Source organism: Camelus dromedarius, chromosome 5, assembly GCF_036321535.1.
Source record: "Camelus dromedarius isolate mCamDro1 chromosome 5, mCamDro1.pat, whole genome shotgun sequence".
In the NCBI taxonomy this organism is placed as follows: Eukaryota; Metazoa; Chordata; class Mammalia; order Artiodactyla; family Camelidae; genus Camelus; species Camelus dromedarius.
Window position 1 is genome coordinate 49,515,750 of NC_087440.1, and position 576,716 is coordinate 50,092,465.

The window sequence follows — 576,716 nt, forward strand, 5'->3', positions numbered from 1 at the left end:
TAATATAATTCTGAGATTCAGGGATGTTGTTGCATGATTCAGCAGACCATTTGTTTTCTAAATAATATTCCCCTCTGAGCATATCAGAATTTTTTTATCCATTCTTATTGATTGATACTTGTTTTTATGCCAATTAATAATAATGCTACTAGAATATTTTATATGTAATTATTTTACTTATATTTGTTTTACTTTGGGTCAAGGATAAACCAAACAAATGAAATTGCTGGGTCAATATGTTAGGCTTAGTAAAGAAGTACCACTTTCCAACATGATTTTACTGTTTTACATTGCTCCAGCAATGTGTGGGTGCTCTAGCTGCTGCACATCCCTGCCAGTACTGGTGTTGACATTTAATTTTAACTATCCTAGTAGGAGTGAAGTGGTATGTCATTGTATCTTTGATGTCATTTCACTGACGACTAAATATGTAGAGCGCATTTTCAGATACTTATTTCCCATTTAAGTATATTTCTTGTGAAATATCTTTTCCATTTTTTTGTCTAAAATTGTTTGATTTTTAAAAATGATTTGCTGGAGCCTTTTGCATATGTTGGATAAAAGTATTTTGTCATATATATGTATTGTAAATATCTGTATGTCACTTATTTTTTAAAATTTCCTTTATAGTGACTTTTGATGAGCAGAAATTTATGATCTTGCACTTATGCAGGTGGTCCAGCAACATTTGTTGAAGAGAGTTTCTTTCTCCAGTTTCTCTAATCGCTTTGGAGTCTGTCAAAAATCTATTTACTTTATATGTGTAGGTCCATTTAGGGACTTAATGTTCTGTCCAATTGATATATTTATCTATTCTTACACCAATGTCACACTGTCTCAAGTATTATAGATTTAATTAAATTCTGAATTAAAGATAGTATAAGTCCTCCAACATTTTTATTTTGTAAGATTGTTTTGGCTATTCTAGGTCCTTTTCACAGACAAATAAATTTTAGAATCAGCTTGTCTATATAAATGCCTATTAATATTTTAATCAAGATTGCGTTGGAACTATGAAAGTATTTGCAAAGAATTTACATATTAATGATTGAGCCTTTCAATCCATGAACATAGTATAACCTTCTATTCATTTAAATGCTTTTTAATTTTTCATAGCAAAATTGTTTGTATTTTTAGTTTGGGGACTCACATTTTTGTTAAATTCATTCCAGTGCATCTTCTTGATATTACTGTTAAAGTGCTGCTTTTCCTTAAACATCATGTTTCAGTTTTCTGCTAGTATAAAAACACACACAGTGATCATGTACACTGAGATCTTCTTGAATTCATGCCTTAGTGATGGAGATTGTCTTTGTAGATTCTTTGGAATTTTATAGTTAATCATTACCTGTGAAAATGTCAATTCAACTACTTATTTTCCATTCTGCATGCCTTTAATTTCCTTTATGTGCTTTATTGATTGCTTATATTGTCTACCATCTCTAGTATAATGCAGAATAGAAGTAGTATGAATAGACATCCATGCCTTGTTTGTGGGTAAAGTTTTAAATTATGTTTTCAGTATTTGTAATTGATAGAGTTATTTAGATTTTCTGATTCTGCTTAAACTACCATAGTTAATTTGTGCCTTTTAAGAAATTTGTCCAAATCATCAAAATTCTAAATTTATTGGCATAAAGTTGTTCATAATATTAACAAATTATTACTTGATGTCTAAAGAAACTGTAGTTAACTCTGAATCTTGATATTAGTAAAAAAAAAAAAAAATGTTTTCTCTGTTTTTCCTTATTAGTATTGTTAATGACTTATCAATTTTATTAGGCTTTTCAAAGAGATAGCTTTTGTTTTTATTGCTTTTCTCTATTATTTGTTCTATTACCTTGATTTTTCACTCTCATCTTTATTCTTTTTTATTTCCACTTACTAATGTTGCTCATTTTAAAATAGCTGCTTAAAGTATATAATGGACTGAATGCTTGTGTCCCTTCAAAATTTGTATGTTGAAATCCTAACCCCCAGTGTGATGGTATTAGCAGGTAGTAGGATGGTATTGGGAGAGCCTTTTGAAAGTAATTATGTCATGAAGGTGAAGAGACATGAGAACGCACTTCTTTCTCTCTGCTCTGTCTCCACCATGTGAGGACAGGAGGAGAAGATGGCCATTTGCAACCCAGGAAGCATGTCCTCACCAGGAATATTATCTATTAATGCCTCAATTTTGGACTGATCAGCCTCCAGGACTGTGAGAAATAAATGTTGGTAATTTGGTGCAGCAGTCCAAACTGACTAAAACAAAGTGGAAGTTTGGATACTCAATTTTTAGTATTTTTGCTCTTCTAATTTGAGCACTTGAAGCTATAATTTAACTAGCAGAAATTCACAAATAGCCTGATATAGAACAACAGAGAAACTATGAATGGTTGAAGGACTCAGTTTCAATTTCCAACAGAGCATAGGTTGTAGGATAATTTAACTGTATGTGGGAGTGAGGTGGAAGGCGTAATGAGGGCTGATGCAGTGATTCCTAATAGGGTCAGTTGTGCAAAGTACAGAAAGTACAATGCCTCAAGTAGTGTGAACCTACAGTAAAACAAACGAAAAAAAGCAAGCAAGCAAGCAAGTCAACGAAATATGGGTACCTTCATCATAGTCATGAGACTGCCGGCTGAAAGAAACCTCTAACTGTAGTTAATTCCTGTTTCCCACAGATAGCTATATTTCTTAGCTGGCAAGAAAATGATAGAAAATGAAGTCTTTCTCCTTTCCCACTTACTAGGACCTAGAAGTTTTTAACCTAAACCAAAACGACTTGGACAGAAACTATTTTACTCCCTCCAGACATTACACACATGCACAGGGAAAGAAAAATATATGAAGCTTATTGAACTTGTGAAAAGACTTTTTAGTCTTTCTTTTTGGAAGCCTCTCTAAGGAATCAGACACAAGTTCTCTAAGTGAGCTTTAGCCCAATAAAATATTTCATTCACATTTAAAGTATTTTAAATGAGCTTATAGATATACATATTACAGAACTAAATAAGAATCTATTTCGAATTTTTGAAGGAAAAAAATACATTTTCCACTGATCCAGTGGAGGAGTGAGATATACTCCCAATAAAAATTCTTTTTTAGATATGTTGAAAAACATTTTAATGCAAAATCTAGGCCTGTGGGGGGAAAAGTGCAATTGAATGTCACAATAACAGCTGACATGATTAAGGAGAAAATTTAGATACCGCATCATAGTCAGAAAGCCTTTGAATCATTCTGTATCACTTGGAAGGGTTTTAAGGTGGCTAGTGTTCCCACAGATTTTTGAGATACATTTAAAAAAAATTATGGTGGTTTGCTTTTTATCCCCAAGATGGCATGGGCCAGGGAATATTTTATTAACATTCATTATATATTTCAGTAAGTTTTAATCTTTTTACCATTTCATTTTATCCATGTTTAGGAAATTAAAACCTTTTCAATATACATAAATGTTAATCTTCAAATGTGATAAACAGCAGTAATTTCGCATCTGCTATAACATTCCTCTAGGGAGAGCTAACTTAATTGTGGCTCCAGAACATGAAAACTGGAGTAAAGAGCAGGCTATCATGTCCTGTTTTACAGAAGGAGCAATCCATGTTTGTGCTGGCAGTAGTGCACCACCCTGAACAAAACTGGTGCTGCCTGATTTGCTTTTTTTTTTTTTTAAGAAAAGTTTAATGCATTATATATTTAGAAGTCTATACAATAGAAAGTAACAGAATGATTACATTTTTAGGGAAGGCTGTGTGGTGACGTAGTAGTTAAGCTGGTTGGAAGAGGAATGATTTAATGAAATTGCAAGTTGTCCCAAAGAGTTCACTACACAAGCATCATGCTGAGAAAACTGCAGGTTCCCAGCTTAGCTTGTGACTGTTCCTATGAATCAAGGCTTACTCCCCACACTGTGTCGCTAATAAAGTCATCATTATTACTGGGTACTACCATTCCAAAGAAAACATGTCTTTCCTTAAAAAAGGAACAAAACTATGTAGAAAAACTTAGTAGATAGTAAATTGAATTTTTATTTTATTCACTCTCTATACTTTAAAATCATTGGCTTATCAGCTATTAAAATGATAATTTATAAATGTGCAATGTTTTCTCCAAAGGTGTGTATTTTGTCATCTTATCATTCCTCTTTTGAACTCTTCACAGTTTAGTGTATTATCAGCTCTAATTTGGCTCTTTGAACTCTTGACCCGAGGAGTAAAGAAGAAAGAAATTAACCCTTCGTGAGGCTGATAGTTGGGCTATTCTTCATACCTTATTTCAAATTCTTCAATCCTCAAAACTACCGCAAACTTAATGATATAAAGCCACAACCATTATACTATGCTCACAAATTTTCTGGATCAAGAATTAAAACTGGGAGGTGGGGGCAACAGATGAGGACTTGTCTCTGTTCTATAATGTTTGAGTCTTGGATGGATGGCTTCCCATTTGAATAGCAGAAGTGATTTGAACTGTTGGGGTTTAAATCATTTAGGGACTTTTCTCAAATGTCTGGTGCCTGGGCTGAGGTGAGTTGAAGTGTAGGCTGGTTGGGGGTGTCAACTAGAGGTCTCATGTATGTCTTCTTCATGAGATTCAGGCTTCTCACAAGCATGGAACAGGCATTCCAAGGAACCTAGGCAGAAGCTGTAGGTAAGCCTCTTCATGACCTAGTCTCAAGAGTCATGTAGCATCACTTCTGCGGCATGCGAGCAAGTCACTAGGGCCAGCCCATCTTCATGGGAGAAGGATTGCACTCTACGTACTTCCTGAAGGTGGAATGGCAAAGTCACATTGCAAAAGAGCACATATGATGTGAGATTTGGTTGTGACTGAATTTGGAATGTAAAATTGGCTAAATAAAATATCATAATCTTAATTTTTAAAAATTAATTAAATGAGCTACTGAGTAATGAACTTGAGACTATCACCAGTGCTTTTTGCATCCAAAATCCCATGTTCTTTTACTTTATTAAATGCTTAATTTGTATTATACACACAGACCAATTTTCATATAAATTTTCAGCATTATAACTCTTGTCACTCTCTTTGTGAGATGGATAGTATTTCTTTATTGGCATTAGTTGTGTTGTATATAATTAGGTTCAAAAATGGAAAAACATTTTGCCTTATTTTATAAATTAGGATAAAACTAGAGTGCTAGAACTTCAATTTTGTAAAGTATTTTATTTTGAAAAATTGTTAGCCACTGGGATCCTTAACAGTAGCTTGGTCCAAGGACTATTGGATCTGGCACTGAAAATGAAAGATGCAGTATCGCAGGAAAGATTTCTACTAAGTTCCTGTATCACACCTTCTAGCCTCTGTTCCCCAGTTTCACCAAAAAGAATAATCTGTATAATGTAAATCTATCTTATCATTTATATAATGTAGTCGCTTTCACTTTAGGTTGTGAATCACAACACTAGAGGGCTGTAGACAAGCTCTTTAATTCTTTGTCTCTCCCTATCTCCCCCACCCCCACTATCATTAAATAGCAGATTTTTCACTTGTCTATTCCAGTTCCCTAGTAACCCATTGCTCTGAGGGTGACAAGGAATATGATTAGTCTGTTGATTGTGTTATTTCTTATCCTATTGTTGTGCTGAGTAGGCAGTGAAGTAAGTGCCTTGATCTGATGAAATGCACCCAAGAGTTCTAAACTGGCACAAAATTTTTGGTTTTCATCCTTTATAGTATATGCAGCATTGACTTCAGTTACTTGATCTATAAAGCCAAACCCTGAATGTTCATAAATCCATTTAAATCCACTTGGAACTGTCAGTAAAAGGCCAGCATTATCTACTTGCCAGTTATGTGCTTGACATTCACCTCTGGGAATTTGTTCCAGGTTGAAGTGCAGATTCTATCTTTCCTGTTGGAAAACAGGGTTTCAGAAGAGTCAGCAATATATGTCACTTTTACCTTTTACCTGATTGTGTCTTTAAAGTGGTTTTTTTTTTCTCTCTCTCTAGACAGCATATAGATGGGTCTTGCTTTTTCATCTGATCTGGTCATATCTGCCTTTTAAATATGATGGTTTAATATTTTTTTCCTTTAAAGTAATTATCAATATAATTATATTTAAATCTATAATCTTCCTCTTTGTTTTCTATTTGCCCTATTTATTCTTTGTTTGCTTTTCTCTCTTCCTCTGCCCCCCCCTTTTTTTCCCTCTGGATCAGTTGAATTCATTTCATGATTCCATTTACCTCCTTTGGTGGCACATTAGCTGTAACTCTTGTTCTGTTATTTTAGTGGTTGTTTTAAGGTTTCCCCTTTGTATCTTAAACTTATTGCAGTCTACCTTCAAATGATACTATTCCAGTTCATATATATTATAAATCCTTACAACAATGTGATTCCATTTCTTTCTCTGCCTTTTTGCTTTTGTCATACATTTTAATTCCACATCTGGCTAAGTCCTACAGTACATTGTTACTATTTTTATTAAATAATCAAACATCTTTTAAAGATTTTTTTAAATAGTAGGGGAAAAACCTACATATTTATTCATATTTTTACCATTGCAGTGTTCTTTTGTCATTTGTGTTGATATATACGTCTCTCTGGTATAACTTTCTGCATGAAGGACTTCCTCTAATATTTCTTGTAGTGCAGACCTGCTAGAGATTAATTCTTTCAGCTTTTGAATATCTAAAAAGGTGTATTCCACCTTTCTTTTTGAAAGATATTTTCACTGGTATGGAATTCTAGGTTTATGGGGATTGTTTGTTTCAGTACTTCAAAAATGCTGTTTCATTGTCTTACCACTTGCAGTGTTTCTCACCAGAAATCTGCTGTCATCCTTATCTTTGTTTGTTTTTTTTTTTTTTATGTGTACTTTGTGTTTTTTCTCTCTTCTTGTTTTAAGATTTTCTCAAAATTACCTGTTTTGAGTAACTTGAGTATGATGTGCCTTGGTGTATAGTTTTCTTCCTATTTGTTGTGCTTGGGGATTTTTATCTCTAAATTTATAAATTTCTCCATATCAAAAGAATGTTCATCTATTTTTCTCTCTGACACTTGCCCCTTGCCCGAAGCTTCTCCCTCAGGGATTCCAATGACACAGTTTTTACATCATTTAAATTTGTCTCATGACTCACAAATGCTGTATTTTCTCTCAGTATTTTTTCTATCAGTGTTTCATTTTGGACTACTATGTCTTCAAGTTCATTCTTCTTTGTTTTCACAATGTCTAATCAACTGTGAATCCCATTTAGTAATTTGTTTTATAGCAGACATTGAAATTTTCATCTTCACACAATTATAAAAACATTTTCCATGTTTGTACTAAACTTCTGAAAATATAAAATAGAGTTATTATAACTGCTTTAATATCTGTCATTGATTTTTTAGATATGTGTCAATTTTGAGTCAGTTCATTTCAATTAACTCATTTGTTTTGGGGTTATAGTGTATGAATATAAGTATAGAATATATACAACCATAAAATTAACTTAGTGTACTGAAAGACATCATACTGACCATGTTGAAAAGAAAATGAGGTTACCCTGGTTACTTTTAGCAGATAGAAACATTCAGGGGGTGCTTTCTCCTATCACAAGGCTCAGCAATCTATATTGAATTCAACTACTTATTTGTCTTCCTCTTTATATTTTTAACTTTCTTATATAATAATCTACTGTGTGTGCATATATATATACATATATATATATATATATATGCATGTGTTTATATCCCAGTACCTAGCATAATGTCTAGTAAGTAGCAGTTGAATAATTGAATGTATATGTAAATGAAGGAATGAGATGGTGAGCACTTGGTACACCTACTCAGTGCAGGAAAGTTCAGGGAAAAATAATGTCCTCCCTTGGATGCTTGTTGAGATTAAGTTGAATAATCAGATTATAGGGTATTCTTTTTTATTAGCCTCTATAAAAATAACTGATTAAAAATATTGTATCATTTAATAAAAGAACTCTACTATAGGAATTCATGTGAACTCTGGTATTTTAGGGGACTGTTTTATCTTTATAATTCATAAGAAATTATATTTTATGTGACTTGAACCTCATCTTGAATAAATGAACCTTGAAAATACATTACATTCAACACATTTTGAAAATCAATCATACATGAAATTGGTACTCAGACAATATCCATAAAAATATAATCATATACAGGCCATGGTCATCAAAATCTTATTATTCTATACACTTTGAGACTAGAAAGAAGTATTTATGTCATCATTCAGCATTCTTATGTTAATAAAAATATATTTACCTCATGAATAATCTCTAAGAAAATATTTTTAAAATTTTTGAGGAGTAACTCAATATCTGCTGGATTTTATGAGTCTTCTATTTTTGTACCTAAGACTTCATATAAAGTGTGATTTTTCCTCAGTGTCATTTACCATTTGGATCAAGATAATTTAATTTAGAATTTTAAACTGAAAAGTTTATAAAAAATTTATTTTAAATTATATTAGGCTCTTAAATATATTAACTATAATGAGATACATATATATTTATAATGATATATATGCTATGATATATGATTATAAAAAATGAAAAAATAAGGAATAATTTTGTATTATTCATTTGATTGTCATCCATCCCCAGATAGAACGAGAGATTGGTAAATGATCCATTTTTGTCATTGTATTAGACCATGTGAATTGCCAATTCAGCTGACCCAGAATGGGAAAACAAGCTAAAATCAAGTACTTGGAACCAAATTATTTAAATTGGTTGTCAGTTAAGATGGTTTATTCTCAATATTTTTCTTCCTTTACCTGCTGTGTAAGTAATAAGGCTCATGTCCAATATTGAGATGCTTGTGTTATAGGGCCAGAGCACAGACAGAGGTTCACATAATATATTTATAAATATTTGAAAGTTACAAATTAAAGTAACAACATACAATATAAAATGTTTAATCCTTTTACTTTGATAAGTATCTTCATAAAAACCTAGAAGTTCAAATTTGAATTTACACTTCTTGGACTCCTCAGAGTTCGATGCCAAAAAGTGATGTTAAGGAAAGAACTGCTTTTGAATTTCCTCATCTTCTACCATGTCCCCACCACTTTTCTACCTTCCCAGGGCTTTACACTACCCCTCTGACCCCACAACACTTGCCTCTTAGCTACCCTCAAATTTAGAGGTGTGCAGACTTTCGCAGTAGTCAGAGTGCCCTGGCAACAGTCCTTTGGGACTGGAAATTTGAGGTTTCTGGATATCCACAGAGTGGATTTAAAACAGGACCAGGACCTTAGGTAGGAATATCATCTCCTTGGCACTCTCTTTACACTGTAGAGAGGGACAAGATGAGAGTCATGAGTGAAGGAGGGCCAGATCTGGGTTGTCTAAAGCACTGACCTCAGGGCAGCCAGCCACCTCTCTCCTCTGGGTCCTGATAAACCTAAAGATCTTAGACTTGACAATATTGTCAAGTCACCCTCAATCAAGTGATTGATTATATTTGTTCTAAGTCCAAATTACAACCATAATTAAGAGGAAAAATTTTTTCTCATTTCTTTCTGAATAAACAACATTGTTAGCTAAATATGTGCATTTATAGAGACAACACACCAAATTTTAAAGCTTTGTCAAATATAATAAGCAAGTGTCCAGGAAAGAAACATACAAAATATCATGAGTTGTAATAGAACATTTTTAGTTTGCCAAGTTTGCTGTATTTAACTTTCAAGTGAAAATTGAAACATACTTTTCAATAACTTAAATTTGCAAAGCTACATGATCCAGAACCACTGACATATTTTGATATGGGCTTTGAATATACGACTATTAACTATGTAATTTTACTTTTATATGAGAAAGAACTATATTTTTATATAATCCTATTATATAAATACATTTTCTGATTTAATTTTACTTTGATGAAGAATTAATTTCTTTTCCATATTTCTAGTTTCAAAAGATACTGAAGAAGTTCTCTCAAAAATGTCCTTTTCCTGCATGCTGAAGTCTTTATTTGGATTAGCTCAAGTATTAGCTTAAGATTTTCTAGCACAGCTACTTGAAACATGAAGAAAACAAATTTTGTTCACAAAGCATCTTAGAGTAACAGTTTATGCCAATGATATATGAAATCTATTATCATGTCAAGCACATTAAATTCAATTGGAAAATAAATGCGACACAAAAATGATCCATATGTCATATGTAAACCACAATCTGAAATTAATTACAAATAGGCTTTATGAAAAAAGATTTTCAAGACTCCTTAGAAAAGTACATTTGGTACATCACAGCTAATAGAGTAGAATCTTCCACAGAAGCAGCTCTATATCTATAGGATACCTCCAGATTTTCAGAATAAACGTGTGTGTGCACATATCTAACAGTAACACTTGGCGTAGGCCATTCATCTGTCACTGACTGTGCTCTGTTAATCCACAGATCTCCATGCCCATTTTCACAAGGAACTAAATTGATTTTTTCACTATATTAGAGTTTTCTGGAGTTGCCTTTGGGCTTGAGAGTGCAAGAATCCTGGAAGTCTGGAGAGGCAGATGGTGGGAGACCCCAAAACCTCATTTCCTTGAGTCTGTTTTACAGGGATGTTCAGTTTTTATCTGTTATAGAGCTTGAGGTATACCTATGATTTCATTTGAGTAATGTGTTCTATGTCTTAAAAATAGTTGGCAGTGCCTGGGCTAATATCAGTAACTCAGATTTCAGGAATTGCTGTATAATTGTGAAGCAGTATTTTCATAAGATTATATGCATTGTTATGCAAAACAGTTAATTATTTAACCAGTGTTTTCCTTCTCTTTGGTAATTTAAAGGAGAAACAGCTGTCTGAAAACAAACAAAAAACAGACATTCATACAAATCATATCTCTAAAAAAGGGAAAGAAAGACCTACTTTTATAATTAACAAAACATCTTTGAGAAAAGAGATGTTTAGGGGGACACTGGGAAAAATTGTGTGAATTAAACAAAATTGTTTGACTTATAAACCTAGTGAATGTTGATTAAAGGCTGTAGGAAATGTCTAGAGGAAACTGACAATGCATTAATCATTAAACATTTACCCTCCTCTAAACTAAATGAGAGATCTCTCCTATGTTTCAAGTGCTCTGTCTCTATGAAATGAGCTGCACAATTTTTGTACACAGTTAGCAAATTTGCAAATATTTTGTATCAATTAAGCAATCATATTGAACTAGTTGGGGATAGTTCATAATTGGAACTCAAAAAAAGAGTCAGCTTTACATTCAAAAATAGGTACAAATAAATAAGAGTAAAGACTTCGTAAAATGATTTAAATAGCTTGATGCAATTTACTGTCACATTCTGACTTATTTTATTATGTATCTATTAGAGCAGAAAATACTAAAATACATTAGATTAATAATTATGATTATAATCTCTTCTTATATTAATGATAAATAATTCTATAAATAACATAAACAATGGTAGAATTTTGCTTTAGGAGAATCCACTATCATAAGGCACTTAAAGTTGTTTTATATTTTTCATATAATCTTGCTTGGAAAATTAACTTTTACCTGCCCTATGAGGATTGTCAGCAAGATTGACAATATTTTGAAGGATAGTAAACAAAGAATAATGAAAAATAGCAGACTGTCAAGTTGAAGGGACCTGATATAGGGAGCAATCTTAACATTAGCTTTATTAATGATCTGGAAAGTGACATAAATGGAAATTAATTAAGCCTTCAGGTAATAAGTGATTCACTTTTAACGATACAAAAACAAGAGAAACATAAATCTTTGAGGGGTAAAAAAAGAATAAGGAAAGAAAAAGAAAATGAAGAAGAAACATCACAAAGGAATGACTATCCATTGTTCATATTGAGAACATTGGAATATACTTCCACATTGTTTAAAATAAAATATAGACAGGCAGTGGTGTAAAGTAAGGAGAGATGAAAATAAACTATAGATGAGATATGTCATATTCCATTTGGTTCCGCATATTTGTTATCACCTATTTATAGTGTATATACTCAGATAGTATTTTATTGGATGTGTAGGAAGTAATATTATTTCTAGAAAAACAGCTCCTTAGTAATGTGATATTCTTTTTAAACAATAAGAAATACCATTCCAAATAGAGAATAATTATTATCAAATAAAGAAATATTCATATAAATTTAAACTATTTCCTAACTATTTTCCCCCAAATCGTAAGATATGTACTGAAAGGTATAGAAATGTGTAACTCTATACTATTTCCTTCTATGATTATTACCTTTAAAATTTCGTATCTGGATTAATAAGCAATCAGATAATTTTTTCAGTGGAAGAAAACATAAATTGTGTCAGAAAACCCACACATGGGAACAAGCCTGTCACTACTATATAGCTACTGAATAATTTACATTTTTAATTAAGTATTAAGTTTTTACCTATTTATTGTGAGAATATATTGTAAATGTTACAGTGCAATTTATTTAAATTAAAATATTCATTTTACTCTTGATAGATAAGTTTAATCATATAATGTACTTATTAAATAGGTCAAAACTGAGAATGGATTGTCCTTTATAATGTGGAAGATTATTATCCAATAATTTAAAAATACATTTTGATACAGATGTTTTTTGAAATTCTCAGGGCAACAAATGGCCAATGATGTGCCCAAGGATAAGGAAAAAACTTTAGTATGCTTCTTACTAACCAATACCTCAACTCTCCTCTAGAAAACATATCACACAAAAATGTGTATTACTCAGATTGTTTCGATTAATGTGTCATCTCAAATCACTGTTAAAATATGAACAATTTAATAAATGATATTTTGGCAATTGACTTTCATATATATATAAAGTTATAATTTAATTTGCACAATGGAATTAGATTTCAAATCAAAACAAACTTTAAAAAGAACGTTGAAGACGTTTAGGTTATAGAAAGGGAAAAATCTTTATGAAATTCTGCTAAAAATCAATAAGAAAAATAGTGCACTAGACACATGATCAGGGAACACTCTTCTCTCTCTGTTCCCCTGGTTCTGCTTCATCTTTAGCTCTCTTTCTGAAGACCATCTCTGCTTCGCTTGTGGAGACCTGACTACTACATCTTCCAAGATAGAGCCCTTAAAATTCTAAGTACTCCATTAAATACTTCTCAAGTTCAAAAATCCCAGTGAAGTTTTCTGATTAATTCAGCTTGAGAGCAGGGAATCCCTCAAATAACTTATTACTTCTCTTCTTAAAAGGTCCCAGTGAGTAGACATTAATTTCAGCAGAGATATTCTAAGAGAATAGCTGTCTGGGGTTCAGAGTATTAAAGGAAATATATGAGTACTACATTGCTGGCCTAGAAACTCCCTGTGTACATTAGCTCACATTCTCCTGTTGGAAAACAAGGGCTGACTAAATCCTCTTTATCAGAAGTTTGAAGTGAGGTTTGGAGAGAGTATAGTCCAATGGTAAAATGAAAGGACAATGAGCTGTACTGTTTGGGGTATTAGTCCCGATTTCGGTTCTTATTTGCTGGTGAACCTGACAAAACTATTTACTTTGTTTTCCACGTCTGTAAAATATGTATTATAAAAATAATACTTTCAAGCATTACTAAGGCTTCTTTTCATTGAACAAATAGGGTTGGGTGTCTAAATTTCCCTGGCTCTATTTCTGTCATATGGGTACACTAGTTGCAATAAGATATATGTCAAATACCTACGTGAAACTAATTTTTCATTTGGGAAAAACAAATAAGAACAAAACAAGTAAAATCCATAGATTCTCAGATAATGGTAAGGGTTGTGGTATAAATAAGACAGGGAAGAAAGACAGAGAGTGCTGGGTGTGACTGCTGTTAAAAATGGTGTGGTCAGGAGGCCTGACCAATAAGAAGATACTGAGAATAGATTTAAAGGAGATGAAGGAGGTGAAGCAGGTAGCTGTCATGTACCTGGGGGAAGAGCATTCTAGGCTTAGGAAACAGTGTTGCAAAGGCTCTGAGTCAGGCATAGTGTTCCAGTTTTGAGAAAAAAGCAGGGAGGACATTGTGGTTAGAACAGTTAGCAAAAGACAGATACATTTTAAGATAGAGCCAGATAGGTAACAAGACAATAGGCATATTTGGGGGAACCTTGTATGATTCTGAAAAAATTTACTTCTCTTTCAAATGCAGTGGAAACTTACTGGAAGGCTTTAGCAGTGACAGGATCTGATTTAGGTTTGGGAAAAGATGTCTCTAGCTGTTGTTTTGAGAATAGATTATGTGTGGAGTGAAAGGAGAAGCAGGGACACCATTTAGGATGCTACTGGGATCATCCAAGGAAAAGATGGACCAGAATAGTCATAGTGGAGGTGGTGTGATTTGATTCTGGCAATAATGTAAAGATACAACTTGTTGAAAATTCGGATATATATGTGAAAGAAAAATTACCGGAGTAAAATTTGGCTCCAAGCTATCTCAGCTGAATAATTGGAAAGATGGAGTTGTCATTTACCAATATTGACAACTATGGAGGAAGCAGCTGTTTTGGAGGGAAGACCATGATTTCTGTTGTGTACATACTAAGTTGGAGATGTGTAATAAACTTAAAACAGGAGATTTTGAGACAGAAGTTTGATGTATGGGAGGAGGAGATGTTCTATATATAAATAAATGTGACCAATACTTGCATATTGATTTTTTTTCTACATTTACTCACTTATCATTATTATGCTTTTCATTCCTTCCTTCATTTCCTTGTTTCTTTCAGAATCATTTTCTTCCTGCTTGTAGAACTCACTTTAGTGGGTTTTTTTGTTTGTTTTTCAGTGCAAGTTTTCTGGTAAAAAAAAATTCTTTCACCTTTTGCGTGTCTGAAAACATATTTATTTCACCAATAGTTTTGATTATTTTATTTTGTTGATCATGGATTTTTTCAATTGGCAGTTATATTCTTTCTGCATTATAAAGTGTCATTCCATTATCTTTTGGCTATCATCATTTCTATTGAGAAACTTGCTATCTAATTGCTGCTCCTTTGAAGGTAATATATCCATTTTTTTCTTGTTGCCTTAACATTTTTCTTTTAGCTTTTGGTTTTCATCAGTTTTACTATGAAGCATCTTAGAGTGGTTTTCTTTTTATTTATCTTCTTGGGACTTTCAGAGATTCTTGAATCTGTGGCTGGTTGTCTTTCATGATTTGGGGAACATTTCAGACATTTTCTCTTCATATATTTCTTTTGATCCACTCTCATTCACTTCTCTGTCTATGTGTGCATGTGTGTGTTATAATATATATATAACTTTTACTATGTCCTAGAAGCCCTTTATGACTTTTTCTATATTTTTCATTATTTTTTTCTCTCTTTTGCTGTTTCAGTATTTTCTATTGATCTGGCTTCTAGTTTAATAATGCACTACTTTGCTGTATTTAATTCACTATTGTTCTACCTGATGAGTTCCTAATTCTGAATATATGAATTTTAGTTTGAACATATTCACTTGACTTTTTATAAATTGCAGTTCTTTGGTGAAATTGGATGCCTAATGAAACTAGTTTTTATGTCTCAAGGCAGAATTTTGGTGCCAAGAATGAGAAATAAGAACAAGTATAAGGATCTTTCCAGGTGACTGGGGCATACAAAACTCTTAAGTTCCCCCCTCACTGCTGCCTGTGGTGGTGTAGACGTCCTGGGAGAGTTGGTGTTATTCTGAGTAAAAGAAATTCTAGACTTCTCTATAGAATTTTGAAGAGAAACAAATGACATAATAAAATTAAAGCACTTAGCACTGTACTTAACCCATGATTAAATACTTGATGAATGTTACTAGTACTAATATTACTGGACCTTGCTGATACAAGCTCCATGCTTTCACTTCCATGTTTTCTGTGTCATGATAGCCTCTGAATTTTGTGTCCTGGGTGCATGATTAGAAATACTTAGCTACAACTTCTACTTTCAGCCAAGATAGAATGACAGGGACGGGATTTATCTACCTGCTTGTATTAATCTGTTTGTGCTGCTGTAACAAAATACCACAGATTGAGTGGTTTAAACACCATAAATTTATTTCCACCAACTATTGGAGGACAGAAGTTCAATATCAGGAGGCCAGCAAATTTGGTTTCTGGTGAAGTATCACTTTCTGGCTTGCTAATGGCCCCCTTCTTGCTGTGTCCTCATGTGGTGTCTACTCTGTGCACCTGTAGGGGGCTGGGCAGAGGAGGATATGGAGAGAGAGAGAAAGAGAGAGGAAACAGAAAGCACTTTGGTACTTCTTCTTATAAGGACACTAATCCTATTAGATCAGGGCCCCACACTCAAGACCTCATTTAATCTTTGATATTTCCTTAGAGATTTCCCATTTCCAAATACAGCCACATTTAGGCTTAGGTTTCAACTTATGAATTTGGAAGGACATTCAGTCTCTAACACTATCTAAAACAATTTAACAACAACAACAACAACAAAAATGAGACAATGATTCTTGAGGCATTGAAAATGGGCAAAAAAAGAACCATAGTCTCTCAGAGATGGAAAATAAATGAGAAGAACCCTGCAATTGCTCTAGTTTACTTCTTGAAGACAGATATCAGATGTTGGCATAGAGAAAGTAGACAAGAAGAGGGCCTGCTAGTCTCAAGTATAAGAGATAGAACTGGGGGTCTGGGAAAGCCAAGATAGCTAGAGTTTCTTTCAGAGTACCAGAAATAAGAGAAAGGCACAGAGAGAGAACTTCAGAGATGTGAATACCCCATGAGTACCCAAATCTGGGAAAGAATTGCCAGAAAAGATTAGAGGAGTAATCCCCAGAGCTCACACATGGCCAGAAATAGTACCTTTGCTGTAAGTCAAAGTGGGAAACTTCATAATTCTTAGGGTATACTGTCGTCAGTAGTGAGAAGCAAGATCAAACCTCAAATAAATGCTGCTATATTCCCACCCAAAAATGTTTAAAAGCAAGCCTCCAAAAGATTATACTGTTTCCAAATAACAACTATATCACAGAATAAATCTCAAAAATATTGATAGAAATACAAAAATATTCAGCACTTAACAAAGCAAAATTTATGTCTAGCATCCAATGAAAAGTTCCAGGCACACAAAAAACAAGCCAAAACTTACAACCCTCACATGGAGAAAAATCTGTCAACTGACAGTGGTAACAATGATAGCATTAGTAGAAATAGTCTTTAAAAGAGTATGACTATATTTTATATATTCAAAAAAGTTGGGGAATGAACATGTTAAGTAGAGAAATGGACAATTTAAACGCTATCCAAATTGAACTTTTAAGGAGGAAAACTGCAATGGATGAGATGAAACATACCCTAGATATGAGTAATGGCCTGTTAGACATGGTAGAATAAATGGCTAGTGAAGTTGAAAACAGTGGTAGAACCTACCTAAAATGAAACACACAGAGAAAAAAGGACTTAAAAAATAAAATGACCAGTGCATCTGTGAGCTGTGAGGCAAACTGAAAATAAGTGTTTCAAGATGAGGCTCTGTAAGATGGTGCTTCAAGGAGGGGAGCTGGTTCAAAATTTATTGAGTAACAATCACAGAAGGTCAGCCTCTATTGGGCTTGCCAAGTTGCTGTTGGTGTGGATGAGTTAGAGGCAACAATCACAAGTTCACATGCATGCTGCTTTTCTGTTGGTTTCTGTGGTTACTCTATGTATGTTGTTTCTACTTCTGTGTTAAGAACTTTCAATTTCTCATACCCTCTTCATTTTGGGTTCTGCGAATCCTCATTTTCATTATGCTCATTTTTTCATAATATTTTAAAGCCATTAGAACAGTGCTTGACACATGCTTAAAAATTTGATGAATGACACTTTATTTCTTTAGTACAATCCCCTTGAAAAAAAAATCAATTTGTTAGGTAATTTGCATTGCATTATAACAATTTATAACACATGATTTGAATTGTTTTACTCATTCAAGAGTAAACATGTGTTTGGAAGATTTCTCTTTGAGTTAAATCAGTAGTCATAGCCAATGAAACTCAAATTTCACAAAGGTATTTGAATGGCGCATGCAGTGGGACACTTTGAATGAGACTGTAGTCTTTTATTTTTGATACAAAGGGTAGGAAAAATAAAAAAGTTGTATTTCCTTTTGTCTCTAGAGGTAGAGAGTTCAGTTTATACTTGGAGCAGGATGCTTCCTCAATTTAGGCAAATCACCCTAATGAGCTTTGAATTTAGGGAGACAGTTAACCAGGAGTTAATATGTATACCAAAGGTAATACATATTGTAGGTGTAGATGTACTAGACTTATATGTCTGAGGGAGTTTGCTTTAGTTGTTTGTGAGGTGAAATGAAGTGAAAAAATGGGAGAAACACATTTTTGTCTGTGCTTGAATGGAGAGTTTATTTCCTTAGTGAGGATATGAGTGGTTTGGGCTGTTGATTTTTATTCATAGGTGGTTTTTGTTGTTGTTCATTTTTACTTTTGATAGTTACTTGCAGGATATGAACAATTGAGAGAAGAGGCAGAAAAACTGACTTTCACGAGAATTTTCTTGAAATTTTGGACCCAAATACTGTAGTTTGAGGTACATGTGAACAATTTTAGCTCAGAGTTGGAAAGATAGCCATTTTTTTTGCCCTCATTCAGAACCAAGCCCTATTCTTGTATCACAGAGAGTTGGACATTTTTGAAGTATCAGGAAAAACATCCCTGGCAAGGACATTACTTGTTTCTTAAGAAACTCCACTGGCAGATGGAAGTGGGCCATCCCTTTAGGATGATCTAAGAGGCAATGGCAAGGGGCAGAGGGACCTGGGGCAACAGCAAAGGAGGACCTTGATTTGCAATTACAGGGGACTCACTACATTATGCGAACAAGTGACACCCTCCTTTTTCAGACTCCCAGTAAATAACAAGAGAGCATTCTGTTTTGCTTAGTTTGAGATGAAGCATTATAAGGGGGAAACACAAGCTTTTATAAAATGGAAACATGACTTTGTATTTATTCATCTGTTAATGAGGCCTGAACATTTGGACTACTCGTGATTTGCATTTCATAGTAGAGAAGAACGAGGCTCAACCAGATTCTCATTCTTGATGTGTGGGATCAATAGATAACCTTTTGTAAATAATGGATTACCCTTAACAGTATAAACACAATTACAGCTCAGTTATTTGCTAATTGCCTTCTGCTAAAGGCATTTATGTTTTGGTATGAACCTGGTTAATATCAACAGAAGCAAAACCATTGGTTAGAGAGCAAAATAATATTGGAAATCTATCTGGCAGTGAGTGTCATCCTTGAAACATGACCCATTGATAGGCTACACCCGTGAATGTCCAAAAAGATGGCAGAACTGACTGCAGTTGGGATTTTAGCCCTAAAATGACATTGCTCTCACATACATAAATACAAAGCACTTTTTGAAACCTGCAGCGTTATAGATCCTGAGGAAAGCAAAATGGGTGCAAACAAACGATAACTTTGAAAAAGGGAAAACGCTATCCTAACTGTAGATTAATTAACCAGGTAATGTGAGTGTACATGAGTTTTAAGTCTGAGGGTTTTTTTTTTAATTTAGAGATATTCCAATAAGCAAAATCTTGAGAATAGATGGGCATTTAACTAAAGTCCCATAGTAATAAGAAAATAAGAGTTTTCCAGCAGTTCAACATTTTTCCTTGATGTGAATGTTGCACGGGGCATTTCAAGCATTTTCAAGGTGTTGCATTCTGTCAGGGCACAGGATACAGGTGGTGATGCCAGTTTCCTTTCATACCCTGGTTTAGGTGACGTCGCAGTTCACCACAGTGCCTCAAACAGAAGTACTCACATTTTGCATTTGACTTGTCATTTAACTTGCTCCTCAATCTAACAAGCTTTTTTAAAAAGAGAGTGGAAAACATAGGAGGGCAAATACTTTTCCTTCACAGGATCTGACCTCAGTATTTGGAGTTAGTCCATGCTGCTCTCCCACGTGGTTCATTTCAAGGAATCAGTTCGTACTTAGCACTGCCTTTCAGATAAATACACAAGGGCTAGACGCATACTTAAGAATCTGGATTTTTCTTGATGCCTTTTTTTATACCATAAGATAAAATACGATAGTAAAAGAGAGCTGTAATAAGCCTTGCTAATCTAAAAATATGTAAGAGTTAAATGGCTTGTTTCAGCCAGAATTTCCTGGAGAGCACTTACAAAATTATTTAATATATTGCTATTTAAATTGGAAAAATGCCACAATATTAATCGTGGCCCACAGTATCTATTAGGCATAAAGAGGTGGTATAGATATATTTTTAGTAAAAATAAGTAATACTTGATAAAAATATATCTTAAGATGTATTGAATGTGTGTCTTATCCTAGAAACAAATATGTCACCTGAATGTATTTAAAACACAAACTAAAATATTTAGAAGGTAATATTCCTAAATATGTAAATTCAGTACATCAACATTACCTATAAGTGTATAGAAAATAATTTCATACCTAAACTTAATAAACTCTTGCCTCTTCTGATAGAAATGATCTTGAAACAATAACATTGAAAATACATTCAACTTTGGAACTATTTTTTAAAATATTATGTCCGTGCTAGGAACCACTTTGAACTGTGAACAACAAATTTTCAGACTGTTAAGGTAAATGAAGGAGGAGGTAATTATAAAAAAAAATTTATTGATGAAAAACAATTCCTGAATTTCAAGCTAACTTCACTTTTGAGTTCTTTTTCAATTGTCTAAATAGTGATTCTAAAGAATGCTAGATAATTGGGGTATGTTTTACTTGCTTGGATGTAAGTGCATTTTCAATGCTGCTTCCTTCTTTTTTTTTCCAAAATGAGTGTTATTTGCTTATCCTTTTCTTTTGGTTTCTGAGATCCTCAGAGCACTTTATTATTTTATCAATCTCTTCGTCTGTCTGTAGAATCCCCAGGGATCCCATTCCCATGCGGCAAGCAGACATTTTAAGAACTTGATCTGAATTTAAATCTGATTTACCAGACTGTGAAAGACAGAATTGCAAAAATACAATATTTTTTTTTGTTACACATATTTTGTTCAAAGAAATTAATATATATAAAATAATCATTATCAGCTAAAAGAAAAAATTATGAATTTCCTATATGTATTTTTAAGATTTTTGGTATAGCTTCTGAATAATTAACAAAAATGCTTTGGGTATAAATTACAATAAAAATTTAAAAATTATTTTACTCTATGAATTGATGATTAAGCCTCTAAATGTGATTCATCTATAAGTGATACTATCACTTCTGACATTTTTCTCAGTAATTGTGTATATGTATTACACTTCTAAAATCAGAAAACAAAATGTGTGTATTATTTTCAAATGTAGGCAACTGGGCATGAACTACTGACTGAAAAATTAAGGAATGCTATAGGAAATATAACCTATAGCAGTTCTATAAAAGGAATCCATAAACATGCCTACAATCGACAAACACTAGATCAATATCACATATATAATCAATTTTCATTAATGTTGTTGTCTACTTTTTATTTATATGGCACAAATAACCTAGTGCTTTGAGGCAGATGTGATGAAAGCAAAAAATTCCTGAAAGGATTTTTTTTAAAGTTAGTTTAAAACAAATTGTTTCATATTGTGGAAAAAATAAGTTTGTTGGTATAAGGAATGCTATATGATTATGATAATGTCTGTGAAAGAAATTGAGAAAATGAGGATACCAGAAGTAATATTTTGAAAATTAAGCATATCACTTGGATGTTAAATTTCAAGCAAGATATCGAGCCATCTGACAAAACAATGAAGATATGCAAAAATCATGCATGATCTTCTCTTACCGGAACTGGAAGCAAAGTATGACTAGATTAAAACATCAATATACAAGTGTTTTTTTGTTTGTTTGTTTTCTGTCTATCATCTCAGTTTCTAAAAGAAGTTTGCATCACAGTTATAGCTAGAATGTTCATTTGTGAAATGAAGACAAAATAGGTAGAACACGTCATGACATAGAATATGGACACATTCCTTGCCTTTGTGAGGATAACAGTCGAGGGCTGGTGAGACAGGAAGGAAGGGGGCAGGGCACAGCCATTCAAGGAATGACACAGCTGTTAACACCAAGATGGTGGAAGATTCAATCCCCAACAGGCCTTGAGGCCCAGGATGGCGGGAGATTTGACTTCCAGTAGACCTTGAGCTTCATTATATGCTCACTGTAATATTTTAACATGGTAAACGGCACTCCCATAGGTGTCATGACAGTTCCAAGGCTAACCATAAAGTGTCAAAAAGTGGACAGTGGCCCAAATCCTGGGAATCGCCACCCCTTCCCCAAAGTAGTTGGAGTAATTCTTAGCATATGAAGTTATCAAGCCCATAAAAACTAGCAACACTGCACCCCATAGCCACTCTCCCTTCCAAGTGAGACAGACTGCACTCTATCTATGGAGTGTGTAACTACTTTTACTTTAAACACTCACTCCCATGCCTCGTGGCCTCTCACTCCCTTGCCTTCAGAGATGGCCCACATTCTGTCTATGGAGTGTGTATCTCCTTTTACTTTAAACTGAGCACCTCACCTCCACACTTCATGGTCTTTCTCTTGCCTTATGAGATATACTCCACTCTGTCTATGGAATATGTATCTCTCTGAATAAATCTACCTTTACTCAACTGGCTTGCTCTTGAATTCTTTCCTGTGTGAAACCAAGGACCCACACTTGGCGGGGCACATCTCAGGGATTCAGCTGAGATCCAGGGCACGGCTACCTTCTACTTCCACATTTTTCTCCTGTATCACTGAGATATAAAGAAGTAGAATGAACAAGACAGCTTAATAAGCACTCAAATAAGGATAATAGAGAGGGTTATCAGAATGCCAAGAGGAACCTTGACCCAGAAGAAACGTAGGAAGGTACCAGTGAAAGTTTCCAGAGAGAAGCACTGAAACTGAGCCGTAAGTTAAATCAGAGTTAAATTGCAGGCATAGTAAAAGGCATAGGAGAAGATCCAGATGTGAGAGAGCATGAAGAGTTTCAGAAGTTAAAAAAACAAAACAAGACAAACAATGAGTTGAACTATAGGATTGTGTGTGGGAAGGTGGAGGCTTCTAGGATATGGGTCTGAAAAGGAAAACAATTCAAAATGGGTCTTGTATGTTTTGACATCTATGATATCTTTAGATGTTTTTATCCTCCTACCTTTTATCTGTTTTGTTTGCTCTGGAATTTATGTGATGAACTTCTTGATGTAATCACATATGTTTCTTCTTATTTATGTTAACATTTTCAAATACCTATTCTATCTTTTGGGGGATTTTCAAGGTTTTATATCTTCTATCCTGTTAGGAGTATTCTCATATTTTTTTAATTTCCAAGAGTTCTTTTAAAATCTCTATTTTTATTTTTCATTAAATATGCTGTAAATTTTTAGACACTTTGTCTTATTTTTTATCAAAGTAACATGTAACATAGTTTTATAACTTAATAGAAACAAAAGACAGAACAGATTCTCCTTGTGACCATTCCCTATTTCCCCATATGTCTGGAACATTGACTCACTAATATTTTGTTATTTTTCTGTTTCTCTATATGAATAACATGCATACACTATTATCTTTTGATTCATACATTTTAGAAAAAAAAATATTGACTTCCTGTTACGGTACATGAAGATTTAGACCTTTGGTAGCGCTAGTCTTTTTGCTTTTATTTTCCCAATATGCTACTATGATTCTGTTAAGTTTCTATTAAGTCAGTTTTGAATGCTTATGTTATTATGCCCATTCAAATGTTATTCATGGCTAAACATTTCAGTATGCTGTGATTATAATTCTTTATTACATTCTTGTTGGTTTAGCTAATATTTGCTTTATTTTTAAATTTATTCAATTTTCTTTGTGCCCTTTTTTCCCATAACTTCTAGTAGTTTCTTAGTATAATTTTTCTACACGGTCTATTCCAATCATGTAATTGATGGATGTATTAGTTTCCTACATCTACCATAACAAATGTCATAAACTGGCGTAAAATAGGAGAAATTTATTGTCTTAGGGTTCTTGAGTCTGGAAGTTAGAAATCAAGGTGTCAGCAGGGCCATGCTCCCTCCGAAACATGCAGGGGAGAATGTTCCTTGCCTCTACCTAGCTTTTGGTGGTTGATCGGCAGTTTTTGGTTTCTTGGCTCGTTGCTGTAGCCCTTCAGTCTCTACCTCCTCCGTCACATGTGTTCACTGCCCTGCCCCCACCCCTTACTCTCTGCTGTGTGTCTGTGTCTCTACTCTTCTTCTTATAATAACACCTGTCATATTGGATTAAGTGCCTTCCTGGGGGAAGGGTATAGCTCAGTGATAGAGTGCATGTCTAGTTCAATCCCCAGTACCTCCATTAATAAACAAACAAATAAATCTAATTACTTCCCTCCCACCAAAATAAAATAAAAAAAACAAAAACAAAATAAGAGCCCATCCTACTTTGGTATGACCTCATCCTAACTAATTATGTCTGCAACAACTCTCTCTCCAATTAGGGTCACATTCTGAGGTTTTCGGGGTTAGAACTTTAATGTTATTTTTTTGGAGAGGTGTCACCATTCAACTCGTAACAGTGAATCTTTTTTTTTTTTATCCCTTCCTTGGAAACATTCCCTTTGAGAATCTCAATTTCCTTCTGTCTGAATTTCTTTCAGGTCTATTGTAGTTATCATCCTAGGAAATGTCTCCACTATCACCCTGGAGAATTCTCCTTTGTCCTTCTCCTGAGTGGGATCACAGAGCTCTCGTGACCGCTTCCAGTGGCTTCGTCAGGTCTGTCTCATGGTTTGCATTTCCTCTACTTAAGAAGCAGTAGCAGCAGCACAGATAGCTCAGTAACAACTGGCTCAGGTAAAAAGAAAATTAACAGTAATGTCAACAGGAAAAATTCTTCCCAGGAGTCAACAATGGGACAAATAGAACGCATGGGAGAAAAGTTAAGAACCTGAGAGATTTTTCCAGAAATGCCAACATCTAGTAAATAAAACTTTCAGAAAGACAGAATAGGAAATGAAGATGGGTAAAAACTCAGAGAAACAACTGAGGGAAAGTGTCTAAAACTGAACAAGACACATCCTCAAACTAGAAGAACTCTCCTAAGTTATAAGTAATATTAAAAAATTAATATATTCTCTGGTGAAATATCAGAACACCAGGTAGTAACGAGAATACCTAAAGTGTTCCAAACATTTGTATATTATGCGTTACTTATTTGAAGAATGAGAATTCTTCAAAGAATAAGAACAGAGTAAGGATTATCCTATAAGGTGTATAGGAAAGAGCATAGGAGAAGATCCAGATCCCCTATATACATCATAGTAGAGGAATTTAATATATCTCCCTCAGAAATTGAGAGCTCAAAATGACAAAAAGTAGCATATGGAAGAAATGAGTACTCATTAATAAAACTGATCTGACAATAGATATGTAATTTTGTGCCCCAAAGTAGAGAATGCATATCCTTTCCAAAGGCAGATGAAATATTTATTAAAAAGGACATATTAGATCACAAAGTTAGCATCAGTAAATATCAAACAAGCTTGAGTAATAAAGAATATATAATTTAAGAATTTAAGTTCTAATATTTTAGGTCTACTTTTCTATTAGAGTAACAAAAATTAAACTGCTAGTTTAAATTTTATGAATATTCTAGTTGTCTTTATTTGTTTTCAAAAGGAATATTTCGATCACATTTCCAGAAGTATCAACTAACGTACTTTTATCGTAAAATTTTTAAAATGTGGGTCTATCCTTTTCATGTTTGTTATACACTGTCAATATTGCTTCATTGTTCCTTTAATCGGTATGTGATATGGCTAGCACAATTTACAATTTTTAAGTTTTTTATTTCTTATTTTGTGGATTACTTTTCTTAAAATGTTTTTATATTATTTACATGGACATTATTTAATATTACTATCACACTGGAGAGGGAGAATATAGCTCAAGTGGTAGAGCACATACTGAGCATACATAAGGTCCTAGGTTCAATCCCCAGCACATCCTCTTAAATAAATAAATTAAATAAATAAATAAATAAATAAAACAAATAAGTAAACCTAATCACCCTTCCGAATTATTACTATCACATTTACTTGGCATAAGAGCAAGTATTTAATATGTCTTTATTTTCTTAATGTATTTTTGCTGTCATATTTACTATTTTTCATCTTTACAGTGTATACCTTCTAAACTTATAATTTAGTCCTTCCTTCTTAATGACTATTCAACTCAGTTGCGCTCAATCTTTTTCTGTGACTTAATCCATAAAAATATTATAAAATAGTCTAAAGTATAAGGTATCTAATTGATCTTTTCAAAAATGTTAAATAGTCAATAGAAATCTTACTAATAAAAATTCTGCCAATTTAAAATGGGTCACTCATTCTACAATTCTCTTATGTTAATATCTATTTCTTGTTCATGTATTTAGTCAATTAATCTCTCTTATTTTTGTTAAATTACCACATTAAAATTTTATTAAGTTTTATGAGATTTTTGGAGTTTTGCAAGAGAAGAATGTGGTTTGACAGATTCTAGAATTAAATTTGTTGAGTTTTTAATAGTCATCTTTATTGTAATTTTTTTTATTTTAATTTTATCCTAAATGTGCACATGAGGTGTTCTGGGCAAGAGACTCATTGGTTATTATAATCATATAAATAATAATGTATCAGTTCTGTTTGCTCCAGTTCTTACCTTTAGGGTGACAATGAAAGCCAGATGGAACAATTCCCTACACAAGTGAAAGTCACTCCATAGGCAAAGAATGGAGAAAAATGGATTTTCTCTACTTAATTACCAGAGAGATAGGTAGCTATGTCCTCCTCCCCTTTCTTCCTTGGAGATAGGGTGGAAAACATCCTGGATTTTCACTTTAACCTTTTGGAATGTACATCTGTCCTTCCAAGGTCCAGATGAGCTCTAGTGTCTCTGACTTTTATGACCTAGAGATGTCTCCTGGGTCCTGAACCTCATTCCCTTGTGGAATGTAAATAACTAAAGAGGTAGTGCTCCTGTGTTCCTGCACCTTGAGAGCTTAAGTTAAGAGTCTAGCCTAGGACGGAACCGTGCAGCCTTTTTGGGGAGATAATAGAAATTTTCCTATCCTTTTGAATCAATATAATTAACCAAACAAATGGCTACAGATCTAATTCTCATAGTATGTGAAAAATAAAATCTTTCTAGGTGAAGTATAGGCAACGATTCTCTGTATCATATACATTTCAGTGTCTCAGTAGGCTAGGACTTTTTATAGGAGCACTGAGAAACCAAGGAAAGATTTATTTCTCCACATTTTTAAAGTTCAGCTTTACCACTTGTGTAGACATTGGATAATTTCTCTCTATGCCTTAATTACTTCTTACAAAAAAAGAGAATGATTATAACAATACCTATCTGATAAGGACACTAAATATAAATTGATAAATATAGTTTGTCATCTAAGCTGTGACAGACTTGACAGTGTATGTGGGTACTATTATTCTTATGCTAGAGCAACACACAAAAGCCAGGAGTGTGCCTGGCATGCTACACATATGATCCTACTAATTTCAATAAGATATCTTGTCACAGTTTCTGTTATACAGTAAGTAATCAACTCAATGATCTTTAACTTTTGGCTTACTTGCTTGCTTTTTTCATTGTTATTATTTTGTTACATTGGTTGCTTATTTTAGGTCATTTTATCTGTTCAAGTAAAATATTTTTAAGTTTTATTGGACTTTAGCAACTATTTTAAATCCTGATTTAAAAACATCTATGGTAAGCGTAGAAATATCTAACCCCCTTGAGTATACAGCAACACGTCCTTGTTATTGTTTTTTTTTAATTTTAGGTGTACTTTTTATTGAGGGAATGTTAATTTGTAACATAAAAGCTTTATGTGTACAACATTATATATCTACTTCTTTATACCCTACATGTGTTTACCACCAAAAATGTAGTTTCCTTCCATTACTATATGGTTGATCCTCTTTACCCATTTTGCTCTCCCTCCAACCCTGGTAACCACTACTCTGTTCTCTGTATCTACATGTTTGTTTTTGTTTCATTTGTTCATGTATTTCTTTTATTTTCTTATTTGTTTTTTATATTTCATAGTAGAGTGAAATCATACAGTATCTATCTTCCTCTGACTTATTTCACTTAGCACAATACCCTCAAGGTCATTCTGTGTTGTCTCAAATGGGAAGATTTCATCCTTGGTTATGGCTGAGTAGTGTTCTATTGTATATATACACCACATCATCTATTGATGGACGCTTAAATTGTTTCCGTATCTTGATATTGTAAATAATGCTGTGTGATTAACATAGGGGTACATGTACCTTTTCAAATTAGTGTTTTCATAGTCTTTGGATAAATACCCAAAAATGGGTTGGCTGGATCATGTGGCAGTTCTATTCCTAATTTTTTGAGGAATCTCCATACTGTTTTCCATAGTAGCTGCACCAATTTTACATTCTCACCAACTGTGTATGAATGTCCCCTTTTCTCTACATCCTCACCAACACGTGTTATTTCTTACTTTTTGGATAATATCCATTTCTAACAGGTATGAGGTGTTATCTCACTGTGGTTTTGATTTGCATTTCCCCAGTAATTAATGATGTTGAACATCTTTTCATGTGCCTGTTGAAAAAAACGTCTATTCAGCTCCTCTGCCCATTTTTACTGGGTTGTTTGTTGATGTTGTTATTGAATTGCATGTCCTTTTTATATATTTTGAATATTATTACCCTCTTAGTAGATATATCATTTGCAAATATCTTTTCCCATTCAGTAGGTTGTCTTTTAGTTTTGTTGATGGTTTCTTTATTGTGCAGAAGCTTTTTAGTTTGATGTAGTACCATAACACATCCTGTTGTTATATTAATTCATGGATGTTTATATCACAGAGCACTGAAAAAGATTATTACACAGACATGCCCAGATCTTTCAAACATAATTTGAAAAAACATGCTTCCAAATTTGAATTATGAGTTGCAGAGTTAATACCAACCTATGCATGGTGCTCCTATCTGTTTCATAAACACTAATCAGAACATCTCTCAGTTGCGTGTGATCTGTAGGTGACCACAACTCACTGCTAATACACGCTGAATCAAACCTAACTCTGCCTCTTATTCTTTATCACTCTCATGGCTGGGAAGTGGCAGATGTTTCCTCTTCCCTTTGAGTATAGATATAGCATTTGTTCTCTTTCAACTACTTATGAGGTTCCAATTTGATCAACAGGAAATAAAACTGTAAATTTCTCATTAGGCAAATAAAAAGAACATTTTAAAAACAGATTCCTAACCACATTACTTAAATAGCTCCCTCCATGGGAATCCTCATCCATACATTATTCTCTTCATTTTTCATATTCTTTGTTTCTTCACATTTGGCATATTTTAAGTATTTTATTTGTTTATTGTTTTTAGCCTATGTATACTGCTTTACTGATCATGTTTTTATTTGTTCCCTAAATATCTGTTCCATCAATCTGTCAATTATTTCACAGCAATCATACCCTCTTTATTATTGCAGATATTTATGACACTTTTTTAGTACTGAAGGTTTTATGAGTGTTAGTGATTTAGGAAAGTAGACTGATGAGAATACCACATAACTCTTTCCCTTTAGGCTGTACAGACACTAAAGTGTATCTATCTTGTTTGTTCAGTTATTTGGTAATATGTTTGCCTGTGTCCAGAACAGTGCTTATATACATTAGATGCTCAGTAAATATTTGCTGAGTGAATGAATTAATCTTCTTATAAACAGAAGTCTTAGACACCCTTGAAGTCTCAGTTTAAAATAGATTTAATCAAAGATAGGAATGGAAATAGTTCACTTGAAGATAGTGCAGCTCAATGTTTTACAAATTTTGTCATATAAGAATTTCAATTATAATCTCTTTATCTTAAATCTAGCCCTAAAAATAATATTTGAAAGTAACATTTGTATAATAGCCTACCCAGAACCCTTATTACAAGAGGTAGAAATGTCTTTTAAAAAATCTTTCAAACAAAAACTTTCATGATCCTTTATACTCACCCATCTAATGTCACCTACCCTTCCCTTTAGAGAGAAAGAAATTTTAGAGAGTTATGCACAAATGCCTTCTTAAGAACCTCTATCTCCATGACCATTTCAACCCAGTTTATTGTTTGATAAAGCTTCCTTCTTCTTTCGTTGAGGAATACACAGTTGAAAAACCTTCCATGGGTGCTTTTGATCCTTTCTTACTCAATATTTAAGGAACATTTGACATATTATTAATTCCTTTGTGCTTGATATACTTTCCTCTCTGTTTCTGGAACACCTACATTCTAATTTTCTTCCATCTCACTGACTGTGTCCTCTCAATTTCTTCTCTTCTCCAGTCCCATGTGTCCTTTGAATGGAGTATGTCAAGTCTTATTTGTGGGCCCTCTTCTCTAACTCTTTTTTTCCAGGTAGCATCATCCATTCCCATGTGTTTAAGTGGTAATGACATGCTAATTATTTCAACTTAATATCTTCAGCTTTGATGTCTCCTTCAAACTGCAGGTGTTATGTACAATTGCCTGCTTGAATTCTCAGATCTTTCATAAACATTTTAAACATAATATCCTTAGACTGAAACTCTTGAGTCCCCTTTTTCTCACCTCCAAGCTTAGACTTTCCCCAAGATTTCATAGCTCAGTTAATGGAACTATCTCCTATCTAGTTATTAAAGCCAGAAACAGTGGAGTTTCCTCACATGCATTTAAAAATTCTTAGAATTATTTTCAGTCTCCATTAGTACCACTCAACTTCAAGGAACAATCATTTCTCACCAGGAGTATTTGGCTTTCTTCCATCCACTCTTCTCCTCACTACCTCCCTACGACCATCATTCTTCATTCATTTGTCAGAGAATATGGATAAGATTATCATACTTTTGCTTAAACTCATTCAGTTCTTTTTTGCTCAGAATAAAGTCTAAACTCCTTGCCATGCCCTGTACTGCCTTCCATAATCTGAAGTTACTATACTTCTCTGACTGCATCTGCTACCGTTCTCCCTTTTGCTTTAATTTTTTTTTTGTTCTGGAAATGTATTAAGCTCTTTAATATGTTACACCATCTGTCTCAATGACAGGTTTATTCTCATTCTCCAAGTTTTCTGTTTAATATTCATGTCCATGGAGAAGCCTCAAACAACCACATATTCCTATCATTTTCAGTTATGGCCAAATATTTACTTCTTTCCACTAGTTCATCACCATCTATATCTATGTTATATATATATTTTAATATCTATGAAAATACAAAAATATCTCAAATACTTTTTCTATTTCTAAAGTTTATTTCTACTGTTTACCAATGTTCATTACATATAGTTCAAATGTTAAATATATAAAATTCAGTTCAGTTTAAGGGCCAAAACACTTGGCCCTTAAAAATATATGATGCATTATCTTCAGCCCTTAACAATAACATTCTTTTTCTGTAGAATTGGTCAATTTTGCCTTTCTAATAATGTAAATTATATAACTGGTTTTGGCTTCCATTTTGCATTAGCTAACAGAATTCAGAATGGAAACTATGTTCATAAATCTAGATTATGTATTCATGGAATTATTTTATCTTGCTACGTTAAAACATTTCTATGTAATTAAATAAGATCTAGTGGGATGGTAACATATCATTTTAATCTATATTTCCTTGCTGATATATAGTTTCTATTTCAGTGTAATATAATATAGTACATATATCTTCACTTTTGCAAATGAAAAGGAGATTTTTTTCATATGGTTTTTCTGTGACTTTTTTTTCACTTAGTCTCTATCTAGCATTAGGAATATTTTATAAAATGAAAGTCATATGTAGATGAGCTCTTATCTGCCTCTAAAAGCACTTAACTAATTTTAATTGCTTATTTCCTTTTTATGTATTTTCAACCTAGATTGTAAAATTTGAAGGAAGAGGTTATATTGGTTTTGACAAGCACTGTGTCCTCAATTTATATTACCTGATACTTACAAGATGATCAATATTTATTAAATGAAAGAACAAATGGTAAGGTTTTCACCTTAAAGCAATTATTGGGACAAATATAAAACCAGTAAAGTCTCCTGTTACACATATATTTTTAATACCACTGTTTTTGAAGCTGCTGTTAAGGTTTGAAATTTTTACTTTTTTTTTTTTAATTGAGGTATAGTCAGTTTACAATGTTGTGTCAATTTCTGGTGTACAGCACAGTGCTTCAGTCATACATGAATATACATATATTCGTTTTCATACTCTTTTTCACCGTGAACTACTATAAGATATCGAATATAGTTCCCTGGGCTATGTATAAACTTGTTTATCTATTTTATATATACCAGTCAGTATCTGCAAATCTCAAACTCCCAATTTATCCTTTCCCACCCCTTTCCCCCCGAGTCTGTTTCTGTTTTATAAATAAGTTCATTTGTAAAGGTTTGAAATTTTGGACAATCTCTACTTTCACAAAATCTCATATTGCTGCTTAGCTGAAGCAATGACAAACGGAACAGTAGTCTTTATTCAACAGACTCATTTGCTTCACTAAGGTTTAGAATAAAATGTTTTATTTGATTTATCTAAAGTCATTGCTTTATTTTATGAATTCTAGACATACATTGGAGACATGGAAGTAATCTATTCCATAGTATGAAATCTAACTTTTCTCTGAGTGAAATTTTTTTGAATTATAGGCTGCATGACAAGATATAATACATACTTAGAAGGCTCATTGTGCTTATGACACATAATGACAAAACAAATGGTTGTTCATATTTTTCCACTCTGGTTCAAAGGAAGCCCTATAATGAATTAGTAACTGGGGAGTGTTGATGATCATATTATCACCTGTGGGAAGTAAGTAAAGAGAGTCATTAATTTAGTAAAAAGAGTCTCAAACAGCTAGTAAAGTCTGAAACCATGTATTCATATGGCAATGCCATGATCATATAAAAAAAATCTCCAAAGGTAATGGGAAAGGAAAAGAATGATAGAAGCCAAGATGAGCATCAGACTTCATAATATATATAGGCTAGTTTATAAGATTTCCACTTTCTGCTCAGTACTTCTGTATTTTCCGTTGTGTATTGGTTGGGTATGTATAATAACTTTGACCTTAGATTTATTTCCTGAAAAAAAAATAGTTTAAAAAGAAACAAAATCTATGGATAAAACTGACTAATATTTTAACTGGGCAATAATGTGGTAAATTGTAGGAAAAAACTCAAAGGACACGTGTAATTGTCTCTATCTGAAAATAAGAGAGAAATTAAGGTGTAAAATCCCTTATTTTTATGTAAGAGATAAAAAGTTAAAACAGCTTACCTTTAAAATGTGTACTGTTATTTTTCATGTGTTAATTTGCTCCAAATACACTTTCCTGGTGATACTTTCATATTATATTGTTTTGATAAATGTGTACTATTTGCCCCATTATTGTGAATGCTTTTAGATGCTCAGTGAAGAAAATTGTGAATGTATTAAAACATGTATATAACCAAAAAGAAAACATCCATAAAGTCTATCACCAAAGAGCTACTTACTAGTTTGACACATTTATTTAATATAAAAAATTACAAATTCTAGCTTTAGTTCTGAAATGTAAAGAGTTTGGAAGTCATCATTCCTTTCCTTACATCAAGAAAAACCTGGACAACTGAAAAACAGTATTTTTTTGGACCCATAAGAGAACTTAGTTTGCAGGTAAGACTGCCATCCTAGAATCTGGAAAGACAGACACATCTGAAAAATCACAGTCAGTATCTGCTTACTTGAAACAAATGCCACTCATGCCATAAAATTTTATTAGAGCTTAAAGTAATTTTAATGACTTTGTGGAGACTGAAAGTAGACTATAAGGGGAGTGAGAAACCCCCATGGACTACAGTTTTGGGGTGGCCCCTACACCTTCATAGGTTTTCTCTCAAAGAACCTCACCAGATTGTCATGGTGAAGATTCACGAAAGATTTCAGAGAGGGAAAGAGATATTATTGTTAAATATCCTGGAGACATCTCCTTAACAGAAGACTACTGTCCAGCAGAAAAGACTTTGATAGAGGCTCATCTCAGCTGGAGCAAGGGAATTCCTCTCACTTCAGCCTTCCCTAGAAGTTTTGTCTTACTGAGCAGGTGTCAGGGGGAACAAAGTCAAGAGATATCAAGGCTTCAAAGAAATAGACAGGGAATGCTGCATTCATGAAAGGGAGTAGAGAGCAAAGGGAGCAAGCTATACCACTGGAGAAACCCTTTTCAATGTCAACAAAAAGCTCTAATGAAAAGACTGCACAATATGCAAGAAAAATTGCTAATATGAACAGAGATAGAAACTCTTAACAAATAATCAAAATGAAATGTCAGAAATCAGAAGCATTGCAAGAGAAATGAAGAATATCTTTAATGGGCTTATCAGTAGACTTGACATAGATCTGAAAAGAATTTGTGAGCTTAAAGACAGGTCAGTAGAAAATTTTCAAACGAATTTAAAGAGAAAAAACAATGAAAAAAGAGAACACCAAAGAATTGTAAGATAATTTCAAAATATGTAACAGGCACATAATTAGAATACCGGGAAGACAATAGAGAATGAAGCAGAAGAAATATTCAAAGTAATAATGGCATAAAACTTTCCAAAAGTAATGAAATACATAAAACCACAGATCCAGGAAGCTCATAGTAGACCAAGTGGATTTAATACCTAAAAATCCAAACCTAGGCATATCATATTCCAACAGAAAATTCTTAGAAGAAGCAAGAAATGTGAGCGGTAGGGAACATTAACAATGAAGGAAAAAGAAGATACAGAGCAGATTTCTCATGAGAAATAATGCAAGAAAAAAAGTAATACATTTTAAATGTTTCTTTTAAAGATAACACTTATCTAGAATTCTGTATTTAGTAAAATTATTTTTAAATGTTAAAGAGAAATATATTTTTTTCAGGTAAACAAGAACTGATGGAAGGCACCCAACAGACTTTCCCTGAAAGGGAGTTTAAAGTAAGTTATTTAGGCAGAAGGAAAATGATATAGATCAGAATTTTGGATTTATATGGAGAGAAAATACATTAGACAAAGAATAAGTTAAGCTAAAATAAAATGTTTCCTTTTCCTTTTTTTGATCTAAAAGATAACTGTTTAATATAATGATGGTAAGATTTATTGAGTAATTATAGCATATGTAAGTGAAATAAATATAACCAATGTTACAATTGATTGGTGGGAAAAATTGCAAAAACTCTGTTATTAGGCACCTGTACAATGCTTGAAGTGGTATAATGTTAATTGAAGGTGGAGTTAGATTAAAATGTAATTGTAAACTCTAGGGAAACAACCAATTGTTCACCAAAAGAAGTATAATTTCTGTTATCAAAGAGGAGATAAAATAGAATCATATAAAATGCTCTATTAAAACTAGAGAGGGCAGAAAAAGAAAGATAAAGAAAGAAAAAATGAATGAAACAAATAGGAAAGCTACAACTATGGTAGATACTAATCAAAATATATATCAACAATCACTTTAAGTGTGAATGGTATAAATATACTCATTGAAAGACAGAGCTTGTCAGAGTAAAAAAAAGACAAGACCCAACAATTAAACATAAAAACAAAAACAAATTAAAAGTAGAGAGCTGCAGAAAGGTGTACCATGCTAGCACTAATCAAAAGAAGACTGGAGTATCTGTATTAATTTCAGACAAAGTAGATTTAAGAACAAGGAATATTATCAAAGATAACGAGGGGCATTACATAAAGGGGTCAATTCTCAAAAAAGGAATAGCAACCCTTAAGGTACATAAGTATAATAACCTTACCTCAAAATAAATGAAGCAAACTTGATGGAACTAAAAGGAGAAACAGACAATTCCATTACTATAGCTGGAGATGCCAGTGCTCTTCTGGAGTCTCCAGTAATTGCCAGCTCAAGCAGGAATAAAATTAGTAAATATATAAATGGTATTAACAGCACTGTCCATTAATGTGATCTAAGTGACACTTATAGAATACTCTGTCAAATAAGAGAATAATACAATAACATTAAGCTTACTTGGATAATTCACCATGACAGGCCACTTTCTGGGCCTATATAACACCTATTCAACACCCTATAGCACCATGACATATTTAAAATAATAAAAATCATACAGAATATGTTCTTAAACCACAATGAAATTAGACTAGAAATCAGTAACAGTAAGATAACTGGAAAATCCTCAAGTATTTGGAAATTAATAATATATTTATAAACAACCCATGGGTCAAAGAAGACATTTCAAGGGAAATTTTTTAATTATTTGAAAATACAACTTGTTAAAATTTGTATTAACATTTGTGAGATGCAGAGAAAGCAGTGTTTAGAGAGAAGCTTATAGTGTTAAATGAATATATTATAAAGAGAAGCCTATAAAATAAATAACCTTACCATTCTTCCTAGGAAACTAAAGAGAAATTTAAACTTAAATCAAGCAGAAGTAGAAAATAACAATTTGAACAAAAATCAGTTAAATTTACAGCAGAGAAATGAGAATACCAACAAAGCCAATAACTGATGTTTTAAAAGATAAATAAAACTGACAAACCTATAGCTAGACTAACCAATATAAAACACAAAGGGTGACATAAATTTCCAGTATCCTAAATGAAAGAAGGGTCATCACTACTTATCCCACAGATACTAAAAGGATGATAAAGGAAGAGTAGGAACACATCTATGCCCACAAATTGATAATGTAGATTTAATAGACCAACTTAAAAGACAGATACTAAAATTGACATAGGAGGAGTAGATAACATGATTGCCTTGTCTATTAAAAAATTGAATCAATAGTTAGTAACCTTCCAAAGAGGAATGTTCTAAGGTCCAGATGCTTTAACTTATGTATCCTAATAAACATTTAAAGAAGAAATATATTAGTTCTCTACAATCTCTAACAACTTATTTTATGGGATTAGTTTGTAATGTCAAAACCAGATAAAGGCATTATCAGAAAGGAAAACTATAGACTATATCTCTCAAGACCATAGATAGAACATTTCTCAGCAAAATATTGCCAAACTGAACCTGCCAATGTGTAAAAAGAATTATACACTGTGACTAAGTGGGTAATTCCACATATGTGAGGCTGGATGTGCAACATTTGAACATCAATCAATGTGATTTACCTTATGCAGAGGCTAAAGAAGAAAATCATATTATTTTATCAAGTGACAACGAAAAATCATTTGATAGTATCTAACACTAGTTCATGATAAAAAAGAAAAACCCTTTCAGTAAACTAGGAAAAGGAGAAACTTTCTCATCTTGATAAAGAACATGTAAAAAAGATTACAGTTGATATCATGTTTAATTGTGAGAGGCTGGATGCTTTCCCCCAAAGATCAAGAACAAGACCAGCATTTCCTCTCTAACCATTCCCATTAAACACCTTATGAAAAATCATAGCTAGTGTGCAAAGATAAGAAAAATAAATAAAAGCTGTGAAGATTGAAAAGGAATAAATAAAACTTTTTAATTCATTGTCTATCTAGAAATATCCGAAGATATACCAAAACCTCCTGGAACTAATAAATATTGCAAGCCTGAAGGATACAAAGATGATATACAACAGTCAATTGCTTTCCTATATACCAGCATTGATAATTATAATTTGAAATGAAATGTTAAAAATACCACATAATAACACCAAAAAATGAAACACTAAGGTGTAAACCTAACAAAGTATGTACAGGACTTGAACACAGAAAACTACAAAATGCTGATGGAAGAAATCAAAGACAATTCAAATAAATAATTCCAGTGAATTGGAAAACTCAATATAGTTGACATAAATTGTTCCCAATTTCATCTACAATATCAATACAGTTCTAATCAAAATCCCAGCAAGCTATGTTGTAAGTAATAGCACACTGACTTTAAACTTTATATGGAAGTCAAAAGATACAGTACTGAAAAAACAAAGTTGGAGGAGACATACTACCTGATCTCAAGACTTAAATGTAGTATTCAAGACGGTATGATATTGGCAAAAGAATTAATGCATTAGAGATCAGTGCACTAGAATAGAGAGCTCTGAAATAGACCTACACAAGTATATGCAGCTGATTTCCAAAAAAGTGTAAAATCATCTCAAGGATATTGAAACTTCCTTGAATATTGGAGAGAGAAAAATCTTTTCAACAAATGGTATTGAAGCAAGTGGACATCCACTTGCAAAATTTGAATCTAGACGCAGAGCTTACATCTTTCATAAAAATTAACTCAAAATAGATTATAAACCTAAGTATAAAATCAAAACTAGGAAACTTCTAGACTTTGGGTTTGATTGATGAGGTTTTAGATACATTACCAAAAATAATGATTCATGAAAGAAAAAGCTGATGAATTGCACTTTATTAAAATGATAAATTCTTATGCCCTGAAAGACACTGAGAAGGGATAAATTGGGAGTTCAAGATTTGCAGATACTAACTACTATATATAAAATAGGTAAACAACAAGTTTATGCTGTATTGCACAGGAAACTATATTCAATATCTTATAGTAACCTATAACAAAAAAGAATATGAAAAAGAATATAGGTATGTATATGTATGATTGAAATGTTATGCTGTACAGCAGAAATTGATGTGACATTGTAAACTGACTACACTTTAATGTTTAAAAAAAGGTTAAAATAAAAAATTCCTTTCTTATTATTGAATGTTAAGAGTTCTTTATATGTTTGGAGACAGGTCCTTTTTCAGATATGTATTTTGCAAGTAGTTTCTCCAAGCCTTTATTTTGTCTTTCAGTTCTCTTCACATTGTCACCATGAAATTAAGGATTTCTCTCTCTCTCTCTCTCTCTCTCTGTTTTTGTTTTCACTGCTCTATTCTCAAATTTAGGAAAGTGTCCGGCATATAGTAGTACTCAACAAACTTACTATATATGTGAATGAGTAATTAGTTAAACTAATATAGAGGCTTAGATCCACTATTGATATATCAGGCTTAGTTGGTCTGAGCCCATTTCCGGTAACTGCTATAGGTTTTCCAAGCATTAGGCATGAGTTTTAAACAGGCAATTGGAGAGGCAGGTAACTTGATTGCTGAAGATGAACAGATTCATGCCATTTAAATATGACAGCACTTGTCCAAAGGAGATTGCCGAGAATTAGGACAAATTTGGAGGCAAAGACAGAAGGGAAGTGGCGTTAGATGGTGTTGTGTAGTAGGTCACAAAGGATAAATGTTTAAACTCAGTGTATAACTGACAAATTGCTTATTTTGCATTGTAGACATAGAATAGCATGTTATTTTCTAGCATTACTGGAAAGATTTACCCAGATCTCAGTGTGTGGTTTAGAACCTGCCATTTTCTGAAAGTGATGTGGGAGTTCAGGAACAGGCTGACACAGATAAAGTTACATGCCAGGATCCAGGGAAAATGAGGGGGTGGCTGAATTGATAAATACCAGATTTAGTCTACTTAAACCTCTGTCCCAGTATTGTGGACAGAATCCTGGGCAGGGGGTCGTTAAATCTTTTGTATTCACATTTGATATACAATAGCTTATTACAAAAATATGAGTCTGAAAGAGTAAGGTTGCTAAGGTTAATCCAGAAGGGTTTAATATGGGGAATTTATAATGCCTATTAGAGTAGTTTGCAGCACTATTTCAACTTTATAAATAAGCATTCTACCATGAATGGAATGTAATCTATACATGGCACTGACAACTCAGTATGGAGCTGTGTATCACTAGACCATTTAGGTAGTGGTTTAAAAGGTTTATTATCGGTATGTAATTATTTTAGAGATCACCTAAATAGCTGAGTGGTGTGTGTATGTGTGTGTGTGTGTATGTATGTGTGTATGTATGTGTGTGTGTGTGTGTGTGTGTGTGTATATATATATATATATATATATATATATATATATATATATATATGTATATATATATAAAATATTCCTCTGTAATGGAAGCAAAAAAAAAAGAAAAGAAAAGGTCAGATGGGAATGCATGTGGGTCAGCATACCATAAATAAGTAGCAAATATATTAACTATAATCACATCTTACAAAATGCAGTTAATGTTTAGGTTTACATTTTGAAAGAAAATCCCCTTGTACTCTCTATATAGAGAAGACAGAATAGTGTAAATTCAGGTGAATTATGTAAGGAGAACAATTAGGTTATTGCAATTGTCCAAGTGAGAAATGTGGGATGCTTATATGAAGATGGAGTTGATAAGTATGAATACAGTTAGATAGCTTTGATAATATTAAAAAGTAGAACCGATTATACTTTGTACTGGTTACCTTAGGCAAGGAGTAGAGAGATGGTGGTGCTATGGATGGCAGGCTTCTGATTTCAGCAATTGAATCAATAGTGGTGACTTTCACCAAGAAAGGGAACTAAAGAGGACAGGATTGTGTGTGTGTGTGTGTGTGTGTGTGTGTGTGTAAGATTATAAATTCAGTTTTGAATCTGAGTTTGAGATATTTGTGAAACATTTCATTAGAACTACTGAATATGCAGCTGGATATAAAGATTTGAAATGCTCAAGTGCTGTCTAGACTGAAGATACAAATTTGAAAGTCATCCTGTTTATAGGTACAAATTGGAGGCAGGGCAGGGGAGTCAATGTGATCTCATAAAAAATGATCAGAAAATGACCTAAGAGTGGGGTCAACAATGTTATTTTTGTGATGCACCATATATATAATAAATATTTTAGGCTTTGCACGCCCTATGGTCTCTGTCACAACTACACACTTTGCCGTTGTTGTGCAAAACTGGCCATAGACAGTACATAAATGAATGAACATGTCTGTGATTAGATGACACTTTGTTTACAAAATCAGGAAACAAGCTGGACTTGAATCCTGGGCCATAATTTGTGGACCCATGAAGTAGGATCCTTAATCTAAATATAAGGTAAGTGAAAATGAATTGGTATAGTAGAAAAAGGATTGGGAATAGGTAGAAAAAAAGTCAGTTAAGGTTTGTATGTCTCAATTCTAAAATAAAGAAAAATTTATGAATTAAAAAAAAATCCCATCGGAATTAGCCACCTGGTAGTCATTGATTCACCTTATTAAAATTTATTTTAAAAGTATAATGGGGAATGAAAATTGGAATGAGTTGAAGAAAGAGTAGAAAAGGGAGAAATGGACACCATAAATACATATAAATCTTTTATGAAAATTAGATGTGAAAAGGGGGACAGAGATCAAATATACTCAGAAAAGGAAGAGGTTTCTGAAAGTGGATGTAAAATGGATATAAAATGAACAATCAGACACCTCATTTATGTCAAGATTCTATATAGTCCCATATTCTGTATAGTCCCTAGTTCAAGCTCCTTACCTCATTCTGTGCTCACTAGTTCAAGCTAGAGGCTTTGGCAACTGGTGATGTAGCATCTGCAGATTATGACATCAAGGTTCAACAAAACTCTCTTTTCCAAACCCTACTTATCATTAGGAAGTTAAGGTCATTTTATGAATACGCTTCTTTAGAACATGTGTGTGTGGAGAACTGTTTCTTTCAGTGACTGTATATTCTACCAATGACAGTGCTGTGTAACAAAACAGCTGAAGTAAAGGAATTTCATGAAGTCTAAAAGTTCTATGTTAATTTGTCAGTTAACCATTTGTAAGCTGATACCCTTTAAGATTCAGAAATCATCCATTTATTAAACTGTTTTTTGTAATCTTCGAGAATCTTGAGTTCTCCTTGTAATTTCTGGAAAACTGCCTATAGTTAACACGCCTATGTTGTCCACTATCACCACCCTACTCTCCACCAGTCTGTGGAAATAAGCAGCTGCTTCACTTTTTTCCATAAAAGATTCTTTACATAAAGGGACATTTATGAATGTAATAGTTTTATGGAAATAATGACCTCCCAGTCCCTTTGTTCAGCCTTCGTATGCTTCCTTTTTCTCTCCATAGATCCCTGACTCTCTGGGAGTAACAAGCCTACTTTTCCAATGGTCTCAAGACAAAAGTGCTTTTTCAGAACTCTTCTAACAAATGTGGGTTTGCTCTCCCTCGTAGAGAGGGTGTTCAAGGTACTACGAGTATAACAATTTACATGTTTCATTACATTTGAGTACATTCTGCTCTAGAAAATATTGGCACAGAATTTTTGATAAGGGCCTTTCTTGCAGCCATATGTTGACTTATTTAATAGGCAGCCCAAATATCTACTTGAAATGATCTCTTTAAATTAAAAATATACATAAAATAAAGGCTTAAATGCAAAACTGCAAAAGATTTTGATGCAAATTAAATTTTTAGAATCACTGTTCTACTTCCCTCTAATGTAAAACTCAGGATCTGTAAATGTTTATATGCCATTGTAAGCCAGGAGAGGGCAGCAGAAAGCTGGAATTTATGGGAAAGACATGAAGACTTGAGGGATCTAGGAAACCACATAGAATTTGGGAGAAAACTACATTCAGGGAAGTAGATGAGAGTTTGTAATTCCAACTAAGAAGCAAATCTGTTGGTCTATCTGATTAGGTGCTTAAAAAGACTTTGTAGAGGTTGGAAGAGTTGATTCAAAAATGAATGTCAAAATGCAAGTCTACTGGAAAACATTCCCCAAAACCAGATTTTTAAGCCACGAGTAAGCCCAAAATAAAGAAGAGAGACACCAAATAAAGACAATAATAGTTGTAATACTTTGTAACACCTCTTGGGAAAATCTGTTTATGAAGGTGTCAGCACTAATATATTTCCCCAGTAACAGCAATTCAGTTGAAGTTGTTGGTATTTAAGATGTCTTTTAGTAGAAGGAAAAGAAGTTTTCCACCTGACTCAGCCTAAGCCGTCGGTGATTAAATGTTTCAGATGTTTGTTCTTGCCAAAGGACAATGACTAGCCAAGTTTGCTTCAGCATCTTTTTTGTTATGACTTATACTGTCACATTTTTATTCTCATATGTAATGTTAGATGTATTCTGTAGATACTTTAGATACATATTAATTGTATTCTTTTATTTCATATACTTAATTTCTTTAAACTGGTGGTAAGTAGTTTAACTTAGCATATTGCCAAATATAGAAACACAAAAATAGCTGTATGCAGAAAGTTGAACAATTTGTAAATAAATACCTTTTTATTATAAATACAACAAAGGAAAATACAATTACATGGTGATAACATATGGTCAAAAGGTATCATCTACTTTTAGAAATGACTTAAGAAGAAAAGATTGTTGTCTTGATGAAAAGGTAGACTTTTAAAAAAAATAAAGTAGCTGACACTAAACACTTAATTGGAAAGTTTTAAAATCATTATAAATATGCTGCTGCAAGGTACTTAGGAAAGAAAACACAAAGTATATTTTCAGAAAGCATTAATAGCCAATTGATTCTTAGGTTGAAGGAAAAGCATTTGATGAAATACTATGTATGATTTCAGAAAAATAATTTATAAGAAAAATTAAACAGTTGACAGTATATAATGCAAATAGAAGGTAGCCTAGAGATATAAAAGACTATGTCATGAAATTGAAACAGTTGAGATACTTCTACTAAAAGGCCAGAAAAAAAAAAAAAAGAGATGTCTCAAAAGAAAAAAAAGAAAAAACTATTTTAAAATAAAAAATAAACTTCTATTTAATTGAGGAAAATGAAGAATTTAGAGGAATATAGGAAAGTATAAATAAATCATATCAAGTGAATAGTCAGAGTATCTGCCAAAAACATTCCACAATCCCAAGAACTCACTCAGGGTAGTGACAGAAGGATTGATGGGCTAGCATTCAGTATCTTTTCAATGCATTTTCATTACACAGAAGCTTAGGAAATCAAACAAAAAAAGCAAAGAGAGTTAAATAGGATTAGCCATATTCTATTCTTCAAAAAGTTGTTAAACATTCTTAAATGTAATAGCAATACAACTTCAAAAAGTGATATGTGATTTTATGGGTCTTGTCCTTACCACTGATCATTTTACTGTCTTCATAGTTGTGCCTTTTCTAGAATGTCATATATTTGGAATCATATAGTGTGCATAGTTTCAAATTGTCTTCTTTCATCTAGTAATACACATTTAAGATTCCTCCATGTCTTTTTATAGCTTGATAGATCATTTCTTTTTAGTGTTGAATAATGTTCCATTGTTTTCATGTACCATGGTTTATTTATCCATTCACCTATTGAAGTGTATCTTGGTTGCTTCCAAGTTTTGGCAATTATAGATAAAGCTGCTATAAACATTCATGTGCACATGTTTCCAACTCCTTTAGGTAAATACCATGGAGCATGATTGCTGGATCACATGGTAAGAGTATGTTTAGTTCTATAAGAAAGCACTAAACTGTTTTTCAAAGTGGCAAAACTAGTTTGCATTCCCACCAAGAATAAAAGAGATTTCCTGTTGCTCCCCATTCTCACCAACATTTGTTGTCAGTGTTGTGGATTCTCACAATTCTAACAGGTGTACAGTGGTGTCCCATTGTTTTAATTTACATTTCCCTGGTGACATATGATGTGGAACATCTTTTTCATATGCTTACTTGCCACCTGTATATCTTCTTTAGCGAGATGTCTATTAAGGTCTTTGGCCCATTTTTAAATCTGGCTTAAATTCTCATTGCTGAGTTTTAAGAGTTATTTGTGTATTTTGGAAAAAGTCCTTTATTAGATATGCCTTTTGCAAATATTTCCTCCTAGTCTGTGGCTTGTCTTCTTATTCACTTGACAGAATCTTTTGCAGGGCAGAAAGTTTAAATTTCGGTGAAATTCAGCTTATCAGTATTTTCATGGATTGTGCCTTTGGTGTTGTATCTAAAAAGTCATCACCAAGCCCAAGTTCATCTAGATTGTCTCCTATGTTATATTTAGAAGTTTTATAATTTTTCATTTTACATTTAGATCTGTGATTCATTTTGGGTTAATTTTTGTGAAGGGTATAAGGTCCATGCTTAGGTTCATTTTTTGCATATGTACATCCAATTTGTCTAGCACCATTTGTTGAAGAGACTGTCTTTGCTCCTTGTATTACCTTTAGTCCTTTATCAAAGATTAGCTGACTGTATTTATTTGGGTCTATTTCTGGACTGTGTTTTGTTCCATTGATTTACTTATTTATTCTTTTACTAACACCACAGTCTTGATTACTGTAGCTTTACAGTAAGTCTTGAAGTTGGATAGTGTGAGTCCTCCAACTTTGTTCTCTTCCAGTATTCTATTGGCTTTTCAGGATCTTTTGCCTCCCCATATAAACTTTGGAATCAGTTTGTCTATATCCAGAAAATAACAAGCTGGGATTTTGATTGAGATTGCATTTAATGTATAAATAGTGTTGGAAAGAACCAATATCTTGACAAGATTGAGTTTTCCTTGACAAGATTGAGTTTTCCTATCCATGAACATTGAATATCTCTCCATTTATCTATTTATTCTTTGATTTAATTCATCAGAGTTTTATAGTTTTCCTCATTTGGGTCTTCTACATATTTTGTGAGATTTATACCTAAATATATCAGTTTGGAGGGTTAAAGTAAATAATATTATGTTTTTAATTCAAATTCCACCTGTTGAAATGCTGGTATATAAGGAAGCAATTGGCTTTTGTATATTAATCTTGTATCTTGCAATCTTGCTATAATTTCTTATTTATTCCAGAAGATTTTTATTGATTTTTTAGATTTTCTGTATAGACAATAATGTCATCTGCATAAAAAAGATGGTTTTATTTCTTCTTTTCCAATTAGTATATTTTAGATTTCCTTTTCTTGTCTTATTGTAATAGCTAGGACTTCCACAAAGATGTTGAAAAGGAGCAGTGAGAGGGGACATCTATATCTTGCTCCTCTTCTTAGTGGGGAAACTTTGAGTTTCTTACCATTAAGTATGACATTAGCTGTAGGTTCATGTAGGTATTCTTTATCAAATTGAAGAAGTTTCTCTCTATTCCTAGTTAACTGAGAGGTTGTTTTTTTTTGTTTGTTTGTTTGTTTTTAATGAATGGGTATTGAATATTATCAAATGCTTTTCTGCATCTGTTAATATTATCATGTGATGGATTATATTAATTGATTTATGAATTGAAGCATACCTGATGAAAATCCCACTTAGTCATGGTGTAGAATTCTTTTTATATGTTGTTAAATTCTATTTGCTATTATTTTGTTGAAGATTTTTTAATTTATATTAAAGAGATATATTGGTCTATATTTTTCTTCCTTGTAATCTTTGTGTGGTTTTGGTATTAAAATGATGTTGGTCTTGTAGAATGAGTTAGAAAATATTTCCTGTGCTTCTACCCTCTGAAAGAGATTGAAGAACACTGATACAATTTCTTGTTAAATGTTTGGTATAATTCACCAGTGAACCCTGGTGCTTTCTGTTTTGGAAGGTTATTAATTATTGATTAAATTTCTTTGATAGGCCTCTTCAAATTTTGTCTATTTCTGATTGTGTGGGCTTTGCCAAATCTTACCTTTCAAGATAATTGGTCTTTTTATTCTGGGTAATCAAATTTAGGTGCATAGAGTTGTACATAGTGTTCCTTTATTATCCTTTTAATGTGTATAGGATCTGTAGAAATGTCCCTTTCATTAGTAATATTAGTAGTTTGTATCCTCTCTTTTTTTCTTAGTTAGCCTAGCTAGGGTGTTAACAATTTTATTGATCGTTTCAAAGTAACATGTTTTGGATTCCTTACTTTTCTCTTGCTTTCCAGTTTTCAATTTTGTTGATTTCTTCTTTAATTTTATTATTTCTTTTCTTCTGCTTACTTTAGGTTTAATTTGCTTGTCTTTTTCTAGTTTCCTAAGTTGGAAGTTTACATGATTGATTTTAGATCCTTCTTCTTTTCTAATATATGCATTTAATGTCATAAACTTTCCTCTTAGCATGACTTTTGCTCTTTCCTACATATTTTGAAAAGTTGTCTTTATTTTTATTTAATTCAGAATATTTTAAAATTTCTCTTGAGATTTGTTCTTTGACCCATGTGTTATTTAGAAGTCTGTTGTTTAATTTCTACTTATTTTAGTATTTTCCAGTTATTCTTTTGTTACTTACTTCTAGTTTAATGTTACTGTCATCTGAGAGCAGACATTAATATGACTTCTGTTCTTTTAAATTTGTTGAAATGTGTTGTATGGCCCAAAATGTGGTCTATCTTGTTCCATATGAGTTTGAGAACATTGTGTGTTCTGCTGTTGTTGGATGAAATAGTCATAGATGTCAGTTATACCCAGTTGATTGATGATTTTGTTAAGTTCAGCTCTGTCATCATCTACCTGCTGAATTTGTCCATTTCTGAGATAAGAGTGTTGAAGCCTTCAACTATAATAGCAGATTCATCAATTTCTCCTTGCAGTTCTATCAGTTTTTACTTCACATAATTTGTTGCCCCATTGTTAGATGCATACATGTGAAGAATTATTATGTTTTCTTAGAGAATACTTCATCATCATTATGAGATATCTCTCATTATCTCTGATAAATTTCCTTGCTTTGAATTCTGCTCTATCTGATATTAATATAGTTATTCCTGCTTTCTTTTGATTAGTGTTAACATGATATATTTTCTCCATCTATTTAATTTTAATCTATATGTATATTTAAAGTGGATTTCTTGTACAAAATATCTAGTTAGGATCTTGTTTTTGATCCACTCTGATGATCTGTCTTTTAATTTGTGCATTTAGACTGTTGACATTCAGAGTGATTATTGATATAACTGGTTTAATATTTACCATATTTGTTACAATTTTCTGTTTATTACCTGTGTTCTTTGTATTTTTGTTTTCCACTCTTTTTCTCTCCTTTTCTCTGCCTTTTTGGTTTAATTGAGCGTTTTATGTGATCTTATTTTCTCTCCTTTCTTAGGATATCAGTTATATTTTTTTTAAGTGTTTGCCCTTCAGTTTTCAATATACCCTTACAACTAATCCAAGTGTACTTTCAAATAACACTATACCACTTCACAGGTAGTGTGATTTCCTTATAATAACAAAATTATCCTAATATTATTTATAAATTATAATATATAACATGTATACATACACACGTAAGCATACATAATATAATACATTGTTGCTATTCTAATTTTAAACAACCTGTTAACTGTTAGGTCAAATAAAAATAAGAAAAATGGAAGTTTTTATTTTACCTTCTCTTATTCCTTCTTTGATGCTTTTCCTTTCTTTGTGTAGATTTGAGTTTCTGACCTATATTATTTTCCTTTTCTCTAAAGACCGTAAGATTTCTTGATGGCAGATGTACTGGCCATAAATTCCTTCAACTTTTGTTCATCTGAGAAAGTCTTTATTTCTCCTTTAATTTTAAAAGATAATTTCCCAGCATACAGAATTTGAGGCTGGTGGGTTTTTTCCTCTCAGTAAATAGTAATTCGTTAATATTTATAAATATTAACCTAAATATTTCACTCTATTCCCTTTTGCCTGCATGGTTTCTAAGGATAAGTTTGATGTAATTCTTATCTTTGCTCCTCTGTGAGTAAGGTATTTTTCTTCCCCTGGCTTCTTTCAGGAGTCTTTCTTTATCTTTATTCTTTGTAATTTGAAAATGATAGGCGGAGGTATAGCTTTTTGTTTTGTTTTGTATGTGTGTTTCTTTTATTTTAGTGGAGGAGGGGGCATTTATCCTGCTTGGTATTTTCTGAGCTTTCTAGATCTGTCTGATAGTAATTTGGGGAAAGTCTCAGTCATTATTCTGTTTCCTTCTCACTTGCTTCTCCTTCTGGTATTCTCATTACATATATGTTACACCTTTTGTAGCTTTCCCACAGTCCTTGGATATTCTGTTCTATTTTTTCAGTCTTTTTCTCTTTGCTTTTAAATTTTGGAGGTTTCTACTGATATATGTTTAAGCTCAGATTTTTCCTCAGCTACGTCCAGTCTACTAATTCGCCCATCAAAAGCATTCTTAATTTCTATTACTTTTTATTTTATCTGTAGCATTTGTTTTTGATTCTTTCTTAGGATTTCTATCTCTCTACTTATATTGCCCATCTGTTCTAGCATACTGTCTACTTTATCCATTAGAAGCCTTAGCATGTTAGATATAATTGTGTTGAATGCCTTGTCTGATAATTCCAGCATATCTGCCATGTCTGGTTCTGATGCTTGCTCTTTTCTTCAAATTGTTTTTTTTTTTTTTTTTTGGCTTTTCAGTATGCTTTGTAATTTTTTCTTGATAACTAAACATGATGTCCAAGTAAAGCAGACTGCTGTAAATAGGTCTTTAGTAATGTGGTGGTGAAATGTGTGGGGAGGGGAAGTATTCTATAGTCCTATGATAGATCTTGGTCTATTAGAGAGTCTGTGCCTTTGGGCTGTGAACTCCACAAGTGTTTCTCAGTTTTGTTTTTCTCTCCCCTAAGTGGAATAGGATGGTTAGAGTAGTCTGGAGTTAGATATTTCCCATCTCACATGGAAGGCTAGTGTGGGCTCAGTTGGGTATCTCCCTTCCCTAGGTCAATTAGGTTCTAACAATATACCCCAGAAGCTTAAGCTCTGGTTAACTAGTTTTCCCTGAAGGTGAACTTTATGTCAAAATCATTTCTTTTCCTCTCCTCCTTCTAGAAGAAGATTTCTCCCTAATATTTACTGTGAAAACTAGTTTAATTCCCATAGATAAAACTCAAAAAAGCATGACATCCTCTCTACAAGTGGATCCCCCAGAGTTTTTAACTCTTAGACTTGTCCACACCTAGCCTCTGGCAATTCGTTAATTACTGTTCAAGTTTTCCTACCCTAGCACTAGTTCCTACAGGGGTTTTTCTGCTTTCATAAACTGTTCTCTGTATCTGCCTATCCATCTCTAATTTTGCAGGCAGTGGTTTGCCCTGTGACCTCATTTCTCTTAGGAATCTAAGATTTGTTGGTCTTTTAATTTGTTGAGGTATTTATGTATTGCTAGCGTGGAGTGGCAAATTTCAAGTTTCCTACATGTAGAACTGGAAACCAGAAGTCCCAGTATATTCTGCAGCAGCTTCTTATCCTACATTAGTGCTTCAGGCTGATGTAGATCACTATATTTCCATAATATTCAAGTTTCAGCCTTTCAATTTTTATTCCTCCAGTCTCTCCCATATATGTACAAACTCCAATTCCTATAATAAAGCCCTTTGACTGTAGTAACATTGGTTGGCCCTATTTTACTATTCAGGATCATTAACAGTGCCTTGCCACACCATAATGGAGCATTAGTTACAAGAAAAAATCACTAGTACCAATCTTGCCTTTATTTAAAAGTTTAATATTTTTTATCATGGATTTAAAAAAGTCAATTTGGTTTCTTTAAATATTATTATAAAATATTCTATATCTCAATTAATGAGCATTTTTGGTGACCTCAAATTTTGCTCCTGAGGAGAGCCTCACTTGTCTCATCTTGGTACTTGCCCCGGCCTCTGGCATATGTGTGATGTGGAGCTGTATCAGAGTTCACTACTTCTTACTTACCTTGTACAGTCAGTATAATGATATCAATGAAGTGGATCAGAATAATGTGCAAAATCTATTCCTTCAGAGTAAATTATGACAAGGCTAGACATGAATTTATATAGCTCTGAGGAAAGATAATAAATACATATTGATGAATGTTGTTATCTTTGTCGGATGAAAGCAAACTTATTCTGGTTGTCTTTACTAATAGATTGTGTGTGTGTGTGTGTGTTTGCTCGATTAACAGCTGTATACCAGGTATCAGGGCTATGTTGATTTGGTCCAGTAAAGAAATTGTATCTGATAAAGGAACTGCAAATGGAGTCAAAACATGATTAAGTTTATGGTAATCTGCTGTCATTCTGCAACATCCATTTATCTTCTTCACAAATAGGCAAGTTAAGTGGGGCTGTGGCAGGAATCACCCTCCCTTTCTGCTTTATGTTTTTGATGGTGACACACAACTTTGCCAATTTCCTAGGGGGTTAGTTTTGGTATGGGTTTACTATTTTTATAAGGAAAGCAGTTACAGTGATTTTCCTGTGGCAAATTCTGCCATAATAGATCTTGTTTCATAAGTCAGGGAACCAGTAAGGGAATTGTTCTAGTTATTAAATATGTATATTGCAACTGTGTATTCTAGAACTGAGGAAATAACCACAAATGTATTTAGAAACTCACGGAGCCTACCATTGCTGCTGGTAGATGTAGCCAGTGTCCAGGTTCTTGTCTCATCCCAGAAAGAATTCAAAGAAAAAACACAGAGGTTAAAAAAGTAAAGTGAGGATTTATTAAGGGATGGATAGTACATTCTCAAGAGGAGAGCAGGCAGGCTCAGGTGAGTGTCTGTCCTGAGTCTTTCTGGCAAGTTGGTTACATAGAGTGTAAAACTGAATGGGTGGAATATTCGTTAGAGAGGGAAGGTTTTGGGGTTGTATTCCCTGATTTTCAACTTCTAGATTGTGCATTTTTTTCAGTTGACACTTTTCATTAGGCCAAATTCTTACTTCTCTCCTTGTCACTTTTCAAGGCATTATAGGCCCCAGAGTGAGCTAGAATCTTTATTCTGCCTCTGCTTCCCAGCAGTGAGTTTGGCCCCGGCAAAATCCAGATTCTCCAATTCTTGCCTACTGGCCAGAATTAGAAAATACCTCAACTGCCGAGTGTCAGTTCATCTCTTCATAGTTCTCCCCTGTGGAGAATCTCATTTCCTCTATTCCAGGTTGGTTTATTAGCTCTCCAGTGCCTATAAAGACATGCCTTTATATAGTTCCCCATTTTAGTTGCTCTCAAAAGGAGCATTGGTGTGCCACAAATGACTCCATCATACCTGTAAGCAAAAGTTATGCTTATTATTTAAAACAAATGAAATAGTTGTTATTGATGGATTAAATTTTAACTGGTGTGGTTTTAAGATTAGCAGCTCCTATGCCCCAATCTTCTTCCCCTGTTGCTGGATAAGAAGTAATCTTATAGATGAAAATAAGGCCATCCCGCTTTATTTTGTAGTTGGATGCTTAAAGATTTTGTTTCCATTTTTGTAATTCACAAGGTTTTTTTCTATAAGGTTTTTTTTTGTTTTTTTTTTTTCCTCCCCTAGAAATCACTAATGTCCTCTCAATATGCAGATTCAGGTCTCTTGCTTTGGGTATTTTAGAAGCTTTTACTTTTGCTTCTCTATTATTTTTTATTTCTGGTCTCTTATATTTAGGCAACATTATTAAATTTTGAATTTTTCTTATGTATCCCCTATATCTATCTTCTCCTTTTAAAGACAAAATTCATTTCTCTATTCCTTCACTTTGAATTTTGAAGAGAGTTTCTCAACTTTTCTTCTATGTCAAGTAATATACTTTACTGAAAGGTGAATTCCACAGTTGGGGTTTAATTTTCTTAAATTATTTTTTAATTTGAAAAACTTATTTGTCATATATATTCATATTTAAATCTCAGCTCACCTTTTGCTATGACTTTGATTATCTTTTGTGAATCCCATGTCTCCATGTTAAGAATTTCAAAGAGCTTTTGAAAAGTTATTCTTTTAGTTAACTGTTTTATCTCAGTTAAGATCTTCCTTTGAGGCATTAGGAAACTATTCCCTTTTCCATGCCTTTTAGTGAGTTTTTAACAACAAAATCTTAGATTCTTCTTTGACTTAATTATTCTGTAATGAAAAGAGATTTATTTAGACCAGGAATTTGCCAGTAGGTGATTTGCCTTGCCTATTGTCCATTTTTAAGGTAGATATAAAATGTTTGTTACAACTAAAATTAGAGTGTCGACTGATATTTCAGAGCCCTATCCAACGCCCCGCCCCGTACCTACCAGGCACTCATCTAGTATAGCTTTACTGAAATGAGTTGAAGTGGGCTATTCCTTAACCTTATTCCTGATTCTGTGACACTAACCTGGAAGAACATTGCAAAAATGAGTCATTAGCATAAATGCTACCAAGCCTCTTCCTATTTTTGTCCTATACTGAATCCTTAATTTATGTGAACTAAAAATTCCAGATAACTATTTGCTAGCAGGAGCAATTCCCTTTATCTCTAGTTACCCTGCATCAGGCATTCCCTGCCCTATCCCCACATTTTGTGTTCAGTTGTTTACCAGGAATCTATAAATATCTATTGGAAGTGGTAATATTGATGGACCACCTCAAAAGCCATTCTCATGCATAATGCAAAATTCTTAGGTTTACTGTCTAAACTTCTGGTTGTTATATAACTGTTTCTCTGAACAAACGTTAAAGCCACAGAGAAAGGAATAAGATGTCTTGCATTTCTTTTATCAAGAAGATTATATTTTAGAATGACTAGTATGTCAGCAATCAGATTGTAATTTTTCACTGTATTCTAGTGTTCTTGCTGTATTATGGTTTCCTTCAGCTATAAGGTGACTATCAGCATATGAATTTTTTATTTTTTCTATGTCTTTAAAACTATTTTAATTGGATCTTGGAACATCACAAGAAATGCTATGCTAGACATTTTAAATGAGAACATATTTCTACAATTTTAATAGAACTATAAAATTGTGTATAAATTTTTATTCTTAATATTTTACTCTTAGAAAGGCTATTTTAGAATTTTACATAGAAGAACCATTTGAGAAATTCAATGTCTTATTCTTTCCAGTTCGAGGCTCATCACAAGGAAAACAAAAATGTCCCCTTCCCAGGCAAGACATTACTTTGCTTGTTAATTACATGTCTTCCTGCTAGAGAATAAACTTGAGTAAACACCTTCTGGCTCAGCATTGAATTTTCTACATCTGAAGCAGTGCTTGACACCTATCAACCCACAAAAAGAAATTTGTTGAATAAATTATCTTTCCTTTCCTCTTTCAGGTCCATAAATCTGAGACCATTGGATGGAGAGTTGCCATTTAAGAATGAAGCCATGAATTTTATTAGTATACATGGGCATTAAGGAGACTTCTTTTACATATCTAAATTCTTTGAGGAAATTAAATTGATTTTTTTTCCTTAGGGAGAAATGGTAATAGGCCAAGTTGCTTTGAGATTTGGAAGAAGGGAGGGTGCCGTGTTTACTCACAGGTTCCTTGAATTCTAGTAAGGCTTAGGGTAGAGGTGGTAGACGGGGATATGGGTGAGACAAGGATTGTAGGTTCTGTCCTTAGTTAGTACAGATTCCTTTGGGAAACTTTACTCAGGTCCTGAGAATCAAGTTTTATAAAGAGGAAAAAGGGCTATCAATGGAAGATGCCCATCTCTTGAGATCATGTGGGCACAGGAAAGGAGTAAGAGCAGCTTCACACACCAAGATTGGTGATTAGGTTAGATTAGATTAGGTTAGATTAGAAAGATCAGAATTTCTCCCTAGTTCTTGGTTGATATAAGTTTTTTAATTCTTATATTGTCAAACAAAAGAAAAAAGTAACTTCAACTCCTTCAGCATTTCTTCAACTGTTTAACAATTAGAGCTTTGTGCTTTTTAAGTATACATTTTTATGAAATTGAGCATCTCTGTGCATTAAACTTTGGGGAGGTAGTTACGTTTACTTTCTTAGGCTAGTTTTTCAGAATTGGTATTACTTGGTAAAGAACAAATGGTTTTAAGATTTAATTTAGAGTGCCAAGTGGTTTTCTCCAAAATTGTTCACTTTTATTCCTTTTAAAAAAAATCTTTTGAAACTTACTTTCCTTTTTACCTTTTGAGTTTTATTGAGATATAACTGACATACAGCATTGTATAAGTTTAAGGTGTACAGCATTATGATTTGACTTAAATATAGTATGAAACAATTACTACAATAAGTTCAGTGAATATCCATCATCTCATATAGATACACAATTAAAGAAAGAAAAAGAATTTTTCCTTGTGATGAGAACTCAGGATTTACTCTCTTAACAACCTTTATATATAACATATAGCAGTGTTAATTATACTTCCCATGTTGTACATTACCTCCTGAATACTTATTTATCTTACAACTAGAATTTTGTGCTTCTTGACTGCCTTCATCCAATTCTCCCTCCCTCCACCCCTATCTCTGATCTATTTTTTTGTGAGTTTGTTTGTTTTGAAAGCATAATTGACCAACAATACTATGTTAGTTCCTGTTATAAAACAGTGATTCTGTATTTCTATACATTTTTAAAAAATGATCACCATGATAAGTCTAGATACAAAGACATTATGGTTATTGATTCTATTCCCCACACTGTATAGTCTATACCCATGACTCATTTCTTTTGCAACTGGAATTTTGTTCCTCTTACTCTCCCTCACCTATTTCTTTCCTCTCCCTGCCACCCTCCTCTCTGGCAACCACCTATTTGTTCTCTGTATGTTTAACTCTGTTTCTCTTTTGTTATGTTTGTTCATTTTTGTTGTTATTTAGATTCCACATATAAGTGAAATCATATAGCATTTTGTCTAATTTCACTTAGCATGATACCCTCTTGGTCCATCAATGTTGTTGCAAATGGCAAATTTTCATTCTTTTTATGGCTGAGTAATATTCCATTGTGTGTGTGTGTATATAGACACACACACAAATACACATGTCACATCTTTATCCATTTATTTATTGATGGGCACTTAGGTGATTTCCATATTTTGTCTATTGTAATTAATGATTCAGTGAACATAAGTGTGCATAATATTTGATAAATATTCAGGAGTGGAATTGCTGCATCCATAGTAGTTCTATTTTTAATTTTTTGAGGAATCTCTGTACTGTTTACCATAGTGGCTGCACCAATTTACATTCCCACCAATAGTGTATGAAGGTTTCCTTTTTTCCACTTCTTTACCAAAACTTTGTTATTTGTTGTCTCTTTGATACTAGCCATTCTGACAGTTATGAGCTGATAGCTCATAGTTTTGATTAGCATTTCTCTGATGATTAGTAATGTTGAACATGTTTTTGTGTGCCTGCCTGTTGGCCATCTATATGTCTTATTTGCAAACATATCTTTTCAGGTCCTCTGCCCATTTTTACCTGAGTTGTTTATTTGATGTAAAATTGTATGAATTCTTTGTATATTTTGGATATTAATCTCTTATTGAATATATCATTTGCAAATATCTTCCGCCATTCAGTAGGTGGCCTTTTCATTTTGTTGATAGTTTCCTCTGCTGTGCAAAAAAAAGCTTTTTAGTTTGACATAGTCCCATTCATTTATTTTTTGTTTTTGTATCCCTTGCCTGAGGAGACATATCCAAAAACAAAACAAAACAAACAAAAAAAATACTAAGATCAATGTCAAAGAGCATACTGCCTATGCTTTTTTCTAGAAGTTTTAGGGTTCCACATATTACCTTTAAATCTTTATTCCATTTTGAATTTATTTTTGTGTGCATAGTGTGAGACAGTAGTCTAGTTTGATTCTTTAACATGTAGCTGTACAGTTTTCTCAACACTGTTTATTGAAGTGTCTTTTCCCCATAATATTTTCAATTTTCACTATCATAAACTGTATATAACACCTATTGAAGCATAATTTGTCTGTCTTCCACAATTACCATTTAGAAATGACAAAGTTTGATATTTTACTTTATATTGTTTGCTTTAAAGTAAAGTTGACAAATTTCCTATATAAATCAGTTTTTAAACTAAGTTCATCTTTGTGTAATATTTCTTTAAGTGCTTTACTCACATATATTAGGGAATAGCATTTCTTAATGATTTATGGGAGAATTTGACTAATGAAATATTTTGATCATTTGCCTTTGATAGTTGTTATAGATATTATCCTGCTTTTTTGTTATTGGCAAACCTTTGAATATATATTTATTGCTCCTATTTTGTTTGTTTATTAAGAGTATTAGGCACCCTTAATTTTTTCCTGGTGTCACTAGGAATGTTAGATTTTTACTATTAAATTTGATCTTCATTTTCATAGGAGACAAAAATACATTAATATATTAAGCAAATATCCTGCAATTTTGAAGTTTATAAAGAGCTTTTTTTTTTTTTTAAAGCTGTTGATTGTTGTATTCCGGTAAAGAATAGCCATTTTATTTTTTTATTAAAGGAAAAAAACCATGTGTAAATGTTAAATAGATGACATGAGAGATGATTAAAAGAATCATGAGAAAGGCAGCAATTCTAGATTTTATAGCTTATTTAGCAGTGTTTTTCTGATTTGCCATGTAACAACAAAGTCCTAAAGGTTTCTAAAATTAATTACTTTAAATACATGATTTATCTGACTCTCTATATCTTCATTAAATGTTTTAAAGAGCGTTTTTTGTTTATTTGTTTTGTTTTGACTCTATGGACATAATGCTGAATCAATATAGTAGTTGATTCTGTGACAAGTGAACATAAAGTTATGTTTCCCTCTTGCTTTCTCAAATGAGTGCTTGCAGCGTAAACACATTCTGTGACATGGTCCACGTGTGATAACAGATCATTACTCACTGACATCTCCACGTAACGTAAATGTAAAAAATCCACCTTGAAACAAAAGCCAAGCTGTGACATACCTGATGGGAACTGGATTTTTAAATATACGCTGCTGTTTCTTTTCAGATTTGGCTTAATAGTTTTATGTCATAAAAATTTGCAGAAAAATACTCAGACATTTAATTTTTGACAGAACAGTCAGAGACAGAGAGGGTTAACAACCTTAAATGCTTTGGTTATCAAATTATAACACACATTTCTTATTAAATGATCTTTATAGAACACTGATATTACATAAAATTTTCTCCTACGATTTCTTCTTAGTTACCTTATTTACTAGTGTTACAGATTATTGAATAGTCTTGTATCTATCATTTTAAATGATTTTCAATCCATGTATCCTCTCACTACCAAAACTTAAAATGTGTTGCATCATAACAATCTCTATTATGTTAGAAATTTGGTTAATTTGGAAATTGTGTTTACTTTTGATCTTTTACATGATGCCATATACTTGAATTAGTCATTTTATCACATGAACTGTCACCTAAAACCATTTCATTTGCATATTTTAAATTATAGAGTCTAAGTCTGAGATTGGAACCTTGAATGTGAGTCTTACTGAGAGGTAGATGCTACTGACGATGTTTATCCGTGCCCTCACTGACTGATTCAATAGAATTGAACTCATGCCTCATAAAGCTGATTGTATTTTGGCCTTATTAGCATCAATCTTTTTTGCAATAGGAAATAATTACTGTTCCTCTTTTCTTCCTTAACATGATTTCATGCATAAACCATATAAAAACAAATCATTTTATTCTAAATGTAGCCATAGTTATAAGAACCAGTTGAAAGAAATAATGTAATTTTAATAACTTCTTATCTAACGCAATCAATTCATGAAAGGTAATCTTCTTATAAACTCAGAGTCATTGGGGATATGAAAAGCAGATGATTAAAATGATCTGAAAGTATCTCTTAGCCATCTGGGAGTGTGCAGATTGGTAAAGCTGCCATTGACATAGTGATGAAAGAAACTTCTTAAAGATATTTTGATTTGAAGTAGAGGGTAGGGGATAGTCCTGGATGGATTAGGGAAAGAAGAAAATGAGCAAGGATGGGGAATGTGCATTCAGACTAATGACAGGGACTAAGATCTAGGTGAAGATCTAAGATTAAGAGCACAATTTTAGATTTTGGCTGCTTCTAATTTTAAGAATAGCATAGAAAATTGAGGGGGCTATTCTTGGTAGAGAGATTCTATCATTTTTAAACATGACTTTGAGCTTATACCATAGTTTAACTCAATTTATCCCCCAGAAACAGTAGCCACTTTTAAAATAAATCAAGATAGTGATTCTGGTCCTGATATTTCATTGACCCCTAATGGTCATCAGTACTGGGAGGGAAAAAAAAAAAAGCCAAATGTAACTCGAGTTCATAAATAAGACATTTTTTGCACAACATATTGTCAGAACCAAGATTGTAAAGTGGTGAGTTAGGATTTATGACCCAGGGATGTTAAAAAATCACTTAGGGTGAGAACCCAATCACAAAAATGATTAAAAGTGATGAGATGGAGATTTGGAATCTAAAACAACTGGATTCAAATCATGTTTTCCAGCATTATTATCTGTTTGACCAAATTTAAACTACTACTCTCTGAAACTCAGGTTTCTCACAGAAAACGAGCATGAGAATACACACCTTACAGGCTTCTGAGGGTTAAATGAGATGAGGCACTCTGAGAACCCAGCACAGTGACTGGCACACAGCAGACACTGTAGATTCTAGTTATTATTATTGTCATGGTTATCAATAGAATAATTATGATGATGTCTTGTTATAGATGACAGCTTTCAAATCTGGAAGCAGAAAAGGATCATGGTTTCGGGCTCAAGCAGGAACAATACACAGAAACCCAATCTAGCAATCAGCCTAGGTCAGGAAAGGCAGCTGTAGCTAAATGGAAATGACAGTGGAGAATGAAATTTGAGACTCAGTGAATCTTGGCAAAACTGTGGCCCTGAAAAAGACTGGGTATTCTCAGGTATTCTCAGCCTGATACAGCTATGCTGAGGATAGAGTGAGGGAGGGAAAGTAAAATCTAGACCATGGCTTTTTTTAATTAAGTGCAATTCAGAAGTATGAACACAATGAGCAAACAAAAAGAGTAGTTATGATGACATTAAAGTAGAATCGGGAATATTCTGATGCAGTACCCAAATATGATCTAGGACTTCTTAAGTGCCCCTTGACTAGGGACGTGACAGACTAAAACACTGATGCCTGCCATAGGTAATCACTAACTTTTGACAAGTTTTGAAATTACAGAAATATTACTCTAGGGAGCTGTGCAGATCACTATAGTGTGGGTCAGAAGTTTAGAGGAGTTTTATAATAGATTTACTTCTCTCTTCTGGAAATTTCTGGTGTTGACTTTAACCTACTCCAAAAAGTGATTGTGACTTTTGAAATGGCTTGCCTACTGCCTTGCTGATTTCTGTGAAAAAAAGTTTTTGCTAGCACAGGCAAGGTCCATGCAGACTGGTTTATCTTTCAGTCTTCCTAAGAATTTTTAAAGAATTATTGAGACAATAATTCCTACTACATGATAAAAATTTGGATTTAGTTTCAAATTCCTTAAAATTACTAATTATACCTGAGACAAGGGATAAACTGCTGTTTTATATAAATGTAAATGTTGGGGCTTCAGATTTGGTTTCATAGAATAAATGAGGATTGGGAGATTACTAATGCTACATCTATAAATAAACACAGAAGTGAGATTGCAGAAGGAAGTGAGAAAATAGAGGTCAGAGACAATGATTGTAAGAACATTTTGGATATATTAAGTTTTGTCAATTTCTCTTATTTATTGTATTGCTATTCCTGTCCCCCACCCCCCACCCTTGGTAATAATAACTGGCAAGATTATTAAAATACAAAGGACTCATATGTTTGTCTTCAGTTATACCAAAGTAAAGATGAGGTAGAAAGAGTGTCCCATTTTGCATCTGGGCTTTACAAACATCTAAAAGAAATGAAGTAGGCATTGGTAGCTGTATAGTGAGAAATCAGCCCAATTAACCCATGCACACAATAGGAAAAAGGAAGATAGGAAGAAAGGATTTGATTTCAAGAAAATCCCTAAGGATTCCATTCTTTAATCTTTCCTTCATCCAAATAAGAACAGGTAAATGTGATATAGTAGATAATAATGTGACTGCTTGGCAAGATGGTATCCTGGATGACATGAAATCCTCCACGATATCTAACATTATAAAATAGAAGTATAATGGATCATGGTTTCAGAGTTAAGCTAGAGACAATACACAGAAGCCCAATTTATTAGTCAGCCCATGTAAGAAAATGTGGCTGTAGCTACAAATTAAACAGACAAACAAAAAAAGAGATGAATCTTTACACACACAAAAAAGGAGGGTATTTGATGTGTGTGCTTTATGCAGAAACAAATACAATGCTGGCTAATGATGGTGTGGGGAGAAAATCAGGATGTAAATTCTTAGAGCACGGAACTAGTGTTTAAATGCAACAATTAAATATCAGATATGGCTTTGCACCTAATCAAAGTGGGGCAAGAATTAGAAGTTTTCATAAATCAAGAATCTTCAAAGACTTTGAACATATGAAAATAAGTTGAAAACTTTTGCTTACTTGTTCAGGTATATTATAAAGTACGCTGTCTTCTTCCCCAAACTTTATGTGGAAAGAAAAATAAAAATTGCTTGCAAAAAGTAAAAAAAAAAAAAAAGCGTCTGTCATCTTGAGGTGCAGATTCCGTACTTACATGGTTCGTGTGGTATAGGAATATTACACTGAGAAATTAAATAGCAGCTTGTCCCAGACTTTGTAATATGCTAGAACCCTGGAAAAATCTACTGCAAAACTCTTCAGGAGAGAGAGTTTCACAGTTAAAAGCACATGAGTTTTCTCAAAAAATAATCATATAGCCCATGCTGTAGATAAGCTAAAAAAAGTGGAATTATGATGTACAGAAAGAAATGAATCTCTAAAAAGGAAAGTCACCTGTCACAACGAACAGAATAATTAGGAATATATAGCAGAGCCATCCAAAAGACTTAGAGAGCCCATTAAAAAACATTTTTTTGGAATCGAAGTTCAATGTTCACACATTCAAAGTAACTCTGTACGTTAAAACCATTTTCCCTGAGAAAGAAGGGTTAAACTTATGATGACATCTAATGTTTTTATAAGAATTTATAAATTACTGACACTTTAAACATGGATAGTCTATGGGATGAGTTTATTGATGTGAAGAACATGATTCAACAGCTGGTCCACAAAACAGCCTATAAATACAAAGTGCGTGGACAGTGTTGAAGAGCTGTAAATTAATTTCTACAAATCCAAAAACTTGCTGTTGCTACTAAGTAAAATCCTAAATGCCCCAAGCTCAGACACTTTTTATTGAGAGGATATTTAGTGTTAATGTCATCACATTGGACTGACACCAAGAATCAGTGTAATGTGAGCTTGATAAAGGCAGAGCTGCAAGAAAATGTTACACTTGGCTGCTGCAGTTTTACCACTACCTAAAAACAAAGAAGGAAGTCATAATGGTTGCAGGCAACCAGAGAAATAATACTGGATTAAGAAACAGGAAAAATTAAAATATCTCATTGTGTCATGGGACTGAAAGAAATCTGTTATTGCTGTTTTTTTATAATACTAATACCTGTTTATAAATAGCAAGAGTTTATCAACAATTTATAATAGCAATATATCTGTTTTTAAAAAGAACAGTATACTAAGAATAAACAGTGAACTTTAGAAAAATGACAATGAGAATTTCTAGAAAATATAGACATTGAAATGAATGTGCAGAATACTAGACATTGTTTAAAAGAAAATTTGTTATTCAAAATATCAAGAACAGAGAGATGAAGAGAGAAAATATACTCATGAAAGATTAAAATATGGAAGACAATTGGAAGGCAGAACATGTCTCAATGGAAGGGCTTGACTGAGTGTTCTCCAACCTTAGATACGGAAGAAATTAGAAACAGAGGAGAAGGGAGAGGAGAGAGGGAACAAAACCATGAACAGCATTTCATTTTAAAGTTAAAACAAGATAGGGGAAATGAATATTTTTCAACTAATATTTATAAATTACCATAAGTATTTCCAGAATAAGACAAAGAAACTTTGTAAATCTATAATACTGAAATAAATTTGAAAGAAATTGGATGATTAGTACAAAAAATAAAAAAGAAGAAAGAAAAAGAAAAGAACCCCTTAAAATGCTTACAGATAAAGATCACCAAAATCCTCAGAAAACAAAAGATCTCACATAGATATTCTTTCAGAGACTAGAAAAAAACAATGAAAGCCAAGGGTGGACCATCCAAATTATGATATACAGAAAATTATAGTCCTAAAGTATCAAATCTGAACCCTTTCAGGCCAGATATGGTTTAGAATTTACCATTTGCTCTGCTTTTGGAGTTGTAATGAGTATATATTTTCATATTATGCAATATTCTCAATAGTGTCTAGTCTAGCACTCAATAAGCAGCTTGTTTAAATGAATAAACATTAATATTTCTCAACAAAATGTGTTAACTATTAACACTAAGTTGATAGTCTATTATATGTTGCTGTTTATTCAGATTATATTTTGCTAAATTGATAAATGAAAGAGTGTGATAAATGTAAGCCTTAAATACCAGAACTCTTATTTTTAAGAAGTATGTTTAGTAAAACTTCTAACATAGGTAGATCTAAACCACATTATACTGTACATATATGTGGAGTATACACTTGTTACCATTGTTTGAAGGAACTGGAAATGAAGCACTATTACTGCCATTTTCATCAGACTGGGGTTGGACATCTCATGATAATGATGGAACCAGATCCTTAGGGATAAAATAGCACTACAAGAGTTATTTTAAAAGGCTTTAAAAGACTATTCCATTGTTATCTGGCCCATTACCCCTGGTTTTCTGTCAAAGTAATCCCTCTTTAGTTGTGTAAATGGCCATGAATTTCCTGCTCACTGATAAATGCAGGTCGTTTGAGGGGAGCACTTAACAGAACACACATTTTCACCATATCACCAACAATCACTTTATCCCCCACACAATACCATCACTATCATCTTCACTAAGACCTTATGCTATGTGCCCTAACAATAGAATAACTTCCCCATCATACAAAGAAAACACAATAGATATATCATTATCAATGTTTATTGTTTTTCTATGTCAATTTCTAATTTATTTATATTTTTGTCTGACAAACATTTAAAGTAAGTAACATGGTTTAATATTCACTTTTCTTTAATGAGTTTCCATTTTCAGTTTCAATTTCAAATATCATTACTGGATAAATTTTGCACTAAGCATTTAATATTAGTTTATTGCCATTAGCATTTAGTTATTATAAATTTATAAAAATAGTATCTTCATACAGAATTATTTCAGGATATAATGATTTCTCATCTATAATAAGTACAGGAACTATACTGGGCAAAAAATATTTATAATATTATTTCATGGGGATGTTTGGCATTACTATTGTCTTTTACTTATTCACATGTTATAAACTCCATGGGACATTATTATTTTATTTAATCAATTATATTTAAAAAGATTTAATTAATAATAAAAATATCCTATATAAATTTACTCATAGTTATCCTTTTTTTTGTACTTTTATTTCATTGTAGAGATCTCTATTTCAATCTGCTCTCATTTCATTCTGCCTGGAAGACTTATTTTAACATTTTTTGTATTGCTGGTTTGCAGGTGATGAACTCTTTCAACTTTTGTATGTCAGAAAAAGTCTATTTTACCTCAAATTTTTGAAAGATATTTTCTCAGTATGTAGGATCCTAAGTTGAATTTCTTTGTAATCCTTTAAAGATGAGGCACTGCTATCTTCTCAGTTACACTGTTTCCAACACGCAGTCTGCTGTCATCCATATCTTTATTCCCTTGTAAATACATCTCTTGCTGCTTTACAGATTTTCTTGTTGTCTCTGGCTTGGAGCAATTTGACTATATCTTTCTTCATGTCACTCATGATTGATTTTTGAGCTTCTCGGGTTCATAGTTTTCATGAAATTTGGAAACATTTCAACCTTTATTTGTTCAAATATTTTTGCTCCTCCATCATATATTAGGGTGATTAAAATAGCTCTAAAACTTAATACTACTCATTTCACTTTTAAAATTTTCTCAGCATTTAATTTTTTGCTAGTTTGTATTACTGTTTTTAAAGTTACTAATTTTTTATCCAACAGTATCTAATTGTAATTAACCCCATCCAGTATATTTTATTTTTTTATTTCAGAGACTATAATTTTCAACTCTAAAAGTTTGATATGGGTCTTTTGTATATCTCTTTACCTAAGTTTTTGAACATATTGAAATTTAGTTCAATACTTTTTAAACATCCTTATTTGCTAAATTTGACATTTGAATCAATTCTCACCAATGTCAAGCAATTAATTTTCTTTTCCTTTTGAAGATATTTTCCTGTTCTTTGCATTCCTGGTTATCTTTGATTTGATCCAGACTGTGAATTTTATATTGTATGCTGGATATTTTTGCATTTTAATAAAAAGTCTTGAGCTTTATTCTGGGATCAATTTGGTATTTGGAAATAGTATGGCCCTCTTGTTTAGTTTTTTTGTAAACAGTATTGTTAGCAGAGAGAGAAACTCCTAAATTAGGAGGCCTATCAAAGTGTGGGTCCTTGCCTCGGCTGTGAAAGATTTCATAGCCGAGGCAGAGGGACAAAGTGAAATGCCTGCTTTATTTCTCAAAAGAGGAAATGGAAGGAAAGTGCTTGAGCAAGGAGAAGGGAAGAAAAGCGCTCAACCAGGGAAATGAAGCGCTTGCGTGGGGATCTGTCAGCCACGATTGCTGTGGGAGAAACAGCTCCAGCTTATGCGAGGCTTCTACGATCATGTCCTTCCAGGTGTTCTGGAGCCAATTGCCTTGTCTTCCATCCTTGTATGGGCTTTTCTGGTTGCTGTCACAGCAATTGTCAACTGATGCAATTGTCAGGGTGGGTGTGACATTCAGCATGCTGATACGTTACAATGAGCATATAATGAGGCTTAAGGTCCACTGGAAGTCAAATCCTCAATCAGCTTGGGCTGAGTTGGTTCTAACCAGTTCTTCATTCTTTTCTCAGTTGCCTCCTGAGACTTAGATAAGAGTAATTTGTTTCTATTCGAGGGAGGGTGTTGAGGTATAAAGCTGGGGGTAGCAGCCTTGGTAACAAAAAGGAAAGTTGCTTTTAATAAGAATACCAGCAATCTGGTGGACTCAGTGTCCCCCAGGGGAAAACAAACAAACAAACAAACAAAACATCCAAGGCCTGGGAGACTTCAGATTTCTTATAAACAAGAAGCAGGCTAGGTGGGGGGAGGGGCCTTAGTTCCTGCAGAAGAAAAGATGTTGTTATGTATGTTCCTTGAGAGAAAACCAGGACCCTGCCCCAAGGCCGCACTATAGTTCCTTCACTGCTCCTCTCTTGTTTCTGCATCCCCTCCCTTCCCTGATTAGCAACTGTCTGAATCTGCCCTTTGGAACTCAGGGAAGGTCAGGAAGGCTGAATGAAGCCTATTTCCTTCAGGAGGACTTCATAGGGTCCTGCTCCGTATCAGTATGATGTTATTAAAATGTGTTAGACAGTACAGTACCAAAGGAGCGTTTAGTTTAAGTCCTCTACCCAACACTAGTTTTAGATTTTCTACTCTGGCTGGGAGAAATAGATACTATTCTTGTCTGTGTTTGATCCCTGAGTACTGTTCCCTCTAATCCTTTTGGGTGAGTCTCTCCCTGACCTTGAGTAATTTCTTCATATTCACATACTGGTCAATACTCTGCTGAATAATTAAAGGACACTCTCTGTAAGTATTAGACTCTCTGTGAAGTTCTCTCCTCTCCAGTATTCTGTCTTATAAATTCTGGCCATCTTGGTCTATGAGGACTCTAATTTCCAATTCCTCAACTCAAGGAGTGAGCTGAGCTCCACCCTGATTCCCCTACCCCTGGCCAGGACCTGTACAGTTTTCATGTCAGGAAGTTGGGGCATTCCTAGGGCTAACCCCATTTGTTTCTTACCTCTCAGTGATTGCTGTTCTTTGTTGCCTAATGTCCAGTGCCTTAAAAACCATTGTTCCATATATTTTGTTTTGTTTCTTTTTTTTTCAAGTGTGTGCCTGAAATTTCCACCTCCTCAATAAAAGAATGTATTTTTATTAAATAAAATATAATTGAGTTTAAGAGGACCCTATGTTAAGAACAAAACATTGAGATTATAAATTGATTGTAAGCAATTAGATGCTCAGAATTAATCAAACAACTGTAGCAAATTTCTTTTCATATATATTACAATATGTGCATACATACACATATATGTATATATAATTAGACAATGAATATGCAATATGAGAAGATTTGTAAGTTAGTAATATGACTATAGAAAGCATTCAGCCTGGTTAACTTGTTAGAACCAATACATGGATTACAGAAGCAAAGTCAGAATTAATAATACTAATTCATGTTATTTATTGTTCACTGTTACTGGTCAAAATGAATAAGCAGGATATTTATTTTATAAGTTCAAATACAAACAATTAAAATCATTTACTTAAATCAGTGGGAAATCATTCTATTTACTGAAATTTAGATATTAATAGTCCCTTGATTTAATCCAAATAATTAGAATAAGAATGCAATTTATCTCATAACCAAATTTAAAATTTTTAGGAAAAAAGTTCAAAATATAAATTCCAACAAACTTCTGGTATCATGAGGTGTATTTACTTTAACAAAGCATGTTCCACACACATTTTGAAAGATAATACAATTACATATAATTCTTTTTCCATTTTTTTCTTTGCTTTAGTATTCTTCTCCCAATATATTGTTTTTTCACACTGTTACAACATTTTCCATCCTTGGAGTAAAGCCAACAATAAATAACCTGTCAGGATCAATTCTCCTGTATAATATATGGGCTATTAACATAGAGAGCACAGCTGGCTTGCATGCATCTGTAGTTTTCTTTTATGGAAACGGTGGAAAATTATGGGGAAACAGGAGAGAAGTACATGATTTTAATATTAATTACTGGCAATCAGGTGAGATTGAGAAAGTAGGGAAAATATTTTAAAATATCAGGTCTCTGTTTTTAAGAATGTTCTAAAATAAGATTTCTTGTACTTTTTTTTTTTTTTAATATACAAAAGAGGACTAAAACGTAACATCCTGTTGAGCAATTTTTCAAAATTCAAGGTGTATGTTCTCCTTTAATCAGCTTCTAAAACCTGAAGCTGACATTTTCTCTCCCTGATACATGTTTTCCTTTCTTAATCAGACATACTTGGTGAGGAGATAACTTTCATTTTTCTCTTCTTCCTTCTTTCCCTCTCCTCCCACCAAATAGCTCCTCAAATAACGTAAAGCATTTTATCTTATGGTTATGTTAACTTGGAATGCAGTTTCAGTTAGCTTAAGTGATCACTAGATCTTAATTATTTTAAAACTTGAATATGAAAAACATTTAAAAGATATATCTCAACTGTGCGAATAGTTGAGATGTATATAATCAGTTACAGCTTTGCCTCCTTCAACTCACATCTTCCTGTGAGTGCTGTTTTCTTTCTTTACAAGAATGTATGGGACTGTTACAATTTTTTTGTCATTAAGCTGGAAAAACCTTCATATGTCTGTGTCTTGCAGGCAATTAGTCTTTCAAATAATGGTTATATATGGAGTGATGGTTGTGAAAATTATGACGTATATATTTTGAATTTTTTTTTTCCTACAACACTTGACCTCTACAGTTATCAATTGTTGTTGCAATTATCTAGATCATTTAAAAATTCTACTTTTTAAAACAAACAATTCTAACACTTGCTCTTATGATCACATTGGGGATGTTATGTGAACATCAGGGTTTTTTACACACGTACGGGAGGAAACTTGACACTTGCTCTTAGGCAATACATACATACAGTCAGTTGGAAAATTCCTAGATTTTACTTGAATGTGCATTCACAGAGGGAGGTGACAGGAGTTAGGAAGAAACACACCGAAACAATTATACTAAATTACTACAAAAGTATGTGTGTGTATGTGTGTGTGTGTGTGTCTATTTGTGTATTCTCATGTATAATCTCATTTCCCAGCCTGGTTGACTTCTGCCTTGGGCCAACCTATGTATTCAAGTAACTCAAGAAACTAGACCCTTCTGATAATAAGATAAGCCCATCTAAAGCAGTGACTGTTCGTCTCAGACACAAGAGATCTGCTAACATTCCTCAGTTCCTGTCTCTCAGGCTCTTGGCAGCTCTGAAAAATCTGCTGACTAATTGCTGTAAAATTTCCCTGAAAAAGGAAAATCAAGTTTAACATGTACAATTCAAACTTATTTTCTTGGTATTCTTTCCCCATGAATTTCTTCAGGATTCTAAAAAGAAAAATATTCTACATTTCCTTGGTGACAGTGTTTGAAAAAAATCTAAAACTAATTCTGGTACACATGGTCCAAATCTTAGATTGCAGTGTTTTTTAATACCCACTACAGGTTTGAATATTAATGACTTCTCTCACTGAGGAACCGCACATTTCCGTCTGCCCTGAACGCCAAGAACTCCAACTGCAACTCTCAGTGCCTGACAAACATGACAAAGAGGTTCCTCTGAGCTGCTCATATGTTCATATTCAATATGTGATTTTTTTTTTTAACATTAGCCATCAAAACGGCTGTTTTTCTAAAAGGAGTGTCAGGATAAGCTACTGAAATGAATAAAACTGTCTCTTGTGCAATGTGGTTACATGGCTATTATGTAAAATCGTTGTGTTACGTACAGGGGATGAACGAGTGAAAGCCAGAAGTACATTTTAAAGTCATATTTAAACAGACGAGACTTTACAGATGATTGCAACATTTGTTATTTTTTAGAGGGTCTATTTTCTCAGGTTGATGACTGCCATTTGAAGTAAGGTGGTGAGAGCTGAAGTTGGGCTACTTACTGCCGCACTTTATCTAGGGTTAGATAAACAAATCAAGTGGGGACGGATCTGTTCTTAAATGTCCTTCGTGAACAGTGCTGATGGCATCAGTCTTTAATTTATTGAAATAATAGCCTCCTTAATATCACTTGCAGTTAGCATTTTACATCTCCCATCACATTTGGACACTTCAATTTGCATAGATTTGAGTGGCTGTTTAATTTTGAGAAATTAAGCTATCGCTTTTAACTTTCAGCTCACATAAATCACTTTTATGGCTAAATGTTGAAAAGGACAAATGTAATAAATGCTTGGAGAAAAGGCAGAAGTATCTTACTTCTGTTCTTTTACATTGCTATTTGGTAAGGGGACAAGCATTTTAAGAAAAAAGAAATCACTGTTTCAGTTATTTCTAAAATACGTACATATATAATACATAATTTTAAAGCTCATATTTAAAAAGAAAAGTGTCTTTATATTTCAGGTTGGTAGCTGAAATTAGGTGAATTAATAACATTCTAAAGGGATGATAAAAAGAATAAAAATAATGTTAGCAACCATTTATTGAACATTTACTAGATGCCAAGGTCTATGCTAGGCTTGATATGAATTATTCTTAATAATGAGAGGAATCATGCAAGATAGATGGATTTAGCTCCATTTAAATTGTAGAAGTTTAAACTTAAAATTTAAGTAATTTATCTAAGGTTCACAGCAAAGCTGAATTCAAACTCAGGTCAGCCTTCTTCAAAGTCCTTGTTTTGTCATAGCATAATCTCAGATGACCTTAACACTTAAAGAGAATAGTCATACCGATCTCTTCCTTCCTCCCATATTCTTTGCATCCACATCAACTTAAATGATTGCCAAGACTGAGGTAAATCAGACTTTTTCTAACATGAGTACATTGGGTTTTAATGAGAAGCATGGGCAATGCTCTCAGGGCAACATTTCAATATGTTGTATATCTAGAAGGTATTCCAAATTCCTGAGGTTATACTGATTTGTGGCTTTAATGTTTGCTGAGATCTCTTTCTAGGAGAATTAAAGGTGCAAGTTACAGGGGTGAGGAGTAGAAGGTAATGGTAGTGATGACACTTCGAGAAGGATCTACTTGGACTTTTATAATTTGATCTTGTATGGGAACCTAAGTATTGGTCGCTACTGTAATTCGTCCAAAAACCAAGACAGGAAAAGTAGGTCCTTTATTTAACTTATCAGATTATTTGTTAGATTTAGGAAGCAAATTATGACTCTAAGGGCTCTAAGATGCTAAGATAAATAACGAGAAGAAATTACGAGTGTGCCTCAAATTGCTTCTTGTTTTTCAGAGCAAAAGTGGGTGGCTGTCTTCTCTCTCAGTAAGTTTTGAGCTCAGTCTTATTTTAAAATGAAGGTGTACATGAGCAATTTTTTTTATCTTTATTCTCAAAATTTCCTACTGTGTTTTTCCTTTTATCTCTTGATGAATAAAACATGACAAATAAAACATGAAAAGGTGAGTGGATGTTGGGTATAGTAAGAAAAACTGGCAAATACCGATGCTCCTTCTTTAAATTCTTCTCTAGTTATTTACTTTATTTTTATTTAATTGCTGGTGAACTTTGAGAGATATAAAATGTGGTGAATATGTCTTTTGTATACCGAGTTTAACACAGTAGAATATACTCTGATTAAGCCTGTACAAATTATGATCTCATTTTTTTAGTCAGCAGAGTGATGATTAGAAAATATAAACCAGAGTTGAAACGCTCACCGACGAACCTGACACGCTCTTGCCAAACAGATTGCAAATGGAGCCCAGGCAATATAAACAGCGATTCCTTGTTGTAGTGCTATGAGCGAGGCGTTAAAAAACCAGTCTAGGGTTATATTGGTCACAAACCTGACTCCCTTGATTCAGACACATTTGTTGGCTTTGTTTTCAGCTGAGAGGGCCGTTGCAGACAGCCCTCCCATCATTCCCCCGTCGCCAATTTCACAACCCAGGCGGTTGAAAAGATCAGTGTGGATCCCTGAGAGGTCCCCAGTTGTGGTTCTCAATACAACTTTAAAGCTAAAAGCTTATGGAACCCCAGGAGGGAGTTCAGGGAGCCCAGGGCTGCAGCACTGCACAAATGGAAAAAAAAAAAATCCCTTTCGAAAAGTAATCTTGTGGCTTCCACGAATTCTCAGATCCTCGCTCCTGTGGGGTGTTGGCAAGCCCCGCAGTTAGCTGGTTACTTTCATTATTTATTGAAAAGAACTGTGGGGAGCAATGTGTTGCTCCCCGAGGTGTTATTCAGTAGATAATGAATTAATGAACAAAGGAGCAAAGAGATTTGTGCTTCAGGAGGAAAGAAAAAAATATTTATGTGGAGCAGAAGTGAGGAGAGGCAAAAAAAATAGAGAAAAATTTCCTGAATATAAAGAGAGGTGCACTTGTTCCAATACCTTGCTTCCTTCTCTCATATAACTGAAATAATGAGAAGAAAGCAAAACCAAATGTAAAATCCTAATGTCTGAGAGGCCATATGTGGAAGGGTAAATTGTCAGCTTTTGGGTCTCAACAATACTCTAGTAAATATATGTCAAAAGAAAAAACCAGGAGCTACCCATGGTTTTAGTTAAAAAAAAAAAAAGTGAAAATAAACAGCTCAGGAACATCTAGTCATAATTTGAAAGCCCATATGATGGCTCTAAGATAATCAGTGACCGTTCCAGAGACTTGATGACATTCAAAACAAAATCCAGATTTTCATTTCAGTCCAGCTCTGGGCTCCACATGAGGTTTTGCTGTTCTTCCCATGTGAAGATGTCTCCCCTGATCCACTGGACCTCTTTTCTTCCAGGAGCGATGAGATGTTAAGGTTGCTGGATACTCTCACAAACTTTTTTTGTGGCTTTCTTGGACATAAACAGATCTAGAGAACTGTTACTAAATAATCATTATTTTTATATTTCTGTTTTGGATTAATAGATAAAACTTCTTCAAATGGGGTCCAAAACCAGTCAGTCTCCAGTGAAAAGTGTCATTTTGTATTTCTAATGTCACTGTCACTGCTAAAATTATATGAAAAGTCTCAATTTAAAAACTGATTATTCAAAAATTTTTACAAAATGGAATTCCATTCCAGATATTTGTTACGAAGCTGGTTATAAGATTGGTACTCTCTCATGCTACATTTTTCTACTCCAGAACAGGAAAAACTTTTTCTCCTCACCAACTATAATTTGAAATGGCTTTAGATATAAAGGCAGAGGTGGATTCAATGGTTTGCCTTATGCATTTGCATAAACCTGTACAGGGAACCTCTGAGGGTTTATAAATATACATATAATGTGTACACATAGACACACATGTGAAGGGAATATGAAACTTGTTGAAGTCAGCTAAGACTAATTGTGGAATAAGCCTCAAGATAACTGTCAAATGTGTAGGAAATACGCATAAAAGAAAAGTGATTAAAAATGTTGAAAATATGCAGTTGAAATGAGGAGGTATGCTGAGAATGGACTGTGAATCCAGAAGGCAAATCAAGACTATCTTGAAGGAAGTAGGGCACCAAGACAGGGTCTGCAATGTCAAGGACACTGTTTTTGTTATACTGAAATTTCTAAGTGCTGTAAATTAAAGAAAATTGACTTACATGAGAATTCTTAACAACAAACTTAAGCTCATGTAAATAGCTAATCACCAATGTCATCCTATCTTCATTTAGTACGATTAATATGTATTATCAATGTTTTCTTTATAGCCAAGCGCCCTACCCCCACCTTTCTTTACCATACTGTCCTGAAGAGGCCATGTTGCAGAGGAGGAGAGGCTAGACTTTACTGGCTGTGCTATGTATTCACCTTGTGACCTTGGGTCACAGTCTATGAGTCTACTGCTAAATCTGAAAAAAAATGGGTAAAAAGTTCCAGCGTCATTAGGATTTTGTTAGCCAGAAGCTACATAAATTATGCAAAATGCTTATAACACCAGACACAAAGTGAGCACACAATAAATGTTAGCTAACATCATTTATTTTATATTTAAAAAATGCCTTCTTACTATCTTATAAGGTCACATGAGTTTAAGCTTACAGTATTTTTTCCCTAGCACTTGTTTAACGTTTATAAACTATTATATTCTTCCTTATTCTTCACTCATTAAGAATCACTTTTTAAATATTTTTAGTCTTAATTATTTTAGTTTCAATTCTTCCTAATATTTTAGTTTATTTTCTTTATTTTTAATTTTATTTCTTCTGTAACATTATTTCATTTTTTCATTTCTTTTAAAAAGTCCTCATGAACTATTTGACTATTTAGGATGAAAGCATAGATGTTCCTCTTTTTTGTACTGTTGTATTTTTTTTAACTCTTTACTTTTAGTTTTCAATCTTTGTTTGTTTTTTGCTTGTATTTCATTTGACTTTATTTTTCCCTATAAGTACTTTTGGATTTAATGTTTCTTCTTAAAATTTACAGAAATCTTGTCAGCAGAGAATTAGGGACAGTAGATTTAGGGGTGGTTAATTTTAAAAGACTATCTCTCCCACTCCATCTAATTCCTATAGCACTACGTCTAGGGCTGGGCAATAAATCTATTGTGCAAGCAAACAAAACAAAGTACTGTTTCCCCGGATTATATAGAAATTTGCTAGCTACTTCAAAGTCTTTCCTGAAGATTCACGATACACTCAGCAGAGACTGTCCACTTGAACCTCTACCGCATTGTCTTGAGAGCATGTTCCTTCCAATACCTTTACGAGTAGCTCTATCCTTTGAAATCCATCTGGTACATAAAGGTCTTAGTTTTGGAGCAAGCTCTACTCAATGTCTTCCCTCATTATAAAGCATATTTAGAATCCAGAAAAAAAAAAAAGTGGAACAGCTATGCTTTCCCAGATGATTCCCAGAATCACCGGGCTCGTGAGAATTCCACAACTAACGAGAAAGGGGTGTCCACTTCACCCCTTGACCACAGGCCCGTAACTATGACAGAGTTCTCAGAATGTGGCTAAAAGCAGATTCCAGGCTTCTTCTCTTGTCTCGCAAGGAGCTAGGGGAACACCTAGTCCTTCTACATCATAATCACTTCAGTGATATTTTCCTCCCAGACTTTAATTGGGAAACTTCCCACAGTTGAGCTCTGGCTGAGAGCCTGGCTCTTCTAATATTTTCCGTGCAACTCTTCTTACCGGTTTTTACTGTGATCTCTGGTAACCTAAGAGAAAGGACTGTTAAGTTGTCTTGCCTATGCATGGCTTTAATTCAGTTACCTTTTATGCTGAATGCAAAATTCTACCTTAGTAGTTATGAAGTGTCTTTCATGATATAACATAACTTTCAGGTTGTATAATTTACTCTATTTAAAAAAATTTCTCCCAAATGGTTTTCTTTTTGTCTCTAAGTATACAGATAAGAAAAATAATTTAAATGCACAGCCCAGCACGACACATAGAGATTGTAAACAGTTGGTGTATATCATTTCAGATTATTTTTCATGTCGTGTAAAACATAACTTTAAAGACATTAGTTTTTTAAAGGTCTCATATACAGTATAGGTTTCATATATTAAATAAATAACTGAGGTTCTTGTACTAGAATCTTGTATTTTTGGCCTTTGTCCTGTGTTTTCTGCTGGTCACATTGCTGTGGTTGCTTTCAATATAAGTGCTCAAACTCTACCTATTGGATGTTTAAATTCTCTCAAAGAAATGTCTAATATTTCTTTTATTTTTTTAAAAAATGTACCCCCTTATGCATATCTCCCATGCATATAATCAATACTTCAGTTTATAACTCCTGTTGAGCAAATTCTTAGAGTGAGGAAAATCAGGGATGACTCTACACATTATGATTTACTTCAGGCTTATATGATGTACAAGTCTTGTGCTTGTAGTTATTCGTGCACCTTTGAAAGGAAACTGGCTATATTCTACTCTTTTTGACATCTTTAAAACACTGCTCTGGTATAAAGATCACAAATGTCAAACTTGGTCTCTATTTTTTTCTAAAAGAAATTGAACTCCCCTTCCAACATTCAAAAATTGAAAGACATAACAGAAATATGGATTTCTGGTTTCTCCCACAAAACTTGGAGTTCTTGCAATATTTGCCCATGGGCTGTGACATCCACACTAATAAGGACACAACCTCTTCAGTTCATTACAGTCTTTGCCACTCCCTATTGTAGACTCAGTCCAGCCTGCTTTGATCTTTTATGATTGATAACCACTTGGCCTCTATATGCATTTAAAGGGGTAGTCTCAGACTTAATAGTTTTTTTCTGTGTTTCACCACCAGCATCCTTTCTGTGAGGCAGTCATGACTCCCTGAGGCTCACCAAATTTTGTTACACCTGGTTAAACAGGCTGCTTAACTGTAACATGCTCATTAGATCAGTGTTGCAAATGCATTTATAACAGATCTGATTTTCTTGGTAAAGATGCAGGAGTGTCTTTTATTTTCTAATTAGAAGCAACTAGTGGAGTATGATTGTGGTTATTATAATGGTATGTAGACCTGAAACATACTAGTTTATTGGTTGTATTAAATTATACACATACTGTAGTTTAGAGTAGTCCCATAGTCATGAATGCCTAGCTTTGGTTCGTGTTCCGAAATGTTCCATCAAATGCAAAAAGCAAGGACAAACCTCCGCAGTCTCTGTGCACACCTTGGAGCACACCTTGGCTTGACCTTGGAGCTGGTTTTGTGATACACAGCGGGGGCTAATGAGAAATGGCAGCTTTCCACTTGCATGAGGATCATCCCGGCCATCAGGGCCCAACAGCACCCAAAATGAAGCCAGGCAGTGAAAAGGGTTGAATTGATTCCAGACCAAGTCTGTGAGAATTAATAATTCAGGAAAGGCTAGAATGAGAAAAAAGTAATATATAGGAAAGAACAATTTTAATGAAATGTTGTAAGAAGTAGAATGCTAGGTAAAATAGTAAGTGGTGGACATAGTGGTGACTCTGGGGGAAGGAAAAATGTGGGTTTAAATCCTTAAGCTTTTGATATTGAGCTGTTAAATGGGTGGCTATTAGCCTAGGGAAATGAGCTAACCTCTCCGACCTGTAGTCTCCTCATCTTTCTAGTGACAACTGTATATGCATGGAGAAAAATGTCTGAGATGCATGCACATGTGTATGTACGTGTGTGTGTGTTTAGTATACCTAGACACGTACAGTAGTCATACAATAAATAGTGTCAGGTGTTGTGGCTGCAACTGAAGCTGCTATTTTCACTACATTCCCCTTTACTAATCCTGTCACCGTAAACTGGTCTTCTACCTATCAGTTTCTGCCATGTGAAGTGAAGGTTGGGAAGGGGACTGAAGTATCCCATGTTCTTTATTGGAGACAACCCTCCACACTCTAGAATTTATGATCCATTATGATGTGTTATGTTTAATTATACCCACTAGAAGAAATTGCTCTCAAAAAATAAATAAATAAACAAACAAGGATGCTTTCTTCTAATTCCTGCTGAGATCTTAGGAATTAAGCCCCAGTCTTCACATTAGACTTATACTCCTTCACTCACCATCTGACCATGTGTACTAATTTTTTTCAAAATGCCAATATGAACAAAAATATTCACAATTGCTTGTAACTCCAATAAGACATTTGTTGAAAAAGGAATGCTACTTATGACAAAAAACAAAACAAAATTTGTGTGTTTACAAATTTAAGTGTCTCCAACACTTCACTCCATAGGTTCCCAATGTCTTGGCCCTTGAATTCATGAAATACATGGAATTTAAAAGCTGATGTTTGTGGATTGCAAGATTTAATATTGTTAAAATGTCCATACTCCCCAAGCAATCTGCAGGTTCAATGCAAATACCAATGACATTTTTCACAGAACCAGAACAAATAATTCCAAAATTTGTATGGAAACACAAAAGACCCAAAGTAGCCAAAACAAACTTGATAAAGAACAAAACTGAGGAATCATAGCCCCTGATTTTAAACTATACTACAAAGCTACAGAACTCAAATGGTACTGGCACAAAAACAGACATATGGCACAAGAGAACGCAACAGAGAGCCCAGAAATAAACCCATTAAATGGTGAATGAATGTGTGACAAAGGAGGCAAGAATATACAATGGGGAAGAGACAGTGTTTTCAATAAATAGTCTTGGGAAACCTATACAGCCACATGCAAAAGAATCAAATTGGACTACTTTCTTACACATGTACAAAAACAATCTCAAAGTGGATAAAGACTTCAATGTAAGACCTGAAACCATAAAACTCCTAGAAGAAAACATAGGCAGTGCGTTCTTTAACATCGGTCTCAGCAATAACTTTTTGGATATGTCTCCTTAGGCAAGGGAAACAAAAGCAAAAAGAAATGGGACTGTGTCAAATTAAAAAGCTTTTATAGAGCAAAGGAAGCTATCAGCAAAGCAAAAAGACAGCCTATTGAATGGCAGAAGATATTTGCAAATGATATATCTGATAAGGGATTAATATACAAAATATACAAAGGATTCATTCACATCAAAAAAAAACCCCAACCCAATTAAAAAATGTGCAGAGGACCTGAATAGACATTTTTCCGAAGAATATATATTGATGGCCAACACACACACACACGAAAAGATACTCAACATCACTAGTCTTCAGGGAAATGCAAATCAAAACGATGAGGTATCAGTTCTCACCTGTCAGGATGGTTATTGTAGAAAACAGACAACAAATAACAAGTACGGGTGAGGATGTAAAGAAAGGGGTCCCCTGGGTGGAGGGTATAGCTTAAGTGGTAGGGTGCATGCTTAGCATGCATGAGGTCATGAGTTCAATCTCCAGTACTTCCTCTAAAAAGAAAATAAATAAACTTAATTACCTTCCTCGCCCCCCACCACACACAAAAAAAGAAAGAGGACCCCTCATGAACTGTTAGTGGTATTGTAAACTGGTGCACCTACTATGGAAAACAGTATGGAGGGGCCTCAAAAAATTAAAAATAGAACTACCATATGATTCAAAGTTTCACTTCTGGGTATTTACTCAAACACACACATATATATACACATACACATGCACACACAAACAATGGAATATTGCTCAGCCACAAGAAAAGAATGAAATCTTGCCATTTGCGACAACATGGATAGATCTAGAGGGTATTATGTTAAGTGAAATAAGTCTGAGAAAGACAAATAGCATGTGATCTCATTTATAAGTGGAATCTAAAAAACAAAACAAATAAAAGTGAAACAAAAAAAATGAAAACAGACTCAGAGCTACAGAGAACAAATGGCTGGTTGCCAGAAGGGAGGAGATGAGGGGGTGGCTGAAGTAGGTGAAAGGGATTAAGAGGTACCAACTCCCAGTTATACATAAACAAGTCACTTCATGCAATGTATGGTGTAAGAAATGTGGTCAATAATACTGTAATAATTTGAATGAGGACAGGTGGTTACTAGACTTATTGGTGGTAATATTTTCATAAGGCATGCAAACATCAAATCATTACAGAGTGCACTGGAAACTGTCATAATATTGTACATCAATGATATTTCAACAGCAACAAAAAAGAACGGAAAGAGGAAAGTTAGTGTTTTCTTTCATGATCTTTGCTCTATCACTAATTAACAGGAAGACTGGTCATGTCACAGGCTGATGAAATAGCAAGTTCTGTATGCCTAAAGAGAAGTGGGGCAGAGGCCGAGGGGAAGTGGAGGAGCAGCAGAAAGTTCAGAGATGGGACACTGGGCACCAGGTAATGCTGCTGTGCCTTATGAGCAAAGTTTAGAAACTTACAATGTATCCAAAAAGTCATAAGAAGCAATGGCAATATTTTAAATTTGGTGGTATCAGTATCATAATTTAAAAGTTCACTGTCCAGACTGTTGAAGATAGTTTAGATTGTACTTGAAGATGAACTAGCACATCACAGCAGAAAGCCAAGCAAGAGACTGTAAGTAGTAGTTGAAACTAAGTGGGAAAATGATGATGGTTTGAGGAATATTGAGACATTTAAACTACTGGGCTCAGTGTTTAAATGTAGGAAGACAAGGCATGGGGGAGATGGAATCGGATTCTCAGGTTTGTTTGTTTTTTGTTTTTTGTTTTTTTCTGTGGGCTTCATGGTTTTGTAATTCATTGAAATGGAAAATACAAGAGGAGGAATAGCAATGACTCAGAAACAGAACATTTTCCTTAATTATTAAACAAATTAGTCATTCCAGTCTGATGTCTTTACAGACATTTTTTTTTTCCCCTGAAATAATGTTCTGATATTTGTTACATTGGTCCAATGGAACCAACCAATTTAGATCTGAAAGGGACGTGTGATGTTGTATTCATGCTTTGCAGAAATCTCCATGAATGAAAGAGAGAGCCTCTTAGGAGAACTGAGTGCTTTAAACTAAATACACTAATTTCACAGCTGCTGACTTGAATAATATAACCAGGCTCTGTATGATAGCCTCTTGTTCAACATTTCAAGGAGATCCTATAACTAAAATAAATTTTCTAGAGGCAAGCCGTCAATCTTTCAGTTTCACTTGGCTCCAGTCTATGGAGGGAATCTGATAACCAGAAACACAGGATTGAAAATGATGCATGAAATAAAATGTTCAAACTATATCGAAAAGTTAAAAGGGTAATGAGATTGGATGTGCATCCTGATTACCAATTTGTCTCCCTTCCTAAAGAACCACATTCTGACAGAGGCCTTTTGATGTTTCTTCCAGTGTACTTACACTGTCCACCTCAATACACACTCACACCCACCCAGTACAAAAGCAAATGCAGTTGTTCTAACTCTGCTCTTGGAAAAGAAAAATTATTCTATCTTACCCAGTTTTTCTCTTGCTGCCTTCTGATCCACATGTTCCAGGCTATACCTGGAGATAAGGGGCCTCTAAATGGATACAAGGGAAATGTGAGATTAATAGAGAGAATGCAGCATGATGGAAAGGGTGTTCAGATCTGGCTTCAGGTTTAGACTCCAAATCTTTGTGGCCGTGTGATGATGATCATGCATCAGCCTCAGTTTCCTCGTGTGCAAAATGGAACTCATCTTAAGAGTTAGTGGGCTGGTGAAATTAAATACGTGTTTTAAATTTGATGATGTTGAAATAAAAATGATCTACTTGGAACATTCATACATTGTGATAAATCTAACACAAATGTTCAATGTCTTGAATCTTTGTTGTTTACCAAAATGCTAATTCTGTTAAATATTTTTACTTAATTCATACCTTTTTATTTAAGCATAAATTGTATTAGTTTAGAATCTTACTTTAAATGCCATACTTGGATAATAATAAAGTTTGAAACTTAAAGGGAAATTGTTAAAGGAATTATCAATAGGGTTATTTAGGGCCCAAATCTCTCTAGATCTGAAATGTCTAACAATTGAAATTATTATTAACTTTAAGAATAAGTATCTAAGTTTAGTATGTAAGTGAGCTTGATGTGTACTCTGTTTAAAAGTAGTAGAATATTACTTAAAAATTGGAGAGTTATATTAATTATATTCAAGTTTCTTTTACTAACCTCTATGCTATACCTTCTACAGAAAACTGTCTTAAATTTGTGTATATTTATCAGTGTGTGCTCATGTCTGTATGGGGGGAAAGAGATTCTATTTTCTCTGAATATATGTGTGCATCTTCCATTTCCACTTGAAAAATCCCAAAGTTTGAAAACATACTAGTAATATTTTATAAGTTTGAAGGTTTCATAATGCTATGATAAATTAGTTTTGAAAATAATTATTTTGATGTCATCAAAATAATTTGATGATGACATCAAAATAATAATATTGGGTGTTGCTGCCCAAGAAATAGATATTAAGGAAAGAAAAATAACAGGAAGAAATAATTAGTTGAAAAGTAATAAAATCACGAGAAAATCTGGAAACTGTATGTAAATAAATCCCCAGGACCAGATGGAATTTCCCCAAAGTTTTGAAAGAACTCAAGGGTGAAATTGTGAAATTGTTAGACAAAGTGCATTTCCTGTTGGAACAAAAACTGCAGTGTCAGGGTACAAAAACCCTGCCAGTGTGACGGACATCTACAAGACACTCTGCAAACACAGTGTTGAGAGTCCATTCTTTGGTGCCCACGTGGGTGGGATACATAGAAAAGAGTGGATGATAGATCATTTTATATTTTGAAAAAGCAACTTGAATTTTATAAGCAAAAAACAAAAAAGCAAACCTCTTACTAAGCATTTTTAAAATTAATTTATCAAGAATTTCAAAAAGTCATTTTGGCATTGCTCTTCTGCCAAGAGTAATGCCAGAATGACTGCTCTTCTTTTTATCGTGTGTACTCTTTAGAGACAGGAATTTAAAAAGAGTTCATACATCTGGATGTCAAAGTGTCAATAGTGATGTTTCACTGTAAACCATATTTCTTGCCTGATCTATATTTTTAAACATTCATAGGAAAATCAAGTACAAGTAGTAAACTCCCAGGTGTAAAACAATTTTAAAAGTATTGGAGGTTAGATGACACAAAAAGTCACACACACGCACAAAAAAGTCACAAAAGTTGTTGTCAAAGGATTTACCCATACACACACACACACACACACACACACACACACATGCACATACAAAGCAGAATAGCAGAACTAAAAGCTCACACTGAAATGAGAAATTTTCAGTCAAGCAAAACTGCAGCAGGTGGCAAACTCAATACTATTATTATCCAAATTGCTGTTGAAGACTAAAAATATAGCCTCAGAAACATTGAAACTAGTTCATGAATTAGCCAGTTTTTGCACGGGGTTGGGGATGCTTAAAAATTCTTAAACTTTGTGAATTTTCTGGGCTAGATAGATTATTGATTAGAAAGAGAATGCCATAAGCTGACTTATTCATACTATGGTCAGATGATACATCTACCTGTCTAATAGCTAATTTTGGAACCTCATTGCAAATACGTGGAAAGGGAAGTCAGTCTTACAGGTCTGAGATAATATCAAGTATTTAAACAATAGTCTGTTCAAATAATTGTTAGTATGTTTGTCACTGAAGATAGAAAATAAGAAACAGCTCCACGTCTCAAGAATCACACGGTTACACAGTAAGTGGGGCAAATGCTCATGTATGTATAACATCTCTCCCTTTATTCATAGCTTCAGCCATGACCAGGGCCTACAGATACAAAAATGTGAAAATCCAAAATTGCCTTTACCTACTGTTACCTGAAAGGGAAGAGAGCTCTGGGGCACTTGCAATCCAGCTCCATACTAGGGAAAGTTCTGGGCCTGATTCTGTCTCAAATGTGTCCAATTATTAATTCTAGACTTTGACTTCTCTTTAGTCTGAAGGGAAAATGCCAGCAAAGCGGGGAGAAATAAATTTTGTTGATACAAATTGTAAGAGAATGTCGTGGAAGACCGGTCTTCTCTTGTGAACAGAATTTGCCTTGTGGTCTCCAGGAAACAACCATCGTTCGTGGGAAGGGGAGGCTGATAAACTGGAGATGGGTACCTGCAGTGAACTCTAGCCAGACTGAAAAAAAATGGCTTTGCCAAGAGATAGGATGGAAAATGATAAGGGAAGACAAGTGGAGAGTGAAGCTTAGTTATTTCTCAGAGTTTTCCTGAGAGAAGCTTAATTTCAGCAGTTTGTTTTGTTTTCAAAATATTTGCCTGATTTTATTCTCCTATGATCCTTACAATCATTTTGATAGTTAGCACTGCTTCTGGTTTTGCATATATGGAACTGATTATTTGTCACAGTGGGAGTGGGTACATTTAGATTTATTCCCAGCTGTGGAGGAAAAAAATATGCTGCTTTATGACAGTACAAAGAGCGGTCAAAGAGATCCAGATATTAGAGAGAATCATTTCCAAACACATAGCGCTTGCTATTTCTTAAATAGCAGGGTGACATTTATTTTAATGCTATTTAAACGCATCAAGATTCAGCCATACTGCCCTGCACGCATGTATTCATGAGAAAATCTGCATTTCGTGCATAATCTGTGGAATTGTGAGCTAAACATGTTTCATTTTTACATAGTTATTAAATATCAAAAATATGTTTTCATTAATCAGCTGGCATTTAATTAATGTAAAATATCCATGTGATTAAATCTCAATTAGATGCCCACTCAAAACAGTGACATTTCATGTGTTATTAGACAACCTTACTGCCCACCCAGATGGCATGCAATAAAAACATTAGCCAAATATTTTACCATGACTGGATGAATGAACTAAAGCACATCCGTCTTAATAAAATACATTATAGACCAAGCCTCTGCAATACAGCCAACAATGAACTCATTACCATAACAGATTGGTGTTCACTCTAACATATGCTGCCAATCGAACATGTTTTGCATTTGTGTGTATAGACAGGCAGATGCAGATGTGTACTACTCTATCTTGGATCTCAAGCACATTGTACTTAGTATTAAGTAATAAGCACAAAGCTGGTGAGTTAGGGAGTTATGAATCTGAGCATATCTAATGACCACTTGGGTTATCCAGTGGAAGTATGCTATTAGAATTATTGAACAACTATTTATCACAATATGGATATTCCTCAATAGAGAGACATCTATTTACTTTTTCATTACTGGTTAGACAGTCGGATCACGATGTATCTGAAGCAGAACACAACTGTTTTTACCAATAGTTGTAATGATAAACATTCTTTATTAGAAGGCACCAGGTATTCTAAGAGTTTTATCTAGATTATGGAATTAAATTAACAAGCTGAAGAAATATTAATATTACAGACATATTTTACTGAGAGAAAAAAAAAATGAAAATGAAAAGCTGAATTAATCTCCCCCAAAGGGCTACTAAAGTTAGTTGATCTTGCTAGTGGGGTTCAGGTCCATGCAGTTGACTTCAAAATTCATACACAATCTGCTGTGTTTTCTCTTTGAATACATTCACTCAGAGCCGTAACATCAGTGTTGTTCACTGAACAGAGAACTGCTTTGTTTATCAGACTGTAAGATCATCAAGTAAAGGCACGATTCTTATTGATTTCTGTAATCCAGATACCTAATATACTGCTTAAAATAAGAGTAGACATTCAGTATGCTTGAATGATTAAACAAATGATGATCTATTGATTGCTGAGTAGCTGATAAATAAGATGTCCTTGGATACATTGACTTTTTAATTTTTTTTTTATTAAGACTTTATTTTTTTAGAGCAGTTTAAGGTTCACAGTAAAATTTGGGAGAAAGTACAGAGAGATTTCCCATATACCCTTTTCCGTCATAGCCTCCATTTTCAGCATCCCCTACCAGAGTAGTACCTTTGTTACAATTGATATACATACACTGACACATCATAATCATCTGAAGTATGTAGTTTACATTATGGTTCATTCTTGGTGTTGTAAAAATTGACCTTTAAAGACATATTTGTTGATCATTTCTTCATACAAGTGACTAGTTGGATTGAGACTTAGCCGACTTCTCAAAACTACACATATAAAATGTATACACCTACATATACCTTTATACGTAAATGGATATATACATATAGATGAAAATGTATTTGCTGAGAGGGATTTTACACATTGCTGCAATGATCAAAGGCTGAATTGTACTATCTTTTTTTTTTTTTGGTAATAGATTTACTTACATCTTTTCCATGAAAGAAAAAAAAAACTGTTTCAGAACACAATTTTACAGCCTGCGTGCACTCTGGTGAATGAGTGAAGGTAGTAATTGCTGACTTATCTCACCTTTTCTGTGACTGGAATCTCTTTCAGCCATTAGCTGGCATGACAGTGTTTGCTTCTCATTTTTCATTTAATGATACAGCTCTATTTACCTTTTTTTGGATACCAAGGGTGAATTGGTTGACATTCATGTAATCATTGTCTTGACAATAAAAAAAATTACTTAGTACAGTGGGAGATCATACACTAAATAACACCCCAGGCATTATTTTAAAATACTCAAATTTATCACAAATTTTTGGATTTTCCTGTATTATTTTCACATTTTTAATTAGTGGAGATATCAGGCACAGCGTGTCCATATTTTTCAGAGCAATGGCTTGTGTAATCACGTTATTCACTACAGCATTTCTCTAAAATATGATTTGGAAAAGTTAAACAATTTTGTAAAATTCTTTATTCACATTCCATTGAATGTTAAGTCTAACACTTACTTCACAAGTGGAAACATTTCTTTGGTAATTAGTAGTCATTCTGATTTCATTTTCCTCCAGTTCTGTCTTCTAATTCATATTCTGCATCACTCTAGATTGACTTGGTTTATAAAATATCTCATTCAGTAAATCCATCTTTCAAAACCCTCATTATTCTCTTTGCTTCTCAGGGTTAAACCCTAAGTTACTTCGAAAGACAAGAAATGAACACCAAAGGTTGACTCTCTTTCCCATTACTCTTCCCCATTAGTTATTTTTGTTCACTCTGGCAGTAATGTTCTTCCCTATTTAGGATTCGTCTCTGAGACAAAAAGATCAGCTGAATGGGCTTCAGGGTCACTTGCAATTTGGAGCTCTACAGGGGATAAAGTTGGGTATGGTGTAGCATTCCAAAAGAAAATCAAGAGTGTATTTCTGAAACAAGGACACAAGGCTTTATTCAAGAGAATAGCTATGTTCAGAATCAGAAGACAGTTGTATAGAGGTCTGGAGGGAAGGCAAACAACAGAATAAGCAGTGAGGTCAGTGCATTGGAAATCTAAGAACGTAGAAACAAGGGCAAAGTATGAATCCAATTGAGCAGTTTGAGTCATTCATCCGACAGGCATATATCACAGGGTAGTTTTTTACATGGTGCCCACACACAGAATTTCAGTGTGGATGGATCAGTATAGCTATTTACACATTGAGTTGGGGTGAGCTTGAGTTCACTAAAACTGTTGTTTTATGAGACCTTGTTTTTTATGAGCCTTCCATAGAAGGCTGCAGCACATTTAAAAGTCCTTTAAGAATGAAATGTGAGCTCTCCTTGTTGCTGGAATTGAACTGATATCTGTGGTTACACGAGGCAAGAACCATCCATATGGAGCACTCTAGTTCTTCTTTTTTTATTTTAATCTTGATTGTCAAGACAGGATTGTCAAAACAGGGAATCATAAAATCTGGGTTCAGAAGAGAACAGTGAACAGGCTAAATATACTTGAGGGCAACTCTGAGGTCTGAAATTGGGATTGATACTCTAGGATACTTGGAATGGATTAAAGTGACATGATCCTGTGATCTCACAAAAGGTACTGGTGGTAGATTTGGCCCCCTAGAAGGGTCTATCAGAATTTTATAAGCCTAGAGTTATTGACTGTCAGATAGCTTTATCATCCTATTTAACATTTTAGGAAAAAGATTGCTGAGATTATAATTTCCATAGAGGTGAGTTGAGGTTTATGGGAGGACCTTCACAGGCAAACTTGATCATGGGGAGAGGGTGACATAATTATCCTTTTGGGAGGGGACATATCATATAAGGACCTTGTTCAAAATCTCAATCGTATCTTCTGTCTGGATTTTAGTTTGGAAGAAGCCAATATTGAAAACAATAATTTCTGGAGGAACTTGAGGACTATTAATTGAGAAACATTTCCAAGAATACTACAAAACTTTCACTGATATTTTAAATAGTATATCCTTATGTTTTTAAGTGTCTTTGTTGATGTTTAGAAATTTAGTAAAAGAGATCTATTACTCTTATATTCAATAATTTGTAAACTTACTATAATTTCTAATAAAATCCATAATTCCTTTTGGGTTTTCTATTTAGAAAATAACTTAATCTGTGCCTAGTGACAATTTTGTTTCTTTCTTTCCAAACTTTATGCCTTTAATTTAATTTTCCTAAGTTATTACTTGTCTAGGTCCACCAATACATGTTTGATAAAAACTATGTCAGATATTGGCTTTTCCTGATTTTAAGGAAATTCTTCTGATATTGTTTATTAAGGGTAGTAATTGTTGTAGGTTTTGGTAGCTACTCTGTCAGATTAAGAATGTCACCTTCTATTACTGTTTTCTAAGTTTTCATTTGTCTGCTTATTTTTAAAAATGAATGGTGAAATTTATCACATCTTTTCTAAATCTATGAAAATGATTTTTTCCCTTAAGCTTGTTATATAATCACTTGCAATTTTTTTTTAATGGCTTCATTTTTTTTTAAAGTAATTCTAGATTGGATGGACTAATATTTGTTAAAAAGTTTTCCCTCTATCTTCACTAGGGAGATTATTTTATAATTTTGTTTGCTTTTGCAACCAAGATTATTTTTAGCTCAGAAAGAGTTGAGTTACAATTCTTATTTTTCTTTGTTATCTGAAAGAGTTTGCATAGACCAGAATTATCTCTTATTTGCTGTTTTGCTGGAATTTTCCTTCAAACCAAACTCAGTTGATATTTTTAACTGTTTTCTCCAATTCATTAATGACTCTGCAGTTATTTACAATTTCTAATTCTTTGTAAGATTTTAAATGTTATATTTTTCTAGAAATTTATTCTTTTCATATGTTTTTAAATGTATTAGAACAAAGAGTTTCATGATATTGTCTATTATATATTCTTCATCTTTGATAACCTTTTCTTTTTCAACTTGGTTTATTTGTGTCTCTTCAATCATTCATCAGTAAGACAAGATATTGGACTTCACTACTGATTTTTAAGAAAAAAACTATGTATATTTCGATCACCTCTATTGTAACATTTTTTATCCTTTAATTTCTGTTTCATTCTTTAATTTTTCCACTCAAAGTCATGCTCAGTCTTACTTTAAGCATGTACTAGTTCAACTTTCCCCTTATTTCTTTATTTATATAGTCAACTAATTGATTATCAGACTTTTTCTTTTCTAATGAAAGAATGCAAGGACATAATTCCTCCTCCAAATATCACTTATTCAGAATTTTTACTTTTGATATATAATATTTCAATTTTTATTCAGCTCCAAATATTTAATGCATGTGATATTTAAATATTATTGTTTAAATTTCCAAAACTATGGTTATCTTTTCTGCCCATTAATTGTTGATATTAAATTTGATGTCATAGGCAGAGAATAGCATGTATGACACATATTTTTAAAATTTGTTGAGATTTTCTTTATGACTTCTTTTTACATTAAGTTTAGAAGCCCTTTGGATCCATGGGGCCAGATTTTTAAAAATGACTTGTAAATCTGTATTAATTATGGCAAAAAATATTTTTGTCATCTTCTTAGTATGTGTGTGTGTGTACTGGGTCTTAAATCAGTTTCCATTTAAAGGAATTGCATTAAATCTTTCAGGTCCCTGTATTTCAAGATCAGAATCCATGACTTCTTATATCACAAATATTTTCAAATGTTTCTTGTGCTAATGGACAAGGTTGTTTTATCTAGTATCTGGATACATGGTTTTATATATAGCCATTGAATTAAATTGTTTAATTACATGGTTCAATTTTTTTATGTTTACTTGTTTATAATTAAAGGAACAATAATTGAAAAAATAGTGTCAGAAAAACCTCAAAATGATGACAGATTTGTTGATTAGTCATTACATTTCTATGAATCTTATAATACATATTTAGACCATTTATTTCATGAACATAATTTTATAGTTATGTTGGCCTAATGAATTGTGCTTTTTAATCATTTACATGTATGATATAATTAATAATACATTCAAGAAAAAAGCATATAATTCAATTTTATACATTTTGCATACATATTCAAAGACTGATTAACAAATACAGTGGATATAAATTGGAGGAGTCAAAATTAACAATTAAAATATTTAAATAAAGAATAACAAAATGGTAATAGTAATTCACACAAACTGATGAACTGAGGGGTAGATTTAGGGGTAAAATTGCCTCTCTGAACTATGCATCTAAGGGTTAAGAGGAAAAGAGAGAAAAATAAGATTATTCTCAGAGAGAATGTTTAAAGCCTGTGGCCTTTTAGCAAAGTTTTATTAGGAAATTCTTGAATATTCTGAACAATTGTTTAAAAATTTGGAAAGGGGTCAGAGTGCCCCCAGAAATCACACATGATAATATAGGAAAATCTTTCCTTTGGAAATTAGACAGGAAAAGCAATTGGCCAAAAATAAATAGAAAGTAGGAAATTCCTTTGTTTAAAATTTTGGAAAGGAAAGGAAACACCACATTACCCCCTCCAACAAAGACAAAGGTAATGTAGAAAATTCCTTTATAGTTAGCTTATTTTCCAGGCTTTTAAATAATTGCCTCTGTGTTACTTAATCAATTTATTGACAGATACTTTTATCAACATAAAACAATGAAACTACATAACATTATGAATACATTTAAAAGGAAAATAAGTGATCATTGCTACTATCAGAAATCCTTAATTATTTTTGGTATAGTTAAGAACAGATTCCTCATTATAAAAACAATACATGTTAATTTTATTAAAAATTAAAAGTTACAGATAATTTGAAAACAGTAAAAAAAAAAAACCCTTTTAATTCTCAGTGCAGAGATAATCACAGTTGATATGTATAATTACAGATCATCCTTGTAGATATATGCAGAGAGTAGTCATGAAGGTCTTTTATGTCAATGAATGTTAATGACCAAAATGATTTTTAATAGGTGAAAAGTATCCACAGTGTGATGATTTTTTTACTTTGGGCATTTACTTTGTTTTTAATTCATCGCATAATTACAGTTACCTTCCTGCATTATTTTCTTGGGATTTATTTTCAGAAATGGTATTATTGGAGTGAAGGAAATGAACACTTCTAAGGACTTTTAAAACAATTTGCTAAAATTGGACTAAATCACACTCCCAAAATCAGTTTAAGAGAACTCTGTATCTCTGTACTCCTGTCAATATTTTTTTCTTAAAATTGCAACTGTGGGAATTATATGTAAATATATATGGATAGATAGATACCCTTTTATTATTATTGCACAATGACCTATTTGAATAGAAATTTCCTTAATGAATAAAATAGCTTTTTATGGCAAAGTAATAAATTATTAGTCATGGGTGACAGAAATACATTGCCATTCCTCTGAAATATATTTTTCCCTCTAAAAAATGTATTATATGTATTTGATTAATGAGTATGTTTCTTCTTCTGTCATGAATCTATGAAAATTTTTTGTTGGTAAATGATAATTTTCATTTTAACTTTATGAATTTAAGGATTATTGGTTTCCTTATGTGAATAAGTTAGAACCTACTGAATGATTAAAATAAACGTATTTTTAGAAAATAATTGAAAATGTTTCCTATTTTTCAGCATTTGAATTAAGCCAGATTAAATAACAACATTTAATTTAATTTGAGAAAATAGTTTGTGTATGAATATTATAAAATGGAGTAAACTTTGGAAAGGTGTCAAAATTTTAAAATAGTTTTTCTTAGGGTTTAATAGAATTCAAACTTACACAAATAACTAAAGATATCAAATTTAATTTAACAGATTGTTGTTAATCATATTGTTTGTGATACTGTGTTAATTTGAGACTCATAAACAACATCCATTTAATATGGAAATTAGTGATATTATATTTCATATTCTTGACAAACCCTTTAATTTTCTGAGGCTAGAGATTAAGGGGCTTGACTTTCAGTCTGGTGTTTATCATTTAATCTTGGCACAAAAGTTTTATCTTCATGACATTACTAAGTAATTTTATCACTTTTCAAATTCCCTACCCTGATACTTTCGATATTTCCCTAGTGGGCAGTCATTACTTCTGAACACCCTAGTTAAGTGAGGTCCACTCCCATATGTGTCATTACATTTCAGCACAGCACTTGTTTTCTTTTCCAACATTAATACGAATTATCGCTACTACATCCAACATATTGTGAGAACCTATCATATTCACTCTTATAATGCTAGAGTTTAGTTGAAGCATGAACAATGCTCTTTTGTGTTTAGAGTTGGAATCTATTAGAATCATGCTTACCTATGTTTAAAATTGTTTAAAACTTCTGCAAAAAGAAGAAAACAGGCCAAGCTTTCTTTCAAAATCATTACTGGAAATTATTCCTCTTGTTTTGATAATTTTTTTTTGAAATTTTTGATTGAAGTGTAGTTGATTTACAATGTTATTTTCAGGTGTATAGCAAAGTGATTCAAATATATATATACACATATATATTTTCATTTCAGATTCTTTTCCAATATATGTTATTATAAGAAACTGAATATAGTTCCCTGTGCTATACAGTGGGTCCTTGTTGTTTATCTATTTTATATATAGTAATGTGTGTCTGTTAATTCCCAACCCCTAATTTATCCCTCCCCTCACTTCCCTCTTTGGTAACCATGGTTTGTTTTCTATGTCCATGAGTCTATTTCTGTTTTGTAAATAGAATTTGTTTTGATAATTTAAATGAACCAAAGAAGCTAGCACTTTTTAGGGAAAACCAAATATATACATTTCTGAAAGTTCATTTTCATTTCACCTAAAATTGTCAGCCATATAGATGATTGCCCAGAGAAGAATCAGCAAATGATTTTTGACTGAGCATTTTCAAAATAATTATTTTGAAATGTGGAGGTTGAATAAAGGATGGGGAGGCAACTTTTTTTTTTAATATCTACCAACATTGGCAGTGCTGAAGGAGCTGGATAAGATGTAGGAGACTTTGAAAAGAACTACAATATGCTACCCACAAGAGGAGGTATTAATGTGACACTAAACTGTATCTTTAGATCTCTCTGACTGCTTTCAGGCTTTTATCTTTATAGCTCTTTTGTCCTGGCAATATTTTCTTCATAATGCTTATTTGGAGTTTCTCTGTGAAGATTTTGTGCTCTGGAATTAATACCCATAATGTACCTTGAAAAGATTTTAGCTATTACCTTGTACATTCATTAATATTGTGAATAGCTATAGCAGTCCTATTTTTTTCAACGATGTAATTTGATGAACATTTTCCTTAGTAAATCATAGTTGTGCATGTTATTTTTCCTTCGTAATTAAACAAAACTACAAATGCACTGTAATATTTCACTTAGGGTTATAATTTTATGTAATTTATTTCAATATCAATATATACACACTATTTTAAATTTTTAAAATATTATATGAAAGTTTATAACAGATGTGAGGTAATTCTGCTAAAGCAGTTTTTTTTTTTCCTTCCTCTGCCCTTTCCTTCTACTTTTCTTCCTCCCACATCAAGTTACTCATGTTAATAATTTGGTATTCATTTTTATGTATTTTTATACTTGTCAATATAATCCTATTAGGGCTTTTATAAATATAGTGGATTTGTGGGTCAAGGTATGACAAAAATGAGTTAATTGTGTGAATTGTTCTGCATCTTGTTTTTCTCACTCCAAACATATCAAATCTTGTGACTCAGTTATTTTTCACATATTCTCCTACTGTCTCCCCAAAATCGTTCTGTTAATGTTGAAAAAGTGAACCCCACTTTTTCCCCCAAGTGAGTAGTCAATTATGCCAACACTACTTGTTGAATCAGGTGTGGCTGATGACTCAAAATGAAGGGAATCTGCAGGCAGCCTTCTCTTTCTATTCTTCCACAAAGGTACCAGGAGGAAGTCATACTGCTCCCTAGTCTTCTAAGACTTTCTGCAGGAGCAGCAAGGACCTAGCCCCTTCTCTTAGCCCTCCCTGGGGTTCTTGGTGGCCTCTGAGGTCCAACCCATTCATGCATGTTGGACAGTGCCAACTTTACCCACAAAGGACGGCCAAACTTTCTGGAATCCCCAGCTTTCTAATCTTTACCTCAGATTTCATTAGTAATGAAACATTCTCTGATCAGTTATCTGCTGACCTATAATGGGAGGAAAGTGCTATGGCATCTTTTCCTACTGGGATTCTCATATAGCCCTTTTATTGTCAGCCAATAGTCAATAGGTGGGCCCAGTAACTTCTCTGCTCTGAAGAGGAATACAGATGAGGAAGGGAGGAGAGTGAGAAAAATACAAGTTCACCGTTGTCTCAGAGATTTTCACCCATGATTCCACCAATTCAGAAGAAAAAATATGAGGTGGGAAAATCTATGTGTTAGAGATCAAGTAATATTTTAAAAATAATAGCATTTTATTCAAAGTCTGGACATGTGCCTTTTTCCTCTTTGGGGACTGTTAAATAAGGTGATGTTATTTCAAAGCATGCATGCAAATACATATACACACAGATTTAGGTATTTATGACTATACACACACACACACACACACACACACATGCACACACACACACTACTTCACATCTTATTTTGGTTGTATCAGGTACCATGTCCCTTGTAGCCAACAGTCCCAGTGATGGAATGTGACATAAAACCTGTGTTTATATTTGAAATTACTGCATCATAAACACAGTTAAATGTTTTCTAGGAAAAAAACCTTTCTTTATTGGTACTTTCAGATGTTTTCTACCACAAGTTATCAGCAACATTTATCCTGGGCATCTGCATCAAAATTCATGTGCAACTAGCCTGCCTAGTCAAGCATTATATTCTTTACTTTGTATTCAAGACGGTTGAATGATTCTACTTTGTTTGAGTGGCACTCCGCCACATGTATATTACAGCACAAGGGGAACTTGGGAGAATCACTGAAGCTAACCATACATTACATGCATGGTGCACGCCAGATGTCTCTTCTTACCTTGTTATGGTTTCATAAGCTACACTGACATTGTCATTAAGTTCAAAAATTTGATTCTGCTTACTTTGCCATCCTTCAAATACACGCCTGGAAGGCTGTTGCTTAGAATTTGCATACAGAGAGAGTTCTATCACCAACCATTGTAAATAATTATGTTATTCCATTTATTCATAATAAGTAATAAAAGAGTCAATTCAGAAGTAAGAAATCACACCAAGCAAGAGCATGAAGCCATTGTAAAAGTTCCATCACTGAATTTTCTCTTCTGCAGCATTCTCATATAAAACCACCATTTCTCGGCCTCTCTTTTACTCGCTTTTGGAGTCATTTGTCTTTTATGGTGTGTACTAACATCTATGACTGAGTCTGTAAAATGCCACAAATTGGATAAGACTAAGACTGAAGCATTCGCCTCATTAAAGTTTGTGTAGCTTAGTTATACAGCTCAGTTTAGCTTTGTGGTATAAAGCTGGAAACGCTGATCTTCCCTTAATTATGCCATCGATGGCTGTCTGACATGTGGACCTAATGTCTGAGTTTGCCCAAGTAATGCTTGAAGGTCTGCAGCATGAGGAAATGCTCACGTGCTTGGACCATTGCTTTTCCATTATAAATGCTACAAGTCTTTCAATGACATTTCACAGTAATCCAAAATTCACTTAAGATTCAACCTGTATTGTTTTTATAAACAGCCATTGTATAGAAGGGTTGGGTGCTGGGATAATTAAACAGTTCAATGTATTTTTCTCATTTGCTTATGTATTTCTGAGTAAGTTCAGCTTTGACTTAAGTTACTTAATAGTTTTCTATTTTTATTACTGATGCTTTGATTGCTTTTTGTTGAGTAAATCATTAATTAAAGCTTACAAGTATTATTTTAACTATATTTTGCTCTAATTGAGTTATTGCTCATATCTCTTATTTAATTATACTCTCCTATTCACTGCTTTAAAGATAAGCATCCTAGAGAGTTGTTTCTATTGTTAGCCATCAACATTTTTCTTCCTATGAACATACACTTCTTTGGCATTGTGGGATATTTCAATAATTTTTCTTGATGAACAGACTTATGATTGATCTCCATAAAGAGTGGGCAAGTTTGTTCCTATTACATATGTTTTGGTAAATTGCCATCCTAATTTCTATAGAGAATAATTTTCTATGATATGATGTTGGTCTCAATCTCTTCTATTTCTTTTCTGTATTATCGTGCTTTAGTTTACATTTCTTGCTCCTTCCTCCCTTTTAGAAATCACAAATATTTAAAACTGTTTAAAGCAGGGTTGACTAATGCATTTACCACTTATTTCATTTTAATCTTTCAGTATCTTTTGAAGATGCTGAAATAGAAAGACCTCTTATTTTCTATCAACTTTGCTATTGTAGTCTTTCAACTTTGCTCACCATTATCAAATAATAGTATTATATAAAAAGAATTATAAAACTTAAAGGATGATCAGAATTCCAGGTTCTCTATAGATGGCTAAATTGATATTGTATTCATATACAGTATAATTTATTTTAAAAATTTCTACCATCCAATACTTAATACTTTCCCATATATTAATAATAAGACTGTAACAATGCATATTATATAACCTGTAAGAGGATATAATGAGGTAACTTTATATTAGTCTTTAACTTTCCTTTTAAATGTGGGCAAGTAGTTCTTTCCCACCCCAACTCCAATGACTTGGTAATCACTCTTCATAAATAAAAAGTTGCGCTTCATTTTGAATCAGCACACAAACATTCCATTCAATAATTTAAATGTCTACTCTCATGTATTAATCAAAAGTTCCCTCTTGATTTAAAATGGAGGCCTCTCTCACCCTTCAGCGTGGAATTGTTGTAAGCCAGAAAACTGTAGTTGAGAAAAGGACATGGTTGATTTTTAAGGTTTTCCTTCTGCAGTCTTTAGACTTCTGACTATTTAAAGATGGACGCATGTGGGGGTAGGAGTGAGGGAGCAGGATCTTCTCCCTGATGGGTGTGTCAAGGTGATTGGCATTAATACACTTTAAACTTAGCAGATGCTTCACGATGACATTTTAGGTGCTAGCTGTTGTCTTTTGATCACCAAACTCTCTTTTATCAGCCCCTCCAAACCCACTTTCATTTTTGGATGAAAGTGGGAGGTCAGCTAAAGATTGACAACCTTTTTTTCTACAACATTCTTTTCATATATATAGTGAGGAATCTAATGTAGCTCTTGGAAACCTGGCATCTATTATCATAATGTCTCAGCAGGAACTGGAGCAGAAAACATCCCCCTTCTGACATAAATATTTGACTGCACCTCTAACTTGTTAGTGTTGTTGTTGTATTTGTTTTATTTTTCCCCTTGAGCATAGACTCAAAAAATGTGTCACTGCACTGGAAGACAATGCGCATTTTTAAAACTCATAAGACGTATTGGAAGGCAATTTCTCAGAAAAGTTGGTCCAATTTTTATAATCCACCACCCACCCTCAAAAGTGCATCTCTCTCTCTCAACTCTAGCCTCCAAAATTTCATTGTTACTGTTTTGATGATTCAGTGAGTTAATCGTAGATTGTCTTAATGTTTTAATTCACATGGATTTAATCATTAGCAAGGTTGATCCTCTTTGCATGTTTACCAGATGTCTGTCTTCTCCTATGTTTTATTTAACCACGCCATTTGTCCATTTGCTGAGATAGCAATTTTGTTCAATGCCTTAAATACATACATACAAAATAATGTATAGTATAGTATAAATAATAGGCATAATGTATTATATAATTAGTAACAAACCATCACTCAGTGTAAGAACTAAAGCATGGCCAACACATTTGGAGCCCATCTGGTGTGACCCTTATGTTGTAAAGAGACAATTTTTATTAACAGTATTTTTACAAGCATTTCTAAATTGTTACTTTTGTTATGAATTTTTATAAATACTTATTTAATTATTAAGTTGAAAAGTAGATAAACATTGAGCATGTGGTTTGTAAATGAGTTTGAAATATAATTTATATTAAGAATAATTTATAGCTTTGTTTGCACTTTCCAGAGGCATGTTTGCACTTATTCGAATCTTCTACATCTCTCTGTAAAGTTTAACTTTTTTCATTTAGATCCTTGATATGACTTAAGTTTGCTTCTGTCAAGTGCATTGTTTATTGTTATAATAAATAACAAATTTATTTTACTTTCAAACTGTTTTTTACTGGTATATGTGAAAGCAATTGATTTTTCTAAGTATATTTAGTAATTGACTAAACTTCAGTTTCATTTCTAAATGATTCTCTTCAGTATTACTAAAAGACAATTATATCATATTATGTGAAGATGATTCTGTCTCATATTTTTCAATAGACAGTCATTGTATTGTTGTGTCTTGTCATAGTATAATGGGTAGGGTTTCTTATGATAATATAATTTTATGCCCCTAGCTTGAATGAAGAATTTCTTATTCCCTGTTCATATTATTAATATTTATTGAGGTGTATTATTTCCTAAAAGCATCTTTCTCCTCCTATTATTGGGTATTTTATTATTTTATTTATTTTTATCAGAAATGGATTTTCCTTTTTAGTAAATATATTTTTACATGTTTCTACCAATCATCTGTCTGTCCTTCATTTAAAATGATGTTGCTATGCAAACACTGTAACTTGTTTTCTGAAGAGATTGATTTCCTAAAGAATTACAACATACTGTTAACCAGTCTTATCCTATTTCCAGATTCTGGCTCACACAAAGTTGGACCCAAGATAGAGGGTCACTCATCCATTTTCTGGATGATACAGACCTTCAATATCTAATCTAACAAACACTGATGCAGGGGAGAAGGGCTTGTTTAGTTTATTTTCTTCTGTTGAATAGCACATGTAGCCTACAAGTTCATTTTTTTCCTTCCACCTTTGGCTTTGCATTTAGCAAAAATACACTCAGGTTATGGAAAAGGACCCCTGTGTTTCTGCATTTTTTCCATTGAGACTTGAGTACTCTCACAGAATAATTTTAATTATTTTTTCCTTTGGGAATTAATTTTCCCACTATCTACTTATAGTTTTATAAGGGGTAGAGTGGGGAAAATGGGGATATTTTATTTTTAAATTTTTCATAAACTCACAGTATTTCTCAGTAAGTTATTTTATAACAAGGTGAGTGATTGTGGTCATTATACCATACCCAGGAGGGAGGAAAAATAATCACAAAATATGATGTCAGAAATGAACCAATGATGTTGATTCATTAAGAGGTCTCTGACCTCGAGGAAAAGAAAACCCAAATCAAATTGCTTAACCAACAATATAATGTACTGTTTCATATAACATGTACGGAGGACTTCCTGGTTTATTGGTCTAGTGGCTCAACAGTATCGAAGGCCTAATTCTGTCAATCACTCTGTCTGCTGTCCATATTGTAAATTTCTTCAGCTTATTTCTTTGTCGGTTTGCAGAAAGGCTGTCACTTGCCACGAGGTAACAAGTTGCCTCGTTCACCTCTGGCAGTGGGGAAAGTAAGAACACCCCTTCTCCACTCCTTTCCTTTAGTCTCATAGACCAGCCTGGTTCACGTGTCCTACTGAGCCAATTACCAGCACTGAGGGGAAATCCTGGTACCGATTCCATGTGCTGGTCCAGCCCAGGATTCCGGGACTAGCAGTGAATCTGAGATTACTAATGATGGCTTTCACTAATCAGGATTTACGTCAAAGCCCATTGCTACCATAAAAAAGGGAGGAACACAGACTATGGTGGGATGTTGCATTTCTTCCCTAAACTTCATCATTTGCTATCTTATATTGAACGTATTTTATGCACGTGCCTGTCTTCTGTTCCAGTGAAAACAAAGCTTATCTTTAAAGGCAAGAACTGTTTCGTACCGGTTAGTATCTTTCAGGACTTTTCAGGGCTTTATAAAAGCTCTTTCATGCACATTTGCTAAACGAAGGAAGTAGTTTCCTACTTCCCATTTGCATTTATTTGTTGGTATTTGGGAAATAGGCAAAAGCTTACCCCTGTTTTTTTGTCATAATCTTAGTTTCATTAAGTTTTCATTTTAAATCAGTTCTTCACAGACCACATTTTTCTGTGTGATTTTCCTAAATATAGTTCTCTGGATAAGCACCTCACTTATATTCATTCCTGGGGTAATGATAGACCATATATATTATCTTTCATTCTGTAAAACGTGCCTTGCTGTGCTCTGTCATTTTCAAATGCCTTGCTACCACTGGAAACATAATGGTTCTATATTTCTAAATTATTTGGTGTTTATGGGATGGCAGAAGAGACTCTGTACTGCTTATATAAAAACCTTATGACAGAGTTTGCTTTTTTCTTTGGAATTGGCACCATTTCTTCACGTTGAAGAAAAAGACATTTTTTTTTTTTAATGTTCATGTGATGTTAAACTGATTTGTAATGACATAGGTCTTCCCTAAAATTGTATTTGTGAAGAAATACCCATTTGGGTTTTGTATCTACTTTAGAAAGTTCTGATCTGCTTGTCTAAGGCTAGGTTATAGGCTTCAGCTGGGAATGGGTGATACTTATTGTCATGGTGGTACCTGTGCATACTATGAGATAGAGCATAGCTGAGTTAATGAAGCTTGCAGATTGATACAGAATTAGCAAATTTAGCTAATTTAAATTTTGTTATAATAAAAGAAGTTAAATATCACCTCATACATTCTTTTCAATTTAATTCTTAGTATTAATCTAATTTGTAACAGAAATACGTGAACCATAAATTTTTTCTTCTCAGAGATGTCGATTTTTAATTTGCTCAACACTTATTAAACCTCAGCAGAACATCTCCTGTGTACCAGCACCACGTCAAACACTGGGGGTACAGAGATGAATAAAACAAGCTCCATATTAAAGGAGCTCAAAGCCTACTAATGAAGATGAAAATAATGAGACAATCTAATAAGCTAGAGTCATTACAAAACTCTAATTTTGCAGAAAACCTTGCTGAAACAGAGAGAAGGCATTTGTAGGAGTCAGAAAACTTCCTTGATGGTAATAAAACCTAAGCTGAAACTGAAGTATGTCCATTTTTCTCAATAATTGTTACTCACTTCTTAAACCAAAATGAATTTAAAGCCCCATGTAGATTCAGCAGGAGAAGCAATGCAAAGTATGCTGGTGAAATCTTGTCACAATTGGCCCAGAGGGCAGAGAATGGCTTAATAGATTTATATTTTGTCCAGGAAGCCAGGAGCAAAATTATTTTCTCATTTTCAAAAATTTGTCTGACATTTAGATAGGAAATCAGACAAACTAATAATATATGTGAAGGGCTGGAGTCAGCCAGAAAGGGACAAGAAAGGGCGTGAAAGTTAACAAATTTAAGGTGAAGAAAACAAATTATTGTAAAAAAGATTTAGAGTAGAAAAACATTTCTTTTGAAGATGAAGAATTTCTAAAATGAAGAGAGAGCTAAACAAGATGAGGCTAATAAATATAAAATAAACAATTCTTTAAAAAATTCCATTGGTTCAAGAAATCAAAATCTAAATGAATTTGTCCCTAAAGGTTATACATTACAAACAGTGCATGCCAACTTTGTTTTTCTAGTCTCATGAACTTTATGCCATGCTTGATCCAGAATCGTCTGTTTTGTTATTTCTCTCTTTTGAAATCAGTCTTCCTATGCTTTAGTACTGCTCATCTAATTATTTGGCGTTCGTCTCCTCAAAGTCTGCTTAAACTTTTCAGGTAGCAGGTTTTGTTGAATATTAAAAAATATTTCCTGTGGTGAGATCACACCTTTCAATATGAAGTTCTAAGTTTAAGTTGTGGCTTTTTATTGCTTTATCTTTGATGATTGTTGTCTTTTGCAGTTTGCAGAGTACTTTGACTTGTGTTTTCTAATTTAGTTTTAAAATATATTTGAAAGTTTTTCGAACAATTCAAATAAATGCCATGACTCATTCACTACATTACACTGTCTCTTCTTGTATGGACTATACAAGCAGTCTTTGACGTCTGGAAATTTAATTATGCTATTATTTACAACCATGTTATGACTAACCACATTTGTCATGTAGCTACCATATGTTTATTAACTTTCTTCAGTCATTCTGTTTCATGTAATTAATATAATTCCACAGTGTAAACTCTTCTAAGGCTGAGTCTGGAAGAATCCAAAAAAATGAGATGGATGGAATTGAGCTAAATTAAATGATGATAGAAAAAAAGAGAAAATAAAAGGAAAAACAATGAAAGTTATATTTTTTACTTAAGTAGAATGTTGGTTTTGTTTCTTGTGTTTAATTTTATAGCTCTTGTGATAAATTCAAAAGAACACTTCTGAAATGTTTCAAGATTTAGCAATATTGTTGAATAGGATTTCTACTTCTCTGAGTAAATCTATAAAGGACAATTCTGAACTGGATAGATACATTTTGATATTATTATTAAAAAAGAAACTCCAATTCAGTATTTAAAATTCTTACTTATCACAAAGAAAAAAAAAGTGTTACGGAAATGATTGGGTTATTTTATTAAAAATATCAACATATAAATATTCTTAATATATTTTAAATATACTTCTGATTGAGATTGAAAATTCTGCTTTAGTTGATTTTGAGTAATTTAGACAGCATTTGAAACAAATATTAAGTGTTTTCACAGTAAAATTATTTTAATCGAAGATCAAATGTACAGACTGTTAAGGGAAGTACGGATTAGTTTATACATTTTAATAGCATATAAACTCTTATCTTCTATGATTATAAGATAGTGCCTCAAGAAGGAAAAATATATTCTTTTCTGCACAAGTCATTAAAATAACCAATAAATTAAACTTTATTGCCTGTGCAATCCCCAGAGAAATTCATGAAATGAAAAAAAGAAACCACGAAACTATTTCTAAAGTAGCCGTCGGTTAACCCAAACTGTTTTTTCAAATGTCCTTGGAGAGAGCAGTTAAATATTGCATGAAGAAAATCTATGATTTTGACAAAGAGATTTCTTCACTTCTAACTTTTCTGTGAAAATAATGTAGGAATTATGTAAATAATAACAATTTTTTAAAATGTAGATGCATTAATATATTAAATCAAATTTTAGATGCAGTAATATATTAAATCAAATTGCATGCAGTTGATTTTCTGATTTATCATTGTTGGTGCATTTATAAGATTATCTTATTTTTTATCATAGAGCTAAACCATATGTGGATCAGTGACTGGTTTTGTCAATTTTATTGTCATTTTTATTAAAAAAGATAACACTTAGAGGCCCATTCCCTAGATAGGAAAATTAAATTTGCCTTTATTTGTCAAGTCCTAGTAATTGTCAGGGGATAAAATCCTATTTAATGGGATGACTGTATTTCAATTTGAGTTTCTTCTTTGTCATGATTTTTTGCGATGGTAAACGACCCTCTTGCTTTTTGTTGGAAGGTATCCTCAAGATTGCCTTTATAGTATTTTAAAGACAATATATTGACCACGGCATGTCTTTTTAAACTTTAGAATGATAAGAATATTAAGTCAATAAAAGCCATTTGTAAAGTGGATTTTGTTCAGATGCTTAAATTTTGAAATAATGGAGTAAGTGTGCAAAGACCTTGAGGTAGGAGCATACCTAGATAGTTTGAGGACCATGTGCTAGTGATTGGGTTGGAGGGATGGAGGAAAACTGGGGAATATGGGATGTGGGGAGAAAGAAGGAGAGTAGAAGGAGATAAATTTAGAGAAAAACTAACTGACTGGGGGTGGTGAACACAGATGATGTTAAGAGTTAGTTTATTTGTAAAATGGGACAAACTATTGCGCCTACAGCATGGAGGTTTATAAAGATTAAAGTAATCCTCTTTACTTCAAAGAGCTTAGCATAATTCCTGGAAAATAACTAGATATGACTATTATTATTCTTTAAGTGCTTACCCTGTGTGTGTGTGTGTTTACCAACATGGGAACGTTACAGCTTTGTTTTGACCTGTATATTTATAAACTTACTTAAATGGAAAAGCTTAAATTCTGGGTGCATATAGCTGAATATAAAACTCTTCAGTTTGATTAAATCAAAACTCACCTAATGCCGTCGGGATATATTTAGAGAATAACGGGTGGAGGCTTCTGAAATAACAGACACGTTTACAAAGCCAGTAGGGTCACTGCCTATAACAGGATGTTGAGCGATGAACAATGATAAGGTAAATTTTAATTTTTTAATGAAAAGAAGTTATTGATAACAGTGGTTTTACAACACTTAGGTGATAGTAGTCTCAAAATAATTAGATTTGAAATCAAAAGACTGAGATGAAAAAGGTTATTAGTAAGATAAAAATGCAAATGATAGAAAGTGCAATGTTTTTGTATTAAAGAAACTTATAAAGGTTAATTGGGAGCAATAACTGAAGAAAAACTATTAATGAGAATTTGGAAATATTCAGAACATTGCTGAGAAAACAAAATTTGAGTCAAATGCCTAAATGTACTAAAACTCACACAGACATCTCTCCTCTAAGAATAAGCTTTGCAGGTATTTCACAAGCATTCATAATAGGCCTGTTTTCTGGAGAAAGTTAAGACATTTAAAAATAAATACTTGAAAATTTAAATAGAAAATAGCAGTTTGAATGGGTCAGAGTTTGGTGAGAATGAACTGTAGATATCTATCCTCAGTAAGATTAGATTGTATTCCCAATGTATTTATCCAAGGCTATACAGAGAATTTAAATTCCTTGCTTTTCCTTTTATAGCAATGTTTACAGACATCAGGCGCTCTTAATCTTGAGCAAATGGTACCAAAAAGGCCATGTGAGAGAAGAAAGCATTGTCAGGCCTTAGCCCTTCCTGAGCAATGTATCTGATGTTAGTTTTCCAGCTCTCCTGAAAGCCCATCTTCTGCAAAGATAAAAGGAGACTAAGAGTAAGCAAAGACTAAAATACACCTTTTAAATGTAAAAGCCAGTGACATGTTTTTCCTGGGGTTTTAAATTCAACCTGGCTTGAAAAACCAAAAGTTGTATTAGTGAAATGATATACTCTGATTAAAAAAAGAGTCTTTATTTTATTAATTCACCTATCTAAAATGTGGCCTTATTCTCTGAGGTATTCTGTGATTCGGTAGTTCAGTCACAAGTAAAATATCCTTATTTTTTTTACCCTGTGATTTTATAAGCTTTGTGGCTTTAAATAGAAATTATCAAAAATGAATCAGCTTTTATAATCCTCTAGTAGCCTTGTTTTTCCTCAGTGGTCAATAAGTGATGGGAATTGCTTCCTATAACATAACAACTCTTTACTTTGTTGTTCTGCACGTGCTTATCAACCTAAGAAATATGATTATGAAGATCGAGGGACTAAGTTGATAGTTAGATACTATTTTTCCAAAACAAAGTACATCCAGATTTAGGTTAAAAAAACTGTTTTGAATGAATTGTAACTCGCTTAATAAACACTCTGAGTTAATAGGTAAATTTCAGTTTTTCTTGTATCCTGATATGGTTTTCATCCCTTTGAATAACTTACTGATTAAAGAGGAATTAGACTCAATTTGACTTGGAATAAAAAGTCTCCAGGCCTATCTTTGACAGTTGCTAGTCGTATGACTTTGGAAAGTCATGTTCTAAATCGTTTTTTGTTTTTTTTTTTAATTTTAACGCATTGATACCCCAACATAAATTCCTGGCTCAGTTTTGAAATTATAAAAGATTGTCTTCATTTTATTTTCCTTTTAAACATTTTTAATTGTGACATTTTTTTCATAAAGTTTAAAATATGAATACCCTAACACCCCACCAGGATACAAACACAAGAGTGTTGATATCAGTGGTATTCCTAATTGCCCCAAACTTGAAACCATTCATATGCCAACCAACATTAGACCAGATAAAGGTATTGACACACAGTTCTTCAATGGGATTCTACACAACAATAAGAATAATCAAGCTGGAAATACATAGAATAGCATATATATTTCTAATTGCATTTTAATGCTGGTTTCGTCATGTACAAAATGAATCATAAAATTGCCCAAATACAATCATTAATGAGACTTTTTAAAAATCATAGAGCATTGATTAGATAAATGCCAAGTGATGTATCTGTCAATTAGATAAATACATGTTTAGAAAGGCTACATACACGCAAGATGAATCCACTAAATGTCCTAATCTAAAAATTTTAAACTATTAGAAATACTTTTTAAATTTTTTTCACTGAAATGTAGTTGATTTACATGTTGTGTTATTCTTATATGTAGCATAGATTCAGTTATACATGTACATATATATATTCCTTTTCATATTCTTTTTCATTATATGGTTTTAACAAGGTATTGAATATAGCTCCCTGTAGGAGCTACAGTAGGACCTTGTTTATCTATTTTATGTATAGTAGTTAGAATCTGCAAATAAATCCTGAACTCCCGCTTTATCTCTCTACCCTCTTTCCCCCCACCTAGTAACCTTACGTTTGTTTTCAATGTCAGTGAGTCTGTTTCTGTTTTGTAAATAAGTTTATTTGTGTCTTTTTTTTGTTTTATATTCCACATATAATTGATGCCATATGGTATTTTTCCTTCTCTTTCTGGTTTATTTCACTTAGTACAGCAATCTCCAGGTCCATCCATGTTGCTGCAAATGGCATTATTTTATTATTTTTTATGACTGAGTAGTATTCCATATAGTGTGTATACACACACACACACACACACACACACACACACACACACACACACATATTTATATATATATATATATACACTACATCTTCTTTATCCAGTCATCTGTCAATGGACATTTAGGTTGCTTCCACATCTTGGCTATTGTAAATAGTGCTGCTATGAACACTGGGGGCATACGTCTTTTCAAATTAGAGTTTCCTCTGAATATATGCCCAGAAGTGTGATTGATGGATCATATGGCAAGAAACACTTTAAAATCCTATTGTTATACGCATGGAGATAGAGACTTACTCTTGTTCGCATTCAGCACAAACATGCTTTTCCTCTTTCTTGCCTTTTTCCCAGTGTTGCCTATACCTGATATGCTCTAACGTCCTTTCTGATTCAGTTCAAATGCTGTCTTTTTCATGGAGTTCTTTATTTGCTGGAAGCTTACCATGTACCCCAAATTACATTAAGTTAGAATAAGGCTTTCTTTCCATTAGTATGTTAGATAAACCTACACCCATAGGAATTAACATAATGTTATATTTTGAAGTTTCTGCATCAGATCATACCACATTTCCAGTAGCAGAACCACAGTTCCATTAAGATACTGAATTTGAATTGATTATCAGACTAACAGGAGAGAGAACTCTTAAAGTATAAAATGCATATTTGTTGCAAATTTTCAGCACATGAAAGGTAGGATTTTAAAAATCCTGATTTTATTTAGTTCAAAAAATTTCCAAATGAGTATAAAGATGACTCTCCACAGAGACTTATTCTGCAGCAAGCAGTTTCCCTCCTACAAAAATAATTTATGGAGAGGTACACAGTGGTTTCTCAGAATTTACAAGTATCCTGAGGCTTAATTAGTAGATCTTTCCTAGGTAGCGTGATGAATAACATGTGGAGTCTCAAATAACAGGCTGGAAATTGAAGCAATTCATGTGATAACCAAGTAATCAGCAGTTTAGGTTTTAAATCACTAACAACGTCTAACTGCATTTATGTGTGCATCACCTGCCCTGGTACATCTGCTTGGATGAGTCTTGGTTGACAATGTATGATTTTTTCCCACTAACCTAGACATTTCTCTGGCCATAGACAAGCTTTTCTTCTATCTTCATGATGGAGCAATGAGTTAGCACAATCCTAACCCCTTCATCCTAGTCTCTCTTCAAGGTACTCTCCTTCTTCTTTTAATCCTATTCCTCTAATAATCATTCAGAGTAGAAGTGGAAAGTCTTTCAAGAGCTTTAGAAAACACAAAAGTATAATCTTTCCAGGCAGTGAGAAGGATGCAGTCATTACAAACTCAAGGACAGGTTTTCCATCCCTGGAAATATGTGGAAATAACTATATAACTTCCCAGTGATTCAATCTTTCAATACCTACCTTCCATTGCCTGTTTTCCACACAGCTCTTTTTCAGAGTAACTGTCAGCAACATCAAGAGTAAATGAAAATTCTGAGTGCTTTTCCTGCTAGTTAAATTTTGGTGGGGTGACCAGCTATATGATACATTATGAAAATCTTTCAGTGTTTTTAAGTGATTCTTTGTAATGTCATTTAAACGCTATTTACCTTTGCATGACTATACTACAGTTCAAACAAATGTCTTATCCTTACATAGTAAGGTTGGTTCTATACCATTAAGATTATTTAAAATAATAAAATAGATAATAAACATATTAAGGATATCTTTGAACATTATATATTTTATTTTTAAATTTAAAGTTATAAAATTTAAGATAATGGGTTAAATTCAGAAAAATAGCTAGCTGTGAAATAACAAATATCTATGTACCCAAACATAATAAACAATAACAGTTTGGCCAGCTTTCCTTTCAATTATTTCTTTGATTATTTTTATATGACAGAAATATAACGTTTCAGATAAAGTTGAAGACCTAATTTTTATTTGCCTTCCTCCCCAAGGCATTCATTTCCCATTTTATTTTTGTAGAGGAAACCACTACCATGTATTTGCTATATATTTTTTCATAAATTTTACATCATATAAATGAGTCCATGATAATACATATTGTTGTTCATGTTTAATTTCCTTAAATCCCATTGTACTGTGAATTGTGTGAAATTTCCTTCTTTCATATTTTTCATTTAACAGAATATTTTCAACAATTATCCAAGTGGATACATATAAATCTAACTTCTATATTTCATTATTTGATTAAATCATAATTTATTAATCTATTTTTCTAAAGAAGACCTTTGAATTGTTCTCATTTTGCTCTATTAGAAACAATTCTGCATTGACCTAAACTGCATTTGTGTCCTGATGGATGACACATCTTAGAGGACCCAGAGTTCCTGTAAGATTTATACCTAATATCAACATTACTCAGTCCTTGGCTATGTATACTTCAAGTCTGTTAGATGATGTCAAGTTATTCTTCAAAGTGGAGATCCCAGTTTACTTCCCACAAGTTGATTAAGAAAGCTCTTGTTTCCCATATTCTAGCAGATGTTTTGTGTTAAGAGAATTTTGACTTTTGTCTACAAATGTGGTTTCATTGATGGTTATTTATCCTCACGGTAACCTATTTCTTTTTAATTATATCTGCTCTTATTTAACGTTTTCTAAAATTAGCTCATTTTAACTTTCCAATTTTTTTTATTGAGGTTGAGTCAGTTTACACTACTGTGTCAATTTCTGGTGCACAGCTTAATGTTTCAGTCATACATGTACATACGTATATTCCTTTTCATAATCTTTTTCATTATAGGTTACTACAAGATATTGAATACAGTTTTTTGTGCTATACAGTAGAAACGTTGTTTATTTTCTATATAGTAGTTAGTATCTGCAAATCTCCAACTTCCAATTTATCCCTTCCTACCCTCTTTCCATCCCAGTAATCATAAGTTTGTTTTTTATGTCTGTGAGTCTGTTTCTGTTTTGTAGGTAAGTTCATTTGTGTCATTTTTTTTAGGTTCCACATATGAATATCATATGGTATTTTTCTTTCTCTGTCTTACTTCACTTAGTATGACAATCTCCAGGTCCATACATGTTTCTGCAAATGGCATTATTTTATTCTTCCAAAGTCGTTGATAAAATTTTTCTACTCTTTCAATAGATGTGTATGAAGTGCCCGTCACATACTGGGCCATGTACAGAAGGGGCAGGCACAGTCATAGCTCTGTTTGCAAATATTCCCTCAGGCTTTTTTTGGATGACTCTTTCTTTGGCCTTAGGTACTTTCTTCATATGCACATGCTGATCACAGTATTAAGCCAAATAGTTTGTTATCAGAAAATTAATAAAAAAGGGTTAATTTCACAAACATTATGTTGAGTGAGATAAATCAGACAGAAAAAAATACATAAGACTCAAATCTATTAATTTTGGAACCAGACCTAAGTAATATTTGCTGTTAAAAATCATAATACTGTTTACATATGAACAGTTAGTGACTGGAAAGGGGCACAACCAGGACTAAGTTGGGAGATACATTCTATTTATTACCAGTGTGAGAGTTGCACAGGTATATTTATTTTGTGAAAATTCATTAAGCTATACACTTATGATTTATAAACTATTCCTTATTTGTGGTATATATTACAAATAAGTTAACTAATCAATAGAAAATTGGGACATGAAGTTGAGGAAACCTAAGCTAAGTAGAAAAAAAAATGGATGAAACAGAAGAAAATGATATAAAGAATCAATCTAAGAGGCAAAAAATGAGATTAAGCAAAGTTCTAGAAAGAGAGCAGAAAAACTTGAGATAAAATTGTCAAAGAGATTACAGAAAGAGAAATTTCTGAATCTGAAGGAAATAAGTCTTCAAATGAAGACTCAGAGCCTTCTACAATGAATGTGCATTTTGTGAAATTAAAACAAGAAAAAAATTAAATGAAACACCAAAAGTAAATGAAAATACTAACAAACAAATCAAAACTTTACATACAAGTGAACCAGAAGAAGAATAGTGTCAGCTAGCCCATCAATAGCACTGGGCATGAGAGGACAGTGGATTGATGCTTTTAACTTTCAGTAAGGAAATGTAAGAAACTGATTTTCTATTATTTTCTGCCTAGAATCCTGTCCCAAATGAAACAAATGTAAAGAAAGTATAAAGGCATTTTCAGGTGTGCAATATTCTCTGAGTTTACCTTGCATGCATGTTTATTAAGGAATTCAGTGGAGAATTTATGTCCAACAAAACAAGACATTAAGCCAAGAAAGAAGGTACGAAAAGAAACTTTGGATCCAACCTAGAAGAAAATAAAGGGAAGTTCTAAAACCATGCATAAAGAGCAGTCCTTTGAAAGAAATAGCAGGATGAGAATTTTGAAAAACCCTCAACTAATGATGAGGACATCTGATAGATGGTGAAAATGGACATTCACTAGAACTTGATACTTTGTACATTGTCTGATGGGTAATATGAGAGTTCAGAATTAGGTTCACATTCAAATACAATATGATTATATTTTAACTTGGCACTGAATTAAAAAAATCTTATTCATGTGGTCAAAGTTATCTGAATAATATCATTAGTTTTAGGTTTCTAGAATCTCAGAAGACTATGTTTACTAGAAGATATGAAAGTAAAGAATTTAGGAGATGGAAGGACGTGGGGAGAAGTGAAGGGAATGAGGACAATGCTCATGTTCTCATCTAACAACGTAGAGTCAAAAGACAGTGTCTGTGGTTTACAGAACACGAAATGTTTGAACTTATTTGGAGAGGCGGAGGTAATGCGAAGAGGGAATACAGATGCCAATACATGAAGGATGATAAAAACAGAGATACAGTTTAATTTAAGGAGCTGTGCTTTTGTCATAAACACATCTGCATCACAACTTACGTGTACAAAAAATATATATCTTTACTTATGAAACTATTCTATTTTTACTCCTAAGCCTCCCACCTAGTTTCTGATTACTGTTCTATCATTGGCAGGATTCTATGGCTGCTTAAAGGTAATATCTACCTTTTCTCTCTCAGCTTGTTCAGAGTCTGATACCCCTTCCTGACTGATACAGCTTCACTTGGGTCCCTCGGGCTGAAACTTGCGAGATGCAGCTGCATCGTGTATCTAACGACTAATCTAGCACCCCACACCCAGGCTGTGAATGTGACTGTCTCATCTGGGAGTCCTCCTGGCAGATCCATTACTTACCTATTTAGCATCCATGCCACAAATAAAATGCAGGGACGTGGAAAGCCTAATTTCAGACTCCATTTGCCAGAACAAGATGGTGCAAAATTAAAGGGGCATGGTGGGAGGGCGGCCCTGCAATTGTTGCCAGATCTCTAAAGGGAACTGGACTGGTATTGGGATTGGTAAAGGGAACTATTGCTACTGTAACAAATTCCCACGCCCTTAGTGGTGTAAAACAACACAAGATTATTATCTTGCAATTCTAAAGGTCAAATGTCTGAAACAGGTTTCACTTTTACTAAAATCAAGCTGTCAGTTGGTTTGTTTGCATCTGTTTTGTTACCTTTTCTGCATGCTTGAGGCCACCTGCATTCTTTAACTCTGGGCTCCTTCTTTCATCTTCAAAACCAACAGAGTAACATTTCCATATCTCTTGCTTTCTTCTTTTTGCCTCTTCTTGGATTCTTGTAATTACACTGGGCCCACAAAGGTAATCCAGGAAAATCTCCTCATGTCAAAATCTTTAATTTAGTTGGCAAAGCCCCTTTTGTCATGTAAGGTTAAGTATAAACAGGTTCCAGGGATAAGGACATGGACCTCTTTGGGAGGCCATTCTCCTTACTCCAGGAGCCAAGGATAAAAGTCCATTCTGCACTAATTGTCTCCACTACATTTCCAGGAAGACGATTGTATAGATCTCAAGAAGATAGTTTTTTTTGAATAATCCTATCTGGCAGATACGGAACTGATTATTACCTTATTCTTTCTCTTTGCTTTTTTTTTTTCCTGCAACAAACCCTCATATTCTCTAAGCCAGATAGTTGTCTCTCAACAGGGAGAACTCAGATACTCAAGAAGCAAACAAAGAACTGTACAAAAAGAAGTATCAAAATATTAATGTGTTAAAAAGCACATTCTCATCTATCATTTAGTGAGTAAAGAGAACTGTGAAAATATAAAGAAATATTATTGACATAAAGTTATTCATTAGAAGTGTCAAAAATAATGATTGAAAGATGGGTCTCTGGGTTCAGAGGGATGGGGAAGAGACGGTATTATTTGATTCTTTAGCTATGAATATGATTTAGATACGAAGCAAAGTTTGAAAGAAATTTTAATAAAATACTGGGTAAATTTCTGCCTAAGAAATTGATCTGGAAAAAAGTGGGGGTTAAAATAAACTCTTTGAGTTACAAATATTTCAATAGTCTGAAGGGATTGTTTGTACAAAGCACAAACGGATGGTGCACCCTCTGGGTAAATGCAGCCCCAGAGGGATGCACCTTAAGAAAATAGATGTCCTTATGCTAATTAGTCAAATGTGCCACTTCCTCTGGGCAGATGCAGTTATATGCCTGAGCTCATAGCTTGGCAAGCAGAGCGTAGGCTGGATTTCATCCCCCATGGCCCATCAGCCGGAGACCCTCCTGAAGTCTGCAGCCAGAAAAACCAAATGAGGCACTCATGCATGGACAATTCAATTATCCAATATTCCCAGTTACGTTACTGCAAATTGGCTGAAAAATACAATACATGCAACTTCAGAATTCAAAGAACTGTTGGTGCTTATATGTGCTGTTGTTGAATTTTGATATAAAAGGACATAATTTCATTGGCGTTTCTGCCATTTTCAAAAGTTTCATTATTGGATAGCCAGTAACAACATTGTATTTTTTTCTCACTTTATAAAAGTCAGTTTTGTGCCAAGGACAAGGCGGTCAAATTAATATATCTTCATGCAGTTGAAAAGGCGGTTCCTTGCTTGTGAAGAATTTGAAAATAGATCAACTATAAGCCACTCTGGCTTTTTATTATGACCATGTAATTGCTGCAATTAATGGCTTGTATATAATATCAAATCAGCCTTTGAAATTCTTAAAACTTAATTTTATTATCAATTTATTATTGCTTTATATTTAATTTTTTATACTTTTCACTTATTACACATTAAGAAACATTGTATCCAATGTAAAAGTCAATATGGAAAACTCATGAGTATATTCAAACCCTGGCATGTGCAGATTCAGCCACCTGTATTCATTTCCAGAGCACATCCATAATCATTTGGAATTATTTCAGCTTAATTCTGATCCAGTCATATCTCCAACTCCTGTAGTACTACAATTCACTGAATTTAATCAGTAGTTTTGGAATTAAAAAAAAAGTGATAGCATAGTGATTTTTGAAGACAAAGAAACCGAGCTTACTTCAGTTCTATCACTCAGTACAATCACTCAGATTTTACTTGTATTTAAAATTTAAAAGCACAAATTTAAAAGAGGACAAATTATAAGATGCAAGATTTTTGTTTGATATACGCAAATTTTGTTTGATATACACAAATATTGAAACTTCTACTGAATTAGAAGGTAATCTTCAAAAAATAAAATATCTTCTCTTTAAATTATTTTTTCTTGAAAGTGAAGAATGAATCAAGAGAAAAAGGGAAGTAATTTGGATACAGCAGTATTAATGTCTGTCATACAGACTCTTTGTTCATCTGCTTTAGCAAGAATCTCACAATTGTAATGTAGAGACAAACGAAGACACTTATGGAATGAACTGAAGTGCTTATCTAGCTCTGCACAGCCTGATTAGTATCCAGGATGCGTGTTTAGTGGTGTTGTCAGCCCTGCTGGTTACAGTGTCAGTGGGAAGCAGAGTAGCAGGCAGGGTGCTATTACCACTGCCCTTTCAAGACCTTGGTATTGAACACAGGTGCCCTTGATCTGTGTTTCTGACCCTTGGGATCTACATCCTCAGCCTATATGTCAACAGCGGCTGTCTCACATATACTATTGCTTTCATATGAACAGAAACCATAGATTTCAAGTCAATGAACCAGAGTAGGAAGGAAGAAAGAAATTGAAAGTCAGACACTATGGTGTGGGTTAGTTCCTTGAATGCAGGTAAGATTTCTTCCAAGTAACTATTTAGTAGAAGTTTGGAAGGGATGAGAGTATCCAGGTGAAGGCGAAGGGGAGGATGGAGAAGATCAAACATTTAAGTCCTTATTTTCTCTTTAGTGCATTTAAAGTGATAGGAAACACGTACTCAGAAACTTTTGCTTTTGGCTGTTTTAATCCTGGGGTAATTTCCTCTCCTACATAATAACTACTGTATTCTTTAAGGCAATTAAGAGAATTAATTAATACTTAGTACTGTCTACTTTGTGAGATTCATTATCACAAAGACTTTGATTTATTCATACCAGATTTTTCCTACGGATTAATGGTTAATTTTATAATTCACAAATCTGAAAGAGAATTTTAAGTGTAGTTTAAATGTTACAGAAATGTAATTGTCCTAAGCTACTTTTAGTGAAAATGAGCTCGTTAAGATTCTAGTATTCAACTCATTTTTTTTTCTAAAATATAAATGAACAAGGTTAGTATCCTATGGTACTACAAGTTACACAAGCAAGTAAAAATAGTGCTAAAACCTTGGTTTTCTAGGACAGTTGGGGCTAGAAGCATTGCAGGTCTTTCTTCAAGAAGCACATAGTCATGAATTGTTCAGAAGGTTAACTAAGTTACAATAGAAGCAATATTTAATCTTTGTTTTCAAGAAGGGTATGCACATTGAAGTTTCAGCATAACAAACCAAGTTTATTATAAAATTCATCATAAAAATGGACTTCCTTATTTTTTAAACACACATTCTAAAAACATATACTGGTTATTAATATAAGATTATAGTTATTGTAGTACAGTGTTATTCTAGACTAGATTTTGCTGAGAACTCAATTTATATAATATTCCTGCCTTCATAGTTTGGGTCCCGCGAGCCTTAATTTAATATTTTGATTAAAATGATATTGAGTGTAGACAAGAAATATACACAAAACTGGCATCTAGAACTCTAGGATGCAATATTAAGTTTAATCCTGATCTTGTGTACAAGTTTTGTTAGCTTTATCCTTTCCTTTTTTCCAACGTGTACTTCTTGCTAGTGATCTGTTTTGAACCCTTTGTCTTTCTAGGTTTGGGGCTTGTATTCATCAGTATAGTCTTAATTTATGCTGTGGTAAGAAACAAATCCAAAATATCAGTGGCTGAACACTACAAAAATTTGCTCAACCACACACTATGAGTTCCACATGGTCAGATGGTGGTTAGATTCACAGAGCATTTAGATCCCGAGGGAATTAGCAGCACCACCATATTGTATATGGTCATTATGGGGTAAGTAGCTTCCTCCACTCTATAGGCACAGAAAGATAAACCTGGAGAATCACACACAAGTTTTTCAGTGCCTTGGCCAGGAAGTATCAAACCTCTTCTACTATGTGTCAATGGCCAGAACCAACCACATGACGTCCATCTAGTTTCCAGGGAGGCTAGGGAGGTAAGCGAGGAAATGGGAGGTTTGGTGAACACCACTGTCACAGTGCTTCCTTATTCTTGCCAGCAGCTACATTTTTATACCATGATATGAGTGCAGTGTCTTGGAAACTGCTCTCTCATCACCCTCCATCCATATTTGGATTTCCAAACATTGTCTGCATCTGTACTCTTTATCTCAAATTTTGGAGTGCTCTTTTGATAACCATGAATGGATGTGGGAATTCCTTATTGCCTGTTGTAAAAAAAAAAAAAAAAAAAAAAATGGCTGTACTCATTGAGTGTCCCCAGGCTCTCTGATAGGAGAAAAAACATCTCAGAACAGGCATTAAAATTACTTTTGTAAATATGACTCTGACTAAAATTCAGTTAACTCTGTTTGGACTGCCTCTAGTCTCTCTGCTCCAGAGGCTCAGAAGATTTTGAAATGCCCTAGTAATAGAAACTGGAGAAGCCAAGGGATAGCAAAAGACTCAGTTAATTTCTCCTTCCTCTACTCTTCTCACCCAATTATCTGGTTCACAGATTTTCCTGCCCAGAGCATTTTTCTCTATTTATACAAATTTTTTAAGTGCATTAAGGAAAATAACAATGAAATAGGGCAATATATAGGTAGAGAATTTGGTTGTGTGGTTGGTTTTCCTTTAAAATTTGCTCCTGGGCTTTGCTTCATGTAGTGAAACTCGGGGAAAATATAAGAGCAGAAGAGACTATGCTTATAAAGCTTACATCATGGAGAATCCAAGAGTATGAATATGCTCCAAAGATAAGCTAATAGGAAAAGAATAGAGAAAAAGAAGTTTGAATTCTGGCACCTCAACTGATCAATCAAATACTGACCCCTTGTGTCTTGAAGAGGAGACAGAGCTAGGGAGAATGACAAGGAGTACTATCCTAGTGGAGAGCCCTCTGCATAAAAACATATGATGAAAGCAGAAATAAAATTTCCCAGTGTCTCCATTCTTAATCCTTTAGGGCTTAGCCATTAAGCTTATGATAAACTGGAAATATGGTTAATGCTTCATAAGAACTTCCCACCTTCAAGAGGCCAGTCTCCTGCAACAACCATAGCCTGTTATATATTTTATGCAAGAAAAAAAAGTGAAGAATAGCTTAGAATTTTACCTCAGGAGATGTTGAATGACCCAAATAGTAAAATTTTAATTAAATTCAAGAATACTATGCCAATGGCCAACCATGGTGTCCTTTTGTTTTCTATCTCAGAGCATGACCAGAAAATTCCTTTTTGGCCAAGATGGAGTAACAGGGGCAGGATTTATTCTGCCTGCAACAAAATCAAGAACAATAATACAGAACATAAATACAGAGAAAAATGAAACAGTCATTTCCAAAACACTGGACATCAAGCAATGAAGAGAAAGGAGACGAGACACAAATAAGGTAAGACCTCCTCCCGCCCAACTTACTGCTTTGAAAGAGCTTCCAAGCCACAGTGCAAGGAGTGGACGCTGGAGTAGAGCCCACCACTTTCCCTAAGTTGACAAGACAGAGCTGAATTTCTGAAGAGACCAAGAAAAATGGTGTTCACAGAACAGAGTAATAGAGAGGAAAGGGCATCCTAGAGACAATCCAGGAGACTCACAGAGGGTCCACCTAAAGTATTCAGCAAATTACTGGTTAGTATATGCATGTGAAGAAAGTACCTGAGGTCAGGGAAATAACCATGTAATAATAAAAAAAAAAATAGAAGAGAATAGTACCTGGTGTTCAAACAAGGCTGATAAACTGGAAAAATTGATTAATTCGTGGAACATCGGACAGAATATCCAGCAAAGTCTTGAATCAGAAGTAGGAACAATAAACCCTAGAGTGGGCACTGCTCTGGACCCACCTAACACATCATTAAAAGAGGTCCAAAAGAACTAACCATTTCTAAGTAACTTCACCACACCTTAGAACAAAGTTCAAGAGAAATTTTAGGAGTTAAAAATTATCCAGCATGGAACAAAGCAAAATTCACAATGTCAGTAATCCACCAAAGATTATCAGGCAGGCAGAAAGGCAGGAAAAGAGGCTCAACAGGAGGAGAAAAGTCAATCAAGACACAGAACTGACACAGACGTCTGAATTATCAAAAAGTCATTGAAATAGTTATCAACATTATAGTAAAAAGTAGAGATGTAGAAGATATTTTTAAATGATCAAAACCAAACTTCTAAATGTGGAAACTATGTCTGAGATGAAAAAATTCTGGATAGGATAGATGCCATATCAGATATTACAGATAAAGATATCAGGGACTGTGAGGTATAACAGTAGAAACTATTCAAAATAAGATACCGAGAGAAAAAAATTAAACAAATGAAAAGAGCATCAGTAACTTGTAGGTCAGTTTCAAGCAAACTGCTATACATGCAACTGTAGACTTTCAGTGGGAAGGGGTTGGACAGACAAAAAACTGAAATAATGGTTGATACATTTCCAAACATAATGGAGGCTTTGTCTGACAAAACTATAGACTATGAGATGAGTTATAATCAAAATTATTTTTGAAGAGTCCTAGGAAGCACCTTGGAGACCAAAATGATACAGTAGTGACATGACCTGGTGAATGGTAGTTAAGATGGGGTAGAGACAAGACCATTGGTGGTGAGTGAGGAGGTCCAGTAATTGAGACGTTGAGCTATTGAAGGATGGTTTTAATCACAGTACTATGACATAATTTATGATGACAAAAACAAGCCAATGTAAAAAAATGCTTAATTATTAATTGAATAACATCAATATATTTTATTAATCTTGAGTTTAGTTTCTGATGTTGTCTGTTGAGAAAGAGGGGTCAAAGTAAGTATGGTTAGAGTGAAAGGAGGGACCTGAGACTCATTCATGCCTAAGGAAAGAACAAAAAGAACAAGCAATTAGGAACTAGGGAAGACAGCTGAAGCTACCCATATTGTCTTCATTCGCATGGAAAAATGTTATAGAAACACATTTATTTATAGATAAATCAGAACATCACTTTGAACAGGTCTTCCTTATGTTGTCAGTATTGAATGATATTATAGAATATAATTCTTAGGAAGAATTTCTCAGCAGAGCCAAATCTTCAAATCTTGTTGATAAAATCCTTTCTGAAGCAGAAGTCATATTTATTTAAGAACATAAAATCTGGCTCTAAGGAGCACAGTTAACTCCCCTGGATGTGGGATTTACCTGAACAGATGCTCTGGTACTTTTATTTGAAGTAGCAAATGAGGCCACATGCATTTTCAGAATTAGCACTTACAACAGATGAAAATTGGACGTTGTACCCATTTTCACTGCTGTGGGGATTGTGCTATGAGACACCCCAGATGTTACTCTTTGGCAAACAGTTGTTATTTTTTGTTTGGAACTCAGAAGATTATCTTACGATTCTGGATGTGTCCCAATCTTACTCTCCAAGCGTCTAGCCTAATTTAGTCAAGCCGATAATGTAAATGGACTTCCTTACTAACAAGGTTATGTGCAAAATGACAGTTCACGTGGTTTGGGAATCCTTCATGAATAACACTGCCTTACCCATGTCGTGCGATGTACTTCATTGTTCAATGAATGATGGTGGTTTGTTGAACAGAAGGCTCCGTGTTCAACATGGAGACAAATTTCTTAATTTATACTGTGTGTTACAGCTTTCTCTGGGCTGTATGGGTTTTCATTATAGCATGAGATTTTAATAGATGCTGAAAGGCAGGCTGCTTCTTATTCAACAATGGTAGTTGGTTAGTTTTGTTTCTCTTTAAGTATTTATGATGTCATACTTTTCATAACTTTAATTTGTATTTTTGATTTTATTTTTTCATTTACATTCATTGAGAATTCAAACTATTTATTGAACCTCGGGAATGAAACAGACAGATGCTGTAAATATTTGTGTGTTCCAAAATTCTTCCTTCTTGGTGGGATGTCCAAAATTGGTTTCATGTAGCCAAAATACATCACATGTAGAAATTTTCCTTTTTGCTTCCACTAATGCTGTAAATAGATGAGGCCCCACTCTTCATTCAAGCTACTTAACAAGTTCTCTTGGCCATTAAATGGACGACTCTCATTGGGGTCAGGTTGGGGTAATTTCTCCAGTCAATAACCACATTAAAAGAGCCAGAAGTTGTGCTTATCTATTTCAGTGAAGAAACTACCACCAGTGCAATATCCACTCTTGGAGCTGCCATTTAATTCATATCATACTAGTCTCTTTCAGGCCATTAAGACCCATCTATTTTTGCAGAGGTCATGCAGGTAAAGTGAACAGAGATGTCCTGGAAACTGCCACTCTCTATCCAAGCTACTGAATGTAGCTCTAATCTTTGCAACACCACCCCCATGTAGTATAGCTTCTTTTGAAGGGGGAGAGACCAGTTTAAGCCATTTCCATTTGACTGTTCCTAATAGTTTTTCTATAGTTCAGGGAACCAAAATGAGGATTCTGTTACCTGCAAGATATGACTATGAGACACCCCACAGCCACCACAGAGCTTCTCAAATGTGCTGCCACGTTAATTAAGTCATTATTGATTTGATGAAGCGAATGTCCTCTGAGACCTTCTGATATATAGAGTAGGCAGTTAATTCTTTGGTCTCAAATTAAAAAAGCAACTTACTGTCTTCACCACCTTAAGGCTTTAGAGCCCTTTACTAACACACTAGGGATTATCAACATCAACAAGGCAGTGCTTATTGTCACGTGACTGGTGATACATTTCTAGAACCTCATCATAGAATGTGCTTTCTAGAATAGTTTCTTGTACCGACTTTCTTACCTTGAGTTTTCCCCAAAAAAGAACCTGAGATAAGCATTTAAGTGCAGTTTTAATCATTTGGGAAGTGACTCCATAAAGTTGGAGGGAGGGAGTTGGGAGAATAATTAGGGAGGTAGTTAAAGCCTAAGAGTGCATAACTGAGGTACTTCCAAGAGCAGTGGGGACTGAATTCATCACACTTCCTGAGGGGTGTTTGGAATACCTCCCATTGGTATTCTGGGGAGAGTAGGCTGAAATATTTATCCATTGCTCCCTCTGGTTGAGCTTTAGCTGGAGGGGTATTACTTCTTTTGCCTTCTGATTGTACTTGTACACTGACTGCAACATCAAGGAAAGTCTGGGGAAGAAGATGAAAATATAGGCATGGTCTGCACTTTGGGACCAAATTCTCATGCAAGGTGAGAGTCTGAGTGTGTGTGCAACTGTCCATTGTACACGTGGCTAAAATAAAAAGTACATTGACGCATGTGAGGCTGGGCTTCCACCTCAGACCAAAGAGAAAGTGATGTACAAGAGTTCAGAGAATGCTGTTTTCCTGAAGCCTTCCTGAAGAATGTCATTATGGGATGAGTTTCATTCAACCAAGACTAGGGAAACTTTATCAGAAGGATTGCCAGTGAGAATTAAATATATTCAGTTAGAGATCCAAGACTAACACTAGGATGGGAACAAGAGTGGATGAATACCATGTAAATGTTGTATATCCTGATTAGGTAATAGGTGGGAACCTTTTCTCCACATCCTCTTATTTTCTATACTTTTTATCACTTCAGCAATTTATCCTGGCTAATTGATTTATTCCTCCTACTCAGCTTGGAGTTTTCTTGTCCTCCAAACAATGAAACCTCGACTTTGCCTGGACTAAACTAGAATTCATATATTCATGTATACACTTGTTATGTTGTGTGTGTGTGTGGGTGTGTGTGTGTATGTTAGAATAAGCTTCAGAATACTTAAGAAGCTTGCCTAAGTATGTAGAATCTTAGTGGAGGAAAAACTAAGGATCTAAAGGTAGGATTGAAGTCTACTTCTTTGTGGTCTAACACTGCATTTCTCTGTACAATAGGATGTATCCATTTCCCACATAACTTTTAGCCCTGTGGGCTCATAATAATAGGTTTTGAATTATGGTAACTTAATTTGAATAGAAATTATAATCACAGAATTTGATGCAGATGTTGGGTTTAAAGGTTATTTGGTCCATCTTTTCTGTCAAGGCAGGGACTCCATCTGACAGGAGACAATTCAAACTATTGTTTATAGTCTCCAAAAAAGAGGCCCCTCAAACCTCACAAATCAGACATACACTGAGGGCAATTTCTATTCTTAGAGGGAAGTACTTACTTTAAATTGCTCTTGTTTTTCTAAATGCATCTGTTATGGGCTGACCTTTTATTTATATGTGGCTAATTTGCTAATACGTATGAGAGTGAAAGAATCCCAAGTTGTCTGTCTCTTTCTCTGTCTGTCATCTATATATTCAAATTAGGTTAGAGACACAAGAAAGACTCCAAACCTATATATCTATACACCTATATCTATATCTACACATATTTATATACACACATATATATATATACACAGACACATATATTTTAAATGTACACTATAAGCAGACAAGACTCCAAAACACTGGAAGGAAATGAAGGAATTCAAGATTTAATCACATTTCATTAAAAAAAAAACCTCATAATTTATTTTTCTCACAGCCCAAGTTTGACTTACCTAAACAGCTATTTCCCACCTGAAAAGTATGACTACCAACTCGAGAAATCCTGAGCTGGAACAGATGACCTTTTGGTTTCTGCCTTGAAATACCTGGAGAAGTATTTAGAAGTTTTACTAATACAAGTTTTCTATCATGAAATAGAAAGTTTTCTATAGAAAATAGAAGTTTTCTATTATGATTGTGCGATTTCCCTTATTTGCTGGAAAATAATAAGCTATAGCGTGTATATGTATTTCCCCACAATTTGTAAGACATGCGCCTGTCTTTATTATTTCTGAACACAATCCGTTACAGTGCTTCTGTTTATCATTATGACAGCTGCCAGTTTTTTTGGTTAGTATATATTTACCTCAAAAATTTTGAGATATCACAGACATAACATTCCTAATAGGGCAGCGTCAAATTAAAATTATGCAAAAAGAATAATGAAATGAAACAAAGGATGTGTGTTTTGTTAATGATTTTGAAATCAAGCCAGAGAATGCCATATGGCCTGCTATTCTGAAAGCAAAAGAACCCCAAAGATATCTTATAAAACGGGCTTACCTTTTACCTCCTGAGTCTGGTAGTATAGAAATCCTTAAGCGAATGCCACAGAAGTGAGGGCAGCTCCCATATCCAAAGAACACACTAGTTTTCCTGCTGAGATGGCTTATTCAGTATAGTATGCTCTAGATACCTCAGCGTAGCTAAGGCTTTAAACTTCAAACAGCTCCCTAAAGAGGTGAGAAGAAGGAGACGTGTGAAGTTGACATCTTGTCCAGACTATGCCAGGAAAGGCAGATAAGAATACAATGGACTTCCCTGTTACAATTGTATTTTTCTAAATAATGGTAAAGAGGATCTGATATATTTTAGTGGCAATCAGTTCACTTATTCCTTTATTCAAAAATCTCAAACTAGTCCAGAGTAAAACATTCCCATCACTAAACATGACGTTGAATAGAGTGAAGATGCAATGTAATACAATAAACTGTGAGTTAAAGATTGCCCATATCACTGTTCCTTCCTGCAAAACGATTTTGGTTCTTTTCTAGTTGTGTCATTTGCTGGACGTATTTCATGTGCATAAATAGAAGGTGTTGACCTCGCTTTCCCTGAGAATGTACATTCACTACCTAATCAAAGATCTCCCGATGTGATTTATTCTATTTGCTCCTTATTATTTACAATTTGTTCTTATTATCTGGTGGCTCAAATAAGATTCATTCTTGGAAAACTGTATATACTATTGAAACTTTACTTGCAAAATACTCAAGCAATATTAATTTTCACTTCGTTTCATTTATGTGGCTCAATCAATCATGGAGACTGAATCCCAGAAGAGACTTTTGGATTTCAAATTATCTATATTTAAATTTTTTTAACTATAAAATTAATACATTATTGTAGTAAAAAATAGAACACACAATTCAGCTAACAATAAGGGCTTAGGTTATATCCTTCAAGGTCTTTCCTTTTGCTCATACAAACATACTCAAGCCATAAATACTTATATGGGAGGTTTGTTTGTGGATTTTTTTCCAAAATTGAATTATACTAAAAATCTTACTGAATACTACTTTTTAATCTTAGCATGTTTTTCATGGATATACTTACAAGTTAGTAGATAGGATGTAACTCAATATTTTCTACTTCCTTTTGCACATAAACATGTGTATATATAGTAGTACATATATTGATTAATTTCATTTTTTTTTTAATTTTAAAAAATGACTTCCCTGCTTCTTCCTTCTTGATTCCCCTTCAAGCCAAATAACCTGAGTCAACAACTCAGAGTATATTCTTTAATGCTTTTTAACACAATCATATACCCATGCACATACATACAAATATGTATTTCTTTTCTTCACTGTACAATACCTATGTAAAACAGTCTAAGCCTCTGTTAATGGATGCGATCTATAATTTATATTGGTTAGCTCCACAGTAATTCTAACTCAGTTCAAGCGTAATTTATTATAATGAACTGGTTAAAGAGCGAGCACTACATTTTCCTGACTCATTCATAGCTAGAGCTCTGATTTGGGAGATAAACTGTGAGCAAGACATTCATTTTGCTGGCATGTTTCATGGCAGGCACAGTAAGTTTGTGGAGTTTGCAGCTTTGGCAGCATCTTGCTGATTCTCAAGTTCCTGATCATGACTCTCCTGTATTGCCAGTCGAACGGCATGGTTTTGGGAATCCTTTAGTGGTGTGGTGAAGCCATCTCACATCAGCTAATCAAGGCTATTGTACATATTTCTTCTCTACTTTGTCATGTCGGTGGATTGAAACTGCCCATGGTGGGAGTATTTGTACTACTACCTGCACTGGACAAGTTATATGAGGAAATGACTAGGTTCAGGGTTCCTTAGCTTACTGGGATCACAGAATGATGGAGCATCTTTTATTATCCTGAATGAAAGTCATCACTTGTTCCAGAGGCACTGGAACAAAAATTAGAATAGTGCATGAGTGAAGTTTAATTTTCATCTTCTGTTTCCTTATGCAAAAAAAGGGGGGGAAAGGGAAATGAATAAAAAGCATTGGAACCCACTTCGAAGAACTGAGACAACTACAGTTTCCCCATATTCCCAGATGTCCCTGAGACCCCACTGGTAACAGAATTGGCCCTTCCTCACCTGTCTGAAGATGCTAGTCTTGTCTTGGTAAAAGACCATGTAACATGAGTAATCTTGCAAGAAGATATCAACTTCTTTTATGCTCTACCACTACCACCCACCATTACCTCTACATCCATGACTTGAGTCAGATACTTGCATGCCCAAGGGACAAACTACAAGGAATACTCACTCCAGAGGAGGAAATTTGAGATTTTGATAATAACTAAATCACTCAACACAAATAATTTGTACAAAAAATGGATTTTGAATTTACTAGACAAAAGAAGATTGAACAAGTCCTAGGTGAGACTGAATTTGTTAATATGGGTGCACTTACCCAAGACTATAGGTTAACCTAGGTGGTAAGAATGGGTCTCATTATTTTATTGTGTTGATTGGGCAAATCTAGACTTACAGTGGTCAGTGATGAATGGATTTGAGATTATAAAATTATTTGTTTTTATTTTAGTGTAAAACACAAATCTGCTCCTATTAGATTCCAGATATAGAAAGATATCGGTGCTCTCAAATCATAGGATGGGAGTGAAAGTGGACCTTGAGGTGGCCAGAGGCCAGGTTAACAAACAATATTGTCATTTCCTATTTGTGCTACCATGATGTGAGAGTTTATAAAGTGACAGTTGAAGAATGGATTTGCTAAAGTATGTTCATGGGAATGTTACACTGGATTTATCAGGAGTACCCTCTTACCCGCCACTTGCCTATGTTCTCTGGAAAACTCAGAGAAAATTTTCTTTACCAGACCCTTGAGAAATACACTGAAGAAGGGAGTACAAGCATCCTCAAAAGGATCTTCAATGACAAGGGAAAGGGTTCTCATCCTCTATAGGCTGAGAATGAAAATGGAAGATGCTGTCACTGCATTTGATTTATGGATCTAAATTTGGACAAAGGATGCAGTTTAGGAAACAATCAGCTCTTAAGACAGCAAGATCCCTTTGAGTGAAGGGGAGGCCCATTACACTTGAGATGTGGCCTTAGTAACGTCATACCTGCATTCTGTAAATGTTCCTTTTACTCAGCTTCAGAGGGAGTGGTGGTCTTTATCAGGGTAATTGTGCACTGATGTAATAGAAATAAGAGAAACCCAAGGGGTGATTAGAGAGATTCTGAATGTCACAGTGATATACTCATCAGAGAGGAGGCTTATGGAAATAAGTAATGTATAGTTTTGGTTCCAAGCCTGTCTCACATTGGTTCCAGTTGCGTGGATGAGACTATGCACTGATGCTGTTGATCCTGTTACAAAGTTATTATCTCAGTAATAGGCATAGTACATATAGATTTATAATAAACAGCAGAGTCCTTACCCTGCCCCTCTGAACTGTGCAGTGAGGGCCATCAGGATAGGAAAACTCAAGTGGAAATCCCTGGATCATTCCCTTTCTTATCATGATGATCTTTCAGAAGATATGTCATGTTCTGTTAGAGAATTGGAGCAAGTGGGATCACCACTTCAGCCCTGGAACATGCAGGTGTACTGATTCTTATCATATCTATATTTAAGTACTATATTTATGCTTAAAGGAGACAGATGTTTCCTGGAGAATATTGAAAACATAGTAATGTGATGATTCCAGTTTCAGCTGTGTCCCAGATGTGTTATCCTATTGGAGGAAACCAATAAAATCAGGTTGTCAGGTTCCTACCAAGGCACCAGAAGGAAACCTTTCTGCTTCCATAGTCTCCTCTGGGCTGAAGTAGACTGAACCAACTTACTTAGCTTGGGGAATTTTGCAGGGCTGAATTGTTCTTGGAATCCATCATATTCTGCTCCTAATCATCAGCCTCCTGACACACATCCCCCAGCCCCTTTATGGCACCCCCTGTGCTCTTGTCTGGCCCACAGGAGGAAGCATAGTAATTCTCTATCTGTACCAAGTGGTACATGCTACTCTGCAGGCCCAAAAACTCTTTTACACAGGATGGATGAATATGTTGGTATTGGAGTTGTGATTGGAAGGAAGTGGTTTTGTTCTGATTCCATACACCTGAAGTTCACATAACATAATAAAGAATTTGTCTGATCTTTGTCCTGGGTACCTGGGAGAGAAACTCAAACCCTTGGATTTTCCTGAGTGATAGGATACCTTTGTTATTCATGGTGGGCCCTGATGGTTTACTTGGAGGTGACTCTTAGTGCCTTTTGATATTTATGCCAGAGATGACTCAGAATTGGGGATGGTCATGCCACGAAGACCAACCATGTGATTAGAAGGTTTGGGCTTTGAGTTGTATGATACCAGGGTAACCTCCCAAGCTCTGGGGAGGGAGACTATAGGCTCCAGGTAGTTCCAACAGGTAGTCAATGATCCAATCAATAATATCTGGGATAAGAGACCTCAGTTAAATCTCTAGACACTGAAGCTTGGTGGGGCTTCCTGAGGGTGAAGACAACAGTGTGTCCAGAGGGTAATATGCCCTGATTGCACAGGGAAGAAGCACAGAAGCTATGTGCTCAGGACCCTTCAAAACCTGCTCTTTTGTGTCTCTTCATTTTGGCTGGTCCTGATTTATATTTTTTAAAATAAAACTGTAATAATACCTAAAGCATTTTCCTAGGTATATATATTATATATGTATATAAAATATATTTATATTTAATATATATCTATAAAATATATATTATATATATTCTTTTTAAGATTATTTTCCATTATACTTTATTACAAGATATTGAATATAGTTCCCTGTACTGTACAGTAGGACCTTGTTGTTTATCTATTTTATGCATAGTATTATGTATCTGCTAATCCTAAACTCCTTATTTATCCCTCCCCTCCTTTCCCCTTTGGTAGTCATAGGTTTCTTTTCTGTCTGTGAGTCTGTTTTTGTTTTGTAAATAAGTGCATTTATATTATTTTTTTAGATTCTACATATAAATAATATTGTATGGTATTTATCTTTCTCTGCCTGACTTACTTACCTTAGTATAATCACCTCTAGGTACACCCATGTTGCTGAAAATGGCATTATTTCACTCTTTTTTATGGCTGAATAATAGGTTTAGGTTGTTTCCATGTCTTAACTATTGTAAACAGTGCTGCTATGAACATTGGGGTGCATGTACCTTTTCAAATTAGAGTTTTCTCTGGATATATGCCCCGGAGTAGGGATCATATGGTAACTCTATTTTTAGTTGTTTGAAGGACACTCCATACTGTTCTCTATAGTGGCTGCACCAGTTTACATTCACACCAACATTGTTGGAAGGCTCCTTTTTTTCCGTATCTTCTCCAGCATTTATTTGTAGACTTTTCGATGATGGCCATCCTGACTGGTTGACGTGATCCCCTGTGGAGTCTGATATTAATCCTGGGTGATTGCCTTGCAGTATTTTATCCCCTCATACAAAATTTTAACCAAATAAAATAAATAGTGTTTGTGCTTGATACAGAAAATATTTGTGCTGTGATGAATGTAATGTCAAATATTAGCTTGTCCAATTGTCTCTGGGCTATTTAATTAGTTGGTTCTACTGCCATCCAATGAGAGTAAGTTTATTTTTTATGCAACTGTTAGTTTTATGATATTCTAGTGGTCTCATACGATAAATCAGTTAGAAAACACTTTGTAAATGCATCGCTATGATTCTTTCTGTTACCCGTTTTAACTTCAGTGACTAGCAAAGGGCCTAGCATGCATTATATAAGGACTCAAATACCTGGTGAATGTTGAAGATTGGTAGAAAGTTTTCTCCTCTAAGAATATTCTATTCTAATTGACAAAAACAAAACAAAAAAAACAGTTTGGAAAGCATATGTTCTACTGATAAAGTGTAACTAAAATCATCATTTATTTCATAGAAGTTTTATTCTTTTCTGTGATTGACTTATGGGTGTGAGTTAGATAAGTATCTATACAGTGAATTAGAGCTTTCCCACTAAGAAGCCATAAATATGTTACCGGGTTACCTCTCTTCAGGGATCACCACAGACCTCAGCCAATTTCTTCTAGCTTCATCGGGAGCTTCACATAAGGAAGCTCAAACAGAACTTGCCACATACATTACCTGTAGACAGCAAATACAAAAAGCCAAAAGCCAGTACCAACAGCTTTGAGGCATGGCCAAGGAAATTCCATGCACTGGACACCTACCTCATTAAGCAGCTGCAGATGCTCCCTGGTTCCTAGTAGCAAGGAGTCTATGCTGCTGCAAGAAAGGGTATTCCAGGTCCTAAAATATGAAAAGCATGGTGAACTGTACAGCTGATTGCCAGTGGGATTGTGGGCAGATCAGAGAGAAAGGGAGCAGGCAGGTACTTAGAATTTTTACTCTGCAAATACATGTCAATTCCTTAAATTCGGGCACCATTATTATTTTAAAATATTTGATATGAAATGCTTCAATTGCATTCAAAATCAAATAATGCCATCAATATTTAGCATTTCTTTTCTAACTGAAGAGCAAGAAGAAATATGGATTTTTAAAATACAACTCTTCCTCACATAGTTTTGGATGGTGATAAAAATTGGCTTATAATTTATCATCTACATATGCAGAGTTTCTTGCAGATGGTTACCAATAAGAATCTGAATATATAATCACTTAAAGATTTGGGTAAGCACTCAATATAGCCATTTTAAACATAAAGCCATATTTATGTTTATGCTTATGGCACAAACTTATCTTTTCCAATAATAATCTTTATATTTCATTTCCTTAAAATTATATAATACACTCAAAATGAAATAAATTTTAACATCCAATCACATTTAGTCAACTCTTGCAGTTCAATCCAGGGTTAAAAATCTTAGTAATTTTTTTCTGAGTGCCATAAGGTATAAAAGTTTGGGAAGCTCTGCTCTAGGGGAACTGAAAAACTGGTTTACCATATAAAAGATAGACTAAATTTACATATAATTAATTCATTTCATTGTGTTATACAGTGGTAATTTATTCTTAAAAATATATCTATGAAAGTCCCTTATAAAAGTTTATTAGATAATTTTAAGCTGCAATGTGCTTTTAAAATTATATATGTATGTGTGAATATATACATATATATTTTTTCCTCATTGATTTTTAATAAAGCAATACCTAAGATACTTCCCAGGGAAGTAAAAATATTTTCAAAATTGTTTTCTAAAAAACATTGAAAGATTGAGCCAGAGGCATAGCTTAAGGGCAATAACACTCATCTCACAGATGAATTGGAAATGAATGCTTAAATATTGTACATAAAAAGGGAATGAAATTTATTAAGGTTGCTAGTACATAGCTTGGAGAGAAGGAATTCAGAATAATGCTGGGAAACTATTAACCTACTTCACCTCAATTGATGATGAAAGATTTGGGCCAATGTAAAACATGCCTCAGGACTTGCTTCACATGCAAGTTATAAAAGCCAGGTGCTCTTATGTCTGATAAATGCATTAATAAACTCTGTATTTTCTCCTAAGTTTTACAACTTAATATAATACTATGACATTTATTATTCCTATTAAAAAAATAAAAGTGATCATTGAAGTGGTTATTCACATGATTCTGAAAAAGACATATGTGTCTGTAAGTATTTTGCTTATTTGCTCTAGTTTTTTTGAATCAGTATATTCAAGTATTGAATAATAAACCAATAATTTGCCTAATATCACATCTTTATTTTGACTGTAGATAAATGCTTAGTGATAGAATAATAGAATCTTAGAGCTGAAAGAAGTCATCTACGTCGGCTCCTTATGTAGCTGAAGAAATCCAGCTGAAAATAGGCTACACAACTTTCTAGACTCTGTAGCCTCTATAGTTTGTATACAGACACCCTCCATGTCACTGAAAAATGCCAGCGAGAGAAGATCTTGATTTTTTCCGGTATACAAGTACAACAAAGACAAGAGCTGATATTTATAGAACGTCAACATATGCAAGACACTGCCTGGGATGCTCTGTACGTTTCACCTCATTGAGGCTCAGCAACAATATGAACATGTTAGAATTGCCATCACTCTTTTACAAAAGGGGAAATTCAGTCAGTCATTCAAAGGTTGTAAATGGTTACCAGTTTATGTAGCTATTAAGTAGCAGAAACAGGATTTGAACCCAGGCAATCTGGTTTTCTAGATCCAAAGAGCTTTCTCACAACAGTTAAACCCCTTTCCATGAGCACAACAAGGTATTCGTGACACATGGTAATTAAATGAAATCTGTTTGTTACCAGGCAGGTATTTCTAACCACACAATATTGGTTTAACTGTAGAATGTAACTCATACTTTCTCATACTGATGTCTTTATATACAAAGTGTCCTTCCAGTTTCCTCTTCTGATGTGCTGACAGCTCACATTACAACACAACAGGGTCAATACCATGACAATTAGGAAAAAGAGAACACTATCAACACAAAGGAACCAACTTTCTGTCTCGGTGAGTTCTAGAAAAATATGTCATTGTAGAGGGAGAGTGTTGGAACATTAAGGTAGGCGTCTCAGCTGCAAATTCCTATAACCCCCAAAAGATATTTTCCTTGTTTTATAACAGTAAAAGAGAAGTTTCTAGAGAGATTTTCTTTCTACATACAATGAAACCTTTAGTAATTATAGAAGAAAATACTGTCCTAACTATAAATTTCCAATACCCCTGAATAGTCAAACTGGTCAATTTCCAGTATTATCTTAAAAATAGGCATTTTTTTCCATGTTCTAAGTCCTTCTCTGTCTGTCTCTCTCACACACACACAGACACACACACAAACACACACTCTTTCAATTATATATATTCAATATGTATTTATATATTATGTTTAATATAATTTTATTGACATTATAAATAAATTTTGTATTTTAACCACTTGGCCAATTAACTCCACTCCTCTCTAGCCTACACATCTATGGTAGAATAATAGATCCTATCATTGTCCAGAATTTTTCCATCCCTAAAACCCATTTCTAAAACTATTCTCTCTGGCCACTTCATTATGTCTGTCAGTCTCACCCTCATTCCAGTTATATATGTACACTGTCCTCTACACTCTACTAATAAATTGTTTTTATTCTCTGACTTCCATCAAGCCAAAGGCTGTTTCACCAATAATCTATTCTCCTTAACTCTCTGGTCTTCCACTATTTCACCAAAGAAAACTTTTCCCTGATTGAGTCAAGTTTCATCATTTCTACTTTTGAATGCTAAATGCAGCTGGAGAAAATTACACAGTATTTTTACTTGGTGTTATAAAAAATATGATTTCTAACCCCAAAGGGAGACTAATAAAGAAGAGATATAAAAACAAATAATCTTGCCTATTGCCCATTCATTTGTGTGTGAAATAGGAGCCAAATTATCTTTTGCAAAAGTGGAAAGTGTGTGTGGTAAACATAAAATGTGTATGGCAGAAATATAAATTATCTTTTTATTATTATAGAAAATATAAATTAACTATTTTACCTCTATTTTCAACATACATGTGTGTTTGTATGTGTCTCTGTGTTTTACTATGTGTCATATACTTATATTTTCTGAAAACACAGAAGAACAAAATAGATGACATTTGCCCTCAAGAAGCTTAGAATTTATGGGGAGAGCTAGACATTTTTAAGGATAGGAATTATACAGATAATTATTCACTTAGACTTGTGATGTGTCTCAAAGGGAAGGCTGGGTGTATTGTGAGAGCCTGAAAGATACTTGACCTATGATGGAGTAATTTCCTAAAAACTGACATGAAAAAGTTGCCAGTTAAAAAAAAAAATAGCATGGGGCAAGAGAAAAGAATATTTTAGCAATAAAATCTAGCATATTAGAAGGCAATGAAATAGAAAGAATTTTGTCTGCTAATAAGAAAACAAACAAAACAGGCTTGTGAGTCTGGTAAGCAAGAGAAAGATTGTTTCATGATGAGACTAGGGTGTTTGCTAGGGAGCATGTTTTGAAGATCTCTTTAGACCTTTAAAGAATTTGGAAGTTGTGATGAGAAGACACTTAAGGCAAGTGAGTTATATGGAAATGTTTGCATACTTAATCCAGTTGTTCCATGTACAATTATTGGTATGGAGAAGACAACATTACATAGGTCAAAACTTATTAGTAACTTATTGAAATACTCTAAAAAAATGATCTGAATTCCTTATAGAGAGTGTGGGTGAAGAGGCTCTTTTTCCTCCTTTTGTGTCAGGATGCAATGCCTGAAACAACTGCCACCATCTTGGAACGAGCCTGAGGGTGAAGGTGCACCAAGGATGGTGGCCTCAAGGGATGGAAGACGCTGAATCTTTGATAGCTTTACTGAATCCTTGAATCTATTATCCTGAGGATAAACTAGGATTCCCAGCTGTGAGAACTGAGGCCCGAAGAAAAAGACCTGAAAGCTATAGAAGAATAATTTCTCAGAGAACTGGATTTCTTTAGGACTTAAGATTCTTTCTTGAGTGAGAAAAAGGCCTTGCCCAGTTTTAGCAATGCCTTAAAAGTCTGAAGAACAAGAAACCATTTTTAGAGAATGGGATATTTTAATTCGTGATTTTGTGGGTGACAAGTTTTGAATATTGGTAGAGGCCAAGCTGTAAGAAAGGTTAACTTCATTGGTGATAAAAATGGTCAAGGAGATGAGAGCTTTGAATTGGATAGATTGTCAGTGAGAAACTGGAACATATCTAGGATTATGGCAGAAAAATTGTGGTGGGGAGGAAGAGACTATGAGTGTGGAATGGAAGTCTTTATATAATGAGATAAAGTGACAGGGAACTAAGTAAATGACAGAAGTAAGGGGGAGAATGTAATTGTATAACCACACGTCTCAATGGAGCAGGGAGAGGGACATCAGTATAACTGGAATGACATTAGACTCACGATCTTGTTGTATTACGAGATTTGAAAGAATGCACGGCCTACACTTCAGGAAGCACAAAGTAAGTGGTGTTACTGAAAGCTCATTCTCATTTTTGAGGCTCACGGATGGAAATGAAATCCAGAGGGAAAGACAAAAGGGGAATTTAAAAATTTTTTGCAGCAGAAATTCAGAAAGACACAAGGAAAGATTTAGCCAGGATGGGGAAAATGCAGAAGTTGGATACAAAGTGAGAAAAACCAAACCAGTCTAAAGATACAGTAGACTAGAATATAAATAGCAGGAGAGAGTGTTACCACATTAGTCATAGACTCATGATAGATGCATTAGAGTCCTGGTGGATTTCTTCTTAATGACGTCTTGGAGGGTTTGTGTTTATGATAAATTGTCTGCATTCTGAGAAGGAAGTCCTGCTGTTTGTTAAGGAGCGAGGTATTATTTTCTTCTGCAGGAGCTGGCATCTGCAAGGGTACAGTCAGTATGAGTGACTGAGAAATAAGTGTTTTATTTGATTACTGGAGGAAAGAAAATGTCTCCAGGAATATTAGCCTTAGATGTAAAAATAAATTCAAATGAGATTATTGTCAGTACATTACTGTTAAAAGTCTGTGTATTAAATAGTATCAATATGATAAGCAAGTCATTCTGTTTCAGCATAGAATCCTGTCTTAGTGTTTGTTTATCCAAGGATTCAGGCTAACAAAGGCACTGATTTCCAACAAGACTAAACAAAAAAGCACTGTTGATTCTAAAAATAATACCATGGCCAACATCATGCCAATAAATTTTAAAATTTAACTAAAATTGATAAATTCATTGAAAAAAGTCTTTTATCTCTTATATAAATAGAATCTATGCTTAAAAACTTTGCCATAAACTTAGTTCCACATCCTCACATTTTCACTGCTGGATCCCCAAAATGTAAAGAAAATATAACATCAATGTCAAACAAATCTTTCCAGAAAGAGAAAAAAAATCCTAATGATTGATTTTATGTGGTTTGAATAAACTTGATACAAAAATCTATATGCCAGTCTCCCTGATAAATCTCTATTTTACTGAAGTATATTTGCTGAACAATAATATATGTTACAGGCATACAATATAGTGATTCATAATTTTAAGGGTTATATTCCATTTATAGTTATTATAAAATATTGGCTATATTTCCCACGTTGTACAGTATATCCTTGTAGCTTCTTTTATACCTAAGTTTTTATCTCTTACTCCCTTCCACTAGCTCGCCACCCCCTGCTTCCCTCACCCCACTGGTAACCACTAGTTTGTTCTCTATATCTGTGCATCTCGTTTTTTTTATTATATCCACTAACTTGTTGTATTTTTTAGATTCCACATATAAGGGATATCATATAATATTTTTCTTTGTTTGACTTATTTCACTTAGCATAATGCCTTCCAAGTCTACCCATGTTGCTACAAATGGCATTATTTTATTATTTTTTATGGGTGAGTAGTATTCCTGTGTGTGTGTGTGTGTGTGTGTGTGTGTGTGTGTGTGTGTGTACCACATCTTCTTTATCCATTCATCTATTGATGCACACTTACGTTGCTTCTATATCTTGGCAATTGTAAATAATGCTGCTATGAACATTGGGGTGTATGTATCTTTTTGAATTAGTGTTTTTGGGGTTTTTTTTTCATATATATATCCAGAAGTGAAATTGCTGGGTTATATATTAGTTCTATTTTTAGTTTTGTGAGAAACCTCCATACTGTTTTCCACAGTGACTGTACCAATTTAGATTCCTACCAACAACGTGAGGGTTCCCTTTTCTCAACATCCTCGTCAACATTTGTTGCTTGTGTCCTTTTTGGTGACAGCCATTTCGACAGGTGTGAGGTGATATCTTATTGTGATTTTGATTTGTATTTCCTGATAATTAGGGATGTTGAACGTCTTTTTATGTGACTGTTAGCATCTGCAAGTCCTCTTTGGAAAAATGTCTATTTAGCTCTTTGCCCATTTTTTAAATCAAATTATTTAGTTTTTTGATGTTGAGTTGTATGAGCTGTTTATATATGTTGGATATTAATACCTTATTGGTGATATCAATTGCAAATATTTTCTCCCAGTTCATAGGTTGTCTTTTCATTTTGTTTATGGTTTCCTTTGCTGTGCAAAAGCTTTTAAGTTTAATTAGGTAATTTTACTTTATTTTTGCTTTTATTTTCTTTACTCTAGAAGATGGATTCAAAAGCATATTGCCATGATATATGTCAAAGTGTGTTCTGTAGAGATTAATGCCTTAGGTATCAGCTAACTTGGTTCCATTTGACTATCTTTTTATGTCATGCATATTTCCTACTTCATTCAATCAGCACAGACTCTACTATACACAGAACCAACCAGTTTTGAGTCAAGGGAGTGGTTACTGAGTGGTTCATTACCATCAGGTAATTAGTTCATTGCACAGTCAAAATAATTTCAGTGTTTTTGTATGGAGATACAATAACAAAATACAATTTAAAGAAATTTACATTTGGATCTGCAATTCTGATCCACAGACAAAGACACAATTACTTTTAAACTTTCTATATTAATTCAGCAAATATTTATTAAATAACCAACACATCCAGGTACTCATCTAGGTCTCTAGGATAGAACAGTGAACAAAAAACAGAAACATTCCTGTCCGTGTAGAATTTTCACTCCAGTGGAAGGAGGCAGACATTAAAAAATGAGAATAGTACAAAAAAGGAATTACTAAGGTAAATATATTACATCAATAAACGCTGCAGACAAATGAAAGAGTAAAGAAAGGTAGAGGGCATTTGGGAATGCTGGAGAGGGAGTAGATTGCAACTTTCAACAGGGTGATCAGGATAAACCTTATTGGAAAAACAGCATTTGAACTAAGACTTAAAGAAAGTTAAAAAGGTAGACACACAGGTAACTGAGTGAAGAAGAATCTAGTCAAAGGAAACAATCAGTGCAGACTCCTCTACGGTGGAGTGTTCCTGGTGTGTTAAAGGGAAGGACCACATGATGCTGCTTTGTGCAAAGCAGAGTGCTCAAGAGGGAGAGGAGTAAAATATAAGGTAGAGAGTAACTGGGGCCATTACAGGCCATTACTAGAAACTTATCTTTTATACTGAGTGAAAATATTGTGTATTTTCAGCAAATTTGAGTGAGATAAATGGAGTTTCATTTGAAAGTGATCACTCTAGGTGTTGTGTTTCATGGAAACTATCAAGGGAAGGGCAAAAACAGAAGGAGTTGTAGGAAGACTATTTCAGTAATCCAGGAAAGTAAGGATAAAGATAAGGTGCAAAGAAGGAAAGGTCACAACAGAGGTGATGAAAAATAGTTACATGCTACATGGAGTATGTTTAGACCAGAGCAAGTAGAATTTCCAGACTGGATATGAGATGTGAGAGGAAAAGAGGAATTAAGGAGAACTCGAATTTTTTTGGCCTGTATACTGAAAGAATGAAGATACTGTCAAATGAGATGATGAATGCTGCCAGGGGAGAAGCTTTGGCCAGAAAGATCAGGAACTCGATTCCATATGAAATGATTTGAATTATCTACTAAATATCCAATTGGAGATGTCTTAAAAGCATTTGGATTTATGGGGTCAGAACATGGGAGTGAAGTTTGAGCTGTAAAAAAGTGGGTGTAATCACTGACCTATAGATGGCATTTCACATTATGAAAATGAACTAGTTTATCAAGAAAGTGAGTAGAGTTTGGGAATAGATTCGCACCTAGGACTAAACCTCAGGACACTTCTATTTTAAGAGATTGAGGACAATAGGAGGAATTTACAGAAGTACTAAGACAAAGCTGAGTTAAAAAAAAAAAAAATCCAGGAGAGCATGGTGTCATTGTAACATTGGGTATATTTTGCACAGCACATTAGGCTTACATTTTTGATCATATTTAATCCCTAATTTTGTCACTTAAAGAGTTGCCTTTATGCTTTATACTACCATATTTAAATACATCTTTAAAGTATTAAAAGTATGAGAGCGATAATATTTTTGTTTTATCCTAAAAAATTTAACTAAATTTGATGAAGTGCTGTTCAGCAAATATGTACATGAAATCTGCCATGAAAGTCAAATGACCCCTATAATGCTACTCTTTGCTAAATCATGTATTAGAATCCTAGTTTAGAACACTTATAATTGTAAAAATACACTCATGCAAGAAGGTTATGGAAACTAAAACAAATATAGTCAAACTTTAATGTGTAGTACATCCTCAAAAAAAGTATGTATTTTATGTGTTTTTTTCATGTAAGAAAAGACCTCTTTCAGAAGTATAGATAAAAAGAAGTCACGATGGCCACAAACAAAATAGACATGGAAAAATAAACTTAATGAAACAAACTGAATTGCCAGAGAAAATATTTTGCAGAAGACATATCTGATAAAGGACTATTATCCAAAATCGCAAAGAACTGTTAAAACTTAACAATAAGAAAACAAACAACCCCATTAAAAATCGGCAAAACCTGAAGAGTTGTCTCAGCAGAGAAAACATACAGATAGCAAATAAGAATATGAAAAGATGTTAAACATCATGTCATTAGGGAATCAAAAATTAGAACGAGATACCACTCATCACCTATTAGAATGGCTAAAATCCAAAACACTGACAACACCAAATGCTGCTTAGGATGGGGAGCAACAGGAAGTCTTATTGCTGGTAGGAACGCAAAACAGTAGTCACTTTGCAAGACAGTTTAGCAGTTTCTTAGTTAAAACTAAGCACACTCTTACCATAGAATCTAGCAATTGTGCTCCTTGGTCTTTACTCAAAAGATTTGAAAACTTATGTCCACACAAAAACCTGTACATGGATGTTTATAACAGCTTTATTATTAAGTACCAAAACTTGGAAGCAACCAAAGTGTTCTTCAATATTTCAAAGGGAAAAATTCCATTCAGCACTAATAAGAAATGAGCTGTTAAGAAGTGAAAAAAAAAAAAGGAGGAATCTTAAATGTGTATTACTCAGTGAAGGGAGCCAATCTGCAAAGGCTACATATGTACTGTAGGATTCTAACTCTATTACATTCTGGAAAAGGCAAAACTATGAAGACAGTAACAAAATCAGTGTTTTCCAGGGGTTGAGAGAAGGAAGGTGTGAATAGGCTGAGCACAGGAGATTTGGGGGGCAGTGAAACTATTGGGTTGACACTATAATGCCGGATACATATCCTTATGCATTTGTCCAAACCTAGGGAATGTATAATGCTAAAGGTGAACCTTGATATACAATATGGACATTGAGCGATCGTTTTTTGTCAATATAGTTTTATCAGTTGTAACAAATGTACTTTTCTGGTGTGGGATGTTGACAGTAGCTGTACCTGTGTGGGAAAAGGGAATATATGGGAATTCTCTGTCCTTTCCACTCAAATTTGCAGGGAAACTAAAACTGCTTTAAACCATAGAGTCTATTTAAAAATAAAAATCAATCAATAAAGATAATCCCCTGGTACAGTGAGATTTAAATACACGAATCATAGAGTATTTAAGCCATTTTATATAAAAGACCTCTCAAATGGGCTGTTCATAAAAGGTTTCACAGTGAATTAGCTGGAAAGATTGTCAAGGATCATAGTTTTTAAAAAAGTAATTGACTAAAAAAATAATACTTCTACCTATTTAAAAATCTAATTTGAAAAAAAAATCTAATTTGGATGAGCAGTATTTAGAACTGTTCTATTCCCTCTGCAGTATATAGAAAGGAATATCAGCTGTAACTTTGAACACTTTTTTTTTTACTTCCAACTACTGCTTTCCAAATATGTCACTGCCCATGTGCTGGATTCCATTATTAAATTAAAAATGTAAAATGGATGCTTTTCAACAAACATCACTATTCAGGCTACAATAAAATGATCCAGGATTTGAGCTGATTTAAATGTACATGTTCATCTAATTCTTTTTTTTCCTTTCTGCTCTATGATAAGTGTACTTTAATGACATTATGCTTATTTGCACACCATGTTAGGGAAAACTAGCATACCAACTAGTTGCAGCAGTAAATTCCAATCACCCATAAAGCCCATCTTATTTCCTCTGACATAACTAATTACTTCACTGAGTCATTGAGCTCTTTTAGCTAAATATGTCACATGATTATTTTTTCATTGTGTTCCAGGCGCCATTTGAAGTTTCAGATTTCTGACTTGAATGGCATATATTCCTCATTTGTATTTCTCAGATATCACTTTTCTTAGTCTCAAACAAATATGATATTCACCTATTGAAAATACATTTGCCCCAGTTTAAATAAAGACATATATAATAGAATATAAATTTTGATCATGCGTAAGATAGAGTTGTCTTTTAGTTGGACAGGCTTATTGTCAAGAGTGCCATGATACAGAATTTTGTCTAAGACAAGGATAAGATGGGCTATCTAGTAATTTATAAAGTGCTGTTTAAAATTTGAAACTAGAAAACAGGCCCCAGGGCTAGCTTGTTTAGAGTTAGAGATGTGTAGATTGATGGCTTAGACCCGGTTTAACTGGTTACAAATTCTGGCTTGACTATATAACCAATGGGAATTAAAAGATTCCACTGGAAAATCTTGATCAAGTTCTCCTAATACCAAGATTTCTTACACATATTTTCATGGTTCGTTCTCCAGAGACGAAGTGCGTCCTCTGAAACAGAGAGCATCCTGTGGCACTGGACATGGAAGCCTGTTGAGTTCTAGATGCTTTTTCTCTCTTGCTACACTGTATTCTCTGCCTAGATTAAAGCCTATCACTAGGACACCCTGAGAAATCTTGTAAATCTTTCTGTTACCTTTGAAATTGTTACAGGTGGATTTAGGAAATAGAACTAATAATTTCTTTAGTGTTGAGCTCCAAATACATCCTCTCCCGGTATTAAATGTCCTTGAGAAATAAGATATAACATTTAAAAAACATGTGAATACATACACAGAAATTCTACTTTTCAATCTAAAATATATTGGAATCAAGAATTAAAGTTCCATTTTCTCCATTAAGCAAACAGTTAAAAGCTTGGGCTTTGGATTATATCCCAATTTCAGTTTGACTCTGCCCCTTATTAATTCTGTGACCTTGGGTAAATAATATAGTATCTTTGTGCTTCAGCTCTCTTTTATGTAAGATGTGGATAACAGTAGCATCTAACTTCTAAGGTTGTTTTGAGGACTAAATGAAATGATCAATTTGAAGTCTATAGATAAATGCATCATAGTATTCATTGTTAATAATTCCAGCCCTAGTTGGAATCCTATAATATATGTAGACAAAACTGTTTGCCTCAGCAATTAATTGTATGTTCTCTTTATTATTTTCAAGTTATTTCATTCTCTCCTGAAGGCAGGAAAAATGGTCCTTCAGAGGAAGTGTTCAAATATACAGGTTTGCAGTCCTACCATGAACCAAAAAGTGCTGAGCCAACTTCTTTATGAATTAACTGGTTCTGGGGTTCCATACATAGATTAATTCAATTTACTTTATCCGCACTCAGTTATTTACCGTGAATATCTAAAATAGTGACAGTATACGTGTACTGTGTTTTTGACACCACTCACCTTAAGATTACTAAAAGAGTATAAAAATTCTTAAATAGGGGATGTATATTTTGCATTATTTAAGCACAAATTGGCCTTTTAGAGGGATCCTATTGATTATTCAAGTTATCAAATTTGAATGTTGAAATTAATTATTCAAATACCACATACAGTGAATCAAATATATATACAAACACCGTATTTCTCAAAAAATCCACAACTTTTTGTAATATAAAAGTGCATAAGTTTTCATTAAAAACTGGCACATACTATTTTAACCCTAGGTATTATCACTCAATTTTATCATGCTCCTCTGGCCCTAACTCAGAACATTATATAAAAGATGCCTATTGTGATTCCATTTAAAATATAAGATACATTGTGAATAGCTTTTAAGTTTAAAAATAGAAAAAAAAAACCATTAAAGACACAGTAGTATATCTGTTTATAACAATTTGTAGGAAATCAAAACAATAATTTTGAGAAATGTTATAATTTCATGTTTAATACATTCTCTTATATAAATTTAAAGGAAAAAAGTGATAAGCACTGGATCCACACTATGATTAGAGCCAGGTTCAAAATAATTGAAAAGGCAAAAATAGTTAAGATGGTAAATTTTATATTATGTGTATTTCAATTAAAAAAACAATTTTAAGAGATTTTCATTTCTGCCTAGGATATAAATGCCAGAAAGAGTTTCACTACACTTTTACTACAATCAAAATGCTGAATAATCTACAAAGTTCTAATTCTTCTAGACACCATCAGAGGGCTACAGAGACGTATCAGGTAAGTAGCCTGAAATCTAGAAAAGACAGGTATGTCTAATGAGAGGTAGGATGAAGCAACTTGGCTCATATGTGGCAGAACAAACGGGGAGAGACACTGAATCATTGAATGCCATACCGAGAAAACAAAAAAACAACAAAAAAGAAAGATATCTGGAAAATCTCAAATTTTAAAACGTTTACGCAAACACTTCTAATCCCATAGAGAATGAGCATATTTCAGAGAATATTTAGATATTTATTTATTTATTTTTAGGAACCAAGATTTTTAATACAATTTTTAAAGGTTCTGCTCCATCTATAGTTATTACAAAATATTGGCAATATTCCCCTTGTTGTACAGTACATCCTTGTAGTCTCTTACACCCAACATTTTATATGTCCCACTCCCTCACCCCTATGTTGCTCCCTCCCACCCCCACTGTCGACCACCAGTTTGTTCTCTGTATCAGTGAGTCTGCTTCTTCTTTGTTATATTTACTAGTTTATTGTATATTTTAGATTCCACATGTAAGTAATATCATACAGTATTTGTTTTCTCTGTCTGACTTATTTCACTTAGCATAATACCCTCCAAGTCCATCCATGTTGCCACAAATGGCAAAATTTTATTCATTTTTATGACTGAATAGTAGTCCATTGTGCACACGCACACACACACACACACACACACACAACATCTCATATATTCATTCATCTGTTAATGGACACAGGTTGCTTTTATATCTTGACAATTGTAAACAATGCGGCTATGAGCATTGGGATACATGTATCTTTTCAAATAAGTGTTTTTGTTTTTTTCAGGTATATACCCAGAAGTAGAATTGCTGGGTCTTATGATAGTTCTGTTTTTAGTTTTGTGAGAAACCTCCATACTATTTTCCATAGTGGCTGCACCAATTTACATTCCCACCAACAGTGAACAAGGGTTTCCTTTCTCCACATCCTCGCCAACATTTGTTATTGTGTCCTTTTTGATAATTGACATTCTTACAATTGTGTGAGGTGATATCTCATTGTGGTTTTGATTTGCATTTCCCTGATGATTAGCAGTGTTGAGCATTTTTTCATGTATTTGTTAGTATCTGCATTTCCTCTTTGGAAAATATCTATTCAGTTCTTCTGCCTCTTTTTAATTGAGTTTTTTGTTTGTTTCATGTTGAGTTGTATGCTTTTAAATGCATTATTTTAAAAGTTGTGTTAGACTGCTAAATCAGTTATAGGGAAATCTGTACATTTAAGGCTTATAATAGAAAACAAGAAATTTCTCAAATCAGTGATCTAAGATTCCACCTTAAGAATCTGAAAAAATTAAAAAAAGCAAACCAATACCAAAGAAGGTAGAAGGAGGGATATTTTAAACATAAGTTATCAATGAATTTGATAAAAGCAAAACAGTAGAGAATTACTGAAATAGTAAAACTGTCAAATCAGATTTCCATATCCAGTGGAAACATCTTTCAAATTACCAGTAGACATACAGTATGTGAAATGAAACCAAACTCTGATTTAAAGATGACTTAACACCAAAGACATAAATAGTTTCCACATACAAAGAAACATAGCTGTAATTCTCAATCTAAAATGGTAAGGAGACTGTGTATAAATAAACAGCTTTATTTTATTCACTATTTTATCCTTAGTGCCTAGAAGGGTCCCTGATAAATCTTCAGTGCACAATAACATTTTGATAATTATAAAGGAGTAGGAATGCTGTTTCCCTCTTCTGGAGAATTCCTTTGATAATACTGTAACAGGAGTTTCATCCTCTCTGTGGAGCTAATTACTGGATTGAACGTTACTGTCCAGAACTGCCCCCAAGGACACCTGAAGTCTAGTCAAAGGCACTGCTCTTTATCTACTTGTCACTGACAGGACCAAATGCTTGAAATAACAATAAATGGCTGACCAGGGGTCATTTTTTAATTGTCTTCCAAATTCACAAATTATAAAATTTGTTTAACAGGAAAACTATTAACCTCACCAGGAATAGAACTGTTTATGTCATCATAGAAATGATTAACCTCTGGATCCTTTTCTTGTCCAGGTCTTGATAACTGTGCAGAAGTGGTAAGAACAGTGTTTATAATGAGAACCAAATAGGTTACCAAAAGTTTAGAGCCTTTATATTTCTTTGACACTCTGAATCTCTGTTGTAGAAAAAGACAGTTAAATTCAAAATGCTAAGTATTTTATTTATAAGAAGACTGGGGTGATTGTTTTTTGCTTTAGTTGAAAATATATGAAGACTGCAAAATTCTGTAGGACAGAGTTTGACAAATTTGTGTGAATATAAATCACTTCAAGAATCATTTAAAATACAGATTCTGTTTCAGTAGTTTGGGAGAAAGGCTTGAAACATGTCTTCTCTAATAATCTCCCTGGTGATGGCAATGATGTTGGTCTGCTGGGCCATACTTTATAAACCAACAAGCTAATTACATCTTGATTATTTAAATGATAGCAACCTGTAAGAATACAATACATTCAAAGATAAGGGCATCATGAAAGGGGCAGTATAGTTAAATTTGTTCCTATTTTTTTCTGGCCTCACTGCCCTTGCTAAACCACACCTATAGTATGTCATTGTTATTTGGCAAAGGGCTTGCTGCCTAATGTGCATAGAGGCCAATACTATGGCACTGGCTTTTGAGAAAAGAAAAGGCTTTATTGTGAGCTCACCCGGCAAGGAGACAAAAGGCAGGGCTCCAAACATTCTCCTTGATCTGGGTTTGCTCTTGGGTTCGGTCAAACTTCTGTGAATTAGAGGAAGACGCACTGGTACGTGGAAGCACTGTGGGGCAAGTTTCCCCTGGAGGGCTTTGGAACTTGGCCATTTATATTGTAAGGTAAGATGAAGGGGGCTTCAACACCCATCTTCCATGACAATGGGCCCTTTGCATCTGAAAGGGTTCCACCGTTCAGATTCCGGTATTGTCCTGCTGCTTTGGTTCTGTGGCTTGGAGAAACACTGGTTCTGGGCGTTGTTTGAGGTCAAAATCTCCTCCACACATACTTTGGCTGTGTGACTTGTGGTTTTTTTTTCTGTTGTCTCTGCAAAGCCACTCAGTATCTTGTTAGAAACAGGTTAGAGACAGTTTGGGGCTAGTTTGGGGCTGAGGACACTAAAGGGTTAGTCTAGGTAAAATGTCTGACTGCGTTCACGAGGTAAAGATAAAAAGACATCAGGAAGGACCCTGTGATGTCTGTTGTGGGCAAGTTGCTAGATGTTGGCAGCCTGTACTTGATTGATTATTATATAAAGACCAGTTAGAGAGGAATGATGATCAGTTAAGCTTTAAAATTAAATATCCAGTGGAAAGTTTAATATAAAAGTCTAGAACTCAGCAAGTTTTCCAAAGTACATATTCTAAGAAAATAATGATCAGGGACCTGTAGTTGGGAAGAAGCCTGTCTAGTGTTTAATCAAGCTGAGGGGAATGTTAAGGCTGTCTTGGTTAGCGTGTGTGTGCATGCTCACCAAAACGAGACATTTTAAACTAAGGGAAAAGAACCTCAGTGGGGAGGGAGGGTTCCACTGGAGTGATTTTTCAGAGAAAGCAAGATGGGATAGAGGTTTAAGAATTGACAGGAAAATAACTATTTATTTCTTTATATTTGTGGGGAACGGAGTGAAAGCAATTGCCAATATTGTCCATTTTATATAAAGGCAGGAAATAGAGGAAATTAACAGTGATGAGTTGGTCAAAATTTTAGCTTTATAGTAATATAGACTGAAATGTGATCTAAGTTCAATAAGCTATTTCCTAACTCCTGAGCTAATGCAGTATGAGACAGAGGGGTTTTAAAGGAGAAAGGAGAGAGAGAATTTTGGAGCTAGACAAGTTTTCAATGGATGGAGTAGGGTTAAGAAGCCCTAGGACGTGATGGAAGAGCAAGTAAGTAAGGGGAGGGAAAAGTAATAAAAAATGAGGGACAGTATTATTGATTCATTCACCATGTGTAAGACCAAAATGTAACCAGACTAATATGCAGGACACAGAGGCCATGAGTGAAACAGACAAGCAATGGACAAGAGATTATGCAAACTAAACAAAATAAAACATTTAGTTACACTGGGCCAAGTGCTACCTAGTAGAAGATAAAAGACAAGTTTTCCCTTGAGCTGAATGTTATACTTTCTCTTCCTAAAAAAAGAGGGGAAAAAATTGATTAAACTAAAAAAAGCCCCTCATGGTTTTAAAAAAAATATCTGACCAAATCCCTGATGTCTCCTTAAGCCTTCTTTTGTGTACAGGATCAGCACAGACCACTGAGTCTGCACATGAAACCTTGGAATGAAAAAAAAGCACAAGCGCTAGCTTCCTTCAGTTAAACTATTGCTTTTCCCATTTCCTCTTTCTTGTGCTTCAGTGAAGTAAAAACAGGTCGCGACTAATTCAGGAGACCAGAGTTTGATCCTTCCCTAATTGATGTGTAACTTTTTGCAAATTACCTAGCTTTTAGTACTTTTGTTTCCTTATCTGTAAAATTAGGGGTGGGCTAGAGTGTTCTCTGAAGGCAACTTTCATATCGAAACACTATGGTTCTTGCTGTCTATAAATTAGTGCTTCCATGTTATCTTTTTTTAAATTGAAGTATAGTCAGTTACAATGTGTCAATTTTTGATGTACAGCATAATGTCCCAGTCATGAATATACATACATATATTCATTTTCATATTCTTTTTCATTAAAAGTTATTACAGGTATTGAATATAGTTCCCTGTGCTATACAGAAGAAATTTGTTTTTTTTACCTATTTTTATACATGCTGGTTAACATTCGGTAATCTCAAACTCCTAAATTTATCCTTCCCTAGTAACCATAACATTGTTTACTATGTCTGCAAATCTGTTTCTTTTGTAGATGAGTTCATTAGTGTCCTCTTCTTTCTTTCTTTCTTTCTTTTTTTTTTTAATTAAGATCTCACATATAGGTGATATCATATGGTATTTTTCTTTCTCTTTCTGGCTTATTTCACTTAGAATGATGATCTCCAGGTCCATCCATGTTGCTGCAAATGGCATTATTTTATTCTTTTTATGGCTGAGTAGTATTCCATTGTATAAATATATCACAACTTCTTTATCTAGTCATCTGTTGATGGACATTTAGGTTGCTTCCATGTCTTGGCTATTGTATATAGTGCTGCTGTGAACATTGAGGTGCGTTACCTTGAGTTAATCTGCTTTGCTAAATATAGTACTTGTACCTAAGAACACTAGGAAGACTACAATGCAATAAGTTAAAATTAGGCTGTAAATCTTTCAGTCCTCTTGCCAACCAGTGTCTCGACCAACAATCACCAGGAATAAATTTTTTTCTTCTTTTATGTTCAGTCTTCTAATCTTGACCAAAGTTACAAACTCACCTGTTAAAACCTTTGCCACCTGAAGATTTTAATTGCTATGGGATAGATGAGACAATATATTCTACTGTTATTTTTTTAACTAAACATCTGATGAGTATAAAATATCAAAATTGTGTAGTAAACAATATGAATATCTCTTAAGGCTGGTAATAGTTGAACATAAAATCTTCTACAAATTAGCTAATCAGACTAAAGAAAACCCAAGCCAAACAAAACCCTTAACAGATTAACATAAATCAGCAAATACGTTTTGAATGTCCTTTGTAACACAAAATCGCAAAGTGGTTATTTAAAAATAGATCCAAGAATAAATCCAGAGGAAATTTATGTTCTTTAGGAATGAAGCAGATAAGTTTTAACTTTGTGAACATATTCAACAAATAAATGTTTTATTTCCAATTGGAAAAGGCACTGCATCTGTCCCTGTAGGTCACAGAGCAGTGTGAGTGGCACAAAGACAAGACAATAAATCTTCAGAAACTAGTTGATGAGGACCATAACCTTAGTGACCGTATGTTTAGAAGAATTAAAAACAAGGCATTCTCATGGGAGAAAATGAAGTAAATAATTTGGTGGAAAAGCCCAAATTTTTTTCTTTCTAAATTTCATTTAATACCATGATATAAGCTTTCAACCTTGTAGAATTTAAAAAAAAGATTACTATCTGAACCTTTTAGAAAGAATTTTAATAAAGATGAGCTAACCTAATAGTAAAGCAGAAAACAGTTGATTTCAGCTGCTATTTTTATAACTTAAGTCTTTCCATTTTTTGCCTTTATGTTTGTAACAATCATTTACAGTGAACTTGCCACTCAATTTGTCTTGAGTTACTTTGTGTATAGAAAGGCACTGACCTTTCAGAATTCTCAAGTTTTGTCTGTGAACTTTTGTTAGCATAGCCACCTGTTTAGTATCCTATGTTGTCTTATATTAGAAAAGATTGTGTGTTTAGAAAATGATTGATGAGAGCATAAAAAAAAAAAAAACTCCAATATTTCTTTTAAAAGCTTATTATGGAAATTCTAAAAGAAAAGATTTATAAACAGTCCTGGCATTTCCACAAGGTGCGGGGGTATTCTAGAACCTATAGTGAAGGCCTGGGTATATAGGACAAGGACAACCTTGTCCGAGGGACTCATCTTCCTTTTTTTCATTCGGTGGGATCTCATTTCAGAACTGTTCTATTAAAATCAATGCTTCTCAAACATTTTGTATCCAGATTTTTTTCCTGAAATGTTTTACTTCACCTGCTGCCTGCTTGACACAGAATATGACGCATACAACTTGGCTTCTTTGAGGTAATCCATGGTTTTGTTAATTTAGAGCTGTCCCACAGTGCAGTAGCTCCCTATGGTGACAGGGAAACCCTTCACTGAATGTCCCCAAGCTGAGTGCCGCTTTCTGATGATGTTCTTGCTTCCTTGCTTTAGTTCTGTAACTGGATTCTCTCCATGGCATGTCTTGGCCTATTTAAGACTATCACTTTTCATTTCTTTCAGTTATTCTTTGCAACCAGAATGGCTATTAATAATGTCTAGCTCAAGACCAACTAGGGTAGATATAAATGGCTCTCTTATAAGGAAAATCCTTGAATTTTTGGCACATTAGCTTTGCCTAAGTGTAGGCTTAAAATGGTGATTAAAAGCATGTGTGTGGAACTAAATTGCCTGATGCAACTTCTTGCCCTGTCCAGTAGTTATATGAAATTGGTCAAATTACTTAACCTCACTTCTCCTAGTTTTACTTATCTATTCAGGTCTTCTGCCCAGTTTTTAATTACTTTTTTTTTTTTTTTTGCTGTTGGGTTTTATGAGTTCTTTATATACATTTTGAATATTATCTCTTATCAGCTACTTGGTTTGAAAATATTTTCTCCCTTTCCTTGGGTTGCCTGTTCACTTTGTTGATTGTTTCTTTTATAAAGTGCAGAACCTTATTATTTGATGTAGTTCCATTTATTTATTTTTGCTTTTGTGGCTTGTGCATTTGGTGTCAAATCTAAAAATGTATTGCCAAGACCAATGTTTTCTGGTTTTATGTTCTTTGTTTTTTTTGTTTTTTGTTTTTCGTTTGGTTTTCAGGTGTTATATTTAAGTGTTTAATCCATTTCAAATTAAATTTTGTGAGTAGTACAAGATAGTGGTCCAATTTCATTCTTTCATATGTGAATATCCAGTTTTCCTAGCATCATTTATTGAAGACTATCTTTTCCCTATTGAGTATCTGTGGCTCCCTTGTCAAATTTTAGTTGACTGTACTGGATTTTGTTGTTATTTTGTTTATTTGTTTTAACCAGTTCTCATAGTCTTAGCCTCTTTTTTGAAGTATGTATTCTATTTATCTTACACTATTTTTTTTTCTATTTGAGCCATCTTCTTTGCATTTATCATTCCTTGAGTATATAGAGATTTTTTTTTCCCATGGTTAGTGTATTTCATCCACTGTGAAAAATCTTTGTTCTTTATATCTTCAAATCTTACTTCTATCCCATTCTTTCCTTTCTTTCTGGGACCCCAAATAAACATATGTATAAACTTTTTTTTAACCACATCACACATGTCTTTACACCCTTTTCACATTTTTTCCATTTTGGTCCTTTCTGTGGGTCAGTTTGCATGTGATCTATTGGTCTATTTTTTTAGTTCATTAATATTGCCTTGTACTGTGTCTAATTTATTTTTAAATCCAATTATTGAGTTTATATCAAGTATTATTTTTTTACTATAAAGTGTTTGATTCTTTTGTTTAAAAAATAATTGTCTGATGAAATTAATGTTTTTTTTTATCTTTTCCCTCCATAGCCTTCTCTATTTTCTTCAAATTCCTGTCTGAGGACTGTAATATGTAGCTTACATGTGTGTCATTTCAGTTAGTTTTTCTCTTGATTTTCCACCACATTATACTGTTTTTTTGGAATTCCTAGCAATTTACATTTCAATACATGATATCATTATTTATTGGTGATATTATTTTTTTCTAGTGAGTATTCCCTCTCTCCTTTGTGAGGCTGATGGGGGAAAACTTATCAGTTTAACTCAATCAGATAGGAAGCTGAGACAGAACTGGGGTTCAGTTTTGGTAAGAACTACCCTACCACTAAATTTCTGCATTGCTTGTGGCATAGAACATCAGGACATCCAGCTGATATCTTGGTGTGTTAACCAGGATGCCTTCCCCTTATAGGAGCTAAACTCAAGTCTTCGCCTCCTCTATACGGAAAAACTCTGCTCTAATTTTCAGAGGTTTGAGGTTAGCGTTTGAGGTTAGCTCTTTGACCTTCCATGCTCTGTTCCTTTAGAGTTGAGTAAATGTCTTAAGGTATAAACCGATTGTGTGTTTGAAGCCCATCATTTTATCACACCAATTTTGCCATTCTAGGTCTACAAGACCATTAAACATTCCCCTGATTCTGCTGGTTCCCATCTGTGGTCCTCTCTCCAGATAAAGCCTAGATTCTCATCCATTTGCCCTCATGAGAACTAGAAATTGCTTCCAAAGAAAAAGCAGCTAGCTGCTGAACTATGGTTCTCACTCATCAGGAATTTTAGTCCTTCTTATTCCTCATTGCTTCAAAAATTTCTGATGCTTTTAAACAGACACTTTAAAAATAAAGATATATTGGCCTTTTCCAGGGTGTCTGCTGAATACTGCCATTCAGTCAGGAAATAGAAATCTGTTAGCATTATTTTTAATGAATATATACCATCATTTGGGACCTCGGGCAGGGCCTGTGGCCCAATTCTGATCTAGGTTTTCTTAACATCCAGTATTTCCTGATCCTCCTTTTCATTTCTCTTTGCATGAAATTCTTTAAAATTAAATCTATTCATGTCATTCTTTTTTTTTTTATAGTTATTTAGTTAAAAAGTCCATGTTTCAAAAATATTATTTAACAACGGTGACCCTTTTCTAGGCATTGACTTCAGTGCTGCAGGTTCAAAGCTGAGACACAGTCTCTGTACACTGTGTCCATAAACATCGTGGCTGTTTATCATCTCACCATAGCCAGCATTGCTTTCCCCATGACTACTCCTCATTCTTCAGCATACCAGGATTTAAAATTACATATTTGTTTTCTGAAGGTACTGAACTCATTTTATCCTCACTCCTTTTATAAATAGACCATCATTCCGCACTTACATATAAAACACTTACTCTTCCGAAAGATTCTGCGCAGTTGCCAACCCAATGAGCACAGCTCTAAACCACATCTCTTCCTCTCATCTCTCTGTATGCTGATTAGGGAAAATGACTTCTTTCAAAAACATAATTGACTTATCACAAATATTTAAGACTATTTAGTCAAAAACTCCTAAATAATTAAACTGTATACATAGATACAGTTTGTAATTTGCATCAAATTCCATACAATAATTAGAATAGATTCTGAAGGAATAAATGGGGGTCATATTTTTAACAAGTATTGGTTAAATCCATTATGTCTTTTGTATAAAGAAGTTCAACTCACACTTGGTAAATCATGACCAATTACCAAAGATGGCAAAAATTGTATTTTCTTAACATTTTTATGTAAAATATTTATTTGTAACCATATATTTAAATAGATGGTTCCATTGAGATGCAAATTGCACTGAATACTAGCTTCTCAGGCAAAAACAACTCATCTTCAATTAAGATATGGATTACTCTGAAACTCATTTGTGAAAGTTTTTACCCATTAATTTAAGGACCAGCTCATTTACTACCATAGTAATAACTTTCCCTGTTTTAAGTATCATATATTTGTATAAAATCAAATATTATCTGCAATACAAATATCTCTGTACTTAATTAAGTGAGTTTTATGGGTTAAGATTCTAAGTAATGAAAATTTCCAGGCAGAAAGAAGCTAATTTCAAAGAATATAGTACAAAATGTATGTCCTTAATATTTCACTGCATCAAATAATTTGGGGGAGGGCACTTCAGAAGCATATATTCAGTGTTTCTGTGCCATACACAAAGGAGTAACTGGAGCCACGTGTTACGTAGGTGAATTAAGTTTCATTGGAGGAGATTTAAAACAGTAAATGAGCAGAATACACATTATTTCCTATTACATATACAGAGAGGTGTACTTAACGCAGGCATCAGTGAACTGGACTCACCATGGAGAAGGCTCCAGAATAGGGAATGAATCCACATAAAACTCTGCATCTTTATAGAAACATCAGGGAAGGAAGCATCTGGAGGACTGGGAGCTTCTTAGTTGAAAAAGTGGACTTACTAGAGAAAGGAAATTTCTGAAGGTTGGCTTTTGTACCAGCTTGTGTTTTTACTGAAGTAACTCAGGTTTGCTGAGCCAGTTTCTTCCTAATCTACTGAAAGGGGAAAGCAGCAAGCCTTTAGGAGATTTGAGTTTCTCTATCCTCATTCTAATCTTGATTTAACCCTAGATTTCATTTTAAAATATTCTAAATTGCAGTTTTTAATGACTTCACAGCATGGAGTTGTATCAAGTAAACAAGCACATGTATAAATATCTGTGTTTAACATCTATACCTCTTTAGGTGTTTAGAATTAAAGTGTTTGGCTTACTTATTACTTTCAGTTCATGGAGGGTTAACCAGTTTATGAAGATAAATAATTTCCACGGTGTATAAAAAAAGCAAAAAGGAAGCACTGTAATTAAAATCCACTTTGGAGATATTTTTAATAAGGAGAAATTCACCATTTAAGAGTGGGATATAAATAACAAATTAGACCCATTTTGGAAAGAGAGGTGTGGAAGCTTTCCTTGAGATTGTTTTAATGCATGGTCAGCCCAGTTTCAATGAGTTTTAATGAAATATGTGTTATACTTGAAGAAGACTTAATCATGTTGGGTATGGTTTTCCTTATTTTTGAAGTGCAATCACCTTCCTGGGAACACAGGACTAAATTATAGAGATTGTGTTTTCTTATTTATAGGCAGGCACATAGATTAGAAAGTCCCCCTAAATTGATACACACTTCCCTCCTGAGTTCTTGAATCTGGTAAAGCAAAGTATCCAACCTCAGCACCTGTGGAGAGAGCTCTAGTTTGCAAAAGCAATCTTTATAAAAGCGATCCTTGCTGGTGTTAAGACACTAAGAATTGTGTATTCCAGGAGTTTGAAGATCTGAAAACTTTCAGGACTACGTGTATTAGTTGTCAATTGTCAGCTCCAGTTCCAGGTCTCTTCTCATGTTAGTGCGTAGAACTCGGAACTATTTACAGCATTTTGAGGCTGCTGGGAAGGCCCTGGAGGATGTTCTTAAAGATTGCGTAAACTGGTTGCTCTTTCCAGCCATTCTTTGGGAGTCTACATGGCTGCCAAATAAATACCATTGCACCTCCAGTGCTTTTTCCGGACGCGGAATGGATGCTTTGATTATTCACCTTTTTGGTCCCACCTGAAAGACAGCAAATAGAAATATTTTTCCCTTTTTCTGCAGAGAATATTTATTTGGATATCTACAATAGATATCTGTTCTTCCAAGAAGAAGGATGGGGCAAGGATTGAATATAATATCGTTTATTTGTTACATGTGGAAACAACGAATAGTTTTAGCAGGAGAAGGCAATATATTGGATTTCTTTTTCTTTCTTCTTCTAAAAATATTTTCAGATCAGTTTTGGAACCCCAAATTTTCCACCTGATGAATTTTAACTACCATAAATTTGCGTCCAAAATCACCACAGCTTTCCTATCCCTTAAGCTACCACAGGGATTTTTAAAAAAATACCATGGGGGTTGTAAGGCCAGTAATTTGGAAAGTATCCTGCCACGCTGCATGTGCAGATCATGGATATGCAGCTACTCATGATAGAATATTAATAGACCATCTTAATGACCCTCTGATTTTCCCTGTTGTTCAAGCAGCTGACTCAGCCTCCAACAGCTATAATTAAACAGAGCAATCTGTCAAGGAAGATAGCTGCTCTTGTTAATTCTGTAAACCACCATGTTGGCCTTTCCTATTGCGTGGTGTGGCTGACACCCCATCTTAAAAGCTTTCTGCCAAAGTAAACTGCCAGGGGTCAAGACTAAACCAGCAGCCTGTGGAATGAAGCTGAAGATGCCGGTGAACGAGAGCATCACTGTACTATTTTCAGTTTTGCAACAGGCTGTCCTGGAGTAAATACAATAAAGAAATACTGCGGTGTTTGTAAGTAAAAACAAACACCAGCCAAAACCCCCAAGGATCCTGGCATTACGTTCTGCAGCTGAATCTCATAAGAGATTAGTTGGAAGTTACTCTTTTCTAGTTCTGGGGATAGATGCTTCAAACAGTTTGTTTCTTTAAAGCCGTTATCAGATAAGTCAGATTCTCTTGTTAAATGAACACCTATTCTGATGTGCCCTCTCATCTTCCTGCCACACCAGATTATACCGCTCGCATATAGACTACTTTGGTCAGGCAATTCCTCTGTGTTTAAGGAGAACCAAATTATATGAACTATAGAACTAGTTGAATCTAGTAATAGGTCTAATTTTATGTGCATTTTTCACTACATATCGCAAAACATTATTTAGCACAGTCACTGTGTAATGTTTGTGTTTGGTTTGAGGTAGGTAAATAGCAGTGGAAATCAGAAGGAAGTTAAATCCCTCTGATTAGGATAACTTCTAAGAATTCACATATTGTATAAAAATACATTGCGGGATTCATTTTGCAGTTAGTAATTTTATGATAGCCCTGCTTTTCTGATGGTGGATTTCACAAATAAAATGAACATTGTGAAACAAAGTTTTGAAAAAACAAAATTATTATGATTAATTTACATGCATTAAGAGTTCACCTCCATTGTCATTTTCCTTCTTGTCCTTTCTTCTCTGTGATATATAAGCTCCCATACGATGACAAGTGGAATGCCACTTAGTCTTTTTTCTTCTACTACTATAGTTTGCCATCCGGCTATTAGTTAATTTCTATCTTCACTTTTGACTGTCTCTAAAATCAAGAAAAATAAGGCAATTATTGGGCATAGGGATATGTTCCACATCTCTTGAAAGATTAGAACTCACAAGCAGAAACTCCAAATATTTCTCTCCATCTGTACAAAACGTTTTGCCTGATTTCAGTGAAAAATTAGAATTTCTTTGCCTTGTCCCATTTTAGAGACATCCTCTTAATAAAAAAACATATTATTAAGGACATTCCATTACAGGAGAATAAAACTAGTGGTATAAATGAAATACGTGTGTTTCATACATTTTCGCTGGCAATGAAACTGGACAGAAAAATCAATTTTAATGAACATTTTCTGGGCATTTCTGGGTCATTCTGATTCCACTTTGCTTGTGAGAGCTGGAAAATGTTGGCAGACACAAAGTGACACGTAAATTCATTTTTTATAAATAATTTTAGAAATGCTGCATAAACTTTCATCTTTAGTAAGATAAATCCCCCATAAAGCAGTTTAATGCTACCTGATATCCTGACTGACCAAGCAATAGATTTGTAGGAGTAGTGAGTGGCTTATTAGTTATGTCAGTGTGCACTTTAATGTTTCTGAAGTATTCTGGATGAAAAGAAATTTTTTAGATAAATTTCCCTGGAGAAAAAAATTATGTGAAAAACCCTTGAAAATTGTATGTATACTGCATTAAAATCTCGAGTCGAGCATTTTACATTGTACTCTGTGACCTTTTAAATGAAACATCAAAAGTGAGGACACTGCAGCGTTCAGAACCGTTATCAGTCCGAACGGTTTAGTTGCTTTTCTATATCTCCAAATAGGTTTTGGTTTGTTTTCATCATTTTTAGACAACCTACTCTTTCACTGCTCCAATTTATGGCTATTGTTATGTAGTCACTTAAAACTATTCTTTTCACCTTTTGGTGTTGGTTTGCTTCCTTCTTAGGAACTTCCAGGGTGTAATCTGAAACTGGCCCCCATAGTCGTGAAGGTTGGGATGAGACAACAGAAAGAGAGAGACTACTCCAGATTGATAGGTGGCAGTTTTAATAAGCAAGGGAATTTATTTATTAGGCTTTTCTTGGGCAGCCTCAAGACAACTGGATTTTTGTACCCACCTGGCAAATCTTAAAAGTTTATATAGAGGTGTTTACTGGGTTCAGTCACGTATACCATCCAGGTGGTCTCAACAACTTATTTCTATCCCTGGGCCATTTCCTTGGGGCAGCTTTTGGGAACTGGGGACACAAGAGGAATGCACATTTCAAGGATAGGAAAGAGGGTGGAGGGCTTCCAAATGCTCCCAGGTCAACCAGTAGTCAATTTCTTCTCAGTGATCTCTCCCAACACATGACATCACAAAGCAAAAATTTACAGTAGATACAGAAGATAAAGAGAAAGGAATCAAGGCTGCCACTATGAGAAATCATCAATTCACAAAGGATGGCATCAAGAGAGGAAGGGAAAAAAAAAAAAAAACGGAACTACAAAACTGCCAGAAAACAATGACTAAGATGGCATTAGTAAGCCCTTACCTATCAATAATTACTCTAAATGTAAATGGTTAAGTTCTCCAATCAAAAGATAAAGAATGGCTGAATTGATAAACAAAAAATAAGGTCTAACTGCTATATGCTCCCTACAGGAGACTCACTTCAACTTCAAGGACACACAGAGGCTCTAAGTGAAGGGATGGAAAAAGATATTCCATGCAAGTGAAACCAAAAGAGAGCAGGTTAGCTATAATTATAGCAGACAAAATAGGCTTTAACTCAAAAGTTGTAACAAAAGATAAAGAAAGCCATATATAATGATAAAGGAGTCAATTCATCAAGAGGACATAAGCTCCGTAAATATATATGCACATAACATCAGAGCACCCAGCTATATTTTTAGATTTGACGCCAACTATACAAGCCACAAAAGCAAAAGAAAAAGAAAATGGAACTACATCAAATAAGAAGCTTTGTATAGCAGAAGAAACAATCAGAAAAATGAAAAGGCAACCTAAGGAATGGGGGAAAATATTTGCAAACCATGTATCTGATAAGGGGTAATATCCAAAGTATATATAAGGAACTCATACAACTCAATAGCAAAAAAAGCAAACAATCCAGTTTAAAAATGAACGAAAGACTTGAATAGACATTTTTTCCAAAGAAGACATACAGTGGCCACAGGTGCATGAAAGATAATCAAAATTAATAATCATCAGGAAAATGCAATCAAAACCATAATGAGACCACCTTACAGCCATAGATAGGCTACCATCAAAAAGTCAAGAGATAAGTGTTGGTGATGATGTGGAGAAAAGGGAACCCTTGTGCAGTGTTAGTAGGGTTGTGAATTGTTCAGACACTATGGAAAACAGTATGGAGTTTCCTCAAAAATGAAAAATGGAACTACTCTATGATCCAACAACTCCACTTCTGGGTATATATCTAAAAGAAATGAAATCAGAATCTTGAAGAGATATCTGCACTCTTGTGTTCATTGCAGCATAATTCACAATAGCCACAATAGGGAAACAACTTAAGTGCCTGTCAATGGATGAGTGGATAAAGAAGATGTGGTATACTGATAGGATGAAATATTATCCAGTCATGAGAAAAAAAGAAGTCGTGCCATTTGCAACAACGTGAATGGACCTTGAGGGCATTATGCTAAGTGAAATAAATTAGACAGAGAAAGATAAATATATTATGATTTCACTTACATGTGCAATCTAAAAAAGCCAAATACATAGAAACATAGAGTAGATAGGTGGTTGGTGGGGGCTGGTGGTGGGGGAAATGGGCTCAAAGTTTGCTGTCACATTTCCAGTTATAAGATGAATAAATTCTGAGGATCCAATGTACAGCATGCTGACTATAGTTAATATTGTATTAAATATTTGAAAGTTGCTAAGAGAGTATATCTTAAATGTTCTCACCACACACACACAAATTGTAATTATGTGAGGTGATAGAAGTATTAACTAATCCTATTGTAGTAATCACTTTGCAGTAGATACATGTATCAAATTGTCACATTGTGTACCTTAACATAATAATATATGTTGATTATATCTCGATGAAGCTAAAAGAAAAAATAAAAGTTATATTAAAAAATAAAAATAAATAAAATGCCTGGCTAAAGTAATGCTTGATATATTCACCTAAAAAAAGAAACTACTCTTTTAAAACTTAAGTTATTAAGTTATGTCAGGGAATGGAAAACGGCTATGGAACCAATTGGGAAAGATTTGACACTTAGGAACACAGGTATCTTGAGGAATTTAGGCAGCTGTTAATTTTCCAAACCAATTCTTTTTTTTTTTTTTTTTCCAATTTCTCCAACTCTTGCTTCCCTTGGCTTCACAAAAGGAGTACTAGGGAAAAAAAAAAAAACCTGTCTTTTTCATTAGTTCATGTCATGTGCTTATCCCTGGACTTTGGATGGGAAGGCACCTCAAATACGAAGCTACTAGATTCCCACTAATTAAAATTAGAAAAGAGATGTAATGTAAGAAAGTGGGAGTGAATGCTATGTGATCAAATATCAACAAGAGCATCCATCAACACATATTCACTGTTTCTGAGATAGTGAGCTTAAAAGTATCAGATTAATATTTAAAAAACACTTTTTGTTTGCAAGGGTGAGATAGCTAAATTTTACATTAATTTATTCATTGGTAGAGAATTAAACAAAGAGAATACAAATGTTCTTTCACATCACTCCCAACAAGAATCTGTAAAATACTCTTCAAAATGCCTTGGTTGTACGTAGAGTGTTTTACTGTTTACAAAACATTTTAACATCTATTATCTTATTTAAATCTCAATACAACCATACGTTTAACAGTAAAGGCATTATTTTTCTTATTTTATAGATGATGATGACTTGATAATCAGCAAAATATGTAAAATGTGGAAAGGGCAGTCTTAAGAAGTAGGAAAAATACTGTCTCCTTTTTACAGCACTAGGGAAAAATAACAAGTTGGTGCTGTGTCACAAGGGACCCTATGAGCAGCTAACATACTGTGTGTTTGCATTTACTGAAATGTTCATGCAAATATGAGTCATAGTCAGTTGGAAACCTGAAGGATAGGTTAGCCAAAAAAAAAGTCTTTGAATAAAGAAAATATATGTTTACCCATAATCACCTGGATACATGGCACTTTGATTCTCTTTTTTAAATGAATTCCTTCTTGGCCAGCATTGATTTACTTAACCCCCTTGCATAGTTGATATATTCTGTAGCCTTTCGGCACCTTTATATGTCGTATACTATTCAACCAAAGTATATTTCTGGGTAGTCTTTTCCATTTGATAAGACATGATTCAGTTTGATCATGCTGTTGGTGAAAGTGTAAATAATTCCAGATATCAAGCCTAAATTCAGATGCAAATACTACCCCTTCACTAATTAGTAAATAAGCCAATTTCAAATCTTCCTGTAATGTAGGACTAATGTCAGAACATTCGCCAATGTCCATAGAAAACTATTTTCATTGATCCTTCATAACATAGAACCAAATATTTGTATTTAACTTTCAAGTAGACATGTAACCGATTTTGTGTAGAGAAACTACCTTTCTGATCATAAAATTTCATTTCTTAAGGTTTTCTAATCTCAAGATTAAGTTGACACAAAATATTATTTGTCAAATTTGTGTTTTATATAGAATAATGAACAATAATATCCTTACCACCCAGTTTAATTTGGAAGACTATTGTAATCATCTTTAAAGATTCTTTATTTCCTATTCCAACCCACTTCCCTTCTTCTTCAGAGGTACCCATTGTCCTAAATTTTACATTTTTTTCATTCTTTTACTTTATATTTCCTTGTAGTATTATCACATATGTTAGCATCCCCGGACACTTTCTTCATTTTCCATACTTTTAACTGTATAAAAAGCAAATTGTAATATATATACCCTTCAAAATACCTTTCCTTTTTTTCCTGAACATTTGTTCTGGTATTTTTGCTTGATGGCACTTATAGCTAAAATCCATTCATTTTTACTTCTGGGTAGTGTTCCACTGTATGAAGTTACTAATTTATTACCACTCCCCTGTTTCCAGCTATTTACTAGTAAAAAGAGGGGTATTGTTAACATTTTTGTAGATGTCTCCTGGGGCACATATTCAAGAGACATTCTAAGGTAAAATCCTAGGGCTGGAATTGCTGTTTCATTGATACTCACATCTTCAAATTTACTTGAAGAAGTCTGCCGTAACTTGTGTTCTTGAGAAGCAGACCCTGGATAAAGAATCAGTTATGAGTAGTTTATCTGGGAGGCGATCCCAGAAGGAAATGAGATAAAAAAGGGAAGGCAGTCAATAAAGGATGTATTTTCAAGTAAGTTACCGTTATGGGCAACTGGAGCTTAATTCTGCTGAGAAATAATAATAACCAGTGGAGAATGTGGTTGAACCTCAGAGATGTCCAGCCTTAAGTATGAAGAAGCTGGAGTATTTCATACACTGACTCCTCTGTTATCAGTTGAGGGCTGCTCTGAGAGCCATTAATTCTCTCGGACTTCAGGCCTGCCCTGCATGCATGCCTAGGGTGAGTGTGATCAGAGAAAAGACTCTCAGGTAAAACTATGCAGATGCTTGCAGCTGAAAGCCAAGCCTACTTACACTATAATAGTGAGGCCAAAAAAGATAGCACTGTATCTACTAAATATTAATTTTCTACTTCTCCAAAGCATTGTATGGACTTTGCATAGCTACTAACATGTTAGAGATATTCACATTATAGCACATTGTCACCAACACTTGATATTACCAGACTTTTTTTCCTACGTTCAATCCATAGAAATGAAATGGTATCTAATTCCTTGACTGCCATCATTGCCCAAAGTTCTATTGGGCAGCACTGGTACAGACAGTATTTCCAAGGAGGTTTTCAATGGAGGTAAGGAAAGCAATGGGGCAGCTGGAGAAAGGATGTAAAGATTTTTATTTAAAGTAGAGGTAACAATGTATGTATGTATGCTTTTAAGAATGATCTTGTAAAATAGGAGAAATTATGATGTAGGTAAAATAGAGGAATCTTGGTGGAAAAATCCCCTTGATATTTTAAAAAGATGAGATCTAGTGCACCAAGAGAGGTTGTTGTCCCCAATGAGGAACACAGACAATTCACCCTTAACAACAGAAGAAGAGTCCTCAGTTAAACCATCTGGGCCTTGATTTTTCTTTTAGGGAAGGTTTTTATTGGAAAATTCAATTTTAATAAATTTAGAGTTATTTAAGATGCCTGTTCCTCTGGAGTGAACTGTGCTGATTTGTTTCTTTTAATGTATTTGTCCACTGACACAGACAATAAATGCTATGAGTTTCCCTCTGGATACTGCTGCAGCTGAATCCTGCAAATTCTGCTGTTATTTTCATTTTTACTCAGTAAAAAATACTTTTTAATACTAATTTAAAATTCTTTTTTGACCCCTGTCTATTTAGAAATGTGTTATTTATCTACAAATATTTGCATATTTCCAAAGATCATTCAGTTATTGATCTTAATATTAGTTTACATTTGCTTAGAGAATTATTTTGTATGATTTGAATCCTTTGAAATTATTGAGAGGTGCATTTACTTTAAGATCAGGAACAAGAAAGCAAATCTTCAGTGAAGACATACAAATGGCCAATAGGCACATGAAAAAATGCTCAATATCATTAATTATCAGAGAAATGCAAATCAAAATTATAACGAAGTGTCACTTCACACCAGTCACAATGGCCATCATTCAAAAGTCCACAAATGATAAATGCTGGAGAGGGTACAGCGAAAAGGGAATCCCCCTACACTGATGGTGGGAATGTAGTTTGGTGCAGCCATTATGGAAAACAGTATGGAGATTGCTCAAAAAACTAAAAGTAGACTTACTAAATGATCCAGCAATCCCACTCCTGGGCATATATTCAGAGAAAACTGTAATTTGAAAAGATACATGCACCCCAATGTTCACAGCAACACTTTACAATAGTGAAAACATAGAAACAACCTGGATGTGGTATATATACACAACGAAACACTACTCAGCTGTAAAAAAAGAATGGAATAATGCCATTTGCAGCAATGTGGATGGACCTAGAGATAATCATACTAAGTGAAGTAAGTCAGACAGAGAAATAAAAATATCATATGATATCACTTATATGTGGAATCTAAAATAAAAAATTTACAAACCAGAAATAGACTCACGGACATAGTTACCAGGGGGGAAAGGAGAGGAGAGGGATAGATTAGGAGTTTGGGATTAACAGATACACATTACTATATATAAAATAGATAAATAACAAGTACCTACTGTATAGCACAGGGAACTATATTCAATTTCTTGTAATGAGTCATACTGGAAAAGAAATTGAAAAGGTATACATGTATGCATGTATATGTGTAACTGAATCATTTTGTTGTACACCTGAAACTAACATTTTAGATAGACCACACTTCAATAAAAAATTAAAATTAAAAAAAGAATTTAAATTGGGTGTCTTGCCCATAATAAGGGTTATTACTGGAAATAACTGTTTTTGACCTATCTGTATGGCAGGACAAACATATAATTACTAACCATTTGCTCTCCTTAATGTCCCATGAATTACCTTCCTACCCTCTGAAGCCCCAGGCCTTTGTCCCATTCTTTAGCTCAGAGTGGCATACATACCTAGTTTAACCTTTCTGTTGCTGAACCTCTCATAGATTCAGGGTTCCAGTACATATAAAATTAAATTTGGTTTTTCTCCTGTTAATTTGTCTCATGTCAATTTAATTCTTAGACCAGCCAGAGAATCTAGAAGGGTAGAAAGAAGTTTTCTTTAGCCCCGACACCTGATAAATGTCTCTTTTGTGCTTGAAAAGAATACATATTCTGTTGTTTTAGGGATAAGTATGTATAAAAGCCAATTAAGTCAGGTTCATTGAAAGTATGATTCAAGACTTCTATATTCTTCTTGACTTTCTGTTTCTCTATCAGTTATTGAGAAATGGTGTTGACATCGCTGACTAATTGGAATTTCATCTATTTCTCCCTGTGGTTCTATCAGTTTTTGTTTTCTGCCTTTTGAAGATATTTTCTTATGTGTTTAAATGTTTAGGATGATTATATCCTCTGGATGAAATGATCCCTGTATCATTATGAAATAACTCTATATTCTTGATAATATTTTTTGCTCTGAAATCATTTTGTATAATACTAAAATAGCCATTCCAGCTGTCTTTTGATCACTGAATAATGTTTATATGGTATATCTTTTTCCATTATTTTACTTCTAGCTGTGGGAAGTCAGATGTTTCTTGCATTTCTGTCTTCCTAGGAAATTTTGGCCTCCTGAGCCATGGAAACTGATATGCTATATAGAGTAAGTTTTCTTTCGTTTGCCCCGAAGTATTTGCTCCTCCCAGGGCACTTGTATTAAACATGTAACCATTTGCTTTCTTCATGATGAAAGCATTTGGTCCCATTCAGAAGATTAATAAAAACAAGCAAAGAACCCCACCGACCCCCAACACACACACACACACACACACACACACACACACACCCCTTCCCTTTCTCCCCTGTAGCCCATGCTTATATTCCAGGGTACTGGGTTAAGGGAAAACTTTGAAAGTAACTTCCATAGGGATGTAGGGACATGTCTCCCTATGTGTTTGTATTTCAGAGGGGTTAAAACTCTGGCTGTAAACTTAGAAGATGATTTAGAGATATTTATGTACGTTACAAATGGTAAGAAACCAGGATTTTCCCCTTTCTCTTCCAGGGGAGAATTTGTCTGTTAGGGAGCAAAGGCTTCTTTTCTTTTGTAAGGAAGGAAGGGGGAAAGAGTTACCCCTCTCCTGTATAAATTCCCAGATTCATATTTGCATTTTCTACTTCCTGTAATTTGAACCCACCATACAGTTAGGATTATTCATCTGTCACTCATCATGTCACCTGCACACTAGTAGGCATGGGGGACCAACGTGATAAAGCTCTGGTCTTGGACTCAAAACTACCCAAAGTTTCTGCTAGTATCTATCTATCTATCTATCTATCTAGGATGTAATCTTGCAAGTAACATCTCAGTTCCTTCACAACTGCTGATTTAACACTAACAACAAAATAGATTTTGTTTCCCTGCTTAATGTGGCTTTCTTACATGCAGCATGTAGTTGGGTCCTGCTTTTCCATCTAATCTGATAGTACTGGTTATGCCACTGACCTGATACCATTTTTTTTTTCCTGCCTGAAGTTGTCCCATTAACTTCTTATTTAATAGTGCAAGTTTGCTGGTGTTGAATTTCTTCAGCAGTTGTCTGTGTGAAAAGTATTTATTTCACCTTCATTTTTGGAAAGTATTTCTTCATGTTATAAAATTATAAATTGACAGATTTCTCTCAGTTCTTTAAAGATGTTGTTCTAATATCTTCTGTCTAGCACTTTTTCCGGCCAAAACATTGGTGTCACCTTTCTATATTCCCTGTGTATATCTTTTCCTCCTGAACTTCTATTAAGATACTATCTTTTTCTGTGTACTTTGCTCATGGTACACCTTAGTTTCCTTTATGTTTCTTTTACTTAGGGTTTGATTAGCTTCTTTGCAGTTTTTATCAAACTTGAGAAGAAAATCTGCCATAATTTCTTCACAATTTTTTTTTCATTTTTTATCATCCTATTGTTTTTTTGCCTCAGCCCCCTTTTAAGAGACTCCAATTACACATATATTAAATTGCTTGCTATGGCAACACAGCTTAATGTTGTCACACACAGTGTGATACTGTCACACAGCTAATTGTCACGTTACTTGACATTGTTCACTTTTTTCTCATCCTGTTTTTTCTCTGTGTTTAATTTAGATTTATCTATTCATGTTTGATGAGGTTCACTTTTTTTTTTCCCCTGCAATACATTATCTTCTGTTAACACACCCAAGGAATTTTTTTCTCTCAGATAATGCAGCTTTCATACTGGAAGTTGAATTTGGGTCCTTCTTTAATATCTTCTTTTTCTCTATTTAATGCATTAATTTTTCCTCTAGCTTCTCAAACATGTAGTATACATTTATAATACTTCTTTGTATGTCCTTGTTTACTAATTCCATAATTTGCATCATTTATGGTTCTGCTTCAGTTGATTATTCTCCTCACTGTGGGTTGCATTTTCTTGCTTATTTGCGTTCTGGGTAAGTTCTGAATGCTGGACAATATGAAACTGCTGGGTGCTGGATTTTTTTCACTCTCATAAATATTCCTAGGCTTCATTCCAGCATGCAGTTAAGTTACCTGGAAGCAGTTTGATCCTTTCAGGTCTTGTTTTTAAGCATTGCGCAGTGGACTAAGAGCAGCGTGTAGCTGAGGACTGATTCTCCTTATCACTAGGGCACTGCCCTTCTAGTGCTTCGCCCACTGCCCTGCAAGTCTTTCCAGTCTGACTGGTAAGAACTGGTATTATTTCCGGCTCTGTGTGTGTTCTGGAGATTTTTCTCTTTAATGATTTTGAGTGCTTCTTTCTTTGGGTGGTAGTTTCCCCAAATCTATGTACGTGTTAGTACTCAGCTGAAGACCCCAGGAGGCTGCTCTGCAGATTCTCAGAGTCCTCTGTGCACCCAGCTCACTCTTCTGCCCTGGGCCGTGGGAACTCTAGCCTTTTTGGTTTCTCAGGACCCTCAGATTCAGTTCCTCAACTCTTACCTCTTCCTGGGCCCCCTGTCTTTCCTCAGAGGGAAGTTTTCTTTAGGAAGCAAACTGGTGCAGTCAGAGGGCTTACCTTATTTGCTCCTGCCTTTCAGGGATCACTATCCTTAATTCCCTCATGTCCACAGGCCTTAAAAACTATACTCTTCTTTTATATACGTTGCCTGTATTTTTAATTTTTTCAGGTAGGAGTGTAAAGTCAGTCCTTGTTACTCCAGCTTGGCTGGGAATTAAAATCAATGCCCAATTTTTAATAAATATTTTCATGTACATTAAGAAAGTTCATGTAATGTATATGATATGTGGAGATACAATATAGAGGGCTCTGTTAATATACATTTCCTTTAAAATGAGCAGAAGGTGGCTTTAGATGATCAAGTCCTTCTGTTCCCATTCTGTTGAACTCTGGTCATTTTGAGCCATCACCATGTTTGAATGTGAGACCAAAGCCTATTTAGGCAGAATTGATAATGACTGAAAAGACATTTTTTCTTAAACTCTTCTCTTCTGGCTTAATAAGCAACTGCAGTTTTGCAATCCTGTGGGATATTTTTATGTACACAATAAAGAAAGCTAAAACTGTGATAAGAATTTTCAGACATGATACTGTAAAATTATATTCCAAATAAAAGAAAAGGTTGGCATTAAACAGAAATATCATATTTCTTATGTTGCTTTATAATACATTAAGTATAATTTTTTTAAAATGTTGGTTCAAGTACAGCTGACCCTTTTACCAAACACTGCTTCAATTTATCTTTGTAGAAAATAACTGAAAAATAGAAAACATACTGAGGTGATATGTTTTCTTTTCAGAAAAGAGACCATAAACAAATTTATTCTAAAATTTTAAAATAAAAGTTAAGTAGTTGATTATATTTTTCACATAGGTCAGGTAGTAGGGCTCTCTCTATTTTCTCTCAGTGTATAATCAAATGCTACAATGTGAGGTTAGTTTGCAGGATAATATGATTTAAGGTAATGACTGATTTACAAAACATATTTTAAACATACTTTTAAAATTTTGCCTTCAGCAACTTCTTTTAATGAACATACTGAAAAGCAGTTCTTCAATAACATCTAGTTATTTGTTTTAAAAGTCCTATCAATTCAGATAGTATATTACATGGTTTAAGCATTTATATGAAACTTTTAGATTCAGGGAAAAAAAAACACTAAACAAACAGTAAATTCTAAATTAAAGTTATCTAATTCATTTCAGGGTTAACTACAGATAATTGAGCCTTGGGCCTTTTTTTTTTTTTTTTTTTAATTATTAATTTGGAAAAATATTTTCAGCCTTAAGTGAATTAGCCGTAAATATCCAGGACAAAAATTTGACAGAACATTTTAATAAATTAATACAAAAAACATCTAGCTGGTAAATAATTTTACATGTCAGCCATTAATATGCTTATAAAAAGGAAAAATTAAATCCAGATATTCAAGAACACATATTTTGAAACAAGAAATCAAGCAAAAACAAACAGCATCATATCCCCAGGAATCATTGCATATCCCAGAGTCCAGCGTTTCTTATCTGCAAGAACACAGGGCAATGAATCTGTTATTCTCTGGAGGCAAAAGTCATTTGATAAATGTTCCTATTAATTGATTCCACAAATTAACTACTAATCCAGAGCCTTTGATTACGAGTGCTGCTAATCAATTTACTTGATAGCAAGCTTTCAGCAGTTCGTAAATTAAAAATTGCCTACATTTTTTCTGGGTTGGCTTAATTAGCAAATTCATCGTAGTTATGAGAAAGCAAAATCTTCAGTTTTAATTTCCTCTTGACCTGCTTTCTCTCTCCACAGGGCCTCCTTCAGAGGTTCTTCAGAAAGAGAAAATTAAAATGCTGTCAACAGATTAAAACACTATTTAGCCAAAAGGAATTTCTTCCAAGGTCTGCATGTCACAGGGAGCCACTTTTAGACTGCTTTCATGGGGAGAATCTTCTTCCAGAGAGCCAGCTGTGCCTCAAGGTAGCACAAGTGGCTGAACATTGTCTCTGGTGCCAGGTCAAGATGCTGACATCATTAGTGCTGACGGCGTTATTCATTAGAGAACCAGAGGGTCTGACAAACCAGCTGACTCTCTGCTCGTTTGTTCTTGTGGTTACACACCTTTATCTTCATGGAGGACAGATGAAGAGCGAAATGTCAGCAACTCAAAAAGTTTTATTAAATTGTTCAAAGTCGCTTGTCTTTAGGAGGGCTGAGATTTTCGAGACCAATCACTGTAGATATGTTTCCATCATTTATTTCCATCACAGAGATACTTCTGCTTTCTTCTGTCATTTGAATCAGCAGAGCCTAAGTATTTATTTGTTGAGTGCAAATGACGTTTAGAACTTACAACTAGTCAACGTATATTCATAATTTTATGGGCAGTATAGTGAATGCATATTCACTATTCCCTTTCATCATACATATTAATTTTCTATGTAAATTTAGACGAATGATACTTGGGACCCCTGGACCAAACATTAAGAAAACTTACCATAGACTTATCCCTGAAATCTGAAACATAAATTTGAAAGGAATTACCATGAGAAGAACTAAGACATTTTAAAAATACACCTTTCTAGATTTTTCTGCTTTGCTCCTGATTGTCCCAGTTCACTAATTAGTTCACTAATTAGGAAGGAGCTCCTTCACAAATCTTTCTTAGATAAACTCATGTCTATATTTGCCTTTTGATGAGATAACACAGACAGTAACAAGGATATTTTGTTCTTCATCTGTCCTCCATGAAGATAGAGGTGTATAACCACATTTTAGAAAAAAATTACAGCATGTTGTTTATGGAATTTAAAAACACAGACACACGAACCCCTTTCACAAGGTTGCAGGCAGATGAGGTGCTGGCCCATGACGAGGGCTGGGAGGGGACAGGGCTCAGGCATTAGGGTTAAGGGCAAAGGGGAAAAAATGAAAGTGGGAACAAAATGACTAATTTGAGGGGCCTTACATGGGCAGGTGGGAGCGCTGTGCACTGAGTAATAGTGAACAACTTACAGCTGAAACCCTTTAAGAAATTAAAAATCAAAACCTAAGCATCCAGCAGACCACAGCTCAATTCTCCCCTGTTGGGGTTGGGGGCAGCGACCGGGTTATGATTAGTGCTGGAAGAGGCTGCCGTGGACACTGGTGGGGTGGGGTAAGAGGAAGGAGGATAGTCGGATCTGATTGGGCTGAGGGTCTGCGCTTGTGGGGAAGGGGACAGAGAATTGAGTTCTGGGTTGGAGAATGGCTTGAGTGCCTTAAGCTTCTGAGATGCGCTTTGGTTTTGCGGAGGGGATCGATGTGTCACACCCTTAATATCTTCAAAGAACATTTTATGAAAATAAGTAGTCTGACAATAGAAATTTGGCATCTTAGAATTCTGGAGGTCAGAAGTCTGACCGAGGTCAACTGGGGCAAAATTCAAGGTGTTGGGAGGACTGAGTTCATTTGTGGACGGTTCTAAGGAAGAATCAGTGTCCTTGCCTTTTCCAGCTTCTGCAGTCCACAACTTTCCTTGGCACATGGCTCCTTGCTGCATCGTACAATCAGTATGGAATATAGTTCACGATGCTGGGACTTCCACTGCTGTGGAGAGTCAACACATCCAGAAAAAGGTTTTTATTTAACAATACAAATAAGACTTGGAGTAAGGAAAGGAAGTCCCAGAAAACTTCGGGAAGAGGCAATTATTATGGCACTTTGGAGAGGAATTTGTAGGACTCTGATTGATTTAATACAGTGTGAAGGAGAGGAACGAGTAAAACTGCAATTTAGGAAATTTATGTTGCCATTAACAATAAACAAGATCATAAAGGGTAACAGATTTGTAATGAGATGAGCACTTTTTTTTTTTATTTTAAAGTGACAGCAACCCAGCCAGCAGGCATTTGGGTAAATAGTACATTTTAACATTTAAAAGAAGTATACCAAAAAAATGAGAAGCCCCATATTTTTTAATAATACGGTGACACAAAAGATACCCACACTAGAATGTTAGAATGTTTTTGGATTGTGGATTGCAAGACTACTATGCAGGAGAAAGTCATATTTCTTCAGACTGAAACATTTTTACACGTTGAATCTTGAATTGCCACAGGATTACTGTAGTTGATGAAAGCACCAATAAGTTCACAAACTTATATGTAAAGCTGTTCTAAATTAAACATGATAAAAGCGTATCAAAATATTTTGAATTATACCTCAACAAATCTATCTCGATATAGAGGGTTTAAAGTTTATTAATTGAGAAATATAAAAACCTAACATAATTTTCTTTAACTATTTAATATGAATATACATATAAAAACAGGATAATTCTGTTACTTAATTTTAACAAAATATTGATATTAAAAATTATCGTGTTGATAAATGCATAAGCCTCTGAATCCAGCCATGTTGTATATGGCACACAAAAAGTTAGATCTCTATTTTATAAAATAATGATGAAGCATATTGCTTTAAAAGAACAGAAGGTCTATTTACCTGTATTTATTTGGGAAGGTGGGGAAAAGATTATGAATACTTTTATTTGTGCATTGAATCTCCTGGAGGAAATCCTCAAAAATATTGTAAGTGGAATAAACAAATAAGAGTTTGCTTTTGAAAAAATCCTCAGAATTCATGAAGATAGGTTAATTTTTCAATATCTTTCTTAAATTCCTTTGATCTGCTCTCATCAAATTTGTAATAAATAATTTTCCATTTACCCAAACATCATAATCTGAGACTACAAAATAGGAGGTGGAGTACAGAAAAGCACTTATATTCTAATCTTTTTTGGTGGGGTGATGTGGTAAGTACTAAGGGATGGGAAACAGTGGAGCAAATAGAGTGTTTAGTTCTGAATTACAATTTGGTAGGCCACTTCATCTCAGTTATATTTTTCAAATCATATTTTATATGTGACAGTATAATTGTATTTCCTGCTTAAAACATTTCTTTCTGAAATTTACTACCTCCAATGATTGTGAATATCAACTTGAAATTAGTATTGAATTATGTATTTTTAATTCAATTAAGGCATCTTTTTGAAATGCCGATACCTAGTTTTGAGTTGAAGATGATTTCGTGGAAAAAATTATTTATTCTTATCCCCAACTTTCGTTAACTGGAGATAAAATTTACTGTTTCCCATATGGCTACATTCCCACCAATAGTGTAGGAGGGTTCCCTTTTCTCCACACTCTCTCCAGCATTTATCCTTTATGGACTTCTGAATGATGGCCATTCTGACTGGTGTGAGGTGATATCTCACTGTAGTTTTTATTTGCATTTTTCTGATGATTAGTGATATTGAGCATTTTTTCATTTGCCTATTAGCCATTTGTATGTCTTCATTGGAGAATTGCTTGCTTACGTCTTCTGCCCATTTTTGGATTGGATTGTTTGTTTTTTTGTTATTAAGTTGTATGAGCTATTTATATATTCTGGAGATTAAGTCCTTGTCAGTCTCATCTTATTGCATCATTCTGGGCAGGTGCAACTAAGCCACATGTTTCTCTTTGGGACACATGTTCAGAAAATGGCCATGTTGTTACGTTATGAGGGTGGAGTTTTTGGCAATCTGACATCAAAATCGTATCTCTCTCAATCATACACTCACTCAGGTCTAGTTGGAGGTTAGTAGTCCCAAACAGTCTTAAGAGGCTTGAGATGAAACTGGACACAGGTGACTCCAAGTTCCTGAGAAACAACTCAGCCAAACATCTTATTTTTTAGGCTACATGACCCTTGGAGGTCATGAAAGTTTTCATAAAAACAGTTAAAATGAGCTTGATCAGTGAAGGCAGGTTATAGTTCATTATTGATTAAGCAAGTTACAGTTTACAGGATCTAACTGATAACTACTCTTGGTTTCAATAATGCTGCTTCTTCCTTATCAATGCATTAATTGTTATACCTGTAAATAAATATGAATTTCTTTTTCACTTTACCTCTTCATATTTGGTATCTGGTGTTAGTAATATGTATAATATCTACAATGTTTTGTATAATGTGAGGCAACATTGATGTAGCTCATGACAGACAAACGATCATCTGGCAAACAGACGAGGTAAACTTACAGTATCGATAAATACAGTTCAGTACTATAAATGTTACTTCCTCATGGTTTTCTTAATAACATTTTCTTTTCTCTAGTGTACTTTATTGTAAGAATACAGTATATAATACATATAATACAAAATAGGTGTTAATAGACTATTTACGTTATTGATAAGACTTCTGGTCACGGTAAGCTATTAGTATTGAAGTTTTGGGGGAGTCACAAGGTATAAGCAAATTTTCAGCTGAGTGGGTCAGCTGCACAGCTCTGATAATGTCTTTTCTCCTAAAGAGTAGGCCTTTATCATTGAGAAAGCTCTTGCCTATTTCAGAATTATTCCTTTGCCTTCCCTTTTCCTTCAATGGTAGAATTGTTCTTAGTTGATCTCTGTAAAATCCGTGATGTTCCTGAACATAAAACTCAAATAAGTTTTAAGGGCCCCAAAGCTATGGCACCTATGAGATTCACACTGCTGTGAATTCAGCTTCCAGGAATAATCTCAAAATTGACATCTAAGTTTTTAGACAGTTAATGGCCCCAATAGCTTTTGTTTCTGGTAAGGATATCTCAGTTGCATGTTATATTTTATCCTATTACTCTGGTTGTTAGGGTGCCAGTTTGCTCTGCAACCTTAATTCTCTGATAAGTACAAGAAAGTCATTGATTTTCAGTTTGTTCAGCTTAGTTTTGGTTGTTTTAAGAATGAAAGTGAACATAACATTGTAAATCAACTATACGTCAACTTAAAAAAAATCGAAGTGAAGCCTTCCAAGCTTTCTATATGCAGAGTTGAAACTAGAATTGGTTGTGATATGTCTAAATGTAAATTTAAATGGATGATTTTAATGCATCCATTTAAAATTATTCCATGACTCCCCATCATATATGGTATCCCTATGAAACTACCTAATACAGTGTATAAACTTCTTTAAAATTTGAGCCTTGTTTACCTCTCCAGCTAATGTTTTTACCGTTTAAGATATCATCAGACCCTAGTCTAATCTACGATTTACAGTTCCTGGAATGGGTCGTACTACTGTATGCCTGTATAACAGGATTATATTCTGTTTCTCGGAATTCAAACACTTCTACAGTCTTTCCATTGGCCTACTTTCTATGGATTTTTCAACTCCAACAATATGATTCAAAGCCCCAAACTTCCTTGACCTTTAAGTTTTTTCTCTATTATTTATTCCCATAGCATTTAATGTATATTTGTATTGGAGCATTTATTTTGCTACCACAACTGAGTATTTTTTCTCCATATCTAAGAGTAAGAATCTTGATGTGAGGCACTCTTAACTTCCAATCTTTGTACCAGAACACTGCCTGAATGACAGGAAATATATTCAAGAATGTGTTTTGAATGAACCAAATAAAGAAGAGCTAGATTTAATTTGGTTACGGAATTAGAGGGGAAGAATAAGTAAAGAGTAGGGGATTTAGCTTTTATTTCAAAGTGTAGAAAAGTGTAAAGTACATAGTTGGTCCTTTATTCAAAAATATGTGTTGACATATATAAAACATATTCTTTGATTCTGGTTGGGAAGGTATATTTCAGTTTGAAAAATGAATGAAACTTGAAGACTTCAATCTTGACACATCCAACTTAGTGAAGATACATAGTTATTTTCATATCGTGATCTGGCATGACTTTCAAAAAAGGTCTTAAAACTGAAACACACTTCTTTAAACTTTTCTCAGTATTTTTCCTAATTATCTTAGCCATTTTAGCATTTACTACATTGATTTTTAAAGTCATTTCAGAAAAAAATATTAATTTGCAGTGTACATAATTTGTATTATTTATTATGGCAAGATTACCCATACCTTCTCTCTCAAAGCAGAACAAGTGACTTTACATAGACTCCTGTAATCCATGTATTCTATTCGATGGTGTTTAACTTAAAGTCCTGCGGGGAGTGTTGTGAAAGCCCAAGTCTCTCCGGAGTTGGGGATTTTGCATTTGAATTACTGAGTCAGCTGGAAATGGTGTTGAATCACATTGAACATGATTACTTTTCATTGACTATGTATCAACCTTTACTCTTATAGACCGCTTATTCTAGCAAGGACTGCAATAAATTATACATAGAAGAAAAGTCCCTCATACATTTATTTGAGATGTTTTGAGTACTAGTCACGGAGTACTTTAGCTACTGTACTGGGATAACACCAGCAACATAACGATGACCTCACTGTCACTGCTGTAAAGAATGCCCCCTTTTGGGATGCTGCTTGCACTTTTATTTCACAGATGGTTTAAATTCACTTATAAACCAGGAGTAAGTTGGAAAAGTGTATCTGTGTAGGTGATATATTGATTCAGTCAACTAGGTTTGATCCCATTTCACGTACTTAGTACACACTATTCTTTTAATTTTATAAAATCACCACCAATAAGGAAGTATATTCTTGCATATGAATATATGTCCATCACTGCACCCAGAGTTAACCCCAAACCCAGCTTCTCTTTGACACCTCATACACCTGTTTGCACCTTGCCTCCCTTGCCAAGTCTCTGACTTATTATACTTCCTTCTTTTACTCCTTTCATGCCACTTCATAAAATGACAGCTGTTGGAACACGTTCCATATTACCCCCCAGCACCTGGGTCCTTTGGTAGAATACTTTCCAAAATGGGAAACCACACAAAGACACTAGTATTTTGATTTTTGTCAGTACACTTACTATTTACACTTACACGTCTTTTTTTTTTCCCCTTCCCCTTAAAGACATTCTAAGGCAGCATTTCAAAGGTTATTCTGTGAATTACTAAACTAACCTACACACTTAATCTATAAGAGTGGTTCTCAACATTGGATAAACATTAAAATTAACTGGTGAGATTAAAAATTAATTATGTTTAAGTCCTACTCTATAAATAGATTTTAATTAGTCTGAGGTGTTCTCTAGGCATCCAGTTTTTAAAAACTAATCTGGTGTGCTATTGACAGAATATTCATGCCCCTCTCCCCCACCAAATTCATATGTTGAAATCTAATCCCCCATGTGATGGTATTTGGAGATAGGAATATTTGGGAGGAACGTAGATCGTGAAGGTGGTACCCTCATGAATGCAACTTGTGCCCTTTTAAAGAGATCTCGGAAAACCCCCTTGCCCTTTCCACCATTTAAGGACACAGCGATAAGACAGCCATCTCTGAACCAGGAAGCAGGCCATCCCCAGACACTGAATCTGCTGGCTCCTTGATCTTGGACTTCCCAGCCTCCAAAACTGTGAGAAATAAATTTCTGTTGTTTATAAGCCAAGCAGTCTATGGTGCCCTGCTATAGCATCCCGAACTGAGATAAGGTGGTGCTAATGTACAGCTAAAGTTGAGAATCACGTAACTCAAATTTCAGACAAAGGCACCCAGGGTGGTCCTTTTCTTAAGTTAATAAGATAATTAAATAAGATTTTTTAATGTAAACAAGGCCTTTAAATAATATGTAAAGGAGTTATTTTATTTCATTTCAAGAAAAGTTCTGGCCCTGATAGCATAATTATACTATTGTACTTAGTTTCCTGTGTTAAATAACCAGAAGATATATATATATATCTATATCTAGATATATAGATATAGATATAGATATATAGATATATATAGATATATATATTCACACACACACACATATAAAATGAGTGTTTGAGCAATGTATATAAATGAAATATTTAAAACAAAATATATAAAACCAGTGTTTGGGGGCATGAACACTATATTCATCCTAGGTTTCTCACTTAGGGCATTTTTCAGACATACTGGTGCAGGAAAATAAAGCCCAAGAAGAGAATGACAATTTTGCTGAACAACGGAAACAGAGAGTAGAGTTCCAAATTACTAAAGCAACTGGCATTTGGGGAACAACATTGCAGAGAAGGAGCACAAAAATTACATTAAAATATTCCTTGGTTCCTCAGGAAATTCCTAAGCTGGGTATATACCAGGCAAGAATAGCTGCTGGAAACCTAAGAATGAAATGGAGGTTTTTAGAGGTCATGCAGTTTTGGGGAAACATTAGAGTTCTGACCCATGCAGAGGTTTAGTAGCTAGTCTAGATTTTAGTGGATATCTCAGAAAGGCCAAACCCATCAGTAAAGGATCACGTGCTACTTAGGCAGAGCTAAATTAGATGCAGCTGAGTTAAGTCTGAAACTATGTCTCCACATGATGAAAGTGATGTAGAGGCAACTAAGAACCTGCCAGAAGAACATTCCTAGGACTACAACATAATCCAGAGACTCAAAAAAGATCATATACAATATCTAGCATTACATTTTAAAAAGTGCTACACTTGTGAAGGATAATGTGACACATTTAAGAGATAAGTGAATTCATAGTAATACAAAATAAAACAAAAATTATGCATATCTTGAAGCTAGTGGCCAAAAAGCCCAAAATAATGAAAATTAATATACTAGTAAAAATGAGGGGAAATAGGCTAAATGGAAGAAAATGTTGAGAATTTCAAGAATTAGAATCTATTAAATACATAAATTGTCTGTTCTAGAATTTCAAAATACAGAAACTCACAAGTTGGATGGGTTTAATAGCAAACTGCAACCAACAGGAGATGGTAAGATTAGTAAATTCAGAGATAGGTTTATACAAACATCCAAATGATAGCAAAAGAAGTAATAATTTAAAAAAATTAATAGAGTGTTAAAGCAGTTATGGTGGGTCATCTGAAACAAATATTTGCATGTGTTCTAATGAATTCATTCTTTGCAGATTGCATGCTGACTTTTGCTGTAAGATGCTGTAGCTCTCTGTCTGTCTAAGCCATGAAGCTTACCTTCCTATCTGTGCTGCCATTAGGATAAGTACTGAATATAGTACAGTAAAATTCTAGCCAGAGCTCAGGTTATTTTAAAATAATGACATGCCCAGTAAGGTATAAAGAAAACTGTCTTGATGATACACATTTATCATCATGAAATGAAAATGGTGATTAGCTCCACTCTCTACCCAAACCAGTCTTTATTCTTAAGTAGCAGTGGGCTAACCACCTTCCTACCTGTGTCCCTCCCCAGCAGAATTTAAGAATCTTGTATACTTTGTTTGCCATGATATTCACAAGCAATTTTTTAGTGCATAGCATTGAGTATAGACATCAAAAAATACTTCTGAATGGAAAATATAAGTCTAATGTTCAAATTATTAGGCAGTTTGGTTTTAGTCCAGATTTGCAGGAAATAAAAGACTATCTGAACTCCAGAGACGCAAGTGTATATTCTGAGCAGAACTGGGCCAGTGGTGGGAAATAAACCCAGACTATATCAGTCTGCTGAAGAATGGTTGAATGAGTTGCAGAAAAGAATGTGCTTTTTCTGGAGCTGTAGCTTGATCACTGAGACATTATTTTGTTACTTTAACTAATATGTATAAAATAGATAAACAATAAGTTCAGCCTGTATAGCACAGGGAACTATATTCAATATCTTGTAGTAACTTATCGTGAAAAAGAATATGAAAACAAATATATGTATGTTCATGTATGACTGAAACATTATGCTGTACACCAGAAATTGACATCACACTATAAACTGACTATACTTCAATAAATAAATATATATATATATATACACATATATATACCAAAAAAGTGAATAATGAATGAAGAGCTAGAAATGAAGATATAATCACAATGATCACTTTGAAACTAAAATTGGCATTAATAATAAAGAGGTAGTTTATTTGATCCCATTTCTTACCCTTTGACTTTTAAGTTGATAGTAGTAAGTTTGGCTCTAACCATATATGAAAAGATGGTAACCAGGGAGGTTTTCTACTGTAAATACATACATACGTCAAGTGTAAGACTTACAACACATTCAGTTTTTATTCTCAATATTTTACATTATTTACTTAATTTTCTCCTTATGGTTTACAGATTGGTACAGGAATATATTATGTTTCTATTCTAAATACATGTATTAAGTAGCATATGTTTAAACAATTTCCAAAATTCCATGTGATCAATGAGGTTATGCCCGTTTCTGAACTTTTGAAAATTAAGTGCAGATCATTTGCACATATTTCTATTTCAAATATCAAGATCAAAGATAAGCTTTAAGTAATAGGCATATTACTTCAAATGTCATTGGCTTCATATAGGACCAGTTCATAATTTCCAATCATTTCATATTCAATTCTCAAAATCTTTCAATATGAACTACTTGTAAAACTTTCATCTGGAAAAAATTTGAAATTTATACAAGTACATCATATTTTACCTAATTATATTTTAATACCATTCTTGGTGATTGATTTGAACTTGCAGTTTTGAAGATTAGATATGATTCCAGATAGATTTAAAAATTGTGTATAAAATGCTGCCATGGTAGCTATTTTCTTCATCCTTATCTTTGATAAACATAAAATATAAAATGAACCCATGTGGAGGCAACTTATTAGTGTGTAACTTAATAGTTGAGTACACTTTCTTAATTTTTTCAGTTACTTAAGGACTTATTGTTGGTAAAATAAATTCACTGTATTTTTTTAGGAATAATTCTTGGATAAATATATTTCCTTTTAGGTCTTTCATCACACATAAGAATTGTAATTCAAATCTGTAAATCAGCTTTTCATCATTAGTTTTGTCTGATCAAGTTTTGACTTTCGTAAGAGTAGATGGAAAATTAGCATATATATATGAATGATATATATATCTATCTTAGTATGCATGTATATATGTATACACTTAGATGGATAGACAGGTATAAAGAAAATTGTTTGGCCTTTCTAATTATGGTACCCTTCGGTTAATTATGTAATTTACCTTCTTAAATTATTTTAGCTTCTTTATTTGTAAAAGTAGATGGAATGTTAATTGAAAACTGAGTTATAATAAGGATTCAAAGAGATAATGGGGGGAAGGTATAGTTCAAGTGGTAAAGCACATGCTTAGCATGCATGAGATCCTGGGTTCAATCCCCACTACCTCCATTAAAAAATGTCAACTGGTGGGACTGGATAAGAGAGCTGGGTTTTCTTCCAGTTCTAGAATTCAAGGATTCTGTTCCCTTCTTTTCCCCTTTGGCCAGGTCACACTGGTCGCTTTGTTTGTTTTCATTTTGTTTTGTTATGTTTCTTCATGAGTGTATATCTGTCTCCTTAATTATTTAAATTGCTCTTCTCTGGATTTGCTCCAGCATTTCTGCATCATTTTGCTGACTGAGGTGTCTGAGATTGGCTGCCTAATTCTGCATTTTTCTAGCAGGGTGATTTCTAGCAGGGTAAGGTCCTAAATCAAGTCAGAGTCAATGAAAAGTATTTTGATGAAAATTGTCACTATCAGCTTGCTATTCATACTTTCTTGTTACTTAAATTATGACTTTCTTTAGCATTTTTCTCTCTTTCAAGTTTTTCTCTACCATTTTTTAATACTTACTTTATTATTTTTTAAATAAGATTTTTTTTTTTTATAATAGAGGTACTGGGGATTGAACCCAGGACCTTGTGCATTAAGCATCAGCTCTACCACTGAGCTGTTATCCCCCCCCCCCCATTTAGATTTAAGGTCTATGACACCTAAATAAAGGCAACATCTCCCAATTATTTCTATCTATATAACACAAATTTCATTTCCTCTCAAGGTACTAAATCCATTTTTAAATTCATCACAATTAGTCAAAGATTTTCTAAAACTTTTCTTCCAGTACAAAGATATTTACCCTTTCATTATTTTTATTATTCATGGTCCAATTATGTTTTTAATCCATGAAAAATAGGTCATATTCTGCTTGTTTAAAGTTAATTTAAAATTGATCACATTCAGTTTGTTGGCTATATAGAATTAACTTGTTCAGGAAATATCCCAAGTAAATATCCCAAATAAAATCTGTGAGAGAGAAAAAGATGGTTCAGAGTTCAACTACTCATTAGAAAGTGGAAATCAATACTGATATAAAACATTCAAGATTGAGATTAAAGTAGGGCCTGAAAGAAAGTGATGAAAGGCTCCTAGACTCCAGGCCGCAGTCTAGGAGCAGTGATGTCTGCTTGTTTTCCCGACCATTGCACCAGAACCCTTCACTGGCCTTTGTAATCAACGGTCTTGCTACTGTTCTAAAGAGATTTTGCTTTAGGTATCCCTTGTCCAAATCTTTTTCAGAAAGCTTGGAATGCTACATGTAAAAGAATGAGATTAGAATATTTTCTTACACCATATACGAAAATAAACTGAAAATGGATTAAAGACCTAAATGTAAGACTTGAAATCAGGACCTTCACAGAAGAGAATATAGGCAGTTCACTCTTAGACATAAATCACAGCAATATTTTTTGGATCTGTTTCCTAAGGCAAAAATAATAAAAGCAAAGATAAGCAAATGGGGACTAATTAAACTTAAAAGCTTTTGCACAGCAAAGGAAAGCATCAACAAAACAAAAAGACAATCTACTGAATAGGAGAAAATATTTGCAAATGATATGACCAATTAGGGATTAATATCCAAAATACATAAAAGACTCACATAACTTAATATCCAAAAAATAAACAAGTTAAAAATTGGTCAGAAGACTTGGATATATTTCAAAGAAGATATACAGATGGCTAACCAGTACATGAAATGGTACAGTCAATATCTTTACTCATTAGAGAAATGCAAGTCAAAACCACATCATCAAAAAGACCACAAATAACCAGTGTTGGCAAGGATATGGAGAAAAGGGAACGATCATACACTGTTGGTGGGAATGTAAATTGGTGCAGCTACTGTGAAAACAATATGGAGTTTCCTCAAAAACATAGAAATAGAACTACCATATGATCCAGCAGTTCCACTCCTGGCTATATATCCAACAAAAACCTGAAAACAATAACTTAGAAAGATATGTGTACCCCAACATTCATAGAAGCATTATTAAGCCAAGATGTGGAAGCAACCTGAGTCCATCAACAGATGAATGAATAAAGAAGATGTGTAAAATGGAATATATCCATAAAAGAGAATGAAATTCTACCAATTGCAATAATGTGGATGGACCTAGAGAAGATTATTTATACTTAGTGAAATAAGTCAGACAGAGAAAGACAAATACTGTATGTTATCATTTATATATTAAATCTAAAATATAAAACAAATGAATGTATATAATAGAACAGAAGCAGACTCACAGATACAGAAAACAAATCAATAGTTACCAGTGGGGAGAGGGCCAGGATGAGGGGCAAGACAGGGGTATGGGATTAAGAGATACAAAGTATGTATAAAATAGATTAGCAACAAGGATATATTGTACAGCACAGGGAAATGTAGCCATTATTTTATAACTTAAATGGAATATAATCTATCAAATATTAAATCACTGTGCTGAATACTTGAAACTAATAAAATATTGTAACTCAACTATACTTCAGTAAAAAATAGATTATAGACAAAGAGAAGGCAAAAAAAATCAATTCTTCTGGGCTTCATTAAAATTCTGGATTTTATCCTGTACATCATTTACCTTAGAAATCTCTATGGAGCTCATATGTAAACACTAAACCACAGAAAGTATAAATTTAACAATGCTATTCTTTATGGTTTACTGAAAATTGTTCTGGTCCTGGAGGTGTTACTATACTGCTAGGTAACAAGATGACTGGCCAAAAACAGATCTCAGACTTAACATACTAACGCTGAACTCCCAGGACTCAGCCAACACAACCCTATCCCTCCCCACACCTCCCACCTTTACTGTCAGTCTTCTTCACCTCAGTAAGTGAAAACTCTGTTCTCCAAATACTCAGGCCAAAACGTGGGTATCATCCATACTCTTATCTTTTTATCACATCCCCTCATCCAATCCCTTGGAAAATGTTCTTGACTCTATCTTCAAAATATATCCTGTGTTCAGCTGTTTCTCATCACACCCATCATTGGTATTCACTTATAATCAACACCTATATAATGTAGTTTACAATAATCAACTCTAACTAATCTCTTAACTTTTTCCCCCTCCCTCTGCAGTTGATATTTATAAAATTCATTCTAATATGTATTTATCTTATCTGGTAGATGTTATGATTAGGGTTATGCTTAGTTAACATGGGATAAACTAAAATGTAGAGAATTTAAAGGTAAGCCAAACCAAGTAGTTTACATGCAGAGCAAGAACTCTTAATCATTTCTGTGTATAGTTCTACAAAAAAATAAATAAATAAATTCAGTCAACTCAATACACTCTAATGGAGGAAATGCTATATATACATTTGGCAGAGTGTGATTGGATATTTTAGCTGTTTGAGGCAGGTGGGAAGAATCAGGGACCTAATTTTAGACCAAATTAATGATTTGGAAAATATAAGATTGTTAAATGAGGCATTCTACTTGCTGAACATCATATGATCTCTGATCTCATTTAATTTGATTTGACTAGTTGGATCATACAAAGCCACCAGTATACCAGATCTTTTAGGAACGGGCAAAGAGAAATGATTGCAAATTCTGCTCACAGTTAGAAATTGTAAAGTCTGGAGAATATTAGAATATTAAAGGACTTGAGGCAATTTAATCAAAAGAAAAGTAGACTAGTGTCTGAGGCCATAACTTATCACAAATGTTGAAAACTTGTTGAAGAATCATGCCGCAAATTCTTGGCACAGCCAGGGAGGATGACAGGTCTAGGAAGGAGATATTGTGAAGCATGATATGTAAGTAGCTGGAGGTTGATCAAAGGCAGGCCAGATAAAAGCTGGGCAGATAGCTGGTTTAGGCATTAGTCTCGGTCAGGCTGGAGTCTGGGATGGTGGCTCGGATCATGCCACAAAGGCCAGAGGTCAGATTTCAAGGTAGCCAAAACAGTAGTCAAGCCTGGAACAGAATTAAAGAGCTAACTATCAGAAAATGTACTCTAAATTAATCAGAAACATTCATTCTGTGAGACATAAGGTGGGCTTTTCCTGCCCCTTCAGGAAAATGTTTTCTGAGTAGCTACTTAGTTGAATTGTTTTTTCCTAGCATTCAAGAATTATATGGGAAAAATATAAACATTATGAGATAGCCTTTGGGTTAAAGATTTCAGAGTTAACTGATACACACAAAATCCAGAATAATCAAAGTGAAACTTGATAGAATGAAAACAATATTAGAATGAGAAAAAAAGTATAAGATTAAAAAAAATTGAATTCTGGATAATCACAGTCTTGAAGGATAAGTAAACATCTAACAATGGTTATTTTGGAAAAGAACTATCCAAGAAAAGGAATGAAAAAGCACACCAGAGAAAAATCCTGGGGTGTATATGGCAAAAGTTGAGAAACTTCTGTCAGATTTTAAGAGGAGACAAAAATATCTTTTAGAAGTTTTATTTATTTCTATAGACAGTCCATTTGGAATCCAATCTGTCTTCAGAGTCACTTCAATCTCAGAACTTGTATTGGACTTAGAGAAGGAATATTTGTGATGACACCCTGATGGTCCTAAAAAATCCATACCACTAACCAAGAAGGGTGAACTCGAGTGCCTCAGTGCAGTCCCAGAGCACTCGCCTCCTGTACAAATTCTAACATCAAGCAGCATAGATAAAAGAGAAGTGAAGCTTTAGCAGTGAAAATATAAAACTAGATATACCATATCTTTTCCATTTCTATCGAATGAACTTACTAGATTGTAAAAATGTCTGCCTTTGAGATACTTATTTGATTTCTCCAGATATTAAAACAATAAGGTTTATTTGGTCCTGTAAAGGCTTTGGGTTTCTCACCTATGTTTGAAGCCTGCCAGACCTTTAGCGTCTTCAGCTTCAGGATCTTCTGCTTTGCCACGCTCTGCTGTATTCACTTACCAGGAACTGCCAGTTTCTGTACGATGCTTTTGTGGTATCGTGGCCATCTTAGGATGATGCCAGCATCTACAGAGCATTAGTTCCTCGAGTGTCCTTGAAACCACACTATTTCCAGCCAAAGACACTTAGGATGATTAAGGGGGTAGATTTTTGAACTGAGGGGTCTATTACAGAGGTAGTAAAAGGCCAAGTTTTGGTTTGCAAACCCTGGGAAAAGTTACTTGTTCTCCTTTCTTCAGCATTCTTTCTTATTTCTACCTGTGCATGACTCTAGAACATTTGGTAATTTAAGTAGTTACCACTTATTTTGTATCCATTATATAATAGGTAGTTTATCAACTAATTTACAAATGTTTGCTCATGTCATTTGAAATTATTTCTAAACCAGCATGTTTTTTACTCTGAGTAATTCTAGAAGACTTCACAAAATGAATCTCAATATTTGCTCAGAGGAAAATAAAAATGCAGCTTAGTTATTGTCTCCTCGATGGACATTAATTTTGAGCTTTTACAAATAAATAATGGCATCTCTCAGATATAAGAATAAACACATTTCCATCCCTGTAGTAATCATCTTATGGCTAAAGTGAGTAAATGATTTTGCTTCAAAACAAAATCCATAGGAATTAAGTAAATATGTATGAATGTCCATCTTCTAACAAGTCCTCTTCCTCTTTCAGTGAGTTTTTCTCTAGAATCACTCGAACGCTGACTTACAAATAGGTTTCGTTGTTTTATTAATTGTGGGCATTTGTACATTCCAGTTGTAAACAATCTGTAACATTCCTTATTATAGCATTTTTTAAAGTGTTGATTCATGTGACTTTAGAATTTCGTCTTTATTTTCATGGTTCCTGCTCATTTTTAAAGGCCTTTATCTTTCATGCCAACTCAATGGACAATGCAGTTTCTGGACTTTGACTCAAGCTTCTTAATCAGTGGTGTCAATAACTCAGCCCATTCGTTCAGTACTCTTACTTTCTCTAAGGTAAATGAAGGTATTTTTAATCCAATACTTTCTACTTTTCTTTGCATTGCTGGTGGATTTTTCTCTACCTGAAGATCTCGATTGAAATGCTTGCTATATAAAGGGTATCATTTATAGTTAGTATAAAAATTACCTTCTGTTTTCCACTCTGCCCTCAATACTTCTCTTAAAAACCCAACCTATTTCAAATTTCAAAACTTTTGTACAGTTTTTGCTACACAGTGATAAGAAAGCGTTCATGCTTCATATTCTCTTCCAGTCTCATAATTTTACAGAAAGAATCAAGTTAAAATTTGAGAGGAAAACGCCACTCAAGGATTGAGAAAAAACCATCCTGTCATTTTTATTAAGTTTATGAAGATACTCTGATCCTTGGAGGTTGTAAAGTATGTGCAACTTTACTGGAAATTCTGCCTGTATTTCTATATATTTAAATATGAATCTATACATGATTGCCCAGAGAAATATGAATTCATATTCATATTCTATAGCAAATGACTTATTTACTTCATAAGAAGAGCCAGTGCTAAGACTCATAACAGTAAATACCTCATATGGAGACTCATACATATCCCTTAAAACACATGAATAGGGAAAAGTTGGAAGTTGATATAAAGAATATGATATACTTTTGGGTAAAGAAATACCTATATATATATATATTTGTATAAATATAACATGTATTTGGAAAGATGAATTCTGAATCCTTTTGAGTAAACTTAGGATAAAGAATATAAATCAATCATATTTTCCTTTTTCTGCATCTGTTGAGATGATCATATGATTTTACTCCTTTCTCTTGTTAATGTGGTGTATCACTTTGATTGATTTGCATATATTGAACTATCCTTGTGTCCCTGGGATGAACTCAACTTGATCATGGTGTATCATCTTTTTTATGTGTTGTTGGATTCTGTTTGCTAATATTTTGTTGAGGATTTTTGCATCTATGTTCATCAACGATATTGGCCTATAGTTCTCTTTTTTGGTAGTGTCTTTGTCTGGCTTTGGTATCATGGAGATGGTGGCTTCATAGAATGAGTTTGAGAATATTCCCTTCTGTTCAATCTTCTGGAAGAGTCTGAGAAGGATTGGTTTGAGCTCTTCTTTGTATGTTTGGTAGAATTCCCCAGTAAAGCCATCTGGTCCTGGACTTTTGTTTGCAGGGAGGTTTTTTATTGCTGATTCTATTTCATTTCTAGTGATTGGTCTGTTCAAATGATGATAATAACCTGTAATGAAAAAGAATATGAAAATGAATATATGTTTTTATATGTATAACTGAACTATTATGCTGTACATCAGAAATTGCATTACAACACTGCAAACTGACTATACTTCAATGTAAGAAAAGTTTACTTGGCATAAAGCCAAAAACATGAAAAAAAATTATATTTACTTTAGAGTAAACATAGGTCTACCAGTGTTGCTTAAATCTATCATCACAAACATGTTTCTCTTGAAATTTAAGAAAAATAAAGCTATGTTGTAAATCAACTATACTTCAGTAAAAAATATGAGAAAGCTCTCTTCATGAAAATTTATGTATTTCACATGAATTCTATTAGCCATGCTGTTCTGGTTATTGTGCAGTTACAGAGTCTGAAAATCCCAGTGGCCTTTAAAACCAAAAGTACGTCTTTTTTTCCATGCTGTTTGTCTGCTACACATCTTCTGGGATGATAGGATAGCTTGGAGTTGGAGAATCTATACTTCTAAGCAGAGGGAAAGAGAATAACAGCAAACTATATTTTGGTTCTTAACACTTCTGACAAGAAGTGACAGGCATCACTTTTGCTCATTTTTCTTTAGTTAAAGCACGTTTTTTTTTTTTTTCCACAGATGAGTTAAACAAAGCCAGGAAGAATAATTGTCCTCTGGGGTAGGGACTGTAGTTATGGACTTTGAATTGGGCCCTTTTCATCCCATATTTTTTCCTTATCCTCTCAAATTAAATGGCTGCTCCTTGAAAGCAGAAAACATACAATGTACAGTTTAGCTCCCACCAGTCTCATACTTGGTTTCTAGTACATAAAAAACAGGGTTTAGTGATTGATTAGATGGGTTCACAGTTTAGTTTAGACTTATTGTATGTGTTTATGACAATAGGATATATTTGCACACTATATGTTTATCATAGATACGTATAAAATATCCATTGCCTACAATTCATTTGGCCAATTAAGGAGAGATTCTGCTTAACTCCATTGATATTTTGGGATTGCTTAAAATCTTTGTTTAGTCCTAAATTATAACTGTTATACAACAAAAGGCATCAAAATATACTTTAGTTCAGCTGAAATCAGATGTGGTGGGAGCACATCTACCACTCTTAATCATGTCTTGGATATTGTGCAATGTGGACAAAAGCAAGAGATATACTCTGAGTAAAGCCTATTCAAACTATGGACAATTTGTGATATTGTTCCCTAATTTAACATTTCTTCTTCATGGATAATTTTTATTCCTCTCAATATATTACACCACGTGATGAGTTTTGAAATGTAATGCTTCAAAGTTTCAAAGGGGCATTTTATAACCTATCCTAATACTTACTGAGCAGTGAGGCATGAAAAAACCTTTAAATTTTCCTACAATACAGCTGCTGTAATATTAAGGAACAGTGTAGGCATAGTAGAGACAATCACAAGGAAACAGAAATCTAACTCTATGGCTTAGCAATTTTTATATGCTATTAATAAATTCAGTTAGTCTGGGCAGACAGAGATTTCTATTTATTAATGCTTAATTTTTTTTCTAATTTTAGTACACAGAAACCTTTTATTATAGTGAATGAATGATTGCTTCCTTTTATTTCCTCCTTCAAAATAAAGTGGTCTGCATAGCTAAGGAAATGTTTAAATGCCTAGAGACACAAACATGGAGGGATATGTTTAGAACTGACTGTAACTTGGTAACGCATGATACAATGTACAATAAATTAAGGAAAAAAGGTACTACTACATAAAAAAGTGTGCATGCGAAAGCATATGAAAGCATATTATTGTAAGAATAAAACACAGTTTACCAACACTTTTCTAAAAGGTGATAACCAGATGGAAATTGATAGGGAAAAGGCAACCCATGCTATTTTACACGTGCTGTCAAATGGTGGTAAGCTGGGAACACTGGTGGCTCGTAGCGAAGTTCATCTCTCACTGTATAAAACCAGGCATTCAACTGAGGAGTGCATAGAAAATACATGCTACAGATAAACTCTGTACTCAGGTGATGTGAAGAGAGAAATAAAGGGCTTGAATAAAATAACTTCTCTCATTTATATTCAACAACTGTCTGTTGAAGGCCTCATATGCCAGGCTGTAGCCTAGGTATATACAACCATGAGCAAACAGACAAGTGGCCTGTCCTCACAGAATGTACATTCTAGCGAGTTAACTCTCACATAGAAAAACTAGAGCTTCCTCAAATGTGTGTTTGAAGTAAACAGTAAGCCTTCTTACTTTCCAAGTTTATCACCGATGATGAAACAATGGAGGAAAGTGTGTTGTTGTTATTCACAAGACTGTAGAGATGGAGAATCAACTGGGCCAATCAGACTCTTTCAGTATTTATTACATTGAATATAATTGGGATATAAAATGGTACAGATACCTTGGAAACCGTTTGGCACTTTCCTATAAAATTAAACATCAATTTAGCATATCACCCAGCAATACCACTCCTGGGTATCTACCCTAGAGGAATGAAAACTTACATTCCAACAAAGACTTTCAAACAAATGTTCATAGTAGCATTATTCATAACACCCCCAAATTGGAAACAATCCAAATGCCCAACAATTGGAGAATGAAGAAATAAAATATGAAGTATTCATACAATGATACACTATTTAACAAAAAAATGGAAGTACTGATAGTTGCTATAACTAAGGATGAACCTCAAGGCATTATGCTAAATGAAAGTAGCCAGGCACAAAAGACATCATGTTATATGACTCTATAAGGGTAAATCTATAAAAATTTCTATAAAGAAAAGTAGATTAATGACTACCAGTACTGAGGGTCGGAATGGGCATTGACTGCAAAAGGTCATGAGGGATACTTTGGGGTGATAGGTTTTAAACTGTATTGTGATGATGGTGATATAACTCCTTAATTTACTAAAAAGTCATTGATTTTCCCACTTAAAACAGGTGAATTTTATGATATGGAGATTATATCTTATACCTTACTAAATCTGTTTAAAAGAAATTGGAAGAAAATGTCTACTTTTTAATTATAGAATGTGATTAGCATAATATATAAAATATTTTCAAGTATAAAAGCCCATGAAAAACAATCATAACTGATCTTATCATTGCTATAAAATACAAATAATACAGCAAATAGCAAATGGAAAATTCTAATGGCCAAAGTGTTTGATGATAATTTTTGAAATATTTATCTGAACATTAAATACTATATATTACATTTAATTTACAAGATTTAATACTGTTTTTAAAGAATTGATGGCCAGCACAGATTGATTATAGCACTTGATTTTCTTTACCTCTAGCTCTTATATTATGCTTAGCTGTAAGTAGTTAGGTTAACAATACTAAGCATGAAAGTAAATGTCAAGAAGCACCAGACTCCAAATTCATGCTGATAACACATTGACTTATGTAATAGTTGAGGATATGTTCCTGCCTTAGTTAATTTATGCAAAGGATGTTAAAATGGTATCAGCTTTGCTTTCTAATTTTGCACACCTAGAAAATATCATAAACTGAGAATTCTTCAAAGTTCCCCAATTTAACTCACTCTGCTAGTTTGTATTCATACTGTAAAGTCCCAATTTAGTGACTATTCAGGGTCATAATGACAATACCTGTGTTACTGATCATATAGAATGCTTATTTGCTTATTGAGTGCCTACTGTGTGCCAGGCACAGTGTTAAGTGCTTAAATGGAGTTACTCACTTATTTCTCACAACATCTTTGGGAGGTAGATGAGAAATCAGGTGTTTTCTGGCTTGCATCTGCTTTAACTCTAATCTCTGCCTTGGTTGTCACGTGGTATTTTCCTATGTCTCTGTATTTTCACATGGTCATCTTATAAGGACACCAGTCATATTAATGTTTGCTGTACTCCAGTATGACCTCCTCTTAACTAATTACGCCTGTAACAGCTCTATGTTAGAAGGTCAACCTATCTTTTTTTCATGGGGGTCACAATTCAACCCATAATAAGTGCCAAATTAGTTTTTTTTGGAATGTGATAGGGAATTTTTTAAAACTAATTCTTCAGCTAGTTGAGATGTACCACGCTATGATCTAAATATGTTTTTACTGGCCTCTAGCTTCTAACTTCCATTCTGACAGGTGAAATGGCACTCTTTTGAAGGTATTTTTAGGAGGGAGAGGGTATAGCTCAGTGGTGGAGTGCGTGCCTAGCATGCACAAGGTCCTGGGTCCAATCCCCAGTACTACCATCAAAATAAATAAATAAACTAATTACCTCCCCCGCCACCGAAAAAAATAAAAGAACAACTGAAGGTATTTTTGTCTTTTTTCCCTTCTGGATGCCTTTAGAGATTTTTCTTTGTATCTTACCTTTTTGCAGTTTCACTGTGTGCATCAAGGGGTAGAATTTTTCTTACTCTTGCCTGAGATTCACTGGATTTCATGAATATGTGATTAGATGTCACTCCACAGGTACTATGCTGTTTTTTCCTCTTTTGTGGAATTCCTTTCAGGCATATGTCAAATCTTCAACTCCTTCCTCCATATTTTTTACTTCTCAAAAATATTTCCTATCTCTTTGTCCCTCTGTGCTGCCTTCTTGGTAATTTATTTGCATCAATCCTCCAGTTCCTTAATTCTCTCTTCAGCATTTTCTGATCTTCATATCATTACAAAGATGTATTTAATTTTAATTGCAGTTCATAATTTTATACTTTTACAACATTTTCATTTCTAATAGTTAGATTCTCATTAAAATCTGGTTATTTTCAGTTTCCAATTTTATGTAAATATTCACAAACATGCATTTTATTTCTTTAAATATAGCCAATATTGTTATGTTATAGTTATAATATTTATTTCTAAAATTTTGCTAGTCTATTTGTCATATCTCTTATATGGCTGGCTTTCACCCATAATGCTTTTTTTTTAATAACATTCATTTTTATTTTGAACTTTTTGCTTCCCTTGTAATACTGTTTGTGGAAATTGATTTAAGTAGACAAGAAGAAATTCATTTAGCATAGACATACATTCCTTCTGTGCAGAGCAGCAGGACCACCTGTCTACAAAACTTTTGATTAAATTTGTGCTTGTTTTGGAATGTTCAGGTAATTGTTACTTGGGTGGCAAATCCTTGTGAGAGGTGACCAGGAGTCACAATTGCATTGCATTCTCCCTCTGATTTTCCTGACACCTGGGCAACTTTCCTGGCAGCCACTTGGGTTGTGGGTGTGTGGCATGTTTGCTGCCGGATCACCGTCGATCTGAATGTGCAGCCTTTTGTACTCCCTATGTAAGCACCTTCTGTTTGCCTCTTTTAATCTGGGCACCTAGTGATTTTTAGGTCCTGAAAAATGCTCTCAGTTTAAGGGAATTCAATACTCTCCTTACTTCCTAGACTCCTGGTTTACCTTAGATATCGGCACAATTATTTTTTGCTACCTAATTATCCTTTGATGCTTTAAGCGATTTGCCGATACTAACTACTGCATATAAATAGGTAAACAACAAGGTCCTGCTACATAGCACAAGGAACTGTATTCAGTACCTTGTAACAGCCTGTAATGAAAAAGAATATATATGCATAACTGAACCACTATGTTGTACAACCAGAAACTAACACATTGTAAACTGACTATATTTCAATAAAAAAAAATTTTTTAATTAAAAAAATTGAAAGACCCAAAAAAAGAAGCTTTTAAAATATACATCATTCAGCATTTTTAGTTGTTTTCAGAAGGAATAGTCCAAATACTGTTCCAGTCTTGTTACTAAATATGATTCTTATTTATTTTAGTTTTACTAGATAACTAACAAGTTCATCTAAAACAAAAAGATAAATGCATTTCTACCAAGCGATAAACAGTCATCTACATTAATCATATTTAATTATTTAGCTGTCAATTGTCATACAAGATACCAAACATAACAAGGTTGTGGCTAGACCATATGTTTTAATGAATTATGTCATTTTATAATAAATAATTTACATTAAACCTACTGAAATATATTTTAAGGAAGATTAGTATAATTAATATATTCAGTTGGCAACAGAGATAAAATTTAAAAAAATACCCTGACTTTTTATTTAGCTATCTCTTCTAACTGTGCATTGTAAAGAATGCTTTAGCTGCATCAATCATTTGTTAAATTGTAAAGAGTATTAGTACTGCCAGAGAATGAAAGATGTTTAAATAAGAATGTACTAGGATGTGGAAGAGAGAAACACTGAACATAGTTATTCCTTTGAAATATTTTTATCATCATAGACATTAAACGCTTACCATGTAAATACAGTTGTAAAATTTTTCTTTGAATTTGTTCAGCCAATCATTCACCTATTCAAAGTTGCATTTTTCAGGCATTCATTAAGCGTTTTTTGGTGTATTTTTCAGGGTGGATTTCCTCACCCACCCCTCTCTGTCCCTCCCACTGCGTTAGCCTTCATTCTTTGGTGCTTCTATTTTCTTTCATAAAAAATACAACCAGCAGCCAATCATAGCTAGCTATTATTACTTTTCTATGTTCCAGAAATTTAATAAGCATTTCATATGCATTATTTTATTTAAAACTCAGGAGGTCTGAGACTTTGTTGTCTCATTACCCATTTTAAGATGAGGAAAATGAGTAAAACAACAAGGCCAATGTCACACAGTTAATGGACTTTAGATATCACTTGGGTCCTATCTGACCTCAAAGACAGATGCTCCACCGCCTCCATAGTGACAGATGGGTGGTATCGTAGAAGAGAGTTACAAAGTAAGTAAAATAACTTCAACAGCCTCATTCCAATAAGTTACACATGCACTCAAGGTCTCAAAAACCTGGCTTTCACTTCTGTCATCCAATTGAAACCATGACTAGTTCTGAAGTGGCATCACCTTCACAGAAACAGTGCCAAAACCATAAAGATAATTTAAAAGGAACTTCAATTTTTATTCATACCTTCCAAAAACAGGGTTGGAACTCTTTAGTCGTAACGCTGATACATACTTCCTGTACGCTCTTTTCTTCCCACATTCTCTCAGACACTCCCCAGGGCAGCCCCCTTCTTGCCCTTCTTTATGTAGATTGACATGATCTCACTTGACACTTCCTCGTGAACCCCCTCCCACCTCTATGGTCTTTACTTTCTCTGTTTTTGAATTCTAAATTGGAACACGTGTGTGTGTGTGTGATGTAAAACTTAATTTAGGTGTTGCAGTGCCTAAATGAGAAAAAACAAAACAAAACTTTAGGGTAAAAACACCAAGAGGAAAATGAGCATGAAGTTTCTGTGACCGTTTTGCGTATTTTACTGGGAAGCCACGTGAATAAATGAAGTAACCTATTCTAAAACATAGTTATTTCCCTGCAAAAAGGTGACCATGACAATGGAAGCTTTGTTCTTTAAGACATTCTCTTATGTTGAAAACCTGAAAGTATTCTTCCTTCTATATTTAACTGGATAAGAAGTTCCATAGTATGTCAGGTCATTTACAGAGATTAAAAGTGAGTATTTTAATTTTCTATTTACATATATATATATATATATTTGTATTAATGTATGTTTTCCAACTGTTTAAAAATATGTTTGAATATTGTTCAAAAATGCCTATTTTATATTTTAGATACATTTTAACACACTTGGGAGACCATAAATAACTCCAAGTCTTCCAAATGCTCAAGTAGTCTCAGGGATTAACAGTCAGTTTAAGAAGCTACATTCGTTTTCTGGCCACTTGAGTTTCATCTAATTTATTGCTGCCTCAGTGCCCTATGGCTGTGAAACTCTGTTTCAAGTAGAACCTTTTCTCTCCTGAATTTTCAGTGGAGAGCCCCAGTGGGGTCTGGGGTGCCTGAATGGAAGAGTGTGTTTGCAACTCAGGGTGCTGGGCATCCTGCTCCTACTGGGTGAAACTGCGGCATTGGAGCAGGAGCTGAGGAAGGTGGGAGCCGCTTCTTGAAGTGGAACAGCCGGGAGCACTTGTAGTAACAAGGCACTCAGATGTGGAAGGGTGTGTGGGGGTGGGGTGGGAGGAGGTTGTGTCTCATGTGTCACAGATTCGCTGTTCTTACCCAGATTTAGTAGATTTTCTTGAGTAAATATTTCTGAAATTGTATGCACAGAGGACAATTTCCAGAGACTTTAAATGATGATGATGATGATGATGATGATGATGATGATGATGATGATGATGATGATGATGATGATGATGATGAAGAAGAACTAATTTTCACCAGATGAATGGTTGCTTTATGGGGAGAGACCCTCACACTGCCATTCCAGAAGTCCAGGGCAAGTTTTTATTCATCTTCAGAGATTTCAAAGTTCCCTAATGAGTCTTGTTCTCAAATGTTGGGGAACAGTCCCTGGAGTCATTCTGACTAATTGTCATCACATGTATAATCTGGAACAGTGTTCCTTCATCCACATGATTTGTTATTCCCACAAGGAGAGTTTTTCCTAAAACATGCTGATGAACAGGACTTGCCCCAGGGTATTCTGATTCAATTGTTCTGGATAGGACCTAAGCATTAGTATTTTTTTTTTTAAATCCATGGGATGATCCTAATTGGAGCCAGATTTGAGAACCACAGAATTAGACATCTTAGAGGTGATTCATGAATTGAATTCATAGTTGAAACTAAATGACTTTTACATTTTCTGCAAAATTTAAAATTGAGATTACAAGCTTTCTGAGGGTAATTGTGTGGTGGGTAGTTATCCCTTTATATAGTTATTTATATAAATATAGTTATTTATTTATAACACAGTTATAAATAAATACATAATGGAAACTACTTCAAACATAAAGTTTTCATTGCTTTTATTTGATGAACACATGATTTGCATAAAACATACATTTTTTCCTCAGCCTTTTTGGGTATAAATATTATATAACTGCCTGTATAGACATATTATTTATAAACTTATTAAGGGATTACAGTTATTGCAAGTGAAATATGTTGGTAGAACTTAGTAAATTTCATTTCTGCACAATATGGCAATCACATATCTTTTGGTTGCTTCATGACAAGTATTGCCCAAAAGAGATCTGAAGCATATAAAAGGTTAAGGGAAGGAATATGGGGAAGCCTTACTACAATCCAGGTAGGATTATTACCCTGACTTTTTACAGGAACACCCATTGTCACCTGCGTGGATAGTAGTAAAGTGGATTTGACTAACAAGCTTCCAAAGATTATGGTCTTTATGTTCCCAGAATAAAAGGAAAATTAAAATCAATCTTCTTAGAAACTGTAATCATCCCTCCCTAGAGGATGGGCATTTCATTTTACAATTGCAGCAATTGTTACTTTCTCCTTTGTGATTTTTACCTAATTATATAAGTGGACTCTGTTTCGTACAAGATTATTATCATTAGTGTGACAAATTTCTTCCCAAGTTTTAGTTTATGAAGAACTTACTATTAAAATTTATTATTTTTTTTTAAATTTTTCAACCTTTTTAAAAGTATTAATCAACACTGCAGCTCTATACAGTACCATTTTTTTTTAACATTTGGAAAATTACCAGAAATAATTTAATTCAAGTTTAACACGAAACTAAGATATTTTGATCTACATTGTAAGAAATTATTGAATGTAACGTCAAAGGCAAAATATTGCCCACCATGCTTGCCACTGTCATTCTGAAAAGATGGTTAAGGTACTTAGGTTAATATCTTTAGGACACATCTTCCCTGGGTGTTTATTCATGTTTTCTAATTAACCTAAGTCATGGGATGTTAGTAGAATAAATTCACAGCCATTAAAATAATATACAACTTACAGTAAAATAAAATTTATAATTATAAAATCAATGATTTTAAAGCAACAAAAAATAGAAACAGAAATGAACAAGCAGCCCCCGCCGCCCATGATTTTAACACCACACAGATTTCACAGGTAACGTTAAAGTCACGGAGCCTCGGGCTGACTGTGACTGTAAGAGGTTGTCTGTCTTCATTCCCTATATTCAGATTGCTAGAGCATCATTGTGTCCTGCTTTCTTTCTTTCATCCTCACTTCACAAAGTACTAGCAATTTCTTTTGACTAATCCTCCAGAATCTCTCTCCTAACCTATCCTCTTTCCACTGCCGTTACAACCCATTCTTGAGATAGCAGAGTAACATTTGACAAACAAGAATTCATACAATCAAGTGTCCCTCTGTTTTCTTTTTTTTAATTTAAGTATAGTTGATGTATAATATTATGTAAGTTACAGGTATACAATATGGTGATTCACAATTTTTAAAGGTTATACTCCATTTATAGTTATTATAAAACATTGGCTATATTCCCCATGTTGTACAATATATCCTTGTAGCTTATTTTATACCTAATAGTTTATACCTCTTAATTCCCTACCTCTGTATTACCCCCAACTCCCCATTGGTAACCTCTAGTTTGTTCTCTATATCTGTAAGTCTGCTTCTTTTTTGTTATATTTACTAGTTTTTGTATTTCTTAGATTCCACATGTAAGTGGTATCATACATTATTTGTTTCTCTGTCTGAATTATTTATTTCACTTCGCGTAATACCCTCCAAGTCCATCCATGTTGCTGCCAATGGCAAAATTTCATTCTCTTTTATGGCTGAGCAGTACTCCATTGTATATATTTATACCACACATTCTTTATCCATTCATCTGCTGATGGACACTTAGGGTGCTTCCATATCTTGGAAATTATAAATAATACTGCTGTGAACATTGGGGTGCATGTGTCTTTTCAAATTAGTGGTTTTGTGGATTTTTTGGCTATATACCCAGCAGTGGAATTGCTGAGTCATATGGTAGTTCTATTTTTAGTTTTTTGAGAGACCTCCATACTGTTTTTCACAGTAGCTGCACCAATTTAGATTCCCACCAACAGTGACAAGGGTTCCCTTTTCTCCACATCCTCGCCAGCATTTGTTATTTGTGTCCTTTCTGATGATAGCCATTCTGACAGGTGTGAGGTGATGTCTCACTGTGGTTTTGATTTACATTTTCCCAGTGATTAGTGATATTGAGCATCTTTTCACATGCCTGTTGGCCATCTGTATTTCCTCTTTGGGAAAATGTCTATTCAGTCCTTCTACCCATTTTAAAATCAGGTTTTCAGTAGAGTTGCAGGCTACAAAATAAATGTACAGAAATCTGTTACATTTCTGTGTACTAACAATGACCTGTCAGAAAAAGAAATTAAGGAACAATCCCATTTACCATTGCATCAAAAACGAATAAAGTACCTTGGAATACTTAAGGAGGCAAAAGACCTGTACTTAGAAAACCATTGATGAAAGAAATTGAAGATGGCACAGATAGAAAAATATACTGTGTCCTTAGATTGGAAGAGTCAATATTGTTAAAATGACCATGCTACCCAAGGCAATCTGCAGATTCAGTGCAATCCCTATCAAAATATCAATGGCATTTTTCAAAACACTAGGACAAATAATTTTAAGATTTGTATGGAAGCACGGAAGACCCCAAATAGCCAAAACAATTGAGAAAGAACAGAGCTGGAGGAATCATACTCCCTGATTTGGACTATACTACAAAGTTATAGGAATCAAAACAGTACTGTTTGGAACAAAGACACATAGATCAATGGAATAGCATAGAAAGTCCAAAAATAAACCCACACACTTATGGTCAATTAATCTATGACAAAGTAGGAAAGATTATACAATGGAGAAAAGATAATCTCTTCAATAAGTGGTGCTGTAAAAACTGGACAAGTACATGTAAAAAAATAAAATTAGAACAATCTCTAACAAATATACACAAAAATTAACTCAAAATGGATTATAGGCCTAGATACCAGTACACATCTAGTCGAATGGCTAAAATCCAAAACACTGACAACACCAAATGCCAGCAAGGATGTGAAGCAAAAGGAATTCTCATTTATTGTTGGTGGGAATGCAGAATGATACAGCCACTTTGGAATGCAGTTTAACAGGTTCTTACGAACCTGAATATACTCTTAACATGCAATCTAATAACTGCCTCCTTGCTATTTAACTAAATGAGCTGAGAACTTATGTTCACACATAAATCTGCACAAGGATGTTTATAACAGTTTTGTTTATAATTGTGAAAACTTGGAGGTAACCAAGATGTCCTTCAGTGAATGAATGGATACATTCATACAATAGAATATTATTAAGTTATAAAAAGAAATGAATTTCATGCCATGAAAAGACATGGAGGATCCTTGAATGCATATTGCTAAGTGAAAGAAGCCAACCTGAGGAGGCTACATAATTTATGATTCTAATAATCACACATTCTGGAAAAGGCAAAACTGTGGGGATGGTAAAATGATCAGTGATTGCCAGGGGCCCTTAGAAGGGAGGAAGAGATCAATGGGTTGGGAGCACAGACTATTAGGCAAGTGAAAATATTCTGTATGATACTGCAATGGTAGATACACGTCATTACATATTTATCAAAACTCAGAATGTACAACACAAAGAGTGAAACAATGTAAGCTATGGAATTTAGTTAATGATGCAACAGTTTTAGTTTATCAATGGAAACAAATATAACACACTAATGCAAGATGTTAATAATAGGGCAAATTATATGAATGATGGGCATAGTTGATGGGATATACGGGAAATCTATAGTTTCCACTACGTTTTTCTGTAAACCTAAAACTGCTCTAAAACCTATTATTATTTTTTAAGAGTAAAAGAGTTACTGATGGTTTTCAAATGTGTTAGTATAATTTAAACTATCTTCAATTTCCTTCAAGGTCCTACAGCTCTGCTTCCTCCCTCTCTTCCTTCATCTTCTATCACCTTTCCCTTCTGCCAAACATTCTTCTTTGTGTTAATCAAATAGAATAAATTATTTTCAATTCAGGGCTTTTAAGATTGCTACCCCTTTGGGTGATATTTTTATCATAAATCTTCATGCCTTCTCTTCATTCGTATGCCTCCGAATAGGCCTTTAATCACCACTGCATCTAAAGTTCTTTTTTCATAGGAGTTACTAGTAGGTGATATTTTCTTATGTATGTTTACTGTATTTCACCTATGATAGAATGAAATTTTTTAAAATCAGGTACCTCATCTGTCCTGTTGAAAACTGTCTATAACTGTTTCACAGTCAAGAATAATAACTGGCATGGAATAGTCACAAAAGTAGTATTTGTTGAATAAATTAATAGCTAGCATTTTATAGATGAGAAAAATAAATATGTGGAAGGTCAGGGACTGTGAATGTCTGTCCAAGGGGAATGTCATAGGAAGGGGATGTATTGTCTGCTGTCTCTGTGCAGTGGACACTCCTCTATAAAGTGTGGTGCAGTGCAGCACAGGATAGTCACACTGCCACTGGCGTGACTTTAGGGAAATAGAAGTGGTTTTCATGAAGTTTCTGTCAATAACTGTGCAGTCAAAAACTTAAATAAGTAACAGCTAAGATGATATTCAATAATAAATGTTAGGTTAAAATACATGGGTTTTTCCTAAAAATTAACTTTAAAGCATACATTGTATGTGGATTTGCCTTTACATACTTAAGAAATCAAAATAGATGTCTATCAATGTGGTCTACAAGTACTAATCACATCTGCTGCTGTGTAACGACAGGCTTTTCCCTCTAGGCTCCCAGGTCACCTCTAGTCTCTGATGTCATCAGTTAAAATGTGTTTTAAGAGGAGAAATTAATTTAAATGCCCAGACTTTTTTGTCCTGAGGATTGAATGTTGTAGTTTTACATATCAATTAACGAACGTTTGAGACCACTTGTGAACAAAGGTATTACACCGTGGGCTATACAAATGAGTAAGCAATTCGTTATTTTTCAGGTTCATGCACATTTAGGGCCCATTCGTTCAATGTTAGGATGGGACACAGAAGTCAAGAGAAACTATAAAATACATAGTAAAGATTATTAGAATAATCTTGAACTTGGTGGATTTTAAAACTTTTTATGTGACTTTTCCTCTCCTTTGTAAAGACTGAATGCCAGGAAATACCTTTTTTAACATGCCTAAAATAGATGAAAATTTGGGAGGATGTTTAAATAATGTTAAGTCAATGTTTTCAATAAGATTGCATACATATAAAATATTAATTTAATTGATAGACTCACTTAAAACAAGATAATACATGAGGGTAAATTATTATCTGTTACCTATATTATATAATACTGTTCCATTTCCTAAAATAATTTAAGTTGATTTTATTGAGATAATAAACATTTATTGATAAAATGAGTGGTCCATCATACACAGTGGCATAAAATTTTAGACTCTTTAGAAACTTGTTATTGCTCTAAATCTTCACAATGACATTTGAATGTCATTGTCATTTCATTAACATTGCACATTATTCCACACTTCAATTAGGTAACAGCAGATCTTAATGAGATTTCAGTAGTAACAATATGCACTATCATAAAATTTGTGAGCTCTCGTGGTGAAATTAAACTCTAATGCTTATACTGAGTTGTAAACTTCCTGAGACAGCTCACGTAAATGGAGACTGGTGCCCATGGCTGACTAAAGGCAAAATTTATCTGATGCATTTTCATATGTTCTTTCTGGATTTTCTGCTCCTTTCTGCACAATCCGTTCTCACATCACTATTTGAGCCACAGGGCATTTGATGTCCTAGGATTTCCCTTCAGGCTTGGAAGGATTGACAATTTCTAAATAATTTAATCTATTCTCTTTAGTTTGTGAAAAAAGACATTGAAGCCCAGAGAGGCCCCGATCAATGATACACAGCAAAGGTGTTGCCGAAATAGGCTTTTCTGATTCACACATGGCCTGTGTATTTGTGTTGTTGTTTCAAATCAAAAGTAAGCAACTTGTAGCCATATTCTGGAAACTCACTGGGCAGAGGTCCAATCAATGAAAGTTTAAGATGATAAATTCAATGCCATTTTATAAATGAGGGAAATAAATGATTTTGAAACCAGTATCATCAGTGATTGTGGTATGCCAGAAGGAGACAGGTTGGATGATGTGTGTTGGAAGAAGTGTGTGTGTTTGTGTGTGGGGGAGGGTGTCAAATGCTTTGCCAAGCTTACCAATACCTCCATCTTACTCTATCAATATTAAATATTCATTAAATACCTTATATTACTTGTCCCATCAGTAACAACTGACAAAATTAATCACTCCCACTATTAGTTTCCAGGACATTACAATTTTCCTCTTGCCCAAATGGTTACTTCTACTTAGTCTTCATTGGTCCCTCCTCTACCCCTAATCTCGGAATATTGGAGTGCCCAGGCTCAATCCTTGGACTTCTTTTCTCTGTCCCCATTTATTCTCTTGGTGATCGTATTCAGTATGGACTCCTGATTCCCCTTGCCACCCCATATCTGTTCTCCCATTGAACTCAGTTAAATGAAACACTGTCTTTCTAGCTGTTTCAACCAAATTCCTTGGCAAAATACTCAACTTTTCTCTTTGTCTTATAAATTACATCCCATTTTTTGGCAAAATTATATCCAGGTGCTGACAACATTTCTATTTCTACAGCTACCACCCTGGTCTAAGCCACCAATATCTCTTCCCTGTATTCATAGCTTGTACCCATGCTTTCATAATTACTCTCCTAAAGGCTACTTTGTACATCTAAGTTATTATGGCATTCCTCTGGTTAAAAGCCCTCCATTCACTTATTTATTTCTTCAACAAATATTTATTCATTCTCCATTCATTCATTGATTTCTTCATCAAATGTATTTGCATGGTAGACACTCTTTCAGATGTGTGATGTCTATTACTGAGCAAAGCAGAAGTGATGCCTTCCTTCATAAGCTTACATTCAAGCAAGGAAGAAACACAGTAAATGACAAATACAACGGAAAACATAAATTATATTTTCTATTAGAAATTCTATGAAGAATAGTAAAAGTAGGTTAGGGTAAGAAGGATGCAGAATGCCAGGCTGTTAGTGGTGCACGGGGGAGCAGGCAGCTGCAGTATTAATTTGGGTAGTTAGAGTAAGTCTCATTGAAAAGGTGATTTGCCCATATAGTAGGGGAAGATAAAAACTTAATCAAGTGTACCTCTGGAGGAAGAAAGTTCTGAGCAGAGAGAACAGTAGGCACAAAAGTTCAAAGGCAGGAGCCTACCTGGCATGCCTTAATCATTTTGCTCCAATAATATTGCTCCTTGTTACTTGAGTTTTCTACCAGAGCTCTTGCCTCAGGGTCTTCATTCTTGCTGTTCTTTTTCTTTGAATGCATTCCTCAGGAGATTTGCAAGGCTCAAGAATGAAACTTTTCCATACCTTTGCATAAATTTAACATCACTGAGTCCTTCCCTGACAACATTATTTAGTTTCATCTCTTGTCCCCGGCACAGTGCATCTCCCTCCTGGCTTTAATTTTGCCAGTACTGCTCAGCATAATCCATTATACTATATCATTTATTTGTCTTGTCTGTTGTCTGTCCCCCACTCTAATGAGTAAACTCAGTGAGTGCAGGGGTTTTGTCTTTCGTATTGTGCTATCTCCAGCACCTGGAACAGTGCCTGACACTATCTCTTTGGGCTACTCTCTATTTTAATCTAGTGAATGGGATTATTGAAGCATTGAATAAATAGTCATTGAATGAAAGAGTGGATGCTTATTTTAGAAGCTCTAAGTTCTCTACTAACATTTGCCCATCAAAATGAAACTCGCAGATAAATGGCCATGGTTATACAAGATACCAACATTAAAGGAAATTAGGTGAAAAGTATGCAAGAACACTAGCTATTCAACTCTTCTAAAAATCTAAAATTATTTTAAAATAGAAGGAAAAAACAGAACCAGCTTTGCATCAGTCTTGCTCCTCAAAGGGGGGCTCAATCTCAACTGTATAATTTCTTCTAACACATAAGCAGAATAAAAATGTCTGGCTACTATTGGCTCAACTTATCTTACCTAAAGGAACTATTAAATAGATCAGGATCCTTGTATCCTGCAACCTCACGGAGACCAGGAAGCCATCTTCTGCAAGATTCCGGGCAGTCCTTGAGGGAGACCAGGCCCCGTACTGCTTGAAGAGAAAGTCTTCGTGAGACAGGAAGAGGGTAGGGCACAGCCATTCAAGGAATGCCACAGCAATTAACATCAAAATGCTAAAAGATTCAACCCCCAGTAGGCCTTGAGGCTCAAGATGGGTGGGAGATTTGACTTCTAGTAGATCTTGAGCTTCATTATATGCCCATTGTAATATATTAACATGGTGAATAACAACTCCCACAGGCACCATGACAGTCCCAAGGCTAGCCACAAAAGGTCAAAGGGTAGGAAATGGCCAACTTCCTGGGAATCCCAGCCCCTTCCCCTTAGACTGGTCCTTCCACTTATTAGAATATGAAGCCACCAAGCCCATAAAAACCAGCAACACTGTGCCTCAAGGCCTCCTGGGGGTTGAATCTTTCCATTTTGATGTTAATTGCTGTGGCATTCCTTGAATGGCTGTGCCCTGCCTCCTTTCTGTCTCATTCCAAGTTCCTTTTGGAATCCACAGTCCACAATGGCAAGAACAGAGACACGTTAGAAGCTGACAGACTCACTAAGATAGCTGGGTCAAACCAACTGAGGATGCTGAATTCAGACACTGGTGCAGAGGAGGGAGAGCAATTCCAGGGTCAACCAAATTCCACAGTTTGTAAAAGAGGAACAAGACAAGGGTCTGACTACATTAGCTAGTAAGTTGTTATAAAATTTGTGATTATTGGTCTAAAAACATAGACATTTGATGATGATTTATAGAAGATAAAATAGTTTAAGGTATTTTTAAATGTATTGTATAGAAGGATTTTTGGTTCAAAAGAAGTTACTATAACACATTTCTTAAAACCTGTCTGTTCTCAACTCTGAATGCCATGTATCAGTTCTTTGCTAAAACATCAGGCATGTAATGACATATTCTGCTATACTTTATCCGATTCATTAGTCTTTAAACTTCCAGTGGAAAAAAAATTTTTTCAAAAAATTATCATGGAGAAGCCACATACTTAAAATAGATAAAAACAGATTGAGTTGAAAAGTAATGAAAACTTTTCTCTAGTGTATATAAATGCCCTGTGAGCAGTTCTCTACAACAAGTAGGGGCAATAGATAGATCACTTCTTTTTTTTCATTTTCATATTCTTTTTCATCAAAGGTTATTACAAGATATTGAATATAATTCCCTGGGTAGATCACTTTTAAATTATAAACATGTTACTGTAATAAAGACATTACTTCAATTTATTGGAACAAAAATATTAACATATTATTTTGGTCATAAAAGTAAATTTTGAAAAATGCATTATTAGACAGTACTATCAAATGGACAAAGGTACAAGATGTTACGGAAAAGCAAAAGCAAGAGCCTCCATTCCAGCCTTGAAGGTCTTCCAGAAGTGACATATACGTTGTGGCCTGAAGAATAAGAAATAATTTGTCAGGTGTGGTGTTTTTGTGGAGGGAAGAACTATGCTTTCTCTCAGTAGTCAGTGATCACTTCGGCACATGCATCCTTTTAAAATCACTTCTTTGGGAAACTCTGTTCTATTTCTTCCAAGGAAGTGAAAATAGAATTGGCTCCAAACTGAGGGGGTGTGAGTGACTACAGCCTCCTCAGTATCTCCCAGAGCTGCATCCATCTCCATTCCCCTCCACCTTCACTCTGCTCAGTACAGTTCTGTAGTTGTTCTGAAGACAACTTCACCCATTCAGGAAATTATAAGTAATTAACTCTAGAACAGAGAGAATGAAGAGCCAGCTATCATGATCTATGGCTTGGTGGCAAAGAGGAAACTTGAACAGAAAAGGCTCTCTAAGTCATATTGATCATATTTGTGTCCTACAAAGATACTCAGAATATAGCAGAGTCGTTTAATAGATTGTGGCAGTATGTTTACTGTGGGAGAACAAAGGGACATTTCAAGAAGAGTTGTATATCAGGTGAAAGCACAGATATGAATAAAAAAGGAATACAAAGGGCCACCACTTTCCTATAGGACCCAAGAGTAAGGTAATTTAGTCTCTAGGCACATAGTCTGGTCTGGGAGACTGTGAATATTAGTTGTCTGGAATTACATAAACCATCAATAATAATTAAGTGATATAATTATCCCTTTCAAGAGTTTATAAACTATTTTATGTTTTTGCAGATTTGATATTAGCCCCCATACATTATATACTTCTAAATCTGTTGGAGGTTTTAGAGAATTATGATTTTTATTCTAAGAAATTATTGCTTTAGTCAGTGAACTGTCCTTTCTCAAGGACAGCATTAAATTCCAATCAAAAGTCCTGGGGAATAGATTTAACTACCAATATGGTGTTTTAAATGATAGACATAGATGTTATCTTCACAAGCAGTGAGTACAGTTATAGGATTCTGTAACTTAAAAATGTAAAGATAATGATAAATTTAAAATTTGCCATATCATTTCCAGAAAGACACATGAATATTGAAATATTGCTTTAACTAATGATTCTGCTTCTTTCTCTGATTATGAATAGAATTATAAGGATATACACTAAAATTAATATTTTATTTTTAACATTCCAGAAATAATTTAAAATGTATCTTTGAGCAGCTTTTTGCGTGCTACTGGGAATTACACACTATTGTGAATTATAGTAGTTTGCCAAGATAGATATTTTGGAAAAATTTTTAATAATATATGAATTGAACTCTTTGGTTTCATGGAAATCATTGTTCAAAGGCAATTCTAGCATTTATTTTGACATTTCTGAATAACTCCTTTTCATCAACAGATAACTATGTATAGATATGGTTATGGATAGACATGGAGAGAGACAGTTAATGATGTGGACATAAATTGTTGTCAGTCAGGGTTTAGTCATATTCAAAGTGTTAGAGAAAATAACTATTTCCAAATACCCTTAGTATTTTGAAAAGGATTAGAACACAGAACATTAGGTGTACTTAGAGAACTATCAGAGGGTGTGGAGAGCAAGGGTCAGAGAAGTATGTCCTTTCAGAGATTAGGAGGCTACAGAAATTACACAAAACTGTTCTAATGAGCTCCCCTCTCTGCAGCACCAAAGCCAATGATTCACTCACACATGTGCTTGGGAGTTTGTACAAATCTTTTGTGTCTACCCACCACTGCCAGAGGAGGTTAATGGCCAGCCTTCTCTGTAGTCTTCCAAATTTTTAGTGAATATGTTAGAATGTGTTATCTGACTCATTTACATTATGTAATTTAATTTTATCTTTACTTTGTAATTAATATGGCAAGTTATATCCTGCTTTTTATTATATATTAATATTATATACATGATAAATATATCATATTCTCTCTCCACACCTCCACATATATATTTTATGGTTCCTATTGAATCTCAAGGTTCTTGTGGTCAGGATCTCTGCCTTGTTCATTTTTCCATCACACACAATGACTAGCCATAAATGCTCAGTACATATATATTAAATGCATTTAAATTATATGACCATAAAACATGGAAAGCTAAAAGAAAATTCAGATTACTATGATGGAAAAATATGTGAAGGAACTCTTTCCTGATCATTACATATTTGTGTGTTATTCGTTTTATCTATTCTACTGGGTACATAGTGGTTTACTTTCTGACATGTTTATTTCCGTTTTACCATATTAGAATTCAGAAAAAGGACTATAAACCTCACCTTGAGATACTCAAATGTGAGAAGATGAATAAGCATCTTGAAAAGTTAAAAAAGAATATTGCCTGGGTATTGGATTTGAAGATAGATTGGATTTGGATGCAATAAATTAAAGTACAGAAAGCTTGTATGTAGCTCCCCCACAGATTGCAGGGCTCCTAGGAAAACTCTAACGCACCGTGCTCCTAACCTTTAAGAGACTCGTTCAGGGTCATAATAAAAATAAATAAATAAAAATAATTTGCGTTGATATCTACGAGCATTAATGGCTCTGCCAGTCAGATGTGAAGGCTGGGACACAAAATATGTCTACTTTCACCTCGAAAATTTATCTATATGCCTTTACTCTCTTCTGCTACTGGAATGCACTGCATTTCAAACCTACTTCTCTGATAACCTTAAAGACATGAAACTTCTAGCACAGAAAACAGACTTTTTCTTAACAATAAAAATGGCAGTCTTTTTTCTTTCTGAGTTATTCTCTACGACTTTTTTGTTACTTTTCAGTGATAATTTAAAATTTGCACACTCATTGTTTAAATAGCCTGATAATCCTAACACGTCTATTTGAATAGCAAACTGTCCTTCCCTCCAAAGCCTTTGTTCATTTTATTCCATTTTATTTCTTCTTACTGATAAAGAGAAGTTTAAACTTTAACGTCATCACTGTCTGTTGCCGTGGTCCTAAATGGTATCAATCTCTCAGGAGCCACATAGCAGACCGTGGAGGTGCCTCTGTTCTTTTTTAAAAAAACTCAAGGATTTGGCTATTTCTAGTGTAAATTTTTAAGTACAAGCAAGTTGTTGAGCCATTTTTAAATGTTTAAATGAAGTCTAGAAATTACAGCAGGTCTAAATGAGAACCCAGAGTGTCCAGCTGGTAGTTTTCAAGACTGAAGAAGCAGAAGGAAAGGAGTTAAGGATTCTCAAAATGATTTGACACAAAAAAGTCTATAGAAAAAACCGAAATACCTATGGATGACGTCTTATTTCAGGAACAAAGTCTGCAACTACCCTCAGTTTACTGTAGCCTCATTCTTCTGTGTAGCCTGACTACCACCGTTAATCTGCAGAATGTTCAGAAAGGGATGAAGTAGTTTTTTTCTAAATATATAAAAAAGGAAACTAATATTGTAAGTATTGTTTTTATGTAACATTTTAAAGTAAAACAGATGTTTATTCACTTAAGTTCAGCCAGAAGATACTCACTAACAGACGAGCATATAACACTCCTTGCTTATTCTCTGGACTATGCCATTGGAATTTAATTTAACTACCAGGCCTCAGCTGACTATCTTTATCCAAAAGCAAGGACTTTATTTCCAGACTTACTTTTATCTTGTCTACTGTGAACTTCCTCTTAAAGCCACAGAGCTATATTCTATCAATTTTCCTGGGAAAGTATGAAGTTTTATTAGGTAGGAAAAAAGAGTATTTTCACAACCAATTTATGTAAATCTAAGCAATTATCATGCAAGAATGAGGAATGGGAAAAGAAAGGGAGGGATGTGAGATCTATAAAGAGCCAAATACTTGCTATTAATTTTCAAAGGTCATCATGTTGATTTTCCTAGAGAGAAAAATCAAAGAGAAAGTAAGAAATATCAAACTCTAATATTTTAATCTAATATTTCTTAGGTCACTTCTCTATTTGTTGAAATATTGTAAAACCTTATAACCTCACAAATGTAACATGGGCAAAATTACAAATATATTTGAAGGTAGACATCTGTAGTCTGAGTGTTCACACACCGCAGTACACCACTGCCTGGGAAGTGACAGAGATTAAAAGAGGAAAAAACTATATTTTTATGTATTTTGGAATATATTTCTACTTTCTCATACTCTCCTTGATGGAATAAATATTGAATTGGTTTCAATAACAATCTACAGTCAGATTATTATTTATTATAATTCCATACTGTTATTGGAGATATGGACACATTGTAACTGACTACACTCCAATTAAAAAAAAGAGAGATCCTCCATTCTGCACTATCTTTTCATAGATGTTTGTATAGCACACAGCATCAGAAGACAGAGATTGTGCCTCTTCCAGGGGCAAATTTCGGAATTATTTGTTGTGCAAGGTAATAAGGATAATGTCTTCCTCTGAGGCAAAGGTTGAACAGATTTGCTAGCAGCTCCCTTTAAAGTATAGGGGCTTCCTACGCTCAGGGCTCCTCAGCTATAATGCAAACCCACGGTGTCGGCTGTACCCCCGAGCCTGCCCCTGCATCACCTTCATGGGATTTGCGGGCCAGGAGAACCAACATACACATAATATGCTCAAATTTCTTGCTGTGCCGTGAGTAATAAAGCCCTTTATTTCTGACGCAGGAGTCTTGTGACACCTGCCAACATCCATGAGAGGATGGCAAGCCAACCTGTAGCATGGAGGGAGGGTAAAACTTCAGACCCTTCAGTTATTGACAATGAGCAAAATCCAACTCTCTCCTGAGTGTGGAGATGGACTTCTGATTGAAGATAGTTTTAAGGCTTTTCCCCAAGATACTTATTTACACATTTCCTACATAACACACCCATATGCTTATACAGTCAGTATAAGAATTTGATAGTAAACAATCTTCTCAGCCAGTTGGCAATTGCTTCCGGCTGACCTGCCCTTACACAGCAGCTACCTGGTGCGAGCAGCTTCACCAGGTGACTTGCACACAGCACGTGCTCAGTCAGTAAACAGATAAATTCACCTAACGTATCTCCTCACTTTCAGTGCTCATAATGTTTCTGTAAACATGCATCTATATGCATTCCAGTGAGTTTCTAGGAATCATTTAAACATATATTAAATTTCTGTTCACGACTATAAAATATTTCTGATTAGCACAATTATTTCCACTTAGAGCAATTTGAGTCCTAAACAATATATATGTGTATTGTCAATCATTTTCTGTTATCTTTCCAATAGGAATGAAAACCACTTTAAAAAATCTTACAAAAGACTGATGGGAATCTATTAGGCGGGCTTCACTACATCAAAGCATGTCAACCTGAAACTGACTTCTGCAGCAGCAGGTTAAACATAAATCCTTGTGTTTTAACATGTTTTCACATCTATTTCAGAAGTATTTTAGTCCTAGAGAGTATTTTGGAATCATATCAGAATATGATCAAGCAGTCTTTAAATCTGATTATGTTTTGTTTTGTTTGTTTATTTGTTTTTTCCTATTGGTCTGTATTTATTGCACACCCATTGGGTGCTTGGCCCAGCCCTGGGCACTGGCCAGACACCCTCTCCTGGCCCCCAAATGCTATAGGCCCACATAGCAGACTTCCAGGCCCCAGGACTGGTTGCAAGCTTGGACAGGAGGACAGGGCAGGCAGGAAGGCTGGAGAGGCTGTGGGTCAGCCAGCAGGTGGCAGCCGAGAGGCCCCTCTTGGCGGGCAGCCTGCTTGCGCACTTGGTTGAACAGAGACAGTGGTCTCTCCTCTTGCAGCCCAGCCTCCTTCCCACAGGCAGAGCCTCTGGTCTGCAAGTGTCCAGAATGTCCTGCAGGTGCTTTCTGTGATAGAGATAACTCTATACTAGGCAATACTGACTTCTGTAGAAAAGTTCATCTTTTGATTTACAGAACTACATATTTTCCTCATATTTCTCTCCTTGTAAGAAGGAAAAATTAATTTCTGCTTATATAACAAAGGATAATGTAGAAAAATGTAGCAATTATTTACCTTTTAAATTATTTTTATTGAGATATAATTGACATATGTGAGTTTCAGGTATACAAAAATGATTTGATATATGTATACATATTAAAAATGTACAGAATGGTGACTATAGTTAATGATTATATTTGAAAGTTGGTAAGAGAAAAATTTTTTAAATTTTTTATTGAAATTAGTCTTTTTAAAAGCTAGATGCATTCAAGTTTATATTAAAAAGTCTGTCTAGGCGAGACTAAAACATTGAAATTGATTAAATTTCCTTAAAACCTTTTATTTTAAAAACTAAGTTGCCTATTGATACTTTAATATGCTTTTACAATTCACATACTATTAGCAATAAACATGAAAATCTTACTTCCAACTTCCCACTATTAACAGTTTCTTACATATCCTACATTCCAAAAAAAAAAAAAAAAAAAAAGATCAACTATTTCTCTATGCCTTTACTGTAACACTTGCTTCAGCTCAGCCTGGAATAGAAACATATCCACAGAGAGTGCATGCCTAGCCTACCAAGTGACCCTCAAAACTGCTTACTCAGATCCTGAAAAGATGCTAAAATTGTATGTGGACATTACAAATAGCAATATATATTACAAACTATTCCACATCTTGTTCCCCCCCACTTAATAATATATCTTGGATATGTTTATTGACTGCATAATAATTTTTGTAGAAACATATTAAAATCTATCTACCCAGCTTGATTTTGTTGCCAATTTCAGCTTTTTCTTGTCCATTACTTAAAAAAAATAATGCTATGATGATTTCTCATCTACACTATTATGAATGTATATTTACACATAGATTCCTTTCTCTCTTCATGTGTGCACACATGCAAACATACAGTTTATATGACTTTATTTCCATTTTTGATAAAGCATACAATCTCTAATTTTAAGACATGTTGCTTTAGAATAGGTAGCAAAAGCAGGACTTCACGTTACATATCTGTGTAAAAATATTTGGCAACCATGAAATAATCAATTAGTGTGCACTGTGTTTTGTGTACTCTGCACTAAAGTTCACCCTAGTCTAAGTTTACTCCCTAAATCTATCTGCTCTTAATAGTATCATTCACATTACTAATAAAAACAGCTTACTATGCTTTTTCTTTTAATTAGAAAAGCAAAACTTCGGCATTGTGGTTCTCTGGAAATGTTCTTAATTAAAGTGCACTCTGGCGCCAAAAGTAAACAAAATTAGCTATGTGGTACAGCAAGTAATAATGTACCTTTTATAGTATGGATGGTAAACTACAGTTACTTTAAAAATAAAAGTAAGGTAAAAGATTTAAATCAGATATCTCACAGTTCAATTCTCGTACCTTGTTTTAAACATGACAACTATCATCTTCTCAGGTATTTCTTTTTTTAAATTTTAATTTATTTATTATTGTATTATTTAATTATTTTATTTTGGTTGGGAGGGCAGGTAATTAGGTTTATTTGTTTTTAGAGGACAAGTTAACTTTAAAAACAGTGTACTATTACTGGCTTGAGGAGAGATTACATTACCTCTGACTAGTTATGGTGATTCAGAAAGTGCTAATAAGTATGTATGTAATTTCTGAGACAGTGTGAATGCTAGAAACAAACCATCAGACTTACCAGAGTACTATTCCTCCCCACTTCAGATGACATGAGTGGGTTTAATCCTATAGAGAGAGCACAGATCAGAATGAAGATTTTCAGAGCTGCCTATTCACACATTAGGAAGCAATAAGATAGTTGTTTAAAAAAAAATCCTTCTGTCTCTCACTCTTCTTTGATGTGGAACCAAAATCGTTTCTGGACACAATCAGTAATAATGATCAGTATTTTCAAGTAAGCGTGAATTTGACACACTTTTTTCCTGGTTAACTATATTATTATTCTCTTTGAAATCAAGTTTTTTAAATTTGTAATTAAAAATAGTAGACTGAGCCTGTGCATTTAATGCTCTTCCCTTCTCCTCAAGATAAAGCTTTTTGAATTGATAATATTAAAAATAAGAAAAATATAATACCAACTTACATGTCAAAATCTCAGCAAAATCTGCAAGTTGCAGGATACATTAAACCTTTTGGAAAAAGTCTATTTGACTTACTGCATGCGAAAAAACAGCAAAGCTAAAAAACAATTCAAAGACATGAGAGTAGGAGGCCATGAAAACCTCTGAACTCAGAACAGCAAATGATGGAAAAGAGGCATGACTGTGTATCAGTATTTCCCAAACCCAATCTAGAGCCTCTTGATGATTCTGTTATTAGCTATTATTTTAATACTACTACTAATAATGATATTAATGAAAATAGTACTAATATTTATTAATTTTATGACTCAGTTCCAGATATTTCTCTAAATATTTACATGCAGTGTGTCATTTGGTACAAAGAGAAGTCCAAAGAGATGTGTGATGAATTTAGCAGCTTTTAGAGATAAGAACAGTGGGATCTAGAAAATATTAATACTGTGTCATAGAACTATTAAGAGATGGAACTGCAATTTGAGTTGAGCAGTCTGAGTCCAGACCAGTGGTGTTGTCCTCCAGTACCTCTGTATACTAGACAATACAGAAACTGCATAAGCTATTATGGGGCTAGCAAATACAAAGATCAATAGTGTCTTGAAGCATATAGGAAAAAACTAAGAAAAGAGAAAATAAAATATAGCAGCCAAGAAGTGCAAAAGAAGAAAATGATGAAGAAGGAGGAGGAAGAGAAAGGGGTGGGAGGAAGGACAGGAGGAATAGAGAAGAGAAAGGAGGAGGAGATACAGGAAAAAGCAGCAGCTTACAATAGACCAGAAAACCATTACAACAAGTAGATCCATTAATGTAATAAACATGGGTTAAACTTTATTTTAAGAGATAGTCATTAAACAAAATAAAGGACTAGAAATCAAGGATGGATAAAATATATAATGGCAAAAAGTAGACAAAAGAAAGCAATGACGGTTATACTACTATCTAGAAAGAATTGAGAACCAAAAGTACTAAATGGGAAAAGGAGTTATTTTATATAGGTAAGGATGAATCCACAAAGAGAAGAGAGCATTCACGAAATTTTATGTACTAAATGACAAAAGCCTGAAGTACATTAAAGAAAAAATATCCAGGAGCAATGTGTAGATAAACTGATAAAAATACAGATCACAGTGTGAAACTTTTATGTAACATTTTTTCTTTCCAGTTTTATTAAGATGTAATTGACATACACCACTGTGTAAGTTTAAGGTGTACAGTGTAATGATTTGGCTTACATGCACCGTGAAATGATTACCCACAATAAGTTTAGTGAACATCTGTCATCTCATATAGATACAAAACAAAAGAAAAAATTTTTTTTTCCTTGTGGTGAGCACTACTAGGATTTACTCTCTTAATCACTTTTATGTGTAACACCCAACAGTTTCATTATATTTATTATCTTGTACATTACATCCCTAGTACTGTTTATATTATAACTGGAAGTTTGTAACTTTTGACCACCTTCCTCCAATTTCCCCCAACCTCCCACCCCTACCCCTCTGCCTCTGGTAACTACAAATCTGATCTCTTTTTCTGTGAGTTTGTTTGTTTTTGAAGTATAATTGATTTACAACACTATGTTTGTCCATGGAACACAATATAGTGATTTGATATTTCTATGTATTACAAAATATCCCCATGATAAGTCCAGTTACCATCTGCCACCATACAAAGATATTATATTATTATTGACTATATTTCCCACATTGTACATTTCATCCCTGTGACTCATTTATTTTGTAACTGGAAGTTTGTACCTCTTAATCTCCCTCACATATTTCTCTCATCCACCATCCCAGTCCCTGCTGGCAACTGTTTGTTCTCTGTATCTATGACTCTGCTTCTGTTTGTTATGTTTGTTCATTTGGTTTGTTTTTTAGATTTCGCATGTAAGTAAAATTGTATGGCATTTGTCCATCTCTGTCTGACTTATTTCACTTAGCATAATGCCCTCTAGATTCATCCATGTTATTGCAGTTGGCAAGATTTCATTCTTTTTTACGGCTGAATAATATTCCATTGTGTATACATATCTTCTTTATCCTTTTGTCTATTGATGGGTCACTTAGGTTGCTTCCATATCTTGGCTGTTATAAATAATGCTACAGTGAACATAGGAGTGGATATAAGTGGATATATCTTTTTGAATTAGTGTTTTTGTTTTCTTTGGATAAATACCCAAGAGTGGAATTGCTGGATGGCATGGTAGTTTTTTGTTTTTTACTCTTTTGAGGAACCTCCATACTGTTTTCCATAGTGGCTGTACCAATTTGCATTACCACCAACAGTACACAAAGGTTCCCTTTTCTCCACATCCTCCTTAGCACTTATTTGTTCTTTTTGATAATAGCCATCCTGACAGGTGCAAGGTGACATCTCATTGTGGTTTTGATTTGCATTTCCCTGATGATTAGTGATGTTGAGCATCTTTTCATGTGTCTGTTTACCATCTGTATGTTTCGTTGGTAAAATATCTATTCATGTCCTCTGCCCACTTTTTAATTGGGTTAGAGTTTTGGTTTTTTGTTTGTTTGTTTGTTTGTTTTTTGATGTGGAGTTGTTTGAGTTTTTAATATATTTTGGATGTTAATCCCTTATCAGATTTGTCTTTTGCAAGTAACTTCTTCCATTTAGTAGGCAGCCCCTTCCCTTTGTTGATAGTCTCCTTTTCTATGCAAAAGCTTTCTATTTTGATGTAGTCCCATTTGTTTATTTTTGCTTTTGTTTCCCTTGCCTGAGGAGACAGATTAAAAAAATATTGCCAAGACCTATACCAAAGAGCACACTGCCTATGTGTTTTTTGAATAGTTTTATAGTTTCAGAGCTTACATTTGTCTTTAATCCATTTTGAGTTTACTTCTATGAATGGTGTGAAAAAATAGTCCAGTTTGATTCTTTTGCATGTAGCTGTCCAGGTTTCCCAGCACAATTTACTGAAGAGACTGTATTTTCCCCATTGTATATTCTTGCCTCCTTTGTCATAGAGTAATTGACTGTACAAGAGTGGGTTCATTTCTGAGCTCTTTATTCTATTCCATTGATCTATGTGTCTGTTAGAGAATTTAATATAACGTTTTAAGCAAAATAGTGGAAAAAGTGAATTGAGGATTTAAATTATAACATTGTTATTCATGGTTTAAAATACATATAGCAAAATTTATCCTTATATAGAGGCATTGTTTATAATAGCATTTATTAGGGAAAAAAATTGAAGTCCAAAAATAGAGGAAAATTTATGAACATTACAGAGTAACATGCTGGAATAACAGCTTCATGGAGGCCTCACAACATGGAAACAATTCTCATTTTATTTTGAGAAGAAATATCAGGATACTGTTTGATATCCCATTCTGTATTAATGGCATATTAATACTTTGTAAAAAGATTGAATTCTACAAGTAACTCTGGAATTATTATTTTTTATAATTGTTTATAATCTCCAAATGACCTACAATACATTGCTTTGGTAATCAGATACAGGCCAAAAGTGCAATTTTGAAAATAAACACTATTTTTCTAATAAAATGTCAATTGCATAATTTGACACATGATTTAGAGAGTGTTTTATAAGAGCCATCTCCTTAGAGACTTTTGTTGAAATTTTAATTATATAGAAATGAGACACAAAGAATTTAACAAAGTTGTACAATTTTCATCTTAGTGAATGATTTCTAGCAAATGGGAAAATTCATTTTGGTAAAGTATCTTACACACACACACACACACACACACACACACACACACACACACACACACACACACACACACACACACACACACACACACACACACACACCACCGTGCATTTCACATTTGGGTATGGTATTTTTATTTGTGCTCCATATTCAAAATAAATATTTTTTCTTGTCTCATTGATTAGTTTGAAAGAACCCTTATAATGGATACTTCCAAACACTGGCTTGGTTAAGGAGCTACCTATTATTTTGAGAATGGGACACCTGCTGCTGCCAGCTTGAGTTGTTGTGAAGATCAAGGATGAGAGAGAAAATTGCAGCTCTTAAATATTTTTAGAAAAGAAGGTGTCAAGTTTCTGACATTAGGTACTGCAATCAATCCTTCTCATTGGTCCATTCGCCGAAATAAATGGGGAAACAGACCATTTCAAAGCTAAATGGATGCTTCATTATCAGAGTAGTTTAAAAGCTCTTTGCAGATCAAATTTTTGTTTCTTTTCATATATCTTGGGCTTTGAAAGAAGAGTTGATATAAAATTGTTTAATGTTTTTGTAGATAGCCAGGGTTTAGTCTCCTCCCTTATCTTTTAGAATGCCTTTGCTAAAGATTCTGGATCATCTCCTTTTATCATGTCAACAACCCCACAATGAAATAACCATTTCTGTCTTATATGACCACAATAATAATTGGTCTTCCAGCAAATTGTACACTAGTGTTACAATGATATGGTACTAAATGATCACAATAACAAAAATAAGACACTTTTTTGCTATCATTAAAGGAGATAATTTTCATATTAAGATATTTAGTCATCACAATAGACTATTTTAAAACCGATGTGTACATACACTGTAGTGAGTTACAATATCACAAATGAAATCAGTTAAAACCTGCAGTGATAACCCAGATATGCCTTTGACTGACTCAGTAAACAAGGTGGCTAATGTGAAAATCAAATGGGAACAAGAAAGATTTTAGTGTCATCCAAATGCATCCTTACAGCTGAGTTTCTAGAATGATTAAGCATTGTCATTACCATGCAGATGGATGGAGACAGTGGGGGGCGATTTTAATGAGATGGCTAATTTGTACTTGATGGTAAAATGTGTAGTAAAGATGTTCTGAGAAATACATGTGAGTATTTTTATGAAGCATGGTATCTCCCGAAAAAAAATACATATGTAATAGAATCAAATATGTAGCCGACAAAATAGTGGGAAATAGCAGACTGCATTAAAGTAATTGTGCACATTCAATCAGCCATGGAGCAGACTTTAACACTTTGCATCTTTATGTTCTATATATAGTCAGTGGGTGGTAAGAAAAATTGCATCAAAAATGGGCTTACAATGCTTTGGATATTCTTTTTTTTAAAGTAAATTAGTAAGATGGGTGGAAAGTGCTTTTAAAGGTTGACTTACCAGTACAGAATTTGTCAGGGAAATATTGACCAAAGTTTTATTTTTCTTTATGGAGAAAAAGGAAAATATTACTAGGGAAAAACCTGGATAAAGTGAAAGGCTTTGCTAATGACAAAGAGTTAGTCATAGACTGGGCATATTTAACAGATTCTTTTTCAAAAATGGGAAGTCCAAATCTACAAGAATATGTTAAATATTTACTGAATGTTTTTAGTGTACATGTCAATAAATTAGTTACACTGAGTAAACTCAGTGTTGGTGACCTTAAAACTACTTCTATTCACTTTTGTGTGATAATGATTCTTGTTGAGTTAGTGGTAACATTAAAAAATTATGTCACCTTTCAGGTCTTGTAAATTATTTCCCTGTTTGGTTAAGGGAACTGATCAAGAGCTCCTACAAAGCAATAATAAATTTTATAACAAACTGATAGGAAAAAATAAGCAATGAAGTACACATCCAGGCAATTCACAGAAAAATAAATGGGAAAGGTCAATCAAAAAAGGAAAAGATTATGTGAAAGGAATGCAAATTAGAGTATAGTGGGACATCAATCTCAGTTAAGTGGGGTTTTAAAAAAACTTAAAAAAACAAAACAAAACATGTCCTCCACAGCTGTCCTTATCAAAAAACATCCTACTTTCCTTAACTAGTTTTCATATACAATTGTTTTTTCACCCCTATTATTTCAAAATAGTTTTGATTAGTATTTTAACCCTTAGAATCCTTAACTACTAGTGAAAACTAAAAAGTAAGCAATTGTAGCCTGTCTGTTACACTAGCATTCTGTGAACTGACAAATTATGAATACATTTTACAGTTTCTTGAAGTATATATTCTACCTCATAGCAAATTTTTTTAATGTCATACAAAACATGTTTACTAATAAACCCAAATCTCTTTAGTTCCTCTATAAAATGAAACCAACACTGGTTAAAAACTATGTTCAGTAATTAATGTTTCAGGATTTTATCTTATTTTGAAATGATCTGGACAGTCAATGAATATCTGTCGTTTAGCTTATCTCAGCGTTACTGAAACTGAGTTCCTCTGCCAAGTTTGTGATTAACCTCTCACGCAATTGTTGATCCTTTTCTTGTCTAACACCTGTTCTCCTCAAATTTGAGGAGAATCAAAGAAAAGCAAGGATTGAAACCAAGTAGTATTACTAAGCCAAACTTGGGTCCACTTGCCTGTGCACAGTAAAGTCAATTTACTGACACTGGGTTGTGGTGAAGGAAAGTGTGGCGTTTATTATAAGGCACCAGACAAGGAGTCTTGGAAGCTAGTGTGCAAAAAGCCTGAACTCCCGGATGGGTTTCAGCAAAGCATTTTTAAAGGCAAAGTGAGGGAGGGGAATCCGAAGGTATGGAATCAGCTCATGCACAATTCTGACTGGTTGATGGTAAGATAACAGGGGTTAGCATCATCAATTCTTAGGAGCCAGTAGGCCTGGGGGCTTCGTTCTCCTAGTCATCAAGTAGTTAACATCTTCAGTTTGGTGGTGGTTTTAGCATCTTTACAACTCAGGAATGTGCCTCAGAGAGGAGCTAAAGCAAAGGGTATGGGGGAGGAATCTGTCCTGAGAAGGCCCCTTAGGGTCCTAGTTCCTCCTTATGGGATATACATAATTATACATCTTCGAGTTCTTCTGCAGGAACTAAGGCTCCCACCCTGTGAAGGATGGTAACTATATGATAAGATCCCAGACTGGTCGGAACCTAAGAAATAATGATGTTGACCTTTTTTGACCCTCATGACTTTAATCAACTAAAGCTCAGGCTCTGTCAACCTTTGTCCCAGTTGTATTTTGAATTCATCACTCAAGCCCTGTCAGCGGTGGGAAGCTGGAGAGGGATTCCAGGAGGTGAGCTACCCAGCTGGAAGATGGCACAAGGAGCCGACATGGCGCAAAACAGCACCTTATTGCAGCACAAGCGGGTGGCGAGCGCGCTCAGGTGTACGCACTTGTCCTTTTATTACGCCAGCGCATGCGTGCTGTTCATAATGTTGACTCAAGCTACTAGCACATGCGTACATTTACTTCTTACCTCACACACGCAGGTTATTGTGAACTTTGATTTGGGTCCCACGACCTACTCACTTAAGGCTGCCGACAAGCCCCTTGATGAATATGCTTGTATCCTCAGCTTGAAACTTAACCCAGTTTTGGTTTTCAGGGAGACGTTGCTATAAGAAAGATCCCCAGTGTCCTCCTTACTTGCTGTAAATGATAAATTCTTCTTTCTCCTGATCTTTGGCTTGGTTGTGTCTTTTTGCTGGACACCCACCAAGAGGCAAACCCGGTTTTCAGTTAACACGGGGATGATAATGTAAAACTCGCTAGTTTATAATGGAACAGCTGTAGCCACATTGTGTTTCTGGCAGACGAAGTAAGTTAAATTTACCTGCTCAGATGGATTATATTTTTTCCTAGTGTTTGTGGAGAAAACTTTTAAGATTTTTCATTTACATAGTTTCCAAATAGATTTTATCTCTTTTTTTTTTTCCCCACCTTCTGTTAAGAATTACTTCCCTGAAGTCTGCATTTCAGAGATGATTCTGTTTCTAGAGTAGACAGGGTAGAACGTTTACATCTCAAAAGCACAAAGAAAGAATGCAAGTTTCTCCCAGAACTTTTGTTTCCTAAATTTAGACTTTTTGCAGTATCTGTAAGCATTTTGAGATGAATTAGGGGGGATTTGGGGATTTGTGAAAAGGATAGGTAGACTTTCTGTTTCCTAAAGACTCTGTCTGTAAGACAGGTTTTACAAGCTGTCCTCAATTTGTAGAACAGTTGTTTTTAATTAATCAAAGAACTGGTTTGTAATGTGAATGCTGTCAAGGGCCTGAGTTAACCATCCCACTATATCTTCAGTTTGCTTGTTTACATCAGGGAGAAAACCTTTAGCTAGGATGGAGATCAAAAGATGCCTATGTTCTAGATTTAGAGCTGTTTGTCTTTGGAATATTTTTCATCCCCTCTGGGTACATAGTTTCATTTAGCTGAGGGGAAAAGTCCTAAAAAGAGAAAAAAAAAAAATCCTATCAGGCCCTGAATATCAGCTTCTAATCTGATTAACTTCTTACCATAGAGCTATTTATTTAAAAATAAATAAATGAAAATAAAAAAAACTTTCAAATGTCTTGCCAGGTTTCAGCCAGGTCAAAGAGAACAGTATTCCTGGCAGTACTGAGTGACCTCTTTGGACACAAGAAAAGATACTACTCCACCCAGATCGAGAGCTACTCCCCAAAATAGCCAAAAGACAATTTTCCTGACAGCTGGCAAAAGTCAGTCATCCCTGATAAAGTTTATTTGTGTATCAGGACCTACAAGAAAGAGGCTGCCCCAAATCTAAACCTGCGTTAGCCTGCCCTTATGGGAAGCACCTGTCAAGGAATCCTAGCATAATACCAATCACATCCTGTAACTCAACTTTAGCCTGTTTACTGTAACCTATTAAATAGAACCTTCTAGTCTAAAGGGAAATCCCCAGCCTCCTAGCCAATCACGTCCTCCCTCCCAGGAGCCTCTTCTAACAGTCTCGCTCCAGAGCGCGTAGGAGCGGCGTCCCCCTGCTGGGAGGCTCTGTGCTCCCCAAACCATGGGTGGTTTTCCTTTGAATAAAGGACGTCAAACTTATTATTAGAGTGTTTCGGTTTTGTCCTTGATAGACCCTAGCCACAGAGGGACTACAGCCCACATCTCTGCCCACATTTTGGGGACCTCAGCCTGACAATTGAGCTGCCTGCTTGCACAAGAATCAACAACAGACATGCTGCAGACAGACAGAAAGCCAAGCCCAGTTCTCAGGACATGGAACGAGACAAACAAGAGGGCAATAGCCGTCCATGGGAGAGAAAAGGATAAAAAACCCGATAACAAACAACATGAAGTTTCACCTTACCTGCTCCACTGGGCGCAATAGAGATTTCGGAGGGTCGACTCAGGTAAGAATTCTCACCCTCAACCAGCTTCTGCCAGTTTTCTCAAGACCCAGACTGGAGGCTCCAGAGTGAGTGAGGTTTAGAGTAGAGTGTGTAACCCAGTATCTGCCAGAATTTGGCAAGGTTTTGCATTCATTTTGATTTTAGTTTCCTGTGGGCTGTTTAAGGGAATAACTATAGCAGTTTACTAGAAAATCCCTCGGCGTCTCACCAGTCCTGGGAGGGGCCCGTATGGTGGCCCTCCTTTGAGGGTAGATAGGGGGGTGTTCAAGTTGATGTGGAAGAATTTGCACTCCTTTTGAGGACAGTGGTTTTTTTTTTTGTTTTTTGTTTTCCTCCCGTTGACTGCAAATAAGACGAGTTTCAGGGCCAGTGTTTCGATGTTGGACCCCTAGGAGGGTACTGTTGGGGAGACCCAGGTGTTGTTTTAGGTTTCTGACATTGCTGCAGTTGCAAGACCACCAACCTGGTGGACTTTTGTGTATGGTCTTGTAGTTTCTTTAGCGTGAAAAGCCAATTCAAATAGAGAATTAATTAATAGACTGTGAGTACTCAGGTGAGGGAAGTAGAGGAGTCACATCCATTTTACAGCCTTGTTTTGGGTATATTTTATGTTTTTTTCATTAGCCTTTTGCAGTGAATCTTTCAGTGAAGCTATTTTGGAATCTTGACGTTTTTTTAAGTCTGTTGCCTAACGATTAAAATAGGTATCCCATTCTGTTGTTGGCTTTTTTTGTTTGTTTAGTTTGACTTGGTTTTCAAATGCACTTCTCAAATGAATAATCTCGTCTGATTGGAACAATGCCCGTAACAACTAATGGAATTGTAGATTGTCTTAATAAGTTCTCCACCATTTTTGTAGGTGTTTACAGCTTCTGGGACCACAGTTCTTAGACATAAACTAAGCAGGTGTGCCGGGAGGTGGTGCACTCAGTCCTTTGAATCTTGAAGATTCTGTACAGCTAACCCTTGGGTCTCTTGGAACTCAGTTAATAATTAAGAGGCATATGAGGTTGGGATGGGGCTTTTGTGGTGTTTTACAGTGTACCTCATTGCAAAGAAATTTTCTTAAGGTTAACCAATGAGCTACTGTTAATCTAACCCATTCTATGACCAGTTTCCTAGCACTGGAGTCTTAGGTGGTGCGAGCTCTATCAGCTTATAAATGCTTGACCTGTGTCTACCAGTTTTGCAGCTTTGGCTTCTGAGAGTCTCATTAGTAATAGACCTGTTATTCCTTTCATGAATTTCTTTGTAGTGGTGAATGCCCTTATGGCTTTTAACAGTTTAACTTGTACCTGAGTAGATTTTGATCTGCTGTTGGTCAAAATAGTCCAAATTTCTTTTTCTGATATATTTCCCCAAGTTCCCCAGTGGTTTATGCTGTGGTCTTAACCTCTAGGTTTTGAGAGTCTGCTAAAGGCCGACCTATGTTGCAGACTCCTAATAAAACTACCCTGGAAATTTTCCAGTATCCCAGAACCTGGGAACTTTAACAACCTCTGGAACATTTCCAGGGCCCCAAAACCTTTCTGGGACATGGGTATATATAAGGGTGAAATTAACAATCAGTCACTTCTACTCAGATGGCAGCTAGGTATATCCAATCAGCCACCCTATGTCTTTTCCTTGGAACATTTAGTCTACTGACATTTAAAGTGATTATTTGTAACTGTGAACTTACTGCTATTTTGTTACTAGTTTTCCAGTGGTTTTTGTAGTTCTTCTCTATTCTTTTCTTTTAGTTTCTTCCCTTATGGTTTTATAATTTTCTGTAGTGGTATGCTTGTGTTCCTTTCTCTCTTGTTTTTGTGTATCTATTATACGTTTTGAATTTATGGTTACCATGTGTTCATATATGTTGCCCTGTAACTATATCTACTTGTTTTAAACTGGTAGTCATTTAAGTTCAAACACATTCTAAAGACCTGCAATTTTTTTTACTCTGCTTTCCTACATATTGTGTTTTTGATGTCATATATTACAACTTCATACTTATCCTTTAACTGTTTATCGTGGTTATAGTTAATTTTGTAATTTTTACCTTTTGATATTCATACTAGCTTATTTAAGTGGTTGATCCATAGTCTTTACAGTGTATTTGCCTTTACTTGTGGAATTTTTCCTTTCCAATACATTCTTCTTGATGTATCCTTTTCTTTTCTACTTAGAGAAGACCCTTTAACACTTCTTTTAGGTTTGGTTTAGTGTTGATGAAGTCTTAGTTTTTGCTTATCTGAGAAATTCTTTCTCTCTCCTTCCATTCTGAATAATAATCTTGCTGGGTAGAGTATCTTAGGTTGTAAGTTTTTCCCTTTCATAATTTTAAATTAGTTATGCCACTCCCTTCTGGCCTGCAAAGTCTGCGCAGAAAAATCAGCTGATAGCCTAATGGGGTCTTCCTTGTATGTGGCTCTTTGTTGTTCTCTTGCTGCCTTTATAATCTTTTATCTTTATTTATTTATTTATTTATTTTTTGAACTTTTGCCGTTTTAGTTATGAAGTGTCTTGGTGTGTGTCTCTTTGTGTACATCTTGTTTGGGACTCTGTGATTCCCATTCTTTTCTCAGGTTTAGAAAGTTTTTAACCAGAATTTAGTCAAATGTATTTAAATATATTTTCAACTCCTTTCTCTCTCCTCTTTCTGTGACCACTGTAATGCAAATGTTGGTATGCTTGATATTGTCTTTGAGATTCCTTTGTTCACATTAAAATTTTTTTTTTTCTTTTTGCTGTTCTGATTGGATGATTTATATTATTCTGTCTTCTGGGTAATGACCCAGAAGTGTGTGTGTTATTTTGTATCATGCAGTCTGCTGTTAATTTCTTCTAGTGTATTTCTCATTTCAGTTATTCTTCCATTCTGACTGGTTGTTTTTTGCTTTCTAGTTCCTTGTTAACATTCTCACTGTGTTCATCTCTTCTTTTCCTCAGCTTAGTTAGCACTATTGTTACCAATGCTTTGAACTCTTTATCTTGTGAGTTACTTATTTCTGTTTCATTAGGTTTTTTTCTTTTTAAAGCATTTTTCTTTTTCTTTCATTTGAAACTACCTCCTCTGTTTTCTCATTTTGCTTAACTTTGTCTGACTATGAAATTAGATGAAATAGTTACCTATCCTGGTCCTGAAGGGGTGTCCCTGGGTAGGAGCCTCTCCATGCAGTCTGCATGTGCCCAGTGGCTCTAGGGGAGAGGGCGATCTGTTGTGAGTACAAGTCATGTCTTTCCCCAGGGAGTGCAGGAAGCTCAGTGTCCTCCTACTCTGCCATCTTGATCTCCTCCTCTCTGGCTTGCGTTTTATGTAACATTGCAGTATCAAAGTTAAACTCCATGGTGTGAAAATGAACTTACATAGGTTACATAGGGGGTTGTCCTTGATCTTAGAAGGAAGATAATGAAATATTTAGAAATGAGTACTGTCATGTCAATGATTTACTTCTGAATATTTAGCTAAGAGAAAGAGAAGACAGATGGGTCAAAAATTAACAATTGATGAATCCTACTAAGGGGTGAGTGTCATTAAAATATGACTTTCACTACAACTTTTCTATAGACTTGACATTTTTGAAAGTGAAAAGATAGGGCAGATAGCAAAAACAACAAATAAAATACAGGATTTTATACATTCCTAAGAGTTGTAACTTCATTACACCTATCTATCCCTTTTGTTACCAAAGCCTTATCTTTTGTGAGGACTTTAATATAAGCAAAGACATTTATTGTAATTAAGAAATTTCACAAGACATTTTGAGAGCCATATTTTCACAACAATCATGAAATAGGAATCAACTCTTACAAACATAATATTCTCTCTCTTCACAATGGCCTTTACAGCTTCCCTCTCCCTTTCTCATCCTAACTTGAAAAGGTTACGGCTTCCTGCATGATTCCACTTAACTTTTAAACTGAATTTAGGAATATAGCCACTATTTTTCTAATGTTACAAAACAAAGTTATCCAATAATAAATTAATGTTCTATTGTAAACTTTAAATCATGTAAGTATTTTTCTATTAGGTGATTAATAACATTGATCAGTAAAAATTTAGATATTTATCATATGTTTTCAAAATATTTTCTGAATTTGTCTATGATGTTTTGAATTTGTTGATTCAGATAGTCTCAGAGTGTACATAGTCAAACTTATCATTATGTCAATGGGGACATAATGTCCCCATGGTTATAGGGGCTTTCTTAAGGAGCTTTTCCTATGTTCAGGTTATATATATTTTACCTTCCTATCTTGTAGTTTTGATAATATAGGGCTGAAAATAGATTTCAGCTGAGAATAGAGGATGACAGTTCCCAATCTACATTCAGAATAACACACTATTTCTTGGAGTGACAAAGTAGGAAATAAAAAAGAAGAAATGGCTGAAACTTTGAACCATGACAGCTTTGAAAATGGCCCAATAGAGTTAAAGGTATAAGGAGAATGTTACGTTCAGGTGTACAGTGACAAGTCATTGCTTATATTGCTTTGAAGACAAGAAGAAGATTGGAAAAGTTTACTTTGTGGTTTTAGAACAGAAAAACTGTTTAGCACTATTCTTTTACTTACAATTGAGAGTAAGTAATACCCTTTTACTTTAATTGAGAGATTACACTGTGAGAATCCCTGATAGGATTCTACAGAAGTTTTACATGTTGGCTTATTTGGACCATTAACATAGTGAAAGTATTATCTTCCTTTCCTACAAACTCAAAGCCACAACTTTTTTTTTTAAATTCTCTTCAGAGTGACATAATTCTTTAAAATGTTATACTTTTCAAAAAGGTAACAAAAGCACATGCTTTTCAGAAAGTACTCACTATCAGAGAACTGTAATCAAAGTCAACAATTAGGTACTGATTGGCATAGAAGGTTGGGTGCTAAAGTGATGCTTTCTTCTGTCAGAATCTTTTGATCACAGCTGCATTTTGCTATATTAAGCTTTCAGATTAGATAGCCATAAATAATAATATCCTTACTATGTCACAAAATCTATATTAATCTATTTAGACTACATGTAAGCTCATTTGGCACCTGCTAGAGCAGTGCTTTAAAAACTGTGGGTCACAGTCCAGTGGCTTCAACTCAGTGCCTGAGACTAGCATTTATTTCAGTAAAGCAGGACTGGATAGGATAGGACAGACCAGAGAACTACATGCATAATAAGTAGTAGGCATAAATGTTGTTTAGCAAATGAGTTTATGTATTTATGTGTGCAGGATTGCAATATAAAATGTCTTATTGTTACAGTTTAAAAAGTTGAAGCAATGATTCTTGCATATTCATGGGATAAATGGAGACCTACTCTCAGAAATTATATGACACAATAGCAAATTTTAGTGGAAAATTTTTTCCAGACATAGCAAAATTTAAGTTGTAAATTTTACTAAAATAAAAATTATTTTTAGATACTTTATTAATATTTTCTCATATTATATGGAAAATACATGCTTATAAAATTAGAAAGTAGAAAAAATTAAAAATCCAATTATGAGTCAAATTGAGTATCCTGTGTTCAAAAAATACTTGTATTTTACAGAAATCTATATTATTTAAATATTTTTCTATTAGGTGGTTAATAAACATTCATTAGTAAAAATTTAAATGTTTGTCTATCATATATTTTGCAAATATTTTCTGAAATTGTCTATAGTGTTTTGAATTTGTTGATTCTGATATTTTCAAAGTATATGCATCAAATTTATCGTTACATCAGTGGGGTTAATCTCTTTCTTACAGGGGCTTTTTCTGTGTTTAGGATATATATTTGCTTGCTGAAGGCAAAGGCAATTCAGAATGGGTAGGGGAAAATCATGAGATAAATAGCAGCTGCAACCAGGCTACAGAAACAGAGACTGACTGTCATGACTGTTTCCTCTATATTTTGTTATGAATATGGTTGTGTGTGTATCAAGTATCTGTTTTTCTTCCCTCTTATTCTCTTACCGGATAACATGAGATATGTTGACTTTATATCATAGTATTAAGTATTGTTAATTTTACATCATAATATTTGTTATAGGATATCAAATAAGAGATGGAATATCTTCTGGGAAAGAGGTTAGTGTGTTGTTGGCTGTACACAAGATAGTATCAAGTTGATACCATGTTAGGGATGGACTTGTGATAGTTAATTCTATGTGTCAACTTGACTGAGCCATGAGGTGCCCAGACATTCGGTCAGGCATTATTCTGGGTTTGTCTGTGAGTTGGTTTCTAGATGAGACTAACATTTGAATGGGTAAGCTGAGGAAGAATGGATTGTCCTCCCTAATGTGGGTTTCAGAGCAGAAATAAAAGGCTAACCCTCCCGTAAGTCAGAGGAAGCGCCTCCTGCCTGACAGCTTTGAACTGGGGCTTTGGAACTTGAACTGAAATATCAGCTCTTCCATATTTCAAATGGAAATGTCAGGTCTTTCTGACAAAGAGAGTGAAAACCTGCTGACATTCAGACTGGAGCTACACCATTGACTTTCCTGCTTCTCAGGTCTCCGAACTTGGACTGGAATTATACCTAGGATCTTGCGTTACCAGCTTGCTGACTGCAGCTCCTGGGACTCGTCAGCCTCCATAATGCCTTATAATAGATCTCTTTCCCTTGATCTCTCTATATAGGCATGCTGTTGGATCTGTTTCTCTGGAGAACCTTAACTAGGTTTTCAATTAGATACACTTGGGTCATGTAATATTGTTCTGTGGGCTAGTGATATATATATATACACACACACAAATATATTTATTTTGTATTTTATATATTATATATTTATATCTACATATGTATTCTATATATGTAGATGTACACATATATACATGTATTTTGACCCTTCATATTTTACAATTTCTGTTGATCTATCCTTGTTCCCTGATTCTTTCCTTAGCCATTACTATTATTTTCTCACCTCATCCAGTGACTTTATTTTACATAATGTATTTTTTTTTTTTTACTTTTTCCTAGTGGTTTTTATAGTCTTTTCATTCAGAGTTTCTATTTTTTAGTAATTTAGGACCATGTTTTCCTTTAAAGGAGACTATAGTAACTATGTTCACAGATATAATGTCCTTGTCTCTGAATTTCAACATCTAGGTCTCACAGTGTTATCCTTTGTTGATTATTTCTTCTTTTCTCAATTAATTATGTTTTCTATTTCTTTGGCTATTGATTAATTTTAGACTGTGTCTTGGACATTGCAACTAATACGTATTTTCTAAACTGTAGATGATTTATGAACCTCTGATGATTATTTTTTAAATTTTATTTTCAAAGGCATATTACTTGGCTGCACTTGAACTATGAAACTGAGTTTCCCCTTTTAGCCATAACAGATCTGTTTGGAGTTTTCCCCATGCATGAGTAGTTCAGAGGTTGGCCAGGGATTTGGGCAGAGAGTGTACAAAGAATTCAAGAATCTCCCTCACTTTTCCTTCTGTGATTTTTCTTCTGTTATTCCCTTTGGGTAATAGGAGTTACCCTAAATCCTGTCCCATGATTCCTTATGCCAGTAGGATTGCAGGGTTTTTGTTAAATTTTATCCACATTGAATAATGAATGCAGGATGAGTCATAAGTAATTTTCCCCCATGTCATTCCTGTCTTCCATGTGTCAGCTACCATGGAATATCTGCTTGCTTCTGTCCCTCTTCAGTGCCTTCAGGAAATTGTTTTGCCCAGAGTTTGTAATTGTTATCTGCCGAAATGTTAGTCCACTGGGAGATTATTTGGCCATGCCAGGCACAGAACTCTATAATTTATAGGAAATTGAAGATTGTTCAAAACAAAAGAGCATAGACAGGACCTAAATCAAGAAAATGAAATCCATCTTATTTCTGTTGTTCACAATGTCTAAATCTACATCTGAGAGAAGTTTTTTTCCAACGTCTATTCTTTTGAATGTATTTTTAAATTTTACTACTAATTTTTACATTTCCCTAAATTAAGATTTGATCTATATTGTAAGAAGAGTTTGAGAGCAGGCCAAAGAGTCCTTTTATGGAACAGGAAAAAGCTGTCTAGAATTGAGGTGTTAGTGAAAGCTGTAATACACAATCTGCACAACTTTGAGCTTAAGAGGAGCTTTGCTTTTTGCATTACTAATAAAAGTCACTTAGCTGTAAAATCACTCTGCTGTTCATTGTAAGTTCACTTTATTGGCAACAGTTAGGCAAGAAAGAGATGTACACTATACACACTATCGTTCTACAAGAAATTATACGATCTTAAGCCATATTACTCATATTGCTTCATCTATGTTCTTGTCTGCCTGGGAACCAACATTTGATTTATGATTCTCATCATAATAATAATGAGTAATTATAGGAAAAACAGGTTATATTATAGTAATACTTTAAAAGTAATTTTATTAGTGCTACATAATCAGTAAGTACCAAATGTACTCACTCTGATGTTTGTTTTACATGCATTATTTTTAACTATCCTAAAACTTTGAAAATACAGTTGTATCAATTTATCAACTTTTCAGAGAAAGTCAAACCAAAACAAAAAACTAACAGTCACAAAAATTAAGTAGCCTGCTCAAACCACGTAGCTAATAAACTGAAATCTTGCTAAATCCAAGGCTATGGGATTCCAATAGCAGTTTCTCAGATTTCATTGCCAGTAGCTATGTTTTCCTTTTTTTTTTTTTTTTTCTTTCTTTTAGTGGAACAAGGATGAAGGAGGGGCAAGAATGGAAAAAAAAACATGAAAAAATTCAACGATTTATAAAATGTTGACAGATTATTTGGGTTTCTAAACTTCACAGTTTAAATTGTTAATCAAGAAAATGCCCACATCTATTGTAATCAATAATCATAATTTTAATTCAGCTGTCTTGAATTGAGATGATGCATATTTTTATGCTCTGATTTTCTATCTTAATACAACATTTATAGATTTACAGTGGACAGCTTCAAGGACTGAATTTAAAATGAGGCGACTTTAGGATTTCATGAATTTAGAAGTTTGAGAATATAATCTTTAGCTCAATATGTTTTACCCTCATTGTTTTATGATAAAGCAGTAATATATTGGCTTTTTTTTTTACAGTGTTTTAAATTCAGTTTTTTTCAACTTAATAATTTATCCAAAAATGAAGGTTTCATTTTGTTAAAGACAAAATTTGTCTTCTGGGACAGAATTTCCCATACAGGTCCTCTGGCTCTTTATCTAAGGATTACTGGGGATTATTTTCTCTCTATGACCGTTTATATGTCTCAGTTTTATAATGAAGCCTTTTAAATTTACTTAAGCAAAACAAACAAACAAAAATGTTCTGAAAGTACATTCACATAAATTATGCTCATTTAACATTGAACTGATTTGATCTATTTATTTTCCTGAAAAAAAAAAAGATACTATTACAAAGTTGATATGAAAGTAACTTTTAATTAGGGAACATGGGCAGATAGATGGAGTGTCTTACTGAAAGTAAAGAAAATATGATAAACAGTTACGTTACTCTAGAGGTTTATTATTATTTTTTCCTGTGCTGATACTTATGATACGTTGTTATGTTGATTAAGTCCAATGTGCAATGGTTATTTTATTATAAATTCCCTGAATTACAATGTTTAAAAAAGCATGTATTGATTCTCTATGATATACATGGCAAAGAAGTAATGTTGGAAGGGAGGAGATGAGAGGTCTGAAATAAAGTGAAATTGATCACCACAGGAAGAGAAGATACCCCAGGTAATTCACATATCAGCATGGCATTTCTTCAAAATTTTATTGCTTCAGTATTTTATGCACATAGAAATTAAGCCACTTTAGTATTCTAAACATAATAGGTATTTGGATAATTTATTTAAGAAAATGATATAAAAGATGTCAGATTTGAATGAAGATAAAATAGATTTTAATAGTTTAGCTTAAAATTAAGTACTACGTACAAAAAATATATTTAATATTTTATTTTATTGCATGGGGTGTTTACAATATAGCATCCCATCGTTATGCAAGCTTATCATTTATCCATAATTCCCATTTTATTAAATTTAACCAGTAAGAAAAACTAAAGTAATTAAAAATAACAATTGTGAACTGTATATCATTAAAAGATGAAAGCTAATTCATGAGGTCAGATACAGAAGACTAATACTATTACTATTACTAACAGTTGCTTCATATTATTTCCAAAACCTTAGCATAGTCCTGTTACTTTTCTGTTGCCTCCATTGTACACTGAAAACTAAGTTCTACACAAAGTGTTATTACCAGATTAAAAATATCTGTTCAAGCAGTTCATCTGAGCTTGATATCAGTTTATTTTCCTATCCTGCAAAGTATTTGGATATTGTGAATATTGTCAGATCAATATTCACAATGCTGTTTTATTTCATGAGCATTTTTACTATAAAATGAGATATTCATTAAAGAAAAGTAAAAATACAGATCAAATTTATTACAGATTATACATGAAAATGATAGAAAAAAGAAAAAAAGAGAAAAACAATCACTTTTCTTTTTATGTTCCCATGTCCAGTGTAGACGATAGCAAATATATTGAATGTAATGAAAAAACACCCAATAATTCTCACAGTTTAAAGGAGACTCTGGAAAAATACAGCCATTCTATCAGGGAAGAGATTTGTTGTAAACTCCACATCTTGAAGGCTTGTCTCATTTTGAAATTGTTAGTACAGAAAAAAAAAAAAGTGCCTTTTTTTAAAAGAATATCTGAATAGTTAACCTGCTTTGCAAAGTAATTTTTTATATTCTTGTTGTTGTCTTCAAACAAAATATGTTTGCATTATTGTGTGTGGGTGCAGGCACGCAAATGAGAGAAACATAAATAAATAAATAAATAAATAAAACATTGATAATGTAGCTGTAAAGCAATTCTTTAGGCTGAAAGAAAATCTGCTCTTAGGGACCAATTTCTTAATTAAGAGCTTTTATCAGTCTTCTAGTTCATGCTTTTGTTCGGAATTTCAGGAGATCTGTCAGTTTAAAAAAATGTTGTCCATTATTTATTATTAAGTTATTTTGCAACTAAGACTGAAATAGTGGAAGCATTGTGTATAAGGATGTCTTAACCTTTATTTGTGGGGAGGCAGCATTCAAATAGCCTAGAGAGAATAAATCCTTTTTATTTCCAGATTCTCCAGTCATGTTTTACATGTAATTTAGGATTTCTATACCTCCAGGTACTTCTAAAATCTTTCATTTTAGCTGTTGCCATAAGGAATAAAGTGCCTTGTAAACATTTTCCTAGATTCTTCTAAGAGACTACAAAATAGGAAACATTGGGTGTTGCTTATCCTGACATGCATTCATAGTGATAAAATAATTAAAAACATTAATACGATTATTTTAAAAAGATAAATGTCTTCTTACTTATGCCTCGAGAGGAAGCCTCTGTTGTATTACTTGTGTTGCAAGTATTTCAGTACAATAAACTTGACTCTAAATTCTTGCTTCAGGAAGTTTTAAAAAACTAACTAACAAGAGATTTCTCTGAAATTTGTGATTTAGAGACATGATGACCAGATTTACATAAACAACAAATAATGTCTTTCTTTAAGTCCGGGAGACTCCCTAGTTAATGCATTCTTCAAAATCACCATCTTTGCATAAGGAATTTTGTCACTATGAATACAACAGGGCCAGAACTAAATCAACTGTGTAGTGATCTAAATAACTGGCGATTAATTACACAGAGGATCAAAAATGAAAATCAGCATGTAATGATTCTTTCCTTTATAATTTATAAACACTGTCAAAAAGTTCCGTTACAGTTATTCTGTTGTGGTCTATCACCTCACCTTTTTGGAATAATTACATAACTTATTTGGTGGTAAATAGATATTTTTCTATTAAGCAGAACAATTTGGACTCTTTATTGTCTCCTGAAATTCACTTATTTAAATTCTTTCCTATGTAACTTCGAGAATATTCACTGTGTTCCAAGGGAAAGCTATAGAGAAATCTTAAACAATTAATAATGAAATATTTGTGCCAACAACTAACTTCAGTCCAGCTCACAAACTTTGGTATGGAAATGACAGTCCTGTAGTTCACTCTACACGCTCATGTCCGTGATCTGAAGTGCCTGCAGTTTAAAGATGGTGACTCAGTGGAAATGTGCTTATAGCGATGGACCACTGGGAAGGGAGGGGTAATTCCAGTGCCTCCCCTCTGTCTCTTTCCCTTCTAGGACTATCCCAGTGGTTCTTGTCACCTGAGACCAGATCCTCTGCTCCTCAAGCCAATAAGATTGGGGAGTTTCAGTTAGAATTTTAGTTATTCTGGGCATTGCAGGCTGGGAACTGCTGTTTGAATAACTGTCACCATTGTATTCCTCATGGAACTCCAATTCTCACTGAAAGTGTGAATGTTTACACATTAATAGTATTTCTGTGTATGGTATTTCTCTTGACACAGTCAGGCCAGTGTAAGCAAAATGTGATACAGGCAACACATGTCATCCCCACCTGGGGTACTTTTCGTGCTCTCCTCCCTTCAGCTCTTGCTCCTCATTTCAGACACTTTCATGCTGCTTAGGTTCCTCTGTACTGATAACATAATATAATAATAAACTGATTTCTATAGATACTTCATCCCGCCCCACCCCCGACCACCCTCAGGAGTTCTTACATTTTAAAATAGAACCACAACAAGACAATGCTTTACTGAGAGGAACAACTTTCTAGAGGAGAAATGATGGGTGTGATTGAAAGGTACTTGGGTGGGTGGGTCACACAGCATCTTTGATTGTTTGCATGTATTTCGATTGCTCTTAATGCTGACTTTGTGAAACTCTCACAGTTTCATCTTTTTTTTTTCCTGAATATTTAAACATTATTTTGGAAATTATATAACAGAGTATTTTCAAATTTATATATCAAAAGTCAAGACAAGAGACAAATCACAAATAAGGGACTCTGTCTTTATATTCTTGTGAAAAATAGACCTTGACAGAATTTACTAAAAATTACACAGTGAGAAAGTACTTACTAATGCAGCAGAAGTATGTGGATTAGTTTTGTTAAGAGTGCCATGTCCTAACCTTTTCTGGGGATATTAGAAGACTTAGTCATATAGGAAATGATAAAACATGGAATTAATAAACATTTTAAAAAGCTATATTATGACTACATAACTTAGACATACTATTTTCCCAGTCTTCTATCTGTCTCAGACTATAGCCTTTTAAGTTTTTTCCTGGAGATATTATTTTCTTATGCTACCAGGGAAAACTGTGACCAAATTTGCAGTTAATGAGAGTTGATAGAGTCAAATTTCCTGCTGCCATTATTTTAAATGCCCACCTTTTTATTAGCATTGGTGTAATGTTTAAAGTCTTTAAACTCAGATATAGATCATGTTAAGTTCTTAATAAAAATCAGTTTATAGAAACACAGGTTCATTCTTAATAACATTTTCTTTTTTCTTCTCTCTTTTCTTTTTCCTTTTATTCCTATTTATTTCCACAATGCCAGGATGTTAGTGGATTATTACCTACTGAATTGAATTGGAGATCAGCCATTGAATAAGTAGCAACTAGTTCAATGTATGAACTGAAAAAAATACTCTAATTTTAATGAATCAGTTCAAATTTTGATATTTATTTACTAAGAGGAAAGAACTATGAGGCAGTTTTGATTAGCATCAAATTTTTAATGATGATTTCAGATGAGAGTGGCAGTATGGTCTGCTACATTATCTAATTTACTACTGTACTTTTTTTTGTATTGTTGCAAAGTAGGAAGAGAATCTTACAAATAAGTGCTTATAAAAGGAAGTTGTTAACTCTGCTTTGTATCTGGTGAACATTCTTCTAATTGATATAAAGTTTCAAAATGAACACTATGGTATTTTTTAAGCCTGATTTAGCAACACTATTTAATATTGGATTTCACATCTTAAATGAGTGTTCAATTTTTAGGGAGACAATGGGTATAATAGATAATTTAAGTGCTAACTAGTGAATAGAAAATATTTATAAATATGTCCTAGTATTTGAGAAGTTTAAAAATGTTATGAAAATAATCTTAGCTATCTTTTTCAGATATAAATTCAAAATTTCGAAATACATGATCAAGTTTTCAAGTCATGGCTAAGTTTCAGTTTTAACGCATCACTGCCTTTTATTTGCATTTTTAGAGAATTAACAGAGTCACTTTGGATTTCCAAATTTTGAGGTCTGAAATAATCATTTAAAAAATCAAGTTTGGGGGGTTAGTGTATAGCTCAGTGGTAGAGTGTGTGGTTAGCATGCTGAAGGTCCTGGGTTCAATCTCCAGTCCATTTAAAAAAAAAAGAACATAAAAAAAAAAAATCAAGTGTCTACAGCCATGGCATATTGGAGATCTAATTTATAAAATATTTCTGAAAGCAACCTCAAGTCAGCCAATAAACATTGGTATGAACATGAAAAACCTGGAATTCACTAGCCACATCATTGTGAACTAGTTGATTGAGTCTACAATTTAAAATGTCTCAGTGAAAATGACAATCTGTGTGGCATTACATATTCAATTTTTAAATGATGCTGACATTTTTCATTGTTAATTCATGTCAGTGAGACCTATAGTAATACTGGAAAGTCTTGTAACAACAACTTTGTTATGAATAACAAACCCCATTGTTGCTTTTCCACACCATCATTTCTTAATGCCATCACTCTAGACCTGCTCTGCACAATATGACAGGTGCAAGACACATGGGGCTATTGAGTACTTGAATCGGGCTAGTCTGAATTGAGATCTGCTGTAAGTGCTTAATACACCATTTTTATAGCCTAGTGTTCAAAAAAATGTAAACTCTCTTACTATTAATTTTTGTGATGATTACATCTTAAACATTTTAAATAACTTTACTTAAAATACATTATTTTATTTTATCTGTTTATTTTTATTTTTATCAGTCTATTAGAAAATTTTGAAGACTTTGGGCAAGTATTCTGAAAAAAGATGAACTGCAGTGGCAAATAATTTTCTTTTCAATGATCTTCATTTGTGGGGTATGTTATTTATTTGTGTATTTTTTGTCAATACAGTTTAAATCAGTTACAGTATTATTGAAAGTACTGTTATTTATCACAACCTTCTAGTTTCATGAAAGTTTCATTTCTTTCTTGCTGCTTTCAAGGTATTTCTTTAACCTTGATTTTTAGAATTTTGACTATGGTACGTCTTGGAGTGGATTTACTTGGGTTTATCTGTTTGGAATTTGCTCAGCTTCCTGAATCTGTATGTTTTAGTCGTTGGCCAAAATTAAGGAATTTTCAGCCGTTATTTCTTCTAGTACTTTTTCATCCCTGCCTCCTTTTTCCTCTCCTGGGTTTCCAACATCTAGAATATTAGATCTTTATTATAGTCCATTAGCTTGCCTGTTCAGTCTGTTTTCTCTGTTGTTCAGATAAGATAATTTCTGTTGTTCTCTCATCAAGTTCTTGGGCTTTGTTCATTTCATTCTCCTACTGATCCCAGTTAGTTGTTGGTTTTGTTTTGTTTTTGGTTATTGTATTTTCCAGTTCTAAAATTTTGATTCCTCTCGGTATCATATATTTCTTTGCTGAGACTTGCCATGTTTTCATTTGTTTGAAGTCTGTTTGTAATTGCTGGTTGAATACATTTATGATAGCTGCTTTGAAACCCTTGTCAGGTAATTCTAACATCTGGGTCATTGGTGTTTGTTGATTGTCTTTCTCATTTAAGTGGTATATCCCTAGTTTCTGGTATGATGATTACTTTTTAAATTTTTTTTATTTTTTTTTAATTGAAGTATAGTTGATTTATAATGTTGTGTTAGTTTCTGGTGTACAGTAAAATGATTCAGTTGTACATATATATATATGTATATGTATATATATATATATATTCACATATTCTTTTTCATGTTCTTGTCCATTATGGTTTATTACAAGATATTGAATATAGTTCCCTGTGCTATATTGTAGGACGTTGCTGTTTATTTTATATATATAGGAATTTGTATCTTGATGATTGATTTTGAATTAAGTTTTGGACATTTTAGGTATTTTGCTATGAGACTCTGGATCTTATTTACATCCTTTTCAGTGGACCTCTTCTGACCCTGTGCTGGCAGTGGAAGGGCAATCTTACCTTGTTACTCCCAGGTAGGGGTAAAAGTCCACGTTCTCCACCAGGACTCTCCACTGGCATGGAGTGGGAGTGGGAGTGGGTGTACTTGTTGCTGCCAGGAGGTGATAGGTACCCCAGCTTCTCAACTGGCTGCTTCTGGTGCCATCCGAGCAGGGGCAGGGCCTTGTCACCACAGATGGGGGTGAGCACCTAGGCTCCTCACTGTGCCTTTTCTGAAGAGGGTGCAGGAGCTGCAGTTATTTTCTGTGACATTTGGCTGCAGTAGAACAATTACTGTCCTGATGTTTTCTGTCTTGTGAGACAGCCCCTTTCCTGTCATTTAGCTAAAGAGAGCAGGCTTTTCTGGAGGCTCTTTTTTTTTTTTAGATCTGCCCTTTATAGACTTTATGTGAGGAAGAAAAAAAGCACAGTAAACTCAGCTAAAAATTTAAATCCCTTATCAAAAACTAGGCTGCCATAATAAAAATTAAAAATACATTGGTAAAACATATATAGTAAAATAACACATGTATAATACAATAATAAAAATAATTGCTAAGGAAAATTAATGAACAACCCTAAAGATGAAGGTCAGTCACTACCCAACATGCTTTCTAGCCACAAGTGGCCCATCAGCATTGCCCAACCATCTTCATCAATTCAGAGAACTTTTAATGAGCACTTAACGTAGGCCAGGTCCTCTTCTAAGCACCAACTGTATAGGAACAAACACTGAATTATTAATATGTTAATCATCACAAAGTCAAAATACTGAGTAATGGGAAACATAAAAAGGGATCTAACCTGATACAGAAAATTATTTTCGTGTCATAGACCCTCACAATGCAGAAATGATTCAGTTATGTGGAGAGGAAGTCAAAGAGCTCTGGGAAAAATAAAAGTAGTGGAAAGCATGGAGAAAAATTTCTATTGGGCACTGAAAAAGAAAGCCATGTATCTGTAATAATTAGCCCTGGGGAGGAGGTAAATTATTTGAGAGTAGGAATGAAAACAAGGTTAAAGTGTGTGAGATTGCATAAGCCTTTTTAAGACTCTAGACATCTTTTGTAAAGATACTAGACTTCCACTGGAATATTTTAATTGTGGTGACATGACTCCACAGTTAGAAGATATTTGTTGGCTATAGAGAGAATTGGAGGAGGCAGACCTGAAGGCGTGAGGCCTGTGAGGACATTATTACTGGTACACGGCTGAGAGATAAGGCGTCCTAGATTTGGGTGAGGTCGCTGGAGATGAATGACACCAGGTTTGGGCTTGAGCAGCTAAGGGAGGTTGTGATACTGTTTACTGAAGTGAAGAACTAGAAGAAGACTGGGTTTTAAGGAAAAATGAAAAGTTTAGCTTGCAGTTGAGGTGTATTTGAGAGAACTCAAGGAGAGTTCCCAGGTAACCAGTTTGCTCCTGAGGTATGGCACTCAGGAGAGGGGGTCAGCCAGAGGTATTGGGAATTGTCAGAATATTCTCGGTAACTAAAGCCCAGGGAGTGGAAGAGACTCTCAACATCAGTGAATTCAAGACTGTGTGGGAGCAAGGGCAGTGCCTGCTTTGTTCCTGCCTGTAACCGGACATCCTAGAAGAGTGTCTAGCACATCAAAAGTACATAATATAAATTTATGAATTTTCTAACAGAATAAATAAGATGCAAAAATGCATTGGCAACATAGGAATAAAAATAAGACACAAGAAAGCAGCTATTAAAAAGCCCCCAAAGTAAGTCTTGCTTTACTCCTCAAATTCTTTATAGTGACGTCAGAACGGTAATTCTAAAACCCAAGTTGCGCCATGCCCTTCTCCTGTTTCTGACATGGCAGTCACTCCTCAGGACTCTGTGAGTCTGTTTCTGCTTGTAGATAAATTCATTAGTGTCTTTTTTTTCTTTTAGATTCCACATATGAGCATATGATGATATCATACAGTATTTTGCTTTCTCTTTCTGGCTTACCTCACTTAGGATGACGATCTCCAGGTCCATCCATGTTGCTGCAAATGGTGTTATTTTATTCATTTTTGTTCAATAGGTTGCTTTTCTTGTAGCTCATATTAAGTTGCATACATGCCTGCTACAGCTGTCTGCTATTCATATGAGGTGTAAACTTTAGAATTATGCCAACTCACAGAGAAAGATGAGAATTACCAGGAAATAAAAATACTCACCCTCATCAAGACTTGACTGACGTTTGCACTCCTCAGCTGATAGTTACTGATGCATGGGAGTAATTCCTTGGTGTGACATTTAAGGCAGGCCTCTCATCATCTCTCCTGTTTTGCTTCTGGGCTTCACCTCTCCCTTTCCAAGTTCCACTTTACCATGTATCACATTAAATGATTTTTAACACTGCTGTCTCCTGAGACATAAGAAGAGAAATAAAACTGAAGAGCTAATTGTCAGAATTAAACTTTTTAAGACTCACAGACATAGAAAACAAACTTATGGTTACCAGGGAGGAAAGGAGGTGGGAAGGAATAAACTGGGAGTTTGAGATTTGCAGATACTAACTACTATGTATAAAATAGATACACAACAAGTTTCCTCTGTGTAGCACAGGGAACTATACTCAATATCTTGTAGAAATCTATAATGAAAAAAGAATACGTATACGTGTATGTATGACTGAAACATTATGCTGTACACCAGAAATTGACACAACATTGTAAACCAACTACGGGTCAATAAAATAAATACATAAAAAATAAATTAAAAAAATAGAACTTTTTAAATGGAAGAAACATAACAAAAAGATTGTCTTTACAATTATTTTTCTAAGATATTCCCAATATAATTAATACACATAAGAAACTAGTTCTCCCTTAATTGAGATGGACAGGAGGAACACACTATATGCTTTACTTTCAGTTCTCTTGCTGTAGATAGATACACTGAGGGAATATTTGAGAATCTGGTCAATTTAAAAATTTACCTCTAAAAATGGATTATTTTACACACACAGCTTCTATTTTCCTTATTTCAATGGCAAAAACTACAGAGTATGTGGCATTTCTCACAAAGCATAAATATACTTAGCACTTTGCTCCATTAATGGTTGGTATAAAGTAAAATGATGGTATTGCACTGCTAATAGCTGTAATGGGAGGGATTACCTCCCAGGTCCTCAGTATAGTCATCTGTTAAAAGATTGCATGTCAGTATCAATAGCTCCTTGTTTTTCTTTTCATAAAGATATCGAGGGCCATTTAATTTAAAAAATTACCTCGTTTGGTTCAATTTATTGGGCCTTCCTCTCTACTCGTATTTCTTCCTGAGATCAGTTCTGAGCTTGCATAGCCTGTTTTATGTGACCGTCAGAACCTTTACTCTGAGCTAAAAATGAACGTCAAAGATTTGGCCTAAAGCTATCGTGAATCCATTTCCAAGGGGTAGCTATTATTTCCGAAGCTCTATTTCTATTTTTTTCTTAAGAAAAAAAAAATCCCTAGAACATAACTTGCTGAACAGAGAGATGTCAGTGTAAGACCAGCATCCCTGTGTCTGTGCGCCACGTAGGGCTGTCCTCTCTGGAATATCATAGATTGCTTATTTGTAGGAACTTCTTTTTTCCCCCCTCACTTACAATGAGAGTTCTGAACTTTTTGTTTGAACCAATTATGAGGAACTACTATACAAAGCTTTGAATCAACAACCTTGATATTTGACTAAGCAATGTTGAATGATGATTCTATTAGTAGTCTAAAAGTCTTTAAACACATGTACGGATGACTTCTAAGTGGCATCATTTAATCAGTACATTGGAAAAAAGCCAAAAGGAGAAGTTTAGTATAGAATGTAGGAATGCTTGATTCTATTTGACTTAGCATGTTTTGGAAGAAGCCCATAGGTTTTGGTCATAGGTGAAATCAAGCAATAAAATAATAAAAACTCTAATGTAAGTCTGTTAAAAATTTTTCGTTGTCATCTTCATCACCAACATCATTAGGACTGAAAGTATTGGAACACTAAATTGTGCACTAATTAGAACAGTATGGCTATGTAGTAATTAAGAGCACGGTAGCTGGAACCTGAGTGTTTACATATGGATTCCAACTTCTTCACTTACTGTGTGATCTCAGGTAAGTTACAAAACCTCCTGGCATCTCATTTTCTCTACCAGAGAATTGGGAGTAATAAATAATATCTGCCAATTAGATTTTTATGAGAGAAAAAGATTAATATAGGTGAATAATGTGGTATAGTTTATGGCATATAATTAACACTCTATAAATGTTTATTATTGTTATTGTCAGTGTGGTTTTTTTCTTATTTTTCTTTTTTTTTTAACATTTTTAAACTTTTTTTATTGATTTATAATCATTTTACAATGTTGTGTCGAATTCCAGTGTAGAGCACAATTTTTCAGTTATACATGAACATATATATATATATATATTCATTGTCACATTTTTTTCTCTGTGAGCTACCATAAAATCTTGTATATATTTCCCTGTGCTATATGCAGTATAATCTTGTTTATCTATTCTACGATTTTGAAATCCCAGTCTGTCTCTTCCCACCCCCCGCCCCCTTGGCAACCACAAATTTATATTCTATGCCTGTGAGTCTATTTCTGTTTTGTATTTATGCTTTGTTTTGTTTTGTTTTGTTTTGTTTAGATTCCACATATGAGCGATCTCATATGGTATTTTTCTTTCTCTTTCTGGCTTACTTCACTTAGAATGACATTCTCCAGGAGCATCCATGTTGCTGCAAATGGCGTTATGTTGTCGGTTTTTATGGCTGAGTAGTATTCCATTGTATAAATATACCACAACTTCTTTATCCAGTCATCTGTTGATGGACATTTAGGCTGTTTCCATGTCTTGGCTATTGTAAATGTGCTCCTATGAACACTGGGGTGCAGGTGTCATCCTGAAGTAGGGTTCCTTCTGAATATATGCCCAGGAGCAGGATTCCTGGGTCATATGGTAAGTCTATTCCTAGTATTTGTGGGATCTCCATACTGTTTTCCCCAGTGGCTGCACCAAACTGCATTCCCACCAGCAGTGAAGGAAGGTTCCCTTTTCTCCACAGCCTCTCCAGCACTTGTCATTTGTGGATTTTTGAATGATGGCCATTCTGACTGGCATGAGGTGATACCTCATTGTAGTTTTGATTTGCATTTCTCTGATAATTAGTGGTGTTGGGCATTTTCTCATGTGCCTATTTATCATTTGTATGTCTTCCTTGGAGAATTGCTTGTTTATTGTTATTGTCAGTGTGTTATTTTATTTTTCTTGTTTTTTTTTTGATCAACAGAATTTGTCAACTTTAAGTCTTAATATCTAGAAACTGCTAGGTTCTGAGAGATCACCCTGCTTACAAACTAACTTGTCAGTCTGTTACTGTTTCATGTATCTTGGCAAAAGAGATGACACTCCTTTGTTAGGTACAAAGAATTTGATTACTTGTGGGAAAAGCAGTTTCCAGAGTTTGATGTTCATTTGCTTTTGGTTCACCATGATCCCCAATTCCCACTGGAAGGCAACACAGAGGGACCCTGACAGATTTGAATTGCATGATAATCGTGGAATCATGAACTTGAGGCTTCACTAATTTTATGGTTAGTAGAAGCAAGCCTGCTCTTTAAACAAGGTAAGCGTTATCTCATCTCTCAAGGTTTCTTGCTGCAGGCACAGCCATGAGAAATGGCCGGGGTAAAGAGTGGTCAGAGCCCTGAATTTTTGGCATACTCAGCAATGCCTTGTCGGGATACTCAAGGTCCATGGGGGATTTTCTGTCCTGACAGAGTTCACAATATTTTGTTCCACGTTTAACATCTTTGGCACTATGATGTCCATTGGGCCCATGTTCTACAGATAAAGGAGAATGCTTATCTAATGTTTCCTTGGATTTGTATATTGATGTCCTAGCTCTGTGACAATAGTTTAATCTTCTTGGAATGATTTTCACTTTTTTTTGTATCTCATTTTTACTTTAATTTTTATCTTAGTTTTATTTTCTTTCTGTTAATTGTTCCTTCTCATCCTGCAAGAGTACATGGGAATTTCTCTATTCTTGTTTTTTTAGAATTAATATTTTTCATTTCTTTGTTTCTTCTAATTATAGCTAAATATGTTAAATCTAAGTGTAGAAAATAAAATGTCCTTCAGTTTTATTTCTCTACTATTATGAATTCTCCTCTGTTTATTAATATTTTGGGGATAATTTTGACCAATTATACATCTTTAGTCAGCTTCTTAGGTCACCCTGGGTAACACTGAATGGACAAAAATACTACTTTCTTGAAATACTTCTAACTATTCCCCTAAGCCTCTCTTATCTTTCTTTAAAAATATGATCTGAAATCTGTCTTTATCCATGAGGCTTTCCTTATCTGAGCTTTCCAGGATACATTTATCTCTCCTGTATTTTACTTTCTAACATTATATTACATAAAAACTATATTTTTGTTTTTCTCCTTGAACATAAGGAAACTATAAGAGAATGTAATACTGGGACTATTATCTTGTCCAGAAGTAATTTGTGTCTGTGTATAGAAGCTGTGTCCTTACAAAAATGGTAAATACACTAGAAAAAGCAGTTCAATTGACCAAAATGAATTAAACATCAAAATAAACCTGTGAAATTATTACTTTGAAGCCCTGCTTTTATTTTATTTCTCTATTTTGCAGTAGATGGATAGAAATTTTCTAAATAACACTAACATAATTTCAATTAAAGTTGAGATTTCTTTTTCTAGAAATGATTTCAATTTCTTGATTAAAAAATGCCCATAATCATTTTACCCTGAGAAATGGTCTATAGAACCAGCAGAAATAACTATTTTTTTCCTGTTAATTATAATTATATGGCTATCTTGGAAACTAAATCAGGAAATGTTCTTTGTTCTCATATTTTAGCATAACAAATGTTTCAGAATCTAGATGTCATAGTGTCTGATCATGGATTGGAATAAGTTATCTCACCTTGGCTATGTCTATAATTCAAAGTAGAGTGGAAAATGGTATTAATTACTTTGTAAGTGAGGTTTTAAAGTCTTTGCTCTTGGAATTCACCATCCACAGCCAGAAGGGTATTCTAAAGATTTATTTTGACCTGCAATAATCTGATTCATTTGGCTCATTTTTAATTTAAATTAAAAATGTAGATTTAACCACTGTGATAGTACCTGTTCTGCTTTTTATCTTAACATACCCACATCTGTTAATTACTCAAACCTCGAGTCCAACTATCTGTATTGTTTAAAGTTCTGATAAACTGACCACTCCCTCTTTAAGCTTTTGTTACTCATAAACTTCATTTACCTTTCTCTTCTCTAAAAATTTTGTACTTAATTATATGCTGGCTGTGTCTTGTGTGATTTGCAAATAATTGCATATGGTAGGCTTTGCTTTTTGAAAAATTTTAGCCTAACTGAGTAGGTAGAGTTTCTTAATTCATCCACATTACCCACCTCAACAAACATGATAGTAAAATATCTGTAGAACAAGTGATATTTCACTTTAGGGAGAGATCTGACTTGTGATTTTGAGGAATAAGCAATTTTTAAAAATTTGTTTTTCCTGTTGCTTTAAAAACTTAGATGGAAATGTTAACAGTTGAGATGGTAAAACTGGAAAAGAGAAAGAAAAATGTACAATTTACATTCTGTGCTGGCAGAAAGCCTCCAGGATGTTGTTGAGAAATTTAATGACTAAATTTAATTTAATGTAGGTGAGATTATTCTAATTATATGATATTTCAAAATGTAGAATAGATAAACAAGATTGTACTGTGTAGCACTGGGAAATATATACAGGATCTTGTGGTGGCTCACAGCAGAAGAGAATGTGACAATGTATGTATGTTCAGGTATAACTGAAAAATTGTGCTCTACACTGGAATTTGACACAACATTGTAAAATGACTATAACTCAATAAAAAAAAAGTTTATATATTAAGAAAAGAAAAGAAAAATCATGATTTTGGAGGGGGAAAGTGCTAAATAAAAACATTGAGATAATTGAAAATTGATCAGAGAGCATTAACTTTTTTACAGAGTCCCTGATGCTACCACATTTTTCCCAAGGATAGTAGAGATGGCTATAGTTTACTTATTACTAGATACCGTCCTTTTCTTGGCCATTTTGGAAGACTAAATGTCCTAGCGTCCCTTGAAAATAGAAGGGTGTTGTCACTAATTTAAGTAAAGCACTGTGAGTGGAAATGTAGTGCGTCATTTCCATAACAAGGCACTAAATCCTTTGTGCTAACTGGCGGCTCTCTCCCTGACATTGCAAACTTGGAGGCCTTGTGATGAGATGGCAAGAACTGAAAATGGGGGAAACTTGGATCGCAGAATCACCAGACTGAGGAGAACCTGCCCGATTTCCTCCTGCCAGCCCAGATTAAATTGAGCATAAGTGCATAATGGGCTTCTTTTGTGTAAAGCTACTGAGCATTTAAGATTTGTAGGTAAGGCAACTAGTAATTAGTCACCCACTTGGCAAGTTCATAGCAGAAATCTAAATACCTTTCGATTTTAGGTTTGGGAAAATAAATATTCCATGATGATTCTAGTCAAATAAAATCTCCCAACATTTAAGATGGTTATATGAAAGAACATCAACGTTCATGTTATATTTTTACTAGTGAATGCTCTCTTTTTTTGAATAGTTATTGAAAACTTCCAAATTTAAGAAACATTTCACTAAGTTGGTTAACCTGAAGCTACATCCCACTAGCTGTAAAGAAACTTTCATTCTACCACACATGTCATTATTTATGAAGCCATATATTCAATTGTAAAGGAAAAACTAAAATTAGTTTCTAATGTTTCATTTTTATTGTCTCTCTAAAATGCTTTTATTTATTTATTTAATGGAGGTCCTGGGAATTGCTAAGCAGGCATTCTATCACTGAGCCATACTCACCCCCCCTAAAATGCTTTTAAATACTGACTCTTGTAATAAGTGCAAGCTTCAAAACGAATGCAACCTTTTTAGCAGTCCTGCTGACAAAGGACTAACCTAAAAGAATGAAAGACTTCATCAACAACTACATAGATTCTTTTTATAGAAATAGGTATCATATGTATCTATGCATTATATTTTGCATTATCATATATTAAAATTTTGTATATATTAGATAGTCTATTAGAGAATAACGCATTTTTTTCCTCCTGAAGATGCTTTTGCCGAGTCGTCAGACCTCTTCCTAATTCCACAGGACACTGAGTGTTGATAATATTTTCCTTTCTTCCACCCAGACAGCTGGAAAGTTCTCTCTTGCTCTTTTTTTTTTTTTTTTTTTTTTTGATAACACTCTACCCTTTCTTCAGAACCTAACTTAAATGTCAGCATCTCTGTAAAGCCTCCTTGTTATCCCCATCCTTGCTAGGGGCTCTTTCTTCCCTCAGCATTAATTTAACAAAGGGTCGTTGAACTCCCACCAAGCACTAGGTAGGTTGCTGAGGATGAGGCAGTGAACTAGAAGGCACAGAGCCCTGCCTCTAGTGGAGTGACATGGAGGGCAAGGAGATACACAGACTACTGAATAAGTATTCCAGATGGCAGTAAGTGCTATGAAGAAAGAAAAACCAGAGAAAAGTCAGCTGTGGAGCATGCCAAGATGGAGGGAAGGGGAAGTTAACGTCTCAATGAAATTGATCATGGATGTAAATGACGTAGGATACCAGCCATTTGCGTATTTGAGAAAAAGGACCCCAAACAGAGATAAAGATCAAAGGCAGGGCATGCGTGGTATGTTTAAGAGCACCAAAGAGGCTGTTCAGTATTTAATATTAATATTTATTAATGTTATATGGGATTCATATCTATGGTTTCTGAAACAGTAGATTGTTATTATTTATTATTTTAATCAATTAATAGCTGCAATTCTGTGTCCCATTTTTTTTCCCCTGGGAGTGATGCAATAAAAGCCAAATGTCATCCTACACACATGCTTCTGGATTGTAAGTGGAGAATACCAAATTAAATAAAGATAAGAAATATGGATGATGTTAAGGGAGGAGAGAGAAGTAGTTCCCTCCATCCCTTTCTTGGGATTTTTTTGGAGAATTTCCTTGTAAATGTAGTAGGACATAGGTCCTGATCCTAAACCTTTGGAATACAAACTAATCTCTCCAGGAGAAAGATAAGACCTGTGTACAGCCCAGAGGGTATCTCCATGGTCCTGGATTTTACTCTCTTGAAATGAAACACATACTTCCAGAGAAATAAATCTGGCTGTAGTTCTCACAAAGTAATCAGTGGTTATTTTAAAAAATAACCTTCCTGAGACATATTTTACATGTCACAGAATATATCCATTTCAAAAGAGCACTTCAATAATTTTTAAGTAAATTTACCAAGTTGCTTAACCATCAGCAGTAATCAGGTTGAGAACATTTTCATTGCCCTAGTGAGACCTTTTTTGAACATTTACTGTTAATCCCCTTTCCTTCCTTCCCTCCTTCAACCACTAATTTACTTTCTGTCTCTAGATTGGCCTTTTCTGGGCTTCATGCAAATGAGATTATATAATCTATGGTCTTTTGTCTTTGGATTATTTCACTGAGAGTAATGTTTCTGAGGCTCATCTGTGTCATTGCATGTATCTGTAGTTCATTACGTTTTTGCTAAAGCAGTGTTCCATTGTTCTATTTTATCTGTGCACTCACCACTTGATGAACATTTAGGTTGTTTCCAATTGGGGGCTATTATGAATAATGATAGAACATTGTGTGCGAGGCTTTGTGTGGATATATGTTTTCATTTCTTCTGGATAGATTAATAAAAGATAGACTTGCTGGGTCCTATGGTAATTCTATGTTTGTTTAATCTCTGAAGTATCTGCTAGGCTGTTTTCCAAAGTGGCTGCATCATATTACATTCGTATCAGTAACATGAGAAGATTCCTTTTATCCCACATCATCACCAACGGTCACCATTTCTGTTGGTTATTTTCTGTCATTTTTATTATAGCCATTATAATGGCTGTAATACATTATTATAGTGAGTATAATAAAATGGTGTATTACTGTGGTTTTTATTTGCGTTGCCCTAATGACTAGTGATCTTGGGAATCTTTTCATGTGCTTATTAGTCATTCATATATCTTCTAGAGTTAAATGTTTATTCAAATCTTTTTTCAGTTTCTTAAATAGGATTGTTTTGCCGTCTTCTTATGGTTTAAATACCTTCTTTGTATATTCTAAATACAGCCCTTTTTCAATCTTTTGTGGGTTTTCTGCTCTGAAGCTTGTCTTTTCATTTGCTCTTGGTGCCTTTTGAAGAACAAAAGTTTTGAATTTTGATGAAGTTCAGTTTACCAGTCTTTTTTTTCACAGACCATGCTTCTCATGTTGTATCTATGAATTTTTTGCTTAACCCAGAATCTGTTTTCTTAAAAAATGTTATTACTTTAACTTTTACATTTAAGTTACGATCAATTTTGAGTTAATTTTTACACATGCTGTGAGATAAGGGTCTAAGTTCACATTTTCTCATGTGAATATCCAATTGTTCCACTATCATTTGTTGAAAAGACTCTACTTTCCCCCAATAAATTGCCTTAGAACCTCTGTCCAAAACTGACTGACCACAAATTTGAGGATTCATTTATGGACTCTCAGTTTTGTTAATTTATGTCTATCTTATGCCAGTAACATACCGTCTTATAACCATAGATTTATATTAAGTTTTGAAATTGAGAAACAAAAGGCTGCCAACTTTGATTCCTTTTCAAAGTTGATTTAGCTATGTGAGGTCTTGTGCCATTGCACATAAATTTTAGGATCTATACTTAAAAAAAAAAAAAGGCTGCTGAAATTTGGTAAGGATTGCATTGAACCTGTGGGTCAATTTTGGTAGAATTGTCATCTTGACAATACTGAATCTTCAAATCCACGAAAGTGGGATGTATCCCCATTTCTTTAGATCTTCTTTAATTCTCATTAATGTTCTGTAATTTTTAGTGTACATATCCTGTGCTTCTTTAGTTAAACTTATTCCTAAGTATTTTATTCTTGTTAATACTATTGTGAAAGGAATTGTATTCTTTATTTCATTTATGAATCATTTATTTGTCATACAGAAAACAATTTTTGTATGTTGATCTTTTATCAGACATTATTGTAATTGATTGTTCTAATAATTGTCTTTTGTGAATTTCTTAGGTTCTTCTATATTCTGTATCGTATTGTCTACAAATAAGGCCAGTTTTACTTCCTTCTTTCCAATCCAATATCTTTTATTTTTTTCTTGCATGATTGCACTGGTTGTTCTTTAGTATAATGTTGAAAGTAATGGCAAGAGCAGGTAACCTTGTCTTATTCTCAATTTTAAAGGGAAGGCCTTCAGTCTTTCATCAAGTGTGATGTTTTCTGAGGATTTTCGATAGATGTCTTTATGAAGGTGAAAAGTTCCCATCTATTCCAAGTTCGTTGAGAGTTTTTAAAATAATCAAGGATGTTGGATTTTGGCAAATGCTTTGTTTGTGTGCATTGATACCATCATGTGATTTTTTTTCTTTGTTCCACTAAAATGGGTTTCTTATATTAATTGATTTTTGAAAGTTAAATTAATCTTCCATTCTTGGGATAAATCTCACTTGGCCATGGTATATAATTGTTTTTATGTGTTAGATTCAATTTGTGATATTCTATTGAGGATGTCTACTTTTGCATCTATATTCAGGAGGTATATTGCTCTGTAGTTTGTGTTTGTGTATGGGTGGGTGATGTTCTTTCTGGCTGGCTTTGGTATTCGGGTGAAACTGGCCTCACAGAATAGATACGAAGCATTTCTTCCCTTCTCTATTTTCTGGAAGAGTTTTTGAGACATTGGCATTATTTAATTTTAAACATTTGCTGAATGCATGAGTGAATGCATCTGGGCCTGTACTTTCCGGAAAGATGTTTAATTTCTAATTCGATTTCTTTACTTGTTATAGGTATGTTTTGGTTTAATCAGTTGTATTTTTACTGCCAGATTGGACATTTAGCCCAGGCTCTAAGAATCAGGCAAATTTGCTCTGAAAGCCCTCAACACACAGAAACATATTTCTGGTCACATGACCATCATAGAGGCTGTGTGGAATTAGTAAAGGGGAGACTGTTAAGAGGTGACATCATAAGAGGTTAGTGATGAACTTGGAAGCCATTTTATGGACTTTGGCTTTTACTCTGAATAAAACAGATAAGCACTGAAGGGTTTAAAGCAAAGATGTGACATGATCAGATTTAGCCCTTACAGTTTATATATAGTTCACACACATGTAATTTAAAATACATACATTCAATTATCTGTTGCTAAAGTATATAAACTTGAAGTTTTAAACCATGATTATAATGAAACATTTAGATTGCCAAAATATTTGCCAAGTGCATTGCTTACCATCCATTATTGGATTCCTATGCTGTCCTTCCAAGTCCTTTTTCCTTCTAGTAGAAGTGTACCTTAAGTCATTTATCTGCTAAAATCTCTAAATGATAAAACTGTCAGTCTTTATGATTGAGTTCTAAGCCTGGTTCAAACTCTGTCTGCCCTCCAGATAAGCTAGAGAAGATTAGGATTTCCACAAATGCTGTCAAGGAAATTCTTTGGATTCAACATCTAACCTTGTGTTAGTGATTCATAAATATGAGTTTGACATTCTCTCCCTTCAGTGAATCAGTGGCACACTACAGCAGTCACTGGATTACCCACTTAGTTACCATTTCCTGCCTCTCTCCCAACTGCCTAAGATATTACACAAGCCAGTATATCCCTGTCCACCACTGTCACTTACCAGTTTACTAGCGGTGGCAGTTAACAATTGCACTTACATGTCATGCCAGAAGCTACTCATACGCCACGTTCTACAAGTGTTGGGTTCTTCATTGACAGCCAGCTAGTATGTGATCAATGTCAAAAATCCCATCTCAGAATCCGCTTTAAAGCTCTACTCCTGGTGCTGGCTTTTTAAAATTTGCTTACGTGATAATAGATTCTAGATAAAAGAATTGTGGACAGAAGTTTTACCTGTGAATACTTCGAGGCTATGACCTGTAAAGAAGTAAGGATGGCACAATTAATCAGAGAGGGAAGCGGGACCTGCAGTGCCTCATTTTTCACTAAAAATAAATCAAGTATGGATAGTCAGGAAGGCAGGCATCTCAATAAAAAGTCATGCTCCCTTGTTCAGTTTCTGGATCCTACCGCACTGATTATATTAGATTCAGAGGCACAACAGTGTCCACAAGGAATTGCTCAGTCCACAGAGAATTAGCTCACCCACGTTTCCACCTCTTCCCAGGGGTGGCTAAAGGTTGCTGAGTGACTGACTGATGAATGTAAAGGCATACTCTCTTTGCTTCAATTTGGAGCAGCTCTGTCATCTCAGCTCCAAAGCTCTACATATGATTGGGTGAAGCCTCAGTCACAATGACATTGCAGGGCAGTTTTTCCTGCTGCCCAATCTTGCTGCTGCTGCTTTTTTTTTTTTTTTTCTTTTTACATTTTTCTACTTTTTTTTTTTTTTTTTTTTTGTATCTACAAAGAACACTCCACAATAAACCATCTGCATACAGTTCTTCGCTACCTAATCTGTGCCAAGTGAACATGACCTAAAATAGCTGGCATACTCCAATAGAACCCACCCTGGGGGAATCACCCTGAACAACTTCGAGGCAAAAGACAAAACAACAGTCCTCATCTTTGAATTTCAGAAAGTCTCCAGCACTGAGTTTCTTTAGTACACTTGACACCCCCTCACTAGTTTTGTTTACATTTATCTCTCTCTTTTTTCTACTTTAACAAGTTGAATTTCCTTCTTGCCTCAAGGGTCAAACTTCATTTCTTTGTTGCTTTAAAACCTCATTTGTAAATTAGTGCAGACTTCCAGTTACAAAATAAATGGGTCACGAGGATGAATTGTACAGGGTGGGGAGTATAATTAGTAACAATCTAGCATCTTTGGTGACAAATAGTAACTAGACATATCGTGGGGATATTTTGTAATGTATAGAACTATCGGATCACGATGTTATATACTGAGAACTAACACGGTATTCTAGGTTAACTGTACTTTAACAAACAAGCAAGCAAACTCTGAGAAAAAGAGATTTGTGGTTACCAGAGACAGGGATGGAGAGAGGAGGACTTGGATGAAAGTGGTCAAAAGATATAAACTTCCAGTTATGGGATAAATAAGTACTAAGGATGTAATGTGTAACATGATTAATATAATTAACACTGCTGTATTTTAGATAAGAAAGTGGTTAAGAAGGTAAATCCTCAGAGTTCTTATGACAAGGTAAAACTTGTTTCTTTTTCTTTTATTTTGTATCCTTCTGAGAGGCTGAATGCTTACTAAACTTATTGTGGTAATCATTGAATGATGTATGGAAGTCAAATAATTATGCTGTACACCTTAAACTTACACAGTGCTGTATGTTGATGATGTCAGCAAAACTGGAAGGAAAAAGCATGCTGAAAAATAAAATGTAGTGTATAGCAAGAAAATCAAGGAAAGAAACCTTTAATTTTCTATCCTTTTTGTTGTAGCATTATATACTTCGGGAGTTATTCACTTTGATGCTTTAGATTCTGAATATTAAGCAGAACAATTATGGTTGTAATTGAGATCTGTGTCTGAAAGATGATGTAACAGTAAGTCTTCCTGAGAACTAGTTACCAAGTAGTGGATGTCGTAAAGTGCACTTAGCTCTTATGAAGATGCTACGAACACAGGCTGGATACTGTAGAGAAACACTGAATGTTCCTTCTTATGCCTCTCTTGACAATGAGTCCACTTATTAATTATTTTTAATCCTTTGGGGCGAGACAGAGGTTAATTAGAAAGGGATTAGAAAATACATTGTAGTGTTGTCAGGGGAATAACTTCTGGGAATGTTCAAACTTCTGAGCTAAGCCTGAGGTTTTGCACCAGGCTCATACAGTGCTGCAGGCATCTTGAGGTCAATAAAGTCTTTTAATTTTCTATGCCAAATTGATTTTGGTCTCCTGTAAGTTATCGCAGGGCCTGAACAAGGTGGCAGGCAGATGACAGTTATTAAGTAGAAGAGAGAAGGGTGGGGGCAAGGAAAAGCCTTACAGCCCTATTCCACAGCCTTGGTTGCATTTAACAGTTATGAACGACCTGGAAGATGTAATGTGCCAATCAATTCAAATGAAAATAAAAACAACTTTAAAAAAACTGAATTTTCAAAGCTATCACTTTGGAGTTTCGCGAATATGCAAAATTTTTCGAGGCCACAGATGTGCCTTGTTGTTGACGATAATTATGATGTTTTGTTTTTACAAAGGCAAAAAACCTACAAGTAATCGCAAAGAGTGAATCAAGTTAAATCAGTATAATTTTTCTACTTGCTTGGCCGGAGTTCTCACTAACCTTAAGAAAGTTAACTATTTAGAAGGTTAATGTAAGGTCTTGTACTATTTTGGAAAGTCATCGTAGTAGAGTGGAAAGGTTAGTTGGGAATCAGGAGTCCTGTATTTTAGTTTCTACTATGTCACTAACTAGCTGTGCGACCTTGGGCAAATCACTTAACCTCTAAGGTCTCTGTTTTCTCATGTGTAAAATGAGGAGCTTGAACTACATGATCTCTAGCAGTGTTCACTAAATCTGCAACTAAATCAAAATATAGAGAACGTGATTGAAATTACTCCTATAGACCAGCAGCACATAGAAACCAGTGTTGAAGAGGAGAAATAGAAATTAGAGCAGGTCCTTTATATTCACAGGTCTCTTGTAATCTTGAATATTTACTGCAGACCAGTCCTAATAATTTCTCCAGAGGAGAAGGTTCTGTAAAAATAAATAAAGCACAGTTCCTTTGGTCTATTTTTAGTAGAATTGGAGACCATAGCAATATTCTACAAATATTCCTTTTATGTACATCTGTCCTTCAAACTTAGAGAGTGTTCCTCCCATGTTGGTCTTTTATTTATTTCTGATACCTCTTTGATAAAGTGTGTATTGTAATAGGGAAACCGGACAGGTATTGCAGTGTCTGTCTCTGTTAGAAACAAGAGGTGAAATTTCTACAATTTAATCCACCTCTGGGGACATGTGTTGAAAATTCCCTTTATTCTCACTGTTAATACACAGAGAACCTGGGAGAAAGTAAATGGAGAGAATTTGTTAGCTTTTCTACTCAAGTAAAGGTCACTAAGAGTGGTCAAAAGCATCCCAAGTGTGTGATTTAAAATTATATAGGATTTTTCCCAGATGCCCCAGTAATGTCTCCTCTGAAGAAGATAAAGGAATATTACAAGAACCTTCTGAGATTTCAGGATTATCATATTGCTGCTTTGTCTAGTAGCTTAATTCAGACGCACGGATCCTCTTGGTTGTATAGTTGCTAACAAATTGTTTGCTTGTACAAAATTTCCTTGCAGTTGAGTTACTTAACAGAGGGTTATATGTCTCATTTGAATCAGCACCACTACAATTTTTATTCTAATTGTGTATTTTTTGGCTATTCCACTATATGGAAATGGTGTCTGTTATACACTTGAACGTTTCCTCCATCAGAAAGTTGAATTTCTTAAGATATATTCTTCTTCATTATAATGTAAAATGAGTTTTCCTCAATTCTGTCAGGGTTTTATGTCTTTCCCCAAAGCCTAACTTTACCAAGTAACTGGCAAAGAAATTCAATGACAGAATGTTACCCTTGAGCTAAACTGTCAACCTCATCATTAGACTAAAGACACAGAGAAATGAAAAGGAAAAATAACATGTATCACCAAAAGTTTTAGTGCAAGAATTTGTAAAGAGCAGAAAAATTAAAATAAAAATATTCTTCTTATGAAACACTATTTATTAGTTGTATGGCAGACATGTTTAAAGTAAATAAATATTAATGAGAAGTTTTTACAAATTAAAGACCCCAAGTAGAAAAATTTTAAAGGTCATGCATGAACAGGGCATAAAAGAAATATAAATAGCTAACCAATGTATGAAGACAGTTTGAAGCTCACTGATAGAGCAAGATATAAAAATTAAAATGTTCATGAGCCACCATCTTTCAATGATCAAATCATCAAGAATTTTATAAATGATAACACTCAATATCGGCAATGGTAGAAGAAAATGAAAAATCACATACATTACTGATTGGAGAATGAAGTTGTAAGCTTTCTGTAACACAATTTGATAATAAACAGCCAAAGCTTTCAAATGGCTCCATGCATCAGTTCTTCTGGAAATTAACCTAATGGGTTATGACAGAAGTAAGCAAAGATGTAGTTTCAAGGATATTTACTATACACAAAAAGCAATGTAGGAAACAAACTTTATGCACCAAAATGATAGTGACTGCTCTCTGTGCATGTTTTCACATTTCATATAGTCACATATCACATCTATTCATATTTCACACATATATATTCATGTTGTGCAAAAAACTATTAAAACCATAGTGATGTACTTAGAAACATGAGAAGATACATATGATGTATTCACTGAAACAAGATTATGAGATTTTGCAGAACTCAGATGTGATTTTTTTTTTTAATATTCCAGTATCTGGTAGCGAGCTTCCACAAAGTATACAACATGTGTTTGTTGAATTAATGGGTGAATGTAACTTTTGTAACTTTTAAATGGACTCTTAGCCGTTTATTGATGTAATGTGCTACTCATACAGCAGTAGAGGTCATGATAATGCAAATTTCTTTTGCTAGTTATATTTCTGTTAACTGTCTTGGGATTGTCTGGAATCTGTATCTAGAGTGTTATTTTCAAAGTGACTTTAAATCTAACATACTAGTATATCCTGTCTGCTTTTACTCACTGAATAGTGTATAGTTTCATCTCCATGTATTATTCTTCATACTTAAAAAAATATACATTCTATGTTTAAGTTGAATATGATTGTAGTAATTGACATAGAAAATGATTAAATTATTAAAGTTGAAAGAGATAACTTGTTAGTATTGCTCTGGAGTTCACCTTTAGCCATCATAAAAGAAAGATTTAAATGTAAAGTAGCTCTAGAAAATGGCAAACGGCTCTTTACTTGAGAAAATTAGATACTTCTCACTTCTCCTCGTTAACAGCTTCTCTGTTTGGCTACCCTTGAAAACCAAAACAACCACAGGCGGCGATTCCCCAGGCCCAGTGAGCTCAGTCTGGCGCTTCCAGACCTCTGCAGTGGGACCTGGTCACTGGCTCCGGGGGCTGTAATTAGCTGCTGCTCTTCCTGCCATCTGTGGCTGTTCGTGTGTGTCTGTAATGAACCTGCATATGATTCTGTTGATCTGGGGAGAGCTCCATCTCTCTGAATCTTTAATGATGTTGTTCTCTCAGTTCTCCAGACGAAACGAGTAGGCGGGAAGGACAGAAATACAATCTATAATGAGTAAACCAGTGAGCCAAGCTTTCTCTGTTCTAGGAACGCAGACTTTCAGTTTTCTTCAACTGAGTGTGATGTCAGCCTTCCGTGTGGCTGGTTGCTGTTGGCCCTAGAGGAGGATGGAGGAGGAACCAGGCCTGTGACACAGGTAAGTCACTATGCACAGGCAGCTAAGGGTGTGAGGAGAGGAAAGTGTGTACAACAAGCCCTCAAAGCATGTGCATAAAACTGTGGAAGAATGCAGGGAACAATCAGCTTGCGACTACTCATTCATCTTCCTTTTTTTTTTTTTTTGGTCTTAACGTGTCTTCCTCTCTGGCCTGTGGTGGTTTATGGTCAGCCTGGTCACGTGGTCCCCCAGTTGGTCTATACGATGCCAAGAAGTGTGTGGCTCCTTGGTGACCTGCGTCACCTGCCACTCCACTCTTCAGCCTGTGTCATGCTCATGGTTAGAGTCCTTTTTGATTGACTTCAGGCTGTTCAGCGTTGCTGGCGAGTGTCACAACACAGTGGCATGTAGGTTCTCTGAAAACTAGAATCCAGCCTCTAATGGGAATATTCACAGATTAATGCTTTGACAACTCTAGCCCATTCGTTACTATATTATTCATTCATTAAGGTAATCCACTTGACATTCGTTGTGTGTGCCTATATCATCCCAGACCCAAAGGGCCCATTTACAAAGTAGAAAGTTCATGTAAATCAGTATCTTACTTATCTTCTATTTCTTCCCCCCTAGTCCATCATCCCTCTTTCTTCACTGTCAAACATTTCCTCACTTCCTCCCTTTGTTCTCCCCTCTGCTCCTTCGTCCCTGATGCTCTGTTCTCTCGTGGCTCCCTGGCCCCCGCTGGCTGGCCTCCTCCCTCTGTGACGGTTCTGCCTCATCTGTTGGCTCCTTTACCTCCTATTACATCATCAGTGTGGACATTCTGCACGGTTGGGTCTACTTTCTTATTGTTTCCTTTTCCCTCTAGGCTCCTTCCCTCTGGGACATTATTCACTCTGATACATTCAGTTATTACTTCTATATGGATTACTATATAATTTTATCTTGAATCTATGCTTCTTTCCATATTTTCTATCCCATATTTCCACCTGGATATTCACTGGTATCCAGGCTCTATTTGTATAAATGTGATCATCTAATTTTTTCCACCTGTGTAAGTTACATGTCCAGTATCCTGTTCTAGTATGTCTCAGCAACTCCTAAAGTAATGAACCTCCGTGAAGTGTTTTCAGGAACTACTCCCTACTATTGGTCAATAATTGAGCTGGGTATCGGGGCACAGAAACATAAGACTGTTTCGTTCTTACTCTCTCAACTTCAATACAGTATTTATTAAATGACTAAATCTGCAGTGTCACATTTTGCATTTTATGGTTTAAGATCAAGGAGAAAGCTCATCTGTCGTCAAAATGTAACTTACTGATGTTGATATTTCTCTAATTTTATAATCATGAATTAGAAGTATAAATACACAAATTTCCTTGAGGATAAGGCGTCTGGATAGATTAGAGTCAGAGTAAGCAGGGTGACATCAAATATCAGAACAGGTTACTATGCAGAAGCTACTGAGTACTTTGAAGGGTGGAGGATGCCAGGGGGCACAAAAGGTGATGCACAGGGGAGCTTGACACACTGGTGTTTAAACTTCATGTCCCAACTGCTCCGAGTGCTGGTCGTCAGTACTTTCATGTTGATGGATGCAGAGAAACTGTTTGCAGAGATTTTTTTAACATCCTCTGTGGCCACTATAGGCATATCCTTTAGCAGAAACTCTGGTGACATCTTCCAAATACACATTTATTAGGCCTGGAGAAAAATCTTGCGTGACCGAGTGGCCTAGGCTCTTTATGAAAGCCTTACTGGGTACTGAAGGCCAGATTAGGTCTTTGAAATTATGAAAGATTTTGTAGAAACTGGGGTCACTCAGAATAGCAGTGAACATTATAAATCGTGATGAAAGTTGTTCTATTTTTTATGAAAGTCACATACTTCCCCAGGTTTGCTACTCTTGTGGGCTCTTCGGTTTCACGCAGCCCAGTCCTTGTGTTGTCTCAAACTACAGCTTGTCCTAATTAAATTTCAGACATATCTTCGGTACCTCTCACTCCAGGTGACAACCCACCTGTTTAAACCATATTGCAGCTCAACATTGTGATGGTATTACGTTGATTTTTGTTGTTTCTGAATGCTTGAGGAACTGGTTAACTATCTACTTTTCATTCGTGATAAGAACATTGAAGCATCGATGATTCTAGTACATATTATCATCTCCATAATCCCAATTTCCTTCTAATTTTCTTTTTGTGTATATATATTTTTATTGAAGTATAGTCAGTTTACAGTGGTGTGTCAATTTCTGGTGTACAGCATAATGTTTCAGTTATACATGAACATGCATATATTCATTTTCATATTCTTTTTCACTGTAAGTTGTTACAAGATACTGAATATAATTCCCTGGGGTATACAGTATCAACTTGTTATTTATCTATTATATATATGTTAGTATCTGCAAATCTTTATCCCTTTCCACCTCCTTCCCCACCCTGGTAACCATAAGTTTGTTCTCTATGTCTGTGAGTCTATTTCTGTTTTGTAAATAAGTTCCTTTGTATCATTTTTTTTTAATTCCACATGTAAGTGATATTGTGTGGTATTTTTCTTTCTCTTTCTGGCTTACTTCACTTAGAATGACAGTCTCCAGGTCCATCCATGTTGCTGCAAATGTGATTATTTTATTCTTTTTATGGCTGAGTAGTATTCCATTGTATAAATATACCACAGCTTCTTTATCTAGTCATCTGTTGATGGATATTTAGGTCATTTCCATGTCTTGGCTATTGTAAATAGTGCTGCTATGAACACTGGGGTGCATGTATCTTTTTGAATTAAGGTTCCCTCTGGATACATGCCCAGGAGTGGGATTGCTGGATCATATGGTAAGTCTATTTTTAGTTTTTTAAAGACTCTCCATACTGTTTTCCATAATGGCTGCACCAAGCTGCATTCCCACCAGCAGTGTAGGAGGGGTCCGTTTTATCTATACCTTCTCCAGCATTTATCGTTTGTGGACTTCTGAATGATGGCCATTCTGACTGGTGTGAGGTGATACCTCATTGTAGTTTTGATTTGCATTTCTCTGATAATTAGCGCTATTGAGCATTTTTTCATGTGCCTATTGGCCATTTGTATATCTTCCTTGGAGAATTGCTTGTTTAGGTCTTCTGCCCATTTTTGAATTGGGTTGTTTGGTTTTTTTGTTATTAAGTTGTATAAACTGTTTATATATTCTGGAAAGTAAGCCCTTGTCAGTTGCATCATTTGCAAGTATTTTCTTCCATTCCATCAGTTGTCATTTTGTTTTGCTTATAGTTTCCCTTGCTGTGCAAAAGCTTCTAAGTTTAGTTAGGTCCCATTTGTTTATTTTTGCTCTTATTTCTATTGCCTGGGTAGACTGTCCTATGAGAATTTTGCTAAGATGTATGTCAGATAATGTTTTGCCTATGTTTTCTTTTAAGAGGTTGATAATGTCTTATGTTTAAGTCTTTAAGTCATTTTGAGTTTATTTTTGTGTATGGTGTGAGGGAGAATTCTAAATTCATTGATTTACATGCAGCTATCCAGTTATCCCAACACCATTTGCTGAAGAGACTGTCTTTACTCCATTGTATATTCTGATAGAGAGTCCATTCTGGGTGCTAGTAGAGAGGTAGATAGATCAATCACAGATCCTTTTATGTCATATTTGCTTGATGGGAGGTAAGGCATTTTTAGGGCTGGGGTAAGAGACTAAAGAGTGCAAGGTGATGAAAGTAGCAAACTGAGTCTCCAAATTAGTTTCTTGGAGTAAGCCTCTGATGTGTGTCATCCCTGTAGTGAAACAGTTTTTCTCTCAATACTATTCCTAACCAGTCCCCCAGTTCCTGATTCACAATGAGTATAACGTTTTGTTATGTTTGCTCATGCTGACAGTATTGTTGCTTCAGCTGTCAAAACCAGAGTTTCAGAATCAACCCTGGTAGACAGTAGTTCATAGGGGTGTGACACTAATACTGCTATTTTCCCCGTTGGCCCCTGCTAACTCTTGTCAGGATGTATGTCTTTGAAGTATGAGGGAAGAGTCTCCTTCCTTCTTTGCTTCATCACCTGAGATCTTTCACGCTGCAGTGTCGGGTGATGACTTTTGGACTTGTTCACAGAACCCTCTCCTTTGGGAACTGGTGTGCGTGGAGGATGGCTCAGGGCAGGCAGGTGCGGAACTGGCATCTGTGCTCCTTTGAGAACTTATTTCAGAGTCCATTCCTGGCCCCGTTTTCTACCACCTCAATGTAAATTATTTTTCAGGGGCCCAATTGCCCTTTCAGTAATCTGCTTTTGGCTGGATTCCCTTAGTCCCCTTCTGTGATTATGATTGTTTCCCAAATCTGTCCCTGTTCCTGGCTTTGCTGTAGAACCACACAGCTGGCGTTAGAGCCTGCCACAGTAAGACTGTCTTCTTTTTAACTAACTAAATGTTTGATTTTTCCCTTAAATATTCTCTTCATTCTCTGAACCCACATATAGCATGAGTTTGTACTCATTAGTAAAAGAGAAAGGGGAAGAAAGTGAATTTTCCTCCTGTTCCTTGTTAACTTCTCTACTGGGAAAGGGAATTGGCCAGAAGCTGGTAATATGGACTCCTTTGCATTTAACTCCCTTATGTCTTCTAACACGAACAAATGCCAACTTTGGAATCCTAGTTAAATGGTGGGAGGTCAGAGCTGACTATTCCACCTTCTTAAGTCATCAGTCTAGTTTTCTGATTCCTTACACATTCACATAAAAGGCATAGAATTTTCATTGTAAAAGGAATCTTAGAAACCATTTGGTAGAGTCACCTTAATTTAAAATTGAGAAGAGGAAGGGCATGTCCAGTGATGGGTGACTGAAGGTCGTATTAGCTTAAGAAATTAGGACTAGAATACAGGCCTCTGTATTCTATGGTAAAATGTTTCTCCTTTTTTATTAACTTGAAAAGTACATATATTTTAATACTTGTAGTAACTGTATATCATACTGTCATATGGGCTATTTCTATTGTGGCCAAGAAACATGTTGACTTTTAGATAATACTGTCAGTTCATTTCAGGGGAAACTCAGAAAATTTTTGCTTTAGTATTTGATATCAAAGTTTCATTTTTAAGAGAAAGAGTATTATTTCCAAAACTGAATAGAGCCACTAAGATAGATATAGATATAGATATAGATATAGATATATAGATATATATAAATTTTTTTTTTAATTTCCAAAATTTAGTGGAAAAGTGCTTATAAGTGCTTTTAGCCTTCAGAAGGAAAACAGTAAACAATGTATTGGTCATGTTATGGTTTAACAGAATACAAAGGCTTCTTGCCCGACCATAAATGTCTCCTATACTGACCAGCCTTATCTCATTAGTCACAACTTAAGCTGCTGCCCTCAGAAAGCCCTTGTTAAATATAATCCTACTACCTGGGAAGTATGCAATATGCTTCATTATTTAGTTCTTATTACCACCCAACATCACATTAGCAGCAAAATGTCACCAAGAGATGGGGACACAAAAGGTCTTTTTATTTTCCTATAGGAAAATAAAAGTTGCAAAACACTGTCAAAGTAGGGTAGCAACAAGCGAGTGAGACCCATTGGAATGCTGACTTGAGGAACCTAAACGCAGGAAGAGGTGAGGCCGACAGAAAAGAACTCTCAAATCCAGCTGCTACACAGATTGGCCGAAGGCAAACCCATTGAAACAACAGAACAAGAACTTGAAAATAGTCAGTGGAAAGGTATCTATTTAACAATCACAAAATTATGCAAAACATCCTTAAAGAAAATGTGAGTGACAACAGTCATTACAGCTTGGCTCTAATGTCAGAGTGAAGCGTTCTCTATCAAAACTTTGAGCTCTGTGATGTTTGCTAACAAAACACAAAAACAGATGTCTCAGAAAGCGACTCTGATTCTCAAGTGCTAACAGTTAGACGGTCGTCAGACTTCTTAGTAGAAGCCAAGTCTCACTCAAATGTGGGCCTTGCAGGGAAGAGCGAACAGTTACAAATGCACTGTGGGATATAGTTACTTTGAGGAGCACCATACTATAATATTTGTATCCTAAAAGCCCTAATAGATTATCATTATTTCTCAAAAACCAGAAATAGCATGATTATCCAAGGAGTTTTGGATAGGAAAAAATGCCTATTACTATAAACATGTTTCAAGATCAGTGATGTCACTGCTGATCAGAAGAAAGTATACCATATAATTAATATTGGAATCAAATGTCTGTTTACGTAATTCCAAAAATGACATAATACAAACTGTGGTTGATCACTTATTGTCTAACTGAACTTCACATGTTCCTAACAAGTAAATATTCTTGTGAGACTTTATTCCTTGAAGATAAGGCAACAACTTTATTCCTTGAAGATAAGAAGTGATGTTTTTGTTCTTACAGAGTACCAGAAATCTTCCAATATGTAATGCATTACATATTGACTGGCAGTATTAGGCTGCCAGACAATATGTAATGCATTACAAATGCATTTGGAGTCATAGAAGTAAGAGGAAAAGCATGGGGAATGGGGTGAAAGTATATCAAGTCTCCTCTTGAGGTCAAACACGCTTTTTCTTAGGTTTAGCTTAGCCGAGTTCACCTTGGGCTAAAGGGTCCAAAGGAGAGTATATCCTTGGACAGGGCAGGGGCAGTCAGAAGCAAGTTCACAACCTTACAGCCTGGTAACTATTCTCTTTTCTAACAAAGGTCAAAATACAGCTATTTATCAAGTAAAAGCTGAAAGTCCCTTTATGCCAGAACAATAAACAGTTTCCCCAAATGTCAGCTTACTCTTTATTGTTTCTTTACTTATCTCGCCTACTTCCCAAAGGAAAATTGTCTAAATCAGAAGACCTCAACTGAGAGAGTGGGTTCATGCTTGATTTCCCCTTAAGATGATACTTCCTCATTTCTCCGTATCCTCTCAGAAAAACAAGCTAGCTTTGCAATTCTCCAAAGTAATTTATTTTTATATACCGTACATTATTCATTTATTTTAGTATAGACTTATTTTCCCAAAGTTTAAGACATCTTAAACTGCAAATTTTTTTAATTCTTTTTCCATTGAAGAGGTCAGTTATTTATTGATATGTTCCAATCTCTCATACTTTCTGCAGAGGGATTGGCAGAACTGTGCAGAGTGATGTCTAGGGACATTATCAAACCAAATTGATCTGAACCTAAGAAAAGAGAAAGAATTTTATGTAGGATGCAACTTGCAATGTGGAGCATACAGTCAAATAGCTGTTTCATCAGGATGGTCTTCCTGGAGCCATTGTGCTGATCAGCCACAATGGAAAATCCTATCTGAGCAGTATTCACAGGATTAGCATATTCCAATATTAGTGCATTCCAGCTTCCTCAAGTTCATTACCACAGTTGAAGGGCATGGGCACTTTTCTATTTCCGTATGTTTTTTTCCTCAACTCTGTTGAATCAAGTTAATACTGAAGCTACAAGCTTTCACTGATAATCACAGTCAGAATTATGGTCATACAAACTTACTAAGAAAATGCCAAGTGTATAAAGCAATAAAAGAGAATTACACTGCATTAGTCAATTATTTGAATATACAAAATATTGCTTTTTTTTTAACCTTAAGGTCTTTTTATAAATGTGTTCTTGACTACCATAAATCATCAGTTAAAAATGGAGTTCAAATTACAAGTTTACTATAGCATCAGATTTCTTTATTTCTTTTATATGATCACAAATGTGTAGGAACAAACTTTAGTTCATCTGTATTCTTATTTTGAAGGGATATGAATGTAATTATGCTGATACAAATGACAGCATATCATCTCATAATGACGATTTTTTTTCTGTATTGTTAACATACATAATATTTTTAACTGGGAAAGGTTGAGAGAGTTTTTTTTTTTTTTTTTAATAAGAAAACTACCACATCTTGATTGAAAATAACTGAAAAATCAATATCATTGCACAAGCCATGAGGAAAGTAAAATGGTAAAAATTCAATTAATTCATCCTAATGAACAGCCATCATTGCGCGGAAGGAAGGAAGTGGAGTAGGAAGGAAGGAAGTGGAGTAGGAAGGAAGGAAGTGGAGTAGGAAGGAAAGAAGGAAACAAAGAAATGAGAAAAAAGGAAGGAGGATGGATCTAGGGAAGGAAACATAACCAGGGATTAATACACTAACTGGGGGAGGGTCTCTATACCTCAAAAGAAATTGATCAAGATACTTAATGAGAAACTGAGAAGGAAAATGTGTAGGGTTACTTATTAATCGACTATAATAATTCTAAATGTCTAATTCCACCTCATCTTTAAATCCTTAAGATCTGGTTCATATGTGCAATAAATATTTGTTAGAATGAAAAGATTATAAAGTCATATGAAATTTGCATTAGGAGATTTTTAATACAGAATGCCTTTATGAGGGGAAGGCCTAAACCAATGGCTGTGGATACCCATAAACTTATTTTAGCTCAATTTAGAGAAGAATTTTCATTATTATCCAAAGGTAAAAGATTCTAACTTAGGAATAGTGTTTCTTAAACTGAGCAGTAGGTATGAATAATACAGTGGGTACATGATAAGTATCCATATTTATTCAAACTTTGAGGTTATAATTCTATGATTGAAAGTAAAAAAGTAAGAAAATAAATTTTACAAGTCATTTAGCAATAAAATTATATCTGAAGTGTTAAATGCAATGTCTTAAAACGTGGATTTAAATAAATACTTAGAATCCATTTTTTTTTTTAGAGTTTTACATATTCAAATAATGATTTTAGCATAGTCAATGCATTTTTTGATGGTTCAAATCCAGGTAATTCATTTTAGCTTTATTTTAAAAATCATAGAAATACATTTTAAGGAGAAATAATATATACAATAAGAATGTATAACAAATAAATGTATTTTAAGGAGAAATAATAAGTATGTACAATACAATTATATATACAAGTATATATAAATTCAAAGTTAGGAAAATTAACAGCAGTATGATTGAAATGAGCTTTTAAAGTCATTAGCTGCTGCTAGTTAGTTTCTAAATTTTGGGTAAGGCTAACTTCAAAGTAGACTTTTTTTTTCAGCATGGCAACAATTTATACAATATTACAAGGTGGACTGGATTCTTGCATCATAAACAGTGAAAATAAATTTTCTTGTATCTAGTAGAAGAGAAAATTCCATTTGTAACCCAAGGCATCATATTTTCAGAAATATCTTTTTTCATTACTAGACTTCTTAAAGGTCATCCTCAGGCCAAGCTGCAATTTCAGGGACTTAATGTCCTCTGTCATTACAGGTTTTATAAACTTTCCATAATATGAATTCTCAGAATTTTGCAATACTTTTGGGCCATATCTCTAATTAAGATTTAAAGTAAGATAGATAATTTGTTCATTTGCACCCAATTAATTTTGTAACTGCAAAAATATGTGAAGTCTAAGAACTCAGTGGAAGATACTTGATTGTCATTCTTGGATCCAAAAGGTCAGGTAATCTACTCCCTTAAAATCACTGCAGGAAACAAATAGGGAAAAAAATTCAAACATATTAGGCTCCACCTAAGAATAATAAGAAGCATAAACATAGAAGATGTTCTGAAAAATCAAAGACACAAACATACACAGAGTGACAAGAATGATAACTCATTGCCTCTAAAAATCAGTAAATATGTCTTCACAATTTCTTGATTATTCCAATTTGATGTTCAAAAGTGCTTTATACTCGTTCTGCTGCCTTCATTTTCTGATGTTCAATGTTTCATGAAGTTCAAAAAATTTAGCTTTGGCAACAAAATGATTGCAGCAAGGAGAGGCAGGACACCAAGGCTTTTCTTTTCATGAGTAGACCAAAATAATTGCTCCAATATTTCAAGAGAAGTGCTTAAATGTTACAAAAGAAAGTTTCAATGTTCTGTTTTGAAATTCTCCATGCATTCCTACTGCTTCCATTAGAAATTGCTATGATGGAAGTCTTGGCTATTAAACAAATTTCTCCATGCAGAATTATGCCCAAAAAGCAAATTAGGAATCTTTACAATGTGCTAGAATAGGAGGGGGAAGAAAAAGATTTTAAAAGACTCAGATCTTTACCTCCCAATGAAACCATAAAAACAACCTAATAACATCTTATTAGAATAGGGTAAGGCTATTGTCATTTTATAAATCAAATCCTTTTCAACAATAGTTTATAGCCAAAATTTCCAACTGGGCTGCTTATTTTAAATGTTCTTGATAATTCATTTAGCTAGTGGTCTTCAGTAGAAGGAAAGCTGCAGATGTGTGTTTCAGACTCTAAAGGTTGGATATTTTTACATTGGAACTTTTGCTTGTATAATCTCAAAATACCCATTTACAAAATGAATACTTTCAATATCTTGATATTCAGAGCTTTCCAAATATTCTGAAGGCAAATGTAATTTTTTTAAATGTTCATTTAATAATTGACATACATGATTAGCTTTCCACAGATATATATCATTTAAACAAAATTAAACATACCTGTGTGTATATTGGTCTTTAGTCTTTAATATATCCCCCTACATGGCATTGTAATGTAATCACAATTACAATATATATTTTTGTATTTAACCAGACATTTTTAAAATCTCAAATTATGTGACCCTCTGTTAATTTGTGTTACTCCACTAAAGCAGTACTAAAGCAGCACTTTCCAAAACTGTGATAATGGAAATATTTGTATTTTCTCTTTCTAATATATAGACACCAGCAACATGGCTATTGAGCATTTGACATTGTAGCTAGTACGAGTAAAGAAATGAAATTTACATTTTAGTTAAGCTGAGTTAGTTTACATTTAAATAACCACAATAGCTAGTGGCTACCATATTGGCCAACAAAGCTCTTACTGTATTTTAAAGTAATTCCAGAACTATTAAGTCTCTTTGTTGTTAGTCTTTCATTTTGAATTTCATTTACCATTGTTACAAGTTTCTTCACAGTAACTACAGACTGAGACTATTTAGTGATTTTTTTTTGTCTTGCTTTATCAGTGAATGTCAACCCAAAGTATGCCCATCTATACTTTTAAAAGAAATGAACAGCCCTGCTTTCTGAAAACCAGAAAAATCACAACCATTAACTATGCAAATATAATGGCAGAATGTCTTATGACTCTGGCAACCATTTCTTCTCTCCTTAGAATTCACCTTGCTTATGTGTTTTTCTCCATAAGAAGTCAATAAATCTTAAAGACTTGCCCCTACTAGTCCCACTATAATTGCTTAAGAGCCCAAGTAAGCAATAAAATTTCTGCACTCCATTTTTCTTCATTTTAGAGTTATCTTATTTACATAAAAGATGAGATTCATATTTCTAAGTTTAAGTCCAAATTTCTGGATTGTATTGCTTTTCATCTCCTCTTGAGTTGAACTGAACAAATCTCACCACTGTTCCTCATGGAGGCTTCACACCTTTCCCTCTCTGCTTTTCTCATCCTACTTCATTTGCTTGGAATTGAAGTCTATCTTACAACCAAAAATCCAGTACAACCGTCATCCCCATCACAAATCCTTCTCAAATCTCTCAGTTAATGGTGAGAGCTCCTTTCTTAGAATTCTGAAGTCTGCATATTTTTTATTTCAATGTTTTATTCCACTCATCACAGTCTACCTTGCATCATGACACTTTGTATGCATATTTCCTCCCCTAAAAAAATCAGTTCTTCTAGAATATTACCAGCAACACTTGTGTTTTATATATTTCATGTTAGGTTAATATGAATTGACTTGACTGAAGGTCTAGGGAAATACCCTCAAGTCAAGGATAGAAAGAGAACTGCAAAAGAATAAGAGTGAATATGTATTTATCATAGGCTTGTCCTCAGGAGGTTACACAGATTCTTTGAATACAGGGCGGGGGGGGGGGGGGGCAAAGGTAAACACTTGAAGTGTTAAAAGGCACTTAGGAGATCCTTAGTGTGATTGCTATTAGCTTTCACCATCCACAGGAAACTTGTAAAGTTTGTAAAACCTATTTTGGTTGCCTTTATAATCTCCATTTTCCCAAGTGTTACTTTTATGTTTCCAATGATTTGATAATTTCCATCAACATACTCTGGACATTGTAAAACCCTACAATTCCATTCAGTGATTTAACATTTCCCTTTCACAATGTTCAAGAACAAGATATTTATGACATGCAGCTACCTAATTTGGTAAAGGAATACTGTTTCCTTAGTATGATCATGCTTAACATTTTAGTCTGTTCCTTGTGGAAAATTTTCACAGAAGTGATTAATCATTATGGTGGAACTGGATGGTAGTTACATTAAGTTCTCATCTTTTGGAAGCCTTTGAAAAGATATTTGATGCCTTCACTTGATTTTTCCTCTCTGGCTCTTTTTAACATGTATGCATTCACAGATTTAAGGGAGGAAGAATTTGCCACAGGATCTGCTTCCTGGGTGGTGAGTTCTTTCATTTATAGGAAGCACGGAACACCTGTGGTAGATGGGACGGAGCAACAGCGGAGGGAGGGTAGCTGTTCTGGGCTGAATGTTGCCCTCTCCCCATTTCATATGTTGAAATCCTAGCCCCCAGTACCTCTGAATGTGATGGTCTTTGGAGACGGGATCTCTAAAAAGGTAGTTAGTATTAAATAAATGTAACCTGGACCTTATCCAACATGACTGGTGTCCTTTAAAAGGGAAGATTAAGACACTGACAGGACACAGGAAGCAGCCAGCCATCTAGAAGCCAAGGAGAACTGCTGTTTTTTTGTCACCTGGTCTGTGGTACTTCGTTATGGAAGCTCTAGTAAACCAATCCAGTAGGCTTTTGGAGCTAAATACTATAAAACAGTTAGAATTATTCTTTTTTTTTTTTTTTTTTAAAAAGGTAGTTTGCAATTCAAATAAACTGCTACATTTACACACAATAAGCACGTGGTTGGCAAACCTTGGTTTGAAATATAAAATAAAATGGCCAGGAAAGGGAGAATTTAGGCAGTCAGATGTCTTTATACATGAAATCTTCTAAATGGGATTCAGAGTTTTCCTTCAGCCTAACATTGCACCTGCTTTTCCATTTACTAGGCTTTGGGGGGAAAAAGGTTAAGCCTCACCAATAAAAGTCTTGGAGAAATATTACTGTCCTTGTTGACACCGAGGGCACATGAAATCCAAACACTAATGCTATTAAGGGTCACTCTGTCTCTTGGTTTCTTCCTCATGTCCAATCATAAATCTACATTCAGTGAACACCGAGCCTTTGCTGCCTGCACAGTAGATAATCAATGAGGCACTACACAGATTTAATCATGTACTCAGAAGGAATTAAGTTAGGCTGATAGGGCTTGATTTTTGTAGCCTTAGACACATGTTACATATCTTGAAAATTTACCAGGATCTCATTTGCTCTTTTAGACTCCAACAGCAGTAACAGTGGCAACATCAACATAGAAATAGCCCTCTCTCTCAAGACTCTTGAAGATAATGATTAAAAGTTAAACTGACATGGATACTCTTTGTAGCCATGACATCTCTTATATCTGTCGTCTGAAGTATGTGCTGTTGAGAGTGTTATTTTTAATCACCAGGCATATAGTGTCTAGTACTACGTGGAATCTTATGTGTATGCGGTAAGAACTCTTAACGTGAGATCTACCCTCTTAACAAGTTTGAAGTGCGCAACATGGAACTGTAAACTGTAGACAGTGTTGTAAGGCAGAGCTCTAGGACTTACTCATCTTGCATAACTCAAAGTTTATACCCACTAAACAGCAACTGTCCATCTCCCTCTCCCCCAGCCTTCGGCAACCACCATTCTTCTCTGCTGCTACCAGTCTATTTTTTAACTCCCATTAGTGAAATCATGCAGTATCTGTCCTCGTGTGACTGGCTTATTTCACTTAGCATAACGTCTTTCAGGTTCATCCATATTGTTGCATGTGGTGAGATCACATTTTCTTTATGCATTCATCCACTGATGGACACTGGATATTTAGGTTGTTTCTACATCTTGGCTACTGTGACATGTTGAATTCTCAAAGATTAATACTGGGACTTTGAAATGGTTTCAATCAGTTTTGAGAAAGCGAGGATTTTTTGTTTTAGATATTAACATTGCAGTGTATTTACATGGCACAGAAGACACTGTATACGTATGCAGACTGCCCTAGAGGCAGGCTGCCTGTGTTCAGAGCCTGACTCTGCCACTTACAGGTGGGCAGGGTACTGAATCTCTGCCTCAAATGTCTACCCATAAATGTGGCTGAGAGTAGTTCTTATTCTATTATAGGAGTGTTGGGAGAATTAAGTTACCAGAAAGCATTTAGTAAAGTGATTTATTTATATACTGTTATTATCTTATTGATATTATTGTTAGTTCACAGATTCATTTCCTGTTTTCCTAGATTGAAAAAAGATACAAAACCTAAAATCAAAATGCAGATTCATTTTCCATCAATAAACTTTGCAAAATAGAAATGCTGTTAAGGGGCATTACTATAGACATTTAAAAGCAGAGTTAAATTCAGATTGACCTGAGTTAAAGGCTCATTCTTATTTCTTACTGTTTGTGTGATCTTCAGCAAGTTACAAAAACTTTCTGAACTTACTTTTTTCATTTATTAAACATAAAATTGTGATGTACATGTCATAGGGTTGCTGGGGAATTGAATAATTTAATGTTTGTAATAATTTAATATTGTATTGCATGGAATATAGTAAATCCTCAATACTTTTTGGTTTCCACTGTTGTTTACCTATTAATTATCTTTTGATTATCTATTACCAAAACAGCAGAAAACTTGGTGTCTCAAAGTGGTGATTTATTTTTTCTCTCCCATGGTTCTGTGTCTTGACTGAGCTCCTTAGGGCAGTTCCTTCTTGGAGTCCCTCATGTGGTTCCAATCACTCAGCAGCTGGACTGGAATTATCTGAAGGGTCAACTGGGATGGACATCGAAGATGATTTCTTCTAGATTCGTGCATGTCTTTTTCCTCATCTACAGTATTAGAAATAGCTTGTAGTAGCCAGACATCTCTTTCTCCACTTGACTTTTCCACTTGGCAGCTTGAACTTCCTGCATCGTGGCTTTCTCAGGTTAGATGGACTTCTCAAATGTAGCCTGGCTTCCCACAGGATAAGTAACCTGAGACCAAAACATAAGCTATAACAATATTTTAAACCAGCTATTGAAACCATACAGCATCACGTGGGCTGCATTCTTTTTGACGGAAATGAGTCATTGAACCATCCTGGATTCAAGGGGAGGAAACTATGCAAAAGTGAAAAGTAGGAGGTGTGATTCATGATGGGTGGGTGATCTTGGAAGTAGAGCTGCAACATTATTATCTCTGTAATCATCAGTATCATCATCATCCACATGGTCCTCACTGTCGTCATCTCTTTTTTTTTTTTCTCCCATCATGTCTCCTTAATTTAATTACAGCTTGTTTTAATCTTTTCAGGGAAAACAAACAGGAAAATGTTAGTACCCTTACACTATCAATTGCCTTTAGCCAGAATATTCTACTTTTGAGACCTAGTCTTAGGGAATAATCCAAAAGAATTAAAATAATTTATTTGTACAGACATTTGTCTTTCAGATAGATAAAGCTGAAAAAAATGAGAACAGCTCAATAAAAAGAATTAAGCAAATTAACACATTTATTTAAGAAAAGTGTTAACCAACCATTAAAAATGTTAAAGGGTGTTTTAAAATAGCATCTGCTTATATTATCACACTATATACATATATTATATATGTACATTATATATATACATTCAGAACCAATAAAGAAAAATAAACAGTGAAGCATACTGGAGGAAAATAGCCAATATATCAATCTTGGTAAATTATTTAGTGGAATTTTCAATTCCCAGTTCCATCTTATTTTGGGACCAAATCATCTGTCCCTTCAAATCTTACAAGACTGCCATTCAGATCTCTCTTCCTACACTATTTCCATCTAATTCTCAATACTTCAGCTCTGCTAAATTACTTGTAGAGTTTTGAATGCACCTTGTTGGCTTAATCTCAGTAGCAGAGATCTTCAGTGCCCACTTCAAATCCCTTGGCTCATTTCTAATTTCACCTGCAGATGCTGTGGACAGTTTTGTGAGAATTCATCTGTCACTGTCAATACATCAGTCATAAATGGCTCATCTTTACGCTTTAAGCCTTTTTCTAGTGCCATGGGTGCCATCTTAGGCCACAAACAAGCACAGCCAGAAAATGAGGGAATCAAACAGTTCTGCAGCAACTCCCAATCACTGGGGTCATAAAAAGGCATTCTGTTCTTTCCTAAGAAGGTCCTGGCAGAATCAAACTCCTATTTCTTATGGCAGTTACTTGATCACTGCATCCTAGTATCATCTCTCTCATTCTATACCTTGCTCCTTCATCTTGGACCACTTTGCAAGTATTGTACTTCCTCAAAATTCCTTATCTCAGTCTATTTCTTGGGGAATCCCAATCTGTAACTTGTTCCCATGCTTTTAGCGTGCTATGCTCTCTGCTAAGTGTGATGGTTCATTGCTGAAACAAAACCTTACCCCTAACTTCCATGGAACGTTGATTTATCCTTAAGAACTCAGCCCCAAATAAACTTTTCCAGTGAGGCTTTTCCTGCTACCAAGGAGGCTCAGTATTCCCCTCCCTTGTGCCAGGACAAAAACACTTGTGTTACAAGATTTATTACATTCATTGTAATTACGTGCTTTCATATGTGAGTATTTTAGCAGACTGTGAGCTTCTGAGGGCAGTGACTGTTATTATACCCATGTCTGTATGTTAGCATCTGATAGTTGGCATATAATTAAGTACTTGGTAGCATCATCTGAACAGATGACTGAATTGATAGCAGAATTCTAATACCATTGAGGATTAAGTCTACTTTTATGCCAGGTTGAGGATGGCTAGTAACATATTACTTTAAAATTCAGTATCCCATGTCTTCAACTGTAGTGTAGATTATTCTCTCTGTATGTTTTCTTATAGCATCAGCCATAAAAATTCCTTAAAAATTATCAAAGTTATATGATTTTAAAAGAACTATACATCCATATGGCTCACATACTCTTGAGTGACCCATCAATGAATAATTCTTTTATAATCTCCTTCCCTTGAGTATTGCAGAATTCTTAAATTATTTCTAACAACAACAACAAGAAAAGGCAAAGGTGATGTGATGCCACTCTCTAGATTAGGTTACATTGTACAGTGAAGGTAATGGGATGTCATGACCATGGTTGTATCACATTAGGTAAAACTCCTTAGGAGTTAGAGAATTTACTCTGAAGAAGCAAAGAGCTATTGTGTGAACTACATATGGAAAAGGCCACGTGGCAGGGAATTACAGATGTGGGATCTGAGGGTGACTTCCAACAAGCAGCCAGGAAGAACTGGGAACCCTTAGACATACAGCCGCAAAGAAGTGTATTCTGCCAGTAATCTTAATGACATGGAAATGAGTTCTTCCCCAATGAAGACATCAGATAAGAACATAACCTAGCTGACACTTTGACTGCAGCCTTAGAAGACTCTGAGCAGAGGATCATCCTAACTTCTCCCAGACTTTCGACCCATGGAAATTGTTAGATAAGAAAAATATGTTGTTTTCAGTCATTAAGTGATATTTTCACCTCAGTAGAATACTAATACAATGCAGTTTTAGAAACTGGAATTAAAACATTATACTAAAAATTTATTACCTTTGCTGTATTTGTGACCCAAATATTTTTTTATAAAGCATTAAAGATAGAAGATCCCAGACTTAATGAAGTTACAACTCAACTAGTAGAATTTTTTGAGGTAGAGATGCAAATAACTTCTATCCAGGACAACAGATAATACCAAAATTTACAGTTCATGGTTCTATTTTACGTGACAGTTGCATTTAATTCATCTGTCTTATCCAGCATTTCTTTATTAAGTTGTGTATCTATACCTCTACTTCTGTTTCTACTTCTTGGCTTGCTTACTTTCCATCTGTTCATCTATGTATGATTTGTCAAATACTCTTTGGACCAGTTTTAATATCTTCTGGTTCTACCAGTAATTAGCAAGTTAAATAAAATATGTAAATTATAGCAAGTTAAATAAAATATGTAAAATTTAAAATATGTAAATTCTCACTTTCTATTTACATAGGAGTCATGTCACTGAACCTTTTGAAAATTAGAGTTTAGCACTTTTGTAGGTCATCCACTGAAATATGCAAGTGGCCCCATCTGATGAGGGCAGGTAAACTACCTTGCTGGAGGAGTGCATGCACTTAACGGGCTGTTCAAGCTTTTTTTTTTTTTTTTTTTTTTTTGGCTTACTGCTTAAAACCTGAGTTTGGTAGTACTTTAAGTCTGCTGACTCTGGGAATATCAAAGTTTGTTTGCTTTTTGACTGATCTTATGGGGGAGTTTTGTTTGTTTCTGAATCATGCAGATGAAAAAGTTATTTTCCACTGTTAGGGGAACTGTGAGTGCAAACTGAGCCTTATGGGATGACTTTGGTGATCTCTGTCAGATAATGGAGATCAATCTCCTGTCACATGAAAGATGACAGAGAATCAAGTCTGTACTTATTCTTTGTGTGTTTGTTTGTCTATTTGTGAGTTCAAAGAACTGGGAAATTTCTGCCTGCTGGCAAGGAGAGCAGTTCTTTGAGGTCATGACTAGGTTTATCTTTTATCTGTGGCTGAAACTGAAGTTCTAAGTTGTAAGCTCGCTCTCCATGTCGTAGGTCTATCTTTTAGGAAAACCTTTATCTTTATTTAGGTGAATGTGAAGCGTTTTGCTATTTGTGGTGTGTACTAATAAATTAGCTCATTACATCTTTTAAATTAAATGAGTGCTATTCGTATTGACTTATGCAGTGTTTCCAAAATTCACAGAAATGAAGAAAAATATTGTAAAATGCTTGACTTAAAAAAATCCTTCTTACTGAAACTGTTTTCTCAAACATTTAATAAGTCCAGATTAGCATAATTAAGATGTATGTTGGACAACTTGAAATGGTTTAATAGTTTTGGTCTAAGAAAGCAAAAAGAAGCAGCATTATTTTTTTTTCTACTTTATCATTTTTAAGTATAGCACAAGAATGCATCTTATTTTTATAAGATATAGATTTGTTTTATCAAAGTGTCCTCTTTAGTCTGAACTTCCTAAATATCTTATATAGGTTTGCTTATCAAATGAGCTGACATTACTCATCTACATAATATTTAAGAATTTTAAAAGGTAAATTAGTGTTCAACAAATTTGAATAACAATTCTGATAAACATTTTTATAGCAGTAATTATATGTATTGTGTGTTAGCTCAAACATTACTTCTAAGATTTTAAGTAACCTAAAGAATGATTAATATTAAGTAAAGTTGATATTCTGGTATTCTTTGGGCATCTGTTCGTTTTCTTCCTAATAGTGAATACTAAAACACTGATTACCAAGCCTAATTTTACACATTTTGCTTCCTATTCTTATGTGTTTCAAGAGACTATATCTTTGGATCATATTAAGATGTTCATTTTGCCACCTTAAAAAGATACTCAAAGAAATGTATGTGGCAGTAGAAAATTATTGTATGTCTTCATGAATTTTGATAATCTGCTAACATCCTTGAATATGATAGACATTTCCCAGTGAACCACCACCAGGCATTTTATTTTAAATTGTTATTATTTCTTTTGGTTAAAAGGAATAATTAATATGAATAATTGAGATTATCCTGGGGAAAATGGTGATTGAGAAGCATAAAGCATAAATATGTAGATAAGTTAATAAAATTTGTGGGTTTTTTGGTCAGTATATGAAAGGAATAGTTTTAAAGTATCCAGTTTTTCCATAATTTGAAAGATGATAGTGAAAGCAAAACGTGAATGATTATGAAAATGTTTGCAGTGCGTGCAGAAAGGGGAGTTTTACTTGTCATCATTTATAATATCTGCAAATACTGGATCTGTAAAGACACAAAGGGCTATGTAAATATTTGTGCCAAAGTTGGCTCAGTTTGATGTGTTTATTTTAGAAATGCTGTGAAGCCCTGACTGCCAAATATGAACGCCAGACTGGAATTTGGCTTTCTCTACTATTAACATGATAAATGATCATCTTTTACCTTCTGTGCAGTCTGCCCAGTTAGCAGAGATTCCATGACTGACACATGATTTCATCTTCTTTGAGATGACTTTATCACTCCCTTTGTTATTAAAAATAGAACAAAATTTCCTCACATGTGAAGGAGCTAAGTAAGCTTCCTTAAAATCGTGTTGCCCTGGCACCCATGTTTCTATCTGAACCCACTGGCCAAATGTCTTATGATAAATCTTTTGATTTTGCTGTTTCAAGATCAGGCCCACCATGTATAAAAAAAAAATAAAAATTATTAGGAAAAAACTTTGTACCTGAAATTAGCTTTTACGTTTCCCAGAAAGCCCCTGGAAAATCATGTAGGTCTGTTCTCTCACTTTATAAAAAGGGACACTAGAAATAGGCTTGATTCTTATGCTCCGTATGCTTTAATTAGCCCAGTGCAATTGTAAGACCTGCATAGGAACTGTCAAATCAGAAAGAATGCTTGGGCTACCCCAGCGAAGCCCTGGGTTCCATCCCCAGTACCTCCATTTAAAAAACAAAACAAACCAAACAAACAAACAAACCTATCTTTCTATTTACCAGCATATAATTGGACAAATTCATTATGTAGCTAAGGCCATACTGGAAGCATTGCATTTGAGAATGAGTCTTATATAACCAGGCACGGCCAGCCCACTATTAAGAAACCAGGGTTGACTTTATATGAGGAGCTGATGCATTCAGCCCATACTCACCTAGGATCTTGTGAAATTCTTTGCTGTGTAGCATATAGAAATGCTACTCTGTTGACTCCCATAGCCCAGACCTGATACCTGATTTGCTGAGTCCCGTTTCCACAAGTGGTGAGAGAAGTTACTTCATGGCATGTAAGAGATATTAGCGTATTTGGGGGAACCTCAAGAAAAGAGGAATTTACCTAAATTTATGAGTACTGCACATGAAATCTGGCAAAGTAGGTTTCTTGGGATTGGTTTTCCAGCTTTGGAATAGAAGCACAAATAAGAAAGGTGTTTCCAAGCCCCGTCTGAAATTCAGCATACAAATTTCCAGACAAAAGTTAATTTTCTGGCACTTGTACTTCCTTAATATGAATGGCTCTAGATTTATAGACCAAACTCAAGAAACCTTGTGTGGTTAATAAATACTCTTGTAACATCTATGTAAATAATTAGGTCAAATCAAAACCCATAAACCTTTTTGTGAACAAGAATAGTCTTTAGAGATTGCTTAATGGTAACAAGATAATAAAAAGTAAAAACAAATCTGAAATCTAAATAAGGAAAAAAGTGTCTTTTTCAATGTTATATGTTGAAAGGCAATTCAAGGATTATCTTGGAGAATGACTTAGTGTGACATTGTTTACTGCTCAGTTATAGTTCCAGACTTAGTAATGCTACAAACTAATTTTATAAAGGTTTCCCCAGTAAAGATGCAATTAATTCCTGTCAGGTGAATCAGGTAGTCCCAATGGTTATAGATCATAGCCTTGTTGAATTTTAACCAGTTTCATATCTAAGGGAGCAGTCATATCCTAAAAATTCATTTATTTATTAAATTGCAAATCTCACATTTTTCATTTTTTAATTAGTTGAATAAATTTTAACATGAGTCCATTTGTACGAGAGATGATTCTTAGTCTTTTGAAAATTACAGTTTAATACAATATTAATATTATATATATATGGAACTAAAAAAAGAGGAAAAATTTATTAAACCCTGAAATTATGCCTACTCTCAACACTGGCAATCAGTGGAATGTGATTTTAGACATTTGTCTAGCTGTATGTCTCTGTTAGATAAATAATGAAGGTACTCAAGGGAAAGATAAGTGCATCTGGAAAATTTCCTATTAAAACATTTTTAGGGAAAATAATTTTTGTAGGAAACAATTTTTCTAGTAAATGCTCTAGTTCACAAGTATATGAAGTGATACATTTTCAAGTGATTTATATTTAATTTAAATTTCACCTTTATGCTTGAGAAGATTTTATTTTATTCTCTGGAATTTTAGTTTTCTGGAGATACTTTGGAAAATATTAGAAATTTAAAAACTAGCATACAAATGTAAATTTTTATTATTATTTTATCTTACTAAGTTGATAATGGAGACCTTTCTTTATAGTAATATGCTCTATTTTTCCATTGCCTTGCTGGTGTATTGATGTTATACACAGAGTTCAGTTACTATGAAGGCTTGTCATTAATTCCAGGTCTATTTCCAAATACCCAAGAAAAAAATTTTCAACTAATCCCGAAAGACTTATTTTAAGAATGAAGTGAACTCATCCTTTCTTTAGTCCTTGAACCTTTTGAAGAATTGCTATTTAAAAAATCATTTCCTCTTTTACCAATTTCATCTTTTGTCTTTGTCCTTTTTAATCTTGTATTATAAATTTTAACTGTGTCTGCAATGATATTATTTCAAGTGCCAAAGAAATATGCATATGAGGATAGTCATCTTCATTTTAATAATCAAGTATAAAAATAAAGCAATAAAGTTTTCATATTGACATTGGACAATGGCAAAAACATTATTTATTCATTATTACTTATTCAACGCACTCAGTGTTCACTAACTTCATAATTCCACACTTTTTTAATAAGAAAAGAAAATTAAAGGATATCTTTTACCATCACAAGAAAAGAACCCTATTTCTCATAATCTATTGAGTATAATCTCCCTCTTAAGTTCATTTTCCACTCATAGAGATGAACCCCTTGAATGTCATAATTCCAGAGTATTTCTTTTCTACTCTTTGTGAGAAAACAAGATATTTATTTTAACAGTTATTTCAATATAATTACCAAAATTTCAAACTGAGTCTTCAAATTAAAAAACAAAAAATGTCAGAACTTTTTTTTAGTAATGTTGACAGTAGCTTTCCCTGAAAAATATAAAACTATACTTTAGGAATATTATTACCACATTAATTTAATCTTATAAATGATGTTTTATTACAATGAAAAGTGTTATTAGAAAAAATATTTTTTGCAAGTTTTGTACTTCTAACAAAGCTGTACTTTTTATTTATAATAAGCAACTTCATCATTACAAGAATATAACTTTACATTTTATAAAGGAATGTACTTATTATCTGAATGAGGATTACACTGAGTTTCAAGGACAATTAAATTATTTTGAATATTGTTTTCATAGCAACAAAGTATCTCAGCTTGGTGTTTTAATACAATGTAGTATTTGAACCAATCTCTCGGCGACCATAGAAGACAGGAAACCTGCTGATGCATGTGATTGCTCAAACTTAAGGGGTTGGCAACCTTTAGTACTTACGCCAGATGGTGACACTGGGACATTTGGACTGGTTACCAGCCTCTGGCAGTAGCTCAACCCCCTCTGTCTTTACTGCTATTTGGAGTTACTTCTACTATTCCTGGCCACTGGCATAGACATGATCAATATCGATCTTGGATCTCATGAAGTTATCATGGCCTCCAGGTCACTCTACCCTATCTGTTCTTAATACTATATAGCAAAAAGAAGAAAAGATATTATGAATCCTAAGAAGGTTGGTTTTTAAAATATTTTTGTTCTACTGTAGATTATTAAATAAGGCATCCAAACTCCAGTGTTTCATTGAGCAATATCTTCATCAAATGGCCATCCTGCCTTAGTGTGACAACCATGGTGATGGGGAACACACTGTATTCTGAGGTTGATTTTTTTTTTTTAATAGCTGAAGGCAAGAACGAGTAAAGAATTCAAGTAGGGCTTTAGGATTATGCAAGTCTTAGCTGTGGTGATGTATATGAAAACTTTTGCAGATGTAAAAATTTTATAAACTTGCTCATTGTAAAAATTAAATAGAATAAAAAGAGAAAGAATGACTTCAGCATTAGTCTAGGCTCATTTCCATTATTCTTTGCATTCATTAACCTATAAAAATGAACAAAGTAGATAATAGTGGAATTAAAAACTCACTGAGTACCTTTTAATGTCTGGTGTGCTGCATTCATTTCTTTCCATTAGCACGTCTCCAAACGAGTCTAGACGGTGGCACTTTGCCTATACAGTTGCAGTAACTTCTCTATTTGTTGCCTCATTTTTCTCTGTATTGTTAAACAATCAAAATTTCTCATAAACAAGTTTGAAATAATGAGGGAGAAAAGTCATTAATTTCACATAGGGGAACTAAACTTTTAAACAACAACAAAACCCCCAGAATCTTCCAACCAGAAAGAGCCACTGGAACCAATGGCACTTATCCCTCTGATTATTTTAAGGCAGTCAACAGTTCTCACTCAACACAGTTTGGGTCAGTTTTTGATTTCCAAGGAAAAGACTCCATATTCAATTGCAAAATACAGAAGCATTCTTATTTTATGCTGGTTTCAAGTAGCATGGCTTTAAGAATGCCTCTTAAAAACTCCGGTTCCTATTATTTTGGAAGCATTTTAGACTTCTTTGTAATTCAAGAATGCTTTGTGGAAGATTTTGCCACTCTGGGTTTATCTTGACATGTAGGCTTTTTAGAAATACAAAGCTTTTCCTTCTTAGGAGTATCAAGCTCTCACAGGTTGAGAGACTTGATGTGTGCAAACAAGTATAGAACTAGACTGAAGGCAAAATGGCACGTTTATTTTCTTTTTCACTCTCTGACCCATTATCTACCCAAAAGCTAGAATAATATTTATAGAATGCAAGTGGGATGATTGTTCTCATTCAAACATAGCAATGATGTTTTTGTGCACTGGACGTGTATTCCTCATCATGGTCTGCAGGGTATGGTATAGAATCTGGACATTGTACTTCTCCAACCTTAACTTAGAGTGAAAATTGGAACCATCTAGACTAAAACCACAATGCGTAAGAGGACTAAGAAATGAAGACTGGCTCCATAAACATGATTTTACTATCCAGGGAATTCTTGCCCAGGAAGAAAAATAACTTTGTTTCAAAAACATCTAGAACTAAAGAACAGGTTACTCAATTTGCCCCCCCTCAGGGTAAAGGACTCCTTTATCAGACAGTGATTCTGGATTTCTCTGTAGCTGTTTATTCTTCGTAGTTTATTTCAAACCCTCAACTCTCTGTTTCCCTCAGCCCTAAATTTTTATATAAGAAATTTTGTCCATGATAATAAGCCCCACATTGAAAGTTCTGCGTTAAATCAGACTGTAAGAATATAAAAAATATCTTGTCCTTAACATCGCCCTTCAGAGGTGCTACGAAGAATCTGTCAAAGTCAGTGTCTCTCTATGTGGTGATTGATCAACAAGGCTCAGCTTAATCAGCAGGTCATTTTGGTGATCTTCTAGGAGGTTGCTCTTTAAGCTGCAGTTACCGTGTATTTTTTCATCTCTGGCTCTTCATCTTCCTGAATTATTCCCTTTCTTCAGCAGTCTGTTTAAATATTCTTTCCTCGGAGGGCTTCTCCTGCACTCCATCCACTTAGGACCTGCATCTTCCTTCTTTTTCTCTACTACAGAACTGTGTTCATTGTCTATAATTATTCATAATTTGAAGTGGTGGATTTGATTACCCAAACTGTTCACTGCTTGTTTTCTTCCACTGGATGTAATCATGAGGAACTTAGGGACTACCAGGCTATTCTCAGTAAAAAATCCTGAATGAATGTGGGAATAGATAGACAGACAGACAGACAGACAGATAGATAAAACTAGCTATAGTAGACAACTGAAGATACAAAATCAAGTGAGATACAGTTCTTCCTCAAGAACTTCTCAGGGGTCAAATAAAGAATACATGGAATTTAATATCTGTTTAGTCTATGTACATGGGCATTTCAAAGAAATGCAGATTAGAACAGTAATTGCTGATTTGTGATGAAATAAACTTGACATATCACCTTCAGGTAGGAAAAAATGATGTGAGTGACTTGAGTGATTGAGAAAGGGAAGATATTAGCCAGAAAAAAAAAAATCAAATAATCTAGCATGCTAAAGTCTGACTGGACTGTCATACTATCAGTGAAAAAAGAGCCTGACCACCTTTATCCTATATTAAGGAAGCAGAGTCTCTAATTATGTGGTGAGATATGGACGAGTTGGCACTGGGCTGTTAGTTATCAACTGACGTAACAAATTATTACAAAATTTAGTTACTTAAAACAATAAACATTTACTAACTCAAACAATTTCTACAAGTCTGGATTTAGGGGGTGATTTAGGTGGTTCTCTTGTAGGGGTTCTCGGATGATGTTTGCCAGGACTGCATGAAGGTTTGACTAGAACTGGAGAATCCACTACAGGATATATGTGTATATGAATGTATCTATACACACATATACATGTAAAAATCAACAAGTCAAACAGCATTTATTTGATTGGCTGTTTGCTGGAAATATCTTAGCTGACATGAATCTCCCATAAGTTTTATCAACTGATAAAGCCTTAGCAGGAGTCCGTTAAGTCTGGTAAGTTTTCTGCGAAAATGTATGCTAATCCTTCAGTTTACTGGAGTAAACTGCAGGAAAATTTGCCAGGAGAGCTACAAGGGACAATGTTTCCAGTACTCAGGATATTTAGATCCTAAGAGAAATATTTCTGATAAACCACAGGTTATCCTGCTGTGAATGTCTTCATATTCAAGGCACTCACCAACCATGTGTGATCTCAGCGCAAACTGATGTGCTTGCCAGGAGAACAGCGGGAGTGTGTGAAGAAAAACATTATGCTCTCTGCCCTACCACAGAGATGAAGATCAGAAGAAATGATCTAGAAAAAAATGACAGTGGAGAAATTTTTGTGTATTAGGTACATTAGCTCTCTCTCCCCGTCTTGAAGGAGTGGCCTTCTTTGGGAGATGTCCTGTGGGATTCAGTTGTGCGACCCCACCTAGCCGCTAGAGCCAGGCATTCGAGGAGTTTTCCCTGCATGCACCCTCTTGCTGTGGTGAGGCTGCTGCTGCAGCATCCTGGTGGGTGAGGGGACTGGCCCCTGGACTGGCTGGAAGGGCCACCAGGATAGCTGTGTGCATTGGTAAGGCAGCCTGTTGGTGACAACAGATTAGATGGAAAATTTCAAAATGGGACCTGCCAGCTGTGTCATCAGCAAGATAGCCTGAGATCTTAAAAATGGCTCCTCCTACGGACTTAGGGCATGAGAATTATCACAGCTGTTTTCTCCTCCTCTGGCAGACGCATTGAGATTAGTTAAGTGGGTCCTCTTCACTGTGGTCCGTGGATTTTTCAATTTGGTGTTTTTGTGAGTTCACACATGGGCCCTTTAAGAGCAGGTTTTCTGTTTCCTACAGTTCTGCAGTCTTCCTGGACATACTCCTTGTTGGTTTTCAAAGCCAGGTGCTTTGGGGGGCCTGTCTCTCCTGTGCAAGTTCTACAGGCTGGGGTGCTTGATGCAGAGCTTGAGTCCCTTGCTCCTCAGGGGAAAGATCTGTGACGTTATGATCCTTCCTGGTTGTGAAACGCTGTGGCTACTGTGTGGGTTTTTCCTTGGCGAGACAGGACCCCTGCCTCTCCCATCCACCTAGATGCTGTCCTTTTACTGCGTTTTGTGGAGGCTCTGTTCACTCAGTTTTCAGGTCTCTTTCTAAGGATATTATCCTGTCTATAATTGTAGATTTGTTGTGTCTCTGGGAGGAGGTGAGTTCAGGATTTTCCTAGGCTGCCGTCGTCTTGAACTCTCCCTCTATGAATTACTCCTGTCTCTGGGAACACAGCTACTCTACTTTGAAATATCAAGTCACATTTGACCTTACAAAGGTGTTAAAATATTAGCTTATTTTTTTTTCCTATTTCTCTGAGAGCAAACTTATCCTCCTATGATTTGCCATAGATGAGAACATTCATGGATTTCACAGTGTCATGGAAGGTGTCATAGATTGGATATTATCATTTTTAGGTATATGTTTAAGTCCTCACTCCTCATAAAATTAAATGTGACCTTTTTTGGAAATAGGGTATTAGTAGATATAATCAAGTTGAGTTCCTACTGTAGAACAGTGAATCTTTAATACAGTGTAACTGGTGTCCTTATAAGAGAGGAGCAAAGACACAGACACAGAAGGAAGATAGTCATGTGAAGACAGGCAGAGCTTAGAGTTATGCTGCCACAAGCCAAGGGATGCCCTGGGCCACCAGAAGCTGGAAGAGGCACAGAAAGATCCTCCCCTAGAGGCTTCAGAGGAAACATGACCCTTCCAACACCTGATTTCAGGCTTTTAGATTCCAGAACAATAAGACAGTAAGTTGCTATTGTTTTTAAGCCATCTAGTTGTGGTAAGCAGTTAGGACCACCCTAATAAATTAAGACAAAAGGTCTCATTGTTCCTTGGAATTAAAATAATTTGGTTGCTTTGCAACTTCAGGTCTTTGATGGTCACCAAAAAGTTAAAATTTGAACTTTACTTGCATTTTTCTCATTATTGTGTAGGAATTATATTCTTTGCAGTGCTCTACCTTATGAACAAGCTTGCCTTCCTTCTTGAAAATAATTTCCTGGATATATATTCCCATGTGAAAAGGATTTCCTGGTTTATCCTTGACTCTGTCACCCCATTGTGCTTTGGCTTGCCTTGTTTCTGACAAGGCTGATGTCATTCTTAGCTTTGCTTTTTTGTATATAATACATCATTTTTTTTTTTTTTTGCTTTTGCTTTCTTTATCTTTCAATATAAAAACTAATTTATCACTGGTTTTTAGCAAATGGACAATAATGTACCCTGGTATGGTTTCCTTGTTATGTCCTTTGGCCGAGAAATGATCTATTGAAAATGAGAAAGAGAATTCATTAGGGTCACCTTGATAGTTTACCTTCTGTCATGGATTAATGTCTTTTACTATGGGTGATCCAGTTTTATATATTTTCAAATTGATTCATGTATTTTGTTTAAGTGTCATTTGTTAAAAGAAGGAGGGTAAAATTAATCTTTTTAATTTTGTCTTTGCCATCACAAACTTAAAATATATACTTGATATAATTCTTTAAATTTGAGTTGCTTTGATAACTATTATAAACTGGAACATTTTTCATATTTTATTAAGAATTATTTATTGATAGCTTCTATGTATATACTTGTACTTTGTAAATTATTTTCTTTTGCCACTTTTAAACATTTTGGTTTTGAATATGCAAGTAGTGGAGGACTACTTGTAGTCCTTGTAAACTTTAAATCTAATACAAAACCACATATTATATATATAAATAATAAAGCCAGATATTCACTACTTGCCCATATAATTCTATTAAATGTATAGCAACCTATGTTATTGAACACATTGCCAGATGTTGAGACACATTCTGTTATAAACAGCTTATAAAGGAATAAATGAAAAACAATATGAATTAACTTATTAATATGAATTAACTTCCTCTCCCATCTGGGAAGCTAGAGAATCGATACTGGCATGAATGTTGGTACCCTGTGGCTTCGTTTCTCCAATATTGCTTACCAGACATCAGCCCAGAGTTGTAAGAAAATGTCTTGGTCCAAACCTCGTAGGAGGACATCTACTTGTTGGAAAATAATTAAAAGAGATGCAAATGAGTCTAAAAATGTAGTTTATTTCCAATCTCTCCTAATAAAAACTAGAATGGAGGGCAACTTTATGCCTAGTCCAGAAAATCCAGGAAAATTCAGAATATCCAGAATCGATGTATCATGGTAATTTTATTCCCATGTAATTTATTTAGAAATATATATGAATTATAATTTATTTAATGGTCATTTCTTTTGCTCCTAGAACTCACATTTCCAGACAATTTTTCTCACAGAATTTGGTCATGTATCATATGTATTTATAGTTTAAAGCTTTGTATTAATTATGCATTTATATTTCTCTGCAACAGATTTATGCATATAGAATGAATTTTAATATATAGGCATTACCGTGATGCTTTAGAGCGTTATACTGAATAATTATTCTGAGTTATGTTATTATAGTTGTTATTGAGTTCATATTTAATCCAAGCAACAAAATATATTTTTATTTTGAAATATAATTTTCAAATCAAATAATATTATATAAGGGAAGCATCTATAATGGGGTAGATAGATCTTTGTAAAAACTATTCTGTGCACCCATGATTTAGTATTTTTAAATGTTAGAATAAAACATTATTCAGTGATTCTTAATAACAAAATGACAAAAAGATATGGGCACTTTTATGAGTGGGGATTATGGAAGGTGCATTCATGATTGTTGATTAGTACATTATTTCAGTAAAATCCACAACAGCGGAACTTCAACATATTCTTACTAAATTAATCTAAATCCAATAAACTCATGGTGAGAATGAATAAAAGTGAGGAGAAATAGTCCAAGAAAGGAGCCTTGTTCCAAAAGGAAATTCGCATTTCAATAAACTTGTGGGAAAAGCTATGAAAATATGCACCCTATTACTCAGAAAACAAGTTGAAGAAAATATATTCCCTCATACTTGAAAATGCAGTTATCATATTTTGGATTTAAGTATGGATTTTTAAGCCACCTCCTCCTTTAAATATGAAGCACAGATATAGGTGAATAAAAGTGTACATTAAGATTTTTCTCATTAGTAAGAATAGTGAACATTCAGAAATGTTAGCAGTTTGTTATTTCCCCATATGCTTTTTACAAATTTTGAATATTCAGATATTGACATGGAGAGATACTGTCTTCATCATCATCATGCATTTGTTACCTGATTGACATAATTTGCTGACACCTGCAACTCTACTGGATTTATTGGAGCCTCTTATGAGACACACTGCTTTGTCTCATAGGAGCAATGCATTGTTTTACAACAGAAGATAGAACAGAGAAGTTCATTAACATTAAAAAATGTCTTTTACCTCTCATGACCATGGAGAATGGTAGAGTGTTTGCAAAATAAGAAAATGGATTAATGCTGATTTTCACAGTAAAGCCCTTTTCATTTTATGGCTTACTTTCCTATTGTATGTAGGAAAGCATTTGTAGAAAATAAAGTAGGTTAATTCATGTCAAGAACAGTAGGTGATACATACTTCTCAAACAAAAGACTTAAAATGAAAAAAAAATCTCATTAAGTTTGTGTTTTCATCAGAGATTAATGGATATCTAGGTTTTTCAATGTGCTTCCTAATCTCAAGAAAATCACTAGACAAAATTCTATTTTGTTATAGTACTAGGATTTGCTGCCAGTTTCTAGGTTACATCAGGAAATTCTTATCTCTAGAATACAATAGTTTTAGTATTTTAACCATTCTGTGTAAGTGAGAACAAAGTTCAGAAATTACAGAAAGAATACTCTCTGTGTTGATCTATCCATAAACTTTCCCTTCTATTTATAAGTACACTGCTATTTTTGGCACATGGACAAATATATTTCAGTTCTGTAGCCTTTTTTTTTTCTAATTGAAGTGCCATTAGTTACAATGTGTCAATTTCTGGTGTATAGCACAATGTTACAGTCATGCATATACATATGTATATTCGTTTTCATTAAAGGTTATTACAAGATATTGAATATAGTTCTCTGTGCTATACAGCTATAGCCTTTTAATCTTAGAAGTGGACTTTTAAAACATGTAGCAGCTGAAAGCTTCATTGTGTAGCCTCATGCATAACCACATAATCCATTGGCAGAGACACAGTAGTGGAATTAAAATAGCATTTTGTAGGGTTAATTTGGTTTCTGGTAAATGCTGAAAACTATAACTAGGTTTTTAAGGACTATTTTAAGACTACAATTGTATATGATTGAAATAAATTCTTTACCCACATACAATGCAAATACCTTATTATCCTAATGAAAGAAATGGTCACATCTTCTTTATTAAGAAGAAAAAAATTTTTTTTCTTCAGATTCATAATGGAATTTGAGTGCTATGTGTACTGTCACACAGTGTCAGTGCACTCAGGTGCATGTCCAAGAGTCAGAGTGAAGCCATCTTCATATTTTGCCTTTTTTCCTCCATTTCTCTGCCCCTCTTTGTCTCTTTTTGTCTCTCATCTCTCATCTCTCTCTCTCCCTCCCTCCCTCTCTCTGCCTTTATGGTTTTCTTATATGATTAATAGCAAAGAATGTTTGAAAAATATGTGATGGTATATAAAAATTCAAAAAATATAAAAAAGTATATATGTTTAAAAACTTCTCCCTCTTCCAAACCCCAAATGTGAGCCTTGACTCATCCTCCTACTTTCCTCCCCCAGGAAGTAACCACTGACATCATACCAAGTTCCGAAAGATTTATCTGAAAATACCAATATGCCTACGTGTATACTTATTGATATTTTTTAGTATATATAACCGGCTTATTCTCTTCATCTTTCCACTCATCTTTAAATGTTTGATATCAATACACACATACTATATATATATGTGTATATATATATATGTATATATATATATACACATAAAATATACACACACACACACACATATATACACGTTAACTCATGTTTGTATAGAAGTCTCTATTTTGAGTATATCACATCTACTTTTATATTGATGGACCTTTAGATTATTTTTCAATGTTGTGCTGTTACAGAAGATTCTGAAAAGAAGCTTGTGTGTGTGTGTTTGTATGTGTGTGTGTGTCTTGGCACTCATGAGAGTATATATGAGTAGATTTAAAGCATCCTAAATATTCTGATAAATGAGTTTGTATGCTTTTCATCACTATTTTTCTGTCAGTTTACATTCCTTCAAAAGTATGTATGTTTATTTATTTTAATTTTTAAATTTATTGAAGGGGACTTTGAGATACTGTGAGTTGGTAATGATCATAATTTTGTGCTCCTGAGTCATATGCCTGCCCTGAGTCATTCGTGGCAATGAATTAGTAAATGACAAAATAGTGTATGATGTTCATACCTCACTGCACTTATCAGGCAAGAGTATAAAAATAGATCTAGTCCATCGCTCAGATGTTCTAACATTGGATGGAAAATGACAAGTAGAAATGCCTGTTGTTTTACTGTGCATGAGTAGCTGTTGAAGTTCGGATGGATATCTGTCCAGAACTCTGCAAAGATCATGTTTATTGACATATAGAAATTCACTGAAGGCAACAGAAACTGAAATGAGGGATTTATTATATGTAGGTTTTTATTCAGTTAAACTCAAGACTGCAGCTAAGGCTTGGGCGCAGGCTAGATTCTCAGCCTAGGATGCTGCAAGTTCTTTTATTCAGCCCCTAATCTTTGCTCCTCTCTGAGTGTTGGTTTTGTTGATCTCTTTCCATATAGAATATCTTTCTCTATTTTCCAGACCACATAGTAGATAGTCTTTCTGAGATCTCACAAGTTCACATATTACAGATATAATTGCAGAATAAATTTCTCTTTCTCAGAAGACATTTTGAGGAAGATTTAATTGGTCCAGACTGGCAAGGTGCCCATGGCTGCCTAGATCAATCAACTGTGATTGGGATAAGAGGGAAGTTCTATGATCCATAAACAGAGCATCCCTGAAATGAATCCTGAGGATTTGGGTGGAGAGATATCTAAAAAGGGGAGTTAATTTTCTGCTAGGAAATAATTCAATATATGCCTTCTGTAAGTATTTAATTTTTAACAACAACTTCAGAAATACGGAAATAAATAGTTGTATCTTTTCAATTAATAATATATCCTTAACATATTTCTGTCCCAATTTATAGATTTTACATCATTTTATTAACCACGTAGTATTTTACTGCATGAATATGTCACATTATTTAATCAGTTCTATATTTGGTATTTGGGGTACTTAAAGTTTACATCCTTGTAGGTAATGGTTGTATCTAGCCATGATTATTTCCTTAAGATATAGAAACAGAAGGTAAAACTGCTAGATCAAAGCATACACATATTTTTACAAATTTTTGTATTATAAAATATCTCCCTTCCAACAGAAACGTGTGACAATTTGTTTTCTCACCAATATTTAGTAGAGCACCTCCTATTCCCATCCGACAGACAAACAATATTATAAGAAATCCCTTGGTCTTAATATAATATACCTTTAGCAGTATCTATTTAATGAAGACATTTTCCTTAATATTTGGCCTAGAAAAACTTGTGTTAGTTTTCTCAGAATCTAGAAAAGAGATATTTTCCCTTGATTGTCTGTTCTACTCTTGAAGTTCCATAGTTATATAACTATTTGGATAAAATGTGTGCAACATTCAAATAATTGGACTTTTCTTTTGCTATACTTCCCAAGGTGATGAAAATATAAAAATAAACTTTCTCTCTGCCTTACTGTTTATCTGTTAGAGACAAAATGACTTTTACAAGCTTTTTGACTTGTTAAAAATCTTTGTTTAAATACACAAAAGCAGTTAATCATTCATGCGTGCCCTACTGGTCACAGAGATAACTTTTGTAGCAAAGACAGAATCAGATTTATTAACTCTTGTATTTGCATTGTTTTATCTGGAAATATGTTCTTTCAAACTATTGATTTTAACAACCTGGTACGTTTTATTGTGGAACTGGTCTAGAAAAGAGTGAGACTAAACGAATATAGCACTGGTAATTTAATAGAAACTTTGGCAAGTTGATTTAGTGTTATGCTGAAATTTTCCCTATTTTCTGAAATGTTATTTCAAATTTATCAATAAAAGTAGCAAGATAGCAATTCATTGAACCCTGCAACATGTATGTAAAAATCATTTGGTGTAAATGATTATATGGGAGGTGATTAATTTCATCTGAAGAAAGTTGCTAACATTTTAAAAATCCATACTGTTATTACTCCTTGATAGCAAAATATTAGTAATGATTATTATTCCATTAAAATAGATATTTTAAGATTCAAAACTGAGAATGTCATAGAATTTTGAATAGTAAGATTCACAGTGAGATAGCAGATATACTATACATTTCAATTACTACATTTCCAAAGATTTTAAATTCAAAGTTAATTTTATGTGTAACTATGATATTCTAATTCTTATTGGCTTGGTGTCATAAAATACTTAAATGAGTTTTTTTTCAAAACCTTCATGAACTTAAACCTCCCTTCAGAATTCCAAATACAATAATTCCCGACTTTTCTGGGGTCTTCAGAAAGATAATAGGCATTTATTTACATGGTGACATTTTGAGAGTTTTCCAAGAAGGCTCCCTTGTACATTTTTGAGAGTTTTCCAAGAAGGCTCTAGAAAGAATTTGCTTTGTTGTAAGCTAGAATTTTTACTTTGTGTAACATCTGAGTAAATTGCTTTAACTTATAAGATATATCTAAACCCCAAACCTCAGTGAACTCACCTTATAGGACATCTTGTGCCTGACCTTTTTTAGTGAAGAAGGTAGCTTATTAAATGAATTCAGAAAAAAATTCTAATACTAGTGTTTGGTAGGGTTTTCTAATACTAGGTCTAATACTGACTGTTTGAGATTTTTTATTCTCCTCTAACTAAAAAATATATAGCATGTGCGTTTGTCTTCTTTCTGTATCTTCCTGAACGTGTTTATTGGTGGTTTGTACATGTGCGTGTGTGTATGTGTGTGGAGAGGCACCAGCAGTGAAACTATTGGTTGAAAACTATTGCTATTGGAAGAAGTTTAGGTTTTATCACTCATGCTTTTCTGGAAGACAGAAATGTTAATATTCACTCTGGTCTTTTGTTGCTTCTCCAGGATGAAAAATAACTGGTAATATGTTGGCTAATTTAATATAATCTTTGTGCGTCATGTGATTCATCCCTACTGAGACCAGTAAATCCATTGCAAACAGGGCTGGGCTCACATCCAGACAGTTATTATACCCCTTTGCCAAGTAGCAAGTAAGAGAAACTGGAGAGTGAGGAAGAAATCAAAAGTTGTTTTACCATTATAATTAATTCTTGTGTCTGAATAAATCAGGAGTTGGTTAGACATTAGGATGAAGAGGACTCTGTCATACCACGGTTCACTAATAATCATAATTCTGTGATTCTGAGTCATAGTGCCTGCCCTGAGTCACTCATGGCCAAAAATTAGTAAATGACAAAACAGTATGTAATGTTTGTACTTCACTGCACTATCAGGAAAGCATCTAAAATAGGATCTGGTCCATCACTCAAATGTTCTAAAATTGAATGGAGAAAAATTACTGTTTATTTCATCATTTATTATTTGTGATTTAAAATGCCAAGTAATAGGGAAGATACCACCCCCACATTTTATATGGCACACATATTTTATATAAGACCTATTTAAAGAAATTATATTCACACTATAAAACTTCCTGATACTTTTTACAACTTTTTAATCAGAAAGACAGGATTTTCCCATTTGATATACATGCTGGTTTCAGTGTACCATGGAAGCAAATAAGAAAACTTCAACAAAGGAGGCAAGAATATACAATGGAATAAAGACAGTCTCTTCAGCACATGGTGTTGGGAAAACTGGACAGCAGCATGTAAATCAGTGAAGCTAGAACACTCCCTTACACCATACACAAAAAATAAACTCAAAATGGATCGAAGACTTAAACATAAGACAAGATACAACAAATCTCCTAGAAGAAAATATAGGCAAAGCATTATCTGACATACATCTCAAAAATGTTCTCCTAGGGCAGTCTACTGAAGCAATAGAAAAGAGAGCAAGAATAAACAAATGGGACCTAATTAAACTTACAAGCTTCTGCACAGCAAAGGAAACCATAAGTAAGACAAAACGACAACCTACGGAATGGGAGAAAATTTTTGCAAATGATGAAACCGACAAAATCTTGATCTCCAGAATGTATAAGCAGCTCATATGACTTAATAAGAAAAAAAAAAAAACCCAGTCCAAAAATGGGCAGAAGACCTAAACAAGCAATTCTCCAAGGAAAACATACAAATGATCAATAGGCACATGAGAAAATGATCTATATCATTAATTATCAGAGAAATGCAAATCAAAACTACAATGAGGTATCACCTCACACCAGTCAGAATGGCCATCATTCAAAAGTCCACAAATGACAAATGCTGGAGAGGCTGTGGAGAAAAGGGAACCCTCCTACACTGCTGGTGGGAATGCAGTTTAGTGCAGCCACTGTGGAAAACAGTATGGAGATTCCTCAAAAGACTAGGAATAGACTTACCATATGACCCAGTAATCCTGCTCCTGGGAATACATCCAGAAGGAACCCTACTTCAAAAAGACACCTGCACCCCAGTATTCATAGGAGCACATTTACAATAGCCAAGACATGGAAACAGACTAAATGTCCATCCACAAATGACTGGATAAGGAAGATGTGGTGTATTTATACAATGGAATACTATTCAGCCATAAAAAATGACAACCTAACACCATTTGCAGCAACATGGATGTCCCTGGAGAATGTCATTCTAAGTGAAGTAAGCCAGAAAGAGAAAGAAAAATACCGTATGAGATTGATTATATGCAGAATCTAAAAAAAAAAAAAAAACCATAAATACAAAACAGAAACAGACTCATAGACATAGAATACAAACTTGTGGTTGCCAAGGGAGAGGTGGGTGGGAAGGGATAGACTGGGAGTTCAAAATTTGTAGATACTGACAGGCATATGTAGAATAGATAAACAAGATTATACTGCATAGCACACAGAAATATATACAAGATCCTGTGGTAGCTCACAGCAAAAAAAAAAATGTGACAATGAATATATGTATGTTCATGTATAACTGAAAAATTGTGCTCTACACTGGAATTTGACACATTGTAAAATGACTATAACTCAATAAAAAAAAGTTAAAAAAAAAGAAAGAAAAGTAATTTTTAAGGTGCCTTTGGATAACCAGCATAGACAGTGAAGGAAATGAATCAAAAATGCTCCTAGCCCTGAAATAAGTAAAATTTTGGTTAAAGTAAAATCACAATACTATCACATTCAAGCCTTCAATATCTATATCCCTATATGATTTAATCATTTACAAAGTACACGTTGTAGCCAAATATTTGTTTTACTCCTATACTTTTCTTTGGGTGTTGTGTTTAATTGTCCAGTTTATCAAAGAAAATTTTCCTATGGTAGTCTTTCTTTTCCTTTGGGTTTTGAACTTCAGAGGTTTACACTGTTCAAATTGTAAGGCATCTTTTAATTAGACAGTTGTCTTTGTGTTGATGTCTGTGTCTTTGTCTGTGATGGAACATATGTTCCACTTGCTAAAAATTTTTTATGATTCTTCAGATGATGTTGAAATCAGTAATACAGGGCCTGGAAGCAGCTACTAATTTTTTTTTCTGTGCTATAGATTCATTTGATTTTTAAAGTGCTTTTAAAAATGAAATTTTATAGTCTATATTATTTGTCACCTGGTTTCTTTTACTCAGAATAATGAGATTCATTTATGCTAATACATGTGTTAGTTCATTGCTGTGTAGTATTCCATGCTCTCTACTTGCCTCTTTGTTTTTTTTTAAATGGAGGCTTGGGGGATTGAACCCAAGCCTCTGTGCATGCTAAGCATGTGCTCTACCACTGAGCTATTCCCCTCCACCTATCCATTTGCCTGTAGTTTGCCATTTTGGAGTATAACAAAAGAAGATGCTGTGAACATGCCTGTGTTAAATCTTTGCAAGGACATATGCTTCCCTTCTCTAGTAAATACCTAACAGTATAATGGCTGAAACATAAAAAAGAAAACGACACACACACACACATACCACAAACAAAATCCCAATGCCATTTCCAGCACTCTCCACGTATTTGTGTAGGTCTGTATTTTCCTCCGGCATCATTTTTCTTCTGCCTGACAAGCTGTTCTTAAACATTTTTTTTACAGTGAGGGTGTGCTCTTGATTAATTCCTTCTGTTTGTATATGTCTTCAAACATCTGTATTTCAACTTAATTTTTGAAAGATATCGCAAAGGTATAAATTTTGCATTGTCAGGTTTTTCTTTTTCTTGCAGTACTTAAAAGATGTCTCTCTGCTGTTTTCTCACTTCCATTGTTCATGACAAAAACTCTGCATGTTCTATATGAAATATGTCTTTTTTTGCTCTGGCTGCTTTTAAGATATTCTCTTTGTAGTGGTTTTGAGAAATTTTAATTTGATGTGCCTTGGTGTGGTTTTCATGTGTTTTGTGCTGGAGATACGTTGAACGGGGTTGTGTTTCAATCCTTAGAAGCCTAATTTCTGCACCTCTCTACTTCATTAAAAGTCTTCTTGCCAAGATCCTTTTATTCCTATGGCCACTACGTAGTTTATCACTCCTCATGTGTCCTGCCCTCTTAGCAGTGCTTGAAAAATGTAGCACTTTGTCCTCTCTGATACCCCATGCTCCTAATATGTCTTCCTGTTTCTCTGGCTAATCCTACTCAGTCTCCTTTGTGGGTGATTCTTCCTCCCTTTTTCTTCCTTATACTCAGTTACTCTTTCCTTTTCATTCTGATCGCTCTCTAATCTCCATTGTCTTCTCTTCTTCAGTTGTCATTTAGATACTGTTGACTTATACTCTGCTAAACTCCAGATACTCATATCCAGTTCTTTCTTGTACATTTGCCCTTGGATGTTTTGCAGCATCCTTCTCAAACTGGCATCCTCTTCAAATTCTGTCACTTCCTCCTCAAAGTCTGCCGATATCCCACTGAACTCACGATCATCCTACTAATTGTGCTATTTCTCCAGTATTTTCTGTTTCTGGGCGCTGAATAAATGTGTATAATTACCTATGCCCTTAATTACCCTTTCTGGGCTTGCCCACTAAACTACTTAATTTAACGTACCTGCAAAACCCCTTTATACCTGGCCTAATTCCCAGCTCTAGTTTCTTCTGTTGGTTAGTATTTTATGTGGCCATCCATTGGCTGCAAGTGACCATAAGCAACCTTCTATGTTACTATGCGAATTTGTTATTAATATTGCATAAAGTAAAAAATAATTTAATATATTTTTTACATATTTATCACCTCTATCATAGTAAAGGTTTTGTAAAAATTATAATCTCAGATTTGGAAGGCATGCTAAGAATTCAATAATTATTTCTATATGGTATAATTTACAGGCAAACACTCAGACTTAAACATGGCTTAAAGTTTTCAGGATATGTGTATTTCAGCAAATTAGCAAAATATTTTGTAGTTTTTCAAAATCCCTAGCATTTATATCAGTCAGCATTTATTTGCCTTTTAGCTGAACTTTGCTGTTTTGTTTTTAAGTAAAAGGTTATTGTTTCATTTAATGTCATTAACCTTACATTAATGTAAATGGCATCACTTGCCTTTCAAATTTGATTAATTTAATCATATCCAAAAGAACATTTTATGACATTTAAAGAATACTAAATTGTGCATAAATTTTCTCTGCATAATTGCATTTTTATTGCAACAAATAGATTAGAATTAGTAATTATTCCAAATTGAGTACTAATGGATTTCAACACTTTTGTATTGCTATTCAAACACACATGTCATATTTTTGATGGTCTGTGAAAATTTTCTGTCTTTTCCACAGTTAAATAGTTGTCAAGAATAAGTTAATGTCTTCTTTCTCTACTATTTTTTTACTCTTTTTACAAACAAATTAAATTCTCATAATAAGTTATAAGAATATAATAATAGTTGTAAGAAATGATAAATTTCTTCACTGTATTTATACCATTCAGACACCTAATTAACGTTGAAAAAGTTTAATAAGAAATATTTTAGCATAGTATTAATAGCTATGTTAAGCGATAGAAACATGCTTTAATACCACTTTTTCAAAAGGAAACTTACTGTGAACATGAAGGACTTATTTATTCTACATTGATTTGGCTAGTGTATCTCTAAGACTTCATGGCAACAAAAGATTGAAACAAAACTAATATAAATACCTTGCCCTCAAATAACTCATGACCTAGAAGTCAGGTTGACTGAGAGAGGAAACAACACTGATGTCTATAACATGATACATTGTTGTTAACTTCAACTCTCGGACTTGATATAAATAAATTAAAATTAATATAAAACAAAAAGCTTTTAATAGACCATTAATGTAGTGTAACTTAACAACGTACTGTGTGATAAGGGCTCTATGAACAGTTAAAGATCTAGGTGACACAGAAAAACCCAGAATGAAGTATCTCCAATTTACTTATCACTTATAGAATAACATTTAAGATAAACCTTCATTAGGATTTTGTTAAATAAAGATTTAGGAGTAGAGGTAAGAATATTTTTATATAAATGGACATGTGAACACAAGCAAGTACAATCCAGGAGATACTGGATAACGTCACACAAAGGTCACCAAAGCATAATGAGAGTGGAAAATATCTGAATGAGAGTATCATAACAGTATCCACATCAGTTACAGACACGGCCTTGGTGAATGTCCGCCAGCAAAAGGTGTGTGTTTGAATGCCGTTAAGCCAAAATCCATAGGTATCAATTGAATTTCCTTCTAGGTATCATCTGATATCTGAGCTAATCCAAATACTCTTCCTTTTAGAATATGAATTGTCTACTTTTTTTTTTTGAAAGGATAAATTATCTGTATAGCGCCATAAATGAATTAATATTGCATTTAGTCATAATATTTCTTATGTTACAGAAAACAAACAAAAAATCTCTAATTTTTTCTCAGTAAGGTATTAGAAAGTGTGGGGTTTTTTTTTTTTTGAGACAATAAAAAGACGTAAAATAAGCTGAGATGTATGCTACCTGGTTAACCAACTCATGCCTTCAGCCTTGAGCAGGCTGAGCTCTGATTGCCTCGCCCTTGTTGAGCTGTAGCTTCTACACTTTCCCCTTCAGTGTTATTACACCTATGGAAGCATCAGAAGACTCCGCAGTGAATTCCCTGTTTTGAGTATACTTTTCCCTGCCCCTGCTATGAAACTGCGACCCCACCTCTTTATAATCATGAGAATCTGACACTCAACCAGTATAGTAACTCCTTTTTTGCCCTGTTGATCTGAAAGAGTTATTCAAAATATTCAAAGCCTCAGGTTCAAACTTGTGTTTCCTGCTAGAAACCAGAACTCCTAATCAGTAGAGCACAATTTCTAAAAGCAGTACCACTAAAATCCATAAAGAAGCCAATTTTAATCCTATCCCTTGGTTCCCAGACCATGCCTTCAGTACACAGAGGACACGGCACTATATATTGGATGTTGCCTTAGTGAACATATGCCATCCTGGAGGATAACACCTGCAGGGTCAGTCCTCAAGTTGATGACTTATTTAAATGCCAATCTTCGGCCAGCTATTTCGCAGTATTTTGATATGTGGTAGAAAGAGTGGATCACTTAGACCCATGTCCATTATTGCATATATCATTATAAAATGGCTACTTACATCTGGGGTTGAATTATGTGGGTTTCCATGTCAGTGAATTAGTTATTTTCTAAACCTTTAAATAGCGATGACTGCAGAAACACTTGGAGTAGGGAAGGAAATTCATATTGGGAGTGAGGCATCTGTTACAACAAGGAAAACTGCTGCCCTTGCCGAAGTGGAGGGGATCTAACGTAAACAGCTGGCCCCCAAAGGGCTAGTTGTTCTCATTCAGGGCTCACTGGTGATAAAACATTCAATACAGTTGTAGTTGGATGAGCATGGGTGAGAGGAAGTACGTGCTGTTGGCTGCATGTGTAGTCTCCATTGCTGCAAACGTGACCGCTTCATTCATGAGTCTCTTTCATAAGCAACGGTGTATGTAGCTGGACATACAGCCTGGCTAGCACCCATTCAGTATGTCCTCTGACCACCGTATTGTTGTGTCCTTCTGCATCAGATCCTTCCTACCGGGTCCATCTACATGCGTCCCCTCCACAATCTCTTTTCTATGACCTTTTGCTGTTGGTTCTCTGGGTCCTGACCAACCAGGCATTTGTATTGCCCAGTCCACGTATATCTCTATAGCAGGCCATATTTTCTCTCTGTGAATAAGGCCTGAGTTTCTTCTCATGAGGCCCCTGAGAGCTCCGTTACTGCTGCTGCATCAGTCCCTCTTAACTTAATGATTCCATAAATTAAATTATGGAAGTGGCATCATTGCAGCAGGGGTAATGGAGTGTAGAACGAATTGTCCATGTAATTTTCTGGGCCCTCTGTAACTGCTTGGGTCTGATTCTGACAGTATGATTCTAACATAGATATTTCTTGTAAGATTGAATGTGATCTTGCACCACAGCTTGGACTCAACTGCATAAGCCTCCCTTTATTGGAGTCTCACTCAAAATTGTGAAGTTTCCAATTCACCTGATAAATTGATGGGAACGTCACCCCCAAGTGCAGTATATGTTTTTCAAAATCCACACAGGCTCACATACTGCTATGCCTTTTAATGGTCAGTAGTGCAAGATGCAATAATCTGACCTTAACTTCAGTGGAGATGTTTTTGCAAGAACTTCCTGTACATTTCAAATAAGAGCAATTATTGTGGAAAGATCAAGTGGAAGTCTCTGAAACTGCCCTTTGCAGCCAAGATATTAAATCAGATGCTAGATAAATATTGCAAAAAACATCTTCCAAAGGGCTATCATTGTCTGTATGTTTTAAAGGATCACACCAGAGTTATCAATACCAGGTCCAGTTCCTTGCTAGATTACATTCTTTAATCCTATGTAAATAATCTTATCAATGTTTAATCTTAATTCCACTTGTGGTATTATATCAGAAAACATACAAACTGAAATACAAACCAAAAAAAAGTTGACAAAAAGAAATGAACAGCTCTAAAAATTTGAAAAGCACAAAAAAAAGTTTTTTCCTTCTGGTTAAAAAAAGGATTCAACATTTGGTTTCATTACCACTTGATATATATACAGTTACCATTCATTGATTTTCATCATGCTTACTAAACTTAATATATTCTTTTTCCTATACTCTTTGATGGAAAATTTCAGCTATTATTGGATAGTTTCAGGTAGCTTGCCTGAAGAAATACAGCTTGAGCAGAAGAAAGTTTAGTACTATTTATTTAAAACATTTTTAAAAGCTTTCAACAAAGATTCAATAGAGCATCAAGTTTATCAGTGGTTGAATTAAATGCTGAGAACTTGAGATAATGTTTTCATTATCTCTGGGAGAGTCCAGCATAGGATATCATTAGATTATCCAACCTGCAAAGAAGCAGCCCGACTCTCAGCATTCCTCTAGTCATGTAAAAAAGCAATTATTCCTAAGTGCTAACGAGGGTTAGACATTACTGCTTTCAATATGCTTATAGGAGTTTACTCTCTTGACTGTGCTCTCAGTTATATTAGGTATATGACAGTAATTTGAAAAGACAAAGTGAATGTCTTATTAAATATAACATAGTACTGCAACTGTTAAATTGGTTTTCTAAAGTGGCCAGATGGCAGGATTTTCTTAAAGTGATAGGCAAGTAACTGAAATGATCATAAACACGAATAGAAGTGAAGTCATGTATGATAAGAGGAGTCAGATTGGTGATGAAGATTCAAGGTCATGAGTGCTCTTATACGCGAATGATACAGCTACATTCAATGAGGGCCATAGACAGATGAACAAAAGTTTAGGTGAAGCAACTTAAAAGAGGCTAGATTCAATAAACTTCAGTGGGCTCAGATCAAGATGTAGCAATGGTTTCTAATAAGGTTGCTGGATGGTTGAAGAAAATTTTCCCAGATCACCCTGAATACTAAACGGACTTTGCAAATAAAAAAGAGGAGGTAGGGTCCTGGGATAAGGGAATTTTTCTCCATTTACCCAGAATATTTCTCTTGAGAGTCAGAAATTGTCAAAAGTTGTTTACTCCTGGAAAATGCTAAAGTCTATTTGTACACGGCATGGGACTCCAAGTTGATTACCTCTCCTGAGGTGGCAGAGAAGGCCAAGGCCTAGGCAAGACTCAGGACCTTGGCAGTAGTAAGGAAGGAAGGAAGGAAGGAAGAGATTAGAAATATTAAACTGATACAGCAGCCAAGACATGGAAGCAACCTAAATGTCCATCAACAGATGACTGGATAAAGAAGTTGTGGTATATTTATACAATGGAATATTACTCAGTGATTAAAAAAAAGAGTAAAATAATGTCATTTACAGCAACACAGATGGACTTGGAGGCCATCATTATAATTGAAATAAACCAGAGAGAGAAAGAAAAATACCATATGATATCACTCATATGTGGAGTCAACAAGAAAAAAGGACACTAATGAACTCATGTGTAAAATGGAAACAGACCTTCAGACATAGTAAATCTTATGGTTACTGGGGGAAAGGGAGTGGGAGGGATAAATTTGGGAGTTTGAGATTTGGAAATGTTAACTACTATATATAAAAATAGATTAAAAAAACAAATTTCTTCTGTATAGCACAGGGAAGTATATTCAATATCTTGTAATTCACCTTTAATGAAAAAAGAATATGAAAACGAGTATATGAGTGTGTGTGTGTGTGTGTATACATACATACATGACTGGTACATTTGCTGTACACCAGAAACTGACACATTATAACTGACTGTACTTCAATTAAAAAGAAGAAGAAAAGAAAAAAGAAATGTTAAACTGACCAAACTCATGATTTTACTCTAAGAAGAGCACATGAGCTTTCTCTTTGCCCTATCATCTCTCTCATTCCTTTTCTGCCAGAAACCTTCTGAAAAGAAGGTAGATAGATATCATGACTCAGGGAAACAGCTCTTTTAGCCATCTTATTTATATTATTTTCTCCATCAATTTACAATTTACGTTGAGAGTTTAGATCAGGGGTCAGCAAGATTTTCCTATAAAGCATTAGGCAGTAAATATTTTAGATGTAATAGGCCAATACTGTTAAAACTACTCTACTCTGCACATGTATCAGAAAAGCAGCCATGACAGGACATAAATAAGTAAGCGTGGCTGTCTTGCAATGAAACTGTCTTTACAGGAACAGGTTATAGGATTAAGCCCAGGAATCATAGTTTGCAGTCCCTTAGATTAGAACATGGCATGGACTGAACTGCCATAATGAAGAGATCCTCAAATGCAGTAACTTATTCAAGACACACATCCACTTGTCTTCCATATAAATTTCCAGTCAAGCAGTTCACGGCTAACTGAGAATCCAGGCCATCGTCAAATCTGAGTCACTCACAGCCTCCTTCTCCCTCAGATGTAGATTTGGCTCCTCCTCCTGTTCCTGTGATTTACAAATTAATAACTCTGGTGCCTTGCACCTGATATGGAATGGTGGAGAAGAAACAGGATAACCACTAAAGCAGAGAAGCAAAACATAAGTGAAAACAAAGAAGCAAAAAAAAAAAAAATAAAAAATAAAACTTCCTTTTAGAAAAGAGAAAGCTTTCAAATACTTGCGCTTGTCTGATAATATACAGAGCAGAACGGTGAGGTCTTTCTGTCGTGGACATGGAGTTAAGTTCCTTTTAGACACCAGAGCTATGCAATTTGGGAGGACCTTTCTTGTTCATTGTCCTTTGTAATCCTAGACTTTGCATCTGGACAAATCTTCCTTTTCTCTTATCTCACAGATCTTGTATGAGCTGGACATCACACTGTAAGACCTCCTTTGCCATATTCCATGTTTCACACTTATGTGGGTTTGGGGCCTGAGGTTGTTTTAGAAGTGGAACCATTGGGTTTTTCATGCCAAATTTCTGTTAAGGTTGGCGATATAATTCTTCTGAAAAATCAGAAACTTTTCTGGTCTATTTGTTTCAATTAGTTCTTTGTGAATGTAACCATAGCTCAAGATTTATTTGAAAATAGGTTTTATGTCAAGATTTCCACAATCTCTGTCTTCATTGTTCGCATCACTAAGTACGCAGTGAAAGACAATATTGTGTGGCTACATGTGTCCAAGGAAGTTCTGTGTTCAGAATGTTTGTGATCTAATATGTACCAAATGGGGAAATTACCCTCAGAAGAATTGAATGTGTTCTGCTCTGGTCCTTTCCTCCTTTTTTGGGGTATGATGTGGGAAATGGACCTGCTCCCCTTGGGTTCAGATACAAAGTCATGCTTAGAGAATGATCAAGCCACCCCACTTGGGCTGGCATGCTTACTTCCTGATGGTTATATGAGAAAAATAAATGGCTCTTTTGTTTAAACCACTACACTTTTAGGTCTATTTTTGCAGCCACCTAGCCTCTGCCTTAACAATAAAGACATAGTGCCTTTCCAGGTTGCTATTGCTATTTTATGACTTCTCAACCAGCCAATTGATTCATAATCTGTTCACTTAATATAAATAGAATTTAAAACTGTATTAGTAATAACCCAGGACTAGAGATGCCAAGGGTATAATGTCAGAAATATAGACAGAACAACTAGTGTACTATATTTGCTTAGAATATTTATAGCACCAACAATAATGTGCTTCTTTTCCAAATGGCCTTTTTTATATGCAGCACTCCGAATTTTCAACAGAATTCTGAAAGCACTGTAATGAGTCAGGAACTCATGCAAAATATAAGTAACTCAATTCTCCCCTTTAAAATGACAGAAGACCTCGTATGCATCTACCTCTAATATTCTTTGAACATTGACTGAAGTTGCAAACTATATATACAAGGACAACATGAAAGAAACCAATGCTCAGGTTGTGTGCATGTGAATATCGGTATCTACTAAAATCATCCCTTATTGATGATGACCATACTAGAATTTACAACTAAATCCGTTAAACATTTTCTACATGTCGTATTCTGTCTTAAATTATTAGAAAATAACGTAGAAGGAAATGAGATTAAGTTCAAGCTCACGCAGCTAGAAAAGAGGCAGAGCGGAGATATAAATTTTTAACGTCTGAGATATGAAAAACCTCAGTTGACTCTGTCAAGGTAGTGACAACCACAAGGCATATAAGAATTTTCACCTCAAAATCTATCAAGATTAATTACTTCTTCATTCAGATCTGATGATTACAGGTTTATTAACATAGCCGATCAAGTTTGAAGGGTTTTTCCTCCTGACCAAATTCAGTTTTGGAGTTTATCTGGGTATCCAATTTTAGTTAATAACAAAAAGTTCCTACTAAGATTTTCCTATATTTAAGATAGTATCTCCCTTATTTCTGATTTTCCTCTTATAATCTTTAGATTTAAATGTTGTATGTGAGATCATGTGTAGGTTAAAGAAGGAGTCAGTGGAGTCATGTCTCTGTATCCTGAATCCTGTTCCTCCATGGGGACCAGTGAGTTACGTTATATTTGGCCAAAAAAAAGAAATATATATATATATATATATATGCTTTAAAAACACTGAGCAATGAGTCTTAGTTTGGTGGTGAGCATGATCTGTAAGTACACAGGTGTCAGACTGTAACGTTAGCATGAGAATGAAACCAAGTCCATGTCTGAAATGTATCAGGTGTAATTGAGGATAAATCAATGGGTGAGCTCCCTGATAGGTGAGACTGATACTCAAAGAGAGGTCACAGACTAAGTATATTCACCTAGTGGCTGGGAAAATTGGAAATGAAAGTAGATACTAGAAAACTGAAAGAAGGAATTATTCACCTCTGCATTTAAAAATTTTTTTAAGAAATTTTACTGGTTCTTTTCTTGAATTTTGGAGGAGGCTTAACTCTTCAGGGTATATATTTGATTTTTTTTTTAAATAACTGTCTCCAACTATATTCCAGTAAGTCCTCCTTTCACACTGGGAAGGTGTCCAGATATCCTGGCTCCATTCTAGAATTTCTTTCATAATTTGGTTATTTTCATATAAAGATTTTCATATAAATATTCAGTTATTTTTGTTTTTAAAAGTTTATTCTTAACTCAGTTCAAAGTTTGATCTTTGCCCCGCTACGTGAGGGCAGGCTTTTTCCCTGGCCATAGCTCTGAAATAGGGAAGGATCTGGTCTGGCTTTAGGATGCTTCCTTCCTGTCTCTTGTCTATGCATGGGCTCCAGTGTGGGGCTCAAGGATCAGGGAGAGGGGCTAGACTCAACCAGACTACTGTCTTCTGTCATGGCAGTGAAGGGCTCACTCTGATTGAGTCTGTTCTTACTGATCTTTAGCCCTCTGCTAATACGGTGATCTTCAGGTGGGTATGCCCTTGGAATAGGCCACCAGGTTGGGCATGCCTTCACTTAGCTCAGTAGCTGCCTGCAGCTTCTTCCCCTCTGCTAAGCCCACTTCTCTTAGCTGTGAAGTCCTGGGGACAGGTGACGAGCTTGACCGCTCAACCTTGGGCCCCTGATACAAGGTGAATGACCCCCTATTTTCTCCCCAGGCATACCCAAACCATTTCCCCTTCTAACACTCTGGTGAAGACTGCTTCAACAGCCCTTCCTTGTTCAGAAATCACTATACTAGAGGTGGGTGCTATTCTTTAATTCAAATATATACCAGGCTTTCCCCCACAGAAGGGAAGAAGAATTAATAAATTATCAAAACCGTAATACCAACCTCCCAGAATATTCTCAGGAATGACTTCTCCACCTTCTGCTCTTATCTGGATGCCAGGCAGGGTGTGGGGTGGTCAGTAGGTTCTGAGCAATCATCAAGCTGAAGAAGACACTGATGTCACTTTTTGCAAGTACACTTAGTCTTTGCAAGTGATTTTGAGACGGGGTGGGGTGGGGAGGACACTTGGCTTTAAGCCTCTTGTGCATAGACCTTGTCGTCCCTAAGAAGCTGGTAACTTTCTCAGCCATCTCCCTATGTCAGTGTGAGGGTGGAGGCAGAAGCAAGGAGCTGAGTTATTAATCCTTTCAACTAACTTGGAGGAAAATTGGCTGATCTCACCTACTCATGATGTCTTCACCTTAGACTGCTGGGCACTCAGTAATTTTGTCCTCAGCTCTGGGCTACGGCATCAAGTCTCGGACAACAGGAAAAAATACCATCTGATATTCCAGAAGACCTCATTAGCCACTTTGAGATAGAATCCTGATATGAGTCACTCATTCGACTGGCTATTATAGATGGCCAGAGGAAATAGACATTTATTCTCTTATACAAACACCATGAAGGTAAAATCCTCTTGTTCTCCTGCACAGCATGTGGAGCTCATTTTGATTAGGAGGGAGGACAGATCTCTGCTCTTCAAATGTAACTAATGGACGAGGAGGGTAGCAGTACAAAGCACTTTAATGAGTACAAAAGGAAAGTGCCCTTCTGTTGACAGCTGAGAGAGACTACATTCTTAAAATCAAGTCATCAAATGTCAACCCTGAAAGGGACTTTAGAGACCGTGTAAGTCAAGTCTGATTTTATACTAGAGAAAACCAGGGTCCAGAGTGAAGGGAGGGTGTGCTAAAGGTTCCTCAACTATTTTGAAAAAATAAGAACTAGAACCCAGATTGCCTGACAACAAGTGATGTCCACAGAAATTCTAAAGTCGTTTTGTCAAGCAGTTGGAACACAGAGATAGGGCTACGCACGCTTTGCTGGAATAACACACTCAGAGTTACGATAAGAAAAATGCAACTGCATTTGTTGGCATCACTATTGAATACCATGCAGTTGGAAGAATTCCTCTTAGTGCCCCTGCCAGTCGATCCCCTACCTGGTCTTTCAGGCTTACTAATTGGGGTCTCATGGAATCATTTGAAAGTATGTATCATGTATATTTCAGCTGGAAAACAATACAAGATTTTTATTTTCTAAGTACACATGCCCAAAACCATTCATCCCCACTGAGCACCAGTAGTCAAAGACATTAAAAGAATGGCAGTAGAGAAAACAGCTGCTTAATCAAAATACTGCCCAGCACCAGAAAAGCTTCAAATTACATAGATCAGGGTAAAAGAGAACTTATGGTCTCCGTAAAATGAAGACATACGTTAATTTTTCTTAAAGTATGAATGTGAGGTCATCCTTTTAAACACTTTGGCATAACTTAGATTTACTTTCTCTTCTTATCCTTCACATCATACCCTAAGGAATAAACCTCACCCAGAATTAGTATCAATGCATATTTAAGGACTGGGAAATATTAATTTAGTCATATGGCCTGTCATGAAAAATGGCTAACTTTAAGATGGCACCTTTTATATTGGTTGTAGTCTGCTACAAATAATAAAAACTCTGTGCTAATGAGCTGACATTTCCATCGCCCTGAAGAGGTTCTGTAATTAGGCTCTAAAAACAGTGGTGCAGTTATGCAATTGTAGTTATTTTTAATTGCTTTATTCCTAATGAGGAAGCATTTTGGATTAACTTGCTACATTTGTAGTGAGTGAAGAAAACATCTTGATAAAAATGATGTTCTCAAATATTTGCCTCTATCCCCAAGTAAGTAAGACAATATTTTTCTCTTGATTTTTATTTCGTTAACCAAAGGTAGTCTACAACCTTCACTTGGCTACTTCATAAAATTATCTGAAAATACAAATGGCTCAATCTTTTTTCACAACATGAGTTAGACCACTGGGAGCTTTTTGTATGACTGAATCATTGACAAAGGGCAGGAGGCTATAGACATTTTGAGTGAAGTAGGATTGGCAGTTAGTCACCCACTTGAAGAATATTGTGTATAACTATTATGTCCCAAAATGGTAAACTCAAGTCCCATTTACATTTATATTCAAAGTACAAAAAATTACTAAAACTACACATAGATTCAGGTAGCCTTCTAAGTAACTTCTGGTCATTATTGAGAGTCCCTGAATTTATACCTCAGTAACAAATCCTCTTAAATCCTTCTGACCAGCCCTCCTCTTCAAACTGTCAGTTTTCTGATGCTCCCTCCAGTGTCCTTTATGAGAATGCCTACTTGAACACCAAGGGGGAAGTCTCCCAGTTCTAAGACCACTACCAGCATGAATGCCAAGGGGGTGGTGAGCTTTGCACAAATGTAGGAGAATGGGTCTCTTCCCAATTTTGTCTCCTTTACTATAATTTGCTTTTCTTTCATCACAGACTTTAGATTCTTCATTTCAATTCATTTTATAAATTAGGTCTAAAAGGATGACTCCTGTGCAGAGGGTTCTGTATTAATCAGCATTCTTCAGAGAAGTAGAGCCAATAGGAGATTTCTATGTCTATAGTTAGGTAAATATATGTGTATATTATATATATGTTTATTATAAGGAATTGGTTCACAATTATGGAATTTGAAAAGTGCCGGGATCTGCAGTCCAAGTCCTGAGAACCAGGAGACATGATGGTGTAAATTCCGGTCTGAATCCAAAGGCAAGAGAGGACCAGTGACGAAGCTTTAAGACCTTAGGACAGAGAGAGCTAATTCTCCCTTGCTCAACTTTTCTTTCTATGGTTTGGATGAGGCCCACTTAAACTGAAGACAGCAAACTGCTTTATTTACTTTACATATTCAAATGCTAATCTCATCCTGGCAAATTCTCACAGACCCATCCAGAATAATGTTTAACCAAATATCTGGGCATTATGCAGCTCAGTCAAGTGGCCCCATGAAGTTAACCCATACCCTTGCCTGGAATTGCTGGCTTGCTTCCTAGATCATGTTAGCAACCTCTTGGACTTGAGCCTCCCACAACTCTATAAGAATAAGAAACTTTCCTCTTTTCTAGATCCAGAGAAATCTTCATGCTTTTATTAGGTGGAAAATTATTTTCTTTCCTTCAACGCTCTCACTGAAAGGACACAATTCTCCTTATAACTGAAGTCTATGTGATCACATCCCATAAAGGCACTTCAACTCTAGAAGACTTCCCAGACTTAAATTATTATTTCTAAAAGAGCCAAGGTTGGTTTTCTCATAAGAAAAGGAACAGTATTTACCTGAAGTTGTAATAATGCCTTATCTCTTTGTGCTCTACACTGGAAATTGACACAACATTGTTAAATGACTATAACGCAATAAAAAAATCTAAAATAAAATAAAATAAAATAAATAATGCCTTCTCTCTTCTGAGTAGATTTGAAATGGCAATCTTTGCCTTTTGGAGACTACATATTCTTGGACCCAGAATTCAAGTATTAAGACAAAAGGACTTCATTTAAACAGAGTTTCTTGAAGAATAAATTCTCTGCTATCCCCAACCCATGGTGTGTCCTAGGAGTGGAAACTCAGCCCTGAAGCAAGTACAGGGGAAAATTTATTTCCCTTCTAAAAATTTGATGTAAAGTTTCATGATACTATCCTGCTAAAATATCTTTAAATTATGTCTTACATGTATGTAACATTCTAATTCTGAATTCCATGTAAATTTTAAAAAATAGAGTGAAATAATTACAAACATGAAATATAATAGGATTTGCTTTCCCTGTCACTATTTCTGGTCTTTGCTAATCAGGCCCAGAGGCAAAGTGGAATCCAGTCATTATTTCTAGGTAGCCCATTTTTTAGATTACATGTTAGTGTCTTGTTGTCTCCTCCCTATGTTTCAATTATAAATTGAGGTGTGCTTCTCTAGATAGCTTTTCTTGCAGAATTTTCTTTACATGATCACAGATACTCACAAAACCAATCCAATACTGATTAGACCATAGTAAGTGTATTCAGAATCCTGTTCCAGAAAGTGATGTTACATTTGCCAATCTCCTTAAGCTTTGGGAAAATGTACACAAAAAAGGACCTAGCAAATCATTTACTTTAGGTTCTTCACTTTATAAACTGGGAAACTATAGCATAGAGGGGCTAAGAGATAGACCCAAGCGACCTAACGGTTGGAGAACCGTGACTAAACCCCAGGAGTTCTGTTTCCCAGTGCCATAGTTTTTCTCATGAAATATATTTGAGTATCCAGATAATATGAAACTTGCTAAGGTAACAGTGTTATAGTTAAATAAATGTGATGCAGATAGTATTGCAAGAAATGATATCACCCCTTTCACTGGTTTTCAAAAATATATAAAAGAACTAAGCCCTAGCTCATTTTAAAAACAGAAACAGTTGAATTTCAAGCATTTCTTAAGCACAGCTAAAATATTTTTAAAACATGATTTTCATCAATGTAGCATGCCTGCATAGTTACAGAATACACTCCAGCAATTACTGTAAATATGCTAATATAAATTCATTCTTACTTATAAAATAATTGATAAATTGGAAATACAAAAAGACATGAAGAGGATTATTCAGTGAGAGATGTTTAGATTTCTGTTAAAGATTTCAATCCCTCATGTACTGTATTGGTTTTATTTGCTCCAATTAACTGCCAATTCAGACATTTAAAGAAAGGGATGTACTCTAGGAAATAAGGAATAGGACCCTTGTTTATTTTTAATAGCTAACATATTGAGAAGTGGAATTGTTTTCCATCCATGGGATCTCTGTGAAACAAAAGTGATTAAAACCAAGACGAAATAAATCTCTTGTGATGTAAAGAATGAGAAGGTGTTGGACTAAAATTTTTAACAAATCTGTGGAAAACAGCACTTTGATGGGAGCTAGTTAACAGACAAAATGAAGGAGAAATGGCCCTAGGCCAGATTATGGTAAATACTGCGCAGCAAGTGGGGACCAGTTTGCCAGATGGAACTCAAAGGACTTAGCATACACATATGCACATACTTAAAGCCACAGAAAATCACACACGCACGTACACACACCATATTGTAAAGGGGGTCATTCATCTAAGATTGTAACTCTATTCATTATTTCTGTATTTTATGTTTTCATTCATTGTGCCTAGACTTTTTTCATTATTACTTCCCGATATTGAAATTCTTATTTTGACCCATCTTCCTGGAATCTAGTCATATACAAGGAATCAAATGTTTTATTCGGAAAAAATCATGATTAGTTTTTTGAATACTTGCATATCTGCAAATACCCTTTTGCGTGTTCATACACGAACTACATCGTGGCCTCCACACCAGCCCCAGCTTTCTAAATATTAGAGGTTACTCCAATTTCTTCTGGCATTTAATGTCATAAAGCAGTCTTCAATCCGTTTGACTTTTATTCTTTTCTGGGTAAGATATTTTGTTTGGCACCTTGTGTGTTCATTTTTCTTTGCATGCTTGAGGGATTGAAGGATTACTGGATTGTTTCTTTGTTTTTGCAAGTTAAATTTGTGTATAAGCACAGATTTTTTTTCACAAAATTACTTGTAACATTGTGTGTTGGTTTCAGATGTGGTTTTTTTTTTTAATATAAGGAAAGCATTGTCCTATCATGTCCTCAGTCATTTTATTTGTTTGATTCTCTCTTCCAGAGACATAAAATATTCTAGCTTTTTAAACATATAGTTTGTCCTCATATATTACCTCTTTTCCCATAATTTCCACCTTTTTAATCTTTTTCTCTCCTTTCTGGGAATATTTATCAAGTATGTCCTCCGCTTACCTATTTTATTTTCTGCTATGCCAAGTATTTTATTTATTTTACCATAAGTTAGGCTATATTAATCTTGATGTTTTATACACTCATAATGTGTTTCCTTTTTCTGGTAAAAACACTGTTTTCTTATATCTTATTCAGAATGTGAAGTTATGGTTTTTCACTATCATTGTCTCTTAGACTTCCCTGGTATTAGTGTAAAACAAAGACCAAGGAAAGTTTGTTCTTCAAAAAGTCACTGAAAATTATGTAATAAGAGAGGAAACATTTTTATAAATAGACCTATCATTTCAAAGCCTAAGTTAAGGGGAGAAAGAGGACACAGTAGGAGATGAAAAAGTGGTGGATAGAAAGTTCTAGCTCTCTGGTGTAGCAATCCCCATAACAGTCAACTTCTACAGACAGAAATATAAAGGGATATAGGAGATGGACGTTTTGATGGGCTCAGCGTCACCCTCCTCCAGCCCCTCCTCACCACACACTTACCTTCTAGGTCATAGAACTTTATCATCTTGGATTTAAAAGACTTAACTTACAGTTCAGGGTTTCTCCCAGCTCTTTTCTTAATCTTGTAGTTTTCTTTCCCAGCATAGAGAATTCACATAAGTCATGGTATGAAATTAAGAGAAGATAGCCTAAGTACTATTCCCATGTTACTGTCTTATCTAGAATTTGCTTGTTTTAAGAAAAATAATGAACTGTTTTTTTAGGGGGGGAGCTGGGAAGAGGTCACACAAAAACTGCTAGCAATTCCAATTTAAGTGTCTCAAAATAGGGTAGTGCAACGTACGTGTGTGCAGCAAAGTTTGTGTTCATCTTTATGTATGGGCTATTTATTGTCATCACCGTGTGGATACAATGAACAATCAGCTTCTGTGACGGTGTACTGCTTATGAGATGACTCATTTGTAAATACTGCAAGCCATTGTTAGAACACTGGCAAAGTCACATTGGCCCTTCTGGGCAGTCAGGTTTATAAATATCTCTGGCATGCTGGAAAATGAGTCTCCTGCACATATCACTGTGGAATGTTGACAGAAAATCCAGATTGCTACCCAAACTGTATAGAATATAAATAAAGGATATCCTAGCTGGTTGTGCTGGAAAGAAAAAGAACATGTAGTACATTGCATATCAATGAATCCACAGACTAAAAACGTAAAACAATTTGAACCAGTTTAGTGCCGCATCAGATTGTAGCAACACCAAATGCGGTGAGACAAGCATGTTTAATTAGAAAATTAATGTCATGAATTTGAGGCTGGAGGCAACAAACATGTTACTTGAGAATTGTTGGATTCCACTCCTGATATGTGGGTGGCCTGATAATTCATACTCACATGGGCATATACATTTATATTCTCAGTATTTACTACTGTCACTGATTATTTCCTATTTAATTTCTATTAATATGTGCATTTGGCTGAAAATTAGGGCTATTCCATTTGTAAAAATGTACTATAAATATACTAATGCCAATATATCATTGGTTGATACATAAAAATGCAGCACTAGAGTTTTCAGGATTTTTCACTATTTCTGGCTTTGTGAAGGTGTTGCTCAGTGCTCAGGGGTTATGCTTCAATAGCCGTATCAGAGTTCTCTAGAGAAGTAGAGCGAATAGGCTGTATATAGACGTGCAGGGATTTATCATAAGGAATCAGCTCACCTGTTAATGCAGGCTCAGAAATCCCAAGATCTGCTGCCTGCAAGCTGGAAGCCCAGGGCAGCTGGCGGTGTAGTTCCAGTCCAAACCTAAGGCCCGAGAACTGGGGGATTGATGGTGTAAGTCCCAGTCTGAGTCCAAAGGATTACCATTGTCCAAGAGTAGGAGAAGATGAAGGTCCCAGCTAAAGCGGGGGGAACAAATTCACACTTCCTCTGCCTTCTGTTCTATTCAGGACCGCAAGGGGTTAGATGGCACCCACTCATATTGTGAGGGAGATCGTTGCACAGTCTACCAGTTCAAATGCTAATCTCTTCCAGAAACACCCTCACAGGCACACCCAGAAGTAACGTTTTACCAGTTGTGAGCATCACTTAGTCCAGTCAAGGTGACGTGAAATTAACCATCACGGTAACTGGGACATTAAGAAATTGTGTCATTTTGTTATTACACTAAAACATGCTGCTGCTTCTTTATCTTTAAAGTGTCTAATTCTCTTATCTAGCAGTCTAGGTAGATAGAGGAGGAGGAGGAGGGAAGGGAGGAATGGTGGTAGGAATAACGTTGGTAATGTCGTACATTAACTGACCATTTAGTAGGTGTCGGAACACATGCTGAATCCTGTATATTGACTACCTTCTTTCATTTTCAAAAACCTTACTATAGAAAACAAGTTTAGGAGACAAGTTAAGTTTTAGAGATACCAATTAGTGTCTACCCACTGGGTCAGAAATTCAGAGTTTTGTTTTTAGCCACTGTGATATCCTAATGGGCAGACACTCCTTACTGAGAGAATCACTTGACCTACAAAAGCACATTTTGATATTGTCTAATATTAAGTTAGTTTGCCCACTTATTGAACATATATTAAATTTCATCCATAGGCCAGATCTGTGCTAGAGCCAATGGGTACAGTGAATTGGGTAACATGATCTCTATTTTCATGGAGCTTAAAGGCCATTATATTTCATTTCAAATTTTTCATTCATTTATCTTCTCTGTGGTATGTTTACTAATTTATCCAATAAATGCGTTATTGAACATCTATCATGTTTCAAGTACTAGGCCAGAGAAATAAAAGGCAAAGTCCGTTTTGCTCAAGAATTTCAAAGTCCAATGATGCAGATAGACAAACTGAAAAGTATTATTTTTGTTTAAAAGCAACGTGTGCTATGCTGGGTGACGAAAAGGCTATACTATTAGAAGTCCTTATAGGGCTCAGAAAAGGTTGCTCAAAGGAAAAATAAGAGAGTTGAGGCTTGAATGGTGATAAGGAATTAGTCACACAAATCTGAGAGAAGTGTGAATTGGTAGGCTGTTACAGGCAGAAGAATAATATGTGCAAATATACAGAGATAAAGGAGAGGAGGGTCATTAGAATGATATGGCTTGAACTAGGACGTGTGAGGGAGAGAGGCTCTAGTCTTGAAGAGATTTTTGTACCATAATAAGGAATTTGTCCTTGGAATGACGGGGACAATTGATTTACATTACTAAAGGGACAGATATGATCAGCTCTGCATCACTGAAGTCACTGAGGAGATTGGGTTATATTCAAGGAATGAGGTGTGCTTTGAGGGCAGAGGAGTTTCAGAGACAGGGAAGAGATCTACTGCAATTAGACTAAGTGAAAGAGGACAAGGTTTTAAAGACACTTCCATTAATTTACTGTTCATGCAATTTCACTGAGCCTAGAACAGACATGGATAAACAGTCTGACATGGAAATAAATCAAGCAAATGGTAAAACTGCATCTGGCAATGCTGATTGCACTTATCCTGTTGAATATATATGTGCATAATATTGCCCTATTGTTTTTGGCTTTAAAAAACAAAAGCATTAGATCAGCCATTTATTTCATTAAGACATCTTTAATGTGATAAATGTTACCTTGCTGATTTCTTTTGGAATTGGGGGAAAACAAAACAAAACTTTTTCAAAGTAATTCTAAAGTAGGTGTAGGTAAATTGGTAGTAGCCAAAGCTTTTGAGTTAAACTGTTGAGTTAAACTAGCTGGGGCCAATTTGTAGACTAGTTTGAAATATGTTGAAATATTGTATCTTATTTGAAAAGATTTATGGAAAATTGCTTATTTACCACAGCTTTATGAAATCATTCCATTATTCTGCTGCATTTAACAATTTTATTTCTATGACTTTCTCTATACAAAAATTAGAAATTCTTATTAGGACCTCATTGTTGTAGCTAACTTCACCGTTAATTGAGAATTCACTCTATGACAGCTCTGCAGTAAACAAAAAATAAAATCTTTCCCTCATGGAGCTCGTATGTGGAGTTGAAATCAGACAATAAACAAGTAAATAAGAAAAAGATATCTCTGACAGGGACTAGTGCTATTTAGAAAGTTAAGCAAGTTTACATTTAGTGAGTAGCCAGGTTTCCAGAAATTTTGGATAAAGCATGCAGGAAGCCTTCCTGGAGGAAGTGCTATTTGAAGCCAGGTAATGAATGACAGGTAGCCATAGCTCAATCTGAAGGACATTCTAGGTGGAGAGAATGATCATGGCCCTTTTGAAGAAAGAAAAGTCAATGTGGTTGGAGCAGGGAGAGCCAGAGACGATGTAAGTAGGAGAGTGTGAGGTAGGAGAGAGAACAGGACCATGAAGGGCCTTCTGGTCTGAGTTTCTTCTCATTGCAATGGGAAACCTTTAGCAAGGGAAACACGATTCAGTGCAGCTCTTGTCTATTTCTCTGGATCTGTACAGTGGTCTTACAATGCCAGCTTCAGATCTAACTGGTATGAAGTAGTGAACAAATCCCCAGAGAGCTAGATCACCGTGATGGCCAAACGGTATTTACTGTGAGCTGTACTTTGCGCAGCTCAGAGATTAGATAGGAAGTTAGTTCTACCAAACTTATTTTGCTCCAAATAATTTATATATATAAATTTGCTCCAAATAATTTATATATATATATATATATATATGTGTGTGTGTGTGTGTGTATCAAATTATATATAAAATATATAATATATATATTTGAGAATATATATACACATATGTGTATAAACATATATATTTCCAAATTATTTTTAGCATGCTTATTTTTATCCTTAACTATTTTATACCTAAAGCAAGTTTCAAATTCTTTTACTCATATTATTTTAATGGAGTCCAATCACCAGTTCAGATTTCTACCGAAGATCTCCTTAGGTGGAAAGAGTAAGAAAATTCTTTTCACTTCCTTTTCACATTCTTGCCTGCTTGTCACCTGTCAAAAGACAATATTGTTTTACTTTTTAAAGCCAGAGGAGCTCAAATGAGGAGCAGACCACACAGATCCCATTCAGGTCCTCTCCATAAGGGTGGTTCTTGTGGTTAATTCCAGGACACCCTCTTACACGTGCGGTTTTAGATTTGACACATACAATACCATTGCAGTCGTGCCTTAGGGTGCAAACCCTTAGAAAGCGTGAAAAGATACCAGAACATTTTTTTCTCCCATCAAGGGTGCAGCTGGCTACTTACGCTGTGTGTTTATAACACCTACTACTCAGCCCAGACAGTTCTGTCCTGCCACCCATGATCATAGATCTCACTGACAAAGGAGCAGCAGCAGGGGGCGAGGAGCAGTCAATATCTGTTTTCTGTCTGCATTCGCAGTGCTCACTTTCTCGGTTTTCTCAGGTACAAGATTGTAGAGTGTATGCTGGCCTGAGTGTTTGAGTCTGCCTGTTAGAGAAAGGTTAAAAGATGTTGATACCTTTCTGACCGAGAAAAGTTGTTAAATCCTCCCACTGCATGCTCCCTCAGGAAATGACAGTAGTCATCAAATTAAACATGTCCTAATTACCTTTGCTATTATAAGGTGACAATTTAAGATTTATCTTTGTGACTCTTAGCTGAGTGGTAATTGATCCATTTTCCATAGTCTTAATTCAGCAATTCAAAATGTGGTAAAGAACTATCTTAAAAAAGGAGCTGTGTGCAAACAGGTTTGACCTATTATTTCCCCCATATTTGCAAGTAAGAAAAAATGCAGGTAGCTTATTATCATTATTATTATTATTGCCATTATTAATATGTTAATGTATATATATCTTTATTTCATTTAATGGTAAATTGAAATATTAAATATCTTTTTATAAAATTTATTTATCTACCATCTTGCTAATTAGTTTTAAGGTGACAAAAAATACATGTAAAGACCTACTGATCTGATCTTTTACTCATTCAGTAAATAGAGATTGATTTTTAGAATAGTTCTTATAAATTTAAATATTGAGGGTTTTTTTCCATAAATTTTTTCTAAGTTAGGTGAACTATACAGTTATTTCCTTTCCCAGAATTCATAAGAGAGTAGAAATTTGCCAATATGGTAATAAGGAAAGGAAACTGCAGCTGGTTATTTTCCATTCCCCACTTGGAATCCTAAGTTTTACAAGTGAGTCTTTGGGAAGGCAGTGAATTTGAAGATGTGACTGATATGGTGTTAGTCTAGGTCAAACAAATCACACAACTTACTCTTTCTATGGAAAGAAAGTGATGGAATCTATGGAATATAGAAGGGAATTTTGTTTTTGTGCTGTATTTAACTGGTTAGTAAAAGAGTAATATGTTTAAGGAATACGTGACAGTATAATTCTGATTTGTCAGAATTCCAGTAACTATTGCATTGGGTCAAAAGTCTTTTTAAGTTTAATGAGATTGAGATTACTTTTACTTCTAATAATGAAAATAAAATGTACTAACCTAGAAATTGTGGGTGAATATGTCCTGGTCCCAAAAAAGCTATGATTGTCAAGTCTAGGCAATGAAAATGCCGTGGTTAAGAGGCTTTTCCTACACATAAGAGACTCCAAAATGTTATTAAACTTTTTCTGCATATGTCCAACTGTAAGTGGTAGTGTGAACCAAGAATGTGATGCCTTGTCAGCAGAGGCAGCCATGCCTTGGCAATCACTACGCTTCATGTAGCCACTCTTGATTATCTAGATAGTGTAGGCCTCCCCTCATGTCAATAAAATTATAATGAGAAAAATCCTCATATAAGTAAAATAAAAAGTAACCCAAAATGAAGCAGTAACACGTTATCCTGGCAGCTTCATCTGAGAAAAAAAAAAAAGATGTGGGTAGGAGTTTGTGTAGCAAATGGAATTTGAAGCAATAAACAGATTTTAGGTTATGGATGAAATTGGTATCTGATGGAACCTGTTTTTGTTTTTTGTTTTTATTCTACTGGTTTAGTTATTCTTAGTGCCAGTAAATCAGTCGTTCTAAATCTGCGTTGTTTCACTTCCCTTATTGTCAGGTTGTCCCTTGAAGGAACCTTCAAATGGTAAAAGATAGAAATGGTGGTGTGTATGGGTTAGCTTGAAATTCTAGTAATTATAGTAGCTTGCACTTTAAATGTAACTCCCTACCTCTTACTGTGGGCCCATCCAGCAGGAGTGGATGCAGGGATCAGCAGGTTGAACCTCACAGTTGATATCCCAAGAAACCTAAGAACATATGGGTATTCATTATTAAAAGTTGTTGAACAATGAAGAACTTTACAGAATAAAAATTGAAATGTATTTCCTGTATTGCAACATTTTTATGTTCCTAGAATATTTAAAAATACCTATTTTTTGATTTAAGAATACAACAGTGTTTTACCATAAGTCTTTGAGAGAAAATGCATCATTAAGCCTCATACTCAAGGTAGAGTGTCTTATTGACAATAAAACACATTGTTTTAAATATTCATGATGTATCTTGCTGCTGATGGGATATTAAAGGAAAAATCAAGAAAATGATTTGCCTGGGGTTATACACATTATCAGTAGAAATTATGGGGGAAATCTCACTTTTTGAAGCTCTGTATTAATTAGAACCATGAAAGCTTATTCTCTCTCAAATCATTTTTACTAGGAGGTAATAAACATATTCCTTACATGATACACAAGCTAAGTGCTTGATGAGGTTAATTTTCTTCACTACATTAAATCCTCTGCAAATGATCTGAAGTCACTGCTCTCTGACAGCAGTTCTGTAGTTTATGTCAGGGATCACAGTCCGGTTCCTAGTGTCAGTATGTCCACATCGTGAAAGCTGTCAGGAGAATTGATACTAATGAGAGCCCTTGCTGGAAAGCTCAGGACAAAGGCCAAGTGGAAACTTTTATGGACAATGAACTCTGTCTTAACTTCCATAGGCTATGCCTTCTTATAAGAATTAAAATGCACCAACAGAAAGATTTCACTGTGAACACCCATTACACATTTGGAGAACTAGAAGACTTAAATCTATAGTGCCAGAGGCTTTTATCTTTCACAATGCGTTTAGTACAGACATTCATCAGTATACACTTGGTCAAACTGCTTAAATTTTACTGGCTGCAGGAACGAGGAACCATCAGTACATGTGCTGCCCAAGTGAGCACAGGAAGGAGGAACAATTAAGGACACTTTCAGACACAGGTAGCTTGTGATAATAAACACACAACCTCTTACACCTACCTCACAGACATGCGCAGTGTAGAACTCCAAGGAGTGAATGGAAGCTTGCCTCTTGTTACACAAATGTTAAGGAAATAAAGTATCAGGCACTAAAAAAGATTAGTCATTTTTCTGCAGGGGTTAAAGTATGCTTCCAGCCTCCAAAATAGGATTTTAGAAATTGATTGTCCTGGGAGCATTCGTGAGATCATCTCTGTGACAACCTAACCACCGTTGTTTCCATGAAAAGATGATTTTCAAGTTCTAAAGTATTTTAAAATGTACTTTAGGAAAATAGCATCCTTCAACGGATTACCTCTATTAGTTCTGCCTCTCAATATTTAAAAATGTCAACGGCCTATTTTTCCGTCAGTAATGTATCTACCATGTGTTTCTAAGTGTACATTGTATGTACATTGCTCATAAAGACAGTGTTGTGGCTGCTGAAGTGTAAACTTACAGGTAGTTCTCAGGGAAGGGAAATACAGTTTCATCCACAACTTTCTTAGAATCTTTTAAAGATGATGGAAATTTTCATTTTTGATTCTCCCAATCTTTCTCAAATTATTTGACCATTAGACAGAATACTTTGCCTAATCTTACCTTCCAATCTAAACACAACAAGAAAACATTGAGTATAAAAATATTCCAGCCTTTCAGTGTACTACATAGTTTGGTTATTATAAATATTAATGGATGATGTATATGAAGGCACATTTCTGAAGTGATGAATTGCTTTCTAAGGACAAGTACAAATGACGTGTCTTTAAATTTGGGAATAAGTCAGCTTTCTCTCTTTTATTTGCTATACTCAATCTGAGTCAAAGTGACTCAAGTTTAGTTTCCACTTAAATAACATTTTAGGAAACAAACCACTTTCACTTGATGAGATTTCTTTTTACTTCATACTACTGTTCTTCAAACTTACGAATTGCCTGTCCTGATGCTAAGGCATCCGTGATGATTAACTTGGCTGTTTACTCCATTATTTCTTTCTAAAATTAGAAACTTCGAAGTGCTTTTATATTTAAATGACTAGCACTCCAGTAATACTGCTGATCAATCATTTCAAGCTAATGATTAGAAACAGTGAACGTTCATCTCCATACCTGCTCTAGATAGTGTGTCAAACAGCAAGCTCTGTTTACTGTCACTACATTTTAACATGGGCCATCGAGGCAGCGTGGATGAAACACTGTTCCGGGCATTTATGTCCTTCACTTAATATCTGCTCTGAATGGTTTTGGAAAATCCCTGCTTCTCAATTAAAATATTTTATTTAGTAAGTTGTGTTCTTTGGGGATTTGCTATCCCCTAGAAAGAAGTTTTGTACTTTGAAAAGCTCTGTTTTCATGATTCTGTACAGCAGAGGGAAGATAACAATTTCCTAATGGTTCCAAAAGGCACTTAATTATTCATAGAGAATAACAGGCGTAGAGCATAGTGAAGAGACGATACATCTCATTGCAGAAGCTATAATTTAGATATATACAGATCAATTTACTTCAATTAAAATTTGAAATCATTAATTCAGTCCAACAGTGACAACAGTTGTTTGTTTAAATGATGCAAAATAACAACGAACTATCCAACTGAAACAACAGATTTCTCAGTAGATTGTTTTGTTATATTAGCAGTCTCCGAGGTCCTTGTGGTTTACTCACTTTTGAGCCTTATTTTTACATTAAGATGGAAAAAGAACACAATATGTACCCAATTCATTCATCAACCTGTTGCTTTTTCTCAATTCCATTTCCTACTTCCTTTTCCTCTTCCACGTTTCTACTTGAAAACTCCAGGGCTCAGTCATCCTAGGTCTCCTCTGTCTACACTCTTCCCCAAGGTGACCTCATTCCGTCTCATAGCTTTATATATCAGCCAGCTCCCACTTTATGATACCTGTCTTCAGTTTACAGCTCAATATGATTTTTTTGGTTCCTTGTCCTTCAACTTTTAAGAGTTCTTTATGTATAAAGTTATTAGCCCTTCGTCTGTGAGATAGGCTTTGGAGATGATCTACTAGTTTGTCAATTGTCTTTTGACTTTGTTTATGATCAATTTTGCCATGCTTTTTATAATGTAATCAAATTTATCACTCTTTTCTTTTACTGACCCTGGATTTTGAGTCAGAGTTAGAAAATCTGTCCCCATACCAAGGTTAAAGAGAAATTCACTGAAGTTTCTTCTAGTACTTGTACGGCTTTATTTTTGCTTTGAGATCCCTAATTCAGAGTTTATTCTCATGTAGTGTGAGATATAGGTCAAATTTTGTCTATATGGCTGCAGAGTCACTCCAGCATTATTTATTAAAATGTCCATCTTTACTCAGGAGGTTTAAGATACCTCCTTTTTCATATACTAAATATCTGCATGTTCTGAGGTTCATGTCTAGACTTTCTGTTTCAAAGATTATGTTTCTCTGTTTGTGAGCCAGTACCCCATGGCTTTAATTTTAGAGATACTATAGAAGATTTTAATGTAAGGCAGAATAGTCCCACTCAGAGATTTATTTTTAAAATATTCTTGACTATTCTTTCTATGATTTTTAGTGTTACTTTATATTCTATGTATTTATCTTAAAGTCAAGAAGTCAGGTTTTATTTTTCCTCCAGCTTTATTAAGTTATAATTAACATATAACATCGTGTAAGTTTAAGGCATATAAGGTGATGATCTGATATACACGTATATATTGTGAAAAGGTTAGCACAATAAGGTTAGTTAACATATCCACCACCTTACATAGTGACCTTTTTGGTGTGTGGACTGAGAACTGCTAAGATCTACTCTTTTAGCACCTTTTAAGTATGCAACACAGTATTGTTAACTTTAGTCACCTTGCTATGCATTAGATCGCCAGAACTATTCATTTGTAACTGAAAGTTTGTACTTTTTGACTAAATTTCCTCAGTTCCCACCCCAACCATTCCCCTGTTCCTGGCAACCAGCAGTCTACTCTACATGTCCTTGAGTTCCTTTTTTTTTTTAATTACATGTGTGAGATCAAACAGACTTTGTCTTTCTTTGACTTACTCCAATCAGCATAATGCCCTCAAGTTTCATCCACGTTATTGCAGATGGCAACAAGAGAAAATGTCAAGCCAGTTTTTCACTGGGGAGACCCTCAAATGTCTGTCAGTTTCTTCATGAGGAATCCTCTGATCTCCCATCTGAGGAGAGTAAGGCTGACTGACAATGTCTGGGAGCTACAAACTGGGTAGAGACCTTCACTTAACCTCTGTTTTTACACCTCTCTTTTACTCCCAGGTAATTTGGTATTTCCAAGTCTAGGGTCTCTCTCATTTTATTTCTCTAGAGAATAAGCTTCCAATGTTTCTTTCTCTTTTATGGCTGAATAATATTCCAGTGCATACATTTAACATATCTTCTTTATTCATTTGTAGATAGACACAGGTTGTTTCCATACTTGGACTATTGTGAATTATTCTGCAATTACCATGAAAGGACACGTATCTATTTGATATTCTGTTTTCATTTCCTTCATATATATATACCCAGAAAGTGGGATAGCTCATACAGTAGTTCTATTTTTAATTTTTTGAGTAACCTTCAAAATGTTTTCCATAGTGACTGTACCAATGTACATTCCCACCCACAGTGCATAAAAATTCCCTTTCTTCCACATCCTTGCCAACAGTTGTTATCTCTTGTCTTTTTGATAATAGCCATTGTAACAGGTATAAGGCAATATCTCATTGTGGTTTTAGTTTGCATTTCCCTGATGATTAGTGATGTTGAGCACATTTCTGTGTATTTGTTGGCCATTTGTAACTCTTCTTTTAATAAATGTCTATTTAGTTTCTCTGCCCATTTTTTAATCAGGTTTTGTGGGTTTTTTTGCTATTGAATTGTATGAATTTCTTATATATTTTAGATATTAACCTCTTCAGCCTCACCCCCCAGCTTCTGAGATTTTCACAGTGATGTTTTGTCTGTGGATAGTTGCTGACTGGTCTTGTGAGGGGGACTGAAGTCGAGAATGGTCTATGTCACCATCTTGATGATGCCACCCTTTCTTGCAAGTTTATATTTCCACATGAATTTTAGTATTAATTTAATTCACTCCCTGGAATACTTTGTTGGCATTTTAATTTCTATTCTATTGACTTTATAGATTAATATAAAGATAATTGTCATCTTTTTAATGTTGTATTGTTGTTTTTGTTCAATTCTACTTTTGTGTCTTTCAGATGTATTCTAAAATGTTTCACATAAGATTTACATGTTTCTTAATAAATTCTTCCTAAATATTTAATTTTTGTTGCTATTATAAATTGATTTTGTTCCTAGCACATATTGTTTATTTATGTTTTGTGAAAAGAAAGACTACTGATTTTTTAACATTAATTTTCTATTTTGCTACTTTATTGAATTATTTATTTTAATTTATTTTATAATTGGTTGCTATTGTTATATGGTGTCTGTCTCAAAATAGAGACTGGTTTACTTCTTTACATCTTTTTATGCAAGGAATTAGTTTATTATGTCTAATTGCATTGGCTAATACTATTAGTACAGTAACAGATGACATAGTGAGCATCTTTATCTTTGCCTGATCTTAGTAGTCATGCTTCTAGTATTTCTCCATTAAAGAAGATACTGGAGGCTCTTAATAAGATAAAGTAAGCAACTTCATCCTATTTCTCCCACTGAAAGAAACCATAAAAGGTGGACAGAATGCAAGGAAAAGCTATCTGGTGATACTCACTTGCGAACAAACAAATAACTGAACCTCAACTTAAACCCTACACCTTATACAAAAAATTAACTCAAAATGCATCAGAAATCTAAATGTACACAGTTATAAATCTTACAAAAGTAAATATAGGAGAAAATGTTTGTAACCTGGAATTAATCAAAGAGTTCGTACCTGTAACACCAGAGCATGATCTGTAAACACCTCCTCCCTTCAGTCAGTATTGCACAATCCAGGGGTTTTGTTTGCTTTTTGGTTGGTTGGTAGGAGAAATGTTGTAATTCTTCCAGTTTCATGGTTTTCTTTTACCCTGCAGAACCTTAAAATTGTCTTTTTGTTTTTTTTCCCTACGTACCATCCTTTTGCTGAAGGATGTGTCTGCTTTCCTTCTGTCTTTTTTCTCCCACAGAAGCTCTGCATTTTGAAAGTCCCCTTTTAAGTCTCCTCCATTCCTTTAAATGACATCTCCCCCTTTTAAACCAAGCCTGCCTCTTTAAAAAGCGATTCCTCCTTTAAATCCTTTAAACTTAAAAATCTCTTCTCTGTAGATTAAGCCCTGATCTGCCCAGACACTCTTCCAGTAGTTTCTGATTTAGGATGGGTTTAATATTTTTGGTGCTCATTGCAAATCATCTTTAGGCTCCTCCTACTAGTCTCCCTCTTGTGTCTTCCCCACAGTTTTCCTCATTCTGTCTTCACTGGCCGCAAAGCCTTGAGACAGGGCAAGAGCAGGATGGTGGCCGGAGAGGCTCTGTACTGGAACTCGGTGCTTTTTTCCCCCTCTCTCTATTTAATGTTATCTACAATGTCAGCATTCTTTGTCTTCAAATTATGCTGTAGTTATAATTTTGCATAATTTAATTTTCACTTTTCATTCTTCTAGGAATAAAAAAGAGACTGAACATTTTTCTTTTGATTTGGAGAAAATGTTGTTGTCCTAAAATGTTGTTATGAATTTTTTCATTTATATTATAGCAGAGATTGACTTCTACTTTTACTTTTTAATATTGTATTCATCAGATTATGATGTCAGATTTGTCCTGGTTTCATAAAAATGTCTTGACTCTAAAGCTGGTCAGGATAGGCAGGACATGAGCTTGAAAACTTTGCTATACCAGGAAGTAAGAAAGGGCTAGAAATAATAATAATAAAATAAATATAAGGGGCACATTACTAGGCCCCAGGAGGCAGTTTTGTGACACCTACTGGTCAAATCTTGGACAATTTGAGCAACAAAGTTAGAAATCCATGAGTACACAGTAATCATAAATAAATAAACAGATAAATAAGTAAGTAAGTAAATAAAAAGGAGGTGCTGGAGAACTTTTTCTCATAGTAGAATGTCAGTTGACAGCCCCTAAATGAGAAGGATTTCAGGAGATGGAAAAATACCATTTTGTATTCATCACAGTGAATATTGGTGCAGGCAAGTATCAGTAATGGTTGCTAAACCTAGGAGGATTTTTTTTTTAATGAGATATGGGATATTTACATCATCTGACAGTGTCTTCCCACAAATTCCTTATTAGTTTCAAGAAAGAAAATAGCAACAGTAAAGTGGAGAAACAGGACAACACCTTGACTGGATGAAACAAATTAATATTAACAGTGAGAGGCAGATTGACATTGTGTGCTTCCTGACATGATCTCCTTTGAGGGACATGGTATCACTTAGGATATTTATCAATCTGGAATTAATCACATGACTCTAAGCATGATAAACAAACAGATCCAAAAAGTGGGGAGTTCTGTCCACAAAAATGAAAGTAGATGATTCCAGATCTGGCACAGGAAATGTACAGAATGATTATAAAACATCTTGTCATAGCAGAGAGCAAAGGAGCTAGCCAAGATCACTTGAATCTTGCCAGTTTTCAGGGGTCAGTGTATCTCACACTGGCAAAGATAGCTCTATTTCCACAATTACAGTTATTTAGGGAAAATAATTGTAAAAGGTTGAAGCAGGTCAGATATGTTTAAATTCATGAATTCCTAACAATTAAAAAATAATTGTTCATAGCTTGAGGTTTTTAATAAAGTAACATGATTTTTAAAATAACTAGTTTAAGAGAAAAATCAAGTATGTGTCTTATTTTCTCTATAAAAACTACAAGTGTAAAACTTAATAGAAAAATGAAGGGATGGATGTTTCTCCCTACGGAAGTATTTCACCTAATGAATGAAAAAAAGAATGTTAGAATGTTTCACAACCTCTGATAACAATGATTCCAGGCATTGGGCATCAAATACTGATCACCAAAATATGAGACAATCAGATATCATGTGTTTGCAGATTGCAGAACATATCCACTACTAATAAAACTATCTCCCTAACACACTCCTATCTGTATCTTATCAATCTTCTAAATCAAAAAGAAGGACAGAGAAAGGACAGAGAAACATTTTGAAATGCACCATGGGATGTAATCAGCAAAATCCATATAGTGGGAAAACTCTCCAGGACAAATAACTTGCTTTTTTCAAAAAATAAACTGAAAGAGGAGAGAAATTTGATGAAAGTAGAACCTATATAGTTTTAAAGAAACTTAAGAGCCATATCGAATAGTGGCATTGTATGGACTGTATTTTGGTCATAGTCAAAGTCCTTTAAGTTTTACTTTATGACACTTTAAAGATCATGAAAATTTGAACACTGAATGAGTATTTGATGATATTAAGAGATTGTCAAAATTTTTAGGTGTGATAAGGGTGCAGTGGTTTGGTAAAAAAAAAAACTATAAGAGAAAGATTATATTTTATAGATAATTACTGAATTACTTATAGACAAAGTGATATAAAGTGTGGGATTTGATGCAAAGTAACATGACAGCTGGAGAAGTGAGAAGCAGAACAGTCAGATAGCCATGAGTTCTTATTTTTGAAGCTTAGTTTTGTGTACATGAAGAATCTTTATCTCTTCATCTACTTTGGTACATGTTTACAATGTTTTGTGATAAGACATTAAAGAAAACTCTCCATGATCTTGATCGATAAACTACTTTGATAGACTATAGAAAGGAGTAATATTTTAGCATTCAGGTGAGCACCTAGCCCACAGTGGATGATCAATAAATGTGTTAAATGAATGAATAGATTCATATTAAGACCAGAGAAAAGTAGAATAGCAGTGTGTGAATTTTCTTCCTACGTCTCCCTCTTTATCCAAATCTACAACTCTCATTAAAAATGAGACTTTGTAAGATGTTTGTTTAAGTTGACATAATTGATGAATTAAACTTTTTGTTTCACTTAAAGGTAGCTTATTCTTTGTTAATCACACATTCTTTTAATGCAGTTTAGAATAGTTAGTAGAGAAAGTCATGTGACTTGTATTTTCTAGTCTTGTATTCCACAAATATTCTTTTCACAATGAAAGTACCTTGATAAGAAAGGAAAACCTGCTATCCGTTTCCCTTCTGAGGTCATGTTAAAGATAGTATTTCAAAATTCACACTGCATTCCTCTCGCTACAAAATGCTTTGTTTTATCTCAAGCGTTTCCCATCTCTCAAAGAAATGTTTCATACCATTAACAGCAGTTATATCATAATAGGGTCTTCAGTTAGGTGTGGAGTATTTAATCTTAAAGGAAAAATATTTTAATTAAATCAAAATGTAATTTCCCAACAATGAGTTATGTTTATGTCACTAAAACTGAGAGATATGCTTTAGCACAAAAGGGCAGTGACCAGAATTCCCAAGACTCGATTTGGAAAGATACTATGCCTGAGCAGAGATGGAGCAGTGTAGAATACTGGTGGTTCCACTGGCAGGTTTATTAGTAATAAAGTTCCATTTGATGTTCAAATAGTGACCATAATGGCTTCCTACGTTTAGCATTGTTTTGCAGGGTTACTTTTGATTTTTGCTTAATGTTACTTTTTTAAAAAATCACTTTGGAAATCTGGGTTGTTGTTTTATTTTTTATCCTTGACAAGCGTAGAAATAGTGCAGCATTACCAGCACCTAATTCATCTTGAGTTCAATTTTAATTCCCTAGTATTACTGTTATTTGTAGTAGGCAGATTTAATTGCTCCATTAGTTGCCCATGGAAGCATCAAATGGAGCAATTTGAACCAGACCTTGCTTCCTGATGTCAGGTTTGTAGAAATTGCTCTAAGGTCTGTAAAACTCTTTGCTTTTCTATTCAACAAGGTTTGTAGTTCAGCCAGCCATGGTGGTTCTATCCAACTGTGCCTACGTGTTTTGAAAGAGGATATATGTTTTAAGCTTTCTGACCAAGACAGTAAAAATCAGTTCATTTCCTAAAATTTGGGTAAGATTTTCTACTTTGGTGATGTTGGAGTCTGACTTCTCAGTGCCCACTCTTCCACATCACCGTTTTACAGACTATAATAAAAATACCCCAGAATGAAACACCAGTGGGTGAGCACACCTAAGTTTAACTGCTTTACTCATAGCTTTGAATCATATATTTACGTTATGTTCTTGGTTTGTTGTTGGTCCACCCCATGTGAACATCATCTCTTAGAAGTTTAGCAAGACTCAGGTGTCAAGTACCAAAAAAAGGAAAAAATTTCACGTGTCATATGGTCACATTTCAGTGTCAGTCAGATCTTCCTGATCTATTTTGTTTTGAAGAAAATAAATCTAAATTAAGAAACCATTAGGTTGAGAGTTATCTCTTATCACATTTACCTTGGTAATGTGTTTAATAACATTGAGTTAATAAACAATGAGTTTAATAACACTTTTTCAGTGTATTAGTTTTGAGTTTCAATTATAAGTAAATTTTGTAAAGAAATATCCAGCAACTAATGGTTCAATAAAATACAGAAAAGAGATTTGATGAAATATTATTCAGCCTCTAAAATAACATGGAGTTTACAAAGAAGGTTGAGATAATTTTTGTATATTTATTTATGTTTGTATTTATTTTCATATATGTATGCATGTCTGTCTATGTAGACATTTCTTCATAAAATAGTATTTAAGTGTAGCAGATTTAAGTGTAGCAAGCTGAAATGTCAGTTCTTCAACTATTTATCCCAGTATAGCTCATGACTAAAAATATGTGTCAGAATGTTGTGGGTAGTATATATATAAATTTATAACTCAGACACCTACTGTCAGACAGATAGACATAGGTATTCTAGTGAGAATAAACAGAGATTTAAGTATGCATTTAAGTATGAGTATGCACTAATTAAAAGCTAGAACCAGCTATATTTTGTAAACTTGATCATCCTTTTATGGCCAGTTCTAAGTTACATGTAACCTCATCTCACCCATTAGCACCTCATCATGCTCTTAAGAGGTAGAAAGAACATGTAGCTGATAATGAACAATGTGTAGAAGTCTGAGGAGCCAGCTTTGATTGGAAATCTTATCCTAGTTAAGCATATAGATTCCAGGCCAGACTAGCTGAATTCAAATTCCAGTCTCAACGCATCACAGCAATTTGATCTCTCTGTGCTTTAGTTTCCTCATTTTAGATAAATACAAACTATAACCTCAGGAAAACAAAATAAAAACTACAATGTCATAGCATCATAGTGAGGAAAACATATGTCAATCTTTGTAAAGGAGTGAGAACAGTGTCTGTCACAAGTCAGTCCTCAAACTGGCTGTTAGCATTGTGCCAGTCAGTCTACCTTGCCTTTGACTGTTTCCTTGCAGAAACCACTATTCTACTTTTTTTTAGCCTAAGCTTCACATTCACCATAGGGCTCTTTCAGTTTGTCAAAGACAACATGTTAAGGCTTGGATAGTGTCCCCCCAAAACATACGCTCAAGCCCCAACACTTGGTACCCATAAATATGACTTATTTGGAAATAGGGTCTATACAGATGTAATTAAAGCAACAAATGAAGATGAAGTCATACTAGAGAATGACTGACCTTTAATCCAGTATGACTAGTTTACTTACGAGAAGAGGAGAGACACAGACAGACTCAAAGAGAAGGCAGCCATGTGATGATGGAGGCAGGCAGAGATTAAAGCGTTGCAGCTGCAAGCCAAGGGATGCAAGAATTGCTGGCAACTACCAAAGAAAGAGGCAAGGAAGGATTCTCTCCTACAGGTTTCAGAGGAATGTGGCCCTGCTGATATCTTGATTTGGGACTTCCTGTCTCCAGATATGTAAGACAATATGTTTCTGTTGTTTTAAGACATCCAATTTGTGGTTTTAATTACAGCAACCCTGGGAAACCAGTACACAAGACATAGTGTTACGTAAATTGGCCAGCAAAGAGCAGCAGCCTTGTCAGTCCTTGCAATCAGTGTGCCTTCTCTTTCAGATGTGTAGAGATGAGAGTTGTGGGTCTTTAAAAAAAAGTTCTTCCATGACCTATCAGCATTTTACCTGGACTACTTCCAGGAGATTCTTGGTTTCTCCTGCTTTGATACTTATTTGGCTTTGTATCAACTCCTCAGTCTGTTTCTTGTGCAAAATGTATAGTTGGACTTGTGAATTCTCCTTTTAACAGTGTTCTTGGTTTCAGTTTAGAGACCTCAGTTTAGCTTTGACTATATCCTACCTAAGTTTTGATAACTGACTTCACTATCCCTGTTGCATGGCCTCTGTTTAACCAGTACCGTCTCTCCTGAATGTCCTCCGCCCTGCCCACACCCTCCATAGCTTATGACCATATGCTTCCAGAATACCCCCTGGTATATAACTCAGCACCCCCACATCTTTGACCTTCCTTTGTTTTTGTTGGCGCTGACATTTTAGAGTGATGGCTGCCCATTGTGGGAAGCATAAATTATTTTAAAAAGTATTTTCCTAAATTTTCTAGCTAGTTAAGTTTCAAATGTTTGGTGGACCAATGTCTTGGTATGGTTTCTTTAAATTTCATCTTACTGTACATGGAGAGGATACTAAGCTTATTCAAGTATTCCTCACCTTATAATTTACAACACAAGTAACTTAAGGAGACTACTTGTCTCTGCTTGCAGCACTTTAAGCTGCATCATTCACTTAATTCAATTAAGATTACGTCTACAGGCTATCCCTCCCTTGGATCAGCCTGCCTCCCGTTCTTGGGGGTGCACTTTTGCTTTTTTTAAAATAAATCTTTGAAAATCTTTTGCTTAAAAAAAAGATTACCTCTACATACATCATGTATTTAAATTATGTATGTAGAGACATCTCTACAATTAGAATATTTGGAGACAAGAGGCTGTTCTTTTCTTTCCCTTTTTGTTCATTGTTTTAAAAAATCAGTATTTTGCTGCTTTAATGGCCCAAGCACTATGCTAAATACTAGAAATCTCTCTTAAAAATGCAGCCTGCAGGGATTCTATATTCAGCAAACATTCAATAATTGCTCTGTTCCTAATTAATATCCCAATATGATTATCAGAATAATTAATTATAAAGAGATCTCTCTGAAAGCTTTGGATTGAGAACAATGTCAATGAAATGGAATCTTTTTTGTTTTGTATATTTTTTAATTGGAGTATAGTCAATTTACAATGTGCCAATTTCTGCTGCACAGCACAATGCTTCAGTCATACATGAACATACATATATTTGTTTTCATATCTTTTTCGCCATAAGTTACTGCAAGATATTGAATATAGTTCCCTGTTCTATACCTTATGAACTTGTTTATCTTGAAATGGAATGTTTAAAAATAATTTTATGTCTATTTGTGGACACCTGATAATTTTCTTTATACACAGTGAAAGAAACATTAAATCCAAAATTAAAAGTCTGTTTTCCCTTTCTTTCACTCTCTTATAACATCCTTAAATCGTGTGTAAATATTAAAAATAAAAATATAATTATTCCCCAAACTGCTGATTCCATAGACGTGACAGGAGACTATGTTGTTCTCTGAATCCTTTAGCTCGTATGAATAAACTCTATGTATAAATGCTACAGAAACAGGATAATTCTATAACTTTCCTGTGGGTTCTCTTTATAAAAGAAACGCACACTAAATGCATAAAATTTTTAAAATACTGAAGAGCATAAAAATGAACTTCATCCGTTCCAACAACAATTTTTAACTGAATGCTTACTGTGTGCTCCTATGTCTGCCCACGTTATTAGATCTACAAGTTGTTGGATGATGTTAACTGAAAAAGAAAATGCACAACTTAAAAGTTTAGAGTTCTGTTTTATTCAGCAGACATTTCTGAGGACTTCAAGTCTGCGATAGCAGCCTCTCAGATATCTCTGAGCAGACTGCTCCAAAGAGGTAGAGGAAGAGCCAGGATATATAGGAATTTTTGCAACAAAGACCAGGTAGTCAAAACATCAAAAGACTACTGTTAACTTGAGATAGCTGTTTTTCTTTGAGTAATTTAGTGCTTTTATATGTATGGGAAGATGGAAAAGTCTGGGCTCACTGAAATCATTCCTTTGATATGCACCTTAGCTTTCTAGGGCCAGTGTCCTGTGCTTTCCTATCCCAAGTATCCTCAGTGGGTACCACTGGGGGGAGCGGGGATTGGCTGCAGAGGCCAGGCTGCCTGCGTGTACGCCATCCTGAGTTCCCTCCAGCTCAGCGGCTCACAGTCGGGGGCAGTGGTAGTAACTGATGACTTCATGGCTGCAGCATCCTTTGTTTACTGATGTGGCAGGCAGTATTTTTCATTCACAATGATCTCAGGAGAAAATTTATACCTAATGTTTTTAAGTGCACAAAGCTAAAATCTAATCAAGATCGTGTTGTAGCTAGTTCCAAGCCAGCCATGAAATACCAGCTCTAGACGTCTTCTACTGTCTTGTAGATAAGTAATATAAGGTACCTGTTTCTATAGAAATTATCTTGTGAGTGGGGAGATGAATAAGAAACAGGTAAACTATTACATTAGATTGCAATAACTAGTATGAATACAATTTTAAAAGGATCAGTAATGTCAACACTAATTTGAATAGCTTTTAAATATATGTGACTATGAATTCTGGTTTCAAACGTGCCGCCTGACTCTTCAGCCCATTCCTCTACATGGTAACTGCTAGTACCACGTGGTAAGTGATAAACCACTTGCCCTGAATACACAATCATTGTCTGATTATACTTCCAACAATGTTCGCACATCAAAGCAGAACTCATTTCAAAGTCATTTTAAATTAAATTAAATATTTGAGGCACTGCAAAAATACGCCCTCCTAAAAATAATCTGTGCTTACTGAATTCCTTTCGTTTAATGCCATGTTCTGACAAAAAAAATCAGGGGCTTTCTTGCATGACTTCTCCTTCTTATATTCATACCATCTTATTGGTTATGCCTCTTCCAGACTGGCTGTTTCTCTTCTCCCATTTTTCATTCTATTAGCTGAAACAGAATTTTATACAAGTGACTATTAACACTGACCATACAAGATAAGTCAGATTTTACAATAGGGGTCCCATTACATCATTTAATAAGTATGTATTTTGCACAGGGCATTGCATTTGGGTGCTAAACAAAAACTGAAGAAAAAAACATACATAAAATAATCATAAGTTCATTTTTATATATATCCAACCCCAGGTATTAAAACATGTTCAAATAAATAATATTCTTTTTTGCATAATCAAAATGTATGGTACTTATTTCAGCTGTTGGATAATTCTCTCCCACCCTGATGCCATCCTGTTAGTGACCAGGGACAACCATGAAAACCCCATAACCCTATAAAGGTTTGCTGTGGGTAGGAATCAAAGAGGCTGTCTGATAAAATTTCCAGTTACTGGTGGAAAACACCACCAGTGGAAAAGATGCATGTCTTGCTGACAGGGTATCATCATCATCATATTTATGTAGTAAGCATTTTACATAAACCATCATTCTCCATTATATTTATATACTTTAAAAATTCAACAGGATCAGATCTGTGAATATTACTCTTAAGGAGTGTCTTTCATACTATTAAAAAACATAAATCAAAGATGAGAACACATTTTAGGCTAAGAAGTTCATGAATTAAAACCCCCAAATATTTATGATTATGAAAAAATATATAGTATACATTAATATGAATCTGTGCATTATACATAAATATATAATGTAAAATATTATATATATGTGTTTGTGTTATATGTAAAGTTACTTTCTGTCTCACTTATTTGGTAATGCTTTGATGATTTCAGGAGAAAATATACACTTTTAATATTTTTAAATGAACAAAACTGAAAGTCTAGTCAAGATCGTATTCTAGCTAGTTTCAAGCTAGCCACAAAATACCACCTCTACTGTATTTGTTAGTGTGTGAAAATTGAGCTTTTAATTCCAAGAGATAGCTATGTTTTTAGTTTAAAATTAGAACCTGTTAATAAGTACTATAATAGATCAATTCACTTTCTATTTAAATATGGTTCCAATTTGCCATTGATGGTTTGAGAAATTTAATCATACCACCTCTAATTTTCTTTTTTGTTTTTTAAATGAAATCAGCTTACATTTGACAGATCAGGGTTGTCAACATATTGATGGCTTGAAGTTTTTGAGCATACATGTGATTCTTGGTAAACATCTGCATTTTCACCACTAGAAGTAATGCGAACAACTGTTGTAAAGATGTTCAAACTAAACCTACAATAGGCTGGAAATTAAAAGGTATGCAATGTTCTTGGTCTTAGGTGAATAAATAATGACTTTACCCTTACAGAAGTGTCAGCATGGAACTTGCCATGGCAGTAAATTAAAGGTGACATACAATATGCACTTTGCATGCAAAGTCTCCTTCTACCAATTAAAGCCTTACTTGTAGTGTCACTAAATGCTAATTTTAAATGATTTTAAGGTCTTGTACATTTTTATTGATGAATGTGTCAAAGGGATGCAAGTTCTGAATAATTGTACAAACTTCACTGCACTACAAACAAAAGCTAATAAAGAGAACGTATTAAGCAGGGAGATTAAATGTCAGCTTTGTCTCAGTGCCCACTGGGACTGGATCTTTGGTTTGAACATGTCTGATGTATCTACATGTTGTGACCCATGCCACGGCCTTTACTCTTATTTACTTATTTTGTATGTTTGGTGTGTTAAATTTTTCGAATTAAAAAAGTAATACACAAGAAAGAAACAGACGTTTCCCCTGGGTGCCATTGAAGACGTTTATGCTGCTTGGTTGTTCTTGTAGCTTTTGCTGTTTGCTTACATTTTTGCTTGTAGGAAAAGGAGAATTATACAATTTTTCTGCATTCTACTGTCATTACTTTTTGAAACTTTTTATAGGTGAAAATGGACACAAATAATTAATATAATAGTTTTTTAAAATGTATTTAATTTTATATTAAATTAATTTTAATTTATTTTATTGAGATAACATTGGTTTATAACATTATGTAAGTTTTATGTGCACAACATTATCTTTCTAATTCTATATACCCTACCATTTGGTCACCACTAAAAATTTAGTTTCCACTCATCACCATACAGTTAACTCCCTTTACCCCTTTCACCTTCCCATCTGCCTCTTCCCCGCTGGTAACCACTACTTTCTATATCTGTGCATTTGCTTCTGTTTAGTTTGGTTTATTCATTATTTTGTTTGTTTTTTATATTCACATATGAGTAAAATCATACAGCTTTTGTTTTTCTCTGACTTAAATCACTTAATACCTTCAAATTCCATCCTTTTTGTTGCAAATGATAAGATTTCTTTTTTTTTTTTTTACGGTTGAATAATCTCATTTTGTGTGTGTGTGTGTGTTTGTGTCTATGTCTATCTATATACACACACACCACATCTCTTATCCACTCTTCTGTCAGTGGGAACTTAGATTTCCATTTATTGACTATTGTGAAGAATACTGCAGTGTACATAGGGATGCATATATCTTTTTGAATTAGTGGTTTTGTGTTCTTTGGAATGATACCCAGAAGTAGGATAGATCATATAGTAGTTCTGACTTTTTGAGAAATCTTCATATTGTTTTCCATAGTGGTTGCACCAATTTACATTCCCAACAGCAGTGTATGAGAGCTCCCTTTTCTCCACATCTTCACCAACACTTGTCATTTCTTGCCTTTTTGATATTAGCCATTCTAACAGGTGTGTGGTGATATCTCATTGTGATTTTGGTTTTCATTTCCCTGATGATTAGCAATGTTGAGCATCTTTTCATATGCCTGTTGGCCATCTGTATGTCTTCTTTGGAAAATTGTCTATTCACTCCTGTATCCATTTTTTAATTGGATTGTTTTTTTTTCTTGTTGTTGTTGAATTGTATGAATTTTTTAAAAACACATTTTTGGTATTAACCCCTTAGCAGCCATATCATTTGCCAGTATCTTCTGCCATTTGCTAAGTTGTATTTTTGTTTTATTAATGGTTTCCTTTGCTGTGCAGAAGCTGTTTATTTTAATGTAGTCCCATCTGTTTATTTTTGGTTTTGTTTCTCTTGCCTGAGGACACCTATCTAGAAAGATATTGCTAAGACTGATGTCACAGAATGTACTGCCTAGGTTTTCTGCTAGGAGTATTATCAATTCAGGTCTTACATTCAGGTCTTTAATCCAGTATGAGTTAATTTTGGAGTATGATGTGAAATAATGGTCTAGTTTTATCATTTTGCATGTTGGAACAGTTCAAGAAGGATGGGTATTAAATCCTCTTTGACTGGTAGAATTCACCTGTGAAGTTACCTAGTCCTGGACTTCTGTTTTTTTGGAGCATTTTGATCACTGTATTAATCTCAGTACTAGTAATTGGTCTGTTCAGATTTTCTATTTCTTCAATCTTGGAAAGTTGTATGATTTTAAGAATTGGTGCATTTCTTCTTGGTTGTCCAACTTGTTGGCATATAGCTATTCATAATATTCTCTTATAAACCTTTGTATGTCTGTGATATCTGTTATTATTTCTTCTCTTTCATTTGTGGTTTTATTTATTAGAGCCTTCTCTTTCTTAGTCTAGCTAAAGGTGTATCAATTTTGTTTTAGACAACATTATTTTTGAATATGTTCTCAATACTAGTGAAAAATTTAACTTTATAAAAATATCTTTTAATGTATCTTTAATATATGTGACTGTATCTGCCACAATTATTAATTATGAAAAAATGTTTACTTATTTTATGTTTTTAATTATAGGAATTTTGTGATATTCTATTAAATATGAAGTATCTGAGAGATATTTTTAAACTCAGAGTGAATTTTAATTGTGAATTTTTATATACTAAACAAAATAGAATTTGACCATCAAGAAGTATGTATTTGTTTCCTAACCATTGAAAGACTACAGATGTTTCATAATGCTTTCAACACAAAAAAAATCTTTACTTGAGTATCATCCATTTTTCACTCCAGCTTCCTTCCATATCAAAGCTAGAGTGATGTTTTATAAATCAGTTCTGATCACTTCACCCCCTCCCACATAAATGATTCAGCAGCTTTGATAACTATGAGGATACAGGCCAGAAGTCTTAACATGAACGTCAGGGTCCTTCATGATCTTTCTGTATTTACCTTGCTTCACTCTGAACCTTCATACACCAGTCTTTCAGTTCATGAATTGCTATGGTTCTTTCTAACTTAGGTAGTTATCAGCACTGTTCTTTCTGTCTGGACCCTTCTGTCTGCCACCCCTCAGCCATCTCTTACCTAATCAAACATCTCTCATTCTTCATTCAGATCTTAAACGTTACTTCCTAAAGAAGCCCTCACCTATGCTGCTATCTACACTTCCCCACTCTGCATCTAGGCTACGTCTCTCTGGTATATTATCCTGTAATTTTCTTCTTTACACTTAACACAATTTGTTTTTCTATTAAATATTTATTTGTATTTTTATTTCCATGTCCACCTCCCGTATCTACTACAGTGTTATCATACATAATAAGTATTTAATAGATGTGTTGGCAAATGTGTTGAAAATACATGTGAGTGGACTGAAATTATTCCAAGTAATATCCTGTATGCTCTGATGAAGTTGACAGAGTCATTGCTAATAGGTGATTTTTCTCTTTTCATTCCATCTTATCATTTTTATCCAACTAACTTGCCATCATCAAAGTACTTTTTCCATTCAAAATTATATTGATATGATGTTTAATTAAGATGAGATGAAATGCTTTGATTCAGAGGAATGGCGATCACAGGTTTTTATATAAAAGAGAGGAAAAAACAAAGAAATGGCTGTCTCATCATCCCATGCTGCAACATCAGTTTCTGTTTACTGCCGATTAAATACTTTTAGTTAATGTATATGTGGGTATATTTGTGCTAATCGGCTTATAATTCTCAAATCAAAATAGGTGCTGCCTTATGATACACCTGTGCCGTGTTCAACCTAAGCTCACTTTGCTTGTTGATGAAAAGCACTCTTACTATGGGAATAATACCATTGCTACCCCTGCTGCTACAGCCGCTGCCTGTACTATCGCATTGAAATTTCTAAGCATGGCAAAAGTAGCTGCTCAGAATTGGATGGAGATATTTAGGAAAGTAAGAACTTAATTGAGGTTTTCTTCCCCCACTGAATCCATAATTTAAGAGAGCATGAAAATACATAACTTCAAAAGAAATTAGACAGCTGTCAGACATGCTTTATATCAAAAGATATATTCAGTGACTTTTCCATTTTCAGGCATCAACACAGTATTTCCCCAAAATACAGGAAGAGGATCTTTAAACTATTTTGATTCTCTACAAAAGGCCATTTTCTCTGTGAAATAATGACAATTGTATATTAACATTGGTGGACATAATTTAGATGATCATGCTTTAATAAAGTTTCTATTCCTTGATACCAACTATTTTCGCTAATGTCCTTGGCACATGAGATTTTGAGCTTTCACCAAGCTTCATCCATTAGTGATACATGATGAGACTTATGTGCAAAAATTCCATTAATATTAATGAGATTAGCTCTCATAAATCTAATGTTACTGCTGATATAGTAGATCATAGAAACAGTACAATTCTGTACATCAATTAGAGAACAATAGGGTTACTTTGTCAAGTATACAAATACATAAAATAGTTAACTAATTAATATGTGAGTAAAGTCATGAAAATTCTAATAATTATGATGATAAAGAATTTCAAACAATTACCATTTTATTCTGACAACTCTGTTTTCTTTCAAGCCAGCTGCTGTGAGCAATATGCGTGAATAATATCCAACAGTATGGCTTGGATGGATATTGTGTGGAGGGCTGGTAATTGCTGAAACATCTTTATTTGCATGTTGTGGATCTGAATGGAACACACATGCTACTGTATCTCATCACACCTGCTGTTTCATCTTCATGTAAAGTCTTCCTTGGCTACTTGGCATCCTCAATTCTGAACTTAACATAAATTATTTGATACTGACTTTTTTTTCTCCTTGCACAATTCAAATGATTTTTTCTGGGAAAATAATGAATATGAAAATGGTCGCTACAGCAGTTGTTATTTGTTAATCCTTTATCATATTTTCAATAAACATTTACTGAGGCTTTATTATTATTTAGTAATAAATGTCAGATATGTAAAGATAAAGAATTTCTCTCTGCCATAAAGGAATCACCATCTACCAATGACAAACATGCAAAATAGCAATGCAGATACACAGTGGTGATTATGCACGATGAATTATGGAAACACAGAGAGGAGTAACTCCCTGAACTTTTGGGGAGCAGACAGTGTATATGATCTGGAGAGGGTAGCAATAGCTGAAAAAGGAACCCCTCTATATTCCTGCATTCTAAATACCTGGTTCTTGGAGGCAAAAAAGAAGTTCAATATCCAGATTTGGGATTTAATCAGGTAAAAACCAAAAAGTTAATATTTTTAAAAACTGTATCATGCAATATTTTAATTATTAACTTTTTGTATGGATAGGAGAAGTTGGACAGATGGAACACGGCAAAGAGTCTCCCTGGGCCTGCTTAGGGAGACCAGAGGATGGATCTGGTGAGGTGGGGGTCACTGTTTCTTAGCCTTCTAACTGGCTTTCATACAGTCAGGATTATCCTCATTCCAAATCCCCACCCCCTATCTTTCACAATGCCTTTCCATTAGTCTTCTGATAAATGCATCTCCAAGCATGGCACTTCTGTCTAATGCTTCTTCTCACTCCTCAGAACAAAACTCAAGTAACTTGCAAGGCCTCCCAGATCTTCAAATTCCATACCTGGCCAGTACTTTCAGGCTTCATTACCCTTGGCTTCCAACTCACCCCTTGCGTTACATCCAACTGAATCACTTGCAGTTACCTGAGCCTTCCATTTTTTTTCATTTGGATGTGTGTGCTATCTTTAGCTCAGTTTTTGTTTTTCTTTTGAAAGTTCGTTCTGCCTTCTAAAACCAGCTCAACAGCCACTGTATTAGTTTTCTATTGCTGATGTAACAAATTGCCACAAATTTAGTGGCTTAAAACAACACAAATATCTGATCTTGCAGTTCTGGGGTCAGAAGTCTGAAATAGATCTTATGGGGCTAAAATTAAGGTTTCAGTAGGGCTACATTCCATCTGGAGATGCTAGGAGACAATATGTCCCCTTGCCGTTTCCACTTTCTCAGGGCCACCTGTATTCCTTGGCATGTGTCCCCTTCCTCCATCTTCAAAGCAAACAGTGCAGCATCTATCTTCAAATTGGGTCCACTGAGATAATCCAGATTAATCTTCTCATCCACAATCTTTAACTTAATCACATCTGCAAAGTCCCTTTTGCCATGCAAGGAAACATATACACAAGTTTCCAGAATTAAGATACAGATATCTTGGCACATTATCTTACCTACCACACTCAGCTTCTCTGTAAAGATTTATACCATCCCCATTCCCCTACTAAATGTTAGTGCTTCCCATTCCATGTATATTAGTTAGCCCAGGCTGCCATAACAAAATATCATAGACTGAGTGGTTTAACAGAAATTTATTTTTTATAGTTCTTGATGCTGGAATTCCAAGGTCAAAGTGTCAGCATGGTCATGTTTTAGTACAGCTCTCTTCCTGGTTTGCAGATGGTCACCTTCTTGTTGTATCTTTACATGGTGGAGAGGAACCTCTAGTGTCTCTTCCTCTTTTGATAAGGGCACCTGTTCTGCCATATCTACCATAAGGTTAAATGAGGTCATAAGGATAGACCTCATTTAACTTTAATCATCTCCTTAAAAACTCTGTCTCCAATATAATCACATGGGGAATTAGGGCTCCCAGAATCATATACATATGAATCGTTTCTGTATCATAATTGTTTTCATGTCTTCCTTTGACTTGGAGATGTTAAGAATAGGATACATGCCTTTTCAATAAGACTAGTGCTTCAAAAATAACAAATGTTTGTGTAACCAAAAATTTTTGATTTAGGGTAGAAAAATCATCTTAGCTATCCTTTGAGAAGATAAAGTTAACTGCATGTGAAATTAAGTGTAACAAGAGAAGTTGCCGACACAGACCGTGGGGCAGGCTATGGTCTGTGACAGGCATGGTAGTGGGAAGACCACCAGTGGTGCATATACTTAATTCAAATTTACCATGCCCATTACCCTCAAATATCTTTGCTATTTCTAAGAATCACTTTCATTTGTCAAAATAACAAATGGCAAAATAACAGTGGACACTAACATAAAAGAGCAAAAGGAAAAGTCTTATGATCCAAAGTGAATAACCTTTTAACTCACCTTCTGGGTTATGGTAATTGCATTTATCGGAAACCATTTGGAGTTACAAACCTTTAAATGTTGCTCTCAGTTATGTTTTTTTCTAAATTCACTTTTGAACTTTAGAATGTATGATAAATTCAATATCATAGATAGTTCAGTGCCTTAATAAACAACAATTTAATGAACAATTTTGAGAATATAGTAAAGTGTTTTTACTTGATGTTACTAAAGAGTGTATAAATAGAAATGAAATTATAGCACTAAATTGATATTGAAAGCAATGCTTCTTACTTATACCTGCTAGTAGCCAGAAGGTGTTTTACAATCTCTTACTTTTTTCAATGGACTAAATTTAAATCAGAATCAGAAATAAGATTTTTAAAAAATTTCTATCTTAGAACTAAAACTAGAAAGAGTCATATGATTATAGATTTTGAGAGAGATTTATTTTATAATACCATATTCATCTATATCTGTGATATTTTAGAAGGGTAAAGCTGTAAGTTGTTTATTCTCCCAATTCATCATCCATTATCTTATTTCATACAAGATAAAGCTCATGTCAATGTAAATATTGACACAGCATTCATTATAGAAAAACATCTTAATATAGTTGGCAAGTTATATATGCAAAAACTATTCTATTTATTGTAATAATGTGAGTTAAATATGACTGTCCCATAGAAACTATAATTTGATAAATGATTAAGTTACCAAAATATTTTATTAAAGGAATGTTTTTGTTTTTGGAACAGAAATTCACTCAAAGAAGGTTAAAAAGGTTATTTTAATAATTGCACAGCACTTCGTAAAACACAATAGGAAATTTGGCTAAGCTTTATGAAAATGTTCAACAGAAAGAGTCCTGTCTGACTTATTCAGTTATCTACAACTCCCAAGATGAGGACTCTTGAGAGAATGTTGCTGACTCTGCACAGACTAGATAGAGTCAGTCACATAGGGAAAGGGCCAGAGGTTGCAAAAATGACTGCTTAAGCCTGACTCTGCTGTGGAGACCATGGGTGTGGGAGGAGGGAGTCCCTGGGAAAAGGTCAGTAGGAAGGAAATACTGGTCAAGTATGATGTACAGAACACTGGGCAGGTAACTAAAATCCATTGAAAATAACCATACACTCGTACTAATTTCATCAATTGTAATGTACATACTCAGTGTACTTCCTGGTTACATTATATCTAAACGCAACTTTTTCAGATGACCGTATAGTTTATAGGTGAGGATACAAGAGCTTAGAGAATGTGTTAGTTTGTGGTTTACAGAACTTGATAAATGGTTTATAAATGATGGGTCTAATAATGAAAGATATTATCACTTCTGTTAAGAAGGGTTTTTCAGTTCTTGGTAAGGATCTGAGATTCAGGTTCTACTGTTAATTTGACTCTCCTCTCACTCCCACACCCCAAATTTCTAAAAATATACAGATTCCTAATCAGTTCACTAATTTTGGGATGTGGCAGATTATACTTTAATTATTCGTAAAGATTCATTGTAATCTGACCGTTGATTGTTTCAGGCCACTGACCACAGACAGCAAATATGTCCTTTTTGCAAAATTGTAGAATTGTCCTGCTTTTCTCTGTTTGCTTTTAGTTCATCCAGCTGGATCTGAAGTTGACTTTTTCTTTTAGTACATTAGTAAAGGCCTTTCCAAGTAGAAAAGACATTCAGGATTCTAGCATTTTATGACCATAACCCGGGGAACAGAGCCTCACTGTACATGTAGTGGATTTCAGAAGAGACCCAGAGACAGTTTAACAAACTGCTTAACCACTGCACACGGGGGCTGATAACTCCTGCCCTGAGGTGCCTTGTTCTCATTTTCCCTGTGCAACCCAGATTCAGAGAGTTCCGTGTTGTTGTTTTCAGTCATTGCAACACCATGAGTCTGCTTCCATATTTCCATATTTATTGAGACTTCTAATCTTAGAGAAACCCACCCTAAATAAAATTAAATTAAAAAAGAAACCCGTTAGAAATGTATCTGCAAAATCTGTGACAGAGCAGAAAGCTTTTTCATAAACATCAATCCCAACAGGGAATCAGTCTGTTTCTGTTACCACATGTCTTCTCCCCACTCACTGCCCCTCCTGAGATTAACCTTCGCCTTCCCTGATCCGGGATGGTTTGCTTGCTCCTGCACCTGCTGCATGGTGGTATATTGGTACCCTCCTTTCTGTCATCCTGGGATTGTGTTGGTCCTGTGTAAAAGCCCATGAGTTTCCCAGATGCCATGGTATCTCTTTTCCTTGTGTTCTACACCTTTTGTGTAGAGGACATTCTTTAGAAGCTTTCTGGGAAATAGTATACAGGACGTAGCTTTTTCAGTCCTCTCAGGTCTGGGAATATAATAAACTGTCTTAAGTTATAGCTTGATGGACAGACAGTGACTAAATCTGAAATTTTCTCTTCTCCAAACCTGAAGACATTGCGCACTGTCTTCCAGCTACTTTTGCTGACGCTAAGAAATCTGATGCCGTTCCACTTCCTGATTTTTGTCCTTATATGAAAACTTTAAGCATCTTTTCTTTGTTCTTTCTGTTCAGTTTCAAGATGATGAGCCTTTGTATTTGTGTGTGTGTGTACTTTATTTTTCTAGGCACTTGGAGGAATCTTTCGATTTGGAAACTCATGGCCTTTGGTTCTGAAAATTTTGTTTAGTTTTTTTTTTTTGATAATAAGAAGATACTAGTTTTCTTTTCTTTCTCTCTCTTTTTTTTTTCTTTTTTTGATGCCAGTTTTCATCTTTTTTCAGAAGCTACTCTGAATCAGATATGGGATCTTTTAGACTAATTTTTTTGATGGATTTATATTTTTCGTATTTTCCATCTTTGGCAATTTGTTTCAGTTTATGTGAGATTTTTCTCAACTTCATATTCAACTTTTCTATTTTTTAAAATAAATAAACTGTCACCATTTTTTATTTCCAAAAGTTCTTTTTTTGTTTTATGATTGTTTGTTTTATGGCCTCCTATTCTTATTTTACAAATGCAATCTCTTCTTTCACTTCTCTGAAAATATTAAATTCCTTTGTGTTTAAATTTACTTTTGTTCCTTGCAATGTCTCTGCCTCTGTTTTGTCAGAATCCACTTTTAAGATTGTATCTTTTGATTTCTTTCTCCCAGTTTAGGTACTTTTCTCAAATATCTGTCAGTTTTTGGCACTCACAAACATATTAGAACCGCTGTGTTAAAAAGTGGCTTGAAAAGAAAAGACTTTACTGTAAAAGCCCCAAATACAGGTTTTTCTTTTTGCTTTGTCCAGGATCCCTGAGATGAATTTCTCAGTCTCTTCTTTGGGAGCATAAGTCTAGCTCTAGTCTACCCTCCTGAAGGAGTGTGGAGAAAAAAAAAAAAGTAAGGCGGACTTTCATTTTTAAGCCCTCTGTTTGTCATACATAGTTCCCTTCCACCTTCCCAGTGTCCTTTGGAGCAGAATTTGGCTCAGAGCACCCGGTACCATCCCTGAAATAGAATGGGAAGGTGTCTAGAAGTCCAGCTCCTCTCCCTAAGAATGTTTTAACCAAATGTTATTTTCAGCTCTTTATCTCCAACACTGAATGATTTAGGAGATTTTTAGTTTGGATCTCTTTACTATGTAACTTCAGATTTTAATAGCTCCCAGTGTCCTAAGTCAGATACTAGTTTTCCATCTACTTTTAATTTTCCAAAGTTTTGTCATGTCTAGTCTTCTTTATCTGCTGTTGGCACTTCTCTCTCCTTTTTGTTCTAGTGTATTTAGTCCCATTTTGTGTTTACCTTCATTTTAGTGTGCATTCTCAGGGGTGAGCTTAAAATTACCAATGTGCGGTTTTAATTATCCTCCATTTGACTTTTTAAACCATGCTTATGACTTAGTTTGATAAATTAAATGGAAATAAAAATATTCTTCCTTAAATAATGACCTTAGTGTAGAAAGTACCAAGTAATAATAATAATAATAATAATAATAAATATGCCATTAAAAAATTTGTCATTGGACTTCCCATATTGGTTCTTCAAGTATTTTTGTTCACAATGTAAAAAGACTCAATCATCTTCCCTGAGTGGTAATCAACATCAAAAGACACAAACTACCAAATTTAACCCTTCATCTATTAAAAAAAAACCCAAAAAACAAAAAACATCTCCCACAACTTTCTTCTTTAGACAATAGTTGAGCATATTTATTCACTATGACAGGATCCAACTCTCTGCTTTTGTCAGTTTTTTATTAGGATTGAATTTTCATCTTTCAGCCATCTCCCTCAAAATGCACACACACATATTCATATGCAGAAATGCACTGACATGTTATACACACACACATATTCTTTTAAAAGCTATCTAAAACGGTGCTTTTTTTCCTAAAACTTTCCTTTCTCAAAATATCTGCACAACCCCACTTTCACAATCGTGAATTCAACAGCCGATGTAAGGAAAATACTGTCATTACTAAATAGTTATATTACACTAATTCTTGGTTCATTAACTTTTCCTCTTTTGATTTCAACAGTCACTTTGTAGTAGGTTGAATGGTGGCCCTTCAAAAGATGCGTCCACATTCTACTTACTGGAATCTGTCAATGTTACCTTGAGATGAAGAGGTCATCCTAGATACAAGTGGGGGATACAGGTGTCTCCCAAATCCAATGACACTTGTCCTTATTAGGGACAGGCAAAGAAAGATTTCAGATAGACAGAAGAGGGGAAGACATGGACATAGAGAAGAGAAGGCAGTGTGAAGACAGAGGCAGTGATTAGATTCCTGTGGCTGTAACCAGTAATGCCAAGAATTGCCAGAAACCACAGAAGCTAGCAGAGGGACGTGGACATGGGATAGATTTTCCCTTAGAGCCTCCAGAAGGAACTGACTGTTGACACCCTGATATCAGACATCTAGCTTCTACCTTCCAGAAATGTGAGAGAATAAAATTCTGTTATATTAAGACAGTTTGTTCTGATAGCCCTAGGAAATTGACCTTACCTTTTTTTCCCCCCTGCAACTTGAGAAACAAACTGAAGATCCCCATAGCCCAAGTCCTATTCCCTTGTTGGCCTGAAGTCAGAGGTCCCAGGATGAAGGAGCCAAGATGAGGCAGGATGGGAATTAGGATCACTTCCCGAAGCCCTCTGATTGATGGGCTACACTGAAGGAGGTGGCCTGTATGATTCAAGGAACTTTAACTTTAGCGAACTGGTTTTGTTGACTGAGGATAATATAAGTCTAGAATCACTATGATACCATACAGTTAAACCATACTATTAGCTCTACCCCATATAAAACTTCTTTTATGTCTAAATAATTTGTATCTATCAAATATCAGTTCTGTGATCAATGTGTGAGTAATTTTTAAAAATCATGTTTTAATTCAAGCCATTTATGATTTAGAATGGAGCTATTATAGTTTTTTTAAAATTGTTATTGAAGTATAGTTGATTTATAATATTAGTTTCAGGTGTACAACATGGTGATTCAACATTTTTATAGATTATACTCCATTTAAAGTTACTTCAAAATAATGGCTATATTTCCCTGCGCTATACCATATATACTTGTTGCTTATCTATTTTATACATAGTAGTTCATATCTCTTAATTCTCTACCCCTATCTTGCACCCTACCTCCCTTCCTCTCCCCACTGGTAACCACTAGTTTGTTCTCCATATCTGTGAGGAAACTATTATAGTTTTAAGTAACACTGAACACATTGTATCATTAGTCTGTTCAAGAGATCATCATGGATTATTTGGAAATGATTGATTTATCAAAGGAAGCATCCTGAAACACTCAGTTTAGTGTAATATTCTTCTTCAGATATATTTGCTGCACATTTCTGACTGTCAGCTAACTAAAGAAACTTCCTTCACATTTATATCAGGAAAATAAACTGCATTATTATATTTACTTGACCAATAAACAATGTCTATGTAGTATATTTTATGATTTTTTATTTTCTTTCAATGAAAGCCATGAAGGCAAAAAGATAAAATGGCCATTGATATTATTCAGATTAAAATATATTCAGATTAAAATATAAACATATATATTATTCTGAATAAAAATATATCCCAGAAGATCTTCTCTGCTTTGTTCTGAGATGTCAGGAAGTTTGTGGTTTCACAGATACTTTCTATGATTGTGTTACAAGAAAAATTTGAGTAGAAATTTAAAGCAATTCATTCAACAAATAATTAGTAAGCATCTTCGATGAGCTGGTCTTTTTGCTCAGTGCAGGGAATCTATTTTAAGAGTAGTTTTTATTTTCTTTAAACTTTCTTATTGACTCACTGTCCAAATGTGAATATGAAACAAACACACATACACCAAATTAACATAAATCAGTTCTGACCTTTATAGAAGATCTAAATCTCTTTTCTAAGAATAGGAGTTCTTAGTCAGGAGAGAGGATTGCAATGACATTAAGTGTTAAGGAGTGTTAATTATGCTCAGACCTTATACATTCTAATATCTGAATGTACTGAACTATTATAACTACACCTGAATCTAAATAAGAATTTTATTTAATTCCTGGTGTATAGTAGTAAAAGTACCAGAGCATGGGAGATACGAAGGTGTATGACATAGTACAGTCACTTAAAAAATGATAAGGCATAGAATGTTTCATTTCTCTCTCTAGGAGTTTATTTTTAGTTTTAGATATAATTGGTTGTGTGTGTGTGTGTGTGTGAAAGAGAGAGACAGAAGCATGAGAAGGAAATAGTCTTTTTGATGTGCAGATCACTTTTGTTTTGGTGTAACATTTCCATATTTGTCCAAGTTATAGTTAGCTTTCTCAAACCACTTCCATCCCAAATATACTGCTAGTTTGTTTTCTGCAATTTCTTAATAGCTAGCTTAATGGAGGAGTATTTATTCTTCCCCAAATAAGTCATATATTAAACAAAAATCTAAAACTTTCCCTTATAAATTCTCAACATTTTCAAGGTATCAACAGGAAATCTGATTTCCATCTTTGTGTGAATAAATAGATAATGATAGATAGGCAGAAACTGCCACCTATTGTCTAGGGAGACAATATCAGCAATCCAGATGATCACACAAGGGTGCATTGTTTGATATAACATGTATTCATTTTGATTAGTATTTTCGAGAGCCTACTCTGTGCCAAGTACTCTGTCAGTTACTGAGATGAATGCAAATATGTTAACAAAAATAGTTCTGACATGGATTATATTTTAGTAGAGAAAATTACAATTTTAAAAATATGAAAAAATAAAGCTTGTAATATCTTTGAGGACAGTGTGAACATAAATGGAGAAGAACAAACTTTGGGGACATTGATAAAAAGTTTACAGTGTAAGTGCAGCAGATGCTTCATTTCCATGGCCACATCCCTTCAGTGAGCTGTGACTTACTTCTAATTCCAGCATCTGTATCTCTTGGCCAGATTTGGTTTTTTCCCTGAAGATGTTGAAAGGGCACACAGCCTTCATGGTTGGCAAGCCCAGGATATAATTCTCAATCAATGGCTGGAAGAAGTATGTAAAAATGCTAAGCTGCTTGGGTGGGTTGGGTGGATGGATGCTGAGATGTGCGTTTTACTGTTTCCCAAGTTTCCCCATGTATTAAGCTCTCATCATTCCTTGAAAGTGGACCTTTTATTACCTGCCTTTCTTCCCCTGAATGACTCCCTAGCTTTCCCCCAAGATTTTCCTCTACCTCTCAAGTGAACTTATTGTTCTGAAATCCTGTCACATGTCTGCTTCTGCTGGATATTTGATAATACAAATGTCCTTAGGAAGCAAATTCTGTGAATAGGACACTAAAATTGGATCACTTGTTCTAAAGTGTCTCAGACAAATGGAAAACATACCCTCTTTGAAGACAGTACTTAGGGGAATGATAACCCTTGGCATGCTCGAGTATCACATCAGTAAGATGCTCATATGAGGTAACTTGGGATGAGATGTAGGTGGAGGAGAAAGCAGTAATTTATGCAATGTCTCCAGCATTTCAGAGATGAGATGGCAAAGGAAATCCTAAGTTTTTGGAGTTGGTTCGCTGTGGGGAAGGAAGGTAATGCACTGAAGAGAGGAGGACATGCTCAAATCAGCCAATTACTAATTCAGGGCACAGTACGAAGGCTAGGTCTTTATGACAGCGTTTAAGGAGGTCTTTATTTCTTGTAGCCAGAGAGCAGACTTGTTGAAAATCTGGCCTACGAACTGATTGTAAAACTGAAATTACCAAGAAAGTCATACTGAAATCCCTAAAATTGTTCCTGCTGCAAGTGAAGGTCATACATCAGAAGAAATACCACATATCAGATGGATTAATGCCATGGTCAAAGTCTCAAAAGTTGCCAAAACCCAAACTGATTATGAGAGGTAACATTGGAATATGATAACATTATTCAAACGGCAGCCACAATCACATTACTGTGATAGATATGGCATTGGTTTGTTCTGTAAAAAATAAGTTGTGCAAGTATAACTTTCTTGAGTACTTTATTACATTGAATAGTGCTGCCTCCCCATCCTTCAATAAAAATGATGTCTGAATCATAATCCCTGGCATCTGTGAATACACTTAATTGTAGATGTAAGTAAGGTAAATATTGGCATGGACTTGTACCCTGAATCCAATGAGAATACCCTTACAAGTAACAGAAAGGACACATAGAAACACAGGGAAAAGCCATATGAAGGCAGAGGCAGGGATTGGAGTTATGTTGCCACAAATTGAGAAACCACCAGGAGCTGGAGGAGGTGGGGAAGGAGCCTTTGCTAGGGTGCTCAGGTGGAGCATGGCCCTGCTAACACCTTGATGTTGGGCTTCTGGACTCCAGAAGTGTGAGAGGATACATTTCTGTTGTTTGAAGCCAACACAGCAACTGTTAAACTTCTAGAATAAAAGTGCTGCCTCTGACATCACTAATCACAGTTGGTTCTTGTGAATGTTCTAAGGAAACTTAAGATTTCTAGGACAAGTGTGCACATGGAGGGCTTGAGCAAGACTGTGGTGATAAGCAGGACTGTGGAACATCACTTAGGGCACAATTGCAACTTGGGAGGGAAATTTGTCTTTTATACATTTATAGTGTATAGAATCATCAGCATTCATACTCATTCTTTATGCAGTTTTAGAGCTTCATTGTAGTGCCTCTGACACGGACTAGTTATCTAGAGGTAAATTAACTCACCTTCCTTGAGCCTTAGTTTTTCCATACACTAAATAAGGGATTTCAATTGGGAGGAAAAACGTTTTTGTTCTAAAATAATCTCATCCTAATTTTCTGATGCCTTTAAACATAAAAACCAATGAACTTTACTGTAAATTTAATTGATCAGTAAAAGGACACATTGAGTTGGTCAGTTTTGTTTACTTACTGTTACAGAGATTCATTAGTTGTCTGCATTTTAATTGCCTACATCCAATCTGTTTATCTCTTTTCCTTTGTGAGGTAGTACAGTGGTTCCAATGGACTTTGTTAGCTGTGGCAAAATCAAGTGTTGATTCAACTCTTCCTACTCGGAAGTACAGCTGGATTATGTTCAGTACCACCTATTTTACATACTCACTTATAATATTAACAACGGATCATCACTAGCAGCCTTAATGCTGAGATGAGAAACTTGCCTCTAATAATTAAAGTTTTAGTAAGAACCATTAAAATCTCATTGCTTTTTTTTCCTTATTATTAATGAAATAAAACAAGTTTGCATCTGTATTTGAACACAAAAACGGACGTGCTAAATAAGGATATGTCAGTTGGTGATTCAGTGGATGAAACATATACAAATACACATCAATACATTCAGTATTTTTAAAAATTTTCTGTACAAAAATTTTTTTCATCATCAAATGTGTACCCACTGTTCATTTTTTGCCTGTTCTAACTCCTAGAAGAGCATTTAGTTTCTCTATTGCATATATAATCAGAAAGTTTTTTTATTTGGAGTATTTTAGATATTGACGTGTAGATATTCTGTGTTTCTGGAAAAAAATTAGTTATGAGCATCAGCATTTTTTTGCTTCCAGCAAAAGGGTATAGATTCTGCTGTCCAATATAGTAGTCACTAGTCACATGTGACTATTGAAATTCAAAATGTGGCTAATCCAAATTGGCATAGGTTATATGTGTAAAATGCATAGCAATTTTGAAAATTTAGTACATGATAAAGGAATGAAAATCATCTCAGTAATTTTCTATTTTATATTGAAATGATAACATTTTGACTATATAAGTATAAATAGAGAAGAATATAAACTAACTTCGTCCTATTTTAATTTTTTAATATGGCTACTAGAAGATGTATACTGGAGTTTATGCACATTTGTGGCTCACATGATTTTTCTGTTGGACATTAATTGTCAATTTTCTGTAAGTATTAAAGTTTCTGTATGACTTGCAAGCTAGCTTACAAGGAAAGATGTTTTAAGAGAGGGAGGTTAACATTTTTTGAATACATATTAAGTGCAGAATGTTATCCTGCTCCTTTTAGAGAAGATCAAACCTCACAATAATCTGAGAATGTTGTCATTATTTTCCCCATTTTATTGTTAAGACTTTGAAAGCTTAGATTGGTTAGTTAGCTTGCCTTTTTTTTTTTTTCCTGCAAGTCTAGTTAAAAGTAAAGTTAGAAGCCAACACATGTACCATCTGCTACTTGCAAGGTTTTTGATTTCACAAGTTTCATTTCTAGTAGAAGATGTCAGAGATTGCTTGTTGTCTTTAATATGTTTTCCCTCTTGTCATAGTGATAGAATTCCTAATTTGTGTTGGGCCCTGATTTCTCAATGCACTTGCAGTTCTGTATAGCATCTGACGAAGGTGCAGCCAACGGGATCCAAGGGGATGTGGCTCTTCCTCAGGGAATCTACCTCAAGAAAGATGATATGTGTCTTCTTCACCACTTTTGCCTTTAACGTGTGATGTCTGGAGTCAAAGCAACCACTTTGGACTGTAAGATTTTAGGGATAAAAACCACTCCTAGGAGAATAACAAGATAACCTGAGTTTTTAGAGGGGACACACTGGAGAATTGGCATAAAAACAGTTGGACAATTTACCTCAAGACTTCCACATGTGAGAAAGATAAAAGTAGATATTAAAATATTGACATAGTTAGTCTTTGTGATTTTTAAAAAGCTTGTTCCTATTTGATGCCAATAATAGCTAAATAGCCTTTAAAATGGAATGAGAAATCTTTCTTCAATAGTTTCAAGTTTTAGGTAAACAGTAACTGAAAAACCTGAAGAATGGTAACTTGGCAGAAAGAAAAATAAGAAAATCTTAACCAAGGGACATGTCAGGCTTTCTGGTCATGGTAAGAAGCAGAAGGGGTAGAAAAGGGGACAAAAAAACTTAAAATATAAATGATAAAGATACAACCTGACATAGTTACCCTATAATTGTGCGTAAACCCCTTTAGTGTCTCAGGGATACCTTTCATTCTGAAGTAGTGCAATTTGGTGTTCAGATCTCTCTCCCACACCATCTTCAGCTGAGACATGGCATAAACACACCTTTGAGTGGCAGATGCTTACACTAAAGCTATAAGTAGGAACAGTTTCAGTACTTTTTCCTGTTATCCTAAAGTCATCAGAATGAGAACATAAGCAGAGAAAAATGTCCATGCCTGATCTGTCTCAACTATATAAACCAGGGAAAATGAACAAAATATATGACAGAAGACTCCCCTTGTATACCATGGCTGTACAAAAATGGAGATGGAAACCAGTACAAAAATGCCAACACTAACTGATGCCTCTGAATGTACAGTGGACAGCCAGAGCCAAGTGGGGAAGCTATTCATTTTATTTTGCTACTTGCTGATGTCTTAGTTTTCATTTTTCCCACTTTCTGGTTGTCATTTTGCCTGTGAAGTTTTTCATTAAACTTTCAGCTGACAGGCAGGTGATAGTCTTCAAACCTGGGATTAGTTCAGTAATAGGAATCCTTGCTTGAGGCTCTGTCTGCATTTCTGAGGCAGGACATTGTCCGGGAGTTCTGCCAGAGGGAATTTCGAGAGGTTGGTGTAGATTCCAGATTAAGGACCTCTCCCGGTCCTTTCCCTCTATTCAAACCCTTCCATTCAGTCTTTCTGAGCATCTTTAAGCAGTCTTGCCCTCCTAGAACTCAAGCTGAGGAGGAACAGACAGGCATGGAAACTGACCACCAGAGAGTGTATCTCCTGTCATGACTTCCTTGAAATTCAAAGCAGTGTTGAGACCAAATAGATTTTAAGGAAGTTTACCAAATCTATTAACTGAGTTAAATTTATGAGTTACTAACTCTCAGTGGCCTGCTGAAGTTGTTTTCCAATTTAACTGTTTTACTAATTATTCTAATTATATTATTTTCTTTAATTTAATTTATATATATTATATATTAGAATAAAACTTTCTCTTAAAAAATTGGTAACCAAAAGAAGATGAAATGAAAACTTATTTGGGTTATTTTTCTATCCCAAATGATGTATTCAGAACTAACATATTTAAGAAATGGGAATTTTGCTTCAGAAGAGTAGAGTAGGCAGATATCCGAGCAAGGTGTAAATCTCTAACTTACGAAAACTGGGGTAAAGCTGTAAAACTAAGGAGCGAACAGAATAACACAATAATTTAGAAAATATTCTACCTGTTTTCCCTTAATTATCTTAATGTTTTAAAGGCATTGGCCCTACAGAGAAGGTGCCACTGAAACAATCCAGGATTTAAAATAACTATCAAATTCAGCATTCCTGGGTTGTAGCTAAATTTCTCAGGAAACCTAGAAGTATTTCTCAGATGACTTTGAATATATGAAATGACTCCAAGCTAATGAAAATTGAATGGGGGCTGGATTTTTTTTCTCCCCAAAGCCTAATGTTTAGAATTTTAATCTGCCATATTCAGTCAGTCCTAATTAGGGGACTTCAGCACTATGCAGACATCTATCACCATGATATGGCTCTGGGGAGGCATGTGTGTGTAATTAATCACCATGAGTACCTGCCGTTCCTCCTTCTCCCTTGTGAAGATTAGACCGGAGAGAGATGAGCAGGGGCGCCACATTGTGTAAACAACTCCGCATCTTGCCAGTTCAATTATTTTACTTTCTTGGAAGAAAAGCCTTGTTTTAAAAATTGATAATGTTCATTTTTTTCCATTCTTTTTAGTATATACATTCACGGGCATTTTATTCTTTTAGCCTGAAAACTACAGAGCTATTTCACTAGGTAGGGGACAGGGGGCAGGGAGTTTACTGTTTTATGAAGAGCGTGCTATTGTGTCTCAAAGGACGAGTTCCTCTGTGTGAATCCCCAGTGCTTATCCATGAAACACCTGTCTTTTCTTTGGAGCTTTCCATACAAGTGCTGAGAAAATCTGACCTTTCTTAACTCATGAGATAATGACAAGACTGCCAAACATGTGTTGTCTCATAATTGCTTTTACAGATCTGTGCCGTAAGCTATGATTAAATACTAGGAGAAAGGTCATTAAAAGATAAAAGAATGAAAATGGCTTGTTTATGGAAATCAATGAATTTAGGATTCTGTGGCACCTATGATAAACCGCAAATACAGTGAGACAATAAGCTTTAATGAACTTTAAATGTTGAAGGATATTTTTCTGCTGGGCCATCAACAGTTTGAGTATGAGTGGCAGGTTTTGCATGTTAAATGTGGTTATTTGTACTCTGCAGGACAGTCAGAAAGCGGGTGGCAGTTGTCTTTCAATGTAAAGAATAAAGGAGTCTAGTCTCTGTAGTTTCCTGAGGGAATTGTACACTTTAAGCTACTCAGCTCAAATGTGAATATGTCTCAACCAAAATTTCAGATTCAAAAATTTTCCCATCAAGCAAATCAGAGTAGGCAGAAAGAACATACATCACTGGGTCCGGGGTTCAAAAACCACAGGAAATACCAGAGTTGACCATAAAGATGATCAGAGTAAAGCAACTACTACTGGACTTTGAACAAAATTTGCCTTTATGACAACTCTTCAGGGTAGATAAAGCAATGCATCTTAAGGACATGACACTTAATTTGGGGGACTTTTGATCTGAAGACAAGGCAAGTTCCCTGGAGCTCTGAAGAGCAGCTGGTAAATGAGAAAGCTTATATCTGAGAAGAGAAACAGAAAGACCTCTGGTTAAAAAGCCCCAAAATGAGTGCATCAAGACAAAATGCAAACCAGAGATTGTTCAAAGATAAAAGTGATGGTAGCGGAAGCAGAGTACTAGGAACTTGAGTTGTGTGTTAGAATTTGGACTCAAAGACAATTAAATGAACCTTCCTTATGCAAAGAAAGGCAAGCACAACATTTTAGAAAAGGATTTAAAAATCAAACCATGATCAGATCTGATACTCCGCTTCTGCCTCTCTGAAGCTAGGTTAGTTAATTCCTGCATTCCTTAATTAGAAGGAAGCAGATCTATGTTACCAAGATTCTTGACATTGCAATTTTGACAACTGAGGGTCCAAGGGAAAAGTCAGGAAGAAATGCTGGTCATGCAGGTTGAGCAGTCTTAGCAAATTTTCTTTTTCTTCACTCCAACTCTTTTCAGGGAAACAGATTGTGATGAATCCAAAGTCTGTCTCAGGCAGAAAAATATGCGGGACTACATTAACAAGAAAAAGTTGCAGACGATATCAGAAGTTCATTTTTTAAAACATAATTAATATGAATTCAGCTTTGTGTCAAATATCTAGCAGAGAGGGGGATAATTAAGTTTGTGTAAAACATTAAAATGAAAATGAGCTAATTTTTAAAAATTGCGTATTTACTTGTTCCTTTTTTAAAATTTATTTACTTTTATTTAAATTTGGGGGGATAGGTAAAGCGTTATTTATTTACTTATTTATTTTTAATGGAGGTACTGGGGATTGAACCCAGGACCTCATGCATCCTAAGTGTGCACTCTACCACTGAGCTATACCCTCCCCACTAAGCTAACATTTTGAGATCTAACTTTTAAAGCAATTTTCTGCTTGAATTGTAGGAAAGGATTTAGGAAGGACTTAATTTCAAAAATGTTTTTATACAAATATCATAAGATTATCAGTTTTTCCTTTGAAATAATAGAAGGTTAGAATCGACCCTCTTCTTTGTAGAAAAATAATCTACTTATGATTTGTAAGTAAAGGCAGCAACAGAAAAAGAAAAATAGCATGAATGATACCAGTAATGCAAAGGGAGCATTTTATGAAGCAAAGGCAATACTTGATTGCCTGCACCTTTAAAGACCAAAACACTGAAAAGGAGAATAATGAATTATCCTGGTTGAAAGATTTTTTTTTTTTTTTTTGTAGAGCATTCATGTTTAAAGTCATCCTTTCATCCTAGAGTGCTGATTCATCAGTTTGAAGAAGTGAATAAATTCAATGGCAGGTATAGTGTCATTTTCTTTGTGGGAGCTCAGTAAACATTAATCAAGGGAGCTGATGAGAATTCACAAAGCAGAAAAACAGTATCATCCACATGTCTGTGACATACGATAAAAATTATATTAGCCCTAGCATTTAAAATATGGGCTACATGTGGACGTCTTTCTTATTTTGGCAACCCTGTTTCAAGCACAAGTTGAATCCTTTAACAGGTGGATAATTCTTGAATTTCTAATCACATTACCCTGCAAAGTTTCCTTTAAAAAAAAAAAGAAACTAAAGTACCAATAGTTACATATATCTAAAATGTCAAAGAAGTTTTGCATCTTTTTAAATAATAAAAATGGTATTAGTAGCTCTTCAGTACTAAAGTTGCAGATATTGGATCTCAAGATTTAATTATGATCACAGTTACACATTTTGGTAATTCACTATATAAATATTTAGGGAACTTAGTATGAGCCAGGCTATCAAAAAAAAAAAAATGAATGCCACCTCTTTCAGTTATTACAGTTATCAGTATTACAAGCTGGTGAGTTGCATACTAATGAGGTAGTGAAATGCAGGAGTGGGGATAAGGGGGCCACAGGTCCCGTAAGAAGAAAGGTGGAAGAGGAAAATGGCGTTCAGATGTTCTACAGGTACTTTCCTATATCCTCATTTCCCGTAGACTTTAATCTGCGCATCACCCACTAAGATAGGAGTAACTACTTATCTTCCTTATATATTTTTTTTTCATTTTTTTCTTAACAAATGAAAACTCCTTGGCCTAAAGTTACGTGATTCTCCTAGCAATTAAATTATGTAGCTGTGATTTGAAGCTATGTCTATATTACTTCTGATATAGTGTATCAGTATATATATAGTGGTTATAACTTTAACCACACTGCCTTAGGACAGGATCTAGGGGGAACATTTCTGCTGTCATATCTCTAATCAATAGTGTGATATCATTCCTGGCTATAAAACAGACTAAAGGTTCCAGAAACCCGTAACAGCAAGTTTGAACTAATAGCCCACTTTGCTCAATGACATAATCACTTCTAATTATTTACTACTGTTTATTGTGGGAAGTATTTGTAATTTCCAGAAACCAAGCATCCCAATTATTGCCTTATCACCTGAACTCGAATTTCCTTACCATCTTGGGCATCTCCTAATCTGTTCTCATCTTTCACCTCCTTTGCGAGGGCCAAGATTAAAGCACTGTGCCCTTGGAAGCTCTGAGTTAGTAATTAACAATTCATAAATCTCTTTTAGTTCTCCTCACCTCCTGACCTCATCTAAAATTTAAGAGTCTGCTAAGGACGTTTTGCTTGCATCCCTCAGATATAGGAAGTAGTCAGGATGCCCTCCACTTTTAAGAGCTTTATGTTAAGGATTTCACCACCACTTGTTATTGATTCATTTTATTTATTCTACCATATTCATCTTCTTCATTCATCAGCACCGTCTTTCCTGCACTTCTGTTTTCAATTTGTATGTATTGAGCTACCACCAAAATGAATTGCAAACCTTCACAACTCCCTTTCCCACTCAGCCTCCATCATCCTTGAATGCAGGGTCTTCCATCTGTCCACATGCCGCAGAGCTGCTGGGTGTAGCTGGGGGCAAATGTCACAAGCGTGGTGGTCTGTTTTACTAGAAATTCCCAACTGCAAACACAAACATCAGCACTTCCAAGTTTACCTACTATTATTCTGTTAGTATATTTTCATTTATCTTCCAAGTTCTCACCACCTCCCTTTTTCCATTGCCCTTCACTCTCAGATAAGGACTTCACTTCATATTTCATCAAGAAAGTAGAATCTAACACTCAAAAGGAACTATTTTTTCCAGTAACACATCTATAGTCAAACACAAATTTGTATCTTTCATCTGTCTTTTCTCTGTTCCCTTACTTTTATCAAAACCCCTTCTTTTCCCTTGGTTCTGGATAATATTCATTGATGTTAGTCAAAATTTTAGCTCATTCACTACTCATCATTCCTTCTAAATCATTACATTATCCTGCTCCACTGGATCATTAACATTAGCTGATCTAGTGTCCCCTACTAAGTGAATTGTAATTCCACTGTACAAAAATAGAGAATTTCATCCTTGATGACACAACCCCTCCAGTGATGGGTCATTTTCTGTTCCTTTTCATAGTCTCCTAAGTATGCTAAGTATCTTCCACAATTTGTATCTGATCTTATCTTCTGTTTACTTGTCAACCAGTTAAGCTTCTGTCCCCACAACTACGGAGACAATACTAACCTAGGTGATTAAAAAAAAAAAACACGTTGCCAAACTCATTGCTATTTCTTTAGCTTTGTCTTACTTGAAATCTCACCAACCCCCTCTTCTTTCCGGGATGTTTCCTCTCTAGGAGTCTTTGAATTCACGCATCCCTGCCTTTCCTCTCCTCTCTCCCTCTCCCTCCTTCCTAGGTCTACTTTTCAGGAAATACCTACTTCCTCGTGCCCCAGAGGTTAATCTGGAGTACTTTTGTTCTTTTCTCTCTATCTTTCACCCCGGTGATGGCATCCAGTACCATGGCTATAAATAATACTTGCATGTGATACTTACTCAATTTAAATGTTCAGATGGTTATTCAATATTTTATTCTACATCTTTAGTTGGATATGTAATAGGCATCTCAAATTTAGCATGTCCAATATGTATTACATCTTTTATCTCTTCCCAGGAGTCCCCTTCTCAGGAAATGACACTGCAGAACCCATGACTTGGGAGACACTTTCTATCTTTCTCACTCATGTTTTCCTCATCCAACTCATCATCAAGTGCTTTTAGAAATAACTCAACTATTTCTAAATATACCAATTTTCCTGCCTCGATTTCTGGGCCCCATTCAATCCGTTTTTCATACAGCACTTAGAATGACAGTATTTTTTAAAAATCCAATCAAATAATGTCCCTCTTCAGGGACATTATAAAAATTCCTTAATGACTTTGCATTTTTAAAACATAAAGTCCAGACTTCTTACTATAGCCTTTAGGTCTACCAGCTGTCTCACCTGATTCTGAACTCTTTTCATTGACTGTCTTATAATCATACAGACTTTCTGTCCTTCTTTCTTGCTTCAGGGCCCTGGCTCTTGTCCTTTGCGTTCTTTGCCTGCACTGCTTTTTTTAGGGACTTTGCAGTACTGATTCCTTGGTGTTTCTTGTCTCTCAGCTCATGTCTCATTTGTAGAGAAGCTCTTCATTTTCACACCATGTAAAATCCTTCCTCATTATTCCATCATGTAATCTTGTTTATTCATTTCATTTCAAAATATGTTGTAATACTATTTTTCTTTTCCATTTAAATTTAAATTCAGTCAGAATAAGGTTTTTGTCTGTTCTGACAAGAGGAGACCTAAAGCTGTCTTGCCTAGAACAGTTATTTGCACATAGTAGGGACTCAATAATGATTTGCTAATTTAAAGAATGAGTCATTGGAGATGTCCTTTCCCAGGATCATCAGTAGAGGAAATATAAATGCCAGAAAAAAAGAGGCTGTGATCCCCAAAGTTCAAAAGCTTACTACGATTTTCATAAGAAGTTCTCTTGTATAAGCATGACAACGTAGATGTTGGTATTTCGAGAGTATCAACAGAGACAGCTAATAGTGCAGAATGTGGGCAAGATGAGTATCACAGGTGAAACTCAGAAGGCCCAAAAGATAACTATTTTTTGACTTCAGAAATTCTGTTTTTAAAATTCTGTTTTCTTACCATTTTTGGAAACATGTTTAAGAGAGTAACTGGAGCCACATTCTGTACACTAAATCTATGGTTTGATTTAATCATGTAGCACTTGTGATGGGGATGGGGATAGTTACATCAATGGGCTTTTTGTTTTCTTTAAGGATTTCCTATAGGTAAATCCATTTCAGAGATGCTCGTATGCTTTTAACTCTAAGTTGATTAATTGCCTTTTACCCTTTTATAGACTTTCTCCTTTCTGGGTGTCCAAAACCTTTAAATTCTGTTTCTATTTTGAAGACAATGCATCATTCTAGAGAATGGTTGGAGGATTTGTTGAGACAGTTGTCATGTTAAAAAAAAAAAAAAGCTCTAGAAATGGGTAGATATGTTTCCCAGTGGTCACCCTTCATTACCCAAAAGTATAGGTACAGGTACAGTGATTAATCCAGAATCTAAATTTATTGTTAAGATGCCCAATGATGATCCTTGTTCAATTATTTTAAAGAGTCTGTTTTTGGAAGACAATTCTTGGTGAGTCTGTCGTATTTCTGTGTGTATTGTTAACAAGGCACTAACTGCTCTTTTTTTCCAGACTCTTTTCAAGAAAGTCTGTATAGTAAACAACCTTGGGAAATAGAAATAGTGTCTTCCTCTGAAGCACTGAAAAAGAGTGCAGTTGCCTGTGGTCAGGGTACCTCTTTTGTAATGAAACGTGTTGCTTGTGCAGTTATCATCAGACCCTCTTCTCATTACCATATGAAAATTGGGGATCAGCAACTGACACAAAGTGATGAGATTTGCTGCTGTTGCTCTGAGTTATCAGCGCTCCTTTCTGTCTGGCCTCGGAGTTGTGTGCCTTCTACCGGCATCTCTACAGCGATGGCAGGCTAAATTGTTTGCTTGCAAGTAGGTTAAACTTTCAGATCCTTCATAGCTCTTGATAGTCGTAAGCATTTATCTAGCAGGCTATGGGCTAATTTCCGTCTTCTCCTTCTGTGTTTATCAAGCAAACTGTTGGTAATGTGGCGCTTGATATAACTTGCCTTTAATGAGAGACTAAGAGTCATGTTTCACATCATTGTACATTCATAAAATTTTATTCAGATTATAATTTGATAGCATCACAAGGCTGCAGGAAGGAAAAGCACTAATTTTAACATTCTTGTCACATTTGCAGTTTTATTATAAATTAGCATATTAGCATTTGGGCTTTTTTTCAATCAGTCTGTTTGAACTTAATGAGTGTCCAGCTCGGAGATCTGAATACCTTCAAAATGTGCTCCCCAGATTAGTCTGTGTAAAGTATACGTCTTTACCAGGTTTCAGACAGCAGTGAGTTCATTGAGGTAAATGCTGTCATCTAAGGTGCAGGGGCCAGGTTGGGTGGCCAGAAGGATCTCTTCAGTTTACACACTCTTTGTTAGGTAAGAAATATTTATTCCTTTGGAAGATTGATTTGTAAACAGTAAGGGAACATCTCTTTATTCACACCTATTCAATGATTATAAGTGAGTAGAAAAATAACTGAACAAAAGTTTTACTGAGTAATAGAAATCCATATTTGGTAACCAGTATTACTTGTTTATTCTCCCCAATGGAGAAATCATGCATCTAGTTAAAACCTGATGAAATATAAATTTAAAAATAAGTAGAAAAAGAGACTCTAGGTATTTTTAATATTCACGGAGAATGATTAGCAAATATAATTGATTATTGAAAATACAAATATTTTAGAAAAATAATTACATATTAAAATTATTAATATTTGTTAGTGATAATAAATATAAACACAAACCAAGATCATTGCAATTGATAAGTGCAAAGGAGAATGTACAAACACAAACCCCTTCAGGAAATGACCCAATGCTTTTGCCTGCTAACTCTTAGGAGGAAATTTAGACTGAACTTCCCTTGCTATTATTAGCACTAGTGCATGTGCAGGTGTGTGTGTTTTCTTAACTATTATACCTTTTACCACAAAAAATATACTTACCATATTACAAGTGATACAACTGCATGTGAACATATCCTGTCTTGCATTATTCATAGCACTGTACTCTACTGTACTTTCAAACTGTCCTCTCTCAGTGACAAAAACCAATCATTGAAAACAGAAGTCAGCCACCCCACAAATCAGCAACCAGTGAACTTGTCTCATTTAAATCCTTAAAGTCCCTAAGGATCTTTAGGTCATAGAGGTTGGAGAGTTTTTCTGACAAAGCTAAATGTGGTAGCTGATATTCTTCCTTATTAGAATAAATTTTTGGTAAACTTGTTAGTTGGGAAATTAAATCACAATTATTTAGCATTGATATTAATTTTCCATAAAATAGGCAAAATTATATGAGTTTAAATATTATTTGGTGTTAAACACACAAACATTTTACCTTTGATATTCTAAAAGATTTAAAATATAACATAAATTATAGTACACAGTTTTAAATGTTAATTTACCTTGTAGATGTTAGAGAGATATGGAAAATGACCTACAAAATAGCTTAAATATAGAAATATAAATTCCTATAAGTTGTATGCAAAGTACTTTTCTTAAATTTTCACATTTAATAAACAGGATTAAAATTTCCAAAATTGATTATTTCCGTCAAAGTATGTTTTGGGATTGTGTGACTATATAGACAGATTAGTGGATCATCCTGGTGGATAAAAACTAACATTATTTCCTCAAATTTCTAATTATGACTTTTTGCTTATTTTTCCCTGAGTTCATTATTTCTACATTCATACTTTCAGTCCTTTTGTAACAATCTCTTAGATGCATCTTCTGCATTATAATGTGAATAAACAGAAATTCTCTCTGTTAGACAAGTTTGCAATCCACTTGAAACTGTGTAAAAATTACTTCTGATATGAAACCATTGTTGACACAGTAGCCTGATTAACACTTTCATAGTGAGAAAGCTAACTGATAGAATTTTTCCCACTGAGATTAGATACTAGCCTTAATAAAGGCAAAAAACACACTTACTCTCTTTTTGCAGCCATGGTTGTTTTGGTTACAAATGACAATACAACTCAATCTATCCTTAGCACAAAGAGAACTTAGTGACTCAAAGGATGGCATTATCTTCAGGCATGGCTGGCTTCAGGAATTCAGAGCATCATGAGAATTCTTTATCTTTCTCTCCCTTTCTCAGCTCTATTTGACTTATTCTTCGAGAGATGCTGTTTAAGTAAAGCAACAAGCTGCCCCAGGCAACTGTCAATTTACATGTTCCTTGGAGGTTGACATGCCAGTTTGAAAAATAACAACCATATGTTTTTCCAGATATCTCTGGTGAGGTCCCAACATGGATTCTCATTAGCCCAGTTTGGGCCATACCAATTTTTGGACTAATTACGTATCCATGGAATGGAGAACTCTGATTAGTCAGACACATGCATACACCTACCACTGGGGCTTAGAAGGTATGTTCAACCCCACCAAAAACAGTCATTGATCAAGATAATGGTAAAACAGATCAGAGAGCCTAAGCAGACAGAAATAAGTGTTTCTTGCTTTTCCTGAGCCCGAATCTACAAACTGATCATTCTGAGGAAATTCATAGAAAGCACTTCAATACTTTTGTGTTAAAATACATATCTAAATCAAACTTTGAAAGTTTCTTCTTCATTTAGTCACTATCAGTAAAGTAAAACACATTTCTCAAAATACTCTATTTTACTGAATGAAATACATGCATAGTATTCTGTATACTGAGTAGCACTGCATCCCGAGTTGATAACAAGAGCTATATATATGAATTGGGGATAATTCTAAATTGGTGTTAAAGTATTCAACTCAAGATTATTTGGAGAAACAAAACTGAGCTTGTGGCTATTCCAGTCTCTTTGTTTCTTCTCCTTCTAGTGTCCTCTTATCCACCACTAGGTTCTCCATCCCTGCTGATTTTGCTATGTAGTGACCGATGCACATGAGAACATGAACTTTGAGATTAGGATGAGTAGGGGTTTTAAAGTGCAAGGCTGGCCTTTCTTACCAGCTGTGTTTCCTTTGGTAAATGTTTCAGTTTCTCTCATCAGCAGTTTAGAGCACATAGATTTAGAACCCATGGGCAATCCTTTTAGCCAACAGTATTATTTCCTTTGCACTAACGTCCCAGCTAAAAATCAATCCAAACCTCTGGCTTTTCTGAATCTGAACTTATGAGAAATAACAAATAAAATCACATAAGCAAGCAGGCAGGTGCTGCTCTATTTGTGAGACTTCCATCTCTGCAAGTCCTTAAATACTTCCTGAAGATTCTTTGTTTTCCAAGGCTTCTTTCTAACCCATTCTCCACTTACCGCAAACCTCTATTTCTCTTCTCAAACCTTCCACGTGACACTTGCCTTCTTCTTTTTACATCCCAATAACTTCTAGCCTCCTAAACCGTAGGCTCTTCAGCATCTTCATCCTCTGATCCCATTCCTCCTGCCCAGGCTCAAATCTGCTCACTGGCTTTAGATTCCATCTTGTCCTGTTTCTCATGACTGTGCCACTACTGACTCCCCCTCTTCCATATTTTATAATTTTTGTACTAATATCTTCTATATTATTTTCTTATCACTACTGTAAAAAGTTACCACAACTATAGTGGTTTAGAACGTGATACATTTATCATCTTACATTTCTGGAGGTCAGAAGTCTCAGATGGGTCTTAGAGGGCTAACATCAAGGTGTCAGCAGGGCTCTGTTCCTCATAGAGCCTTTAAGGGAGAATCTGTTTTTTACCTTTTCCAAATTGTGGCAGCTATCTGGATTTCTCTTCTTGTGGACTCCAGAGAGCAATCATGTTATTCCAGGCTCTACTTCCATCCTTACATCTTCTTCTCTGAGTCTGACATTCCTGTCTTCCTCTTATAAGAACCCTTACGATTACATTGAAAATCCAGAAATGTCTCATCGTTCCAACTAAAGAAGCTAGACTTAATCACATCTGCAAAGTCATTTTTGCTGTGTAAGGTAGCATGTTCACAGGTTTCAAGATTAGGGCATAAACATCTTTGAGGAAACACTGTTCTACCACGCTTCTCTAACATTATTAGTCAATGTCCATTCCTTTTTTATTCTTGCTCTTTAACCCTACTTTGTGATCACATTATTTCTGACCTTTTCAAAACCAGTCTTGAATTGTCTGCACACATTGTTTTCCTCATCTCTCCCTACATACACATTTGCACACGTTCTACAGAAACCAATTCCATCAGGGCCATTTATGAATTTTTAATCACAAAATCCTTTTTAGTTCTTACCTTTCAGCACCATTTATATCATTGGTAACATACTGATTCTTAAAAAACATTTCCATAGTCTTCTATCACACCTACTTTTCTGGTTTTTCTTCTATGCATCTTACTAATTTTTAGTTTACTTTCAGGATTGTTTTTCTGCTTTATATGTTATATGTTTCTATGTTATGTTTATATATTTATGTGTTAGCTTTTCTCTGGATTCTGTTCCTAGCCTTATTCTCTACTCACTGTACACAGTCTCAAGTTGTTTCAAAAACTCCATCCTTTCAAATTCTTTCAGGAATACCAGTGACTTCCTAGCTTCTATTTTTTTTAGTATAGATCTCTTTTTTATTTCATAGCATACAACTAATTACTGTAGTTTTCAGTTAGATTGTGAAAGCAATTTATGCCCTCCTTTTTTCATTTCTTGTATTCTTTATCCTCCAACATGTCTTAAAATTCATTCTTGAATTTGCCTCTGTATTTCTGCCATCAATCTGTTATTATTCCTGTGTTCTTTCTTATAAATACATTCTGAAATTTTGTAATTCACTTCATTTTTATGCTTACCACATCTCAGGCCAAGATTATCTATCATCTGAATTATTTTTATAGCCCTCAGGCAAATCATTTTGCTTCAAATATGGCTTCCCTTCCAAGCTATGCTTTATGATAGAGACAGAGGGATATTTCTAAAACTCGAATGACCTTTTAGCATTCTACATACTTAAAACTTTCCATAGTTTCGTCTTAGTCTTAGATGGGACCAGCTTCACAGGCATTATGGCATGAGCAATTGCACATGTCCCAGTCTTAGAAGGGCTCCATACTTGGCTTAATGATCACTCTACCGTCCTAAAATTCTTAATAATTTTTGAACAAGGAGCCCTATAGTCTCATTTTACACTCTTCCCCACACATTAGAGAGCCAGTCCTGCTCTTAGATAAAATTTTCATATAGCCTATAAGACTTACAGCTTATCAGAATTTCAAAACTAGGTCCCTTTCCTCTGTCTTAGTCATATTGCTCTCTGTCTGAAAACACACACAGGGACACACGCGGATGCACATACACACATGCACAACTTAGACATATGCACTCCCTCCCCAACCCTTTATTAAAATACTATTCAATCTGTAGATCTCTGTTGTAACATTATTTTTGCTGCCTTGCCACACACTGCTCCATAGACAGTCCCAATCAGAGGGTATCTCTGTCTCTGCTGCTCTAATATGGACCTCATCTCCCTCTGTGGTAACTATTATTTGCTTTCCTGTATCATTCAGAGAATGCTAAGATCCATGCCACCATTTACTGTTCCTTACTATCTGTAGTTCCTATCTGTGGTGTTATTAGATCATTCCTGTAGTATTATGGATATATGTACCTCATACTTAAGTGTGAATGGTTAAAAAACAGTAATTGCCTTTTCCTTTTTTCAGTAGAAATACACATGCAAATGCTAAAACTGTCTGCTTAATATGGACCTGTGCCAGCAAATAAAATACAGGTATTATATTTCTTTTGGTCACATTTGCACCTCTACCAAAATTTACAGAGACACTAGCCTCTTGGGTTTTACTTCTGAAAGTATTGCAGGAAAAGGTAATGTTTTTAAAATCAGAGTATAAGCAACATTCATCATTTACTACTCTTTCTTGACTTTTATAAAAATGGTCTTTTATAGTTATACAAATATTATTCTGAAAAAGCAAGTCAATTGCTAGCTAAATCCTATGGTCAAGGCCAAAAGAAGTGAAAAATTGGAGGGAATTTTCCTGTCTTACTATGATTGTCAAAACAACCCTTATTTGTTCCATGTAAATAAAAGACAGTGGTGAAAATGGTATTAGCATAAAGGCCCAGGGGAGAGAAATATCCTAAGGTGCATTTTTTGGTAAGTGAAATAGCAGCATGGTTCCCAATGGTAGGAAGGCAGTGAAAAGTAAGCTTTTGTGAATGTCTAAAGTGGACCAGAATGGGGAATACTTTTCCAGCACAAAATTTGGTCCTAATGCCTGTTCTCATCAAGTTATTCAGAGGCATTGGATAGTGGGATGAGCCTGAACTGGCTACAGCATTTCCCAGTTGTCTGGACTTTATGATCATCATTCTCATGAAGCAGAATTTACTAAGAATCCACTGTGCTTAAGATGGTAAGATGATAAGGGAGCTGCAATAGAAAAGTATCTTAATTTGATTAATTTAAAAATTTTAAAATTGTATTTTAAATTGCATTAGAGAAGAGCTCAGGAATTTCTTCCTTGTTATGCAAGTGAAAATATGATTTTTGCTTTTCTAAGACTCATTTATCTTTCAGTAAAGTGGTTCTGCCCGATGTCTATCTAGCTCCATTAACCGAAGCATATTTCTCATATATTTAAAGAAGTGAGCAGGAAGATTAAGTTAGATAAAAACTTCCAGGCACTATAAGCTCTAGGAAGTGAATGCAAAATAATAAAACACAAAATCAACTGCAAAATAATGCGCTTGGAAGTACAAGGGAATCGTGTGATCACATGACTATCACCCAGGAAGAAAGGATCTGTATGCTGGGCACACATATGGCACCAGGACAAAAGGCACATTTTTCTCCCTAGCACTATTATATAACCTTAATTGGGTACAGCTGGGGGGACATTGCCAGTCAGATCCAGACAGTGTTCATTAGAGAAGCGGTGACAAGTGATTACAGAAACTCATTTTTCCCTTCCAGGAACTGTTTGCTAAAGCGGGGTTGTCAGTCAGCCTTTGGGAATCTTTGCCCATGTGCAGATGCTACTATTCTCTTGGTGCATAATCAGATCTGTCATTAACACCTCCACAGTCTTCTATATCTGGGCAGAGAAGAGAGTGTTTCCTCTTATGGGGGAATCTAAGTGTTTTGCTATGCCCTAGTCAAAAATAAAATGGAGATTATTTCTGGGATCTCATTTATGCTTTATACGGTCTTGTGTGAAAATTGAATTTCCTTCTCAATGTTGTGATAAGCTTTCCAATTTGTCTGAATATTTCCCTGCCTTTAAAAACAGAAGGCTAATTAAGCAGGCAGTAGACCTTTCCTCACCCTCTGCTCATTTATACCACTTATTTTTAATGCTGTTTTACCCTTGACTATAAAAGCTCATGTTTTTGTGCTGAATATTTTCCCTCAAAGTTTCCAGAAAAAAAGGGAAAAAAATAATCTCAAAGACCTATTGATTCTTCTAGCATGTTCTGGTTTTGCAAGTTAGAGATAGAATGATTAACTTACAGTTGAATGTTGATTTCTTGTTCTCAAGAGCAAGGATAATGTGTTATGCTTATTAATAATAAATAACTTATACATCGTTAGACATAGAATCGGCACTCTGGATATACAGAATCTAAAAGATACATAACCAGAGCATATCATGGTAAATATGACACAATTTTTATTCCCTTGATGATAATAGGGATAGTCACAAATGCTGGTCTTTCTTTCAGAGGCACTGTAGGATGGCACACCCAATACCGCTGTTTGAGTTAATTTTGTTGTTCAAGTGACTTGCTTCAGTTTATGAAATGTGGGGGGAGGTGGTATTTTACCTTTTGAGCAGAAGCCTGAAGGACCAGTGCATGGTGGGTTGGCTTCTCCTTCCCTGTTAATTGTCACAGCAATCCTGAAAGGAGGAGATAAGACTTCTGCCAGCCTGGAAGACTTGCCATTAACAAAATCTCCTGCCAAAGCACATCAAGCATCTGGTATGGGTGAAAAATAAACATTTAATGTTTTTAGCCATGAGATTTGGGGATTATTGGCTCTATAGTGTAACCTAGCTATCCTGACTTCCATGAAGTTCAGTCAAAATGGAGTCTTAAAGAATGAATAGGAGTTAATTAGAAACATGGAAGGGAAGAGTGTCGTAAACAAAGATGGGTACGGAAGCACAGGGACAGACAGATTTCAAAGTCCATCAATGGGGGATAAAAAATAAAATTAGTGACTGAGGTTTGATAAAATCAGCAGATAAATCGCCTCAAAGAGTAGGTTTGTAACTGCGTATTGAAGACATGAGCAGAGTTGGTAGAATTGTTTAGGGAATATGGGATGGAGGAAATGTCAAGCATATGTTGGAAAGAATCAGATTCTACTTTTCCTAGAGAGCATATGCTCTTTGGAAAACTCAGCATTATCCTTCCGACTCCTTTCTATAGCCCATGGCAATTGCAATCTGTGAGGACTTTTCAAATCCAGCTTTTGACCTCTTAGAGAATTTGAGTTTTGTCTTGGTGCCTTTGATAGTCTACATATATTTTTTAAAGTGGAAAAGAAAATTAAGCCAGATAAAATTTACAGATATTAAGAGCTTTAGTGAAATTAATGGTCTTGTCCCAATTGCAAAGCAGTGCAAATAAGGAATAAGGTTGAAACTGAAATAGAAGTTGTATCATATTATGTTTATTTAATATTAATATATACACTTCTGAATTATTGTATTGGATAGTAAATATTATAAAGAGAAAGCTGAAATTTTATTTAAAATGTGAAAGAAGTGGTTCTGGAAAATTCTGATAAAGCAGAAGGACACAGTGCTCTCTTCCTACTAGTCAGCCAGGCAATCCAAGTACAGGGAAACATACAATACCTAAGTGCTGGCGAAAGCTTACAGGAGTTTCCCGTTAGATGACCTGCGCCTAGATTATGTAGAGATTCTCTGTGTGATCTTGGTTCTGGGTTTACAGCTTTACTGAGCATGAGCCAGGGCTCCTGCTCAAATCCCTCGGGCCCAGAGTTCTTTGCACAGCATCTGCTACAACTGATTGCACCGTTTTTCTGAGAATTGTTGACTCGACTCCCCACAGTGGGCATACCGGAAACAGTTTTTGTGCCTCGGCTTTCCAGCGCCAGGCCCTATCTTGGCAGCATGTATGAAATCCCCGTAACTGGAGGGCTTCTGAGCACCTCCGTATTTAGGAGCATTTTGGGAAGCGTTTGGATTTGTTGTAGGCCTGTAAGTTTGAACAGTCTCTGCTGGAAGCCCAGCCTCACACCGCCCTCCGCCTGACCTTGCCAGCGTCCCCGCGGACCTCGGCCTTTTGGCCCGTTCCTCTTTCCGTAGCAGGATTTGCCCGGCGCGCGCACTAGTTTTTTCCTGTAAACCAGTATAGCAGGCAGTGGAGGCAGCTTCTCCCAGCACACTGAACCTCTTCGTCGTGGTTCACGGTGCTCCCACGAGCTCCACACTTATTTCCACTCCTCAGACCCCAGACCGGCATTTCGAGTTAGAGGTAGGGCCACGAAACCCAAAACCCACAACCTGCAATCCAGGTGGGACTGAGGAGGCTGGGCAGATGGAGCGCACGGGGCTCATGGAGCCAGGAGGGTTTTTATAAGGTTAGGTGTATGGACGTACATGTCCTGTGATGAAACTTTCAGAGTTGCTGTCAAAACATTCTCAAGAGGAAAGGTATAGCCTCAAATGGCAGAGTGCATGCTTAGCACACACTAGGTCGGGTTCAATCCACTGTACCCCCTCTAAAAATAAACAAACAAACCTAATTACCCCCGCGAAGAAATTTTTAAAAAATTCTCTAATAGAGCATTTATATTTTTATTTTTTCTTAATAATCTTGTCTTAAACATAATGAATTTATACACTTAATTGCAGAATAGTGATCCTTAAAAAAGCACCTATTATTTTCAGATTCATTAATGTTACTTGAAATTGGTCTTCTTTAAGAACTATTATTTAATACTATGCATGTTTATTCTTTAGAGTCTTAAAAATAATAACTTTATTGGGGGAAAAAAACAGTCCAGACAAAACATGCAAACTAATTTGTTTATTAATCTTCAAAAGAACAATGAAATTTCAATGACTGGTTGTTCTGTAGTTAGTACTGAAATAAATGGACTATAAATAATCAGGCTTGTGAAGTATGAATATAAACTTGTCAGGCTTAGCTAGTTAGAAACTGCTTTTTTTTTGTATTTTCATTAGTCATGAAAGATATGCAAAATTTCTTCCATGTCACTTCTAAGTAGCTGAACATTTTTATATATGCATATCCCCTGGGGATATTGGAAATAGAACCTCCCCCCCCCCCAGTTAAGTACCAGATTGTCTAGAAGCATAATCACAAGGGGTAAAATTTTACCTTTAGCTATGTTAATGCAAATCTGGTCACAGTCATGAATATATTATTTTTATTCTTCCGGATCTGAGATTGCTATATCAGAAATGAAAGTTTAGCCCATCTATCCCGTGGATATAACATATTACATGCGTACCAGAGAGCTCATCTTTTTTTGTTTCTTTTTTCTGGCACTACAAAATATAGCCTGTAGCTCATTTTCTTACAGAATCTGAGAACTCTCTCCAACTCTGAAATGGTTAGATTACCATTCCAGTGAAAACCAGAGCTGTGCATGAGGCTACTGACCCTGGCAGGCTCTCTCTCCAGGGTTATCAGATCAACAAGTTGATTGAATTAATCAGTGAACTCAGTGAACCACTGGCTAATTCCAGGAAGCAGCCCTACCTCCCATGAAGTTGATGAGTAGTTTTTCAGTCTTGATGAAGTTGAAGAGTCATGTTAGTATTGTACAGACAAAGTTCAGATTTGCCAGGCTTTACTCAGGGCCGTTTTTTACATGGCCATATTTCCCATAAACATGTAGTCGGATGTGTGGTGTAGTGTGTGTGTGTGTATAGGAGGGTGGGATTTTGTGGTCCTTAGATATCATGTGTTATATTGCACTATTAGGTTTGCTTTCTCTATCGACTTAAAGTGCAGAAGCTGTGGATAACAACTAAACATGATGTCAAGAAAATGTAATGTTTTGGGGTTTCCATTTAAAATGGAAGCACACCAAGAGACTTTGAAACTGTCTTCATTAATACTTTAGTTTATGTTCACATTATTGATTTATGTATCAAAAGTAGTCTTTTTTCCTGTCATTTATTTTACTTGTTTTCAAGGACTCCACAGCATAATTGCAGATGGGCCTGCTGGGATGGTGAGATGTCCTGTATATACACACTGGACAGTGTATAAAGGACAGTGTATTTAACTCATCTAGGAGTTGCTCTTGAAGGAGAGAGATTATGAGTCATAATAGAGTGTTGGGTTCCAGTACACAAAAATAGCTAATGTCTACTGAGTAGTTACATAGGCCACACACAATCCATGTTTTACATGAATTATTTCATTTAATTCTTTCAACAGCCCTGTGAGATGTGCCCTGTTACTGCCCATTATTTACATATAAGGAAAGTCTTGGAGAACTTAAGTCATTAATTTGAACTGCATAACTTGTATTCTTTTTTTTCCCAGTTTTATTGAGAAATGATTGGCATATATCATTATATAAGTTTAAGGTGTACAGCACGATGGTTTGATTTACATAAATTGTGAAACTATTACCATAGGTTTAGTTAACATCCTTCTTCTCATTTAGACACAATACAGGAAAAGAAAAAATTCTCCCTGTGATGGCTGCCATGTGTTCTTAAACAACATGCTTTGACAGTGTGGGTTTTTTTTTTTTTAAAGTATGAGTTCCTTGAATTGCAGGACATTGTTATGTGATTACCAATGTAAAAATCAAACCAAGCCTTTATTCTCTTTTTACACTAACCACACATGCAGCTGAACACTGGAAGACTCAGTGTTGTCCACAGTGCACTTTAGCTGAGACACTCAGAATGAATATAGTGCCATGACTGAAAGGTAGAAAGGGAACGCTGTGGGGAGACATTGAAGGGGGTCTAGCAGAATTTCCTAAGTTTAGCACATGACCGCATTTGAAACAATGGATAACAGAGTGTTTAGAGAATCAGAGCTAATAGGTCAGTTCATTTCTTTACATAAGGTGAGCTTATTCTTTTCAGACATAAATTAGCCCAATCATATTAAATATCACGCACTGTGTGTGGAGTTGGGTAATGATCTCCATCAAATAATGAGTGTGGAGGGTGCACTTCACTCTGAGCGCCTTCTGTTCCAGCTGTTTCTACTTATCTTAATTTTCCTAATTGGGTTACAATTAGGCTGCAAATGAGACATTAACATGGGAATTGGAGCTTTTCAACAAAAGGGTTTACTTTTATTGTTTTGTGGTTCTTAACTTTCAGAGGCCTATTTCTTGCTACATGTTAATTAAAAAATATTACAAAGTGTTCAAGACAATCTTATGGCATACAAATAAAAACCTACTTACATCTCCACAGACCTAACAATTTGGCTGCAAGGAAAACACTGAAAATATTTTCAATTTGTTTAGGGCATGAGATTTTTTTTTCTTTTATTTTTAATCAGTTTTTTCGGGGGGATGTAATTAGGTTTGTTTGTTTGTTTTAATGGAGGTACTGGGGATTGAACTCAGGACCTCGTATGTGCTAAGCACACAATCTACTGCTAAACTATACCCTCCCTCCCGAGATGTTTACTTAAAAACTGTTATATCTCATGTTTGTCTCTGACATTGTCTCCAGACCTGACTTCCCTTCTTGATATGAAAGCCACAGCTGGCCAGGGTTTGAGTTGCAACGGTGAGTGGAGTCTGTTTCCTTGCTATTCAAAGTGTGATCCTTGGATCAACTGCATCACCATCACCTGAGAGTAAGAGCTGCAGCCTCTCAGATCTGGTTTGGTTTTAATCCTTTTGAAACAGAATCTGCATTTTAACAAGATCTCCAAGTAGTTCATATGCATATTAAAGTTCGAGAAACCCTGTTAGAGTCTGATTATAGCAACAAATCAAAGGCAGTTCCAAATTGAAAAAATTATTTGTCTCATCATGCATTCTGATCATATATAAGAAAAGATGAAATCTCACCCAGATGAAGTAGCCTAGTTGACAGTTAGAGCTAACTTTTTAATAACATCACTAGTTTAGACTGAAAAAAAAATAGGTTAAAAGATTTTAAAAGTGTTGTGTGAGAAAAGCACAGAACCAGAGTGGAGTTGGAAAGTGTTCTTATGTTGGTTCTGTAGGCTGCTGTTCTCAGCAGTCTAGACAATCTAAATTTCTTTCCTCTATGGGTCAGTGGTGCTGAAGTTTGAAGACAGATACATGGCTCTAGAATCAGCGGAAAGTATTTCATTCCATTCACCCCAATTTCCCCACCATGTTTTCTCATTTATTTTAATAATCAGAGACCTCATATATTATTTAACTTCACTTTACTCAATTAAATGTGCTGTACCAATTTAAACAATTTAATCAATAATATATCTTCAAAAATCCTGTTCTAGACGAGCAGATTTCTGAGGAGTGATGTGCAACTATTTATTTGAGTGTCATCACTGCCAGCCATTGACGTCAAGGCGACAGCTGAAATTTTTGCTGTTGTCACAGGAGGAGCAGGACACACTTGCGAAGCTTTTCCTTCTGTCAGTGGTCACTGTGTTATCTTTCTTCACCTGTTTCTTTGCTGTCCTGTGATATGAAAATGTTACTCATTAAGTTTCATCTGTACTTTAATCATGGGACTACCCAGTTCCTGTTGAGGAGTGGTTTTATAATTTCTGTAACTGGTTTCATGGCCAGGATGGGTGCTATTTGGAACAAGTCATTGGAGGGACAGTTTATCCGGCTTCAGTGATTATCTCTGCTGCAGTTTGCCATGCCCTTCATCTCACCCACACAGTCTATAATCAGCATTCAGAAGGTCTGCATGTCCCTGGCTCTTTTCAATTCCTTCACTGTCATCATCAAGTGTTAACCTCTCCAAAGAACTCAAGGATGGGGCGGGGCCCTTTGCTGCTTCCGTAAGTGCTGTAGTACCTGAATACATCTCCTGATCTGCGGCTGTGTTCTGAGATAGTGAGGAGATTGCTGTCTTCTGCATTCACTCACCTACGACATGTTGATTAAGGCAGCAAACCCTGGTTCCGCGTATAGCTGGCCGAGTGTGTCCGTCCTTACTCTCCGTGGTCTCTTCTTTGGAGGAAGTTTGTGTATTCCGGATCAGCTCAGTGTCTTTCCATGCACTCATATAGGCGCTCACAGAACATTTCTCCCGGTGAATCTCTGCAGCCTTTGGTACTGTTTACTGCCTGAGCACCATTTTTTGGATGAGGCTCTCCTTTGAGCGTTTGCATCTTATTCTGTCATCAGAGAACATGGCAACCTTTGTGGTCTTTGCTCCTTGCTAGATCTGTGCCTTTGTGAATTACCTGTGTAGCAAGTTGAATCCCTAGCAGTTCAGAACACTTTTCTAGAGTGTCCCCTCCCTGGTAGCTTTGTCCTTTCATTCTGGGCAGTCTTCATCCTGACCTGAATTTCTCCCCACTGATGGACCATTTCCATGCTAAGAACCACATTCTCATTCTTGGTGCTAGCATCAGCCAACAGTCTGGTCCTCATACTATTTTCTGTTACTCGTGACACATAAACCTGAAATAACACAGGTACACAAATGTCTTCACTTTCTCTCTGATGCTTTACTTCCTTAAAAGAATTTTGGAAAACATGGCAAAAATAGAAGGTTAAATTTAAACTTAGGTGGTGAGTATATGGATGTTTGGCTTATTCAGTTTACTTTTTTTTTTTAAGATTTGAACTGTTTCACAATGATAATAGTTTTAAAAAGCAGCTTTTTTTTTTCAAATAGTTTTAAAGATTAAAAATGGGGAAAATGCAAAACTCCTAGGAACAACTTTGTCAAGCTTTTGTATAGTTATGCTGTTACTGAGTTAGGCATAGCAACAATGCTAGGAAAGTTTAAGCTTTGAGCCAACCCAAGTTGTCCTGTGGCTTCCTCTGTCTGAATGCTCTTCTCCCCAAAAAACCGTATGTCTTGGTCCTTACTGACCAGATATTTTATTAATTGTAATCTCAAAAAGGCCTTTCCTGCACAATAACTAATAGTCCTCCATCCCAATTCTTCTAATCTTTCTTCTCTACTTTTCTCTACCATAACTCACATCCTTTTTATTTATATTTTTTATTGAATGTCTCTCACCACTGCAAATAAAATCCATGAGGACACACTATATATCTAGTACCTATAACAGTGCCTGCCACATGGTAGGCACTAAATAAATACTTGTTGAATGGGTAAACGAACAAGAGAATTGATATCATGTAAAATGCTCCTACCTCCTTAGGATGCCTTGATATGTGAGAGTTTTTCAAGGGTCTCTTTTCTTGACATCTTTCACTTCAAGAAGTTCTGCAGCTTCTTGACATCTGGATTCAGACAGATGAAGTTATGGAGTGCTGAAATACATAGGAGCATCTGTTAAGATTTACTACCAATAGGAATAGAAACGGTGAATGACCACAGTGATCCAAGATAATCTAAGCCTGTATTTAGCAGATTCCAAGTCAGTGTGGGAGATATTATTCTTAGGATTCTTTACTCCCCATAGCCGTGCCACTGTGAGTTAGCTGAAAGAAACTAGGATTCTTCCCTCAAGCTCTACAGTACCCAGGAGAAGGGTCAATATATTTGGTGTTCTTTACCCTCCTAAGTGGTGAGAACTAATATAGAAGGGAAGGAAAAAAGAAATGCACTCTAAACACTTAGAGAGGAAGGAGCCTAGTAGCATAGTGGACTTCAGAGAGCCAGAGAAGGAAGAATAGCACTGTGATGAGTGTCAGCTTTAGAAAGCCACACTTGTGGTTCGTTGTCATACTTTGAGTGCATCTTTTACACAAGGATTTAAGGAAGATGTCTTTACTGAATAAGTGTTGAAAAAGCTATTTCTGCTCTGCAATGAGGTTCTTCCAATTAAGTGTGACACTTCACACCATTTATTCCAACTTGTGCTAAAATTACCAAATGAGAAGCATGTCAGGCCAGGCTGTTTCCCTGAGCGAAAGTGAATGGCTTCACCACTCACTGCAGGACCATCATGTGATGATGTTTGTACCTTAAAATGATCAGAAGGGTATTTTAATTTAACTAACAAAACAACAAGTGAAAAAGTAGAAGATGACTTTTCATATTGCCAGTTACATTTTTCTCAGAGTAAAAATACATTTTTTTCCCTTCAGTTTTTGCTCATGGAATACTGTGGACTCTCAGTGATCCAGAAAACCTGCAATAGTAAGTGCATTTCTCTGTAAAGTTGAGAATAAGAACAAATAAGACCTCCAGTTCTTAAAAGCAAGGAACAAATGGCTTTATGTTGGAAGCACATGGTGTTATTTGGGATAAGGCAATGGAAAATGAGGAAGTGAGAAGCCATGGGCAGGGTCTAGAAAGATATTTTCTCTACTTGGCATAAATAATTGCTACAGAGATTATTCATTTACCATTAGCGAATACTTCATTTCCTTGATACCATGATTTTTGCCCTTTTTTTTTTCTCTTTGGTAAGATTAAGAATCCAGTTAAGCCGATAAATTCTAAATTGTGCAGACACGCCGTCTCCCCAACCCTCATACACATGCGCTGTCCACTTACTAAATGCCTACATGGACACTGCATTGTCTTAAACTATAAGCTCTACACGGGCAAGGTTGTTAACTGAGGTTCCTACTGTTGGTTTGGTCCCAGTGAAAACGATCCTTGTGCTTTTTTGACAATTCATATTCTACCATTAGTAAATCATTCCTGGAATTTATGAGATTGTTTCCCATTTTTTCATGAAGGCACTTGGGGAGGTTGCCAAAAGACAGAAACTTCTATTGGCCGTTTACAATTTTGTATAAATTAGATTCTTCTTCCTCTTCTTTCTCCTCTCCTTCTCTCTGTTCTTCACTCCCCTTTTCTCCCCTCCTTCTTCTTTCTTCTTTCTGATGCTTTGTCTGCGTTGTGCTCTCCGAATGGAAAAAAGCACAAAAGCCCTCACTCTTTTTGAAAGTGGTTATAACTCTGGCGAAAAGAAACCTGAATCTATATGCTGTTGATTTTCAGTCAAACGTAAAATATCAAGACTTTTTTTCTAAGAGGTTGTGTGTTCCATTGAAAGATTCAGGGCTAGGTGTCAGTTGTTGAATCCCAATACTGACTCTCAATGATTAACTTAAGAGAATCAATGACTGGTTTTGCCTCTTCTTTTTTCCTTCCATGAAACGAAGATACTACGAGTTGTGTGTAAGATATGGTTATCTTTCAGCTGTGGTTGGTCAGCTCTGTGCTTATCTCCAGGAATGCCTGGAAGTCTGGTGCTGACATTTGATAAGAATGAAGATGTGTTAGTTATTGATAAAGGTGTAGTTTACAGTTTGAAACTCTGCTACAGGTGCCCAGCACATAATTGTCCTACATTGCTTGGGGGTGGATTGATGGTTTATACTTGGTTCAACCTATAGAACCTGGCTTTAGCTATGTAACCATTGGAGGAAAAAAGTACTGCTATAAAATTTGACTGGGCAACCCTGAAAATGAGATGCCTTACACATGGCTTGTTTATAATCTGATACCAAGAACACCTACAATTGAGAAATGAACATGGGCTGCACATGGAATGGTAGGCCCTCCATGATGGTATGTTCTTGCTTTCTCCTGCTGTGCTGTACTACTTGCTTGCACCAACTCTGACTGGAGTGCACGTATTGGCTAAATGGAACACAGGGATAGTAAAGGGTTTATTTCTGTCTCCAAAGCCTTTCAGCATGTGAAACATTTTAGAGAGGTGTCAGATTATAAAAAATGATGGTACATAATTTTCCAAGAAGTTTTGGAGAAAAAATATCGCTGAGAAGTGGTTTTGACACCTGTTTTGACTAAGTATAACGGATTTTTTTGGCCGTAATACTATGAGTATGTTGATGCTTACTTAGTGTCATATTTTTGTCTTTTCTAAAACTCTGACAATAAGACCTTTTTAAATGGATTAGTCAGTTGGTGTTCCCAATTTACAGACAATAGTTCAAGTTCACCTTTTAGGGACAGTGAATTTAAGAATCTGTAAGTGCCTGTTGGCATTGCTTCACTAAAGTTTTAACAATAAATTTAAGAAAAATACCATTTAAGGCAAGCTTGCTTAGTTTGTAGTTATTTTATAATTGTTGTTATTAAACCATTTTAAAATAATGCTTTATTTTATTGTTTATTCTCCATGGTATACAAAAGAATTATTGTTGGATGTCCTTACCACTTTTTCATAAAAGCTGTAACAATCCCTGACGGATGTATGTTAACTTCTGAAAGCCTCTATCGTATTAATAAGGTGAATAATAAAAAGATATTCTTTGTATTGACGATTATCCCGACTAAAAGAGAACATTATGACTTTCATGCCAATTGTCAAACTTCAATTTAGTTAAAAAAAAAACATATATATATAATGCATTATTCTATCACATACACATTAGTTTTTAATTCTGTACTTTCAAACTGGACAGCAAAGGGGGAGATGCTGATAAAGACTATTTGCTACTTTACACTCTTCCATAATATGTGTTTAATTACAGTCTTGAATCTCTTTTTAAAAACCTGTATCATATACATTCACATTAAAGCCTAATCAGTGTCACTGCGTTTAGGAGACAGAGAGCTCTAGCCTCAGATTTCAGGACACGGGTTTTAATGTATCTTCTTCAGTTCACACTGCCTTCTTCCCCTACCTCCCATTTTCTATTCCTGAAATTGCCAGAATGGAAATGGTTATATTTTTCTTTCTGAAAGAACATTATTACACCCTATTTTCTGAGATAATACTACAAAATTTTCAAAGTGATATTTACCTGTGCTTCCTTGATCTCTCCAACTAAACTATATTTAAGGAGAGTTGAATTTTTTTTTCCTTTAAAATCAACTTTACTTAAAAAAAAAAACTCCCAAAGAAATTCATGAACAGAGAAATTCATCTGTGACAGCTCAGTTTCTGATAACAGGTTTTACTCCTTCTATAAATGAGCATTTCAGTTGTATTTTGACTAAATTTATCAGTCTTAAGAAAACAAAACATTTTCTTTCTCTTATCTTCATTAATTAGATCATTGTTTTTTATTAGACTTGGATGTTGAATATCAAATGCATTCAATGAGAAGATTGATTTATCATGTTCATTATAAAGTGATAATATCTAATGAGAATACTAGCAGATGTTTTGCCTTTAAAGTAAATTAAGAAAATTGTAGTCAATATATTATTTAGAAACTTGGAGTAAACTTAAAGGCTGTAGTGGGAAAGACCAGATGTTGAAAACTGTAACCTAAGGATCAAAGAAAGAATCTCTCTTATCTGATTAAAAAAGGAACAGAGCCGGAAAGAGAAAGAAAAATGCCATATGATACTGCTTATATGTGGAATCTAAAAAAAAAGGACACAAATGAACGTATCTGCAAAACAGAAACAGACTCACAGACATAGAGAACAGACATGGTTACCAGGGGGTAAAAGGGATGGGAAAGGATAAATTGGGAATTTGAAAATTGCACCTCTTGGGGAGTGATGGAAATGTTAGCTGTCTTGATTGTGGTACAATTTATCAAATTGTACTTTGGAATCTGTGTAGTTTACTGTACAGGAACCATACCACAATAAAGGTGTTAAAAAAAAAAAAAAGAAACAGAGAAAGGCGAGCTTTAAAATTATCTCCAATCCCAGGGAATTTTATTATGAAAAACAAACAAAGCAAATCGATCTAGTATTTTTCACTTCAGCTATAAATAGACAAAACTAACAGCGCTTATGTCACAACACAAATATATAAGATTTCTAATATCCTGAACATGAAAAGCGATATGAATTTTAATAGTTTATTCTATATATTGTTGAATTTTAGCTGAGTGTGTATGGATTTGATGACTTCCAAAATCCTTTGGCTCCATTAGTTGCTGAGTTTATCAAAATATCACCTTTTTGATGTGGTTTGATGTGGTTATAACTACAAAACATCCTTCCATCATGTACAATGAAAACAAGCTTCAAAAACACTAGATGAAGCTAGGAATGTTTAATCTAATTTCACTTTACAGAAGTGGGAAAAAAACCACTAAGATTTTGCAGTGCTTGGATTTCTTTTTTTTCCCATGAAACAGTAATTTCGTTTTAAAAATAAAAACAGTCATTAGATAACTTTTTACATCTCAGTGGTTTTTTGTAGCTTTAAGCAATGCACAATATGTTTTCCTTTCCTTGAGGTTATCTGATATAAGTGAATTTGTGGAGGCATAAATATATTAAGGAGATCGGATGTTTCACTGTTAAAAAATGGCTAACGTCAACACTTCCCTATAAGGAGAGGACAAATGAAAGAGAAGTTTATCTGATGTGTACATTGTCCTCTTTACACAAAGGCATGAAAAAAAGAAACAGGTTAATTTTTCCAATAGCTCTATTTAATAAAAACATACCACAAAGTAAGCAAATAATTGGTAAATTTTAATTGTTCAGTACATGAATACATATAGAAATATATAAAATCATTGTATATTTGTGAAGAAGGAACAATATCCTTCAGATAAGCTAATTTACCTTTAAAATGCACACCACCAAGTGATTTAAAAATCACCAGGTTTCCCATATTTATTTTTGATATACAAAATTTATCTTGAAGATACTCACGTCAGAGAGTCTGACCATGTACATGGCCAGTCAGAGAAGAAGGATGCCTGGGATAGTTCATGCTTCACCTATGATAATAAGACTGTTACAAAATATCCCTTAGAAAAATCTCCCTCTATAGCTCCATGAAAAGAAAGGCTAACACTTTTTATCAGTTCTTTGAGGTATAATATTGAAACCAAAAGACTTACGATTATATAATATATAATACAAAAGCTATAAACTGGCTGCTACAGTGCTGTACCTTAGAAGAATAATGGCACAAAGAATAAATCCAGTAAAAAATAATAGGCAGGATCCACATAGGACTTACTCTATGCCCAGTCCTACTGATTACAGTAGCAGATGTATTTATTTAGTCTAATTTTTGAGGTGCAATTATTACTTCATCCACCATAAAGATAAGAAAATGTAGCCACAGATACTAAGCAGTTTGCTCAGGTTACCCATGGAGAATGTAGTAGAGCTAGGATTTAAAACGAAGCAGGTTTCTTCTAGCAGCCTTCTGAACTATATTGTGGTACTATGTCTCTACATAAATAATGTTTTTGAAGGAATAAGCATAATTTTTGACATTTTGAAATTTATTTGCCCTTAATACATTTCTAGTCTTTGAATATTTTACTGTATTGTATTCGTTTCCTACTGGGCTATAACAAATTACCACAAACTTAGTGGCTTAAAAAATGTGTGTGTATATATATATGTATATACATACATATATATATTTATAGTTTTATGTATTTATGTATATATGTATGTATTTCTGGAGCTCAGAAGTCTGAAATGGTCTCGCTGGGCTAAAATCAAACTGGCAGGGCTGCACTCCTTCTGGAGGCTCTAGGAGAGAATTCACTTTCTTGTCTTTTCCAGCTTCTAGAGACTGACCTTGGTCCTTGCTTGTAGTTCCTTTTCATCTTCAAAGCCAGCAATGGCCAGTTGAGTCTTTCTCGTGATGCTCTCTCTCAAGTTCTAACTCTTCTGTCTCCCCCTTCTCCATGTACGAACCCTTGTGATTACACTGGACCCATCAGCTATTCCAGGATAATCTCTTTATCTTATGATCAGTTGAGTAGCAGCCTCAAATTCATCTGCAACTTAAATTCCCCCTTTCCAAGTAACATATCATATTCAGAGGTTCAGGGGATTAGAACATACACATCTTCAGGGGACTGTTACTCTGTTTACCAGACTCATTATATATTTATATTGGGCATTTTATACCTGTACGTGTGTATGTATATGTTTGTGTAAAATATTATCACAATATAATGAGAAATTTGATTATCTGCCTAATTGAGTACACCTTAGGTATTCTTATTTATTAGTCTAAAATTTATAAAATGCTACCTGTAACCATTGATGAGTTGGTTTCTGTTGGAAGTTGCCATTTGGTCAATAAACTGTAGTGAGGTAGTCTGAGGACTGCAGTTAGGGCTCTCTGCAGAACTGAGGAAGTGGTGCTTAGCATGGGCCGTCTACTTAGTATCTGCAGGTTATGATTTGCTGCCAGTAAAGGCTTAACCACTCTCTCAGGCTCTTGGGAATCACGCTGGTAATAATTTTGTAAGCCTTTGTGAAAACTGATTACCTGTTGATGACAAGCCTAATATTAGCCTGGGTCACTTGCGTACAATTACTTTGCTCTTTATCTTTTTACCTTGTTTCATGAAAAACAAAGGGAAATTTAAAAATAAATTTCTTTGCTCAAGTTATTTAAACGAACAAATTTGTTTATTTCATGTACAAAATGTTGGATTTAAACATGAAAAAGAGCACTCATTCTTTTGGTATACTTCGTATCTAATATTTAAAAGTGGAAGAAACTGCTCCTAAATACGGAGTAACTTGAATTGTGCTCAGCTTTTTGCTCTACTTCTATATCATGCCTTCTAACTCAGAACTAACACAGTCAAATAATTCTCAGCATAAGGAGAATGTTTATTATCAAGCTAGAAAAATTTCTCTTCACTGTATAAACTTATTCTGAGAGGAGTTTTCTTTAGGATTCAAGTCCTTTCCTTTAAATAATGATCTAGAAATATAGGCCTGAAAGATTGGAAGATTTAAGTGATGGCTACGTGCAAACAAACGTTGGGCGGAAAATAATCACTGTAAACACCCGTGTTATGACCTGCATGATGATTCTATGGTACCAATGGAAGGAGGGCTAAAAGGAGTTGTAACAGTGACTTAGCCTGAGCCCATAATTGAAGTGCATAAATGGAAGGATCAGTGTTTGTCAACTCTTTTTTTTTTTTTTAAACTTTCTACCTCCTAAGGAACCTTTGTAGACATACTGTTCTTGATCACTCCTTTCCTTCCGTGGAATTTTAATACCATAGATCTACTGTGTGTCTGTTTATATGTGGTAGTCCTTTAGAGGGCCTTTTAGAGGGCCACCAACTATTATAATATCTAAGATGCCACCTCCCAAAGAGACAATTTTTAGGTATTAGGAATAAAATAAAAGAAGTATTAGGCATACAATTTTGTCAGTTTGCTTTTATATACACCTAATATTAGCCAAAACAAGAAGTACCACTGGAAAGAAAATAGCCCCTCTTACCTACATGATGACTAAGTGATGGAGGTAACTGTCAGGCCACTCAAGGTGTAACATCAGGGTCATATATGTTTTATATAAACAGAATGCAACATTATTTGAAAATTAAAAAACTATTACTTATGTGACAATTTAAAATAGAAAAAAAATCCTTTGAGAGGAGTTCAGCCACAAAGACTTAAAAATTCCAATAGAAGGCAAGCCTTGTTTAAAGGTCAATCACTCATATACTCTTGGTATTTTTCCTGAGTTACAGCTTGTTCAGAAAAGTAGGGCATTCACAACTGTCAGATGATGGCTTTCACAAAGTAAAAGATATCTTTATGAAATAATCAAGACAAATCTCTTCATGTACAATAATGTAAAACATCACCTCAAAAAGAGTATTAAAATTTCTTTCTACCTATTTATGGAAAAGTGTCTCCTTTCTTAGAGTAATGGAAATAAAAATAATAGTCACAGTCAGAAAGTAAAACTGCCATTTAATGTTAATGTCTTCATAGTCCTAATCTAAATAATCACAGAATATTTGGCAGATTATTGTTAAGATCAGAGCAGTGTACTATGATTAAATTCCAGCAGGTAGAGAGAGAAAAAGTAAGCCATACTCCTTGGTCATAGGGAGAGATGGTTTCTGGCAAGTAGCTGTGTACAATTCTAGTTGGGAGTGTTAGACAACTAATTAAAACTAGCAGGATTCTCTTAGTCCAATAAAATATTCTAAATTACTTCAATCTACATGCTTTAATGCATTTCTAAAAGTTGTTGGAATACCTGTTGTAAAGTGATACAAATAGGGTGAAACTCATAGGGAAAACATAATATGGTGGAGGATGATATGTAACTCAAAGCATGTATTTAAAATTTGAAGAATAAGTAGTTGAATAAGTAGTTATGTCCTTGTTTTGGCCCATGAGTTTGATCATGTTAACATTTATCCCCCTTGAAACCACACTCTATTCAACACAGCTGTCCTAAATGAAATACTATTCAGCCACAAAAAAGAATGAAATAATGCCATTTGCAACAACTTGGAAGGACCTAGTGATTGTCATACTAAGTAAGGTAAGACAGAAAGACAGATGTTATATGATACCACTTATATATGGAATCTAAAAAAGTGGTACAGATGAATTTACTTACAAAACAGAAATAGACTCACAGAAACAGAAAACAAATTTATGGTTACCAGAGAGGATAGCAGGGAAAGACAAATGATAAATTAGGAGTTTGGGGTTAACATATACACACTACCATATATAAAATAGATCAATAAGAACCTACTGTATAGCACAAGGAACTGTATTTAACATCTTATAATAACTTGTAATGGGAAAGAATCTGAAAAATTATATATATATATTTTTTAATTACTTTACACCTGAAACTAACACAACTTTGTAAATTAACTATTCTTCAATTTAAAAATGTTTAAAAAAAGAACTACAATATAATCCAGCAATCCTTCTGCTGTATATATATACAAAATAATCTAATGCAGGTCTTCAAGAAGTGTTTGTATACCCCATGTTCATAGCAGTGCTATTCATAATTAAGATGTAGGAACAACACAAATGTTCATCAAGGGATGGATGAATAAACTAGTGTATACATATAGATTATTCAGTCTTAGAAAGGAAGGAAATCCTATTACAGGCTTCAACATGGATGAGCCTTGAGGACATTAGGCTAAGTGAAAAAGGCCAATCACAAAAGACATAGGCTGCACGATTCCATTTATATGAGGTATCTAAAATAGTCAAATTCAAAGAAACAAAAGAATGGTAGCTACTACGGGCTTACAGGGAAGGAGGGAAAGCGGAGTTGTGGTTTAAAGGTACTGAGTTTCAGATTTTCAAGATGAAAGAGCTCTGGAGCTCTGTTTCACAACAACGTGAGTATATTTAACACTACTAAACTACACTTTAAAATGGTCAAGATGCTGAATTTTATGTGTTTTTTAACCACTATAAAAAGTCATTTAGGAACCATTGCTACAGTTCAAGAAAAAGGTGAATGGTAGTTTGGATTAGATTTATAGCAGTGGCAATCTAGAAAAAGGGCTAAACGTAAGAGAGATTTCGAAAACAGAATTAATAGCCATATTAGATTAAATATGTGGAATAAGGAAGAGGAAGTAGCCAAAGAATCATTGAGATGTTTTTCAATTATAAAACTGTAGTTGTGCAGTATTTTGCCTGAGATACAGACAGTAAGGAAAGTCATGAAGATAGATGAGACCATAAAGGATATGAGAGACCGAGAGTGGAGAAAGAAGAAAGTGAGATATGAAGAGAATCTAAAGCTTAACCTGAAATCTCCAGAGTTTGTAAGTCAAGTCAAGGACAAGGAATTAACAAAAAAGGCTGGGAAGAAGAATATTAGTAGGGGTACTCTAAATTAATTAGTCATTCAAGCTCACATTTACCAACTCTTTGTTAATTACCTATTAATATTAACAAAAAGATTACTAAGGAAAGAATTCCTCAAAGAGTCTCATCTTACACTCTGTGATATCAAATAAGAAACTACATGGTTTCAATTCGTTCTTTGATTTGTGTAAAATATGTTGATACATGGATTAGAATGAAGTTCTAAAATAAGCAACTGATTTTCAACTTTACAGTCATGTGTAAATCAGTATATATATATTTTAAATCCATCTGTATATTTTTAATATTTTAAAATTTGAAGAAATTGTAATTTTTTCCACACTAGAAATTAGAAACATCAGCCATGATATATGTAAAAAAAAATAACAAAATGTCCTTATTTATAGTGACACAAAGGAAACTTTAATCAAAAAGTACTTCACGCTTCTTTCAACAACTGAGAAAAATTGGATATTTTATTTGCATTTATGTTAGATAGCATATTAAATAGGCTTGATTTTCCAATTCTTGTGGTTTATTTTAGGGCAAAAAGAGTAAGATTATGTAAAGGTTATTAAAGGTGGAATAATACATAATACCTTTGAAAGATGGTTTAAGTCCACTAATTGTGCGTATTCACCATAAGTCAATTTGTTGTGTGACTTCACTACTGAGTTCAGGATATTTTGTTACATTATTACAAATTGATTGTCTGGGAATCCTAGCCTTTATGTGCATAGTTCATGGACAGCTTTCAAAACATTACCATCTGAGCATACTGAAAACACTCAAAATAGCCCCTATTCTTAAAACTAGTGATTAAATTATACATACATTGATGAATTAATGTCCACCTTATTTTTTGTTGTAGGGAAATTAGAATGGGATGTAGCCAAAAATATTTTCACTGTACTGTTAATTACATTATAGATGATATGTTATTGAACAGAGAGATATGTTATTAATAAAGAAATTTGAGATCTCTTGTATTTTAGGCATTGTAAATCACTTAAATTTTTATTATTGGTGCTTCTCTGATAAAATTACCTAATATTATTTTCTCTGAATTCCTATTTATAGACACAGATTAGTATAAAACACACCTTTAAAAATCTACACAATAAGGAATTTGGGGTATAGGACAACTTACATGAGTAACTTTTTAAAATTTTAAGACACTACTTGAGTAAAATATTTCTAAGATTATTTCTATCTATATTTCATACTGGGTTTCTTTCGGGCACAAGGTGGATTGAAGTCAGGACTATCTATTCAATAAAATTAATTGCAAAAATATTTTAAAAATACTCTTAGAAATTAAGTAAAATAATCTTTCTTGTTCTAGTCATCTTACTATTTTGAAATGTAATTTTCAATGTTAGTAATTGAAACATTGATGTTTTCTCTGGTATAAATCTTGCTTTCTGTGGATCTCTTTAACCCTGGAGTAATTTTTAGACATTTGAATTAACTTTTTCTTTTGCCTTTTCTAAAAAGATTATATCAAGTACTCTGATATAATTACAAATGTGTTGAGAGATAACAATGAAATATTATTTCCGTATTATTCAGAAAATAAATTTCCATTGGGAAGAATTACAAATATATAAATAATGACCTTAATATTCTTATACACTATAAATGTAGCACTGTCAAATAGGAAATATAATCTGAAAATAAAGCTCAATAATAAGAATAAAACAAAAGATCATGAAAGCATTTAAAAAATAATCTACCCTTTATTTCAGCGTGCAAAGTACATCATGACAGAGAATTATTATGCAATTTCACTGGATTCTGAGGGAAAATATTACTATGATAAAGTAACTTTTTATAAAAAAGTTATAAAACCAAGGGAATACAAGTACATTGATGGGATCATATACACATAAATATATTCATGCATGTCAGATATATATACATATGTATAATTTATAACTATAAAAATACGAGTCATAGTTTAACTCTTTATATGAATATACAGTAATTATACTGAAAGATGATTTATAGGCTACCATATTTAAAATATTATTTTAAAATCCTTCATTGAAAATTAAATTTAATGATGAAATATATATATATACTCTGAACATATATTGTTTAAATTTAAAAGTTGTGTTAACATTCCAGGACTTCACACTGTAACACATACTATTGTATATAAAATCCTGATATTTTCTATTTTAAAAAACTATTTTCACAATTTGAAATTGTATAGAGTCTGGAAATAGTTCTTATGCCTATGAAACTGGGGCACCCTTCCTTTCTTGGAATAAGTCAATATTAATATTTAATTAAAGTCAGCACTTCAGTAAATGTACCCTTGCCCTTGAAGAAATAAATCACTTACTCAGGAGAGAAAAACAGAGTACACAAACTTCACCTTCTATTTAGAGAAATGCTGGAGTGAGCAGGTTGTGGCATACATCTCTATCAGCTGACCCTTGGAAGACACTAGTAGGAGAGTTTTAACAAAGAAAATAAAATCAAACTAAATCATTGTATGTGTTGAATAAAGAAAGCAAACAGAAGCAAAAATAAGGTATTATAAGCTACCCTGGTTACTGAAAAAAGATTAATAAAACTTAGTTATTGCTTTAATGTTTTAAAACTTGTTTAAATGAATATGTGTTCCATAATTTTTTGCCCATATTACTAAAGAGTTAAGTTGCCATAATTATTTTACATTATAAAGATCCATTGGACCATTTAAATGAGTTTTTCTCTCCTCTGTGGTTCCATATCACAACCAAATTTTACAGAAATGACTCATTTTATTCCAATGATAGGAAGTTCTTTCCTGAGTATACTGAAGTCATGGTTAGGATGGAGTGATGATGTCCAAGCTTCTTACGTGCTGGAATAAAAATGAAACTTAATAAAATAGAAAAGTTGGTAGGAGTCAGAGATTCTGAAATTTTTGTTGAATACTGAAGGCCCAGAGTGGACTGTATGTTATTTAGTGATGAGTATTTACCTAAGAGTTAATAACTCTCATCACTTTATTATAGTAAGCAATTGCAAATTGGAACATACAACAATCATATCTAGTAACACATCCAAGGACATGTTACCTCTACTCTCTACAACTCTTAGGGATCCTTTGAAAGTCTTTCTTGACTTACACCTAGGGTACCTGTCCATATCTCTGCCCCTAAATAGCCAGCAGTGCTCATAGATATTTTTTTATTTAACATCCCAAAAGGAAAAGGGAAAATCATGGATTTAAATTTCTTCCCCTTCCAGCATTCCATTTCATTATGCTTGTGTAGAATGATTACCAGATCTTGATAGCCTATTTAGTTGTAAATGGCAGGCAATTCACTGTTGCTATAAACAAAGATGAAAATGAACACGGAGGGGAAAAGAGGGCAACTTATTTATCAATGGCTTTCTTTCGATAACATTGGGCTTCAATTTTATTAAAAACAAATGAACTTTTACTTTCCAGTCTGGCATATAAGAAACTTGGACATCATCACTCCATCCTAACAACAAGTAAAGATCTTAACAAGCTTAAAAAATCAACAGCCCCTTTTAGATCCATCAGAGAAGTGAGTTCACAAGGCAAAATTCTACCCCCAAAATGGAGAGACAGACAGGTGGGTAAATAAAGTCATAACTCACTGGAGCAGAAACCCATAGGCAAAAACATCCACGGGGTAGGAAAACTAAATTGTAACTGATTAATTCTTAGGCTCAATGTGGACAAATCTAAGAGTTAAAAACTCCAAGGGAGTCCAGTCATAGGGGCAAGCCCCATACTTTTGAGTTTTTATCTCTAGGTGTCCTACCAAGTTCTGAGTGAAAATCAGAGAAAATCTCCTTGTGCTTCCAATGAGGGGAGGACAAAAGGAACCATTTTGTAATGTTCCAGAGCATCTGTTCCTCTTAACAAGTCCCACCTTCAACAGAAATTATTTTGTCAGAACCTAACCTTGTTAGGGTTTTATCAGAGCGTAATGGTGTGGGAATGGAAAAACCCAACTCCAGTCCCATTAACCATCCTGTACTACCTAAGGGGAAACAGAAAGCTAAAAAGTGGTTGTAAAGTTCATAGCCCAGGGTCACAGACACAATTTTCCAAAGCCTACACAAGAAGAACCAGACAATCTGAATAGGACTATATCTATTAAAGAAATTGAATCAATATTAATAGTCATTCAAAACAGAAAATACTATGCTCAGATAGGATCACTGTGGATTATACGAAACACTAAAGGAAGAATGTGTACCAATTCTCTACGGTCTTTACCAGAAGATACATGCAGAAGAGAGTACTTCCTAAATCATTTTATGGAGTCAGCACTAACTTAATATACCAATGTGAGACAAGAAATTACAAGAAAACTATAGACCAGTATCACTAATGAAGATAGATGCAAAACTAATTCAACAAAACATTAGCAAATGGAATATAACAATGTGTTAAAAGAGTTATAGTCACTGCCAAGAGAAATTTATGCCAGGTATGAAAGGTAGGTTCAACATTAGAAAATCAACATATGTAATCTATCACATCAACAGGCTAAAGAAGAAAAATCACATGATAATGTCAATAGATGCAAAAACAAGAAAACATTTGATAAAATTCAACACCAATTCATGATAAAATCACTCAGCAAGCTAGAAGTATAGAGTAACTTCCTCAAAGTGATAAAGAACATCTACAAAAACCCTATAGCTAACATCTCATCCAATGGTGAGAAACTAGAAGTTTTGTGCTAAGATTAAGAAAAAAGGCAAGGATGTGTCATCTCACCACATCTTTTCAATATCATAGTGGAAGTGCTGGGTAATGCAGTAGGAAAAAGGAAATTATTGATATATACAAAGAAATAAAACTGTCTTTTTTTGCAGATGACATAATTGTAGAAAGTTTGAAATCATTGATAAACTAGAATTAGCAAGTAATTATAGCAAGGTTTCAAGATATTTGATTAATATACAAAAACAGTTGCTCTCCTATATATCACCAATGAAAAAGTGTAATTTGAAATTAAAAACACAATATTATTTACAATAGCACTCTCAAAAATTAAATGCATATGTATAAATCTAAAAGGTTTGTGTAAGATCTAAATGAGGAAAATTACAGAACTCTGATGAGCTAAATTAAAGAACTAAATAAATGGAGAGATTTTTCCATGTCCATGGATTGGAGGAAGACTCAGTATTATTGAGATATCAGTTCTTCTTAAATTGATGTATAGATTCAGTGCAAACTCAGTCAAAATCCTAAAATTTATTTCATGCATATGGTAAACTAAATTTATGTGGAGTGTCAAAAGACCCAGAATATCCAACATAAAATTGAAGAAGAAAAAAGTTGGAGGACTGACACTATCCAATTTCAAGACTACCTATATTACTGCTAGAAGCAGTAATCAAGAACTGTAGAACTGGCAACAGAATAGCCAAATAGATCAATGGAACAGAATAGTGAGCCCAGAAATAGACTAACACAAATATAGTCCACTGATCTTTGACAAAGGAACAAAGACAATACAATGGGAAAAGTAGTCTTTTCAACAAATGGTACTGGAACAACTAGACATCCACATTTAAAATATATCTCCATCTATCTATCTATCTATCTATCTATCTATCTATCTATCTATCTATCTATATCTCTAGACACAGACCTTACAATCTTAATGGACGTTAACTCAGTATGGATCAGAAACCTAAATGTAAAATAGAAAACTGTAAAACTCCTAGGTGATAACTTAAGAGAAAATCTAAATGACCTTGGACATGGCAATGGCTTTTTAGATACAATACTAACAGCATGATCTCTGACAGAAAAAATTGATAAGTTGTACTTCATTAAATTTTTTTAAAAAAGTTTTTCTATGTGACAGACACTGTTAAGAGAATGAGAAGCCTGGGAGTAAATATTTCCAAAAGACATACCTGGTAAAGAACTGTTATCTAAAATATGCAAATAACTATTAAAATTCAACAATAAGAAAATAAATTACTTAATTAGAAAATGGGCAAAATCTAAACAGGCACCTCACTAGAGAAGATACACATACCAAATAAGCATATGAAAAGATGATCAATGTCTTACATCATTTGGGAATTGCAAATTGCAACAAGCCCTTATTATATTGGCTAAAATCCAAACACTAACAACACCAAGAACTGGTATGGATGTGGAGCAACAAGAATTCTCATTCATTGCTGGCAGGACTGCAAAATAGAATAGTCACTTTTGAAGACAGCTTGGTAGGTTTTTACAAAAATAAACATACATGTACCATACAATCCAGCAACCATCTTTCTTGGTATTTACCCAAATAAAATTTTACCCAAATGGTTTTATGTTGACTCAAAAACCTACACATGGATATTTATGGCCAGTTTATTCATAATTGCCAAAAACTTGAAAGGAATCAAGATGTCCTTCAGTAGGAGAATGGCTGAATAAACTGTGGTACATCCAGACAATGGAATATTGTTTGACACTGAAAAAATGAACCATCACACCATGAAAGGATATAAAGAAAACTTAAATGCATACTGCTAGCTAAAAGAAGCCAATCTGAAAAGGCTACATACGGTCAGATTACATAAGTATGATATTCTGGAATAGGTAAAACTATGGAAATACAGTAAAATCATTGGTTGCCAGGAATTGGGGAATCAGTAGGTGGAGCTGAGAGGATTTTTAGGACAGTAAAACTATTCTGTTTGATACCATAATGGTGGATTCATATCATTATACATTTGTCAAAAGCCATGTAACATACAGCACCAAGAATGAACACTGATGTAAACTATGCGCTGGCTAATAATGATGAGTCAGCGTGGGTTCATCGATTGTAACAAACATACCACCCTGTTGAGAGAAGTTGATAGTGGGAGAGGCTGTGCTTATTTAGGGACAAGGTACATATGGGAAAACTCTACCTTCTGCTCAATTTTATTTTGAACCTATGTAACACTCTAAATAATGTCTATCAAAAAATAAATGTTACCATCTGAGTAATTATTTGAGGCTTTTTTTTTTACTACTTTATTGAGGTATAATTGACATGTAAAAAGCTGTGCATATTCAATGTATACAACTTGATGAGTTAAAGGATAAGCATATACCTATGAAAGCATCACCACCATCAAAGCCAAAAACAGCCTCTCAAAATTTTCTTTTACTTCCTTATGATTATAATTATAATTTTTGTGGTAAGAGCATTTAACAAAATATCTGCCCTTGTAGCAGCTTTTAAGTATAGATAGAGTGTTGTTAGCTGCAGGTAGTATGCCATATATTAGATCTTCATAACTTATTTGTCTTGCATAATTGAAACTTTACACACTTTGACCATCACCTGTGCATTTCCCCCCTCTTTTTGGTCCCTGGCAACCACTGTTCTACTCTGTTCTATGAGTCTATTTTAGATTCCACATATAAGTGACATCATTCAATTTCTGTCTTCTGGTGGTTTTTGTTTTTTGTTTCTCTTAAGTAGCTTGAAAACACTTAAGGAATTCATGCAAAGGTTGGAACCATATATTTCAATAGTATTATTATTTGTAGCATTATTATTATGTTAGGCTGTATTTCTGTAATGCTTTATAACATTCATAGTATTCTCACTACTCACAAAATACTTATGTAATATCTACTAAAGTGTCTGCCAGACATTCTTCTAGGCCCTAGAGATACATCACCAAACAGAAGAAATAAAAACCCCTTACCTTGAAAGCTTACACTCTAGTCAGGTAAGACAAACAAAAAAATAAATAAATATATAATAAATAAACCATATTATAGGGCAAAGGTGATAGTTGTTACAGGAAATAAAAAACCTACAAGTGCAGTCAGGTAGAGTACCAGGAGGGATGGATTACAATTCAAATAGTGTGTGCATGTCTCCTCATGAAAATATGACATTTGAACAAAGACTTGAAGAAGGTGAGAGGGAGAGAACCAGGTGTAAGTATCTGTAGGAAAGTATTTCAAACTAAGATAACAAGAATTCTAAAGTTGTGAGGCAGGAGTGGTAGATTTAAGGAAACAAAAGGAGACGTGTGGCTGGAGCCAAGTGGTAAGGGTGAATGTAGGAGATTAGAAGTTGGAGTGGTGGGAGAGAGCTTATATTTTAACATTTTATTCTTTTTTTTCTCACACTAATTTTGTGGGCAGCAACTCCAGAAAACTCTCTTGTCACAAAGAGTTTTGGTGGTATGATTAACTGGAGACAGCTTGATGTCTATGCACCTAGAAGCCTCCTGAGCCTCCTCCCATGACCTTGATGAATAGAGAAGAGTAGAGAACAGTCTTACTTTGGTCTTGGGACTCAGAAAACTGAGAACATTGTCATGGAAGTAAAATAAGTTCCAGACGGTATCCTCAAATTAGTGTCCATTTCTGAGATTAATTTATAAAACCAAAATATCCATATTAATTTAGAACGAGAAGTTAGGCTTTCAGGGGAAACATTTGTTTGATGGATGGGAAACTTTCAGGCAGAACAGGTACACGTAGACAATCCACTTGACTACTGAATATCTGAGATTTGTGATGAAAGTAAAATCATAGTCAGATTTGTTGGTAAACATTAATTCATAAAAGAGAAATAAGGTATAATAAGACAGAGTTAACCTTATGTCTTCATCTCTACAGCGGGGTTAAGTACTGTGCATACCAGAGTCCACTAATGTAAATTAAATCCTGAAGGCTTTTCCAAGGCCATCCCTGTTAGCATAGATGAGCGTTAACATAGGGTTCTTTCTTGCTGTTCTGCTATTCATGGCTCTCTACAATCCAGTGCTATAGTTCCCTGGCATCATTATGTCTAAGGTGATCTTGTGTGACTCCTTGCCTTTCCATTAGTTGAATGCTTGTTTTCTAAAATAAATCTTATGTGTTAAAGTACAACATGCGTATACAAAGATAAACAAATCATAGATACACAGCCCATAAGTTTTCACAAAGTGGAGACGCTGATGTAACCACTTCTAGGTCAAGAAACTTAAGATTTTCATTTCCCCATAAGCCCTCTCTTCATGCTCCTACTCTGTACTGCTTCAGTATAATTCCAGAAGGAACAATTGCTGATTTCTACTTCAATAAATTAGTTTTGTTATTTGCAGTCTAACTATTTTTGCTCAAAATTATTTTTGTGAGAGTCATTTATGTGTATAGCAGTAGTTGGTTCATGTTAATGCAGTTTTGTACGTCACAGTATAAATACATCAAAATGTACTTGTTCTTTTTTGTTGTTGAGGGACAGTCGGTTATTTTCATTTGTTAGGTATTATTAATAATTTTACTATAAGCATTTTTTCACCATTTTTTGTTCTCATACAAACATATTTCTATTAGATATACACCTAGGATTGAAATTGTTAGTCATAGGGTAAATGTATTATCAGCTTTAGTAACTATCACCCGTTTTCCAATATTTAAGGTATCAGTTGACTTTCACTAGTAATATATAATAGCTCTGGTTTCTCCAAATACTTGTCAACCTTTTAAAATCTTAGTCTGTCTAGTAACACTTTATGGTTTAATTTGCATTTCCCTTACAAATGATGACATAGACCTTTTGATTTGTTTATAGGAAATTTAAAATATTCTTTTTTATGAAGAATCCACTTTTTAAATCTTTCTCCAGTTTTCGATAGGATTATTTTTATTTGCTTATAAATTTGTAGGAATTGTTTATTTTGAATACAAGTTATTTGTCAGTTATTTGTATTGTAAGTAATGTTTCTCGTTCTGTGCATAAAATTTTCAGTCTCAAAGTGTATTCTGAGGAACAGAAATTCTATTCTTTAGTTTGATTTTTCAGTCTTTTCATTTGTGGCTAATGCTCTCTGCCCAGTTTACAAAATTACTTGTCATTATATTGAATGATTATCAAGATCCTTAGTCTTCCTCTGATTATTCCAGTTTCTAGAGCACTTAGGTATCTGTTTTACTGTTTTTGTTTGTTTGTTTGTTTTACTTAGATTTTGATCATTTAGTCCTACTTTTAATGACATTTCTCATATGTTTCTATTTAATTCCTGACTTTGTGTATAAAAACTTACAGGTCTGATTTGGAGATCTATCTGATGTTATCTTTTAACAGAGACAATTTTCTTTTTCTCCACGGTACAAAATTAAAATAATGCGTATACATTTAATATAATACACGATTTTAGGTAGTTTGAAACTGAGCTTCTTTGTGAAAGCTGGCGAATCTCTACTTTTACACTAACTTCTTTGGTAATTGTGTTTCTAAGATCCGTGTCAGAAATTTGCATGATATAAGGGTCTCTCTTTGTCAATCTCTGAAATACAAATTTTGTCACCCAGTTTTGTAGCATTACTAAAATCTATAGTTACCTATGGTCTCTTATTTATTTAACTCTAACTTTCTGGACACAATACCAGGAACAAATCAGCAAACACCTAAACATGAAAAATCATTGACCAAATTTCAGACTCACCTAGAGGCATTTAGTTTTCATTGGGATTTGAGCCTTCTTGTATCTGGATGGCTTGGTAGCTCACTAGTTATTTGAAACAAATGTTGTTTGTTGGTTTAAAGTTTGTTCTGCTTTCCGAGTTTTCATTGGTGGATGAATTGGTTCCGCAATAAATAACTCTGGCATTATTCTAGGTGGGAATTTGTATATGCAAATTACTGTAAGTAGAAGATAGGTATATTTTGTGTTAATTATCAAAAGGAAGCTTACTTCCCTGATGGTAAAATTATTGAAGGAAGTTTTATTGTAAATCTAACATAATAAGGCTAATATCTTCAAAGCAAATTCATATGAACTGAGTCATCTCCTGAAAATCATGCAGCTCTCAGTTTTCAGAGAGCTAGTTATAAGCTGGATTTTCTTGTTCTAGAGCCAGGCTCTTAGCCCTTCTTAATAGTTTCACAACACAGGCTCAAGTTTACAGAATATTTTCTGTGGACTTTGTGGTTAATTTGGCAGCTCTTCTTTTCTATTCAGGAAACCATAGCAGTATTTACTGGCTCCTAGTATGAAAAGTCAATATTTCAATACTGTCTTATATGTTTCTATGACAATATAACATTTCAGTGGTTCACTTACTGAACAGCAATTAAAGAAATAAAGTCCTCTTTCCATAATGTTCACATAATTTTACTTTTACTGCTCTTCCTGCCTGAAAGTATATAGTTTTATGTCCTGTAGTAAACTGTTGAATCCTTGTCTTTATGTATGAAAACATCTAGACCAGATTGGCATCCAGATTCCATTAACAAGCATGTTTGTGTGTGCGAGCGTGCACCCCCCCACCCCCCAGAAACACAGTCCTAGCCAGTCTTAAAGCTTACAACGGAGTCTTCCACCTCTCTCTATCCCACAAACCACCACTTCAGGAAAGTGTGTGTTTGTGGTGCTTGTCATGGATCTGTGACTCAGAAATAATACATAATTGTATAACTTTCCCTTTCATCACTCTGTTCCAGAATCTATCAATTATAAATTGATAGATTACAATTACAATCAGACTGTAAAAACAGGGGTCAAAATCCAAATAATTTAATACAGTTAATAAGAAAAACTATTCAATGTCTAGGGATAATTTAATTTTAAGTAAAACTTTCATGGAAAATAAATTCTTTCCTGTTCCAGGGATAGCATTGCTTTATGTATAAAAGTCTTTGAAAGCTAAAGCATGAAGAAAAAGAAAACTGATTATGCAGTATATCTTTTGATCTTTATATTTTTTGAACATTTAAAAGCTTTCTTATTGATGTTTTTTAAAGGAATATTTTTCCATTTTCTCATATTATATAGAATGCTAATTTCTGTTTTCAAACATACAGATAACCCAATCTCTATTTCAAATAATCTCCAAAAGTATATGAGGTGACTAGAGCAGGGCAGCAGATTTGGCTTTACAAGCATGTTCTAGTTGTAGCATATGTCAAACTAATGTAAAAACTGTCAATTCAATAACATTAAAAAATGAGCAAAAATGATAACAAAACTTTTTTTTGATACCACTCCTGTTTTTCTCTGAATCATTTCAACCATTTCCTTTTAATCTCCCTTTAAATTGCTGTAGATTTTAATCATTTGCATATTTATTGAAATTAAATTCTCTTCACTCATCCTTGCTATTTTGAGGAATCATCTCCTGTCCATTGTGTTTCCTGTCAGAGGGAACCAGACTGTAATGTCTAGAGAAATGTAATAACTAAAATCTTTTAAAAAAATGTCCTTTAGAAAACTAAAATTCAGAAGTGAAAAGCACTTTTGTTACGGAAACAAATGGCCGGCCAAGAAACAAGCACCACTCGGAGGGCTGGAGTACTCAGATGTATTACACCGGCGGGCTCAGAGGGGCTTCTGCTCCGAAGCTCTGAGCACCTCCAAGACGTGCGCATGAGGTTTTATAGGGTAAAGTACAAGCTTGGGGTATTCGGCCAATAGGCATGGGACAGCTTTAGCAGCATCATTATCACAAAAGTGGAGGCAGGGAGGCAGCAAACCAACATTCCAAAGCCAGATATATATCTTTGAAAACCCAGCTGGCTAGCAAAAAAACATGAACAGCAAACCAACACTAATTAACTTAGATTTTCAAGTTAGTCCAGCAGAACTCAGATCAGTATTCCGATACTTAGACTTGTTAGCCCAGCCCAGCCTAGCCTCTCTTTCACATTCCTAGACTTGTGAGTTACCTTGTTAGAAAGAAACCAGCCTGGCTTTTCTTTCACACTTCAACAAAATAAAACTCTAAAAATGTTATAACTGCATGAAATAATGATTAAATGCATAAGACTTCATAAGGACCTATGTGTGTTTCAGTAACTAGAGGTTTACAATCAAAGCACAGTATCATTCAGCCATGTGTTAACTAGGTATGACCACAAGGTGCACTGCTATCATCTTAATGAAGAACCGCTATCAAATAATTGCTTTTATTTCTGATCCATTCTATGATTGGCTATTATACTGTTAACATTCTCAGCCTCAGGATTTCTACTCCTTAAGTATCTTTCTTAAGAAAGCTATTCCCATTTTAAAGGAAAAAAAACAAAATTATGCTCCAGTTGGTTGGAACCAACCCTATGCTATAATATACCCATATTGAAACTCATTTTCTTTTTTTTTTTAAACCAAGTTTTTATATTTCTTCATTAGGAATTATATCTGTGTTGTAATCACCATACATAAGCTGAACTTTATTTAACATTGTCAATGAAGCAATTTAATATTAACTGGAATTTGGAGTGTATAGAACAAAACCTTATTTTAAATATTTGAGAAAGCAAGTTAGATAATCAGTTCTCTTTGAAGTCACTTTGACAGTACTATCAAAGCACTTATTAAACTATTTTGATTACATTTTATATACTAGCTTATTTAAATGATTTCTAATTACAAAATGATGGGAAAATTACTCCAGTCATATATTTTCCCTCTCCAGCGACTTGTTTGATTAAATTCACTTTACCACTAAGGACTATAATTAATACTAGCACATTTTTATTTCTAAAGGGTATTTGACCATTTTATTCTCTTATCTTTTATGATTAATATATTAACATCTATTTATATGAAAGAAATATCCATTAAAAGTTATACTAGTGCAGACTTAATTGTATTTGTAACTTAGCCTGATATCCACTTGAGGGCCTAGATAAAGCTATGGCTACCAAGAATACCTTCAGAACTTAAACAGGACAGGAAACGATACAAATTTATATCAAATTGTTTCTTACTGAGAGTGAAAAATATGGAAAGAAATCTAACAGATGTCTAGCTCTCCAAATAAATAGAATAAAAGAAAAGAGTGAGACACATGGCATCAATTGAGGAATATATGATAAGCCATCTGGCTTGATGATGTAAATAGATGATAAATTCCATATGCAGTTCTCAATATTGGTGCAAATGCAGGAGAATTAAATGAGTACTTTACCCACTTAAACATCTGCCTAGTCACTCATGCAGCCACAGCAGACTTACCTGGCTGATATTTGATTTCTCTTGTTGACGCGTATCCTCTATACACAAGGCGAAAGTGAAGGGGATCTGATAAATTGGACCAACTTTGATCAAAACAGCTATTAGGCCAAATGCAACTGACGGAACTGGTCCCTAGGAGTAAGTGACCGTGATGCCGAAAAGGACAAAACTATGCAGAAGGAGATACACCTCAATGTAGAAAAGTGTCTTGCTTTATTCAAAGATGCAGTGTGCCTTTCATTCATGAAATATTTCATGTAGAAATATATGTAAAAGCTTTCTTGAATAAAAGCTTTCTAGTAGAAATATCTGAAAGGGAAAATAGAACCAGAGAATCTGGAAGTCTACAAATATGTAATTTTGACTTGCCAATAACATATTGTACTGTGTTGTTAATCTGTTTAACAAATACATGCTTTCTGAAGGGAAGGTAAAACAAACAAAAACAATGCTTAAAGAAACCAGTGTAGTTTTACAGAAAATTCTCCAATCAGTTTAGATTTTTAATTAATAAGTTACAAATAATAGAAAAAAAAGTTCAGTGATTCTGAGAAAATGGTGTCATAAGAAGAATGTTAAGAAGAACTTAATTGCCCACATTTTTATTCAAAGCAAAAAAAAAAAAATTGGAAAGGACAATAGTCACTTCTCTTTAACGTAATTAAAAAAATCCTGGAGAAAAATGTGGTAAATTGTGTTTTTATAACAGCATTTTCCTAATTTGATGCATTTACCAGTGTACAATTAACAGTTTTTTAATTAAGAGATAAGGAAATAGTTGAATTCATAACCATAATTACCAATTATCTGATGACATTGCCTGTATTTTTTTACCCAACAATAAAATGGTAGTTACTGACTATAATATTTTTATGTCTTACAGTCAAAATAAATTCTTGCATAATTGGCGTGGCTGTTGACTTTACGTACACTTGCTTATGAGGTATGTGAACTAAGTCATGTACATAGATAATAACATCTTTGTTTTCATCTATTCAACAAATATTATTGAGAAACTACTATTTCCAAACACTAGTACAGCACTTGTGAAGTATTAGAGAATAAACCAGAGTCATTGGCTGATGGATAGATACATGTTGAAGGGAGAGCCATCAGCATTTTCTAACAGACAGAATGGAGGTCATGAGAGAAGAGAGTCAAGAATGACTCTTAACATGATTTTCCTGAGAAAAATTACCCTATAGATTCTTAAGAACAAATTTGTAAAAACAAGTTGGTTTGAGTTGGAACAAGGTACTATAAGTTAAAATTAATGAGAATTCTAAAGAATTAGATCTGGATAACCTCAAGATGATTTTCACAGAAACAAAAGTAAGTAAAAAAATGAAAACAAGGAACAAAAATTATACTTAAAATTGTAAAAATAATAAGAGGAAGATGATAGTAGAAACAGAGGAGTAATTAAGTTAAGGGAAAACCTCACAGGTTAGAAAAGAGAAGGTAGGATAAAATAACCCCTCCGGTCAATGGAAAGGAGGAGTTAACATGCAGTTACATATATACAAGTGCCCACATACATTAATGATGTCAGATTTGAGGGAAAGACTGTTCTGCAATCAGGTGGTCAGCTGAATTCACAGCTAGAGGAATAGGATCAGGTAGAATGAGAGAGGAGTCCCAGTGAAAGGTGAGCCTTAAGAAGGAAGAGTCACTGATGGAAGAAAGAAGTGCAGAGAGAAGAGATGGACTTTGCAACCCCCGATAAAAGGCACGCACTAATGCACAGTAGTATCCGGGGGTAATCTGCTGTGTGCGCTATGCGGAGAAGCGTATCAGTAAGGCAAATCATTTTCATTTCCTACTTCCTTCTAAGAATATTTTAAAGACCATTTATTTTCTCATTAATACAGAAGACTGGACTTGAAAGGATAACAGATACATGTGACAGAGCAATATTTTTGAAATATTAGTTGATGTTCAGTTCTTGAAATTACCTCTTTTTTTCTCCCCCACTCCTTCATTTCATTCAATTAAGCAGATTTGGAGTCATTATCTCAGGGTAAGGGATATGAGTTAGATGGAAAACAGAAAACACTCTGTAAGTCTTTACTAACTTTTGTTTCCAAAATGCTAAAACCCCTTAAAAAATTCAGAGGGCTTCTGGTATATTTAAATGTTTTGGTGAGTGAGATTTAAGGATTGTGTCTTTTTTCTGGAGCAGTGTTTCTCATTTGGGAGCAATTTTGCACTCCCAGCTAGTAGCCCTTGGCAAAATCTGGGGACATTTTTGAATGTCACCATGAAGCTGGCATGGAGTGGCTCTACTGGCATCTTGTGGGTAGAGAGAGACAAAGGGTGCTGTAAGCATTCTACAATGTACACGATGGCCCTTCCACCCCTAGCAAAGAGTTATCTCACCCCAAATATCAGCAGTGCTGAGCCTGAGAAACCTTGCTGTAGTGAGGCTGGAGAATAGTCTCTGTTTCATAGGAAGACAAGAGAATAGGGATGAGTAAAAAGAATAGAGACAATGGCTGATTATGAAGGGAGACATCCATTTGCCTGGTGGAGATTTGGATGTTGTGAGGACATCCTGTCTCACAAGCTGACCTAAAGCCATGGCATGACCACGATGAAGACGGACTGTACTTTGCGTTCGGGACAGTCTGGTCTGAGCCTGACACAATGGTGCTTCCATGTGTTAGGGAGTCTATAGAGTGACCCCATGTCTCAGGGCACAAAAAGGTGGAGACCAGTGACTGAAAGTGAAAATGCTAAGCAAAGGACAGGGAGGGGCTATCTCAGTAAAGAACCTGATGATGAACCTGAGACAGAGGCCAGGGGATGCCCTTAGGTCTGCAGGTAGATGAAGAAAGTCAAGCCCTGGAAGAGAACAAACGCTCTGGTTAGCCTAAAGAGGGTGCTGTCCAGCAACAGAGGAAAATGTTTCCCAAGAAGCCAGTTAAGTTTAGGAAAGATTTTGCCTAAGGAAAAGTTTTCTTAGAAATAAGCTTAAAATAATCCAATTTCAGATGATTACACTTGGGCAAGGGACGTCACTGCACATGCCAAACATAAACATTACTAAAGTGAAATTTAAATATGTAATGTTAGAAAAGGGACTTTTTTTCACTTTTTCCAAGTACAGGATTTTTAATATAGGGCTATGGATGTGGTTTATTGTTTGTTTGCTTTGTTTTTCTTTCTGTTTAGTTTCTTTTTTTTTTCAACTTAGACATTCTAACTCAAGTGGCTGGAATCAGAAACACTGAAGGAATGCCATTTTGTATGCTTTTAATGCTATGGAAGAGGACAAGTGAGATTTAGGAGAAAGCTGTGTCTGTCTCTCCTGACTAATTAGAATAAATATTTATTGTATCTCCTGCATATGACATTATCTCCATCTTGCTCTCCTAGAACAAGCATCAATATTTATGAACTGTTCTTGATGACCTATCCTATGCCAGGTTCTCTATATCCTACCTGATTAATACTGAAAAAAACTCATCTATTAAAATTATTGTAGAATGAAAAAAATTAAATTAAATTTTATTATCAAAAAATTCTCTACATCTCTTCCTGAGAGATGCTGCCTCTGGAAATTCCTGAGTTATAATTCCAAGAGAAGCATGTAAGTCACACTGACTTTTAGGTAAAACTGCAGCATTGGTGAAATTAACAACTAAAATACTGTGTACAATCTGTGCAGCTGTTTTCTCTGTCATATGAAACCTAAGATAGTTTTTGATTTTCAAAGAATACATGAGTTCTCTCTTATTGTGTCTAACGGCTCAAACTCAGGACTGACTGATGCCAGAGCTCACGGTCTTTTTCATGAAGCTTCATGGTCTTCATTTCTGATCATTTCTGTCATGTGGGAAAGCCTTAAGTACCTTATATGCTACTTTTACAAACTTCCAAGTCTTTCCTAATAATTCTTTGAAGCTATATTTTTTTTTAGAGATAATACTGAGTGGGGCCCTCTTTTCCAGTTGATATGAAGTTTAATCCCTTTTTCTTTTCTCGTTGCATTATAAAGAGCATTTAAGTTCATGTTAAACTAGAGAGGTACTAACAGATACTCTTTCCTGTTTGTAATTTTACTGAGACTGAATCAAGAGTGTGAGTTTAAAACTGACCATGAACAATAATATCTGAAATTATGTTTGAAATCTGAAGTTTTGGAACCAGAGCCTTGGAGCTCTCTGGAGTAAGTGTATTGGCATTAACATCAGGAAGCTGCTGCCCTTGAACAAGAAGCAGAGAATGTTTGTCAGAGGCAGGTGCAAGATTCACTAAATCAGTGTAAAGGAGAAGGGGCCAGAGGCTCCCCTGGAGAAGGACCAGACAAACACATATCCCTAGGCACGCTAAAATGTGATGGGTTACCGTTAACTCATGATCAATAATTAGCACTAAAACGACACACTAATTAGATTGTAATTTGTCATTTTTTTCTTAGTGTGTTTATTTTAAACAATCCGTAACTTAATAACATTCTTTGTCCCTATCTCATATTGTTATTATATTGTAGATAATCAATTTTAATAATAAAATAAATACACCTTTAAGAGAGAAGTCTGAGATCAGTACACAGATATGACATTGTAATTACCATTATGGTGAATTTACTTAGAAAGCAAAATGATAAGACTACAGGATTGTGTCTAGGGGAAGTCCTGTCATGATTACTGTAGTAAATAGACCTACAAGTATACCAGGATATAGTCTGTTTTCTTATAGCCCTTTCTGAAAATTGTACCACATCATCTTATTACTATATTTGCTTGGGAAATATTTATAATGTCATGCTCCCAGGAACATTGACTATCATGTACTTTAAAACTAAAGTGATTTGCAAGCAATGCCAGTATGGATGATCCTTCATCCACAAACATAATTTCCATATTTAGAAATTCACTGCATGCAGTTTTGTATTTTCACTTTTACAGATAATCATGGATAGTTAGAATAAACAGATTTCTCCCTTCTCAATGACTATGTGGTCGACATATTTGAAAGTACATCTTCCAGGGTGCTGTTTTCTTCCACACAGACTTTCAGCAAATGTGTTAACCTGAAATTTCCTCTTCAATTCTGAGTACTATTTTAATTCTTCTATATTTGGATCAAAAATTGCACTTGGATTTCTGGAGAGTTCTGACTAAATGTCTGTCTTAGATAACAGACCGGACTAGGATCATGTTCTATTTTTATGGCTTTTCCTAGTGATTTGCTCACAGTTTTCTGAGAAACCCCTAACACTGCTCCACATGGGTGTTTCAGGTATTTCCATAACTTTTACTCATTCTCTCACTTGTTGCTCTCCTTTCTTGTGAAAACAGTCCAATGTCATCTTTTTTTTTTCAGCATCCTCTTCAAGTTTATTCAAGTTATTTAGTATTTAGCTTCCACTTTTATATATTCTTCTGTATATTTTTAATATCACCCTACTTTTATGACTGAACATAGGTAGCCTTTTGAATTATTTTTAAAATCTAGAATAGAAAGTATCTTACAAAAATCGTTCAGACCAAACTGAAAGGACAAGGGGAATTTGAATCTGCCCCCCCGGGACTTCATCTCTCATATCCACAATGGCTTTGAATAGCAGACAGTTGCACAGTGGCTTTCATGGTATTCCTTTTTATTCTCTTTTTCTACAATGGATGTTTTAGAATAGCTGTATTTCCCTTTAGGTCTCTGATAGGATTTAACCTCACTAATTTACAAATACGGAGAAATGAAATCATCAGGGATTTTTAGTGCAAATTCCAAACGTATCTGTGGAATTGAACACTGAAAAGTATGAGAAATGCCCTAGATGAGATGAAATCAGGAACTGCTTTGTTTACCTTTTTTTAATGAGTTACCACGTTAATGACCATTGCTAACTAATGGGAAGGAATAAACATTCATTATTAATATTTCAGTAGTAAAGTACCTGTCAGATTTTATTTTTTCACTGTGCCCCTGATATATTAAGCATATGTTCTCTTAGATTCTGATTTAAGATCAATAAAAAGTGACCTTTCTGTCCTTGGTTCATAAAATGGTTAGCTGTCCTTCATGTGAACTTCCTTTGCAGTTGTACCTGCTCCAAACACTTATTGAACTTGCTTTCCCTTTATTCCCAACCCTTACACTAAGCTAATTCTCTAGTAAGTTCTTGCTTCAAAATAGTTAAGAAGATATACTTATGGCAAACAAGCATATGAAAAGGTTATCAACATCACATATCAGCAGAGAATTACAAATTAAAACGAGACCCCACTAAATACTTACTAGAATGGCTAACATCCAAAACACTGACGGCATTGAATGCTGATGAGAATGTGGAGCAATAGGAACTCTTGTTCATTGCTGGTGCAAATGCAAAATGGTACAGCTACTTTGGAAAACAGTGTGGCAGTTTCTGCAGAACTAAACATACTCTTACCATAGGATCCAGCCCATCATAATTCTTGGCATTCACCCAAAGGAGCTAAAAACATGTCCACACAAAAGCACACATAGATGTTGATAGCAGCTTAATGCATAATGGTCAAAAGCAACCAACTTGGAGGCAACCAAGTTGTCCTTCGGTAGGTGAAGGGATAAATAAACTGTAGCACATCCATACAGTGCAATATTCAGCAGTAAAAAGAAATGAGCTGTTAAGCCATAAAAAGACATGGAAAAATCTTAAGTGCATATTACTAATTGAAAGAAGCCAATCTAAAAAGGCTCACTGCATACTGTAGGATTCTAAATTCTGTGACATTCCGAAAAAGGAAAAACTGGAGACAGTAAAATGATCAGTGTTTACTAAGAATTTAGGAGAGGGAGGAATGAATAGGTGGAGCACAGGGGATTTTGAAGGCACTAAAACTATTCTGTCTGATACCATATCGGTGGATACATGTTATTATACTTTCCAAAAGCAGTGTGATGTGCAACACCTGTACAATCCTAATGTAAACTACAGATTTTGGTTAATGTATCAGTGCCCCAGAACACTGGAGCTGACTCACATGATAGTTGATTTGTTGCTTTTCTTTCTAATTCAGTGATACCATGTTTTTGCTTGAATTGGTCATGCTGGAATACTTATTTCATGAACATCAGCAAATGCTGCAGATCAGTTTATTTCTTTTTTTTTTTTTTTGGTTTGTTTTAGAGAGCTGGCTTACCAGCACACCATTGATTAATATAATGTCTCAAACTTGTATCTAGGAAATATTTTGCCCAGGTTTAAATGGATTATAGAAAAAACTTCTCTCCAGAAAAGACCAAAAAAATGACAATTTTGATACCAATATTTTCCGGAAAAAAATTTTTAAAAATCATTTTTCTATATATTTTTATCCTCTTGATTTTCTAGAGCCATGATGGTAGTTTGTTTTTGAAGTTTCTAAATTGCGTCGTTAAAACAGAAATGAACCTAAGGGATCATAAAAGCCTATAGGTGATACAGATTAGGTATTAGCAGAGATGTTCATAAATGATTAATTGGAATAATTGAAGGAACTGAAGGAGTGTCCAAATGCAGATGCCTAAGGCACTCAAACAATTCTGCCTTAAAATAATTGTCAAAACTAGTGATGAAAAGATGATGGGGAGAATATTGAAGTGTGTATGTGGTTGGTTTTTATTTTAGTTTTTTGGATGCCTAGTATACTCCATATTCTTTTACAGTAAGCTTATGTGATATTAATGCATGTTGAAAGAATTATAGCACAAGTAGCAAAGAGGGTAAATTGAGAGAAAGAAGTATATAGGGACTGAATGCAAAAGCATTATCTCTGGTTGAAATTAAGATAGGAAATATTTTAATGAAACTCATTATAGGTCCATTTTGAGAATATACCCATTTAATGGTTCATCCACAGGAAAGCTGGTTATGGGCAACAGCTCTCTCATTTTTTCCCACATCACACTTCCATTTAGCCTAACAATCTCGTGTTGTCTTGTCTTCCCAGATTACTTTTACACCAGTTGTGTTTTCCTTGTGGCTGTGACCATTTTGGTTAATTTTTTTTGTAACCTTCTAACCCTACCCTGTTCCATGAGCTACTCAGCATTTTATACAAATCGGACTAGTTCTGGGTATACAATGTTTTCAGTGCCAAGTCTGGCTCCATGGGAAGGATGCTCCTCGTAGATCAATCTAGTATTTCTCTCCGAGGAGGAATCAGTTCAAAAATATTGAAAACAGTAAGTTTCTGTTTGTTAGATGATGTACTTTTGAGACAGTTCTCATAGTAGTTAAGTTTATAAGTCTAAAAGTTTGAGACTGTGTGCATAAAATCTCAGGGAAAATTTTCCACTCTCATTTTCAAGTGATGTTTTCAGTCTATAACTCATCTTGTTAAACTTCGGGTACAAGTTTTCAAACGTTAAAAAAAAAAATGTGAGCTTTATTTATACTTGTCAAATAAGCACTCCTCATTAGTACTGACCTTAATAGTCTATGTGAATCTTCATACTGTAGACTCAGTGTCACAGTTGTCTTTTTACTGAGAGGCTTCTTTAAATGCATTGTGTCCCATTTAATTTATGTTTATCCAGATAGATAAAGCAAATCTATTTGAATAAATAAAGAGAGAAAGCAAATAAATAGATAAAGCAAATTTATATTGATAGAGCAAATATAAATTTAACATATGAGTACTTTTATAACTCACAGTATAGGAATTTCTATTTTTAAAGGATTTAAAAATTGTACATCTCAGGAAAGATTTGGATTTTAAGATATCTTATATCCTTATTTAAAAAATGTTTTGCTCAAATCTGATACCATACTGGATTCATGTTTATACTTGTCCCCAAACTAAGTTTAATTGTTACTAATTTTAAAGGGCAACAATGATAATGGACCTTTCCAAATTTCCTTTTTAATAGTATCAGTTGCCTTTATGCTATTAAGAGTAGGAATTTTCATTCTGAGCAGTGATAAGCTCACTATTTTATTTATGCATTCATGTATATATGTATGTATCTACCTATTCCATTTATTTATGGAGTGGCAGAGAACAAGTCTAAATCAGATTTTGTTCAATTTCAGATCAATGTATATTGACAGGAAAATCACTTCAGCTGTAATTCTATCAGCTAACAATTGACTGGATTTCCAGCTGACTCAACACATTTAGTAGGGTAATTAGCTTTGATGCAGATTCACATTTGGTTACACGGATTTCTCTGTGTAATTTTTATTCATACTTTGATTTGTCCTATCTGGAGTGTAAAACAATTTAAACTAAATGTGAAGTTTGACAGTTTCAGAAGTGAAGTAATTAGATGCTTTTATGGGAGAATGTCACTTTTTTTGCTGTAATCCCTGTCCATCACTCCCAAATGCATTGTGCTCAAAAGTATAAATTTGATAAGTACATAAGACAAATAAGCTTTGTGGTTTTGTTTTCATTACTTTAGGTGAAAATGCCATATAACATACTACACATATTTCTATAAATACTATATGTATAATGTAAAATATATTCTGAAATGAATTTTAAAATGTTCATCTCTAGGGAACTTTTAACCTTGAACCTGTGTGGGTAGAGGTACCATACAGTCTGATTAATATAGTATGGGGACAGGTTTGAAACTTACAATGTGTTTCACACTGGGTATTTTTTCCTCCTGATTTATGATTGTATTGTTTATTATTCAATTCATAGAGTCTTTGTTTTGTTTTTACTTAAGCATTTATCAAAATATATTGTCATTTTATTTCACATATTCTCCTTTCTATTGCTGTCTCATGGCTGCCCCCACTACCACTGTAACAGATGTTAACTCTTTAATGTGTATTCTTGCATAAGGAATGCCATGGTCATAACTACACACAAATGCATTCACGTACACACATACACATACATGTTCAGTTACACACCTATATGTTTTTGTTTTCCATTTAAAAAATAATTCTGTATTATATAGTTTTCTACATCTTCCTTTGTCATTTTTTTGTATGTTGTAAAAGTCTTAAGTCAGTTGTTATACATCAAATACATAGTTTTTAGTATCAGTATAGTGTCCTGTGTTTGAATAAATTACGGTTCAACCCTCCACTTGTTGATGAGGTTCCTTTTGTTTCTAGTATTTAACTCTACAAACAAGACTTCAGAAAACATCTTTATGTGTTGGTAGTTTTATTCCAATGAAATGTATTCCTAGGAATGGATTTTGAAGACAAAGGATATGGGCATTTTCATAGCTATTTGAATACCTATCCCCTGGCTATCATCATTGGCACCAGCAACTGGAATCATTCCTTCTAAAATTTTTGATCTTATGGGTATACAGTGACTACTAATTATCATTTATTTATATTTTTGACTGCTTGAGAAATTGATAATCTTTTCACATATTTAGTATTACTCGTTCTACTTTTCTCTGAATCATTTATTCATTGTCTTTGCCCCCCCCTTTTTTTTTTTCGCTGTAGTATCTGTCTTTCGGTCATCAATTTATGTCAAGCTTTACTTTATGTGATGACATTATGTTAAGACCATACTCTTACTCTTGTTTTAGATCCTTTCAAAATTAATAGAACTCTCAGAATATGATATTTATCTTATTATTAAAGTGTTAATCATAGAATAATACATGCATTTAAAAGAATCACTAAGCAATATAGTGCTCTAATTCTTTCTCCTGCTCTTCTAACTTGTAAAAAGTAACTGGTGAACGTCTGGGGTTTAGAGATCTTCCTTTAGATGTTCTTTAGAGCAGATCTGCTTTTAGCTTTCTTTCATCTGGGAATGATTTTATCTCACCTTCATTCCTGAAGCGTATTTTCCCTGAATATAGAACACTGGGCAGACAGTTATTTTTCCCTCAACACCTAAAAAATGTGCCACTTTCTTACGGTTTCTGTGGTTTATGATGAGAAATCTGCTGCCTTTGTTCCTCATAGTTAATGCATAGTTTCTCTCTGTCTACTTTCAAGATTTCCCTTTGTCTTTAACTTTCAGAAATTTGATCAAGAAATGTCTAGGCATAGATTTCTTTAATGTTATCCTGTTTTCAGTTTGTTCAACTTGTTTAATCTGTAGGTTTATGTTTTGTTTTTCACGATTTTTTGGGAGTTTGTAGCCATTGGTTTCTTCAAATACTTTTTCAGTTCCACAAGTTTTTTTTTTTTTTTTTCTGGGACTCTGATGAACAATTATTTCATTAGATTTTTTGTTATTGCCTCATATCTCCCTGAAAATCAATTTCAATACACTTTCTCTTTGTTGTTCAGATTGCATAATTTCAGTTGCTCTATCTTCAAGCTCATTGTTTCCTCTGTTGTTTCCATTCTTGTATTAAGCCCATCCAATGATTTTTTTAAAATTTGATTATTGTACTTTTTAAGTCAAAAATTTTCATTTAATTTTTCTTTATGTCTTCTATTTCTTTGCTGAGATTTTTGATAGTTTAAATGTTTCCAGAATGTCTGTAATCGCTCACTAGAGTATTTATAACATTGACTGCTTTGAAATCCTTGTCAGAGAGTTCCAAAATCTGAGTCATCTCAGTCCTTTCTCATTCAAACTGAGATTTTGTTTGGTACGACAGTCATTCTGATGTATTAATTTGACTGGAGGATAGTCCCCACTTATTCAGTCAAACAATAATGTAGGTTTTTCTGTGAATACGTTTGGTAAAAGTAATTCAAGTCCACAAACAGTTGATTTTATGTAAGGCAAATTATTTTACATAATCTGTGTCAGTCTGAGTCAATCAATTGAAAGGTTTTAGCATAGTTAAGACATCCCTGCAGAAAAAGTTTATTCTGAGGACAGCAGCTTCAGCCTATGCCAAATACCAACAGTTTCTTCTTCTGGACAGCATGTTCCATGAATTTTAGACTTGTCTGGCTAGCCTCCACAATCAGGTAAGCCAATTCCTTGCAGTAAACTTAATATAAATCTCCTACAGATTCTTATCTGGTTGAATCTTGCCTGATATACCTGATTCTTAGAACAACAAGTAGTTTTGCACTCTGCCCTGAACATATTGTGTGTTATAAGACTGTGGTACCAGTTCACAGGATCTACTGGGGAGGGGCCAGCAGAAAATAAATTATAATGTAAGGAAATATAAAATACTAGAGATTGAGCAAAATAGTGAAAAGAATAAACGTATGCTTAAGATTTTAAAATTATGCCTGACAGTTAAAAGCAAAAATAATTATAAAATGGTTCAATCTGGCTCTCAGTGGATGAGAATATATCAGATAACTGTATCATAAAGGAGGGAGGGTAAAGGAATGTAAGGGGTGATGAGGTAGCAGCATTCCACTTGAAGTTGTAATCTGCAGTCTTAGCTTACACACTCATGGCATTTACATATGTGAGTTTAAAACTTAAGCTCACACAAAACCTGTACATGGATGATTACAACAGTCTAATTTATTATCTCTAAACATTGGAAGGAACTAAGATGTCCTTCAACATGTAAATGTTGTGTGGAATAGTATTCCAAACTATTCAGGATAAAAGAGAATGAACTATCAATGCCGGTAATAGTATGGATGAATCAGAAAGATTTTTTTCTAAAAGAAAAAGCCATACCCAAAAGTATACATATTTTATGATTCTATGTATATGAAATTCTGGAAAGGAATATTCAGAAGAAAAATCATTCAATTGTTTTTGTTTGGATTTTGGAGAGAGCAAAGGGTTTACTACAAAGCAAAAGTAGTAAACTGAAATTTAGCCTATAGTTGTACAAGCTGGAGTTACCATGTCAATTGTACCCAAAGGCAACACCCAACATTATTTTATTATTATTATCAACTATATTTTTCAGTTAAGTAAAACTAAAATTAGTTCTCAGACATCTGTGATTAAAACTAGAGTGTTCACAGGGAGGTGGCAAATAGCAAATACATGAATTGGAATAGGTGTTAAGACAGGAGGGCATTGATCCCAACTCTCTTCGACATGTAGCACATGGAGAAAATTCTAGTAATTATACACCATTTTGGAAAAATGATGGGTCTATCCAAATGGATGCTAAGAGCCCCCTCCAAAGTGTACCCTCCCATTGCTGCCCAACCGTTTGGTGCCTGAGTGGATCACTAAGTTAGCATAAATCTTACATAGCTGCAGTATAGACAGGGAGTGCTTGTGTTGTGGCCAGCTAGAAAATGTGTGCCCAAACTAAGGTTATTCAGGCTATTTAGAAAAATTTTAATAATTTTCAAAAGTAAACGATGTCCCTTAATTTTTTATTTTGATAGGATTGTGATACCAGTTTTTTGGTGACAAGATTAGGTTGGCTTTATAAATTAAATTGAGAAATGTTTCTCATTTCTGAAATACCTATAATAAAGTAAGGTTTATCTCTTACTTGAAAATTTGGTTAATATGTAAAACTACGTAGGCCTAATGCTTTTTTGAGGGATATTTTGAAAATTCACTTTCTTTAAGGGCTATAGTTTGATTCTTGTGTTCTCTTGAATCAATTTTGATAGTTTTTATATTTTTAGAATATTTTACTTCAATTTATCTCAAAATATTTTGTATAAAATGTCACATAGTGTCCCAGTTTGATTTGTTCCTACTCTGTTCCAGGCACAAATTGGTCCCCTTTTAAAATCTTAGTAGTCTCAATTTGCATCTTATTTCCTTTTTCCTTGAAAAATCTTGCTTAAGGTTGATCTATTTTCTTAGTCCTTTCAGTGACTTTTTTTCTCTTTCTAAATTCTTAAGTTCAATGATGCCTGTTCAAGAAGGCAAGTAATGTTGATTTATAGTGGCACAGTTGCCATTTAGTTACAAACATTACCATATTAATTTCTTCTTTGAACTTAAGTTCTTTATTTATTTAATTATTTTTGTCTTGTTTCCATTTTCAAACAAGTAGGAATTTCTTGTCTGTCTTTTTGTAATTGATTTCCAATTTTGTCACATTTTGGCCTTTTTTTAAATATATTTGTTTCTTTGGAAGTCATATATTATGTTTCTAGTTTATAAAATTTAGATGCACACCTGGCTTAACTAGGTCTAAAGTAAATCTGTATGTACAGGCTTCTTTTATAATTTTTAAAACTTTCAGAATTTACCAAGTATCTTATTTATAACTTCTTTTTAAACCTCCCTGTGTAACCAGTTGTTTTATTTACCTAAATGTTTATGGATTTCTATGGTCATTCTTCTTTATCCTTCCATCTCACACTTTCCTTCGTATTGACGTTTGTTTTTTGGTGGAGGGTACCTTTTAGTGAGAGTGTGTGGGTAGGAAATTGTTTCATCTTTTTTTAATGTTTTATTTTTTGTAATTGTAATTTGCAGTAAATTTTGAATGATAGCTTAGTTGAGTATAGAGTTATTCTTAGGTGGACAGATGCTTCTAGGATATTACCTTTCTATAGGCATCTGTTATTGTTGATGAGATGTTTGTTTTAAGACTATTTTTTGTTCATTTTATGTTTTTTTCCTCTGTAGCTTTTAAGATTTTTTTCTGTACATTTTATGATTTGTAGTTTCAGAATGGTGTTTCTGGACCAGAACTTGTTTTTTTCTCTTGTTCAGAAACTTTTCTGTTGCTTCTGTCTGAAGACGTAGGGTTTTTGTTTTGTTTTTAAGTTCTGAAAATTTACAGCTAAATTTTTTTTCAACTAGACCTTTTCTTCCTTTTAATCCAGTCTATAATGCTGAAAGTACAGCTCGTTTCTATCCTTCTCATGTTATCCCCAATGATTCTTAATGGCTGTTAAGTACTTTACATTTCTTCTTAACTCCTGATTTCTTGGTTATTTGCTCAGATTTCTCAGTAAAACTATCAATTATCACTTCAGATATGCCCAATCTTTTGTTTAAAATGTTTATTTAAATTTTAATTTCAGTGACTCTATGTCTAAAATACCTACTGCTATTTATTATTCATTTATTTATCTGTCTTTTGTTAGTTTCATCCCATCACATATTTTCTTTATTGATTCCTCAGACTGGAGGGTGGAATGTTCTCAGTTTCCTGTGTCAGTAGTAAGAAGGTCCCCTCATAGTACTCGAGTTTGTGTAGGGAGCTTTATTATCTCTGTCTGCTTTGGCATGGACATAAAACTTCAGCCACCAGCCTCTGTGGTCTGATTCTCCTAGAGACACCATTAAAGATTCAGATCCCTCTCACCATTCTCAGACTTTTGTTATCTTTGTCATTTATTGCACCTAGAGCTCTCTTTTCTTTTTTTTGATGGTCTATGTGTGTATGTATGTGTGTGTATATGTATATATTTAATATCCCAGATTTCTTTATTTGATCAGAAATGCATCTGCTGTCAATATCTATTTAAATTTACCTCATTAATGTTCAGCATATATAACACAAATATACATTTTATTGTTACTCTAATCTCTGTTCCTCGTTAAGCCCCTGTATTATATGAATAATATATAATCCTGACTACATACGTAGAAAACTGTGTAGAATTGAAGACATAGGCCAGAGAGTTTAAAAAAAAAAAGCATTTTTGCTTACTAGAAATAAGGGCACTCAATTTGTGTATTAAATCCTTGCTTTTATGATTTGCCAGAAATATATTCCTTATCCTTTATGCCTAAAAGCTTCCAATAATGCTAGCTAAACTATATTTTGAGGGACCAAAATTGTGCCAACAGTATCCACGATTTTATGACTAGCTCTTGGTTTGTATAGAGAAACAAGCAACATTTTCTAATGGGAAATCACTAATCAATCATTAAACTCTTTCCCACTGAATCTGGATGCAGCCTTGAATGCTTTTAAATATAGTACTCCTGGAAGCCACAGCCAATCAATCAGCATTTGCATGTGAATTGAAACATATTAGTCATCTTTGATCTTTTATTTCAGACCTAAATCGGTAATAACTACAGTTAAGTGATACCAGGTCTGAACTCAAACCATCAGCCTTGGTGCTAAATTGATGTTAGCAATTTTAGACAGGGGAATTATGTTTTACAATACTCCTACTATGCACTATGCTCCTTGAAGTCCTCTCAGTTTGTCCTCACAACAAACTTATGAAATTAAAGTCATATTCATCAAGGAAAAAGATATATGTTAATTTCTTCAGAGACACCCAGAACAAAAAATTATCAAATCTAGAATTTGAACCTAGGTATTGGTCTCCAAAGCCTCTGCTTCTGGGATAGTCATGCCAAAGCAAAAGTAAATTGCTAAGAAATATCCATGATCACATTACTATTTCCTATCAGAGACAGTAACATGGGCATCTTGAATAATTCTGAAAATCTATGTAATATTATAAACAATTTGGAAGTAGATGAATGTGTGCTTATAAACCACAGACATGAAACATGTACAGGATATATAAATAATAAGAAAAAGAAAGGTTTGGCAAACTACTTCAAATGTTTGATGTTATTTATTGTCTAACTTTTCCTTCATTTGGCATGTAAGTTTTCTAACTGCATTATTTGAAAAACACATTATGTACTGTCAGTAGATTTTAAGATTTGAATATGCATTATGATTTGAGAGAGATTCCAAGTGACAGCATAGGGAGGGGGGCCCACATGGGCTCTGGTGCACTCCCTGGTCTGAGGAGATGCAGCTGAAAATCTGGGAGACCAAGACAGCTAGAGATGGTGGTGCAGATACTGGAGCAGAGTGAGCTGCAGAGAGAAAGAGAACTCTGGAGACTTGCCGAGAATCCACCTAATCACTGCATATGGAAGAGGAAGCCACTTGACGCTGGGGAAAAAGTAACAACAATTCATGAATATACTTGAGGGAGCAGTACTGGGAGGCTACACAGGGTCAAGGAGAGTATCTGTTTTCACTTCAAGACTGGAAAATAGTCATTATTCAGAGGGAATTGGGTGAAATAATCATAAATATTTTGCCTGCATAGTTGGAAGAGTCATCTTTAAGGTAAATGCTTCTCTGTTCCTTCCAGATAAATATTAAAAGCATCTTTGAGAGGATTAAACCATTTTTAAGAAACATGTCCTAAAACAAACTAAAGAAAAATTATGCAAATATAAAAATATCCAGTATACAACAAGGTGAAATGCAGAATGTCTGGTATTCAATAAAATATTATCAGCATGCAAAGAAATACAACACTTAAAGAGATTAAAATTCCATCAGTCAAAACTGAACAAGAAATATAACCATTGTTAGAATTAGCAGAGAAAAGCAATAAATGTTTTTCTAGCTATCTTTTATGTATTGAAAAAGCTGGAGGGAAATGAGTATGGTAGTAGAAATAAGGAGCCAAATTAAACTTCACAAAATAAAATCTATAATTTGTGAGATTAAAAATTCACTGGATGGCATTAATGGCACATTAAACACTGCAGAGGATAACTTTATTTCAATAGAAATGACCCAAATCAAAAATGGAAAGAATTTTTAAAATTACCAAATAATTAGTGAATTGTTTGACAACTTAAAGCTATGTAAATAGTTTTAGTTCCCAAAGATAAGAGGATTAAAAAATATTTTTAAAGAGGCAAGCTAAGGCCTTTTAATTTTCTCTAATAAATGATTTTTAATGCTGAAGTTTCCTTATCATCTCAATAGAAACAGAGAAAGCATTTGACAAAATCCAGCATCTATTCTTGATTAAAATCTTTCAGCAAAGTTGAAGAGAAGTAAACTTCCTCTGCTTGATAAAAGCATCTATGAAAAACCCATAGGTAATATACTTAATAGTATAAACTAAGAGTGTTCCTCCTAAGATCAGGAAAGCAAGGATGTCTGCTTTCACCACTTTTACTTAATATTGCACTGGAGTTTTGGTTATGAAAACATAATTAGTGATCTTGTTGAAAAAAATATTATGAAGTGAAATATATATTGATTTACCACTTATGCTTGTTTTATTACACATCTGAACATCATTATCACCCCAAAATACCTAGACATGACCAACAATAAACAAATTCAGTTATCTTTGACATTATAACAGACCTTCCAATACATACAATTATTACATGTTTTTCCATATGTGTCATTATGAAATCATAATGCCAACTTAGCAGGAAAGAACATTTTTGAAAGTTTTTTTTTTTCAGCTTGAGTTGCAACTTCCAAATTTCACATACAATATTTAGGTTCCCATTTTTACTCCCATATTCATCCCTGCAAAATTCAGGTGCAGAACTAAATTCAGTGTGGATTTGTTTTAATGGCAGAAGAGTTGCAACTTAACCATGAATTTCTCTCCCCTTACTATCCTTTCATGGTGCAGTGATAGCAGAAAAATATATAAGATGAATAATAATCAGATGTAATGTTAAAATATACAAGAGGAAGACAAACAAATTGCTGATATTGAAGGAATCACATATAATTCATAATTCAATATTAGTAGACCAGGGATTCGGTAGAGTTGCACACATTGAATATGTATTAGATGAAAAGAAATGACATAGCAAATATGTAAAAATAATGCAGTGAAGAGGAGAAAGAGTAGGGAGAGGAAGAATAAGGAACTGAAGGAGGAAAAGGGGAAAGGAACAGATAAGGCAAAAGAAAAGTGAACGATTATTTTTGATAGTATTTTTAAGTTATAGTAGAAAATGAGTAAAATTTTCCACAGGTGCTTCATGCTATCGTGGACGTTAACAATAACATTAATGAATTAAAATAAGATGTCAAGAACTATAAAACCACAAAATGATGCACAAAAGGAAGTTGTAGATATAACTGAAAAACAAGAATCAATACAGTAATATAACAACAGAAAGAATGAGTAAATATGTTTGAAACAGCATAAATATATAAGACAGAGCAAATACATCATAAATATATGACATAAAGAGAAAGATCAGAAACAGGAGAAAATAACAAATCACAATTAGAGAAAAGAAGTAGATATGGGGGTTAAATTAAAATAATCTCATGAAGGTCTTTACTAATCAGTGTATTATATGTGCCTAGCATAACACACAGGAAAATTTAGTGCTCAAAAAATATTTAATCCAATGTTACAATAATTGGTATTCTTGAAAGAATAAACCCACTGAAGGGGTATATTGGTAAGTTATCTGAGTGATGTTAATATAATTCATTGTTTTTCCTTTTAATATATTTTGTGTCTAAAATAAAGGCTTATTATGAATATTTGTTCTAAAACTAGTCATTGCCATAGAAATAAACATTGGAAATTTCTCTCAAATTATTATTACAATTATTATAAATGTATTTCCTTAAAATTGAATATATAAATTCATGTAAAAGTACATCAGTGAGACTCTCATTCATTTACTCATTCCAAATTGCTTTTTGGTATTTTTATATGTACCAGTCATCTTTATGAACACTAGAGATAAAACAATGTAGTAAGTAGATAAAGACCTTGCTTTTGTGGAACTTATACTCTCAGAACTGACTAGGCAGATTCCGATCTACAGTTTCCAGTGGTATGACTCTGCGTGTGTGTGTGTGTGTGTGTGTGATTTCATCATCTAACATATCAGTGGACATACAGCAAACATTTTCCCAAGAAGTTAAGATTTCTAATCTTTGTGTCCATTTCCTGATTGAGTACAGTAAACACTCCATCATGTTGTGCAGTTAATTAAACAGTTCAAGGGAAAAAAAGCCCTGGAGGAAGATTTGTGTCTTTAGAAATGGTGGATTATTTTCCTAAAGAAGTGGTTATCAAACTTTCATGTACCTAAGAATCATCCTAGAGTGCAGATTCAGAATCAGTAGGTTAGGGAGCAGACAGGCAACCAACAGTTTTGCAAGCATCCCAGGGTGATTCTAATGAATTGTTCTTCCTTCGAGACAGTAAGTTTCTTTGTAAAGGATGGGATTTGACTGCTTTTTTTAAAAAAAATTTTTAAGTTACAAATAAATGATTACATCTAGTTGTATTTTAGTAATGACAAATATCAGTTTTCAAAGAATAGCCTTTAATCCCTTTCAGTTATAGACCATTAAGAAATTTCTTACAAAACATCTAACAAAACTTGCACCAGTTTCCTTCTAGATAATTAAAAGCTGAGATTTCCTAGGCTTTTCAAAGTGTTAGTCTATTGTTGACATGTTATGTTATTTTATCAACTTGTTGAGAAATCAGTATGGAATTATGTTTGAAACATTTAGTAACATTTCTTTAAATTTTCTGAGTATGAAATATGGGTTATGAATTAAGTTCTATGAATTGAATATAGAACAGACCACTAAAAATATATAGAATCCAATCCTTAATAGATTTTCTATAGGGCTAGTAGAAATGATATTTTGACCAGATGTTTCCTAGACCTGACTCCTATTCTTTGTTACCAATAGTTAAATGGATTTGTAATTTGGAGCCATATTTGCATAAACTAGATCTAGTCCCTTCTATCCAGAGAGAATATATTCTATACATTGGTTACTTTACTGCCAAAATCCACTATCTAATTATCTAATATAATTGGCCATGTAATCTCATTCCTACTCGTTGGTCTAAGATGTTGGAGATCAGCTATGTTAAAATCAAACTTAATCATTGATGGATAGGTATTTTCCATGACTGAGATATATTATAGATCTGTTATTCACATCCCTCTTCCTTTAGATTATGATCATGTATTAACTCTTGCTGCATGTTGTAAATTTTCTTCCTTAGCACTTACTACAAACTCAATTATTCATGTAATTTATTATTTAATATCTCCCTCTCCTCCTACACTATGAACTTCATATGAACTATCAATTCTTTTGTTCATCATTGTAATTCCAGTGCTTAATGCAGAGCATCATTTGGTGAATGAATGAGAAAAACATGAGAATGCTAAACTCCAAATTAACATTCTATTTTCTATGTATGTATTTTGTGATTAGCCCATATTAGACACTCTTTAAAAACATGCCAGTGAAATGTACTGCTGAATTCACCATAATAATGTAGTGAATTATAGTATAGTGGGCTCTTTCTCAGATCTTACCAGGAAAACTTTTCTCTTGACTTAATCTCAGGCATATCATTCCTCATTCTAAATTGTGACTTTTATCTTAAGGACTTCATATATCATAAAACATTGTGTTTTCCTCTTTGTGGTGACTTTTTAAAAGAATAGAGACAGGATTTTAGCGTACAGTGGGAAATTATGCACATTTTTGGGGTGTGTATTTTGGGTATTGGCCTTATTCCCACCTTTATCTTACCCATCCTTTGCTCATTTGAACTGTTTTAGATTTCTGCACCACCTTATTTTAGCTTTTTATATTTGTAACCTTCAACCCATTTATACAGTATTATAGAATTGGTCTTTCTACATTAAGATAGGTATAAATAAAATAATAAGAAAAATGAACAAATGAGCGCATAGATATTTATTTTTATCGGTTTTTTGAGAAATTAAGTGTTGTAAGAACACAGATGATTAAACATTAACAAGAAAAATAGTTCCAAAAAGCATAGAAGTTGGGGGCAATCCTTAAGCCTACCATGATGTGGTCAATATCACTTCTCCATTATTTTTAAATTGCCATTAAACGCTAAGTGAAGGTAGCTTGTGAAGAGAGAGAATTGAGAAGGATCTAGTTCAGGTTCCTAAGACACAGTAGAAAACAATTTTTTTTAAACTGGCACAGGGGAAATCTTTTTTGTTTTTGTTTTTGTTTTATTTTTGGTTCACATATTCCAAAATGTAGACTAAAGATGTTGAATCTAGTCTACTATCGTTTGTTGATAAAAGAGTCTTTCCCAATAAAAATATTTTCAGAGTAGTATTTAATCTAAAAAGAGGTGCTGAGATAATGGGGGGAAGTCTTAGAAATTTTATATGAATCAAGGAAGCTTTAGGCTCTGCCTATCTTTCCAGAAGCTAAGTGCAGGTTATCAAGGTGCCAGTGCTGAGAGTTGCAGCATAAATTGGCTTCATGACACTTTTTCTGTAGCTGGTACTATCCATTTGTGATGTAACTAATGGTTTCTTTTTAATGGGTGATTTGTCTTACACAATTTATCATCTTTCTAACACTGCTACCATTTAATATTCTTTAGAATATTGAAATTGAAGGTTAAAATGAAATGCTCATTATTAATGCTTAGTTAACAAGATAAAAAAACAATTGTTTTAAATTAAAATTGCTTTTTCAAGCATACTCAGAATTCTTCAAATTCAAATTTCTTTATTAAAAAACCCTCATATACAAAGTGATACTAACAGTGCTGTAGTAAAGCCCATAATAATTCTTCTTATTCATGATTTCATACATCAATTATTTGATAACCTAGTTGTTAAAAGGCTCTATTCTAAGTAGTGGGTATTCAGAAGTTAACAAAACCAATGAAAAAATTTTCTGTCCTTACAAATACAGTGAAATTACAGTAAAATGTTTAGTCAGTAAACAAAATTATACAGGTAAATATATATATAATTTAATTTGCTGGTAATTTCTAAGGAGAAAATGCAAGTATGGAAGTAGGTTAAGATAGGTGTTTGAGGGGCATGTGTAGTATTAGAGATGGTAGCCTCCTTGTGAAGTTGGCATCTGAGCAGAAACTTGAGTGAGGGAATCATAATGGCATCTGGGAGAAAAGCATTTCAGCAAAGGGAGTAGCACGTTCCTGACACAGGAGCAGACCTGGTTGGTTTGAGTAACAGTGAAGAGGTTAATATGTTTTGAAGTAGAGTGAGCGGAGGGGATAGTAATTAAGAGATGAGATTGGTTCGAATTGTGCCTGTCATATTCTAGGGCATGATCATGTGATAATTGGAGGTTTCTTTTCTTTGTTTTTTAAGACTTTTTTGTGAGAGCAGTTTAAGGTTCACAGCAAAATTGAAGAGAAGATACAGATATTCCCCAAAAGTCCCCTTCCCTAACACATGCATAGCCTCCCCCATTTTCAACATCTCCCACCAGGGCAGTGCATTTGTTACAACTGATGAACCTACATGCACACATCATAATCACCCAAAGTCCATAGCTGACAAATGGTTCACTCTGGTGTTGTACATTTTATGGTTTTGGACAAATATATAATGACTTGTAGACATCATTTTCATATTATGCAGAGTATTTTCACTGTCCTAAAGATCCTCTTTGATAATTCCAGTTTTTATATGATCCAATTGGAATACTATAAAACCCCACTGAGTTTTTCAGACTCTCCTATCCCAGAATTAACCAAAAATACACAATTATATTTGGCCACATTTTATTCTTTAATTAAAGTACAGTGATAAAATTTTCTAATATGTGAAATAGATAAGCATGATGTTAGCATGAATCTTAGTATTTCTAAAAATGCTAACAATTTAGATAAGTTACCAACATTGCTCACTGTAACTGATTATGTAACTTTCTCTAAATATGCTGAATGTTAGCCAGTGAAAGTTTGGAGAATGTGGGAGTTGGGGGAGCAGAGAGTATGAAAAATTACTGAAGACCTTCAGTAGAGTAACCTTTGGTTGGGTCTGTGAGTTTAGACTAGGGAATTGGTTAAAAAATAACTTTTGCTTGATTAGAATGTTATTCATAATAACTATAATGCTGTTCTATAGGATAAGCAATAACTTCTGCATTCACTATAACTGTTGAGGAAGCTATTGTATAATAAAAAAGGCATCTATTCAAGAGGTATGTTGCTTATTTCAACATTTATCAAAAATATGTTTACTTGATGATGCTTTTCCAACATAAATGTTACTGTTAAATCTTTGAAATAGTGATCAAGTGAATAAGACAAAATTGTGGAACAGTTCCAACCAGGAACATGTTATCTTGCATTTGTGTAATAATGTTCTGAAAAACTACATAAGAAACACACTGGTTAATTAGTAACTTCTATCAATAGGGGAAATATATTTTTCCTGTGTATTTCTTAGCCTCTAGGAAATATGTTACTATAAACAAGATACATGAAATATTATTTGAAGGAAAATATATGTTTTCTTCCTCTTGAATTTTGCTTAATATGGGTGTAAAAATAGATTTAGAGGTTAGAGGAGAGGTCGTTTATTTTTAGTGAAATACTCTCCAAAGGATGAAGGTGAAACATGCATGCTGTTACAATTCCTGGCAGTCATTTTCTCTGGCAGGCTGATTTGGAACCTGGCTTAAGGTATAAAAGCATTTGAAAATAATACTAAAGAAGTACAGAATATTGAATATAAAATGGTAAACTAAATGAATGAATAAAAACCATACCAAAAGACTACGCAAATATTTGGGACTAAATTCGTGGTATAGAATTAGAAAATCACAGGGATGAGGAAGTGATTTATACAGCTACCTTCAAACTGAATTCTGTGAAGAATGAATTGAAATAAGAAAATGTACATTATTCTGCTCATGTACCATCTTGGTGAAGTGATTATTGCTCTAGTAGCCTAATCACTGCTTATGAGACTCTTGAGTAGTGAATGGTTGTTAAAAAGTGCTCCTTCAACAAATTCAACTTCCATAAGTTCAGTTCTGATTCCAAATCTGTATTTGTAGCTTTTCAGTACTGTTCTTTTCACACATGAAGCATTTGTTCTTTGAAATACCACACCACCATTGTATTCTTTAGAGATGTCTGTGGTGGACAGGTTATTTTGGAATTGTTAGATTTTTTCTTCCTCTAATTTTTACCCTATGCTAGTTCCTTCTTCCCTCTGGGCATTTCCCTCTTCAACCCACTATTTATCTGTCACTTTAAAACACACTCTACTGTGTGAAAAGAAAATTTAATGATTCCTTTGACCTGTTTATAGCAAATCACAAAAATGTTTGAAATTAACAAGTTAACAGAATAATCCTAACTTTAATAAAAATAAGGAGTCTGTTGGCTGTTATCCAAGAAACATCCTGCTTTTAGGGGTGAATAGGTCACCTGGAATAAATTGTAAAATCTTCACAAATACACTGTAAGATTTAGTTTGTTCATTTGTGGTAGGTACTTATTAATCCATTAGAGCTGAAGCCAGAAGGCCAAAGATCTGAGAAGGAATAATTTCTTATACTAAAAATACATAGGAGGTAGGAGTTAGACGATTATCATAAAATATGATATTTTCTAAACTACTGGTAGATGACTTTTAGCTTAGATTCAAGGTCTTGATAATTTCTGAAGTAAACTCTTAATGATCCATATCCTCTACTAGGAATCTCAGACTCAGTTGAATCCACACCTTTTTAAGATTCATTTAAACCAAATCAAGTAGTCCGAGAATGTTCAAAGAAACTCCCCCTTTGGAGCAATAGTCTATACAACCTGATTCTCTCTTCCTCTCAGTTATGGGTACAGATGCCACCTCTGGCTGGATTTCAAAAGCATCAGCTAGAGGCAGCTGGCACTTCTTCTTGATAGACGATTCATTTATTTTCTAAAACCCTTTCTGAGCACTTTGCCAGGAATGAGTTTGCAACAAAAACAAACAAACAAAACACCACTCCAGTTGCTCAGCTTATCCTCTTAACTATTTGCTATCTTAGATGACTTATGTTTTCTCTGATTCTGACAAGGCCTTAGTGTGGGTTTTTTCACTTTGATATAGGTGGGAAAAGAAGGAAATGACTAGTTTGTGCCTATACAGTTAGTAAATAATAGAGCTTGGATCCAAAGTGGGTGTTCCTTTTCCTACACAATACTGCTTCCTCTTACCATGCCCAGCATCCTGCTTTCCCAGAGTGGTTGGCCTTCAATGTCGTTATATATAAATGTGAGCAATGTAATGATTTAACGTCTAATGTTTCTGTAATCGAAGATACTGAAATATTTTAACTTTATGGTTTGTATTGTGGGTTGGACCAGGGAAGCTATAACTCTCCAATGTATGTTCCTTATTCAGAAATGTTTTTATAATGTCACTTTTTGCCTCTGGGTCACTCAGATATTCTCCTTTTACTCCTAAGTTCATGTTTTTACCTTTTACATTGAAGCATTTAATCTATATGAAGCCTACCTTTCTAAATGGTGTTTGTTAGAAACTCAGAGTTACTTTTTCCTCCTAGTAAGCCAATTTGCCAAAAAAAAAAAAAAATCCAATAAACATGCTTTCTCTTGTCATGAATTTGTTGGTAATTTTTATCAAGTTCCATATATATGGGATTCTATCAGTATTGACTGTTGTATTGCATTGGTCGTTTTTTTCTTTTTTTTGTGATTAATGTATGGTATTTACCTATGACTATGAAAAGGCAAGTTTTTGTTCCTTAATCGTCATTTAAATCTTATTTAACCCTATGTGGACCTTTATTCTCCATACATTTTTTTAGAATAAATTTCATGTACTATTCAAATGTCACTGCATTTATTTTTTATTTGTATTTATTTTTATTAAAATTTTTCTTAAAATGGAAGTACAGTCAGTTACAATATGTCAATTTCTGGTGTACAATAGGAATGGCCTAGAATTTATGAATAAAATGGAAGAAAATTGACCCATTCATGGTATTCTGCCATCCAATGTGAAGGCATGGAGTCTGTCTTAATTTATCCAGATTATCTTCAACGTTCCTTATTAGAGTTTTAAAGTTTTTGTTATAGTCTTCTAATTTTGGAATTGTTTTTCCCAGATATGTTTCTAAGTTTTATTTATTTTCACATTTTATCATTGTTTATTTGGAGTGACAGAAAATACTGAGCCTTGTAGATTAACTTCTGTGAATAGCAAACATGGAAGCTCACATGCACCACAGTTCAGTGAAAACCAGCTTTGAAGCTTATGAGCTTGCCTGGGTTACCTCTCCCTTTATGTGCATCCTCTTGGGTCCTTTCCTGTCTGCCTAGTGATATAGCTAGGAGATTATCTGTATACTTTATTATACTGTATTTTAATTGTTTTTAATGATACTGTTCAGGATGCTTAATTCACCATACTGACTGAAATAAAAGTCCTCAGATTTCCTCCTAAGGTTTTGTTAAATTCTATTTTTAGTTTTTTTTCCTATTCATCAGTTTGTCCTCCTTTTTAATTATAATTTCCTTCTTTTTCTTTCATCCCATAGTTTTGAATTAAATACTGATCTCCTTTGTTACCATTTTTTAAAATAAATGTGTTAAAACTAAAAATTGTTTCTAAAGATCAATTTACTATAACCCTCAATTTTAATGTATAATGTTTTATCTGTACTTTATTTAAAGAAGTTCAAAATACCTGTTTCACTCATAATTTTTAATTATTTTCTTCACAGTCTAAGTGCATTGGTCTAGATATTATATCCTGTATGGTATTAATTCTTTAGAATTTGTAAATTTCTTTTTGCTAATAAGCAATTACTTAATGAAAATGATCATTTATGGTAATTTTGGGAAAAAATAATTGTGTGTTATGTCCAGGTCACTGTCTCAGCACAGGAACTCAATATTAAATAAGATAATGACCAATTCTATAAGAAGATATTCTAGTTGGGGATGGGCAGAAAATAAGGAAGTAAACAAAGAATTAAATTAGAATGATACATGCATTGAAGAAAATGAAGTTTGTAAAGAAGATAGCTGTGGGATCTATTTATGTATTAAAGGAGGAATGTTTTATTAAATTAGAAAAATCTTCCAGCTTTGAAGATTTGACAGATTCTCCCTCAGTTTTTTCAGTTTTTTTTTATTATAGTGTTGCATTAATATATTTAAGGCTATAACTACTAGGCTCAACTATATATAAAAATAGATTTTAAAAAAGTTTCTTCTGTTTAGCACAGGGAACGTTTAATAAAAAAATAGGAAAACAAATATATGTATGTATATGTGTGTGTGTATATGTATGTATGCATATGTGTGTGTGTGTGTGTGTGTATATATGTATATATATGTATATGTATATATATGCACGACTGGGACATTGTTCTGTACACCAGAAATTGACATGTCATAATTGACTGTACTTCAGTTTAAAAAATAACTACTAGGCTCATATATGTTTGTATGTTTGTATTATATATTCTTGATGGATTAACCTGTTAAATATCATGTTACCCCTCTAAATGATTTTTTGCAACAATACTTGTCTGATGTTGATATTTATTTTGTTATGTGTGTTTGCCTGGTATAACATTTTTTTTCTTCAATGTTTGTTTTTTATTTGATTTTCTGATGAGTGTGTATCTGTTCTTGCTTTGGCTTTTGAAATTTAATTGGATAAGCTTTGCCTTTAAGTAAGTTTAATTCTTCTTTATTTACCGGAGCAATTAATTTTGAAATCTTATTTTGCAGTTTATACTGTTTACCTTGAATGTACATTTTTCCCCCATTTTTCCGTTGGATTTTTAGTTTTCTTTATTTTTTTTTTCATCTCTCTGTTCCTGCAGTTGTGATTAAGATAATATATACTTTATATTGTCTTAACAGTTGTCCTTACATTTTAATTCATATTATAATACAGTCTAAATTAATAACTTTATTCTTCTCATAAGTTAGGATGTTTTATAAATTGCCTACCTTTTCATCTTGTTATTTTTGTCTAGTATTTTTGGTCCAACTTATTTTTAATCCATCAAGAATTTAGATTTATGAAAATGACAGTTGATTTGCCAAAACATGTGTCTGTTGCTATGATCATTGTGGCTTTTTCTAGTACTTCTTTTGTATTCAATTTTCTTCTTCCTGAAGTTGATCTTTCTGTATTTTTTTCAGTGAGCTTTCATGAATACTAAATTTGCAGTCTTTTAAATGTCTTCAAATATAATGCCCTCAAATTGGAGAATGGCTTACTTTGACTTGGAATCCTTTAGCGGTTGCTGTTCCCCATCAGGAAAACAACTATGAGCCCATTTTTGTCTGGCCACTATTTTTTTGCTATTCAGAAGTTAGCTGTGGAATATGGCAAATGAGCATGGGCTTTTGGATTGTTTCCCCAGCCATAAAACCTAAGATAATTCTTTAAGGAAAAAGAAAATTGCCATTTCTATGTATGTCTGTATGGGTGTGTGTAGGGATGGAAGTAGATGTTGCTGATAAAGGGAAAAACCATAATGCATCACAAATGTGGGATAGGCTGTGGGTGGCTGTCTGCATTTTCATCACCAAATAATTTCTTGCCCCACTCCAGGCTAAGCAGAAGACTTAGCTTAGCATCATTTAGAAGCAGTAGTGGTGGTGATGATAGGGGAAAGGAGAAGTGGTTAGAGGTAATACCTTGTGTGGGTGACAGGCAAACCCTTTCCTTCCAGCTATGTTGACTTCCAGGAGCTAGGCAACTCCTGGAATAATGCATTGCTCTGATTGGTGGCAAGGAAATGTTCACTGAAAGCAGATACTGGGAAAAAAGGAGTTAGCCCCAGACTGCCATACAAAGATTTTTTTTACCTTGAGGTGCAGTCCCCTAAACTCACCTTGATAAATACAAAGTGCACTTTGCTTTGTTTTCTTGTTTTCCCTCCAGTGCACATTAAAAGATATGTTAGCAGATAATTCCATGTTTATTTTTTATTCATTTCAAAAATATTTATTGATTTGGTTTTTTATTAAAGTGTAGTTGAATTACAATATTACATTAGTTTCAAGTATACAGCATAATGACTCACCTTTTTTACAGATTATACTCCATTAAAAGTCATTATAAGATAATGGCTATAATTTCCTGTGCTATCCAACATACCCTTGTTGTTTATTTTATACATAGTAACTTGTCTCTCTTAATCCCATTCTTCTCATTTGCTCCTTCCCCTTCCTTCTCTCCAGTAACCACTAGTTTGTTTTCGATATCTGTTTTGCTATATACATTTATTTGTATTATTTTTTAGATTCCATGTATAACTGATATACAGTATTTGTCTTTCTCTGTCTAACTTATGCCAGTAAGCATAATATTCTCTAGCTCCATCCACATTGCTGGAAATGGCAGGATTTATTCTTTTTTTATGGAGTAATATTCCATTATATATCTATACCACATCTTCTTTGTGCATTTGTCTGTTGTTGGACACTTGAATTGCTTCCATATCTTGGCTATTGTATAGTGCTGTGAACACTGGGGGGTGTCTGTATCTTTTCAAATTAGTGTTTTTGTTTTTTTTCCAGATATATACCCAGGAGTAGAATTGCTGGATCATGAGTTAGTTTTATTTTTAGTTTTTGGAGGATCCTCCATACTGTTTTCCATAGTGGCTGAACCAATTTACATTCCCATCAACAGTGCACAAGGGTTCCCTTTTCTCCACATCCTCACAAGCATTTGTTATTTGTAGAATTGTTGATTATAGCCATTCTGACAGGTATGAGTTGATATCTCATTGTGGTCTTGATTTGCATTTTTAAATAATTAGCAGTGTTGAGCATCTTTTCATGTGCCTGTTAGCCATCTGTATGTCTTCTTGGGAAAAATGTCTACTCAGATCCTGTGCCCATTTTTTGATTGTGTTGTTTCCTTTTTTGCTAGTAAATTGTATGTACCTTTTATATATTTTGGATGTATGAGATGTTTATATTTTGGATATTAACCCCTTGTTGGTCATATCATTTGCAAATATTTCTCCTATTTTGTAGGTGGTCTTCATTTTGTCAGTGGTTTCCTTTGTTGTGTAAAAGCTTGTAAGTTTAATTAGGTACCATTTGTTTATTTTTGCTTTTGTTTCTGTTGCCTTAAGAGTCGGATCCAAAAGACATTGCTACAGTTTATGTCGAAGAGTGTTCTACCTATGTTCTCTTCTGGGAGTTTTACAGTTTTGTGTCTTCAGTGTAGGTCTTTAATCCATTTTGAGTTTATTTTTGTATATGGCATGAGGAAATGTTGTAATCTCATTTTTTTAATGTGTAACTTTTACATGTAACTCATTCTTTTACCAGTGCTAGTTATTTAAGAGACTGTCTTTTCTCCATTGTAAATTCTGTCTCCTTTGTGTAGATTAATTGACCATAGGTGCATGGGTTTATTTCTGGGCTCTCATTTCTGTTCCATTGATCTATTTGTCTGTTCTTTTGCCAGTGCCATGGTGCTTTGATGTCTGAAGTCTGGGAGGCTGATACATCCAGCTTTATTCTTTTTTCTCAATTCAATTTTCTCAATATGCTTAGGCAATTTGGGGTCTCTTGTGGTGCCATATGCATTTTAGGATTATTTGTTCTAGTTCTGTGAAAAATGTTATGGGTATTTTGATAGGGATTGCATTAAATCTAAAGATTGCTTTGGGTAGTATGACCATTTTAACAATAGTAATTCTTTCCAATACAAAAGCATGAGACATCTTTCGTTTCTTTGTATCATTTTTAAATTCATTCCTTAGTGTTTATATTTTTCAGGGTATGGGTCTTTCACCTCATTGATTAGGTTTATTCTTAGATATTTTGTTCTTTTTGATATGATTTTAAATGGCATTTTTTTTTTTTACTTTTTCTTCTTGATACTTTATTATTAGTGTACAGAAAAGCAACAGATTTCTGTATGTTAATCTTGTATCTTGCAACTTTACTGAATTCATCTGTTTTAATAGTTATTTTGGTGGAGTCTTAAGGGTTTTCTATATATAGTGTCATGCCATCTGCAGATAGTAACAGTATTACTTCTTCGTTCCAAATTTGGAGGTCTTTTATTTACTTTTCTTATTTACTGGGGTTAGGACATCCAACATTAGGTTAATAGAAGTAGTAAGAGTGGGCATCCTTGTTTTATTCCCGAATTTAGAGGAAAGGCTTTCAACTTTTCACCATTAAGTATGATGTTAGACGTGAGTTGTTTTTTTTTTTTTAATTGAAGTATAGTCAGTTACAGTGTGTCAGTTTCTGGTGTACAGCACAATGTCCCAGTCATGCATATACATACAGAAATTCATTTTCATATTCTTTTTCATTAAAGGTTATTACAAGATGTTGAATATAGTTCCCTGTGCTATACAGGAGAAATTCCCTTTATTTAATCTATTTTTATATATAGTGGCTAACATTTGCAAATCTCAAACTCCCAGATTTATCCCTTGCCACCCCTTCTCCCCGGTAACCGTAAGATTGCTTACTATGTCTGCAAGTCTGTTTCTGTTGTGTAGATGAGTTCATTAGTGTCCTCTTTTTTTAGATTCCACATATGAGTGATATCATATGGTATTTTTCTTTCTCTTTCTGGTTTACTTCACTTAGAATGACATTCTCCATGTCCACCCATGTTGATGCAAATGGCATATTTTATTCTGTTTTATGGCTGAGTAGTATTCCATTGTATAAATATACCACAACTTCTTTATCCAGTCATCTGTTGATGGACATTTAGGTTGTCTTGACTATTGTATACAGTGCTGCTATGAATATTGGGTTGCATGTATCTTTTCAAATTAGAGTTCCCTCTGGACGTATGCCCAGGTGTGGGATTGCTGGATCATATGCTAAGTCTATTTTTAGTTTCTTGAGTAATCTCTGTACTGTTTTCAATAATGGCTACAGCAAAGTACATTCCCACCAACAGTGTAGGAGGATTTCCTTTTCTCTATGCCCTCTCCAGCATTTATCATTTGTGGACTTTTGAATGATGGCCATTCTGACTGGTATGAGGTGGTAACCTCATTGTAGTTTTGATTTGCATTTTTCTGATAATTAGCAATACTAAACATTTGTATGTCTTCAGTGGAGAATTGTTTATTTAGGTCTTCTGCCCAGTTTTGGATTTTGTTGTTGTTGTTACCAAGTTTTATGAGCTGTTTATATGTTCTGGAAAATAAACCTGTGTCAGTCATATCATTTGAAATATTTTCTCCCATTCTGTAGGTTGTCTTTTTGTTTTGCTTACAGTTTCCTTTGCTGTGCAAAAGCTTATACACTTAATTAGGTCCCATTTGTTTATTTTTGCTTTTATTTCTATTGCTTGAGTACACTGCCCTAGGAGAACATTGATAAGATGTATATCAGAGAATGTTTTGCCTATGTTTTCTTCTAGGAGGTTTATTGTGTCTTGTCTTATAATAAGTCTTTAAGGCATTTTGAGTTTATTTTTGTGTATGGAGTGAGGGAATGTTCTAACTTTGTTTATTTACATGCTGCTGTCCAGTTTTCCCAGTACCACTTGCTGAAGAGATTGTCTTTTCTCCATTGTATATTTTTGCCTCCTTTTCAAAGATTAATTGACCAAAAGTCTGTGGATTTATTTCTAGACTCTATTCTGTTCCATTGATCCATATATCCATTTTGTTCCAATACTACACTGTTTTGATTATTGTAGCTCTATAGTATTGTGTGAAGTCTGGGAGGGTTATTTCTCCAACTTCAGTCTTTTTCTTCAATATTGCTTTGGCAATTTCAGGTCTTTTTGTGATTCCATATAAATTTTAGGATTATTTGTTCTAGTTCTGTGAAAAATGCCATGAGTAATTTGATAAGGATCACGTTAAATCTGTAGATTGCCTTGGGCAGTATGGCCATTTTAACAATATTGATTCTTCCAATCCAAGAACATGGAATATCTTCCCATTTCTTTAAGTCATCTTTAATTCTATTAATCAGTGTTTTGTAGTTCTCCATGTATAAATCTTTCACCTCCTTGATCAGATTTATTCCTAAGTATTTTATTGTTTTGGATGCGATTTTAAAAGGGATTGTTTCTTTTCTCTCTTTTTCTGATATTTCATTGTTAGTGTAAAGAAATGCAACTGATTTCTGTATGTTAGTCGTGTATCCTGCTACCTTGCTGAATTCTTTTATCAGCTCTTATAGTTTTTGTGTGGAGCTTTTAGGGTTTTCTATATATAGTATTATGTCATCCACATATAGTAACAATTTTAACTCTTTTCTTCCAATTTGGATCCCTTTTCTTTCTTTTTCTTGCCTGGTTTCTGTGACTAGGACTTCTAAGACTATGTTGAATACAAGTGGTGAGAGTGGGCATCCTTGTCTTGTTCCAGATTTTACAGGGAAGGCTTTGAGTTTTTCACCATTGACTATTATGCTGGCTGTGGGTTTGTCATAAATAGCTTTTATTATGTTGAGATATGTTCCCTCGATACCCACTTTGGTAAGAGTTTTTGTCATAAATGGGTGTTGAATTCTATCAAATGCATTTTCTTTATCTATTGAGATGATCATATGATTTTTGTCCTTTCGTTTGTGGATGAGGTGTATCACATTGATTGATTTGCATATGTTGAACCATCCTTTGTGTCTCTGGGATGAATCCAAGTTGATTATGGTGTATGATCATTTTTACGTACTTTTGGATTCTGTTTGCTGATAGTTTGTTGAGGATTTTTGCATCTAAGTACATCAGTGACATTGGCCTGTAGTCTTCTCTTTTGGTAGTGTCTTTGTCTGGTTTTGGTATTAGGATTCATAGAATGAGTTTGGGGGTATTCTCTCCTATTGAATCTTTCGGAAGAGTTTGAGAAGGATCGATATGAATTCTTCTTTGTATGTTTGGTAGAATTCCCAAGTGAAGCCTTATGGTCCTGGACTTTTGTTTGTAGGGAGGTTTTTATTACTGATTCTATTTCATTTCTAGTGATTGGACTGCTTAAGTGGTCTGTTTCTTCTTGATTTAGTCTTGGTGGACTGTATGTTTCCAGAAACTTGTCCATTTCTTCTAGGTTGTCCAGTTTGTTTCCATATAGTTGTTCATCATTATGTAGCTTTAATATATATAAATCAAAACCAAACTATCATTATTATAAATATACCTATTCATATTTTTATTGTATAATCTGTCAACAATTTTTGGTGTCAATGTTTTTAAATAATGCCAAAGGAAATGTCCAATATGCACTAATTAAAGTTAAATAAAATTTTTATCTTTGTTGCCAAGTTAAAGAGTAAATATTTACATTAAAGATAAGTTTCTTTCTTAGTTTTAGTGGAATTGCATGAAGTAGTTTACATAATACTTGCTCTTTAGTTCTTAGCTTACTAACAAATTTTCTATGGTTTTCTCTTTAGTAGTCTTTTTAATGTAGAACAGGTATTAAGAATATGCTTTCATTTATGAAAATTATATCATGGGTGCACTTTTAGTCAAAACTGATAGTGAATTTATGTTCAGTGATGATGAATAAGTGTTTATGGTGATCCACTAACAGTATCTTGTGAATACAATTTTTAAAAGACTAAGTTAAAGGCATGCTTAGTAAGATTGCAGTACAAGAAGCAAATTGGTGTATTCCAGGATCTAAACTACAGTTGTCACCCTTTAGCAGCTTTTTCTAAACTACTAGTAAGACTCTTTGTCTAAATATCTATTTAAAGGAAGCTTACTTAAGAGGCAAATAGAAAAACCTCTGTCTATAAGCCTTGCTAATATTGTATATCAATGTGGGAACTACTGAAGCAATGTGCTGATAAATGGCTTTGTGATTATCAGATACACAATAGATAAATTCTAAGTGTAAGAGAGTAATTAAAATGATACTTTATTAAATTGCTTACTTAAATATGTATGGCTTTTATTTTAAAAATATATATGCACAGTCTTGAATGATCATCAGTGACTCCATTGTTGTGAATTACTGTTGCTATGACTGAGTATACACTCTGTAGGAGTTTCCCCATCCTCTGTCCATAAATCATGCCATAAAACAGCCCTTTGAGGGAGTCATCTGAGTATCCTCAGTTTTTCATTTCTCTATCGTACTCAGCTTTTTCTAGCCTTAGGTTGTTTCCTTGTGAATAAATTCAGGATGGTTTTTTATTAGTCTGTTCTGGTGCATACAAGTGTTATTTTATCTTTTATGCTCTGTGTATTTCCTTTAGGATGTATGATGCAGTTTGGTAGAGGAAACACTGGAAAATAACTTAATTTATTTTTAAACTACTTTTGAAGGGTGAAGGAAATAAATATGATTCTTCTTTTTTTCTTCTACAGCATTTTTATACCCTCTAGACTTTAGGAAATATAGTAGAATATTTTTACAGCTCTAGTCATGGCAACACAGTTGTATTTAGAGAGAATGTTTGTATGTTTGAGAGCATGACCTTGTCTGCAAATCTCAGAATTAAGCCTTGAGCAGCAGCCTGAACCCCTGGTTTTAACTCCTAGCTATGGACATGAAGCTACTCCAGAATGCATAGGGATGCCCACAGATAGCCTGATATGTTCCCAAATTGTCCAACTCTTATTTCCACTGCTTTCCAAACAGCTCATGACTCTGAATGTGTCATTTTGGGTCTTGCTAATTAATTCTTATCATTCATAGAGAAAAGACATTCTTGATTGCTACTCTCACTAACTCAACAAAAGTCCCTTATTTGTAAGATGTCCCTAACATGAATTCAAGTATATATGTTTATAAGTTTCTCAGAATAAATTTAGTTAAATATGTATTATACTGGAGGGCTGATAAATCCTTCAATCGTATATTATTATGTAGGCTACAGATGATCATTATTACCTTAACACACACACACACACACACACACATACACACTCTTAAATATACTCGTTTGCTATTTTTATTGAATTCTAAGGGTAGTCAGTTTATATAACATTTTCTGATAGTTAATTCCTTAATCCAAGAAGTCTCAGAAATAGCCAGAACATAGTATAAGAAGCTTACATTGAGATTACATTGAGATTAAGTCTACATTAAGTTATAATGAGAAATTTAATGATATAGTTATGAAGGATAGATAAAATTTTCCATGACAATCTCAAGCCCCACAGCCTAATGCTTATTCACTTCACGCATCTAAAAGTCATAGCAATGTGAGATATGCTGGTTCTGTAGTTCAGTCATCAGAGCTCTCACCTATCCCACAACTTGTCTCAATGCTTGGGCTTTAACCCTCTCTATACCCAAACTGGAGACATTTCCATATAGACTGAGTCCTCACTTCTTCTCCTCACATATTACTCACTGCTTTTTGGAGGGGTTAGAAAAGACATTTAATTCTCAAACTCTTCTCTGCCATTAATATCAGAGTCTCCCTGGGCATGTACATAACCTGCTGACATTGCTTCTTCCAGAGACTGTGGACCATGTAGGCATTGTATCCAGCTCTCACTGCATGGCTCAAGAAATGCCAAAACAATGCAGAGTTTGGAATTGTTCTCTTTCTTTGTTTAACTCCGAAAGTTTAAAAAAAAATCAAACATGTTCCCCTTTGGAATCTTGTATCTGATAATTCTCAAAGTCTGCTACTATTTACTTAGTCTTCCAGTTTTACAAGCCTCTTGTTTGACTTGACATTCTTTCTTTCCCATAAATAAGAATTTTTATTTTAGGGCTTATGAGCATTTAGAGGTTACCCAATCCATATTTGGAATTTTAGTCTCACAGATATCAGTGTGACTTCATGGAAACAATGCATATCTTCAAGGACAGAATTAGAACTAAAATCTATACCTTCTGACTCCCAGCCCAGTGTTTCTTCTCATATATTTCTCAGATTATTTTATAGCAAGTGAACTCAATAATCCATTAGCTGATTCAAAAGGTATTATTAATGTAATAACATGACAAGGACTTGATAACATGTAGTGGCAGGTAGAATCCTGGAACCCCTCCAGTGATGCCCATGTTATAATCCTTACAATCTGTGAATATGTTAGGGGAAATTAAGGTTGCAGATGGAATTAGTGTTGTGAGTTAGCCGACTTTAAGATAAAAAAAGATTATCCTGGATTATATAGGTAAAACTAATATATATCATTACAAGGGTCTTTTAAATGTGAAAGAGGAGGGCAGGAGGTTAGAGCCAGAGTGAGATTAGGGATGCTGTGCTGCTGGCTTTGAAGGTGGAGGAAGGGACCACAAGCCAAGAAAAGTGGGAGGCCTCTGGAAGCTGGAAAAGACAAGGAAACAGATTATCCCCTAGAGCTTCCCGAAAAGAGCACAACCCTGCTGATACTTTGATTTTAGCCATTTTAAATTTCTGACCTCTACAACTGTAGAATAATGAATCTATATTGTTTTAAGCTACAAAGTGCGTGGTACATTATAACAGCAATAGGAAATTAATACACTTACTTAGTGGGAAAGAGGGTAAATAGTTCATTTGCAGACCCTTCAAGCTTACATACATCAGTTGCTCTGAAGAAAGGTAGCTGTGTTATCCTTTTGTAGGTATACCAATCACAACTGTAGAGTCCATAAGGCAACACACACCACCCAGATATTATCTCACTCAGCTGGGTCAGATTGGAGTCAAGGGCTTGACAAAGACAAAAGTCCTTATCCAGTTAACTGTACCTCTGCTACATGGGAAGAAATGAAGATGAGTGTTTGTAGTTATGATACACACACACACACACATTTTGCTGTATTTTTTTTCCTGATAATATGTATACTCTCAAAATATATTTCCAACATGGAGGAAGATAAAGTATTTCTGTAATCAAGTTCAGTCCAGTAAGTACCACAAAGGATTTGTCTTTCTATCCCCTGCTTTTTTCTGCAAAGCTGATTTATTGTTTTCCTACCAGTCATGTGATCTGATAAACTTATTCATATATTTTTCTGTATTTTTGGTTTTTCAGAATCATAGATATATGTATTTTCAAAGACTTAAGAACTATTCTTTTAATACTAAGATTATAGCTTTAACACTAAGAACACCAAGGGATCATTCGTCATACCAATTTACCCTAACAAATTCCAAGAATGGAGAAAGGGAACATATTTCTATTCACAAGATGAATAAAAATAACTTATGTTCATAACGTAACTTACAGGATTTTCCATATGAACCCTAATATGATGCTTATTTGGTGAACTGGACTCTGAACTTCTAGTAAGCCATTAGATTAACTCTCTGACGTGAATTAGATTCAAGGAAAGCCTATAATTAAAAAGAAAAAAAAGATGAAAAGGCCAAACATTATTAAAATAGAAAATAAAGTGTGATTATGTCTGCTGTACAGCAGAATTCTCTTGGAAATGACCATATAATTTCCCTTGTACTTGAAAGTAAAATTTTAGATGAGTAATATAATACACATATAAAATTAAGTTCTACAAGTCATGCAAATTAAGTATTTTCTGTGGCAGGTTAAATCCTATAGGACAGAATCTTAAAAATGAATGTTGTATTCTCATGATGACTTTCCTGTATGTATTCATTATATATTACATATTGAATTGTTTTTTATTAGCTCATGAATGGACTTAAAGAGCAAAACATGTAAATTTGCTTTTATTTTATGTAATAGTATTTTCCTCAGGGAAGGCTAATAAATTCCCATTTTGCATAATTTGCTTCAAAGCTAGTATTTTACAGACATTTCTATAGCCATATAAGTTAGAATACATATTCTTTAAATTATAACAAACAGACAAAACAATGAGAATATTGAATTAAGAATGCTGAAAAAGTTAATTAAGTGAAAATACCTCAGTATAAATTTATGGCTAATTTTCTTCTACCCTGGGAAAAATAATCCTCAATTACCACAAATTATTATAGGCATATGTATGATATTCTGAATAATGAATCCATTGGTAATTAAGTACTTTTATCATAAATACATCTTTATTAACAAATTTATTAATATCTCTAAAATAATATTCCAGAAATCTGTTAATTTGAATGAGTTAAAAATGAACCAGTTTTCTGTTTTTACCCTGCTACTTTTAGTTGAGGGAATTAAACTAACTGGAAGTCAGGGTTTATAATAATGTCTTCTAGTTTTCTTATACAGTGTAATAGATGTTTCCTTAGCCAAATTTTTATATCTTAAGAAACCATATTATTGTTCAGAAGACTTTTCTCTGACTATAAAATACCTTTTCACAGTAGATTGAAAATTACATATATTTTGAAATAACATGTTAAATTAGAAATATAGTCAGTAATCCTAGACTGAAACGACTTTCAAAATTTACTTAATCATGTATATGAGGAAATAAACTCATAAAAACTGAGTGGCTTGCTTGATAGCACCAGAGTTAGTAACAGGAGTCCCCCAACTATTCTTACTGTGTTATTCCCACAAAATGTTAACAGCCATTGAAAGAATGAGAATTTGAAATGTAGTTCTGGCACAAAATACAACTATGTAGATTCCCAGCAAGTCACTAAAGTTATCTGAACTCAGTTGTATACCCTGATAAAATGCTGGTAACAGACTTATAAGGATATATTTTGAGATTAATAGTTACTGTGAAAATATTCTGAATGGTGGAGCAAAGAAATGTGTATAACAAGACATAATCAAGAGTACCTGCAGTAGAATAGACAGTTAATTTATAGGAACATTTAAAAATATTTAAGAATTTATTTAAAAAAAAGATTACCAGGTCTAGAGTCTTTGACTTCTGAGAGCTACAAAATTACCAAAAGTAAACAACATCTATATTTTATAAGCTGTCTAGAACATTGAAAATGATGGATCATTTCCTAAATCATTTATGAGGTTAGGATAACTCATACTAAAGCCAAACAATGATAAAATTTAAAATGTAAAATATAGACAAATTTTACTTACAGATATGTGCGAATTTGCAGTTCTTAAATATAAATATTAAATGGTGTTTAAAGACTAACTCATTACCAATCTCAGACTGTACCAGAAATACAAGGATGATTCAACATTAGAAAAATGTTATTTCAGTCTAGCATGTTACATGAAGAAGTTGAATAGAAATAGTAATCTTGCTTTAAAAAAGCATTAGATAAAATTTAATTCCTCAAATTAATAAAAGCTCCTAGCAGAAGTGAAACAAAAGAAATTTCATTTATTAGTAAAACATATTTCCTGGGAAACATGAAATACCAATAATCATTATTAGTGAAAATTCTAGAAACAGTACCATTTAAGAAAACTGAAATAATTTCCTTCAGTCAGTGTAGTATTGGCAGTTCTATCCAAAGCAATAAGTAGAGGGGGAAGAGCTATAAATGTCAATAAAGAAGGAAACAGAACTTAACATCCAGAGAATATCCATATTGTTAGGAAAGTCAGGAAAATAAATTTCTTTTTAAAAAATATTTTTATTGATGTATAGTCGATTTACAGTGTTGTGTCAATTTCTGGAGTATAGAATAATATTTCAATCATATAGGAAATACATATATTTGTTTTCATAATCTTTTTAACCATAAGCTATTATAAGATATTGAATATAGTTCCCTGTTTATCTATATTATATATAGTAGTTAGTATCTGCAAATCTCCAACTCCCTATTTATCCCTTCCCTGCCGGTAACCATAAGCTTGTTTTCTGTGTCTGTGAGTCTGTTTCTGTTTTGTAAATAAGTTCGTTTGTCTCTCTCTCTTTTTTCAGATTCCACATAAAAATGATATCATGTGGTATTTTTCTTTCTCTTTCTGGCTTACTTCACTTAGAATGACATTCTTCAGGTCCATCCATCTTGCTGCAAGTGGCATTATTTTATTCATTTTTATGACTGAGTAGCATTCATTGTATAAATATTCCAAAACTCCTTGTCTAGTCATCTGTCTATGAACGTTTAAGTTGTTTCCATGTCTTGGCTGCTATGAACATTGTGGTACATGTATCTTTTTAAATTAATTTCAAAACTGTTAGAAGCAAATGGTTTAGAAAGGTGACCATATAAGCCTTAAAAATTCAACAGTTTTCTTGGTAATCTTTAATAAGCAAAATGGTAACATCATTCACTAAAACAATTGCAATATAAATTATCTGGGAAGATAGGGTGAGTAAGAGTGAAGAGAGAAATGCATAAAGAAAACCATAAAACTGTGAAAACTTTTCAAATGTACTTCTTTTCAATTTATACTCTTAATTAAAGCCAAATTAAACCCTAAATTTTTTGAGAAATTTAATGTTTAAAGATAAACTATTTAATGATACAACAAAATTTTGCAAAAATATGCTGTCAAACTGTATGTATTAAATCATCCTTATGATTAGCAGAATACAGCATTCCAAAAGGCAAGACAGATGGCAGCCAGATTTCTTCAATCTATGAATTTCAAAAGTCATTGAAGAGACTGAGGGCAACTTCCCCCACAAAAAGTCACAGTCCCTGGCCTATGAATCTCAGTGTGTCTTCAGACATGCATCCCAATGGCTGAACGGCGAGGCTATTTCAAATTTTTCAAAAGTTTAAATCTAACTGGGATAGTAGTCCCACAGTTGGAGGGGCTGGACAAGTATTGATAAGAAATGATTCTGCCACCAGTTCTTTGGCCAGGAAAAATGAGTTATATGGCATGGATCAGGCTACCTGATTCTAAATAGCTTTATTTATTGTATGTATAAGTTAAACATACTATCATATTTCTGACACCAATGTGTTGATAATTTCAAACATTAATTATAGTTACATTAAAAATCACTTTTAGAGAAATATTTATGCACTTTAGGTGACACTAATAATGTGATATTGAATGCAGTAATAAGTTATCTATCTCTTATATTTGAAATTTTATGATTATGGTTTATTCGATAGTATTAGTGAATAAATATTAATTACTTAAAAATCATCCCAAACCAACCTCCTAGTGTGGCAGTTTATTACATAATTTTTCTGTTGACTGTTAAAATAGTCTAAAATGTCACTGTCATTACTATTTCTTCTGTCTGATTTAAGTGACATTTGACAAGTCTCAGATTTTCAAGTTATTTACAGGTGGATGGTTTCATTGATTAAAACTTTGTCCATACTAGCCAAAAAGTCTACGGTAGTATAACTGTAATGTGGATATTATTTCATTCTGTTATTTGTATTATTAAACATTATTTACAACTTCACAATAATAATTTGAATCATTTTTATCTTCCAGAAAAAAAAATCATACTGTTTATTTCTTAGAAACTCTATTTGCTACTTTACTATTTTCAAAAATAAATGCCATAATAAAATTAGAATGATTTGATTGGTAAATGAATGTAGTTTCTATTTAGGTCATCATAGGCTATATATTTTCAAGGTATTATTTAAAAGTTTTACTTCACAGTACTAGGGCTTGAATAATGTAAAATAGACATGATTTAATTAAAATTCTTCAAAAATGACAAAATAATGTAGTGAATATTTAAAAATTACTACATAACTTAAATAAAGGAATATCAGGTAACCATTACTCAATGGTTTAATGTAATAGTGGATCCATGTAAGTTGCCACAGGAAGATTTCTTATTGGAATTAAAATAGAATAAAGGTGTGGGTGCCAGAAAATATGTTTTTCCCAGAATGGAATTAATTTGTCTATAGTCTCTGCTTTATTAAGCATGTAGTTACATTTAATTCTTAAGAAAATGTTTTATCAAACATGGCCAAATATATATTTTGTTTTATTCTTTATTAATTTTATTTATTCATATTCATATTTATTCTTTATTTATTCATATTTTATTTATATATATTCTACTTCAGAAATTTTTTTATAAAATAACAAAGACTTATGCAGCAATGCTCAACAAACAATAACTTTATGTAAAATAATTAATATTTGCAATGCCCAAGAGCAATTGCATTTTAGAAAGTTTGACACAAATAACTGTTAATTTCCCCATCTAATTTTCAAAAGATGCAACCAGCCATTAGAAGGCAGTAAAAGTGTAAGAAAAACAATATAGCCTAAGGCATCAACATGATAATGTCCTTCTGCTCTTCACAATGATCTAAACATTTGCAACAAACAAATTCCTAAATAAATAATTGCAAAGGTATATTGGAATATTCAAAAATATTATTCTTGACAGTTAAATTTAAATATGGGAACTACAGTTGATCTACACTTGGAAGGTTGTAGATAATGCCATCTAATCACAGTCAGTTTATGTCTAAATGAGGAATCAGAGTTCTTTTGTAAGTAAGGGCAAGAAGGTAAGTTTAAGGAAAAGATTGACCTTGGAATTAGTTATAGTTGAATTTGAATCCAAGCTAAGACGTGTGTCATTGAATAAATAAGTAGCTTTTTTGGAATCTCCTTTTCTTCTTCTGTAAAATAAGAGTATGTAAGAGTATTGCTTTAAAGATTGAGCTTTGTAAGAATATTAGACTTATAAGTGCTTTGTTCCTGGAAAACAGTAGTGGGTTAAGATTGTCTGCACTTGTTTATGCTCCTTCTCTTCTCATTATAGAATAAAATCTTCCCTATCACTCTCTTGAAAGTGCTCTTATCAAGAAAGTAATGACATCCTTCTTACTAACTTTAATAGATTCTTTCCACTCATTATCCTATTTGATCTCTCAGCATCATTTAACTATGCTAACATTTTTAAACATTACTGAAATCCTTTACCTATTCTACCAGTTTTCACTCTGCTTTTATTTAGTATTTTAAGGAAATTTCTCTATTAAATATAAATAATTCTTAATTTTTTTCCCTTTTCCATCTACTTTTATTTTCTCTGGATCTGATGAGTTATCAAGTAAGTTTTAAGGGGAAAATTTTAGTGTGCCAAAAGGGTCAGACCTACTTAAGGGAAAAATAACCAAAAGACATTCTAAAAGCACAAAGACAAAAAGGTGAAAAAATAAATTACTTATGTACACACTCCTTAAAAATGGAAGTGTCTGATGTACTTTAGCAAAGACAAAAAAAAAGAGGAAGTTCTGGCAGAAGAGTTTTATGCTAGACAGTTGTGGTTGGTTGTATTTACTCATGATTATTGTTCTCTCTCTGCCCATGCCATGCTTTCCTGTAACAGGAGTATACTCACCATTGGCCTTGGTTTGGTCATGTGACTTCCTTTAGCCAGTAAAAAATGACCTGATGCATGCGTCATCCAAGCGGAAGTTTTACATGTACTTGCCTAGTTTGTCTTTTTTATTCTTCTTCTTCACCATGTGAAAAGCATATACCTGATGGTGCCTACTCCTTTAGCCTGGGTCCCAGATTGAGAAGACATATGGAAATGAGCCTTGATAAGTACAGTTGAGCTACAACAACTCAGCACACCCACAGCCAAACAATAGCTCTTACATAACATGAACGAGAAAAAAAGTTCACTGTTGTAAGAAAACTAAGTGTCTTAGTTTAAGGCTGCTAAAACAACTTACCACAGATTGTTAGAAACTTACTTCTCACAGTTCTGGAAGCTGGTAAGTCCAAGATCAGGAAGTCAGCAGATACGGTGTCTGGAAAGAGCTCTTTCCGGTTTGTAGAGCTATCTTCTCACTGTATCCTCCCATGGTTGGAGGAGAAGAGAGGAATAGAGAGCGAGAGTGAGAGAATGTACATGTGTACATACCTATATGTATATATGTGTGTGTGTAACTGAATCACTTTGCTGTAAACTGAAACTAACACAGCTTTGTAAATCAACTGTACTTCAATAAAAAATTTTCTTAAGGTGGGAAGGGTAAATCTCAAGTGGTAGAATGCACGCTTAGCATGCTTGAAGTCCTGGGTTCAATCCCCAGTACATCCTCTAAAAATAAAATAAAACCTAATCCCCCCCACCAATTAAAAAAAATGACACAATAATAAATAAATAAAACATTAACATTTTTTCCTTAAATTAAAAAAAATTAATTAAAAAATACTCAACCCTTTGGCATGTTTGATACATTCATGAATTTAATAAGAAATACAAAATCCAATTATAGACAATTTTAAAATAGCAAAGACTTTGACTTATGTGCTTATTTGTATGAATAATAGTGATATAATAAAACTATATGTATAACTGAATATGAGTGTATATATAGGTTATATATATGTATTGTGTCTATATACCATAGATATATATACATGTATACACATATGAATTTATCAATATATATTATCTTACATAATTCACATATATATGTGAAACCGGTCCAGTTCTTTTGTCCACTGTAAGGATTGTCTCACTTGGGTTCAGTGGTTACACCTTGGAGAATTAACTATGGATAGCGGGGGAATATGCTTACTTAGATGGCAGGCCGACTTCCCTTTGATGATAGATAGGCAAACACTGTAACAAATATCTATTTCTAAATCCTGTATACTAAAAATTGGCTATACCTCTAAAATATCTGTAAGTTAAAATCCTACCATAGGTATGTGCCATTAAGTTAATAAAGACAAAATTATTGATGTAAGCATTCAATTTATACAGTTGGAAAAAGAAAACAAAGCTAACATAAGGAAAAGATAAAGGCAAAGATCAGTGAACAAAAACCAAGAAAGCTCAGAACTGATGAAAAGTTTAAAGATAGTTCTTTAAGACAAATAAGTAAATATCATTAGTCCTGGAAGTTTTAATTAAAAAAAGAACTAGAAACAGGAAATGAACATAATTGGATTTTTAAGTGCTAAGTAGGTTAAGAAAGAAGGAATAAAGCTATAATTGCACAACAAATCTGATTACCATTTGAAGTAGATTATATAAAATATATGAATGAACACAGTTTAGTTATTACATATTAAAATCCTGACTAGACCAACAACCTTGGTGAATATTTTTCATTTAGCAAGGAAATATATCCACAAAGTTTCTGGAACCAAATATCATGGAAGAGTTGTTTGGAGCTTTTATTAAATAGCTAATTCTCATTTCATATAAGCTATTCTGAAGCATAGAAGATATAATCAACTCAGTTTTTGAAGGTAGCATAGCCTTTACACTTAAATATTAGAACACAAAAGCAAAATCATTAAAAGACAAACCACAGTTAAGAACATGAATGAAAAACATAAATTAATAGTAACTTTCAAACTAGACCGTTTAATAATGAATTGCAGTAACCTATGTTTTAGCTTTGCAATGTAGGATAATTAATTGAATCTAATAAGTTTGATACTCATTAGACCCCAATTAAAAAGGATATATTTTATAATGCTCTAAAAATGATAAATAGAACTGAAGAAACATTGCTATTAAGAATTCTTAGAAAAAGTAACTCAAAAAATATTTTAAAATATATTTTGAAAGGCACTTACCACAATAGAATCCATATTCTTTTCAGTGCACATGGAACACTAATATAGAAGGTATTCTAAAAAATGTTTCATTTGGGAAGTTTACTCAGGATAAAAATAAGCCTACAAAATCTTAATTTCTATCAATAAAATTCAGTTGTACATAAAACAGTATTGGTCGTGTGAAATACTTCCAATCAGAAATAAGTGATTTTAGTTGGCCTGGTGGAAAGCAGGGTGTACTGTCAGACCTAAGAGAATTCAGCTGCTGGATCAGTGGAAATGCCTCAGTTTTCAGGGGCATTTTTTCCCCCAGAACCTAACATTTTTGAGATGCAGACTCAAAATAGGCAAAGAAAAAAAATACCCAGCTGAGCCAATACTTGGTACATGATAGGCATGTGTTTTTAGGGCTAAATATATATTTTTGCCAAACATTTCTAAGAATAAAGAATATCCTAAGTAATATTTTGAATATTTCTTGGTGATAATGTGGGAAGAAGCACCAAAAGGAAGGAGAAAGAGCCAAGGAGAGATCACTGATTCAACTCGCTTATGGAAATACTGATGCAAAAAGATAGGAAGTTATACTTTAGCAGATAATTCATATGAATACTATCTCCGTCTGAAATGAATAGATAAATAGCCCCTTTACTCTTTAACAGGTTCTTCTTTCCATTTTCTCTTTTCTTGATGCTTTTCTGCCTTTGGCATTTTGGAAATCATTAATAACAGATGGATAAAAATATGGCAATCATCCAAAGGCAAGGAAACTAACATTGTTTGTAATCAAGGGCAGCATATATAATAACAATAATATTACCTTTTGAGTTCTTAGAACATGCCAAGCACTAAATGGATATGTGACATATATTTTACCATATTCAGTCTTCAATTCTTTGAACTAGTATTAGCATTCACATTTTATCAGGGAAGTTATTTTCAGAGGCTCACATGTAGCAGCTGGAGGGGTCAGAATCCTACCACAGTATTCATTCCATTTCATTCTGCCTAATATCATTGTTTCCCGACTTGTAGGTTTTACTTTGGCTGTCTGGGAGAGGTGACTAAAAACTTGCATGTAATGATCATATTTCTTAACTTGGGTTTTAAGAAATTTGGAGTGACGGCTCATAGGGTGGATTGTCCAGGAAAGGAGGTGGAAGAAGTCCCTGTGTCAAGGTGGTGGATATCAAATTTTTTTTTCCAGTCTGTGGTTTAGGCTTTTGGAAATAATTAGGCTAAGTAACTCCCTAAGCACTTCACACCACTTTATTTGCCCTGTGAACCCAAGACTGCACTGAGAAAGATGGAAGGGGACAAGCATCTTTGACTGGCTCTGACCCAGACGTTTTGTTCAGCCTTTTTAATACTACACCTCATATATTTCACTATACAAACAGCATCTAAATCTGCAAATAATGAACTTCTGGGTTTATTTATAAACTTTTGGTTTACTCCCATTGTCATATTTTAAGGCATAGTACACAGAGAATAGATCATATGAACATCGGTGATGTAGAATTTGTCTTCTAGTAGGACTATATCTCCTACACCAGGGATGTGTATTTAACATATTTAACAAATGTATGGAGAAAACACCAACCAATCAGACCAGATACCAGGGTAGGGTCCTGGATACCTTGAGGTGTGCCCTGAAATTCCCCTGGGTTAGATGAGGTCCTCAGAATCTCTAGAAAGAAGTCACAGTGAGCATATAGTGCAAGTGACCCTCAGGGACTGGAGGCAAGAGCTTTTCATCACCTAATAGGAAACCATTCCAGTAGTTAATAGCTGACATAGGAAGAGATCAGCCCTGCCTTAGAACTACAAATTCCCTATGCCTTTATGTGGCTTATTTCCTCTAAAAATCTTACATAAAGATTAATTTTGTAACCTTAAAGATAGAAGAAGACACAGAAAGCTTTTTAGAATAGAGTTGGTAGCTTTAACAGCTTGGTACCAATCAATCTCTTTTGGAAGCTGCATATTGAAAATGTGTTTTCTCTGCTTCCTTAAGTCAGCATGCTAAGAAATACAGATGTATAAAAAAATGGTGGACTTAAAATTAAGAGAAATACACATGACTAGGATTTTAGGAGGGGGCTGCATACTTTGTATTACAATGAAAGACTCTGATTGGTATTACTCTGAGGATATTGGCAGTAATCGCTCAAGTTTAGAAACTTTAGCTGACATTCACCTCACCAGGTAAATTCTATTTGTGTGTGTGTTTTATCTACTTTACTGAAATTACTCAGATTTTTCAATATATATTCTGTAAAGCACTAAGATATGTTTTATTGTTACATACGAGTCACAACATGATTCTGCTTTGGATAACTAAATTGCCTGTAATTAAATTTGAATATATGATATACAAAAGATTTAAGATAATTTTGATTGTTCTGTTCACCTTACACAGCCTCATTCTCTATATTGTGAATTAAACAGCAGTATATTATTCTCTTAAGGAGAATTAGATATAATAGTCCTGTGGCTCTCATGAAATGTAAAACATGGACAATAACGTTTCAAAAGAGAACAAAAGGATACATAAAAAGTAAAAGAAACCAAAATCTGACTTAGTTACTCAAAGAAAAGCAAATATATCAGGTATCTAGGGAAGGTATAAAACTTTAGATATTCTTTAATTAAGCCTCAATAGTGATACGTCCAGAAAAGCTCCAGCTCCACTCTGAAATAGCAAAAGATGAATGTCAGTAGGCATAAAGTTGCCGTTTAAAGCAAAATTTAAAATTAACTTGCATTTCTGAAAGTGTTCAAATTAGTATGATTGTATTGCTTCAGTGAAACAGTTATGATACTGCCTCTACAAGTTTTCCAATAATTTACTGCATCTTAAAAATGCTGAAAAGCTATTTCCCATAATCATCTTTTTAATTTATGCCCTTGGAAACCATGAAATTATTTATGGGGTGGCTGCAATAGAATAAAATTACTTAATTAAGCCACTTTTAACTGCTTGGAGTTGAACCTTTAGTTAAAAAGTGGTAGGATTTAATTCATAATTAAATCAACTATTTTTTGTTGTCTGTGGATCCCCAAAGCATGAGCACTTCTGAAGATACAATGTAGTTAAAACTTTACACATCAACCTTTTCTGGTGAAAAGTAAGAAAATATATGTCAAGCATTTGAGGGGTTTCATTTAGTTGACGGTTTTCAGATTCCTGCTGTATGTATTCCAAATTGGTTTTATATCAGTAAACAGGACTGATCTTATCAATGGTACCAAATTATCCTTGACATGATTGAATATTGATGTATTAGTGTAGGACAGCAAATTTTAAATGAAACTTCTATTGAAAAAATGCAAAGAATAATGCATTCTATGATGTGTTTTATGAATTACTAGTTAAGAAAATTTTTCAGAAAGATATTTTTAATAACTATATGATTAAAATTTCCTCAGTAATTAAAATGCTTATTCAACATTGATGATGGAAAAGTCTTAGTAACTATTTTAAAACATTTTCCTTATCATCTAAATAGAAACTAATTAACATTTCTCATTTTAATTATATTTGGTTTCTAAAAAAGTATCATTTAAGAAGTTTTCTAAGAATGTAAATAAGCATACAAAATACTGATTTTTATAAACAAAATCCAACCATACATAAAAATTTTATTCATTCTATGAGATCTCTAGGTTGTATAACTTTATTTCTCACCACCATACACCCAGGACTTAAAACACTTCCTCATACATGTGGGTGACCCCAATATACTTCCTGAATAAATTAATAGATAAAAAGATAATAAAATATTACTAATTTTCCTCATCTATGTACATATACCCTAAATTTGTAAGCATCTTAAAAAATAATGTGACTTACAAAATATTTGCATTTACCCTTCTTTTGTACATTGCATCTTATCAATCCTCATAAATCAAAAATTACCTTGCAAATTGTGTAAACTATAAAGGAAAGTAAATATTTCATAAATATCCAGATGGAGATGCACAATTTATTAGTACTTTGATTTGAGATATCCAAACGCTGTTTCTATTGCAATGTCTCCAACATTTTTCTTCTTATATGCAAAATAAATATTAAGTGCTATGTTAAAAATTAGCTTTACCTGTCTAAATAGGAAATGAAATGGACAGAATCAATGCTCATTTCTAATATTATTATAAAATAGATGTCCTACGAACTAATTCAAACCCAGAAAATTTTTCTAAATAATAAACATACATTTTTCTAAAAGGCCCAGGACCAAAAGATGATAAAGAAAATTTACTGGGACCTGGGTAGAAAAATTAAAACATCTTCTTTGACAATCTGTAACCAAATATTGGTGCGTTGTGAGTATAGGCTTGAACTCACATTACCTGCAGGTCCCAGGACATTGAAAGTTAGGATATTAACATATATCCTGGGTTGATAGGATATTACCTATCTATTAGTAGTTTCATCATTTAAATAAAGGATGTGGCTCCATTTTTTATGTTCCACTGATGACAGCTTTTAAGCGTCGCTCCTTCCTCTTCTTCTCTGCCCCACATCTGGACAGGCATGTGAGAAAGCCTGGGTGATCTTTCCCTTAGCACCAGTGAGAAGTTCAAGTTCAAGCCACATGTGATATCCCTTACTCCAGCCCCACCCCCAACCACTGTAAGAGACCCCTAGCCAATAACATTTTCTTTCTCTCTCCAGCTATTTTTGGATCTGTTTAAGAGCTGCCCCATTCTCCCCAGAAAGCCTCCACGTGAGTAACAAACCTTTTTATAACCTTTTCAGATGTGTGCGTGTGTGAGCATTGGTCTCAACATCAAAACCAAATTTGGGGTGGAGGTCCATCCTGAAATGACCGAAAATGAAAGATTACAAACTAAACATGACATGTTGTGTTGTTCATTGACCCAGCCTTTCTCTTGGACAACAAATGAATAATTCAAAACTTAGACTAGTATTATTATTAATGTCAGTGTCATCAGTCTATGATTTGTTATATTCATCTATCTCCCTTGGAGAAAACTGGATATTTTACATTTTCTAGACTTTAAGGACCTTCCTCTTCTATATGATCATTTAAAGATGACCAAAGTTCATTCATTAAATGCACATTTTCCTACTGTGCTCATAGGTAACAAGTTTGAGCCATGTGACTTACACTCGTTCAGATCAGCTAGAAGCTCTCCTGTAATTTCTTACCTAGCAGGAACTTCTATCCTATCTTAGGTGCTCATGAGCTCTAAAACTCTGAAGGCTGTAGGCAGCCATTAAGAGCAACAGCTTTGAAGTACACTTGGCTTTTTAAGATGCTTTATAATTTGTGTTAACTTGAATGCTTCGTATCCTTTTGATCGTGCATTTCCTCATTTATAAAATTAATATTTACTTCATATCTTATAGAATAGTGTACATATTTTTTAAAGTTTCTAAGAAATACCAAAATTAACATAGCAACAACAAAATCCAAATCCAACTTACCCCCTAATTAGTTCAAATCAATCCCCTACATTAATAGCCTGAGAAGAGACATGCCCATTAATAGGTATAAATTCTATTTAGCTTTCTCTCTCCTGTCCTACACAAGCCAGGCAAAATAAGATGTGGTTAGATGTGGAGAAGGAAGCATGGAATTGGGAAGACAGAACAGCACAAATGAAGTTTCTGAGAGTGGAAAGGAAGAAACATGTGTTGGAGAGACAGAGAAAAATGCAGGTGTGTGTGGCAGAGATACAGCAGGTAGAAGGACAGTGACTGAAAATAGAAGTTAGGGTTGATTATGTAGGCCTGTATATTTTAGTAATAATTTTGAATTTCATCTTAGGAGCAATTGGAAGCATCAAGAAATTTTATCAAGGCATTTCTGAGTTCAGATTTATATTTGTAATTATTCTAAGTGAGACAAGTTGGTGACTTATAGGAGGATGGCATAAGAAGACATCAGGAGAAATTTTAAATTGACAGAATCTGAGTTTATATTATGGATTACATGTTTGTGTCCCCCCCCTCCTCAAATATAATGAATTGAAATCATAACCACCATTGGATGGTATTTGGAAGTGGGGCCTTTGGGAGGTAATTAGGTCAGGAGAGTGGAGCCCCACGATGAGATTACTGCCCTTATAAGAAGAGACAGAGAGCCAGCTTGCTTCTTCTCTCCTTTCTGCCATGTAAGGATGTGAGGAGAAGATGGCCCTTTGCAAACCAGGAAGAGAGCTCTCACCAGATACAAATGCACTGGTGCCTTGATCTTGGACTTTGAACCTCCGTAACTGTGAGGGAAAGGAAAAAAAAAGGTTTTCTTTAAGCCATGTCATACTCCATTATAGATAATACTGAAGAAAAAAATCAGTTATTGGAAAATAAGAGTTCAGTTTGGGAACATAAAAAAAATGTGACATTCAAGTGAAGATGTCAAAAAAGCAAGTCTATATATAAACCTGGGATTTAGAAGAGCTGTTTGCCTGGTGATAATAATTAAGGAGTTTGTTGAGTTACAGAATTTTTTTAAAGCTATAGAAAATGGATTCAATCATTGATAAAAAGACATAACAGGAGAATAGAAGATGGCCTGTGGCTGAGCCTTGAGGAACACCAGTGCCATTAGAGAAGGCATCTGTACAAGTTTTTACCAGTCTGTACAAGTTTTGAGTGTATGGTACATCCAAATTCCAACTAAATAAATACCTAGAATTTGCATCTTATAAATGCCAGACAATGTGTTGCACAGGCATGAGTCATAATAAAACAGACTGAGTAAGGTTTTCTAATAGAGAAAGCAGGACCCTGCACTTTGAAGGGAAGAAGGGTCGTTGTGGGGTTGGGAGGTACGAATAATGCCAAGTTTGACACCTTATAAAATGGAGTGCAGACGGTCTAAAATTGAAAACACAATGTGATGTACATATTACTTGTCAGAGTGTCACATTATCATTTTAAAATTTAATTTCTGAAAATAGGAAATGTTTAGGCAGTTTAGTTTTTCCATGTTGCCTCTTGTCTAAAAACTTGAATTCAAACTGTGTATTTCCTGTAGTCATTGATATTTCTATATGCATAGCTGTATTTCCACTAGTGTTTCCTACTCTCCAGAAATCTCCAGGAAGTACATAAATTATTTTAAAATTCTATGAATTTAGCAAAAGCCTCAGAGTCACTAGAAAAAATGACAAATATAGTAAAGATATTTCTGCCAAGTGATTTGGCCTTGATTTCTGTGAAAGCATATGCAAATACACAGACTGCAGACAGGGAAGAATATTTTAGGCCAAACCATTTTTGAACTAGAATCAATTCAATTATTCTAAAGCTTATTGTGCAGTTTATGGATTATCTAGCCCTGTTCCATTTCTTTTTTCTTTCTGATCCTTGTATTTTGCCAATTTTTCTGCTGCTTATAATTCTTCCAGAAGGTGATCTAGGGAAAAGAAAAAATAAAAGAGAAAGAAATCTGAATGAAAACATGGCTATTTGTGGAAAGCTATCTCACTTAGGAAAAAAATATTTAGTAGGGTAGAAAGGGTGAATATATTTGGTAAAATTAAATTGAGAGATTATATGTGGATTTAATGTACATATGTCCCTAATTATTTTAGACAAGTAGGTTTAAATGATTTTTAGCTGTTTGCTGAGCTTCTTTTACATTTTAATCTCTCTTTAATATTGTTTTCCTAAATACATACTTATAAGAAGCTTAAAAATCAAAATAAATGTAATTATAGTTCCTGTGGGTAAAGTAAGAGCTGGAGTCCTTTGAATAATCCCCTACATTCACATACACATGCATACACATTCACAGGCACACTCATTCACACACATGTACACACACATTCATTCATACATGCATGTACAATCATGATACCTGGAAACTGGGTTCGCTTCTTGGTGGATATCAAACCAAAAGACACAACCACGCCAAAGATCAAAGATCGAGAGAAGGAAGGATTTATTACTTGCAGCAAGTAAAGAGAACACCAGGGACACCTAAAATCTTTCCCAAAGCAGTGTCTCCCATAACAGCAACATTGGGGAAGTTTTAAGGTAAGGGTACATGCATATTCATAAAGGGGCTTGGGCAGTCTACAGAATCCAGTCTTTAGTTGATTGAAGTTACAAGGGTCAGAAAAGGTCAGCAACATCATCCTTTAGGTTCCAGTAGCTCTGGTGGTTGAGCTTTCAGGCTAATCTTTACTGTAGAAACAGAACTGAGAGTCTTTACAACTGATTTTTTCTTTGCTTTTGTTACTTCTCTTGCCTGATAATAGTCACATTGTTCTCTTAGGATCATTAATTACTGAAACCTGTACAAAGGCAAGCATTGTGGTGTCGACTGAAATAAATGTGCAGCCTAAAAGTTGAGTTATGTTTTATTTGTAGGGAGGACTCGGGCCGTGATGACAGCCCCTCAGATGGCTCTGCGGGACTGCTCCGGAAGAGGAAGGGGAGGAGCTAGGATATATAGGAGCTTTACAACAAAGACCAGATAGTTGGAACAATAAAAGATTGCTTGTTATCTAAAGAAAACCAGGTATCTCAAGTTAAAGAATTTAGTGCTTTTCTATGTATGGGAGGAAGCAAACATTTGGGCTCATTGAATTCATTCCTTTGACAAGCACCTAGCTATCTAGGGCCAGTATCCTGTCCTTTCTTATTCTGAGTCCCCTCAGGGTGCACCATTGTGAGTGGCTGCAGAGGCAGGGCTGCAGGCCTGTCCTCACTGGGGGGTGGCAGCGGCCTCTGATGACTTGATTTCAGCATTGTTTACTGATACAGTTGCAGTATTTTCGTTCACAGTGGCCAGGCTTAGATCACAGAATGTTTCAGGCCAAAAATGGCTTCTCTTACATCAAGAAAAACATTCCTGGTTCTTTCTCTGGGGACCCCCTACCCTGTCTGCTTACAATTATACATAGACATAATTTAAACGTAGACATAAACACATACCCACACCAGCCCCTAAGAAAGCCCTTTGGCTTTCTCTGCAGAACTCTAGGACTGGATGCAGTTTGAAAATTCCTGCTATTAACACAAGCATTATATCATGAAACAAACATTCTTTTATTTTTTAAGCACAGGAGCAAATTACATGGTATGAACATACACAAAAAGAATGAGTGTCATAATCACCTAAGTCTAGTAAAGTAAAGGAGTATGTAATGTTTAATGAAATGCTTATTTATAATTGCTACACAAATAAATGGACAGAAAGGGTGGTTATTGTTTACACAGATCACTAGTATTAGCATTTAATTATGTAACTTGATTAGGATAGATACCAACAATAAAAGTGAGAAATGGCCAAAGGAAGAAATGTTCTATTGTTTGTCTTAATCAACCCAGGGTCATTAACATATCCAGATCCAGACATTCCTACTTTATCAGTAGCAGGCAGCTTTGAGCAGAAGGTCATGGAGAAACACTGTTGCTCCTTCTCACTCCTAGGTCTAATAATACACTTTAGTGGAATAGCAGTATGACTTAAATTATGCCTTGGTACCTTTATCAAATTTCTCACTCCCTAATGGGACAAAGTACTTTATTTATGTTGAAGCAGATTTTCAAGCACTAACTTGAACTTAGATAAGAGTAATTGTTTTCTATTCGAGGAAGAGGCAGGGCTATGATCCTAGGGGCAACAGCCATAGTACAAAAAGGAAAATTGCTTTTAGTCAGAATGTTGGCAATCTGGTGGGCCCAGCATCCCCCCCCAAAAAAGGCTCTGAACATACTGCTCAGCCATAAATAAGAGGCAGGGGTTGGGGAGCCTTTATTTCCTGCAGAAGAACTTAACTATATTGTTATGTATATTCCTTGAGGAGGAACCAGCACCCTGCCTCAGAGCTGCACTATTGTTTCTTAACTGTTCCTCCCTTGTTCCTGCATTCCTTCCCTTCCCAAATTAGCAACCATTGAATCTTCCCTTTGGAACTCAGGGGAGGACTAGGAGGCTGGAAGAAGCCTACTCCCTACAAACAAGAAACGGGACATGGAAACATTCATACCTAGGGGGACCCCACAGGGTCCTGCTTGGTATCAGCTGCAAGTAAGAAAATACCCAAATGAAAGTCACTGTTACAAAAAAAAGGATTTAATGAGAAATGTGGAGTGTGAGAGTTTTCATGTTTATCATGAAGATAAGTGTGTAACTCCACTCTTCTTTGTCTTTCAATTCACCTCCAATGTCAGCCCTGATCACAGCTCAAATCGAAAGCTGTATGTGTGGTTCCACATCTCTAGAAAGTAATCAGTCATGGTGAAGGAAGGAATAAAGGAGTCTAACACCCTTCAAACTATGACCTCTGTACCCTGTCTTCAGAAGTGGGCATCAGAACCTTTCTGGATACAAATTTCCAGAATAAGCCTGTTTTATGTTGTATCCCTACCCTTGCCCCAATTGTCCAGAGCTGTTTCAGTTTATCTTTCTGCGGTTTGCTAAGCTATTATAAATTTTCCATTCTCTGTGTAATTTCCAGAATGCTAGTATCTCTTCTCTTTACTGATCTCTTATTGATCTAAAGCCGTTATTTTGTATTACCATTTTTTTGTGTGGAGTTTTGAGGACGAGGCAAAAAATGTGCAGCATCGGTATGCTAGATTTAACTGCAGATAAGGGTTCCTTTATATTATATAGACCAAAATGACACAGAACTTTAGGTATAATGCCTATAACATTAAAACACAGCAAATCAATGCTAATATTATTCTATCTTGCTTAGACACTACTGCTATCAACTTGGATGGTACTGCTACTGACATTTGTTGAGAACAGGCAGTGATTTATGTTAGGCTACTGAGGTAAAGTAAGTTATTGTTCATTAACTGGCAAAACTATAGCATAAGACAGGCTGACACAACAATTTTGTCCTGATAAATTGTTGTGTGCTTATTTGCAAGGCTGGCATAAATAATCTTATTTTTTCAAGGTGCAAACAATAGATAGCAGGAGACCATTAGATGTCATGCCTGTGAAGGGCCAACAGAGCAGTACAGCATCCTCAGGGCTTACTGCTTGAGGATCATTAATTTATGTTTTCTGGTGTGTGGACTCATTTCTAAGAAAGTCAAAAGTCTGTTTCCAATAATTTTGATGATAAAATAGTCATTGTTGAAAAGAACAGGTTTAGTTGTCATTGTGCTATTATTTAGGGCAAAAGCCTACATTCATAAAATTAATGTGTTTTTCTCTGAATTGTAACATGAAGCATGAGCAGGAATCATTTTGAGTGGATATTTGTTCAGTCATCACTATTTTTTATTGGTTGACCCTAATCTTAAAATGGATCCTTTCAGATGATAAATTTATCATTAATTGTCATGCTCAGTTTTTTTAGAATTTCTAATTGAATAATTTTTGCTATATTCAGAAAGGAGTGCTTGCATGTGATAAAACATTAAAATATTTAAAATACAAGAATACAATAATTGTGGTTGAGTATGCTAATAGAAACTGTAAGAATTAAAGTGATTCCCCCATATGAGCTGTCTATTACTGTAGTGTAACAGATATGCAATACAGTAGTGTAACAGATCTATTATATAGTAATGTGGGAGCTTGGACTTTATCATTAATTAGAAAGTGAGTATAGAATCTATTGCAGATTAGATTAAAAGGAAACTTTACTAAAAACTGAATATAAAATGCAGCCTTAATTTAATTTCATCCTGTAAAATAGTTCAGTCATTCTGAAAATTGTATGATGAACATATTTTAGATAAAAATACAAATTTCCATTTTATATCTCAGTCCTCAGATGCAAAAAATAAACATCTGGGTGGATATGGAATGCAGAACATTGTAAGCTGCACCCACTGAGTTTCATTTTGTGATTTATGGGCTGTGTCTTGTTCTGTTGGAGGGCTGAACTCTATTCTAGTTGTCTACTCAGTGATTAATTCTTCATATACTGTGCTCTACAGCCTTCTTTTTCTTCATGATTTCTGAATGTCTCCTGATAGTTTCCATTCTTTGTTCTTTTAACAGTTACTTCTGTCCTAAACACAGTAAGTTCAAGTTGTTTCCAAATACAGCCAATAATATGCTCCAAAATAATGACTGAAGATGTCCGACAGTGACTGCCTAATTTAGACACTTCTCATATAAAGTGAACTTCCTTTTTTTGTAACTCAATTTTACTTAATGCCTTGATGCTTTCAAAATTCCAACTGTAAATTAATACTAAAAGAGACAATACAATATTGAAAGCAAATTGTTGGTATGTTATTTATATAATTTTGATAGACTAGAAATACTTAACCTACTTCTGGCTCTATGAATAATCCATTCTGTGACCCTATAAAGTTATTTCTTGAATCCACATCTTGAATTACCCCTCTATAAAACTCACTAGTTTTTTTTTTTAAGGAATTAAATGTGGTTTTATCAGTTTTGCCTAATAAAAATCACAGAAAAAAAAAGTTGAGATTTTATTAGTGTTCTCAGATACCAGATTTTATTTACTTTGCCAGTTCTAGATAAATGTTATTTTAAGTTATGAATTTACATCAGTCCTGAGGGATGTGCGTGATTTGTTGTTAAAAAACATGAATACACAAGGAAAATAAGAAGGAAACTCTAGAGACACGTAACAAAAGAGTGTACTTTCACAATCTAACAAATCATTTGCTAAAATGGCTCAGACTCCTCACATTCATCAAATGTGAGTGATGTGCTCTCTCATTCATATCAAAGCTTTTGCCATTGAATAGACAACTAATTTGATTCTTCAATGTGTATTCATCATTAAATCTTTCCTTCAGTTTAAATATGTATATGGCTATAACAAGGAACTTTAGTGCTGAAAAATCATTTCAAGGGAGAGCAAGATGAAATCTGTTCATTATAAGCATTTATCAAAATTGTTTAGTTTATGTTTAATCTTCCAAGAATAGATCAACTTTTCAGCATAACATAAATCTCTAGTGAAAATTATGAGACTTTACTTTGCTTACTCATTTTTAAGGAAAAATAATCCTTATAAATCAAGTGGCTAGATTATAAAAAGTTTGGTAGAGCTAAATGTTTTTTAAGATTCTGAATTGCTACACAAATTTAAAACACAACTCCCTCTCAAGCTCTGATTATTACATTTCACATGCTCCTTTTCAAAAATATATTCCCCAATCCTATTGGTAGTGAGATTGAAGAGACCCAGATATGCTATATTAATTTAACGATTGTGTGTTGACCTGCTATTATCTTCAAAGCACTGGAATTGACTAAGGAATGGAGATAGTGAGGAAACCAAATTTAATGCAATGTTATCATTGGCCTCTATTTCTATACAGTGGAAGAAATGAGATTTTTTAATTTTATAATTTTATTAAATTTTGTGTGAAAACAAACATCTATAAGTGCACCTTTTCACACATAAAAATATTCCTTTGATAGTAAAAAATAAACTCAGTTATGCATTGATGAGTTTATATATATGCAGGTAATATTTCTGGGAAAATATACCCTAAAATGTTTCAAGTGTTTGCCAGTAGGCTGGAGAAAGACCTACTTTTTGTTAAGTTTTTACCTTTCTTCTGTTTGACTCTATTTTGTTTTGGCATGTATTACAATCTAAATACTTAATTTAGGTATAATTTACTTAACAGTAAAACACAATCAAGTAGTGTGTGGATGGAGCTGAATTTTAACAAATAACATACAACCTTGTAAACACTACCTCATTCCTCAGTCAAGCGACTGCTGATCTTATTTCTATGATTGCAGATTTTCTTTTCCTCTTGTAGAACTTCATATAAATAGAAAAACATCTTACGTACTTTATTGTTCATCCCCTCGTTCACTCTGCGCAATAGTTTTTGAGATTCATCTGTTTTGTTACATGTATCAGTAGTGTATTCTTTTTTAATGCTGAGTTGTATTCCATTGAATATATAAACCACAATTGGTTCATCTATTCACCTGTTGATGGATATTGTGGCTCTTATGAACAAATTTATAGGAACATGTACAAGTTATTGTGCAGTTGTATATTTTTATTTTTATTGGTAAAATACTTGGAAGTATGATAGCATAATAGTGTGTTTCAATGTAACAAGATATTGGAAAATTAGTTTTTAGAGTAACCATACCAGTTTGCATTTCCATCAGAAATGCATGAGATTTCTATGTGCTTCATTATCTTCTTAGAGACTTGGTATTGTCACTCTTTTTGATGTTAGCTTTTCAAGTGGGTGTGCAATCACATATATTATGGTGTTTTATTTTACATTTTCCTGATGACTAAATATCTTGAGCATTTTATTGCCCGTTTTTTACTTCTAATTATTATGTTATAAGTGGTCTTCATACATTTTGATAATAAGCCCTATATGTTATTAGGTACTATAAGTATATTCTGTCATTGTTTGGATTCCACTTTCACTGTTCAGTGTTGCCTTTTGAAGAGGATTTTTAAATGAAGTCCAGTTTATTGCCTTTTTTTTTTTTCAGTGTGTGCTTTTTTTGTTGTTGTTGTTCTGAGAAATCTTTGCTTCCACCCAGTTCACAGTGACTATAATTTCTTTCTAAAACTATGTTTCCCTCTAGAATTTCATAGTTTTAGGTTTTTATTTAGGTCTGTGATCTATTCCGACTTTATTTTTTATATTTTATGAGGTAAGGGGCGAAGTTTATTTCTTTTTCTATAGACATACACAGTTGTTCTAGAAAATATGTGAAAAACATAGTCTTCTCAAATTGAATTTCTTTGGCACCTTTCTCAAATCAATTGACCACTTACATGTGTGTCTATTTCTAGGGTCTATTGTTACATTGACTTTTATGTCTAGGCTTATACCAGTAAGAGACACAGTTTAATTCTGTATCATTATAGTATGCCTTGAAATAAAATAGCAAAAGCTCTCCAACATAAGTTGGACTCCTACAACACACCATACACAAAAATTGCCTCAAAATGGATTGTGGATTTTGATTTTACAAGCTAAAGCTATAAAGCTCTTAGAAATAAACAGAAATAAATCTTTTTGAGCTTAAATAAAGCAATTACTTTTTTTTTTCAGATACAATGCCAAAAACAAAAGAGATTTTAAAAAAGGTTAAAAAAAGGCTAAATTGAACTTCATCAAAAATGCAAACTTTTGTCACTTAAAAAATACCAACAATAAAGTGAAAATGCAGCATACAGATTAGAAGAAAATATTTGAAAATTATGTTTGTTAAAAGACCTGTGTCTAGGATGTATAAATAACTCTTATAATACAATAATAAAAAATAAATAAATAAGAAATAGAGCCACACACATATAGTCAACTTATATTTGACAAAGGAGCAAAGGCAATCCAATGGAAAAAAATGGTCCTGAAAAAACTGGGCACTCACATAATCAAAAAAGGAGTCTAGAACTAACATTATACCATTTACAAAATGTGTTCAATGAATAATGGAACTAGGTATAAACTATAAAACTAGAAGATAATATAGAAGAAAATATAGATGTTTGGGGTTTGGCAATGAGTTTTTAGACACAACACCAAAATCATTATTCATGAAAGAAAAAATTGGTAAGTTGGACATCACTAAAATTAAAAATATTTGCTCTTCAAACAATAAGGATGAAAAGATAGGACATAGACTGAAAAAATATTGCAAAAAACAAATCTAATAAAGGACTTATATCCAAAATAACCCTTAAAACTTAGCAATAAGAAAATTAACAACCCAATCAAAAATTTGGCAAAGGATTTGAGCAGATACTGCATCAAAAACCATATACAGACGTATGGCAAATGAACATATGAAAAGATGCCCAATAATATATGTTATTAGGAAATTGCAAATTAAAACAGCAGTGAAATACCCTTACACACCTCTTAGAATGGCTAAAATCTAAAGCACTTATAACACCAAGTGCTGTCATGGATTTGGAGCACAGGAATTGTCATTTATTGCTGATAGGAATGCAGTGTGGCACAACCTCTTTGGAAGACAGTTTGGCAGTTTATTACAAAGCTAAGCATAGTCTTACCATACAATCTAGCAATCAAACTCCTAAGTATTTAACCAAATGAATTAAAAAATTAGGTATTCATGAATATCTGCCCATGAATCTTTATAGCAGCTGTATTCATAATTGCCAAAACTTGGAAGCAACCAAGATACCCTTCAGTAGGTGAATTAAACATATGTGCATCTATACAATGGAATATCTTTCATCAATAAACAGAGATGAGCTGACAAGCTACAAAAGGACATGGATAAAGCTTAAATGAATATTGCTAAGTGAAAGAGGCAAGTCTAAAGAGGCTACACACCATGTAATTCCAACTATGTAACATTCTGGGAAAGGCAAATAAATAAATAGAGACAATAAAAAGAAGTGGTTGCCAGGGGTTTGAGAGATGGGAAAAGCATGCATACATTGGAGCACAGGGGATTTTTAAGGCAGTGAAACTATTCTGTATGGTACTGTATCAGTATATACATGACATTATGCATTTGGCAAAACCATATGTTTGTACAACACAGAGTGAACATAATGCAAACAATGAGCTTTAGTTAATAGTAATGCATCAGTTGTAACAAATGCACCACACCAATGCAAGATGTGAATAATAGAGGAAGCTGTGAGTAGGTGGGAAAACAAACTTATGGGAGCTCCCTGTACTTTCTGTTCAGTGTTTGTGTAAACTTAAATCTGCATTAAGCATTAAATCTATTAGTTTAAAAAAAAAAGACAAAAAATGGATTAAACAGACAAAGGGTTTGAAGACATTTCTCCAAAGGAGATATACAAATCACCAACATACACATGAAAAATATGCTTAACATCATCATTAGGGAAATATTAATTAGACCACAGCACAGTGTGATACCTCCTCACACAAATGAGGATGGCTGTAATAAAGACAGACAATAACAAGTGTTGGCAAGAATGTGTAGATATTAGATCCCTCATTCATTGCTGGTGGGAAAATAAAATGATTTAGGTACTTTGGAAAACAGTATGGCAGATCCCTAAAATGTTAAACATAGAGTCCCCATATGGTGCCAATTCCACTTCTAAATGTATAGCAAAGAGAAATTAAAATATATGTCCACACAAGAACTTGTACATGAATGTTCACAGTCATATTATTCTCAATAGCCCCAAAGTGGAAACAATGCAAATGTCCATCAGCTGGTGAATGGACATACCAACTGTGTAATATCCAGATAATACAATAGTATTTAGCCATAGAAAGGAATGAAGTACTATTAGATGCTACAACATTGGGCTGTGTGAATGAAGTCAGTCACTATAGACCATGTGTTGTGTACTTTTATTTATATAAACCATACAGAATAGGCAAACCTATATCAAAAGATATTAGATTAAGGGTTGCCAGGGACTAGGGGTAGGGAGGAATAATAAATGACTGCTAATGGGTTTGGGGAAATGGCCTAAATTTAGATTTTGGTGATAATTGCACAACTCTGAATATATGAAAACCATTGAACTGTATCCATTACATGGATGAACTTCGGGCTATGTGAAAAGCATGCGTGCAGTATTCCCTGGCAACACTGCTGTAGATTATGGTGGAAGTTGGGTCGGATGATAAATCGTTGACTCAGGCTCCCACTACACTGGGTTTCTTTAGGCTAGCAGTGAGCATTGTGCATCATCATACAGACTCGCTCTAAAGAAATATTAATTCTTGACTGGCTTTTCTGACTGACTGAGTTACAATAACTCTGTAAAGACACTAAGAAATAGAGTTAGTCCCAGAAGTAATTTATAAATGGGAGTATTACCTGCACCAGTGAAAGCAAATGTGTACTTTAAACCTCACCAAGTTAGCCTTAACATGAAATGAAAATATGTACAATTAACACATATCAAAACAATTTATGATACTAAATATAAGAACAAGGTAATTAAATTTTAAATGATATTTGTCTATTATGCTGAGATTTTAAGTGCAGATAAACTTTTATTTAAGATTTCTGGCTATTTTATTCAGTGCTAGTTTGTTGTTGCTATTGTTAGTTTAGATTAGTCCCAACATCACATAATTTGGACGAATATAAGTGAAATTATATTATACAGAATAAAAATAAAATGTAAATTCCTAAATGAGACTGCTATTCTCTAAAGTATTTTAATTTAAATATTTGCACCGTTTTCTTGCAGAAAAAATTTCAAGCTTGACTGCTTAATGTATTTGAAAAAGGTTCCAGAGTAAGATGGTGATGTTGTTGGCAGTTAGGTTCTTGTCTTGTTGCAAAAAGAATTCAGAGACGAGACACAAAGGTCAAGAAAGTAAAGTGAGGATTTATTAATTGATGGGATGCTCTCAAGGAGATAGTGGGCAGGCTCAGGTGAGCAGCTGCACTGAGTTTCTTTGGCAAGTTGGTTACATAGGGTGTAAAAATGAGTGGCCAAAATATTCATTGGAGAGGGAAGGGTTTGGGGTCATATTCCCTGATTTCCATCCCAGATCCACCTTCTCAAGGGAAGGAGGGATTTTTGTCCTTATTTAGTCTGGATTGGAAGTTTCACAGCATTGGTGCATGATGGATACTTCTAATCTGCAAGGCTAATTTTTTTGTAATGAGGGCATAATAAAGAAGAGGTTATTTTTGGACACTGGAAATTCCTGCCTTTTCCCACCTTTCTTTGCCTACCTCTAGGCCACTTGTCACTCCAAAATGTGTGGTTTCTTCTTCATCTGGAGGTTCCCCCCATAAGGCTATCAGCATATTTTTCAGCAGAAACCTTGTAGGCAAGAAGGGAGTGGGATGATATATTGCTGTAACAAAAAACAAAAGAAAAAACACTGCTGATTAAGAATACTTCACACAGCAAAGTTATACTTCAGAATTGAAGAAGATAGAGAATTTTCCTGACTAACAAATTCTAAGAGTTTAATACTAGACCAGTCTTACAGGAAATGATAAAGAAGGTTCTTCAAGCTGAAATGAAAAGACACTAATTAGTAGCAGGAAAACAAATGAAAGTATAAATTTAGAATATTCTTAAGGTTATAATGGTGGTCAGCAAATCACTTATAACTCTAGTAGCCAGGCTAAATGAAAAACAGTATTAAAATAACTATAACTGTAATTGTTTGTTAATGACTGCATACACTATACAAAGGTGCAAATAGTGACCTCAAAACACAGAATGTGAGGATAGAGGAGTTTATGTATGTTAAAAGGTATTATCCACTTCAAATAGACTGTTACAAGATTTTTTTTTTAAGAATCGTAACCACTAAGCAAAACTTATTAGTATATATAAAAATAGAAAGAAATCAAAGCATACCACTCCAGAAAATCCTCAGATCACAAAGGAAGAGAGCGAGAGGAAAAAAGGAACGAAGAAATTAAAAGACAACCAAAAAAGAATTAACATAGTGGCAACAGCGAGTCCATTTCTGTCAGTAATTATTTTTAGTTATTTTGAATGTAAATGGACTAAATTACCCAATCAAAAGATTGCCTACAAGAGACTCACTTTAGCAGAAGAACACAGGTAGCCTGAAAGTGACAGATGCGAAAAATATTCCATGCACTGGAAACCAAAAGAAAAGAAAAAAAAATGGCTGGGGTGGCTGTGGTAGCTGACAAATTAGTCTTTAAGACATAGGCTGTAACAAGAGACAGAGTCATTATATAATTTAAAAAGCAATCAATATATTGGGAAGATAGAGCATATATAAATATTAATCACCCAGCCAAGGAGCATCTAAATATATAGAGCAAATATTAACAGATGTGAAGGGAGAAATAGCAACACAGTAATAGTAGGAGGATTCAGTAGCCCAGATTCAGGGTAGAGTCTAGATAGATCATTCAGACAGAAAATGAGTAAGAAAAGATGGGAGTTAAGCTGCACATTAGATCAGATAGGCTTAGCAGACGTTTACAGAACATTCCATCCAACAGCAGCAAACTACACATTGTTCTCAAGTGCACATGGAAACTCTTCCAGGATAGATCATAGGCCACAAACCAAGTTCTAAAAATTTGTGACCTAACTTCTCTGGGCCTGTGTTTTTAATTGAAATAAAGGTACTAATACATATAATATCTCTTGAGAATTATAAGTTAATAAGTATAAATGATCAGATTAATGCCTGACCCTTAATATGAACTCAATAAATATTGTACAATATTTTTGTTATTACTATTTTTATTAAGCATGAGTGGAAAAGTACAGGAAACCTGTAAATTAGTTTTCCATTGCTGTTGTAACAAATTACTACATAAATAGTGGCTTAAACAACACATTTATTATCTTACAGTCTGTGGATCAGAAGCCCAGCATGGGTCTCACTGGGCTAAAATCAAGGTGTCAGCAGGGCTTTGTTTCTTTCGGGAGAAAGATCCTTCTAGAGAAGGATCCATTCCCTTGCTCATTGGTGTGGTTAGAAGAATCAGTTCCTTACACTCGTAGTGCTGAGATCCCTGTTTCCCTACTGGCCGTCAGCTGAGATCTGTTCCCAGCTTCTAAAGAGCAGCCACATTCCTTGGCTGTAGCCCAGTTCCTTCCTTAAAAGCCGGCAGTGGTAAGCCCGGTGCCTTTCACACTTCAGATCTCTCTTCCTTCTGTTGTTGCATTTCTCTGATCCACCCGTCCCTTGTCATCTGTCATCTTCAACTTTTAAGGGCACACGTGATCAGTTTGGGCCCACCCTGATAATCCAGGGTAATCTCTCCATCTCAAAAAATTTTAACCTTAATCATATCTGCAATGTCTCTTTTTTCCATGTGAGGTGACATGTTCACTGGTTCTGAGAATTAGGAGCTAGACAACTTTAGGGAACCACTATTCTGCCTAAGGTCACATGCTAAATGACACGTGGGAAGAGAGGCACTGCACCAGGATAGCCTCTGAGAGAAGGACTTTGGTGTAACAAGAGTCTCCATCTCTCTCAGATGGAGAAAGCACAGCTGGAAGGGAGAGATCCCATCCCTGAGGCCTGTGAATGGGCATTCAGCTGTTACAAAGGGCTTCCTAGCTTCTTTTGTCTTACTCAAAAGAAAGGATCCAAACTGGAGATTGAAAACATTATGTAACAAATGGTTTTATTAGTAGAGTAAAAGTTAATGAATTACACCTTTGAGAACTGAAGGCAGGCCAACCCAAAGGAGGAACATGGTGCCACTCCTTTGTTTGTTCTGTCTTATATCCTGGCTGAGGGCGTTCTTGTGATTGACAACTCATGTACCTTGAGTGCTCAGGCATACTTGTCTCCATTGTGCATGCTCTTACCCGTGATACACACAGAAAAACCTGTGGGAGGGGGCCCAAACCGCAATGCATATTACAGTATAATGAGTATTAGGTTATGCTCAGCCGCAGCATTCAGTTCTAAAGGGCTTCTTTGTTGACGCTCATTTAGAGAAAGAAAAACTCTTTGACGCTCCTTATCCTGAGCACAAGCATATTGTTATCTTCTGGATTCCTCCCTACCCTTTCCTCTCCCCTTGCCCAGTGCTCATTTCTACCTAACTTTCTAACACAGGGACTTTGATTCAATTAATCCTCAAAGGGCAGTGTCCAGGGCTAACCATGGCTTCACTGGCAACATGTATTAAAGACGCAGGTGGATTCCTCTAAGTGTAACCCTTGAACTAGAACTCCTTTAACAGAAACAGTAAACTTTTAGGGGGAGGTTTATGAGGCACATGTGTTTTAAGTTGTCCACACCCAACCGCCACTGGAATACCTAGCGTAATCTCACTTAGCATCACTCTTGAAAATTGCTTACAGAGACCTTTGAAGGTGAAAAGTCAGAATCGGAAAATGTGTTATGATGAATGTAAATGGCAAATGAAAATTTCACCCTAAAGATTAGAGAGTTTACCTAAAATTATCAGACTGTATTTCTAAATCTAAGCATTGCATAATTATCAAATCTCTGTAATTATGATAATACTGTAATTGGCAAATTTCTTCCCATTCAAAAGTGGATGGGAAAAGATTTTTTATATACCTGTTTCTCATTTGTATAGATTTCAAATTCCACACAAGTACAAAGCTCTCATAGATAGGATTTCTAGTTTTAACTGAATTATATCCTGTTCTTCTAAAATCCTAAAGTTCAAATCTGCAGCCAGTTACAAGCAAAAATGTCTTACCATTATAAAACTTTTAAGTGCTTACAACTCCAAGTTTAACCCTCCAGGCGTCTAATTTTATAATGTCTGTAATTTATGCCAAATGTCAGAATCATTGTAATGAGAAACAGTGAAACATAGTGCCATTGTTACATGTCATCTGCAGAGTATCAAAAATATCTTTAATGTCAATGTTAAAGCCATAATTATAAGGGCAATTGGTAGCATGTTATAGTCAATACTTTAACCTGAAGAGGCCACCATCATTAGTTTTTACTCACTGACTAGGAAAATGACTCCAATTCATAGCTTCAAGTCAATATGGATTTGCAGCCTTTGTGTAAGTTCTAAGCCTTTCTGTTCAAAGTCATTGACTAAGCCTTATTTTTATGATGAATTCAGCATGAAAGCACAAGCAAAAGTAATTTCATACTCTCAATGATTTAAAAAATACTTAAACAGGAATTATTGCTTTTTAAAGCAACCCTTGCTTTTATATTAAAATTTGTTAAGCTCAAGCATTAGTACTTAATTAAGCTGGTTTTTAGTTTTCTAGTGTAATAAGATCTAATAGCTTAATTTAATTAAGCAAACATAACATTTAGTCAATGGGATTGCTGTATTTTCTCCATGAAACTACTGATTTTCAGTCTGGAATTCTTGAAGGAAAAGATAGTTCTGCATTCAGATGTTTTATCACATCATATCTTGCACCATATAATTTAAAACATTTGTGTTTGGTTACCAGGTAAAACTACCTAATTGAAGCCTACTGTTTTCCTGTGATAATAGAGATGTAAATTGAAAGAATGCATTCAAGAACTAGTGAAAAATTGAAATGTCCCCTATGGGGATTTGAAAAAGGGGTCAATTAGAAATAAATAAAAGGATTTAAAATTAAAGAATGGGTTGCAAAAGCTAGAACTCCTGTATTTGTAGAAGAACCAATAAAACGTCTATGGATTTCTCTTTTTTTCCCCTCAAAGCAATGTTCCTTGGCACAGTAACATGATAAAAACAAGCGGATAAATACAAGGGAGATTTATGAAGATGGATAAACGTTACTTGATGATCTGTTGGAATAAGAGTCAGGGATGTCTAAGATGATTCCAGGGTTTCCAGCTTAGGAAAACTGGTGGATAGTAACACTCTGCCTTAACAGAGAAAGTTCAAAACAACATGAAAATGTATTAAGATGAAGAAGATAATTCACCTTCTATCTCTTGAGGACAAGTTACTTGAGACACATGCAGGCTTTTGAAATTAAAATAAAATTCAATTCATTGAATTTCAGCTTCTAGTTGTTGAGTAAACTGTGCCTTGGCAAAGAACCTTGGTTTCCTTAGGAATCAGATGCTTCATCCTAGTCAAGGAAGAATAAAAGGAAATTGTTCTGTAGTACAGTTATGACACATTCTCAGGAGAATGGTGTTGCCAATTCTGTAATCACACAGTCTAAAGCAGTACTTAGAAGATTATTAAATATACAGAGAATCTATAATGCTATGTTTCCTGCTAACTTCCAAAAACATGTGATATATGGAACTATCTCCTTTAACTGTGCTCAGCTGTGGAGACTATTAACACTTATTTTACATATTTTTATTTTTCTAATGGTAATGACAAAAACACATGAAGAAGAGGTATATCTTCCTATTGGCCAATTCAGTTATTTCTCATTGTTTTTTAACATTTGTCTTCCGTATGAATCGGTTGCCACCTATGTAGTCATGTAGAAAAAAGATTTATAACATTAACTGAAATTACACTAATATTTATTATAATATATTCAAATTTCTATACTGTTGGTAGACACTTGGGTTGCTTCCATGTCTTGGCTATTGTAAATAGTGCTGCTATGAACATTGAACTGCATGTACTTTTCGAATTAGAGTTTTCATCTTTTCCAGATACATGCCCAGGAGTGGGATTGCCAGATTATATGGTAGCTCTAGTTTTAGTTTTTTAAGGAGCCCCCATGCTGTATTCCATAGTGACTGCACTAATTTATATTCCCACCAACAATGTAGGTGGATTCCCTTTTCCCCACACCCTCTCCAGCATTTATTATTTGCAGAGTTTTTGATGATAGCCATTCTGATCGGTGTGGGATGATACTTCATTGTGGTTTTGATTTGCATTTCTCTAGTAATTAGTGATGTTGAGCACGTCTTCAGGTACCTGTAGGCCATCTGTATGTCTTCGGAGAAAATGTCTGTTTAGGTCTTCTGTTCATTTTTTGATTGGATTTTTTTTTCATATTGAGTTGTATGAGCTGTTTATATATTTTGGTTATTAACCCCTCATAGATTTTATCACATGAAATATTTTCTCTCACTCAGTAGCTTGTCTTTTCATTTTGCCACTGGTTTCCTTTGCTTGAAAGCTTAAAACTTTGAAAAGATTCTAAGTTTAATTGGGTCCTATTTATTTATTTTTGCTTTTATTTATTTGCTTGAGGAGGCAGATCTGAAAAACTAATGCTACAATTTATGTCAAAGAATGTTCTGCCTATGTTGTCTTCTAGGATTGCTTTGTGTTTTATGGACATTTTAACAACATTAATATTTCCAGTGCAGGAACATACTATATCTTTCCATTTCTTTCTGTCATTTTCAAATTTCTTCATCAGTGTTTTATGGTTTTCAGAGTATAGGTCTTTCACTTTCTTGGTTAAGTTTATTAGGTGTCTTACTGTTTTTTGGTATCTTGTAGTATCTGAAGTAACCAGTAAAAGGATGATAATCAAAGTCATAGCAAATAAGATAATAAAAAGATATATTGAAATACAAAAAAAAATGCAGTTAATACAAAAAAGCCAGGAAAGGAAAAATAAAAATGCCCAAAAAGAACAAAAAGAGCAAAATTTTATTCTCCAAATATGCAGAGATTCATGCTAGGTAAGCATGCTATGCAAGCTAAAATAAAGCTGACTTTTCTGTATTAATATTATATGTTTTTAATTTATATTAACATATAACATTAATATAGCACAAAAAGATTTAAAATTGAGAGTAACAGGAGAGATAAAGAGGAACATTTCATTATGATAGGTAATTTAACAAGAATTTAAAATATTAATAGATTTACATAAACTTAATAGCATAGCTTTAAAATATACAAACTAAAATGTGACAACTAAAATTAGAGATCAACAAATCTACAATGTGAGTTGGAGATCTTATAACACTTCTCTCAATAATTTATAGAAAAAGCTGAGAATTATTACACATTGAAACAACATGATTAACCAATTTGACCTAATTGAGATTTACAGAACACTGCATCCAACAAGTGCAAGAAATTCATTTTTTTAAGTGCACATGGAACATTTATCAAAGTATTCTGAATCATGAATTATGTTTCAACACATTTCAGAGGTTTAAAATAGGACAGTGTATGTTCTGTGAATACTGTAAAATTAAATTAGAGCTCAGTAAGGAAAAAGTAAATAGAAATACTCTAGATTTGGGGAAATGAATCAGAATCCTTTTAACTAGCCTCTGGGTGAATTTTCTTAAGTCAATTACAAGGGAAATTGAAAATATTTTGAACTCACTGTTAATGAAAATACAGCAGATCAAAACATGGAGAATCCAGCCAATGTAATAAAAATTTGGAAACTTTCATTCTGTAGCACTAGAATTCATAGATGCACTTCAGGATAAGAATGTGAGAGATGACAAGCTTTCGGACACCCTTGTAAGAGAAGCTTGGAGGCCAAGCATCTTGAGAAGATATACCTCAAGTTCTCCATGCAGGCAAAATTCTATCATTTCCCCTTTGCTCCATGGTGAAGACCATTGTCTGGTACTTGGCTGAGTGTTCTAGGACCGCACCTTTCCATCAGGTTATTTACTTTGTCACAGAAAATCAAATTCTAAAATTTAGAACTTTACCTATTAAGTATTTCACAACATCAAATCAAATCACACATACCAACAGAACAGAAATCAACACAAATTTCAGTTGCCTGCCGTTAAAAGATTGAAACTGATATGATTTCAAACTGAGACAATGCTATGTAAAGCTGACCTCCAATCATAGTGCTTAGAAGACTCTGTGAAGATTTCCAGTTCCCACTCTGGACAGATGCAGGATAGATACCCTGAGGAGTTAATCAGTAAAGAACCAAATGTATCAGTCATTTTAGCCAGGCTGCCTCATAGATTTTGCTGGCATTTGAAGAAAAGAATAAGCTGGCATGATTAACAAAACCACTCTGCTCCATTTTTTATAAATGTAGCCAGAAAGTCTCACTGGTTTTTAAAGAAGTAGGAAGATTAAGTTACTTCAAGACATACAGAAATCAAGTAAGGAACATGGAGAAAAATTTCCTATGCTGAAACAGGCATAATAAACATCACAATTAGTAGCAGCATGTTAAATTATCCTTAATCATTAAAATGAACTTATATTATGCATTCTTTCATTTTGTATCTTTCAAATTACTTCAACTTTAATTAGCACCAGTAGAATTTCCTCTTAATTACTTTCGTGAAAATGAAAGTTATCTCTAGAAGAGTCCATTATATGGGTTCTCTTAAATTCCCAATAATATTTCATTCATTAGGCAGATACTAACTTGGTTGATCAACATCGGATGGTCTTTATTTTCCTCTTCATTTTAGAGGATTTTAGAGGGTTTCCCAGTACTGGTGTTATTTTCTTCTTCATCTGAGTTTATATTTTAATAATTCAGAAATTAAAGTATTTATTTGTCCACTTATGCACTGGATGTTCCCACATACTCATGCTAGATAAACTGCATGTTTTTAGGTATGACAGTATTTTCTCAGTAGGAAATGCTAGGTCACCTCCTCAAACACAGAAGAAAAATGCTTGAACTAATGTTTTTCAAAACGTGTTTCTCAGTCTACTTGTATCAGAGTACTTGCTACAAATGCTGACACTCTAGGTCTCACTCAAGGCTTACTGAACAAAAAGAAGGGGGAGGAGCAGGCACTTGTGTTTTTAATAAGCTCCTCTTGTGAATTCTTATATATACTTCAGTGCACAAGAGTGCTGGAGATAGATATCTGTAACGCACCATTTGAATTTTATATAAATTATTTCCTATTTTACAACTACAATGAAATGATACATTTAGTGTATAGAGTGGGAATTTTTTTTTAAGTCAAAGCTATTTATGAAGAGTTTGAAATAGCATTCAACTTCTCTCATATAACTAGAATGGGTTAGATTAGTAACTTTATTATAAACAGTGTGGGTCATTCAGAATTTGGAGAGAAATAATTTAAAAGAGTAAATGGACAGGACTGCAGAATGATTAGTATTCTCACCACTTCAAGAAAAAATAGCTTCTGGGTATTAAAATAATTAAAGATTAAAGCTGTTTTACATACACTATTTCTGGTTACCCTGGAAATAGGACTTTCACCTTATCAAAATGACATCATAATGAAAAGCAAATCTAAATAAAGTAAGTGATAATGAGACTGGGAGGCTCACTTATTCTGAGTAGATTGTTTGAGAAGCATTGCTGAGGCTAAACCAAAATGAGGGCATGAGGAAGCAGCCAGATATCTTGGGTCCCAGCCCCACCTACCAGCTGACCAGGGTCAGCCCCTGGACTCACTTGGTAACCCCAGTTTAGGCTTGGGACCTTCAGGCCACACAACCAGCTGTGTCACAACCCAGCCCCACCCATCAGCAGGACCACCCCTGGGACTCCCTGCCACGTAGCCAGCCATGCCAAGACATTTCCTACCCACCAATGGCCAGCAGTCTCCACATGAGGCAAGGCCTGGCAGTCACCCAGGCCAGTCTCAGCCCTGAGTGCAAAAGTCCAGGACCAGACGGCTTCGCAGGTAAATTGGAGTTAATGCATATTTTTTCTCATACTATTCCAAAACTTTGAATAGAAAGGAAGTCTTCTGAACTCATTCTATGAATCCAACATCACCTAGATACCAAAACCAGACAAAGACACCACAATAAAAGAAAAATACAGGCAAATATCCTTGATAAACATAGATGCAAAAATTCTCAGTGCAGTTTTAACAAAGTGGATTCAACAGTACATTAAAAGAATAACACACCACGACAAAGTGGGATTTACCCCAGGGATTCAGGCATGGTCCAATATCAGTAAATTAATGTGATACACCACATTAATGAAGTGAAGAATAAAAAAGTATGATCATTTTAATTGATGCAGAAAAAGCTTTAGACAAAAATAAACATCCTTTTATGATAAACACTTCCAAAAAGTGGGTATAGAGGGAACATACCTCAACAAAATAAAGGCCAATATGACAAGCCCACATCTAATGTCCTACTCAGTGGTGGAAAGCTGAAAACATTTCCTCTAAGACCAGGAATAAGACAAGGATGCCCACTCTCACTACTTTTATTCAACATAGTATTGGAAGTCCTAGCCACAGAAATCATACAAGAAAAAGAAAGAAAAGAAATTCAAATTGGAAAGAAAAAAGTAAAACTGCCACTGTTTGCAGATGACATGATACTTTATATAGAAAATCCTAAAGATGTCACCAAAAAACTATTGGAACTCATCAGTGATTTCTGTAAAGCTGAAGGATTCATATCAATATACAGGAATTTATTGCATTTCTATTCACTAACAGTGAGCTATCAGAAAGAGAAATTAAGAAAACAGTCTCATTTATAATTGCATCAAAAAGACTAAAATAGCTGGGAATAAATCTAACCAAAGGAATAAAAGACCTATACTTGGAAATTGATCATAATACATTGATGAAAGGAATTGAAGATGACACAAACAAATAGAAATGCATACCATGCTTATGAAATTGGAAGAATTAATATTGTTAAGAGGGCCATATTACTCAAGGTAATCTACAGATTCAATGCAATTCCTATCAAAATACCAGTGGCATTTTTTATAGATCTTGATCAAATAATTCTGGTATTTGTCAAAGACATAGAAGACTCCAAATAGCCCAAACAATCTTGAGAAAGAAGAATAAAGCTGGAGGTACACACTTTCTAATTTCAAACTATATTATTCAAATAGTATATGTATTCAGATAGTAATCAGAACAGTATGGAACTGGCACAAAAACAGACACATAGAACAGCGCAACAGAAAAGAGAGACCAGACAGAGAATACAGACTTGTGGTTGCCAGGGAGGTGGAGGGTGGGAAGGGATAGACTGGGATTTTAAAATTGTAGAATAGATAAACAAGATTACACTGTATAGCACAGGGAAATATACACAAAATGTTATGATAACTCACAGAGAAAAAAATGTGACAATGAGTGTGTATACGTCCATGAATGACTGAAAAATTGTGCTGAACACTGGAATTTGACACAACATTGTAAAATGATTATAAATCAATAAAAAATGTTAAAAAAAAAATAAAAAGAAAAGAGAGACCAGAAATGAGCACACATTCACATGGGCAATTAATCTATGACAAAGGAGGAAATAATACAGTGAGGAAAAGACAGCCTCTTCAATAAATGGTGTTGGGAAAATTGGGTAGACACATGCAAAAGCATTAATCTGTACTACTTCCTCACACCAATTATAAAAATAATCTCAAAACAGATTTAAGATTTACTTGTAAGACTTGATACCATGAAACTTCTAGAAGAAAACAGTATGCTGTTTGATATCAGTCTTAGCAATATATTTTTGGATGTCTCCTTGGGGAAAGGAAACAAAAACAAAAACAAACAAATGGGACTACATCAAGCTAAAAAGCTTTTGTACAGTGAAGGAGACAGTCAACACAATGAAAAGGCCACCTACTGAATGAGAAAAAATATTTTTAAATGATATATCCATCAAGGGTCAATATCCAAAATATATAAAGAACTCAGGTAACGCAACATCAATCAAACAAATAACCCAATTAAAAAATGGGCAGAGGACCTGAGTAGACAGTTTGCCAAAGACATACAGATGTCCAGCAAGCACATGAAAAAGATGCTCAGCATCATTAGTTACTAGGGAAATGCAAATCAAAACCACTATGAAATATCACCTCATGCTTATCGGAATGGTTATTATCAAAAAGACAATAATAAGTGCTTGCAAGGATGTTGAGTAAATGGAACTGTCATGCACTGTTGGTGGGAATTCCACTTATGGGTATTTTTTGGAAAAAACAAAAACATTACTTCAAAAAGATTTATGTGCCCCTGTGTTAATTACAACTTTACTTACAATAGCCAAGATATCAATGTAACCTAAGTGTCCACTGATAGATGAATGGAAAAATGAAAATGTGGAATATGTACATAATAGAATATTATTCAGCCATGAAAAAGGATGAAATCTTGCTATCTGTGGCAACATTGATGTACCTATCAGCTATTACACTGAGTAAAATAAGTCAGACAGAGACAATTACTGTCTGATTTCACATGTGTGGAATCTAAAAAATAAAAGAACAAACAAAGAGAGTTAGAGATGCATAGAACAAACAGATGCTCACTAGAGAGGGAGGTGAGTGGGTTGATGAGGAAAAGAGGTGAGGGAGATGAAGAGGTATACACTTCCAGTTACAAAATAAATGAGTCACCAAGATGAAATGTACAGCATGGGAAATATAGTCAATAACATTATCACAACTTTATGTGATAATAGATGGTAACTAGACCTATCGTGGTTATCATTTTTAGTATATAGAAATATCAAATCACTATATTGTGTACCTGGAACTCATATAGCATTGTAGGTCAATTATACTTCAAAAAACAACAACAAACCAACAAATAAATAAAATGAGGGTGTGAGAGGAAGAATATAAGAGATTTAGAAAAGAGTTAAGCTTAAGTCACTCTCCTTCCTACCCTTAGGACCCAGAAGTAAGGAACTGTCCAAAGTATTATAAATGCTGGTCCTATCACTCATGTGGGTAGCCTTTATTACCATGTTTTATTTTCTGCACAGATTTTTAAAATCAAAGTATTACATGTACCGTTTTAAAGTCTAACTGTAATGAAAAACAGGCCCCCTTCCTTACTTCTCCCTATCCCTGAATCCCTCTCCCTAAATTTTGTAGCTATCTTATCTGTCACTTACCTACTGGTTATAAATAGTAGTGTTATACTCTGATTTCTGAGCTATCAGTTTAAGGCATTAACCACTCCCTTGTATTATTATATGAAAAGAGGGTTTAGACTTTCCCTTATTAGCTCTTCTTTAATGCCAGCCTCTCTCCCTCTTCTACTGTACCTTGGGTGTCTTTAAGTAGAGAACCTCTGGTTCAGTTTTTCTACCAAATAAACCTCTGTTCTCTTGCAGGGAGTGAGAGAGGCAGATGCCTGGCTGCATAGGATTGGGAAGGAGCCCAGGGGTTAAAGATTCTTGCAAATACTTTCAATTTGTTCTCATTTTCGTCCATGTCTGCTCCCACTTCTGCCATACCTGCTCTTCCAGTGTGAGAGCCATTGGAGCGAGAACTGTCTTGCTTGCCTTTGACATTCCCTTTCCATCTCATATCCACTTTCCTACTACTAAAAACTATGTTGTCATCTCTTATCTAACATTTTTTTATACCATATGTATTTCTTCACTTCCACTTTACCCAGATTTTAGAGAGAAGCAATGATAAATGTGTATATGCAGTGCACCATGTTTAACCCCAAATTTCATGAGTAGTAGATAGTGTAATCCATTTATTGCTCATTGGATCACTTCTATATAAACTAAGAGTCACCAGTTTTTTTGTTTAGTATTGGTTTGGCTTAATTTTATAGACAATAGTCTTACTGTTTTGATTCTGATAGTATAATGAGAGTAGAGTGAAACAGACACTCTCTTAGATTGACTGTGTCCATGTAGTTTGGAACAACTCTTGGAAAATGGTTTAGCAGTATATGTATAAAAGCCATTGAAATTTTAACACTCTTGGGCTAAGTAAAATTCTACTTCTGAAAGTCTGTTCTAAGGAAACAATCTTAAATACAAAAATGAGAAAATTATGCCCAAAGATATTTTTAGGCACTTATTATGAGAGGATAAAATAGGTGATACTCTCATTCTATCAGTAAGAAAATGGCTAAGTAAGGAAAAGCGCAAACACGCAATAGAATGGTATACAGATATGTAAGTATTGTTTACAAAGACTGTGTGAAAACAGTGAAGTTGGAACCTGGGCTGAAGGCCCACTCAAAACAGTTGTAGTTTCAATAAGAAAGGTTTTTTTTCAAAGAGAGAACAAAACCTGGGAAATACATTTATTGAAGATATATTTATACATTATTAGTACAGTAGAGTTGTAAAGCAGTTATTTGGTCTTGGACAAGACTTACTAAAGACTATAAAGATATTTAAAATATCTTCTATGAATTAATTCTTAGAAAACTATAAGCTGTGTTTTACAAAACAGAATTCAAGTACTTGAAAAACACAAGGCAATTTGGTTCAAAAGTACTTGGGGTGTAATGGAATCAACATAGCTTATTTTTATAGCAGTGCTAAATAGCTTCTGAATGTCTAGTTTGATAATGATGCATGAATATTCTTACTCTAGGGGACAGTGAAACTAATTACTTTGGAATTTTGGTGTGTTGAATTTGTGTCAGGATTTCTTGAGAAGAGTGTAAACCACTTCATATAAATTAACCCATTTGTTCACGCCATCTCTTGCTGATACAGGTATGAAGCAAATAGTTTCCCAAATTTATAATTTGTAAACCACAAAGAATATTTGGCATCTTGTTGGAATCTATATTTCACAGAATCTAAAGCTCCTGTTCCTTAAGTCAGTAAATGTTTGCACTGGCCTTCATTGTCATTTCATTGATTGAGAAAGCACTCCTCAAGGGTGATCAATGGTAATGCAGAGGAGATTAACCTCTCACTTCCTGGTAATGATGTTAGAATATTAAAAAAAAAAAAAAGCCTGTAGTGATAAGAGCATTTATTATCATTTGTGTTTTTTGAGCAGTTTGTGATTGAAATTCAGTGACTAAAGCCATTGTGACAACACTGCATTCAGTGAGTGAGAATGGTTTGATGGCATATGTCAAAATGGAGTGTCACTGTGTATCATTTACATCATCATGTAAGCACTTGAGAAAATAACTAACTTGAGATATTTTATGCTGGGTAACTTTCTGGGAAAGTGTGTTTATTTAAAAGATTTTTAAAAGAAATTCGCCCTTCTTGATTACTACTGACTACCTCAGTCACGGGGATAATAGGTACTTCATTGTCTAAGATGAAAATTTGACCCATAATTAGTATTGTGCCTTGTGTCATTCTCCAATGTAGACAGAATTCCATTTTAATAACTACTATCATAGTATTTCAGATTATGCAATAACTATTTCCATTTCCCAGAAAAAGACTCTATTAGCACTACTTTGGTGCTATACATATAGTCTGTTAAAAGAAAACCCTGTAAAATATCTACATGCTTGTTAAGTCCCTGCCTGTGAAATCTGTTTGAGATTGTATGGTTTGAAATGGTTCAGTGTTAATATGTAGATGCACAATGACTTAAGTAAATGTATATTTAAGGTTAAATTATTGAAATAATTATTATGATACTTTTTATATCAAGAAGCACTGGTACCATGTGGGGTGGAGATGGAATTGTAATAGGAACTTGGGACATGAATAAATTCCCTTCTTATAGTCATGTATACTAGTAGCAATAATACAGTCATCTTCCTTAGACCCAGTCATTTGGTGATTGGGAAAGAAAAAAAGCAAAGAAATGTGTAACTGTGGGTAACCTTATGGATTACCAAAAAAGGAGCATGTTCCTTAATGAAACATCAGATCCTTGTGATAAGGAAGAAAAAGGAAATAAAATTGTGTTGACAATAAGATTTAAGTCAGTAATTCCACTGTGTTACCAGCTGTCAAATTTCCATAGGAAGAGCTTGTTTAGCAGGAAAAATAAAAATGTCTATACTCACAAATCATCAATACATTTTTTAAATGCCAAATTTTGTTGGAAATGTGTTCAAATACATTTGCTCTCTTTCCTTCAGACTCTAACCAAATAATCAACTCTTGTTTAGAGTTATTCTTGATATATTACATCTCTCCAATAGATCATTGTTCAGATTTTAGTATTCCCTTAGTATTTTGTACTTAGTTAATTTTCAACAGGTATCTCTATTGTGCAATAATTTGTGTTCATGTCTATTTCTTCCACTAAACCAGGAACTCTTTAATGTCTGGGACTTTTTTTTACATATCTTAATAAGCTGGATGAGAATCACAGTGCCATATAGACAATCAATTCTAAATAAATGTTTTAAAATAATTAAATTTTTTATCAGCAAATATTGAGTCCCTACTATGTGTTAAGTACAACAGTAGGCATTGGAGATTCCGTAGTAAATAAAATAAAGCCCTTTACAGAACTTGTATTCTATTTTAAGGTGATATACAATATACGAGTACATATTTATACATATAACCTGTTTATATTACATATATACGTTTATATCATCAGAAATTACTCTTTGTTCCAATAAAAACTTGGTGATAGGCAAATAGGCCCCTGAACTCCCTCTTAGGGCAGTTACTCTAGAAAACTTACCATTATAAATCCTTTTCTGCCTCCTAGAGATGTAAATTTCCTTATCTTCTCAAGGACCTGAGAGCCAGTCTCTTTGAAATGCAGAAACACTCAAGGAGGTAACTCTCACTCTAATTCCCTAGTCCTTCTGAGAAGGAAAGGGCCCCGACTTTGGCAGATGCCTTGCTTCCACTTGCAACACTGCCTCCTGTCATAAAAATTCAGCCCTTTCCTTCTCCTCTGGGTAAATTCCAATGAACGGTACCATATGGCCCAGCCACATGGACCAACCTGTCTTAATACCCTCAGTGCCTCTGCTTTAGCACACCTCAACTTTTAAAAACTCTCCTGCTTTTGTTTCAGTGAAGTCAAGTTCAGTTCGCATTGGACCCTCTTCCTCATTGCAAGTTATTACTGGATAACATCTAGCCTCAGCACTTTATTGTATGTGGAGAATGATCTCTTAAACAGAGGAAAAAGCTCTCGGTTGAAGTTTTGTTCTGTGATTTTGAGAAACGTCAGAGGCCTAGGAGGCTAAAGCAGAGTGAAAGGGTGGCAGAGTGGTGGGAATGAGCTCAGAGTGGTGCTTAACTGTATGGCCGGCTAGAACATTGGATTTTACATGAATAAGACAGAAAGCTCTTGGAGGAACCGGAGCAGGAAATACCAGAATCTCATTTACTTTATAAGAATCATTCTGGCTGCGGAATGGAGAACAGGCTGGTGGCCAGCTGGTGACAAAAATGGAAGAAGGAAGGTCAATTAGGAGGTGATGGCAATGTCTAGAAGAGAAAGAGGGTGGATTGTGTTACCAGAGAGTGGGTTCTTGTCTTGTTGCAGAAAGAATTCAGAAATGAGACATGGAAGTCAAGAAAGTAAAGCAAAGATTTATTATTAGGTGGTAGTATGCTCTCCAGGAGACTGGGCAAACTCAGGTGAGGATCTGCACTAAGTTTCTTTGGCAAGCTGGTTACATGGAGTGTAAAATTGAATGGGTGGAATATTTGTTGGGGAGGGACGTGTTTGGAGAGTATTTCCTGATATTCATCCCAGCTCTACCTTCCCGAGGGGAGGAGGGATTTTTGTCCTTATTTAGTCTGGATCAGAATTGTCATGGCGTCAGTGCGTGATGGTTACTTCTTATCTGCAAGGCTAATTTTATTGTAAAGAGGGCATAATGAGCAAAGGTTACATTCAGAGGCCAGAGATTCCTGCCTTTTCCTGCCTTTCTTTGTCTATCTCCAGAACACCTGACACCCCAAAATGTGTGGTTTCTTATCTGTTTGAAGGTTCCTGCATTTCTTTGTCTGCCCAAGGACCCCTATTGTTTACAAAATGTATGGTTTCCTACCATCTGGCCCATACCCCTCTTTCTCTTCTCATACCCAGCTATCTGCTTGCTCTAACAGCTGGACCAAGGTAGTAGTGATAGTAATGGTGCTGAGAAGTGGTCAGATTCTGTATAGATTTTGGAGGAAAAGCTAACAGAATTTGCTGTTGGATTGGATTTGCAATGTGAGAGAAAAAAAGGAGTCACTCTTACATGAGTAGCAAGCAGTAGATTCAGTAGGAAGAATACATACACACATTCCACAGTTAAATTATTAGAGGCCACTCTTTTAGAAGTAGCATAGCCTTAGCTTTCACATAATCTCCACTTTGTAATCCTTGGCAAATAAAATATCTAATGAAACCTATCAGAATAAGTTTGAAGTTCAGTGTGTGTCCTCTGAATTTTTAAAGGAGTTGGATTCAAGGTAAAGTTTGTCTACTCTGTAGCAAGGTTTCTGTAAGCTTTTGTGGTTGTCTACCTGGTTGGAGGTGGATAGTGTTCCATGCCATCCATAACTTTTCATACCTTTTTGATAAAAAGAAAATCAAGCATCTTGTCTACCAACCATAACTGTGGTCCTGTTGGCACCAGCTGGGCTAATTGCCATTATCTTTCTAATAACTGGATGCGTGAGTACTTTTTGCACAAGTCAGGCATTTTAGTTCTGCATTAGAGGTAACTTGATGTGCATGCTTTTGACCCATATGTGGAAAATTGTCCATAGTAAATAAGCTAGTTTGCTCTACCTAATTTGGAAAAAAAATTATAACTACTCAAAACCATGGGGAGCATTGCTCTGATAGCAAATAAGCAAGATGTACCTCACCCAGTGATTTTGCTCACCTTCAGTAGTTATTACAGACAATATCTCAAATGAAGGCTTATACAATCCTAAAGGAATAATAGGAAATATATCCAGGAAAGACCACTTTAAAGTGTTTCTAGAGCCATGGATTTTCTAGTCTTTGTATTGAATCTGGGAAACATAGATTTTAGAAAACGGATTTTTAAAAAAAGATCTTGGTGTTCAACTAAAATCCCCATGTGTAAAATATAATCCCAAATAAAACCATTTTAAAAGAAATCATCTGGGAGCCTATTTTTGCTGCATTTGGGATCTAGGATTACACCATTCATTTATGCCCTGAACTTGGGCTGAGATTCTGCAGTATGCCAGCCCTAGTGGTCCACGTTGGATAAATCAGCACATTTCCCAAAGTGCTCACAACTACTACCCTAAATCCCAGTAGAAATCCCATTCCCTCAGGTGGCTAACAAAACCTGACATTACCTTAGTTACTGTCTTTACAGTGCTTAGCTTTAATGTCGGAAGTGACTATAAATTCACATTTACATTTTATCCGGACCCTGACCTCAGGTTAGTTTTTTGAACTAACGAGTTCTTGATTTACTCCTCTGTAAAATGGATTGTGGAAGAGTTAAGACCCAAATCCCTCTGTGTTTTCCTCTCTCAGGGTGCACTAACATTTTAATTTGTTTAGAATAATCCTTACAGATCATATACATTCCTCTCTAGTTGATTAACAGATCAAAGATAGTCTTAGTTCAAATGACCAAGGGGGCTGCATAAAGACTGTGGAAAGGCTTCCAAATTTTTTTGAAATTTATTTTATAAGAATCTTGTAACATAAATTACTAAAATAAACATGTCATTTTTCTCTAAAGGTTTAAACAGTTTTCAAAAGTTGAAACTTCATCAGCAGGGTACAGGATAGACTTATGATCTCTCTGAGTATGAGCCCTCTCCTTTCACCTAACAAAAATCCTACATGAGAAGCTGTAAGAAGCACACTGTAATTTTTCAAATGAAGAAACTTAAGCAAAGAACGATTGTAAAAAGTAGCTACCAAATATAATTTCCATTTTTCTGTTTTCTTTCATAAGAAGAGAAATCATGCAACTGAGTGCAAAGAGTTTCAAATTACCTCAATTTCTTGATTGCATTAGTATGAATTATTTCTGCCTTAAGTCTGAAAAAAAAAGAAAGGAAATCCTGCCTTAAAATACAACGAAATCTAGATACTCAAATTATCTCTACCATTTTAATATATGTGACAATCAGCTTTATAACACAATAACTGAAACTAAAGACTTAGGCTTAATAATCACATTATAAACACTGAAGATAATTAGGGAATTGGAAGATAGACTGAAAGGAAATATCTGTATTTGGTAACAGAAAGACAAAATGATGGAAAATAGCAGAAAAAGTTCTGAGAGACATTCACTGTGTGAAATGGAAAGATATAACACACTTTTAGAGTCCAAAAGGAAAAAGAAGAGAGGAGTAACATTTGAAAAGATTATTGCAGAGAAATTTTCAAACTAATGAGAATTTGCTTCCGTGTCTTGGCTGTTGTAAATAGTGCTGCTTTGAACAGTGGAGTGCATGTATCTTTTTGAATTAGAGTTTCCTCCAGACATATGCCCAGAAATGGGATTGCTGCAGATACTAACTATTATATAGAAAATAGATAAACAACAAAGTTCTATGTATAGCACAGGGAACTGTATTCAATCCCTTGTAATAGACTATAATGAAAAAGAATATAATAAGAAATATATTTTATATATGTATAACTGAATCACTATACTGTACACCAGAAATTAACACAACACTGTAAACTGACTATACTTTAAAAAAAAAAAAAGCCTGTTGCGGTAAGGGTATCTGGGAGATCGCGTGTAAGATACTGTGACTTGTAGGTACTGAACATCATAGCACAAATGGATCAGAGACTTGGATAGTCATTCAGGCAAGTATATGTTAATTTAACTAATTGGAAGTGAAAAATCACTCAGTGATGATTTATAAAGTGAAAAAACAAAAGACCCAATGGCAGACCCTAAAATTCAACATTTTATTGAATTGTGCTATCAATAGATACCTTGGTCAGTTCATTTTTTTTAAATAAAATATGGTTATTCTGAAAAAAAAAAAAAAAAGAACTAAGGAAAGACATCAAGTCAGAGCCTCAAGAAATGCTACAAATTCTAAGCAGGATAAATATTAATAAAGGAATACATAGAATGATGATAATAAAACTGATGGAAATCAAGACCAAGAGAAAATGTTAAAAGCAGTCAGAGAAAAGGAACATTACTTTTCAAAGGAGTCTGATAGCCTAACATGCAAGTAAAAATAATGGGAACTAGAAAATATTAAAATTATATCTTTAAATGGGAAAAGACTGTCAAACTAGAATTCCATACCAAGCTAAAATATTATTCAAGGTGAAATTAAGACATTTTTAGACAAGTGAAAACAGATAATTCAGCATCACCTGATTAACACCAAAATAATATCACAGAATATTTTTAAAGCAAAGGAGATGATGCCAAGTTGTAATAGAGAATGAATGCAGGAAAGGATAAAAGTAAATATAATTAGAAGGGGCTTATATGTGAGAAAATATAAATTCAAGTTGACTGTATTTTTTAAAAGACTGCTGAGAGTTAAAATACACATAAAATGAAAATAAAACATTACATGAAAGTTGGGAAGGGAATGAATAAAGTGTTCTAAAGATCTTGCTTTGTCTGGGGTGTGGGACTGTCAGTGTCTCCTGGAAGAGTGATAAAGAATCAACAAACTGATAGAGGAGAAAACTGGAATAATTCTTCAGTTATTAGAATTGGACTGATTCCAGTTGGACTGATTCACTTGAAGGAAGGAAAGTAAACGGATTATAGAAGTGGGACAAATAAACAGCAAAGTTAAGACAGTATACATCAGTAACTATATTAAAATTAAATAGAATAAATGATCTGAATTAAAGGAGAGCAATTGTTAAACAGGAAATAGACAAAATCAATTCCAATGATATGCTGCTTACAAGAAGCACAACTTAAATGTAAGTACACTAAAAAGTTAAAAATAAAAAGATGGAAAAGTTATACCATTCAAATGTTAACTGAAAAAACTGACCAAAGCTATGTTATTAGAAGGAAATTGTAATTTAAAGAAAGAAGTATGCATAGGTATAGAGAGCATTTCATAATTACAAAAGAATCAGTCTTCAGGATGATACGACAATTCTAAATTGTCATATCAAGTACATATCTAGTTGGTATGTACCAAATAATAGTCTTACATGATATAAAAGAAAAAAATTGATAAAAAATCAAGGACAAGTAAAAAATTAACAATTATACTGAAAGATCTTTAATATATCTCTTATAGTAACTAATAAATCAAATTACAATTAAGGATATAAAAAGTTTGAAAGAGATTTACAAATTGAACTAATTACATACATAGAACACTATAATCAACATCTCCAAATTATACAATTTTAATAGATTTTAATATTTAGAGCAGATTTAGGTTCACAGCAAAATTGAGCAGAAGGTACAGAGATTTCCTGTACACCCCCTGCCCACATATGCATAATCTTTCCATTATCAATATCCCTCACGGTACATTTATTACAATTGATGAACATATATTGACTCATCATTATCACCCAAAGCTCATAGTTTTCATTGCAGTTCATTCTTAATGTACATTCTATGGGCTTGGAGAAATGTATAATGATGTGTATCCACCCTATAGTGTCATATAGAGTAACCTCACTACTCTAAAACTCCACTGTGCTCTATTCATAGCTTCCTCCCCTAGTCCCTGGCAGCCTGATCTTTTTAATGTCTCCATAGTTTTGCCTTTTTTTCAGAATGTCATGTAGTTAGAATCTTACAGTATGTAGCCTTTCCAGATTGTCTCCTTTCACTTAATAATATGCATTTTAGTTTCCTCCATATCTTTTCATGGCTTGATAGAAAAATTCTTTTTAGTGCTGAAGAATATTCCATTGTCTTGATGTACCACAGTTTATTCATGTACTAAAGGACATCTTAGCTGCTTCCAAGTTTTGGCAGTTATAATAAAGCTGCCATAAATACCTGTGTGTAGGTTTTTGTGTGGCCATAGTTTTTAACTCCTTTGGGTAAATTCCAAGGAGCACTGTTGGTGGGATTGTATGGTCAGATTTTGTTTAGTTTCGTGAGAAACCACCAAACTGTCTTCCAAAGAGGCTGTACCATTCTCTATTTGCACCAGGAATGAATGAGTGTTCCCTTTGCTCCACACATCCTTGCTAACGTTTGTTGTTGTCAGTGTTCTGGAATTTGGCCATTCTAATAGATGTGTAGTGGTGCTGTTTTAATTTGCATTTCCTGGTGACATATGATGTGGAGCACCTTTTCATATGCTTATTTGCCACCTTTTTTTTTTGTTTGTTTTTATTGAAGTATAGTTCTTTTACAGTGTGTTTCTGTATTCCCTGTGCTGATTTTTTTTCTCACCAATCGTTTCATGCTTGAGGTAGAAATAAGTATGTCATTCTAGACCTCCTCTTCTTTATCACTGATTAGAAATCATTTGTATCATTTATTATCACTTTATGGTGATTATCAAGTTTATACCTTGTGTATTTCCCAAATATTTACTAAGTTAATCTCTTTCTTGTCTCCATGGTGTTGGTGTTCGTTAGATACTCATAATTTTCTCACTAGGACAATTGTGTTAGCCTGTTTCTCTGTCCCACTGAAGTTCCTTCTCTGTAGTACTTCAGCAATATAAAAACAATATGTGAGTCTGACCATGTCACTCATTCTCCTGCTTTTAATCCAGTAATAACTATCTACATATAGGATAAAATATAAATTTTGTAGCATGATGTACAAATTCCCGCATTTTCCGACATCTCCCAATCAAATCAGCATTATCTCCCACATCCATTTCATTCACCCTGCACTATATTCATAATGAACCACTTCATTTTCTGCAACTCTCCCTACTCTGTCTCAGACCTATATTTTGTTGTTGTTATTGTTTAATGGAGGTACTGGGGATTGAACCCAGGACCTCGTGCATGCTTAGTACGCACTCTACCACTGAGCTGTACCCTCCCCCATATGTTGTTGTATACTGCTGTTTCTGCTGGGAATGGATTCCCTTGTCTTTAACATCCAGCTAACTTCACTTCATCCTTTCTAATTTCAACATTACTTCCTCCTAGAACCTGTTTCCCCCAAGCAAGGTTTGGGTTGATCTCTCTGTGCTCCCGTATCGCCCTGTACAAGCATCGCCTTGAACACTTAGCACACAGCATTTTGACTGTTTGTGTGCCTGCATAGCCTTACTATAGGCTGCTTGCTTCTGAATCATATTAGATGACTGGAACTCTTTTTTTTCCCCCAAATAAATGATTTTGGATGGGGTTATAAAATCTATTCTAATGTCAGTTTAACATTAAATGAGTTACATTATTTAGATTTCGAAAACTTGGATTCAAGTTAGTTCTGCCATTGAATTTCCCAGCTGCTGAACTTTGGAGTGTTAGAACACTGAACTGTCAGCTCAAAGCCAGGAAGGTTACCATTATTGTCGAAATAGTAATTATCAGATGATAATCTGTTCATAAGTGCTCCTGAAGAGATAATTGTCCAGTGGATCTTTAGGAAAAAATGTGGCTAGTTACAGATGGTTCAGTACCACTGCTCCACGGCAGTGTTGAGGTGAAGCAGATCCAGTCTCAGAGGCAGGGGCATCTTGGTGCATTCTCCAGTCAGGAAACCTGGAAGGCTGTGTCTGCATCTGCAGCATCCTTAAGGTGGCAGCTGCAGCAATGTTTGCTGGAGGATATTTTCAGCTAGGAGTTTCTTTCTGCTTTTTTTTTTTTTTTTTTTTTTTTTGCCCCTACACCTCCCTCAGGTTGATGGAAATTGAACATATTTATTTTATTGGAAAATCTTCCTAAATATTTATGCAAGATGTATAGTTCTATAATGAATGGGACTTATATTATTGAAAATATTTAATTACTCTGCCTCCTTGAGTATTTTTTCCATTTATGTTTCTTCTTAAATAACTAAACATGTCCTGTTTTTCAGGCATGCTTTACTGTAAGCTTGACAAATGACTGTGGGTGTTCTTCTCTGTAGTCTCTCTTCTTTAGAACGTGAAGTTAAAAGTTAACTGCAAATCAGAGCATCATAATTTTTCATGGTCACAGCACAAAACAACATAGCAGATATGCATAAAACTCTTAACTCTGGCCTAGAAACGAATTAGCTAAAATTCCCTTTCTGCTAAGAGGATAAAGGTAATGATATCTGCGTTTTCTAGGCCAGGGTACAAGATACCCTGGAATACATGAAAATTCTTAGGATAAAAACATTTGCTTCCATCTCAGAAAAGAGGTCAGAAATTTTAAGCCTTTATAGCAAGACAAAGACATTAAAAACACAAGGGGCGTCAGAAGTGTTAACTCTGTAGCATGTAGCAAACTTGAAAATAAAAATCCACGCCTTCAAGAGACTGTGTTACTCCTAAATCAAACTATATGGTCAAAGGTCTTTTTTCTAAGTAAATATTTTTAGATGAGATTATAAAATCTACTCAAATATCAGATTAATGTTAAATGGAGAAAGCCTGAGTTCAGGTTAGGTTCCTGGCTGCTGAACTTCCAGCAGATTTGCATCTCTTAGAAACTTTATCACCTAACCTCTAAAATGATAATTGCAAATAATACACGTCACATGTCACAGGATTGCTGTGAACGTATGAAAAAAAACTGCAGTGAAGAACTAGACATACTGTAAAATACTCTGAATATGTAAGTATTATCCTATTTTATTATTATCTTTTCCTCCTCCCAATTTATAGATTGTATAATCTAAGTGTCATATCTGCTTTTAACAGAAATAAACACCTTTCACTAGTTGATTCAGATGATAAGTAAGCTTGTTTTTGTTTGGAGGATCTTAAATGGTAGAATAAGTTTATAGATGTCATCATTTGAAATTGATCCCTCCACAAATAACTCACGCGGCCCCTGATCTTCATTAATTACTTGCTGGGCTAACTTCTGAATTATGGCTATTCCTTTATCCATCCTCTGTTACTCATACAACAGATTTTTATTAAAACTCACATCATTTTCCAAGGATTGGGCTATATCAATAAGACAAAGTTCTTCAACTTAAGGGGTCATAATTTATTGGAGAAGACAAGCAAACAACAGCTAAAATGCTATATGACACGTGCTGGGATACATGGATGCAGAGGTCACATGCTGTGAGAATATGGCTTTCTAAAGAAGGTGACTCCAGAGTTGAGATCTAAAAAGTGCGTAGCAGAGGCAGTTGGCCAAGTGAATCAGTAGAGTGAGGGGTCCGGAGCAGTGGTGGTGAAGTGGTGCTCTCACAGCAGGGAGGAGGAGCACATTCAGGAACTCTAAGAGGTTCCATGTGGGAGGAGCACTAGATGAAAATCACAGCCTGGCTTGAGGGAGACTGGAAAGAGCAGTGAGGACAGATCATGAGGTGCAAAGTGTGCTATCCTGAGGAGTGTGAGTTTTAGAAGCAAAGGCTTTAAAGAGCTGTGGAAGAATTTTAAGAGGGTTGCGATTTAATTGGGTTTGGATTTCATGAATGTTAAAAGCTGATGGTGATGTGGAATGTGGATTGACCAGAGCTGTCGGTGGAGACTGAGACAATGACCTGGAGGAGCCAAGGAAGGTATAAAGTGAGAACTTTGTCAGTGCAGACAGACTTCAGAGGGTCTCACGGAATAAGCACCATCGCCCTTCTTAAAAACCATCAGTGTCCTTTCAACTCCAACAAAATTAAAATCTCCACTCTTATGTCCTTAAAGTCCCTGCAAAACATGGCTCCCACGTGACGATAGTCTCAAAGGAGTGAGCTTGCCTGTGTTTAAATTTCACCCCACCACTTGGTACCTGTGCGACCTGGTGTAAATTTCTTAACATCCGTGTGACTTAGTTTCCTAATTCCCAAAAGGAAGATAAAAATCATAAGATAAGCAATCAATGTAAAATATGATAACCTGCTTAAACTTCCAGTACAATAGTTGGGCCATGGAAAGTACTCTGAAAATGCCAGCTAAACACGTCACACCATTCTCTCCATTCACTTCACTTCAGCCTCACTGGCCTTCCAACACAACGTAGCATGAACTCTCCAGTTTTGTCCTTTAGCCTGAAACACTTTTTTCTAGTGGGCTGGTCCTTGATAATGCTTCTACTTGTGGCTTGAAAGCCACTTTGTCAGAAACCTTCCTTGAACAATCTGTGTAAAATATACAACCTGCCATTAATTCCCCATGACAACCTGGTTATAGTTTTCATCCTACCTAGCAGAAATTCTAAATATTTAGTTTATTTATTTGCTTACTTGTTAATTGTATGTCTCCCAACTAGACTGTAAACTCCATGAGGATTCCCTGTTCCCTTGTGTAACTTTGTATCCATGGATCCGAGCTCAGCATTGGGTGCACAGTAGGTCTCAATAAATGAAGGTTAAATACAAACAAAGCAAGTATAATATATAGATTTGGAGAGTGGTCCAATGTAGAAAGTATGGACTAATGGTAAGGGAGAGGTTATCAAGCATGATAAATATGAGGGGGGGAACAATTCGGAGGTTGAAGACAGATGAAGATTTTAAATTTAGATACTTTTCTGGATACAGGTGAAGCTGTGGAGAAGGCATTGGGATACTGGGACTAGTCTTCAAAGAGCAGTTTGAATTCAAGATAGAGTCAATAGATAGTAGTTCTAACCATGGAAATAGATGCATTCATCTGGAAAGGGCGTACTTAGTGAAGAGAGATAGGAACTTAGTAAGGAACCCCAGGAAGCAAGGTGCAGATGGAGAAGGATGGAAAAGGAAGAAGACTGATAGGGGAATTTGGGGAAAACAACCAACAAAATAAAGCAGGTGTGAGTGGTACCCTGGGAGTCATGGTAGAAGTTATTCATATTCTTAAAGAGAGCCCCATATTCTAGGTTTTTAGCTCTTTCTATAAATGTCAGGGACTCAGGAGCTCCTTATGAGGCATCACTACTTTTTTCTGATGCCACCCTGTCTTCAAGCATGCACTTCTGGGCTTTTGTCTGCCTTGGTTCCTGGGCATCCCTGGTCCCCCTTTTCCATTATTTGTTCCCTAGGTTTTATTAGGCAAAATTATTTTTCTCTCATCCTTAATGTTATATAGGTTTTAGTTATGTGGTCCAGAGACCTTACTTCTAACTCTAAAGTTTCTTCGCTCTGAATTCAGTAGAGAAGTCTCTGGACGACCTGATTAAAGGTACCTATGATGCCTTCATTTAGGGCCAGAGTTCTATAAGTATGAATTTTGGGTCATATTCCTGACATTTTTTTACCTTTCATTAAGTGAGAGAACACAGCCATGTAGACATAGTGTATATACTCAGAAAGGACCTATTTGATGGTCTTTATTTTTTTTTTAGTTGAAGTATAGTCCATTTACAATGCTCTGTTAATTTCTGATATGTGGTATAGTGATTCAGTGTCATATATATATGTGTGTGTGTGTATGTATATATATATTTATATATTTATATATATATATACTCCTTTTCATATTGTTTTTCTTAATAGTCTATTCCAAGGTGATGGTCTGTTTTGGATGGACCTATTTGATGGCATACTACCTGAGCTACAGAAGTTGAAAATAGGTAAATCCAGCTTGGAAAGCTGGATTGCTGATTCTTTTGTTAGAAAAAAAGTAAACATTTTTTTTGGTTAGGAAACTTTCCAGACTGTATGGAAACAAATGGAGTTTTAAAAGAAATTTAAAACAGATTGTGAAGAAGGGAGAGGGATAGTCTCTGGCAGATTAGGGGCTTGTTTTAAATAAAGCCATTCTTAGAAATCTGTGAAGAGACTCTGGAGTTGCATTGATCTTAGTGGAATAGAAGATTATTATTAGTGAGAACAAAAACCCACACTCCATCTCCTATTCCAAATGTGCTAGGTTTCCTGGCTCACTTCACCACTGGGATTATTACATGATAACTCTCTGTCTTATGAATGGTTTTTGAGCATCAGATAGACAAGAGCTGTTGTCTAACAATAACCTGAAACACTATATGGAGACTCAGCTGCTGATTCCAACCAAAGTTTGTCAATCCTGGAGTTCCGTTTTAATCTGCCTACTTCAGTAACTGAAGGGATTAGCTGGGGTGCTATAGAAGGCACTGGCAAAAGAAACCTTAGTAATTAAATAACTTGACACCATCAAGATTTACCCCTAGCCCTTCTGGAGTATTTGTACAGAGCAGCTTAATGCTAACAAAACAAGTTGCAGGAAATGAGCATGGCATCAATAGAGAAGGAACAAAATCAGAGGAAAATGGATAGTGACTCGAGAAATTGTGCATATAGCTTTTTAAAAAAGGACAAGATGAAATAAAATACCTTACGTTTTATCATTATATGAAACCTAGAGACAATTTTTGACTCAGTAGGCAGGAAATTAGACATGAGATTCAGCCATTGTTAATGTGACTTTCATACTTGAATCCTGGCTCACTGTAATGAAAGGCACCTCTCTGCCTCTCCTGGAATGCTAGCTTTTATGACATTTTTGCCGAGCTATCCCTCTATCATTCAGTCATTCACCCTAATAGTCGACAGCAGCACAGAGGCCACATCACAAGGTACTGTCTCTGCTTCTGTAAATGAGTTCAACCACTTCAAAAGCCACTCCCTTTGTTCCTTGATTTCTTTTTGAGCGCCTAGCAACCGCCATTGTGTCAGATTCTAAATTTAGATGCATTTCATGTATCTCCCTGAATCTGCAAATTACACTCCATCAGTGCACAACTGAGATTAAACCGTGGGCTCTTCAGTCTGGGTAGAGCTAACTACTGTACACTTATTTCTTTATTCAGGAAAGCCTTACTAAAGTAGGTGCGCAGGAACAAAAAGGCAATGCCTGGGATCTGTTAACGGATGGTGGAACTACGAAGTCAGTTATTTGTTACTTTCTAAATATCCCTCTTTCTCCTCCTCTTATCATTATGAAATACAGCAAATTCCATACTTAGTATCTCAACAGCTCTCAAGCAAATGATAATGTCTATGTGAGCAAGTGATCATGAAGCAAAGTTTAAAAATAAGTTTTCTGGGAACATGACAGGGCAGCCTTTAGGAATCAGCAACCACCAAGAAAACTCTTCCTTTGCACAGTTGCAAGGATCCATTTTGTTCTTGTTAGTTGCTCTTCAAATTCATAATGTGTAACACATAGTAAATACTCAGTAAACATGTGCTGACTGAAAGAGTTATGAAATAAATGCATGTTGGTCACCAAGGCAACCAGGGTATATTATAAATGCATAGGGAGCCCCTGCTTCCCTTCCTACTTTTTAACTGGCCCAGTTGATTCTCTTTTCCATCCAGGTTGGCATCTCGTCCAGTCACTGCTTGGACCTTCAATGTTAAACATATATTATTAAGATGTATGTTCTCAATGTAATGGCCAAAATTATAATTGTCTTTATTTTCCAAGTTCAACATATATTTATTGCGTTCATGTTATGTGTCTGTACTTTACTAGGGTCTGGGAATAAAGAAAACTTACTCCCGTAAGTACTATATTTATCTAAATGGAAGATGTATATCAAAGAAATACAGTAATTGCAGTCAGACTAATTAGAAACATTGGGTTCATGGCATTCTTTGGTTTATCATTTGTAGTTTTGACTATTTGAAAGTATTTCCTTGGCTCTTGAAATGGAAATAATCAGTAATTTTGAGACAGTGACCATGAGCATTGTGAGCCTGTCATGCAGAAGTTAGTCAGGCATTAAGTGTAGCTGGCTCCATCTGAAGTCTTCATCTCAGCAGAGCTTTATTTGTCCTGGTGTGATCATGAATCTTTGTGTGCAGGAACTGTCAGGAATTATGATCTTTGAAAAGTGGGGGTTGGGTGGGAGCTCTTTTTCCAGAGACCATGTTAGGTATCTCAGATGTACAGACAAAGGACAAAATCAGACGAAAGAGAAAAGTCAAGTCTGTCTGAGAAGCCTGGGCAAGCTTTATAATGGGGAAGATAGTCAACCTGCATGTCCAAAGTCAGTAGATCCTTTCCTAGTACTGGATGGGGAAGAGATACTTCAGGTCCTATAAAACTAGCAAATGCAGACATAGAAGCATTAAATCTCCCCGTAGATGACATGTAAGTAGCTCATTATGGCTGAAGCACAGGGCAGATGTAGGGAATGTTCCTGAGGGATGCACATCATTTGGTAGGCTGTCAGGAGCCCATTGCTGGACTTCAGGTTTCAAAATAACAGGAAATAGTAATTAGATGTGTTTTTGTTTTGTTTTGTTTTACCAGGTCATTAATGTAATTTATTTTGGGTTTTACTTATTTTTTTTATTGAAGTATAGCTGATTTATAATATTGTATTAGTTTGGGGTATACATCAAAGTGATTTAGTTTTATATAAATATATTTTTTCAGATTATTTTTCATTATAGGTTATTTCAAGATATTGAATGTAGTTCCCTGTGCTATACAGTAAATCCTTGTTGCTTCCCTATTTTATGTATAGTAGTTTGTGTCTGTTAATCTCATACTACTAATTTATCCCCTACTCCTTTCCCCTTTGGTAACCATAAATTTGTTTTCTATCTGTGGCTCTGTTTCTGTTTTGTATATAGATTCATTTGTATTATTTTTTAGATTCCACATAGAAGTAATGTATAATATTTGTTGTTGTCTAACTTCACTTTGTGTCATAATCTCTAGGTCCATTCATATTGCTGCAAATGGCGATTTTTTATGGCTGAGTAATATTCCTTTGTGTGTGTGTGTGTGTGTGTGTGTGTGTGTGTGTGTATATATATATATATACATCATATCTTCTTAAGCCAGTCATCTGTCCAGCAGTCCTACTCCTGGGCATATATCTGGAGAAAACTCTAATTTGAAAAGATACATGCACCCCAGTGTTCATAGCAGCACTGTTTGTAGTAGCCAAGACATGGAAGCAACTTAAGTATCTAAGATTGGCTTAGGTAGTCTTAGGTAGTAGGTATCTAAGATTAAGCCAACAGTCAATTGGCTTAAATAGATGTGCTTTTAAAGTCAGTCATGTGATCAAAAACTGTGTATAGGAATGCTTTCTATATTCTATTTTTAAAGAAATTTCTTTGTTTTTGATGGCCCTAGAATTTGGCCCTAAAGCAAAGACTCCTAGAAGGAGTTTTTGTTTTTTTGTTTTTTCATTTCAGTGCTTTTATTTCTCTTGCGGATGATGTTGTTGAATAAATAAAGATAAAACTGACAACTGGTTTTGAATCTGTCCATCTACATATTATTTTCAGAAAAGGAAGAAACTAGAAGTAAATGGTAGGTTAAGGATCTGATATTCTCTACAAATTTTAAAAGGTCTTTTTTTTTTTTTAAACAAAAGTGTATATTTATCTTTTTAAATGGTCCCAGGATACCAGCTGTAAGAATTGTGACAGTAAAACAAGTAAGTCAAGGCAGCCCAGAGTTTATCCGGCCAGCTCCCCCTTTGAGTACCTATAGACTAATCCCACTGGAGAACTCTGAGGGCTGGTGTAAAATACAGTTGGCCCTCCATATCCATGGGTTCTGTATCCATGGACTCAACCAACCGCAGGTTGAAATATTTGAAAAGAAAAAAATCTGCGAAGTTTCAAAAAGCAAACCTTGAATTTGCCTCGTGCCAGCAACTATTCACATAGCATCTACATTGTATTTACACTGATTTACATGGCATTTAGTTGTCTTAGGTATTATTAAGTCATCTAGAGATGACCTGAAGTATATAGGAGGATGTACATAAGTTTTATGCAAGTACTATGGCCAATTTATATAACAGACTTGAGAATTGTGTATTTTGGTATCTGTAGGGAGTCCTGTAACCAGTTCAATCCCCCACATACACCAAGGGATGAGTGTATACATTTAAGAATTCTTCCAACCAGTTGATGCAAAAGTCTGGCTTCCTGAGCAGATAACAAAGTGGGCTCTCTTGGCCAGAGGAAAACCCCAGAGCAACTACATGTGGGCACTGGCAGGTGGATGTCCCTGGTGTGGTAAGGGGAGGGACACCAATGTCACTACTGTAAGGCGTATTCCAAAGGTTCACGGACAAGGGGAAAATACTACTTATATTTTTGACAAATCTGTCACCACAACTGGAAAATTATTTTAAGATATATTATATAGTAGAGGGCCATTAGCTTTGAATTTCATGCTTCTTTACATACTCCTCTATATTGTTGAGCTCATACTGTATTCAAGGAGTTTTCACTGATTTAAATTTTATTTGATTCTCCTATAACCTCTGGACATATGTAAGGCTGATAGAACCATTCTTCTGTTACAGATGTAGAAACCAAATTCAGAGGAATTAAAACACTTTATCATATGGCTATTAAAAACCAGATCTTCTGCTTTCTATTGTTTTTCCCCCACACTTAACTTCAGTAAGAAGAATGTGTCGCTTGTCCATGTCTTTCTCAATGGTGATTCATTTATAAATTAAAATTATTTTATTGCAATTCAGAGACAATTCAAATATTTCTCATTTGCCAATTTTTTTTTTTTTTTATGAAGTAAGATGATACCATGCAGGGAGTTTGTATCCTTTTCTGCCTGGATGTATCTTGTGGGCCATAGATATAGGACAGAGAGCACACATGAAGGCTGGAGTTGGGAAAGGTGGGTCATACAGGGGGAGGGGTCACTAGCCTAAGAGAGGAGTCATGTTACAGGAGAGAAAGATGAGTACTATGGAAACCGAGTTGGGTTTCAGTTGGTACCTATGTGCTGATGGGTTAGATTGTAACCAGACAGCCAGACGTACTGAAGAGATGAGTTTAAATAATTGGTGGGTCAAAAATTAGGTAGGCAAACTGGAACAAAAAGATAAATTGCAAAGATATGGTAGATGATCAAGGGTTTGGAGTATAAGAAGTAAATCAAAATTTGTCAAAATGTATGACAAACTAGAAGGCTAGTCATCTGGATACTTGGTCTGAGCAATAGGAAATGGGATTACATTGTAGGAAGGATGGAAGTTGGATAGGCGTTTGGCTGTAAAACAAAGAATTTAAATTTCTAGAGTTTTGTCACCTTTGGGAGACTTCTTAAAAATCTTCCTGCTCCAGAAGAACCAATTCCATGAATTATCATTTGGGAAAAAACTCTTCTATAAATGGCCTAAATCATTTTATATATTTTTTCACTGAAAATAGATCATATATAAAAGGTAATATAAAAAGAAATAGATTTAAACTAATTACTGTCAGCTGCAAAAATGCATTGCACTTTTAATAAGGAGAGGAGATACTGGTAATGTTTTTCAAAGCCATTATGAGCAAGGACACTCAGGGCAGACCTGAGCTCCAGATAGTGGCTTTATCTGTGGCTTTCACAGACAGTTGCAAGTCTAGCTGGGTAAGCATTCTGAGGCAGGTGTTACTAACTTGGTCTGTCCATTCTAAATACCATCAAGGTAGTGGCTGCAACATTCTTTTGAGTCACTTCAGCTTAGCATTATTTAACACCAGAAGGGAGGAATCTTTAACTTAGGACTTGGACATAGTAACCAAAGGGTTACTCAAAAATTAACCCAACTGTAAAATGAATTATTCATAATTCATCTAACAGCTTAAATATAAATAATGAATTATAAAGAATATGCAGTTTGGTCCTGATGCTAGCCTGCAATCTGCCTTCATCAGAGAATTGGTGAAACCTGTAGGCACTTTGTGGCAAATGTTGTCTTTTTCTTGGTTTAATTTGATTGTCAACACTTGCTTTCTTTGGCCTGATTGACTGTACACTGATTCTTTCTGTGCCTAATACATTCTGCACCATCCATGTTAGAATACTCATGTCATTTTGAATTTGAGTTTTCAAACAAATTGCAGAGAACTCTTAGTTCCTGTCTGTGTATTGCTCAAAGATCAGTATCAGATATCCTTTCCATCTCTGTCTGACTTTTCTTTTCTCTCTTTTGCTTCATTCAGTTTGGTTTCACTGCTCCCATCCCTTCTTCTTCACTTATACCCTCCTGTGCTTCTGATACTGGTAGGAAGTGATCCTAAGACCTGAGACATGCACAGAAGAAAAGTTTTTTAAACTACTAGAATCTTTTCTTCTGATTGTATAACTTTCAGGATGATCTGTCTCCCACAATACCCCATACATTTTAAAAAATGTATTCAACATGTAAATAAAAACATATTCTTCAATATGTATTGCAAAAATCTCTCTCTCTCTCTGAGTTGCATATCAGTTGGGAAAAGGAAGTTAACACTTCATTACTGGTATGCAAACAGCATTCCCTGATGAGATAATGATCTTATAATTTTCCTCCATTGCTCATAAGTATTATAATTTCTAAGGAATCATATTTAATAAATACCCCAGTTTGCTCACAGTTGTATTTTTTGTCCTAATTTGTGTACATCTCCAAAGTTTTCATGGGCTGAACATAAATCAGAAGATAGGAAACTCCACCTCTTGATTTTCTAATCCTTCCAGTTACAAGAGATGCCTCACACACATACACAAATGAACCATATTAGGGAAAAGTTCAAGTTGAGTTTATTTGAAACCAGCAAAGTGGTTCATCTTCAGTTTTAGGCCATTACTTGAAAAGACAAGCCTAAATTTATAGCTAAATGAAGGATTTTGTCCTCGTCATCTGGCAAATTTCAGGTTGAGCCTTGATGGTATAGGTCTATTGAAACTGACACAGGGTCATTGGACAGGATCAATGTTTTCAGAAGATATTTCTTGATTAAGAGGTTATAGTGCAGTGGTTCTATCACAGGGAAAATTTTATGCTGTTTTTCAGTCAGAGTGCTTGACATATGTGTTAGCTATAAAATGAAAATGGATTGTTATACTTTGAGTCCTGTTTCAAGTTACAGTACTAAAGAGTAGGTATCTCTGGATTCTCACTCACTTGTTTTTCTTTTCTTAGCCCCGGAATTATACCTAATGAAGATGAGGATAAGTTAGTATTCTTAGTGATTATTTTTTAAGATTCTCTCTGGCTTCCAGACTTAGCCTAGATCCACATCTCATCTTTCCTATTCCCAAACTAAACTTGGTATAATCCCTTCTTTTAGGTTTCCAGGTGATGGGCATGACACAAAAATAAATGACCTGTTCCTTCCTCTTTTACTTCTGTTTCCTTTCCTGAGTTTGTTCATCTTAACTCCATTATCTCACTCTTCTGTCTGTTAGTGGTGGCAGAGTCAGAAGTGAAAGGCCGGAATTTGGCAACTGAAAGGCTTTCTTTCATATGTCCAGGAGTGCATTTGAGGCTAACAAGTCAAGTCAAAGTTCTATAATGTTTTGACATTGAATAACAAATTAGAAAGAGGTTAAAGGATTAAAAAGAATGGATGTAATGTGAGTGTATTTTGGAGGTATAAAATCCTGAGTGCATGCTAAATCTAAGGTTGAAAGTTGAAGCTTTCATCATTCAAGGAAACTTGATTTTCCTTTTGAATACAGGAGCAACTGATAATAAAAGTTAAAGAAAAGCTGCAATGAAAAGAAGAGGTAGCTGAGAGACACACCTGAAGTAGTCACTTAAAAAGCCAGCAAATAGCTCTGATGCTTTCCAGATGTTATCATAAAAATATTTATGAAAGGAAGAATTTTGCATCCTATTATCTTTATCAAAGTGTCTTTTCAATATTTTTAATATTTATGGTATGATATTTTGTCATTTTAATACTTAATAATGTAGGAAGGTAAAAAAATGAAGAATGCCATTACATTGCATTTTATTAGCATATGAATATTTAACATGCTGTTGAATTTGGTTTGCTATTGTTGAAAATTTTTGCATCTATATTTATCAGAGATATTGGCCTGTAGTTTTTGTTTTTTTCTTGTAGTGTCCTTATCTGGTTTTGGTATAAGAGAAATGCCTTTACTGAGTTGGGAGCTTGCCACTGTCTGGACTCCACAGATGTGTGGGCTTGCTGGCCAGGCTGTACGGTCAAATGGGATCACTCCATGGGATGTGCAGTCATCTCTCACTGAGTAGGGTTGCAGACTGTTGCTACTGTATGGAGTCCTTGATTGGCCAGGGCTTCTCCCTGACTAGGTAGTGCTGCTGATGGACTCTGTTCAGGTGGGGCCACAGGGAGCACTTGGCAGTCCTGTGGACACTCAGGCTATGCTCTGCAATTAGATGGGGTCACAGGCTGTGTCCAAACATGGGTAGGGTGATCGGGTAGGCTGTTGACTGTGCTCTTTTGTTGGTTAATGTTACTGGCCGGGCTCTCTCACTGAGCAGCACTTCCACCTGCATCCCATAGTTCACTGGGGCTGGAGACCATGCTCTGCAATTGGGCAGGATTGCTGCCAAGGCTTCCCAGTCAGGTGGGGGCCACAGGCTGTGCTTTGCAATTAGGGTTACTGGCTGGACTCCTGTCAGCTGAGGGAGGCTGGAGGGGGATTCGAGGAGGTGAGCTGCCCAACTGCAAAAGGCGCGAGGAGCCGACATGGAGCGAAACAGCACTTTATTGCAGTACAGCCGAGTGGCGCCTGCAGCGGTTGGCGGCTGGCGGCTGGCGCTCAGGTGTATGCACTTGTCCTCTTATAATGCTAGTGGCGCATGCGTGGTGTTCATAATGCGGACTCACGCTGCTGGCGCATGCGTGGTGTTCATAATGCGGGCTCACGCCATTAGCGCATGCGTACATTTATCCTTTACCAGGCGCAAGCTATTGTGAACTTTGGCCTGAGCCCAACGGCCTACTTTCTTGAGGCTGCCGACAACTCCCTCGGAGAGGTCACAGGCTATATACAGCTGTCAGGCAGGGCTACAGGCTGGGCTCCACAGCTGGGCAGTACCATAAGCTGGGCTCCAAGGCCGCCCAGGATCACTGTTCAGGTTCCCTGGTTACACGATGCCAGATGCAATGCTCAGCAGGTGGGGGTGGCTCCTGGTTTGGCTCCTTGTCAGAGCAGGGCTGCAGGAAGGGCTCGTGGCTACCTGGGTTCTCTGGCCAGTCTCCTGGTCACGTGGGACTGGAGGCTCTGCTTAGCAGCTGTGGGTATTTTTTGCAGATTTTCTTCCTGGCTTGCACAGGCTGTAGGATGAAAGGCTGCCAAGAGTATGTGACCATACTTCCCAGTGGAGCAGGATGTAGATTATGCTCAGTCATTAGGCTGGGCTTGGAACTTGCTTCACTTCCTCTATAGGGCTGTAGAACCTACTCTATGGCAAATATGGCCTGTTGGCTGAGGACCCAAATCAGGCTGAACTGCCAACCAAGATCCCTGGTCAGAATGGGCTGCCAGCTTGCTCTGCAGTTGTAGAGTGCGCTTGTAATTACATTGGGTCCACCTGGATAAATTCAAGGTCATCTCCTTACTTAAGTACACCTGTGGAAGAAGGGTTATTGTAAGAGTGAGGCAAAGCTTCGAGCTGCCATTTCTGGCTTTGAGGTTGGAGGAAGAAGCCACAAGTTGGAAAAGGTGAACAGCAAGGAAACATTCTCCGCAGAACCTCCAAAAGGAGCGCACTGAGTCTTCTGAGCTCCAGAAACGTAAGATAATGAATTTTTGTTGTTTTAAACTGTGATGATGTCTTAAGCTTTTGTAATTTGTAGTAATTTGTTACAGCAGCAACAGAAAATTATTGTATTGGTTTGTTTTGAGAACTGGATGAAATAATGTGAAGCCTAGTGTTTCAAAACATGAGCACTGAAGTTAGGTCTGTGTTTTGAACCTCTCTCTTTCAAAACAGTAACTATTGTCTTGGTTGACTTAACTTCTCTCAATTTCTTCATCTACGTGCAGGAAGATAATATCTGGAAATACCAAAGGTTTTTCTACTGTTTATACTTACTTGATAATTTTTCTAGTTGGACAGAATTCTATACATTGTCTTGAGAAGTAATTTGTAATTCATAAAGAAAGGATCTTGATAATCAGAAAGGAAGGATTAGGGGGAGCTAGGAAGAGAATTTATGCCGAAAGAATAATGTTGAAAAGTGCACAGAGTTAGAGCCAAACAGCACTGCCTCCACTCCTGAAGGGTTTAGAAGAGGATCACCAGGCAAGGGGATGGGCGGGCACAAATGCAAGAGGAGCAGAGACTAGGCACCCGACCCACCCAGCTGCAGGGAGTTGTGGGGAAACTCTACCCTCTCTAGCAGGTCTCCCTTTGCCATTCTGTGTAGGAATGTGGCTCAGCAAAGCAGAAAAAATAAGTTGGCTGTTGTTTTGGATTCCGTGGTATAAAAACCTCCCATTGAAAACTAACTACACATGGTTGTCCAGCAGAATGACCCTTTTGTTGACTGTGGTCTTTGCAGATTTTTATGTAGACTGTGTGGAAGGTCTTCCCTCACCACCGGTTTCATTGGCTCAGACAAGCACCTCATTATCCCCAGAGTGAGGTATCTATGACATCTGAAGAAATGGGTGTTAAAGCTAATAGGAAAACCCTGGCTCCTATCTTATTATTGAACAACAGTGAACGAAGCACAGCCTCTACTTGATAACCCCCTCACCATGTAGATGGAGAGGTAATAATCTGAATTCCAGAAGATTGAATGACGTAATGCATGTCAAGTTCTTATCTAAGGCCCTGCTAACAACAGCCACCACCAACACAACTAACTTTCCTATAGTTCCATGGCAGTAATAAGACATTTATTTATTCTTTCTTTTTCTTTTGTAATAAAAACACAAGATTTAAAATTCAGTAGGTTCCAAAGAGTGTAAACAAGTCTCCCTCCTTCGTCTGCTCCCAACTATGTAGTTTCCCTTGCAGGTGGCAACTACTTTCATAGATTCTTGTACTGTATCAAAATATTCTACATATTTATAAGTATTTACTATTGTTTCCTAGCAAATGACAGTACCTCCGTTTTTGCCCTTGCTTTTTCCACTTAACTACATATGCTACTGTATTTTCCACATCAGTAAACATAGTCCTACTTAACTATAATTAGGAAAAGTGATGTGCCAACTATAGAGGGTTAGTTTTCATAAAGTCAGTAGTATTTATTCGGGAACAAAACTGGTTCTAAAAATGATTTTTGTGAAGGAGGGTGTAGCTAAATGGTAGAGTGTATGCTTAGCATGCATGAGGTCGTAGGTTCAACCGCCAGTACTTCCATTTAAATAAATAAATAAACAACCTCCCACCTCAAAAAAATTTTTTTAATGATTTTTGTTTCCAGTAGAGTTGATTAATATCCTGGATTAACATTAAGATTTATTTCAACTTTGGGCTGATGATGATGTGCTCCAAAAGGTAGTTTGTATATTTTGATAGGAAATACCTTGTGCAGTTTTTGACCAGGTCTGTATGCTGGCTGTTTTTTTGACTCAGAAATAGCCCCTTCATTGTAGAATTGGCAACAAGTGAAGGTAGACAAAGCCTGCTGGATGTGCACACTTGTGATAATTGCCACACTTCAAATTATTTACATAAGACCATGTTCATTCAAATGGACTCTTGAATTGCCAAGCAATGAATGTAGACTAGACGACCCATTTTAACTGATAGACATAGATGGATGTTCACTCAGGGTTTGGGTTTATAAGTGCACTTTTTTTCCTGCAGTAAGCAGGATGAGCAGACATGTAGGAAGTCCAAACAGCTGCCACAAATGTGGGCCCTCAGGGCCTGATTACAGAGGCTGGATGGATGGACCCTGCTGCACGCAGGTCCAACTGCTTGGCTTCCCTCACTGAAGTCACTATCTTTTAGGCTGGCATCCAAGTTTGACATCATTTATCTACACGAACAGGTGCTCCTTTAAAGTGAACCGAATAAAAAGCGCATGCAATGGCGAGGCTCGATGATTTGCCTCTTGCTGCTTTTGTAGAGGCTACGTTTGGAGACAGGGTTTCTCTGCACTCTCAGGAAGCTGAACCGAGACGATACAGAGAGCAACATCCTCCAGCACAGAGTAGCTAAAAGAACTAGAAGGTTTTATTTAAATCACTTTTTAAAAAAATATCATCTCCCCCAAATTCCTTTAATACAATTTATCCAACATTTCATGGTTTTGGAATTTGCTTTAAAATGTGGCTGATAATTGGTACAGTATTAGAACAAAAAAAACCATTGGTGGAATGTGTTTAAACGTGATTAGGGTGCAGCGGAGAGGACGGAGGAAAGGCTGGAACAGGGATAAGTTGAAGTTCTTCCAAATGGAAAGCAATAGATTTAATTCAAATCGAATGTTTTCAGGGCTCTCCCTACTGCCAAAGTACTGAGGTGGCTACGGAAGGTAAAAATCTCTGGAAAAAGTTCAGGAAATTGGGGCATATATTTAAAAAGAAAGTGTGGAATTTACTTAATGATGTAACACGGCAGTCATCTGTATGCCTGACCATCAGAACTTCAGGTTGGTCCAGTTCCCACTTGTTTTAAAATGTAGAAATCTTTCTAGATTGGGAATTTTAGAAGGGTAAAATCATGTTAAAACTTTTTATTAGAAATCTCTTACAAATTTCTGAGGACTGAGTAACTCTGGTAGAGCAAAGGACCTATCCAGTCTAAATAACTGCTCATTTACCAAGGACGTCCTGTTCACCTCATTACACCAACTCAAAAGGCTGGATCTCATCAAACTCTAAGAAAAGAGGACAAGTATAGTTTTAGATTAAATACAAGAAGAAATGTACAATGAAACTTGTAAAAAAATTAGGAAAAAATTAAGATATTTCTACATTATTCAGATAGTCATTGTGTACATAAACTGTATGGCATAAATGTTGGTTTTATTTTGAATTTTATATTTGAATTTTGATGCTTTAAAAGACCTATATTCTTAGCTACTTGGTGCAGCATTAGGTCAGATTCTACTTTGTATCTACTACTTAAAGAAACTGATTTTTAAAATATTTTGTATAAATTGAATGTCTAGATTTAACCACATGCTCCCCAAATTGTTCAAATGCAATTAGGATAAGTTAAATACTACACATTTTTTCTTGCTTTGGTATCTTTATCTCCAGGCACTGTTATACATCCTTAAATTTCTTAAATTCATCTTTTCTCCTGAAGGAATGTTAGCTAAATCTCTCTGAACACCTATCCCTACTTAGAGTAAACAGGAGCTTAAAGTTGTATATAGCACAGTTGCAAGTTAGTTTATTCTACAGTAGTAGAGTTTTTGATGAAAAGCAAAATAATAATTTTCAATGTTAACTATCTGATGCTAGTAGATAAATACCCTTAGAATGAGGGTAAAGGCATGGACACCCAGAAGCATGTAGTCGCAAAAATGGAACTACTTCAGTTATCTGCTAATGATGGTATTTCAGTCTTAAACAGTCATATGCTGTCTATGGAATGAACCTTAACTGAGACATTACATTTTATACTTCATGTTATTTCATTAATAAAAGGTAGTTTTGTGGGGAGAGAGTTGATGAAAAAGGTGAGAGATAGATTAATGTCTGCTTTCTGGAAGGTGAAAATAGAATCTGCCTTAAAGATTTATCCCAGATAGCAGCCTGTTCCATTTGCTCTGAATTCTTTGTGATATTATATATCTTCTCTTTTGATTTGGGGAAGAACTGACAAGTGTGGTATTTATTTTCATGTCCCTGAGCAAGTTCAGTTAGTGGCCTCATATGGATACAAACTAAAAGCAATTTAATATGTTTAGGTGACTTGTTATATAGTTGATCAGGAGAAGTCATCACCAGGAAAGGAAAAGCTGTGTATTCAGTGAACACCTTTTCATCATAGTCACTCTTTTTATGGACTAAAATAGCAATAAAATTGCTTTACATTGGAGACCTGTCTCTGGTATATTATGATCTTAATGTTGTCACAGAGCTGAAACTTTATGGTTTCTATATCTAACTACATTTGTTTCTTTTTCCAATTCTGTAGTACTTCCAGGGGAACATAAAAATGATTAGAATTCTGATTATTAATATGAACAAAACAAAAAAAGAACATCTTCAAAATTAAAATTCAGGGTGAAATTGAATCCCATAACAGAGTATTCATTTATATTCAAAGAATGCTAATAATCTTCACTCTTTGTGGATGAGATCTAAAATTCAATCAGTAAATCACCGTAAGAACAGAGTCCAAAAATGAAAAGGCAAAATAAATTTTTCCAAGATAAGCACTTGCTGCTATTGATCAAAGCTTGATCTAGGTTTATATATTATTGACAAGATGCAGATGGGATTTTATAGATTTATCAATGTAAATGTAACTCACCAAATGTTTTGGTAATGTTTTCTGTTAGCTATCACTCTGGGTTGCATCACGAGCAAACATTAGCAACTGTTCTTTCTTCTGTTGTGATAATCATGCTCCAAAGAATGAGCAGCTTTAGGCGAGGAGGTGATTCACATCTTTGTTTACTTGCCAGACAAATGCAGCCCGTTTGCTAACATGAGTGTGCAGGTGCTTCGCAGTCTGCTGCTCACTGAAACCCCACTTCGTGGCCGTCCCTGTCTAATATTACGTGTTTCATGTTTGGGGTTTTCAAACATTATTTCAGAGAGAAAGGTGTCAAAACTATAAAGATGCCGGAAAATACCACTTATAAATTATTTTTCCAACGGATGTAAAAAACGGGATGCAAAAGCTCTGATTTCTAGTTCTTTTCTTTACCTCTCTGAATTTAGGGCCTTGATATTGAGGAAGTCGGTGAGCCTCAGGGGCCAAACTAAGATGCAGAAATATCTGGGGTGTTTGAGACCAGGGCTAGAAAATCTTCCATGTGCTACAAGGTGTCCTGCAAAATAGAGAGAAAAGGCAGGTGCATCTTTCTCTGTGTAATTAAATCTTGCTGTTGTTCCCTTGGAGTAAGCTATACGAGTATTTCCAGATGAGGTGTACAGCACGTTAAAAATCAGGGCCCACCACTTAAGAGCCTGTCTTCATATGTGACGCTCCAACTATGTTGTTGCTTCCCCCTCCCCTTGGCTCAAACACTGTATCTTTCCCCAAAGGCCCCCGTGCAGTCCTCTCCCTTAGACATCAGTGCCATTTGCTCTGGGACATGACTGGTAATCTCTTTAGTTCCAAAGTCTCTCCAAACTGAATTCCAAATAGACATAGAACCCACATTGTAAGTCATATCACCCCATACATAAATCCCACATTTGGATAAAATCTATCCACTGTTGTCATATGATAGGTGATTTCACAGATTTATGTACATGATTATCTTTATAATACAAAAATTTGAGCTTCCTTAAAAGAATTCAATAAATACATAAACCCATAAAATACATGAACCTACATACATTCTTTGGTGGTGCGTTTTGGAGGCTATTCAAGAGGAACTGACTGAAAATAGAGTTTTGAAACCTCCAACTGTGTATTCTTTTCCGTTTCACAGTCTAGGGTAAGGGGATGAGAGTCTCAATGAGGAAATAAATGAGCAAAATGGGGCGCTTGGTGTGTGTTTGGAAGAGATGGTTGATGAAGTCTGGGTCTTTCATGAGGCACATGGATGGATCTAGTCATATTTATTGAATTCTTGTTCTTCCCAGGTAACTCTGAGTCCTTTGGGCTTGGAGTTGGGATTTGGATTTTGGGTAGTTTCCCAGATAACTGGGAGTCTTTGTTAATCTTATATCTAATCTCAAATACTGTGATTTATTGTTGAACAATAGCCATCTAAAGAATGATGATGGCCTTAAGTCACCATAGTTATTTTCATTTTAAATTTATCCTGGAAAAAATAATGTGGTAAAAGAATGATACAGGAGATCATGAGTAAGATACACTCTGCATAAGCATACTTAAGCATTGCATAGGTCTTAAGTTGGAATTATATTGGTTTGGGCCAAAAGCCTAAACAATACTTAGAGAACAAAGAGAAGATCTACTTTGATATTAAGGATTAATTATAAAGTTTGAGGCATATTAGAGTGATAGTTTATGAATGTGAGAATACATAATGTCCCAGTATAAATTTAATCAAATAATTTTATTATAAAAATAGCTATTTTTAAGCAGCCTAGGAAAGGCATAATTATTGTAGGTTTTACAGTTTGTAGTTCTACAATTGTTATGGATAAATGCTAGCTAACCCCCTGAAATATCAGATGGTATTAATTAATATAGCAAAAATAAAAAGTAAGATGTGATATACTATAACTCATGATTTCTGTAAATGTAGATTCATAGGAATGAATCCGTCTGTCTTTGAAGACAAGTTACTGAAAACAATGGATCTGAGCTTGGAAAATGTAAAACTGAGTAGGTTATTAGTCAATTAGGATCATTTTAAATGATTCAGTATTAAGGAGAAAAGTTTCTTTTTCCCAATATAGCAAGAATTTTTAATCTAGGACACAATCATGATGACTAATAAAGTATATTATTTTATTTGGAATCGAATCAATGGGAAAAACTTTATGGTTCCTGTAAGGCCAATTTACACAATTCGCTAATTGCATATGGCACAACTTGAAATGAGTCTTAAAAGGTTAAGGAAGTATGTATGTAATTTTTAATTCTTAAGATTATTACAGCCATATGAAATAAAGTCTAATTGAAGGAGATTATTTTTCTGCCACAGCACAAGAGGGAAAGGGGAAAGCTTTATGAGAAAAATCACGTAAGGTTTCCAGTGCAGTAGTTAATTAATTTTTTCCTCTGTTTCAGTATTAGACATTGCTATTTGTGTATTGTGCTAGCATTCCATAGAGAGTTTGGGGTTGTTATAAAAGTTCCAGGGCAAGAACAATTGAGTGGCTACCTTTTGGGTAGCTAAATATTTTAAGTAAACTAAAACACTACTCATACATTGCCATCTGATCTCAAAGTCTGGCATTCCTACAGTGTTATAATTTTTGTAAAACATCAAGTACAGGTTTCAGATTGAGAAAGCATGGCATCTGTGGGTATCTTGATAAAATCCCGTGGTGTGAGAGCTTCCTTCTAAAATTCCTACACTGATTAAACCAATTTTAAAGGTAGATTTTATTCTCTGCTTTTAGTTAATGTGATTTAGTTATTTGAAACATTCGAAGAAGATACAATATTTATACATCAGTTTCAAATAAAAAATTTAAAAAGCTAAACGCATTCTCTTTGACTGCTGATCATTTTCAATATTAAATGTCAGTTCAACCTTGGGTATTCTAACTTTTGAGAACTTACATAGATGGTTTAATGAGAACAAAAACCCTTCTCATTTCTCTTATCCAATACATGTAAATGTGATTTTCCAGTCAGTTATTATTAATTTTTGAAGGGCATTTAAAAACAGACCTGGAAGTCTATTACCTAAAGTCATGTGGTTGACTGTACAACTCATTATAAAAAAAAGAAACTGAGAAAGTTGTTAAATATGCCTTAAGCATCTTCATCATAAGCAGAAGCAAAAAATTGTGGTAACTTCATTTGAATATAGTTTATTCAAAAGGTTGGAAATAAAGTTGTGATTTTAAATAGTTTTTGTGCAGTTACCTTTAAAGTTCAATATGTAACATACACTTTTTTTGGTTATCTGGGAAACACATTTTCCCAAAGGGTGAAGGGTAGAAGAACCTCCCCAGCACCTCGTTGTTGCAGTGCCCTTGCTAGGGTGTGCAATCTTGATTTCCAGGACACAGCTGCATTCCTGGCTGTGTGGTCTCTACGAGTGTAAATTGTCACTTCTCTGCCAGCAGCATGCGGAAGTCATGTTTCCAGGGACTTGGTAGCTGCACCATCTAGACTCACAGATTAGATCTTTATAAACAGAAGAAGCAGAAGCCATGCGGCTGCAGGGATCTGCTTTCCTTGCTTTGTCACCCTGAATAATAATACCCTTTATAATCTGAGAGAAGAGATACATCTTGGGGTAGAACTACAAATAGCACAGGGCCGTGCATACTGTTCTCACAGTGATCCAAGAGTTTAACATGTCAGCTAAAGTCAAGTCTAATCAGAGGCTGGTCATTCGTCCTGCAGTTTCACAGTTGGGGTCACTCAGCAGGAAAAAGGTAGAGCCATCTCATCTCATGTCCTCAAGGTTGGGACAGTGACAAGAAAAGGGGTTTTGCCAACTGCTATCGGGATGTGGGTTTCATCTAGTTCAAGAGGATTACTCACAACTGAATCTTGAGTCCAAACACACATGTGACCCACGAGCTAAGTGTTCATGTTTCCAAAGCAAAGGTAAATAACACACTGATGCCAAGATTTGAGCAGTTAAGGACTTAGGTTTAGGAAACCGGGAGCGTAGACCCATATAAATGAAGTTCAGATAGGAATTGGTAACAGATCTGGGGTCATTCCAGACTGCAGATTGGAATATGGCCCAATGAATAGAACCATTCTGAGGCTAAAAATGTCTAATTGCTTTCTGTTTAAATTCACTTCTTGAAACCATGAATTGGGCTGCATATAATGAAGAATTATCAGATATGCTGGTGGGGAACCAAAGTTGCAGACTTTGTGTTAGACTCTGCCTAATTCTTTAATGTGACATACATTTTTTTTTACTGATAGATAGAGGTGCTCATCTCCTATTAGCAGGTTCAAACCAGCCTGTCACTGGAAGCAATACTTAACCTTTGATAGTAAAAAAGAAAAGCAATCTGCAGCTTAGAATTAAGTCATCCAAGTGCCAGGTCAACTTTCTTCTATATTTAAAGCTCTGTATTGGACTTGTGATTTATTTATTAGATCCCATTCCATGTTGTCCCCAGCTTCTGGATCACTGTACTTTTCCCAGTGACAAACCCTGTCTTGATTTTGGACCAGAATCTCAGCCTCTTTAGGACCAAGCCCTTGTCTAAGTTAAAAACCAAGAGACCTGTCTCTGAACTTTGGTGCAGTGGTCAGGGAATTGTTGACAGAGCTTAAAGATACAGACATTATGTTGACATAGACTTATAAAATATCATCTGGCATCATACTTCCCATCTGAGGAATGTCAGTGCCAATGCATTACCTTGGTTTATATTTGGATGTTGTATATGGTCTGTTAGGCTGGAGTTTCTCCCAGCATCTGTACCAACTTTAGCAACTATGTTTAGTTCCACTTTATGGCTTGTCCCATTGGTGGACCCATGGTATGGTGGTCCCATGCCATTGTGACAAACCAAAGCATTTTAATTCATGTAACATATAACATTATGCTGTCATTCCATTTATTAACTTTTTATATAAAGCTGAGGATGGCCCCCTTTGAAATAACTACAAAAGATCAATACTGTGTGGTTTAATGAATAATGGAATTTATTACATTGTTGTCCATAACATTTTCCCTTGTTTAGTCAACAAATTTTTATTGGGGAAACCAACTGTATTATAGACAACAGGGATGAAAAGGTGAATTTGGATACATTCACTGTTTTTAAGCAATTTACATCATTGTGGAAATAATTATGTTGCAATATGACAAGTGTTTATAAAAGTGATAAATAGAGCTAGTAGTGGCAAAGAGGGTAACAGCTTCTGCTGGAGGGGCTGGTGCTAACAGATGTAACAAATGCTGATTATTTTGCCATTTCTGCCCAGGGCTGCTTTTTTATTCAGGATAACGAATTAAAGAACCTTTTCATGATACTACACATTTCTTTATATATCTAAAACCTATTTCCTTGACACATTTTAAAAGGCCATTTCAAATTTTCTAAAATTACATGCTAGATTCTTGCTCTGCTTGTGACATTCCAGTAATCATCTCAGTTTAAAATAGACCTTTATCCATGCTTTCTGATATTTTTGAGGCTATAGTCAACTCTAACATCCTCTGTTTTGTTACAATCAGTGAATGAAATATTTATAGAAAACAATATGATGAACTTTTGCATATCCTAGTCACTCTGCTCAATTTTAAACAATATTTCTAAGACACACTGGAAAAGATTTATCAGCATAGCATATTCTGAATCAAGTTGATACAGCACTTTTCTCCTAACCTTTTCAAAATTGATTTATTTCTTTAAAAAGTTTTGTTGCACTTCAGGAGATAGTCAACTGTGTGAAGTTATCTTAGGAACAGTCTGAAAACCCCATCTTAAGCAAGGCGCCTGGTGACCCAAGTTAATTGGATGCCCATCCTGACAACTCTGTATAGTGACATGTGTTAATTGCATTCCCTTATCACAATATAATGATGCAATTAACTTGTATCACCACTATGGACTGTTTGTTAGCACACATTTTATTTCAAAGATATCAGTACCCACAAAGACCAGCACACATTCAGTCTAGCAAGATTTGACATAAAATTGTGCTGAAATGCGCTTTTTAGTGAGGTATTCAACCTCTAGTGATCATGATCTTTGAAAAAAAAAAAGTTCTCAGTATGAGAAGAAAAGAAAGGAAAATGACTCTCTTTTGAAAAATTTAACCAATTTACATACTTCTTTCTTGCTCAGCAATTTTACACCTAGTGATCCTAGTGCAGCCAGAATTTTCTTTCCTCTCACCATGCTTGCCTTCAAGCTCCTGTAAAACTTCCCTTCTTTGCAAATTCTTGGTATCTAGGTAATTAGCTAGAGGGCTTTAATTATTTTAGTAGAAACTGTAGAAAAGATTAGCAGCAGTATTTTGTATTTGTATGGGTAGTAAATTTGCCATTCCAGTGACCTATCACATCTCTTAAAAAACACAGGTAGAAAATAAGTCCACTCTGTGCTTGTTTTTTCTTCACGTGAAGAAAAGTATCTGCATATTGACTGCAACCAAAAAAAGCTGCCATGATTGTCATGGAGTTAGGAAGCAAGAAGGTTAGCAGCCATAAGGATTGTTACCAGAATGTTCTTTCCCTATTGTTTTGAAAAATTTGGTGCTGATAGCAGTGCTAAGCATAGTAATGGTATATTTGAAGTTAGCATTTTCTTGATGCTCCAGATGTGGAGGAAGATTCTGCATGTGTACATGCACTCTCTTGTATCCTCTTAGCTCTGCAAAAAGCAATTAGATTTAAGCAAGTGCATTATGCATTTTCCCTCTCCTGGCAAAATCACTATGATTTAATATAATTAGGTTGCTATCCACAAGTGAGCACCTCTTCCATCTGTTTTCCACAATGACTGTGCATTCAGCAAATAGTCTTCGGTGGATAAAGGATCTCAAGAACTGCTCTACAAATAAGCGTTTCCAGATGCCTGCAAATAACCAGGTGTAAGGCACTTGCTACCTCCTTTCATCAGTCGTAAATTCACACATCCTTACCTTCCAGGCAATGTAAATTCAACTTTTAGGAACCCATAATTTGGAGGAAGTTATTTGATCAACTTTTCATTCTTGGTTAAAAAGAAAGTTAAATTCTTCTTTTTCTTGTGATTTCCTGAGTGCTTTTCTTAGTCTGATCTTGTCTTCTATATTGTTCTGGGATGGCAGGTGTTAGATCAGTTCTTTCATTTCATCTTTGTCTGTACTATTTTCCATAACATGGAGCCCTGAGAAGTGCATTGCTTTACGGATGATGGTAAAATCAAGGAAGACCCCCTTTGAGAGGAGAGGAGATAAATTCATTAAACATGGATTCTGAAAGCCATTATGTAATTTTATCCTGATATCATAAATAATTAAAAGTAAATAATCAAGGAAGGGAAATAATTTTCCTCACTATCATACTTAGTCACAAGAATCACATAATTTCATGCTGAGTTGTATTTGTTTCTGCCCATGGATCCTTAAGACATAGTAAAATCTCTATTTTTCAGTAATGATTGAGCAACCATCTTATTACCAATCAGAGCTGTAATGGTGGGTGTAATTAATGAACATCTTGAATCAAGATACTAGGTGACTTTGGAATAAAATGAATTAATTATGGTGAATATTTCATATTTTTCCCAGTACAACAGAGGTATCTTTTTGTGTAAGAAATTCAAAAAAGATATGCCTATTTCTGTGTTAAGGACTCCTGAGAGAAAATGAGTTTTTCCTCTTAAGAGTAGGTGGCTTCTGCCAAGTCTTTCCCTGGTTTTATAGGAGGCAGAGAAACGAGCCAATGAGAAGTAAAAACAATTACTGATGCTTTTGATCTGTAAAATTTGGATGCTGTCCATATTTATTAATACCACATACTAAATCTGCTTTTGTCTTTTTCAACTATGGTTAATTGAGAATATGAGCATTTTGATTTCTTAGAATCTCTAACATGAAGATTAGAAGATACTATAAAACATATTTTATTTATATAATATATACATGTGTATACATATAAACAGGGTAAAAACAAATCAAAAGCATACAATAGAGTCACAAAAAAACAAAAAGAAAAGGGAATCAAGCTAATACAAAAGTAAATTATCAAGCCTCAAAAGGGAAAAGAAAAAGAAGAGATACAAAATCATCTGGAAAACAAAGTTTAAAGTAGCATTAAACACACATCTATCAATGACCGTAAACGTTAATGGACTAACTAAATACTCTAACCAAAAGACATAGAGTGGCAGACTGAATAATAGAACAAGAGCCTACAATGTGCTGCCTACAAAAGACCCACTTTAGGGCAAAGAACACACATAGATTGAAAGTGAGAGGATGGAAAAAGATACTTCATGCAACTGGAAATGACAGGAAAGTGGAGGTAGCAAACTCATATCAGACAAAATAGACTTCAAAACAAAGGCCATAAAGACAGATAAAGTAGTCCCTAATATAATATTTATATACATATGTATGTATGTGTTGTATGTGAACATGCGTATATTTATGGTCTCATGACTGAAGAATACATTAACTGGGGACGCATCACGATCTATAAAACATGTTGGACTGCGTGTGTGTGTGTGTGTGTGTGTGTGTATTGCGTGATCTCAGAGAAATGGCTGAATATATGTCCTTTTTGCTGGCAGTCATCCTGTACCTGTAGCACCAGTTGCATCAGGTATTCTTAAGAAGCAGCTTCCCCAGACACATGCTCAATTATCATAAAATATTCTGTGAGGAAAATAGTTACATAGAAAACAGATTTGGCTGTTCATAGAAGTGCCACTATCTTGATCAATAGAAGTTAATAGGTATTCTAGCTACTGTAAACAAGTATGTTTAATTCATGAATAGTTTTTATTTTTTGACGGTTTTTATTATTGGCTCCTACTTTTGATTTTTTTCTTTTCAGTTCACGTTCTTTTGCTTTGCAGTTAAACATCTTATTCTTAGATTAACAGTTCTCTTTTTCTTATTTTACCCTAGTACACAATATTAATCTCTCCAAAGTCATTAATAATGTACCATGATACCAGAAACATATATAGTATGATTAAACTCACAGAGATTCTTTAAAATTATGACGTTGTTGGCTGCTAAGCAAAAAGGAAATAAACAGAAATAGCATAAAATATAATCTGAATAGCATATAATCCTCATTTGGCTCATGAGATAATTGGTTATACATGCTCTTGGTATATAGTTTGATGGATGTTTAGTAATACAGTTTCCTTACCCAAACGAGTATCTTTTAGATATATCCAGTGTGTAGTTAAATAAAAAGCTGACAACTAAGTTGCCATCTTTTAACCTTTTCTTTGCCGAAGGTGTTCTCTTTTGCTATAAAGTATTTGACTCCTTTAAATTTCTTTTGATACATGCAACTCCTTATCTCTGTTCTAAAATATTTCTTTTAAAGTTTGCTTTTTGCCTCCTGATTAAGACAATACCGTCTTTAGTATACTTTTTCTTAATTTGTTTGAAAGATATTGGTAAGATAATTCCTCAAATTTCTCTTTGCTCCCTGGGGATTCTGAATGTCTAATTTTTCTTCATTAAAGCAAAGTATATTTTTCACCTCAAATATGGGTCCCTGAAGAAAGTGGAGTGTTTGCTGAAGGAAGATACATACATGTAACTTTGATTACATTCCTCTGATATCTCTCATCTATCCCCTCCTTTCCATTTCCAATGCTTGTTCTCCAGACTATCACACATAATAAGACATCAGCTTCCAGACCCTTATCTCCCACTTCTGTCTTTCATTCTGATGTAAGAATAACCTTCTCAAAACACATTTAAGGTCTTGTCAAATAAAAAAAAAAAATCATGCTTTCAGAATAAAATCAAAACTCCTAAATATCACATTTAATATTTCTTTGTTGTTTTGGAGTTGGTTTCTTTTTTTCAAAATTAATTAGAATCACTTATTTCTTCTATCAGTTTGAACTCCGTACTAGCCCCTGTGGATTCTTTGCACTTTCCTGCAATGACTTAAGCAGGATTTTTTGTGTGCTATGGTCTCCTTAACACCTTCTCATCCTGAAATCCTCCTGTCCTTCAAGTGCACCCCTAGCACATGGGAAGCCTTTTAAGTATGACTCTCTTAATCACATACAGATTTCCCACATGTATTATAGTTATTTATGTACATGAATTATGCACACCACGCCCTGTAGAGACAGAACCTGCACATGAATCATCTTTGTATATCCCTAATATGGTGCTTTGTACTTAATGAGCCCTTAATAATTACTTGATGAATAAAAAATGATTTGGTCAGTTAGGTGATACATAGTGTTCTGTAGTGATCTATGCCTGTAGTGGCCCTCATAGGTCAGAAACAAAATACTTAGAAAGATTGGGTTTCCAGTATTTCGGGAAAAATTTACCAGAGAATGGATTGTTAATACGTTTATTAGATTTGTTCTCCAGTAGATCACAGTCCAGCTGAGACGACTAGGTAAAGTATGGTACAGGAACAAATGATAAAATACAATATAGTAGATAGGGTTCAATAAGAGATGTAGAACTTGAATGCTACACACGTAACAGAGGAGGAGGGAATACTCCTGAGGAGGGGTGGTCAGTTGAATGCTGGATCATGTAGAATTGATAGTTTACCTGGGCAGAGAAGAGGGGAGAATGACCTTTAGAATTGAGTTCTTGGTTAGTAATGGCTTCAGTGAAGGGAAAATAAGAGCCCAAAACAAAATCACATAATGTGTGATAAATTGAATGCTCTCTTCCATCGATTTCTAGATTTTATTCTAGAAATAGAAATTCCTCAGGATTGTTGCTTTGTTTAAGGATCAAAACAAGTTTGTTTATCTCTCTCTGTTAAAGCTGCTTTCAAGACTTTAGAAGTTCCATATAAGGAGAGATGTTCACTTTTGAGGATAAAATTAAATTTCTAGAATTAGAATTTTTGTGGCACTTCTTTCTAGAAACAGTGATTCCAAGTAGGCATTGAATAATCTTTGTAGAAGAGGCAAGAACAACAAGCGCTTGTAACGACAATAGGCTATTGCGCGTTCACCCAATAAAACCTAGGAATTATTCCAGCAACTCACTGCCTTTGTGACTGTTCCATGCCTACATCAATTCAGACCTGTCCTATTTTTAAAACGTCAGTGCAGTGTAAATTCTAAATGGTAACAATATCACATGAATAATAGATTGCATTTACTATACTTAGCATTTTCAGCAAATTTCCACAATCCTTAAGGAGACTAGTTTTAATGTGCTTAAAGTGCTAAAGAAAATGGTAAAGTTTCTGCAGTTTGATTAATTGACACCCTAAGGACCTGACCTGTTCACCTGCTGAGATGCAAACTATGCAAAGGTGAAAGTGTGTGAGAGCAGAATTATAATTACCTGGGATCAGGCCAAGAAAGAGTTCACTATCTAATTTAATGGCACATTTAGTAGCTTACCAAGGGATCAAAGTTTGAAGGTTTTCTTTTAATTATTAATTTTGATGTGTTCCATACAACTGTAGTTTCTCTAATGATATAACAGCAAAAGTGTTACACTGAAAAAGCATTGAAAAGAGCCCTTGATTTCTCTTGTCTGTTCCCAAATTTTCATAGAGTGTTTTCCACAACTTCATTTACTCTTAAATTTTTGCTTTCTGTATTATTCCTTTCATTATTTTTTTTTAATTTAAAAGTCCCCCTCCTGTTCCACTGCTCCTGTCTAGGTTCCAGTAGAAATTCCCCTCAACCATGAACACTTTAGTATTCCTCTTGGTAGAAAGTAATCTCTTTCTCTCAGAAACTCTTCATACTTGATTTCCTCTTAGGTCCTTGTGCTTGTACTGTGTGTTTATAGTTTATATTTGTCTTGAATATACTTGTATCTAAAAATTACGAAGTCTAATTTAAAACTTTACTCTTTGATTTTGATGAATGGCCATATGACATGTCAACATAAGGGAAAGCTCGGTGAAGAGTATATGGAACTTTCTGTTCTATTTTTGTAACTCTTCTGTGAGGTCAGTTTTTAAAAATCTTTTTAATAGAACACATGACTAGTTATGTGTGAGTTCAGCCAAATGATAGTGTTACCTAATTATAGGTCTGCCAAAGTGTACAAACAGGAGGATAAATAATAGATCTCAGGCCAGAGACTTTATCAACTTTCCCTGAAGCAGTAAAATAAAGGTGGCACTGATAAAAGCTGTAAAACACTGCAAAAGGTAGACATCCTTCATTTCAACACTTCTGTCCATCACAACTTTCTTGAGATCATTTGCTGACCAATAGTCCTTTCCCAAGTACTCTTTTTCTTTCAGGCCAAATTAGGATCACTAAAATCTTTAAGAGGAGGTAAATATATACAAATAAATAAATTGTTAAGGAGGGCAAAAAAGAATTTTGTTTTAATGAAACTCCATAGCTTTGCCTTAATTTTTCCTTGTAATAAATGCCATTTAAAGGGAAATGAGAATTTTTTTAAAGGATTAATTAATTCAGATAACCTAGAAAATAAAGAAAGTTACAAATCCCACATATAGTGACAAAAAAAAATCTGACATCTGCAGTTGATCCATTCATTAAAATAAGACAATCTGTGCAGCCCATTTCTGTAAGTCTTTTGCAGACTGGCTTAACTTTTCATTCTCATAAAATTGGAGATGGGCTGTTTGGTTTATTGGTAATTGCTGCAGAAGCAGAATGGTCCTATGTTTGCCAGTCCACAAACCCCATAGATGTTTATCCTCTCACGGCAGTGCCAGCCTGCTGCCTTATTTCAGCAAGCGACGTTTCCTCGATGAAAAAACAGCAGCTGCTCACTCAAAATAAACTTGTTTCTGTTTATGCTGTCAGCAGAAAGCTGTTTTAAAAAATCATTAGATGCGTCATGCTGTTGCAGTATGTTAAATTGTGAAGCTAAAGAAACATTCCTGAAAGATAAGCTCCATGTTACCTCCATGCGTTCATCACAGAGTGTTTTTTCTATTTTTTTCTAAATGATTCAAATATAGGTAAGACTGGTGATCCCAGGTGTTTAGACACAATGTTAATGATGCCAAGATGATGGGTTGAAGCCTCTTCCAGGTTAGTGAACTATAGACAAAGGAAAATTAGTAGAAGATGCTACAGTAAGATCAGGGAACCTGGCACTGATGCTGGCTCTGGCAACCAGATGTACAACCAATATACACCAACCAATATACGACCTTGGGTATGTCTCTTGATTAATCTGAGCTGCATTCTGTAATGTAATCTAAGTGATCTCTTAAGAACATCACACTTTATCATGTGATGTTTGTATTGTTAACATTTTTCATCAGTTGTGAGAGTATGCATGACTAAATCAAATTTATTCTGACCCTGGTTAAATTACACAAAGCACTGTTCTACTAAAGTGGTCAATAAAGATATCTTTATATTAAAAGACTAAAACCTTTATTTGTCAGCTTAAAGATCTAGAAGTAGATTTTGAATTTTTTTCCACCAATTATCATTAGTAAAATAAAATATGGTGGTGCTGTAAGATAAATTACCATACCACTAGTATGGTAGTCATCAGCAAAATGGATTACATTCATTAGAACTAACAGCATCAAAAAACATTATTAGTTTAAAAAAAAAACAAGTAGAAAAGTAGGTTATATGTTGCTTGTTCCATTTTTGTAAAGTAAAAATATGTATATACACATACCTGTACACACACATACATACATACAAACATATATACATACACAAAGTTGTAGAGTAAGATATTACCAAACTATTTTAGAGTTGTTTTACTCTAGGAGGGGTAATAATGTGGGAGATCTCCATTTTCATGTTTTATATTATACTTTTATAATATTTGAAGGATTATAGTTAATTTTTATAAGAAATAACAAATATGTTAGTGAAAATATGCTAATATAATAAAAGTTCTGAGGTAAAATTGTAAGTGTACATTTTTATAAATTTTGAAAAATATGTGCACATTTGCCATCACCACCCTGAAAAAGTTTGTCTTCATAGTCAGTCCTCTCACCCCCAGCCCTTAGCCCCAGAGAAATACTTATCTTATTTTTTAACTAATTTACTTCTTTTAGATGTTAATGGAATCATACAGTATCCTCTTCAGATCTGTGTTTTTTGGATCAGTGTATTGATTTTTAGATTCAACCATGCTATAGTGTATTCACACAGTAGTTCGCTCCGTGATACTGCTGGTTACATTATATGATGCCACAATTTGGCTTTTCATTTCCTTCTTGAAGGGTATTTGCATTGTTTCTAGATTTTTCCTATGATTAATGCTGCTATAAACTTTCACGTACAAGTGTTTTATAGGCACATGTTCATTTCTCTTGGCTATATACCCAGCACTAACACTGCTGGATCATAGGGTAGAAGTATGTTTAACTTTACAAGAAACTACTGAAGAGGTTTCCAAAATGGTTGTACCATTTTGCACCACTACCAGAAATGTGTGAGAGTTTTGTTGTTCCATATACTTGTCAACACTAGATATCGCCAGCTTTTTTAATGTTAGCTATTCTTATGAGTACCTGCTGGTATCTCTTTGTCATTTAAATTTTATTTCCCTCATAAGTGAAAGATGCTGGCCATCTTTTCATATGCATATTTGTATATCTTCTTTTGTAGATTCGTCTGTTCAAAGATTTTGTCCATTTCAAAAATATTGGGTTGTTTGTCCTTTTATTATTGAGTTCTAAGAGCTCTTACAAATACATTTTCAGCTCCATGTGTTGCAAACATTTTCTTCTAACCTGGAGCTTACTTTTTAATTTTCTTAACAGTAAGTTGAAAAGTTGAATGTTTTACCTTTGATGAATTCTAACATCATTTTTTTTTAAAGGTTGGTTGCTTTTTGTATTCTGGAAATCTTTGCCGATCTGAAAGTTGTCAAGTTATCTCCTATATTTTCTTTCAGAAGTTTTACCATTTTATCTTTTGTGTTTACGTCTTTTTTACTTATAAAATCAGAAAATACATGACAATATTTTTAGTGAAAATATGGTACTTTTAACATAAAAAATGCACTTTTACAAGCCACTTTCAAATTGATCTCTCAATAGTGTTTATAAAAGGGCTGATTTATGAAAAAGATAGCTGGGTCCATCTTAGGGAGGAAAGCTACATTTTAAATTATATCCTCAGCCTACCTGTGGAGGAGAGATTTTTTTCCCCCACTTCATCTTATCTTTTCATACAAATATATCCTTCAGTGTAAGAAGATTCCTTCAGCTGGCAGTTTCAACACAGTCCATCTAGTTAACATTAATAGAAGTGTTTTCTAAATTCTTACCATGTGTCCCACAATTTGCTAGTTGCTAAAAATAATACATTACTTCTGTAGGATTTAGTCCATGTCGTAGAAAAGTGGGGTCAAATATAGGTGAAGACATAATTACAATACATGTCATAAAGGAAAGATCAGAAAAATAAAAAGGGGGTGTTTTGGCACACATGGGGCTTATAGACCAGAGTAGGAAGGGGACGGGGGCCCCTGGGATGGATTTCAGCATCCAGATAGTAATTGATACTGAATGTGCTACATATTCTTGAGCAGACCGTACTATTTGAAAAGAATAAAATGAGAAAAGAAAATGATTTTGCTTAGGATGTTCTTTTTTTTTTTTTTCTTCTCCAGCTTTGGTTGGTAGAGAGGTTGTTATGGATGCACCAAATTAATCCATCTGTACCCCTAGAACATCTGTGAGTCTCACGCAGACTAATGGATCTGCTATAGACTGTCTATAGATAGAAGGCACAGCTTCTGTCTGAGTTTCCTTGAGGTTGCATCTACCCATCTCCTCTCCACTTTTATTTTAGCTTAAGTCTTGGGGTCCAGGTAAGGAGTGCTATTCATAGCAAGTGACTCTGTGTCTGGCCACTGCTGTTCCTTATGGGGCTGGTCTTAACAGGATTAGGATATGGCTGGAAATTGTACTTTTCTCAGTAAGTAGGCTCTAGAATTAAATGATACACATCCAGGAATAAAACTTTAGAAGTCTTTTCTTGATTTATGGCTTTTTTAAAATTTAATTTATTTAAGATGTATTTATTTAGCACATACTATGTGCCAAGAACTAGGCTCACTGCTGGGAATTAAAAGGAATAAGACAGACACACCTGCTCTCTTATAAAACTGATGATGAAATGGGCATGGATGTCATCGAGCATTTAGAGGTATGATGAGTAGTATGAGGACAAGTGTCATGCTATAACATATATAACACAGGACTAAGGAGGCAAGTGATAATTCCACTAAGACTTGAGTAGGCAGTAGAGCACAACAGGAGAATTCCAGGAAAACACACTATATGTGAAACAACTCTGAGGTGGAGTTGAGCACAGTATTTTATCAGGGTATCAGTCAAAGGAGCCAATATGGTTGCACTGTAGAGAGGAGTGAGGAGACCAACAGCCAAAGAGGCTAAAGAAGAATTTAGGGCCAGGTTTCCATGGGTCTCTAAGCAGACCTGTCAGTTTCAGTGCTTTGTATTTGAAGAGAGATAATAGAAAATCTCACCCCAACTGGCTTCAAAAATAGGGATTATTTTTTTTTTTTTTTGGTCTTAGATAAGGTCATAAAGTAAGACTCTGCTTTGATGTTGGTTAATTTAGCAAGTCATATGATCAAATTAGTTCTATTTCTAAATGATGTTCTCAGAATGTTAACTCCCCCTCATGTTGCACTATGCCTACATCAGTTTCATGAGTCACATGCCAATATCCAGAGCTGTAAACATAACATTTTCTTTGTGCTTCTTTTTCAAAATAAATGATTCCCATAAGTACCCAGGAAATTTCCCTTTCATCTCCTTGGCCCTAGTGGGTCACAGGATCATTAGCTTTCCACACTGGTCACTGATAAGTGGAATATGACCACCATAACTAAAGTCATTTGAGAAAGGTGTTGGAGATGAGAAAATGGAGGCATTGAACATAATTCAGCTCTATACACTAGTTAGTCTGGGAGGGGAAGGGGAGAGAGAAAATGGTAAATAGCTTGGAACTTAGCTCAAAACTAAGTTGTAATGTCCCTAAATCTTTGGCAATAGTTCAAAATATGGGCGTTCCCAGCCTGGTCAGAGGGGAGAATGGCTGTTGGTTGGGCCACCAGTAGTGGTATTACCCTAGGAAATGAACTTTATCCGAAGGGAACTAAAAGCAATTGAAAGGCTTTAAGAATGGAAAAAAAATGTAATACAATTTTTGTTAAAAGTATAATTTTCTCCAATATGAAATAGAACATTTTAATTAATTAAAAATATAATTATTCATGGAAAAAAGGAGTAAGAGGATATAAGAAAAACACTTATGAGGCTGTGATAGTACTGCACACAGGATGAGACAGTGACTTGGACTAGTTAGGACAGAGGAAAATGGTTATAATGTAAATATATTTAGTAACCAACATCAGTAGGAACTGGCAGTTGCAGTTGGCAGATGAAGTAAGGGAGAGGTCAGTCTTGACAGTCAGGATTCTGGTTAGGACAACTGGTTAGTGCGAGGTCCCATTCACTGAGATGCAAACACTGAAGGGATAGCAGAGTGTTGAGTTTGGGGTACATTGAATTTGAGATGTTTGTGGGATGTTCAAGTGGAGATATCTGGTGGTCAGTGTAGATATGGAGCTCAGGGGAGAGGCTTAACTTCAGATATAATTTTGCTGGTATTCACTGTAAAATTGAAATCAGACATGGGTGGATGAAATAGCTAAGAGAAAATACAGAATGAGAAGAACAGAGTGCTTAATTTGGTCCTGAAATACACCAAGCTTCAGGGGTTAGGAAAGGAAGAGTTTGATAAATGTGACGTGAGAAGAGCTCTGAGAAGTTGGAGGAAAAAATCGTAGAATATTATATCATGAAAGTAAAGAGTTTTTCCATGAAGGGGGAACCGATACCTCTATCAAATACCTCTGATAATTCCAGTAAGATGAGGAAAGAAATAAGACCATTGGATTTAATGATGTAAAATGGTACTCTTAGCAAGAATAATTTGTAGAATGGTGTCTCAATTCAGGCTGGGGTGAATTGAGTAGTAAATGGATTATAGGAAAAGGGATTCTCAGAAGGAAAAAGTATAGGGACATGATTATAGGTAGCTTTGTTCATAGTAAGGAGAAGTTTTCTTTGTCCTTAAATTTTCATGCTTGAAATGGCAGGGTGTTAATCCTCAAAAGAGTAAGACATGCAAAATGGAGATGAAAATGTGGCATCTGCTGTGGATCACAGTCAATAACTTACAACTTTTTTCCATAAATGATTTATTTAGGTCATAAAACTATAAAAAGTAGTTTGATAAAACTTAACTATAAGAATAATCTGCCACACAATTTGGGGGCAAATAATACTACATAGCAAAGAAAACTAGAGCATTTCCCCATTATGATACTATTTTAGAAGCTTTAGCCTGCTTGGATTTCCAAATTGATATTCTAACAGAAGATGATTAAGGAGACTCCTTTAACCATCAGAAAGTACATCTGACAGCATTGCACAATGGGCTCTGGCACTGGCTAGATTACCGAAGTGTGGACAGTGAATGGAAGAGAACAGAGGTGAAGGCATCATCGTTAATCAAGGTGCTTCATAGATGACTGGTTATTAGACACACAATTCATATGCTCCTTCATTCAGTTGCATATGAGAAAATATATCTGTCACTTGATAGGGTAAATTAGCATACTAGAAAGGAGACAAATTGTGCCCTATACTGAGAACTAACTGTAGTAAAACTATTTGTGAATTTATGGGTGATTGAAAACAGGATTTTAAAGATAATGTATGTTGGCTAGGGAAGTATTATGTTTTCCTAGTTTTTACTAAAGTTTGTTTACTAAATGGAAAGTTTGTTGGATAAGGCCTTAGAGGGAAGGCCTCTGAGTGGAATATAATGGGCTATATTAGGTGGATTGACCTTGATGACCTTGATTATGGAACTAAGTCAATTCTAAGCATTCCAATGACTTTAACTGAACAATAGTCTATTACCTATTTACTTTTGTCCTCCCCTCTCTCTCTTGACTAACCAGATTGATGCACGATATACCCTGCAGCCGACAAAATAGTGCTAATGAGCCAGGCCTATAAACATTTATCTCATGATTCTCATATTTTAAAATATCATCTGGAAGGATCACCCTAATGGTTTGTCTTGAATGAGTTTCATCCTTGTTCTTTCTCTGGAGCATACTAATGGAATCTAAAACTTCCTTTTTCATTTATTTCATTTCATTTCTATGTTTTGAACACTTGCATATATGTCCAGGAATGTATTCTATGTTGTCCATCAAGTGGAAACAGTAATGCATTTATGAAATGCTCCAGTCAGAACCTATCCCAGTATTAAATGCAGGATCTGGTCAGCAGTTCCATCTTTGATGGATTGTATTGTCAAGGCTTGCAATGAATTGGCAATTTCTACTTGTAAGCAGTTTTCCATGAAGAAAGGAACTATGAATATGGCCTTAAGTAAGTATCTAATCATCAAGTTATGTTGTATTCTCTACCTTGACTTAATTAGAATAAATCTACACAATTTAGAGTACAGGTCTCTCAAGTTGGAATCAATTTTCAACCTAACTGAAAAATGTCCTTTAAGTGATTTCATGTTTATTTATGGAAAATGATAAATATTTTCTTAAATCCTCTTAAAGAGAGTAGTTAAGGATGATCCTCAGACTTTCTTCAAGAAATAAATGCAAAAATAACTAGTTTAATGATTATATTTTTCTGTTTAGCTATTCATTAGATATTAAGTAGCTGTTCTGTGCTAGCCATCATGCCCTGTCCTACAATACAAACTCTCCCTGTTTCACTTTGCCTTTTAGGCAGCCCTTTATCTCCACCTTCCTTACATGTTGATATTCCTTAGGAATGTCTAGGTCTCTCTCTTTTTACTTACCCAGCCCTCCAGAGGTGATTATATCCACTCTCATTTTCTTTTTGGAGAAGAGGCAGCATAACACAGCTGGTAAGCCTTGGGTTTTGGAGTGACGTGCAGCTGGAAAATTAGGCTGAACTAGGAATTTGAACTTCGTCTTATGGGTAGCAGAAGGATCTTTAGCACAGAAATAAGATGAAGACAATGTTACATTAAATGTAGAGGTGATGGTAAGAGAATGCCTATGCCTTACCACAAATCCCTGTCCTGGACAAATGGTTATTCTACTTTGAGGGTGAGATCCATCCTTCGAAAGGGAATTAATTAAGGGAAGACAGGCAGGTCATCTCAAATTTTACCTTAGCTAAATTAGAAAAGAGCTTTTCCTGACCTCACATTAAATCAGTTTCAATGATGGGACCTTTGGGGTTCATCAGCTCCAACCTTAATTATCTAGGAAAGGATCAATCTTGTTCTGGAAGTGTAACGTAGGGGATAGGAAGATAAGAGTAAAGCTTAGTGATGCGTAGTGACTGTCATTGTAGCTATCTTGAGAATGAATTACACTTTGCCCTACTTGCACCTTCCTTTTCGAAGGGCTATTTTTGACCAATAGGCTGACTCATTATATAAGATTTTCAAAGTCATTGCATTGCTTCATTTCAATAGCAGTAGATATTTATTGGACAGCTGTTACTATTGCTTGTTTTCCTTATTTTATTTACTTATTTATTTATTTTTGGTATCAATACCTTGACTTTCTTTGGAGAACTATTCCCTCTTATTTCAAATGATCATGGTGAGATTAATTATCAAATGCCAAGCCTTTCTTGGGCAAGAGGTGGGCATGGGACCTAAGCTCAGCCAATCACACTTTTCCTGAAATTTAAACATTTACTGAAGTGGTACAAGGTGAGGAAACTATTCCAATCAAAGAGTCTCCAAGTTCCTGCTCCCTTTATTGCCAGAACCACCTTGGTGCCTGAACTTCCCAAGGTTTGTTCTTTTAGGTTTTCTTTCAGGTCTGTGGGTTATGTCATCTAAATACTTCTATAAAATTATCTAGGTTGTAAGTTACCAAGAATTCTTTTTCATTGAAAGCCATCAAGTATCACTAATTTATTTTTGTTAGACTGTTTAAAACCTTAATAAAAAAAAAAGGCAGAGCAGCAAAGCAATGCATATCAAATCTTATTTTTAACAAGGCATCAAATAATCTGTTTTCAAAAGAACACTTCTTTTGTAATAAGTACATATGGATTTTCCCATGAAGACATAGTGGATCATTGAGTGACAAAAGCTTGGAGAAGTTTTGAACTTGAAAAGCAGTATGGCATGGTCATTATGAGTGCAGACTCTCCATGGGTATTGTTCGAGATAAAATCCTTGTTCCACCATTAGCAGCAATGTAATGTTGGATAGTTTTCTTAGTCCCTAAATTCCTCCATTTCTTCAACTGTAAAGTGGGGAGAAGATAATCCATGCGATCTGCTTAGAACATTGCCTGGCACATTGTAGGAACTCCATAAATATTAGCTCCGTGCTCAAGCTAGCCTGCTAGTTTAGGTTGAAACTTAACGTTGAGCTTGTTGTAAGCAGAGGCCTTGTTTTGGCCATCTTTATGTTCCTACCTCTGAGCCTAGATTGTGCTTTTTTTTTTGTGGCTACACTATGGTGATACATCTGGGGCTACTTTTATGTGTGTAGTGGTTGTATAGATATTCACATGGAAACCTGATATCAACTATAACTTTATTAAGAACTTGGAGTCCAAATGTACTATCCTTCTCCAACAAGGCACCCTGCCTTTAAAAGGTTATAAACTTGCTTAATAATTTTCATTGTTTATTTCTTTTCTCATTCATTATATTAGAATACCTCCTTTGAACAATTAAGACTCCATCAATGGTTCTCAACCTAGGCTACATACTAGAATCACCTGGAGAGCTTTCAAAAACACTGGTTCCAGGTCACCACCCCAGATTAATAAAGTTAAACTCCCTGGGGTTGTAACCTGGATAGCAGTGTTTTTCTCAAGTTTCTAGGTGATCCTAATGTTCATCCCAAATTAAATCACTGCTTTTTGAACTGTTAGACCATCCTAGTAAAACATCAGTAGGTCTGAAAATTACAGAAGGCTTTTTTTCCCTAGTAAGTGTATATAATTTTAGAATTGAGGAATTTTGAATTTTGGTTACGTGATCTGACTATGGTTTTCTTGTAACATTAAAGAACAGGATAATAAAGCTCAAGAAAAAGGCTGTTTCTTTGTTTCTTGTATTTCTCTGCCCTGGTCTTTTATCACCAGATTATAAGAAACTACACTGTTTGATTAAGAGAAGATGATGAGACTGGGGGAGGGATACTTGAGGATTTACATATTTTTGGAATTTATGATGTCTGTGTGAACAACTCAGTCTCTTAAGAGTTCAGTACATTATCTGATTCCATCTTATAGACTGCTTTAAATTCTGTAATCCAAATGATTTCTGTCAAAATGTATATTACTTTCAGGATCCTTGGAGCATGGCTTTTGGTGGGGAACAGAGAGGTGATGTGTGTGTATATACATATGTGTTTGTGTGCCTGAAACTGCAGATAGTTATGAATCTAATATATACTATTTTTTCTATATATGCTCATGATAAAGTTTAACTTATAAGTTAGGCATGAATCTAATATATACTATTTTTTCTATATATGCTCATGATAAAGTTTAACTTATAAGTTAGGCACAGTAAGAGATTAATAATAACCAATAATAAAATAGAACAATTATAACAATACATTGTAAAAAAAAAGTTATTTCAATGTGATCTCTTTCTGTTTCTCTCAAAATATCTAATTGTACAAATTTAATGCTTTTTCCATTTTCACTAAGCGCATATCACACACTGTGGCCATAAATTTTGCAATTTGGGGTGCAACAGCAAAACTAGCGTGAATTTCTTTTTGCTTCTTTACAATTTCACAGATAGATCATTTGTTCTTAACTGTGGATAGCAATCTTAGCGTAAGATTTTTTTCTCATTAAATCAAGAACTTTTACCTCTTCACTTAAAGGAAACACTTTGTCTTCCTTCTTTGGCATTATCTGAATTACCAGTATCACTACTCTTGCACTTTGGATCATTATTAAGTGAAATAACGGTTACTGAACACAAGGACTTCGGCAGTCTACTGATAATGAGGATGGCTACTCAGTGACTAAAGGTGGGATTCGCTGGACAAAAGGATGTAGTTCATGTCCCCAGGCAGCTCAGATAGGGACAGTGCAAGATTTCATCAAGCTAATCAGAATGGCATGAAATTTAAAATACATGAATTGTTTATTTCTGGAATGTTCCATGTAATATTTTCTTAATGGGCAGAAATTGAAACTGCAGATGAGTAGGGGCTACTTTATTAAGTTTAGAGCCTTAACCACTTAACAGCTGAGACATTTAAAGACAGCTACCATCTCACCTCCAATTTTTCTTTTTCTCTGAGATAAACACGGGCAGTTTGATACATGCCATGGTTTCATGAACATTCAGTATGTCCTGTCTAATCATAGCAACCAGCATTGACCATACATCCGCTAGGAGTCAGGTACTGCTCTAAGTGCTTATTGTGTATTAGATCATTTAGTTCTTACAGCAGCCTTATGAGAGAGTAGCTAAGTTTTTTAAACAGATGAGGTAACTGAGGCACAGACATGAAAGCCATGTTTAGAAATGCACTCTAGGTCACAATTACTATTCTGGCAATTCTGTGTCTGCAGTCCCAGTCACTACATTATAATGACTTCTATCCTATGTGGCAATATGTAATTAAATCATAAAAATGCAACCAAGCTACCAATCAATTGGAGAGTGTAGGTGAAGAAAGGGAAATTTTTCTTAAATTAGTTTAGAAAGAACTTTTGAGCTTTTGGTCTGCTACATAAAGCAGGAATTTGTATAGATCTTTTTTTCCCCAGGAACAATTCATGGGACCTTTTGCTGCCGTTACACATCTTGACTATGATGCATGTGGAGATATAAAATCTCCAGCATGCGTTTGGTTTATGATATGTCCTATTTATACACATTTAAGTCCTCTAGAAAATGGTTAAAACTGCTACATAGTACAAATTTATTTTGATCTGGCTCGTGCGTGTGCCATCTTTGAAAAATAATGCCTCAAGAAGTAACATCTAATGGAAGAGTCCCCAGTGTTCAGCATACCTGCGGGTTAATCTTTTCTTTAATGCCTTAGGTACTCACAGGCAATGAGGCGGGATAAATATATCAATCCTAGCACATCTGAAGTAACCGGCAGGGGAAGTCTGTGCTCAGTGGTGCAATGTGTCAGGAGAGGAGCTAAATCTACCAGAATGTGCGCCGCTGAATTTGGGCAGCTGGCCAATGTTTAACTGCACCAGAGAAGTGCAATTTTATTTTAATCATCTATTCTTATGTCAAGGCCAAGAGCAGCATTTCCACCAGTTTCTATTTTTCCATCAGTTACAATAATCTGCACTCCAAAACTCTCAATGCAGGGAGCTGGAATTTGCATGTTAGTAGAGCAACAAAATATATTTGTTCATTTCATCTTTGGAAGGTAGGACTGAGAGATAATCACGGAAGCAAGGACTAGCTGTTTCCAAGTCTTTCAGTCCCAAAACCATACCAGCCTACACAGATAACATTTGAATCATGATGTCAAAATAGACCGAAACGATGCAGTATTTTGAAATCAGCAACTTTGAGGAGCAGGCAGATTATAGAGGTGCACTTTTGTGGGTGTTTTGATGACATTTGGATACATTTGAAGATTGGAACACACAGATTTGTCATACATTTAACTGAAATAGTAACAGCAGCGTTGTCAATAGAATTAGAGCTAAAACTATCAAATCTACTGTTTTGATAGGACTAATCTATCAAGTCTGTTCACAACCCTCAGAGGGCTTTTTTTTTTTTTTTAATGAATTGTCTAGATTAAGTGTTATTTGTACTTTGTGCACATGCAGCCATAATTAAGATGACAAAAAAAATCTGCAGCTTATCAAATCTTCAAGGGAATGAGATCAAATAAAAACATTTTCTCTTGATTCCATCACATCTTTTGCATAATTCTTTCTCCTCGCTCTGATATTCTGTAATATGTTTCATGCCTTTGTCTCATATCTTTAATTCACAGTCAACTTGACCTTCCTGTTCCACATTCTCCAGTTCTGACAGAACTTCCTTCATAAATCTTAGCCAAGCAGTGCCATTTTCCTTTGATCTTTTCTGAAATCAATCGACTTTATTATAATTTTAGAATGTATATCTCTTATCTTTAATGATTCCTCTTATAAAAATAAAAATAATTTTCCTCTTATAAAAATGTAATTGTCCGCTCTAATTTGCATGACATCTAATTTATTTACATTTTTGCTTTAAAGTTTCTTGACCAGTGACTACTGAAAGTAATGGACTATTAGACCTGATACGATCCATGATGTCAACAGTCAAGTCTTCTCTTTGATGTTTAAATCTTCTCTATTCCAGACAAGTGGTTATCCGGATTTGCCTGGATGCCTTGGGGAGCTTACCACCTCACAAAAGTAATCTAAGTTATGTTACTTAATATTACTCATTGTACTGTTCATATATATGCCTTTAAATAATTTTTCAGTCGGTCCTAATTTTCTTGTATGATACCTATGTTTAAAACATTACCCACCATACGACTTTTCAGATATTTGAAAACACCCCCTAATTTTTCCCCTCTTTAGGGTAGACATGACGTGTTTAGGATATGTAACATGGTTTCATGAATATATGGCATAATCACTATCCCAGTTACTGTCTTCTGAATATACTCCAGTTTTTCCATGTATGTCATAGACAGGGAAATGTTCTACTCAGATCTCTTCCTCAACCTGCTGCCCAGGTGAGGAGAGTGAGGTCAGAAAACAGCCTGCAGTCATTAATTTCTTCAGGATCAGAATCAGTTACAGAGAAGAGCCTTAATCAGAGTCAGCTAAGCACGTCTTTGACTGAGGGAGGAGAGCCATTTCTGTCCAAAAAGGGATGACTGGTGGGCAGTACTTGATCTGTTAGCTCCCCACTGGGTTGGCCAAGGCTTTCTTTCAGTTTTCCCTGTGCCCAGTACACCTTCTTCCCCTCCCACCGTGCCTTTACATATGTTGACCCCTTATAAACATTGGTCTAATTGTCTTCCAGAGAACTTAATCTAAGACACTTCTTTCTTTCTGCCTATATTGCTCTTCTCCCAGACTAGTTTAGTTTAGAATATATTTTGAACCAAGTGCAGGCCCTCTGTTTATTTATATTAAATGTGGTTTTAAAGGTATTAAACCACACAGTGTTGAATCTGTCAGGATTATTTTGGATATGTATTTTTTACCCTCCTGTGTATTTGCGCCATATTAATAGGTGTGTCATATTAATAATAATTACTATCAACCGTTTCCCAAGTTTTTGATGTTACCTAAGTAATTTTTATATTCACGAGGCTAGTTTAACACACATAAGTGCTTATTGGTTATGATTATCAGTTAAGAATTAGTTTTACTCTATTTTTATACTGCTATAACATTAAAGAATTTATCTCCTAATTTTAAATTAAAACATATATAGAAAAGTGCACAAAACCTATGTCTAAGTTAATATATAGGGAGATGCATGTGTCAACTAAACCAACCATGAAATAAAATATTAACATTAACTACCCTCTTCTCAAGATAACTGCTTTCCTAGCTTTAACATCATAGTTTAATTTTGATTTTATTTTAGTATTTTTACATAGATTGAATGTTAAAGTTGATACTCCTTTGTGTGTCTTGCATCATTCATGGAATGTTAGGTTAATAAATATTACTGCATATAGTAGAACTACATTGATTTTTATTGCTGTGGAATATCTGACTTTATAAATATAGCTCAATTTGTTCATCCTATTCTATTTTTTGATTATTTCAAAAATGTTGCCTTGAATATTTTTATATTTTTGCTGTACATAGTATGAGTTTCTACTGGCCGTATACATAAGGATGCAACTGATCAGTCATGAGATGTATCCATGTTTGTCTTTGACATATATCACCAGTTTTCTAAAGCATTTGTATCAATTTGCACTTCTACCCGTAGTGTATGAGACTTTCAGTTGTTCCCTGTCCTCACCAATACTTGTCATTGTCAGTTTCTCATTTTAGCCATTCTGGTGGTGAGAAGGTAGTTGCATATCATAATTTATTTCATTTGACTTCTACTGACAATGAATGAAATAGAGCCCTTGAGTACTGACCATTTCAGTTTCCTTTTCTATGAAGTTCTTATAAATGTCATTTTTTAAAACTAGGTCACCTGTTTTCCTCTATTATCAGCAAATCTTACATGGCTCGGAAACAAGTAGGTTGTTGGTTATGTGTATTAAAAATGTATGCAACTCTGTGGCCCACTTTGTAACGTTCTTAATGTCTAAAAATCGACTTTAAAAAATACTTACGTAGTCCAATTACCAAAATTTTCATTTATACTATTTCTTGTATCCTCATGACAAACAGTAGCCTTCCTCAAAGATTTGAAGGTATTTCCTATATTATTTTCTAGAAAGTTTGTTTTACCTCTTATGCTTAGATATGTAATTCTCAAATTGATTTTTGTGTATAGTTTAAGGTAAGGGATCTATGTTCTTTTTATTACATAGATGGGCAATCTGTTGAAAAGTGTGTTCCCCACTAATTTGCAGTGCCAACTTCTAAGGATTTTCTTAATGATTTTTCTTTTTCTTAAATAGTTATCACATTTTATCTAATGCTTTTTGTTTTGAATAAAATGATTATGTTTTTTCTCCTTTATTTTGTTAATGTGGTGAATTCCATTGATTTTTTTTTTTAAATTTCAAGCCTACTTTGCATTAGTGGAATTAACTCAATTTATTTAATATTATCCTTTTTATATATCACTAGATTTGATTGTTAATTTTTTTTCTTTCCACTTTGTGTCCAGATTCATGAGAAATTTTCATCTATAATTCCTTTTTTTCCTTGAAATATTCTTGTCATTTGGTGTAAGATTTATGCTGGCCTCATGATAAGATGTGGGAATTATTTCTACCTTCCTATTCTCAGAAAGTGTCCATATACAGTTGTTTTATTTCTACCTTAAACTTTGAGGGAAAACTCAAAATTAAATCTATCAGGGTGTTGGATTTTTTTTTGGTAGGAAATATTTTAGTTACAAACTCAATTACTGTAACAGAGGGCTACTGACATCTTTCTTTTTGTGACAGTTTTGATAAGTTGTGTTTTCAAGAATTTTTCCGTCTTATCTAACTTTTCAAGAATATTGGCATATAATTTTTGTAATATCCTCTTTTTTAATTTATTATGTCTGCAGGAATTGTAGTGGCCATCCCTTTTTCTTTCTTGAAGCTGGTAATTGGTGTTTTTCTCTCTTTTTCTTGTGTTGCTGAAGTTTATCAATTTGGTTAACATTTTTCAGACAGCCAACATTTGGTTTTGTTAATCTTTGAGTTTTTTCCATTTAACTGATTTCTGCCTTTATCTTTATGATTTCACCCATAAACTTTCTTAGGGTAGAATTTACTGTTGTTTTTCTAGAAGTTAGAAAGTCCAGCAGCTAAAATTTAGCTAATGTGAAAGTTTACATTACTGCTTTTCAAACGTTATCTTTTTCTAATATACACATTTAAAGCTATATTTAAGATCTGGTATAGTTACATTTCACAATTATGGCATACTTTAATTTCCATTTCATGCAGTTCAAAATTTTTTTAAATTTCCATTTTGATTTCTTCTCTGACACATGAATTATTTAGAGCTATGTTGCTTAAATTTCAAACATTTCCGATATTTTCTTTTTATAGTTGATTCTAGTTTAATTCCTCTGTGATCAGTATTCTCTTAATGTTGCAAGTCTTTGAGGTTTATTAAGACTTCTTTGTGTCCCAGTATATGGACTGGGACGATCCGTATATAATTTCGAGAATACCATATTCTACATGATATATTGATATTCTGCATATATATTCTGCATGAAATATCTGAATGTTATATTGGTATAGAGCATATATAATCGTTTAGTCTGGGGAATAGTGTTAATCAAGTATTCTATATCCTTGATTTTAGATCTTTTACTGATTTTGTGCTTACTGATTTATGTCAATTAATGAGAAAGGAGTAGTAAAATCTCTAACCATGATTTAGAATTTATCTGTTTTTTATTCTGTCAAATTTAGCTTCATATATTTTGAAGCTATTTGATGCATACAAACTTAGAATTGTTAGTGGTGTCAGTGGTATAGTAGTGAGCATAGCTGCCCTCCAAACTTAGAATTACTATCTTCTTGGTGAAATGACCCTTTTACCCCTTTTATTATCAGAAACATTCTTTTTGTTTCTATTACTACATCTTGTCTTAAAATATGCTTTGCTTGATATTAATAGAGTTTCAATAATCTGTGTCAGTTTTTGTATGGTATGGTTTTCTTTTCGTTTTATCCATTTTATGCCTTTTAATTAAAGTGTACCTCTTGTACAGGCACAACATTAAGTTTTATTAATTCCTACAGACTATAATCTTTATCTTTTATAGTTTTTAGTCTACTTATATTTAATTATTGATATATTTTGGTTAAAGTCTTTTATCTGAGTATTTGCTTTCTATTTATCCAATCAGCTCTTCATTCCGACATTCCCCTTTCTTTTTCTTCTTAGGGTGTAGAATTCTAAGTTGGCAATAATTTGCATCTTTTCATAAAGAGATCTACCATCTCTCTTCTTGTTCCTTTGTATATACTAAATCTTCTATCTTTAGCTATAGGTACACTTTTCTTCTTGTCTTTGATTTTTACACTTTTATCCTGATGTGCTTCCTTTGTTTTTACCTTCCTGCATTTGTTGAGTTTCTTGACTATATTGTTTGTCTTTTAAAATCAGATTTTGAAAATGATAGACCATTATTACTAAAAATATTTCTTCTACTAAATTTTTCCACTCCTTTCTTTCTGAAACTCCAATTATTAATAAGTGAATACATTTATATTTAATATAAATATAAATATTTATTCATTAATTTATTTTTCACCTGACTTAGTGTATACTAATATTGTTTTCTGTTATATTTGTTCTGTTAATTCATCTAATGGATTTTTAATTTCATACTCTTTGTTTTTTAGTTTTACAATATACTTTATGTTTTTATATATTTTAATTATCTGTTGAGATTCTATATCTTTTTATCCATTTTGTACCTTTTCCTCCATTTTCGTTAATGTCTTATCAATAGTGTTTTTTTCAAGTCCCTGTCCATTGGGCCCAACATGTGGATAATCCTTGGGTTTCCTTTTACGATTTTTTCTTTGTGATTATCTGTCACATTTCATGAATCTTCTCATGTCTCATAACATTTAGTAAAATGCTACTATACAAAATACCCACAGACATAGAAGTTGATGCCATTTATTCTTAGAAAATTTTCTCTTTTGTGAGAATATTGTGAAAGGCTGATACTTCAATCTAATCAGATACTGAGCCAGGTTAGAACTGGGTTGCAACTCCAGTTAGTTTCAGCCCACCTCTGATGTCTTAAGTCTTGTAGGTGAGACCAAGTGTATGTTTATTGTAGTCTCTCCCTCTCATGGGATGTAATTTCGTAAGCATTATAAGGCTGTAGAAGAATACACTGCCTTTAGGCCCTGAAGTGCTACTTTTCCTGCATTTGATGGAGTCTGACAATCTTCTCTCTGCCTTATTGAAAGTTTGGCCTGTTGAATGTTTTGAGGTTAACTCTTTAGCCTCACATTTCACAGATATTTAAAATATGAAAAAATTGTTGAGAGAGAGCCCTGTCGTGCCCTTCTTGTAGGCCTCTGTTTCTCCTGGTGGTGTCTGTTTGACTGTGTCAAGCATGATAATCTGCCCTTACCCTGGCTTAGCAAAAGCTTTCAAGGAAGAAACTGGCTGATGGTCTTCACTTGCCCGGGAGGGGCTTTCTGGGATTACATTTTATTCAGTTATCTTGATTTATATAACTCCCTTATGTCTCTACATTTTATTTTATTTTTTAATTTATGTTTTTTATTTATTATGTTGTGTTTTAAATTTATCTTTTCTTTCCTAGTTATTATAGTCAAAGCAGTAGCTTGTTGCTTCTTGTGGTAAGCATACCTGCCATCATTCACAGTAGTTGCAAAAGCACAGCCCTTTATTATAGGCATCTGCCTCGGCACAACTTTTAACTTGGGGAACAAAATGAAATGTATCATTCTGGAGGTAGACAGAACATAAAGGAGTTAGTTATCTTACATTGTTGAAGGATACTTCTCTGGATATACATTTCTTACTTTTAATTGAAGTATATCAGTTAATAATGTATCAATTTCTGGTGGACAGCATAATGTTTCAGTCGTACATATACATACATATATTCATTTTCATTTTATTTTTCATTATAAGCTACTACACAATATTGAATATAGTTGCCTGTGCTGTACAGAAGAAACCTGTTGTTTATTTTATACATAGTGGTTAGTATCTGCAAATATCAAACTCCCAATTTATCTCTTCCCACCCTCTTTCCCATCTGGTGACCATGAGTTTGTTTTCTGTGTCTGTGAGTCTGTTTTGTAAATAAGTTCATCTGCGTCATTTTTTTTTTTTTTTAGATTCCACATATGAGTAATGTATGGTATTTTTCTACTCTTTCTGGCTTATTTCACTTAGTATGACGATCTCTAGGTCCATCTATGTTGCTGCAAATGGCATTATCTTATTCTCTTTCATGACTGAGTAGTATTCCATTTTAAAAATATACCACAGCTTCTTTATCCAATCATTTGTCAATGGATATTTAGATTGTTCCTGTGTCTTGGCTATTGTAAATAGTGTAACTATTGGGGTACATGTATCCCCATGTTCTCTCCAGATATATGCCTAGGAGTCAGATTGCTGTATCATGTGGTCAATCTATTTTTAGCTTTTTGAGCAATCCCCATACTATTTTCCATAATAGCTGCACCAAACTACCTTCCCATTAGCAGTGTAAGAGCATTCCCTTTTCTCCACACCCTCTCTAACGTTTATCATTTGTGGACTTTCGAATAATGGCCATTATGACTAGTGTGAGGGGATACCTCATTATAGTTTTGATTTGTATTCTCTGATAATTAGTGATATTGAGCATCTTTTCATCTGCCTAAGGGCCATTTGTATGTCTTCATTGGAGAATTGCTTGGTTAGGTCCTCTGCCCATTTTTGGATTGGGTTGTTTGTTTATTTGTTATTAAGTTGTATGAGCTATTTATATATTCTGGAAATTAAGCCCTTGTCAGTCGCCTCATTTGCAGTTATTTTCTCCCATTCCATAGGTTGTCTTTTTGTTTTGCTTATGGTTTCCTTTGCTGTTCGACAGCTTGTAAGTTTATTTGTTTGTTTTTATTTATTTCTATTGCCTGGGTAGACTGCCCTAGGAGAACATTGCTAAGATTTGTGTCAGAAAATGTTTTGCCTATGTTTTCTTCTGGGAGGTTTGTGTCTTACCTCATGTTTAAGTCTTCAAGCCATTTTGAGTTTATTTTTGTGTACGGTGTCAGGGAGTGTTCTAACTTCATTGATTTACATGCTGCTGCCCATTATGCCCAACACCACTTGTTGAAGAGACTGTCTGTTCTCCATTTGGATATACATTTTAAAATTAGTAGTTAATTTGTTTCAGAACTTTGATATATTTTATTCCTTTTTTTTTTTCTGTCTACCATTGGATATGCTAAGAAGCCAACTGAGGGTGTCCTGTTGCTCCTTTGAAAGTAATGTATCTTTTTCCATTGGCTGCCTTTAACACGTTATCTTTGTTTTTCTACATTTTTAGTATTTGTGCTTAGATATGGTCATCTTTCTACTTATGCTGTCCGAGGTTGCTGAGTAGTTTCTTGGATTTGCAAGGAGCTGTTTGTTGAGGAAGCCCCATGACCACCCCTGTATTTGATGCTTTGTTAGAAGGACCCACCAGATTCAACATACAGTTGTGCTTATGAGTAAAATTTATTATAGTGGCACAGTAAGGATGAACAGCTGAATCAGTAAGGGAAAATGCACATAAAGCAAAATTTTGAAAAACTAAGGCACGTGTTTCCAGTACTCTGTGCTCTCTCTTCCTCAGCCCAGGAAGGGTCACACTGAGCATGCTCCTTTGTCCAGCAGTGAAAATGCAGCAGCATATATGCAGTGTTTCTGTCCAGAGAAGCCTTTGTGAGGTTTAGATGTTAAGGTTTTTACTAGGAGCTCAGAACACAGACACTCTCCATGACCAAAATTCCAGACTTCAGGAGTAAAGCAGATGTTCACCATAAATCACATTGTTTGTATAGTCTAAGCTGGCTGACATAGCAGGAACACCTTTACAGAATATTTCAAAAACCAAGTTTCCAGACACCAGCCATGGTTCAAGACTGCAGAAGACCAGATCTGTTATTCTAAGACCTTCTTGCACAGTATCTTTTGTCAGAAAATTCCCAACCATCATAACTTCAAATATTGGTTCCTCGGTACTTCCTATGCCTTCCCTCTGATATTCCAGTTCCATTTATTTAGAACACTTTATCATTATGTTTGTCTCTTACGCTCTTTTTCTCTCTTTTTCATCACTTTATTTCTCCATGCTTCATGCGTATGTTTTATTCATGACCTACATTCCATGTGTTCTTATTTCAACTGTATCTAATTCTGCTATGTGTAAGAAAAGCATCCATTGAACTTTTAGTTATTTTTATTTTAAATTCTATAAATTCCACTTATTATAAGTTGTTGATTTTCTGCTGAATTTTTCCTCTTTGTCATGAAGTTTTTCGATATGTTACTCACAGATATTTTAATTCTGTGCCTAATAACTCCAGTATTTGGATCTTTTATTGGACTGTTTCTGTTGTTCTTTTGATTTGTAGTCATGCGACCTTCACTTCTTTAATAATTGGCAAATTTTGATTGAACGTTGGGTATTGTATTTAATAAACTAAAGATAGTTTGAGGCTAAATAATGTTATTCTTCAGAAAGGATTTACTTCTGTTTCTGACAGGCCTTTAAGTAGAGCAAATTCACTTTAATCCAATCACAAAATGCCCTTATTTGAATCGGGGCTTTATATAGTTGGTCCTCTATCCACAGATGCAAAAACCACAGATACGGGGCAAAATGTGTCCATTGTACTATATGCCATATTACATAAGGGACTTGAGCATCTGCTGATTTTAGTACAGGGGGTAGGGGCTCCTGGAACTAATGCCCCAGGATACAGAGGGACATCTGTACTGGTACAGGTGGGTCTACTTCTGTATTTCTTTTACTCTTGAGATATTTTACTCTCAAAATGATGTCTAGCCTAAAACCTGGGGTGTTTACTAGAGTCTCTCTTCATTTTGGGTACAGATTTCCCTTCTTTGTCTCCCTAAACCCATTGTATTACCACAAGCTCTGCTCAGCTATTACATTGTGCTTAACTTCTTAGTCTTTTAGCTGCTGATTTAAAATTGGCAAGCACCTTGAGGAGAGAAGTTGCACTAACTATGTGGCTTTCTTCTGTGGGATTTATTTTCTTTCTAGACTTTGGCCCTCAGGTCCTTGCTACGTTACATCTTTCCAACACCTACATACATGCATTAATTACAACTTATCTTAAGATAGTTATGAATGGTGTCCACTGAAAATACATTGAGAAGAAGCTTTACTTGATTAATTCTAGACAGTGCTTTCTGGCATGATTAAGTGAAGTCTGCATGTATTTTTCTCTCCTGTGTCTGCATTTTTCTCACATTCCCTCACCTAGGAATGTCTTCTCCTCTTTTCTCCCGAAAACCAAAATCCACAAGATTCAGCTAATATATCACTGTTTCCAGAACCCCAAGTCACTTTACCCATGTTGTTTCTCTTTCTCATAGTTTTTGTTAGAACTTATTATCTGAATCATGTACTTGGTTTCTAATCTCACGACTCTCTCTGTGTACTTTGAATCCATGTGTGTATATCTTATTTACAACTGGATTATGTTCTTTGTAGACAAAGATCAACATGCCTTTCCTACTTACTCCAATCCTGCTCATAACTTTTCTCTCAAGATTGTTTACTTTTCCTTTTCTTCTTTACTTTGTGGCTACACTTGAGATGTAGAGCCCTGGGTAAGTGAGCCTAGCAAGGAGGTCCAACCTTGATTGTTGACACCACTGCAGAGATGTCTCAACAGAAAAGAGTGGGTTAATTGGAATTGAGGGAACATGTCTAGTCATACACTGATTTTCATGGTTCTCACCATAGGATGCACTGAACCAAAGAGTTCTCCAGTTTTACCTAGACATTCAGTGGTCTATACCTGCTTTGTGTGTCATGCCACTTAAAAAGCACAGTTATCTGCAAAGCACAATGAAATGAAGTATGCCTGTATACTGCTGGTGGGAATTTAAAATGTTACTACTACTTTGGAAAGCAGCTTGACAGTTTTGTAAAAACCTACCTACCACATGTCCCAGGCTTTGCGCTACAAGGTATTTACCTAGAGAGAGGAAAGCCTGTATCTATGCAAAGACTTGTTCATGAATTTTCATAGCAGTTTTGTTTTGTAATAATGAAAAACTTAGTGATCTGAAAGTCCATCATTAGTAGGCAAATGGATAAACAAATTGTTGTACATCCTTTTAGAAGACTAATACTCTTCAATTAAAAAAAAAATCATGGAACATGGGTGAATCTTAAATAATTACTCTGAGTGAAAGTAGACAGACAAAAATGAGTATATAAAATATTTATACAAAATATTTTTATATTAAGCACAAATTAATCTACAGTGAAAGAAAGCCAATCAGTGATTGTCTGGAGAAGGGAGGTGGAAAGACAGGAGAGAGATTACAAAGAGATGGTTGGCAACATTTAGAGGTCATTGTCTTTACTGTGGTGATGATTTGAAGATGTATGTCCAAACTTATCAAATTATACATTTTAAATATATGAAGTTTATTGTATATCAGTTACACCCCAATATCCTATTTTTAAACTGTTCTGTCAAGGTCAGAAATTTTTAAAACAATCTTTCAGAATTCTGGCCTTAATTTTTATATGAAAGAATTTTAAAGTCTTAGTAAGTCAGTAGTCATGAAGGACCCAATGTTTGGTTGGAAAACTCAAGAGTCAAGCTTTTGATAATAGAAAATCAATAATTTTTCTGTTATGTATGTCAAAATCCAAGCCACACATTGATACCTGTAGTCTCTGTTTAATCTCTTATTAAACTATAGTATGTTTTCACTCAGTAATCATTCCCACTGGGTTGTGACAAAATTTTGAGCCAAGTCTGCACCTTAAGCATTTGAATATTTCTACTGCATGTAAACACAGTAAAGCCCCATGTTTAAAAAAAAAAAAAAAAGCACCTGAATTTTTAAGGAATCTTTGATTTTGGAGAACTTTATTTTTGCCTGAAAACCTATCAATCTCATAGAGCACTAATACTCTAAGGAACACGTTTTGAGAAGCTTGACATAGGGTACTATCTACCTCCTGGTCTACTGTCAATTCTGTTTTCTTTTGTGCACTATGTTTTTCTGTTTCCTAATACTAGGCTTTAACACCCTGGAAGCATCATGCTTAAAGTGCATGAAATGTTTGAATCCCTCTGGATTTACTGAAAGTTCCCAGGGAGCTTTATGTTTAGATAAAGACTCTGTCATGATGAAGGAAGAAGTTTAGACAACTGTATTAGTTTCTTATGGCTGCTGAAATAACACAACAAACATAGTGGCTTAAACAACACAAATTCATTATCTTACAGTCCTGGGTGTTGGAAATCTGACTTGGCTTAAGATTGGGCCAAAGTTATGGTGTCTGAAGGGCTGTATATACTCTGGAAGAGTATATAGGCAGAATAATAGGCCCCTAAACATGTCTACATTCTAATCCCCGGAATTTGTGAGTATGTGGCAAAGGGTAACTGAAATAGCAGGTGGAATTAAAGTTGCTAAGTAGCTGACCTTGAAATACAGAGTTTATTCTGGCTTATTTGGCTGGGCCCAGTGGTCCATAAAAGTGGAAGCAGGAGGCAGAAGAGTCAGTGTCTCATCAGTGCAGCTTGAGAAAGGCAACTGGCCTTTGTTGGCTCTGAAGGTGGAAAAGGGCCACAAGCCAGAAGAGGTGGGCAGCCTGGAAGAGGCAAGAAAACTGATTCTCCTCTAGAGCATTCAGAAGGAAAGCCCTTTGGCAACTTGTGAGACCTTGTTCAGATTTCTGACCTCCAAAATGTATGATAGTTATTATGGTTAATTTTGTCTCAACTTGGCTGAGCCATGGGGTTCAGATACTTGGTCATACAGCAATCTAGATGTTACTGTGAAGGTACCTTGTCAGTGAGATTACGAAAATCAACTGATTTAACTGTTAAAGCAATTACCCTCCACCATATGGGTGGATCGCATCTGGTCAGTGGAAGGCCTTAAGACAAAGATTGACCTCCACCGAAAGAAAGGGAATTCTACCAGCAGATTGCCTTCCACTCCAGCTGCAACCTTTCCCTATGTCCCCTGCCACCTGTCTGCCCTGGAGATTTCAGACTTGCCAGCCCCTTCAATAGTATGAGTAAATCCTTAAAAGAAAGTCTCTCTTTCCCTCTGTGTACACACACATGTATATACATATACATATATAAGGATAATCTCTTTATTTTAAGGTTAGATGATTAGCAACCTTAATTCTATCTGTAGTCTTAATTCCCCTTTACCTTGTAATATAATGTGTTCATCCTGAGTGTTGAGATGTAGGCGTCTTTGAGGCATGGGAGGGGGCATTATTCTACCTACTACCACAACAATTGTATCAAAATATGAAACTACTAACTTTACTATTTGAAAGCAAACCAATTACATGTTGACTTTGATAATTTGCCTGGTCTATAGAATTCTTGTCCCTAAATTATTCTTAATTTTCATATTGAGCACTTCCTGGATGGCTCCTATCCCCAGTAGTTTGAAATTCTAATTCAGAATGAAAGAGAGGCTATATTGCTTCGTAGTTTCTAAGACTAAAGTCTCTTAAGTTACTATTTTAAAGAGAACACATTGGAGCCAGCCAAGGCTCTGTGATCACAGTCGGCTAAATCAGGCAAGCTCATTTTGAATCTATTCCCATTGCCTCTATATAAAATTTTATGCAGCTGTTTACTCTTTGCACTCAACCTTAGAATGCATTACATGCTGTTAAGTGTAAATATGTTAATTCACAGATTACATAGGAATAACATTTTAATAATTAACCCATTGCAGGAACAGTTGTTGTTAAGAAAGAAAATACTGTTTTATTTTTTAACCACCATGGCCTTAACATCACCTTAAGTTTGTCATTTGTCACTAGTCCAAGAAACATATAATATCTTAATATACAGGACATTTTGTACGTGCTTTGGTTTTGGAATGCACAAAAAAGATTGAATTTGGCTTCCTATTTAATTTGCATAGCTTTTAAAGACTACTTTACATGTAAAACACAGCATAGTTTTCTTTTGCAACACCAAAATAGAAGAGTTGACAGGCCCTCCGTAGCTTCAGGCTTTGACAAGAGTTTTGGCTACATGAAAACGAAAGGGAATTCGAGCTCGAGAGCAGAAGAGCAGTGAAACCATGCTGATTGCTGGCGGATGTGTTTCCGAGCAGACATGAGTCCCTCCTCAGCCTTCTAGGAACAATTGGGCAAATGGGTTCCACTTGCCACCAGCCCTCTCAACTTATAAATTCCAGTTAAACAAGTAGTATGTATAGTTTATTCCAGAATATTTAACCAATGATATTACTAGGCTTTATGCTTATGTAAGATAACTATCAGCAGGAAATACTTGGATTGCCATTTTAATATTTAAGAATAAACAATCAGTTTGGTAAACAAGGATGCAGGCTGTAATAGAAGGAGCCCCAGGTGGGAGTTAATACAAGATATTTACACCTAACATAGGCATTGAATCACTGAGCAGGTCCTCTGACCAGTGTGCATTCTTCTCTGCCTCTGCAAAATGATGGACCTTAACTAAATTATTCCTGTGCTCTCTGCAGTTCTTACATCCCATAATTCTAAGAAATTTCTCTAATTCCTAAGACCTAACCTATCTCTCTGTCTTTACAGGATTAAGAATGGACTGCCTTGTATTTTAATCTAATTATTCCTAAGTGTTAGTCACTTTTCCCTGGCTAGAATACACACATTTTAGTACAGGGACTATGTCTCACACGTCCTTTGTATTCATTAGAACAATAAGAAAAGTACTTGGAAAAATAGTTATTTAATACTTATTAAAGTGAAGTAAACTAATTCTAAACATCTTCTGTGCATGACTGTTTTTATATTTCAGTGATTGTAAGATAAGTTTTGAAACTTTAGATTTCAACTTTTAATTGTCTATGTGGCATGCCTCAGAGACCTAGAAATAGTCATCATTTTGATCGCCTACGATTAGCTAATAAGTTAACAAAAACTTAAAACCATGGCATTCCATAATGCTCCTAGCCATTAATAGGAACCATAAACCCTACCACAGTTTCTCATTACTTGTCTTTTATTGTAAGTGCTGTTGGGCCTGGGGACCCCTTGAGATATGAGAACAATCTCAAGGGGCTGGATGAGTAGGTCGTCAGAATGTAAATGTCAGACAGGCACACGGCTCGACCTGCAAGATCAGTAATCACTGTGGTCCTGATGAGGGGCCAGCAAAGAAGAAAGGAAGAATTGTCATGCTGCAGCAGGAGAGTTGCAGGTGACCAAGTCATATTTAGATTTGGGTTAGGATGGACACACAAATATTGAAGTGTCAGCTTTTTGTAAAATGAGCCAATCGTGGAAAATTATTTTGCAGTTGGTATTTCCTGCAGTGCCAGCTCTGTTCAAAAGCAGCAGCTCTAACAGGTTGCTGCCTAATTTAGTTAGTAGAATAATGTAGGAAAAACTAGAAAATATTCAGCTTACAGACTATAAATTCCTTGAGGAAACAGGAATCTAAAAATGAATTAAATTTAGTGGCAAAGAGAGAAGGAATCCATCTTGCTAAGTTTTTCCTTGATAGGGGAAGGCTGTTACCAGAATTGTCCACATTACACTTCCCATAAACCTGAAAACAGTTTGGATGAAAAGAATAGCTGGGATGCAAACTTTTACTTGCTTAAGGGACATTAATAATAAACAGAAAAATGTCAAATGCAGACTTACATGTTCCATCAGGAGGTGTTGTGGAACACTTTACAAAGAATTAAAACCCTACACTGCAGCTAAAATCAAGGAAGGTATCCCCATATTCTATTTATGGCTATTGGGAAGCTATTAATAGGAGAATATCTTCAGGTAAAATGAGAACTCCTCTTGAAATATTTCCAAGGGAAACAAACCATCAGAACAACATCCACATGCAAATTTTTGAAAGGTCAAGGATTTTTAAGAAGGAAAATTAGTGAGTAAAATGTCTTGCATTTTAAAAATTACCCCTCTCACCTCATGGCTAACAGATCCACAGAATGATGCATTTATTTCCACTATTTTTCTGAACTTAGATAAAGGGACAAAGGAAAGTGACAACTTTAATTCTCTGTTAGCAACTTCTAAATATTTAGTAATTTTTATACTTATTGAAGAAACAGTCACTTTATTGTCTAGTTGCATTTTAAACCTGATTTACTTGGGCTTCCACATTGCTATTAAATCAAACACATATTATCAAGCAAGAATAGAGTGAATATGCCATTTTGAGATAAACATAAAAAAGACTAAGTTAGGTCAAACTTAGCAAGTTAATGTTGTATTTTCCTTATGAATTCATTGTTTTAAATAAACAATTAAACTGTTTAAATTGTTTAAACAAATACAGTCGTTATTTTCTTTACATTTATACTGATACTGCTAGACAGTTATTTTCAATCATATTTTTATTTTATAAAAGTGTGTTTATATCTTTTTCAGCATTTATCTATTTAGATTTAGATAATGCAACTTAAATATATGCATTTGACTAAATATTCTTATAATTTGAATTGTTTGAAATATCTTAAGTTAGAATTTAATGTTTTTTTAAATTATTTCTGATGCTGGAGATAAAAAAAAAAATCTAAATCTGTCACCATGGGTGCAGCAAGTAAAATGTTACTAAGTATAGGCCTAACATAACATTTTCTTTGGAATCATTTTCAATGATTATACAATGACGTATCATGTAAATTACAGTCAGAATCTTTTCTCTCAGTAAATATTTATATTGAATGAATGAATTAATATATTAATGAATGGATAGGTCTGTTTTCAAAATCACACACAGACATACACAATCATTTCCTGCCTACAACTGGACACTCCACGCTTAGTGAAGTTAAATAATGAAGTTTTGTTAATCTTTTATAATCACTTAGACATGTTTGCAGATACAATTTTTTTTTTTAGTGTGTGTCATTCTTACATTCCTAAATATAGGTGACAAGTTAGAAAATATGACTATTTTAGTGGAAAATACTAATGTACTAATATTGAAGTAGTAAACATCCTACTTGTATAAATCTGCCATGCTGAAGGACATTTCAGAAAAACAAATCAGAGTAACCCAATTTTCCTTCCTTTCTTCAATCACCTCCTCCATCCTGCTGTTCTTGCTTTCATACTATTTCAATTTATTTTCAAGAATAAACACTGTCACATTTCCAGAAAGGGTAGGTGCTAAACGATTGTTGCAAGCTAACATTTGGGATTTGAAATATGAATGCTATGGAATTATTGGCCCTATAAGAAAAGTAAATAAAGAAATTGACTGTGAACTCTGCACTAATACATTGGTCTCATCACAGTCCTATAAGGGTGAACTAGACCCTCCATTAGACTGTCAGTTAAAATTACAAGAAACATTTTGTAGGATAGCTATGTCATCTTCCATTCTTCTTAGGTTTAAAGTAGGACAAAACTGAGAGAGCATAGGAAGACTATTACAATCCAAGGATAAGGAGAAATGAAAAGTCTGAGGCAAATAAAGATGATATTGGCAATTAGTATTTACTATGAATTTTATTTGCATAAAAATCATTTCATTAGTCAATTCAGCACTCACAGGAGGAGTGGGTACATTTTCAGCTCTTTATAGCAAAATCAGTGAGTTGAGAATCATGGTCACTTAACTAGAAATATTTAAATTATGTACCCTCTTTATACAGTGCCTGTATTCTTTAATGGATTTTTAAAAATTGGTTGTTTTCAAATGGACTCATACTTTATCTTTGGCATCTATTAGAATTTAATAGGTGCCATATTTTCATTCATTATTCAATCAGTAACACTGATTACCTTCAATCTTTAACTCTGGAAGTATTATTTCTATAGACATTCTGACAAGTACACAGTGATTTGTGAAGCAACTACTTTATCAGAGCTTTCTATATAAAGGAATATTTTTGTAAACCATTAAGTGAATTATAACTTCCTAAATTTACCTTGCTATTTTGGAGTTATGTATACCAGATTCTCCTTTGGCAAGACTGTGCACTTGTAACTGAGCATGGGAGCTTAATGAAAATTCTTCTTTATGGCTAGCTAAATATTTCCTGAAAAAATAAAAGGAAGCTTTAGTGTGATAAATACAAAAGATTGGCAACTGTTATGAAGTTATGAAACAATTTATTGAAGCATGTAAAAAGCCATCTTAGCAACAAGAGTGTACTCTTGATACAAACTCAAATACTAAAGAGGATGATTAGCTGTAATTTTACCTTCTGGTATTATTTTCTGAGCATAAGCTATGTAAACTCAATGTGCCATCATTATTTAAACGAGTAAAATATAGAAATGCACTCTGGAGTCTGAAAACTATTAACTGTGTAGTGTGATTAAAAACCTTCATTCAATAATAAATTTTAATATTTAAGATAGTTTGGATTATTGGAAGTCACCAAAATAGATATTCATTAATTTCCTCATTTACTAAGAGTGTATGTTAGATTCCTATTGCTACTGTAAGAAGTTTGATAACAAACTTAGTGGCTTAAAACAACATGTACTTGTTATTTAACAGATCTGGAGATCAGATATCAGAAATAGGTTTCATGTGCAAAAAATCATTATTGACAAGTTGCATTCCTTCTGGAGGCTCTAGGGAAAAATCTGTTACCTTGTTTTTTCCAGCTTCTAGAGGCCATCTGCTTCTGTCAGCACATCTCTAACTCTGACCCTCCTGCCTTCTTATATTATTGAATACCTACTGCGTGCCGGACCCTATGCTAAGTGCCAGGGGTATGATGTTGATGAGGAAGACTTAGTTCATGCCAGTGGAGCTTAGATTTCGGTTGGAGAGAGAATTAAAAATGTAAGGGTATACCCTGCACTTGGATGTCTTTCTGTGACTTACCTAAACTTCTTCATGAGTCCATCTTCTTGAGCTGAAGATATTTTAAATTGGCAAAATTATCTCTGCAACTCTTTCTTTAAATAGTTTATTTTAAGTGTCTCTTTCTTTTTACAGAAAAATGTACATTCTTTCAGAATTCTTCCTCTCTCTTCCTGAGACGGTGACTGAGGTAGAAGATGAGAATTCTGACCTCCCAAAAGTAAAAGAGGCAGCCTTGAATCAGCTGATACCCACTGCTTCATCGCTCGTCTCTGTTGTGATGAACTGATCTGGTCTAATTCCTAGATCCATTGAGTTGATTTCTTATGAGTGAGGCTATGGAACTTGTCTTTAGTTCCCTGGGAGAATTCCAAAGCTCAGTGGCTCTCTTTGGCTGATTCAACTAACTGTATTATAGCTAAGTTGCAATATACTCTGTACCTTCATGAGATGCCCTAGACATCCTACATCTGGATGTTGGCTAGGCTGTCTGCCTTGCAGCTGCTTGTACTAAGTCTGCTCATTTCTGTTGATGTCTCCAAAAAACATGTTGTCATTCTTCACTGTCCCTGGGGCATGGGGTAACTTCTGGGTCCCTTTGGGAAATGAAAGAAGTTCTCTATCTATCTCTGTCACTCTTCTTTCCTTCTCCTCTCTTTCTGTCTAACCATGCTTTTTTTTTTTTTTTTTTTTTTTTTTTTTTGCCATCATTAATCTGCTGAGTTGAACATAGGGCCATCTAGCTTGGCAGTCTTGTCTCAAGATCTACTGAGAAACTAAGACAAAAATTCCCTCTGCTTTTGGCCTTTTTTTTTTTTTTAACCTATCTAATATTTTCTTCCTTATGGCAATTTCCCTTGGAAAAGGAAATCCTAATACACTTTTTTTGCCTTCCTTTCTCTATTCTCCTTACTTTTTCCCACTTCAGTTAGTTGGAATTTTTGTTGTGTTGTTGTTGTTTGGCTTCTGATGTTACCACCTCCACAAGGGCTGGCTCTTGGCATGTTGCAGGAGTGAAACAACTTAGAATCTTTTTCTTTGATTTAGTGGCTACTTTTTCATTTTGAATTTAAAAAGAAATTATATTTGAGGTTGAAAGTTGAGATATGAACTGTGTTATCAATAACATCAGCTTTCTCCCTGATTCCTATCCATTGATTAGATGAGTGGCAAAGTGTAGGGCAAAAGGATCTTCAGGATTTGAAAATACTTTAGAATCATCACAGATTATCTCCAATTATCATATACGGTATAATATTTGCAGGTTATGATCAGTTAATAATACTGTATAATATATACAAGTTATGATCAGTTAATAAGGCAATGCTATAAAGAATCACAAAGGGTTACTTATTTTATATTGGGCAGCCAAAGAGTATTTTTGCAAAAAGTGACATTGAGCTGAGACTAAAAAGAAGGAAATGAGCTGCTACTGAAGCATGAGGGGAAGTATGTTTTAATAAGAAAGGAAAGCCCATGCCAAGTCTTGACACAGAAAGGAATATTGTGTGTTCAAAAAACAGAATGAAGGCTAGCATGACAAAAGGTATGAGTGGGAAGGTATACGGCTCAAAGTGAAGTTGGACAGATAGGCAGAGGTCAAGTAATGAAATATCTTCTAAGTCACGGTCAGAGGTTTGGATTAGATTTCAAGTATGAAAGTCATTTGAGAGTTTTAGACCCCGCTGTGACATGATCCTCTCTGTGTTTTAACAGAGTTATATCCATTACTATATGGAACAGTGTTGTCCAATAGAATACATCGTGAGCCACAAAGGTGAACCACATACGTAATTTAAAATTTTAAAGTAGCCTCACATAGCCTCATTAAAAAAGTAAAAATAAGTAGGTTAAATTAATTTTTAATTAAACATTATCATTTTGGTATGTAATCAATATGAAGTTATTAATATATTTTATATATTTTCTACTAAGTATTCAAAATTATATGTAATTTACACAGATAAGCCACATTTTAAGTGTTCATAGCCACCAGTGGCTTTTGTCTATTGCAGTGGAAAGAACAGGGGTAGAAAGTAGAGTGGGCAAAAGTGAGAGTTGGAACAGGGAAACTTGTTATGGAATGGTTAGCATTGTCTGGTTAAGATATGACTAGACACGGCAAAATGGTGGCAGCAGAGAACAAGGTGAAATGGGAAGACTTGTGGGGACTCAGGGAAAGATCCACATCAAGGAGGGCTCATGAGAGAACTAGTATTTTAGTTTACATAACTGTTTATGTAATTTACTAAAATAGGGTAGGGCTGGTTTCAGAGGGAGGATTAACACATGAAAGATAATTAAATATCTAATTATGGAGGATAAGCAAATGGAAGAAAATAAGATTAATACTCAAATATCTGGGTTTTTTAGGCTTTCTTTCAGTTACAATTTTCCTTTTTTCTTCTGCACATCACCCAAAAGCAACATCAAAGGTGAGAAATTAAATTGTAAAATCCACCTTTGACAAACCAGAAGATACCTGATATCCTCAACCAAAGCCAGAAAATGTCAAACAAGGGTGACCGATGGTTTCAAGCATGCTTAAGATTGCTCAGGAAATCAGTACCTATTGTACTGATTGCCTCCAGCTCAAATTTTATTTGTGCAACCATATTTAGTAACCTTGCTTTCAGACCTCATTATGAACTTTCAGAATACACTTCTCTAACGTTAATGACACACACAAGTGCAAACCAATGGTGACTTGTTTGCTATATTTGGAAGGGTGTGTGTAGACTTGTAGTGGGAACTTCCTTGCACCCAGTTTGGTTTTTTTTTTTTTTAAACTTTTTTTTTAATTGAAGTATAGTCAGTTACAATGTGTCAATTTCTGGTGTATAGCACAATGTCCCAGTCATGCATTACATGCATGTATTTGTTTTCATATTCTTTTTCATTAAAGGTTATTACAAGATATTGAACATAGTTCCCTGTGCTATACAGAATAAACTGTTTTTTAAATCTATTTTTATATATAGTTGCTAACGTTTGTAAATCTCAAACTCCTAAAATTTTCCCTTCCCACTCCCTTTCACTGCTAACCATAAGATCGTTTACTGTGTCTTTTAGTGTTTCTGTTTTGTAGATGAGATCATAGTGTCCTTTTTTTTTTCTTTTTAGATTCTGCATGTGAGTGATATCAGATGGTATTTTTCTCTTTCTGGCTTACTTCACTTAGAATGATGATCTCTAGGTCCATCCATGTTGCTGCAAATGGCATAATTCTTTTTCTTATGGCTTTGTAGTTTTCCTTTGTATAAATACACCACAACTTCTCTATCCAGTCATTTGTTGATGGACATTTAGGTTGCTTCCATGTCTTGGCTATAGTATATAGTGCTGCTATGAACATTGGAGTGCATGTAACTTTTCGAATTAGAGTAGCCTCCAGAAGTGGGATTGCTGGATCGTATGGTAGGTCTATTTTTAGTTTTTTGAGGAATCTCCTTACTGTTTTCCACAATATAATGGCTGCACCAAACTACATTCCCACCAGCAATGTAGGAGGGTTCCCTTTTCTCCACACCTCCTCCAGCATTTATCGTTCATGGACTTTTGAATGATGGCCATTCTGACTGGTGTGAGGTGATACCTCATTAGAGTTTTGATTTGCATTTCTCTGACAGTTAGTGATACTGAGCATTTTTTCATGTACCTATTGGCCATTTGTATGTCTTCATTGGAGAATTGCTTGTTTAGGTCTTCTGCCCATTTTTGGATTTGGTTGTTTGTTTCTTTGTTATTAAGTTGTATGAGCTGTTTATATATTCTGGAGATTAAGCCTTTGTTAGTTGCATCATTTGCAAATAATTTCTCCTGTTCTATAGGTTGTCGTTTTCTTTTGCTTATGATTTCCTTTGCTGTGCAAAAGCTTATAAGTTTACTTGGGTGCATTAGAGACAAAGATAAACAGGAGATTACAAAGATGATCACATTTATAGTAGCCATGGATTAATTAGGCAAACTTGAGCATTGTGATCACTCCAGAAGTCTTGATTTTGATCAGATGAACAGAATTCATACAATTCTATCTCTTAAATTGCTGTCAGCTTTGAACATGTCCTTGGCTGTTTCTCCCACCAGAACATAGAAATTAAGCAAAGAAGTAAAAATCTTTGATCCAGGAAGAACTCCCAACATGAAAAAATGAATAGTTAGAACAAAGATCGGACAAAAGAAAAAAAAACTGAAAAAGCAAAAGCATATTAACATGCATCAGTAAAATATTTCTAAAAATATTGACGATTGTGATCAAACACATCTATATTAAATCCAAGAATTTGAAAGTCCAAAGTTAAGGGCAGAGATAGAAGAGCTCAGGAAGATTATAACGGTAACATAAAGTGAAACAAAACATGAGCAGTCAGGAAAAAAATGGGAGAGAGAAACTAAACTCTAATATTAGTGGAAACCAAATTAGAATCAGCCCCACAAAACAGAATAACACTGAAGAAAACACAGTAAACAACAAGGAAATCAGGACTGAGTAAAGCACAAAGATATTTCTCCTTAGCTAATTTCTGAGAAATGAAATGAAATTAGCTAAAGAGAAAATCATGGACACTTAAGACAAAATGGATTTGATAGATGCATTAGTATCCTTAAAGAGATGAAAACTAGTAGAAGAGTAAAAATACGAAATTTAATTTGTTTAAATCTTGCAGAAATAAAAAGCAATCCATATTTTGAAAGGGAATAATATGTGCCAGGAAAAAATGATGCATAATATTTAACAATGTAACATATCTTATTAAAATTTCCAGCTTTGACAGTTAGAGCAAGAATCTTTGTTAGGCAAGTAAAAAGATTGTTAAATGTGAGGATGAAAGCATCAGTTTTTTTCTCATAGGCCTCTGTCACAATGTTTGGTTCTAGAAAATTATGAATAATCCTGAAAATCTTGAGGAAGATTTGTATATTCATCTGAAGAGTTGTTCAAGAGCAAACACATAGAACAAATATGTTTGAACATTCAAGAAGTTACGAATTCAGTTTCTTTTATCACTTTTGGAAAAAAAACCCAGAACTATAGTATAAGTATCATGCCAGAAGCATCATCAGAGAACCTGTGTCCAAAGGAGTAACAATGAGCATGATTTTTATTTAACGAGGTGACTGAAATATTGTTAAATGTGGGAGTTAAAATTCCAAAGACAAATATCTTTCAAATCTTAAAAATGAAAGTTGATATTAGAAGAAAAATTTGGATCAAAAAATTCTGGAGAAGGTAAGAAGTAGTGAGGTATGCTTATTTCCTCATATTTTAATGTTAATGGTTAAAAGAATTTATCTGAATCTAATAAAAGTGATAAAAATCAAAGGAAACACCAATAAAAATTATATAATCAACTAAAATTGCATTGTAAATTCATAGGAGGAAAAGGAAGAAATACAGATATGCAAATTTTATTATTATACATACAGAGGAGTGTGTTAAAGTATCACTTTAAATGTAATCAAGAGCAAAATTAGAAAAAAACTCTATCAAATTTTCGGAAGATTTTATATATATGTGTGTGTGTATATATATACATACACACACACACACACATGTATATATACACACACACAGAAAACAAAACTACTACAGGCCTGTTGTGAAATACATATAAATTTCTATAGACAGAAAAATATATATAAAATATAGAAACTGAGTACATGTATCTGCCATGACTGTAAATGTGAATGAGGTAAAACTCACCTATGTTAAGACTTTCAAGTTTAATCACTAATACCCAGCTAAAAACAGTAAACAAGAGACATAACTACAACAAAGTGACACAGGATAAAATTTAAAACACAGGTAAAGAGGAAAAACAGGGGTTCTTATTTTAAGATTATGTTGCTTTAGGGACAGAGACATTAAATTAGATAAAGAAAGGGTCTTCATGATAAAAAATAATAGTATGCTAACATGAAGATCTAATAGATGTGAACACTACATGGATCAGCATTCACAAAATAAAACGGCAGTAAATAGAATGTGAAATTAACTTGCATACCTTGTTAAAATGCACAATAATAGGTAAGGAATAGTCAGCTCAGTCATTTGAACTTACATAAGTACTGAATTCTGTGCCTGAAAACAGACAATGATCCTTTTAAAGTTTTCACAGAACATCCACAAAATGACTGTGTATTAGGACATGTGTTAGGACAGGGGCATACACTATAGCCAATGTGCCAAATCTGGTCTGCTGCCTGATTTTGTAAAGTTTTATTGTAACACAGACATGCTCGTTCTTTCATGTCTGGCTGGCTTTGTGCTCCAGTTGCAAAACTGAATAGTTGAGGGGGAGACTGTGTGGACCACAAACTCAAAAACGTTTGCTATCTTGCCAAATTATACAAAAAGTTTGCTGATCCCTAAATTATTTGTTGAGCACTAATCATTCCAAAGTATAAAGAGTTTAAATATATATGTTTATGTATGTAGATACTGATATTATCTGTGATCATACTGTATTAAAAATATAAATGAAAGACAGTATTAGAAAGTAACCACCACAACAAAATTCTTACTATCTGGGAGCTAATTTTATCAACTCACACTTACGAATACACAGACCTTGAATAAATAAGAAAAATCAAATAAAAAAATCTTAAAAATAATAATGAAAAACCATGGATCAGGGCATATATGATACAGCTCAAATAGAGCTCAGAGGAAAGCTTTACATCCATAAGTAATTATGCTAAAAAATAAGTGAGAATGGAAATAAGAAAAATAAAGACCAAGTTCAAAAATTTAAGATAATAGCAATAAAATAAAATTGTAGGATGGGAAGGAGAAAGATTGAATTAGGAAAAGAATAATAGAATCAATAAACAAATGCAAGAAGTGACTTTTTGAAAAAACAAATATTAGATAACCTAACCAATTAAAGTCAAGTAAAATAAAAAAATAAGGAAGTATAAGCACAGATAGGGGACATGTTTAAAGGAAGATAAAAGGTTACTTTGATCAAATGAATTTGAAGCTGTGGTTGCTTTACAAAAGAAATGCTTTATAAAAGAAAAATTACAAACTAATGAAACTTACCCCAAAAGAAGGAGAAAATCTAAACACATGAATTACTAAAGACAAAGAGAATATTGTCAAAAGGCTACCCGACAGAAATAATAGGCCCAGATTCCTTCTTTCTTTTAGGTAAATTCTACAAAATTACTAGAGAACCGGTAACCCCACTGCTACTTAAATTGTTCAAGGGCAAAAAAGAAAATGAAAAAAAAAAAAAAAAAAAAAAGAGGGGCAACTTCCAGTGTCATTTTAAGAAGTGAGTATGACACTGATAACAAATCTAAAGAGAAAGGCGCAAAAGATGAAAATTATAGACTGATCTCACTTATGAACAGGACGTAAATACATGTTTAATAAAACGTTAGCTAACCAAATCAAGCAGCATATAAAGGCAACCTAAATAGGACATATTCACTAAATGTTAAAATGGTTCAGTACTGTGATGCTGATAATATAATTCACCATATTAAGAAATCAAAAAAGAAAAATTACATGAGCAATTCCAAAATAATAGTTATTCAATATAATTAAATATCCCTTTTTCATAAAAAATAAAATGCATAGATATTTTATTAGGTTGAAAAGCATGTATTTGTTTTAATCCTAAATCTTTGTAATACACAATGGAGAAAATGCTAGGAAAATCTGTATTCAAATCATTAATAAGATAAATATGTCTGTTATTATTAGTATTATTTAGTACAGATATGAGGTATCAGCTAATACAATTACGTAAGAGGAAAAAGTAAGATAGAAAATTAGAAAAGAAATTAGAAAATTATTTTGTATGCAACTTTGGCCTCGCACTCTAAGAAATGTTCCTAGTATTAAGTGTGAAGAAAGTAATTCCTTTATTGGAAAGCTCACTGAGTATGGATTCTCTCGCCTTTCTTGTGCTAATGCTAATGCCTGTTTGTGATATTTAGATGATAATGGTTAGGAATGGTTATTATTTGATATTAACCTTAGAGGTTATTTTATGCACATCAAACATCAGAAAACATGCATCTCTATTATGAACAGTTTAAGTGATAAGGTTTACAGAAAAAAAAATTAGGGGTACATTTGTGATGCTGAGACTGCAACTTCCATTCTAATAACCTTGAAAATTAAACTTTTCACACCTCAAGTAGGAACTTTCTAGTGATTGAATATTCATGTACTATTCAACATCTAATCAAACAAATGTGGCATTTTTCAACTGTTTGAAGAGTAATAGTAGAATGTGGAATAATGGTATAAAATGTAATCCTATCCTTTCCTTACTCTAAGAACATGAAATTTATACCAGTAATTATAACCACCAATGGATATATCCTAGGATTTTTTTTATGTATGATAAAGGCTTTTTGTATAACATGTATTTAATAAGGGAGAAGACAAACTTGTACTTTTTTCAAAATAATCTACTGGACTCTTTCCTCATATTAAAGTATTAAATATATGAATATATTTTGCAAGTATCTCAAATACGTTATCTTTGTAATTCATAGGTCTGCATTATCTTACTACTGTGGTACAAAGTCAGCAAATAGAGCTATGAGGAAGTGTCCGGTCTTCTATCTGCATACATGAATTTAAAGAGAAAAGTAATTTTCATTAAAATCAAATTATAAAACTGCTACATTGGTGGTTTTTCAATAATACTTTTAATTTCCCCTCCCCTATTATGTATGTCTGATTTATCTCTGATAATCCACATGCCTGAATCTTTTTTTAAATTATAAAACCTTCAAATGCTGACTCATTAGTTTGTGATTTCCAATCTCAGCTAGTGCTTTTGTATATCAGTTTGAGTTTTTTAACCTTATTATCCTTATTATCCTCTTTATTATCCTTATTATCCTTTTTAACCTTATTATCTCTCCCATATTATCCATAGATATTTCAGAAATTTTACCACTATTATAGATACTACAGCCCCACTCCATTTATTTTAGTGGATAAAAGATCTTTAAGGATGGAAACATCTACCAGTACCTAACTTCTCTTCCCATTCTCTTCCATGGCAGCTCTTCAAGTGTGGTCAGTGGACAACTGACCTGAGGTCAAAATTATTTTCATAATGTTAAGACATCCTTTGCATTTTCACTGTGCTGATATTTGCTGTGATGATGGAAAGGCAGTGATGGGTGAAAATGATGTACCTTGGTACATACAAATCATGGCTGTGGCACCAAATGGTAATACTGGTTCTTCACTGCCCTGCACTTGCAGAAAACAAAATTCCAGTTTAATGTAAAAATGTCCTTGATAAATCAGTAAAACATTTTGATTATATTAAATCTCAACACTTGATTACATATTTTATATGTATTTTTATAAATATCCTGAATGACAATGGCAAATATACATAGAATACTTCTACCACATACGAGGTATGGTATTTTTCTTGGGGAAAAGAACTTGTGTGCATATGTGGGTTATAAATTGAACTTTTTAAATGAAACACCATTTTTACTTGGAAGAACAACTTACAAAGTAAGGTTATTTTGCCTTGGGCATATGGCAGACATTTTCACAAAAATAAAGTGGGCCTTTTATTTCAGGGAAACAACAGACATTTGTGAATGAAAAAATGTGAGCTTTCAAGTGAAAATTAGGAGTATAGACATCCATTATATCCTCCATTGTGAGATTGACAGCTTCCCAATACTTAAATATTTTCTGATAAATTGGTTAGAAGAATATATATTTTTAATTGTGTAATTAACCAATATTTTTCAAATGACTAAAACATAATGTTACAAAATCATACATGGATAAAATGATCCATTTAAAGTACAGATAAACTGAATGAACTTAATACTAAAGTACAGAAAACTCATTGATATGTTTTCATATCACTGCATATATGAATGGTTTCATATAACACTGCAGTTAATCTGTAGAAGGCTACCACCTGATGAGTTTTAATGTAGTATTAAAGAGGACCACTCACAATTATCTGAAAAGACTTTTGAAACAGTCTTCTGTGTGAGGCCTGTTTTCCTCATATTCTTCAATTACAGCAGCATATCAGACCAGAAAGATTCCTCAGTGCTAGATACTTGCTTGCAATCTTGGAATACAATGTTGTGCAAGACTGATAAGAAAGATTTTCTCATTGAGCACACATCATTGTTCCTGGCTGTGTCTCTGGAGCTTGGGACAAATAGGAATCAAATTATTACTGATTTAATTATATAAGTAATTCTGTTCTCTACTTCACACTCTCAATTTTGTTGATTTTTCTTTCACTGTTTTCTACCCTTCCCTTTAAAAAGTTTGTATCTATTTTGTTACTGCTTTTATTCTCTGTATACTTTCTGGGTACTTGCTCACTTAAATATACTCACATCACTTACATGCTCTTGACTTTTAAATGTATATTGCTAATTTTGGTCACTATTGTAAATTTCAAAGACTTCAAACTTGAATTTCCAACTATCTGCTTTACTCATCTGCCCAGAAATACCAATAATCATTCAAAACCAGTATGTCTCTATCTGGACTCCTTCTGCATGGCAAAGACTTCTTTTGTATTAGAAAGAGTATCTGAGTCAATTAGCCAGTTGTATCATATCATCATATCATGACCATATTTTTTGACAGTAAAACTGAGTAACACAGGCTACTTTGTGTGTGTATATTATTTGTTTCATTAATGTCCTGCTTTTATGTGATGTTTCATTTATTCTGCTTTAATCTATAGCACGCTCTTTTCTTAAACATTTTTTGTTGAGATGAAATTCATATAATAAAAATACTGCTTTAAAGTGAACAATTCAGTATCATTTACTACATTAACAATGTTGTGCAACTACTACCCATAACAGCTTCAAAATATTTTCATCAGCCCAAAGGGAAACCTAGTACCTATTAACAGTTACTCCTCGTTCCCTCCTCCCTCAGCCCCTGGCAATCACTTACCACTAATCTGCTTTCAGTCTATATAGGTTTATCTATTGTGGGCACTTCATATAAATATGAAATGCTTTTTTCACTTAATGTAATGTTTTTGAGGTTTATGCATGTTGTATATATCAGTACTTTATATTTTATTTCATTTTATGAGAGTTAACCCTTCTTATAAAAGCCAAGATACATGATAGAACTTCAGAAACTTCAGTCAGTGTCTAGAATCATAAAGCTAGTCTCAGGATATGGAGATAAGCTTATACACTTAGAATAAAAGTAGTAAAAAGGAACTGCAGTCCCTCATAAAATAGACAACTTAGCTGTCTATCTTTCAGAAATAAGAGAAGATGTCTTGGTAAATGCTGTCATTGGAGACTTGAGAGATACCACACCCAATCAAAAGGATCAGAATATATCCCCAGACTAGGGATAGATGGAACTCATTCAATTGTGTTTTAATCTTCTTTTCAGAAATAGTGATGTGGCAAGCAATAGTAGATAATAGTAAAGTAGATGGAAAGAAATTGTAAGTATTTAGTCAACACATTCCAAAGGAAAGAGAAATGTATCTGGCAGACAGTTGTTTAATTCACAAGGGATATCTATTCTGTTGTGAGGCAGCGATAGTTCATCAGGCTTCTTAGTAGACAGGAAGAAATATTACTCAAGACAGTCTAATTCTCTTTGCTGTGTTCTGTGCTCATCAAGAGACCTTGAAGTTACTTGTTTAGAAGTTTTATACTGATAAGAACTCCCATGGATAATGGGTATGAGTATTCCCTTTTGGAAATAAACACACTGGAATTCTGGTATTCAAGGTGTCTGTTTTGCATTAATCAGCTATAGCACCTAGCACAGTACCTGACGCAAACCATATTCATTAAATGTGAGCTGAATGAACAAAGCATCTATAATACTTTGTTGTGCTTAATTTTGATGCGGATAGAATAAGCTGAAAAAAAATTAATTTGCTTGTCATTTTACCATTTTTTTCCAGCATAAATAATTTGGAAAGCTGAGTTATTGATGTTTAATCATGTATTACATTACTGAGTAGGAAAGAATAAATTTATTAACAATCTTCCTAGGATAATTAAAACAAAGGAATAAGTTGATTGTGAAAATTAAAATTATTAATATAGATATTAATATGATCAACATCCAGTAGGAATCAGGATTTTTTTTTTTTGCCAAATATTATTATTCAGAGATAGGATACACAGGGCTATTGTTCAGCAGATATACTGGTATCCTAAGAATATTTCAGACTCTCAGGATACACAAGGACTCTCAAGATTCCACTCTGGAAAATACTTCCCACTTGGAGAAATTGCTGGTATTATTAACTCTGGAAAGTGTGAGATCCCCATGGACTTCCTTTTTGGTACAAAATCTCAGGGATAATTGTAAGAGCCATTTTTAATAAGGTAGAGTTAGGTTGCTGATTAATGGGGTTTTTTTTCAAGTTACATTTTAGTAATTTTTTTATTTGAAGACATTTCTGCTGTATTATAGCAATGTTGCAACTTGCTCAAAATTCAGTATATTTTGTTCTCCAAGGATCCCAGCTGTCTTAGTATATTATTCCTATTATTAAATCTTCCTTTTGTGGTGATTTTTTATGAAGAAGTATACATTTATTGAAAGCCTTTTTTCCCTTCTTACCTGTGTAGTGATTTTCAGTAAAGGCTACTGTTATGTCAAGAGTTTATGAAAACAGTTTTCTGACCATATATTGCCTGATGAGGATTATGACAGCTTTCAGAAGCATTTTAAGTGCCTTAGTCAATTACGATGAACGCTGCTTTAAGTGAATCCAGTGGAATTAGGGAGAAAAAATGTTTAAGCACATCATGTTCTACTTGTGCAAAATACTTGATGGCATCCTCCAAATTCCAAAAAGTATTCCAAAGTGCAACTCCAAAAAGTGTTGGCAACTATATCTTGATTCATTCTTATGCTTAATTTTCTAACATTATGATCTTATGTTTTGTGGACATTTAGAGCTTTAAGCAGCATTTTCCTCAAAGTAGATTGAAAAATATCTCATTATCTCATAAAGTGTTAGGTTAGAGCTAGTCAGTAATAAAGAACTCTTTTCATTATTTAATGTGAAAGGTTTTTTTTTTTTGTTTTTTTTGTTTTTTTTTTACGAAAGCATGCAAATTTAGGGCCACTGTGCACTTTCTTAGCAGGAAAGAAAAAAATGACTTCTAAATTATATAATGTAAACTATCACTGAATTTAATTGGTTACTTCTCCCATATAGTTGGATACATAATTCCTGTGTTCACCTAGTAGAATGAAGTGGGAAGATTTTCCCTTGTTCTTGCTCAAAGAAGATGGCACAGACTGATGGATTACAGAGGGCTAGGTTGCTTTTAAAATGCAGAAATGTTAAGTCTTAACATTGAAATTTTAATCATTTGAAGGAATTGGATGATTTGAGAAATTCTTGAAGAATGGGGACTGCTGTGTACCGTTAATATCTTTCTTGAGTATTCTGTATTTATAGGGCATTTTTACAAATCTGGTGCATGTAATTATACTTTGGAATATATAATTTGGTCTTGTTTTTCAAGCTCATCCAAATCTCTGTGCTGTCCATGGCTAGATAAACTCAGTTTTCTTTATGCTTATGTTAGAGTTACTGATACTTTTAGCCAAAACATACCTGTAACAAACAAAAGCTGTTTATTGAGGACAATTCCATGTATCTATTCAACAGACTTTTATAGGTCCTCTACCATGAGCCACATCCTAGAAACACACACACACACACACACACACTGCCTTTTCCTGTTCTTGGTCTTGCAATGCAGATACATGAAAAGTTAATGTCAAAGAGGGATATACATGGGTGGGTCTCGAGAATCCTCAGAGAATAGGAAATGTTTGAGGAGGCATCTGAGAGAAAGTAGACATTTACCAGGGAGACCAGGAAATGAGAACTATTTCAGGGGTGTGTGTGTGTGTGTGTGTGAGTGTGAGATGAGAGGGGAGCAGAAGAGTCTATGGAAGTTTGACAAAACTCAAATGGGATTAGAAATCTGAAAGCCTTTCACAGAAGCATTAGGGCAGAGCTCAATTCACATTTTAGGGTGAAAGAGGAGCTCAAGTAAAACAGAAAGGAAAGGTATACAACAGAGGGCTTCATAGGCTCTGTAAAGGACTTGAGACTTTATCTTTCAAAGATGAGCAAGCACCATGGGGTTTTAAGTACGCAACTTGTATGTTTAAGAAGTGTCATTCCCTGGGCATGTGAGCGATGGATTAGTGTAGAAAGCCAGAAAGCAGAGACTAGTTAAGCTGCTGATACTGTCCAGGCAAGAGATGATGAATTAAGTACGAGAGTAGCTTGGGTGGAAGGGCAAGTTACAATCAGGATGATGTGTCTAGCTCAAAGCTAAGTATATAATGAATATAAAATGCTTTCTGCCCTAAGGAGGTTATAAATTACTTACGTATTTAATTGTTGAGAGGCAAGAGTGAAACTTATAAACACATGACAAAATGACTAAGTATCGTATAAACACATGGTTTGATGAAAATTATACCTGTACTGTTTTGTGATTTGAATACCTCAGTAATTAATAAATCTGTATACTCAGGTTATGACTAAGTGCCTACGAAAGATATTTCTAGAATTTTCTAGCCTCCCGTTTGGTCTAAACTTTCTTTGATTTTATTCTGCTATAGAAATAAAAACCATCATCTTTCTGATAAAATAATAGCTTAGGATAATTCCAAGGAAGTGGTGGACATTAAAAGATGGATGTGGCTTAGGGGGAAAGTTAAGGAGATTTTTAGTAGTGAGCCAACATAAGTATACAGGTACAGTGGTGGGAACTGATCTGGCGTGTAGAAGAGGCAGGGAAGATGATGTGACTAAAGCAGAGAACTTGGGTACAACGCTGAGGTTGACTAAGTATAAGGGGCCTGTTCCACGTTATGAAAGATCATGAAAACCTGGCTCAGGAATTCACCTGTTAGCTAATAGACTCCTACGTAAGCCATCATGTTGTGGTAATTCATTCCATTTCAAATTGTTTATTGATTTATTTACTAGGGGCTTCTAATTTCAGTATGCTTGAGCACAATTATACGTAATTGTTTTTAGACTGCCTAACAGACACATTGTGATTTCCTTCTCATCTTTCTTTTCTCCTTCCTTCAATTTTGTTTGGAAAAAAAAAAAAAAACCAGGGTGTTCTGTCACTCTGGATTAGCCAGTAATTTAATGAGCACCTTGCTATACATTTATTAAAAATGAATAAAACATATTTAGGTATAAAATGTGTGGCACTGTGTTCACTTTCTCATTTTTTACCCTGCCATTTCTTGTGTTTTTAAAACTGAGTAAAACTTAGTTTTACTACAAATATTTTGGGAAAATGTGAAAAATTCATTGATACAGTTCAAAGAGATCCATATATTGTGTATTTATTGTGTGATAGCCATAAAACATGGTCATTGTAGAAATATATAGGCAGCATAACTAAAATCCAAAGTTAAAAATTCTGAATCTGTTCACTCATATATAACACCTTTTTGGCATTTTCCTATTAATGTAGGAAGATATTTTTAATATACCCTTTTCTCTTTAAACCAAATCCTTCATTCCTTGAGTCTCTAAGTACATACATAAAGTTCCCCTAATCAAAACATTGATGGATACAGGCCACCATTTCGTGTACTTTTCCTTGTTGTTTGCCATTGACATGCTACTTTTTGGATTGAGTAGTTTCTCAAGAGGAAACACAAAAATAGTATTTTTCCTCACTAGAAATGACAAATCTATTTCAATCTAAGCTAATGTTGACCCTGATAAAAATAAGATTATAAACTAACCTGACAAAATAAAGTGATAAACCATATAAATATGTCCTTAGAGGGTTTATGGATCTGATAAAGTCCTTAAAATCTAAACATAAACAAAAATATACTTTGTTCTGAGGTATGTGTGAGTAGAATGATCACTCTTCCTGAATTACAAACCTGACTGAATTATAGAACAAAGTTGAAATTTTAGTAAACTAATGGATAAACCATTATCTTGATTTATATTACCATGTTTTTGTTTTGAGGAGGACATTTTTATTTTTATATAATTTCAGTATTTCAGAAAAAACTCAAGAATAGTAAAAGGGAAATTTTTTTTTTTTTTTACCAAGACTGGACTCCATTTTTTTTCTTATTTTCTCTCCCCACTCCCATGTCCATCTCTTTCTCTCTTTTGAATCATTTGTAAGTTGAAGATTTCATGCCCCTGTAACTCTAGATAATTCAGTGTGTGTTTACCAAAAAAAGTGCATTGTATTACAGAACTACAGTATAGCAAATTTAATATTGATACAATAATATGTAATTCACGGTTACGATTCAAGTTTCATTAACTGTCCCCATAAAATCTTTCACGATTTACTTTCAGTCTAGGATCTAATTTAATCATGCATTACACTTAATTGCCATAAATTTTTAGTATTTTTAAAAATCTGAAATAGTTCCTCAAACTTCTTTTTCTTTCTTAACCTTTATGTATTAGAAAAGTACAGACGTTGTTTGTAGCGTGTTGCTTAATTTATGTTTGTCTAATATTTCTTCATAATTACATTCAGCTTGTACATTTTTGGTAGGAATACCAAAGGAAAAACTGGCAATTCCTCCTCAGTGTACCATAACAGGAAGTAAATGATGTTGATCTGTCTCGAAATTGGTGATGTTAACTTTAATAACGTGGTTAAGGTGTTGTCCATTAGGTTACTTCACCTTAAAATTACTGTTTTTGATTTGTAATTAATAGATAATTGTGGGGAGATACGTTGATAGTGTGAAAATGTCCTATTTCTCATCAAATACATCACCTGCTTTTTAGAATTCATTGGCAATTTTCTGGTTCCATCAGTTTTTCTTTATTGATACTCTACTCTTAGGAAGAACTTTTCTTTCTCCTCCATTTATTAATTTTTAAATTGACTTATCTATACTGGTATGGATCTTTGGATTTTTATTTTATTCAAAGGACTTACCCATTATTAGTTATTTAATTATTAAATTATCTCATATTTCACCAGTATGAACCTCATGAGCCAGCCCCTTTGTCCTTTTGATGTATCTGTCTTACTCTTTGACTACTTCCTGCCTTAGCCATGTAATCTAACATACCTCTTAGAAGACATAATATTTTCCAGTGGAGAATGGTATTTAGAAAATAAAATGTGTGCACTCTGTGCTCATTGTGTGTGCTCATTCTCTATCTATTAAGAAAAAAAAAAAGCATGAGATCATACTCACCCTTCTGATTTCAATTCAGAAACCTCAGGGCACATTTTAATCATAAGCTTTTCCATTCTTAGGGCTTGCTTGTCCAAGTGCCCATTATCCTCAATATATTCAGTTTTTTGCTTTAATGTGCACAGACTATGTAGAAAGTATTTTCCAAATAGTTAACACGCAATATTGTGATTTGCAAACTTACTAACTAGAGTTTAGTATTTGTTTACAGAATTTTTTTGAAATATAATTTCAATATAGCAAAATACTTAAATTTTAATTGTATACTTTGATGAGATTTAACAAAATTTATACACCCATGTAACTCAGCCCTATCAAAATAAAAACATTAACATCACTCCACAAGGTTTCTTGGTGCCCTACTCAGTACCATTTCATAGTGGATCTAGTGACGCTAAGCAATTATTTGTGTAGATTTGTTTTGAATGCTCTAGAATTTCATGTAAATGGGATACTATTGAATGCATGCTTTGCTTTTGGCTTCTTTTGCTGAGCTTAATGTGTGTGGTATTATTCATGTTGCATGCATTGTTAGTTCATTTTTTAATTGCTGAATAGTAGCCATTGTATGAAAATACCTCCATTGTATGAATCTCTTCTAACTTCTTTATGTTCTTGTTGATGAACATTTGGTTTGGTTGCAGTTTCTAGATACTTTTTATGGACATATTTTTTTACTGCACTTTGGCATAAGTGGGTGCATACATTACTTGATTAAAAAAAATTTTTCCCAAAATTGTTTTACCATTTTAACGCAAAAATTTAATGGAAATTCTGTTTGATCTACATCCATGCTAAAATTTGATATTAGTGGTCTTTATGTTTTTTGTCTTTCTTGTGAGTGAAGTGAAATATCATATTGTTTTCAAATTGTGTTTCCCTCATAATTAATGATTACAAACATGGTTTGCTTTATTAGCCATTCAAATGTTATCTTGTGTGAAATACCCATTTTTTTTCTAATTGGCTAGTTTGTCTTTTTTTTTATTGAGTTGTAGTTTTGAGTATATGTTTTGTTCAAATCTTTTCCCATATATGTGTTCTAAAATTGGCTTGCCAATTTTCTTACTAATATGTTTCATTGAACAGAAGTTTTTAATGTTGAAGGTGTCTGAATTACCTCTTTTTCTTTCTTTTTTTTTTTTTTTTCCCACTATTTTATGGCTAATGCTGTTGATGTCCAATCTAAAACCTCTTTTGTCTGGATCACAGGGATACCCTTAAAAGTTTCTTACTTAAACTTTATATTTTGAGCTTTAAGTTTAGGGGTGTGTGAGCATCTTTAAATACATTTTCTGTATGTCATGAGGTTTTTTAGTCTATTTACATTTAATGCAATTATTAGGTTGTTTAGATTTATGTCTGTCATTTACAAGTTGTTTGTCTCATCTTTTTCTTATTGTTCTGTTTCTTTACAGCCTTCTTTTGGCTCAATCATGTATCTTTTACATGTTTTAATTTCTCTACTGGATTTTTTGCTTTATTTTTTGTGGTTTCTATAGTTATTACAGTATATATGCTTAATTTATCACAATGTACTTATAATTAATATCACATTACTACATGGAACATGTAAGAACCTTGATTTATCTTCCTCTATCTTTTGTACTATTGTCATATATATCACACCTTCACAAATTATAAAACTTATAATAAATTTAATTTGGTATTTTAACAAAACAGAAGAAAAATATTTTATGTTTAGTGACATTCATAGCATTTCAGGTCTTTTTATTCCTTTCTATAAACCAAAGTTTGTCTACTTTTCATTTTGAAGCAATTTTTTTTTTCAGGCTATAGAATTCTGCTATATTTTTCTTTTGGCAAGTTTTTCATTTTCTATTTCTCTTTGTTGTTCCTACATTCATTTGTACCATTGTTTGCCGCTAGCTGCATTCTCTATCTGTGTTAGTGATTTTCTCTTCATCTTTAGTTTTCAGCAGCTTAATTAAATGTGCTTAGCTGATGTTTTCCTTCTGTTTATTCTGCTTTTGAGGTTCATTGGCCTTTTGGGACCTAAAAGTATATGTGTTCAAACAAACAAAAAAAAAAGTTTTCTGCTATTACTATGTTCAATATTTTTTTTTCTGCCCCAGTCTCCCTCTCTCTTACATGGTTACTGTAATGTCAGGGATGCTAGAGTCCTTGATATTGTCCCTCAGTTTAATGAGACTCTCTTCTTTAAATTTAATAATTTTTCTCTCCATTCTTCAGACTTGATAAATGTCAGCCAGTCTCTTCAAGTTTACTGACTTGTCTGTCTGCTGGTAAACCCATCCAGGAAATTTGATGCTTAATTTTATTTATTCTGTCTCATTTCTAAATTCTCTTTTTTTCTCCATAGTTTACTTTCTGTACTGATTTCCCAATCTCCTTCTGCATTATGACCATATTTTCCTTAAATCATTGAATATATTTTATATAGCTGCCTTTAAAGGTTTGTCTGCTAATTCTAACATAACTCATTTTAGTTTCTGTTGACAACTTTTGCTCTTGATTGTGGTGACATTGCCTGGGTTTTTTTCATGTTTAAATTTTAAATATTACACTGTGGGCATTGTAGATGATATACTGTAGAGTTATGGTATAATTTTAATGATTGATTTTTGTTTTACTAGGCAAATAGCTTGTCCAGATTCGAACTTAAATGCTCCCCTGTTGTGGACAGTAGTCACAATGTCTGCCTGGTTCCCTTAGCCTAACAGCTGACCCCGTGCTTGGAGTCTCTCCTGTGTATGCAATTAAGAGATTAATCAAATACCCGGGACATTTACATATTATTTTGCATCTTTCTCTGGCTCTTTCATTTCTGGAATTTCTTGGTCACTTTCTACCTGCTCTGGTACCTTTAAATTCTAACTTCAAACTCCTCATTTTTCAAGATAGTCAAACTGGGGAATTCTGCTTGAGTTCCATCATGCATAATCCCCTTTTGGTACAGATCAGGGCATGCCTGCAGGCAAAAAGACACATGAATGCAAATACGCTGAGTGCAGTTTGCCTCTTAAAAGATTTGCCTCCTCTCCAGCCTCTGCCTGTCCTTGATCATTATACAGTACTGTTAGATGTAGTCAGTTCTGCTCTGACAAAGCATACGTGTTTCTAAAACTGCATTATGATATGCAAATAATACAATGAAAGCTATAAGGATTTTAGAGAAAAAATGGGGTTAAGGACACAACGCCCAAAATTTCATCAGTGATATTAAAAAAAAAGAATATTGGTAAAAATTGTAACCTAGTTTTATATATGTTAAATAGTTAAGAAATACATAAATACTACAATAAATGTGGCACCTTACCTTGTAAAAGAATTTTAAAATTTTTACAGAGGTGGATGTTGGAAAGGTTGCAGCTTGTGAGTTATGGTGTGGCAGTAGAAGTGCTATCTGAAATCTGACTGAAAGCCATCTACCCGATGTAGATGAGTGTGGTTCATAACACACATGATGAACTCAGGTAACTAGTAGATGTAAGGAGTGTGTGCGTGCGTGTCTTTGCATTTTGTGTATTTCTATGTAAGTATGCAGCTTCCCATTTCACCTGATATTCCTCAGAGATGAAACTGAATGTAAGCATACATGGAATTTGAATTAGGTTCAGATTATTTCCTAATATATCAGTTGTTTTGGAACAGATTTGCAGTTTCCAAATACACATTCTATCAGAACTGACAGTTATTTTAAAAAATATTTATACAAAGTTTATAATAATTATTTATAGGAGAATTGTCTAAAATAAGCTGCTTACCTTTACCTCCTTTTTTTTTTCATTTTAAATTTTGCATGTACTTCTTTGGTGTCTGATAACTTTCACTTACCATTTGTAAAAATTTGTTGATGCCATTGCATGTGGAAGTATTTTTATTGCTATATAGTCTTCCATATTATAAATATATCACACTTTGTTTTCCATTATGCTATTGATGAACATTTGGGTCATTTCCATTTTTTTTGTTATTCTGCTTAAACCTACCACAAATACTTTTGTGGATATATTTTTGTCTGTATTTGTTAACAGTTTGGGAGCCATAGGGTGTATGTACATTTTTATCTGTTGTAAATACTGACAAATAATTTTCCAAATGAGTTGTAACAATGTACACTCTTAGCATTGCATGAGAGTTTCTCTTTATCTTCCCCAATATTTGTTTTCAATCTTTTAAATTTGAGCTATTTTAGTTAGAGGTATAAACTCAGTAATATTACTGTGGTTTTCATTTGTGTTGTTGCTCTGATGACTAATGAAGTTGAGAACATTTCATATGTTTACTGACCATTTGTAAAGTGCCTGTATACTTGTGTGCTCATATTTTAAAATCAGGTGGCCTGTCATTTCTTACTGATTTGTAAGAGTTCTGTGTATGTCCTACATCAAAGCCTTTTGTCAGACGACGTAAATTGCATATACATTGAATCTTTGGCTTGCCCTTTTGCTCCTTTAAGGCTGTCTTGCAGTGTTTTATGTTATTCTTATTGTGCGCCGAGACTATTATTATTGCTTTGTTTGATCAATATTTACTCAAATATTTATGCTTTGTTTTAATCCTCTTCTTTCTTGTATTTCAATGATTTCACCAAGAATCATTTTTTCATCTGCTCAAGGAAACTCCCTGGGAAATTTCTTTTAGAGTGGATCTGCTGGCAATCAGTTGGCTCAGTTTTGTTTTTCTGTTTTCCTATGTATTTTTTAAATCTGTTTATTGAGGAATCTTATTGTAATTATATAACTTTAGTTTATCCAATGGTCACATCTTTAATTCCTCTGTTATTCAACATTTATTAAATGTGTTTATGTGTAATATTATTTTTAAATGTAAGTGGTAAGGACTATATTATCATAAGCTAAATATAAGGAGGGGTCATTGTGTCCTTATCCTTATTGTTTAAGCATTAGATTCAAGGCACAGAATGTTAAATAACTTGTGTAAGCAAAAACTAACTGGAAGTAATAGTTGGTCTAATATCAAATCATCTTGATAATTTAGCAACATTTATGGTTTGTACTCATATCCACAAACATCTCATTCATGGAGTTCTTTGCCCAACCCCTCATGGACCAATATGCTAGTACTATACTAACTAGTGGATATATTTTAGTTAGTAAGGTCCTCAGTCTCCTGGAGCTTACATACCATTAAGGGAGGGGATAAATTAAAAAAAATAGAAAATAGAATAAATAGGCATAAAGATAATTTTCAGATAGTATTAAGTATTTCATAGCAAAGAAAACAGTAGTTGAATAGAAAGTGACTTTGGAAAGGGGAGGCAACTTAAAATATTTCAGTCAGTGCAGTCTCTGAGCTGACACCTGAACGAGTCTAAGGAATTGGACTTGGAAAAATCTAGAGAAAGTGAGCTTCAGGTAAAGGGAGTAATAAATGTAGGGCCCTGATGGCAACACCATCTTGACTTGTTTATTAAACATTGTGTGGAATAGAGGGAATAATTTAGAAAATGGTGAAAGATGAAATCAGATTTTAATTCCTTGTTCCTATTTTAAAATCTCATGCCATCTAGAGACTAGCCTTTCACTCTTGAAAGTTGAGTAAAATTACTAAATTTTATTAAATAATTGTACAACTTTAATCACGGATTTTGTGTCTTGTTATATTAAATATTTAATATCTTGTATTTTAGAAGCATTCATTAATTGTGTTTCAGGCAGATTTACAATGATTGGAATAGGCAGATAACCTCCAGATGTGACAAGTGTGAGGGGGGAGAAACATTTGTTCTCATGTGTAAATGCTAGTGTATATGTTTAAAGTTACTGTTTTTTACTATAACTTTTAATTTTAATTCTTGGTTGCTGTTTGGTCATAAGTCTAAGTCAGTAAAAAATGACAACCTAAAATATAATAAAGGTTCATTCACAATAGATGTACAGTGTATATTAAATAATATTCCACAGAGTTTATATTTGCACTTTTGTTTAAATCAAACTATCTTTCTCTGCATTTAAGGTAAGGTAGAAAGTGTCAGAAACTGCCTGTTTAAGGAATTGACTGACTGAAGTTTATGCCCCAGATTTCAAAGATTTGAAATAGCTTGAATAGTTAATGCTTTACATGGAAGCATTTTGTAGAATTTTGCCCTAATCTGCAAACTAAAGTATACATACTCTTTTCATTTTTTGTGGGAGGAAGGGTGTAGTTTTAAAACATCTTTGTAATGACTTTTTAGAAAGAAATATTGAGAATAACTAATTAAATGAAATGATAGTAAGTAAAAATTCATTGAATAACTGATTAAACACTGCCTCAGAGAATCTCTAAATTTCAATTTAGTAAGTTTTGGTGACTTCATATTTCAGATCAAATATTCACTCCCTAAATGAATCCATCACATCACTTTGAACCCATTAGATTTTTCACTCTAGAAGAGTAATATGTTGATAACTTCAGAGAAAAAAGTTGTCAAATTGGTTTTAGTTTATCAAATGAAACAGGTTTTCAGCAGTCCTTCTAGGTATAAAGAAAAAGCCAGCAGGAAGTAAAATTGAAGCTTAAAATTCACTCTGGTTTTTATCTCAAATCTGTGTATACCCTAAATTTAGATTGTTTTAAATAATTATTGAATCAGTGTAATACTAGAAATGTGCCTGGTGAGCAGAAATTTTGGAGGAATGAATGTACTATGAGTAGCCATTTAGATTTCCTTTCTGCCCCATGTGAACAAAAATTTTTGTTAGCTAAAGACCTAAAATTCTATGCCATTACTAATGTTAAAGAGAGAGATGTGAAAGAGATGCAACTTTTTCAAGGAAGTCCATGGAGAAATTTACTTAGTTTCTCAAGGTCATTGAAGTAAATAGGAAACAGTTACAGTCAACTTTTACTTGAAAGAAATCTCTAGGGAAATAGAGAAATGAAATCCAAATTGTGAACTCAGGCATTAGTTTCACCTGTTGATCACCAATGCCTTTGCCAACAGGAATTTGATCTGACAATTGTTTTTCAATCCATTTAATGTGTTCTTATCTTTCGGTGGCAGTGGTAGCAAGAGAACTGGAAGAAATCTAAATAATCACAACAGATTAGGTAACTGGGAGAGAGCCTGCACTCTTCCTTTACCAGCTCAGTGATGTAGAAGCAAGTACAAAGTAAACAGTTTCCAAAAGTCACACTGTTAATGGGAAATCCAGGACTACCATCCAGTTCCTTTAGAATTTCTAAGATAATATTCTTTCCTTCCTCCAGTATATGTTGCTATTGGGGTTAATTAGTAAAAGCATGACTCATTATAGGCTTCATTATAAGAACATGGACTATATTCAAATAGAAGAATAAAATGAACACGTGTGTGTGTGTGCATGTTTATCCTTTATAATTAAACCTGATCTCTAAGAAAAGGAGTTTCACTATCCTTGAAGAAGAGAAATAAGTAGAGACAACTCAAGAAAGGGCTTGATGGATTATGTTACAGAAGACTTGACAGAAGAGAAAAAGGCAATTGTTGGATTAAATCACTACAACTCTGGTGGGGAAAAAGAAGCAAAACCATTAAATTCAGGCTCATCAGGAATGGTCAGATTATTGCTCTCTGAGACAAGAGAGAAAGACTAGCAAAAAAGAGGGGACAACAGAATTTAAAAATATTCAGTTTAAAAAGACTGGGAAATATTTTGTGTCTGTTGATTTTAAGGAAATAATTAAATAATACCCCCAAACTGAGAAAGCCATTTTTTTAAACAGAAGTCCGAAGATAATGAGGTCCATTTATTCTAGGTTTTGAGAAAACGTTAAGGATTTTTTTTTTTTTTTACCTTTTTGAGTTTAAAAAAGGTAGACTATATTGATGATGTGTATAGGTGTTTATCCTGCAACTTCGAATTTTTTCTCTTTGATTGTCACCATTCAGTTACTTTTATTGATCTAAGCTCCTGTAATGTATCTGAGAAATCAACATGTCCAGGACTCTGACTTTTTAAATATAGTTTATAAATTTTGTCTTGGATAATAAAAATATGTTTTATTCTAGGTCATTATATTAAATGATTAGTTGAAGCTTTTGATTAAGAAATATTTGGTCAACATTTTTTATTAATGTTACTGTTTTATAATTATTTTTATGGGCCTGGGCAATAACCTCTGCCTGTCTTTATTTGGTTATGTTAAAACTAGTTTTAGTGTGTTTCCAATATAGTTATCATTCTATTTATATTATTTAA

At 34.4% G+C, this 576,716-nt stretch overlaps 1 non-coding gene across 1 annotated transcript; it reads right to left on the reverse strand.

Moving 5' to 3' along the window:
• Nucleotides 1-355,949: 355,949 nt before the first annotated feature.
• TRNAP-AGG (transfer RNA proline (anticodon AGG)) lies at nucleotides 355,950-356,022 on the reverse strand. The gene has a single exon. It is a non-coding gene; the product is annotated as a tRNA-Pro (tRNA).
• Nucleotides 356,023-576,716: the final 220,694 nt, after the last annotated feature.